At 38.2% G+C, this 422,500-nt stretch overlaps 12 protein-coding genes and 1 long non-coding RNA gene across 18 annotated transcripts in view; 9 read left to right on the top strand and 4 right to left on the bottom strand.

Annotated features, from left to right (window-relative positions):
- The window catches only part of LOC311085625 (uncharacterized protein), a 69,439-nt gene extending 68,268 nt beyond the window's left edge, over positions 1 to 1,171 (top strand). For all 3 annotated transcript variants that reach the window (XM_084118158.1, XM_084118160.1, XM_084118159.1), the window contains one exon: positions 1 to 1,171. This exon is cut by the window's left edge and continues 688 nt beyond it. The gene's annotated coding sequence lies outside the window, so the exon portion shown is untranslated.
- Positions 1,172 to 1,441: 270 nt separating this feature from the next.
- LOC311085659 (uncharacterized protein) lies at positions 1,442 to 12,105 on the top strand. Its single transcript, XM_084118225.1, has 9 exons — positions 1,442 to 1,982; positions 2,477 to 2,628; positions 3,558 to 3,629; positions 3,936 to 4,265; positions 5,409 to 5,531; positions 7,639 to 7,800; positions 8,582 to 8,713; positions 9,433 to 9,557; positions 9,957 to 12,105. Exons 2-8 carry the CDS (start codon positions 2,583 to 2,585, stop codon positions 9,537 to 9,539), a joined length of 972 nt encoding a protein of 323 aa, XP_083974351.1. The 5' UTR covers positions 1,442 to 1,982; positions 2,477 to 2,582; the 3' UTR covers positions 9,540 to 9,557; positions 9,957 to 12,105.
- Positions 12,106 to 13,738: 1,633 nt separating this feature from the next.
- LOC311085682 (uncharacterized protein) lies at positions 13,739 to 15,606 on the bottom strand. Its single transcript, XM_084118263.1, has 4 exons — positions 15,482 to 15,606; positions 15,075 to 15,380; positions 14,271 to 14,555; positions 13,739 to 14,164 (listed from the first exon to the last, which is right to left on the bottom strand). Exons 1-4 carry the CDS (start codon positions 15,522 to 15,524, stop codon positions 13,980 to 13,982), a joined length of 819 nt encoding a protein of 272 aa, XP_083974389.1. The 5' UTR covers positions 15,525 to 15,606; the 3' UTR covers positions 13,739 to 13,979.
- Positions 15,607 to 22,170: 6,564 nt separating this feature from the next.
- LOC311085177 (NACHT, LRR and PYD domains-containing protein 3-like) lies at positions 22,171 to 153,572 on the top strand (the record flags this gene model as incomplete). The annotated part of the gene is given in 17 exon segments (XM_084117611.1): positions 22,171 to 22,200; positions 22,373 to 22,435; positions 22,717 to 22,912; positions 23,007 to 24,556; positions 24,560 to 24,741; positions 28,572 to 28,664; positions 28,973 to 29,143; positions 48,568 to 48,741; positions 48,954 to 49,124; positions 86,434 to 86,607; positions 87,260 to 87,433; positions 113,595 to 113,765; positions 117,009 to 117,182; positions 118,688 to 118,861; positions 120,911 to 121,084; positions 147,612 to 147,770; positions 152,680 to 153,572. Coding segments are annotated over 17 exon segments (3,834 nt in total). The 3' UTR covers positions 152,684 to 153,572.
- LOC311085698 lies at positions 78,388 to 83,211 on the bottom strand. 3 transcript variants are annotated; one of them, XR_014606897.1, is made up of 5 exons: positions 83,122 to 83,211; positions 82,649 to 82,720; positions 82,374 to 82,470; positions 81,338 to 81,459; positions 78,388 to 78,485 (listed from the first exon to the last, which is right to left on the bottom strand). It is a non-coding gene; the product is annotated as an uncharacterized lncRNA (long non-coding RNA). The 3 variants fall into 3 exon arrangements; XR_014606898.1 differs by having other exon boundaries at positions 82,653 to 82,720; XR_014606899.1 differs by lacking the exon at positions 82,649 to 82,720 and having other exon boundaries at positions 83,122 to 83,203.
- LOC311085694 (uncharacterized protein) lies at positions 124,467 to 128,724 on the bottom strand. Of its 2 annotated transcripts, XM_084118279.1 has the most exons (6): positions 128,350 to 128,724; positions 128,077 to 128,131; positions 127,513 to 127,790; positions 127,205 to 127,361; positions 126,950 to 127,042; positions 124,467 to 125,697 (listed from the first exon to the last, which is right to left on the bottom strand). In XM_084118279.1, exons 4-6 carry the CDS (start codon positions 127,268 to 127,270, stop codon positions 125,386 to 125,388), a joined length of 471 nt encoding a protein of 156 aa, XP_083974405.1. In that variant the 5' UTR covers positions 127,271 to 127,361; positions 127,513 to 127,790; positions 128,077 to 128,131; positions 128,350 to 128,724; the 3' UTR covers positions 124,467 to 125,385. The 2 variants fall into 2 exon arrangements, with proteins under 2 accessions (XP_083974405.1, XP_083974406.1); XM_084118280.1 differs by lacking the exons at positions 127,513 to 127,790; positions 128,077 to 128,131 and having other exon boundaries at positions 124,468 to 125,697.
- Positions 153,573 to 161,038: 7,466 nt separating the features above from the next.
- LOC311085623 (uncharacterized protein) lies at positions 161,039 to 320,830 on the top strand. Its single transcript, XM_084118156.1, has 55 exons — positions 161,039 to 161,175; positions 162,770 to 162,836; positions 169,831 to 169,959; positions 170,373 to 170,474; positions 170,833 to 170,940; positions 171,126 to 171,210; positions 171,492 to 171,687; positions 179,361 to 181,191; positions 181,528 to 181,698; positions 197,768 to 197,941; positions 198,132 to 198,302; positions 198,420 to 198,590; positions 198,723 to 198,893; positions 199,095 to 199,268; positions 199,459 to 199,629; positions 203,181 to 203,354; positions 206,535 to 206,705; positions 206,948 to 207,121; positions 207,330 to 207,500; positions 207,641 to 207,814; positions 212,067 to 212,240; positions 213,561 to 213,734; positions 213,887 to 214,057; positions 214,958 to 215,131; positions 215,314 to 215,484; positions 215,619 to 215,789; positions 216,289 to 216,462; positions 216,638 to 216,808; positions 216,968 to 217,141; positions 217,670 to 217,843; positions 220,461 to 220,634; positions 220,770 to 220,934; positions 235,417 to 235,590; positions 235,803 to 235,973; positions 236,119 to 236,292; positions 240,305 to 240,478; positions 240,614 to 240,778; positions 244,935 to 245,108; positions 247,643 to 247,813; positions 247,936 to 248,109; positions 248,322 to 248,492; positions 249,747 to 249,920; positions 250,019 to 250,192; positions 253,157 to 253,330; positions 253,818 to 253,991; positions 257,451 to 257,624; positions 258,091 to 258,264; positions 258,706 to 258,879; positions 308,300 to 308,464; positions 316,409 to 316,582; positions 316,673 to 316,846; positions 317,155 to 317,328; positions 319,145 to 319,318; positions 320,248 to 320,409; positions 320,579 to 320,830. The coding sequence occupies exons 3-55, from the start codon at positions 169,901 to 169,903 to the stop codon at positions 320,763 to 320,765; spliced, it is 10,491 nt and encodes a 3,496-aa protein (XP_083974282.1). The 5' UTR covers positions 161,039 to 161,175; positions 162,770 to 162,836; positions 169,831 to 169,900; the 3' UTR covers positions 320,766 to 320,830.
- LOC311085176 (piggyBac transposable element-derived protein 4-like) lies at positions 186,558 to 189,586 on the bottom strand (the record flags this gene model as incomplete). Its single annotated transcript, XM_084117610.1, has 4 exons — positions 189,223 to 189,586; positions 188,417 to 188,503; positions 186,701 to 188,205; positions 186,558 to 186,589 (listed from the first exon to the last, which is right to left on the bottom strand). The coding sequence occupies exons 1-4, from the start codon at positions 189,369 to 189,371 to the stop codon at positions 186,558 to 186,560; spliced, it is 1,773 nt and encodes a 590-aa protein (XP_083973736.1). The 5' UTR covers positions 189,372 to 189,586.
- On the top strand, positions 277,185 to 308,236 carry LOC311085174 (NACHT, LRR and PYD domains-containing protein 3-like; the record flags this gene model as incomplete). The annotated part of the gene is made up of 15 exons (XM_084117608.1): positions 277,185 to 277,279; positions 277,508 to 277,615; positions 278,312 to 278,416; positions 278,637 to 278,753; positions 281,619 to 281,703; positions 282,558 to 282,753; positions 282,855 to 284,670; positions 285,814 to 285,984; positions 286,327 to 286,497; positions 286,711 to 286,884; positions 287,136 to 287,306; positions 287,454 to 287,624; positions 287,916 to 288,089; positions 307,287 to 307,460; positions 307,981 to 308,236. The coding sequence occupies exons 1-15, from the start codon at positions 277,206 to 277,208 to the stop codon at positions 308,234 to 308,236; spliced, it is 3,963 nt and encodes a 1,320-aa protein (XP_083973734.1). The 5' UTR covers positions 277,185 to 277,205.
- Positions 288,183 to 299,256, top strand: LOC311085175 (ribonuclease inhibitor-like; the record flags this gene model as incomplete). Its single annotated transcript, XM_084117609.1, has 8 exons — positions 288,183 to 288,208; positions 288,258 to 288,428; positions 288,575 to 288,745; positions 296,732 to 296,905; positions 297,101 to 297,274; positions 297,414 to 297,584; positions 297,985 to 298,158; positions 299,082 to 299,256. 8 exons carry the CDS (start codon positions 288,183 to 288,185, stop codon positions 299,254 to 299,256), a joined length of 1,236 nt encoding a protein of 411 aa, XP_083973735.1.
- Positions 320,831 to 336,616: 15,786 nt separating the features above from the next.
- LOC311085889 (NACHT, LRR and PYD domains-containing protein 3-like) lies at positions 336,617 to 375,449 on the top strand (the record flags this gene model as incomplete). The annotated part of the gene is made up of 14 exons (XM_084118509.1): positions 336,617 to 336,639; positions 337,104 to 337,208; positions 345,158 to 345,262; positions 346,256 to 346,360; positions 354,380 to 354,464; positions 354,772 to 354,967; positions 355,064 to 356,894; positions 359,485 to 359,655; positions 369,527 to 369,697; positions 369,917 to 369,945; positions 370,033 to 370,090; positions 371,105 to 371,275; positions 372,303 to 372,473; positions 375,272 to 375,449. 14 exons carry the CDS (start codon positions 336,617 to 336,619, stop codon positions 375,447 to 375,449), a joined length of 3,399 nt encoding a protein of 1,132 aa, XP_083974635.1.
- Positions 375,450 to 375,580: 131 nt separating this feature from the next.
- LOC311085888 (ribonuclease inhibitor-like) lies at positions 375,581 to 391,440 on the top strand (the record flags this gene model as incomplete). Its single annotated transcript, XM_084118508.1, has 5 exons — positions 375,581 to 375,745; positions 386,499 to 386,672; positions 389,228 to 389,398; positions 390,953 to 391,126; positions 391,266 to 391,440. Exons 1-5 carry the CDS (start codon positions 375,654 to 375,656, stop codon positions 391,438 to 391,440), a joined length of 786 nt encoding a protein of 261 aa, XP_083974634.1. The 5' UTR covers positions 375,581 to 375,653.
- A 5,686-nt stretch (positions 391,441 to 397,126) lies between these two features.
- On the top strand, positions 397,127 to 410,368 carry LOC311085887 (ribonuclease inhibitor-like; the record flags this gene model as incomplete). Its single annotated transcript, XM_084118507.1, has 8 exons — positions 397,127 to 397,236; positions 397,724 to 397,897; positions 399,202 to 399,372; positions 401,832 to 402,005; positions 406,578 to 406,751; positions 408,828 to 409,001; positions 409,874 to 410,035; positions 410,254 to 410,368. The coding sequence occupies 8 exons, from the start codon at positions 397,127 to 397,129 to the stop codon at positions 410,366 to 410,368; spliced, it is 1,254 nt and encodes a 417-aa protein (XP_083974633.1).
- Between the last annotated feature and the right edge of the window lie 12,132 nt (positions 410,369 to 422,500).

Below are 422,500 nucleotides of genomic sequence, written 5' to 3'. Positions count from 1 at the left end.
AAAGAAAAGCTGAACATTAGTTCACAAATAATATACATTATTTACATTGTTACTGTCTTTATTATTTTGGAATAAATGTAAAAATGTGTAAAAACACTTATTTGATGAAATTTATACTTTGTTTTTTTATAAATAGAAATCTACATAGTTATAGGGGGAAAAAAATGCAAAATAGAATTTAATTTGTCTCTCTTTTTATGTAATGTTTTACCAGGAAAATGAAGTGTAACGGACATAAATTTACCTTTGATATACAGAATATAAAAACGAGAGGATGTCTCCTCATTTTAAACCACCACCGCACATCACTGCTACAAACATAATGGTGTTGGAATTAAACTCATCCACAATGAAACAATTAACATGCTGCTTATCTTAGAGCTGATTTAGCACACAAATATATCAAATTACATACACTGAAAGCGAAAGACTTTAAAATGTGATAGTTAAATAATTTCTTAAATGCATCAAGGACCACCCGTCGGCCCAATGACGGAATCCAATGGCGTGGGCGAAGGTATAATGTGTGTATGTCTTTTCAGCGCTCCAGTGAAGTTCACTTAATTTATTAGAATTTAGTTTCAATATTACTTTAGCTCCATGATTAATGTTATTGATTAATTTAAATATTTGATCATCTTGGGTAACCCATTATTTCTGTTCTATTTATCTCATATTACTATTATCTGTTCATTCTGGACCCAATGCCGTACAGAGTCACATGTCCTGGGTTTACATGGATTTCACAGACACAGCCTCGCCAGTCTGATCTTGGTCAGAGGGTGCAGGGTCTGACCAATAATTACCTCTTTAATCGGTTGCCTACTGCTCACTCGCACAAAAAAGTGTAGTTTATTTAGCCATTTCTGTACAACTTGCCAAGTCAGTGATAGACAGAAATCAAAAGCTCTTCAGATGACGTGACTGCTCCGTTCATACATGCGCCTTTAGTTTGACCTATCCTGGACACAGATCTGTGGTAGCACCAGTGAAGCGGTGGATTCTGGAATCAATGTTCTGCTTCAATGTATATGTAATGAGTGATTTTAATCAAGGTATTAATCAATATTTCAAATGAGTTGAATGACTTCTCTAGGCTTGTGGGATTTTACTTTGTTAGAAGTTACCAGTGTGATTACTGAAATGTTCCTTCATGTGTTCTCTAATGTTTGTATTTATCATTATATGATATTCCTGCAAAGATCAACATGGAGTGGTGATGCTGCACAGTTAAGGAAAATAAGCACTAATGCTCACTTGGAGACAGGCAGTTTTTTTGCACTCAGAAAGGCAGTGATACTTCTTGGAAGTCGTTCTAAATGCCCTTTATGCTGTATGTGTCTACTGGTAAGACTTTTATTATGAAACGTCTTATTGTGCGTTGACGTTAGTTTACGCTTTATACTTTCACTTTCACCTCACCACAGTCACCATGCCGCTTGCTTCGCCATTTTCTTTAGGTATGAATGTGCGTGGTTGAATAACACCACATTTAATATCTCGTGGCTATACTTGTTGACATGTTATCACGGCTGTACAATATCCAATCAAACTGGGTAGCTGCTGATATGTTTTATTCTGCCATTTGCTGTGAATATTCAATATTTCATATAAAAGTCTGAACAATTCCCTGTCTCTTCTAACGGAGCCCCGTTAGTGGATGACCATTCACCTACGTTCAAAATACAGATAGCCGATATTCAATGTTTATTTTTATTTTTGTAATGCATTTATTATTTTTTATTATTATTATTATATATTTTTTTTTTTAACGAGACACCGAAAAGACAGTCAGGCAGAGACAAATATATCTTAATCAGTCAATGAGAAAACCACTTGGAAATGAAAAACATTTCTTTACTCGTCTGAAAATGACGTAGTCTTTTGAGATAGAAGGCTTCACTTGGTAGTGCGCATGTGTGGAACGTGTCCATTCGTGCTCTCGGTTTGTTGAAAGCAAATAGCTTACCTGAGCTTTTCTGGTAAGTAGCACATCATGTGGAAGACTCTTTTGTGTCCCATATTAAACTGCTGCTATTAGCTGTCATCATTTGTCACACAGTTTTCAAGTATTACGTAAGTATTTATTAGGCTATTATTTTAATGAGATGTGTTTTTTATTATTATTTAAATCATTGTTTACGTTCTCATATTTTAGAACTTGCATGGTTCTGAAATGTTTTGATAAACGGTGGCATAATAATACGTGATACGTGGCCGGTCTAGGATAGCTAACGATGACTGTTGCTAAACATTGTAAAATATATATATATATATTCCTATTGGGTCATTTTATTAACTGGCCCCTGGACAATTTCTAAGAAGTCCCACTCTATAAATAATTAATCTGAACTAACTAACTACGAATAAAAGCCTATGTTTTGCCATGATCAAATGTGTATGAACACGTTTGACCATTTTGACCTAGTCCAGGTTCACTTCGAAATAGTATGACGTAACACATCGTCTTTCGCAGAAATCACGTGACTTGGTTGGTTTGACACGAGCCCATAATCAGTAGGCTAGCCTACACTGAATCACTGCTGTCATTCAGTTTAGATGCGGTCAGAAACGGCATCACCATGAGGAACCTTTCCTTCCTTTCGGGGGTTTTATTACTCTTGGACGGTAAGATATTTATTTTTATTAATATTCAATACTTTCGGTTTCAATAAGCCATAGAAAATGCGCATTTGCTGCTATCTCCTGTTTTTAAAATCTGCAGTGTGTTTGGTGATATAGACACTAGAGGGCGCTGACGGCCTATAATATTCTGCGCATCATTTGTGGACACAAGCGTCTGCTTAATGAATAACTCACCCTGGTCGTGTGGGACCGGTTGTGTCAGTAGTACTATGACTCTTACTTTACACAAACGTTTACAGTTTGCTATATTTATTTTTATGAGATAGCCTAAATGCGACACCAGTAGCCTATTCAAGTTTGAGACATGCATTATGTTTATATTGTGCTTTTATGTTTAAGCTTGATGTAGCCGCGTGTGTGTGTGTGTGTGTGTGTGTGTGTGTGTGTGTGTGTGTGTGTGTGTGTGTGGCGTGCTCATGCTGATTTTGGCCTGATTTGACATGTTTTGCTTCTTCCTACTATATACTGTTGAGTCACCTCTGTAAAATAATTTTTTTCCTTAAATGGACTACACTGTTTGACCTGGTGCAATAATAGGAATTTTGTCAAAATATAGCCTACAAAATGCGATTGCTAATTGGGGACGCACTAATTTCTCACTCACTCTTTAATTTCAGGTTTTATAGATCAGGTCACTGTATAAGCCAAACATCGTTTTTTCTTTCAATTTAGTGAAAAAAAAATTCTGAGTACAACACAAACTTATTTCTTACTGTTTTAGCAGGATAGAAATACTAAATAAAGACAAAAAATAAATCTCAGTTTATAAAAGCATCTACAATTTATTTAACATTCACACATCACAAGAACATGTAGAAAAGAGCAAAAGCTGACATCTGAGGCTATGAAAATTCTATTTTTATACAAATCATTTCTTGCATGGTTTATTTTTATTCTCTTGTGTTTTCCAGTTTCTCCATCTGGTCATGTCAAATCCAGTGAAGAATCCAACATGGCGAGGATTGAGCAATATTCTGGCATGAGTATGTTTTCTCCTCCTTTTAATTTTTTACTATTTATAATAGATTGCACCAAGTATATTGCAATCCTGTAAGTACGTATTATTCTTAAAGGATAGTTAGCTTAAAAATGAAAATTTTGTCCTCATTTATTTTCTTTGTGAATACACTGCTTTTCACAGCAGTATTGTACCCCCACCCAGGGACTACGTTTGAAATTTAGCTATATATATATATATATATATATATATATATATATATATATATATATATAAGAATTAATAATAACAATAACAGCACATATATTAACACTTTGCAATCTCTCTTCAGATGTGTTTGTTGCTGTGGCAGACGGAGTGAAGACGGTGATAGTGATGGAGGAAGATTCTGTCACTTTAAACACTAATGTTACTGAAATAAAGAGAGATGATACGATACTGTGGATGTTTGGAGATGATAACTCTATCATAGCTAACATGAATGAAGCAGCTGGAATGTTCTCTACTAAGGAAGATGAGAGATTCGGAGACAGACTGGAGCTGGACAAACAAACTGGATCTCTCACCATCAGAAACATCAGAACTGAACACACTGGACTTTATCAACTAAAGATCAAGAGCACAACTGAGACAACGAAGAGATTCAGTGTTACTGTCCGTGGTGAGTAAATTAAGTCTTACAATGTGATAATTAAAAGTGCAGTGAGTGATTTCTGAGAAACGTTGTTGCAAGCGGATCGGACCAAGCAGCACAACACACCTGTAGCCAATCAGCATTAGGGGGCGTGTCCACTCATGATGGGGAGGAGAGTGTGAGCCAATCAGCATTAGGGGGCGTGTCCACTCATGTTTGTGTTCCGATCTCAAAAAAAGTTAATGCGATGGATGTCGGTGCCCCTGTGACAAGCTTTATGCACGTGCTTAATTTATTTTTTAAATGCTCATTAATTTGGTTTATTTTTCCTCCCTGACTAACCGACTAATGGCTTATAAACGACTAACTGTTGACTGGGAACATCTTTAGTCGGGGGTAGCCCTAGAGATTTGAAGAAAGAGTGTAGAAAGAGAGACGGCTGAGAGACATTACAAAAAAGAAAAGATCAGAGGAATATCACTGGAAAAAGATCAGGCAAGAGCTTTAGGACCTGCGTTAATATTAGAAAAGCTTTCCTGCGCCGCAGAAAACGAAGCAGGAAGGCCTGAAAACGGATGTCGAGGTTGCGTTATTTCTGCACTATATGCAGGTTGGTTTTGCTATGTCTCACAGAATATGCTGTTGTTGTAATGTTAGTTATAGTAACAAGACAGTTTTGAGTGTCATTGCTTGTCTGGAGCTGCTGTGCTGCTGGTGACTAACAACAAACTATTGCTTGTATGTACTCCTGTGTGTTAGTTTTTTTATCTTTGCTTCAGTTTGTTGAACATGATCTTGTGTTCATGTATTTTGGGGGTGGAGCAATGAAGGGAGGGGTGTGTTTGTTTGGCCGGATTTCAAATATCAACAGTGTTTCTCGAAATCGCTTACTGCACCTTTAATTGTCTGAGATTTTTTTTCTTCTGTAAAATAAAAAGTTACAAATAAAAGCAGCAACTAGCAAATACATTAAGAGTACAGTGTGCTTATTCTGATCAAAACTGCTGTAAAACTATTACACCAGATTCAAAAAAATATTTATTTTATAATCATTCTCAATTCAGGTAATTGCATAGCAATACATATGTTTTCAAAGCAACTTCAAAAGATGAACAGGTAGAATGACAGAGTTAATAGACAAAAATGCAATTGTGTTTGTTACTGTGACAGACGATGTGGTGTCAGTGTCATTGATGGAGGGAGATACTGTCACTCTACAGACTGGTGTTACTAAAATAGAGAAAAATGATCAGATACTGTGGAAGTTCGGAGGCGCCCTCATTGCTCACTTAACCTTTTAACAGTCGCCCCCCGTAGTTGAGCTCAAACGCAAACCTGACATACACAAACTAAAACAGTCACAGTTCATGAACACTCTGGACTACAGGCATAACTGACGGCTCTTTAGAAAGATGACAGTTGAGAATTTGTTGTTCAAGTATGCGAATGAATTATTTCTGTGTACACAAATAGTAAGAGAGGCTTAGATATTTTGAAAAGAAATACTTTATTTTTTACATTAAAGATATTTAGGAGTAAATATTTAAAAAATTTGCCATGAGCAACTTTAAAAGCAATAAATTTAAAGTCACAATTCTGACCAAGTTATAAATCAAATTTGAAGATGAAGCCACTAAAAAATTAGGTTCTTCTAAGCTTTTCTTCTTGAAGAATGCAACTTTTAAAAAGGGCTCTTAATACAAGTAATTTAGAAATAGCAGTCATTAATATGAGGTGAAACACAGAACATGATTTACACTAAGCAGAATTGTTGTGGCTGTATGAACACTAATACAGTCTTTGTAATGTCTGAAACATTCATGTTTTGTCTGAAAGCACAGTGGCACATCATGTTAGAAACATGGCTCTTCTCTTCTTCTGAAGTTTGATTCATATGTTCAAATCTGAGATTCCAAACTGTTCTTTTGCCATCCATTCATACATTCACTTACACATACATAAACATACACTTTTGCACTTCTTATTACCGTCTTTAGATTTCTCAGTTTCTTTTTAAACAGCAGTTTTTTATAGGATATTGTGGAAGTCACATTCATGTCTGGCTCCATTCTCATATGGAACGCCCACGTTTTACCATCCAATCAATTCTCATGTATAAAATCAAGTCCTGCCCTATTTTTTTCTCATTGAATATACTATTTCACTTAGTAATGCATCAAATTGGATTAAAAACTGGGTGGCAATAAAATGGGTTGCTAAATTTGTTTCACATTGATTTTAAGATCTCATTTTCATGTTTTCAATGTTAAAGTATATTTTCCTCTCCCAGTTTAATATGCAACATCAACTGTAAGTGAGCCATTCATAGATTTCACTGGAAAGGGGAAAAACTGACTTAAACTGTTGAGAAAACTTTGATCTGTTTCAACCAGCTTGACAAAGCAACATAGACTCAACCAATGGAATGAGATTGGGGCAGGACTACCTGTTTGAGCAACCAAAAGAATATAAGGGGAGTGTTTGAAAAACCTGTTCGAATACAGTTACTATTTTTACTATTCTGCTGTGTGATGCCAGTGGCCCATGAATTACACAAGGTAACTTCAGTAAGAATACAAAAATTAAGATTCCTAAGTACACAATTCTTTGCTTGAACATTTACACATGGCTGACTGAGGAATCCAAACAATCCATATATTCTCTTATTCTCTGTAATTATTTGTTAACTGCATTTTACATCCATCAAAACTTCTACTACTAGCGTTATACTGACTTGACTGTGTGCAGTGAATATTTTTTTTTAATATATATAAAAAATACGTTTTTTTTTATTTGTTTTATATAAAGAATACGTTTTTTTGAGGTCACGCTGTTAGAATGTTTTGAGTCACTGACCAATCACCGCTGCAAAAAGAACTCAGGGGGCAGGGTTATTCTGTTCATAAGAGTCTAATAAACATGGTAATATAGCGTTTTATTATTGATAAAACCTCTGAGTGCATAATTCCTGGACAAAAAAAAAAAAAAACATTATCTCTCTGGAGAATGTTACGTTAAGAAAGCAAATGTTTCAGTAGCCTATTCATCTTAAATTTCCAATTTTTTAACTAAAAACTAACTGATTTTGTGTTCCGTGTAATTATCATGAACACTACATCGATGTTTGTGTGATTGAATTTATCTGTCATCGTCACTGAACAAAAACAGTCCAGAACTCCCCGTTTCGATGTTGTGTGTATTTATACAAACTCCTGATACGTATTAAAAAGAGGTTATCACTATAATATCACGACTGTAGATTTCTAATCTTGAGACTTTGAGCTTTCAAATGACATATTGTAAGTCATATTAATTAAGACTGTGATAGTAAAATTATTCAGTAAATGTAAACTTACAAACCTTGGAACCGTCGATGGTCTCGAGCAAGTTAATGGATTAAATGGCACTATTGATGCAAGATGGAAAAACGTGGTCAAACTGAATGATCATACCCGAGACCTCATCATCAGAAACATCCAAATTGAACATTCTGGAGACTATGAACTGGAGATCAACAACAGCAGCACGATCTTACACAAGAAATTCCATATTGCGGTTAGTGGTGAGTGGCTCAAACTTTTCTATAATGTATTGTTTTTTTATGATTTTGTTGGTTTCTATATTATCAAATCGTCATATTTTATGCTCAAATTCACACCTTATTTTGCATTAATATAGACAAAAATTTATGGCATTGTATTTCCATTAACTATCTATTATAATTAAGTGAAATGTAAAATGAAAACGGTCATCATTTATGCACCTTCATGTCATTCCAAATATTGTATTACTTTCTTCTGTGGAACATAAAAGAAGATTTGAGAAATTTCTCCAGGTTTTTAGTGCATAATAATGGATTAAAAAAAAAAAAAACAGTTTGGTTTCCATCATGCTTCAAAATATCTTCTTTCTTCTACATAATAAAGTCATACAGGTTTGGAATTGCATGAGGTTAAGTAAATGATTGCATAATTTTGTATTTTGGGTGAAAAAATAATACTTTTAAATATTACAACAACTAAAAAAGGCCTGGATATTTCAATGCGACACAATGAAGGATTCTTTTGCGCGCCAGTCATTCTCTGGAGGATGAAAAACTTTGAGTTTGACAATGGTGACATTAGTGTCCTTTGAAATGAGCAAGTTATGAGAAGAACTGATTGCTGGTGTTGATCACCGGCAGATGTGAGGCGGGGTACTGCAGTCTTATTAAAAGCCTCATGTAAATGTTCATGCATATATAGGCATTGGGGATGAAATAAAATGTTAATCAGCCTGTCTGTCAACATATAAGGTCAGAATAGCAGGAGTGTATCATTAATGTCTCTGCTGAACTATTACAGAGCTCCCCCCAAGTTCACATTGGGAAATAACTGGTCCAGTGTTGGCAGTGTTTGCAGTGGTTGCAGTCGTGATTGGGATCGCAATCTATATTGGGATCAAGAAGGGTTGTATTAAAGTATCCCGGAGTAAGAGTAAGTAACATGAATTTAAAAGTGCAATTCAAGCATGAACGATTCCTGTAAAACTAGCCTGTTTTATTATAAATGATTATCATTGAAAAAATACTCCAGACTGATGAAAAAGTAATAGATACCACTGAAATACCTTTGGCTGAGGAAGATCCTGCTATTTTACTTGATCACATCTACATGTGATATCTGAACTCTAAGAACAGATAGGACAGATTAATCAGTGTTTGGTTTCTGAATAATTGTGTGTGTGTGTGAGAGAGAGAGAGAGAGAGAGAGAGAGAGAGAGAGACTGACTGACTGACTGACTGACTATTACAGAGCTGACTGTCAGTCAGTCAGTCTGACTGACTGACTGAATGAATGAATGACTGACTGACTGACTGACTGACTGACTGAATGAATGAATTCAGACATCAGACACCATTCCAAAGAAACACCATTACAAATATTAAAGTTCCTGTGAATTGACTTTATGAACCCAGTTTTCCTCTGTGTTGACATGAATTGGAGTACAGGGTATCCATCCATCCATTTTCCAAACCACTTGTCCTACTGTATGTTAGGTAACAGGGATGCTTTATCCTATCCCAGTGTCTTGGGCTGTAGGCAGGGAATCACCCTGGATGGATGGCTAGTCCAACACTCACACAGGCATTCACACTCACACCTAAGGGCAATTTACTGTCTCCAATTGACCTGTCCTTATTGTCTTTGGATAGAGGGAGAAACCAGAGCACCCATGCCAACACAGGGAGAAGATGCAAACCTCACAGAGAAAGAATGCCTGAATCAGGAACCCAATGCAGGCAACAATGCTACCCACTGAGCTATTGTCAACTATATGGTATATTTCAACATTTTCCATTTATCATTATTTGTAATTGTATTATTTATTAAAAAGAGAAGCCCTAGATGTTTACATATCATTGTGTGTTTCTCTTCTTGTTTCAACTGATCACCATCAGTTTGATATCAAACAGAATATAATTTAACATGTTTCTGCATATTAAACTGGGAAAAGAAAGTATTTTAACATCAAAAACATTGCACACATTTCTTTTCAAATCTCTTATGTACTAATTTTCCCATTTCAGTTAACCCGTTAGAGACTGCAAAAGTTAAAATAACAGTAATAGTCTTGCATACATAAAAAACACCCACATTTGTAGCATTAGCATTACATGTAGATCACTATTTCTCTGTCTCTTTTTAACGTATGTGATTCTTTTGTGTTTTATTATAGATGGTGGTACAAATACAGAGCATGATGCAATGCTGTAACTGAACGAAGATGCCCAGCAGCAGAAGATCATAATCAGCACACATTAACAGTGTTTGAAAATCAAACATTTTGCACTGTAAAATGAGTTAAGACTTTCATTTGGTGTAGCATAAATAGACACCTTTAATTTATTATAAAGAAAAAATTACATCAATACATTAGTGTTCTCTGACAAGCATGTTGCATTCCCCTGAGAAACTTTGCATTTGCTCGCAAAAAACAGACGGGGGAATGCAAAGTTTCTTGTGGGAACGCAACACAAAACTTTTGTGGGTGAACGCAAAATCATTGAATTTTTTTCTCCCATTCCATATTTTTTTCAACCACTGTGTTCTTTTAGGGGGTCCGTAACAGGTTACGTTATACCAAAATATATCCTGTCATTGACTAGATTTTTCAGACACTGCTAAAAAAAAAATCGAAATCATTCTCTCTGTTCCAAATGGAACCCTAAGCCCTCGCGATCTTCCGTCCAAACTTTCATGACGTAAGCTGCTTTCTGTCAGGTAGAAGTCTACTACAGAGCTTGGCGAAAGTGCGCATCAAGGGCGCATATGGGCCACAAAGGGGGTGCACGTGAGCACCCTTCTGAAAAATAATGACAAATGGGACACCCTACAGTCTTGTTAGGAACTAACAGACATGCGCACACGGTGGCAATAATAAGTCCACAAGACTCCAAGTGCTCATTAAGTGTGCTATTTTGACAGATTACACTTAAGATGATCTATTGTAACTTATAACTGTAATTCCCATCCCTGTTCAGTTGGTGGTGAGTGCGCACCAGTGTAGCAACACTGAATATCAGAATATTTACTTGAATATTCAGCTTCCAGAACAAAATAAAAGCGAAAAGTCGTCTGCGTCTGAAAACTTAGGTAGCTGACCTGTTTCCTCGCTGCCCTATCAGGCAATGAATTTACAGGCAGCGTTTGCGCACAAAGGTACGTCACGAAACTGGTTTCGGACAGACTTCTGAGGGAGCGTAACGATTTAATGATCTACAGTAAAAAAAAAAAAAAAAGCGAGCTTTGGTGAAAACTAAGTGAATATTGAAAGACTACAATTCATGTAGTCAGGGAGGGGAGAGGGGAGGGTGGAAGGTGGAGGGTGGAGGGGGGGGGCATTCATTTGCTTCATATCTGTTCTCTTTATAAATAAATAAATAAATTCATAATTTAGCCTATATGCTTATCCTCAGCCTGTTGAAATTGTAATACAGTGGTGCCTTCGACTATGGCTGTACGTGCTGTGTGTACCATGAGCACTCCAACTGACCTGAGAAACATTTTACTTAAGAATATTTCAGCAAATATGATGTGTGTCCAGTCTTTATATCAGCTGTTCATAATTAGGGTACGTTTACACGACAATGATGTACTAAATACGGTGGTTTTTCATTTGCACTTTTCACGTACAGATGACAACATTGTCAAAATAATCCCTGTTCACACAGATCCAAAAAAAGAAATAGACTAAAAATGCTGTATTATGCTGCCAGGCCAGTAGTTGGCGATCTCACTTTGTAAAGAAACACTACGTCTATAGACTGAAAGCGTAATATGCATGCGCATGACATCAGTTTTCACAAATTCACATTTCTGTAGTTTACATGGAGACGATATCGGTATCGTTTTCAAAAACTTGTTTTCAGACCCCCAAAACGCTGCTGTCATGTAAATAAACACACCAAAAAAAGTTTTTTTTGTTTTTAGTTGAAAACAGTGCCATGTAAATTACCCCTTAGTGATGATATTTAATCATTAATTCTGTTTAATTGGTCAAATGGGTTTTCAAAATGATCTGAATTAATTTGTGATTCAGTTTAATTTGTTTGGACTGCTTTCTCACTGAATGGTTCTCTAGAATGTAATTGTATGCTGTAGAATTAAGGTCCGTCTTCACTGGAATTACTGGAATAACCAAACCTGTTAATTAGAAGATGTGTCCACATACTTTTTGCTGTATATGTGCTAAATGTATACAGTATATCTTACTTTCATGTTGTTATGTCCTGTGTGATTTAGTGTCAAATTGGAACATGAATTGAAACACATACTGTACATATGCTCTACTTTTGTTTGCATTTAAATAAAAAAAATTGTGCTGATCATGTGAATGATTATTCTATGAGCAGACATGCCGTATTTAACATTATTTATATACATGCACAAATATCATAAAAGTATTAACATTTAAATATTAACAAATTTAAACAGGCCCATTTGTGACCCTGGATCACAAAACCAGTCACAAATCGCACGGGTATATTTTTGGCAATAGCCAACAATACATTGTATGGGTCAAAATTATTGATTTTTCTTTTATGCCAAAAATCATTAGGCTATTAAGTAAAGATCATGTTCCATGAAGATATTTTGTAAATTTCCTACCGTAAATATATAAAATGTTTATTTTTGTGAGTGAATGCAGCACAATCGCAAACATAAATTGACAACTTTAAAGGCGATTTTCTCAGTGTTTCGATTTTTTTGCACCCTCAGATTCCAGATTTACAAATAGATGTTTCTCAGCCAAATATTAACAACAAACCAATACATCAATGGAAAGCTTATTTATTCAGCTTTCAAATAATGTATAAATCTCAATTTCAAAAAAAATGACCCATGTGACTGGTTTTGTGGTCCAGAGTCACATTTATAGAATAGTGTGACAGTGGTATTTTGAAAACTTGGAGGGGCATAATTATCTTGTAATGGTTCATGATTAAATTCAAACACAGTATTTGCAAATTTAGAACAATTCCCTTTGAATCATAATAACAATAAGAAACAGTATCATGACATTCCCCTGTCTTGTGTTTCAGGACTCTTATTCTGAAGTGTATTGTTGTTCCTACTGTTTGTCTTCCTGTGATTAGTTCCTGTTTCCATTGCTGCCTTGTTAGTTTCCATAGTTACCCTCATTAGTCACCATCGTTCGATCTCGTTCATCAAAATGAACAAATCTTTATTCGAGTCATTTTGTTCATTTAAGTGGCTTTAAAATGTTATACTTTTAACAGCCAAATTCCCAGAAAACATCCACCTACACAATCTTGGTCATATGTTGAATTAAGAAATCATTATAATGCAGCCATAGATAATTTACAGGGAACATAAATATTTAATTTACCTTTCAAGTCTTTGGTTCATTTGTCATGTGACACGCAATGAACGGATCATTCATGAATGACCCATCACTATTAGACAAATTTAAACAAAACAACAAAAGTAAATCCAGGCAGAACACAGGTTATTCCAGACACAGGAGAAACAGAACTAAAACACCACACACACACACACACACACACACACACACACACACACACACACACACACACACACACACACACACACACACACACACACACACACACACAGGTGAGGGTAGTAATAAGTTGCTATGGTGACTAACAAGGGTAACTATGGGAACAAACAAGGTAGCAATGGAAACAGGAACTAATCACAGTAAGACGAACAGCAGGAACAATAATACAGTCAAAATAAGAGTCCTGAAACACAAGACAGGAATCATAACAGCAACATGCATAAAAAGCTCAGGAACATTTTTGGGAAATGACAATGTAATTTAGTTTAATTTATTGTTACCAAAGCTTTTACAATGTAATGCTTTCTTACCAAGCAAATAAAGCAACTTGGATCGTAGTAGTAAAAATAATAATAATAATAAACTTACTCAGCTATGCAGAATTACTCAACATGTAGTTTCAGGTGTTATTTTTGAACCAGTGACGGTCTTTTTGTGAGACTAATGGTCCTAATGGTGTAATGCCTTTTTACATCATTATAAAATTAGCAAATTTGCATTTTGATTTACATTTCTTCATAACCAAATTGGAACCAGGATTTATAATTAAAAATGACCATCTACCATGTGAAAATGAAAATATTTTATATATTTCATTACATTTTCCAAAAAGAAAAACGAAGAGAAAGAATCAAAAACACAAACTGTTTTTTCTCATTTTAGAATCTTAGATCCATCATTGAGGGTCTGGTGTCTCTCCAGTTCAACTCTTCTTAATCTGATGTCATAAACCAGCACAATGAAAGCAGCCACAGCGGCCACGCCCACCAGAGCAGTGACGACCAATCGGATCACAGCTTCAGTCCCTCCACAATAATGGGCTTCATCTGAAGAGAGAACTTAAGCACAGAAACATAATGTTCCGACACTGTTCCGCTAATATTACACTAATGAACCTGACAGAGACTGGTTCATAAATAAATTATAACATCACTGCTAACATACCTGTACACAAACGACAGAGATCAGTAATGCAGACGTGTTTAGTCTGGTTTCTGATGGGATTGTTGATCACACAGCTGTAAGTGTTGTTATCCTGATATTCCACCTCCAGAGGTAGAGAGAGACTGATGCTGAGATCAGACACACTGATGCTGGACAATACACTGATTCCTTTGTACCAGGAGAGAGTCACATGACTCGCATTCACCACTGAACACAGCAGCGCACATTTTGAGCTTGATGAACATTTTGAAATGTCACTGGTAATGACAGGAATGGATAGTGGAGCTGCAAAACATGAAATAAGATGAATCCTGTGTACATTTAAGAGTAACACGAGGACTGTTTTATGTGTTAGTGCTTTAAGTCTTGCATGAGCATTTACTGTGACCACATATAGTTGGGACCTGAACTTGGTGTTTCTGAACTGGGTGTTTCAAATGAGACAGAGGCATCCACAATGTGGAAAGGCTCCAGGAGCGGTTTGAAAACCCGAATGAGTTACATTTGTTCATTTCATTTCAGGAATAAAATCTGACAAGAAGTATATCACAAAGTGTGCTTATTTATTTGAAATAACTTTAAAAAAAATAATAATAATCAGGCTAATGCATATTGTGCAACAGGTGATACCTCCATGAAAAAGTAAAAAGGCTGTTTTAACTAAAGTGGGACCACAGTCTATAATGTATCTGTAAATTCAAATGTTAAAACCATTGTGAAATATTGCTAATTATCATTAGGATGATATTGTAGACTACTATTTACAATATGAATAGGATATGACATACATTATACTCTACTCACCATAAATGGTAACACTGAACGTCTTGATTGACTCATTATTGATTATAATACTTAATTCATAGACTCCAGTGTCTGTGGTTCTGGTGTCTGTGATGGTGAGAGATCCATTTCTCTCCAGCTTCAGTCTGTCTCTGAATCTCGCATCATCATAATATGCAGGATTGCCCTTCATTACTTTAGCTAAGCGAATGCCGTTAAACCTCCACTCGATCTCATTCTTTAGCTGTATTTCAGAAATATCAGAGTCCAGAGTGACAGAATCTCCCACCATCACGGAAACTTCATGTGACTCAACATCAAACACGCCTGCAGAAAAATATCAAATAACGTAAATGTTTAAACAAAGTTAATTTTCTTACTTTACGATAAAACAATTGCCATAAATATAGCCTAGATTTATAACTTACCAACCAGACACAACAAAAAGAACAAAACAAATGTGCGAATCATTTTCGTAAAGCCTCTGAGAATTAAAAATAATGTGACATTAATTAATATGTTTATTTTGCGTAAAGCGCTAAAGTTTAGAGCTTTTCATAAACCCCCTCAGAACTCCGACAGTCTGCACACACACATTATTGTGCGCGCGCCTATGGTCGTGAACTAGTCCTGGCTGCAACACGTGACGTATGCATCTGTTCAACCAATGAGAGTTTTAGAGAGGTTAGTCCGGTTGTGCTTTCGGAAATCTAGTTCATTGGGCAGTTTTACTGAAATTGTGTATAAAGCTTACAGTGACTGTAGCATATGTATTTTTAGTTAAGGGAGTGGTAGCATGTAGAGTTTTGATAAATGGATATAGGGCCAGTGGACTTTTATTGACTTTTTAGTGGCTATTATTGATTGATGTTTGGGCTGGTTTTGTTACACAGACCTTGCAACCCTGTCATTGAGCTCCTGTTTAACAAGTCGGATAATAAAATTGACATGGTAAATAAAATTTGCAATCAACTGTATTTGTGCATTATTTATGTAGGCTACAGAAAGTGGTCACAGATCTATTGACCGGTCTCATTTAGCGAGAATTACATCCACCGACATGTTGACGGACTATTTAGATCAGGGCTGCCCAATCCTGTTCCTGGAAATCTACCTACCACTTCAGTTCTATAATTAAAACAAGTAATAAAAACTCGTTGAGTGTTTTAGCGCAATTTTCTGACCTCATGGGAGTGATAACATCCGAAGCGGGTGTCACAACACTAAGAGATAGTAAATCGTTTCCTGGATTTTTTTTGTGCGTTCCCGAGATTAGACCTTCCTTTACATAATGCCGAAAACCCGAAGTCTCTAGGTGGTCTGGTTGAGGAGTAGAAGTGCAAGATTGATGCGCACAGACAGAACAGAAATCATGAGTTAACAATCGCAATTTTGTCCGGTGGAAAATTGCGCTAAAAAATAAATAAATCTAAAGCTGCCAAGACTGAGGCGGAGCTTTCGAGTGTGCTGAACCCCATTTATTGGCCTGTCTGATGTATTTTTCTTAATGTGCATTATTCAATTTAGATTTATAATATCATATTATATTATCAAACACTGTTTGTATGGGAACAAAAAATACTAAAAGTTGGTCATTTGACCATAGGTTTAAGAGATTGGCTCAAAAAAAGTGATTGGCTTCTGATCAGAGTGTTGCAGTCGATGTTTGGTTTAATCTGCTGTCTTATTTAGTGCTGAGATGATCACCAGTTAATCTGTTTCAGAGAAAAAAGAGAGGTTCTTGAATGATGCATGATGGGTTTGACAAATACCACTGTGAGGAATTCACTTTATTTTACAGCGAATCTTTTGTGTAGAGTGGAAATCTGACTTAAAGGAAAATAATGTCTTTGTCCATTTACCCAACAGTCAACCACACACACGCAATAGTAAACAGGAGCAAGACGTTTGTCCACTCAACAGAAACCACATTCATTTGGGTCACTCTTCCACTAAACTAACCTGAAATAAACTCAGACCACAGCAGTTTCACTTTGACTCAAAAACTGAGCTGAGAGTGTCTAAAGCATTCAGTGGAAACAAGATGTTTCTTGCAAGAGAAAAAAACACCTTATTCCAACATAAAACCAGTTTTGAGGGGAAGTCATACCGTGTTAGCAGAAAAAGATTTATAAGCACTAAACATACAAGCTCAGACATCAGAAAAAAAAAAGTTCATTTTTTTTGTGATTGGTCACTATTTTTACGGTTTTTTATTCCGCTTCTCATTTAACTTTTTTTTTTTTATAACTTTTAAGTCCAATAGTCAAAACAAAACAGTCCGGCAATCATGTTTGGAGTTCATATTTTATGATAATGATACTGTACTCACTGAATGTAAGCCATCTTAAACGGATATCTCTTCTCTGATCTAAAGCTAATGTTTGCAGATGGTCTCAGTTCTTGTGGTTTATTTTCAGCATCTTCTGTTCTCTGCGGTTACAGACCCTGTCTAGAGAACAACAGCATTAATAAAACCTTTCCTTTATTTCCAAACCTATCCAACCAAATCTTTATCAGTGGTATATTAGTATATGGATACATATCTGAACTCACAAAAAGAGCTTTGTGTTGTTATTTTAATTTCTCATTTCATACTGACTGAACTTTGTTTTTTTGTCACTGAGTTCCAGTAGACCACATCCTATAGATGTTTGACAGTATCTCAGCAGACACAAACTGACCCTTCATGTTCTGTGCACAATTTAATGTAAATATCTATTTAGAGAGAATCTAAGGAGTATTTACTCCTTATAGTATTTAATTCATCACTTTGGCATGATATTCTGCACTCTTTTTTGTAATGATACATTATATTTCAAGGAAACTGAACATGGCTTGTGACTTTGCTTGGAACAATCCTTCTGTGCATTTTTGTTGTGCCTTATTATTATATTAGGTTATTTTAAATCATATTAACTACAATGCATTCAAACACATTGTTTTTTAACTTTAGACCTCAGATTTTACTCTGATCTTCTAACAGATAAGGCTCATTGGGCGCCCCCTAGTGACTAAACATGAAAACGTATCTCTTTTTTCTCATGAAAACATAACCTATCTCTTTTTTTTTCTTCTTACTGTTGATATGCCATGATCTAGGATTTTAATTTATTTTAAAATGTATGGTCATCAGCTACTTCCTAAACCACTCACACCTCATTGTTTAAAACAGCGATGAGTGCAGGTAAGTCTTAAAAATAACCTTCTTAATACAGTCAAAATTAAACTGTTAAAGTTACTCTGGCCAATGTACAGACAAGTGTTAAATAATCCATTCTCATATCACTGTAAGTAATCATTGTCAAATCAAAGTCAGTGTGTTGTTATTAACATGCACAAAGCCAGACTATTGTCAAATGATGGAGAGAAGAAATGAAGTAAAAATGGGAATGACCACACTATCAGGGTTAGGCTTTTTTTGTCTTTATAGAAAAGCATGTTGTGTTTAAAATGTGCAACCAAATTGAATATAAATGTTACTTCACTTTTACATATAACTTTTGTGCGTTTTATCTTTATTTTTATAGGACAATGTGCAGACAGAAAGTAGGGATGAGACTGGGATTTGATTCAGGACAGCTTTGGACACATGTCCAGTGTGCACATTTGATTTAATCATAAACAGATTAGCCCAAGAAAATCAAATCACATAATTATATTGTTTATTGATTTAGGATGTAATGCTGCATCAGTCTTCTAATACAATGTAAAATTGATCTGCAGTTTGAATTCATAATATGTGAAGTGTATTTCTGGCCATCAGCCGGGCAAAGTAATGATGGACCCAAAAACCAGTTGGACGGGAGGCTTTAGATTATATTATAATTTGTTTACTAAATAGTTTGTAGTGTGGTAGGCCTATATTTTTTGCAGGATTTTATAACGATATGTTGTAGAATATTAACACTCCAGCAGGTGGTGGTAAGCACATGTTCAGCTGGTTCAAAACCCACCAGTAAAACCCAAGAAGACGGAAACGAAAGTAACTAGGGAAAACACATAAACAAACAGCGATACCAAGAGAAAGCGTTGCTCATTTTGGATATGATTTATGTATATGTCCCAGAATTTTGATTTATTGATCATTTATTTATATTTCATCTACAATTGTGGTGGGTAGTCCGGTTCTTTTCCGCCAACCGGTTCTTTCGGACAGTTCGTTTAAATGAACCGGTTCAAAAATACGGTTCAATGGTTCTTTTACGTCCTCACGTAATTACGTCAATTGTATAATCCAGGCGAAAATAAATAAATAATAATAATTAAAAAAAAAAAAAAAAATATATATATATATATATATATATATATATATATATATATATATATATATATATATATATATAATTATATATATATATAATTTGTAATCATATTTGGTGTACTGGTTCGACCGGTTCACTAAAAAGAACCGGTTCAAAAGAACGATTCGTTCATGAACCGGACATCACTCCACTCCACCTACGAGAGATTTGGAGAATGTGTTGGTGACGCGCGGTGACAGGCCACAAGCGTAAAGGACAGAACAATTCGTTTTTTACATACTCATAAATACACTTTTTTTAGTGAACAAGACTGCAAGTAAGTTTTGATGCTTTCTCGATTACTATTAATTGGGGGAATAAAATTGGGATTTCATAGACTAGCCTATGTAAGTGTGATTTAAATTTGAGGGGGGTGTTTGGCTCGAGGTCATGGTGCAAAGGACCCTAGGTTGGTTTTACTCCGAACCATCCCTTTAAAATACTCTATAGTTTCTGGTCACAGAAAAGAATAATACATCATTCGCAACTACTTTTCTTTGTGTAAACTCACAATAACAAGAAAACGTTGTGCTTTTGTAAAATAAAATAAAACAATCAGACGCGCTTTCATGATCTCCGTGAACTGGAGCGTGTCTCAACAATGAACTGAAACAAAATATCGCCTACCTATATAAAGCTTCAAAAGTCCACTTTTAAACGAACAAATTCGAATCGAAAGCAAATACCGTCTGATTATGTAATCCGTATGAAAGGTGCATTTCTCTCTAAAGGCGCATCCGCTTTACAGCGAAGATTGAGATATATTTGCAGCCGACACTGATTTAGAAAACACTAGTTTATTAATAAACAATTAAAATGCCTTGTTATTTTTTCAGACAATTATAAGACAATTCTTTTCACATTTATTATCATTAGCCTATAAATCACCTCTCTGTTTCAGAGACATGGCTCTTCTCATTCAGCACTGCGGGAAAAATATCATTTCCGGGTTCTAATTTGACCTTAGAAAACCAGTAAAGTCGACATTTCCATATTAATTTGTGAATATTTTAAATGTGTAATAAAGGGGCAAAAAGTCATAATCAAAAATCTGAAAATAGGTCAATATATATATATATTTTTGCGCAGCATTTGGTGTGTACAGTTCAAATTCAAATTTTGGTGTTCAACTTTGCATTTTAAAAATACAACAAACATTCATTTTTCGTTTTTCAATAACGGGTTAAAAAAAGAGGAAGGAATGGGCGCAAAAGTACACGGACTGGGGTCCGTTGCCATCTCCATGTGGTCCTGTTTGGTATTGCATTTTTCTACCCTGAACGAAAAATTAAGTTGAATTCTTGTTTTTCTTTTTTGAAAAATTTAAAAAGGTCAAAAAATTAAAAAGAGCGCATAAAATCAAAAACCATTGAACAAATATACAGCATTTGAAAATTATTAAATTTATTGTGAACTTGAAATAATGATCAAATGACAAAATAATCAACAATTAATATTATTGAAACATTAAGCATTAAATATGATTGTAAAATTATTCTAAACTGCAATAGAGAATTTAACAAACTGGGTTCAGTTATCCCACTCAATGTTTTTAACACGCAGTGTAAATGTCTATTCACTAATACATTTAGAGCCATGACTCACTTTATTTTATGTTATAGTGTTTGTTGTTGTTGTTGCTAACTTAACATTCTTCATTATTTTCTTGAATAACTGCCATGTTATTAATCTCAGGAATATATATATTCATCTCCAGGTCAAACTGAACAACTGATTGTTTCCACAAACCAGTGCTGATTTGTTAGCACTGATTGTTTAGCTGCAGTATGTCAGAGGAGCGAGGAAAGGACTCTCTCTCTAAGATGAGTCTCTCAGAGAAACTGAGGTAAGAATCTGTTTTCACTTAATCATTTTAAACTACTGAAGTTTTAGATTCTTCCTGTGAAGATCACAAATAGCATAAAATATTTTGTGGCCAGTAGATGATAAACATCTAAAATCTGAAAGGGAAAATCAATATTTACAGTCTAAATCAAATGTACAAATGCTCTCCTTCAGCAGTAGTGTTATTTTGCAGTACTAAAGTATTGTTATAGGAACATTGATTTTTAAAATTCATTTTAAATACTAAAAGTACAGTAATGATTGTGCAAATGCCTCATCGGTATTCCGTCTGTGAAAAAAATGAGCGATGGGTGATGCGTACGTTTCTGTGAAGGACTAGAGAGAGTTTGTGCCATTATCAAACACAGATGAACATCTGTAGTAAAGTTTCTCTTCTCTCTTTGAGTCATTAGTGAAAGATCAGGCTCACATGTGTCCAGCCCTGTGTCTGTGAAGAGTGACTGTTCAAATGATGGTGGCCAACCGAACACACAAAGCCATGTCCACATGGCTTTGTGTGTACGTGTGAACGAGGAAAGGCCATAAGAAGTTTTAAGACAAGTTTTGAGATCATGTTTAATAGAGCACAAGTAATAAAGACAAACATTTGTTTGCATCTACATCCGTCTGCATGAACTCTGTTTGTACGCGTTCTAAGCTTGCTTACTCTCCTATTATCAATGGCAACTGCATTGGAAAGTCAATATACCATCTATCCAGTCATGAGAGGGACAAATACACAACTATACTGTATTTAATTACCAATTGTAACATTAAACATCCTCTTAAAATGAGACTGAAGTATATCTCCTGTAGTGAAGTGTTTTTTTCTCTCTGTTCTTTGTTTCATTCGTGAAAGATCAAGTTCACATGTGTCCAGCTCTGTGTCTATGAAGAGTGACTGGTCAAAAGAAGGTGGCCAACCAAACTTCAGTGAGGAAACACCATCACCAACCAAAAGGTATTTCATGTGTTTCTTATTTTTGGGCACAGACTGTGTTAGAAAGTGTATCAATGAATAATTAGCATAAAGCTGTATAGTTCAAATATTTTCTAGAGTATACTTTGCTAAAATCATTTACTAGAGATTTTGGTCATACATTTCCTGGAAATGCAGTATTTAGATTTGTATTTATTTATTTGCTAACAGGCTTAAAAATGAAACATTAGATTCAGATTTCCAGACTCACAGGAAACAAGAATTTCACAGACAATCTCCGGTGGATCTTCCAGGTAAAAAAAAATTCATTCATTTTTATAAATATTTCATAATTATAATAATAAAAAAAAATATTTATTATGTTTTCCTGAAAAAGTACTCAATAGAAATGTCCTTTCTAATTATTTTTGACCATTTACTTTTCATTTTAAGAACCCATAAAATAAGAACGAAATGTGAAAACAGTTTATTTTTATTTATTAATAATTACAGCTAATTAAAATGTTTGTGTTTTTACTTTTATTTTTATAAATATAGATGTACGGTTTTTTTATTTTTTTATTTTGCTTTGTAGGATCTTGAGAGCAAAATAATCACCTTACTGAAAAATGAGCTGGAAAAGTTTAAGAAAATATTACAAAAAGAGAACACACAATCCTTAGTGAAGGACTTTAATGAGAACAGGTGCAGTATTAAAGAAGCAGCTCTTGATTTCACACTACACTACCTGAGAGAGATGAAGCAAGATGAAGCTGCTGATACTCTAAAAGGTAAGAGACTCATGACCATCTGTCAGATTATCACTTATAAATGTAGGAGAGAAAATTAAGATTAAAACTGTCTGTTTGTTGTTCCTGTGTTTAGATGAGCTGATCTTTAATCATCCACTGAAATGTAGCCTAAAGAAGAAGTATCAGTGTGTGTTTGAAGGAATTGCAAAGCCTGGTGACTCCACACTTCTGAATAACATCTACACAGATCTCTATATCACTCAGGGTTGTAGTGAACAGGTCAATACTGAACATGAGGTCAGACAGATTGAAGTTGCTTCCAGGCATCATGAATCACAAGAGATACCAGTTGATTGCAAAAATTTGTTTGAAGCTCCTGAACAACACAAGGAGATCAGAACTGTACTGACAAAAGGAGTTGCTGGTATTGGAAAATCTGTTTCTGTGCAAAAGTTTGTTCTGGATTGGGCTGAAGGAAAAGAAAACCGAGATATCAGCTTCATATTTCCTCTTCCATTCAGAGAGATGAACTTAAAGAAGAAAGAAAAACAAAGTTTAATGGGTCTTATAACTCGATGCTTCCCAGAGACAAAAGGACTGAGCCTTATAAGAAGGAATAATTTCAAAGTCCTGTTCATCCTTGATGGTTTGGATGAATGTCGTCTTCCTCTAAACTTTGATGGTAATGAGACGCTGAGTGATGTATCGTCACCAGCCTCTCTGGATGTTCTTCTGACAAACCTCATCAAGGGAAATCTGTTTCCTTCTGCTCTCATCTGGATCACCACCAGACCAGCAGCTGCCAGTAAGATTCCTCCTGACTGTATCGACCGACTGACAGAGATAAGAGGATTCAATGACGCACAAAAGGAAGATTACTTTAGAAAAAGATTTGAAGATGAGAAAATGGCCAATGAAATCATTGACCATGTTAAACAATCAAAGAGTCTCTTTATCATGTGCCACATCCCAGTCTTCTGCTGCATTTCAGCCACTGTTCTCCAGAAAATTTTAGAGGAGGAAAAAAATAATGTGAAAAACAATCAGTCTGATGACGCCTCTAAAACACTGCAGGAATCAAATATTGAAGACACTCCCAAGACTCTGACGCAAATGTACACACACTTTCTCCGCTTTCAGATCCAGCAGAGCAGACGAAAGTATGATGGAGAATACACACCAGATGTTTCTTGGGATAAAGACGTTATCCTTTCACTGGGGAAACTGGCATTTCATGAGCTGGAAAGAAACAACCTGATCTTCTATGACACAGACCTGGAAGCCTGTGGTATTGACGTCTATAAAGCATCAGTGTACTCAGGCATGTGTACCCAGATCTTTAAGGAGGAAAGAGGGATCACTCTTGGTACCATGTACTGCTTTGTTCACTTGAGCATTCAAGAGTTTATTGCAGCCCTTTATGCACATCTGTTTCAAGACATCAATAAGAAGAGTGTGTTTAATCAAGAGTCTTCAGAAGAGGAAAACAAAAATAAAGCCATGATTGATTTGCTCAAGACTGCAGTGGACAAGGCGCTCGAGAGTGACACTGGACACCTGGACCTTTTCCTTCGCTTCCTCCTCGGTCTGTCACTCCAGTCCAATCGGCGACTCTTACGAGGACTGTTGACACAGCAAGAAGACAATGACCAGAGCAAAAAGGAGATAGTGCAGTACATCAAGTAGAAATTTGAAGATAATCTGTCTCCAGAGAGATCCATCAATCTGTTCTACTGTCTGAATGAACTGAGTGATCAAAGTCTGGTGAAAGAGATACAGACCCACCTTAGCAAAGGAAGTCTCTCATCTGGTGATCTTTCACCTGCCCAGTGGTCTGCTTTAGCCTTTGTGTTGTTGACATCAGAGGAACGTGCATCCTCGTGTAATGCAGCAGAATTCCTCCAGAAAGAGGAACTGCAGCCCCGATTTTCTGTCAAAACCTGTGATGATGAAAAATGGCGTCAGGTGCTTGCGGAGCACTGGCTGCAATTTTAGTTTTTATGTTGTCTCTTAATGTTGTAGGTTTTAGATTTGAACAGATCTACAAGCATAATGGAAATAACGCATATATACGGGAGCCCGTTTATAAAGTCTGTGGATTCTCTGTGAACGCAGATAACAAACTTTTTGGATATGGCAGTTCTGCTTTGATCACCACGCAGACCCATTTTGCTGTCAGGAACAGAGCTCGTGGAAGGCAGCAGGCTGACGCTTTTGGCACAATATTATCTATCTGTCTGCTGCTCGCCGGAGATATTCACCAGTGTCCGGGGCCAAACGGCTTGCAAATGAAACACCGGCCAAAGACAAGTTGCAACAGTGACTGTCCTAACTGCGGTAAGGCTGTGAGGATTAACGCTAAAGCGGTCGCTTGTGACTTTTGCGATGCTTTTGTTCACATAAAGTGTGGAAATATTGCACCTAAAATCTATGATCTGGCCGTAAGGAGTAATTCTGACATTCCGTTAGCATGTAACAGGTGTTGCATGAATGAAATGTGTCACGTGAACGTCATTGATTGCTTGGAGGAGTTGGATATGCAGTGTTCTGATGATATTTTGGTTGATGCAAGGAATGACTGTGAGGCTGTCTTTAATCGGAAAGGGCTTCACTTTATTCATGTTAATGCAAGGAGCTTGCTGTCTAAACTTGAGGAGATCAGTCAACTTGCAAGAACCTCTAAGGCTGCTGTGATTGCCGTGTCAGAAACCTGGCTTGATGGATCAATACAGGATGTTGAAGTCGAGCTTGCGGATTACTCCATTTACAGGCACGATCGGAACAGAAACGGAGGAGGAGTGTGCCTATTTATAAGGAATGATTTGTCATATAACCCGCGGGCTGATCTACAGGTGGAAGGTTTGGAGACTGCATGGATTGAGCTATTGCTTCCTAAAACTAAACCCATTATCATTTGTGTTTGTTATAGACCCCCTAAGCAAACAGATTTTTATGAACTTCTTGAAATGGTCTGCTATAAGAGTAATGTATGTATGGAGAACGAATGTATTCTTATGGGGGATTTTAACACAAATGTATTGCAGCCTAGTAAGAGCAGCCTGAAAGAATCTCTTTTAACTTTTTGCAAGGTGTCGGGCCTAAAACAGTTAATCGCTGAACCTACTAGAGTGTCTGCTAACAGTCAGTCCCTATTAGACTTAATATTAGTTTCAGAACATAAAAATATTTCTCAATCAGGCATCCTTGATATTGCTTTGAGTGATCATAGTGTCACCTATTGCACTCGTAAAATATCTAAATCACTATTGAAGACTGGCAGCCATAGTTCAATTAGATATAGATGTACAAAACATTATACAGCTGAGGAATTTAAAGAAATGCTTTCTAGAAGGAATTGGTCAGATGTTTTCGGAAGCAATGATGTTGATGGGGCCTGGTCTTTGTTTAAACAGCACTTTTTAGAAACTCTTGATAATGTTGCACCAATGAAGGAAACCAGAATTAAACAGAGAAGTGCAATTTGGATGACTTCTGACATTCTGGATCTTATTAGACAACGGGATAAATGGTTCAGAAAGTTTAAGAGGTCAACTTTGTCTTGTGACTATGATAAATATATATATTTTCGTAATCAGGCTAGTTACAAGGTACAGAAAACAAAGTCTGAATTTTATGCTGATGCTATTATGTCAAATTTACATCAGCCTAAAAAGCTGTGGAAAGTTTTTACTGATATGGCTGTTAAAGGAAAATCAAAATCTAAGTCTGGCAATATTGGGTTAGTTATTGAGGATAAAATGATTTCTGACAAACAGCAGGTTGCTTGCGTTTTTAATACTTTTTTTACAACTGTTGCTGCCAGTCTGGTCGATAAGCTGCCGAAGGTGTCAGGTAGATATGGCCCATCATTTGTAAACTCCTTTTATAAAACCAAACATGTCACTTCTGATGTTTTTGAAATTGATCCTGTCTCAGAGGAAAGGGTGAGATTGTGTCTATCCACTTTGTCAATTAACAAAGCTACTGGACAGGACCTTATTCCGTCCAGATTTTTGCGCGATAGTGCCAATGTAATTTCTAGGGTGCTCACCCATATAATAAATTTGTCTTTAAGTCAGGGTATTTTTCCATGTGATATGAAAAGGGCCCGGGTAGTCCCCCTTTTTAAGAAAAATAGTAGATTAGATGTTGGTAATTATAGGCCTGTATCAATTCTGACAGCAATATCAAAGGTGTTTGAGCGTCTTGTGTATGAGCAGGTGGAAGAGTACCTTGTTAAACATAATCTGCTATATGAACTGCAGTCTGGATTTAGAGCAGCATATTCGACTGAAACCTGTCTTATTCATTTATGTGATTATATTCGACAAAACTTTGATGAAGGAAAGTATGTGGGTATGATTCTTCTTGATTTACAAAAAGCCTTTGATACTGTAAATCATGCAATTTTATTATCAAAGCTGCAAAGTATAGGCTTCAGAAATTCTGCGGTGAAATGGTTCACCTCTTACCTCACTGGAAGAACTCAATTTTGTGATGTTGCGGGGGCCATATCAGATTCTCGAGATATTACTTGTGGGGTGCCTCAAGGTTCAATCCTTGGCCCCCTTTTATTTTTAGTTTATATTAATGATATGCCAGCTGATGTGAAATGTAAGCTGCTTTTATATGCTGATGATTCTGCATTGTTGGTCTCTGGGGATGACATCAGCGAGATTGAGAAGACTCTGGGTAACGAATTAAATAGTGTCAGAAAGTGGCTTATAGACAACAGGCTTTCAATACATCTGGGAAAAACTGAGTCCATTTTATTTGGAACAAAAAAAAAGTTGTCTAAAATAAAATTGCTTAAGATCAAATGTAATGGCACTGAAATAGTGTCTCAGAAAAGTGTTACATACTTGGGGTTAACATTAGACCAGTCATTAACCTGTTCATCTATTGCTGACAAAATACTATCCAAGTGTGCAGGTAAATTGAAATTTTTGTATCGCAGAACAAGGCTTTTAGATTTTTCTATCAAGAAATTACTGGTTGTATCGTTGATTCAATGTCATTTCGATTATGCATGCTCAGCTTGGTACTGTGGATTATCAGTTAAACTTAAAAACAGACTGCAAGTGATGCAAAATAATGTTATCCGCTACCTGTTAAATGCACCCCCTAGGACTCATATTGGCAGAGATGCTTTTAAAAGAGTAGGTCTGTTGCCAGTACAGGTTAGAGTGGAGCAGTTAAAGCTGAATCATATGTATAATGTTATAAATGGTTCTGCTCCCAAATATTTACTGTCCAATATAAAAATGGTTCATACACAGCATTACCATAATACTAGGGCCAGTATCCGTTCTTGTAAAGTGCCCAGAGTCAACAATGCAGCTGGAAGTTCTTTTTTTTATACAGGTATCATGTTGTGGAATAATTTGCCAATTTCCCTCAAAATGGTAAATACCAGAGGGACTTTTAGATACCAGGTTAAGGCCCTTTTATGGAATAGAGTAGCTGATCTTTTTAACTAGCACTGAGTGATTTATGATTGCCTGTTTTTAGGATGTTGTTGAAATCCGGATGATTTGTGTAAATGTTTTTGTCTTTGACTTATAATAGGTCTTTGTTTGTGTGAATTGTTTTACCACCAAGGACCATGTTGGAAATAAGTGTTTACACTTTTACATGTTATCCTTTGGATTATGTATGTCTTTCAATCCATAAATAAATCAAATCAAAAAAAAGAGGAGGAGCTGGAAGAGTTTGAGCTTCAGAAATTCAAGAAATCAGACGAGTGTCTCATTAGACTGTCAGCAGTCATCAAAACCTCCAAAAGAGCTCTGTAAGTCAGATAAATCTCATTTATCTACATTGCTCTAAAGTGATTCTTAATCATATAACACATATTTTCAGCAAAACATGAACTTCAGTTAGCAAAGGACGAAGCATTCTATTTATGTTTGTTTTATCTAGCAAATGTCATAAATACTAAGATAAAGAAAATACTAGTTAAACCGTAATGTCAGTGTAGCTCATACTGTATATTTACTGTTAATGCAAAAATAATGGAACATTTTTAATATTTCTATACAGAGAATGTATTGTATATGTTCCATCCAATTCTGCGATGTGATTTATTTTTTCTTGTAGGTTAAATAATTGTGACTTAACAGACAAAAGCTGTTCAGCTCTGGCTACAGTTCTTGGATCAGATAACAATCTGAAAGAGCTGAACATGAACAATAATAATTTACAGGATTTAGGAGTGAAGATGCTCTGCACTGGACTGAAGAATATAAAGTGTAAATTGGAGATACTGAGGTAAGTGGTGTGTCAACAGACAAAAAAAATAACTCAACCAAAATGAAAGGTGTGATTTGCTTTAGATATTCTTTACAAAATATATGAATAAGAATGTGTTGTTTGGATGGAATGCCCGAAAACATTGTAAAGTTTCAGAAGTGACAACTGCATTTAAATGTGGGAGTGAGTCCTGTAAATTATCGTTCCATCTGTGTAAATTATCGTAAATAATTGTTCTGTAAATAATCTTTCCATGTGTACATGGAACATGACTCACTCACGAAACTGCAATGATTGGCACTGTGGGAACCATAATGTTCTGACATCTTGCGTGTTTATTATCCTCTATTCTGACCAAAAAAATATATATATTAAATTGACAAAAGACTCGTTATGTTAAGCAATATTAACTAAAGCACAGTCGACGGAGGCTTCGTGTTTTTATGCTGTAAAAACTGTTTCAAAGAGTGTGCTTTTGATGTGTTGCCATGTCCACTTATTATAAGAAGTATTTGGGGTTATCGTTTAAGCTTAGCTAATAAAGCAATCGACTTTATTATATAATTAAAGTGCGGGTCATGATATTTTGGTCTTATTTTCAGCATAAAGCATTTGGATTTATTTCTGTTTATTGTGGGCTTGTTCTTCTTTGCTGTTTTTCTAGCAAGATCTGGCAACACAAATGAGTCAGGGCTCAAACCGCTTTCCCTTTGATTTTTTTGCTCCGCACATAAGAAGAGAGAATTTTAGCTGTTCAGTTCTGTTCTGTTCTGTACACACTGCATATAATTTTTTTAAATGCGGTTGTCACTACATGCATTTTTCGGGAGTTAATTCGGTTGTAGAATGAGATTGTTACTCCTGTGAATTACTGAACTCTGTGTGTACAGAACAGGATTAAGCACTAAAAGGTGAACTGACAACTGAATTTAGCTGCAGTGTGTACGTGGCCTAAGACATTTCTGTAAAAATGTGTTATGTAAAGTATGTTTTCTGTTAATATAAAGGAATGTTTCATATTTATTTTTCACAGGTGTTTTACCCTTATTCTGAATTACACATTGCATTGTATTGTGTTTTAGGGTTGAAGGAATTGTCAGACAATTTAACAGAAAAGGTACTGACAGTTTCCTGCTAGGACATTATCCATTTTTATGGGTTTATTTTCATACAGTGTACATTAAATAGACAAATTATGAATTATCCCATTTTACCATCTATTTTTTCACAAATATGGGCAATATGCAAAATGCTGATCTTCTCTATCATAGTGTTGAAAAGCACTATTTCCAAATTTTAGCTAACAGCAACTAATTAATAATGATTAAAAAGCCATAAAACCAGACCAACTAAAGGATTCCTTGTTTAATTTGAAATCTGGGCGATGAACCTAAGTTAAGGGAAACACTACTAAACATATCATTATAGAAAATGGAAATTACTCTACAGAACATAGGACCAAAGCCAAAAAATTCTAAAGACTTAAACAGAAAAGAGTGTTTGAGGGTATCAGACGCCTTCTAGGAATACAAAAAATCTAGGAATAAAAGTTTGTCTGAGAAATGTAATAATTATAATCAAACATATCAAGACAGACTAATCTACTAAGACTGTAAATACGTCTCCTTTTGATAAAAGTTCACTGATAATTTCACCAATGCCTTTAAGTTTATTTGCAAAAATAACAGAGCAGTTTGGAAATTGTTACATTAAAGAGTTATTGGTCTCCAGTTGTAAAAAAATAATTTATCCTTGTTCGACTTTGGAACTAGAATAATTAAAAGATGCTTCATTGATGGAGATAATTCAGCTTTATCTATACACTCTTTTAGTGATTCAAAAACTAAGATTCTAATTTCGGGCCAAACATATTTATATTGTTCTACTGTGATGCCATCAATACTGGGGACTTTCCAGTAGACAGTCATGAAATAGCAATGTCTAATTCTGAAATCTCAATGTCAGCTTCCATCATATTTTTAAAAACAGCGTCTATAATAGAAACTTTATATTTTAAGAAGGAAAAGAAAAGATCACAATCTCTCTGTAAATGTATTTATTTAAATCATTATGGAAGGAAGATGTGATCATATATCAGTGTTTTCTCTTCACTTATATAGTTATTAAAGGAGAACTCCGGGCAATTAATCTTGATCGTTATACCTTTGTGAGTACTGTCTAGAAAAAAAAAAAAAAAACGGATTGGTGCTTGCTTGCAACACGGAGCTGCTACAGCTAATGCCCAGAGCTCCCACTCAGCTAAAACGGCAGTTATGGGGGCATATACATAGTGTCTTTGTGCCTCTTAACAGACACAAAATGCAATTAAAATGTCTGTCCAACATGAACAGGGCCCTTATTTAGCCATTGTTTAAATTCACCTAAATAGTGTTTTAGATGGCTAGCTGTAGTCTCGCGTTGAAGTCCTGTGGGAACTCAGTTTACATTACCTCCACAGTGGTTGCACCCGTCTTCGTCCACGGAATGGCATTTTTCTTCAACCGGCCCTGCTGTGTTGTGTCTGTGTAGTCATCCTTGTCAAAGTTTTCGCTGCAAATGCAGTAATCTTTAGCGCGTAGTACTTGTATGGGAGTTTGCACATCAAGTTGAAGTACAACTAGCCACAACTGCAGAATCTCGAGGTCATGGAAAGGAAGACGATGACAATTTAAGTTCTTGTATTTTCGCATTCTGTTGCCACAATTCGGAACGGCACAAACGCAAACCATTTCTTCTTCACTTGTGAGCAACTCCGATCATCACTCTTCACACAATACGCTCCTCCCACCTGCACACTGCTATTTACCTTTTTCCGGCTACAACTGAGTTCCCACAGGACTTCAGCGGGAGACTACAGCTAGCCGTCTAAAACACTATTTAGGTGAATTTTGAACAATGGCTAATTTGCTAAATGCATCTTGCTGTCATGTAAGGGCCCTGTTCATGTTGGACAGACATTTTAATTGCATTTTGTGTCTGTTAAGAGGCACAAAGACACTCTTTATGTATATGCCCCCATAACTGCCGTTTTAGCTGAGTGGGAGCTCTGGGCATTAGCTGTAGCAGCTCCGTGTTGCAAGCACCAATACGCTTCGTTTTTTTTTTTCTATAGACAGTACTCACAAAGGTATAACGATCAAGATTAACTTAAAAATTGCCTGGAGTTCTTCTTTAATGCTAAGTTTATTAACAGTTTTTTTAAAGGTGAAGTGTGTGATTTCTAGTGGCATAGTAGTGAGGTTACAAATTGCAACCAACAAAAGTTATGGTGGCCGAGAGGAAAAGATGCTATCATCTGAGACAGCAGAGAGTAGCCAGTTAAGCAATGAGGTTTCTTTACAAAGATAAATTAAGAAATTATATTTACTTTATTATTCAGTAAAACGATGTGAATATTATTGTTACTTGTCCATCATTGTGTCAGTGTTTTATTCACTGACTTTAGCTAGCTTCTTTGCACGAAGAACAATATAGTAACGAAACGCGTTCTGTAGTAGTTTGTCCGTTTAGGGCCACTGTAGAAACATGTTGGCACAAAATGGCTATTTCAGTGTAAGGGGACCCGTAGTGTATGTACATAAAAATGGCTCATTCTAAGGTAATAAGAACATAACGGTTCATTATGTAAGGTTTTTATACACCACTGAAAACATAGTTATGTATATGATATTGCATTTAAATATTACACAATGCACCTTTAACACTTGTTTGTGTTTTTCTAAGTTAAGGAAATAAAAATACTTGTTCTCCCTCCTCAATCCACCTGGGTCTAGATCAGTGGTTCTCAAACCTGTCCTGGCGTACCCCCAACACTGCACGTTTTCTTTGTCGCCCTAATCAAACACACCTGATTCAACTCATCAGCTCATTGTAACATGGGTTAATGAGCTAATCAGGTGTGTTTGATTAGGGAGACATAGAAAACGTGCAGTGTTGGGGGTACGCCAGGACCACTGATCTATATAGAATTATTTATATAGATCAGTGGCCAGGACAGGTTTGAGAACCACTGGTCTAGATGCTAATTTAGCCTTTTAAGTATAAAAAGTAACTAGCTCTGATTGAAGAAAGTGAAGTTATTTCTGCTCTCTATCACTAAGGATGTCTTTATTACCAAAATAATTTAGTCTTGATAAAATTATCTGCCTTAATTTTCTAGCATTTACAAATTTGTTTAATTGCCAATCTTTAAATGCTAAATTTAACCCATTCCTATTCAACCAATTGAAGTTAATTCAGACATAATTTTAACATTGTTGATCATTAACTAAATAAAATTACAAAATTAATCACATTTTAACAGATTATTGTTAAACTTCCAATGAGTTCTGGTAGACGAACATAAATGTGTGCCGGCAGATAGACAAATAGGGGCTTTTAAAACATCCTATAATAAATTATTTGTGGGGTATTTTGAGCTGAAACTTCACAGACACATTCTGGGGACATCTGAGATATATATTACATCTTGTAAAAAAGTGCCATAACTGTGCCCTTTAAAACTGAAGGAGAAATATTAGTCAAATGAGGAAGAAAGAAGATTACTAGTTATCAACCAAAAATTAAATCTAGAACGTTGAATGTGCCCTGAAAAGGACCCCCATGTTTTTTTATGTGGGTTCTTTACACGTCAAACATCAGTCAAATCAAGAAACTGTGGGATATATTAGAAATCAGTGGGTTATAGGAAAAAGTTTTGAAAGGAATCCTGACATTCATCTGGAACGGCGTTAAAGTCCCCTCCCATTATAATTTTGTCTGTAAAATCTGTTCTTCCAGTCATCAATTTTGGCGGCCATATTCTGAAAAAAACATCTTATTAGCGGCCTTGTTAGTGTAACCATTAACATTAACTCTCATCCTTCCCTCACATCTTGTAACAAAATCCTTTCCTCGTGGGTCAAAATGACCCGAAGCCCTAAAATTATTCTTATTTTTTTTGTTTTTTTTTTTTTTATTTAATTTAATTTTCATAATATTTTTTTCTATATTTTTATATATATATTTATATTCTATATATTTTATTTGTTATTTAAACTCATAATTTCATGCATAAACTTTTTCATTCAGCTCAAATTACATTGGGTGTCTTTGACGATCTCTTGTGTAAAAAATATATATAATATAACATGATATTTCATGATATTTCATGACTTGCCACTATGGCCTTATAGCTCTATATAGAGCAAATGAACTGTTCCGCTGGGCCCTACAGTCATTTCTCTTCAGTATACATTCAGATACACATGTAGACATTATAAAATCATATTTTGTTAAAGTTTTAGCATTTTTAGTTTGAATTTTAGCATTTTTAGTTTGAATTTTGTGCATTTTTAGGTTGTTCTATGTGTACTGAAGCATTTCACACATTCCATTCTACGGGGGTCAATTTGACCTGTGAGGGAAGGATTCAACTACAAAACTCCTGGAATCCATTCAATTTTTTTTGTGTGTGTGTGTGTAGCCCTATTTGTGGTTCAAGTGTGATAACATTCCTGGGGTCTTGGACCACTCCGATGAGCACTCAATTTAAAAAATAATTTCATGATGATTTCCGGGTCAAAATTACCCTAGGGAGGATATAATTACATAATTTGATTAAAAAAACAACGATAATCCAGTGATTCATTGTCACCTGAACTTGCAACAATTTTGCTCTCCCTCCATTTAGACAAAAATACGACTCCTGCTGAGTGAGAAGTTCCAGAATAAAGAGAGAATAAAGCCTCTCCACCCCATTGTGACTTCCAAAATCTCACATCTACATCAGTTGAATGAGTCTCTTGAAGAAATAATCAATTAACTTTTACTTGCTTCTTGCAAAAAGAAAAACTGCCTTACATATAATTACACCTAATACCTCGAACATTTAAAAATATCAGAGAAAAATACATGAGCTTAGTGGTGTTGTATATATATATATATATATCGATTTATCAAGCCTCTAAGAATTACTTAGCCTGGCGAGCCAGACTTACATCAAGATGTATAGTCTGGAAACTCTCCATAGACGCGGCTTGCTCCGAGGGGCGGGATAAACGGTTGTCTCTCCAAATCCCTCTGCACGCAATAGGATAGCGCTACAACCAATCAGAGCAACGAAGAAGGTGACGTAGTCAGAGCGACGGAAAATAATTGATGGGAAAGTGTTTCGCGGCAAAGTTTGATGAAGAGATTTCTGTAAGCGACCAAATGTTATTGTAATGGAGCATAATGACTGTTGCCGTTTTTGTGAAAAAAATATGAGAATTGCGGGTGTGCTTGTACATTCAGCAAGCATTTTCGATAAACAGAAGAAACAACTAACGTTAAGTATTGCCGAGAGACTACTGCATGTCGGAGTGGCGGTAGATAAAACATCGATAAAGTCGAACAGGATTTGTAAGGTTTGTCTCAATCTTTTATTATCTTTTCGCATTTCTGTCGTCATTATGTTAAGCCCGCCCCGCCTCCTCTATACGCGTTGTGATTGGCCTGACCCAATTTGGGTTTTTGCAGCTAGAAGGTCTATTGAGAGTGTCTAGACTCACCTAGCTGCAAAATAATTTTTGCTGCCGCTAGGGTGCGTCTAGTTTCTAGGCTAAGAATTACTCACACGAACACAAGAAATTTATCTATTGAAAAAAAAAAAAACATTTCCCCAGTAAATTTAAGGTGGCAAGAGTGATACCTTTATTTAAAAAGGGGCCCAAATCTGATCCTGGAAATTTTCGCCCTGTATCTATCTTGTGTTCAATATCAAAAATTGTGGAAAGGATCATTTATGAGCAAATAGACAGTTACTTAGCAGAACATAACCTTTTATTTGACTTCCAATCAGGTTTTAGAAAGGCCCATTCCACTGATACCTGTCTGCTTTATCTTACAGACTTTATTAGGAAAGAGGTAGAAAAGGGGAATTATTGTGGCATGGTGTTAATAGACCTTCAAAAGGCTTTTGATACGGTTCAGTATGATGTCCTTTTGAACAAACTAAAAGCCCTAGGATTTTCTCCTGCATCTCTTCAGTGGGTGAGGTCATACCTGGTGGGCAGAGAACAGGTGGTAGATGTGGAAAGGACCTTGTCCTCACCACTTAAATTAACTTGTGGAGTTCCCCAGGGGAGTATTCTGGGTCCTCTCTTTTTTTTTTATTCTATGTCAATGATATGTCGTCAGCTATAGACTGTAATTTGTTTTTATTTGCAGATGACTCAGCTATTCTAGTCTCTCATAAAGACAAATCAGATGTGGAAAGGCTGCTTAGTTCAGAACTCCTTAAACTCAGTGTTTGGCTAACAGACAACAAGTTGTCTATCCACCTTGGCAAAACAGAGTCAATTCTTTTTGGGTCCATAGATAAACTGAAAAAGGCTATGGGGTTTAGGGTAGTCGTAGGTAATGTTGAAATTACAGCCAAGGAAGCAATTACTTACTTGGGCTCTATACTAGATAACAAATTATCAGGGGAGCTTATGGCCTGAAAAATTATCTCAAAGGTAAGCCAAAGGACTAAGTTCCTGGCAAGAATACCCAGCCTCTTAGATAGCCCCTTAAAAATCCTGGCCGATGCGCTTGTTCAATGTCATCTTGACTATGCCTGTACATCTTGGTACACAGGCATTACTAAAGGTCTTAAAGACAAGCTACAGATCTGTCAAAATAAACTAATCAGAGTGATCCTTAAATTACATCCTAGAACTCGTCTTCTTCCTGACCATTTCTCCAGTCTTGGGTGGCTCAGAGTGGAGGAGAGGGTTTCTCAACTTAACCCTTAAAGAGTTTCTGTATCTTGGGGGATACAGTCATTTAACAGGCTGTAGGGGGAAGGCCCATGGGGGGAGGGGCATTATGTGGTTGCAGTTGATGAGACACACTGATGGGGTGATGGGTCATGTAATCAGGTCATGTGACTTTATGCCAACATTCCAAACATTTGTATCAAAATCCAAAATGGCAGCATACGTGGACAAAGACACTGGCTATGAGGGAAGTGTTTTTATATTTTTCATGATTATGATATTTTAGAGTGATTTTGTTTTAGAAAATAGTTTTTTAAGGATAGTTTTACATGTTCTTGTGGATATTTTTAAAAAATTTCTTCTTACATCTTTGATTATCAGGCATTGAATGTCTGTATCCTGGGGGATACATTGCCCATATAAGGGTATTTAACAGGGCTGATCACTCACATATATTCTTATGTTTTGAGGCCTGTTCTCTACAGATATTGAATAGGATAAAGGTTTTTCTTTGACTTGTAGTGTAGTGTAGTGTAATGTAGTGTAGTGTAGTGTACTGTAATGTAGTGTAATGTAGTGTAGTGTAATGTAGTGTAGTGTAGTATAGTGTAGTGTAATGTAGTGTAGTGTAGTATAGTGTAGTGTAATGTAGTGTAGAGTAATGTAGTGTAGTGTAATGTGGTGTGGTGTAATGTAGTGTAGTGTAATGTAATGTGTTGTAGTGTAATGTAATGTAGTGTAGTGTAATGTGGTGTGGTGTAATGTAGTGTAGTGTAATGTAGTGTGGTGTGGTGTGGTGTAGTATAGTGTAATGTAGTGTGGTGTGGTGTGGTGTAGTGTAGTGTAATGTAGTGTGGTGTAGTGTAGTGTAGTGTAATGTGGTGTAGTGTGGTGTAGTGTAGTGTAATGTAGTGTAGTGTAGTGTAATGTAGTGTAGTGTAATGTAGTGTAGTGTAATGTAGTGTAGTGTAGTGTAGTGTAATGTAGTGTAGTATAGTGTAATGTAGTGTAATGTAATGTGTTGTAGTGTAATGTAATGTAGTGTAGTGTAGTGTAATGTAGTGTAATGTAGTGTAGTGTAGTGTAGTGTAGTGTAGTGTAATGTGGTGTAGTGTAGTGTAGTGTAATGTAGTGTAGTGTAATGTAGTGTAGTGTAGTGTAGTGTAGTGTAATGTAGTGTAGTGTAATGTAATGTGTTGTAGTGTAATGTAATGTAGTGTAGTGTAGTGTAATGTAGTGTAATGTAGTGTAGTGTAGTGTAGTGTAGTGTAGTGTAATGTGGTGTAGTGTAGTGTAGTGTAGTGTAATGTAGTGTAATGTAATGTAGTGTAGTGTAGTGTAGTGTAGTGTAGTGTAATGTAGTGTAGTGTAGTGTAATGTGGTGTAGTGTGGTGTAGTGTAGTGTGGTGTGGTGTAATGTGGTGTAATGTAATGTGGTGTAGTGTAGTGTAGTGTAGTGTAGTGTAGTGTAGTGTAATGTAGTGTAGCGTAGTGTAATGTGTTGTAGGGTAATGTAATGTAGTGTAGTGTAGTGTAGTGTGTTGTAGTGTAATGTAGTGTAGTGTGGTGTAATGTAGTGTAGTGTAGTGTGGTGTAATGTAGTGTAGTGTAGTGTAGTGTAGTGTGGTGTAGTGTAGTGTAGTGTAGTGTAGTGTAGTGTGGTGTAATGTAGTGTAGTGTAGTGTAGTGTAGTGTAGTGTAGTGTAGTGTAGTGTAGTGTAGTGTGGTGTAATGTAGTGTAGTGTAGTGTAGTGTAGTGTAGTGTAGTGTGGTGTAGTGTGGTGTAATGTAATGTAGTGTAGTGTAGTGTAATGTGTTGTAGTGTAATGTAGTGTAGTGTAGTGTAGTGTAGTGTAGTGTAGTGTAATGTAGTGTAGTGTAGTGTAGTGTAGTGTAATGTGGTGTAGTGTAGTGTAGTGTAGTGTAGTGTGGTGTAATGTAGTGTAGTGTAGTGTGGTGTAATGTGGTGTAGTGTAGTGTAGTGTAGTGTAGTGTAGTGTAGTGTAGTGTAGTGTAATGTGGTGTAATGTGGTGTAGTGTGGTGTAATGTAATGTGGTGTAGTGTAGTGTAATGTAGTGTAGTGTAGTGAAATGTGTTGTAGTGTAATGTAATGTAGTGTAGTGTAGTGTGTTGTAGTGTAGTGTAGTGTAGTGTGGTGTAGTGTAGAGTAGTGTGGTGTAATGTGGTGTAGTGTAGTGTAGTGTAGTGTAGTGTAGTGTGGTGTAGTGTGGTGTAGTGTAGTGTAGTGTAGTGTAGTGTAGTGTAGTGTAGTGTAGTGTAGTGTAGTGTGGTGTGGTGTAATGTAATGTGTAGTGTAGTGTAGTGTAGTGTAGTGTAGTGTAGTATAGTGTAGTATAGTGTAGTGTAGTATAGTGTAGTGTAGTGTAAAGTAGTGTAGTGTAGTGTAGTGTGGTGTGGTGTAATGTAATGTGTAGTGTAGTGTAGTGTAGTGTAGTGTAGTATAGTGTAGTATAGTGTAGTGTAGTATAGTGTAGTGTAGTGTGGTGTAGTGTAAAGTAGTGTAGTGTAGTGTAGTGTAGTGTAAAAGTTGTCATATGAACTGAAAAAAGAATACATTGCAAAATGTTACCCTAAATGGGCAATGTATCTCGGGAGATACAGAGTGTAACTTAGAAAATAAAGGTCATATTTTGTAAAAAATGCATGAACTGTGTCATTTTAGTCTAGATACATACAAAAATAGCAATGAATCATTTTTCCATCAAATTTATTTATGCTTGCCCCTTTAAGGGTTAAACTGTGTTTAGTTTATAAGATAAGAAATAAACTGGCACCCAAGTATTTATGTGATTTTTTTTTTAAAATTAGTGATACACACAATTACTGCACCAGGGGGAGTTCCACAGATTACAGACCCTGCCGCTTTAAGAGCTGTGTGGGAAAGTACTCCTTCCTATACTCTGCAGCTGTCTTGTGGAATGGTTTACCTTTAAACCTTAAACTGTTGAGCTCTTCCTATTATCATTTTAAATCTTCAATAAAAAATTGGTTATTAAACTTATAAAGAAAAAAAAAAAGAAAGGAAATAGAAATAGAAATCCTTGAAGTAGTAGGAATACTGTATTGTTTGCTTGTGTGTGTGTCTGCTTGTCTATCTGGGAATTTAGTCCTTGTTTCGTTCTTTTTATTGTGTTTTTATCTGTTTTATTTTATTTGTATTTTTTATGCCCCCTTTCTTCATTGTCCTCAATGTAGTTAGTCCATGTACTGTTACTCATCTTCCATCTTAAGGACCACAATGGAAACAAGCCTTTGGGCTTTTTTGTGCTTTTATCCTTTTGAACACTTCGTATTGATTGTTGTTGTTCAATAAAGTTTTCAATCAATCAATCAATCAATCAACACTGCAAAGAATGGACTTTCTTGGCTCAAAGCTGTGCTTTAAACTTAGTTATCAAGCATCTCACTTGTAATTTAAGTGAGGTGTAGGACTAAAACTTAAGTGTCAGTCTTGGAGATGATTCCCAACACTTTGCTGTGCCACAAACGTGATTTTGGATGACGACATAGGCATGGATCAATCACTGAATAGATTTCCTTATTTAAGAATATTCTCAAGTTCATATTCTCAATAAGACAAGTTCAGCCCAACAGTAACCATCGCTTACAAAGATGATGTCTGTTCTGTCCTAATGATATGTTTGATTAACTGCTTTTCATCAAACATTTTAAAAACCTTCTTCCTCTCCTGAAAGATTTGTGCACGTCTCTGTCTCCTCAGTGCCATCACAAGCCCCTACTGGCAACTCCTCACTTGAGAGACCTCTCGAGCTGTCTTAAACGTGCATTGTGTAATATTTCGGAGGAAATGCAATATCATATACATAACTATGTTTTCTGTGGAGTATAAAGACCTTACCTACCTAGAACCGTTATGTTTTTATTACCTTAGAATGAGTCATTTCTATCTACATACACCGCGGGTCCCCTTACATCAAAATGCGCCGACCCCCTAATCAGACAGTCTAATGTTGTTCTTCGTGCAAAGAAGCTATCTAAAATCAGCGAATAAAACACTGACACAATGATTAACAACTAACAATAATATTCACAATAACATAATTTTACTGAATAATTAAGTAAATATTTCTAATAATAATAAAAATTTCTTCATTTATCTTTGTAAAGAAACTTTATTGCTTAAACGTACACTATGGAATTTTTCGCCACTAGGGGTCGCTAACCTCTTTACAATAACAAAGGCATAGTTTGATGATGCAACATTTGCTAAGAATTATGGATCTTGTCGTCAACGTCAAGACGACCGATCTAATAATGTTTGTGGATGAGTGAATACATCGATGCTTTTATCATGACTGTGATATGAATAGGGATGGGTACCGAAACCCGGTATTAAACAGGCCCCGGTGCTGAATTTTGAAATACCGCTGGATCGATAAGCTCGGACGTTATCGGTTCTGCTGTCGGTACTGGAGAAATTAAGAAAGTGCTATTGCTATTAAGAAATGATTATCTTGCAAATTTAATCTCGCCAGCCACTTCTAATAATATTGAACCATTTGACTGTGATGCATTTTTGCTAAAGAGAGAGAGAGAGAGAGAGAGAGAGAGAGAGAGAGAGAGAGAGAGAGAGAGAGAGAGAAAGCGAGCGATCTTTCATGCGCACAACACAACAGCCCTGCTTAATGAGTGACGATGAGGACAGAACTAAACATTCAAACGGTTAGGCTACACTTAGATCTTTGATATTAAACTAATTTTATTTTAAAATTAGTTTTTTTGCTTCCAATGATTATAAAAAAGATATTTGAGGTATAACCATTAAAAACTAAAGCCGCATTCATTCTGTTTAGCGCAACTTCCTTCCCCTCACAGCGGTGCGCTGTCATTTCTCCCTAAAACCCAAACTTAACGTCATAATCTGCACGATCAGTGATTGTTGTAAAATGTAGTCTATACTGTTGCTAAACTGCGGGACGCGTTTGATAATAAAAGGCTATTAAAAGTACCAAAATTGAGCAAGAGACGCTGTTCCAAATGCGGCGCGCGCTCCGAAACACACCGCAACGAGACAAGCAACGTATATTTTGGGCTTCGTGTGCGCATCTAAACGATCAAATATACACAAAAATATATCAAAATGGCCGTCTTGGAGATTCACTTAAACAGTTTATTCACTTAAATACAGTTTATGTCTTAAATGGGCGTAAATAGTTGGGAGAAAATATGATGCGTAATAATGATTAGATCTGCATTTGGTCTTAAAGAGGCAGCAGTCTAATAAACCTGCTGACGATTGCCCCATTAATGTGAATCAAACAACAAAAGGCAAAGAGAAAATCAGTCGCAGCTCTTGAATGAATAATTTTGGCTTTTATAAGCTTCAATCTATCTATGATAAACTATGCAGTGTTATTTTACATCTGATTTTATTAGATGTCTTTTTAGCCCATATTACTCCTGAACAGTAATGTCAGTAGACATTACTGAAATTAAAGCACTGGGTGTATAATTTGTATATTTGTTTTATTGTATACTTTTTTTTGTTTGACCATGTGTTTGTACTTTGTTTTTGGTGTCCTATGTCTTCTGTATATAAAACACAAAAGCCTGCACCCTTCTGCATAACATACATGTTTTATTTGTTTTGTTAAAGCATTGCTTTTTCTTTTGCTATATATATTTATTTTACATTTCAAAATATAAAGCAATATTAATTATGTTCTAATTTTTTTTTTCTTTTTTTTAATATAACAAAAAGAACCGATAAGAATACCGTTAAAGTACCGGATCGATAAGGAGTATCGGTAAGAGTAGTAATACCGTTAAAACCTTAACGATACCCATCCCTAGATATGAAGCAGGTCGGGATTGCTAAGAGACAGCTATCAGCTCCACACGCGACGTGAGTCCCGCGGATATAAAAGGAATATGGACATTTCATTCTACCGAACTACACGCAGAATTACTACTCACAGGTCAGTTTATTAGACAAATTAAACTTGTGAGGTAACGCAGCGCTGTTTCACTAGGTCTAACATTACACTATCACACTAAACTGCATTTAAATGTGTTGACATTTATGTGTTAGTTTGTCTGTATGAGACTAGCAGTAAGCTACAGTAGATCAACATTAGAATAACATACAGATCATATTCTAACATTTTATCATTGTTGAACTATATAACATTGATTAGTTTTATGTAAATGTGCTCACCTGTTTAATAAATTACATGTAGGAGCGGTCGAAGTCTTGGACGTGGAGCTCTCGTTTATATAACGTTACTGTCTATGGGAGCTCTCGGCATCTCGAAAACACCGCGCTGATATTGATTCTTGTTTTAGTTCTCCTTTTTTATCCAAAGTTTGCTTGCCATGGTCCATAATGTTTGAACGAAACAACAACAGCGTGCAAATAGACATTGCGAACTAGTCAAGTCAAGTATATTTGTATAGCGCTTTTCACAATACAGATTGTATCAAAGCAGCTTCACAGTATTAAATCCAAATAACACAACAAGGTTTGTTTCTAGTGGAAAAAAACGTCCACGTTTGGTAAGGCTGATCAATAGTATTATTGATTGATTAAATTAAATTAAATATCCCCAACTGAGCAAGCCAAAGGCAACAGTGGCAAGGAACCGAAAAACTCCATCAAGTGACCTAATGGTGTCCTAAAACTCCATCAGGTGACCTAATGGAGGAAAAAAAAAAAAACCTTGGCAGAACCCAGGCTCAGTCGGGGGCCAGTTCTCCTCTGGCGTTTATGAACTAGAGGCCGGATTTAACTGTAAGATTAAAAATATTATATTATATGAATGCCTGGCTGAAGAGATGCGTCTTTAATCTAGTTTAAAACTGGGAGAGCGAGTCTGAGCAACGAACAGTATCAGGAAGGCTATTCCAGAGCTTTGGAGCTAAATGTGAAAATGCTCTCCCTCCTTTGGTGGATCTGGATATCCTAGGTATGACCAAAAGCCTCGAATTTAGTGATCTTAAAGAGAGCGATGGATTGTAGGGCGATAGAAGATCCGTTAAATAGTCTGGAGCTAAGACGTTTAGGGCTTAGCTCCAGTCAGTAGCAATACCTTGTAATTAATACGGAACTTTATAGGTAACCAATGTAGTGATGATAAAATCGGTGTTATATGATCATATTTTCTTGATCTAGTAAGAACTCTAGCGGCGGCATTTTGGACTAACTGTAGCTTGTTTATTGAGGATGCAGGACAACCAGCTAATAAAGCATTACAGTAATCTAGTCTCGAGGTCATGAATGCATGAACTAACTTTTCTGCATCAGAAACTGATAGCATATTGCATAGCTTAGCAATGTTTCTAAGGTGGAAAAAGGCTGTTTTTGTAACATATGAAATATGATTTTCAAAAGACAGGTTGCAGTCTAATATAACACCCAGGTCTTTTATTGTAGAGGATAAAGTAACAGGACATCCTACTATGTTAAAGTTGTATTGTGAGAGGTTTTGTGGGCATTTTTTTGAACCGATAAGTATTACCTCTGTCTTATCTGGATTTAATAAAAGAAAATTACGTGTCATCCAATCTTTTATATCTTTAACACACTCTGTCAATTTGGATAATTTAGCGTTTTCATCCGGCCATGATGAAATATATATTTGAGTGTCATCAGCATAACAATTGAAACTAATTCCATGTTTCCTTATAATATTTCCAAGTAGCATCATATATATTGAGAATAATAGAGGGCCCAACACAGATCCCTGCGGCACTCCACAGTTCACTGAAGTCATGATTGATTTTTCTCCATTTAAATAGACAAAATGGTAGCGGTCAGATAAGTATGATCTGAACCAGCTTAATGCTTGTCCTTGAACACCAGTATAATTTTGTAGTCGATCTAAGAGTATTGTGTGAACTACACAGTTGTCCGCGTCAGTCGCTTTGGCTACTATCAGAGGGCTCTGGTTCATAGCTCTTGTCGTGGAAATTTTAAACTGTATATTAAACTAACCATGTTTCTAACATCTAACCTTATAACATCTAACAATTTGAACAGGATGTACTATGACAAAACCAATGGAAAACTTTGACTGTGTGCGTATGTATGTATGTATGTATGTAAAAATAACATAGTTCTGGAAATTAAACTAGACAGTCTGTTAGAATCTTGTGATTAACAGATGAAGTCATAATTAAGATCAAAGTTTGCTTTACCTAGTAACAGAGGGGTTTGCATATGAAGAACCAATCAAATAATGGGGAAATTATGTAATGCAGCCTGACATTTATGCCATACCCCGATTCTATAAAAACTGTTGTATATGTGTTTTACGGTGGGAGTCTCAATGGAATTTGTCTGAGATCCTCCGGCCTTGATTCTTCTTGGGAGAGTTCTCTGAGAACTGCTCGAAGACTCTCCCGGCCGTTATTAAAGAGCAACTTGCAGGTTAAATTTATAACTGAATTAATACTTGATACTGTCTGAAGAGGTTTTTTAAAAACACATATGTAGAAATTACTAATGAAATCTAATTGGTTGTAGAGATTTTGATGAAAATGTGCTAGGCTCTGGAATACGCCTTTCCCCCTATAGCAACGCGTCATATGACGTATGCCGAGGTAAATATGAGCTCGCCGTTCAGCCAGCGCTCTCATTGTGGGTGTAGTAGTTAGAGCAGTAGTGAGCGACAGAGAAAGTTTTAGATCGAGTTTTAGAGAAGCCATAATGGTAAATTATTGTGTTTGTGCTGGTTGCACAAAATCCAGCCTGTCAGGACATCGTGTCCATCATTTTCCTTCTAGGAAAAACAAGGCTTTTCGTTCTTGGGTGCGTTTTGTTCGGGTTCTCCCGCCGGATCTAGGCGCAAGCACAACATCAACTGGCAAACGCAATGTAAGCGGAACGAAACTGAGCTACTCGTTATTGTGTTTGTGTGGACCGTTTATCAGTTTGGACCAGTGCAGCGCGAGCCTGATCAAGCAACACCGTAACTGCGAGATCCAGTAAATAAAGCATTTGAATTCGCCACTGAAGTAATAACATCGCTGCGAGATCTAGTGAGAAATATTCACATTTCTCCGTTATTAACGGATCAAACAGCACTGACGTGGAAACCAGGAATAAACATTGTGCAATGAATGAACGAACTATCCAGTGTCCACAGATCAGCAACATTCACCATGGCTTTACTGTAGTAACACTAACTGCAACCATGGAAGTTTGGCATTTTCCACTAGGCCCAGTATGCATCCACCTCCCTGCAACACTGACTTTCCTCAGCTGTAAACATTGCCTCGCATTTCCCACACAAGCACCTATGGAACAAAAAATGTTAGCAGGAATAAATATCTCTCTGTCTCTCGATGAGAAACCGCTAAGTTATATCACGTAACGTTAGTCTGGGCGGATATTAATGAGCATGACAAACGCCTGATCAAAGCTTAGTTTCTGTTATTGTAAGTTCCAATATGTTCTGTCTAACATTGATCCTGGCCTGTCCCTGCTCTCTTGGCAGCCTAGCAGGCTCATAATTGTATGGCTGTGGTCCGTCAACAATTTCCTCAGCGTCCGAAATGTCATTGCGATCCACTTTTCCCTGTTGTTTGAATCGACCGCTCTCCCTCGTGCTACGTCACGACTCTCGCCCGTCACGCCCATTTTCAGATGCGGAAGTAAAATTTTCTCACAAAAACGACTCCAGAAGCCACTGTAGCGTATTTATAATTTTTTTTTTAAGAAAATCTAGTTCCTACATTATTTTTCTATACATTGACTTGTTGGGTCTTCTAACCTGCAAGTTGCTCTTTAAAGCATTTAGAGGACATTTGCTGATGTCTGTCTGTTAATTTCTGCTGCGCAGCAGGTTAGTTTAGGAAAACAAGTTAGACTAGGAGATATCAAGTGGGGACGTCGATTTGTAGACGAGACTCAGACTAAACGTCGACAGTAGACGTTAGGGGACGTCGATTTGTAGACGAGACCCAGATAGACTAAACGTCGACAGTAGACGTTAGGGGACGTCGATTTGTAGACGAGACCCAATAGATAGAGCAAGGTAGTTAGTTACAGGTGATCTATAGAGTGGGGACGTCGGGGACGAGACCCAATAAATAGAGCCAGGTAGTTAGGTTTAGGGAAAAAATCCACAACACTCTGGTTGCTATGGCAGTACGAGTGGAAACTAGGGACAACGCGGATATGACGCCACTGACGGCGACAAAACGGAAATAAAGAAACGGGACGTGTCTTCGAATTAAATTACAAATTTCTCCTGTTTTGAAAGTTGTTGGAAACAGTCGGGATAATGTAAGTACACAACTAAAAAAAATATATAACATATATATAGTGATTTTTGCTGTTTTTAAAATAAAAAAGTTACATATTGTGTGTTGTGGCAAAAATTCATTAAACAATCATCACCTGTGTAAGAGACACTCTGAAATCAAATTGTCTTTTAAAAGTATTTATTCTTGCAAGAAGGCCCAGTTGCCACACAGAAGTCACCAGTACAGTCTGTGAAACAAGTGCGACCAGGAAGGGAGGGCAGAGGAGTCTTTATACTGCTTTCAAGGTCTTCTGCTTACAGGCCCTTATCTAAACAAGGGAAGGTTTCTCTGCTAGTGATCTAATCCTGCTGAGTTTATTCTTACAAACTCACAAGTTCTAAATTGGACGGCCTCTGACCCTAGGGGTTAGAGCCCCTTTTCAGTCTGCCTCCTCCTGACGTCACACCTGTTCCCCAGAGTTTAAAAACACACACTCTTGTGTAAGTAAGAGAAACAGAAAATCTGCCATTACATGTGCCTTTAACTGGCTACTCTCTGCTGTCTCAGATGATGACATCTTTTCCTGTCGGCCACCGTAACTTCTGTTAGTTGCAATTCGCAACCTCAGCGCTAGATGTCACTAAAAATGACACAGTGCACCTTTAAATAACTGGGAGAGTAAAGAGTGATTCTTAGCTTTAAGAAAGTTGATAACTTGCTTTTATACGTAAGTTTGAAAGTAGGAGTAAATTTCATGAATTCTCAACACTTAAATGGCACTTTGAGATGCTTGATAAATTAGGGCCCTGATATTTAAGACTTAGATTATTTTTTTTAACATATAATTTTAAGATATCTTAGTGCTTTAAGATATATACTTATTATTGATTCTGCTTTCACCTTGCCAACTTTGTCCCAACCAAACCCTTCCTGTAGTTGTTTATCCCCTGTTTTCACAGACTAGGCTTTAGTCTAGTCTTAGATTAAAATGCATGTTTGAGTGGTTTTAACTGAAAGCAACTTAAATATCTTAAAATATGTCAGTTCCATTGTTTTGTTTCAAGATACACACCAGTAATTATTTTTTTTTTTTTTTTTTTTTTTTTTTTTCTTCTAATGCACATTTATAAAAGCTGTTTAGACATTCTAACTTTACTGAACCCGACTCCTGGTTTAATCAAAGCCCTGTTTGTGAAACCAGGCCAATGAGTTTTACACCACTGTGGATATATTTTAGAAACATTTTGTTAGATTCAGCTAAAGTGAAATATGGAGGCTTTCCAGCATGAACTGGACATTTCACATCTTCTTTGGGGCCTTTTGTTTGACTGCATTTCCAGTTGTGCGTTTTTGCTTTTCAACTGACTTTAAATTGTGTTGTACAAGGAACAAAATATAATTCAGTTCAGTCCATTTAATTTATTTTGTTCAGGTACTTTCTAGAATAACTGATTAATTAACTGAATGTTACACTGTCATTTTTGTTCTAGACTCTCAGACTGCAGTATCACAGAAGAAGGTTTTAAAGCTCTGGCTTCAGCTCTGAGATCAAACCCTTCACACCTGATAGAGCTGGATCTCACAGGAAATTATCCTGGACAATCAGGAGTGAAGGAGCTCCTTGATTTACTACAGGATCCAAACTGTCAACTGAAGACACTGAGGTGAGACGCGATAAAATAATACAACATGCATTGATGTAACAAATATTATGTAGCTTGTTGTATTATTGAAATAATATTTCTATAAATAAATTGGCTGCATGCAAAGTTGACTGCATAATTCCAAGACTAAAGTCATGTAAAAATGGATTTTGTCATTACACCAAGTTTAGTTGAGAATTTAACTGAATCCTGCTTCATCTTCTCTTCTGCAGGTTTTTGAGTCCTGATGCAGAGGAAGCCTGTCAGTATGTGACTGGAATTGTGGGTAAAAACCCGTTAATCCTGAGAGAGCTGAACCTGAGTAAACATGAACTAGGAGACACACGAGTGAATCAGATCTCTGCTCTACTGCAGGATAAACACTGTAAACTCAACACACTGAAGTGAGTATTTCACATTGTTAAAAATTTTCTTTTTATTACTTTTAATAGTAATGTTACTAGTTCCTCATTTGATTCAGTCAGGGGTGACAGACACAAAACCACAATAAATTGATTTTAATAATTAATTCAGTTTTTGACTGTTGAAGGAAACCCATTAGATTCTGATTTCTTTTTTTTTTTAGTTAATGCGTTTAGTGATTTTCAAATGACAAACTAGCCAGACATGACCAGGGGCATAGTAAATAACCAAAACAATAACCAATAACCCCCCAATATTTATAGCCTACCATGGTTAATGTAAACATAGAATCAGGCCATTAATTATATACATCGCGTGTTCAGAGATTTTATAATAGAATCAGGCCATTAATTATATACATCGCGTGTTCAGAGATTTTATAGGGGAGCGCGGGGCACAACCTAACGCAGGGTTAAATGTAACACGGGCTGAGTCCCAATTCACCTGCTTATACTACGACCTAAAAATATGTACTTTTTTTGTGAGGAAAAAGTACATACTTTTGATTGTGTAGCAAAAGAGTATGCGCGTTCTGGGACATACTTCGATGACGTCATGCAACGTGAACGAGAACGTGGTTGCCTAGTTACGCACACCGCGACTTTAAACATTTTACATGTCATTCATTCTTATATGTCCAATATAATTTTATTTACTATTCCCATCTTTTTTTCCACAATACATTTACAATGTGTTCTGTGTAGTAAAAGGTGTTTACAAAGTCCACAAAGCTCCTCCCTCCCGCACGCAATGGGTTGTGGGCAATATTAGCCGTGAGAGTGTGCATTGATCTGCACTTCGAATTCTAACCGGAAATAGTAGACCATCCGGGTACCTTTGGAATACTCATGTAACGAATACGACTCTGGGTAAATATGAATTAGCTCAAGAATATGGGGAATCTTGGGAATATTAATATTTATGACTCATGGTCATAATTCATAAGTCGCATGTACATTTATTTTATCAATTATCGAGATTACCTCGTTCTGTAACTGGTCTGACCAACATTTAATTCGTCCAGCGAAACAAATGTAAAATCATTACAGTCAAGAAGAGGTATTCACAAACTTCAAGGAAGTTCATGTCCTGGCCACGAACATTAAACTTTATTGAGTTTATTAATTAAAACTACTGAATGTAGTCTAATATCGAGCTTGTAGCTTAAGATCTTTTGTTTCATTGACTTTAGAATGGTGGGTTTTCAAACACGGAGACAGTGAAAAGTATTTATGAATTTTAATAAATGCATAACTAGAGATTATATGAGCTACGAATATAAACGTACATAAAATACAAAACAATAAAACAAACACACATTTAACCAAACAAGAAAATACGTGATCAGGATAACATGAAATGAAAGAAAGAAAGAAAGAAAGGCAGAGAAGGGGAAAATAATAATTACATACAGAAAACCTAAATTCACGAGACAACCTGGAAAGCAGTTTTATCAGATAAGGTTACCGTCACTTGCACGTTTGTTCTCTGTTCGGCGCGAGGCTGAGGCAGGACAAGAGGGTGGTGTCGATCCTGTTTCGGTTGCGTCTTCAGGTGCCGCGAAGTTTAAAGGCTCACTGGATGTAACATTACCGAGAAAGTTCGTCTTCCGTGTGGAAGAGGCCAGAAATCTTGGTTTCTAAGGCAGCAGGCTTTTACATGGCGCGGGGGTTTGTGTCCCAGAGGCCACGGCGAGGCCTGTTCAGCTGGTTGCCATGGAGCTGCGCTCCACGTGGATGAGGTCCGGGATGAGAGCGACCGGAGAAGAGAGGAAGTGGAATCAGTGGGGTCGAAGAAGGAAGAGAGAGATCAGAGAGGGTTTCTGCCTTTTAAAGACATATGTTTACGCCCTATTTTCGGTGACAACAGCCAATCAAATCTTCTGATCTGTAGCGGGAAGAAGTCTTCTTTGTGTAAAGAGCAACACGCCCCCTTGTATCATATGTCTTCTGAGCGAAATAATTAATATTTCCTCTTAAGATTATACATACAGAATAATACATCTTACAATAATACTATGTGCGGGACTGGTTGAATTAAAACAGGACGGTCAGACAGCTACCAAGAATTACAGGTAGATATTGGACACACATAACATTACGTTCATATGATTAAACACACAATAAAATGGTCAGTATTTCCGTTATGGCATGTGAAGACACTTGAGAAACACAGGAATACATATCAAACATTTGAAGAGTTTTCTCTGAAATGTTCCATGGGTGTTAAGGTGTTGGAATGTTGGCTTGCAGAGGAACTGGATGAGATGCAGCTTTGGGTCATAAAGTTTATGACCAGGTTCGAGTTACAAGACACTATGGAGTGATTTTCTTTCAATGAATCTTCGGAATTAAAGATTTTACTCTAGCAAACCACACCTCTATTATAAATTTGTAATGAATGGTAAAATGAAATTTTACTATGTGGAAGTCCATATATGGCAATGTGCCTCAGTTGCATCTCGTGGTGGGTTTCTGGTTGAAAGCCCACGAGTGTGTGTGTGTGTGTGTGTGTGTGTGTTTGTGTGGAATGTCACGAGGTTGTAAAGTTGGGGAGAAGGTCGGTGCTGGCAAATTGGTCCTCGTGGGGCAATTATTAACCAGCAAGGACAAAGACGATGTGTTTTTTTTTTCATCACATGATCCGCTAATTTGAAAAGCAGATGCCATTGTCGCTACACTCATTTCAACATACTACGATTTGGGACGTACTAATTCTAGTTTTGCATATTATTTAGGACGGATAGTATGCGAATTGGGACTCAGCCACAGACTTTTTGCATAGTTATTCAAGCTCAAGCAGGTTGTGTTTCCAGTTATTTTCTCTCGCTGCCAAAAGAAGGTCTCCCGCAGATTTGTGGAAAGTTTTGATAAGATTGTGTGAGGAACCTGGACAAAGAGTGTTTTGACGCAAGTTAAATACCTTTTTGTTTTCGGTTTCTGAGTTGGGTGTGTACGTCACCAAATCGAACTTTACATTACCTTAATCACAGTCTTGTTCGCTAAAACATTGCACAGTTTTGAATCATATCAACTCCTAGCAACTGTTAGCTAGGCTTAAAATATGTATTACACAGCAGGGTTAGTTGTAGCACAGTGTTAGGCTACAACTAAGTCGCCAAGTGTACAACGATAATGAAATGAAAACATGGAGCCCCGCCACTTTTCAGGTTTGAGTATTTATTAGGGCCCGAGCACCGATGGTGTGAGGACCCTCTTGGAATTGCTCTGTTTATTATTATTAGGGCCCGAGCACCGATGGTGTGAGGACCCTCTTGGAATTGCTCTGTTTATTAGGGCCCAAGCCCTGAAAGGGCGAAGGCCCTATTGTTTTCGGTAGGATTATTATTATTATTATTATTATTATTATTATTATTATTATTTTGTCAACCTTTCGGCCACTTTTGGGGCCCTTAACATGCTCGAAAACTCTTGAAATTTTGCACACAGGTCAGAACCCGCGGCCATCAGGGCCGGACTGAAGCTGGTACCCGGGCGTGGCAGGGGGGCTCGACAGCGCCCCCTGGAACGGGATCCGAACACTTGTCCATAAATCAGACACGCTTGCATGTAATAATATGAAACTCGGTACACATATAGAACTCATCGGGCCGAACAACTTTCGTGCTCTAAGTTTTACGCCAGCCCAACAGGAAGTCGGCTATTTAGGGTTGTTTGGAAACGCATGCTGTGGAATTTAATGTACTCCTCCTAGGGAATTCATCGATTCGCCTCCAAACTCGGTGTGCATGAAGTCAAGACATTGAGGATGCTAAATTGCGGACGGATTTTTGATATCTCGAACGGTTTGGCCGTGGCGAGGAAACGAATTTATGGCGAAAAAATGAAACAGGAAGTGTGTTATAACTTCTGCATACATTAACTGATCTTGATGAAACTTCAGCAGTGTGTTCGTTGTAAGAGGCCGATCGCACAGATGTGACTATTGTGAGTCAAAGTTATAGCGCCACCAACAGGCAGCAGGAAGTACATCACTATTAAAATGCTTTGAAATCACTGTCTTATTTTTACCAGATTTGCTTCAAACTTTATGTGTACAATGTAGACACACGGCAGATGTAAACCTGTGAAAGGATTATTGATATCTTAGATACTGTTGCCGTGGCAACGCATCAAACTTTAATATTCTTTTTTTATGCTTTTGAGACTCTTAACATACTTGAAATTGCATGAAACTCGACAGACACATCACATTTATTATCCAGTAGACATGTGCAAAGTTTCAGAAACGGGCGTGGTGAGGGGCTCAGTAGCGCCACCTTTAGTCATAAGTGGGGGTGTTAGTTTTATCAACAGCAACAAAACTTGGTATGTGTATTGTTCTCATCAAGACGGACAACTTTCTAATTTACATGAACCATCTCTGACCAACAGGAAGAGAGATATTTTGGTTTGAATGTGGATTTTCTGAAGAATTTTCTCTCCCTCTCTGTGTCTGTGTGTGTGTGAGGGGAGGGGGGGATTTGACTATTGCTTTTATATTGTTAATCAAGGTTTCAGGGGCTTTTGGGGTCCTTAACGTGCTCAAAAACTCTTGAAACTTTGCACACAGGTGAGAACCCACGGCCATCAGGGCCGGGCTGAAGCTGGTACCCGGGCGTGGCTGGGGGGCTCAACAGCGCCCCCTTGAACGGGGTTCTAAAACTTGATCCATATATCAAACACGCTCGCATGAATTAATATGAAACTCGGTACACATATAGATCTCATCGGGCCGAACAACTTTACCCCGGTCAAGTTTTACGCCAGCCCAACAGGAAGTCGGCTATTATGGGTTGTTTGGAAAACGCTTGCTGTGGAATGTGAAATACTCCTCCTAGAAAATTCACCGTGCCCCCTTCAAACTCGGTGTGGATGTAGTCAAGACATTGAGGATGCTAAATTGCGGACGGATTTTTGATATCTCGAACGGTTTGGCTGTGGCGAGGAATCGAATTTATGGCGAGAAAAGAGAAACACGGAAGTGGAATAACTTCTGCATACATTAACTGATCTTGATGAAACTTCAGCAGTGTGTTCGTGGTAAGAGGCCGATCAGATGGATGTAGCTATTGTGAGTCAAAGTTATAGCGCCACCAACTGGCAGCAGGAAGTGTGTCACTTTCAACATGCTTTTGACAAAAGTGGGGGGGTTAGTTTTAACTACAGTAAAGAAAAAATAGTTTGTATATTGTTCTCATCAAGCCGGACAACTTTCTAATTTACATTCAATAGCTCTGGCCATCAGGAAGTCAGATATTTTGGTCTGAATGTGGATTTTTTTGCAAAATCAGCCTCTGAATTTTTAGCCACTCCTCTTAAACTATTTATTTTATTCGTACCAAACTTTTTCAACATGATGAAACTACATTAAATATGCTAAATTGTGAATGGATAATAAATATCTCAAACGGTTTTGCTATGGCGAGGGATTAAATAATGTCCAAAAAGGAAACACTAAAAATCTTCTAAAAATGTAATTATATACCATTTATTTCTATATAAAAGTATACAAATATCACAACTAAACCCATTTTATTCTGTTTTTGCAATTCAAGAAGAATGAAAAAGTTAAAACAGGCTATTTAGTGCTATTTGGTTCAACAAAAAAGCAAACATAGGGCTATACTGCCCTCTTGTGTCCAAAAGGACATCAAAATAGTATATAAAACTTTTTACCAGGTAGGCCAATATTGTATTTAAATATACATGTATTAGGTATGTGTCTGAGGATATTTTCCCACCGGTTAATCGACGTGTGACACGAGTGGGTGCTTTTAAATCGCTAATATAATAGTGTAAGAAAAATAATGATAATGTTGCACACACAAATCACACACATGTGGGAAAGAATGATGCTTTTAAACAACACTAAACCGCCATTAGGTGTCGCCAGGCATCCATCTTAATAAGCGAGTCATTGATTCATTCGTTCAAACGATTCGTTCGAATGAGTCGATCATGATTAAGACAGATGTTTATGGATTGATCATTCAATCTTTGAGTCAACCGATTCGTTAAAAATGCTGAATCGTTCAGTTATGAGAAAACACGTGATGCGTGATGGTTCTGCCGTGATCTTTGTTTAACTATTTTCGCTGCTGAAACAGAACAAAAACAGTCAACATTGCATCTAAAATGTAAGTGACTTAATTGTAACTGTTTATTAACCTGTTGTATGAAATCTAGCGGTGGGAGAAAAAATTTATTCTTAGATGCATCGCGATGCGGACGTGGACGATTCTGAATCGATTCACAAATGTCAAAAAATCGATTCTCTAAAAAAATATTTTTCTAATAACGTAATATTGACGGAAGGCAAAAGGCGGAACTCTAAGCGGACGTGCGTGCAGTCTGTGGCGCGCACATAACAGAGAAGTTTCTTCTGCTCACCAAGGCTGCATTTATTTGATTAAAAATACAAACAAAAACAGTAATATTGTAAAATATTATTCCAATTTAAAACAGCTGCTTTCTATTTTAATATATTTTAAACTGTTATTTATTCCTGTGATCAAAGCTGAGTTTTCAGCATCATTACTCCAGTCGTCACTGTCACATGATCCTTCAGAAATTATTCTAATATGATGATTGATACTCAAGAAACATTCATTATTATTTTAAATGTCGAAAACAGTTGTGTACAGTCTTTGATGAATAGAAAGTTCAAAAGAACAGCATTTATCTGAAATCTAAAGCTTTTGTAACGTTAAACACTACCGCTCAAAAGTTTTGGGTTAGTAATAATTAAAATTTTATTTTTTGGGGAAATAAATAAAATAAATCAGTACTTTTATTTATGAAGGATGAGTTAAACTGATCAACAGTTACAGTAAAGACATTTATAATGTTAAAAATATATATATTTGAAATATATGCTGTTCTTTTGAACTTTACATTCATCAAAGCATTTTGAAAAAAAAAAAAATCTGTACACAACTGTTTTCAACATTGAAAATAATAATGAATATTTATTGAGCATCAATCATCATATTAGTATGATTTCTGAAGGATCATGTGACACTGAAGAGTGGAGTAATGATGCTGAAAACTCAACTTTGATCACAGAAATGAATTACTATGTAAAATATTTAAAAATTGAAAACAGCTGTTTTAAATTGGAATAATATTTCACAATATTACTGTTTTTGTTTGTATTTTTAATCAATAAATGCAGCCTTGGTGAGCAGAAGAGACTTCTCCTAAAAACATTAAAAATCTTACTGACCCCAAACTTTTGAACAATAATATATATATATATATATATATACATATGTATGTGTGTGTATGTATATATATATATATATATATATATATATATATATATATATATATATATAAATATAGCTGCGAGCAGCGATGGAGGGCCAAAGCCGGCGGTACCGCCACCCCGGTGCCTTTAGGTAACTAAAGGCACCGGGGTTGCGGTGCCACCGGCTTGGGCCCGTAATCGCTGCTCGCAGCTATATTTATTATTATTATTCTTCTTCTTCTTCTTCTTCTCCGCATTGAATTGCATTTTTGAGGGCCTAAACATGCTCGAAAACTCACGAAACTTTGCACACGCGTCAGAACTGGCGAAAATTTACATCTGATATAGGTTTCAGAATTGGACGGGGCAAAATGGCTCGATAGCGCCACCTATAAAAGTTCAACGGAGTGCGCCTCCCGCAACGTTCCACGTACGTGCACGAAATTCGGTACATACATGTAATGACCTAATACCTACAAAAAAGTCTCTTGGAGCATAGCCCTAAACACAACAGGAAGTCAGCCATTTTGAACTTCCTCTCAGATTTTTGTGCAGTTTTTGCCATTTTCAGGCCTCGTACTTTAACGAACTCCTCCTACAGTTTTAATCTGATCATCTTCAAATTTGGTGAGTGTAATCTTAAGGCCTTTGCGACGTTAAATTGCGAAGATCTTGAGTTTTCGTCAAAGGGCGGGTCCTCGGCTGCCTGACAAATTTCGATGTTTCGCCATGAAACAGGAAGTTGCTGTAACTCAGGCATGGAATGTCCAATCTGCCCCAAACTTCACACTTTTGATAAGCGTTCTGTCCTGAACACATGACCATGCTCATATTCAGTTACAGTCATAGCGCCACCTGCTGGCAACAGGAAGTGACATGTTTAACACTGTTATGGACTCCTAATAACATATAAAAAAGTGCCAGCAAGTGCTAAACATGCTAACAACATAATAGAAGCATGCTAAAACATGCTAGCAAACTCTTAGCTAAGTGCTAAAGCATGCTATTATTGCAATTAAATAGGAATTTGCTGTAACTCAGGCATGGAATGTCCAATCTGCCCCAAACTTCACACTTTTGATAAGCGTTCTGTCCTGAACACATCTACATGAGAAAATTCAGGTATAGTAATAGCGCCACCTACTGGTAACAGGAAGTGTCATGTTTAACACGTTGATGCCATTCTAGCAACATGTTAAAAATGCCATTGACTTCTAAACATGCTAGAAACATGTTAAAACATGCTAGCAATACTTAGCTAAGTGCTAAAGCATGCTAATTCAATGAAACAGGATGTTGTTGTTACTCAAGAAGGCAATGTCCAATCTGCGCCAAACTTCACACATTTGATAAGAGTTATCTCTTGAACACATGTCCATGCTCATATTTAGTTATAGTCATAGCGCCACCTGCTGGCAACAGGAAGTGATGTTTAACACTGTTCTTGACTCCTAATAACATATAAAAAAAATGCCAGTAGGTGCTAAACATCCTACCAACATACTAGAGACATGCTAAAACATACTAGCAAACACTTAGCTAAGTGCTAAAGAATGATATTACTGCAATTAAATATGAATTTGCTGTAACTCAGGCATGGAATGTCCAATCTGCCCCAAACTTCACACTTTTGATAAGCGTTCTGTCCTGAACACATGACCATGCTTATATTCAGTTACAGACATAGCGCCACCTGCTGGCAACAGGAACTGACATGTTTAACACTGTTATGGACTCCTAATAACATATAAAAAAGTGCCAGCAAGTGTTAAACATGCTAACAACATATTATAAACATGCTAAAACATGCTAGCAAACTCTTAGCTAAGTGCTAAAGCATGCTATTATTGCAATTAAATAGGAATTTGCTGTAACTCTGGCATGGAATGTCCAATCTGCCCCAAACTTCACACTTTTGATAAGAGTCATGGCCTGAATACATCTACATGAGAATGTTCATTTATAGTAATAGCGCCACCTACTGGCAACAGGAAGTGACATGTTTAACACGTTGATGCCGTTCTAGCAACATGTTAAAAATGCCATTGAGTTCTAAACATGCTAGAAACATGTTAAAACATGCTAACAATGCTTAGCTAAGTGCTAAAGAATGCTAATTCAATGAAACATGACTTTTTTGTTACTCAAGAAGGCAATTTCCAATTTGCACCAAACTTCACACGTTTGATAAGAGTTCTGTCCTGAACACACATCCATGCTCATATTCAGCAATAGTCATAACGCCACCTACTGGCAACAGAAACTGACATGGTTAACACAGTAATACAGTACTAACCACATAATTATTGTGTACTAAGCATGCTAGAAACAGACTAAACATGCTAGCAACACTTAGCTGAGTCATGAAGCATGCTATTATCACCATTATACAAAACATTTTGTTACTAACTTTGACATACTCTTACTATATATACCTCCTTAAATGTACATTTCCCAACCATGCTCTGTCTTCCTAAAGCCACCGAGTGTTGATGGCACGGGTGCGAGGGCCCTTTCATCGCTGCTTGCAGCTTTAATTAGGGCCCGAGCACCGATGGTGTGAGGACCCTCTTGGAATTGCTCTGTTTATTATTATTATTATTATTCTTCTTCTTCTCCGCATTGAATTGCATTTTTGAGGGCCTAAACATGCTCGAAAACTCACGAAACTTTGCACACGCGTCAGAACTGGCGAAAATTTACATCTGATATAGGTTTCAGAATTGGACGGGGCAAAATGGCTCGATAGCGCCACCTATAAAAGTTCAACGGAGTGCGCCTCCCGCAACGTTCCACGTACGTGCACGAAATTCGGTACATACATGTAATGACCTAATACCTACAAAAAAGTCTCTTGGAGCATAGCCCTAAACACAACAGGAAGTCAGCCATTTTGAACTTCCTCTCAGATTTTTGTGCAGTTTTTGCCATTTTCAGGCCTCGTACTTTAACGAACTCCTCCTACAGTTTTAATCTGATCATCTTCAAATTTGGTGAGTGTAATCTTAAGGCCTTTGCGACGTTAAATTGCGAAGATCTTGAGTTTTCGTCAAAGGGCGGGTCCTCGGCGGCCTGACAAATTTCGATGTTTCGCCATGAAACAGGAAGTTGCTGTAACTCAGGCATGGAATGTCCAATCTGCCCCAAACTTCACACTTTTGATAAGCGTTCTGTCCTGAACACATGACCATGCTCATATTCAGTTACAGTCATAGCGCCACCTGCTGGCAACAGGAAGTGACATGTTTAACACTGTTATGGACTCCTAATAACATATAAAAAAGTGCCAGCAAGTGCTAAACATGCTAACAACATAATAGAAGCATGCTAAAACATGCTAGCAAACTCTTAGCTAAGTGCTAAAGCATGCTATTATTGCAATTAAATAGGAATTTGCTGTAACTCAGGCATGGAATGTCCAATCTGCCCCAAACTTCACACTTTTGATAAGCGTTCTGTCCTGAACACATCTACATGAGAAAATTCAGGTATAGTAATAGCGCCACCTACTGGTAACAGGAAGTGTCATGTTTAACACGTTGATGCCATTCTAGCAACATGTTAAAAATGCCATTGACTTCTAAACATGCTAGAAACATGTTAAAACATGCTAGCAATACTTAGCTAAGTGCTAAAGCATGCTAATTCAATGAAACAGGATGTTGTTGTTACTCAAGAAGGCAATGTCCAATCTGCGCCAAACTTCACACATTTGATAAGAGTTATCTCTTGAACACATGTCCATGCTCATATTTAGTTATAGTCATAGCGCCACCTGCTGGCAACAGGAAGTGATGTTTAACACTGTTCTTGACTCCTAATAACATATAAAAAAAATGCCAGTAGGTGCTAAACATCCTACCAACATACTAGAGACATGCTAAAACATACTAGCAAACACTTAGCTAAGTGCTAAAGAATGATATTACTGCAATTAAATATGAATTTGCTGTAACTCAGGCATGGAATGTCCAATCTGCCCCAAACTTCACACTTTTGATAAGCGTTCTGTCCTGAACACATGACCATGCTTATATTCAGTTACAGACATAGCGCCACCTGCTGGCAACAGGAACTGACATGTTTAACACTGTTATGGACTCCTAATAACATATAAAAAAGTGCCAGCAAGTGTTAAACATGCTAACAACATATTATAAACATGCTAAAACATGCTAGCAAACTCTTAGCTAAGTGCTAAAGCATGCTATTATTGCAATTAAATAGGAATTTGCTGTAACTCTGGCATGGAATGTCCAATCTGCCCCAAACTTCACACTTTTGATAAGAGTCATGGCCTGAATACATCTACATGAGAATGTTCATTTATAGTAATAGCGCCACCTACTGGCAACAGGAAGTGACATGTTTAACACGTTGATGCCGTTCTAGCAACATGTTAAAAATGCCATTGAGTTCTAAACATGCTAGAAACATGTTAAAACATGCTAACAATGCTTAGCTAAGTGCTAAAGAATGCTAATTCAATGAAACATGACTTTTTTGTTACTCAAGAAGGCAATTTCCAATTTGCACCAAACTTCACACGTTTGATAAGAGTTCTGTCCTGAACACACATCCATGCTCATATTCAGCAATAGTCATAACGCCACCTACTGGCAACAGAAACTGACATGGTTAACACAGTAATACAGTACTAACCACATAATTATTGTGTACTAAGCATGCTAGAAACAGACTAAACATGCTAGCAACACTTAGCTGAGTCATGAAGCATGCTATTATCACCATTATACAAAACATTTTGTTACTAACTTTGACATACTCTTACTATATATACCTCCTTAAATGTACATTTCCCAACCATGCTCTGTCTTCCTAAAGCCACCGAGTGTTGATGGCACGGGTGCGAGGGCCCTTTCATCGCTGCTTGCAGCTTTAATTAGGGCCCGAGCACCGATGGTGTGAGGACCCTCTTGGAATTGCTCTGTTTATTATTAGGGCCCAAGCCCTGAAAGGGCGAAGGCCCTATTGTTTTCGTAAGGATTATTATTATTATTATTATTATTATTATTATTATTATTTTGTCAACCTTTCGGGCACTTTTGGGGCCCTTAACATGCTCGAAAACTCTTGAAATTTTGCACACAGGTCAGAACCCGCGGCCATCAGGGCCGGGCTGAAGCTGGTACCCGGGCGTGGCAGGGGGCCTCGACAGCGCCCCCTGGAACGGGATCCGAACACTTGTCCATAAATCAGACACGCTTGCATGTAATAATATGAAACTCGGTACACATATAGACCTCATCGGGCCGAACAACTTTCGTGCTCTAAGTTTTACGCCAGACCAACAGGAAGTCAGCTATTATGGGTTGTTTGGAAACGCATGCTGTGGAATTTGATGTACTCCTCCTAGGAAATTCATTCATTCGCCTCCAAACTCGGTCGGCATGAAGTCAAGACATTGAGGATGCTAAATTGCGGACGGATTTTTGATATCTCGAACGGTTTGGCCGTGGCAAGGAAACGAATTTATGGCGAATAATTCAAACAGGAAGTGTGTTATAACTTCTGCATACATTAACTGATCTTGATGAAACTTCAGCAGTGTGTTCGTTGTAAGAGGCCGATCACATGGATGTGACATTTGTGAGTCAAACTTATAGCGCCACCAACTGGCAACAGGAAGTGTGTCACTTTCAAAATGCTTTGAAATCACCCTCTTATTTTTACCCGATTTGCTTCAAACTTTATGTGTATAATGTAAACACACGGCAGATGTAGACCTGTGAAAGGATTATTGATATCTTAGATACTGTTGCCGTGGCAATGCATTAAACTTTAATATTCTTTTCGGATGCTTTTGAGACTCTTCACATGCTTGAAAATGCATGAAACTCGACAGACACATCACATTTATTATCCCGTAGACATATTAAAAGTTTCAGAAACGGGCGTGGTGAGATGGCTCAGTAGCGCCACCTTTAGTCAAAAATGGGGGCTTAGTTTTTCCTAGAATCACAAAACTTGGTAGGTGTATTGTTCTCATCAAGCCGGACAACTTTCTAATTTACAGTCATAACCTCAGACCACCAGGAAGTCAGATATTTTGGTTTGAATGTGGATTTTCTGGAGAATTTTCTCTCTCTCTCTGTGTGTCTGTGTGTGTGTGTGTGTGTGTGTGGGGGGGGGGGGGGGGGGGGGGGTTGTATATTCCATTTAATCTTTGTTTTTCAAGGTTTCAGGGGCTTTTGGGGCCCTTAACTTGCTCGAAAACTCTTGAAACTTTGCACACAGGTCAGAACCCACGGTCATCAGGGACGGGCTGAATCTGGTAGCCGGGCGTGGCAGGGGGGCTCGACAGCGCCCCCTTGAACGGGGTTCTAAAACTTGGTCCATATATCAAACACGCTTGCATGAATTAATTTGAAACTCGGTACACATATAGATCTCATCGGGCCGAACAACTTTCGTGCTCTAAGTTTTACGCCAGCCCAACAGGAAGTCAGCTATTTAGGGTTGTTTGGAAACGCTTGCTGTGGAATTTAATGTACTCCTCCTAGGAAATACATCAATTCGCCTCCAAACTCGGTCAGCGTGAAGTCAAGGCATTGAGGATGCTAAATTGCGGACGGATCTTTGATATCTTGAACGGTTTGGCCGTGGCGAGGAAATGAATTTATGGCGAGAAAAGAGAGACACGAAGTGTTATAACTTCTGCATACATTAACTGATCTTGATGAAACTTCAGCAGTGTGTTTGTGATAAGAGGCCGATCAGATGGACGTAACTGTTGTGAGTCAAAGTTATAGCGCCACCAACTGGCAGCAGGAAGTGTGTCACTTTCAACATGCTTTTGACAAAAGTGGGGGGGGTTAGTTTTACCCACAATTACAAAAATCAGTACGCATATTGGTCTCATCGAGCCGGACAACTTTCTAATTTACAGGCATTAGCTGCAAACAACAGGAAGTCAGATATTTTGGTCTGAATATGGATTTTTTGTTAAATCAGCCTCTGAGTTTTTAGTTACTCCTAAAAGGTTTATTTTATTCCCACCAAACTTTTTCAACATGATAAAAATATATTAATGATGCTAAATTGTAAACGGATATTGAATATCTCAAACGGTTTTGCTATGGCGAGGGATTAAATTAATGTCAAAAAGGAAGCAGGAAACATCTCATAACTTCTAAAAATGTAATTATACACCATTTATTTTTATATAAAATTATACAAATATTAGAATTAAACCTATTTTATTCTGTTTTTGCAATTCAAGAAGTATGAAAAAGTTAAAAACAGGCTATTTAGTGCTATTTGGTTCAACAAAAAAGCAAACATAGGGCTATACTGCCCTCTTGTGTCCAAAAGGATATCAAAATAGTATATAAAACGTTTTACTAGGTAGGCCTATTGTATTTAAATATAAATGTATTAGGTATATGACTGTGAGGATATTTTCCCATCGGTCAATCGACGTGTGACACGAGCGGGTGCTTTTAAATCGCTAATATATAAGTGAAAGTAAAAAACGGACGTCCGCACGGACATTGATAATGGTGCACGTTGGAAAAAATTATACTTTTAAACATAACACTAAACCGCCATTAGGTGTCGCCAGGCGACCATCTTAATGAGCGAGTCATTGATTCATTCGTTCAAACGATTCGTTCCAATGACTGAGTCATTCATGATTGAGACAGATGTTTATGGATTGACCATTGAATCTTTAAGTCAACCGATTTGTTTCAAAATGCTGAATCATTCAGTAATGAGAAAACAAGTTGCTGTGAGATGCGCAATGGTTCTGCTGTGATCTTTGTTTAACTATTTTTGCTGCTGAAACAGAACAAAAACAGTCAATATTGCATCTAAAATGTAAGTGACTTAATTGTAACTGTTTATTAACCTGTTGTATGAAATCAATGTCACAGTTTCAATCGTGATTGTATTCAGGAAATAGTTGCCTACTCGTCAAGTGAGGTTGCTTAACTCTATCATATGTTATAAAATATATAAAAACTCCATATTTGTAATTTTTATAGTCAGTATGTTGTTAACTGGTTTGCTTTTTTGTCTGCTGCGCTCATTTGTTTACAATTCTCCTGGAGAAGCAGCATGAGCCTCAGCAGTGCAACCTTGTTACCATTGATCAGTAATACATTCATTTTTAACTGCTGATTGCAACTTAAAATGAATGTAATGAAATTAGAATAATCTCTCGTTTTAGTGACTCCCAAGTTATTTTTTTGTTATTGACGTTCTAATCAGGCTATACTCTGGTCGGGCAAGTACAATTCTCTTTCAGGTAGGCCTATTGTATTTATATATAAATATATTAGGGATGTGACTGTGATAAAATTTTCCCACCGGTTAATCGACGTGTGACACCGCTGAGGGCTTTTAAATCGCTAACTATAGTATACTATATACTAGTAAAATACAGACGTCCGCACAGACATTGATAATGGTGCGGAGCAGAGCGAGCATTTTCAATGTATTCCTATGGATGTAGGAATTAACTAAAACATTTTATTTATGTTTTTGTGTCCACTGTTCAACCGCAACCGCGTCACACACACACACACACACACATTCCAGAATTGCAATCTTGACATCGCAGCCTGTTCATTATAGCCCTAATACAATATAATAATAAAAATAGTCAACCTAACATAAACGAATTACACTGCTCTGTTTAAATAGTCAGTAGTACAATTTGTACCATTCACAGAAAGCAGAGCTCCACTGTGATGTTTCCAAGCACATTTTTGCGCGTGTGAAGAGGATGATTTTTTCCATCGATATTGGAACACGAGTGAAGTACAAAGCCTATAATAAAGAATAGTTTAGCATCCAAATACATCGCAAATATTGAAACATTTTGATTCTAATGAGAGGGTTACGTGAGACCAACACTGCTTACTTTCGTTTTTATTTTTACATTAAATTTAAAGGATTTGTTGTGGAATATTTTGAGTGTATCATAAAATCAGAATAAGGTAAGACAAGTAATATTTTCTGTCTTATATATATATATATATGTATATGTATGTGTGTGTGTGCGTGTATATATATATATATATATATATATATATATATATATATATATATATATAGATAGATAGACAGATAGATAGATAGATAGATATACATATATATATATATATATATATATATATATATATATATATATTAGTGGTGGGCCGTTATCGGCGTTAACGCGCTGCGTTAACGCGAGACTCTTATCGCGCGATAAAAAAAATATCGCCGTTAATCTATTCTCCAAGTTGGGTTCGGAGCTGGCTCAAGCTACACAAGCTATGATGACGCAATCTACCCGCGGTCGCGAGGAACACCCGGCTGCAACGCATCATATTCGTCGTCATCTTAAGTAAACACTGTAACACAGCTGAAAGTGAAAACTGGTGAAAAAGATCGGTGCAACGAGCAGCAGCAAACTATATAGACAGAGTGTGTGAGGTAACAGTTCGGTAAGTTAAAACGTGACTTATCCGTTCTATCACCTCAAATTTAAAACGAAACATATCACTGAATACCAGCGCGCGCGTATTATTCCCAATATATCTGAGTGGTGTAGAACATAATCTCTGTCTGCGCCCGATTTTAAGAATCGTTGTTGTGTTTCTTTTTAACTGAAAAGACATCAGTTAGACAATATTCTAATTTTAAATTTGGGGTTTCATAAGCTCCAAGCCATAATAAACATTAGACCTACTTAAGTCTCTGCAGCTAGTGTACTTACATTTTATTTATCTGCAAAATTATGTTGTATACTTACAGTTTTGCACAATATATGTTCTCAAAACTACATACACCCTTTAAAAAAAAATACATTTAGCAGTTGTTTAGCAGGGTCTGTGTAACCTGTTCTGAAATGGTTTTATTATAATATCGTTATCGCAAGAGGCTGCAATGTATATCACAATATGGATTTTAGGCAACATCGCTAGTAGTTGATAATAACATAGGCCTACCTAATGTTGCCTACGGACGGTAACAGTACAGTAGTAACCTTTTACAGTGAGTAGAACAGCTTTCTCAAGCAGTTTGGGATGCATTTTGGAAACAGGAGATGAGCCCCTGGTCTAATGCGCCACCTGACTTGAGAAACCCGTTCTCAAAGACTTACTTTTATAGTCATTATTTGGGTAGCACACATATTCTGAATGCCTTCGGCAGAATTCAAATGAGCCATTTTAATCTAGATTAATCTAGATTAATTTCAAAATTAATCTAGATTAATCTAGATTAAAAAAATTAATCTATGCCCACCTCTAATATATATATACAGGTGCTGGTCATAAAATTAGAATATCATCAAAAAGTTGATTTATTTCAAGAATTCAACTTAACAGGTGAAACTAATATATTATATAGACTCATTACATGCAAACTGAGATATTTCAAGCCTTTATTTGTTATAATTTTGATGATTATGGCTTACAGCTTATGAAACCAAGAAATCAAAATCCCAGAAAATTAGAATATTACTTAAGACCAATACAAAAAAAGGATTTTTAGAAATGCTGGCCAACTGAAAAGTATGAACATGAAAAGTATGAGCATGTACAGCACTCAATACTTAGTTGGGGCTCCTTTTGCCTGAATTACTGCAGCAATGTGGCGTGGCATGGAGTCGATCAGTCTGTGGCAGTGCTCAGGTGTTATGAGAGCCCAGGTTGCTCTGATTGGGGCCTTCAGCTCTTCTGCATTGTTGGGTCTGGCGTATCGCATCTTCCTCTTCACAATACCCCATCGATTTTCTATAGGGTTAAGGTCAGGCGAGTTTGCTGGCCAATTAAGAACAGGGATACCATGGTCCTTAAACCAGGTACTGGAAGCTTTGGCACTGTGTGCAGTTGCCAAGTCCTGTTGGAAAATGAAATCTGCATCTCCATAAAGTTGGTCAGCAGCAGGAAGCATGAAGTGCTCTAAAACTTCCTGGTAGACGGCTGTGTTGACCTTGGACCTCAACACAGTGGACCAACACCAGCCGATGACATGGCACCCCAAACCATCACTGACTGTGGAAATTTCACACTGGACTTAAAGCATCTTGGATTGTGTGCCTCTCCATTCTTCCTCCAGACTCTGGGACCTTGGTTTCCAAATGAGATGCAAAATTTGCTCTCATCAGAAAAGAGGATTTTGGTCCACTGTGCTTTATTAAATCCAGAGTCAACGCAGCCTTCTACCAGGACATTTTCAGAGCACTTCATGCTTCCTTCATTTTCCAGCAGGATTTGCACCTGCCCACACTGCCAAAAGAACCAAAACCTGGTTCAATAACCATGATATAATTGTGTAATTACTGTGTGATTTCATGTAATATTCTAATTTTCTGAGATTTTGATTTCGTGGTTTCATAAGCTGTAAGCCATAATCATCAAAATTATAACAAATAAAGGCTTGAAATATCCCAGTTTGCATGTAATGAGTCTATATAATATATTAATTTCACCTGTTAAGTTGAATTCTTGAAATAAATCAACTTTTTGATGATATTCTAATTTTATGACCAGCACCTGTATATATATAAATATAGCTGCGAGCAGCGATGGAGGGCCAAAGCCGGCGGCAACGCCATCCCCGGTGCCTTTAGGTAACTAAAGGCTCCGGGGTTGCGGTGCCACCGGCTTGGGCCCGTAATCGCTGCTCGCAGCTATATTTATTATTATTCTTCTTCTTCTTCTTCTCCGCATTGAATTGCATTTTTGAGGGCCTAAACATGCGCGAAAACTCACGAAACTTTGCACACGCGTCAGAACTGGCGAAAATTTACATCTGATATAGGTTTCAGAATTGGATGGGGCAAAACGGCTCGATAGCGCCACCTATAAAAGTTCAACGGAGTGCGCCTCCCGCAACGTTCCACGTACGTGCACGAAATTCGGTACATACATGTAATGACCTAATACCTACAAAAAAGTCTCTTGGAGCATAGCCCTAAACACAACAGGAAGTCAGCCATTTTGAACTTCCTCTCAGATTTTTGTGCAGTTTTTGCCATTTTCAGGCCTCGTACTTTAACGAACTCCTCCTACAGTTTTAATCTGATCATCTTCAAATTTGGTGAGTGTAATCTTAAGGCCTTTGCGACGTTAAATTGCGAAGATCTTGAGTTTTCGTCAAAGGGCGGGTCCTCGGCGGCCTGACAAATTTCGATGTTTCGCCATGAAACAGGAAGTTGCTGTAACTCAGGCATGGAATGTCCAATCTGCCCCAAACTTCACACTTTTGATAAGCGTTCTGTCCTGAACACATGACCATGCTCATATTCAGTTACAGTCATAGCGCCACCTGCTGGCAACAGGAAGTGACATGTTTAACACTGATATGGACTCCTAATAACATATAAAAAAGTGCCAGCAAGTGCTAAACATGCTAACAACATAATAGAAGCATGCTAAAACATGCTAGCAAACTCTTAGCTAAGTGCTAAAGCATGCTATTATTGCAATTAAATAGGAATTTGCTGTAACTCAGGCATGGAATGTCCAATCTGCCCCAAACTTCACACTTTTGATAAGCGTTCTGTCCTGAACACATCTACATGAGAAAATTCAGTTATAGTAATAGCGCCACCTACTGGTAACAGGAAGTGACATGTTTAACACTCTTGTGGTCTCCTAATAACATATAAAAAAGAGCCAACAAGTGCTAAACAGGTTAGCAACATACTAGAAACATGCTAGCAAACACTTAGCTAAGTGCTAAAGCATGCTATTACTGCAATTAAATAGGAATTTGCTGTAACTCAGGCATGTAATGTCCAATCTGCCCCAAACTTCACACATTTGATAAGAATCATGGCCTGAACACATGTCTATGCTCAAATTCAGTTATAGTAATAGCACCACCTACTGGCAACAGGAAGTGACATGTTTAACACTTTGATGCCGTTCTAGCAACATGTTAAAAATGCCATTGAGTTCTATACATGCTAGAAACATGTTAAAACATGCTAGCAGTACTTAGCTAAGTGCTAAACCATGCTAATTCAATGAAACAGGACTTTGTTGTTACTCAAGAAGGCAATGTACAATCTACCCCAAACTTCACACGTTTGATAAGAGTTATCTCTTGAACACATGTCCATGCTCATATTTAGTTATAGTCATAGCGCCACCTGCTGGCAACAGGAAGTGACGTTTAACACTGTTCTTGACTCCTAATAACATATAAAAAAATGCAAGTAGGTGCTAAACATCCTACCAACATACTAGAGACTTGCTAAAACATACTAGCAAACACTTAGCTAAGTGCTAAAGAATGATATTACTGCAATTAAATATGAATTTGCTGTAACTCAGGCAAGGAATGTCCAATCTGCCCCAAACTTCACACTTTTGATAAGCGTTCTGTCCTGAACACATGATCATGCTTACAGTCATAGCGCCACCTGCTGGCAGCAGGAAGTGACATGTTTAACACTGTTATGGACTCCTAATAACATATAAAAAAGTGCCAGCAAGTGCTAAACATGCTAACAACATACTAGAAACATGCTAAAACATGCTAGCAAACTCTTAGCTAAGTGCTAAAGCATGCTATTATTGCAATTAAATAGGAATTTGCTGTAATTCAGGCATGGAATGTCCAATCTGCCCCAAACTTCACACATTTGATAAGAATCATGGCCTGAACACATGTCTATGCTCAAATTCAGTTATAGTAATAGCGCCACCTACTGGCAACAGGAAGTGACATGTTTAACACTTTTATGCCGTTCTAGCAACATGTTAAAAATGCCATTGAGTTCTAAACATGCTAGAAACATGTTAAAACATGCTAACAATGCTTAGCTAAGTGCTAAAGAATGTTAATTCAATGAAACATGACTTTGTTGTTACTCAAGAAGGCAATGTCCAATTTGCACCAAACTTCACACGTTTGATAAGAGTTCTGTCCTGAACACACATCCATGCTCATATTCAGTTATAGCCATAACGCCACCTACTGGCAACAGAAACTGACATGGTTAACACCGTAATGCAGTACTAACCACATAATTATTGTGTACTAAGCATGCTAGAAACAGACTAAACATGCTAGCAACACTTAGCTGAGTCATGAAGCATGCTATTATCACCATTATACAAAACATTTTGTAACTGACTTTGACATACTCTTACTATATATACCTCCTTAAATGTACATTTCCCAACCATGCTCTGTCTTCCTAAAGCCACCGAGTGTTGATGGCACGGGTGCGAGGGCCCTTTCATCGCTGCTTGCAGCTTTAATTATTATTATTATTATTCTTCTACGAATTTAAACGCATTTTTGAGGGCCTAAACATGCGTGAAAACTCACGAAACTTTGCACACGCGTCAGAACTGGCGAAAATTTACATCTGATATAGGTTTCAGAATTGGGCGGGGCAAAATGGCTCGATAGCGCCACCTATAAAAGTTCAACGGAGTGCGCCTCCCGCAACTTTCCATGTACGTGCACGAAATTCGGTACATACATGTAATCACCTAATACCTACAAAAAAGTCTCTTGGAGCATAGCCCTAAACCCAACAGGAAGTCAGCCATTTTCAACTTCCTCTCAGATTTTTGTGCAGTTTTTGCCATTTTCAGGCCTCGTACTTTAACAAACTCCTCCTACAGTTTTAATCTGATCATCTTCAAATTTGGTGAGTGTAATCTTAAGGCCTTTGCGACGTTAAATTGCGAAGATCTTGAGTTTTCGTCGAAGGGCGGGTCCTCGGCGGCCTGACAAATTTCGATGTTTCGCCATGAAACAGGAAGTTGCTGTAACTCAGGCATGGAATGTCCAATCTGCCCCAAACTTCACACGTTTGATAAGAGTTCTGTCCTGAACACATGACCATGCTCATATTCAGTTATAGTCATAGCGCCACCTGCTGGCAACAGGAAGTGACATGTTTAACACTGTTATGGACTCCTAATAACATATAAAAAAGTGCCAGCAAGTGCTAAACATGCTAACAACATACTAGAAGCATGTTAAAACATGCTAGCAAACTCTTAGCTAAGTGCTAAAGCATGCTATTATTGCAATTAAATAGGAATTTGCTGTAACTCAGGCATGGAATGTCCAATCTGCCCCAAACTTCACACTTTTGATAAGCGTTCTGTCCTGAACACATCTACATGAGAATATTCAGTTATAGTAATAGCGCCACCTACTGGTAACAGGAAGTGTCATGTTTAACACGTTGATGCCATTCTAGCAACATGTTAAAAATGCCATTGACTTCTAAGCATGCTAGAAACATGTTAAAACATGCTAGCAATACTTAGCTAAGTGCTAAAGCATGCTAATTCAATGAAACAGGATGTTGTTGTTACTCAAGAAGGCCATGTCCAATCTGCGCCAAACTTCACACTTTTTATAAATTTTCTGTCCTGAACACATGACCATGCTCATATTCAGTTACAGTCATAGCGCCACCTGCTGGCAACAGGAAGTGACATGTTAAACACTGTTGTGGACATATAAAAACATATAAAAAAAGTGCCAGCTAGTGCTAAACAGGTTAGCAACATACTAGAAACATGCTAGCAAACACTTAGCTAAGTGCTAAAGCATGCTATTACTGCATTTAAATAGGAATTTGCTGTAACTCAGGCATGGAATGTCCAATCTGCCCCAAATTCACACGTTTGATAAGAATCATGGCCTTAACACATGTCTATGCTCAAATTCAGTTATAGTAATAGTGCCACCTACTGGCAACAGGAAGTGACATGTTTAACACGTTGATGCCGTTCTAGCAACATGTTAAAAATGCCATTGAGTTCTAAACATGCTAGAAACATGTTAAAACATGCTAGCAATACTTAGCTAAGTGTGCTAAAGCATGCTAATTCAATGAAACAGGACTTTGTTGTTACTCAAGAAGGCAATGTACAATCTACCCCAAACTTCACACGTTTGATAAGAGTTATTTCTTGAACACATGTCCATGCTCATATTTAGTTATAGTCATAGCGCCACCTGCTGGCAACAGGAAGTGACGTTTAACACTGTTCTTGATATTAATAACAAATAAAAAAATGCCAGTAGGTGCTAAACATCCTACAAACATACTAGAGACATGCTAAAACATACTAGCAAACACTTAGCTAAGTGCTTAAGAATGATATTACTGCAATTAAATATCAATTTGCTGTAACTCAGGCATGGAATGTCCAATCTGCACCAAACTTCACACTTTTGATAAGCGTTCTGTCCTGAACACATGACCATGCTTATATTCAGTTACAGTCATAGCCCCACCTGCTGGCAACAGGAAGTGACATGTTTAACACTGTTATGGACTCCTAATAACATATAAAAAAGTGCCTGCAAGTGCTAAGCATGCTAACAACATACTAGAAACATGCTAAAATATGCTAGCAAACTCTTAGCTAAGTGCTAAAGCATGCTATTATTGCAATTAAATAGGAATTTGCTGTAACTCAGGCATGGAATGTCCAATCTGCCCCAAACTTCACACTTTTGATAAGCGTTCTGTCCTGAACACATCTACATGAGAATATTCAGTTATAGTAATAGCGCCAACTACTGGCAACAGGAAGTGACATGTTTAACATGTTGATGCCCTTCTAGCAACATGTTAAAAATGCCATTGAGTTTTAAACATGCCAGAAACATGTTAAAACATGCTAACAATGCTTAGCTAAGTGCTAAAGAATGCTAATTCAATGAAACATGACTTTGTTGTTACTCAAGAAGGCAATGTCCAATTTGCACCAAACTTCACACGTTTGATAAGAGTTCTGTCCTGAACACACATCCATGCTCATATTCAGTTATAGTCATAACGCCACCTACTGGCAACAGAAACTGACATGGTTAACACAGTAATGCAGTACTAACCACATAATTATTGTGTACTAAGCATGCTAGAAACAGACTAAACATGCTATTCATGAAGCATGCTATTATCACCATTATACAAAACATTTTGTAACTGACTTTGACATACTCTTACTATATATACCTCCTTAAATGTACATTTCCCAACCATGCTCTGTCTTCCTAAAGCCAACGAGTGTTGATGGCACGGGTGCGAGGGCCCTTTCATCGCTGCTTGCAGCTTTAATTTATATTTATTTTGCTACATTCAACTTTGTTGGACTTTCATAAACAATGTTGGAATTTAGGCTAAATGTCGAAGTATTTTTTTCTCATGTGTTAACTTTGCATTGATCAATTGTAAAATTATTTAAAAGCTTGTTTTTAATGCAATAAACCCTTTAAAATGTGCTTTAGAGCTCGTTTTTTTATTATTATTATTAGGGCCCAAGCCCTGAAAGGGCAAAGGCCCTATTGTTTCTGGAAGGATTTTTATTTATTTTTGTCATTTTTTTTTTTTTTGCCTTTTTGCCACTTTTGGGGCCCTTAACATGCTCAAAAACTCTTGAAATTTTGCACACAAGTCAGGGACTGAAGCTGGTACCCGGGCGTGGCAGGGGGGCTCGACAGCGCCCCCTGGAATGGGGTCGAAAACTTGGTCCATAAATCAAACACGCTTGCATGTAATAATATTCGTGCTCTAAGTTTTACAAAAGCCCAGCAGGAAGTCGGTTATTATACGTTGTCTGGAAAACGCATACAATGGAATGTGAAATACTCCTCCTAGGGAATTCATCCGATCGCCACCAAACTCGGTGTGAATGAAATCAAGACATTGAGGATGAATTCTTGCGAATAGATTTTTGATATCTCGAACGGTTTGGCCGTGACGAGGAAACGAATTTATGGCGAATAATGGAACACAGGAAGTGTGTTATAACTTCTGCATACATTAACTGATCTTGATGAAACTTCTGCAGTGTGTTCATTGTAAGAGGCCGATCACATGGATGTGACTATTGTGAGTCAAAGTTATAGCGCCACCAACTGGCTGCAGGAAGTTTGTCACTTTCAAAATGCTTCGAAATCACTCTCTTATTTTTACCCGATTTGCTTCAAACTTTATGTGTATAATGTAGACACACGGCAGATGTAGACCTGTGAAAGGATTATTGATATCTTAGATACTGTTGCCATGGCAAAGCATCAAACTTTAATATTCTTTTTTGATGCTTTTGAGACTCTTAGCATGCTTGAAATTGGATGAAACTCGACAGACACATCACATTTATTAGCCAGTAGACGTGCAAAGTTTCAGAAACGGGCGTGGTGGAATGGCTCAGTAGCGCCACCTTTTGACCAAAGTGGGGGGTTAGATTCATCTACAGCAACAAAACTTGGTATGTATATTGTTCTCATCAAGCCGGACAACTTTCTAATTTTCAGTCATTAGCTCCGACCAACAGGAAGTCAGATATTTTGGTTTGAATGTGGATTTTTCTGGAGAATTTTCTCTCTCTCTCTCTGTCTCTGTGTGTGTGAGGGGTGGGGGGGATTTTTCACCCTTGAACGGGGTCTGAAAACTTGGTCCATAGATCAAACACGCTTGCATGAATTAATATGAAACTCAGTACACGTATAGATCTCATCGGGTCGAACAACTTTCCCTCGGTCAAGTTTTACGCCAGCCCAACAGGAAGTCGGCTATTATGGGTTGTTTGGAGAACGCTTGCTCTGGAATTTGAAATAATCCTCCTAGGCAATTCTTTCAATTGCCACCAAACTTGGTCAGCATGAAGTAAAGCCATTGAGGATGCTAAATTGCGGACGGATTTTTGATATCTCGAATGGTTTTGCCGTGGCGAGGAAACGAATTTATGGCGAGAAAAGATAAAAACGAAGTGTTATAACTTCTGCATACATTAACTGATCTTGATGAAACTTCAGCAGTGTATTCGTGGTAAGAGGCCGATCATTTGTATGTAACTATTGTGAGTCAAAGTTATAGCGCCACCAGGCAGCAGGAAGTGTGTCACTTTCTAAATGCTTTTGACAAAAGTGTGTGTGTGGGGTGGGGTGGGGGGGGGGGGGGTACAAATTTCATGTACAGTCACAAAAATCAGTAAGCATATTGGTCTCATCGAGTCGGACAATTTTCTAATTTACAGTCATTAGCTCCGAGCATCAGGAAGTCAGATATTTTGGTTTGAATGTTGATTTCTTTGCAAAATCAGCCTCTGAATTTTTACCCACTCTTAAGTGGTTTATTTTATTCCCACCAAACTTTTTCAACATGATGAAAATACATTAAAGATGCTAAATTGTAAACAGATAATAAATATCTCAAACAGTTTTGCTATGGCGAGGGACTAATGTCAAAAAAGGAAACACTAAAAGCCTCATATATTCAAAAAATTCTATATAAAATTTTACAAATATCACAACTAAACCCATTTTTTTATTCTTTTTTTTTTATTATTATTATTGTTCAAGTTTAAAAACATTCAGAATGTTTTTTTAGTCCAAAAATAAATAAATTATGTCATTCATAGTGCTATACTGCCCTCTTGTGTTCAAAGTCAGGTAGGCCTATTGTATCTATATAAAAATATACTAGGTATGCGACGGTGAGAATATTTTAAAGGGGTGATGAACTGAGAAATCAACGTTTCCTTGAGCTTTTGACATATAAGAGATCATCATACTATAATAATATCCTGTAAGTTTCAGAACTGAAAACTACCTTGTTAGTCCAATAAAAGCTTTTATAGACATCAGGCTCAGCAAACGACTCGTTTTTCAAAGTGGGGAACTATGACGTCAAAGAGGATAAAACACCGCCTCCACAAAAGAAGATCAACGCCTACTTCAACACGGCCTGTTTAGCCCCGCCCACCGATTCGCCCAAACATGCTAAATAACATAGGACGACATGATGATTGCTTACCGGATCGAGCTACTTCCAAGCAATAAACATGCTGTTTACTAAATATTGTGCAGCGCCAGTTTGTGGAAGAAGACAGTCATAAGCTTCCTTCGGATTCCAGCATGGTTAAACTTTATTAAATCAGTCAATCACAATTTCCCGACACGGATCTGCCAGCAACATGTAAGTAACCATGTGTATTCTAATGCCTGATCTGCGATCAGTGATTTCGGTGTAATTATTCAAGTTCAGATATTTCTCTTAAAATCGTTCAATACTGTTTATGCATCAGTGACTAAACGATCAACTTCACATAATTTCTCGTAGTATTATGAAAATAATCTTTTTTTAAACTGTTATTAAATTATATAGCCTAGCCTACAGAAAGCGATCAAAGAACGATCCCTTTCGCCCAAGCTGTCAATCAAACAGCACAGCGAAGCCGCGAGAGCTTATCTGGACACTTACCAAACTCGTGATGACATAATGACACTGTTACACTACACAACGAAGCTCTTACTGTGTATTCACATCGTGTTTGCATTGTGATTTGGTGTAAGCATTTGTGAGAGTGCAAAAATTGCGTTGCAATGATAAGATCTTTATTCACGCGATCAACAGACTGTCTGTCATCTGCTCAGTGCTCATCATGCTGCAACCTTTCATGTGATGGAATAGATTTAAATATAATGCTTTAAACGATACTTTTCACGATTTGTTAATCTCGATAGCTGTAATAGTAAAAACGTAGTAAAAGTTTTCGAGAGAGTTCCTGTAATACTAGCTATTTCATTGCAAGCATGTCAGCCAATCACAGCAGTGGGCGTTTGCACTGCAGTCTCACAGCAGACACGCCCCTTAAAACGGAGCGTTCAAATCTGAGGCAGAAATCAGGCTTGGAAAAATGGCTTTTATTTATAAATTATGACAATTTTTTATGTAAAAATCATACTAACATTATAAGGGCACCCCAGGGAACATTATAAAATAATAAAACAATCCAGTTCATGACCCCTTTAACACTGGTTAATCAACGTGTGACACCGCTGGGGGGGCTTTTGAATCGCTAACTTAAAAACGAAAGTAAAATATGTTCGTCCGCACTGACATGGATAATGGTGCAGAGCAGAGTAAGCGTTTTCAATGAATTCCTATGGAATTAGGAATGAAATAAAAAACATTGACTCTGTTTTGCTCGTTCCTCGCCATGGACGCGCACCGTTATGAATGCCCGTGCAGCCGTGAGCATTTTAGTTTAATTTTAAAATTAGCGCCATTTCGGGGGCAGATTGCTTGAATTTATTTTACAAAAGCACAATGTTGTGTTTTATTTCGACTGTACACAAATACCCAGATAGCACACGTACGTCGGGCCGACGTTGGCCCGATGCGCAAAGTTCCATCGGCACGATGTCGCTCAGAGATCGTTTGCTCATCGGCAATATGTCGCCTCGACGTCGGCCTTTGATCGCAAATGATCTCCGGCCGATGTTTGAACGATGCAAAGCTGTAAATCTTTTGGCAGCTCTGCATGGGTTTTATAGGACCTTTATTTATATAGGTCGGACCTTTCGGGCTACTCCTTACATTAGACACCATGCGCTGCTTTCATTGACGCACGCACTTACGAACACACGCGCGCGCGCGCACACACACACACACACACACACAGAGAGAGCGGAGATCGCGCTGCAACACTCACTCAGCAGCACATAAACTGTAGTCAACATTGCCCTGAGACTTAAATTGATAAAATAGCTTTGATACTGAACACATGCAACTTTCATCCCTCAAAATGGCCATATTCAAGAAAAAGTGGAGTAGTTTTACAGTTCCATCTTACCTCGCACTCTTTCAACGTTAAACTGATGGAATACATGCTCTGCTTCTGTGAACAGTAAACCACGCCTTCTATGATTTGATTGGCTATCTATTTGGATGGTCGCTGTAAGGTAGACCAGCCTAAAATGTAACTTTTAAACCTTTTTTGCCATCCTAAAAACAGTCAAGAATAGCAAGAATTTCCAATATTGAATTTCCAGTTTGGCCATTTCTAACTATTGACACACTATTGTTATTATTGACATATAATTATAGGACTTGTCCCCCTCAATGTCTATGTACATATATACAGCCCTGGAGTTACTTGACTATCCAATATGAAAAAAGTATGCTATACTGACATTGAAAAATATCTTCTGAATTTTGTGTGTAACTGTCTCTAGTATAATGAACAGACACAATTCAAGTTAAGACATTTTAATGACACCAGAAAGAACTCCAGGAGAAAAGGGATCAAAAAGGAACAGCAACAATGTAGAGAAGGATTCTTCCTGGCAACCTGTAACAGAGTGAAAAACATTGAGAAAAAGCAGTTAGAACTAAAGCTAAGAATAAAATTGTCATTACACTGGATAATATAATTAAAAATCTAACAACAATCAAAGGTACATCAGCTGGCAAACCATTTAATAGTTTAATAGGTTTAATAGTCTATTTAAAGGGAATGATTGTGGTGGGGAGTTTGCTCAAACTACGGCAGCGATACAGCCAGGGCTGGACTGGGACAAAAAATCGGCCCGGGCATTTTGGCCCAGACCGGCCCACTATATGATCATAAACACCACCCATCTTTGCACACCCTTAATTATATGCATACCAACTCCTATTCATTAAAACCACTAATGCCATGTAATGAGTGAGTATAGGAACGAGTGAGAGTTAACAGATGAAATAGGTAAAAATGTGACATTTATTAATACAGTCGAACTACAGTATACTACACAGTGATGAATCCTGAAACAAGCTATAAGCTGCATTGGCATATAGCAATACAAGTGTTTCTTACAGGATTTGTGTTAAAACTATGGTGGTGGGACCTCGGTCCTTCTAGGGTGGTTCGGGGGCATGCCCCCCCCCGTGAGATCAATTTTGTGCATTTTAATGTTAAATTCATCAATCTGGTGCACTTTGAGAGTTCAAAATTAAAAGCTCCAACCCATATTCAGTGTGCAAATTAAATTAAATTAAACAAAGAAAAATTCAAACCTCTTTTAGTTACAGTGTCTATTTACATTACACCTACTACATAATAATAGTTATAACATTAATCCAATGACAGTAATAGCCATATTTTGTAAAACAAATGCACTAAAAAATAAAGGAAACTTTCATAATTAGTGTTGTACCAATTTCTATACCTGAAAGAGATAAGCACATGATCTTATATTTTGACTCAAACTGCATCAAGCTTTTATTTTGGCGGAAAACATGGTTTACAAACGCCTCTCATTAAATTTCTAGTGAATTGCGGTTGTCAACTATGCAGATGTGGAAATAATCTGTAACTTGGTTATGGGTTCCTACTTCCTACACTCATGACATCTCGCTGACTATTTTGACAGATACACACTGACACTGCTGCACGCTCGCTCACTGGTTTAAAGTTGTGATTGGGCCAGCCCAGTGTCAATCAAGAAAAGAGCCAATGGGCCGCTGATCTACGTGTTTCATGGGCTGGTCTGTCAGAAAAAAAAAACTAACACTGACCGCCGATGTACAAATTTTATGGGCCGCTAAAAAAATAAAAAAAATAATAATAAAAAGTATGTATGAGTATGAGATGTAGGCTATCGGCCCAAAAAGCACGTCGGCCCACCGGGAAAATGCCCGGTATGCCCAATGGCCAGTCCAGCCATGGATACAGCGAATAGTTGTTCTAAAAGACGGCGCCGTCCGCGGAGCGCTTTCAAAGGCCAGTGAAAGCATACTGTCAGTTAAGTTGTAAGTAGATGCTAACTGTTTCTCATGGGTTCGTATGGTATTTTAAACATTTACAGGGGTAAGTCTGTGATTTTATTGCCATCCGTATCCATAATGTCAGTGTTTTTTTCTCACTTAACCCGCGTACATTTCTGAATTGCTTCTTTTATAAAGAACACCGCTTTCTCATAACGCAGTGAAGCAGCCCCTGCACGAGTGAATAATTGATTCTCGAGCCACCGATATCAGTAGATTCAGCAGCATCGCCACGGGCAGCACTGGGTAACGTCACACGTAAGAAGGAATATCTTTAGCAGCTTTCTAAGGTATGGTTCGGGGAACACGCCTATAAACGGTATACCTTTAGTTAAGTTATACCTTAAGAGTCTTCGTAGCACGCTAAGAGACAACGTTATCGGGAAACCCAGCCCAAGTGTTTATGAATGAGACACTGAATTAATTGGTTTTAAAAGTGTTTGAATTAATGATTCAATTGAGTATCTTTTTTTTAAAATAGACTGGAACATGTTATTCTGATGTATGTTATCGTGATCTCCATTTTAAACAAAACAAAAACGATTTTAAACCAAATAGATTCTCAGTTTATCCTGAATTAGGGGCCGTTCACATATCGCGTCTAAAAACGTGTGGAAAGCGATCTCTCCTTCTTTCTACAAGCACTTGCGCTCCCGTGGCATCTGTCGTTGCTATGCAACCATGAACTGCGCTCTCCATGATGACGAGAAAGTATCAGCAAAGGATTCATTGATTTCTAGCCCTTGCATTAGCTTTACTACTAGATATATTTATGGAGATGAGAAATAAAAACTCGCCCTGTACAGTTATGATCAGCTGTTCGGCCGAGTTTTCCATGTTGTTACGGAAAGGCCAAAGTTGATCGGTTGGTTTTTGTCACATGACCTGCGGTGCGCTTGTGGCATTCTGAAGAGTTGAGATGTTTTCATCTCGCTGTGGCATATGCGCGCCTGGAAAAACGAGCACGCTGCATTGCATGCGCGTCACTTCTATTATGGTATTACTGGTGTTGTCACACTTTGATTAACTGGTGGGGAAATATCCAAACGTATGACTTACAGAAGGTACAATTAACTAAGAACGTTTCGGGAAACACGTATTAACGATAAGGTACAGCTTAAGGTATAACTTAGGAACGACGTAGCGTTAAGAAGGTTTCGGGAAATCCAGGCCTTATCATAATTAATAACGTGTTTCCTGAAACGTTCTTAGTGTTGCGCTTTTATTGAGCAGGTCATGCAATAACATAAATTAGTTATTTACACCAATAATGTGATGCGGCTGCTGGGCAATCTGGTGAGTTTTGGAGGTGGAGCATTGAAGAGAGAGGTGTGTTTGTTTGGGTTCATTCCAAATATCAACAGTGTCCAACAGCGTTTTTGAAATGTCGCTTACCCCACCTTAATATCTGGCAGTTTTTTTATGTCCATCTATAGTTGCCATCATCTGAAGTCTTCACAAGTGAGGCTGGATCCAAACTGGAGCTGCTATAATCTCTAGTGAACTTGCTGAGCATCCTGAGATAGAAACAGGGAAGCAACAGGAGAAAAATTAGCATATCTGCAGTCCATATTATTTCAGGCAAAAGATGATCATGTGCACGTTTTACTATTTCATCACATATTAACTGTAAAACAAGATTATGAGATGTGTTAATTGAATGCTTGGCTAAAGAGTTGTGTCTTTAGTCTAGATTTAAATTGGGAGAGTGTGTCTGAGCCCCGAACATTATCAGGAAGGTTATTTATGAAAGTAAAAGAGTAGCAAAACTCGAGAGCATAAAGATGTGAATTTGAGAACTTGTCCCCTGTAAAATACAAGTCCAAAGTTGAATTTAGAGATTTGCACTCGCAGAACGTGACTTAATGCATAGACAGTGATATTAAAATAAATAAATGATAACTCTGTAAACACCATACTAATTAAAAATAGACTACTATGTACAGTTAAGCGTTTTCCTCACATAGAAAACTGATAGAAAACGCTTAAAGGTCCCATGGCATGAAAATTTCACTTTATGAGGTTTTTTAACATTAATATGAGTTCCCCTAGCCTGCCTATGGTCCCCCAGTGGCTAGAAATTGTGATAGGTGTAAACCAAGCCCTGGGTATCCTGCTCCGCCTTTGAGAAAATGAAAGCTGGTAATAATCATAAATGTTTCTTGAGCGTCAAATCATCATATTAGAATGATTTCTGAAGGATCATATGAAGCTGTGATGCTGAAAATTCAGTTTTGATCACAGGAATTAATTACATTTTACAATATATTCACATAGAAAACAGTTATTTAAAATTTGTTATATTATTTCACAATATTATTGTTTTTAATGCTGTCTTGGTGAACATAAGAGACTTCTTTCAAAACATATTTTTTTTACCAACACAATTAGTGTATGTTTGACATTAGTGTATGTTTGAAGTTTTACTTACTAATCATATGGTTCATAGCGCCTTAGAGATGATGATCCGAGATGATGATCCGCCCAACTCTGCTACGGTGGAGGCCAGGGCATCAACGCTGAAGGATCTAGGAACACAAAACAAACCATTTGTCACAGAGCCAACAATATTATTATATAATGCCAGGTTTATTACAAGTAAGAAGCTATAGCTAAGCTATATTATATATAAGCTACAGCAGAGGTGAAATGCTTTTCTAAAATGAGTTTCTGAATCTAATTGACCTGCATCTGGGCATGGAGTACCTACGGCCTGAGGGAAGTAGCTTGAACTGGCAGGACAAAGGATGACTAGGGTCAGCTGCCTTCTTTGCCACTCTGTTGGAGTAAATGTGTGAGAGAGGGGGAAAGTTAATGCCTGCAATCTTGCTACACGTCTACATAAAATCAAAAAACGATTAGAGAGTATTGTTAGGACAAGGAACCAAACCAGCAGATAAAACAGAAGGTTAAAACAGACTCAATAAAACAAGAATAAAACATTCTCATCAAAGTGGGGTCAATGTTAAAATTCCTCAGTCTACGGTAAAAATACATTCGCTGCTGGGCTTTGGCACAAACAGCATCAGTGTGTGATTCAAAACATAGCTTACTATCAATTATTGTGCCAAGGTACCTGTATTCTTGTACTATCTCAATAGGTTGGCCATCAATGAGGGGAAGAGGGGGGCTCTTTTTCCTAAAATCAATAATTAATTCTTTAGTTTTGGATTTCCTACCTGTATTTCCTACTTCTCCGGCAGCAGCTTTCTTCAGAAATGTTGAAGTCGTGGAGCTTTCCCTCTGTTATGGGTTATTTTGTTGTTGCTGAACACAGAACATTTTTTTTTTATCAATATTTGTTTACCATTGAGCTAGTTTCACTCCATGTAAGTGACGTCACCGATTACATACGTTTATGTTTACATTTGTGTAAAATAAATTATCTCACTTCCGAGTAAAACCTTTACAAAACCTCTCATATACACATAAGAGGTGATTAAAAGCCCAAACTTTCATAAACAAAAGCTCAACCTAGTTAACGTTAACTTAGCTTAATTAGGCCTAAGTTAACGTTACCTCTTCTGAAAACGGTTGAGATGCTAACGGACTTTTTCCGAAGACACAAAACAAAACCATGTCTATAAAAGTAAATATTCAACATAAGCGTATCAATTACAAGTAAGAGAAGTGTCAAGAACAGTTGTGTGTATTATCCGTGTGATTTTAGAGACTAATATCACCTGAAAACAGTGAAAACAACAGCGAGAGAGGGAGTTTTCCTGCTTACCAGTCGCAGTGGTCCCGCGGCGTTTCCATGGCAACTCTGCGCCGCGGCCGCTCCAGTGTTTGAAAGCGACTTGAAAGTTCACGCGCACAACGCGACGTCGGCCTCCCGTATAGTGGGCCGACCAAAAGCCGACGAAACGGAGCTGGGAAATAGAGCACTGACTGACAAGAGATCTGCCTACGCCTGGCCGACGCCTTTGCGATGTTATAGGGAGGGAGGCCGACGCTCGATGTTGGGCCAACGTCGGCCCGACGTACGTGTGCTATCTGGGTATAAGTTAACACTTTGCAGTTTGAATGATGTTAGGGTGTTTTTTATATATATTTTAGGGGTGTAACAAGGCTTTCGGTTCGGTTTTCGGTACGAGGCTTTTCGGTTCGGTTCGGTTTTCGGTACGCATTTTCAAACCGAACGGTTCGTTGGACCATTTTTCCTGCCGACCAAAATTTCGTTATTTTCAAATGTAGGCGCGTTGCGCGTGGTAAGCTCATAAATAATGTAAGAGACGCCGACCACAACATTGCCCAACATCAAATGACACACGTAATGCAAGCGAAACGAAACTGCTCGTTATTGTGTTGTTGAAGGACCGTTTATCAGTTTGGACCAGTGCAGCGCGAGAGCGCGAGCCGATCTTGATCAAGCGACACTGTTACTACACAGCGCTAATAAGAGATCGAGTAAAGAAAGCATTTGAATTCGCCACAGAAGTGATAACATTGCTGCGAGATCTAGTGAGAAACATTCTCATTTCTCCGTTATTAACGGATCAAACAGCGCGTGGAAACCAGGAAGAAACATTGTGGCATGAATGAACTATCCAGTGTCCACAGATCTGCAACATTCACTATGAATTTACTGTAGTAACACTAACTGTAACCATGGAAGTTTGGCCGGAATAGTAGGCTATAATTAAAATAAACCTTTGTTTATAACTACTACAATATTACATTTCATTTTTTCCAAGGAGCTGTTTTGTTTTATATGCTCCTAAGAAGAGTCAATTATAGCTCTAGAATTGCTCAAAGTAAAAAAAAAATCATACTTTATGATGTTAGTTTTAATTTAAAAAAATAATTAAAAAATATAAAATCAAGGAAATTTCTCTGGCATTTCTTTCTTTTTGCTGTATCAAAAACGTACCGAACCGTACCGAACCGTACTGAACCGAACCGTGACAAAAGTGTATACCGAACCGTGAATTTTGTGAACCGTTACACCCCTAATAAATATCTATATATATAATTTTTTTTTTTTTTTTTTTTTTTTAAGTGACAAGACAGAGAATATTACTTATCTGAGATAAGTATATAAATATAGCTGCGAGCAGCGATGGAGGGCCCAAGCCGGTGACACCGCCATCGGCTTGGGCCCGCAATCGCTGCTCGCAGCTTTAATTATTCTTATTATTACTGTTGTTACTAATAATAATTTTGCATGCAGCTGCTACACACAAATATAATTCAATAGCAATTTCGATATTTGATCATTTTATTTATTTATTTATTGCAAAACTGTGCAGCCCTTTTCATATATATCTCTATCCATGATATTGATCCATAATAGAAGGGTGATTGGATGAGGAATGGATGTATGGATATTTATCTATACAGATGTACAAACAATATCTAACTTTATTATATTTTTAATAATTGAGCCAAAACCAAAATGTGTTAGGTTGTGCCCCGCTCTCCCCTACTGTAAGCACAAAGTTCCGGTACGAATCAAACGGACCAATTATCTGTGTATTATGACTGAAGTCCGGTTTATTTGACTGTGCATGAGTGCCGCTCGCGAATCACCGCTACTCAACGAGCGTTCACCAGCGCGTTACAAAAGTGTGATAAGATTTGCTCAAGCCGTTCCTATCGAGACGTTCCGAGCTGGTAATAAAATGTGCAACCCATTTGAATTCTATTGAGAATTTACCGCTTTAAAACAATCGAGAAAGTCAAACATTATCTAAAACAGCCACATAAACCAAAAAGACTGATGAAAAGAGGAGAAAACATTATCCTGCACCAACATAAATTAGAAAGCTATTTAAATAACTCATGACCTTTAACTAGAATTTATCAAATTCTATTTTATTTATTGTGGTAAATTGACTAACTTGTAGAATTTATAATAGATTATCTGTTAAGGGTATAGATTTTTTCACTAAATTTATATTACAACTGTGGCATGTGTATAGTTTCTGAATGTGTAGGTTGCTTTTTTTTATTGCAAATGCTATAGATAAAAAAAGAAAGAAAAAAGTTAACAAGTACAAGTTAGAATCAAGAGGACCTTCTTGAATTATTGACTAAACTGTGTGTTTTCTGCTGATAATGACAGATATTAGGAAAACCCTGGCTTTCAGATATGCCAAAAGATGACAGGAAATTAACATTTTCAATATAAGAAAATGTTAAGTAAGGTTAGTTTGACCTACCATGGCACTTTGATTTAGAAAATTCTGTCAAACTGATATGTTTTAGCTTAAATAAAATACATTATTATCCTATGTAAACAAATAATTGTTAACTAGGCTATTACTTTATGGCAGTTATGTTATCAATGCATGTGTGGATGATACCAAAAAAACAAACAAATAAATCTCATGAGAGAGCACGCTAAACGAATGACACTTCAACTCCTCCCAATGTTCAAACCAAAATTACGCCCTTGGACATGACCACCAATAAACAAAAAAAATAAATAAAAAAATAAGTGGGCCATCATAGATCCGAGTCACTTTCTTTTGTCTTTCTGTCTTCAGTCTGCATGGATGCAGTATTACAGAGAAACAGTGTCTCATCTTGACTTCAGCTCTGAAATCAAACCCATCACACCTGAGAAATCTGTACCTCAGTGAGAATAAACTAGGAGACTCTGGAGTGAAAAACCTCAGTGATCTACTGATGAACCCACAGTGCAAGCTGGAGAATCTACAGTTGGTAGCATTTTACTGTACAGCAGTTACTGTGTTGATTAAAGTTTATGGCTTATTTTATTTTAAGACAACAAGTAATAGTGTTTATAGCTCTGAGTCTGCACCTTCTGTTACACTTTGTTTTAAATGTCTTTTAACTAGGAAGTAATACATCTTAGTGTACCTATATTTACATTTCTCACAGCCTCATTTTCATCCTCATAAAATTCAATATGGAGTCTAACCTGACTAAGGTCTATTGTGTTCAAGTTGAAGAATTTGATACAATGTACTGATTGTGTAAATGTTTTTCTGCAGAAATCTGCTGCTACGATAAAGAATAAAGAAAACAGACTAAATGTATTATTGTAAAATGATAGAGAAGAATCGACATCTTCCAGCACACAGAACTAATGTGACAGCCTTAAAAACAGAGTATCAGAAATTAAACTAGTGTCTGATGTAGCACTTCAGTTAGTCTTTTCTCTTTCTGTCTTCAGTCTGTGTGGATGCAGTATTACAGAGAAACAGTGTCTCATCCTGACTTCAGCTCTGAAATCAAACCCATCACACCTGAGAGATCTGAACCTATAATCTAAACGAAAGGCAATAGAGTTTTGGTATTAATTGAAACAGAATTAAGATTTTGTTTGTCTTATTTCTCCCAATGTAGGTTAAGAGACGGTGATATGACGGATGAAGGTTGTTCTGCAGTGACTTCAGCTCTGAAATCAAACCCATCACACCTGAGAGAGCTGGACCTCGATAAGAATCAAATAAAAAACACAGGAGTGAATCACTTATGTGACCTACTGAAGGATTCACACTGTAAACTGGAGATATTGAGGTCAGAAACATTCACATACATCAATCATACAGTTGGTAGACAACCAGAATAATACTTTTACCGCCGCCGTTTCCGCAGTGGTAAAATCGTGGGTGTGTATTTGCTGCCTTTTACCGCTAAGAGGCGCTATAATCACAGACTTTGAAAAGTGTCAGTTTATTCTCTCTATTGTGTAATCATTGAGAGCTGTAGCAGATACATTCAAGAGAAACATTGTAGTTACATTTTACTGTAAAACATTTTTACATTTTTTTTGTACAAATTTAGAACTGAAACAAATATAGGCTTCTATTATTGGATCAAATTTAAGCAAATTAGGCTAAACATTAACATTGTGTGCCCAGTTACGCATGTCAATAGGTTATGTGTGTTATACTTTGTGTTATTTTAATTTGTTAGTAGATTTATTTACTGAAACTAAATTATACTAAATGATTGTAAAATTAAAACATTGTCAGCACTTGCTAACCGATGTCAGTCGGCAGCATTTGTGTTTAAGTATTCTTTATTATATTAAGAATTAAATAGGCTTACAGTAGGTTGTTATGATTAGCATAATTTTCTTAAATAATGGAAACATTTCAACATAAAACACTGCAATAAAAAAATGTTACATCAATTAGGTTTTGCATGAGCATAAGACTTAGTTAAGCTCACGCTCTTAAAGTGGTGTTCAGACGATAGCTGTGTGGTCTACGCTTCGACATGTGCCTCGCGGTGTTTCAAGCGTTCTGAGTTCGAATCTCAGCGCTAAAAACATCTCCATAATTATGTCACTAGTTTAATATTTGTCAAAAATATATATATATTTTTTTAAATGTTCATTTATTGATTCAAAACACTTTTCAGAGCTTGTTATTCATTGTCTGTCATTTTTATTAATAGCCCTTTAGACGATAACATTGCAGCCTGCTGTTAACCAATGTTGGCCGACAGTGTTTGTTTTACCGTTCTTGATGCTTAAGAAGGTAACATTATTAAAGTCAAGCGTTTTGTTGAATTAAAGGTGCTCTAAGCGATACCGGGAGACGTTACTACTTGTTGACATTCAAATTGTTGTCAAACAAAACGGAGGCTAGCTAGACCCTCCCTCCTCCTCATCCCGTCTCCTCCCTCCTCCCCTCCCTTCCGACATAAAGGAAAGTCCAAAAAGTCACTACAAACAAAGTTAAGTTTTATTGATACTTCATTCAATGAGTAATGTCGCCAAGTTAGATAAATGCTTTTATATATTGCAGAACAGAATGCAGAAAAAGAGAAACATTATCTTAAAATCATCTCGCCACCTGAGGTTATAAATAGCTCCCATACAAGGACAATAATAGCATGATAACGTTCGCGTTTCCCAGTAAGCATAAACAACGGCGGCGGCATAAACAAATTTAGTCAAAGTTGTCAATAGCCTATAAATGAACATTCAAATTCATAACAAATAGTGGATGAAAACAATCATTCACACAAATTGTCGCCCTACTGTGAATTTGCTTGATCATTTACAATAGAGATTGATCGCTGCTAGAAACATACATGTTGTATTCACCAAAGTTAACGCTGACTGCATAGATCTAGCTAATTACATCCTTGTGTTGGTTTAGCGAACATGAACGTCAGTTTAGAAAGAAAAATGGATTTACCTGTTCTGCAAAAACAGAGTAACTATGTCGGATTGGAAGCCCTTCTGCCGGCGGAGTTCTCGCCATCTTTTAAAGGTTTTTCCGATGTAAATTCGGGACTTCGCGCGTTCTTTATCCTTGTCCCTCTTCTTTGCAATTTGTTCATCGGAACATCGTCTCTCTGGTCGTGTGTCGGCCATAATTCAAACTTCCCTCTTCATGCTTCTCTGTTCTCTCTCCTCCACACCCCCTTCACGTGCACGCGCACTAACCCCCCAAACCCCACCCTCCAATACTTCTTGTTGGTTATTGGCTGGAACTCTGTTTATTATGTTTCGTGGTGCGGGTGAGCCCAGTTTGTTTTTGTTGCCGTTTGTGGAGCCTGTGGTGTCTAGAGAGACCGCGTTTTTTTACAGTGTGTTCAGGGGACAGGCAGCTAGCGGATAGTGAGGAGATGTTTGCTGTATGTGACAAAAAATGTTTTGGCCTAAAAAACGCGTCGCATCACTTACAGCACCTTTAATAATGGCACATTACAACATAAATTTGCTCCAGTAGAGCCTCTGTGTCACGATACACACACAGGAAAAGGTAAGATCCAATCGCAGTATTTATTTGGGAAATCCGTACTCACAAACTAGTCCAGGCAAGGGTCAAAATCCAATAAGGTAATCCACAAGCACAAGCACAAGCACAAGCACAAGCACAAGCACAAGCACAAGCACAAGCACAAGCACAAGCACAAGCACAAGCAGACTTCCAGAAGTGGTGTGACCATATACAAGGACTCCATGACAAATACTGACACAGACAGGGTATATATACACAGACACTAACAAGGTGAGGGGAAACAGCTGCGTGCAATGAATCAATGATAATACAGAACAGGATGATGGGAAATGTAGTGAATGAGTGAAAGACACCGTGGGGGAAGAGGACCTCTAGTGGTTACCCGGGGATACACCAACCAGACACTGTGACACTCTGTTGCACTGCACAGACGACAAAACACGCACAGGCGATAACACCCGATAAAGCTCATCTTTAATCTGCTAAATTATTGATTTGTGAGTCATTCACGAAATTGAGATGACTGAAAGTGATACCCAACGAAAGAAAAATTTCAAAACAGATCCATACATTGAACAAATCAGAAAAATACTCTTAACATTTTGTTGACTTGGCTACAAAAAATAAGACTAACTAAATAGTATTGCTTTCGATATAAAAACCAATGAAAATGTAAACTAAAATTAAAACCCCATCACACATTTAGAGGTTTAAATAAAGTGTCGGGGCAGTTTATTTATTTAAAACAGGGTTGCATCAAGTTTAGCGTTACTCCCTTTGCGATGCAAAAGGAGAAATACAGAATATTATTCTTGCGATATTTTAAATTTGTATTGCCAAATAAATTGCCGCTTTGCTGTGTACACTTAAAACAGTACAAAATGAAAATAGTACAAAGAAACAAATTAAGAACAGGCGTTTTTCTTTGCCTCTCTCTCGCGGGATTATGGGGGGTGCTGGATGGCAGAGGCAGGCTAAATACACATTAATTGCAAAGATATTAACATAAATAAAATAAATACATAATATTCAATAAAAATAAACATGAATAAGACTTATTCATGTTTATTTTTATTTATTTTTATCGATTGCAAAAAATACCTAGATTAATCACTTTTTTCGGATTAATCACAATTATCCCCTTACGTTTATATATTTTATAATGTAATAATTTCACAGTTAATCTCCAAATTAATGCAGAAACAACATAAAGACAGTGGGCCCTATTTTAACGATCTGAAACTCAAGTGTCAAAGCGCAAAGCGCAAGTAACTTTGTGGGCGGGTCTTGGCGCTGTTGCTATTTTCCCGGCGGGATAAATGACTCTTGTGCCCGGCGCAAATCTAAAATGGGTTGGTCTGAAGTAGCTTTATTATTCATAGGTGTGGTTTGGGCGTAACGTGAAATAAACCAATCAGAGCATCATCTCACATTCCCTTAGATCTATCTATCTATCTATCTAATCGTTTGTAATAATATGATTTGCAAAAATGAAAACTGCTGCTTCTGTGTAGATTAGAGAATCAAAGTGTATGCACGTTGTGCACGCTATACATTATGGTCAAGCATGCGCCCTTAAAATAGCATAATGAACAATGCGCAACGCGCCACTGACTTTAGACTAGTTTTTTTCTGGCCAGTGGCGCAATTGTTTTATGGAACAGTAAAATAGCACCAGGGATTGTTTGCGCCGGAACACGCCTCCTTTTTTGCGCTGAACCGCCCAGGGAGCGCAAGTTCATTCCTTAGTTTAGCGACGTGCTTCTGTGGAGGGAAAAGCGTGCTTTGCGCGGGTGCAAAATAGGAATGAAACATGCATCGGTGTACAAAGTCAATTGCGCTGGGTGCAAGACAGGGCCCAGTATATTTTAAATATTTGTCTAACAGGTAGGAAATATACAGAAATTGAATAAGCTATCTCAAACAGTTTGCACTGCATACATTTTAAATTATAAATATATATTAAAGTTTCAAAAGTTCTTTAGTCAAGAGCAGTGAGTGTTTTTCTCTATTACCTTTGTTCTTTGATTAACTTCACTGATAAAAAGCTTTATTGGCTGCTGTCACTTTAAAACCAGCCGCTGCTGACAGAGGATCTCACACATCTCATTCTCTCACAAATCTTTGCCTTCATTTAAGACTTTATTTAACTAATTTAACAGACTGCTCAGTCTGCTCTTATGAGAATAGTCGGCAAAACAGACATTTTGGCATAATTGCGTGTTAGTGTTCGTTCAACTTCAAGCCAAAAGAGTCAATTTGTCTTGGCCTGAATGGTTTAAAATCATTTGAATGAAAAGAAGTGCATCATATAATGTAATGCCAGCCAAAGGATGACAGAAAAAAACGGATGCTGCGTTAATTGCATTAAATATTTACCACTGAGTCTTCTTTTCCCATTTCTACCAGTGACGCTTTATTCAACTTCCCGCGTCTACTACCTGCGCAGATGTCAACAGCGCAACTGGGTTGTAGGTTGCCAGGTTGTGCTCACAAATGGGTGGAAATTTGTGTGATGTGTTGATTGTGTGAGTAGGATGAGGTTCATACAAGATCTGGCAACTGGACAACCTTGGAATAATATATTGATGTGGTTATTCATATAGTGAGGTTTGGGCCATACAAATTACAGGAGTTTTACGGGAGAAATAACAGGAGGGGGGCGGAAGATGGGTGTGAAATAAGGGAGACTCCCGGGTAAAACGGGAGTGTTGACAGGTATGGCTGGATCTTTTTTTAAGTTTATTTTGTCTCCCTCACTGCGCGCGCCCGGGTCTCTTCAGGGTAGAAACACATCATACAGCTGATAATACTGTAAGTCACTGCGTGTCATCAACACCAATAAAAAAATAAAAAAATAATAAAAAACTGTAACAATTAATTTAGCCTTTGTTGCTTTGCTGAATTCACTTTACAATAAAAGCTCTGTATCTATTGCTCACTCGCATTCATTTCTAGTTGGCATGAACGAGTTTCGTCAACAGTTCATGTTTAATGCCAGATTGTTGACAATCATACACACACTGATCAAACATTCTAAAACTCTACAAAACCAGTTGAAACAACTGGATTGAACACTTCAAATGAAAATTTTTATGAAAAACTTTATACATTAGTTACAATATTTATAATTTAGATAGGGCCTACATTTGGACACATCGAGAGATTTATCCTGAAAGGAACTTTGCCTTTGCCCGCTCTTTAAGATAAAATCCGATGATCAGGTTGGCTATCCGACACTCTCCATATGAAAGAGGAGTGTTTATCACGTTGTCCTGCACCCCCACGATAAAGCCACTGAACTGCCCCTCCAAACCCCCCACAGGCTATGAACGTCTGAGACTGACTTAAAACAAAGAGTTGCAATTCACACTTAAATATTGTAGACATTAGCATTATTAGCATTATTAAAGTGTTGATAATCAAGGAAATACATAATTTAGGTTACATGTCATAAAAGTTTATTAATTAAATATTTAATTATTATTTCAATGATTGAAGAATTAAAACGCTACTTTGGTTTAGGCCAGCTTTTTCCAAGCAAAACGAAATACAATCTTCAAACTCTTTGTTAAACTAAATGTTAAACTCAATATTAAATTCCACAGTGATCTTTGGATCTTTACAACCAGGGTGCGATTTTTGAATAAAGCAGAAGGGGGGTGGTTTTGAAGAAGTGTTTTTTTTGTTTTTTTATAAATCTCAAACGAAGTTGGGTATTTCGTGCTGCTGTTAAACTAAATAAGATTTATAGAATAAATATGAACTTAAATGAAACAATAGTGCAACATGTTGTATGTATATATATATATATATATATATATCAGAGTTTCCGCTAGAAAAAAATGGTGCCGGTCAAAGTGACCGGCAGAGGTTTCGTTTTCCGGACATTTCAATGATATGCCGGTCAAATATCGCCTCTTATTAGTCAAGTTGAGGAAAACTGGAAGAAGGCTATGTAACTTAAAAAATGACATAATCAGGCCGAATGCAACATGTTTATTAGCCTATAACTTTCAAAAGAAAAAACGGAAAAAAAAACATGAACGTCTGTTTGGCGTCAATCAACGCCAATTGTTTTTACTAGGGTTTCACATTCATAGTTTAACAAACCAATCCCCCTTCCCCACATAACATATCTGAAGCCTATTGTTTTTACTCAAGCGAACTTCCCAGTGTCTCTCCACAACCTGCAATGCGCATAAGCCGCGTAACCTTGTCCTCCGCAAGGCGACTTCGCTGCTTCGTCTTGATCCGATTCTGCAGCGAGAACCCCCTCTCTGCAGGAACACTCGAGACCCATTTTCTACTATGGTTATGTACGTTTCTTCATTCGGATCTATTTGCGATCCATTCCATTCTAAACAAACAACGCAGTTTACCTATATGCTTCGTCCTTTCATTATTCATTAAGATAATAATTAGCCTAATAAATGCGCGCATAATTATCAGTGAACTTGATAAATGTTGCAGATATGTTTTGCTACGCATGCACAAACAAATGCCTTTCAACTTATGTGTGCAAAATTCCGAATAAAATGAATGTGCAGCAATTTGTACAAATAGAGAGTCTATGTCTAGCTACTATATGTGTTGTAGCCATTAATTAAGCTCATTTAGTTTAATATTTGTTAAAATATTATAATGTTATTTTTTAATTTATGTTGATTATGAAAAGTGAACGAGTAGGATGGATGCGCAATATCGAGAGACATGGAGCGGGTCAGACATGATTTTGACCACTTAATTAAGTTTGGTTTTGTAGAAAGACTTTTTTTGAAGTGAATTTCGTTTTGTATAAATTGTATCTTAATTTTAAATTTTTTTTTTTATCAACCAATTGCCTGTATTTAATATATAAGCAGCAAAAATACCAGACGATAGGCCTAATCATGGAGGCGCCCACGCGGTCACTTGCATTGCTCGTGAACGGGAGCGCATCTCATCCTAATTTAACGAAACTCAGCGTAGGCCTCACAGACATGAAATATATCTTAAGAAAGCTTGAAATGTCTTTTTAACAATTTAAAACGAAAAGAAATAGGCTACTCTCTGATTATGTAATCCATGATGCGCATTTCTCTCTATAGGCGTTCACTAAGGAGATGGCGATCGTCAACTTCATCTTTACAGCTGTTGTTGCTGTTAATAAACTAAAAATAATTGTATTAAACAATAAATTCAATGAAATTGTAATTGTATTAAAAAAGCAAAAAAAAAAAAAAAAAATCCTTTTTTTTTTTTTTTTTTTTTTTTTTACGCATTAAGGCAGCTGAGTCACTGTCCTCAGTGCCCAGAAAAGCGCTGAAATGGAGATGAAGGGGAACCCGTTTTTATTTATTTTTTGGCTTATTTTAACTGGCCCATCCAGTTTTCTGGAGGCCCACCTACAATCAAAATCCTGGCGCTGCTAGTGCTTCGGTCTGATAAGAAATAAAAGACCGCATTCCACATTGGAATTCAACCAAGCCATGTAATAATGTTTAATAACTTTCAAACGGTAGAGCCTGTTCCTTTATAACATAGCCAAAGGTCGGTGTATTTTTGCTTTATACATTTTAGGCTTATTCTCAAATTCAGATTGTGTTAGGGGGGCGGGATTATTAGGCAATTTTAATCGGACAATTTGACCGGAGAGATTTATTTTTGTCGGACATTTCATTTTTTTTCCGGACAATGTCCGGTAATTACCGGACAACGGAAACCCTGATATATATATATATATATATATATATATATATATATATATATATATATATATATATATATATATATATATATATATATATGATTTCAGTGTTGTAATGTAACGGAGTACAAATACTTCGTTACTGTACTTAAGTAGAAATTTCACGTATCTGTACTTTACTTCGTTATTTAAATTTGTCAACTTTCACTTTTACTCCACTACATTTCCTAAATAAAATGTATACTTTTACTCCGCTATATTTCCACTAAGCATCTTCGTTACTCGTTACTACAAAATAAAATCAGAAGAAATGTGTGCGACTCATAGGTGCGACTACAATAAGGGAGGTTTGGCGAATCGATCACTGCTCCTAGATTGCAGTACGCACGGCGCGCGCTCTATTTCAGCTTGTTTGTAATGTAATGCTATTGTAATGCTTGTTTGTTGCCATGCCAAAGGAGGAGGAAGCACAACTGAAACCGCCATGGAAGCACGAGAACCTGCCGGAGGACCTGGAGCACGTTTAACTTACAGAGCTGCCAACTCTCACGCATTCACTTTTTCCACACGCTCTCACGCCTCACATCAATTTTCTCACGCACAGAAAAATCGCGAAGCAAAGAGGACGACCGACAGACTAGACAGAGCAGGTTACATTATGATATAAAACATTTTTTGTTTTGTTTTTAAACTCAGATTATGTCAATTTTATTACGAAATTCAAAAAATAAATACTGTTTTGGCGCTTGTAAATGTTACGTGACAGATGACAGATCCCTAGCTCAAGTGAACCAATCATCTGTACTAGCTAATAGTAAAAAAAAACATGAATACTGTTGAAAGATACAGTAGGCCTATAACTTACCGAAATGTTCCTCATACATAATATCGATCAATAAGTGTTTTTCATCAGCGTGAAGAGGTCAATAACATAGCTGGAGGACAATTATGTCACATTTACCTCAGGAAAGCCATTTAATAATAGGCTATAGCACAGTTGGCAAGACAAAAAATAGCTATAGAGAGTATTTTGCTAAATATGTGTTCTATATTATTTATTATATTTTTACTTATATCATTAAAGTTTTTATTATAATAAAAAAACGCATTCTATTTAATTATTTTTAACCTTAAATAATAGCCTACTACAAGCTAGGGCTCTCTGTATGTTTACAGCATTAGGGGAGTTGTTGTTGTTTTTTTTAGAAAAATTAACGCAGATCTTGAGTAGCCTACCTAATATTTATACAAATGAGTCAATGTTTAATCAAATCACAATTGAATTGAATTGAAATAATAAAAAAGCGTAGCTTACCAGAAATTATAAACATTGTAACATGTCACTAAACCTAATAAAATTCAGTTTAATTACAAAAATGTTAGTGACAATCACAATACACTTATTGTGATGCAATTTTTTTCTTTTTCTTTGGGTCTTTTTTCTTTTTTTTTTTTTTTTAATATTCTAAAAGGTAACTTTCACTTCTACCAAAGTCTTTTTCTAGTACAATACTTGTACTTTTACTCAAGTATTGCTTTCTAGTACTTTATACAACACTGTTTGATTTGTTTTTACATTTTAAAGGTGCATTGCGCAAGTCTCTGAGTTTTTGCAGAACTATGCCCCCTCTGGCGACAAGCGAAACTGCAACCAGAGGTGTGCATGCTCATGGACCACACGCACACGCACGCTTGCACGAGCACAAGCTGTTCATAACCATAGATATCATATAAAGGCTAGATGTCTCGTCCGCGCTGCTGGCCAATGGAGGTCGACGTCCGCACACGGCGGCCATCTTACGACAGGGTGCTCGCTCACTCGTAACATGGTGCATGTACTTTTAAATAACCATAACTTGCTCAATTTTCTACCGATTTTCAAACGGTTTGGTTTGTTATAAACGTCAGAGATGTAGCTATGAAACTGCATACATATGAAAAATTATACAAATGGACTTCCATATGAAAGAATTATAGCCACGGTAATGACGTTTGTAAGAAACCAAACCGTTTGTAAATCCGTCAAGATTTCACCGAGATAAGAGGATTTGTGTGCATGCTGATCACTCACCTTAATTCACAGAGCCCTGTAGTAAGATGGCCGCCGGTGATGCCGGAAGTGACTCCGCCTTAAGACATCTAGCCTTTATATGATATCTATGTTCATAACCAAAGGAGCATCAGCCGCGCAAATCTTTTGTTTACAGTCATAATGTCTTCAGAGGTAATAAAGTTATAAATCTGCAAGTAATTTTAAATATGTGAAAGGAAAGGCATTTGAGTAAATTACACACTTGTGTGAGGGGAAAACGGGGGTAGTAGAAAACTTCGGTTTTTGTTTCCATCTATCTCCATGTTGAACTGTTTTGTGTTTACTGTATCCACTTATGATTGTATTATTATGGAAACACGTTCATGAACAATATTTTGTTTCAATATTTAATAATCAATATTAATTACTTTGTAAAAGCTCAAAATAATAATATGCCATACACAGTTGGTCAACAAAGTACACTCAAATGTCTCAAGGTAATATTCATAGATTATTACATCATTTGTTGTCATAGATTTGCCATATCAGACATTAGACTGGGCTATATCTTACCGTTTTAGCAAGAAAAAAGCCAACTGAGGATCCCGTTTGAGCCCTAGAGCAGACCTGAGATTCCAACGAACAGTATTTATTTTATATCGTTTTTACCTTTTGTAAGTTACACAGCCACGTCTATGGCGTTTATTTAGTCTCAAAACTCGCGCACATAAAATCTAGGCGCGTGCACAGGATACGAGGGCAAGGAACAGCATCCGCGCGCAAAATGCATCCTCGCGCGGGCGCGTGTCTGCACCGCGAGCGCTCAGAAAGTATCCGCTGTTTCTGCTCCGCGCGCACAAATACTGGCCCTGTCCCAAATGGCACACTCCGGACTTGTGGACTTCCTCAGAGTCCACACTTTGGTGACGTAATGTAGTGCAGACTATAGGGCCCTTGGCGCGAGTCCACGAGGGCGCATTGAGAGGTATTTTTGGGACAGATTCGATCAGCACGGAAATAACGGGCTGTTTTTTTTTTTTTTTTTTTTTTTTGAATTACAATGGAAATAATATAAAACAATGAACATGAACATGTGGGGATACAGAGAAAATTAAAGTAAATAATAACAGTAAATCAAATATTTGTACAATTTATATAAAACTTGTTCTATAATACAGGATATTTTCGAAGCTCTTTTATTGGAGGGGATTTTTTGAAGTGAAGAATAACTGTAAATCATAAGCAAAAAATTTGCAACTAGGTTTGAATTTAAGGTATCTTGCTTTGTGAATATAATATTTACCCATCGTACAGAAAAAGTTTAATATATCATATATATCATATACATCATCTAGCTTTTTGTTTTCAGAGAAATCAGAGTGAAAAATAACCTTACTGACAGAAATATTACAGGCCTGGTTGTTGTTGGACAGGAGAAATCACATTTTTTGCGCTCCAACGTCTTATCTCCATGTCAACAACACAGCCTAATTTTACAGTTCTATATTTTGATATTGAGCATATCACCTGGGCATTAGACAATAGATACATCATGCTTATTTAAATGATGTATACAGTTGTACATAATAATACATAATGTTCCATTTGAACTAAGATTGCAATTTTAAAACATAATGAAAATGTGCATGAGTTTCAGATGAATTTACAGGTTTCAATATTCATACTATGTTTACATATGACTCAGTAAAGCCCTGCCATTCGGTGCTATTTATTTAATGAATCATAATGCGATCGTATTATTAAACGCGCTATTATTATGTTTGAGACATCAACCACTGGTCGATGACCATAATGTTTGTATAAACTGTAGGTAACCACTGGTAAAATGTACATTTAGGTCATAAAAACGTACTCGGTTACTAACGTAACCTCGGTTCTCTCTAGAAGAGGGAACGAGTACTGCGTTTGAAAAACGCTACGGGAAAGGGTCTCTTTTCACGAAATACTGAAGCAAAATTATCCTTAATTTTCATAAATGTAAAACGCATTGCAGCAGTGAACAGCTATGGCGAGACGGCTCGCTCGCTCATTGGCTGTTCTGCGGCAACTGCATTAGCCTATCGAGCGAGGGCTGATGCAACATCAGGCCAATGAGAGCGCTTCGCGCGCTCCTCGCCACATCCCGCCGAAACGGGTGTGGCAGTCCCCTATAAAAGGAGCTCGAGTAGGCTGATTCAACTGGTTTTCATCGCCGAAGCGAACCAGAGCGAACCATACGCACGGCAGGGAACGCAGTACTCGTTCCCTCTTCTAGAGAGAACCGAGGTTACGTTAGTAACCGAGTACGTTCTCTTACGAGAGTTCTCTCGTACTGCGTTTGAAAAACGCTACGGGAACCACATGTAAGACGCCGTGCGTGCTGGGATAAGACACCGATCACTGGAAGCCAGTCCAGATATACAGTGCATAATCACCAGGTAGACTCAGAGAGTCTGGAGATAAAAAAGGGGGGGACATCCGCCCTTAAAGGTTGCGTCCTCAGACGCGATATAACGTCACATAGGCAGGGGAAGGCCTGGCTAATGTGGGAAATGTGGGTCTTACACAATTTCGCCCAAATGGATGCGCCCTTAGACGCGATACAACATCACATAGGCAGGGGGGCCTGGCTAATGTGGGAAATGTGGGTCTTACACAATTCTGCCCAGAATTTTCGGGGCGCTGTGCGCCTGCGAAATCCGTGCCTTGGCTAGACAGCTGATTCGACTATACCGAAAGCAGCTTGGCCTGCAAGGCGGGAACCTCTAGGTTGTAAAACCTTATGAATGTAGACGGCGAGGCCCAGCCTGCCGCCGTACATATTTCCTGTAAGGAAATCCCGCCAGACCAGGCCCACGATGAGGCGACGCCTCTCGTGGAGTGCGCTCTCACGCCCAATGGGCACTGAAGGCCCTTGGCGGTGTAAACCAGCGCTATGGCGTCAACTAGCCATCTGGATAGGCTCTGTTTCGAAACAGCTGTTCCCTTGGAACGTCCACTGAACGAGACAAAGAGCTGCTCAGTCTGTCTGAAGACAGCAGAGCGGGACACGTAAGCTCTTAAAGCCCTAACGGGGCAAAGACAGCTCGAGTCCCCTTCCTCACTCGATCCCGGTAGGGCAGACATGGGAGATAACCTGAGCCCTAAACGGTGTGTTGAGGGGTTTTGGCACGTAACCGTGTCTAGGTTTGAGTATGACCCTGGAGTCATTAGGCCCAAACTCTAGGCACGCTGGGCTCACAGAGAGCGCGTGCAGATCGCCTATGCGCTTCACCGAAGCGAGGGCCATCAAAAACACTGTTTTGAACGACAGATGTTTGAGGCTGACAGATTGGATAGGCTCAAAGGGGGCACCTTTCATGGCTGAATCGAGGGGTGATAGGTCTCGAGCTGCACACCAGCCGGAGAAAACCGACCACTTCGAGGCATAAAGCCGCCTGGTCGACGGTGCTCTAGCCTGAGTGATGGTATTCAGCACTCCTTCTGTGAGATCAACGGATATCCGTTGAGCGCCCATGCATGAAGGGACCACAACTCCGGATGTGGGTGCCAAATCGAGCCCCTGGCCTGCGAGAGGAGATCTTTCCTCAATGGCACCGGCCACGGAGCGAAGTCTGCTAACTGCATCAGGACTGGAAACCAGGTTTGGTTGTCCCAGAACGGTGCTACAAGCAGTACTGGGCATTTCACTTCCCTGACTCGCTCTAATACCTGAGGTAGGAGGGAGACTGGGGGAAACGCGTATAGCGGGCAGCGCGGCCACGTGTGGGACAGCGCGCTGTCGTTCTTTGAAAGGAACACGGGGCAATGAGCGTTTTCTGGGGACGCGAATAGGTCCACCTCCGCCCTGCCGAATCTCTGCCACAACAGCTGGACTGTTTGTGGGCGTGGAGACCATTCGCCCGTGGGAACGTTGTCCCTGGACAGTCTGTCTGGACCCAGATTGTGGGTCCCAGGCACATGCGCTGCTCTCAGCGAGCGCAAGTTGCGCTGAGCCCATGTCAGGAGGCGCTTGGCCAGCCTGTACAGAATATTGGATCTGAGACCGCCCCGGCGATTTATGTAGGACACCATGGCCGTGTTGTCCGAGCGGACTACGACATGCTGGTCCTTGATTTGGGGACAAAAGCGCGTCAGCGCGTTGTGAACTGCTAGCATTTCTAAGCAGTTGATGTAATGGAGCTTCTCTCGTTCTGACCACTGGCCAAAGAACGGTCTGCCCTCGAGCAGCGCCCCCCATCCCGAGGTGGATGCGTCCATAGACACCATTCTTCACCCTCAAGGAAGTCCCCAGGCTTACGCCTGAACGGTACCAATCGCTCGCCGCCCACGGTCTTAGGGCTGACACGCAGTCCTGATCGACTCTGAGGCGTAATCGGCCGAGCGTCCACGCTCTGCGCGGCACTCGTGCTTTCAGCCAGAACTGCAGAGGGCGCATGCGAAGCAAGCCCAACTGGAGAACTGTCGATGTTGAGGCCATGAGACCCAGCATCCTCTGAAACTTTTTGAGCGTGGTAATCGCACCGCAGCGGAAAGACCTCGCTGCGTGCTGAATGTGTAGCGCGCGTTGTGGTGACAGCCGCGCCGTCATGGACTGCGAGTCCAGAACGATACCCAGAAACGAGATCGTTTGACTGGGGTTCAGGGAGCTCTTCGTCCAATTGATCATGATACCAAGATTCTCGAGGTGATCGAGTAACATGGTTCTGTGCTCCACGAGCTGTGATCGTGATTGAGCTATGATCAGCCAGTCGTCCAAATAATTCAGCATTCGCATGCCTCTGAGTCTGAGAGGAGCGAGCGCTGCGTCCATGCATCCCGTAAACGTACGAAGTGCCAGGGACAAGCCGAATGGCAGGACTGTATACTGGTACGCCCGACCCTCGAAGGCGAATCTCAAGAATCGCCTGTGACGTGACGCTATCTGTATTTGAAAATACGCGTCCTTCAGATCTATCGACATAAACCAGTCTTCTCGGCGAATATGCGCGAGGATTTTGCTGGTCGTGAGCATTTTGAAACTGCGTTTCACTAAAGCTCTGTTTAGTCGTCTTAGATCCAGTATGGGTCTGATACCACTATCCTTTTTGGGGACTAGAAAGTATCTGCTGTATAGGCCCCCTTCGCTTTGAGCTTGGGATACATGCTGTATCGCCCCATTGCTCAACAGTTTTGATATTTCGGCACGAAGTAGGTGTGCTACTTCTGAATTCACCGTAGTTTCGACGCGCGCTGTGAAGCGGGGAGGGCGTCGGCAAAACTGTAGCGAGAAGCCTCTCTTTATAATGTCTAGCACCCAGTCCGAAACCCCTGGAAGCGCGGCCCATGCGTCTGCATGGCCGGCTAGGGGCTGGATGCGAAGTGCGCTCTGTTCGCCGTGCGACAGCGGCGCTTCGGGGTGCGATAACAAAGGCGTTACGCCTGTGACATTTGAGGCGGGGAGCGCGCATATTACAGCGGGCAGAACGCTCATCCTCTACCCCGCTACAGTGCTTAACTGAGTGAGGGAGGTCTGAGAAGGTCTCATGGGACTCATGCAGCCTGCAAGTGAACGTGGGCGGGGACCGGGCACGTTTACTGCTTTGGCCACGCTGTCTGCTTGAGCAGAGCGGGCGCGCACAGATCCCGTTTTAACAGGGAGTCTGTGATCTGCCAGACATAGTGTTTGTGGGCACTGGGAAGTGGGCACTTTGACTATGTCTGGAGCGTGACCGATCTGAGTCGATCTTATGAGCGCGGGCCCTGTGTGCAGGGCTGTGCTTTTGTGTAGGGATGGGCACAAAGGAGTGGGCATCAACACTACATTTATAGCACCATCGGCCGTGGCCGGGACTTTTGATTTTTTTTTTTTTTTTTTTTTTGGAAGCGCGATGATCACAGCGGGCAGAACGCCTGCGCTCGACCCCGCTGCAGTGTTTAACCGAGCAGAGGAGGGCTGGGCGAGTCTCGTAGGACATAAAATGGCCAGACATAGTGTTCGTGGGCACTGGGAAGTGGGCACTTTTACTATGTTTGGAGCGCGATCGACCTGAGTCGATTTTATGTGCGCGGGCCCTGTGTGCAGGGCTGTGCTTGTATGTAGGGATGGGCACAGAGGAGTGGGCATCGACACTACATTTATAGCATCATCGGCCGTGGCCGGGACTTTGAAGCGCGTTCTGTCGCGGGGGAAGCGCGCTGATCACAGCGGACAGAACGCCTGCGCTCGACCCCGCTGCGGTGTTTAACCGAGCAGAGGAGGGCTGGGCGAGTCCCGTAGGACATAAAATGGCCGCGAGCAAGTGTGGGCGCGGGAGAGCGGGCACAGTTACTGCAGCGAGTGCACTGTCTGCCTGAGCAGAATTAATGCACACAGGTTTCGTCTTACAGAAACCACAAGGCGTGCAGAACATAGTGTCTGTGGGCACTAGGCAGTGGGCACGTTCACTATGTTGCGCGCGTGATCAACCCGGGTCGAATATTTGAGCACGGGCCCCGTGCGGGACTTCGGTAGAAGTCCGGCCATGTAACACGTGCTCATGGGCTGCAAAAAAAACACGTCTGCAGTTGCCTCTCGGGGAACAGACAGAGTGATTTGCATTCGGCGGCATAAATGTTTCTGCCGGCAGACCTGGGATTCGAACTCGGGTCCCCCGCGTCTAAGTCTAAGAATCTACCACTGGACCACAGTGGGGATACATAGACAAAGACAGCGCGAGTATTATCCACACGGCGTTTGCTTGCAGGCATGCGAGAAAGCACAACAAGCAATACTAACATTTTCAGACACCTGAAATATGCTAGAATGAGAGAAGAGTGGACATGCCCAGCTTCAGCGGGGCTGAAAGCACTCCATTCTCATTTCGCCAGTGACGCACGGGAACCGTAGAAACGGTGTTTGGTTGCAGGCAAGCGGGTACTACGCGCTTGCTGACTGCAAAATGCATCTCTGCAGTCGCCTTCAGGGGACCTGACAGAGGGAAGCATTGGCGGCATAAATATAAATGCCGCGAGACCGGGATTCGAACCGCGGTCGTCCGTGCGGAAAACCTATAATTTCACCACTGAGCCACAGTGGGATATAGGCTTTTTAGGCGGCGTCAACATGTATTCTTCGGCGTTTGCTGGCAGGCGAGTGTGTAACACAGACTCACTCTGCTGCAATAATATTTCCAGCCACCCACAGGGAGCTGAGAAATGTGAGAGAAAAGAGGTTAGACCGGCCAACGGCGGGACTAAAAACACTCTTTTCTCCTTCGCCGGTAAGTGACGCGTGCAGAGGCAGGGTAGCTTTTCTTGTAACGTAAAGAAAAACTAATCCCGCCATCCGCTTCCAGGAAGGGCAGCCTCGGGAGGATGCCAGGCGAGTCATCAGAGTCACCGTAGGCAATCGGCTCGGAGTGAGGGCGATTCGCCGTCAGCGAGCGCGAGCGCTGCATGAGAAGGCGTCTTGAAAAAGACGCAGCTCTTTTAGGGGGTGAGTGTTGCAGAGCGAACACACACACACACACATACAAAAGAACAATAGTAATGAAAGGATATGGCGTCGGAAAGCGCAGCAGGTACGGCGGTAGAAGGCGGCGCAGGCCTGCGGCTTCAAGGGCTCGTCCCGCTGAAAAGCTTGTTCTCAGACGACGCGTGCTTCCTCGTGATCCAGCGATGCGTGCGCTTCGCTGAAGAGATGAAAATCAGTTGAATCAGCCTACTCGAGCTCCTTTTATAGGGGACTGCCACACCCGTTTCGGCGGGATGTGGCGAGGAGCGCGCGAAGCGCTCTCATTGGCCTGATGTTGCATCAGCCCTCGCTCGATAGGCTAATGCAGTTGCCGCAGAACAGCCAATGAGCGAGCGAGCCGTCTCGCCATAGCTGTTCACTGCTGCAATGCGTTTTACATTTATGAAAATTAAGGATAATTTTGCTTCAGTATTTCGTGAAAAGAGACCCTTTCCCGTAGCGTTTTTCAAACGCAGTACGAGAGAACTCTCGTAAGAGAACCGTAATATTTTCTTCTCAGCCATGTCAACAATTATCCGCGAGTGAAATCTCCTCCCATCTGTTGTCTGATTGGCCTTTCGCAAGGATTCCTGGGTAGTTAAAGTGCGTGGAGCCAGAAGCTGTTTCTCAATGTCAAGGATACTTCCTTGGCAGGACTGGTCCTTCCAAGTCACTTCCTTCAGAGGCTAGGCGAGGCTCCTCTTCAGCATTCTACTGTCTATGGTTTTTCAACGGCTTTGGAACAGGCTAGCAAGTGCACGTCAGTGCGTCATTACGTCAGTGAAAATGAAAAACAGAGCGTTGCTATGGACGCAGTTCTGTTCACTCAGGCAATATAATCGTTTTTAAATCAATAAACTCCTTTTTAATCATATTGATTATTTGACTGTCAAGTGTGTTTAAACAGTGCAGGTCAATTTGACCCATAACATGTAATTATTTTTTTTAAACAAATGTTTGGTAACGTAAATATATTTACATTTGAAAGCATATGACCCGTTAACGCTCCGACTCCGTATTAGTCCGTTAACGTCCAACATTTTGAATTTTTTTGAACAAGATAGCAAAGCTGCGCGCATAGGATTGTGGGTGATTTGAGAGCGTGAAGAGTGCGAAGGCTACACATATGCATCCTTTCCTGTGTATGGGATATTTTTCGAACGAAGGACTGAGTCCTTGGTGGAAATTCAGAGGATCCTCGACATTGGAACAGTCCTTCGACGGATGTCGATGACGTAGCATCCTCGAAATTCTGGCTTCCGAGGATCCTTCCTTGACATTGAGAAACGCCTAGAGAATGTCTAATAGGAAGAGAATTGGCACTCTCTGCTTATTTCCGGTTTCTGGACTGGCTGCAGTAACACGTCTCTGTCCATGCGGGGGCGCTCGCAGGCGAGTGCAGAATGAATGGAGGTCTATGGCGAAAACCCCTCAAAATCCACTTTTCTCAGGATATAATTTTTTGTCTAGTAATTTGAATGTTGTATTCGAAAGGAGATGCAAAGAAATTACACATTTCTGGGTGTTAGATTTTTTAGAGTCACTTATTTGGTTTAAAAAGTCTTTTAAAATGTCAATGACGTCAGAATGCTGACGTCATTAGCATAATGCTAGTGTGTTATGGGCAACAACAACTCAACCTGTAAGAAATCGAAAATAAATAAGTACTCGTTCATTCAACTTTCGACCTATAACCCATGTTGAAATCTACAATAAAATCTGAGATTTCTCAAAGGCAGGTGAAAGAGACACATTTAGCCGTCTAGCCCCATTGACTCCCATTCAGTCTGCACTCGCCCGCGATCACCTCCAGTGGAATTATAATGGAACTGCAACCAACCATCTATACAATGGGGCTAATAGGAAGTGCCAATGCTCTCCGTAGACGGGCTCTGGTGGAGCCTGCTTCTATGCGGGCTTCGCGGAAGACCGCTTCAAGGGTACAAAGGGGGCGCTGCTGAGCACACTTCAGAGCGGTAAAATGCTGAATGGGACAGCCTACGGACTCGTAGACTCAGCGAGCACGCGCAATTCAAGTCCACGAGACCGAAAGTCCGCATGAAGTGCGCCATTTGGGACAGGGCCACTGTCTCGCGAGCACGGGGCTGTGACGGGGGCTAAGGAATTAAGTAATAATTTGTTTACAGATGGCAGATGTAACAATTCTTATAAGTAGTGTAAGCATTGTTTCCAACGTTGATGTGTGCAAATTTGATGAAGATATCGATTTAAACTCTTAAAAGAAAACGTAAACAAATCACCCGTAGCCTTGACAACCTGTCACGTCTCCCTGACAACCAGCATAGTTGATACCGTAACGTTGCTCTTTTGATAACGAAATCCTGCTATTAAAATAGCCTATTTTAAATAGGCTTTACTTTTTGTCTAACGTTACACGACACGAGCTATAACGTTCCTATACATTGTGCACTTACCGTCAGAAGACGATCAGCCGTGGGTGGGCTTTTGTCACCTTATTTATTTACATATAGTCCAGTCATTTTAAGCCAAAATGGGGGTCAACCTTGAACAAATTGCAACAGAAGCAAACTCAACTGATTTTGTATCCTCAATATGTCCTGAGTAAGAAAAAAAAAGTCCCGAAGAATCCCATTAGGGGAAAGTTTCGAATTTTTTTTTAATTAATTCAGGTACAATTACCAAACATATCTCAAGGTCTTTTGAATAAAGGGTGGCAGCCTTTCATTATCAACTGTTGTTGTGGACTTACTGGAGAAGTATTTTGTTCTCCATTTGAGTGAGATGTTTTTATGTTTGTAAATAAATAAGGTGACAAAGCCCACCCACGGCTGATCGTCTTCTGACGGTAAGTGCACAATGTATAGGAACGTTATAGCTTGTGTCGTGTAACGTTAGACAAAAAGTAAAGCCTATTTTAGGGCAATTCTTAGACTATGGGCACTTTCATGTCCTTCGATCATATTTTATAAAAAACATTTAATTTTGAAAAATTAACACTTTCATAGTTAAATTTACAATGAAAGTACTTTAGGAATGTTTTACCGGTAGATTTTTTCACCTTTTTAAACATCATTATACATGCAAATATTGCTGTTTTGTGCTTTTTTCCACACCCAGACTTCTGACCTTCAATAATGAAAAAGAAGTGTAAAAAAATTATTTATCTATTTTTTTTTAATATGACTGAATAAAGTATCAGTAAAAGAATCAAAACATAATTGAGGTATTTAAGGTCAGACAACTATTAATGTGATTTTATATACAAAATATAGTTGTCCCACAGTATTGCCGTAATTTCCACCACAACGCTGTAATGTCCCTTTAAAAAGTTTTTTTTGAAAGATTGTTTGGGTAGTTTCTATGTAGATGAACAATGACATCACAGTACATGTCTGACATGGAGGAGATTTTAAATTTCTTCAGCAACTTGGAGAAGAAAACTCAAGGTAAATGTTGCTTAAAATGAAAATATTTTTATTGTATGTCATTTCCAAACATGGCGTAACAATAAATGAGTTTGTAAATAAATAGATTTTTTAACACAAATAGATGTATTTTGCATGCATGCAATGCTAACTACCAATTCATAGCTAATATGTAATACTAGCTTGGATTTTTTTACAAAATACTGTAGGATTATCATTTCCACCACTGTCATTTCCACCACATTACCTTCTTGGGTGGAAATGACAAAGGTGAGGTGGAAATGACATTTATGCTTACAAGGTGGAATTCATAGATTGAGTGGCTACATGTGAATATTTTATTTATTGAAATGTACAACGCTAATGTATTTATTCAAATATATATTTGTTTAAATGCCTTTTCATCTATTTTTAAGATGCTGAGGTCAACTGGATAAAGGTCTCACTATTTGTGGTTAAAGTTGTTTACAGTAAGACTGTAACTGTTCATCTGGTTATGGAACCAAACAGACTAATGACTAATGATTTGTTAAATGGGTTTCAAATAAATGTTTTCTGTTTTTCTACATTGATGTCCATTCATTGTCATTTCCACAACACCCAGTCATTTCCACCACCTCATAACTTTTTAAAAAATATGTACAAAATTATAATCACTCATTGAAAATTTCTGCATAGTTTATGGGATAATGTTCCACTTAATGTAATAACACAAGTAGTTATTTTTCTGAAATGTATCTAACCAATGCAATATTATATTTCAGGTTGTGGTGGATGTAAGCTTTGTGTTTGGGCCTCATGACAATTAATTTACTTAATCCACAAATCTATGGTAATTGCAATATAGGTATAAATTGGGAAAACTATGTGTGAAAGTGGTCTTACACTGTTAAGAAAGTATGTATATCATAATAATTTTAAATAATAACCAAATATTTGGATGTGATGGAAATGACATTTGTTCAGTGTGGATCGGAAAATATGTCAAAAAACACCAATTTGTCTTATAATGTAAGTGCGTTCTCTTATGGATCATTAAATTAGACTAGTTATATTTAACTGTTAGACTGTGACAATTTTGATTTGAACACTTTTTTTTACCTCAAGTTCACAAGGCCAAAAGTGCCCGTAGTTGAAGAACCACCCTTTAATAGCAGGATTTCGTTATCAAAAGAGCAACATTACGGTATCAACTATGCTAGTTGTCAGGGAGACGTGAGGTTGTCAAGGAGACGGGTGATTTGTTTACGTTTTCTTTTAAGAGTTTAAGTCGATATCTTCATCAAATTTGCACACATCAACGTTGGAAACAATGCTTAGACTACTTATAAGAATTGTTACATCTGCCATCTGTAAACAAATTATTACTTAATTCCTTAGCCCCCGTCACAGCCCCGTGCTCGCGAGACACAGGGGGTCAGGGATTCATATTATTTCGAAGTTTCCCCGGGCGCCGCCATTGGCTAGCAGACCATCACCTGCTGTTAGCATCCCATTGACTCCCATTCATTTTGGCGTCACTTTGACAGCGAATAACTTTACATCTGAGGCGTTTAAAGACTCCATTTGTCCATTATTTATTTCTAAAGAAACACGAAAATGTATAAAAGGCTCCATTACCTTGTATCTTACGTTATGGCCCCGTAGAAGCAGTTTTTGTAAAAATAGGCTAACGATTGCGTCATAACCACGCGACTCTCTGTCGCACAGTAGAGAATTACCGTATGGACAGGAGGAGAAGCTCGCGGGCAATCGGGAGGACATGGAGGCAAAATGACAAAATAATTAATCAGAATACTTAGCAAAAGTTGCTCCTGCTCCTAGCTCATGGACACCTCCTACTCACACTCTCCGTCTCTGCAAGTTTCAGAAGGAAATGATTCAGATTTCTCTTGGCACAGCTACTAGAAGACAGACGGGTTGCTCACGTCACATCTACGTCGTCAAGCTCAGTTTGAGTCTGCGCAGTACGCTCGACCATCAGGAAGTTAGTGCCTCTAATTGACTTCACTTGTCTCCGTTGAATCCAATGGGGTCGCTGTGTCCAAAATATACTGTCTATGGCGAGACAGTATTTGTGCGCGCGGTTGCTTTCTGAGCGCCCGCGCGAGGATGCATTTTGCGCGCGGATGCTGTTCCTTGCCCTCGTATCCTGTGCACGTGCCTAGATTTTATGTGCGCGAGTTTTGAGACTAAATAAACGCCATACACGTCCAAGTGATCTGAGGGCGCGGGCGCGGGCGCTTCCTAGTGTGTGCAGACCGGAGATCTCTCCATTTGTTGAAAGCCTTCCCGATGTTGACTCTCATCTTATTCCGACGCCTGTGGCACTAGACAAAAGTTTTCTTTTCTTTGTCTTATGTGGAGTTTGCGTTGGGGTTTGGAATGAACTACAAGCCGGTCTCTTTGAATCCATCTTCTACTTTTGTCGAAAGTTGACTAAAGTTTTGTCGCTCGAGTTGTCTTCGCTGATACGGAGAATGGCGGCGAATACACAAACCTGCCAGACATTACCAGGTGAGCGTGAACGCGCATGACGTCACGCCCAGTCTCAAATCGTGAGCTTAGAATTATAAGGTTCTATCTCCGTTTAGGGTAGTTCTGAGATATTGAGCATCAAAGTTTTTACATCCCAGCTGGCAAAACTGTTATGTAGTATAATCTACTATTATAGCTCAACAAGACCATCACCCTACAGGTACTTTGAGGATAGAATATCAAAATCCTGGCACATTTGGAAATGGGATTTTTTAAGATGGCCCAAATGGAGATAGAACCATATAATTCTGAGAGCTCTGATTCTGTTTGGAATTATAAGGTTCTATCTCCACTTTTACAAATAAAACCCCACATTTCAAAGAATAAATGTATATAACCATTGATTTTAATCAATTTATATATTTATAATACAAGCACACAGCTTGTAGTATATAATATAATATATAATAGTATAGTATACATCAAAGCCAAGCAAGTTTGTAAGAAAAAAAAAAAAAAAAATTTCAAAGAACATGGACATGGAAAAATTACAGCTAAACAAAAAATGTTTTCTTCACATACTACACCCCACTCCTCTGTACTGTAAAAACATTTAGGAAGCATCTTACATACATTAAAAACGGTTCATTTAGTAGATTAAAACATACAAAATATTGTGTAACATCATGAAAATTATGTTTTCATCCCTTTCCACCCCACCCCCTCTGTGCTCTGAAACATTTTAAAAATGAAATATGGATTATTTAGAAAGAAAGATAGATTAGTTAGAAAGATAAAAAGAGGGATTAGTTAGAAAGAAAGAAAGAAAGAAAGAAAGAAAGAAAGATGGATTAGTTAGAAAGAAAGAAAGAAAGAAAGAAAGAAAGAAAGAAAGAAAGAAAGAAAGAAAGAAAGATGGATTAGAAAGAAAGAAAGAAAGAAAGAAAGAAAGAAAGAAAGAAAGAAAGATTAGGTAGAAAGAAAGAAAGAAAGAAAGAAAGAAAGAAAGAAAGAAAGAAAGAAAGAAAGAAAGAAAGATGGATTAGTTAGAAAGAAAGAAAGAAAGAAAGATAGATTAGTTAGAAAGAAAGATGGATTAGTTAGAAAGAAAGAAAGAAGGATTAGTTAGAAAGAAAGAAAGAAAGAAAGAAAGAAAGAAAGAAAGAAAGATAGATATATTAGAAAGAAAGAAATATGGATTAGTTAGAAAGAAAGAAAGAAAGAAAGATGGATTAGTTAGAAAGAAAGAAAGAAAGATGGATTAGAAAGAAAGAAAGAAAGAAAGAAAGAAAGAAAGAAAGAAAGAAAGAAAGAAAGAAAGATGGATTAGTTAGAAAGAAAGATATATTAGAAAGAAAGAAAGAAAGAAAGAAAGAAAGAAAGAAAGAAAGAAAGATAGATTAGTTAGAAAGATAGAAAGATGGATAAGAAAGAAAGAAAGAAAGAAAGAAAGAAAGAAAGAAAGAAAGAAAGAAAGAAAGAAAGATGGATTAGTTAGAAAGAAAGATAGATTAGTTAGAAAGAAAGAAGGATTAGTTAGAAAGAAAGAAAGAAAGATTAGTAGAAAGAAAAATAGATTAGTTAGAAAGACAGAAAGAAAGATGGATTAGTTAGAAAGAAAGAAAGAAAGAAAGAAAGAAAGAAAGAAAGAAAGAAAGAAAGAAAGAGATTAGTAAAAAAGAAAGAAAGATTGATTAGTTATTAAGGATAGATATATGGATAGATAAAGTTTGAAGACAGATAGAAACAGTTTGAAGATAGATAGATAGATAGATAGATAGATAGATAGACAGACAGATAGATAGATAGATAGATAGATAGATAGATAGATAGATAGATAGATAGATAGATAGATAGATAGATAGATAGATAGATAGATAGATAGATTAGTAAGAGAGAAAGAAAGAACGATTGATTCGTTATAAAAAAAAGATAGAAAGATGGAAATGCCATCTTTCGCCGGCTTCAAATGTCCAGGCTAATGTCCAGCCCTTAGCTCTGTGTCTACAGAGCTAAGAGGTGGGTTTTGATTGGTCCGTCCGTGTTCATTCAGGGTTTTGATTGGATATTAAATCTACTGGAGATAGAACCTTATAATCCCAACTCGGTTTATGTTTTGTGAGATGGAACCTTTTTATTTTATTGATAACTACTAACAATTTTTTTTTTTTTTTACACAAATAACACCACACAGGCATTAATAAACACCTAATGGATCAGATTATGTCAAAAACTCAATTTCGACCAAAAGTGGAGATAGAACCTTATAATTCTAAGCTCACGAAATTCCGTCCCGAATCCCTCTTATTTATTTTACTGTACAGGATTATAGAGGCAATCGCAGTGATCAGAGAAGGGCTCATTCAGCCCATCAGGCAATTGTTTAAGCATGTATGGGTTAGAAAAACGGGTATTTTTAACATGAAATGTTGCGCAATGCACCTTTAATTGAGGGCGAATTACATTTTATTAGAGTGAAATTTTCACTCTTGTCCTTTCCTCATGTTGTGAAATGTAGTTTGTGGACCAGACAGAGTTGTCAGTGATTCTTCCTATTGTAAAATCATTCACTGTGTAACCAAACCGATCCATCGTGCAGTGTGAACACAGCAGCAACTGAATGTTACCCCAGATAGTCGTGCAGTGTGGAAAGAACAGTGATCTGACCACTTTGCAAATCATGCCGTGTGAACTCCGCAATCCATCACTAACAGACTTGTGGAAAGGCCCTTCATGAAGGGATTTAGCTGTTCACTTTCGTTTCAAACGTTCCTACAAATGGTGTCTCCTCTGCCATTGAAGGGTGCAAATCAGTTTGGAATTTGTCCTTTATTTGTTATTGAGATGCTATAACTTTGCAGAATGAATATTTGCTTTTTCTCATTTCTCCAAATGTAGGTTAGGATACTGTATGACAGATGAAGGTTGTTCTGCTGTGACTTCAGCTCTGAAATCAAACGCATCACACCTGAGAGAACTGAACCTGAGTGAGAATAAACTAAGAGACTCTGGAGTGAAAAACCTCAGTGATCTACTGATGAACCCACAGTGCAAACTGGAGGAACTACGGTTAGTTACATTATACTGTACAGCAGTTACTGTGATATTACTTGACTTATTCCTGTAGGCTCCTTATGGAGCATAGGGCTGCAACAACACCACGCCAACGCACTCTGTTCTGGGCTGTTTTCTTCAGCTGAGTCCATGTCACTCCGGCGTCCTTCACTTCGCACTCGACTGACCTTCTCCACGTCTGTTTGGGCCGTCCCACTTTCCTTTTTCCTTGTGGGTTCCAGTCTAGTGCTTGCCTTGTGACATTGTCGACTGGTTTGCGAAGTGTGTGACCTATCCACCCCTCCTCCGCTAGCCGCGTTAGCTTGGACTGTGAAGGCTGCTGCTTGTGGGACAGGAGGCCGACGTCGTCCGCAAAATCCAGGTCCTCTAGATGTTTGGTAAAGGTCCACTGGATGCCGGTGTTGCTGCCCTCTGTGGTTCTTCTCATGATCCAGTCTATGACGATCAGAAAAATTGTCGGCGAGAGCATACAACCTTGCCTCACTCCTGTCTTCACTGCGAAGGGGTCTGTCAGCTTCCCATTGTGAATAATCTGACAAGATGAGTCCTCATAAAGCTGCTGGATGATGTTTATGAGCTTTTGCGTGATTCCGTAGTGCTGCATCAGCTTCCAGATGGTCTCCCTGTCGACACTGTCGAACGCTTTTTCAAAGTCAACGAAGGTCGTGTACAAAGGAGTCTGCCATTCGATGGATTGCTCGATGATGATACGCAAAGTGGCGATATGGTCTATACATGAACAATCTTGTCTAAAACCTGCCTGTTCTGCTCTCAGCCTCTTATCTAGAGCCTCCTTCAGTCTCTCTAGGATGATTCTGGTCAGCACCTTGCTGGGGATGGACAGCAGCATGATTCCTCGCCAGTTGCAGCACTGGGAAAGGTCACCTTTCTTGGGAAGCTTTACCAAGTACCCGAGCTTCCAGTCGGCCGGCACTTGCTCCTGTTCCCATATCTTCACCAGGAAGGGGTGCAACATCTCTGCTGCTGCTGCCGCATTTGTTTTTAGAGCTTCTGGGGGGATGCCGTCAGGGCCTGGTGCCTTGCCGTTCTTCAGGGACTTGATGGCTTTAATGATCTCTGCCTTGGTTGGTGGATTGGTGTTGATACAGAGGGGTTCTTCTGCTGGTGGTATGTCAGGAACTGTTTGCGGTGGTGGTCTGTTAAGAATTTCTTCAAAATGTTCCCTCCATCTTTTCCTTTGCCCCTCATCACTTGTGATGGTTCTCCCATTCTTGTCCTTGACTGACTTACTCGGGTTGAAACTCTTAGGTTCTCTTAGGAAATCTGTTGGAAATCTGTTGAAACTCTTAGGAAATCTGTTGATTTCCTGACAAGGCCCGGGTAATCTCGTACACTCTCCTCATGTTGTTCTGCTTAGCTGCTCTTTCTGCCTCTTCTGTCAAGTTGTGTACAAATTGTCTTTTGTCCTGTCTTGCGCTCTTCTTCACTTCCCGGTTCGCCTCCCAATACTGTGATCTGAGGTCTGTCTTCTGCTGTTGGTCGCAGCATCTGTTGATTTTCTGTTTCAGTTCCCTCCTCTTCTCTATCTTCTCCCATGTTCCCTTCGTCATCCACTCCTTCTGCTCCCTCACTTTCTTCCCCAGAACTTTGGTGCACGCATCCTTCCAGGTCTTCTGTATCTCTGTCCAGTGGTTCTCTACTGACTCTTCGGCCAACTCTGCCAGCGCCTCAAACCTGTTCCTGACTTCACAGTTGAACTCTTCCGCTTTCTTTTTGTCTTTCACAAGCTGTACGTTGAACTTGTGGTATGCTCTTCCTGACGAGTCACAGAAGGATCTCAGCTTGGTCCTCAGTGTTGCCACCAGCAACTGATGGTCGGAGGCTGCGTCGGCGCCGTGCCTTACTCTGACGTCCAGCACACTTCGTCTCCACTTTAGGTCAATAGTGAAGTGATCAATCTGATTATCCGTCTTCCCATCAGGTGAAGTCCAAGTGGTCTTGTGGATCCTTCTGTGAGGGTAAATGGTACCACCTATTACTAAGTCGTTGAAAGAACAGAAGTCTATTAGCAAATCTCCGTTCTCGTTGCAGGTACCTACGCCATCTCTGCCCATGATAAGTTCTCTGTCTGTGTTGTCGTCACCCACCTTAGCGTTCAAGTCGCCCATGACGATCTTTATGTCTCTGCGCGGAGTCCGGTCTAAAAGGGACTGTAAAGAACTGTAGAAGTCTTCCTTCTCCTCTTCCTGCGCTGTGTTTGTAGGTGCATAGCACTGGATGATGGTGGTCTTCCTTCCCTTGGAGTTGAACCTGGCTGCCATAAGTCTTAATGAGACGGGTTCCCACGCCATCAGCGCTCTCGTAGCCTCTGGCGCCAACAGTAGTGCGACCCCTTGGGTGTGATCGTGTTCCATGTCTTCATGTCCGGAATAGATGATGGTTTCTCCTGCAGACAGTCTGGTCTGGCCGCGCCCATTCCATCAGGTCTCACATAGTCTGAGAAACTTGATGTTGTATCTTTCCATCTCTCTGGCCACCTGTGCTGATTTGCCGATCTCATAGAGGGTTCTGATGTTCCAGGTCCCTATCCTGGTCTTGGCCTTGGTCGTGATAAGACTTGTCGGCGAGCTGGTTTCCCGAAGGCTTTCACCAGCACGCGTCATGGGCCCCACTGAAGAGGAGTCTTCCCGTCCAGGCAGTTGTTGGGATGTAGTTGTTTTCGTTGCAGTTTCTGTAGCTTTTTTTTTTTTTTTTACGGGGTGGGGTTGCTAGCCCCACGCCCAACCCTCCTCCTTTTGCAGCCGGGCTTGGGACCGGCCTAGGCGGAGTTACTGTGATATTACAGTTCACTGTTTATTTTAAGACAACAGGACTCAAGTAATAGTGTTTATAGTTCTGCACCTTCTGTTACACTTTGTTTTAAATGTTTTTTAACTAAGTAATAAATCTTAGTGTACCAGTATATATTTAAATTTTTCTCACAACCTCATTTTCATCCACATAAAATTCAATATGTAGTCTAACCTGACTAAGGTCTATTGTGTTCAAGTTGAAGAATTTGATACAATGTACTGATTGTGCAAATGTTGTTCTGCAGAAATCTGCTGCTACGATAAAGAATAAAGAAAACAGACAAAATATATTGTTGAAAAATGAAAAAGAATCAATATCTTTCAGCACACAGAACTAGTGTGACAGCCTTAAAAACAGAGTATCAGAAATTAAACTAGTGTCTGATGTAGCACTTTAGTTAGTCTTTTCTCTTTCTGTCTTCAGTCTGCGTGGATGCAGTATTACAGAGAAACAGTGTCTCATCCTGACTTCAGCTCTGAAATCAAACCCATCACACCTGAGAGATCTGGACCTGAGTATAAATGAAATAAGAAACACAGGAGTGGATCACTTATGTGACGTACTGAAGGATTCACACTGTAAACTGGAGATATTGAGGTCAGTAACATTCACATACATCAATCATAATTCTTAAAATCACTTGTACAGTTTAAATCAAGACACTGAGTTCACAGTTTTGGTGAATTCCAACTGTAAGTGAGCATCCTTATGCCATTCTTACTCTGATAGTCCTTGAAATGGGACTTAAAGGGCATCAGGGCCTTTGCGTGTCATAATGAAGCTGTTTGGAAAACACTTGGTGAAGAAAAAGACAATATAATTTCCTCATTATCTTCACTTGGAATGTTACCATGACAACACAGTATGGCGTCCAGCAGCCCATTAACTTTTCTTACATTAATATTCTTACAATAATATGATTTTTGCAAATAAATATACATTTTGTAATGAAGCTTTTAAAATATGCTTTATGTGTGTGTGTGGGTGTTCTCTCTTCTCTCAAATTTATAAAAAAAAACTTGCTATCTCTTCTTTGGACACTGGTAATGTCACATTTACCTTACATATCTACTATTAAAAACATTTCTTACCTGTTAAGTTATTTAAACTTCATATGAAATTCAAGATGAAAATGTGTGTAATAGGCCTATATATCACAAACAAAACAAAACAACTTGAATTATTTTGATCATATGTTAACTCAAACTCTCCCGTCATTTGTCTTTAAAATGAATCAAGAGGGCTCGTCACTCTGGGTCACATAACCATAAAATATAAAACTGTAATGTAAAATTAAAAACTGACCATCACATGTGTAACGATCACCAGCTGGAGTGCCTCTGATAGTCACCAGAGGGCACTCCACACCAGACTGATCACATCACAAACTCAACTTTCCATCATGCCGCTTACCTGGGACTGATTGCACATACACCTGCAGCTCATCCACACTCATCTCATACACCTGCAGCTCATTCACATACACCCATATAAACCTCTGTCACTCTTCAGTTCACTGCAAAGTATTGCATTGCCCCGGCGTACAATCTCTGAGCGGTTTCCCTGTGTTTGCTGAACTGTTACTGACCTTGGATTGTTTATACTGACTTCTGATTCCTCTGCTGCCTGTCTCGACCCGGATTGTTCATTGGACTGTGATTCTTGCCGCCTGCCTCGACCCTTGCCTGTTATCTGTTTCTGCTTTGAGATTATCTCCATTGTTCTGACTGCCCCTGATTTACCCTGCCTGTTGATTATTCTAATAAAGCTGCAAATGGATCTTACTGCGTCCTCCACTTAGTTCTCAATCGGGCGGTCACCTTGGCTGAGACGGAAGAGACTGATTAGTGGGTCCATGGTGGGTCTCGGTTCTTTCTCGGCTGCTGGATCTGAAGTGGCGAAGTATTCTGTTACGAAGTGGAGGACGCAGTAAGATCCATTTGCAGCTTTATTAGAATTATTTTGAACATCCCTACAGATTGTGTCTCTTCTGCCATTGAAGGGCGCAAAAAATCAGTGTGGAATTTGTCCTTTATTTGTTATGAAGGTGCTATAACTTTGCAGAGTGTTAGATTTTCTTTTTCTCATTTCTCCAAATGTAGGTTAAGCTGCTGTAGAATGACAGATGAAGGTTGTTCTGCTGTGACTTCAGCTCTGAAATCAAACCCATCACACCTGAGAGAGCTGAACCTGAACAGGAATAAACTAGGAGACTCTGGAGTGAAAAACCTCAGTGATCTACTGATGAACCCACAGTGCAAACTGGAGGAACTACGGTTAGTAACATTACTGTACAGCAGTTACTGTGATATTATAGTTCTCTGTTTATTTTAAGACAACAGGACTCAAGTAATAGTGTTTATAGCTTGGCACCTTCTGTTACACTGTACTTTAAATTAGGGATGGGCATAATTAATCGACGATCGATAATTGATCGTTAAGAATTTCGTCGATCACGTTTATTTGTTATCGATTAATCTAATGCAGGTTGCGTTGCGTAGTGTGAGTCTTGAAGCAATGGAATTCATTTTAGCGCGGAGGTACCTGTGCATCCCGGCAACGTCAGTCCCCTCAGAGCGGGTGTTTTCGGCGGCTCGACTGGACAAGGTTGCGGTCGCGTCTGATCCCAGATCATGTCAACATGCTTATCTTTCTCAACAGAAATCATGGTGCAGAAGTTCTATGGGAACTTCATGCGTTTTCTCAGATCGGATAGCTATCTGATTTATCAAAACGATTCCATTTACACCTGGTCACATAAATGTGTTTTTGCAAAACGGATATAAATCCGATCTTGAATTCCCGCGCTATATGCATATTTAAATTGTTGCACGTCACCGAAAGCAACTGATATGAGCTGCATTTTATTGATCATCAGCGAACATTTCCAAATCAAAGACCGCAACAAGATGCGGCAACAGCTCTGGTAAGATCATTTCGGTTCTTTTCTTTTAATGAAGATGATTGTGTGTTGATGAATGACTTTCACTTTGATTTGCGATAGTTTGCACGTTGGCTTGATGAATAGATGCTCATCTGTGGTGATGCGTGTTGAAGCGCGTCATCATATCTGGCTATAACATGACATATAGCCTATAACACGCTCTCACACGTTTATTTCTTAGCATTTTTGGGATAAGTCAAATTGACATATGTGGTTTCAACAACCAGATGCATCTTGTCCAGTTTCGTCTGGAATGCGTCTCAGATCTCCTCCTGAAGTGGTTTGAGCGATCGGATTTAAATCCGTCTCGAATGCGTTTCGGAGGGCATTTACATTTGGTCTTTTCACGATCGGATAGCTATCCGATCACAGAAAACGGATGAAGTGGCCATGGGTCTCTGTTTAAGAACGCCGGCTCGCAGCTGCAGGTTCCGCTGTTTTAGAGCACCGCAGGGCATATCTTCAAGTCTACCGAACGTCCAGTTTCACTGCCACAAGTTGATCTTCTTGTAATAAATATCTCATCGACGACAAACAAACTGTATTTTTGTATTTTCATTGCATTTTTAATTTATAAAAAGTTAAAGAAATAATGAATTTCAATATAAAAATATTAATGATTAATCGATAGTCGATCGTTAATTCTCCCGACGATCGACTAAGAAAATGTTATCGAATGCCCATCCCTACTTTAAATGTCTTTTAACTAGTAATAAATCTTAGTACACTGCTATATATTTAATTTTTTCTAACAGCCTCATTTTTTTAAATCCACATAAATTAAATGTCATGTCAAATGACTAAGGTCTATTGTGTTAAATTTGAAGAATGTACTGATTGTGTAAATGTGGAAAATAAATCTGCTGCTACGATAAAGAGTAAAGAAAAGAGACATAAAAGAAATAGAAGAAAAATGAAAGAACATCTTCAATAAACAACATTTACATTTACATTTAGTCATTTAGCAGACGCTTTTATCCAAAGCGACTTACAAATTAGGACTAAATTAAGTGAGTCATCATGAAGAGGCAAAAACAACAACAACGCAAGAAGTGCTCAAGATACGAAGTTCAGGCATTATTCAGAGTAGCATAAGCCTGATAAGTGATGTTTCAAAGGGAAAGGAATTTTTTTTTTTAAGAGGTTAAGTGCTCATGGAAGAGATGGGTTTTCAGCTGTCTTTTGAATGTTGTCAGGGATTCTGCATTCCGGATGAGGGTGGGGAGTGCGTTCCACCAGCACGGAACTGTGAATGAGAATGTTCTGGAGAATGTTCTGGACATCTTCCAGAGTATGGGAATTAAAGTGCCTGATGTTGCACTTCAGTTTGGTGGTTCACATTGATCTGAGTCATTGTCTTTTCTTTTTTTTTGGTCTTCAGTCTGTGTGGATGCAGTATTACAGAGAAACAGTGTCTCATCCTGACTTCAGCTCTGAAATCAAACCCATCACACCTGAGAGAGCTGGACCTCAGTTGCAATAAAATAGAAAACACAGGAGTGAATCACTTATGTGACGTACTGAAGGATTCACACTGTAAACTGGAGAGATTCAGGTCAGTGTACAGGTCACATACAACAGTGGTTCTCAAACTACTCTTATGGACATAAACCACATTTTGGATATCATATTTTGTTTAATTTGAATGTTCCTGTAGTTCAGAATTACGTGCTTATGAGATCCACATCAGTTCTTTGACTCTTTCCTTTTGCAGATCTGTGGAATCTAATCACACACACACACACACACACACACACACACACACACACACACACACACACACACACACACACACACACACACACACACACACACACACAGGCGCCCCAATAGGGCAGGCAAGCCAGTCAATTGCCTGGGGCCCCGCATTTTAAGGGGGCCCCTGAGGGCTGATCATTCAAACAATCAGGAATGTTAATATAATTACCAGTCACCCCCAATTTTGGCAAGTGATGCATACATGACATACCCAAAATAAAAAGGTTGCTGCTCATAAGTCATTCTGAATAGACACATAACACACATATATTTAGAAAGCCAACCCTTGAGAGTTTATAGTTCAAGACTCAAAATTAACCAGACTGTTATTAATATTGAGATATATAAGCTCAAACATAAAAACAAAAGCAACAAATATTAAGAATATATTTATTAAATGTATAAAAATATTATTTGAATTTAGGATAGCAACTTATAACCACAACTAAAGTGTAGTCACAACTGTGGTCATGCCTCATTTCAAATCTGAGTATGCTATCTCGAAAATTAGGCTATGCATTTTATGAAGCCTATTGTGAGACCATGTCAGGGGAGGATTTCAGAGAATTTTTTTTAGAAGGCTACAAGTTTCTCATCAAATAGTTTATTGCCCTCTAAACACCCATTTACAGTCTCTGACTAATGTCTGGTGAGGAGAACTGGCCCATTCATGTTCTTTTCATTTAAATCGACCAACCTTTCACACCTTTGCCGACATGAAACTTAATCTTCATTATTCTTTTATCCTTATTCTTTTGTTTGAATTCAGCCATTACAGCCTTTCTTCTGGCATAATGATTGGCCATCGACAGCTATGTAAATCGTGAATACATGAATAATCCTTAAGTCTTGTTAGAAAACAAACAATACAAAACTATTATTGGAACTTTTAAATGCGAATTATTTTTAAAAAATGATTGTATGGAACAGAAAGCTCCTGCAGCAGGTTCATTAGCACAACAGGTAGCCTCATGCTACATGACACTATTTAATTTATTAATATTACACTTTTATTTAAAGCTCAATTTAAAACACCATCGAGTATTTGTATCATATTCCGGTCGCGGTTTAAAATTGTTTCAAGTCATAAAAAGATTTTGAAATATGTTATATTTAGCATTTTAGATGAAGCTATGGGCTATCATTACCTAGCATATGCATTCTGTAAACATTCTTTATTCATATGAAAACCCCAAATCGCACGAAAATCACCCACAAAACACAAATACTTCGTATCGTGCATTTATTAGCTACTTGTTTCAGGTGAAGAGATGTCACTTTCGCTTTATCACGGATGTCTAGAATGAGGAAGTGTAAACATACGCGTCATACAGAAGAGGTCACGTTGAATCACGTGAAGATGATTGACAGCTGGTACAGCGAATAATAAATGTCTGAGGTCAAATCTGACGCAAATCAGGAAGAGGAGAAACACATCTAGCTCTGTGCGCTGTTTGAGCTCTTCAGATCGCATAATTCAGTGGAAAATTAATAGAATTTTTATTCTGTATGACCAAAATATTTTACTAACATGTGATAATTAATAATTTTTCTCCAAATATGCGCACTATTGGACTAATAACCCTGGCGGATGCTGTTTATTATAGGTATTTGACCACAAATAAACCGGAGAAGACGAGAATGAATGTTTTGTGAGTGATAATTTCTATTCAAAATAACGATCGTTACAGATTAATTATTTTGCACTCCTGGCATAAATTAAGAAATTAATGTCACTGCAAACCACTTAAATCATAAACAGTGGTCAAATATCGAAGCTGGAGTCTTAAACCTTCCTTATGATGCTTAGTTTGTCCAGATCAAGTAAGATGATTTGACGAGTAATGAATTTTGATCAACAAAAATCCGGGATCACCAGTGATCCCTGCCGGGCAAGGGGTTAATATAAAGACGCAGCAACATCTCCGCATCCCCCAGTGGGGCCCCTCTCTCGTTACGCTGGTTATGTTTTAACCAAGCGGCAACATTCTGATCTGAAAAATGAAGCCTACCGGGAAGTGCGAAAAACTGCAATACATCGAAAATCCGCTAGGGCGAGGTCCCAAAAGGGAGCAAATGTCCATAGCCCCCATGTTAAAATGTCCGTTTTCACAGCATAAATTCATGTTTTTACAGGTTGGTCCCATGGACTTTTATTGTATTTTTCGATAGGTTCCGAGTGCCTGACAACCATGAGGGCTGTGAATTTTTTTCTAACTCGTTAGTTTAGATCGTATTTAGATATAAAATGTATGACAATAAGGGCGTGGTTAACTTTGATTGACAGCTGACAAGGCAGCGCCACAGAGAATGACAACATAAGAAGCGTAAGAAGATAATACTACATAAGAAGATAATACTACTGTTTCTGTATCATGAAATGTAGTTTTATGAGTTTTTCAGGCGAGAATGTAGTTGTTTAAAGCTCAAATCTGTGGTTTATTTATAAAGATTTATGAAAATTGTATCCAGTTGTGAGATCCAGTGATGACCGGGCGCTCGGCGCTCATGTACCCCACCTGGAACAGCCTTTCCTCGGCTAGCGTTCTGAGGTTTGCCGCTGATTCTGGCGTCTCTGTAGTGGTAAACATGAGATATAATTTGTCTTGTGTATATCTAACGGGCGATTTTTTTTTTTTTTTTTTTTTTGTCTCGTAAATCTATAATTTGTTTCCTGGGCAATCGTTTTGGCTGAGGGGAAGTTTCATAACTTTATAAGCTATTTAACTTTACCGTTGTATGGTTAGACTAGATCGAGCGCTGACTTTGTATGTTTGACTGAATTGTTTGCTTTATTTGTATAGCTTCTTGTAACTTTACCTTTTACTTATACTTTTATAATAGCTAATATTGATAAAACTGAAATTTAACAAAAAGAGACTGGGTTGAGTTTTGTCATTTTAAATTTTAATACAACGAATATGATCTTTAATGTTGTTTACTGCAACATCTGTTGTTTAGTACAAATGCACATATTGCCTGGACCATATTAAAATGTTTAATATTTTTATATTATATTTAAAACGAAAAGAGGCAGGTTTGTGTTTTATATTTTGTTTTTTTATAAATAGGCAAACGTTATGTGCAGTGAATATAATCAATACGCGTTGTCTGAACCACATTTGTGTGGCTATAATGTTTAAGATTTCTTTAAAAGAAAACGAAAAGAGTTAGTATGGTGTTTTATAACATATTTCGTTGCCTAAAATATACACAGAGATAACCGGAGTAGCAGAGCGAGCTGAGTGATGCGCGCTGCGTCAGAAGGTGGGCGGGGTTAGGATTTCCCAAGATTTTCCAAGATGGCGCCGCCCATACCCCCATAAACGGCTTCAAAACCATTCTTCAGAAAGTCTATGGGTGACGTCACAGACGCTTTGTCCATATTTTTTACAGTCTATGGTTTTAACCGTCTCGCCTCAGCAGCCTTTTTCAAACTGGAGCAGAGCTTACTCACGGTACACTCAAAAAAATGAAACGTTGACTTTAATTAACTTTTACTTGTCAACAGGTTCCACATAACTTAATTATGTAAGTTGAAAACAAATATTCAAGGTTATCTAACTTAATGGGGTTGTTTAGGGAGAAATAATATTTTTGACTTAAGCCAACTACAATCAATCAGTTTTGCTCAACAAGAGACATTTGAGTTTAACTAACTCAAGTCAGTTGTGTTATATGGACTAACAAAATTAGTTTTTACTAGTTAGGTTTAATTAATTAAAGTTCGTCAACAGGTTCCACACAAATTACTTAAGTAAACTCCACTTAACATTTGTTAGTTCCTTTATTCAACACAAGAGGTTAACAACAACTCTTTACTTTTTATCTTCTGTTTTACAAAAGAGAGAGAAAAAAAAGTCAAACATACCCATGAGTAGCAGGATTTAAAGTGGGTTATCTTTACCTTTAAAAAAAATAGGCAGGGCCGTCACAGCTGTCACCCAGAACAGTGGTGCGTGTCAATCTTTCAAGTGTTTTTGAAAAGCAGGTGCTCAATGTTAATTCACTCAGTTTAAGCATCACACTATGACAAAGAAACATGTCACCCAGAACAGAGTGCGTCACCAAAAAAAAAAAACGCCACACGCTGTTGGTTCACTCGTACAGTTTGTTTTTAAGCATCTGTACCTTGGTTGAGAGTCTGGTAGCATCCAGCTGTAGAAATATTTTCTGAAGCACCTCAAAAACACTTTTAAATTCCTCAGGATAACTTAGGTTCATTGCATATATGACACCCATTAAGAGCGCACATGCAGAAGCGATGTCTCCCAATTCGTGAAGCACTTCCACACCCTCAATTACTATTCCAACATCAGCTGGAGTGGTGGTGGCATCACCTCCCTCTACGATGTAGATGTCAAAGACCATTTGATCAAGGTCCCTCTGGACAGCACAGCCATCTGAATCCTTTCCACACACAAAAAAGGACAACAATGAAATCACCAGCCAATTACATATTTCCAAAGAGCTCATTTGCATTGCAGTTTTCTCCGTTAATGTTTTAAAATAGTGCTTGATTACTAACTTTTGGTCCAAACTGATTCCTTATATTCACTGGCCACTTTATTAAAGGTGGGGTATGTGATTTTCTTTTTTGACCATTTTTTCAAAATCACTTGAAATCCTATTCCTAACCCACTTACAGCCACTGAGTTAGAAGCACTGAAATGAAAATTAAAAAATTTAATCATCTGTGGAACGGGCAGGACTCGAAAAACTCCAGCCAATCATTTCCAAGGCCACAGAATCATTGGACAGTCAGTGCGTCAATCAAATGGTCGTACCATACCCCCCTCCCCCCATGCCCCTCTTCGAATGGGTGGAGTCAAGGAAAAAAGGTATGACCTTTTGAGTTGTGCATTTTCAAAATCTGCCGGCTGTTTTTCAAATCACATACCCCACCTTTAAAGGAGAACTTGGTAACTTTTTTAACTTAATAAAACTGTCTAGAAATCATTTGGATGGTTAAACAACCTGTTCTGGTGATATTGGTGACTTTCCCCGCTCCCCCCAGCATTCCCAGGCGGAAAACCAACCTTGCAACTTGGCCACTACCGTCCCGGCAAGATAGAAATTGGAAGTCTCGTGAGAAGCGAGAACTAGAACTAGAACGAGAACGAGCGCGAAACACAAATTGCTTTACGGCAATTCGACATAAACACACACGCATGTATGATGCATTACCAGATTACCCACCTCGGTAGACATAGCTCCACGCGATACAGTTGGCTTGCTCCGATCAAAACAAATGCACATGAGCAGCGGTAGAGAAGGGGAGGAGGCCGCCGCAAGTGAGTTTTTTACGACTGTGTTGTGAAATATACGCCCCACCACAGCTGTAGGGGGAGCTCGTGGGGAAAACATGCGACAACTAAAGGGAAAATCAGCGAAGAAGTGACTAGAGTTCGCTAGAGTTACCGAGTTCTCCTTTAAGTACACCTGTATGATCTGATGCCATCTAATATAGCAGCTCAGCCATAAATTCTACTTTTATAAGATTATAATTTTTATATTTTTAAGATTAAATGCTCAGAAAGCTGATTTGTCTAGACCAAAATTGCCATTCCTACAAGCCACATCCCACAATGTTTAATGGATATTTTTATATTCTTAAAAGCCCTAGGATACTGTTACTGCTGCGGAAATTTTTATTACCTACCAGATACTCTTTGAAAAGACTGCTCGGATCTTCATTTAAATAGATACAAAGTGCCCTGAGGAGGCACTCCCTCTTCTTTTCAACAGTTTCATTCTAAATAGAAAAAAAGCAGCATCAACATACATAATATACAAACTTATTACACTTCTATAATTATGTGAAATGGGTGAAACTTTAACTATAAAAGTAGGCACATGTACAATAACCATTTACTTATACAAACATTATCAATGATTATGAAATTAGTCAATTTACCTGTGCAGTCGGAGCAAAGGTGAGGTTAATTTTCTTTCCTTTAGATCCACCCGTCTTCTTCAGCATCTTTTTGGAGCTGATCAGCGTAGTGGTCAAGTTGTGCAAAAAACGTTGTGACGAGGGGAACAGTGGTAATCCGCATAAATTCTGCTTCCACCTTTAAATAATGTCCACAAACAACCTGTTATTTGTGTATACTAAAATTTTAGTGAAAGGACCATATGTTACTGTATTCTATATGTCTTTCACACTGTCATTTAATGCATTATATAACATTGATTATGGATGTTTTAAGAAGCAGTTTATACCTCAGGCACAGTGAACTGTCCTGGCCATCTGGTCTTGACCTCTGCAATCATGGGGTTGTCTCTGACTACCTCCTGTCTCCTATACGCAAAGGTATTGGCCATCTTCTCCTTGATAACTGCATTGCTGTGTTTTTTTTTACTTCGGACAACAGTGAGACTCTTTGGCCTTCAAGGCTGACCTGGGTCTCTCCATCAGGATGGGGGGGGCAGAAATTTACTTCTGCCTTTATGGGTTTTTTAATCTTATAGCCCGGCTGGAACTTATCTGCAGGTTTGTTCTTGAGGGAATTAATGCACACACACCACCAAATAGACAAAACAGTGATTTCAGTTTTTTTTTAAACTTCACTTGAAAACTTTAGAAAGGTTTTACAAATAACATACCATATGAATTAAAATAATAATTATTTAAAAAATGTATATAATCTGTTAAAAACAAATGATCAATTACTACTGATAATTAAAATTAAACGGGATACAAACAGAAACAAGCTACTCAGAACTTACAAATGAAATGGTCACGCAAGAAACAGTATTTACATTAGTATATGTTGCAGATCTTACCTGTTGTGAGTAAAGCACCTTGGCAGGAACAGAAAACACACCTTTCATTAAGGACCTGAAAAATGGCAAAGGATAAAAACAAACAAAACAAATTGATAAAGACTTTGTGAAATTGAATTAATCTGAACTGAAAACTGCAAACAAATAAAATAATCACACTTTTGAATTTTCATTGAAAGTATCACAACCACTGTTATTACATGGCTTGGTTGAATTCTAATGTTACACAAATAAAAAAGATTGATACTGGTGGAAAAACAAATATCCTCCTACCTTTACCAGCCGTTGAAAGGATAAGACGTCCCTCTGTCAAAACCAATCGAAGAAAAACTTCACAGGGAGTCACTAAAGTGTGCTGAGCTTTGCCCACGTGTAGTCTGATGCGTCTTGCTCTTCTTCTTCTTTGGGGTTTCATGCCCGTTTGGGTCGCACTATACTGCCACCCTTAGGGTGTAAGAATTGTGTACTTAACATACATGGATTGTGTTTAGACAACGCGTTAGGATTTTGTACAGTTAAGTTGAGACATAATTACGTGGACCTTAATAGAAAAATACATTTAAAGTCAACAAACACAATTATTATAAGTAAACTGAATGTAAATATATTATGTAAAGCGCACAACCTTCCTAGTTCATTTTTTTGAGTGTAGGTAGAAAATGCATGATTTGATTTGTTAAACATGAAAAGGACTTATCCGTCTGGCATGGTGGCTCGCTCTAACGTTAACATAGATAAATGTTCGCTATTATTAGGTGCATATCCAAGTGTTTTTGCGGAGTGTGGAGCGCGCACTGCATGACGGAGGCGCCAACGTGATTACTTGCATTTTCCTATCAACAGGGGAAACAACTTAAAATACTCCATCATTTCTGGCCATACAGAAAAGAATAATGCATCAATCGCAACTACTTTTATTTGTGTAAGCTCACAATAACAAGAAAACGTTGTGCTTTTGTAAAATAAAACAATCAGGGAGCGCTTTCATAATCTCAGTGAACTGGTCTCAAAAATAAACAGAAACACAGCATAGGCTATACTAGCCTCACATACATGAGAAATATATCTATATAAAGCTTGATATGTCCACTTTTAAATGAAAAATTTAGAATCGAAAGCAAATATGTGATTATGTAATCCGTATGAATGCATTTCTTTCTAAAGGCGCATCCGCTTTACAGCGGAGATGGAGATATGTTTGCAGCCGACACTGATTTAGAAAACACTAGTTTATTAATAAACAATTAAAATGCCTTTTTATTATATAAATATTTATTATCATTACCCTGCTTTTGCGGCAAGATGTATGCATGCGCTTGAGCACAGAATAGGCTATATAGGTGGGTTTCAGTCACGTGATTATGATGACGCGCTAAGGCGGGGCGATTTCAGATGGAGGGCAGGAAGTAAACACGGAGAATACATCTATGGAGGAAACCGTTGTGGAGTGTCCGTATTTAGCCGATTTTTTGACCGTCCGTTTACACCAGGGGTCACCAAACTAAGGCCCGCGGGCCGACTCAGGCCCGCCACCCCCCTTTGACTGGCCCCCCAGCCCCTCTGCCCCCCACTACTTGAACCGGCCCTATGAGGCAATCCCCAAAAGTCGTCATGGTACGGGCGTCACAGTTTGGTGCATACATTTACACGGAGAATACACGGTATAAAAATAAATAAAACTTGCGTGCAATTTAATTAATGTAATGCGGAACTACTGTTAGATACGTGGATTCTTAGGGACACTTAATCTGTAGCTCCGCCTTAGCTCTGAAGCTCTGAAGCAGGCTGCGGTGTAAAGATTGCTATGCTGGAATATGTTGAGAGAGAGGTGTGGGCGCGATCGAAAAGTCGTAAAGTGTTTACTTATATTTGTGTGTGTGTGTGTGTCTGTGTGTGTGTGTGTGTGTGTGTGTGTGTGTGTGTGTGGCGCGGCCGCGATCGAACAGTGGAAACATAAAAACATACTCCGTCATTTAGTTTATGCAGGACATCATTCAAACTGCAAAGTGTTTAAGTTACTGTTAATTACATTTTTAAGGAAAACAAATATATTAATCTGAAATGTAGCAGATTAATTTTCAATTAATTCAGGTACAATTACCAAACATATCAAGGTATTTTTATTAATTGAATTAATGAACTAATTATATAAAACTATTGTCAGCGCACTACAAATAAACTGGTTCTATGCCTTTACTTTATTAATAAAACTTACTTAAAAAAAATATTTATTTTTCTTTTGGTGGTCCAACATGCACAAGCCTTCTGCATTTTTGTTTTGCTTTTCCCTTCATTGTACCCAACCGTGATGTCTGAACCGAGGTATTAACCGAACCGTGACTTCTGTGTACTGTTCCACCCCTAAAAGAGAGTGCAGAGTTTTCAAAGAACAGTGGACCAACCAGAGGTTAAATTGGGCAGGAGCGCACCGGAGCGCAGCTCCGCCTCGTCAGGTCCACAACACACCCTGACAGAGCTCAGCTCCGTCTCCTTCAGCACCAAATATTGTTTTTCCACTTGAATTATTTTTCATCTCCTGGCAAATACATGGCATATATGAGACTGCATAATTAGCAAGGCTACACAGAGACAACCAGGCTACATGGAATTATCAGACATCATAATGCATTAATCTCTGCGTTCTCTGGTTCAGCACCCCGCCCACAGCCATCAAAGGAAAACTGTCACAATTGTAAGCGTAACAGCGACATTACCATGGAAACCCGCAAACAGCTAGAGCGATCGAGCAGCTACCACTGAAGTCCTCTGTTTACAGTCTTGAATTATTTATTTTTTTGCCGTTATCAAAAGTTTTTTTTTTTTGTCCGAATCAAATGTTTTATGGTTACGATTCATCTCGTAGCTGGCTGCCTTGGTTCCAGACTTAAAACTCTTTATATCAGCAGTTTAATGAAACGTCAACAGAGATATTGAACGGGGGAAATCACTTCGGAAACAGAGCCGTTAAAAAATGGATGTCACTGTTGATATCTGGGTCAAATGAAAGCTCATAATAATAATAATAATAATAATAATTTGTTACATTTGTATAGCGCTTTTATAGGTACTCAAAGTGCTTTTTCATGGAAGGGGGAATCTCCTCAACCACCACCAATGTGCAGCATCCACCTGGATGATGTGACAGCAGGCATATTGTGCCAGAACGCCCACCACACATCAGCTTACTGGTAGAGAGGAGACAGTGATAAAGCCAATCAGTATACAGTATGGGGATGATTAGGAGGCCATGATGGACAGAGGCCAAGAGGCAAATTTGGCCAGGATGCCGGGGTTACACCCCTACTTTTTTTCGAAGGACATCCTGGTATTTTTAATGACCACAGAGAGTCAGGACCTCGTTTTAACATCTCATCCGAAGGACATAATAAAGGTATATTTAAACAATGTATTATTACACTGCAATAAAGGTATAATTACATTGAAATAAAGGTATAATTACACATTTATTATTACACTGTAATAAAGGTATAATTACACAATGTATTATTACACTGTAATAAAAGTATAATTAGACATTTATTATAAAATTGTAATAAAGGTATAATTACACAATGCATTATTACACTGTAATACATGTATACTTACACTGTAATAAAGTTATAATTACACATTCATTATTACATCATAATAAAGGCATTGTTACACAATGTATTATTACACTGTAATCACTGATCTATATAGAATGACTGGATAGCTCATGACGTCATAAACAGTGAAGCCACCGCGCCGCCATATTGGTATTCCCTGAGCTCACGCGTTCTATTGAATCAATAGGAAATTTTATGATTTGACTGAAAAAACATTGCCTAACGAGACACCGTTTTTAAATCTAAAATCTCCCTGTACATTTTCACAACGCAAACATCCTAAGCATTTAAATGGGTATTTGTTTAAAGTCGGAAATTTTTCCTGCTTATTAAAAAACGGCAATTTCTTTGCAAAAGGAATAAAAAGCTGTACGAGAACAGCTTTTTTTTTTATTTGACTGAAAAAACATTGCCTAACGAGACACCGTTTTTAAATCTAAAGTCTCCCTGTACATTTTCACAACGCAAACATCCTAAGCATTTAAATGGGTATTTGTTTAAAGTCGGAAATTTTTCCTGCTTATTAAAAAATGGCAATTTCTTTGCAAAAGGAATAATAAGCTGTACGAGAACACTAGTCGGCCTTTACTGAAAAGCTATCTTCACAGGTAAGAAAAACAGTTTGATACTATTAATTAAATAGTGAAAGGTAAAGACCTATATTTTTGTGAATTGGTGAATATTCAGGTGAATATTGTTTCGTAGCCACGAATTAATAATAATAATAGCCTACCTCAGCACGTTATACTAATTTGTTCCCTCGTTTTATTATATTGTAGCCACGTTGTAATTCGTTAAATCAAAATGAGGGAGGGAATTAGTTCATCGTTCAAGTCGTCGCAACAACGAATTATTTAGATCAGTGGACAGGGCGCATAAGAACAAGCAGAGAGCGAGAGCCCCGGTCGCGTGCGCGCACTCTCATCGCCTTCAAACAACACGAGCGCTGTATTGCTCTCTCTCCCTCGCGCATATCAACATATTGACAATATACAGTAAAAGGTCGGTAGACCGATTGTGTTTTATAGATTAGTAGTTTGTTCATATAAAGTGTTTGATTAGCAAACATGTTCAGGAAATGCATAATACAAATTGTATGGGTTAATGTAACGGTAAACGGACTCTCTACGAAGCTCTTTTGAAGCTGTCAAATGGTGTCGCTGTTGGACACTTGTGATTATTGCTGCTCTGAGGTTTCTTATAGGCTACTGTTGACTGTTTTATCGTTGTTTTTTTGAAGAAGCGGCAGCTCTTGCCTCGGAGAAAACAACACGGGCATAGCGACAATTTTGCATATAAATTACTACTTATAGGGCTTGAATTACAACCTGTGGGCAATTTTTCCTACATCCTTTTGTGAACGTCGTTTTACACTTGTATGCTGCACAGCGGGTCATCTTAAAAGTACCGTCGGAGCTACCAATCTCTGTATAACGGGCATTGGAGCCCTCTGCTGGTAGGGAATCGTAAGATGGCCGCTCGAACACTTCCGGTGGCTTCACTGCCTAGTGGCAGATTAGAACGTCATGAGCTATCCAGTCATTATATAGATCAGTGACTGTAATACATGTATAATTACACTGTAATAAAGTTATAATCACACATTTATTATTACACTGTAACAGTGGCGGCTCCAGACAATTTTGATTGGGGGGGGCAGTGGGGGGTCCTGGTAATTTTAAGAGGGGGTCTCATGAAAACCAACAAAAAATCCAGTGGACACGGCTAATAACTGCATATTACTGCTACTATACAACAAAAACAACACAGCATATCAACTACTTTGTTTTTAATTAATTAATCAATTGCAGTTTGCAAAAATATGCTCGAACTTTAATTGCCATAGCCACACCCATGACAGAAAACATATTTACAAAATAGTATCTATTCTCTATTGAAGCTTGCTTCCGCCACTGAATAAATAAATAATAATAATTGCGACTTTTTCTCTCACAATTCTGACTTTTTTTTCTCACAATTGCGATATCAAGTCAGAATTGTGACTTTTTTTCTAAGAATTGAGAAATATGAAGTCAGAATTGTGAGATATAAAGTCGCAATTCTGAGAAATAAAGTCGCAATTGGGAGATATAAAGTCGCAATTGCGTGTTATAAAGTCAGAATTATGAGATGTAAACTATTCTGAGGTAAAAAAAAAAAAAGTCTGTCTTTTTTTCCCTTAGAATTGGACTTTATCTCACAATTGTGAGTTTATATCTCACAATTCTGAGAAAAGATGTCAGAATTGCGAGATATAAACTCGCAATTAGGCCTATGTGTTATCAAGTCAGAATTGCGTGATATAAAGTCGCAATTGCGAGAAAAAAAATCTGAATATTGACTTTATAAGACGCAATTGCGACTTTATTTCATGCAATTCTGACTTTATATCTCGCAATTCTGAGAAATAAAGACAGCTTTGCGAGATGTAAACTCGCAATTGTGAGATAAAAAGTTGCAATTATCTTTTAAAATGTTTTATTCTGTGGCGGAAACAAGCTTCCATAATTCTCACTCTCACCACTTTTTGACTGCCCTACTTCTGTCCAGTTTCCCCCTGGCATCTTCTCTGCTCCTCTTTTGTCCAACAAAGCGATCCATTTTTTTAGCTTCAAGCAGCTCTTGCGAGCTCGCGGCAGCGCCTTGAAAGCAATGACGCAAGGCACAGCGACGTTTATGGGGCGTCGCAGTGATTCTTGTTTATATTTTTTTATATGTAGAATAAATTATCAATTATTATTGTTCTGCGTAGTTTGAAGAGAAACATTTTTAAATCTTTATCCAGGATATATATATTTTTTAATCAGGAAGGGGGTGGGGGGTCAAATGGGGGGGCAAGGCGTTTTTTGGGAGGGTCTTGAGACCCCCCAAGACCCCCCCTGGCGCCGCCGGTGCACTGTAATAACTTTATTATTAGACTGTAATAAAGGTATAATTACACAATGTATTATCACGCTGTAATAAAGTTATAATTAAACATTTATTGTTACATTTTAATAAATGTATAATTACACAATGTATTATTACTCTGTAATTAAAGGACAAGTTCGGTATTTTACACTTAAAGCCCTGTTTACAGATCGTTTCTGATGAAATAGAACGGTTGAGATAAAAATGTGGACACATGCTGCTGTCCCGAGAATTTTAGGTTTATTTCGCTGCTCCCCCCCACCTACACAATGGCAGCCTATGGGCACTGGAACAATCCTTCCTAAAACGCATTAAACTTTCGATTACAAAGACGTGAAACTCACCGAGTGGTCAGGGGTGTTCACTGATATGCTCACACAAAAATCGCTGCAAAAGATGCTTTCCAACAGGTTTTATCGTAGTTTTTGTCCAACTCCATTGACTTGAATTGGATGGGCTGTGTGCGGTACGGTAGCCTGGGTGCCAGCCCGAACCCCGCCCACAATATTTTTTGGTCGGGAAGTTCGGTCTGGACTCGCTCCGTTGAGGAGCTATTATGCCCGAACAAAAATTGTTCGGACCAATCAAATTGTCAGGGCGGGCTTTATACGATGATGGACAGATAAGCAACGGTAACGTCATCATCCACGTCATCAACGAGCGCTTGGGTTGAATTCAAATGACTGCCGCTGAAGAATTGAGATTTCACGAGTTCACGCTTACAAATAAGTCAGATAGAATAAATGCATATTTGGCGTGCTGTCTGAGGAGAGGCTTCGGGCTCGGTATTCCTGGCTGTGGAAGAACAAGCCAAGAGTGAGTGCAGGGATGCTGAAAACTGTCATGTTAGGTGAGTTGACCGAGTGAATAAATATATGCTTTCCTCTCATGCTGATAGACGGTTGATTGGATTGATTATTTGAATGTGCTCCTCCTGAAATTTGTTTATAAAACATCATGTGTAGATTCCGCCATGGCGTCTGTTATAGAAGATATCGACAGCGCATTAATTTTAAAAGAGGAACAGAGAACCGCGATCGGAAACATGAATGAAAAACATACGTCACTTACTCCGTTGCTCTGATTGGTTGTAGGTCTATCCAATTGAGTGCAGAGGAATTTTTTTTCCTGGTTCGGTTGAAACACGCCCCATAATCAAAGCTCAATGGAGAAGTATCAGACTCACATTCTGACTAGAATTGAGTATGACGACGTCAGGCTAGCGGTACGGTATTACTCCGCCGCTTCTTCTTCTGCTTCTTCTGTGTATTCAATAAAATGCCAGTGGTTTGCTTGTAATTGGCAAAGGTGCATTATCGCCACCAACTGGGCTGGAGTGTTTATTATTCAAGCTCTCAACGGAAGAATCTACGGGTGTGAGACGTTTGGAAAAATAGGTCCACAGTTTTAAAACGAATGGTAAAACACCTGTTGGAAAGCATCTTTTGCAGCGATTTTTTTTGTGAGCATATCATTGAACACCCCTGACCACTCGGTGAGTTTCACGTCTTTGTAAACGAAAGTTTAATGCGTTTTATGAAGGATTGTTCGAGTGCACCTATACACCCATTCTAGAGGTTTTGGGGAAAGCGAAATAAACCTAAAATTCTCGGGACAGCAGCATGTGTCCACATTTTAATCTTAACCGTTCTATTTCATCAGAAACGATCTGTAAACAGGGCTTTAAGTGTAAAATACCGAACTTGTCCTTTAAGGTATAAACTGTAATCAGAGTTTAAATTGGGCCTGAGCAATGTCAACTAACTTAGCTTATGTTACTGAGCTTGCTAACATTAACGTTAGCTCAATTGAATGGTTAAACATACAGACAGCTAACATTTCTTTCAGCTCAAACTTTTTTTTACCTATTTTTATTATTTGACTTTATTGTTTCCTTTTATTGTTATCACTTACCGGAGCAATGGGGAGGCGCCATCTGTCCAGTAGATGCAGACTTCAAAGAAGAACGAGCTTCGCTTTCATTTGACCTAGATTTCAACAGTGATCACCATTTTTTAACGGCTCTTAAGTGTTTTCCCCGTTAAATATCTCCATTGACGTTTCATTAAAGTGCTGATATAAAGAGTTTTATGTCTGAAACCAAGGCAGCCAGCTACGAGATGAATCTTGACCATAAAACATTTGATTTGGCAAAAAAAAAAAAAAATCAAAGATTCAAGACTGTAAACAGAGGACTTCAGTGGTAGCAACTCGATCGCTCCAGCTGTTTGCGGGTTTCCTTGGTAACGTCGCTGTTACGCTTAGAATTGTGACAGTTTTCCCTTAATGACTGTGGGCGGGGTGCTGAACCAGGGAACGCAGAGATTGATGCATTATGACGTCTGATAATTCCATGTAGCCTGGGTGTCTCTGTGTAGTCTTGCTAATTATTCAATATCATATGCCATGTAGTTGCCAGGAGATGAAAAATAATTCAAATGGAATAAAAATATTTGGTGCTGAACGAGACGGAGCTGAGCTCTGTCAGGGTGTGTTGTGGACCTGTGGACCTGGCCTAATTTTACCTCTGATTAGAGTGTATTTATACCTTTATTACAGAGTAATAATACATTGTGTAATTATAACTTTATTACAGTGTAATAATACATTGTGGTATTATACATTTATTACAATGTAATAATACATTGTGTTATTATACATTTATTACAATGTAATAATACATTGTGTTATTATACATTTATCACAGTGTAATAATACATTGTGTAATTATACCTTCATTACAGTGCCATAATACATTGTGTAATTATACCTTTATTACAGTGTAATAATACACTGTGCTATTATACCTTTATTACAGTGTAATAAAACATTGTGGTATTATACCTTTATTACAGTGTAATAATACACTGTGCTATTATACCTTTATTACAGTGTAATAAAACATTGTGGTATTATACCTTTATTACAGTGTAGTGATACATTGTCTTATACCTTTATTACAGTGTAATAATACACTGTGTTATTATACCTTTATTACAGTGTAATAATACACTGTCTTATAATACCTTTATTACAGTGTAATAATACATTGTGTTATTATACCTTTATTACAGTGTAATAATACACTGTGTTATTATACACTGTAAAAAATTTCCTGTAGAATTTACAGGAATTTACTGGCAAAAAAGTTGCCAATAAAGTCCTGTAAAAATGTTGGTAATTGCTGTAAAATTGATTACAGTATAATACTGTAAAGCAATTTACAGTTAATTGTTGTATATGAAATACAGTAATTTGTAGTATTTTTTACAGTAACATTGAATTAAACTTGTATTTTACTTTACAGCAATTTTTTGTAATTTCACTAAAGTACAGTATTTACCTGGCAATAAAGTTGCCAATAAAATCCTGTAAATATATTTTACAGCAATTTTTTGTAATTTCACTAAAGTACAGTATTTACCTGGCAATAAAGTTGCCAATACAATCCTGTAAATACCCCCAAAATTCAAGAAGATGCTGGAATAGTTTAACATTTAAAAAGCTGAAAAGAATCATTTTAACAGTAAACTGTACTCTATTATTTACCATTATATTGATGTAAATGCATTAAAATAAACATTTAAAAAAACAAAACACAAAGTCAAAGCTGTTGTAGAAAAATATTTATTAAAATAATAAGCAAATTACTGCAAGACTGGTAACAACAATTTTACTTTTTCAAGTACAGAAAATCTTTTCAAAATCAGTCACAAAATAACTACAAATAACTTGTAAGACTTAAAAGCAAGATTCTGGGTTCAATAAAAGTTAAAGGGATACTTCACCATTTTTTCATATTAAACTATGTTATTCCCTTAACTAAGACGAGTTGATACATACTTCTCTCATCTCAGTGCGTGCACTTAATCGCTCTGGCGCGCGGCGACACTTTGATAGCACTTAGCTTAGCCCAGTTCATTCATTAGGGACCAAACAGAGATGAAGCTAGAAGCGACCAAACACATCAATGTTTTCCCTATTTAAATACAGTTACACAAGTTTTTACACGACCAAGTATGGTGACACAAAATAAAACGTGGCGCTTTTCTAAGCGAGTAAAAAGGATAACTATAATGTATGGCGGAATAGCACTTGAAGTTGGAAGCACTTCGACTCGGCGCAGTAAAAAGTCGGTGAAGTATCCCTTTAAAGGGAGAGTTCATCCAAAAATGAAAATTCTGTCATCATTCTGTTTACTCACCCTCAATTTGTTCCAAACCTGTATGAGTTTCTTTCTTCTGTTGAACACAAAAGATGATATTTTAAAGAATTTTGGTAACCAGACAATTGAAAGTAAATGGCTACCATCAACTGTTTGGTTACCAACATTCTTCAAAATATCTTCTTTTGAGTTCAGCAGAAGAAAGAAACGCATACAGGTTTGGAACAACATGGGGGTGAGTAAATGATGACGGAATTTCCATTTTTGGGTGAACTAACCCTTTAAGCTCAGTCAACAGAATGGCATTATGGTTAACTCACATCTCCTGTTAAAACTCACATTTCTGCTTTTTTTTAATTCTTTTTTGTATAAATGTTTGTGATAAACAACACAAATGCTGGTGATTGACAACATTCCCTCTAAAACAATTAAACCATCTCCTCCTGTAGTTTTTTTGTTTATATACATTTGACAACTTACAGTACATGCTTAACCACTCAAAGTCCGTTAGCCTTCTGAGAAGAGTAGACACATGAGGATTGACTGTGTTGTTCCTCTTCTCTGAGGTCTTTCCACTTTTTTTGACTGTCTTGGTACCAGTGGATGGGTTGATTCCAACAAAACATCTGCACAAAAATCAGTCAGAAAAACACAAGCAGAAGCTTTAGGATCATGTGCAGACTAATGAAAATATACCACTTTACAATAAGCATTCACTGCACTACTAATGTATTATAAAGGGTTAGTTCACCCCAAAATTACATTTCTGTAATTAATTACTCATTAATCTGTCATTAATTAACTACTGACCTTCATTCATTTTCAGGAACACACATTAAGATGTTTTTGATGAAATCAGAGAGTTTTCTGAACCACACATAGACCACAACGTCATTACAACTTTCAAGGCCCAGAAAGGTAGTAAAAACATCATTAAAATAGTCCATGTAACTCCAGTGGATCAACCTTAATGTTATGAAGTGATGAGAATACTTTTTGTTCTAACGTAGAACCTGGAAGCGCTGCACTGTGTTTACAACATTAACAGCGTCAGAGACTGACACAGAAGAGAAGAGATTGTTGAATAAAGTCATTATTTTGGGGTTTTTTTGCGCACAAAAAGTATTATCGTGGCTTCATAACATTAAGGTTGATCCACTGTAGTCAGATGGTCTATTTTAACAATGTCTTAACTGCCTTTCTGGACCTTGAAGTTGCAATGATTTTGCTGCCTATGTGTGGTTCAGAAACCTCTCGGATTTCATCAAAAATATCTTAATTTGTTTTCCGAAAATGAACAGTCAGTAGTTAATTAATGACAGAAATTAAATTTTTGGGTGAACTAATCCTTTAACATATACACATTTATCTTTAAGTAAACTGTTACCTTTGAACAAATTCAAGTGTGCAGGATGCTTCGTGCTGGTACACCAGATTAAAGTTGTAGTAAGTTGCAAACAAAGCAGCAAATTCAGCCATAAAATTGGGGTGTGGATTCATAACCACTTGACCCTCAATACTCAGCATCCACTGGGTTGCAGTGAGAATTTCACCTAAAAATAATAAATATAAGAAACACTTTATAAAATACTAAAATACAACAGGCAAAATGTATTAAGTAATTTAAAGATTTTGAAACATACATTACCTAAGACAATCAGTCTCGGAGAGTCTGGAAGTGTAGAACTTTTTTCCACATCAGCTGCTGTTGCTGATATCTAAAAGAAAAAAAAGAAAAGGAAAAAAATGTAAATGACAATGTAATTAAATGCAGTATATGAGAATCTTGAGATGTACAGGGCTGACACACGTTGTAGCGGGTTTGCAAAAACTGCTTCATTTAGAAGCTCATGTGGATTGTTTTTGTGTGTTCTTGAGATATGAGATGCAAATGTGGATTTTACACTAAATGTCCTCTCATAACTCTTAAAGGGGCATTTTACTTCCCTGCCCTCATCAATAAATGCCTAATTAAGTCAATCAGAGTTGTACATGTGAAATGACAATATCCAATCTGGCAAATCAGTGTTGTGTCTATTTGGTCAAAGCTGGCACCTTTACGAGACTTCTGATAACCTGTATGGTCTCTATATAGATGAGACTTAAAAACTGCAAATTTTGTAAATGCACAGGAACAGTCAGGTACACCACAGGTAAAACAGCAGTGTGGAACATTACTGTGACCTTTCATATGCTTAGTAAAACCTACAATGATATTGCTCTCATGTTGACACAATTTACAGCATACATTTCTCATTTAGATTTAGGTTCAAGTTATATTAATAAAACAATAACTATGGGAACTTTGAACAGAAAATAAAATGAACTTTCAAATCTTTTGCCAGTAATTTTGAATTTAGTTATGACGCAGGGATTTGTTAAACACTGGTTTTGTCTCAACAGCACTTCAGTAATTATGTCTTGTCTTCCAAACTGCAAATGCTCTAAAAAATACTCTCTCGAGAGCAAAGGCGAATAAAACTGTAACAAACTGCAGCATTCGTCCATAACATTTACGATGGTTTTACCAAACAGTTCAGCTTCGTCTCACCACTGTTAGGCGTCGCGATTCTACACCCCCGTCGCGATTCTATGCCTCGCCTGAAACAAGAAATTTAAAATTAAAGACACATTCCTTTACTAAATCCCACTTACATTCCTATATTGTTCGCAGCAAATTGCTTTGCGTTAAATTTAGTTATGACGCAGGCCTTTGTTAAACACTGGTTTTACATGCTCTCAACAAGAAATCAAAATTGGTGAAATAAATGAGAAAATATCAGCATCCAACGATGTTAATATCATATATAGCCTATTCTAATGTTTTTCGTCAAGAAAGCTAAAGCACATGCGTATAGTTTTGTCTCACCAACACTTCAGTGGATTTGTCTTGTCTGCCAAACTGCAAATCCTCTAAAAATACTCTCTCGAGAGCAAATGAAAATAAAACGGAAACAAAATGCAGCATTCGTTCATAACATTTACGATGGTTTTACCTTGTAACCGTTCAGCTTCGTCTCATCACTGTTATGGCGCGCCCCGTCGCGATTCTATGCCTCGCCTAAAACAAGAAATTTAAAATTAAAGACACATTCCTTTACTAAATAAACGTAACGTTTCGGGGAAAAAAAGTATTGGAATCAAACACTTTTACATCCCACTAAATGTCCTGATAACACGCAGTTGTTAACAAGTCGATAAAATTAATTGCATCTGACATGCCTATGTTATGAATTCTGTTTAAAATATGAATCGCTTAAACAGCATTAACTAATACATTCGATTGTAATATTTATGGACGTAAATTTAAGTTAACTTACCAAAAATTTAGTAAATAGTGCCTTTTATCTTCAACTCTTCTTGCCCTGCTCCAGTCCACCAGTTTTCAAACCTGTATTCAGCCCGCGCAATCCCATAATGCCACATCACAGTAAATTGTTGTAAAACCGTATGAACTACAGTGAAAACACCTCTTACCTGTAAATCAATTTACAGTTGACAGGGAAATATACTGTTAACAACTGTAATACTCTTTTTGACCCATAATGCATTGCGAATTACAGTAATAACTTGTAAAATGATAAAACAATAAATTTCTGTAGAATTTTGCTGTAGAATCTACAGCAATTTGTTACAGTGTACCTTTATTACAGTGTAATAATACACTGTGTTATTATACCTTTATTACAGTGTAATAATACACTGTCTTATAATACCTTTATTACAGTGTAATAATACATTGTGTTATTATACCTTTATTACAGTGTAATAATAAATTCTTATTATACATTTATTGCAGTCCCATAAAACATTGTGTGATTCTACCTTTTTACATTGCCATAATACATTGTGAAATTATACCTTTATTACAGTGTAATAATACACTGTGCTATTATACCTTTATTACAGTGTAATAACACATTGTGGTATTATACCTTTATTACAGTATAATACATTGTGTAATTATACCTTTATTACAGTGTAATAATACATTGTGTTATTATACATTTATTACAATGTAATAATACATTGTGAAAATATACTTTTATTAAAATATAATAATTCATTTTGAAATTATACCTCTATTACAGTGTAATAATACACTGTGCAATTATAACTTTATTACAGTGTAATAACACATTGTGCTATTATACCTTTATTACAGTGTAATAATACATTGTGGTATTATACCTTTATTACAGTGTAATAATACATTGTGTAATTATACCTTTATTACAGTGTAATAATACATTGTGAAATTATATTTTTATTACAATAATACACTGTTATTATACCTTGAAATTATACCTTTATTATAATGTAATAATACATTGTGTTATTATAACTTTAATACAATGTAATAATACATGTGTAATTATACCTTTATTACAGTGTTAGTGTACCTTTATTATATACCTTTATTACAGTGTTATTATACCTTTATTACAGTGTAATAATACATTTATTTCAGTGTAATAATGCATTTTGTAATTATAGCTTTATTACAGTGTAATAATACAACTTATACCTTCGTTACAGTGTAATAATATATTGTGTTATTATTAGTGCTGTCAAAGTTAGCGCGTTAATAACGCGTTAACGCAAAATCATATTAACGGCACAAATTTTTTTAATGGCTGATCAACACGGCGCATATTTTCTGTTTGACCCGTGGCCCAACCCCTAGTTGAAGAATTGGAGATACACAGTCTTGCCAATTTAGCGACATTGCAGACCCCTTTAGCCATTTTTTCCCTTCAAAAAAGCGCCCAAACCTTATTTAGTTTCTGAGAATCGCCGGTACTGCTCTCCCAGCACGCGCGCGCACCTCTCTCTCTCTCTCTCTCTCTCTCTCTCTCTCTCTCTCTCTCTCTCTCTCTCTCTCTCTCTCTCTCTCTCTCTCTCTCTCTCTCTCTCTCTCTCTCTCTCTCTCTGCATCTCGTAGTATCTTTAATTCAGTTAAACACAGATATTATGTTGCTTCTCTAATTTTACATGCAAGTATAGCCGAAATCACAACACAAATATTGTCTTTATCTTATGTGTATTTGATTTCATCAGACGACGGCTCGATTATCAGGATTTTTGTGCAGATTAACGTCTTGGAAGGGAGAGCTGGTTATGTTTATTGGGTTGCATTTCAGTCACTATTTCATATTCATTCCGTTGTTTGACAAAAGAAACAGTAAAATATACCAATGAAAACAGTTTTATTCAGAATTTAGCTTCATTAAAATGGGCACAGAGACAGACAAACTAATGTAATAATAAATGATAAATGTACATTTAGCATTTTCAGAAGAGCTGCCCTGTCATGCAAAAATCTAAGCATGTTTGTGTTAGTAAATTGCTCAGTGCAAAGAAAGAGAATAATTAGAATCTGGTATTTCTTTGTTCTTTCTACATGTTTCTAATAGACATGAACAAGTTCTTTGAAAAACATCTATGACCTTTGAAACATGTCTTGTCTTCATGCTCTATGTTGACTATGGTTTCAATAATAAACATACATTTGCATAAAGCATCCATATTTATCCATGCCCATGTTGATTTAGAGTATTACAAACTTGAAAAGTTTTAATTTAAGGTACATTTAGAACAAATAAAAAATGTGCGATGAATTGCGATCAATCGCGAGTTAACTCATAACAATCATGCGATTAATCGCTATTAAATTTTTTTATCGATTGACAGCCCTAGTTATTATACCTTTATTACAATGTAATACATTGTGTAATTATACCTTTATTACAGTGTAATATAAATGTGTAATTATACCTTTATTAAAGTGTGATAATACCTTTATTACAGTGAAATTATACATTGATCACCACATTTCTCAACACATTAAGTCATTTTACGATGCGATAAGGGCTCCCCCTCCCTACAAAAGCCAGTTTAACCACTGGGACCAACGATTATTTGTGAAGAATAACTTTAAATAAAACAAAGTGTGAAGACTCGATTACAACTTTTGCAAACCACTAGTAAAGATAAACAAATATGTGCCAGGAATCAAGTGTTGATATAGTAGTGTGGATATAGTAGTGGGGATGGCTGTGCCAGGCTAGTAATCTCTACTACACAATGAGGCCTGCTGGTGGTCATTTTGATCTTGGTCATACAATTCTATGTTATATAGCTGACCCGGCCCCGGCCCCCCATCACAGTCAGGAACGATAATGTGGCCCCCAGAGAAAAAAGTTTGGTGACCCCTGGTTTACACGTTTTTTCAACTCTGACCCATATCCGATTCATGTGTTTACACTTGCCATACTATCTGAAACATCGCGCATGCTTAAAGGGTTCAATTCTCTTGCACAGATTGACGAACGTGAAATATGCTTGATCCTAGCTCTGCGACGTATGCGAAGTTCGCCAAACATCACCATGATTATGAGGCGGAGGAGGACGAAAAGTGCCATCATTGCACATATGATTCAGTTATTGTGTGTGAGAGAGATCTCGGGACTGGTGGGAGCATAATGTGTTTAAAATATTGGCTTTAACTGCTGAGACGTTGCCTAATGCCTCAGAAAATCCGATCTGCCTGTTTACATGAGTCGCACTGGCACATATCCGATTTATTTCCACATATGAATGAGGCCTGAAACCGATCTCGAAATATCCTAATGCATGCATTTTTTTTTCCTGTTTACACTGTCATATAACACATCGGATCTGTGTCACATATGAGCAAAAAATCGGAATTGGGTCACGTTTCACTGACAGTAAATGAGCATTTAACGTCAACCTAATGCTATATAAACACAGACACAAAAAACATGTTGGCTAGCTAACATACCTCCGACGGAGTGATCGCTGCAGACACGGGCATTAACAGACTATGCTCCTCCCGACCGCAGACGTAACTTACGTTTAAAATCCACTTTTTACCGCGTTGTTCTGTGAGCTTTTTACATTTCTCACCTTTATGAGTGACAATCTTCAGTACTCTATAAAAACCCTTTCCCTTTTCTCGATTAGAACGATTGGAGCAGCCGTAAACTACACAAAACATTGGCATTTTTCAGACGGCAGATCCTCAGCTATTTCACTTCCTGCCCTCCATCTGAATTTCGCGCTCTCGCGATGCAGCAGCGTGACGTCACGTGAAACCAACCTATTCCTCCATGCACCCAGTGTTTAAGCAGAAATTAATAAACGTGCGATTAGTCGACTTGAAAAATCTTTAGTCTATGGTAACTCTAATCAATACATTTACTATAGTTGACATTATTTATTAGTAATAAGTAGCCAGCTATTTACATTAAATTTGTAGAGTTAACAATTAGTTAATGAATTAATAAAATAATAAAACAAAGATTAAATTAAGATGCTAACTATATATTTCTATTTAGCATGGCTTGTTCCACCCCGCAAATGACTGTTTTTAAGGTGACAATCTGTTACACATTTGAAGATTTACTGTGTTACTTGAAGATTGTTGTATTGTATTGTATTGTATCTTCTGTTATAAAGATGAAGATTGACATTTCATTAATTAAAAAAACAAGCACAAAATGTTGTAAAAATTAAACAACTTATGTTCTATTTGTAACGCCACACCAGCAGAGGGAGCCTTCTCCTGAGTATTGACTGTGTACCACTCCCTCTGCTTCTACTTTCATTTCCTGTTTGAACAGTATTTAAGAAGTGTTTGTGTGTTTGCTCTTTGCGAAGTATTGCCAGTTCATCTGCCTTACTGAGCGTTTCCATTGTTTTCTGCCTGCTTATCTCGTGTATGATTCTGCCTGATTTTCTGACTTACGCCTGTTGGATTACCCCTCTGTTCTGGTAGCCTGTTTTTGGACTGATGACTGTGTTTGGACCTTTTGCCTGTTTGCTCATCTCTGCCTTTTGGATTACCTTTGTGTATGTCGCTAGATTGGACTGCTATTGTGATTTTGACCTATTGCCTGGCTTAACGTTTCTGTCTCTAAAACCTGCTGCTAATAAACACCCGCAAATGGATTCTAATGCTGCCTCAGCCTCTTCATTACACTATTAGATGTTCTGTGTTTTGACTACTTTTAGAATTTTGTATAATAATATCTCTAGGTAATGAAGATATAAAAAAAAAAAAAAAAAAAAAACCTGAGTACCACCTGAGATGAAAACGACTGAAAGAATCTAAATTTTTAAAGCTACACTATGCAGTTTTTTTTTATTTATTTAAAAAATAACACGTTATTAAGCTGAGAGTGCAAACAGATCAATCTTCCAAACTGTGGCTTTACCCAAATACACTTTGATAAACCTGTAATACTGAACTGTATTTTCGATTTGTTTGTATGGATTTCATGGGAAATGACTTGCATCATACACACTTACACAGAGAAAAGTAACTCCAGTAGTTAGTTTTATTTTTCACCACTAGAGGGATAAAAGTGTAGTGTAGTGTAGTGATAAAGAGATACTCAACCCAAAACTGAAAGTTTCATCATTTACATTCTTTAATGCCATCTCAGGTGTATATGAGTTTATTCAGATGAACAAGATTTTTTGATAAATAATCTGTCTCTATGTACTGGACCTCCAACCCTTCATAAACCACACACAACGGTTATCCATACTTTATCCAAATAAACGATAGGTGTTTAAGAAAAATACTAATATTTTAAACTTTTCAAACAATAAACTATATCTAACATCATATCTATAAACCAACTGTAACCTTGTGTGGTGTATCTCTTTAACAAACACTTCAACAGTTTAAACCAAGACAATTTATACTCAGTCTCTCCTGAAAAGACTGTTTACAGTGTATTTGAGGAAAATATTTCACCTTAGTTATCTGTTTTGTGATCTGGTGAAAGTAAGATGATCTCTGTCTGTTTGTCTCTTTCTAGCCTTAAAAACTGTGGCATTACAGATGTTTCTGCTTTAACTCAGTCTTTGACAAACTCAAAAGCACTGCAGTTTTTAAAAGAGCTTGATCTGAGGGACAACATGATCAGAGACTTAAAGCAGCTCAGAGACGTGCTACGAGACTCAAACTGTACAGTGAGGTGAGTAAACATCACTGTTATGTTAAAGATACTTTCATTTATCTCTGACAGTCTTTGTGCAAGGAAAATATAATTAAGTTTTATTGAAACAATGAGTGCAGAATTTAAATTGATTGAAAACCAATTAAGCACAAGCCCACCCCACAGCTAATTCAAAATCATTGGTCAATCACAGTCACCTGACAAGATAGTTCAGACTTCAGAAAAATCATGGATGGATCTGATTGTGAAAAACTGCAATGCTCTCTACCATGATGTGCTACAAACTTCTAGGTTAAGTTTAGGATTTAGGGTAGGTTAGGGGTTAGTAGCCTATTTGTTTCATCATTGTGTAGGCAATCAGTAAAAATTATCCTCGTCCACACTGATCCACGAAAATGGCTAAAAATGCTGTATTATGCAGGCCAGACAAGTAGTTGGCAATGTCACTTCGTAAAGAAAGAGTGCGCATCTGCGCAAATATGCATTCAAATGCACATGCCTATAAACTAAACACGTAATATGAATGTGCACGCCGTCACTGTATTCAAGTTTTTGGACTTTACACGGAGATGACAACGATATCGTTTTCAAAAGCGTCCACATTGAAACCTGTTTCAAAGTTTGCGTTGTCAGGCCACCAAAATGCTGTCATGTAAATGAACAGCAAGAACGCACTGAAAGTTTTCTGTTTTCATTTGAAAACTGTGTCGTGTAAATGGCCCTAAGTTAATAACTACACTGTAAATAAAAAGTTGCTGCCTTAAATTAAGTACACTCAACTTGTATGTTTAATTCATTTTAACTTAAATTACATTTTAAACTGAGTTTAAAAAATGAGTTGAATCTTGTATAACTTTATAAAAAGTTAAGATAAGTTAAAGCAATTGTTGATACTTTATTGATCCTTTACAGGAAATTGCATTGTCATGGCAGCTTCAACACACAAAGACACAGCACCAAACTTAACAATCAAGTCACTTTCGACTCTGTACCGATCTACACTTAAAAAAGAAATAAAACATAACAAAAATAAATTGTCTACTAAGTCTCATCTATATACTATACGACTACCAGTAGTCGTTGATGAAATTTAATATTGAATATTCAGTAGCTGATGAATATTCAGGGTGTTTTCACATTTGGCAAAAGCGCTTGCACCCAAAATTTCATCCAGGTTGTCATAGAAGGGACAGGAATCCTTAATTTTAGCGGACTCCCCGCTTTAATGCATTTTGTCACGGGTGCTCATGTACTTCTGTTGTTTTTTTTTTTTTACTTTTACGTGGCATTGTAACGCTGTTCTTCTGTTCTGTTATGTATTTTTTTGTGTGTGTATTTGATAGTTTAAGCCCAACAAGACGCGAAAGATAACTTAAGTTACCTTGAGTTTTTAACAGTGTAATGATTTTTACAATGGAAATGAATCAACCTTGAACTTACTTAAACTGGAGAATGACTTTCTTCTAGAGCTGCTTTACAGACAAAAAATCTGTTCCATAAATTTCCTGTTATCACTGTAAAGCTGCTTTGTAAAAAACTGTATTGTAAAAAGCGCTATATAAATGGTGACTTAGCTTGACATGACCAATGAAATCTCTAGAAACCTTCTAGAATCTCTAGAAGGAACAAACAACTTTATTGAACAATAGCTTTATTCAGCTCACAGCCACCCAGCCTCACATGATCAATGTCTCTGTCTCTTGTGTGATTTGGTGAGACCATTTAAAACCTACATCTAATGAATTCAAAGTGATTATACAGAAATGCATGGTTTTAATAGCAGATTTAAACTGCTTCAAACCACACTTCTTTGACAAAAGTTTATCATACTAGCTGTCATGAAGGTGGAGGTAGATGAACCCAAAAGCAGACAGAATGCTCAAGCACAATTTATTGTAGACAAAACAGAGAAAACAAAACCCACGAGGGGGCAAAACAAGACAAAAGGCAAAAGCCTTGACTAAGACTTGACGATGACTAGACAGAAACTAACAAAACAATTCTAATAATACATTGAACAGGACTCCAGACAAAATACTCACAGCGAGATATAATAAAGATTGACAGTGTTTGACAACATTTGACAATGAACCGACAAAGGACAGAGAAACACAAGGGGGTTATAAAGGGAGGCTAATGATGAGGGCAACAGGTGATAAAGGGGAAACAATAATGACTAAAGGATAACAAGGGGGTGGGGTTACATGACAAGACAACGCAAGCACATGGCCAAACAAATGGCCATGTGCTGCACATGAAAACATGGGCCTGTCATGATTCTGCCACAAGACAAGAGAAAATCAAGAACAAGATGGCAGAATCATGACAGAACCCCTCCCTTAAGGAGCGGCTTCCAGACGCTCCCAAAGGGGAACTAAACACGAGACATAACAGACTGTGACAAGGACATGAACCAACAAAACATGACAAATAACAACAACGGCAAACATGAATAAACAATTACAGGGTTAGGGTGTAGAATCAAAAACAATAAACAAGGCAGAGGAGGTGGGGGAAACACAAAGTCCTTGGGGGGCAGTCCAGGGTGGATGGGAGGACAGGGGGTCTTGGGTCTCCGGGACGAGGGCTGAGGACGGGGAATCCGGGGGAACTTGGCTGGAGACACATGAGGAGATGACTTGGGGGAAACAGTCCGAGGCTGGGAAATGACAGGGGTACTATCTGACAGAGGAACAGAAACAGAAAGCGGCGGGACAGGAATCTTGACGGGGGACACAGGAGGCGACACAACAGGAGATAAGACAGGGGATGCTGCGGGTGACTGTGGAGCAGAAGCTAGAACTGAGCTCCCCGAAGACGGCTCAGTATCAACGCTCCCCATCTCTGAATCGGGGAGATCGTCGTCGGCAGCTGACTGGGGTACGGCGCTCACGGCAGCTGACTGGGGTACGGCGCTCACGGCAGCTGACTGGGGTACGGCGCTCACGGCAGCTGACTGGGGTACGGCGCTCACGGCAGCTGACTGGGGTACGGCGCTCACGGCAGCTGACTGGGGTACGGCGCTCACGGCAGCTGACTGGGGTACGGCGCTCACGGCAGCTGACTGGGGTACGGCGCTCACGGCAGCTGACTGGGGTACGGCGCTCACGGCAGCTGACTGGGGTACGGCGCTCACGGCAGCTGACTGGGGTACGGCGCTCTTAGACTCAGTGGACACAGGACTAGACATGACTGACTTGACGGGGACTTCAAGAATTTGGACAAGACGTTTGAGGTATTCTGATAATGTCTCGGCAGCGACGAGGACAGGCATCTTTTGATGAGCTGAAACTGAGCGCAAGACAGCTTCAGCAGCTGAATCGGCCGCGACCCTCTCTGCAGTGCTCACGACAGAAGACTCTGGAACCGTGCCTTCAATAGCTGGTTCCGGGACAGCGCTTGCAGTAGCGGGCTCTGGGACAGCGCTTGCAGTAGCGGGCTCTGGGACAGCGCCAAGGACAGCTTGCAGTAGCGGGCTCTGGGACAGCGCCAAGGACAGCGCTTGCAGTAGCGGGCTCTGGGACAGCGCTTGCAGTAGCGGGCTCTGGGACAGCGCCTGGAACAGCGCTTGCAGTAGCGGGCTCTGGGACAGCGCTTGCAGTAGTGGGCTCTGGGACAGGCAGAGATGAAGGACGAGAGGCTCCCTTCCTCCTCTTTCTCCTAGGTCGCGGTGTGGAAGTCATAGCCGGACTAGTGACCGGTTGGAGAAGCTCAGCGGGATCTGTGACTTGAGTTGGAAGGCCAGTCTCAGGCAGCACTGACTCGGTCGAGGATGACTCCGAAGGAGAATCCCACGAAGTCCGTCTCCCCCGTTTGCCACGAAGATCAACAGGAGTGGATGAGACCTCGGGAGAAGTGGAGTGAGCCTGCTCCCCTTGAGAAACAACAGCCAGGACCCAACCCTCCAGGATCACGGGCAGCTTGGCTGGTGGCAACATCACGGTGGGACCCTGCGGCTCCTTTTGACATAGACAGTTCACCATGTCCCGGAACGGGTGGTGGACTAGCTTCTCCCGTTCAGCCAGAGGTGGGGGAACCTTGAGGCCAGCAAGGAAGTAGCGATTTAGGAGGATGTCAGGTAAGAAAAACCTCCTTTCTTCTGCGACTTGAGCATACTCTTTTAGCAGCAGCTCACCCTGAGGGGGAATTGGGAGCTTGCCCCCCCTCGAGTCAGAAATGGTCTTAAGCCACCAATCTTTAAGAAGATCCAATTGCTGATCGCCAGGGGAAGGCAAACTGTCTGGTTCTGCTTTGGTCGGTTCATTCTGTCATGAAGGTGGAGGTAGATGAACCCAAAAGCAGACAGAATGCTCAAACACAATTTATTGTAGACAAAACAGAGAAAACAAAACCCACGAGGGGGCAAAACAAGACAAAAGGCAAAAGCCTTGACTAAGACTTGACGATGACTAGACAGAAACTAACAACAAAACAATTCTAATAATACATTGAACAGGACTCCAGACAAAATACTCACAGCGAGCTATAATAAAGATTGACAGTGTTTGACAAATCTTGACAGCATCTGACAACATTTGACAATGAACCGACAAAGGACAGAGAAACACAAGGGGGTTATAAAGGGAGGCTAATGATGAGGGCAACAGGTGATAAAGGGGAAACAATAATGACTAAACAAGGATAACAAGGGGGCGGGGTTACATGACAAGACAACGCAAGCACATGGCCAAACAAATGGCCATGTGCTGCACATGAAAACATGGGCCTGTCATGATTCTGCCACAAGACAAGAGAAAATCAAGAACAAGATGGCAGAATCATGACACTAGCTCTTTTGTATTACTATTTAAAATGACTAGTAATGTAAACAGAATTATTAGAACAGAACAGAAGTACACATAAGTGATATTGAATGATTATTGTTGGTTTAGTACTCTTACAAATTATAATTTTATTTTATTTACAGGTGAAATGGATTGAGAAGATCTTGGTCAGAGCTGAGATGAAGCAAGAATAAAGAAGTCTTTAGTATAAGGCCTACAATCATGATGATATTGGAATTAAACCCATCCATATTGAAGCAATTAAAGTATTGCTAATCATAACTGCCATTGCCGAATTTAGCACATCTTCCCCACTTTTTTAAGAATTTAGCAATTCTTGTGGAATAATCCGGAATTCATAAAATCATGACCCACATGTATATCATGCAGATCAGTAATACAAATGTTTGGGTGGGAGGTTTGGTGGGTTGATCACTGCCCTTTCATCTTAATCACGCTATGCGATATGGAATAATATTAAACCATTTGTCTGGGATATTTTTTTGATATTCGCAGTCAGAGAGAGAGAGAGTCCCCAGTAATGGCCGAGAGAAAACAAAAGTTTAGTCCGGTTATACTTTAGGGCTGTGATATAAATCTGATTTTATTTTTTATTTTGGCTTCCAAGGATTATAAAAATAAGATGTATTTGATATAGACGTTCCGTCTAGCACAACTTCCTTCCATTCACAGTGGTGCGCATTCCTTCCTCTTTAAAACCCAAACTTCACGTCAGAATCAGCACAATCTGTGATTGCTGTAAACTAATACGCGAGAGACGCTGTTCAACTTCAAGGTGACGTGTGTGTGTGTGTGTGTGTGTGCACTCTGAAACGGACCGCAAAAGACAAACAAATTATACATTAATTATACAAAAATATATAATGATTTTTTTTTAGGAAAATCACGATTCATGATTTTATCACGATTCTTTTTCATGTTGATTTTACTATTTTGCAAGTGACCATTACAGCCAAACTAATTTCCCTATTTTAAAAACAAAGCCTTACAAGTAAACAAAATATAAAAAATAAAAGACTGAAGTTCTGCCTACTTGCCTGTCAATCATCCACTGAGCTGAAACAAATGAACTTTGCCAGTTGCATGCAGCTTTTAATGAACATAACCTGTATAGAAAACTCTGAGAAGCATATACAAACGAAACTTCTTCACTATTATTATCCTGACTCAAACAGTTTGTTTAGTTTAACAAACAGTTTGTTGATTGTTTAGATTAAAATCCAAGTAAATCTATAAAAAATGCTGCACTTAAACCAAACCTCTTTCTAGAGACCTTGGCATTAGTGTATATTATTAGTATGTGATTATTTTTAAAAACTTACATTTAGCTGTTGTATAGCTGATCCAGTTAATAACAAATAATCTTGTTTATTTGTTTAAAGCAGAATAAGATTCTTCCTCTTCACCAGTTTTTTTCTTTTCATCAGATAACTCTGTCATAGCATCAACTTAATCACTTACATTCTATGAATCTAATGCACTTTATTTATTTATCCACTCATGGTTTTCATTAGGTTCTGTCAGTTACTGTTGTCTGTATTTTTCTTAATAAAATTCCTTTATTGCACCTGTGTCTTCCTTGTGTTGATAATGCAGTCAGACTCAGTTATCCACAATCTCATAAATCCTTTAGATTGTTCAGCTGACAAACTCCCTCCAGTTTACATAATGCTCATTTATTCTGCAATCCTCCTTGATTGCTCTTAGTTGTAAGTTAAGTTAATGCAAGTAGTTAAGGTGAAATTCCTCAGATGGAGCCTTGAGGTAAGTTATAACTGTTAGAATTGTGCTGAACTATAATCTCTAAATTTTCATTAAACACACGTTTATGAAGGTTATGAGGCAAATATTCCGCCTCAGATGTTTCTCCTCAGGACAGTTGGTGGTCAAACTGAGCTCAACAGTCTTCAAGACTGAACTTCCACTGTAAGTCTCTCAGTTTTAAATGTAAAGTTGCTTGTTATACTAAATGATAGTAATAACAAAATAAAAAATTTCTGAAGCCGAGTGGCTTTCAAAAATGAATTGAAATGGGATGTATTACTCATTTTTTTTCTACACAGTTCAAACAGCAACAGGTTTTTTTGAATTAAATGAAAAATAATAATACCGGATAAGCGGAAGAAGATGGTATGGTACACTGTAAAAAATGAATCATGAGTCTTGTAATTTTCATTAAAAAAATGGAGGTGATCATTAAAAATATTATGTATATTTTATTAAGAAAATTGTGGTTCAGTTTTATATTGAAAATATTGAGAACATTTCACTAATAAAACCAAGAGATGCATTTTCCTTTTTTTTTTTTTTTTTTAAGGAAACATACACAATTTTAAGGCTTGAATTGAGGAACTGATAAACCTCATAAAATTAAGGAAAAGGGGCCTATTTATTTTAAGAGAATTATCTCATTTATGTGGTTTTATTTAGAGACACCATTGTTTGTTCCCAGCATGCTTTGCACATGGAGAGTAAATCTTGAAATTGTTATTTCATGTGTTTTTGAGTAAAGGGAAACATCTGTTAATGTTTAATGTTCAGGTTTGTTTGACATTTGAAAGAGTTTCTATTATGTTCAAGTTTTGATCGCTGTGCAGAAGAGTAGGGCTTATGGTTAGGTTGTGAATAACTGCATTTAAATATTCTGAAGCATATTGTTACATACATGTAGCAATAACTCTGCTAATGATAGTGCAGTAATAAGTTTGATTCTGTGCTGTCCTAGCAGCATACAGTCTTTTTATAAAACAATATATCTCAAAGTTAAATATAAACAGGTCATATCCATTCACTTGAGAATAAAAAATACTTCAAATAAAAAAGCACATTTCACTAAAAAAATGTAATTCATTATGTCATAGACTAAATAAATTAGGGCATTTTACATGATTTATTCAGGTAGATTCCATGAATGAAATCAAGCTTTAACTACTCAAAAATATTATGTGTAATATTGTTACCATCATTTTTTCATCAAGTCAATAGCAGTAAAAAATTTTACAGTGTATGGTATGGTAAATGAAAAATAGTCAAGGCAAGTTTATTTATATACGGTATATAAATAAACTTGCCTTGACTATTTTTCATTTACCATACCATACATCTTCCGCTTATCCGGTATTATTATTTTTCATTTAATATAGCCTATAGCCTAATATACCACATTTCATACAAAATGGTCATTCAAATTGCTTTATATAAAAGGGAATGAAATTTATTAAAAATAAAATAGAAATAAGAATACGAATTTGTATAGAATATGTTTAATTTTCAATTCAGTGTTTCAATGAGTTTCAACTTTTGGGCAGAATCCATTTCAGTCACCAGAGGACCAGGATCCTGTGGAGAGGCAGTTTTATATGTGTCACAGGTCGGGGTGGGCCGAACCAGACTATATCCACCCCTAGACCCAGAACACTTTGAGGAGCGTGCCAGAGACAAGACCAGAGACGGAGGATAAAGAGTAACAAATTTTATTAAGAATAAAATAATTGGTAATCCTAATCTAAATCTTCTTCTCTCCCTCTTCCAGGGAGGATCCAAGGCGGGACAAAGCAGACACAACCTTCCCCACAGACAGCGATTCCCAGTGAGGAGTACTAGACAGGTGAGTATTGGACAGGTAAGTTCCTCACAGGTGGGTAGATGATCCAAGCTTCCTTTCCTCTTGCACGGGAGAGGGACAGTTCCCAGCAGTCAATAATGAGCAGGTAAGTATCTTACGGTAAGTATGTTGTCAAAGCTCCTTCCCCCAAGCTGGTACCAGGTGCACCGTGGGAGGTAATGGACGGGTGAGAATAAAATAATTGGAAATCCTAATCTAAAAATCTTCTTCTCTCCCTCTTCCAGGGAGGATCCAAGGCGGGACAAAGCAGACACAACCTTCCCCACAGACAGCGATTCCCAGTGAGGAGTACTAGACAGGTGAGTATTGGACAGGTAAGTTCCTCAAAGGTGGGTAGATGATCCAAGCTTCCTTTCCTCTTGCACGAGAGAGGGACAGTTCCCAGCAGTCGATAATGAGCAGGTAAGTATCTTACGGTAAGTATGTTGTCAGAGCTCCTTTCCCCAAGCTGGTACCAGGTGCACCGTGGGAGGTAATGGACGGGTGAGTTCTCCGATGAGCGAGTAGTCAAAGCTTCCTCTCCTCTTCCCTGTGGAGAACAGTTCACAGCAGTAGATAATGTGCAGGTAGGTACCTTACGGTAAGTGGGTTGACCAAGCTCCCTCTTCCAAGCTGGTATCAGATTCACAATGGGAGGTGATGGACAGGTGAGTTTCTCCGATGAGCGGATGGTCAGAGCTTCCTCTCCTCTTTCACGTGGGGGAACAGTTCACAGCAGTCAATAATGTGCAGGTAGGTATCTTACGGTAAGTAGGTTGACCAGGCTCCTTCGTCCAAGCTGATACCAGGTTCTCAATGGGAAATGATTGAACAGGTGAGTTCTCCGATGAGCGGATGGTCAAGCTTCTTCTCCTCTTCTACACCAAGGGCAATTACCACAGTAAGGAATGGACAGGTAAACTGCAACAGGTCCTCCGTAAACACCGCACGAGACTTCCCCCAGGGCAGGAAGGGGGGCAAGCTCAGGAGCGGTGGACAACTCCCACGGGGGTCTTGGGAGGGCAAGTGCTTCACCACCTACAGATGGACTTCAGGGCTGTAGCGGACTCACAGTCACAGACTGAGCTGGGCTTTCTCTAGGGCAGACAGAATCATAACTTCACACAGCAATATAATGTTCTCACATGTGTCGTGGAGAAGACAGGAACTTCACACCATGCAGGTGGGCTTCTTTTTAACTTTGTTTCGGTATTAAAAGTTATTGTTTTTATATTATTTCATTTTTTACCTGTTATAGAAAGCAGTAGGGAGATTGAGTCACCTTTTTCTTTTGTAACACATTAATCCCTGTTTTTGGTTAGTTAGGGATGGAGGGAAGCATATGTTTATTTTCTTTTACCTGTGTAGGTCATTTAGTTCTCCTTCCAATAGTAAGTTTCATCTTCTGTTTGTTGTTTTGGTGCCATTCTCCTGAAGATTGAACACTTCTATACAATTTTTTTTTTTTTTTTTTTTTTTTTTTAACGCTTGTATCAAGTGTTTGCTCACATTTCTGGGGCAGGGGACTGAAGGGAACCCTCCACGTTTATGTTTTGATTTAGTTTAATCTTGTTACCCTCTCCCAACCCTAGACTGGGAGAACTTGTAACGATGTTCAAATCTGAGATTCCAAACTGTTCTTTTGCCATCCACTCTATTTACATTCACAGTTTTGCATTTCTTTCTTCCGTCTGTATATTTCTCAGTTTCTTTTATAATCAAGTCCTGCCCCACTTTTTTCCTCATTGAATATACTTTTTCACTTACTAATGCATCAATTTGCTTAAACTGGGTGGCAATAAAATGGGTTGCTAAATTTGTTTCACGTTGATTTTAAGATCTAAAAGTGATGTGTTCTATGTGACCTGAACTTGGTGTTTCAAATGAGATTGAGGCATCCACAATGTGTAAAGACTCTAGGAACGGTTTGAAAACCCCTGAACTAATGGAATACGTTTGTTCACAATTAAATAACATTTAATTTCATGAATAAAATCTGACAAGTATATCACAAAGTGTGTCGTCTTTATCTGAAAAAACAAAATAAAAAATCAGGCTAATACAGATTGTGCAACAGGTGAAGCCTCCATGAAAAAGTCAATAGGCTGTTTTAATTAAAATATTAAAACCATTGTGAAATATGGATAATAATTATTAGGATGATATAGTACTATTTACAATATAAATAGGATATGACCAAAAACCAAAAATGAAAATTAACTCTTGATTTACTCACCCTCAATCATCCTAGGTATATGACATTCAAAAAATGTCTCATCCAAGCTTTATAATGGCTGTTTCTGTTTTGAAGTCCATAAAAGTGCATCTATCCATCATAAAAGTGCTCCACACGGCTCTGCAGTGTTAACAAAGGCCTTCTGAAGCAAAGTTTGTGTAATATTTAGGACATTTTTTTAATATAACTCCGATTGTATTCGTCTGAAAGAAGAATGTATATACACCGGGTGAGTAAATCATGAGCTAATTTTCATTTTTGGGTGAACTATCCCTTTAAACAACCTCTAAAATCTGATAATTTGTGCTTTTAAGTGAAAATAGTAAATTTTAGGCTATCATCCTTTAGTTTACATTTAATGTAAATATGCATTTAGCATGTTTATTGCAGTTTGTCTGTTATTTAATGCATGAATAACAAACACACCACATAAAATTGAACACGTTTTAATGATGACCATTCAAAGTAGGCCATATATATCTGTATATTCTGAAGCAATTTTTCAAGCAATGTTTAATTTGCAAATATTTCATTATTTTAAAGTGTATTGAAGAGAAAGTCAGCAGACAATTTCTACAATAAGATAAATCATTAACACAAGCAAATGTATTGTTTTTGAGAAGGAACTCAAGCAGCGTATACATACAATTCTAACTTTCAAAAAACTCTAAAGCTGTCAAGAGTGAGACTGAGCTTTCAAGTGTGCTGAACCCCCATTTATTGGCCTACCTGATGCATTTTTCTTAATGTGCATTATTCAATTTAGATGTACAATATTATATTCCATTATCCTGCACTTTGTATGGGGAAAAAAAATCTATTAAAATATTGCAAATAATTAAAGTTGTTAATTTGAAATGTAAGGTCTGTGTAGATGAGTCATCGTTTTAATTACTGACCAGGTCAACCATAGGTTTAAGTCACCGTCCCGTATACGGGACACCTAACTTTACTTCCCTATATTACTATTTAATCCTAATCTAATTATGACAAACTATATATCGTTGGAAAGTTCTAAGACTCCTAAATAGATATTTAGGACTGTTTTTTTGTTATAAATTATGTAGGAACAGAAATAGATGAATTTATGACAAGAGTGCACCTCAAAAAATCTACATAATAACAGGAGTTCTGACCTTCGTCACAAAAAGTTGACGCACACACTTTTAATAATTGATATGTTGGTTTTTATGCTAAAATTTCATTTGAAAATATATAATCTAGTATTTGTCAATAAAAAAAAATATAAAATAATATTATCTTCTAAAAAGTATAATATATATCAGTGGCGGCTCCTGCAAAATCTCTCAGGGGGGGCAAATGTTTGGATGATTTATAAGTATGGTCCACCCATGCAATGGATAAATTAACAGCTTAAGCAGCATGTAAAGGCAACTTCACTACTTTAATATTAATGAAAAATAAAGTGACTCTTACAAAAAAATAAATCTTTATTTACAATAAATAAAAATCTAATTAATAGGTACTAGTATCTAATGAATAAGTACTAGTATCTAAAGAATAAGTACTAGTATCTATTGAATAAGTACTAGTATCTAATGAATAAGTACTAGTACCTATTTAATAGGTACTAGTATCTATTTAATAGGTACTAGTATCTAATGACTTAGTACTAGTATTAATTGAATACATACTAGTATCTAGTAATAGGTACTAGTATCTAAAAATTAAGTACTAGTACCTAATTAATAACTACTAGTATCTAATATATATGTACTAGTCACAATTGGAATACATACTAGTCAGAACTGAATAGTTGATATCTGAATGACAGATCCCCATAGAAGTCAATGGCAAAAAAAAAAAAAAAAAAATGTTACTAGTAACAAAAGAATAGTTACTAGTCACTATTGGAATAAGTACTAGTATCTAATGAATAAGTACTAGTATCTATTTAATAGGTACTAGTATCTAATGAATAAATACTAGTATCTAATAATAAGTACTAGTAACAAATGAATAAGTACTAGTATCTAATGAATAAGTACTAGTATCTAATGAATAAGAACTAGTATCTATTGAATAAGTACTAGTACCTAAATAATAAGCACTAGTATCTAAATAATAGGCACTAGTAGGCTACCTAAAGAATAAGCACTAGTAGCTAATGAATAAGTATTAGTACTTAATGGAATAGATACTAGTATCTAAAAAATAAGTACTAGTAGCATGAAAATAGAGACTAGTCGGTTAAAATGATTAAATGTTAAAACGGCTTGCCATATGCTCACTGCCTCCAGCTCAGGTCGAACGCATGGTCGAACGCATAGATATGATATCTATGGTCGAACGTGTCTAAAAGAAACCGTTCTCGGTTCTCGTACTGTTGATCCGAGAACCGCTGTTCGGATCATTTTACTGACTCTCTTGTTCGATCTCGTTCATCAAAATGAACGAATCTTTTTTCGAGTCATTTCGTTCATTTAAAGGGCTTATGTTATACTTTTAACAGGCAAATACCCCGAACACATCCACCACCTACACAATCTTGATCATATTCTGAATTAAGAGATCATTATAATGCAGTCACAAATAATTTACAGGAAACATATAAATAAATAATTTTTACCTAACTTTACCTTAGTATTTCGTTCATTTGTCGTCACGTGACAGACGCAATGAACGGATTCATGAACGACTCACTAAGAATGCTCAGTAACTCTCAGCACAACATTGTGAACTGTTGGATTTACTGAAGTAAAATATAAGGGATATTGGTTTATTTCGAGTCGGAGGGCCTGTCAGGCATGTCCGAAAGTGAGTAACTTTTTCAACTTGTTGATCAGCGCTGACGCAAGACGCGAAATGTTTTGAACAATTCATTCAGGTGGACATTTGGTATTTTTTTTTTTTATATATATATTTGGAGAATGTGTTGGTGACGCCCTAGGCCACAAGCGTAAAGGACAGTAAAAATAGTGTTTATACTAATAGATTTTATACTAATAAAAATACTTTTTAGTGTACAAGACTGCAAGTTTTGATACTTTCTCGATTACAAATAATTGGCGGAATGGTTAATGGATTTCATACTGTCTGTGATTTAAATTTGAAGTTAGGCTGGAAGTTTTTATAGGCCTATAAGTTCATGAACATGAAATTGCTATTGAAAAAAAAAATTTTTCTGTAGGTTTTTTTTACATTTTCACTTCCATTTTATGCTGTTGTTTTTGTAATGCGTAATCGAAAATATTTCTTGGCTAAACCAGATATAGCCTCCTGGGACCCAGAAAAAAAAAGTTTTTTGAATTTAGTTTTTTTCCATGTCATCACACTGTTTAGAGCACAATAAACAAATGGTAAAAAAACATTTTTGGAAAATAATATTTTATTCATACGTTATGCTATGTCCTCTGTAGTGGACGCCAGGACTAAGTTGTTTAAAAAATAAAATGGCATGAAATTATATGTATAGGCAAAAACAATGGGATTTTTTTTTCACTCACCAATAAATTTGGGGGTTTCAGGATTTTTTCAACCAAAATTTGTATAAAGATTATTCTCAACTATGTTGTGAAATAAATAATGGAATGAATTGATACACTGTTTTACTTTATGCAATATGTGGGTAAAATGTCCATAAATTAATATTCCCATTCAATGCAATGTATCTATAAACTGTATCTAATTTGCACCTTAATGTGTTCTTGGAGCAAAATTTTATGAAAAAAGAAGTGTAATTATTGGAGTAATAATTGGCAACATTTTAATAATAATATCTAATATTTCATAGGAATATTGATGTATAATTTATTTCCATATTCACTTGTTGTGTCTCACAAAATGCCTGATAAACATGATTTAAGTCTTGATGTCCTCTATAGTGGACATGTATGAAATCAATGCCCTGTTCTGTAACAGAAAATATTTTTTTTATTTGAAACCCCATAACATTTTCCTGAGATGTTGTTTTATGAAATACAATTTGAAAAGTAGTCCAATTTAAATTATAATTACAATATATTATCATATTTCCATAATAATGCTACATTTGATCACTAAATTAATGTCAGACATTTTTAAAGACCAAGGAGAAGTTGTTTTCATGGTGAAACCTCCAAACATTTGGTGTCTCTGAAAAGTCCTGAATGTGCTCTTTACAGGACACCCAGGTTGTGTCATGTGACATGTATGATGTCAGAGAAATTCACTAAAATATAATGTCCACTACAGTGGACAAAAGTCTATTCTTGGGTCCCAGGAGGATAGTTACATTTAGACAGGAAGATATTGTGAACGTTCGTATTTTTTTTTATTTATTTTTTTTGGTCAAATAACGTAAAAAAAATGTGTTATTAAAATGAAATATTTAGGCTAAGTCTTTATTGAACACACTCTTTATTTTTAAAAGGGGGCATACATTCGGTGTCGATGAAGAGTGACTCGTCAAAAGATGATGGCCAACCAAACTTGCAAAGGTATTTCATGTGTTTCTTATTTTTGGTCACAGGCTGTGTTAGAGAGTGTATCAGTGAATTATTATCATAAAACTATATAGTTCAAATATTTACTAGCTTTTTTCTTTTCGTCTCTGCTAAAAATTATTTACTGGAGAATGTAATTTATTATTGGTATTGGTAATATTTTCCCTGGAAATTGGCTATTTTGATTTATTTTATTCGCTAACATGCTTCAATATGTTTTTTTTTTTAATATGCTGTTTTTGTTATGCAAATATATATTTTTAAATCAGACATTTACAGTTAGACAGGCAGATAATGTATGTTCATATAATGGGTTTTAGTTATTCTGTATGACCATTGTAAATCAGATTACTTTTACTCAATCAGTTATTTTAGGATTGAATCCGTGTATCATTTGTTAAGTGTTTTTTTTAATTTTTTTTATATATATATCGAGAGTAGACCCTTTTTCAGGGTTTTTCTTCATTTTTTTAAAAAAACAACAACAACAACAACAAAAAAACATGAATTTAGCTTTTATTTTTTCGTTCAGGGGTACAAAAATTAATAAAGAGTTTGAATATTCGATCTCTGTAGGTACGTGGGCGGGTATGAAACGGCCCTTTCTTCTGATTTACAGTGGCCGAGAGAGCTCAACGCGCTGCAACTGAAGAAAACACAGTGTATCGATATTTTAATATAGAATCAGCACAGAAACAAAATATGTGTGAAATGAGATTAGACTAGTGACACTTTTGCGGATATGCCGTATCATAACAAGCAAAGTGTCTCAACTGAAAAAATGCTGCGTTGCCAAAACGCTCTCTAGCGCCCACACCTAGGCTTTTTCAGCAGAACGCCTTGTTTTCAGCTGGCTAAAAACACTTTGGTGGACACAGGGCCTAACGGTTTGAGGAGAGTGGTTAAGCATTTTCAACCCATAGATCATATAAGAAATGGACACAGCGACCCCATAGACTTCAACGGAGAAAATTGAAGTCAATTAGAAGCACTCACTTCCTGATTGCTGAGCGTACTGCGCAGCCTCAAACTGAGCTTGACGATGTAGATGTGACGTGAGCAACCTGTCTGACAGAGAGAGTTAGCCTATTTTTACAAAAACTGCTTCTACGGGACCATAACGTAAGATACAAGGTAATGGAGCCTTTTATACATTGTCGTGTTTCTTTAGAAATAAACAATGGATAAATTAATCCAAAAACGCCTCAGATGTAAAGTTATTCGCTGTCAAAGTGACGCCAAAATGAATGGGAGTCAATAGAATGCTAACAGCAGGTGAGGGTCTGCTAATCAATGGCGGTACCCTTGCCCCCAGGGAAGGTACGCTTTCCGGGTGCTGGATTTTACCCCCTTGTTTCAACCCAAGCTGTCAAACTGACGTCATCAGAAAAGGAACACCATCAGAAAAGGAACGCCATTCCAGACCGGACATAACTTTTCAGATTTTGATTATAGATTACCATGGCTAACATTTTTTTTCAGTGTATTAACTTGCACGGATTAATTGTTCACCACAAAGTTAGTCTGCGCTAACAAAGTAAATAGGGTCAAATTTGATTTTATGTCGACCTTATCTGTGAAACCCGGGGGTATATGGACTACAACAGACAAGGCTACACTGTAAAAAAAAAAAATCGTAAAATAACGGTAAAAAGTCTGGCAGCAAAGTTGCCAACCACTTACCATAAAATTAAAGTAAAATATCTTAATTCCAATAAAATGCATAGTCCAAAACTATAATTTTACAGAATTTTTCATTAAAAGTATTAGATTTTTTTAAAATTTATTTTACAGGTTTTTCTTTGTTTGAATTAAGATATTTTACCTTAATTTTACGGTTTTTGTTTGGCAGCCGTAGCTGCCAGTCATTTGACTGTTTTTTTTTTAAGATAATTTTTTTTACAGTGTAAAACTTTTATTTTATGGATTTTTCCAATATTATAATGTCCAAACACCTTTAATAAAGTTATGGCACTAAAAGTTCAACTGAGAAACACTGTTATTTAACACTGTTATTTAACCTTTCCTAAATTATAACGATCAAACTCATTCAATAAATTGTCAAGACGTGCTTAAGAATGTAATGAAACAGTTTTATTTTAGAAGACAAAATAAGTCTGTAAAAAAACGGTATAAAACTGATTAAAATCATCTCAAACTTTAATTTAAAGCACTTGTGTTTACATATAATTTAATAGTATTTAAACAATGTAAACTTGTAATCTAAATAAAATGGAATTATTCAGCCCCCTGGGGGTCACATAGTTCTGATATTAAATATTATATGGTCTTTACATTCAGAATCCTTACTATACAAGTTTATTAATAAGTTAAATCAAAACATACAACAAAAGTGTACCAGAAGTGACAGATACAGCAAATAAACAGCAATCCAGTAATCGGCTTGGTGCATCTGGGAAGAAGAAAAAAAGGACACACTATGATTCTCTCAAAATGATTTCAATTATTTTTGTTTCCTTTAAACAAGCTTAATACATTTTTATTTAAATTGTCTGTTTGTCTTCTGATTTGTCTGGTATCTATAACTTATGTCCGATTGAAAAATGTGCATCACCAAAAGGAGGAACATGTAGATTCACAACAATGGACATTCTTTTCCAGAGGTATCATTGCAAGGTAAACGCCTTAAAATGCCAATTTGTTTACAAAATAAAACCAACAATATTGTATTAAATGGAGGTGTTTTCAGACTGCTGTGATATGGGTAATGAGGGTCTTTCTCTCATCCTCCAGGGAATTAAATGATATGTGTTTTAAAAAAAAAGGTATATTCTCATTGTGTGAGATTATTAAAGTACTTGAGATAGTTCACCCAAAAATGAAAATTCTGTCGTCATTTACTCACCATCATGTCTTTTCAAACCTGAAATGTCTCTCTTTTGTCAAGCATCAAAATTCGATATTTTTGAAGAATGTTGGCAACCAAAAAATGCATAAAGGTTTGGAACAACATGAGGGTGAGTAAATTATTTGGGAGTATTTTCTTGTTTGCCTGACTGTGAACTATCCCTTACGTTCATGTGTGCCAAACTCCTGGAGGCCAGTGTCCTGCAGAGTGTAGCTCCAAACTGTTTCTGGTTATCCTGAGGATCTTGATTAGCTGGTTCAGGTCAGTTTAATTAGGGTTTGAGCTAAAATCTGCATGACAGTGGGCAAATTCCAATCAAAAGTGAGCATCCCTATGCCCTGGGGTTTTTAATATATGCTTGGTAAGAGGCCGTTTACTCGACTCAGTTTCCAACTAAAATCGTCTCGGTCTAAACTACTGAAATGTGAATCTGTGAAAACGGTAAAGGCATGCATATGCGTATTATGTGTTTAGTCTATAGGCATGCGTGAGAATACGAATGTGCACAGGCGTGGTCTTTCTTTAGTGACATCACCAGTTACTTTGTGGCATGGATAAAACAGCGATTTAGACGTTTTCGCCGATCTGTGCGAACGGGAATTGTTTTAATAACGTTGTCATCTGTACAAAGAAAAAACGTTTCTGTTTTTAGTACATCGTTGTTGTGTAAAGTACCTATAAGTTTGTGTGTTCTTGACATCTTTTCTTTGAACCCTGTAGGTAGTTACATTTAACGTATCTATTAATAGTTTCACCTATGGAACTTTATATGAAATGTATGATGAAAATGTGTGTAATATAGCAAACCCAAACAAACAACTCAAATTATTCTGTTAAATTGAACTCTTCCACCATATCTAGTTTTAAAATGAATCACTGGGACTTGCCATCCTAGGTCACATTACCATAAATATAAAATAAAATTATTCTAAGATAAAATTACTTCAGTTAATTTACCATCGCGTGTACCCTTTGCTAACGCATTTGTGGAAGGGGATTTTCCCCTCATTTACTCTCCCTTATGCTATCCGAAAGGTATATGATTTTCTTTCTTCAGATGAACACAAATTTTAGAAAAAATAAACTAGACTTTTAGAAAAATTATCCATCTCTTGTGTTCGTGTGTCGAATAATGCAAGTGAATAGACAACAAAATGCTGAAGGTCAAAAAAGGCTGTTTGTAGGCTGCATGTAGTTTCTGGAGCATGCACTTGCATTATATTGGCTTACAATAAATGGATCATTTTTCAAAAAATCTCTGGAAAGAAAGTCAGATATACATCTGGGATGGCACAAGGGAGAAAAAAAATAGATAACTTTTTTGTTTTATATACTGCAGTGGATACTTACTACTGAATGATGGGCTTGTTTCTCTGTTGGTGCTTGTTCTGCTCCGTAAACATTGTTCCAATGCTTGATCTAAAAAATAAATAAATAATTTTTTTTAAAGTGTGTTAATTATTACCTGTGTGTTAACAGACTATTGATCAGGCTGACATATGACCATTTTTTAATGTGTTCCTTAAGTGTTATATAAATCTGGAGAACCCTTACTAACATTAACCAGAGTTTTGCTATACTAACCAAATGGTAATAAAGTATTGTAATCAATCCACCATAAAAACATGGTTTCTAAATTTTTACTATAATAAAAACCAAGGTTAATTTAGCAAAGGACCCTGGGGACATGTCCTTAAAAGAACAGCTCATCCAAAAAATAGAGTTCTCTCTTTATTTACTCCAAGTTGTTCCAAAACTGTATGAATTTATTTTGTATAACCTTAATTAAGATATCTTGAGAAATGCCTTCATTGTTTTGTTTTGTTTTCCCATACAATGGGTTCCAATGTTGTTTTATTCCCAACATTCTTGTGTTTCACAGAAGTGATACAGGTTTGAAAATACTTTCATTTTGAAAGGACATTTATTTTTGGGTCAGCTAGGCCTATACATTCCAACGTTAATGGAAACCATATGTTTCTCTGGTAATGTGTGTGTTCCTATGGTGATGTAGTTTATTTTCCTTGGTCCAGTAGTATAAACACTGAGCCCTTTTGTTCGAAAAGCAGGAAGAGATGGAAAGGCTGCTGAATGAAGATATCTGTCTGGTTCATTGTCTCTTCCTCTGTCTTATCATAGATAAATAAGAGATCTCTTGGCAAATCACTGGTGTCTGTTTCCATGAAATCAAACAACAGGGGAAAGCAAGATTTTTAAATCAACAGCCAAAATACCAGCAACAGTGTGTGAAAATCTTGTGAAGACTTACAGAAAACGTTTGACCTCTGTCATTGCCAGCAAAGGGTATATATAAAGTATTGAGATGAACTTTTGTTATTGACCAAATACTTATTCTCCACCATAATTTGCTAATAAATTCTTTAAAAATCAGACAATGTGATTTTCTGGATTTTTTTTCTCATTTTGTCTCGCATAGTTGAGGTATACCTATGATGAAAATTACAGGCCTCTCTCATCTTTTTAAGTGGGAGAACTTGCACAATTGGTGGCTGACTAAATACTTTTTTGCCACGCTGTATATTAGTTCTCAGCGGAGTTGGTTCAAGCAGTGTTTTTAAGCAGAGGCAGATATTTGAATGCTAGGCTACTGCATTTAACTGTCATTGTGAAAAAAAAAGAAGAAAAAAAAAAGATTTGCGATACCAAGGTCTACATGCGGTGTAATCAGATTTGTTTAAACCTGCCACCCGGCAGTGTATGTTGTTAAGCCATCTTCCGAGGCAAATACACATAAATGATCATTATTCATGTAGAATTTTTATTTCGCATTAAAAATTAGATTTTTGCAATTTATAAGACTGAAAGCAGAAACATTAAAATGCATATCCATGGCTATATCATGAGAAAAAGACGTAGCAAAGCACAGCATCAACTGCTGATATACAGTAAGCTATATAATTTTAACTTCTGGATAATGATTTTATGTAATTAATTAATTTAATTCATGAGAGTTGCATTTGGTAGGGATATGTCACACCCAAAAATGACAATGACTACTGTGATGCATAGCCTACAGCTTTGTCGAGATAACACCACAAGTCACATAGCCTATATTATAACATATATTACGTTAAAATTGCATTACTGCATTCTATTAGTTACTACTTGTTCTGCTGTTGATATCTCCAGCAGAGAGTCAGAAACTTCCCTTCTCAGGCAATGACTGGCACAAAATCGTCTCACACTCTTCGCTGAGCAACCTCGACCGACACAGGTGCTCTGCAATGTCGTGTGTTTTGTGTTTTAAAATCATGTCAGAAATCACCTCTTTGTAGACATGGCTCTTCTCATTCAGCACTGAAAATATCATTATACAAAATGTATATATATATATATATATATATATACAGTATATATATATATATAGACATATATACAAAAATTTCATTGCCGGGTCCTAATTTTGCCTTAGAAAACCAGTAAAATCGAAATTGTTTCCATATTAAAAAGTGAATTTTAAATGTTTAAAAAAGGGGCAAAAAGTCATAAACAAAAATCTGAAATACGTCAATATTTTTTTGCGCAGCATTTGGTGTATACAGTTCAAATTCAAAATTTGGTGTTCAACTTTGCATTTTAAAAAACAACAGTTCATTTTTCGTTTTTCAATTACGGGTTAAAAAGGAAAACCGAATGGACGCAAAAGTACACAGACCGAAAAAGCAAGCTGAATTCTAGTTTTCTTTTTTTCTTTTTCATGAAAAAGGAGCCATTTTCTATGTTTTCTACTTTCAATATTAAACAGAAAAACACTGAATGAATGATACACGTATTGAGGGGAGCATTTGAAAATGATTAAATATATTGTCAACTTGAAATAATGATCAAATGACAAAATAATCAACAATTAATAAAACATTTTATGATTGTAAAATTATACTAAACTGCAATAGAGAATGTAACAAACTGGGTTCATTTTTCCCACTCAGTGATTTTAACACGAGACGTAAATGTCTATTCACTAATACATTTATATTCAGAGCCATGACTTTATTTTATGTTATAGTGTTTGTTGTTGTTGCTAACTTAACATTCTTCATTATTTTCTTGAATAACGTTCATGTTATTAATCTCAGGAACATATATTGTCATCTCCAGGTCAAACTGAATAAGTGATTGTTTCCACAAACCAGTGCTGATCTGATTTCAATGGCAGTTTAGCTGCAGTATGTCAGAGGAGCGAGGAAAGGACTCTCTCTCTAAGATGAGTCTCTCAGAGGTACAGAGGTAAGCCTGTGTCTGTTTTCACACAATCATTTTAAACTACTGAAGTTTTAGATTCTTCCTGTGAAGAACAAAGCATTGTTTTATATTTGCAAATGTTTTGCAGAACTTCAGAACTTCCTCATAAAAAACATATTTTGTGGCCAGTAGATGATATAAAAGGAAAATCAATATTTAGTCTAAATCAAATTTACAGTTTCTCCTTCAGCAGTAGTGTTATATTGCTGTACTAAAACATTGTTATTGGTACATTGATTTTTAAAATTCAAATGTAGATAAAAAATTTAAGTTTACAGTTATGATTGTGCAAATGCCTCATCAGCATTCCATCTGTGAAAAGAATAGAGAGAGTTGTGCCATTCAAACACAGATGAACTTCTGTAATGAAATTGTTTCTTCTCTCTTTGTGTCATTAGTGTAAGATCAGGCTCACATGTGTCCAGCCCTGTGTCTGTGAAGAGTGACCGGTCAAAGGATAACCCAATAAGCTTCAGTGAGAAAAATAAATCTATCAAAAGGTATTTTTATATGTTTTACATTATTGAGTTATAATTTCTCTACAATGGTCTATGTGATGAAACTTAACTAAATACAACAATAATTCAAAGAATACAATGTCCGCTAGTCTGATTTCTTCTTTATTGTACTCATTCTGGAGATTCTTTCCAGTAACACAATTACACAGAACGCTACTAGAACGAGACGTTTACCAAAAAGATCATGCAACCAAACATGAATAAATTCATCTATCCAGTCATGAGAGGGACACATACACAACTCTACTGCATTTAATTACCATTTGTAACATTAAACGTCCTCTTCAAATGAGACTGAAGTAGTGAAGTGTTTTTTTCTCTCTGTTCTTTGTGTTATTAGTGAAAGCTCAGACTCAGATGTGTTCAGCTCTGTGTCTATGAAGAGTGACCGTTCAAAAGATGGTGAGCCACCAAACTTAAGGGAGGAAACACCATCACAAACCAAAAGGTAGTTCATGTGTTTCTTATTTTTGGTCACAGACTGTTAGAAGGTGTATTGATGAATAATTATATTACAGCTGTATAGTTCAAATATTTGCAAGAGTATTTTTTTTTCTTTGCTAAAATATTTACTGGAGATTTTGGTAATATTTTTCCTATTTTTCCATTTTGATTTATTTTATTTGCTAACAGGCTTCAATATGAAACATTAGATTCAGATTTTCAGACTCACAGGAAACACAAGAATTTCACAGACAATCTCCTGTGGATCTTCCAGGTAAGAAAACTTTCATACATTTTCATACATTTTTAATAATTATAACAAACAAATAGATTATTTATCATGTGTTCCTGCAAAAGTAGAAATTTAATTTCTAATTGTTTTTGACCATTTCATAAAATAAGAATGAAAATGTGAAAATTGTTTAATTTTATTTATTAATAATGACAGCTAATTAAAATGTTTGTATTTTAACAGATTTTTTTTACTTTTATTTTTTGTAGATGAGATGTACGATTTGATTATTATTTATTATTTATTTTTTGCTTTGTTTGTAGAATCTTGAGAGCAAAATAATCACCTATTTGAAAAATGAGCTGGAAAAGTTTAAGAAAATATTACAAAAAGATGACATAGGATGCTTAGTGAAGGAGTTTAATGAGAACAGATGCAGTATTAAAGAAGCAGCTCTTGATTTCACACTACACTACCTGAGAGAGATGAAGCAAGATGAAGCTGCTGATACTCTAGAAGGTAAGAGACTCATGACCATCTGCAGGGTTGCCAGGTGCCAGCAAGGTTCTCTTACGAGAGGTTCTCTCGTATTGCGTAAGCTTGCTTACGCTGCGGGAAAGATCGTCTTTTCTCGAGATACTGAAGCCAAAAATTATCCTTAATTTCATATTTTGTCAACGCAGTGCAGCTGCGGGCAGCTGAGCTAGAGCGGCATACTGCGCGCTCATTGGCTGCCGCGCGGCAACTGCTTAAGCCTACCAGTGAGCCTGGCGTGACGTCACGCCCAATGAGGGCGCGCGCGCCCTCGCGCGTCACAGCCCGCCAGAATGGGCGGCGTCAGAGCGTATATAAGGAAGGCTCGTAGGCTATATTCTCTGATTTCTGTCTTTTCAGCGAAGCACTCGCATCGCTGGACTCTGAGAGGAAGCCGTCGCCGTTGTCCTGCAAGGCACAGCTAACGAGCCAGCTTAGTACAGCCTGAGGAAGCCGGTCGAATCTTCGCCGCCTTCAGCCTGCCGTGCCAGCTCAGCTATCCGGCGATATCCTTTCATTGCAAAAGCTCTTGTGTGTGTGTTTTGCTTCCGCAGCACTATCTAAAAGAGCAGAGGCGTTGTTGCAAATGCCTCGCACCACGTGCGGCTCATGCCGCTCTACGCTCAGCGACAGAGACCGCCATCTTCTCTGCGCTCTCTGCCTGGGCCAGGACCACGCAGCCGTCGCGCTTTCCACGGGCGGCTGCGCCTTCTGTGAAGAGCTGCCGATGTCGACCCTGCGGGCTCGACTCGCCCTTTTCACAGAGCCCGCTCCAACCGTCGTTGGGCCGCGAAAGAAGAAACGCCGCTCTCAACGACCACCGGAGCCCGAGGCTCGAGCCAGGGCCTCGCCGGAACCTCTCCCGCGAGCCTCGCTCTCTCCTTCTCCGCCCCCGCTTCCCAACGCGCAGCCGACGGCTCTCGCCCTCGATGCCGTCGCCTCAGGGGATGAAGCGGATGACAACGCGCTACTGGACACGTGCTCGTTAATGGCGTCGGACAGCGAGGAATGGTCCGGTTCTCTCCGCTCCGCCTCCTCCACCAGAGCGTCCAGCAGGACTCACGCCAGTGTGGACGCCGAGCTTCTCCGCCTCCTCACTTTGGCAGTCGAGCACCTGGGCCTCGAATGGTCTCCGCCAGCGGTGCCCCTGCCCAACAGGCTCGACGGATGCTTCCTGCCCGCCAGTCGACAAGCTCCAGCGTCCAGACCAGCGCCTTTTCTCCCGGAGCTTCACGAGGAGCTTGCTAAATCGTGGAATGCTCCAGTTTCGGCCAGACTCCGCTCTCCGGCCTCATCAGCTCTCTCCCGCGTGGACGGAGCCACGGAGAAGGGGTATGACCGGATCCCACCGGTCGAGCAGGCGGTTGCAGCGCATCTTTGCCCCCCATCCGCGAGATGGCGCTCAAAGACTGCCCTCCCGTCTAAGGCCTGCAGATCTACTTCGGCGTTTGTCAGCCGCGCTTTCTCCGCCGCTGGGCAAGCCGCCTCAGCCCTGCACACAATGGCGGTCCTTCAAGTTCTCCAAGCCGACCTCCTCCGCCAGCGCGACGAAGGGGAACTGGATAAGTCTGCCTTGACCGACCTGCGCAGTGCGACAGACCTCTCCCTTCGCACGACGAAGACAGCGGCCCAAGCTATCGGACGTTCCATGGCTTCGCTGACCGTCATAGAGCGCCACCTCTGGCTAACGCTAGCCGACATGGGGGAACAAGAGCGGTCCGTGTTTCTCAACGCCCCGCTCTCACCCACCGGTCTCTTCGGCCCTGCGGTGAGTGGCCTCGTGGACCGCTTCTCTGAAGTACAGAAAGCGTCAGAGGCCATGAACCTCTTTCTGCCCCGCCACTCGAGCTCCGCTGCAGGCCGCTCTAACACTCAGCCTCCTGCACGCAGCTCCACGCAGCGCCCGTCTCGACCTCCAGCTTCGCAGCAGCGCCAGCGCGGCCGACCTAGGTCCCGCTCCACCAGCCAGCACAGGCCGCTACCCCCGCGGGGTCCCCGGCCTAGAGTTTCGCTGAAACCCGAGCCTGCGAAGTCCTCCTAGCACTCGTCGAGAGGAAAAGACGGTTGGGTCCCGCCGCGGCCGGACCGCCGTCAAAGCTAACTTGTATCCCTCTGCCAGTCCCCTTGATAAAGGCTACTGCAGTAGTGTCCACCGCAGCCAACGAGCCAGTTTCTCAACTCTCTCGCCTGCACACAAACGCCGTTTTTACGGCGACCCAGATAAATCAAATAAAGAGTGTAAAATCTGGTCATTCGGCTCACGCCATCAGTGTTATGAGTGTAGTAAACATGCCCACGTCCCAGTGTTCATTGCTACACACAAGCACAATCTCCCCTGTGTACCCCACAGAGTGCACTCACATAAAGCGCGCTACGGCCGCTCGAGTGTTAGTTGTAGGTCACGTGCCCACGCCCCAGTGCTCACACCTACACAGTGCTCGCTCTGTCTCACACATTCGGGGTCCAGAGCAACCCGTCACCGACTGTGTGTTAATAAAGAGCCCTGTGCCCGCTACACAGCACGCACAGTCTCATGTAAACACTCACGAGCCCGCCCCGCTTCCGCGACGCGAGCCGTCACACACAACGCTCTCTCACAGCGTCACTCAGCCGGCTGCCGCTATCAGCGAGCCCCCGTCTCCTCTCACTGCCACTGCGCGACTAGCGCACACACCGCCACAGGCTCCCCGTCCCGCGCTGTGCGGCGGGCGGGGCCCGGAGGCGATTCGACCCCTAGCTATGAGTGCGAATGCATGGAAAGCTATCCCGGGAGTGTCGAAGTGGGTACTAAACACAGTGATAAGGGGCTATTCACTTCAATTCGCTCGCCGCCCCCCGCGCTTTCGCGCCCGGGTCGAGACTCAAGTGAAGGCGGATGCAGCTCATTTGCTTCACGCAGAAATAGCGAATTTACTGCACAAAGGAGCGATAGAACGAGTTCTCCCTCCGGTTACCGAGGCAGGCTTATACAGTCGTTATTTCCTCGTACCCAAGAAGGGCGGAGCGCTCAGACCTATATTAGATCTGAGATATTTGAACAAAGCGCTCGTGAAACGACCGTTCAAAATGCTCACGACCAGTCAAATCCTCGCGCAGATTCGCCCGGGGGACTGGTTCATCTCTCTCGATCTGAAAGACGCGTATTTTCAGATTCAGATTATACCCCGTCACAGGCCATTCTTGAGATTCGCCTTCGACGGTCAGGTATATCAGTACACCGTCCTGCAATTCGGCCTGTCCCTGGCACCCCGTACATTTACGAAGTGCATGGATGCGGCTCTCGCACCCCTGAGATCGAAGGGAATGCGAATTCTGAACTATCTGGACGATTGGCTCATTATAGCGCACTCAACAGAGGAACTGATTTCTCACAAGATAGCGCTTCTCGGTCATTTGGAAAGCCTGGGTCTTTCCGTGAACTGGGACAAGAGCTCTCTAACCCCCAGCCAGTCTATCACTTTTCTGGGTATAGATCTGGATTCGGCGGCGATGACGGCCAGATTGTCAACACAGCGCGCACGCTGTGTTCGACACCTCGCCGCTTCCATTCAAGTGGGAAAAGTTTTTCCCCTGAAAACATTTCAGAGGCTTTTGGGCCATATGGCGTCAGCCGCAGCGGTCCTGCAGCTGGGTTTACTTCGAATGCGCCCGCTTCAATGCTGGCTAAAGTCGGAAGTGCCCCGCAAAGCATGGATTTCGGGCCGTGCACCAGTCAGAGTGACTCAGCGCTGTGTCTCAGCCCTGCAGCCCTGGCTGGCGGCCGAATGGTATCAGCGGGGTGTGACGATGGGGGTCATCGCACACCGCAAAGTGGTCTCGACAGACGCGTCCAACATGGGTTGGGGAGCGACTCACGAGGGCAGTCCGATTTGCGGCCCATGGTCGAATACGGAGAAAAGCCTTCACATAAACTGTCTAGAGATGCTGGCGGTCGAGAAAGCACTGAAGCACTTTCTACCGCTTCTACGGGGACACCATGTGCTAGTTCGCTCGGACAACATGTCAGTGGTGTCTTACGTGAACCGCCAGGGCGGAATCAGATCCAGAACCCTGCGCGCTCTCACAGAGCGCCTCCTGTCCTGGGCCCAGGGCCCGCTGCGCTCCCTAAGGGCAGCTCATGTACCCGGTCGTCTGAACGACGGCCCGGACAGACTGTCCAGGGACAACGTTCCCCCAGGGGAATGGTCTCTACACCGCCAGACGGTCCAAACGCTTTGGCGTCGTTTCGGCGAAGCGGAGATCGACCTCTTCGCCGCGAGCGAGAACGCTCAGTGCCAGAGGTTTTTCTCAAAACACGAGGACGCGCTGGCCCAGACCTGGCCCAGCGTTCCGCTGTATGCGTTCCCCCCAATTTCAATGCTGCCTCAAGTGCTAGCGAGGATCAGGGAGGCGGACTGCGCAGTGCTCCTCATAGCTCCGCGCTGGGAAAACCAACCATGGTTCCCCGAGCTAATGAGACTGGCGGACACAGCCCCATGGCCGATTCCGGTGAGGAGAGATCTTCTCTCTCAAGCCCGAGGATCGATTCTGCATCCCCATCCAGAGCACTGGTCTCTGCATGCGTGGGAAATCAATGGATATTCGTTGATCTGCCAGAAGGGGTAATTAACACGATCACGCAGTCCAGAGCCCCCTCGACGAGGCGGCTCTATGCGTCTAAATGGTCGGTGTTTAGCAAATGGTGTGTGGAAAAGGGTTCTAATGCTCAGTCCTGTGGAGTCCCACAGGTATTAAACTTTCTCCAAGAGATGTTGGACGCGGGCAGGTCCCCCTCCACGCTCAAGGTTTACGTCGCGGCCATAGCAGCGTTCGCCGATTCGGCGCGCGGCCGCTCGCTGGGCAGGAACGAACTTATTACCCGCTTTCTGCGCGGGGCCAGGAGGATGAACCCTCCTCGGCCCCCGTCAGTCCCTATTTGGGACCTGTCTCTGGTCCTAGAGTCCCTAAAAGTGCATCCCTTCGAGCCTTTGGACTCTGTGGAGTTGAAATACTTGACGCTTAAAACCGTTTTTCTGCTAGCTCTGGCTTCAGTCAAACGAGTGGGTGATTTGCATGCGCTGTCCGTCAGCGCGTCGTGCCTCGAGTTTGGACCTAACGACTCGTTAGCCATTCTCAAACCGAAGCACGGTTATGTCCCCAAAGTGTTAGGTACTCCCTTTAGGGCTCAAGTCATTACCTTATCGGCCCTGCCGTCATCCGGCAGCGAGGAGGGTGTTAACCGCCTTTGCCCGGTCAGGGCGTTAAGGTGTTATGTCATGCGCTCTGCAGCCTTCAGGCTCTCAGAGCAGCTTTTCGTCTCGTTTGGAGGGCGCGCTAAGGGTCGCGCCGCCTCGAAACAGACGCTATCCAGATGGATAGTGGATGCTATTGCAGCAGCATATGCGTCAAAAGACCTGCAATGTCCGTTGGGCATACGGGCTCATTCCACCAGAGGCATGGCCTCATCGTGGGCATGGTCCAGCGGGATTTCCATTCATGACATTTGTATGGCGGCGGGCTGGGCGTCCCCCTCTACATTTGTTAGGTTTTATAACCTGGAAGTTCCCGCCCTGCAGGCTAAACTTCTGTCAGTCTAGTCGTGTTCATGTCCTGCTCATGTGCGCAGGCTGTATTATCGATTAGCTTGTCTGTTGAGCTGCACGCTCAGGGTATCAGTATGCATAGACCGGCCGTGCCGTTCTTGTGTTCCCTAGGTGTGCTTATGAACATGTGTTGGCCCGCACCGCTGGCCACCTGTCATTTCACCTCTATGCTTTCATAAAGAGTCATATGTGATTGTTAGGCGCGCACGGCGTGGACAAGGGGTTCCCGCAGCGTAAGCAAGCTTACGCAATACGAGAGAACCTCTCGTAAGAGAACGATACTTGGTTACTCACGTAACCTCGGTTCTCTCTAGAGAGGGAACGAGTACTGCGTTCCCTGCCGTGCTTAAAGCCTATAGCTCGTGTCGCTTCATTCGACAGAAAACAGAGAATATAGCCTACGAGCCTTCCTTATATACGCTCTGACGCCGCCCATTCTGGCGGGCTGTGACGCGCGAGGGCGCACGCGCGCCCTCATTGGGCGTGACGTCACGCCATGCTCACTGGTAGGCTTAAGCAGTTGCCGCGCGGCAGCCAATGAGCGCGCAGTATGCCGCTCTAGCTCAGCTGCCCGCAGCTGCACTGCGTTGACAAAATATGAAATTAAGGATAATTTTTGGCTTCAGTATCTCGAGAAAAGACGATCTTTCCCGCAGCGTAAGCAAGCTTACGCAATACTCGTTCCCTCTCTAGAGAGAACCGAGGTTACGTGAGTAACCAAGTATCGTTTTCCAGCCCAAAACCCTGTCAAAAACCGCGAGAATGCACAAAAAACCACCCAATTTTTTTTTTGGCTTGTTTCTCGTTTAAACACATTGAAATCATTAACAAGCTTTACAATTACCCATTTTTCAACTTAGCCTATCCGATTTTAGAAACAATATTCAATCAAATGAACACAAAAGTAGGCTACACTGACCTCAGTCAGACTATTCTAGGCTACTATTAAACTATAAGCTTATGTTACAGAAAATAATGCGATCAACTTAGGCTATCAATGAGTCTGTTTATTGTCAATAAAAGTCACAATTGGAACAAAAGCATTCAGTACATAAAAACATTGAGTGGATATAAGGACATAAAAATAACCCACTTTAACATTTCAATTATTTCAAATAGCAACATGAAACATGCATATTCATTATAAATCAATTCACCTAGGTATCACCTAGGCATAGGATTTTTTTTTATTACAGAATATTACCGATATTAATTTAAATTGCTTTATTTTTGCCCTTGCTTATAGATGAGGTTGACATAAGTTAGCCACTTTCGTTTCAACAGAGGATGAAATGTATCCTTACAGAGCTGCACGATGCATCTATAAAAGACTGTGATCTCGATTCAAACACCCACGCGATCTTCTTCCATTTCGTCTGTCTATTAAACCTTTGACAAAATCATATCGCAACATTGTGTTGGCGCTGCTGCTGACCTGGAGAGAGTTGTCATGAAACAGCAGTGTCAAGGCCAATTTATACTTCTGCGAGTGTATGCCATAGTGTACGTCAGCTAAGTTTGAAAACCCAGTGAGTGTGTTTGTTTGAGGGGACAAAATTATTACCCCCCTTGTTGAAGTCAGTACCTGATTGCCTAATCCTAACCCCACCCCTAATCCTAACCCCTCCCCCACAACTAATACTAAACCTACCAATACTAGGGGGGTAATAATTTGGCGGGGGTCGAAATTCGGCACAACACCGGCGTGCGTGACGTGAGCTGAAAGTAGTGGGATTGGAGTGTCTGTTGTGGGTTTAGGGGGCACGTCAGCCAGAGCTGTAGTGTGTGTGTGTGTGTGTGTGTGAGTGAGTGAGTGAGTGAGTGAGTGAGACTGCTGCCTGCTGAATATTGGGTCGCAGGAAGAAGGATCTGAAGTGCCAGTATTTCGGCAACAACCCGCCAAACTGATCCAAAACCAGCCCAATTATTATCCACCCGCCCAAACCCATTTTTGCACGCAAAATAGATTACAAAACCGCCCAATTGCGTGGTTTTGAACCATCTGTCATAATATCACTTATAAATGTAGGAGAAAAAATTAAAACTATAACTATCTGTATTTGTTCCTGTGTTTAGATGAGCTGATCTTCATTCATCAGCTAAAATGTGGCCTTAAGAAGAAGTATCAATGTGTGTTTGAAGGAATTGCAAAGCACGGTGACTCCACACTCCTGAATAACATCTACACAGATCTCTATATCACTCAGGGTTGTAGTGAACAGGTCAATACTGAACATGAGGTCAGACAGATTGAAGTTGCTTCCAGGTGCCCTGATTCACAAGAGATACCAGTTCAATGCACAAATTTGTTTGAAGCACCTGAACAAGACAAGGAGATCAGAACTGTACTGACAAAAGGAGTTGCTGGCATTGGGAAATCTGTCTCTGTGCAAAAGTTTGTTCTGGATTGGGCCGAAGGAAAAGAAAATCAAGATATCAACTTCATATTTCCTCTTCCATTCAGAGAGATGAACTTAAAGGAGAAAAAAAAGCAAAGTTTGATGGATCTTATAACTCATTTTTTCCCAGAGACAAAAGGACTGAACCTTACAAGAAGGAATCAATTCAAAGTCCTGTTCATCCTTGATGGATTGGATGAATGTCGCCTTCCTCTAAACTTTAAGGACAATGAGACTTGGCGTGATGTATCATCACCAGTCTCTCTGGATGTTCTTCTGACAAACCTCATCAAGGGAAATCTGCTTCCTTCTGCTCTCATCTGGATCACCACCAGACCAGCAGCTGCCATTAAGATTCCTCCTGACTGTATCTACCGGCTGACAGAGATAAGAGGATTCAATGATGCTCAAAAGGAAGAGTATTTCAAAAGAAGATTCGCAGATGAGAATCAGGCCAATGAAATCATTGATCATGTTAAACAATCAAAGAGTCTCTTTATCATGTGCCACATCCCAGTCTTCTGCTGGATATCAGCCACTGTTCTCCAGAACATTTTAGAGGAAAAAAGAAATAATGATGTAAAAAACAATCAGTCTGATGACGCCTCTAAAACACTGCAGGAATCAAATACTGAAGACACTCCCAAGACTCTGACACAAATGTACACACACTTTCTCCGCTTTCAGATCCAGCAGAGCAGACGAAAGTATGATGGAGAATACACACCAGATGTTTCCTGGGATAAAGATGCCATCCTTTCACTAGGGAAACTGGCATTTCATCAGCTGGAAAAAAACAACCTGATCTTCTATGACACAGACCTGGAAGCCTGTGGTATTGACGTCTATAAAGCATCAGTGTATTCAGGCATGTGTACCCAGATCTTTAAGGAGGAAACCGGGATCACTGTTGGTACAACATACTGCTTTGTTCACTTGAGCATTCAAGAGTTTATTGCAGCTCTTTATGCACATCTGTTTCAAGACATTAACAAGAAATGTGTTTTTGTTCAAGAGTCTGCAGAAGAGGAAAACAAAAATGAAGCCATGATTGATTTGCTCAAGACTGCAGTGGACAAGGCGCTCGAGAGTGACAATGGACACCTGGACCTTTTCCTTCGCTTCCTCCTCGGTCTGTCACTCCAGTCTAATCGGCGACTCTTACGAGGACTGTTGACACAGCAAGAAGACAATGACCAGAGCAAAAAGGAAATAGTGCAGTACATCAAGCAGAAATTTGAAGATAATCTTTCTCCAGAGAGATCCATCAATCTGTTCTACTGTCTGAATGAACTGAACGATCAAACTCTGGTGAAAGAGATACAGACCCACCTTAGCAAAGGAAGTCTCTCATCTGGTGATCTTTCACCTGCCCAGTGGTCTGCTTTGGCCTTTGTGTTGTTGACATCAGAGGAGGAGATGGAGGAGTTTGAGCTTCAGAAATTCAAGAAATCAGACGAGTGTCTTATTAGATTATCAACAGTCATCAAAACCTCCAAAAGAGCTCTGTATGTCATTTAATATATGTTTTCATGTTTTGGTGTTGTCTTTAAAAATACATTGATCTACATTGATCTATAGTGGTTATTATCCATATTCCATGTATGTGTGTATATCTTAACTTATAAACTTTTATAATTTGTTTTTATCTAATTTATGTCGCTAAATCAATACAATTTTAAAATAAAGAAAATTCTAGTTGTTAAAGAGTAATGTCATTGTAGCTCGCAATCTTCTGACTATATTTACTGTTCAATTAAAAATAATTGGTAGAACATTAATAAGATATTTTACCATTATTTGTTATGTGTCTAATTCTGTGATGTGATTTATTTCTCGTGTAGGCTAAATGATTGTAACTTAACAGACAGAAGCTGTTCAGCTCTGGCTTCAGTTCTTGAATCAGATACCAATCTGAAAGAGCTGAACATGAACAATAATAATCTGCAAGATTCAGGAATGAATATGCTTTGCACTGGACTGAAGAATATAAAGTGTGAACTGGAGATACTGAGGTAAGATATTCTTTGAAAAAATGTGTATTAACCCTCTTGGGTCTGAGGGTTTGTCTGGGCCCTGTAGAGGTTTTGACATGCCTTAACATTTGTGCTTTGTTCAGATGATTATTAATATGTTGATGGCTAAAGTCTCACTATCATTTATTCAGCAAACTTCTTATTCAGCCCAAACTGGGCTACAATAATATGTGAGCAACATGTATGCATATTAGGGCTGTCAATGTTAACGCAAGCGATTACGTTTTGTCCAGTTTAACATGTTAAGTTTTTAACGCAATTAACAGAGCATACATTAATTATTGTCATCCTTTGGCTAGCTTTACATTATATGATCTGCTCTTATTCATGCAAATGATTTTAAACCATTCAAGTGCTACAAAAGATAACAAGCTGCCTGTGAAGCTGCCTCTTTGTGACACACACATGACGCACAGAAAGACGCACTCCAGTACCGTGCGCACATGCAACGCTAGAATACAGTTCTCATTTGTGCTTGAACGAACAATAACACACACAATTATGCCAGAGCAGTCTTTAATTAGGTATAGGGCACCTATTATGCAAAATTCACTTTTACATGGTGTTTGAACATAAATGTGTGTTGGCAGTGTGTGAGCAAAACCACCCTAGAATGATAAAAATCCACCCAGTGTTTTTTTTTACAATCTCAATAAATCATAAGCACTGTCTCAGAATGAGCTGTTCTATGATTCTATGCAATGTGACGTAGAATTGCACAGGCCCCTCCCACGACTGTTGATTGACACTGCAGTTTGAGCATAGCCCCGCCCTGAGTGAGCTGGACACAGAGTCCTCCATTGTTTCGATGCTTCAGCCGCTGTAGACAAGAATGTCTCCTAAGCGATTGAGGTGTTTTGTTGTTGGATGTAAGAATGAACATAGCAGTCTTCATTTACTCTCGTTGTTACTCGAGGATGGATCTGTACTGTTTTTGATCCAGCTTACGGTCTCCGGAGCGACAGGCCTAACATTACTGACCACGACAGAAATGAAAGTGAGAGCAGGCACTTTATGACAGCTCATCGAGTCATTTTACGGATATAAGGTTTACCAAAGAGTCATAATAGGTGCCTTTTAAATAAAGTCTTAAATTAATGTAAAGAGTTGTGAGAGCATGAGGCGCGTGTAAGATCTGCGTCATATGCAGCAGCGACTGTTTTAAAAGGACAGCAGCCAATAATGCTGTCTGTCAAGTTAATCAAAGAACAAAGGGAACAGAGAAAATGACTCACTGCTCCTGACTAAAGAACTTTTGTAGCTTTAATAAGGATTAGTCTATATTTAATCTATATTTATGCAGTGCAGACTGTTTGATAACTTTATTCAATTTTGTATATTGTTCTGTATATGTTAGACAGGTAGAAAGGACTCATATGACATTTATTATGGGTTTATGTGAGGATTGTTTGAAGTTCACTTAAGTTTAAAGTTTATATATTATTTGAAGCCTAATTAATGTAAAAAAAAAAAAAAAGCTTTCAATTACACTATAATGTTGAATGGCTATAATTAAAATCGGGGGAAATAATCATTTTTATCCAGACATTAATAACTGTATTCGTATCAGTGATACTGACCTTCATTCATAAAAATATGCCATTAAACAAATATTTAAAATATAATGTATTTATGTTGTCTCTACATTAATTTGGAGATCAACAGTGAAATGATTGCATTATAAAATATATATAAATGAAATATAAACCTATTAAATCGTAAGTGTTTTTAATTGCGATTAATCGCGATCATCATCCTCATGTGATCGAGTAAAAAATTTTAATCGATTGACAGCACTAATGCATATGTTTGTATTTTTGTAAAATGTATTCCGTTACAGTTACAAATTACTTAATAAAAAAAGTATTCAGTAACGTAATCCAAGTACCACAATATGAAAGTAATGTAATCTAATTACTTTTGGATTACTTACTACTTAAAACCTATTAAAACTAAGCAATCATGTCTCATTTCCATAACTTGGGAACACACAGCCCTGAATATATATTTATGTAAAGGGCTATACAGACATCTAGTGGCTACAGTACGGTATTACAGATTATTTTGTTTTATTTTTAACTAACATGTACAAGGAAAAAATAAAAACGCATGTTTACAAATATAGGCCTACATGTTGACTAAAGCAGTGATCTTTCTTAATTTGCCTGACTGAACTTTGGGCGTTGACAGCGGGAGTTCCCCTACGTTACCTAAATATTGAACATCCCGTTAGGTGAGAAGAGATTAAGAAAGGACATTTTGGGTACTAAAAAAGCTACTCTTCTAATTTCTACAGATTCCAGCATCGCTAGAAAACTTACAACTGCGATCATACAAACCACTGAATTTTACTAGCAGCAGTGATTCAATCTGCGTCTGAGGAGATTGTAGAAAGCTTTTTTGTATCCTGATTACATAACGCCGTTACATGTATTATGTTACTCCCCAACCCTGAAGGAGCCTGAGAAGTTTCGAACCAGTGCCACCTAGTGGTAAAATAAAACTTTCAAATGCTTATAACTCTGGGTGTGGTTGACTTATTTTCACGGGTCATCTCCTTAGATTCCCTGAATCCTTGCTGAGTCCAACGATACCAAACATGCTAGGTTTCGCCTTACTGTTTGTGTAGCGTTGTGATCAGCGCTTTTGCCAATATCTTCGAAATCGTTAGACCGATTGAAACAAATCCACCATAGGAAGTTTGGAAACATAGGTCGTTGGCTATATGCTAATGCCCAAATGTCAAAATATTAATAGTAAGTGGCAAGAAAACGCAAACAAAGTCAGGTGTGGGTAATTTTTAATGTTTATACATCTAAATGTCTATAACTCCAAAACGAAATGAGATATTTTCACCAAATTTGACACACACGTATGGGCTCGCTATGAGGACACATAAAAAATGGTAGGATTGTGCGTCTTGTTGACGCTATAATAGAACAAAACATGAAATTGCCATTGACTTCAATACAGTATTGTGATATAAAATGCTATACTTAACAAATGCTTTGGTGTAACATTATGAAACTCAGTATGTGCCATCAGCACCATGCCCTGAAGGTACTTCAGAAAAAAGATTTTGAGACAACGCCACCTTTTGGTCAAAAGTTTTAACGAAATTTCCAAAAATGCTAATAACTTTTGAATAAATCTGCCTATTGTAATGACACTGGACTTAATAGATTACTTGGGTCACGTCGAGAACATAGATACCAAGTTTGCCGTATTTGATCAAACTTCCTGTCCGCCATCTTGATTTTCATTCAATACATACTTTTTCAAACTCCTCCTAGAACAATTGTCCGATTTTCACTAAAATCGAATCGTGTCATCTCTAGACAGTGCCGACTAAAAGTTATGGATTTCGTGTTGATAGATAAAACCATTTTCATATACCGCAGCAGCAAAGTTGACGTATGATGCCAAAAGGACTATTCAGGCTTTATCTCTGCAATGCCTTGACATATTGACACCAAACTTTGTACGTCATTGTCACTTCACTCTGACCACATCACATCAATTTCATAACTGCGCCACCTATTGGTCGAAAGTGATAATCCATTAAATCATGTTTTTAGTTACTGTATATATTATTATTATTCAGCTATTTTGCTTAAAATCATCTTAAAATTTCTTTAATTGCTCCTTGCTGCAGTTGGCCTGACAATCCCAGCCATGTTGGCATGTCTTATTATCTTCTTGTCCTTGGCCCCGATAATTGCTGCTTGCAGCTATATTATTGCATTTGTCATAGTCTGTAATTTACATATTTGCTTATTTTGAATAACAAAGATTAAATAAAACAAAATAATTATATTATGATCTAAAATTACAATACAAAATTTAATTACTCCATATAGTGAATTAAGATTTTGGTCATACCCACCCCTATCCCAACCTCTTAAACAATTTTATTATAATTGAATGTGTCTGTGACTACCCTTCTAGGATCACTGATGGCTAGTTAACCCTCTGGAGTCTGAGCTGTTTTCTGGGCCCTGGAGGTGTTCTGACATGCTCTGACATATGAGCTTTTTTCAGTTATTTATAAACATATTAATGGCAAAGGTGTAAATTCACTCTATATAGCACAAACAGGGCTACCAAAATATCTGATCAACATGCATGTATATGTTTGAATTTTTAAGAGAATAATGTTTATGCGTGGTTATTGGAAAAAATAAAAATGAAAGTTGCAGAAATAAGACCTCAAAACACATACTAAATATGTGTGAATAAGACTTTTTACTAATTAATTGTGTAGCTTTGAGTTTTGGCTTCAAAATGGTGTGAAAATCATCCTGCCTCATCGTTCTCATAAAACAGTACATTGATTTGAACTTTCTAAAACAGTTTTTTTGTCAGAAGAGGTTTATGCATGGGAGGGGTGGCCCATCAATATTAATGGGCCAATGGCCATCAATATTAATGAGATTCAGACCAGGGGTGTGACATACACTCTTTCAGTGGCTAATGGGCCATCAAGTGCCTGAACAAAGAAGAGGAGATTCAAAGGTTTTGTTTTTCAATCTGTTTTATTGTAATTCCTCTATGTGGAGGAACTAAATGTTCTAAATTTGCTCTAAGCAAAATAAATTAATCAGTCTGCTATAAACAAAGCAATTGTGAGCGATAAACAAAAGTAAAGGCAGGTATCTCACAGTAAATTCCTGTGCCCCGTTTATATGCGGGCTACAAGTAAAACAAATGTGAGCAAAATAAAGAATCCTGAAAAAACTCACAGGTTATAAAAAATATATATTAAGCAGCACAACAGTTTCCAACATTGATTTTAAAAAAATAGTCATCATATCAGAATGATTTCTGAAGGCTGATGGTTAGTGGAAGGTGGTCAGCAGAGCACACACATCTGAACACAGTCACACATCTTTATGCCACTCCTGAAAACAGTTCCTGTTTAACTGAAGACATAAGTGAACATTGCATGCCTGGCATTTCCATGGTGTTAAATTCCTTTTACCATGCTGTGCTTTGCAATGCACACATTCGCGGCGACCAACTGTGGCAACATCCCTGTCATCTGATGCCAGCTCAGCTCCTGGAACTGGCACATGGTCACTATTGGTCCGTTTTGGTGCTGTTTTCAGTGACACACCACAGAGCTCTGTTATGAGTTGCTCCATAAACTCTTTATGGGACAAATTACCATGTAGCTCTTTGTGCACAATGAAAGAGTTGGTGGAAGCAATGTCCAAGAAGTGTAGAAAGATCTTTCTGTACCACTTCATGGTTTTGTGCTGTGTTGTGTAGTACTGTAACAGCTGATCGGACAGGTCAACACCACCCATGTGTTTGTTGTATGCGGTCACAGGTGCAGAACATGGAAATGTCTTTGTCCTCCATGTATCTTGTGTTTTCACCCTCCTCTGTGCAGTGTCTCCTGAATAAGCAGGATGGATAGTAGAACAGACAGATACCTCTCGTGTGTCCATCCACTTTACAAATACAAGAGGTCCATCCCGAATCCACCTCATTGATCCCCTGGCAGATTTTTTAGAGAGTGAATTAGCTGCATTCCGAGGGCAGTCCTTCCTGTTGTCCCTGTAAGTCCCACATGCACCAAACTTCATTGTAAACAGGTCTTTGAGGAGCTTTGGACTTGTATAAAAATTGTCCATGTACACATGGTACCCAGAACCCAAAAATGTAAGATCTAAAAGAGATATTACAGCATCATATGACAGTCCATGGCCTGTGGGAAAATTGTTCTTTCCAGTGTACACAGAAAAGTCCACAGTGTATCCATTCGATGAGTCTGCAAGAACAAACAACTTGAAACCCCATCTGGTTGGCTTGGCTTTCATGTACTGCGTCATACCTGTGTGTGCTTTGCATGCCACCATTCTTTCATCCACAGCTAAGTTTCTTTTAGGATGATAGATGGCTTTACAAGCCTGACGAATAGTGTCCATGAGAGGTTTGACCCTGAAAAGACGGTCATGTTCAGCTGTGCCCCTCTTTCTGTCATTATCCATATCTGCATCTGGGTGACTCATGTGCACATTCCATGAAATGATGCGGTATCTGTCCCGGGACATAACTGTAGCTGGAAAGGGTACGGAGAAAACACTGCTTTTCCGCCAGTAGTCGCTGATGGAGCTCACCTTCACCATGGCCATGTAGAACAGCAACCCAATGTATCGGTACATCTCACTGATGCTGACATCTGTCCATTTATATTTGCAGCCCTTTGCAGTTGCCTTGGCAGCCTGAGCATTGGTGTTGTTGCACAGAGTTGACACAGCACTTTCTGAAAAAAAATGTTTGAATAGACTCATGGGCGAATGTGAGTCAACAGAAATCAGTTGTGGTCCAGTTTCTCGTGCAGGACGGAATCGCACAGTCTGTGGAACCATGTCAACATCAGTCTCTGTTTTCCATGCCAGAGTGGACTGCCTGTTGCTTGCCTGCTGGTTAGCCTTGGCTCTCTTCGGGACAGGTGCTTGGACAAGTTCATTGTCACATCTGTAAAAAAACAAAAAAACAAACATTTGAGCATGCTAATAACACAATTAAAGAAATTGTATTATAATTATGAATCACTAATGGCCATGGATAAAAAAGACAGCGTTTTTTGTCATTTCACACAAGAATAGGTGGCTACTTTTATATTATGATGATGTAAAAACAATTAGGCTATATTTTATTTGTAAAATATTACGTCCTATGCACTTACTCAGTATGATTCTCGATCGCACTGAGAACTGCACGACACCTGCGTGCCCCTCTGTGGGGTGCTGGAGAAGGAGAGCTTGACACATTCCTTAAAAAAAAACAAAAAAAAAAACTGTTAGCATACATTATTCAAAGTAAACTGATGAGCAATTGATGGTTATGGACGCACAATGTGTATATTTGTTGATGGCCCATAGGATGGAGAAATATATTTATGGGCCATTGACCGCGCCACCGCAAGTATCTGTTGATGGCCATAAAGACCGCACGCATTTAGTGACGCACGCAATGAATGGATCGTTCGCGAATGGCACACATCTCTACATTTCAAACATTTACACCTGTATTCACAAACATCTGTGCATAAGGCAGTATTGAAGCGTGTCATATGCTAACCAAAACCGAACATTAATATAAAAATATAATGTATTTAGACAGTGTCACATATTTTACCGGAGGATGAAATATATTTGCACTAAATCACATTATAGGCCTATTACCAAAGCAGATATTTGCAAACAAGCTACATTACACATAAGGAAGCATTTTGGCATGATAATGTCATAAGCTAATCACAACTGAGTGAAATATATTTCATTTACAAATATGTTTAAAGAGCAATATCACATTTAAAAAAAGTATGCTCACGTGTAAATAGCCTACACGAATGTTATGATATTGTAAGGCAATCGCTCCTGTAAGATGTCAAAAGCTAGCCAAAACTAGGCAAAATATAGTCTGAAATTTCATATGAGCTCTATATTATCAGAAAAAGAATTATATAACAGTAGCAGCTAAACAACTTACTCCGAACGTGTGTCCTCGGCGGGATCAATTCGCTCTTCAAAATGCTGCCGTTCGTCATCCGAGTCTTCATCTTCCTCCGAGGAAAAGGTGAATTCTTCCTCGCTGTCCAGAATCATCTGAAGGGCGTCTTTACCGGAGAAACGTGCCATCCTCTCTAAACGCGATGAACTATCAGTGAATCTGATCTGATGAAACTTCGTGTTTTCAAAGCATTGATCGGGGGGCGTGTGCACTGCATAGATCACCTCCTAAACGATTTACCATGTGAATAGTGCCGGGGGCGTGGCGGCCGCAGCTTATTAGAGATAATGAAGGGAGAACGAAAAAACGGTACCTCTCCTTGCTTTCAAACGGATTACATAAAATTAGAATATTTGTTTTTTATATGAATTACTTCATTAAAAAGAAGAGAATCCAATCTTCATAAAGACATATCTCACGTGCCTGTGGGAGAAGTATTCGCTGAGTTACGACAGATTTTCGGACGCGTTTCAGAATGGACTACACTGGCAGAGAGGAGGCAGAACTCGCATCACGTTTATTTTTCTTTATTTGGCAAAAAGCACAACACTTTGTTTTTATTGTGAGTATACACAAAAATAATACACATTTAACAGAATCGATTGATGTATGAAACTTGTTTTGTAAAATCAAAGTCAAAAGAGTATTTCGGGTCTCAATTCAACTCATAAGGAAAAAAGCGAGCAGATCACGCCGGCGTGATCTCCGACCTCTGAGGGTTAAAGGTTGAGGGCAGCCATTTTTGGGTTGAGATGATTGTAGTATTTAGTAAGGGTGTGCACGAATAGTCGAATATTAATATTAGAAAAATAAAAATACAATTTTAATTTTACTACGTTGCTTTGGTGGTTGTAAATGCAGTGAATCCATGATAAATCCCAAGCACTAAAACTCACAGTTATAACTAAATCCACTGGGTGGCGCTGTGGAGCGTGTTAATAAGTTGATTGTATTTGATCGCATAATGTTGTAGTCTGCCCCGTGAAGTTTGGAATTAGATGAAAAGGATCTTACTAAATTATCTTACAAAATGGAGTTACTTTTGATCAAATTAATTAATGAAACTGAGTTATCATAATCACCACGCCAATGATAAATCACATGAAATCTTAAAGCTGTAGTCTACGATGTTGAAAATCGGTCGAGAAAGCCTTTTCCCTCCACACACACCCCCCTCCCCTCCTGATCCCTCCCACCGGGAAACGACCTGAACAACGTCACTCAGTCAAGCTGTGATCACCGGTAGTAAACATCAGCGCATCTTGTTCAAATTCCGATCGGCTCGAACAGAAACCCGCTAGGCCTACTGAAATATATTCAAGCACTTCAAGAAATATAATTACTTTGACCAGTGATAGGCGATGCTAAACGGCTAACATTCCAATGCCGACCGGCAGCATAAGCATGTTGTCAGACTGATAAAAAGCTATTTATGTAACACCTCACACCATAAAAGTATAAATAAATGCTTACCTGCTCAACAAAAAGTCAGCCGTGTCAGCGTCGTTTTTTTCGGTTTGTTTTTTCTCCATTGCTGAGCTGATGCTACTTTGCTAGCTACCATAGACTGTCAGCTGCTTGCCCGCGAAATTTCATGTCGCAGGAGGGGGGCGGGGTGGGGTTTGGTGGTGGGGTGGAGACGCGAGCGTCAAGTGGAGCGGGGGATTGGATGAGAGCAGTTGTCCAATGTAAGCTGTCCGGCCAGACAGCTTACATTGGTCAACTTCTCTGCAGCTGTACACCCAATAGAGTGAATGGATTTTTTTCATTCTTTTTTCTCTTCATATTGTTAGGATTGTACTGTAGAACCATAACCATGTAGTGTACCGCTCAGATCTGACTGTTAAAGAACTTAGGCCATTTGAAGTGACATCCTTTGAATATATTGCTGTGAAGGTTGTTTCAACCATACCCCTTCTGCTATTGCTAATTTATCGCCCCCCTAAACCATCTGTAAATTTTCTGTCTGAATTGAATGAACTTCTCACTGTTATTTCATCTCTTTGTTCTGCTATGATTATGTTAGGGGATTTTAACATTCATGTGGATACAAATTGTTCATACACCTCAGAGTTTAACTCTGTATTGGACTGTTTTAGTTTGACACAGCATGTTGACTTTCCTACTCACACTCACGGCCACACTTTGGATCTGCTCTGCTCTTCTGGTCTAAATGACATCTCTGTCTCTGGTTCCATCTCAGGTGTCTCTGACCATAAGCTTATTGAATGCCGTTTTCATATGATCACTCCTCCTCCATCCTCAGAAAAAACAACTATCACATGTCGTAACATCAGGCCAATAAACCACAGCATGTTTGCTGCCTCTATAGCAGGCTTGTGCACAATTCAGAATTGAATTGAGAATGACTCCTTAATTCCAATTCAATTCTTGAATTTGAATTGAATTTGAATTGATGTCAAAAACGGGATCAAGAATTACAATTCGAATTTGAATTAAAGGAGGCAGAATTGCAATTCAATAAAAATTCAAAGAAATTCTATATTTTAAGTGAAGTGTTTAACAATTAAGCTTTACAGTATATGTCAGATATGATTGCATTATAAATGATATTAGTTTGAACTACTTGTACAGATTACATTAAAAGCATATGTTTTCCCCCAGCAATGAATTTTAAAAGCTCTAGTCACAGAACAAATAATTAAGTTTGATTTATTGTAATTGTAATTTTGTGGAACATGATGGAACATAACTCCATTTCCCAGAATGCTTTACTTTAACCAAGTATTTAACCCTTGTGTTATGTTGGAATTCTGTGCACTCCCCTTATGGTTCGGGTCAAATTGAATTGGATTCAATACAATTCCTCAAAAATCACACTATGAAAAACAACACAGATTCAGGTACAAACTGTAAACTTTTAATATCAACATTTGTCAAATATTCCAAAAAATAATATATCTGAAGATATGTTTTAATGAAAATGTTTTTTAACCATTTTTTAAAACTGTTTTGTTTTGACAAAATTTGAATATACATTATATTTTTATATATTTGAATATACATTTTTTTAAATTATTTTATTTTATTTATTTTTTGCTTAGAACATCATAACTGTACAATTAATCTGAGCTAATTTTTCCTGCTGTCTATGTCAAAGTCTCAAGATATTTCATATATCTTGAATATATAAATGAGAGCTTATTTTACTATCTGTGTCTGTCAAAGATTTTCATTTGTAATTTGCAATTAATTCTGAACACCATGATTTAGCTTTTTCAAGTGTGTTTGGTTTGGGTTTGAGCACTTTTAGATACACTTACACTTTAGAACTGGAGTTGATGCCCTGACATACATAAAGAAAATGTTTTTATTTTGTGTCTGTACAGTTGCTTTTGAATAGCTGCCTATGATGGTCACTGTATTGAAATAAGTGTGGAAAACCTATTTTTTTAGGTAGTAAAAAAAATAAAATAAAGTATAACCAAGAAATGTTATTATTTTGGGTCCGTATAGTTGCCTTAGAGCGTTAAAATATGCAGGTCAAATTGACCCGCAAACATCATGAAAGTAACAGTAATTTTGTTTGTAAATGTCAAAAAACACCAGCATGTTGAAACTTTGCATGCATGTTCGTGATGATAAATGAGAAAAAGTCACAAAATATCAAGAAAAAAAACATACAGTAGGTTAACCAGTATTTCCAGCAACTATAAAATCTAAACGGGTCAAATTGACCCACAACATAACACAAGGGTTGCTAAACAATTTGAGGTGGACATTTGTTTGAAAGCACAATTTGATGGGCAACACTGGACTTTTTAAGTTTCAGAAGTCCCTTACAACTTCACTCTGCACCTGTTGAGAGAATCTTTAGTGTTGCAGGAAAGATATTCAGACCAGAACGGTGCAGACTCAATGAAAAAACATTTGAGGAGCTATTGAGAATTAGATGCAACAGTGTTGCTCAGTAATTTTTTGGATTGGAAGAAATGATAACTGCATTTACAACAACTTTGTGTTTGTGTGATTACTTTGAAATGAAAATGACATTGGAACAAAACTAATTAAACAACACTGAGGGGGTAATTTATTTCAAGAATTTGATCTATATCTATTTTAGAACAAAATGTATGCAGGGTTGAGGAGTAAGTAGTTACGTCAAATGAAATATCTGTTATTAAATTACAAAATTAATGTAATTGTATTTAGTTGTATTACTGAGGTAAAATGTTTAATTCAATTAGTTACTAATCAACTTAAAACGAAATTGCTTTGCATTGATAAAGTTATCCAAATAAAGTAATCCAAACCACATCTATAATGGGTAACTAAAAACAGTAAGCAATAACATTTCCAAAGTAACCTTCCTAACACTGAATGGATTCGAGACTCAACCCAATCTTTCTGTTGTGTGACTGTGTGGAATTGCTTTGAATTGCCGTGAATTTAATTCCACTTCCTGTCATTCCAATTCAAATTCAATTCAACGTCCAGTGGGGCGGAGTAAATTCAATTCAAATTCCAATTCATGAATTGAATGGAGGCCAATTCTGAAATTCTGAATTTTGCACAAGCCTGCTCTATAGAGGCCTCACCACTATTGGACCTTGACGAGCTCTCGTCCGCGGATGACCTAGTTGCTACGTACAATGGCACCCTGACCAGCCTGCTTGATAGCTTAGCCCCTGTCAGGACTAGGCTTATACCAGCTAACCGTACTTGCCCCTGGTTCACCCCTGAGCTCAGGAAACTTAAGGCCTCTGGCCGCCGTCTTGAACGGCTATATAAGAAAACTGGCCTTACAATTCACTCCATGCTTTACACCGAACATACTCTGACATATAGGGATGCCCTCAATGCTGCCCGTTCAAACTATTACTCATTACTCATAACCTCCTCCATGTCCAGGCCTAAAACCCTTTTCAGGACTGTGGACAAACTCCTCAAACCACCTGTCACTGCCTGTCCTAAGACCCCTGAGCAGTGTCAGGCCTTCTTACACTTCTTTGATGACAAAATTAGCCAAATTTACCACTGCTTCAACCCCAATGCTATCTCTCTCTCTTCATCTCCCCCCTCTCTGGGTCCTAAGCTCTCCCATTTCACCGCTATTGACTCCCTCACTATCACTGACATTATTAATAAATCAAACTCTTCATCGTGTCAGCTTGACCCTGCCCCCACCCCTCTACTTAAAGCCTGCAACACATCCTTATCTGAACCCATTGCACTGATTGTAAACACCTGCCTGAACTCTGGTGTTGTGCCTGCTGCCCTCAAGACTGCCCGCAGTCACACCCATTCTCAAAAAACCGGACTGCGACCCAACATCACTATCAAACTACCGCCCTATCTCCAACCTCCCCTTTCTGGCCAAGGTAATGGAAAGAGTGGTGGCTTCTCAACTTCACACTTTTCTTAATCACCATGACCTGTATGAGTCTTTTCAATCTGGCTTCCGTTCATGTCACAGTACAGAGACTGCTCTTCTACGCATAGTTAATGACCTCCTCCTGTCTGCTGACTCTGGTTCACTTAACATTCTCATCCTCCTTGACCTTAGTGCTGCTTTTGATACCATCAACCACAATGTTCTAATCGCCCGTCTGTCTGCTATTGGTGTTTCTGGCACAGCACTCACTTGGTTTCAGTCTTACCTCTCCAACAGAAAGCAATTTGTAACACTGGGTCCACATCAGTCTTCCAAGTCCCCTGTCACTCGTGGTGTTCCCCAGGGTTCTGTACTTGGGCCACTACTCTTTCTCATATACATCCTCCCTATTGGGCAGATCATACGCAGCCACGGTCTTAACTTCCACTGTTATGCAGATGACATCCAACTCTATCTTACCACTCCCTCTCCCTCTGACCCACCACCATGCTCCCTCACTGACTGCCTTTCTGACTTAAAATTATGGATGCAAAACAATTTTCTCAAACTCAACACAGATAAAACCGAAATTCTCCTGATTGGCCCTAAAAGCATTCTCTCCAAATCTCCCAGCTTCACTCTCAACATTGATGGTTCACCTGTTCACTCTACCCCTGTTGTTAAAAACCTTGGCATTCTGCTTGACTCCTCCCTTAGCTTTGATCCTCATATCAAATCACTCACTAAGACTGCCTTCTTTCACCTCCGCAACATTGCTCGCCTCCAACCCTTCCTCTCTGTTAGTGATGCTCAGATTTTGGTTAACTCCTTTATTATGTCCCGTCTAGACTACTGCAACTCACTTTTCCTTGGTCTCCCTGCTAAATCACTTCAAAGGCTACAATATATTCAAAACTCAGCAGCCAGGCTCCTCACACATACCAGACGATCAGCACATATCACCCCTATTCTCCACCAACTCCACTGGCTACCGGTTCCGTCCCGGATCAAATACAAAGTGTTACTACTCACCTTCAAAGCACTCCACAACCTTGCTCCCCCCTACATCCGTGACCTCCTGATCCCTTACACTCCTTCCCGCTCACTCAGATCCTCTGACCAAAATCTCTTGGCTATCCCCCGCTCCAGACTCTCCACCCTGGGTGGCAGGTCCTTCAGTGCCTTGGCCCCCAAACTCTGGAACCGCCTCCCACAACCTCTTCGTGACTGTCCTTCTCTTCCCTTCTTTAAAGCACATCTCAAGACCTTTTTTTTTAACGATCACTTCAGAATTTATTCTAAGCTATAGTTTTTAACCACAGATTTGCGATGGCGCTCTGTGTGCTTTAGAAACACCTATCTTCCATAAAATAATCTGTCAAAGTTCGTAAAGGTTGAAGCGAATTACAGGGACATTCACAGGCTTTATTGAAGGCTAGGCTACAGGATATTCGAGAAACGCGCACTTTGCTTAGCCTACACTTGCAATGTGTGGTCTCAACCTTAGGTATAATCTGTATAAATGCTCTTTGAAGGCATTATTTATGTCGTTTGGAATGTAGTGTGTTATATATTAAAAATATGAAACTCACTGACTGAAAGCTGCTTTCAATTTCAAATGCGCATGCAGTGTGCGACTCCGTTTAAGTAAATGTACTTGCATCTCAAAATTGTTTTATGACGCAAAATTACTGTTAACACAGTTATGTCAGTTATGTATTGAGATTAAATAGACAGGACAAACCACATCTTATATTTCAAAAGAGATCTGCATTAGTGTGAATGCAGCTTATTAGATCTCCCGCTGTCTATGATGTCATCAGCAATAATTAAACAACAGTAAAGTTGAGAAAGAGAAAAATCACTAATAGTTCTTGATTGGAAAATGTTCGGATACTCTTAAATACTAAAAACACTCTTTGTTTATTTCTTGTAATAAGTTTATTTGTTCCTCTTTATTATTTACTACATTTGTTTATGTTTTAAAGCTATATTAGTTTATAGGCCTATTTCAAATTCATAACACACAATTGTTTTAATTGACATATGAAATTAACTAAAAAATATTTTAAGATTTTTTGGATAAACTTGTTGATAAAGTTTATAAACTAATTATTAAGATAGAAAAAAGTAGATCAAGAATTGTTTTGAAATCAGATCGTGACTCTCAGAATCGAAATTGGATTGGATCGTGAGGTGCCTGAAGATTCCAAACCCTAGTGGATATTGTATGTCTTTCTCAACATAAACGTGAAACAATATAAACACGATAACCATATGCTGACTTGTATATGTACGTTCTGGGAATATGAACAATTTGGGCAGTCTGCTTTATTAGCGTTTTTTTCCCATTCGTGCTGCTTGAACTTCTAATGTTTCTGTTCTTTATATTTTTTGTTTACACATATTGTTTAATGTTTTCAACTAAAAGAAAACCTTAAGATATAAAGTAAGCTTTTTGTCTAATTGTAAACTTGTTCAGAAATGGTGAAAAAACTTGAATATAAAAAAAAAGTATTTCTCGTTAAACGTCATTTAAATAAACATTCAAATATTAGTTTTTTTTTAATGAGCCCAAATATTCTAATACAATATTTTTGAAAAATGCCCATCCCTAGTTTTTTATATGACAGAATTAATGTATTATAATGCTTTTGAGGGAGCTATTCATCTTTGATTCTGCTTTCAGCTTTGCTGCTGATCTTGACTGAACACTTCCTGTAGTTTATGAAGTTTTACACTGTGGAGAAATTTTTGCCCTTTTTGTCCCACTTCTCTTTGCAAAGCTTCTTCAGCTCAGTGAAATTTGTAGGCTTTCCAGCATGAACTTTGCATTTCAGGTCCTTCTGCAGCATTTCACTGGGGCTCAAATGTACTTTTCTTAGGCCATGTCCTTTTTTCGTGTTCCTTGCATGTTGTGTATCATTCAGATCAAAAAGTTTTACTATTGTAGAGTTTTAGATAATTGAAACCTTGATGTTGTTGTCTACCATGTTAAAGGTCTCTGGGTTTTTTTGTTTGCCTGCATATTCAGTTTTTGCTTTTCAATTCATTTGTACAAGGAACTTGCAATTAATTTATACAAGGAAAATGCAATCCAAAAAAATGAAATCCATTAGTATTATAGAGGTAATTTCTAGAATAGCTGATTAAAAAAAATTGAATATTGCATTTTCATTCCTGTTCTAGACTTTCAGACTGCAGTATCACAGAAGAAGGTTATAAAGCTCTGGCTTCAGCTCTGAGATCAAACCCTTCACACCTGATAGAGCTGGATCTCACAGGAAATGATCCTGGACAATCAGGAGTGAAGGAGCTCAATGATTTACTGCAGGATCCAAACTGTCAACTGAAGACACTGAGGTATGATGTGTTGAAATAATACAAAAATTAAAGATATTAAGGTGAATTATTTATAGAAATATTATTGTATTTGTACTACTGTTGCATTAAATTCAAATTACTCTTCAACATAGGTTCAGATTCAGATGATGTCTTACATAAAGTTTAGTTGAGAACTGAATTGAATTCTGCTTCATCTTCTCTTCTGCAGGTTTTTGGGTCCTGCTGCAGATGAAGCCTGTCAGTATGTGAGAGGAATTGTGGGTGAAAACCTGTTACTCCTGAGAGAGCTGAATCTGAGTGAACATGAACTAGGAGACACAGGAGTGAATCAGATCTCTGCTCTACTGCAGGATAAACACTGTAAACTCAACTCACTGATGTGAGTATTGTGAATTATTATTGTACATTTAAAGTAACTTAAATCTCAGTGATCGCTGAGTGTTGGTTTCAATTACTTTGTGTTTGTAAATTCTCTCTCTCCTGTTGATCATTTTAGGCTGTGTAATTGTGGTCTAACAGAGGAAAGCTGTTCAGCTCTCGCTACAGTCCTGAGATCAAACTCCAGTCTGAAAGAGCTTGACATGAGCAACAATAATCTGCAGGATTCAGGAGTGAAGAAACTCCAGGACGCATTAGATAATACAAACTGCACACTGGAGAAACTCAGGTGAGTTCAATGAACCACTGTTTTTATCTTACAGAAATCAGGTGACCATAACACAATAATCCTCAGTAATCACTGAATATTGGTATCAAGTACTTTGTGTTTGTAAATTCTCTCTCCTCTTCATAATTTTAGGCTGCGTAATTGTGGTCTAACAGAGGAAAGCTGTTCAGCTCTCGCTACAGTCCTGAGATCAAACTCCAGTCTGATAGAGCTTGACATGAGCAACAATAATCTGCAGGATTCAGGAGTGAAGAAACTCAAGGTCGGATTAGAGAATATAAACTGCACACTGGAGAACCTCAGGTGAATACAATGAATAATTGTTTGATTTTAATAATGCCATTCTCTTTTTTATATTATTGTGGTAAGAAATAATAAAGGAAATAATAAATTAGATTAATAAAGTAAAGATAAATAAAATATATGTGACATTTTTCATATAAATCTTTTTTGTAGTAATACTAATTATGTAATAAATTGGATTATAATAAAACATTTCTATAGACTTTCAGACTGCAGTATCACAGAAGAAGGTTATAAAGCTCTGGCTTCAGCTCTGAGATCAAACCCTTCACACCTGATAGAGCTGGATCTCACAGGAAATGATCCTGGACAATCAGGAGTGAAGGAGCTCAATCATTTATTACAGGATCCAAACTGTCAACTAAAGACACTGAGGTGAGACATGAAATAATACACAGAAAATGATTTGCATTCAAATTATTTATAATAATATTATTTCACTAATACAGTCTGTTGCATAAAAGTAAATTCAAGATAAACCCTTTCACATAGTTTCAGAATCAGTTTCTGTTTTTCACTAAGTTTAAGAAATGAATTGAATCCTGCTTTATCTTCCCTTCTGCAGGTTTTTGGGTCCTGCTGCAGATGAAGCCTGTCAGTATGTGAGAGGAATTGTGGGTAAAAACCCGTTACTCCTGAGAGAGCTGAATCTGAGTGAACATGAACTAGGACACGCAGGAGTGAAGAAACTTGCTGCTGTACTAGAAGATAAACACTGTAAACTGAACATGCTTATGTAAGTTTTATCGTTATGATAATTATTTTTAACCATTTGACACGTACGATCACCGGTGTGATCAGTCTAGGCTGGTCCCTGGAGCGTACGATCACACCAGTGTGATTGGAACGTTCAGTGCATCACATGATCAACTGCTTAATTCAAATGTGCTTTCACGCTTTTGTTGGAGCTGAGCCAGAGACGGATTTGCTCAGTGCTTGTCATATATCACAACTATTCAGTGTTTTCAACCACATAATGTTTATTTTAGGTTTCAGTCAGTTAAATACACATTAAGTACTGACAAAATGTAAAATACACAATGATATATATGGAAGCGGAAATAATAATACTTTCCATTATAATTATTGTTTTATTCATATCAGATACAAAGTGTAAGTAACTGTGAAGTTTACTCTATTCTTCTCCAAGTTCACCAGCTACTTACTTTCATGCATTTCAAGAGAATTGGATGAATTCAAGTGTTGTAAATTCAACAGATGCGATTCTCTGAACTGCGACGCAAACTAATATGGCGCAGCCCATCGCACATAAAGCTCAAATAACGTGATCATTATAAAGGTGTTTGAACAACAAAACACATCTTTACATCTTACACATATTTGACAATCGGAATATCACATTTCATGTTATAGTTAACAAGTTTGTGAATATTTTGTATAAAAAAGGAAAATGAAATAAAAGCAAATCATCAGTCATTCAGCACTAGTGTGGCTGCGGTGTGTCACGTGCAAGCGGCAACCTCCCCGTCTTTCTCTTGAAACCAACACGGAAGTGAGTTAAACTGCAATTCGTTGACTGGCCGCTTGAGGCTGATGTCAGAAGTGAGTCAAATCTGTATCTCCCCCATGTTAAAATGCCAAATTTTACAGCAGAAAAAAACGTGTTTACAGCCTGGTGTCTGTATGTTTTTTTGGTCTATAAAGCTATTTTTGCCCTTCATGACAACTGTGAGGGGGGTGAATTTTTTTATAACTCATCCGTTTAGTTGATTAATATTTAAAGTTCTGCATAATTAAGGGTGTGGCCACTTGAGTGACAGGTGGGTTGTCGCTGATGTCAATGCTAGCCGCTTGTCTGTTGTTACTTGCCGTCACTTCACCTCAGCAAATGTTAGCTGCTGAACTTGCCATCTCTGCCATGTTTTGTGCTTTTTTTTTCGGGATTATTTCATACTATTGAATACACCCATTAAGTAACGTTAACTTCGCCCACGGCTTAGGATTGTTGTCGTCGAGTATCGTTCGAGAGAACAACCAGCGCTGTATTTCAGTTTTCCTCTGTGAACATGCACTAATGGATGTCTGACAATTTCGTTGCTTTTTGGAGTTTTCAGATTTAAAAACGTCAATAAAGGCTCGTTCGTTCTGCTCTCACGGAACAGATATAGATTATAATATGCTTATGTACCGTCAGATGAAATCATGCAGGCGTCGGCGCTTTCTCCGTCCATAAATGCACATCCATGAATGAGCGCGGATTTTCTAGCGCATTTACTTTAACTTCATAGGCAATATATCTATAACCCATTTGAGAGGCGGCCAAAATCAGAATTTAAAATGGACTGAATAAGCTCTCTATGAACTTGACGAGCGATGCCGCGCTGACGGACCATAAAGAGTGACTGACGTGCACATAAATCACTGTCACACACACACTCTCAGAGTAATATTAAGTTACTGCATAATACATTTTCAACTAACGTTAGCAGAATAGTACAGAATCACAATACACAGTCTCACTTGTAGCCGTGTCTTTTAAATATTATAATATTTCGAAGGGCAAAAACAGGAACTTTTAATTGGCTTTACATCATCAGCTAACTCGATCACGTCGAGCCATAGATATAAACAGTGTTTATAGATATATCATAGATATAAAACAGTGTTTATATCTATGACGTTGAGCTAGGTGATTTCGGCTCCTCAGCTCCACTCACGCCCCGCCTGTTTGCCTATTTTCTGTTATCCGGGAGTGACGCGAGGCCAAGATGGCGACGGCCGGCTCCGCCAACTTTAGGCTTCAAAAATGCTCTTCAGAAACCTACGGGTGACGTCACGGACACTACGTCCATATTTTTTTACAGTCTATGGTCACGTGACAAGCAATAATGCGTTGCCATAGAAAAAATAAAGTGATGCGTTCTAAAAAATGGTCGCCTTAAAAAACTCATGCTAGGGGGTCAACCAGAATAGTTCAAACACATGTGAAAGGGTGAATATAGCCCCATTTCCAGAAATGTTTGGTACATTTTGTAAAGTACAATAAAATCAACAATGTGCAATTTGTTCTTCTCTTTCAACTTTAACTGACAAAATTACAAAGTAAAGTTTTCTAAAGTTTACACTTACCAATTTAATTGTATTGTGAAAATAGAAACACATTTTGATTTTGATGGCTACAACACACCCCAAAAATGTTGGGACAGAGGCAAAATAAAAGTGAAAAGATTACAGAATGTTCAAGTTATTGTTTTGAAACAGTCCACAATAAGCAGGTGAATTTGAAAGAATTATCAAACAATTAAAAAATCACATTTCTCAATACAAAATTGCAAAGTATTGAGATCTTTCACCATCTACCATACATAATATTGTGAAAAGATTCAGGGAATCCAGAGAAATCTCAGTCCGTGTAGGGCAAGGCAGGAAACCCCTTAACACAGTCTGGTGCTGCATCAAGAAATTCAGCTTGAATCTCTGTTACACAAGGAGAAAGCTATACATCTGTTCAATGCAGAGATGCCGGTTAGTTCTTGGGGCCAGAGCTCGTCTTAGATGATCTAAAAGACAGTAGAAATGTGTGCTGCGGTCAGATGAGTCTATGTTTCAGCTTATTTTTGGGAAAATGGACATTGAGTTTTCAGTCCCAAAGATGAAGGGACCATCCAGACTTTCATCAGCATGGTGTGGGGGTGCGTCAGTGCAAACAGTATGGGTGAGTTGGATATGTGTTAGGCCTTATTCTGCTTGTGTTATAACAGAGTGGTCTCTGAATCATAGAGTGGATGTGCTTGACTGGTCTGCCTGCTGTCCAGATCTGTCTCCTATTGAAAATGTATGGCCCATCATGAAAATCAGAATCAGACAATGACGACCACCACTGCCTGATGAGCATGTGTCTTGTATTGGGCGAGATTGGGCAAAAAATTTCACTTGAAAAATGGCAACAATAAGTATCCTCAATTCCCAAATAAATAAAAAGTGTAATAAAAAGGAAAGTTGATGTAACACTGTGATAAATATGCCTCTACCAACTTTTTTGGAGTGTGTTGCAGCCATCAAAATTTGTTTATATTTACAAAATACAATTAAGTTTTTACATGAATACACTGGAAATATTTTCTTTGTACTTCTGGCAGTTAAATAAAGTTTGAAGTGAATTAACAAATCACAGGTTCTTGATTTCATTGCATTTTATATGTTTTTTACCAGAGAGTGTTGACGGAATAACTATATGGGGCTTTTATTATGCTGAAACTGTCAACTAACAACTAACTATTGTTGACTTTATTTGGATGAAACTGAATCTTTTTTCTTTTTATACAGTCTAAATAACAGCGATATCACAGAAGAAGATTGTCGTGTTCTGGCTGATGCTTTAAATTCAAACCCTTCAAATCTGACAGAGCTGAATCTGGGAGGGACTAAACTCAGAGACTCTGGAATGAAAATCTTCTCTACTCTGTTTAAGAATAAACAGTGTAGACTGGAAAAGCTGATGTAAGTATTTAAGAAGTGCATCTCTTTAATTACTTAGACTTCAGTGACTGTAGGAACAGTTTCATAATAAAACAAAACTATTTTGACACTTCTCCCTAGGGCTGCACAATGAATAGCAATATCACAATTTTGAGTTTATTTTGAAGTGTAATTACCAAATTGCAAGAGGCTGCAATCTAATAAAAGGTATATTAACTGATGCGCTGCGTGCTTGAGAGTGAAGTGCAGCACTGTTTATTTGCCAACGAGCACATCATAATTTGGTGTTTCAGCACAGTGAAAGATTGAGCCGGTTTGTGGTTATTGGTTATTGACCAGGGTTTGAATTTAACATCTGTCAAATGTGGGTGAACATGAATCGTGATGGGTAACACATTGCAACTCACTAGCCAATATTCATTAATTCTCTAACATTAGCAAAACAAAATGTCAAAATTGTTGCACACTGGAAAAGAAGCACCCTGTCTTAAAATTCAAATACATTGTTTTCTGTGTGTGTACAAATGCCGGCATCTGTCGACGGTGCCCAACTACAACACCACTTACAGTACATAATTTCCCATTAAATTATATTAGCAAAAAATTGTGAGAAATAATTGTATGTACTGACTTTACCCTAGGCAGGAAGATTGTTTATTGTGCATTTTTGAGCCATGCATTTTATTATTATTACAGGAACACACAACTGTTATACAAGAGAATCTTCATAGAATTAGCCTTTTAAATTGTTGCTCTCAAAACATGTACAACATTTTCTTGCATGCCTCTGGACCCTCCTAGAGGGTATGAGGTCCACCCACCATAGTCTGACAAAGTCTTGTGCGAAACATTTATTTTAGTAAATGTAAATGTGTAAAACAAAGGTCTGCTAGAGCCAAATCTGTTTAATAATATAAGAAATAATATCCAAAGGTACTACAAAGCTTAGATTTGGATGTAGAAAGTTGTTCTGCTTTGACTTCAGTGTTGTCATAGAGAACCTCTGTCAGTAATGAAAATGTATTAGTATGTATTTGTGTTGAAGCATTTAGAAAATTATTGACAAATGTAACGAATCTAGGTATTAGATCAAATGATATAGGGAATCAAAAGTGATGAATCGAGGTATGATTCATATTTCGCATACAGAGTTAATTCAATTATTGAAGCTGAAAAATAGATCGATTATACATATAAATAATCAATTACAATGAATTATAATTTATTCATAAATATATCAAAGGTTCATTCTTCAGATCAATTAATCAGGACAACTTTTCATGGAAATTAAAGGTGGTATCAGCGATTTCAGGCCCAAAAAAGGGCCAAACAAAACCAAAATAAAGTGTTCCAACCAATCACCGACAGGGGTGGCTGTTGTGAGGTTTTTCGCGTGCAGCCGTCATAGGCAGCCGTGCACAAGCGCAAAACCTCACAACAGCCACCCCTGTCGGTGATTGGTTGGAACACTATTTATTTTGGTTTTGAGTGATTGGTTAAACCATTTGTTTTTGTGTGCAGATCTCAGAGCCTAGGCTGCCTACAGAGACGCGTTTTTTTGACGGCATGCTTATGGGGCGGGCAGCTAGCGGATCGTTAGGAAAGATAAGATGAATATGATCATTTATGTTTGGGCCTGAAATCGCTGATACCACCTTTAATGTAGTTATCGAACAGTTGTTTGTCCAGCAGACGGTCATAAGATTAACCCATCAATTTCTCAACAAAAATTATCCCTTTCTTATAATTCGAGGAAAACTATTTTCTGGCCACGAAAACCACTTTCCTGTTCTTATAACATTTAGGTTACTAGGTTAAATAGTAACAAAATTTGTAAAGCTTTTTGTAGCTTGGATCTTAACGTTTCAGTGACCTTGTAGTGTTGAGCAAACAGAAGCAATCAGGAATATATATATTGTTTTTAATAATACCACTACGAATAGAAAATACTACAAGTAACACGAGTATGCATACACAAGATACAGAACACATAAACAAATACAAGACACACACGAATAAGAGTGAGAGAGAGAATGAGAGAGTGAGGATGAAAGGGTGAGCGAGAGAAAGTGAAAGAGGAATAGGGAGAGATCACAGAATGATCGCACAGTATGGCAAAATCACAGACTCGGTAACCTTTGAGAGGCAACAAGCAATCACATCGCCCTAAGCAGGGGCAGTTAATCTTAATGCATTAAACAGCTCGATCAAACGAATACTTGCAGATGGTTCTCTTTGTGCTGCTGAAGAAGGCCCATGTGTAGGTCCTTCGGACTCGGAGCTTCTCGTGCTTCCGGGGGCGAACAGAGTCGCGGGGAATTTAAAGGTCCTTTGAAAGCGAAGTTACTAAAGAAATAATTCAGGCTAAGTTTAGAATTCATTATATCTACCCAGAAAGATGGTACACACAGAATAATACATTTTACTGTAATCTCCTATGTATGAGTGGTTCAGTCAAACTGGGACGGTTACAGAGATACCAAGAATAACAAGAAAAGCAGGTGGGATTACAAAGTTATATAAGATATGCATATTATAAGCATTTAGAGTTTGATTAACACACGATAAAATCGTAGACACCCCAATATGACATGGTCATATAAAATGCAACACAGAAATATATCATAAACATTTGGAAATGTCTTTATATGAGTAAGTCAAGGAAAAAGTCCATGTGTGTGTATGGAATGCTCTGTGTGTCTGTCTGTGTGTGTGTGTGTGTGTGTGTGTGTGTGTGTGTGTGTGTGTGTGTGTGTGTGTGTGTGTGTGTGTGTGTGTGTGTGTGTGTGTGTGTGTGTGTGTGTGTGTATGTGCGTTTGGAAAAAGTTCTGTTGTCTTTCCTGTGAATCTTTCCTGTGGTCCTGATTGTCTCTGGAGAGGACGCAGAGTCATAAAATGATGTCAGAAAGCAATCTAAACCCAGACCTGGTGGCTCCATGCCAGTAATTTAGATGCTCGAGAGTCCTGATTTTCATCCAATGAGTTCAAAGTGTAAAAGCTTTTGGATTTGAGAAGGCATTGTGCATAGGAAACACAGTCAGACTTTACTTCAGAACACATGCAAGAATGATTCATGGCCCAGTCGTTACACAAATATATTGCTTTTGGGGGGATCTGGGAAATATAAATATCCTAATGATGCAATTCTGCTAACAATTTTTTTGTGTTTGTAAATTCTCTCTCTCCTGGTCATCATTTTAGGTTGTGTAATTGTGGTCTAACAGAGGAAAGCTGTTCAGCTCTCGCTACAGTCCTGAGATCAAACTCCAGTCTGAAAGAGCTTGACATGAGCAACAATAATCTGCAGGATTCAGGAGTGAAGAAACTGCAGGACGAATTAGAAAATACAAACTGCACACTGGAGAAACTCAGGTGAGTTCAATGAACCATTGTTTTATTTTAACAATGGCATTCTATTTTGTTCAAAGTTAAAACTACTGTAGTAAACTAGAAAAAATGGAAATACATGCTTTTACCAGATTATAAAATATTTGTCTTTAGTGACAGGAGGAAATAAATAAAATGCATTTGATGTTTTTTAATATAAAAAGTAGTAAAGTAGTAAAATTAATTTTAATTATGTAAAAAATTTGATTATAATAAAACCTATTTAGACTCTCAGACTGCAGTATCACAGAAGAAGGTTATAAAGCTCTGGCTTCAGCTCTGAGATCAAACCCTTCACACCTGATAGAGCTGGATCTCACAGGAAATGATCCTGGACAATCAGGAGTGAAGGAGCTCAATGATTTACTACAGGATCCAAACTGTCAACTGAAGACACTGAGGTGAGACGTGATGAAATGAATACAAAATAAATTATATGCAGGTAAATTATAGAAATAGTTTCACTGATTTATGTTGAACATTCTGTTGTTGCATCAAATTTAAAATAGGGACTTCAAGACAAAGAAATACTGTCTACTGAAATTTTCATTATACCAAATTTAGTTTATAACTGAATTGAATCCTGCTTCATTTTCTCTTCTTCTGCAGGTTTCTGGGTCCTGCTGCAGATGAAGCCTGTCAGTATGTGACTGGAATTGTGGGTGAAAACCTGTTACTCCTGAGAGAGCTGAATCTGAGTGAACGTGGACTAGAAGATACACAAGTGAATCAGATCGCTGCTCTACTGCAGGATAGACACTGTAAACTCAACACACTGATGTGAGTATAATATCTTTTGAAGATAACATTATAATATATTATATTTGCAGTAAATTGTTCAGATCACAACTGTTTGAAAATGAAAATATTTGAAAATAAACTGAATTAATGCTTCCTGTCTTTGTTTTCTTTCTCTTCAGGCTGAATAATAACAGTATTACAGAAGACGGTTGTTCTGCTCTGACTTCAGCATTTAATTCAAACCCTTCAAACCTGATAGAGCTGGATCTGAGTGGAAATAAACTAGGAAACTCAGGAATGAAGAACATCTGTCCTCTGTTGGAAAATAAGAAATGCAGAATGGATAAACTGAAGTGTGTACTTTCATTTACATACCTTTCACGTACCATCTTAACATCAATGGTGTTAATATTATGTTTTTTTCTAGGCACCAAAAAAGGAAAGCTTGAGTTCCATGTCGGTCTGTGTACTTTTGCATCCATTCCTTTTTTCTAAAATTTAACCAAATTTTCGCGTGCAGCCGTCATAGGCAGCCTTGCACGAGCGCAAAACCTCACAACACCCACCCCTGTCTGTGACTGGTTGGAACACTATTTATTTTGGTTGAGTGGTTGGTGAAACCATTTGTTTTTGTGTGCAGATCTCAGAGCCTAGGCTGCCTACAGAGATGCGGTTTTTAGACGGCATGCTTATGGGATGGCCAGCTAGCGGATCGTTAGGAAAGATTAGATGAATGTGATCATTTATGTTTGGGCCTAAAATAGCTGATACCACCGTTAAAGGTGCACTATGGAAGATTGTGTTGGTTAAAAATCAGTTGAGCAAGTACATAAGTCAAATGATGTTAAAGGTGCTGTATGTTATTCTACTAAAGCATAAAAATGCCATATGTTTGCAGATATTTAGGAAACATGCTAAGTTCACATACTCGTTTCTTTGAACACTTCTACAGCCAGTTATTTTACTTATTATTTTACATGTAGCATGTTGTCAGTCGGTATTTGTTTTGGTCTGTATGATCTCGCCCACTGCCAGTTCACCCAATAGTATTTCGACACCCTGGGATGCCGGTTGGCAGGAAACACAGCACATTGCAGCCTTGGAAACGAGCAAACAAACTGGGTCAGAGATTGCATATTCCACTCAACCTAAAAAGACTTGATATTCATCTAAAAATCTCTATGAACGAGAGCATACTAAAAAGCGGATAAATCAACTAATTAACTTACAATGTAAAAGTAAGTCTTAATGTAGGTCTCCTTGGCTTTCATTCTCAATTGCGCTCGTTCCTGTTGTGTGTCCTCAAACTGGCAACCAGGGTGAACGTCGAGTCTGAGGAGGAGGGGGCGAGAGAAACAACAAAATTGTATTTACAATTGTTGCTTGCAATTTTAAATAGTTTTTTAGCTGACTGCTTTTAATATGACCAGTTCTTACCAGCAATCGTTGTTGACCTTTGGGAATCACCCACTGTCAAAACAAAGAAACCTCGAAATGCAGACAGTCTGCAATCAAAAAGGCAAAGCAACAACATCTGAACCACAATGGCAGATATGATACTTTAATGTTCATGACATTTTATATAAAAAAAATAATATATAATTATTATTATTTTTATTGTTATTGTTATTGTTATTATAATATATTTACTTCAGATGCAAAAGCATCTAAGTGCCATCTGAAATTTCCTTCTAGAATGATCATTTTTATCAAGCTTGTATGTTTATGTTCAGTTATTTCACTTTAATGGCAATGAAAATGACCTATTAATTGTCATTGAAGTGAAATTACTGAACTTAAATAAACAAACTTGAAAAAAAAAAAGAAGCTAATTTTAGAAGAAAATTCCAGATGGCACTAGAGGCTTTTGCATCTGAAGTCTTCACACACACACACATATATATATACTACAGGCCAAAATGTAATATTGTGATCTATTATTACAATTTAAATTAATTGGTTTTCAATTTATTATACTTTAAATTATAATTTATTTCTGTGATGCAAAGCTAAATTTTCAGCATCATTACTCCAGTCCAGTCTTCAGTGTCAAATGTGACATCCAGTCTATCACATGATCCTTTAGAAATCATTCTAATATTCTGATTTATTATGAGTGTTGGAAACACTTCTGCTGCCTAATATATTTGATGAATAAAAGGTTAAAAAGAACTGCATTTATTCAAAATAAAAAAATATTTTCTAATAATATAAATCTTCTTTACTATCACTTTTTGTCAATTTAACACATCCTTGCTGAATAAAAGTAGTGATTTATTTAAAAAAAAAGAAAGAAAGAAAATTACTGACCCCAAATTACTGACCAGTAGTGTATATTGTTGTTACAGAAGATTTCTATTTTTAAAACATTTGCTTCTTTTTTTTTCTTTTTTTTTAATTCATCAAAGTATCCTAAAAAAGTATTTTGTAAAAAGAAAAAATATTAAACAGCAGAACTGTTTCCAACTTTGATAATGAATCATCATATTATAATGATGTGATAGACTGGAGTAATGATCCTGAAAATTCAGCTTTGCATCACAGAAATGAATGATAATTTAAAGTATAATAAATTGAAAACCAATTATTTTAAATTATAATAATATATCACAATATTAAACATTAAAAATAGTAAAGTGTCTAAACTTTTGGCCTGTAGTGTGTGTGTGTGTATATATATATCAGGGTTTCCGTTGTCCGGTAATTGCCGGACATTGGCCGGAAAAAAAATGAAATGTCCGACAAAATTAAATCTCTCCGGTCAAATTGTCCGATTAAAATTGCCTAATAATCCCGCCCCCCTAAAACAATCTGAATTTGAGAATAAGCCTAAAATATATAAAGCAAAAATATACCGACCTTTGGCTATGTTATAAAGCAACAGGCTTTACCGTTTGAAAGTTATTAAACATTATTACATGGCTTGGTTGAATTCCAATGTGGAATGCGGTCTGTTATTTCTTGATATCAGACCGCTGCGAAGCACTAGCGGCACCAGGATTTTGATTGTAGGTGGGCCTCCAGAAAACTGGATAAGCCAAAAAATAAAAAATAAATAAAAACGGGTTCCCCTTCATCTCCATTTCAGCGCTTTTCTGGACACTGAGGACAGCGACTAAAATTATAGGCCTATTATTTTTAGTTTATTAACAGCAACAACAGCTGTAAAGATGAGGTTGACGATCACCATCTCCGTAGCCTATAGAGAGAAATGCACATCATGGATTACATAATCAGAGAGTAGCCTATTTCTTTTCGTTTTAAATTGTTAAAAAGACATTTCAAGCTTTCTTAAGATATATTTCATGTCTGTGAGGCCTACGCGCTGAGTTTCGTTAAATTAGGATGAGATGCGCTCCCGTTCACGAGCAATGCAAGTGACCGCGCGGGCGCCGTCATAGGCCTATCGTCTGCTATATTAAAAAATATTATTATTATATTAAATTTAGGCAATTGGTTGATAAAAAAAATATTAAAATTAAGATACAATTTATACAAAACGAAATTCACTTCAAAAAAGGCTTTCTACAAAACAAAAAACTTAATTAAGTGGTCAAGATCATGTCTGACCCGCTCCATTTCTCTCGATATTGCGCATACTATTTTACACGTGCGGTTCACTTTTCATAATCCACATAAATTAAAAAATAACATTATAATATTTTAACAAATATTAAACTAAATGAGCTTATTTAATGGCTACAACACGTATAGTAGACCTAGACTCTCTATTTGTACAAATTGCTGCACATTCATTTTATTCTGAATTTTGCACATAAGTTGAAAGGCATTTGTTTGTGCATGCATAGCAAAACATATCTGCAACATTTATCAAGTTCACTGATAATTATGCGTGCATTTATTAATTATTATCTTAATGAATAATGCAACAAGGACGAAGCATATAAACTGCGTTGTTTGTTTAGAATGGAATGGATCGCAAATAGATCCGAATGAAGAAACGTACAAAACCATAGTAGAAAATGGGTCTCGAGTGTTCCTGCAGAGAGGGGGTTCTCGCTGCAGAATCGGATCAAGACGAAGCAGCGAAGTCGCCTTGCGGAGAACAAGGTTACGCGGCTTATGCGCATTGCAAGTTGTGGAGAGACACTGGGAAGTTCGCTTGAGTAAAAACAATAGTCTTCAGATAGTTTATGTGGGGAAGGGGGATTGGTTTGTTAAACTATGAATGTGAAACTATAGTAAAAACAATTGGCGTTGATTGACGCCAATCAGACGTTCATATATTTTTCCGTCTATTTGAAAGTTAGGCTAATAAACATGTTGCATTCTATATGGCCTGATTATGTCATTTTTTAAGTTACATAGCCTGCCTCCAGTTTTCCTCAACTTGACTAAATAAGAGGCGATATTTGACCGGCATATTATCAAAATGTCCGGAAAACGAAACCACCATTTTTTTCTAGCGGAAACTCTGATATATATATATATATATATATATATATATATACCCTAAACACAGATGGCGATAGAGAGGCCATCCAGACCTAAGTTCCATAGTGCAGCTTTATTTATGTTTTTACGCACAGCACATGCTCTTTGTATGATAATATTTGTCATAAAAGGAAAACCACCTTTTTCTAGACTTTCAGACTGCAGTATCACAGAAGAAGGTTATAAAGCTCTGGCTTCAGCTCTGAGATCAAACCCTTCACACCTGATAGAGCTGGATCTCACAGGAAATGATCCTGGACAATCAGGAGTGAAGGAGCTCAATGATTTACTACAGGATCAGAACTGTCAACTGAAGACACTGAGGTGAGATGTGATGAAATAATACAAAATAAATGACATGCATGATTGTATAGATGCTGTTAATAAAAATAAAAAAAAGTCAAGTAATAAAACCGGTCCCATGACATGAAAATTTCACTTTATGAGGTTTTTTAACATGAGTTCCCCTAGCCTGCCTATGGTCCCCCAGTGGCTAGACGTTTTGATGGGTGTAAACCAAGCCCTGGGTATTTTTGAGAAAATTAAAGCTCAGACAGCCGAATCTAGAATCTTCCCTTTATGTCGTCATAAGGGGAAAGGTCACCACCCCTTTCTCTTCTTTTCCCACAAAGAGAATTTGGCCTGCCCATGAGAAAATGAGTCTTTCATGAGAGCCTTCATCCGAGTCTCTGAAGAACCAGTGGGTTCTGTGAATGTCTGATGTGTAATTGTTCAAGTTCAGACAGATAATCTTTCTCTCAAAATCGTTCAATACTGTTTATGCATCAGTAAATCAAGCCAGTGACTAAAATATCAACTTCACATCGTTTCTCTTGGTATGATGAAAATAATCTTATTTAAACTGTGATTAAAATATATACAGAAAGCGATCAAAGAACAATACCTTTCCAATCGCCCAAGCTGTCAATCACACAGCGCGAAGAGTGCGCGAGAGTGCAGAAACTGCGTTGCAATGATAAGATCTTTATTCACGCGATCAGCAGACTGTCATCTGCTCAATGCTCATCACTGCAACCTTTGATGTGATGGGAATAGATCTAAATACTTAAAAAAATTCTCACGATTTGTTAATCTCGGTAGCTGTGGGCCTAATAGTAAAAACGTATAATAGCTGTAATAGTAAAAGTATTCGACAGAGTTCCACTTGTAATGCTAGCTATTTCATATGCAAGCATGTCAGCCAGTCACAGCAGTGGGCGTTTACACTGAAGTCTCACAGCAGACATGCCCCTTCAAACAGAGTGTTCATATCAGAGGCTAAAATCAGAATAGGAAAAATGCCTTTTATTTCTAAATTATTACAATTTTTGATCGTAAAAACACACTAACATTACAAGGGCACCCCAGGAAACATTATAAAATAATAAAATAATCCATGTCATGGGACCTTTAAATAATTAAAACATATCCACAAATGTGAAATCAACTGTATAAAACTAGACAGAGGGGCCAAACTAGACGGAAAGATTATGCTTATTCTCTGATAGTTTTTTTTTTTTTTAGCAAAACTTGAGACAATTAATATAAATATGGATTTTATACTACACTGCACATATATGATGGGAGCTGCAAAGACATGAAATTATAGCATGATTGTCTAATCTGTAATTCTACTTCCTGTAGGTTTTTGAAAAGTCCTGCTGCAGAGGAAGTGTGTGAGTATCTCACTGAAGTTTTGGGTACAAGTCCATTATTACTGACAGAACTGGATCTGAGTGGAGATAAACTAGAGGATCTGGATGGAGAGAAGTTCTCTGTTCTTTTGATGGACTCTCATAGCAAAGTGGAGAAAATCAAGTGAGTAAACATGATTTTTTACATTATAATTGTGTTTTGTTTATTCATCATAAAAGACTCTCAGTCACATATGTGAGCAGATATGAAGACCTGTTGATCTGATGTTTGTTGAATATGTGCTGAATAATAAATAATGCTGTTTTTGTGTTTAGGCTGAATAATTGTGAGCTGACAGAGAAAAGCTGTTCAGTTCTAGCTACTGTTCTCTCCTCCAAAACCATCCTGAAAGAGATGGACCTGAACAACAGCCGTCTGCTGGACTCAGGAGTCAAAGAGATCTGTGAGGGACTGAAGAATCCTGTGTGTGAGCTGAAGATACTGAAGTGAGTACATTTCACCATCAGCTACACTCAACGCTAGACTGGTTCTACCAGACTCTCGTACATTTCATTTGTACAGAGAGTCTGGCCTCTCTCCATTGACAAGCGTTAACTTCCTTGTAGGCAGGTATTCTGGTGAAGTTTAAAACTATTGGATCTGCCCAGAGTCACTCTGGATCTGCCATAACCAATCGCTAACCTTTGGTCGTGACGTAACCCTACAACTCAAACTAACGCACGACATCAACGTCATCGTTCTCAGCCACTCCCTCTGTTCGCTGATTGGGCTGCCAAAAATTTGGCTGGAGAAAACCAAAGAATACACCACAATCCCAGACGTAGTACTGAAGGGAAATAAAATTGAGTGGCAGTACGCAGGAGGGCGGAGCCAGGCTAACTCAACGCCACAGGAATCACTGGAATATTATATTTTGATGATTATAAGAATATTACATATTTGATAATGTTAGGGAATATTAATTTATTTTGAATCTGCTCACCTTTTGTCTGATTAAGACATTTCATATTTTGTACTAGGCCATTTATGGTTGTTTATATTGTTCAAGGTTACAGTGCGCAATGTTTATGCGCATGCTCCAAGTCTTCTCCATTTTTAGTGTATCTTTGTGGCAGAATTACAGCACCACATACTGGTCTGGCATGTATATGGCAGATATTTCTTGAGACAATGGCATATATACAGATTTTTTTTTTTTTAAACGAGGGGAAAAAAAAGATTGGATCGGGAAAGCTCTGTCTTTGTGTGAATGTGGCCCAAGTTATATCAATCTCAAACCACACATACGCAAAAGTCCCAGACTTCTGGTGACCATTTTAATTTATTGCTTAATTAATTAACTTGAACTACAGTGTTATTTTAATTCCAGTTTTTATTTTCTGTAGACTTTCAGACTGCAGTATCACAGAAGAGGGTTATAAAGCTCTGGCTTCAGCTCTGAGATCAAACCCTTCACACCTGATAGAGCTGGATCTCACAGGAAATGATCCTGGACAATCAGGAGTGAAGGAGCTCAATGATTTACTACAGGATCCAAACTGTCAACTGAAGACACTGAGGTAAATGTTTTTTTTTTTTTTTTTTTAATAATAGTGCAATAGTTTTAAAACTTCAGCTGAAAGAGAATTAAACCATCAAAAAAAAGACATTAATAAAAGTTTTGAAATGACTGGAAGGCCTTTCACAACATTGTAAAAAAAAAACTAGAGGGCAGGTAATGTCAGTACACTTTTGGATTCAGGTTTTTGGGTCCTGCTGCAGATGAAGCCTGTCAGTATGTGAGAGGAATTGTGGGTAAAAACCCGTTACTCCTGAGAGAGCTGGATCTGAGTGAATGTGAACTAGAAGACACACGAGTGAATCAGATCGTTGCTCTACTGCAGGATAAACACTGTCAACTCAACACACTTCAGTAAGAATGGTTTTCATTTATTATTACACATTTAAAACATACAGTGAGCAAAACACAATAATTGTCAGTAATCACTGAATATTGGTATCAAGTACTTTGTGTTTGTAAATTCTCTCTCCTGTTGATCATTTTAGGCTGCGTAATTGTGGTCTAACAGAGGAAAGCTGTTCAGCTCTCGCTACAGTCCTGAGATCAAACTCCAGTCTGAAAGAGCTTGACATGAGCAACAATAATCTGCAGGATTCAGGAGTGAAGAAACTCCAGGACGGATTAGACAATACAAACTGCACACTGGAGAAACTCAAGTGAGTTCAATTTGATTTTTATAATAACATTTTCGGTAACACATTAAGGTTTTCTTAGTTAACAACAACTGCACTTCTACAGCATTTTTTAAAATCTTTGTTAATGTTAATTTCAACTAATATAAAATCAAAAGTTGTATTTGTTAACATTAGTTAATGCACTGTAAACTCACATTAACTAATGTTAACAAATGTATTGCTTATGGTTAGTTCATGTTAGTTAATACATTAACTAATGTGAACAAATTAAACCTTATTGTTAAGTGTTACCACATTTTCTTTTGCTCAGTTAAAATATTATTACAGTAAATAAAAAAAAAAAAAAATGGAAAAACATGTTTTTGCCAGTTGATGAACTGGTTTTTTTTCACTAACTGTAGACAAAATAAAATGCATTTGACTTTTTGATATAAAATCTTTTTTGCAGTGATATTATTGTATAATATATATATATATATATATATATATGTTTATATAATTCCAAATCTATTTTCACTAGACTTTCAGACTGCAGTATCACAGAAGAAGGTTATAAAGCTCTGGCTTCAGCTCTGAGATCAAACCCTTCACACCTGATAGAGCTGGATCTCACAGGAAATTATCCTGGACAATCAGGAGTGAAGGAGCTCAATGATTTACTACAGCATCCAAACTGTCAACTGAAGACACTGAGGTGAGATATAATGAAATTATACAAAATTAATAAGCATGCAAGTTATTTGTTAAAGAAAATATTATTTCACTAACACAAAATAAACAATTTTACATGCAGAATCATATGCTATTTTGCATTAGCTCAAGTTTATTTCAGAATTGAACTGAATCCTGCTTCATCTTCTCTTCTGCAGGTTTTTGGGTCCTGATGCAGATGAAGCCTGTCAGTATGTGAGAGGAATTGTGGGTAAAAACCCGTTACTCCTGAGAGAGCTGAATCTGAGTGAACGTGGACTAGAAGACACACAAGTGAATCAGATCGCTGCTCTACTGCAGGATAGACACTGTAAAATCAACACACTGACGTGAGTATTTCACATACTTTTATATATGTAAAATATTTTAATAAATCTTAAAAATTATTATATTTTAAGTACCTTGTTTGGCTTAAGACTGCCATTGTTCCTTGAAGAATGTTTTGAGAGAAACTGAAGACCTTATCCTGTCTTTTTCTTTCTCTTCAGGCTAAATAATAACAGTATTACAGGAGAAGGTTGTAATGCTCTAATATCAGCGTTTAATTCAAACCCTTCAAACCTGATAGAGCTGGATCTGAGTGGGAATGAACTAGGAAACAAAGGAATAAAGAAGATCTGCCATTTTTTGGAAAATACACTATGCAGATTGGAGAAAGTGAAGTGTGTATCTTCATTAATTTACATTTCTGAAGACAAAAAAAAAAGACTGGACGCTGAAATTTGAGTTTTACTCTTTTTGTTTAATTTAATATTTTTAAATTAAAGGCTATTGTTCTGCCTAACATCTCTTTTGTGTTTGACTGAAAAAAAAAAAACATTTTGAAAAAGTACATTTTGAAACAACATGAAAGTGAATAAATAATGGTGGAATTTCATTTTGGGGTAAACTTTTCATTTAATAAGATTAGTTTATTAAGGTTATTTAATTTTATATATAGTATGTATTGTATTTTATTAAAATAAAAAATAATATTGGCATACAGTACATTTTTGCACACTCTGACAATAATTTGTCCATAATTTGTCTAACTTTTTTATGTAACTATATTATTTAGCATTTTAATTTTGACTTGAATTTCACTTTTTTGTTTGTTTTAGTGACAAACTAGTAATTAAAAAAGTAATTTGTCAGAAGCCATCCCCAAAATGAATCAACAACAATTTTTTAAAGTTTTTTTTATTTATTAGACTTTCAGACTGCAGTATCACAGAAGAAGGTTATAAAGCTCTGGCTTCAGCTCTGAGATCAAACCCTTCACACCTGATAGAGCTGGATCTCACAGGAAATGATCCTGGACAATCAGGAGTGAAGGAGCTCAATGATTTACTACAGGATGGACATTATAAATTGAAGACCATCAGGTGAATAAAACCTTAAAATATTAAAATGTTACTTTTAAAATAAGCTTTCTGCAACTAAACTTCAACATATCATCAATAATAAGTTGAGAATCCATGTCTTGTTTTGAATCATTGTTTATTAATCTCATCACAAACAATAGCAGTAGTGGCCTAATGGTTGGAGAGTCAGACTGTTAACCCAAATGTTGCTGGTTCAATTCTCAATACCGGCAGGAAATAACTGAGGTGCCCTTAAACAAGTCACCTAACCCCCAATCGCTCTCAGGCACCACAGCAAAAATGGCTGCCCACTGCTCCAGGTGTGCGTGTGTGTGTTCACTAATGTCCCTAATGTGTAGCCCCAATGTCTATTTAATCAAGATTTTGGAATGTTTAAAAGAAAACTTTGAGATGATCTTAGGAGTCTAGCAGATCATTATCAAACTAGAGGGGAAAGCCCATGTAAGCCTCTTAAAACCAATAAAATGACCCTGTATTGCACTGCACCCTATACTCAACGGGAACCAGTGCAGAGAAGTCAGCACTGGAGAGATACTGGAACATTTCATGGTACCAGTCAACAGTCTGGCCGCAGCATTCTGCACCAGCTGCAGCCGTGAAAGCAACTTCTTAGACAACCCCAAATAATCTTGACCAAAATAATGCATGGATCACAATTTTCATATCTTTAAAAGACAGGTCTTTCAGTTTGGCAACACCCCTCAATTGAAAAAATCTACCCTTTACCAAAGCATTTATTTATCGAAGTTTAATTCAGAATCGAAAATCACACCAAAGCTCCTCACCTGAGTATTAACATTAGAGGCTAAAGGGCCCAGACCAAGTGAAAGTTTCTTGTCTAGCTATGGTGGGCCAAAAATCACCACTTTTTATTTAGACTCGTTTAACAGAAGGAAACTTGATGCTATCCACAGCCAGTGTTGTGCATGAACGCGTTCAATGAACGACGTTCACTGAACGCGTTCATATTTTCGCCGAACGCTGAACTGAACGACTCACTTTTCATACAATGAACGTGAACGAGAGCGGCGCTCACTCTGGCAGGAATGAGCAGCACGCGCAGTTCACGTTCACGCTCATTTGAAAAGTCAGGTTTTACCAGGGCTTAATCATGTTCCGTCACCTCCGAAATTGGATCCGGAACCTTTTTTATTGGATCCGGCACCGCTGTCACTAAAATGAATTGCCTAAATGAAAAAAAAAAAATACTGTATGTGTAGTGTTCAATGTTTGTGACACATGACTTGCGCGCTTGTTGTACGAGTTGAGATTGCTGTTAGCCTCTATCGTTTCACTCAGGGGAAAAATGTCAAAAAGACAGGAAAGTTTGCTTAATTTTCAAATACGCTTCACAGTCAGATCCCAAACAAGCAAAAATCGTTTCCGCTGATCAAAAAGGAGACCACGGTGGACAAAGCCTAGTATCGATATCTCGTTATTTCGACATAATAAGGGGACATTCTAATCTGCATTAAGCCACATTAAGCGTTCTTATAGCCTAATGGTTTTCTATGGGAGGAAAATGCTTAACCGTTCATATTATGGGCTCATCTGATTTTTTGTACATAGCCTATTTGTTAGGATTTTAGTATCATAATGATTAGGCTAATAAATGCACGCACAATTATCCGTGAACTTGATTTGAACAAATGCCTTTCAACTTGTGTGTGCAAAATTCAGAATTAAATTAATGTGCAGAAATTTGTACAAATAGAGAGTAGGCTATGTAGGCCTACTATACTGTTGTAGCCATTAAAAAAAAGCGCGTTTCATATTTGTTAAAATATTATAATGTTATTTTTTTCCATTTATGTTGATTTATGAAAAGTGAACAGCACGACCGAGTAAGATAGGATGCGCAATATGAGACATGGAGCGGGTCAGACATGATTTTGACCGTTGAAGTTGAAGTTGTTATAGAAAGCCTTTCTTTAAAGTGAATTTCATTTTGTATAAATTGTATCTTAATTTTAATCAATTTTTCATCAACCAGTTGCCTGTATTTAATGAATAGGCCGACGAAACAAATATAACGGAGGCGCAGTCAAGCAAAACTGACCATTTTGAGGTCTGTTTAATCAGTTACTACACTTCTACTGCACTGATGAAAACTTTACATATTTTATTTTCTTAAACAGTAAAACTGTTTAAATTTATTTACACAAATGCAATAAATATTCCAGTTACTGTAGGATAACTTCACATAATATCTTACCACTGAACATTATAGTTTAGTAGGAATTGCCTCTTATCTCCTATTTTTTTTTTCAGAACAACAATAATGTATTGTTTGCACTTACTGATATCAAGTTCTCTTCAATCACTACAAATTAAAAAAAATAATTTGATAAATAATTATTTATTTAAAGAAAAATAAATAAATTCCATAATCTTATTAGGTTGCCAAAAAAAAAAAAAAGCATTAGTTTATGGTTATAAAACAAAAAAATAAAAGGAATCCTTTAGAAGCAAATTCCACACTTTAGGAACAACTAATACACAAACTATGGGAACGTGCTAATGGGAGTGATCTGTGTTTGCTGAACTCCATCCTGAAGCAGGATGAGAGCAGCCAAAGGTATGCAATTATCTAACCTAAATCATTTTCTTCCTGTAGGTTTCTGAAAAGTCCTGCTGCAGAGGAAGCGTGTGAGTATCTCACTAAAGTTCTGGGTACAAGTCCATTATTACTGACAGAACTGGATCTGAGTGAAGTTAAACTAGGAGATCTGGATGGAGAGAAGCTCTCTGCTCTTTTGATGGACACTCATAGCAAACTGGAGAAAATCAAGTGAGAGAACATGATTTTAAACATTATAACTTCTCTTTTTATTTATTGGGAAAGTCTATAAGCATATATGAAGAGCTGTTGATCTGATGTGTTTAATATGTGCTAAATAATAAATAATGCTCATTTTGTGTTTAGGCTGAATAATTGTGAGCTGACAGAGAAAAGCTGTTCAGTTCTAGCTACTGTTCTCTCCTCCAAAACCATCCTGAAAGAGATGAACCTGAACAACAGCCGTCTGCTGGACTCAGGAGTCAAAGAGATCTGTGAGGGACTGAAGAAATCTAAGCTGAAGATACTGAAGTGAGTATATTTCACCATCGGCTACACTCAACACTAGAGATGCACCTATGTTTTGATCCATCAGGGGTGCGTTCTCCGATAACGTTGTCTCTTAGCGCGCTACGAAGACTCAAAAGGTACACCTTAACTACAGGTATACCTTTCCTACGTGTGTTCTCCGAACTATACCTTAGGATGTTGCTTAAGGTAAACCTTCTTAAGTTCGACCTTAGCAGGCGCTGTCCATGGTGGAGGCGCTGAATAGGTTGATATCGATGCCTCGATGATCGATTGTGCGCTCTTTCCTTCACAGCGGTATAGGTAAAGTATTGAGAAAACAATGTTCTTTATAAAGAAGCGTTTTAGAAATAGTGCAAACTGCATTTATCGGGGCTCATTGAAATATGTACATGCAGAAATAAATATGAGTATGTGTTTATAATTTAGCAAGTGTGCAATCCCAAACCCTCACGGCCATAAGTGTGTTAATGTTCTCCACAACGTATGCTGATTATCCACCAGCCATGTAGTTGATGCCGTCTTTGATTTAAAACAAGTACTCGCTGTCTTACTGCCATAGCTATAAAGTTTGTGTAAACTCATCTTTCTTTATATAGACTCCTAAGCCTTTTCTGTCAAATGGTTCGCCAGCTGATGTGCCTTAGGATAGTAATTAAAAAAGCGAACAACCATTAGTGTATGGAAACTTTATTAATGAAAACACTTCCATACACTGGGTGTAGGCTATAACAACTTAAGTATTTTATGTGTAAAATTTTAAAGTAAAGTAAAAATGTAATTTTAATACTAAATCAGATTTTATATTAAATGTTCATATAAAATTGTCTATGTGTAATTAAACTGCGACGTAAAAAAGCTTTTTGCGTAGTGGTGGCCACTAGCGGTATGAACCGTCAGCAGCGATAAGGTATAGCTAAGAGCGCTCCAGACCAACCTTACGAACGTATGACTTACAGAAGGTATACTTAACTAAGAAGGTTTCGGAAAACACATATTAACGATAAGGTACTTCTTAAGGTACAACTTAAGAACGACGTAGCGTTAAGGTAGTTTCGGAGAACGCAGCCCAGTATATTGGCTATAGCATGAAAAATGGCAGATATACAAGCCAATGGTTTATTAGTAAACTGCATGAGGACACTGAGTTGTATAATGTCTGTTGCATAATCCAATGTATATCTCTGGGGAAAATAATTAAATACTTGCCAATTTTTTAAAAAAATCTTTACAAAATACAGCAGGGCATCACAATAAGAACTGACCAAATGCCACTGTCCCTATCAAGCTAGTCCTGCATCTTCACGAAAGTTTATCCTTTGCATGTTTTTTTTTAAGCCTTGTGAATTTAAATAATCAAGCGTAAGAAGACGGGAAAGAGAACTCACTTCTAGTTTTGTGTGTGCACACATCCAAAGTGCATGCCTGGAAAGCCAAGACGCAAATACTGAATACTTCTCTTTCACTTCTTCTAATTCACATAAAAAGTATATCAAAATGCCCATCTTGGCGAGTATCCTGCTATAACATAGTTGGCTATATCTTAAATTAACGGAATCCATGCAACTCTAAAAGTTACAGCATCCTAATATACCTGCTGCGCTGCTTTCTGTGTATTTGAGTTAATCAAATGACAAAAGACAAAAAAATCACTTCCTACGCTTGACAAAATAGCTTTTGAAATTTTAATATGGGTTATATACAGTACAGGTCAACAGATTGGAAACATTACTATTTTTAATGTTTTTGAAAGAAGTTGCTTCTGCTCATCAAGCCTGGGTCCGTGTAACGCTTTGCAGTTCTTTGTTCAATTTTAAATTTAATAATCAGAAATGAGAAAACGGCCCCTTTATTCGTTTTTTCGTTTTTTTCAAAAAAACGAAAAAACGAGATTTCGGCTTGATTTTTCGTTTTTTGGTTCACAGGCAAAAAAACGAATAAATTAATTCAAAAATCGTTTTCCACATCTGGGCGCCCTGACACGCCCCCTTCCGCCGATTGGTCAAGCAAATCTGAGCATGTGACGTCATCAGTTGTCGCTCAGGTCTGTTCAACAAAATAATAGTCTCTACTATGGCTACAGATTCTTAAACTGTACAGGGCAGGTCCTATTGGGCTTTCTTCTGTGCAACTTTACACGTTTCACAGAAATCATTACATCAGAAATATTAATTATTAGTCTGCCACCAGCCTGTTTTATTTAGCTGTGTGTGGTGAAGCTGCGCTTGACAGCGCCGAGCGGGAGAGGCTCACTGACTAATGTTCAGTCAGCAGTCCGAACTTTTCTTTTAGACGCTCCGTTTTGCCACGGGATGGTGATTGCAAATACTGTAATGCCAATCGGCTGAGGGTGGGTACCGATGATGGTGAAATACATTTTTACTGAAACTGAAACATAGCCGCGACCCGCGAGAATGAGACAGATGATTGACAGGACGATAGCGGAGGCAATTAAAGGCGCAAGAGAACTTATGTTAACAAAAACATAAATAAAAAAAGTGTTTAACCATTTCATGCATGAATTATGATAACCTCAGTCAGGATTTTTTTTTTCCTATGTGTTTTTATTGCTCTTAGGGCATGGAAAACAAGATTTTATTTTTAATTTTTAATTTTACAAATTTTTCAAAGAGATTTTCAGATGTCCACTTGAATGGAGAGCATGCGTTTATGGTTTAAACTGAAGAGATATTGTATTAAATATAATACAATAATCAAACAGATAAAGTATGTGTATTTAAACTAATCAATTAAATTATATCAAATCATCTGAAAACTATAAAATACATACAAAAATATATAAATGCAAAATATTGCAAAGGCAATTGAACTCCATACTTTTTCTTTGCAGTATCCTGACATTTCATCTCTTTTTGAACGTGCTGTCAATTTCCACCAAGAAGAGTTCCAAAATGCTTTGAAAATGTTAATTGATCCTGTTCATCAAGTTCATGCTTAATAGTTTGCCTTACTGTCCTCTGAATTAACACAAAGTAGTTATTAGTAAAAATGGGGGAAACTGGATCAAGTTCCTGTGGAATCAATAAATGTTCTTGATGGCATGCATTGTTTCTCGTTTTTATTGTTTGATTATACAGCCAGAACTGGACTTCTGTTTGGGTTCCACCAGTAAGTGACATACCTTTACACACACACACACACACACACACACACACACACATATATATATATATATATATAGCCTATATATATTTTTTTTCATGGTATAATTATGTAATCTGCTTATTGTGAGCCTAAATGAGTAAATTGGTATTCAATCATTATCAGGCTGACTTGCTTTTTTATATACAGGTATATTGAAAGTAGAGTTTCATGTTGTCACTTCACATTTAATGGCCGCTTAGAATGAAATTTCTATGCAAATTCACAGTGCCTCCTTTGAGCTGCCTGCATTAGACAGTGTGTTGTACATCTAAAAATGCAGGGTCAGATGCTGCTTCTGTGCCACCTATACTGCAAAGCTGTGTGTTTGTTCATACAGAGTTCATCAGACAGCCTAAAGCCTCTTACGTTGTTGATTTATATTTTAAACAACAATTCGACATTTGCTCGCAATGTTTTTCTTACAAAAAACCTCATCATTCTGCAGGACAATTGTCTATTACAGTATACAACACGCTTTAAGAAAAGTTTATTTCCATCACACTGTAAAGTGTTTTTAAATATTACATATAGATTACAAATACCAAAGATTTTACATGTTAATTATAGGCCTACCATGGGAAGTAGGGGTGCTGAGTGTGGAGCATGAAGAAATGGTTGGGGATGAAAGTTCACACAAACAAAACCAAAAAACTGTGGTGTTTTGCCTATAGGCATACATATTACGTGTGTTTGTTTTTATTTATGCTGTATTATAAAATACCCATATTATAACAAATGAATACAATATATTTGGAAATTGCCCTTTAAAACGAAGGCTCAGTTTGTGGTTCACAATTATTTGATTAAAAACAACAAAAACAATAAAACAAAGACAAAGTCACTTATATTAAACACTTTTTTTATTTATGTTTTTGTTAACATAAGTTCTCTTGCGCCTTTAATTGCCTCCGCTATCGTCCTGTCAATCATCTGTCTCATTCTCGCGGGTCGCGGCTATGTTTCAGTTTCAGTAAAAATGTATTTCACCATCATCGGTACCCACCCTCAGCCGATTGGCATTACAGTATTTGCAATCACCATCCCGTGGCAAAACGGAGCGTCTAAAAGAAAAGTTCGGACTGCTGACTGAACATTAGTCAGTGAGCCTCTCCCGCTCGGCGCTGTCAAGCGCAGCTTCACCACACACAGCTAAATAAAACAGGCTGGTGGCAGACTAATAATTAATATTTCTGATGTAATGATTTCTGTGAAACGTGTAAAGTTGCACAGAAGAAAGCCCAATAGGACCTGCCCTGTACAGTTTAAGAATCTGTAGCCATAGTAGAGACTATTATTTTGTTGAACAGACCTGAGCGACAACTGATGACGTCACATGCTCAGATTTGCTTGACCAATCGGCGGAAGGGGGCGTGTCAGGGCGCCCAGATGTGGAAAACGATTTTTGAATTAATTTATTCGTTTTTTTGCCTGTGAACCAAAAAACGAAAAATCAAGCCGAAATCTCGTTTTTTCGTTTTTTTGAAAAAACGAAAAAACGAATAAAGAGGCCGTTTTCTCATTTCTGATTATTAAATTTCAAATTGAACAAAGAACTGCAAAGCGTTACACGGACCAAGCCTGCATTTATTTGATCAAAAATACAGAAAAAAAAAAGTAATATTGTGATATATTATTACAATTAAAATAATTGGTTTTCAATTTATTAAATTATCATTTATTTCTGTGATGCAAAGCTGAATTTTCAGGATCATTACTCCAGTCTATCACATCATTCTAATATGATGATTCATTATCAAAGTTGGAAAACGTTCTGCTGCTTAATATTTTTTCATAACCTGTGATACTTTTTTAGAATACTTTGAATATAAAAAAAAGAAGCATTTTTTAAATAAAATAGAAATCTTCTGTAACAACAATATACACTACTGGTCAGTATTTGGGGTCAGTATTATTTTTAAAGTATATTCAAATAGAAAACTATTATTTTAAGTTGTAATAATATTTCACAATATTACTGTTTTTTTTTTTTTCTGTATATTTGATCAAATAAACACAGCCTTGATTAGCATTAGAGACTTAAAAAAGCACTGTTTATTTCATATGTATATTTGTTTTGTTGTTTTTATGTTGGCCTGTTGAATGTTAAATGTATCCAATGCATGTTCAATAGAATTTATTTGATGATGCAGCAATAAACTAGCTAGTATAAGGTATACAAGCATGTTTGTAGCTGCATCATCAAATAATTTTTATTGAACATGCATTGGATCCGTTTAACATGCATGCGTATTTGAACTTTGCTCATTTAAAACATGATCAAAACTATATATATAAATATAATTCTGTCAGGACCAATATCGTCAAATATGATTGACAATTAGCATACAATTTGGATTGACAGTATGGCACGGTTCTGGGCAAGAACTCCCTGCACATCCATGCAGCCTAGCATGGATAAGAGCAGGGAGAGCAGTAATAACCCCCCTTAGGGTAAACCGAACAGAACCAACATGAATGTTTTGCAGATATCATTAATTTAATTATTAATTAATTATATTAATTTGAATGTACAACATAATTCAAGAATTTAATCTGATTCAAAGGGGAATCAGAATGCCAAATCTTGACTGGACGAGAGGAACAGCTGGGGATGGAGGAGGGTAATTAGCTCCTGAGAAACGCGATAGCTGCTGATAATACTGAAAGAGCTTGTATGTGGATGCTGTGATAGGTGTCGTATTCCTATAGGTAGATGTGGATCAGCTGAGAGCTTGACTAACCTGACCTGCCAGAACTTGACAAAAGTTCTAATATGAGAGCATGTGACTAATATCAGCATCAGATTCTGCCTTTTTTTTTTGTTAAAACTACTGTCAAAATCTAAATTTGCATTTCAGTCAGCCCCTCTGTCATTTTTTCATATTGATCTGAACAAAAAAAATGCATGTGGATATCACACCAAATTTTTGTGAGGAACATTCATCTTGGTGTGAGCGGGACTTTATAATAATCTCACAATGCTTTATATGTTTCTGTAACTATATATAATGTTAATAAAAACTAAATAGATATAAAAAAATCATAAGTATAGTATCAGTGGATCACAGTTACATTTTCCCTAAATTCAAGTTCAAGTTTAAAGCAAACTCAAACCACTTACTGTATGCAACAATCACAGATTCCTGGTGACTATTAAATAATAATAGTTAATCAACTCACATATTAATGGCAGAATAAAACGCTGATTTATTTGCATATCTAATAAGGTATTCAGCTGTAGAGTGAATTAGTCTTTTTTACTGGTTTTGCAGTTATGAATTAATCTGAACTACAATGTTAAATTCAATGTGAGTTCTTATGTTTTCTAGACTCTCAGACTGCAGTATCAGTGGAGAAGGTTATAAAGCTCTGGCTTCAGCTCTGAGATCAAACCCTTCACACCTGATAGAGCTGGATCTCACAGGAAATGATCCTGGACAATCAGGAGTGAAGGAGCTCAATGATTTATTACAGGATCCAAACTGTCAACTGAAGACACTGAGGTGAGTGTTTTCTACAAATATTAAAGTGCAATAGTTTTAAGATTTTATCTGAAAGAGAATTAAACCTTCAAACTAAATTTTATCTCTGTCTGCATCATCTACACTTACTTGCATCAACATTCTTTTACCACATCTTTACATTCACGTTTTTTTTATGTTGCATTTGGTGTAAGAACTAAGTATATCAAGATGATATTTGTTATTGTAGAAGACAGCTCTGCAGTGTAAAGTTGTGAAATATCAATGTACTTCCTTTTTTCTAGATTATTACAAAGTCTTGCTGCCGATGAAGCCTGTCAGTATCTGATTAAATATTTGGGTAAAAACCCATTATTCCTGAGTGAGCTAAATCTGAATACACATAAAATAGATCAGATCAGATCTCTGCTCTACTGCAGGATGAACACTGTAAACTCAACACACTGACACAAGTATTGTGTTAATTTATAATTACACATTTAAAGTATCTCAAAGAAATCAGTTGACCAAAACACATTAATTATCAGTAATTACTGAATGTTCAAGTAATTTGTGTGTGTACAACCATATCCAGAACAGTTGGGACATTTTGTGAAATGCAATAAAATCAATTATCTGTAATTTGTTCATTCTCTTGAACCTTTATTTAACTGACAAAAGTACAAAGAAAATATTTCCAAACGATTTCAGACTTCGCAAGCAAAGATGGGTCATGGCTCACAACAGGGACGGACTGGGGCTAAAAAACAGCCCTGGACTTTCTCCCAAATAGGCCCATCATCCGGCCATTCGCCCCTGTGCAACAGACACTAGCCAGGATGTCCTGATACTATGCCACAATACTGTAGCCTATCAGACAAAGTATTCACAGCAAGTAACATATCAAACCAATGATGATAATTGGGGTTGTATTTATTAATGAAGCCTCAGCCTTCAAATAAAAACAAAAAATGTACAATGCCATATCAGCGATGTTTCATCTGGCTTTTAACAAGCTTAAATCACATAGTCATCTGTGGGTTTATAATAGAGATAGAGAATTCTGCGCTGAATTGAACTGCTTCTCAGTGGATCGCGCAGCTCTGTGTAATAATGTTCGCGTGATCGAGATCAGCTTTGGCCGCGATCGCTGTTTTTTGGGCCGAGCTGATGCTCTGCGCTGCTCAGATCAAACAAGTTTTGTTCCGCTTTTTGAGCGTTTGCCATTTGATGTTTCTCATACTCAACGCAAATAACAGCGTATAATTAAAGAGAGTTGGATAATTTTGTAGAGGCAAAAGTGCAAATGTTTAGTTGCACCGGCACGAAAAAAGGTTGCAAAATGATACCATTTAGTCGAGGTCTGGTGCCCCGATTTGCAGTGGAGCGCGCTATTGGCAAGTTGGGGATAGAATGTGTTTAGCGGGCAATTCACAGAGGCATCACGTCGGAGACCACTGCTATATAGGGGAGAGCGGGGCACAAAGTAACGCTTTTTGACTTTCTCAGTTTGTGTAAATCTACTTATGGTTCAGAGTATTTATTTTTTCCCACATTAATTTCCCACATGTCTAGTACAATTATGTGTTTTTGTTTTATTAATACAGTATATACTTTTTTCTTGATATACCCAGAAAGGATGGAAGTGAAATGTGACAACATGCCCCATAGGTCGGGGTACATTGTAACATGTGTGGGGCACATTGTAACATAACATATGACAGCTTAAAATGTTATCTGATCTAATAAAATATACAAAACAAACAAAAATATTTTCTAAATAAAATACAATTAAAAAAACTTTTTCATATAAAATAATTGCAATTTTTAATAATTAAATATAAACTCATTTTTGAACATTTTCTAAACATTTGTATCTTGTCTGCCATCCAATAATCTCAAAAAACTTTGCTTCATTTTAAAAGTTAAAAGAAAGCACAAAGTATCAACTTTAAAATTGTCAATTTTATTATAAAACTCAAACAATAAATGTTGTTTTTGCGCTCTTAAATGTATGTGACAGATCACTGTAGCTACCTCAGCTCAAGCTCATGTGAACCGATGATCTCATCTCCTCTTTACTAGTAGTTACAGCACCAAATAAACATGGGTGAACACGAGACGGTTTGTTGACAGATGCATTACAACTTCCCGAAATAAATCCTGTTTCATGCAATCCTTCAATCAGTGTTTGAACCAGAGAAAGACGTCAATAAAACAGCATGTAGGATGTACAAGTAACATCACAGCCACGAGTGTGTTCTATGGGCGTTCCACAGGGCAGCATTTTAGGTCCTTTACTTTTCCTTATGTATATTAATGATCTTCCTTGTGTTTTGAATTTTTCTAGTTCTTTGCTATATGCTGATGACACTGTTATTTTTCTTTCTGATTCTAATATCGACACAATCAATTACAAACTTAACACAGATCTGCAGCATCTACATAACTGGCTGCAAGATAATCATTTAACACTTAATGTCAAGAAAACACAATGCATGTATTTTTATTCATCTAGGAGACAGCTATCCATATCCAATCCTATCACTTTTTCTAATCAAACACTTTCAATTGTATCAGCATATAAGTATTTGGGAGTCAATCTTGACTCACATCTTACTTATCAAGAACATGTTCAAACCCTAACCAGAAAGTTAAACCAAAAGTTATATGTTTATAGCAAAATTAGACCATATTTGTTGCTTTCTGTTTCAAAAACCTATCTTCATGCCATCATTCTGTCCACTTTGTCATATTGTTTACCGGTTTGGTCACTAACAACAAATTAGATTATTGAACCAGTAATAAGACTTTATAATAGAGCTCATAAGATCCATGTCAGGCTTCCAGGCTGGACTCACCACTGTACTGCACTATCTTTGTGTAATGCCTTGACATTTCAGAACTATAAAATAAGCTATGGGATAAACCTGTTTTATCAAATCTCAAATGGACACACTGTAACTGCTCTAACCGAATTGGTTCCGAAACTTAGCTCAAGGTCTGAGCGCACTACGAGATCTATTACAAATGGACTTTTGCCTTTACCGGCTTTTAGAAACTGTTATGGACAGAGATCTTTTTTTCATGTGCTCACTAAAACCTGGAATGAGATCCCACAGCACATTAGAAAAATCACATCAAGAAGACTATTTAAAATAACATTTGCTCGCCATTTAATGGACAGGTATATCTGTGACCATTGAGACGGCTCTATAGCCTCTCCTGTTGCCCAATATCTTGGTTTGTGTGTCTGTTTTGTCTCTAGCTGTCTAGTGTGTGAGCTTTGCTGTGTATGTGGTTTTTATGTTCTGCAGAGCAGGAACCTGCTGAAAATCAGTTTTATACTGAGCCAGGCCCGATTGTCCTTAATCTTTTCCTGTTTTAAAAATATAAATAAAATAAATAAAATAAACAATGTCACTTAACATTACATTTACCTCAAGAAAGCTATTCAATGTCTATAAACGTATTAGTTGGCTAGAAAAAAATAACTCTAGAGAAGAGCATTTTGCTAATTATTCTGTATTACATATTCATTATATTTTTACTTAACCTAGTTGTGTCTTCATTATTTAATGTGTGTTTGAATACTGTAAATCTGTCATGAAAACAAGTTATTACAGTTGATTGTCCTTTAAATGTTTACTATATTTCACAATCAAAAAGTTGATATATAAAACTGCCTTATGTGCAATTTAAATGTTTGTACTAAACAGTTTTAGCTATTTGAGTGTAGATTAGATTGTAGTTCGATGAATTAATTGATTGTTTTGCCCAAGTGCATCCTGAATTTTTGGTTTAGATTTTTGGCCCAGGATGTCCATTTTGATGCATCCCTAGAATTTAGTTCTTTCACCATCTACCATACGTAATTTTGTGAATAGATTCAGGGAATCCAAAGAAATCTCAGTCCGTGTAGAGCAAGGCAGGAAACTTTTGAATGTGCGTGACCTTTGAACCCTCAGACGGCATTGAATGAGAAACCTTCATGCTACTGTTAAACACAGCCACATGTGCTCAGGAGTACTTTGGAAAACCGTTGTCACTTAACACAGTCTGCTGCTGCATCAAGAAATGCCACTTGAATCTCTGTTACTCAAGGAGAAAGTTATACATCAGTTCTATGCAGAGATGCTGCCAAGTTCTCTGGGCCAGAGCTCGTCTCAGATGGTCTAAAAGACAATAGAAATGTGTGCTGCGGTCAGATGAGTCCATGTTTCAGCTTGTTTTTGGAAAAAAACTTTGAGTTCTCAGTCCCAGATGAAAGGGACCATTCAGACTTTCATCAGTGACAGGTGCAAAAGCAAACATCTGTCATGGTTTTGAGGTGCATAAGTGCAAACGGCAGGGGAGACTTGCATTTGTGTGAAGGTACCACTGACGTGGAGGCGTCTATTAGGATTACAGAGACATATACTGCCATCAAGATGACATTTTTCCTGGGAAAAAAGGCAGTTACTGCTACAACAGTGTGGTTTCGTAGACACTCTACAACTGCAGTACAGATCTTGTATCAGACGATTGTGCAAAAATTCAATTTGCAAAACTGCAACAATAAAAAAAATTATAATAATTTGAAAAGCGTAATTAAAAGGAAAGGTGATGTGACAGTTGTAAGCATGCCTGTCACAACTTTTTTCTTTTCTTTTATGTGTTTTGCAGCCATCAAAATTTGTTTATATTTACTAAATATAATTAAGTTGATCAATAAAAACACTGGAAACACTTTTCTTTGTACTTTTTTTTTTTCAGTTAAACAAAAGGTTCAAGAGAATTAACAAATCAAATTCTTCATTTTATTGCATTTTACAAAATGTCCCAATTTTTCCTGAAATGGGGTTGTAAATTCTCTTTCCTGTTCATTTTAGGCTGCGTAATTGTGGTCTAACAGAGGAAAGCTGTTCAGCTCTCGCTACAGTCCTGAGATCAAACTCCAATCTGAAAGAGCTTGACATGAGCAACAATAATCTGCAGGATTCAGGAGTGAAGAAACTCCAGGACGGATTAGAAAATACAAACTGTAGACTGGAGAAAATCAGGTGAGTTCAATGAACCATTGTTTGACTGCACTTAACTTGAATGTTTATATATATATATATATATATATATATATATATATATATATATATATACAGTGCCCTCCACAATTATTGGCACCCCTGGTAAATATGATCAAAACTGGCTGTAAAAAAATAAATCTGCATCGTTTTTCCTTTTGATCTTTCATTCAAAAAATTGGCAAAATTCTAACCTTTCATTGAAGCAAAAGAATTGAAAGTGGGGGGAAATCACATTATGAAATATTATTGGCACCCCTAGAATTTTTTACGAGTAAAATATCTCTGAAGTATATTCCCATTAATATTTACCTTTTTTAGTAGGAACATGAAACTGTCCAGCTATGACTTCGTGTTTCACAGGAGTTTAAATATGAGGAAACACAAAGGCCAAATCCCCTAAATCATCCATCACAATGAGTAAAACCACAGAATACAGTTCTGATGTGTAGCAAAAGATTGTTGAGCATCACAAAATAGAAAGTGACTGTAAGACAATAGCTAAAGAATTGAAAATCCCCATTTTGACCATCAGGGCAATAATTAAGAAGTTCCAATCAACTAAAGATGTTACGAATCTGCCAGGAAGAGGACGTGTGTCTATATTGTCTTAATGCACGGCGAGGATGAAAGTTTGAGTGGCCAAAGACTCTCCAAGGATCACAGATGGAGAATTGCAGAGATTAGTTGAGTCTTGGGGTCAGAAAGCCAAAAAAAAAACCTAAAAAAACCCTACATCCCCACATGTTGTTTGGGAGGGTTTCAAGAAAAATCCTCCTCGCTCCTCCAGAAACAAACTCCAGCAAATTTAATTGTCAGACACGACTGGAACTTCAAACGGCACAGGGTTCTGTGGTCAGATGAGACTAAAAAAATAGCTTTTTGGCAGCAAACACACTAGATGGGTTTGGTGAACACAAGGATAAAAAGTACCCCATGTGTACAATTTAATATACCATTGGATCTTTAATGTTGTGGGCATATTTTTCTGCTGGAGGTCCTGGACTTCTTGTTCAGATACATGGCATCGTGGATTCTATCAAATATCAACAGATAAAAAATCAAAACCTGATGCCTTCTGCTAGAAATCTTATAATGGGCAGTGGTTGGATCTTCCATCAGGACAACGATCCAAAACAAACATCAAAATCAACACAAAAATTTGTTGCGGAGCACAAAATGAAGCTTCTGCCATGACCGTCCCAGTCCCCTGACCTGATGAGTGGATTGAACTGAAGAGAAGAAGCACAAACATGGATCTGGGAATCTGAAGGATCTGGAGAGATTCTGTATGGAGGAATGGTCTCTGATCTCTTGTCAGGTGTTCTCCAAACTCATCAGGCATTATAGGAGAAGACTCAGAGCTGGTATCTTGTCAAAAGGAGTAAAATGTATTTAATAAAAGGGTGCCAATAATTGTGGCCAACGTGTTTTGGAGAAAAACATTTATTTCATAATGTGATTTCCCCCCCACATTCAATTCTTTTACTTCAATGAAAGGTTAGAATTTTGCAAATTTTTTGAATGAAAGATCAAAAGGATAAACAATGCAGATTTATTTTTTACAGCCAGTTTTGATCATATTTACCAGGGGTGCCATTAATTGTGGAGGGCACTGTATATATATATATATATATATATATATATATATATATATATATATATATATATATATATATATATATATATATATATATACATATTTAATACAATTTGTGTTTTAACAGTAAGAAATATGGTTTAATTATATTTTTATACATTTTATAAATTGTCTTTTGTAGACTTTCAAACTGCAGTATCAGTGAAGAGGGTTATAAAGCTCTGGCTTCAGCTCTGAGATCAAACCCTTCACACCTGATAGAGCTGGATCTCACGGGAAATGATCCTGGACAATCAGGAGTGAAGGAGCTCAATGATTTACTACAGGATCAGAACTGTCAACTGAAGACACTGAGGTAAATGTTCCTACAAATAAATAATGAACTCCAAAACTTTACATAAAAGATTATTAAACTGTGAAAATAAATTTATAAAAGCTTTAAAATGACTAAAGGCTCTTTCACAAGCTTGTGAAAATAGTAAGTCACTATAGATAATGTAGTGTACACACTCTGTCTCCAGGTTTTTGGGTCCTGCTGCAGATGAAGCCTGTCAGTATGTGACTGAAATTGTGGGTAAAAACCCGTTACTCCTGAGAGAGCTGAATCTGAATGATCGTGAACAAGGAGACACACGAGTAAATCAGATCGCTGCTCTACTGCAGGATAAACACTGTAAACTCAACACACTGAAGTGAGTATTGTTTTCATTTATTATTACATATTTATTAGAATCTTAAAGAAATCAGATGGCCAAAGCACAATTATCCTCAGAAATCATTTAATGTTGCCATCAAGTACTTTATGTTTGTAAATTCTCTCTCTCCTGTTGATCATTTTAGGCTGCGTAATTGTGATCTAACAGAGGAAAGCTGTTCAGCTCTCGCTACAGTCCTGAGATCAAACTCCAGTCTGAAAGAGCTTGACATGAGCAACAATAATCTGCAGGATTCAGGAGTGAGGAAACTCCAGGACGCATTAGAAAATACAAACTGTAGACTGGAGAAAATCAGGTGAGTTCAATGAACCATTGTTTGACTGCACTTAACTTGAATGTTTATATATATATATATATATATATATATATATATATATATATATATATAGATATATAGATATATAAAATACAATTTGTGTTTTAAGAGGAAGAAATATGGTTTAATTATATTTTTATAAATTTTATAAATTGTCTTTTCTGTAGACTTTCAGACTGCAGTATCACAGAAGAAGGTTATAAAGCTCTGGCTTCAGCTCTGAGATCAAACCCTTCACACCTGATAGAGCTGGATCTCACAGGAAATGATCCTGGACAATCAGGAGTGAAGGAGCTCAATGATTTACTACAGGATCAGAACTGTCAACTGAAGACACTGAGGTGAGACATGATGAAATTATACAAAATAAATTATATGCAGGCAAATTATTTATAGAAATATTATTTCAATAGTACAATAAGCTACATAATATGTTGTTACATCAAAGTTGACTGCGTGAGTCCAAGACTAAAATCATGTAAAATGAATTTTGTCATTACACCAAGTTTAGTTGAGAATTTAACTGAATCCTGCTTCATCTTCTCTTCTGCAGGTTTTTGGGTCCTGCTGCAGAGGAAGCCTGTCAGTATGTGACTGGAATTGTGGGTAAAAACCCGTTACTCATGAGAGAGCTGAATCTGAGTGATTGTGAACTACGAGACTCACAAGTAAATCAGATCGCTGCTCTACTGCAGGATAAACACTGTAAACTCAACACACTGATGTGAGTATTTCACATGGTTAAAAAATAGTATTTTTATTACCTTTAATAGTAATTTTTGTTTGTTTTAGTGACAAACTAGTAATTAATTTGTCCGAAGCCATCCCCATAATGAATCAACAACAACTGTTTATTTTTTATTTTTTAGACTTTCAGACTGCAGTATTACAGAAGAAGGTTATAAAGCTCTGGCTTCAGCTCTGAGATCAAACCCTTCACACCTGATAGAGCTGGATCTCACAGGAAATGATCCTGGACAATCAGGAGTGAAGGAGCTCAATGATTTACTACAGGATGGACATTATAAATTGAAGACCATCAGGTGAATAAAACCTTAAAATATTAAAATGTTACTTTTAAAATAAGCTTTCTGCAACTAAACTTCAACATATCATCAATAATAAGTTGAGAATCCATGTCTTGTTTTGAATCATTGTTTATTAATCACATCACAAACAGTAGCAGTAGTGGCCTAATGGTTGGAGAGTCAGACTGTTAACCCAAATGTTGCTGGTTCGATATTCAATACCGGCAGGAAATAACTGAGGTGCCCTTGAGCAAGTCACCTAACCCCCAATCGCTCTCAGGCACCACAGCAAAAATGGCTGCCCACTGCTCCAGGTGTGTGCGTGTGTGTGTGTGTGTGTGTGTGTGTGTGTGTGTGTGTGTGTGTGTGTGTGTGTGTGTGTGTGTGTGTGTGTGTGTGTGTGTGTGTGTGTGTGTGTGTGTTCACTACTCCTAATGTGTAGTCCCAATGTCTATTTAATCGAGATTTTGGACTGTTTAAAAGAAAACGTACTCGGTTACTAACGTAACCTCGGTTCTCTCTAGAAGAGGGAACGAGTACTGCGTAATATCTTACGCTATGGGAGAAATCTCTTTTTCGTGAAATATTGAAGCCAAAAATTATCCTTAATTTTGAAATAATGTAAAACGCGTTGTGGCAGCATGCAGGCATAGGCAAGACGGCTCGCGTGCCTATTGGCTACCCTGCGGCAACTGCAGCAGTCTATCGAGAGAGGCCCCCGTGACGTCAGATCCAATGGGGGCGCTTTGCGCCCACTGCGTCACGTCCCGCCGAAACGGGTGTGGCCTGGGCCTATAAACATAGCTCGATAGGCTGGTATCACTGGTTTTTCATCGCCAAAGCGAACCAGAGCGTGTTGCAGGCACGGCAAAGATACGCAGTACTCGTTCCCTCTTCTAGAGAGAACCGAGGTTACGTTAGTAACTGAGTACGTTCTCTTACGAGAGGTTCTCTCGTACTGTGTAATATCTTACGCTATGGGGAACACAGTGTAAAACGCCGTGCATGCTAAGATCCAACACCAAAGTCCCAAGGGCTCATATAGTGCATAATCATCAGAGACTCACAGAGAGTCCGGGAAGAGGGTTAACAGAATCATTCCCTAAATGATTAGCACCTGATAAGGGGCCATTTATAGTGTTCCACACTGTCAAGGCGAGAAATCGGCCTGGACAGATGAATATAATGGGTCTTACACACTGCCCGTTAGTAGATATTTGATCGATCTGTAAGCGTTGCTCAAGCAGTTTCAGAATTCTGAGCCGATAGCGTCGGGGCAGATAATTCTGATGTATTGGACCGAAAGCAGCTTAGCCTGCAAAGCGGGAACCTCTAGGTTATAAAACCTTATAAATGTAGACGGGGAGGCCCAGCCTGCCGCCATACAGATATCCTGCAAGGCAATCCCACTATACCAGGCCGACGACGAGACCATGCCTCTAGTGGAGTGCGCTCTGACACCTAATGGGCACTGCAGGCCCTTAGAAGTTTAAGCCAACGCTATAGCATCAACTATCCACCTGGATAGGGTCTGTTTCGATGCAGCTAGTCCCTTAGAATGTCTGCTGAACGAAACAAAGAGCTGCTCCGTCTGTCTGAAGAGCGCTTACTGAGAGCGCTTGCAAGTCCCCTACGCGCTTTACAGAAGCGAGAGCCAGAAGAAACACTGTCTTGAAAGACAAGTGTTTGATGTCTATTGACTGTATTGGCTCGAATGGGGGCCCCTTCATGGCTTCCAGAACCGTAGAAAGGTCCCAAATGGGGGGTCTGGGAGGATTTAACCTCTTAGCTTCTCTAAGGAAGCGGATGACCAGATCGTTTCTCCCCAGTGACTGGCCAAGCGTCGGTTTAGTAAACGCTGCTATAGCTGCCACATAAACCTTGAGCGTGGAAGGGGTTCTACCCTTATCCAGTAGCTCTTGTAGGAAGGAGAGAACCTCTGTCACTCCACAGTCTGTGGGTGATATGCCACGAGCTGTGCACCAGCTAGAGAACACAGACAATTTCGAGGAATAGAGCTGTCTAGTAGACGGGGCCCTAGCCTGCATGATTGTGTTCAACACTCCCACCGGGAGGTTAGCGGGTACCCACTGATGGCCCACGCATGTAGGGACCACAGCTCTGGGCGAGGATGTCAGACCTAGCCCTTGGCCTGAGAGAGGAGGTCTTTCCTCACTGGTATTGGCCATGGGGCAGTGCTTGTCAGCTGCATGAGAACTGGGAACCAAGCCTGGTTCTTCCAGAACGGAGCCACAAGTAGCACTGAGCATCCTTTTTCCCTGATTCGCTCTAATACCTGAGGCAGGAGCGCAACGGGGGGAAAAGCATAGAGCGGGCAGCGGGGCCAGACTCGGGCCAGCGCATCCCTGCTCTAGGAGAAAAACTCCGGACAGTGAGCGTTTTCCTGAGACGCAAACAGGTCTATCTTTGCTCTGCCAAATGTCTTCCACAGCAGTTGGACTGTCTGTGGGTGTAGGGACCATTCTCCTGCTGGAACATTGTTTCTGGACAGTCTGTCTGGTCCCAAATTCAGATGGCCTGGCACGTGCGCTGCTCTCAGCGAGCGCAGATTGTGCTGAGCCCAAACCAGGAGGCGTTCCGTCAGCCTGTAAAGGTTTCGGGACCTGATACCTCCTTGGCGATTTATATAGGACACCACCGACATGTTGTCCGAACGGACCAAGACGTGGTGACCTTTTATCTGGGACAAAAGCGCCTCAGCACGTTGTCGACTGCCATCATCTCCAGGCAGTTTATGTGCAGAAGCCTTTCCCGTTCTGAGCACTGGCCGAAGAACGGTCTGCCCTCGAGCAGCGCTCCCCATCCCGAGGTGGAGGCGTCCGTAGACACCACCTTCACACTCGAGGAAGTCCCCAGGCTTACACCTGACCGGTACCAGTCGGTCGCTTTCCAAGATTTCAGGGCTGAGACGCATTCCTGAGTGATCTTGAGGCGAAAAAGACCAGAGGTCCATGCTCGCCGTGGTACTCGCGCTTTTAGCCAGAGGCTGCTGCAGTTTTAGCCAATAGGCACGCGAGCTGTCTTGCCTATGCCTGCATGCTGCCGCAACGCGTTTTACATTATTTCAAAATAAAGGATAATTTTTGGCTTCAATATCTTGCGGAAAAGAGATTTCCCCCATAACGTAAGATATTATCGTTGTTATGCAGTACGAGAGAACCTCTCTTAAGAGAACTTTGAGATAATCTTAGGGGTCTAGCAGATCATTATCAAACTAGAGGGGAAAGCCCATGTAAGCCTCTTAAAACCATTAAAATTACCCTGTATTGCATTGCACCCTATACTCAACAGGGAACCAGTGCAGAGAAGTCAGCACTGGAGAGATACTGGAACATTTCATGGTACCAGTCAACAGTCTGGCCGCAGCATTCTGCACCAGCTGCAGCCGTGAAAGCAACATCTTGGACAACCCCAAATAATCTTGACCAAAATAATGCATGGATCACAATTTCCATACCTTTAAAAGACAGGTCTTTCAATTTGGCAACACCCCTCATTTGAAAAAAGCTACCCTTTACCAAAGCATTTATTTATCGAAGTTTAATTCAGAATCGAAAATCAGACCAAAGCTCCTCACCTGAGTATTAACATTAGAGGCTAAAGGGCCCAGACCAAGTGAAAGCTTCTTGTCTAGCTATGGTGGGCCAAAAATCACCACTTTTTATTTAGACTCGTTTAACAGAAGGAAACTTGATGCTATCCACAGCTTTATTTCGTCCAGACAGTCAAGCAAAACTGACCATTTTGAGATCTGTTTAATCAGTTACTACACTTTTACTGCACTGATAAAAACTTTACATATTTTATTTTCTTAAACAGTAAAACGGTTTAAATTTATTTACACAAATGCAATAAATATTCCAGTTACTGTAGGATAACTTCACATAATATCTTACCACTGAACATTATAGTTTAGTAGGAATTGCCTCTTATCTCCAATTCTGAAGCAGGATGAGAGCAGCCAAATGTATGCAGTTATCTAACCTAAATACTTTTCTTCCTGTAGGTTTCTGAAAAGTCCTGCTGCAGAGCAAGCGTGTGAGTATCTCACTAAAGTTCTGGGTACAAGTCCATTACTTCTGACAGAACTGGATCTGAGTGAAGTTAAACTAGGAGATCTGGATGGAGAGAAGCTCTCTGCTCTTTTGATGGACACTCATAGCAAACTGGAGAAAATCAAGTGAGAGAACATGATTGTAAACATTATAACTTCTCTTTTTATTTATTGGGAAAGTCTATAAGCATATATGAAGAGCTGTTGATCTGATGTGTTTAATATGTGCTAAATAATAAATAATGCTCATTCTGTGTTTAGGCTGAGTAATTGTGAGCTGACAGAGAAAAGCTGTTCAGTTCTAGCTACTGTTCTCTCCTCCAAAACCATCCTGAAAGAGATGAACCTGAACAACAGCCGTCTGCTGGACTCAGGAGTCAAAGAGATCTGTGAGGGACTGAAGAAATCTAAGCTAAAGATACTGAAGTGAGTATATTTCACCATCGGCTACACTCAACACTAGAGATGCACCTATGTTTTCATCAATTTAAAACCATCAGCATATTGGCTATAGCATGAAAAAAGGCAGATATACAAGCCAATGGTTTATTAGTAAACTGCATGAGGGCACTGAGTTGTATAATGTCTGTTGCATAATCCAATGTATATCTCTGGGGAAAATAATTAATTACTGGCCAAAAAAAATTAAATCTGTACAAAATACAGCAGGGCATCACAATAAGAACTGACCAAATGCCACTGTCCCTATCAAGCAAGTCCTGCATCTTCACGAAAGTTTATCCTTTGCATGTTTTATTAAGCCTTGTGAATTTAAATAATCAAGCGTAAGAAGACGGGAAAGAGAACTCACTTCTAGTTTTGTGTGTGTACACATCCAAAGTGCATGTCTGGAAAGCCAAGACGCAAATACTGAATACTTCTTATTAATTAATTTATTTAAAGTGCATAACAATGACTAACGTTTCAATGTAAAGTTACATCTTCATCAGAGTCCTAGTCAAGGACTCTGCTGAAGATGCAACTTTACATCGAAACGTTAGTCATTGTTATTAACCTTAAATAAATTAATTAATAAGAAGACATCTGTGTTGCACCGGCGATTCCTTTTTCTTTTCTTTTTTGCTTTGTGTTGTCCTGCCCTGGTTGCACCGGATTGTTGTGGATTACAGAAGCGCAGAGAACTTTCTTTTTCAACTGAATACTTCTCTTTCACTACTTCTAATTCACATAAAAATATATCAAAATGCCCATCTTGGCGAGTATCCTGCTATAACATAGTCGGTTATGTCTTAAATTAACAGAATCCATGCAACTCTAAAAGTTACAGCATCCTAATTCTGTCAGGACCAATATCGTCAAATATGACTGACAATTAGCATACAATTTGGATTGGCGGTATGGTATGGTTCTGGGCAAGAACTCCCTGGGCATCGATACAGCCTAGCATGGATAAGAGCAGGGAGAGCAGCAATAACCCCCCTTAGGGTAAACCGAACAGAACCAACATGAATGTATTGCAGATATCATTAATTCAATCATTAATTAATTATATTAATTTGAATGTACAACATAATTCGAGAATTTAATCTGATTCAAAGGGGAAAAATCCTGACTTGACGAGAGGAACAGCTGGGGATGGAGGAGGGTAATTAGCTCCTGAGAAACACGATAGCTGCTGATAATACTGAAAGAGCATGTATGTAGATGCTGTGATAGGTGTCGTATTCCTATAGGTAGATGTGGATCAGCTGAGAGCTTGACTAACCTGACCTGCCAGAACTTGATTCTAGTTAAACGACCAAAGTTCTAATATGAGAGCAAGTGACTAATTTCAGCATCAGAATCAGCCTAGTTGTTTGTTAAAACTACTGTCAAAATCTAAATTTGCATTTCAGTCAGCCCCTCTGTCATTTTTTCATATTGATCTGAACAAAAAAAATGCATGTGGATATCACACCAAATTTTTGTGAGGAACATTCATCTTGGTGTGAGCGGGACTTTATAACAGGGCTCTGAACCGGTTCAAGGAACGAAAACGAAAACCAGAAACGAACGAAATTTTAACAGGAACAAAAACGAAAACGAAAACAAAATCAATTTTAATTGTTCTGAACAGAAACGTTTATTTAAAATGACTATTAACCGGTTAATAACGTTATTTTATCGTTCTCTTTAATATTTTAATTTGCCATTGACCAATCATGAATTTAGTAGTTCAGCATGTGACGTTGACGCATTAAGCGTGCGTGAAATGCCCGCACAGCAGTCATCGGCAGACAATCTCTTCGGCATATTCAAGAGAAGCACACCTTAAGAGGAGTGAGTGTACTTTTATGTACTGGGCAAGTGTTGCTCTCACTAACCCAGATTTGTACAAACTTGCTATGAATGTAATTGCACTACCGGTAACGCAAGTCAGCGTAGAGTGCGCATTTTCATGCCTCAAGTAGGCTACATTCTTTCCTCACTGAGGTCTTCAATGAATGCACAGGTATTGGAGGACATTATTTTCGTACGTTTAAACAAGCAGTACGGACTTTAAGCTCAAATAGTTTATGGATTTCGTATAAGTACTAGCAACTATCGCACATTTTTTCTAGTCTTTCAGGTAGCCAAAAACAGGACAGGTCAATGTTTTCTAAATAGACTTTTAATGCTTTGTATTAAAAATAGTAGAAAATGTGTTGTAGTTTTACAATGTTATTGCATTAAATGATCATGCTTTATTAGCAGACTGAAATTGGTTATGTGATGCAAGGATGTGCTGCGCAGTGTTTGCTTTGAAATTAGCAGTTGACGGTGCATTAAAAGAGCAATGATCGTCCAGTTTATATATTTTTTATTCATGTTATTTCTAAAACAATTCGTGTTGCAAAAAAATATATATATATATGTGTATATATATGTACAAATAATTGTATCACTCTTCTGAAAATAATTAGGCAGTGCCAATTTCGATTGTCTAACGGTCCAGTAAAACAGGTCAATATTTTTCCAGTTGTTTATGCTTTGTAATTAATGCACGTATTTCTGTAATGGTTTTAACAATGTTATGAAATAAATGTTCAAGTTTAATCAAACCGTTTCGGAACGGTAATGTTTAACGAGGAACGCAAAAACGGAAACGTTAAAATATCGATTCTGCTCGGAGTGAACCGATTGAATTTTTTTTTTTCGTTTTTAAGCCCTGCTTTATAATCTCACAATGCTTTATATGTTTCTGTAACTAAATATAATATTAATAAAAACTAAATAAATATAAAAAAAATCATAAGTATAGTATCACTGGATCACAGTTACATTTTCCCTAAATTCAAGTTTAAAGCAAACTCAAACCACTTACTGTATGCAACAATCACAGATTCCTGGTGACTATTAAATAATAATAGTTAATCAACTCACATATTAAAGGCAGGGTCGGCAGTCTTTTTCTAAAAAAATTGTTTCCAAATTTGTTTAAACTTTCTTTATATACCAATACATAATTACAATGTAAGTACTCTGAAAAAGAGAGTATAAAAATTGAGTGTCTCTAGTCCTCTCAGAGCGCAATAAACACAGCTACTTATTTCCATTCAGGACGAATGAAATGATTGGCTGGGCGACTGTCACTCTCCCACGCTACCATGGCTACCACCCCTGCTGCTACAGGAGGTGCCCACATGCGCGCACCCCTTTGACTCGAGGAGGGGCACGGAAGCTAGGAAGAATCACAATTATGGCAGAGAAAGAGCAGTCAAAATTCCCAGTCCCTGCATATACAGTCAGCAAAGGCAAAAAAGGCAAAAAAAAGAAGACAGTATTCGAAAAGGCTATGACCAAAAAGTCTTTGGATAAAGCAAGAAGTCAGACGAGAGTCAATATCAGCGTCCTCATCAGAGCCAACAGTGCTTTCATCGTGGAAGCTCTTACATGCAAAAACACTGTATATGTTGTGAATCTTACACGAAATTCACCTTCATCACAGCGTAACTGATGCTAATGGGAAAACGTGCATCAATGCAACCTGTTTTTAGCTTTGCCTTATGTTACTAGCTCTTTACCGAATCAAACTCAATATATTTTAAACTTTACCAGTATTGATATGCTAGCTTGATAGTGAGTACTAACAGCCATGTTAGTTGTTTATATTCATAATGATAAAGTTAGGTATTTTATTACATGTGATTCTGACATGATATCACTACATGCACTGCGCTCCTCTCCGCTCGGCGCTGGCAAATGCGTCCTTCAGCTGAGCAGTCGGCATCGCGCGTTCATGTGTTTTGGGGGCGTGGCTTTGGAAGGAGCCCAAAAGGGAGGGGGTGGGAGCGAATGGAATAAGTAGCTGTGTTTATTGCGCTCTGAGAGGACTACAGACACTCGATTTTTATACTCTTTTTTTCAGAGTACTTACATTTTAATTATGTATTGGTAAAGAAAGTTTAAACAAATTTGGAAAAAAAAAATTTAGAAAAAAACTGCCGACCCTGCCTTTAATGGCAGAATAAAACGCTGGTTTATTTGCATATCTAATAAGGTATTCAGCTGTAGAGTGAATTCGTCTTTTTTACTGGTTTTGCAGTTATGAATTAATCTGAACTACAATGTTAAATTTAATGTGAGTTCTTATGTTTTCTAGACTCTCAGACTGCAGTATCAGTGGAGAAGGTTATAAAGCTCTGGCTTCAGCTCTGAGATCAAACCCTTCACACCTGATAGAGCTGGTTCTCACAGGAAATGATCCTGGACAATCAGGAGTGAAGGAGCTCAATGATTTACTACAGGATCCAAACTGTCAACTGAAGACACTGAGGTGAGTGTTTTCTACAAATATTAAAGTGCAATAGTTTTAAGATTTTATCTGAAAGAGAATTAAACCTTCAAACTAAATTTTATCTCTGTCTGCATCATCTACACTTACTTGCATCAACATTCTTTTACCACATCTTTACATTCACGTTTTTTTATGTTGCATTCGGTGTAAGAACTAAGTATATCAAGATGATATTTGTTATTGTAGAAGACAGCTCTGCAGTGTAAAGTTGTGAAATATCAATGTACTTCCTTTTTTCTAGATTATTACAAAGTCTTGCTGCCAATGAAGCCTGTCAGTATCTGATTAAATATTTGGGTAAAAACCCATTATTCCTGAGTGAGCTAAATCTGAATACACATAAAATAGATCAGATCAGATCTCTGCTCTACTGCAGGATGAACACTGTAAACTCAACACAGTATTGTGTTAATTTATAATTACACATTTAAAGTATCTCAAAGAAATCAGTTGACCAAAACACATTAATTATCAGTAATTACTGAATGTTCAAGTAATTTGTGTGTGTACAACCATATCCAGAACAGTTGGGACATTTTGTGAAATGCAATAAAATCAATTATCTGTAATTTGTTCATTCTCTTGAACCTTTATTTAACTGACAAAGGTACAAAGAAAATATTTCCAAACGATTTCAGACTTTGCAAGCAAAGATGGGTCATGGCTCACAACATTTTTGACAAATTGTATGAGAGAATTGTCAAACAAATCAAAAATCACATTTCTCAATGCAGGATTGCAAATAATTTATTAGGGATGCACTGCAATTTCGGCTACCAAAAAGTTTCGGCCAAAACAGCTATTTTCGGTTTCGAGCCAAAATGGTTTTGGAGGGCCTAAATCAGTGACTGAATCAGACATTTAATTACGGTAGTGCTTCTCCAATGGCACGTTATGACTGTGTTCAGTGTCCATTTCGTGCACACAACGTGGATAAGCTCCAACAGTTAAACATGTTAGCTGTGTGGACACTAGCTCTGGATTGACAATATTAATTTCTCGATTTTAATCAGTTATGATATGGTTTCTTAAATCTAAAATATTTTAGTCTGTGCTGTTTTTCTGTTGGTGCCTGAACAGAACTTCTCTAAACATTTGTATCTTGTCTGCCGTCCAATAATCTCAAAAAACTTTACTTCAAAAGTTAAAAGAAAGCACAAAGTATCAACTTTAAAATTATGTCAATTTTATTATAAAATTCAAACAATAAATGTTGTTTTTGCGCTCTTAAATGTATGTGACAGATCACTGTAGCTACCTCAGCTCAAGCTCATGTGAACCGATTAGCTCATCTCCTCTTTACTAGTAGTTACAGCACCAAATAAACATGGGTGAACACGAGACGGTATGTTGACAGATGCATTACAACTTCCCGAAATAAATCCTGTTTAATGCAATCCTTCAATCAGTGTTTGAACCAAAGAAAGACGTCAATAAAACAGCATGTAGGATGTACAATGTCACTTAACGTTACATTTACCTCAAGAAAGCTATTCAATGTCTATAAACTTATTAGTTGGCTAGAAAAAAATAACTCTAGAGAAGAGCATTTTGCTAATTATTCTGTATTACATATTCATTATATTTTTACTTAACCTAGTTGTGTCTTCATTATTTAATGTGTGTTTGAATAAATCTGTCATGAAAACAAGTTATTACAGTTGATTGTCCTTTAAATGTTTACTATATTACACAATCAAAAAGTTTATATATAAAACTGCCTTATGTGCAATTTAAATGTTTGTACTAAACAGTTTTAGCTATTTGAGTGTAGATTAGATTGTAGTTCGATGAATTAATTGATTGTTTTGCCCAAGTGCATCCTGAATTTTTGGTTTTGGCCCAGGATGTTCATTTTGATGCATCCCTAGAATTTAGTTCTTTCACCATCTACCATACGTAATTTTGTGAAAAGATTCAGGGAATCCAAAGAAATCTCAGTCCGTGTAGAGCAAGGCAGGAAACTTTTGAATGTGCGTGACCTTTGAGCCCTCAGACGGCATTGCATGAGAAACCTTCATGCTACTGTTAAACACAGCCACATGTGCTCAGGAGTACTTTGGAAAACCGTTGTCACTTAACACAGTCTGCTGCTGCATCAAGAAATGCCACTTGAATCTCTGTTACTCAAGGAGAAAGTTATACATCAGTTCTATGCAGAGATGCTGCCAAGTTCTCTGGGCTAGAGCTCGTCTCAGATGGTCTAAAAGACAATAGAAATGTGTGCTGCGGTCAGATGAGTCCATGTTTCAGCTTGTTTTTGGGAATTTTTTTTTTTTTTTTCGCGAGTCACGAGTGTTTTGCAGCCATCAAAATTTGTTTATATTTACAAAATATAATTAAGTTGGTCAATAAAATCACTGAAAACACTTTTCTTTGTACTTATTTTTTCAGTTAAACAAAAGGTTCAAGAGGATTAACAAATCAAATTCTTGAATTTATTGCATTTTACAAAATGTCTAAATTTTTTCTGGAAATGGGGTTGTAAATTATCCCTCTCCTGTTCATTTTAGGCTGCGTAATTGTGGTCTAACAGAGGAAAGCTGTTCAGCTCTCGCTACAGTCCTGAGATCAAACTCCAATCTGAAAGAGCTTGACATGAGCAACAATAATCTGCAGGATTCAGGAGTGAAGAAACTCCAGGACGCATTAGAAAATACAAACTGTACACTGGAGAAACTCAGGTGAGTTCAATGAACCATTGTTTGACTGCACTTAACTTGAATGTTGATATATATATATATAAATATAAATTAAAATGGTTTAATTATATTTTTATAAATTTTATAAATTGTCTTTTCTGTAGACTTTCAGACTGCAGTATCACAGAAGAAGGTTATAAAGCTCTGGCTTCAGCTCTGAGATCAAACCCTTCACACCTGATAGAGCTGGATCTCACAGGAAATGATCCTGGACAATCAGGAGTGAAGGAGCTCAATGATTTACTACAGGATCAGAACTGTCAACTGAAGACACTGAGGTGAGACATGATGAAATTATACAAAATAAATTATATGCAGGCAAATTATTTATAGAAATATTATTTCAATAGTACAATAAGCTACATAATATGTTGTTACATCAAAGTTGACTGCGTGAGTCCAAGACTAAAATCATGTAAAATGAATTTTGTCATTACACCAAGTTTAATTGAGAATTTAACTGAATCCTGCTTCATCTTCTCTTCTGCAGGTTTTTGGGTCCTGCTGCAGAGGAAGCCTGTCAGTATGTGAGAGGAATTGTGGGTAGAAACCCATTATTCCTGAGAAAGCTGAATCTGAGTGATTGTGAACTAGGAGACTCACAAGTAAATCAGATCGCTGCTCTACTGCAGGATAAACACTGTCAACTCAACACACTGATGTGAGTATTTCACATGGTTAAAAAATAGTATTTTTATTACCTTTAATAGTAATTTTACAGTAGTTGGTAAGACTATTTCCTCATTTGATTGAGTCAGGGGCAATTGACAGACACAAAACCACAATAAATTTTAATACCTATTTCAGTTTTTGACTGTTGAAGGAAACACATTAGATTATTCAGATAGATGTTTTTTTTTTTTAGTTAATATGTGTAGTGATTTCCAAATGAAAAACTACTGTAGTCCGGATTGTTTGACACATGAGTGCCACTCGCGAATCACCGCTACTCTACGAGCGTTCACCAGCGCATTACAAAAGTGTGATAAGATTTGCTAGAGCCGTTTCTATTGTGACGCTGGTGATAAAATGTGCAACTCATTTGAATTCTATTGAGAATTCACCACTTTAAAACACAATCGAGAAAGTCAAACATGATCTAAAATGGCCACATAAACACATAAACACATACAATTTTCACTAAAGTTTTATATTACAACTGTGGCATGTGTATAGTTTCTGAATGTGTAGGTTGCTATTTTTAATTGCAAATACTATAGATAAAAAAAGAAATAAAAGTTAACATTGGCTTTATGGTAATGAGGAGACATCAAGGATCTTACCTGTGATTATGTACTAATTGTAATAAATACTATAGTTAAACAATTACAAGAACTACTTTTTAGGCCAAGTACAAGTTAGAATCAAGAGGACTGACATAATGACAGATATTAGGAAAACCCTGGCTTCCAGATATGCCAAGAGATGACAGGAAATTAACATTTTCAATATAAGAAAATGTAAATTTAGTTTGACCTACCATGGCACTTTGATTTAGAAAATTCTGTCAAACTGATAAGTTTTAGCTTAAATAAAATAAAATGCATTATTATCAAATGTAAACATATAATTGTTAACTATGCTATTAATTTACTGCAGTTATGTTATCAATGCATGTGTGGATGATACCACACAATAAAACTATTTTGCAAAAACAAACAAACAAATAAATAAATCTCATGAGAGAGCATGTCCCGGGACCCTGCTAAATGGTTGACACTTTGCTACAAATCTGCTATAAAGAGTAAAGAAAACAGACAAAAGATATTGTTGAAAAATGATAGAGAAGAATCGACATCTTCCAACACACAGAACTAGTGTGACAGCCTTAAAAACAGAGTAGCAGAAATTAAACTAAATGTAGCATTTCAATTGATGTAGCACTTCAATTAGTCTTTTCTCTTTCTGTCTTCAGTCTGTGTGAATGCAGTATTACAGAGAAACAGTGTCTCATCCTGACTTCAGCTCTGAAATCAAACCCATCACACCTGAGAGAGCTGGAGCTCAGTGAGAATCAAATAAAAAACACAGGAGTGAATCACTTATGTGACGTACTGAAGGATTCACATTGTAAACTGGAGAGATTGTGGTGAGGAAGATTAATTTAATCTAAACAAAAGGCAAAAGTTTTTAGTATTTGACTGAAACAGAAGTAAGACTTTGTTTGTCTTATTTCTCCCAATGTAGGTTAATACACTGTGAAATGACGGATGAAGGTTGTTCTGCAGTGACTTCAGCTCTAAAATCAAACCCATCACACCTGAGAGAACTGGACCTGAGTGAGAATGAAATAAGAAACACAGGAGTGAAGCACTTATGTGACGTACTGAAGGATTCACACTGTAAACTGGAGATATTGAGGTCAGTAACATTTACATACATCAATCATAATTCTTAAAATAACTTCTACAGTTTAAATCAAGAAACAGAGTTCACAGTTTTCGATTTTGATTCGATTCAATATCGATTATTTTGGATATCAGGAACAATACATGGCAAATTTTCTCAAGGAAAACAAATCTCTTAACTATTATTGTAAACTATGGGAGTCAGTTGTAGCCTGTAGGCTTCATTAGCCTACTATAATATTGAAGGTAAAAATTAACTGATTTGTATACAAACACTTAAAATACACTTTTATTTATTTTTATAATAATAAAGTTATATGGAATTATATACAAATTTAAATGGTGGCTGTCATAATAAAACTTTTGGTGAATTCCAACTGTAAGTGAGCATCCGTATGCCCTTCTTTCTCTGATAGTCCTTGAAATGGAGACTTTAAGGGCATCAGGACTTTTGCGTGTCATAATGAAGCTGTTTGGAACACACTTGGTGAATAAAAAGACAATGTAATTTCCTCATTATCTTCACTTGAAATGTTACCATGACAACGCAGTATGGCGTACAGCAGCCCATTAGCTTTTCTTACAATAACATCATTAATAAATATACATTTTGTAATGAAGCTTTTAAAATATGCTTTATGTGTGTGTGTGGGTGTTCCCTCTCTGCTCTCAAATTTATAAAAACTTGTCATCTCTTCTTTGGACACTGATATAGTCACATTTACCTTACATATCTACTATCAAAAACATTTCTTACCTAATAACTTATTTAAACGTCATATGAAATTCAAGATGAAAATGTGTGTAATAGTCCTATATGTCACAAACAAAACAAAACAATTGAATTATTCTAATCATATGTTTACTCAAACTCTCCCGTCATCTGTCTTTAAAATGAATCACAAGGCCTCGTCACTCTGGGTCACATGACCATAAATTATAAAATGACTCCCTTGAAGTGACCATAAAGCTGAGTTAACATTGCATGATTTTAGCCCAGATTTTCACAAACAAATTCCAAAAGATTTTTGCTAAATCACTGACAAATGCCTGAAATCTGAGGAAAATTGGTGCTCGTTCACGCAAGTGTCAATCACTCATTGTGCATTATCAAAGATGCGATCTGAGAGAATCAACGGTGTGTTTCCGACGCTCGTGAGATATTTAGCATGCTAAATATCTGGACCTGTCAGTGATTCAAAATCCTGCTGTGAAAAATGTGTTCTGACTGAAAACTACATCGGCGATGACCGACAGCCAATGAAAGAGCAAGACACAGTGCAGCGGGAAGTTCGGGAAGGAGTTATATCCAGGATATCAGCAAGCATGGCTTCGGTTCTGAAAAAGGCTCCTCCTCTGTCTATTTGGCCCCAAGAAATGGAGGAAAGTTTAGTCAAGCTTAGACAGGAGCATCCATGTCTATTTGATGTTTCATCGGATCCCAAGCTTCTTGCAGGCTACCATTTTTAGTAGGGCTGGGTATTGACACAAATTTCACAATTCGATTCGATTTCAATTTACAAGCTTGCAATTCGATTATATTTCAATTTCGATTACGATTCGATTCGATTCAATATCGATTATTTTGGATATCAGGAACAATACATGGCAAATTTTCTCAAGGAAAACAAATCTCTTAACTATTATTGTAAACTATGGGAGTCAGTTGTAGCCTGTAGGCTTCATTAGCCTACTATAATATTGAAGGTAAAAATTAACTGATTTGTATACAAACACTTAAAATACACTTTTATTTATTTTTATAATAATAAAGTTATATGGAATTATATACAAATTTAAATGGTGGCTGTCATAATAAAACTTTCCAGATTTATTCAAACATGCATTAAATATTGAAGAACATTAAAAATTACAATGAATATGTAATATGGTGTATATATTTAACAAAATGCTCCTCTCTAGAGTTAATTTTTCTATCTGACTAACGAGTTTATGGTCACTGGATATAGATGGTTTTTCTGAGGTAGCCTAAATGACGTTACATGACAAACTTACTAACGTCTTTCCCCGGTTGAAACACTGATTGAGCGATTCCATGTGACATGATACGGACTTCGATAAGTTGTACTCTATCTTTTAACACACTTTCAGATGCTCATTCATGTTTATTTCGCGCTGTAACTGGTGTTATTAAGGCGGAAGAGAAGGTCATGTGCACTCCGCGCTGCTGCTTCTCTAGAGCTGAGCTGCGCCAGAGCGATCTCACGCCACAGCGCCAAAACGGTAATTATGTTTTTGAATTTCGTAAGAAAATGGACGTAGTTTGAAATCTGATATTTTGTTTCATATCAATAATAACAAAGCACAAAGATTATTGCGATTTATTGGATGGGATGCGCGCAACAATGTTCCATTCATTCATCAACTGAAAACAGGATGACTAATCGATTCTTGGGATTTAAGAATCGATATTGTTTCGTAAAAATGAGAATCGATTAAAATCGAGAAATCGATATTTTTTACCCAGCCCTAATTTTTAATATAAATTCCAGTCGTGAAAGAAATCTGAACTGAAATCTGAACTCTGAACTTAATCCCTTATCGCTTCTTGTGTGTGTTTGGTTGTGAAATGTTGTTTGCGGACCAGACAGAGTAGTCAGCGATTTTTCCTATTGTAAAGTCATTCAATGTGTAATCAAACCGATCCATCGTGCGGTGAACACAGCAGCAACTGAATGTTACCCCAGATAGTCCTGCAGTGTGGAAAGAACAGTGATCTGACTACTTTAAAAATCATGCAGTGTGAACTCTGCAATCCATCACTAACAGACTTGTGGAAAGGCCCTTCATGAAGGGATTCAGTTGTTCACTTTCGTTTTGAACGTCCCTACAGATCGTGTCTCCTCTGCCATTGAAGGGCGCAAAAAAGCAGTTTGAAATTTGACCTTTATTTGTTTTGAAGATGCTATAACTTTGCAGAATGAAGATTTTCTTTTTCTCATTGCTTCAAATGTAGGTTAAGTTACTGCGATATGACAGACGAAGGTTGTTCTGCTGTGACTTCAGCTCTGAAATCAAACCCATCACACCTGAGAGAACTGAACCTGAGCGGGAATAAACTAGGAGACACTGGAGTGAAAAACCTCTGTGATCTACTGATGAACCCACAATGCAAGCTGGAGAAACTAGTGTAAGTAACATTATACTGTACAGCAGTTACTGTGAGATTACACTTTACAGTTTATTTTAAGACAACAGGACTCAAGTAATAGTGTTTATAGCTCTGAGTCTACACCTTCTGTTACACTTTTCTTTAAATGTATTTTAACTAGTAAGCAATAAATCTTAGTGTACCAGTATATTTTTAAAATTTTCTCACAGCCTCATTTTCATCCACATTAAATGCAATATGTTGTCTAACCTGACTGAGGTCTATTGTGTTAAAGTTGAAAAATTTTATACATTGTACTGATTGTGTAAATGTCATTCTGCAGAAATCTGCTGCTATGATAAAGAGTAAAAAAAACAGACAAAATATATTGTTGAAAAATGATAGAGAAGAATCAACATCATCCAGCACACAGAACTAGTGTGACAGCCTTAAAAACAGAGTAGCAGAAATTAAATTAAGTGACTGATGTAGCACTTCAATTAGTCTTTTCTCTTTCTTTCTTCAGGCTGTGGAGATGCAGTATTACAGAGGAACAGTGTCTCATCCTGACTTCAGCTCTGAAATCAAACCCATCACACCTGAGAGAGTTGAACCTGAGTATAAATGAAATAAGAAACACAGGAGTGAATCACTTATGTGACGTACTGAAGGATTCACACTGTAAACTGGAGAGATTGAGGTCAGTAACAACAGAGACAATTTATATAAGAGACATGCCACTTCCTCAATCCTCAATACAACTATATAAGGAAAACCCGTAACGGCAAAGATGGCGGTTGTATGCACATGCCCCGCCCCTCCCGCTGGAAAGCCAATCATCTGCTTTTAACAGTCAAGCCGGGAAACATTTAAGCCTATCGTCTGGTTCCACTGATGCATGCGCACAGTTGAGGTTTTGCGGTTTTGAGGTTTTACCTGTGGGGAAAAAGGCGTTTTAAACCTTATTTTGGGGCAAAGTCATCAAACTTTTTCAGCGATTTTTATTATATTTTACTGCTGTTTCTATACATGCAGTTTTTATGTCCCGATGACCAGTGAAAGTGCAGTTCTGACTCTCTGCACATTCATTTAGATAGGAGCCTGGTCTTGTTAGTCCGAAATAGCTGCCCGGAGGCGTTGCCAAGATGGCGGCCGAGTGGCACAACTTGCCTAAAAGGACTTTGGTAACAATCACATACATCAATCATAATTCTTAAAATCACTTCTTCAGTTTAAATCAAGACACAGAGTTCACAGTTTTGGTGAAATCCAATTGTAAGTGAGCATCCTTATGCCCTTCTTACTCTGATAGTCCTTGAAATGGAGACTTTAAGGGCATCAGGGCTTTTGCGTGTCATAATGAAGCTGTTTGGAAAACACTTGGTGAAGAAGACGACAATGCAATTTCCTCATTATCTTCACTTGGAGTGTTACCATGACAACACAGTATGGCGTCCAGCAGCCCATTAGCCTTTCTTACAATAACATCAACTCTGATTTTTACAAATAAATATACATTTTGTAATGAAGCTTTTAAAATATGCTTTATGTGTGTGTGTGGGTGTTCCCTCTCTGCTCTCAAATTTATAAAAACTTGTCATCTCTTCTTTAGACAATGGTATTGTCACGATTCATGTCTGTGTTCCCCTGTCTCATCCTATGTTTAGCAGTTCCCTGTTATGTTGATTAGTCATCCCAGGTGTTTCTTATTTACCACGCCCCCTTGTTATCTTGTTTATCTTGTCTGTCTGTGTATTTAAGCCCTGTGTCTTGTTTCAGTCTTTGTGAGTTCTTGTTGTTGTATGTTGGCTGTTCCTGAGTTTCTGCCTGAGTTTGTAGTCTTTGTCTGAGTTTGTTACCGTTTGAGTTTCTTTAATAAATTCTGCTGCACTTGGATTCTGCTTCTGCATCTGCTTCTGCATCTGCTTCAGCTGCCAGCATAACAGGTATAGTCACATTTACCTTGCATATCTACTATTAAAAACATTTCTTACCTGTTATTTAAAGAGCAACTTGCAGGTTAGAAGACCCAACAAGTCAATGTATAGAAAAATAATGTAGGAACTAGATTTTCTTAAAAAAAAAATTATAAATACGTTACAGTGGCTTCTGGAGTCGTTTTTGTGAGAAAATTTTACTTCCGCATCTGAAAATGGGCGTGACGGGCGAGAGTCGTGACGTAGCACGAGGGAGAGCGGTCGATTCAAACAACAGGGAAAAATGGATCGCAATGACATTTCGGACGCTGAGGAAATTGTTGACGGACCACAGCCATACAATTATGAGCCTGCTAGGCTGCCAAGAGAGCAGGGACAGGCCAGGATCAATGTTAGACAGAACATATTGGAACTTACAATAACAGAAACTAAGCTTTGATCAGGCTTTTATCATGCTCATTAATATCCGCCCAGACTAACGTTACGTGATATAACTTAGAGGTTTCTCATCGAGAGACAGAGAGATATTTATTCTTAGTGGAAAATGCCAAACTTCCATGGTTGCAGTTAGTGTTACTACAGTAAAGCCATGGTGAATGTTGCTGATCTGTGGACACTGGATAGTTCGTTCATTCATTGCACAATGTTTATTCCTGGTTTCCACGTCAGCGCTGTTTGATCCGTTAATAACGGAGAAATGTGAATATTTCTCACTAGATCTCGCAGCGATGTTATTACTTCAGTGGCGAATTCAAATGCTTTATTTACTGGATCTCGCAGTTACAGTGTTGCTTGATCAGGCTCGCGCTGCACTGGTCCAAACTGATAAACGGTCCACACAAACACAATAACGAGTAGCTCAGTTTCGTTCCGCTTACATTGCGTTTGCCAGTTGATGTTGTGCTCGCGCCTACATCCGGCGGGAGAACCCGAAGATGCGTGCACTGAAAGAGCTCAGGTTACAAATTACAATGGATGTGAATGAAGAAACCGAGTTCTCCGACGAGCATGCCTATGATGGCCCACAGGCATATAATTATGAGCATATAATACAAACGGCCGAGTGTGCGGTGACAGACGCGGCAGTGAAGTCTGCTCTCTTCACCTGAACAAAACGCACCCAAGAACGAAAAGCCTTGTTTTTCCTAGAAGGAAAATGATGGACACGATGTCCTGACAGGCTGGATTTTGTGCAACCAGCACAAACACAATAATTTACCATTATGGCTTCTCTAAAACTCGATCTAAAACTTTCTCTGTCGCTCACTACTGCTCTAACTACTACACCCACAATGAGAGCGCTGGCTGAACGCGAGCTCATATTTACCTCGGCATACGTCATATGACGCGTTGCTATAGGGGGAAAGGCGTATTCCAGAGCCTAGCACATTTTCATCAAAATCTCTACAACCAATTAGATTTCATTAGTAATTTCTACATATGTGTTTTTAAAAAACCTCTTCAGACAGTATCAAGTATTAATTCAGTTATAAATTTAACCTGCAAGTTGCTCTTTAAACTTCATATGAAATTCAAGATGAGAATGTGTGTAACAAAACAACTTGAATTATTTTGATCATGTTTACTCAAACTCTCCCAGCATCAGTCTTTAAAATGAATCACAAGGCCTTGTCACCCTGGGTCACATGACCATAAATTATCAAATGTGAAAAGTGTAATGTAAAATTAAAAAGTTACCATCACATGTATCCTTTGTTAAAGGGATACTCCACTTTAAAATGAAAATTCTGTCATCATATACTCACCCTCATGTTGTTTCAAACCTGTATGAATTTCTTTCTTCTGCTGAACAGAAAGGAAGATATTTAGAAGAATGTCAGTAACCAGACAGTTTATGGTCTCATTGACTTCCATAGTATATATCTTTCCTACTATGGAAGTCAATGGGACCAGAAACTGTCTGGTTACTGACATTCTTCTAAATATCTTCCTTTCTGTTCAGCAGAAGAAAGAAATTCATACAGGTTTGAAACAACATGAGGGTGAGTATATGATGACAGAATTTTCATTTTAAAGTGGAGTATCCCTTTAACAGACTTGAAGGGATTTAGTTGTTCACTTTTGTTTTGAGCGTCCCTAGAGATCGTGTCTCCTCTGCCATTGAAGGGCGCAAAAAAATTGGAGTTTGTCCTTTATTTGTTATGAATATAATATTACTGTGCAAAATGAAGATTTTCTTTTTCTCATTTCTCCAAATGTAGATTAGGCAGCTGTGATATGACAGATGAAGGTTGTTCTGCTGTGACTTCAGCTCTGAAATCAAACCCATCACACCTGAGAGAGCTGAACTTCAGTGAGAATAAACTAGGAGACTCTGGAGTGAAAAACCTCAGAGATCTACTGAGGAACAAACAATGCAAACTGGAGAAACTAGTGTAAGTTACATTATACTGTACAGCAGTTACTGTGAGATTACAGTTCACTGTTTATTTTAAGACAACAGGACTCAAGTAATAGTGTTTATATGTCTGCACCTTCTGTTACACTTTATTTTAAATTTCTTTTAACTTGTAATACATCTTAATAAAAAAATTCTCACAGCCCCCTTTTCATCATAAAATTCAATATGGCGTCTAACCTGACTAAGGTCTATTGTATTAAATTTGATAAAATGTACTGATTGTCTTAATGTGGAATAGAAATATGCTATGATAAAGAGTAAAGAAAAGAGACATAAAATAAATAGAACACAAATGAATGAGAATAAACATCTTCCAGCACACAGAACTATTGTGACAGTTGAAAACAGAGTATGGGAATTTAACTAAGTGCCTGATGTAGAACTTCAGTTAGACTGTTCACATTGATCTGAGTCATTGTCTTTTCTCTTTCTGTCTTCAGTCTGACTGAATGCAGTATTACAGAGAAACAGTGTCTCATCCTGACTTCAGCTCTGAAATCAAACCCATCACACCTGAGAGATCTGGACCTCAGTGGGAATAAACTAGGAGATTCTGGAGTGAAAAACCTCAGAGATCTACTGAGGAACAAACAATGCAAGCTGGAGAAACTAGAGTTAGTATCATTATACTGTAGAGCAGTTTCTGTGTGGTTATTTTAAGACAACAGGACTCAAGTAATAGTGTTTATAGCTCTGGACCTTCTGTTACACTTTATTTTAAATGTCTTTTAACAAGTAATAAGTCTTAATAAAAAAATTCTCACAGCCTCCTTTTCATCATAAAATTCAATATTGTGTCTAACCTGACTAAGGTCTATTGTATTAAATTTGAAGAATTTTTACTGATTGTCTAAATGTGGAATAGAAATCTGCTATGATAAAGAGTAAAGAAAAGAGACATAAAAGAAATGAATGAGAATAAACATCTTCCAGCACACAGAACTATTGTGACAGTTGAAAACAGAGTATGGGAATTAAACTAGTGCCTGATGTAGAACTTCAGTTTGGTGGTTCACATAGATCCGAGTCATTGTCTTTTCTCTTTCTGTCTTCAGTCTGTGTGGATGCAGTATTACAGAGAAACAGTGTCTCATCCTGACTTCAGCTCTGAAATCAAACCCATCACTCCTGAGAAAGCTGAACCTGAGTGAGAATGAAATAGGAAACACAGGAGTGAATCACTTATGTGACGTACTGAAGGATTCACACTGTAAACTGGAGAGATTGAGGTCAGTAACATTCACCTACAACAGTGGTTCTCAAACTTCTCTTATGGACATAAACCACATTTTGGATAAAATATTTTGTTTAATATTAATATTCCTGTAGTTCAGTTAATGAATCATGTGCCTATGAGACCCACATCAGTTCTTTGACTCTTTCCTTTTGCAGATCTGTATAATCTAATAACACACACACACACACCACAATAGTAAAATTTAGAAGTTTTGAAAGCCAAATAAATACATTTATACATCTGTAGAAAGTTAGTCTATTTCAAAAGTCTATTTCCCATCTTTTTAGAGGTGCTTGAAGTGCTCTGTCTGGTTTAAAGATCAATATGTGCTCAACGCACCGTATATCCAGGCCTGGTTGTGCTTTGTACCACCTGAGATGAAAATGACTAAAGGAATAAAAAAAATTTAAGCTACACTATGCATTTTAAAAAAAAATAATAATTTAAAAAATAACACATTATTAATCTGAGAGTGCAAAAAGATCAGTCTTCCAAACCGTGTCTGTACCCAAATACACTTTGATAAACCTGTAATATTGAACTGTATTTTAGAGCTGTTTGTATGGATTTCATGGGAAGTTACATGCATCATACGCCACTAGAGGGAGAGTAGTGTAGTGTAGCGATTAAAGAGATACTCAACCCAAAACTGAAAATTTAATAATTTTAAATCTAATCACCCTCATGCCATTTCAGATTTATATGAGTTTCTCCAGATGAACGGCAAGATTTTTAGATAAATAATCTGTCTCTATGAGTCTATACAAGTGTACTGGACCTCCAAAAATGACGCTTCATAAAACACATAAAGCAAATACTGTGGTTATCCATACGAGCCCGGTTGATTAATTAAATTCTTCTGAAGCAAAACGACAGGTGTTTGTGAGAAAAAACAAAAACTTTTAAACAATAAACCATAAGATCATCTATAAACCAACTGTAACCTTGTGTGGAGTATCTCTTTAAAAACACTTCAACAAAATGTTCAATAATTTTAAACCAAGACTCTGTCTCTCCTGAAAAGACTGTTTACAGTGTATTTGTGGAAAATAGTCGTATTTTGTGATCTGGTGAAAGTAAGATGATCTCTGTCTGTTTGTCTCTTTCTAGCCTAAATGACTGTGGCATTACAGATGTTTCTGCTTTAACTCAGTCTTTGTCAAACTCAAACGCACTGCAGTTTTTAAAAGAGCTTGATCTGAGGGACAATATGATCAGAGACTTAAAGGAGCTCAGAGACGTGATACGAGACTCAAACTGTACACTGAGGTGAGTAAACATCAGTGATGTTAAAGATACTTTCTTTTATCTCTGACAGTCTTTCAGTTTTTGTGCAGAGAAAATATAATTAAGTTTTATTGAAACAATGAGGGCAAAGTTTAAATTGATTGAAAACCAGTTAAGCACAAGCCCACCACACCATACAGTTTACATGGAGATGATAATAATATCGTTTTCAAAAACTTGCACTTTCAAACACTAGTTTCAAAGTTTGCATTGTCAGGCCACCAACATGCTGTGGTGTAAATGAACGGCCAGAATGCATTCAAAGTTTTCTGTTGAAAAATGTGTCGTGTAAATGGCCCTATAAATTATTTTTACAATGTAAATGAGTCAACCCGGAACTTACTTAAACTGGACAATGACTATCTTCTAGAGCTGCTGTACAGCCAAAAAAATATGTTGCTTTAATTTCCTGTTATCTCTGTAAAGCTGTTTTGTAAAAATTTGTGTTGTAAAAAGCGCTATATAAATGAAGGTGACTTAGCTTGACATGACCAATGAAATCTCTAGAATCAGCCGAGGGGCAGGGTTTGTACTTTAGTGGTTTCTGGAGAAAAAACTAAGGAACAAACAACTTTGTTGAACAAAAGCTTTATGTTATAATTAGTGCTGTCAATCGATTAAAAACTTTAACTAGATTAATCACACATTTTTTCTGTGATTAATCGCGATTAATCGCAATTAATCGCAATAAAAAAAGAAATGTTTTTGTACGTTTTTAATATATTTTATAATGTAATAATTTCACAGTTAATCAAATGAATGTAGAAACAACATAAAAACAGTATATTTTAAATACTTGTTTAATGGCATCTTTTTATGAATGAAGGCCAGTATTACTGATATTAATACAGCTACTGATTTTTTTTTTCCACATTTATTAGGCTTCAAAAATATAACAGTTTTTAATTTAAGTGAACTTAAAACAATGCTAACATAAACCCATAATAAATGTCATATTTACTCGTGCCCTTCCTGTCTTAACAGTTAGGAAATATACAGAAATTGAATAAAGTTATCAAAGTTATATGCAGTCTGCACTGCATAAACTATAAATTAAATAGTTAATCCTTATTAAAGCTACAAAAGTTATTTAGTCAAGAGCAGTGAGTCATTTTCTCTGTTCCCTTTGTTCTTTAACTTTACTGACAGGAAGCTTTATTGGCTGCTGCTGTCCCTTTAAGAGCAGACAGACACGCGGATCTCACCGTTTATATACTGTCTATGCCTCATTCTCTCACAACTCTTTGTTCATTTTAGACTTTATATAAATCATTTAAGTCTGCTCTTATGAGGATAATCGACAAAACTGACATTTTGAGATTGTTATTGTTATTGTTAGTTCAAGCGCGAAAGAGAACTGGATTCTGGCGCCCTGTCTGCATTGTGTGTGTGTATGTGTGTCACATAGGCTAAGGACATTCACAGACTGCGCATTCTCTTTTGTCTTGCCGCGCTTGAAATGTTTAAAAGCATTTAAATGAATAAGAGCGTGATCATATAATGTAAGCTAGCCAACGGATGGCAGAAAAGACGGATGCTGCGTTAATTGCGTTAAATATTTTAACACGTTAAACCAGACAAAAATTAATCGCATGCGTTAACGCGTTAACGTTGACAGCACTAGTTATAATATATATAATATATAGTATATAGCTCATCAGTAGAAAATCAATAGAATTTGATAGAACAAAATTAGACTGATAGTTGTACACCGATTGTAAAACGCAGGTAAAATCAGTGCAGATTCCAGATTCAGCTCACAGCTGTCCAGCCTCACATGATCAATGTCTCTGTCTCTTGTGTGTTTCTACTTTCACAAGCATCACGTCACATTGCTTTAGGCTTTCTTTACTTTATAAAACCTAAGAAATATGTGAGGATCTGATGTCTGTACAACTTAATCTAAAATGTACATTCTATATTCAAATAAAAACTCTGTTCTCAACTGACAATATCAGTTTTATATCTTTAATGCACAGGGATTTGGTGAGACCATTTAAAACCTATATCTTATGAATTCAGAGTGATTATACAGAAATGCATGTATTCAATAGAAGATTTAAACTGCTTCAAACCACACTGCTTCGACAAATGTATCAAAAAAGTTTATCATACTAGCTCTTTTGTATTACTATTTAAAATGACTAGTAATGTAAACAGCATTATTAGAACAGAACAGAAGTACACATAAGTGATATTGAATGATTATTGTTGGTTTAGTACTCTTACAAATGATAGTTTTATTTTATTTACAGGTGAAATGGATTGAGAAGATCTTGGTCAGAGCTGAGATGAAGCAAGAATAAAGAAGTCTTTAGTATAAGGCCTTCAATCATGATGATATTGGAATTAAACTCATTCATCTTGAAGAGATTAAAATATTGCTAATCATAACTGTCATTGCCAAATTTAGCACTCAAATGTATCAAGTGATATTGAACGTTAAATTGTTGTGGGCTACATGATTTCTTTATGCCTTCCTGTCATTTTCCATTTGTGGACATTTTCAGGGATGAGATTCTTCCGGAATAATCTGCCTAAAATCATGACCCACATGAATCATGCAGATCAGTAATAAAAATGTTTGGGTGGGGGGTTTGGTGGGTTGATCACTGCCCTCTCATCTTAATCACGCTATGTGATATGGGATAATATTAAACCATTTGTCTGTGATATTTTTTTGAGAGAGAGAGAGTCCCCACTAGTGATAGTATTGGCCGAGAGAAAACAAAAGTTTAGTCCGGTTACACTTTAGGGCTGTGATATAAATCTGATTTTATTTTTGATTTTGGCTTCCAAGAATTATAAAAATAAGATAATATATTTGATATAGACGTTCGGTCTAGCACAACTTCCTTCCCTTCACAGCGGTGCGCATTCCTTCCTCCCTCCCTAAAACCCAAACTTCACGTCAGAATCAGCACAATCTGTGATTACTGTACACTAATACGCGAGAGACGCTGTTCAACTTCAAGTTTCAAATTCAAATTCATGGTTTTATCACAATTCTTTTTCATGTTGATTTTACTATTTTGCAAGTGACCATTACACCCAAACTAATTTCCCTATTTTAAAAACAAAGCCTTACAAGTAAACAAAAAATAAAAATAAAAGACTGACGTTCTGCCTACTTGCCTGTCAATCATCCACTGAGCTGAAACAAATGAAGTTTGCCAGTTACATGCAGCTTTTAATGAACATAACCTGTACAGAAAACTCTGAGAAGCATATACATACGAAACTTCTTCACTATTATTATCCTGATAGTTTAGTTATCCTGGTAGTTGTTTAGTTTAACAAACAGTTTGTTGATTGTTTAGATTAAAATCCAAGTAAATCTATAAAAAATGCTGCACTTAAACCAAACCTCTTTCTAGAGACCCTGGCATTAGTGTATATTATTAGTATGTGATTATTTTTAAAAACTTACATTTACAGTCATGGTCAGAATTAATGGCACCCCTGGTAAATATGATCAAAACTGTCTGTAAAAAATAAATCTGCATCGTTTATCCTTTTGATCTTTCATTTAAAAACTTTGCAAAATTCTAACCTTTTATTGAAGTAAGAGAGGGGGGGAGGGGAATCACATTATGAAATACATTTTCCGGCCACAATTATTGGCACCCCTAGAATTTTTCACGAGTAAAATATCTCTGAAGTATATTTCCATTAATATTTACCTTTTTTAGCACACCAGGGTGACTAATAACATGAAATTGTCCAGCCATGACTTCGTGTTTCACAGGAGTTTATATATGAGGAAACACAAATGCCAAATCCTTAATCATTCATCACAATGAGTAAAACCAAAGAATATAGTTCTGATGTGCATTAAAAGATTGTTGACCATCACAAAATAGAGAGTGGCTGTGAGAAAACAGCTAAAGAATTGAAAATCCCCATTTTGACCATCAGGGAAATAATTAAGAAGTTATAATCAACTAAAGATGTTACGAATCTGCCAGGAAGAGGACGTGTGCCTATATTGCCTTAATGCACGGCGGGGAGGAAAGTTTGAGTGGCCAAAGACTCTCCAAGGATCACAGATGGAGAATTGCAGAGATTAGTTGAGTCTTGGGGGTCAGAAAGCCAAAAAAAAAAAAAAAAAAAAACTAAAAAAAAACCTACATCACCACATGTTGTTTGGGAGGGTTTCAAGAAAAATGCTCCTCGCTCCTCCAAAAACAAACTCCAGCAAATTCAATTGTCAGACACGACTGGAACTTCAAACGGCACAGGGTTCTGTGGTCAGATGAGACTAAAAAAATAGCTTTTTGCCAGCAAACACACTAGATGGGTTTGGTGAACACAAGGATAAAAAGTACCCCATGTGTACAATTTAATATACCATTGGATCTTTAATGTTGTGGCCATATTTTTCTGCTGGAGGTCCTGGACTTCTTGTTCAGATACATGGCATTGTGGATTCTATCAAATATCAACAGATAAAAAATCAAAACCTGATGCCTTCTGCTAGAAATCTTATAATATGCCGTGGTTGGATCTTCCATCAGGACAACGATCCAAAACAAACATCAAAATCAACACAAAAATGTGTTAGGGAGCACAAAATGAAGCTTCTGCCATGACCGTCCGTCCCAGTTCCCTGACCTGATGAGTGGAGTGAACTGAAGAGAAGCAGCACAAACATGGAGCTGAGAATCTGAAGGATCTGGAGAGATTCTGTATGGAGGAATGGTCTCTGATCTCATCAGGTGTTCTCCAAACTCATCAGGCATTATAGGAGAAGACTCAGAGCTGGTATCTTGTCAAAAGGAGATTGCAAAAAGTATTAAATAAAAGGGTGCCAATAATTGTGGCCAACGTGTTTTGGAGAAAAACATTTATTTCATAATGTGATTTCCCCCCCACTTTCAATTATTTTACTTCAATGAAAGGTTAGAATTTTGCAAATGTTTTAAATGAAAGATCAAAAGGATAAACAATGCACATTTATTTTTTACAGCCAGTTTTGATCATATTTACCAGGGGTGCCATTAATTCTGACCATGACTGTAGATGTTGTATAGCTGATTCAGTTAATGACAAATAATCATGTTTATTTGTTTAAAGCAGAATAAGGTTCTTCCTCTTCATCATTTTTTCTTTTCATCAGATAACTCTGTCATAGCAACAACTTAATCACTTACATTCTATGAATCTAATGCACTTTATTTCTTTATCCACTCATGGTTTTCATTTAGTTCTGTCAGCTACTGTTGTCTATCTTTTTCTTAATAAAATTACTTTTATTGCACCTGTGTCTTCCTTGTGTTGATAATGCAGTCAGACTCAGTTATCCACTATCTCATAAATCCTTTAGATTGTTCAGCTGACAAACTCCCTCCAGTTTACATGTTCATTTATTCTGCAGTCCTCCTTGATTGTTCTTAGTTGTAAGTTAAGTTAATGCAAGTAGTTAAGGTGAAAATCCTGAGGTAAGTTATAACTGTTCATTGTGCTGAACTATAATCTCTCAATTTTCATTAAACACACGTTTATGAAGGTTATGAGGCAAATATTCCGCCTCAAATGTTTCTCCTCAGGACAGACAGTTGGTGGTCAAACTGAGCTCAACAGTCTTCAAGACTGAACTTCCACTGTAAGTCTCTCAGTTTTAAAAGTTGCTTGTTATCCTAAATGATAGTAATAACAAAAAGAACATTTCTGAAGCCAAGTGGCTTTCAAAAATGTATTGAAATGGGATTTATTAATTTTTTTTTCTACACCATTCAAACAGCAGCAGGTTCCACCTTTTTTTTTTTTTTAAACAGATTTTATGAAAGCTATTGTTTCAGATGAGATAGATAATATTTGAGAATAAACTGAATTGACTGTAAATACGAGAGCTGTTCATTGTTTATTAAAAAGAATTAAACAAAAAACTGTTATAAATATACATTTTAGAATATAAAGTTTTATTTTATCTATCACTGTCATTAACCGATTCAGTTGAGGTTAGTGACTTTCTATGGAACATGTTAAGACAGACTTTTATTGGCGCGTTGAAGTGTTGTGATGGTTTTGGGGATCTTTTGGTTTGATTTTTGTAATTTTTGTTCAGGTTTGTGCTTTTATTTTCAAGTCTTTGGTCTCATTCCATGTTTGAAATCATTTATGTTCTGTTTAAATTATATATTTTTTTCTATAAGTAGCATTGCCTTATTGGGGAAAAGAGCCCAGAAAGCAAATAAACTGAGAAGTCATTAAATCTTATTGTTTCCTGACTGCATTTCCATTAACTGTTTTACACAAAATGTTAAAATGGCATTACATGCAGTTTGTGAAAGATTCATTGCTACAGAAATTATATTAATTTAGGCTACTTTTATCTACAATGTACAATTGTACATTTTATTATTATTATTTACCAGTACTACTATATTTTTAAAACAACTATTACTTAACTGTAAATAGCAGGGTCTGACAGTCTTTTTAAACGAGTTAAGGGTTAAATCCAATTTCCCCTCTGATTACCAAGAATTAAATGACAAATAGCCAAGGCAAGTTTATTTATATACCACATTTCATTCAAAATGGTAATTCAAATTTCTTTATATAAAAGTGAATGAATGCTTTTATGCGCCGTTTCCATGTCTACCAGACAGAGACTCTTTATTACTTTTTCTTTTTTCAACCTAAGGAATTTAAACGGAGGATGTCAAAATATGGAGCTATTCTTGTGCCAATAAAAATGAACGTAGCTTTTCAAGAAACTAATGAAAATATAAATTGAAACTAAATAAATTATCTCTAAAACTGAAAAAGAATAAATCGCAGGCAAATTTTTTTACTTCGTTTTTAATACACTGCATGTTTTGCTAACTATTTCTCATATTTCAATCGTTGATCTGAACTTACAAATGCGCTTCCAGAGTTTCCATTTACGCTTCTGAAGTTTTCGTTTACGCTCCCAGAGTTTTCGTTCGCCGTTCTGACACATTTCTCTCGTGGGGGCGGGGCTAGTAGCAGTGTGTTCTCATTGGTTACTGAGCTTTTGATTGATAGCTTCGTGACCTGGAAGTGAAGACGTCAGTGGTGTGTTTATGTGTGGATGTGAGCGTCTGTAATCGCAGCTTTCTATTTCATTTTAGTGATATTAAGTTTATATCTGTATTTATTTGCTGCTACACTATATTGTTGAGATGATCTCTTATAGAAGGAATAGTACAGACGAATGATATTTACCATTAGGTATCGTCGCTACGCTATATCAGGAGGATACTGGATAACGTTAGCCTACTCGTGGTAAGTCTGATTTTTATTTTTTTTTAATACTATACTAATACTATTTATAATACAGTACTGGCTTTTTTCAGGTGGAGAGGCATTTTAGAGCTCAGTGAGAGCCCATAACATTATACAGCTGAGCTGTGTTGTCTTGATTTAACTGTTAGCCCAATCATTACATGACTTGTTTATCTACATTAGGTTACAGTCTTCGATTAGATCATATTTGCTTCGATTAGATCATATTTTCTTCGATTAGATCATATTTCCCCCCAGCCACCCCAAACAACATGAGCTAGAGTACTGTGCAGTAGCCTATCTGTACTGTATCAGTCAATGACTGATGCCATAGGACCAGAGTGCTGTCAATCACTGCCTGATTCAACTTTGGCAATGTAAAGCCTTTTTTACCATGCCAATAAAGCTATTTAAACCTGAATTTCTCAACTGCTGATTAATTTGCGATGCAAAGTTTTTGAAAGAGGAGAGACACGACCACAGACCACGTCTCTGTTCGTAATATGTAAACACTGAATTATTTTGAAGTATCGCCCTGGTTGCAATATTTATTCTGATTACTTTTGTGTGATAAAGATGACTGATAAAGCTATTATATGTATCTAGTATGAGTAACAAATTGCTTTTTCTGTGTCCATATTTGACTAATAATAATGAAAAAAGTGCACTTCAAATGAACATTTCTTTGACAAATGTTACATCTTTAATAGTCTTTAATAATAAATATATGTCCACATTAAAAACTTAATACATGCAAGTAATTATGACTGAAAACATCCAGCAACTAGGGAATACACATCCATATGTTTATATATAGGGCAATACAGCCATCTACTGGTTACACAACAGTATTACAGATGATAAATGCTGCTTGACTCCGAGGTAAATATTTAGTACTGTAAAATCCCTTAAATATATATATAATAAATATTTTAAGTCTGCAACTTGTTACTGTATGGGGAGTTCACAGCAGTTTGTATTGTTAGATTATAATACATTTCTTCTCTCATTTTCCAGGGAGTGGAGCAACTTTTCCATAAACAAAATTCTTATGCTGACACAGAGGATGGAGTGATAGTACCAGAGATCCACTGTCCCTATCAGACAATAATCTTACTTTGTTCAGACACATCACCTTTGAATGACTGGGATCTTGATCTTCAGACACCTGATTTATTTTAATATAAACAATAATATAATTTAATATAAAGCAAATATTTCAATTTCCTCTAGATTAAAACAGTTCGCAAGTACACAAGAGGTTTCACTTTATTCTTATTAATCTATGCTGATCTTGGATTAGCATACCAACAGCATATGAATGTTGAGGGGATAGTTCACCCAAAAATACAATTCTCTCTTATTTTACTCACCCTCATGCTGTCCCAGATGCATTTTACTTTCTTTCTACAGATAAACACGAATTAAGATTGTAAGGAAAGTAATCCATCTCTGCGAGTCCTAAAGACGCTTTCAAAACCACACACAGTGAGCAATAATAATAGGTAATGAGGTAATCCATGCGACCTCAGTGGATGAATCAATGCCTTCTGAAGTCAAACAATAGGCTAGATAAAATAATAATAATGTAAACTGTTTTAACTATTAAAAATCTTACGTACATGGGTTACAATCCACTTGTATTATGGACTCACAGAGATGGATTATTTCCTTAAAACTCTTTGTCTATGTTTATATGAAGAAGAAAGTCATATACATCTGGGATGGCATGAAGGTGAGTAAATGATGAGAGAATGCTCATGTTTTGGGTGGACTATCCTTGTACTGCTTGTGTCCAGTCACTGCTTTGTTACTTGTACTGCAACAAGGAACTGCTCAAAGAATCATTGCAACATTTAAAATGTATATGAATTTTTAAAATGTATTCTGTATTTGTAATTGTGCATTTTGTATAGTAATGTATCATGAGAATACTGTGCATTACATGTATATTATGCAGTTAATGTTTTGTGGATTCTGGTCTTTCCTGTCACAACATAATTGCATCCAAGACCTTCACTTCGATACTTGTGTATATGCTTTAGTGACAATAAAGAATGTAAATTTATTTGAATTCATATTTTCAATTACATTAATTTAACTGGTTGTATAAGTCACGATTGAAACGGTTGATGATTGTTAAAATATATTTAAATTAAATGAAAATGTTAATAAAATGAAATAACAATATAATTATCAATTTAAAAAAAATGAGAACAACAAGAACATTCTTTGTGTGACATATGTAATGAAATGCCCTTTGAGGTCTGTATCTGACAGCATATTTAAGTGATCATTCATTTTGATGGTGTAAACGTATATCATGCTAACAATGAGTAGTGTGATGGCCATGGCTGCCAACCTTGATTACCTGGTTGAAGTTTGACTTTCTTGACGGCTGAATATATCACACACGTTTGCTAGTATTCTCTTTAAATTGTAACAGCTGAACCTAATCAGAGCCTAACATGCAAAATAATCATCAGGAATAAACAAATATTCTCCGAAAACATTGGACACTACAATATTTTAAGTATTATATACAGACAGTACTTTAATGTGCAATTACACCTGAATAGACTGAATAGATCTCTTGTGCTCCTAAAAAGCTTCTGCCAACTAAGTAGTAGCAGCAGGTAAATACAGATAAAATTAAAAAACAAACATAACTTATTACTAAATTGAAATAGAAAGCTGCGATTACAGACGCTCACATCCACACATAAACACACCACTGACGTCTTCACTTCCAGGTCACGAAGCTATCAATCAAAAGCTCAGTAACCAATGAGAACACACTGCTACTAGCCCCGCCCCCACGAGAGAAATGTGTCAGAACGGCGAACGAAAGCTCTGGGAGCGTAAACGAAAACTTCAGAAGCGTAAATGAAAACTCTGGAAGCGCATTTGTAAGTTCAGATTTCAGTAAGTTCAGCGATTGAAATATGAGAAATAGTTAGCAAAACTTGCAGTGTATTAAAAACGAAGTCAAAAAATTTGCCTGCGATTTGTTCTTTTTCAGTTTTAGAGATAATTTATTTAGTTTCAATTTATATTTTCATTAGTTTCTTGAAAAGCTACGTTCATTTTTATTGGCACAAGAATAGCTCCATATCAAAACGCCCAGTCAACATGTTCATCGAGAAAAGAAGTATTGTAGACGTGAAGTAGCCTATAGTTGATGGTGCAGAATCTCTCTTTCCCTTTTCTCCAGATGTCTTCAAAAATAAAAGAAAACGCTTTTTACATTATAGGCTTCTTTTCTCAACAGCGATCAGACATTAAAGGTGCTTCAAAGACTTCTGGATCATTCTTTTATTGGTGAGCAAGATTGTAAGTAATTTTAACTTTTGATTACAGTTATTTTGGGACTTTATTTGTGTAAGAGTGATATATAGCCTATTACAATTTACAGTCGGCTTGTAGATTAGGAGATGATGCAGCCAGAAATGATTCGAACAAACTTTTGAAGGCCACACGTTAAAAGAGGGGCTTAAGTCAGTGATATTGGAGGACCAATTTTAGTCTACTGCTAGATTGAAACTATTGAAGCGTTTTCCTCCCATAGAAAACAAAGCAAACGCACAATGACGTGTAGCTCATTGCGTAGAGATTCTAGGCACATTTGTATCTCTAAAGTGCACACCAATCTGTTGCGCACGACTGTGCTTTGGCTACGTTCAGTGGCCAATGTAAAGTATTGCAGTTTATTCCAATTATGTTATTAATACACACATTACAAAAAAGTAGAGGAGAGCGGGGCACAACCTACCTGTAACACTTTGACAAAAAAATGTATGATCTAATAAAAAAATATACAAGACAAACTAAAATATGTTCTCAATAAAATACAATTATTAACCTGAAACAATTTTGGATAGTCTCATTTCATTATATAGTTTGCCTTGAGTGTACAACTGCAAAGATCAATAAGGCAAAGACAACCACTGTGAACACCTGGATGAATATAGCCTCTGCCCTTAAAGAGCTTCTTTGAATACAGTCAATATGAGTTTGCTGCCAGTGTTTGTGTTTGTGTTCTGGGTGCATGTGTTTTTATTTTACTTTATTTTAATTTTATTTCTATCCTCGTCCGAATGCTCTCTCTGTATGATATGTGTTTATTGATTGAAAATAAAAAATCATAATCAAAAAAAAAAAAAAAAAATACAATTATTAAAGGTCCCGTTCTTCGTGATCCCATGTTTAAAACTTTAGTTAGTGTGTAATGTTGTTGTTAGAGTATAAAAAATATCTGTAAAATTATAAAGCTCAAAGTTCAATGCCAAGCGAGATATTTTATTTAACAGAAGTTGACTACAAAAAACGGCTCGATTGGACTACACCCCTCTACTTCCTTCATTAATGACATCACCAGAACCGTGTTTAGACTAAGCTCCGCCCACAGGAACACAGCCGTATTGATGGCGAAATGTCAACAGACGTTTGATGTTTATCTATAATCGGATACCGCAAAAGTTTAATTCGAAGTTGTTAGTTTGCTCTGTCCATTTCACCACGGACTGTTTTTCTAACCTGGGATAATATCAAGCAGGCTTCTCTCAGCGACGAAGGGGGCAATTTCAACTATATTCCAGCAAGCGGTAAGTAGTGATTTAATATGGAAGTAGCGATCAACTTAACATCGTTTCTCTTAGTAGGATGAAAATAATCTTACTTAAACTGTGATTAATATACAGAAAGCGATCAAAGAACAATCCCTTTCCAAGCAGGGCTGGACTGGGACAAAAAATCGGCCCGGGCATTTTGGCCCAGACCGGCCCACTATGATCATAAACACCACCCATCTTTGCACGCCCTTAATTATATGCATACCAACTCCTATTCATTAAAACCACTAATGCCATGTAACGAGCGAGTATAGGAACGAGTGAGAGTTTACAGATGAAATAAGTACAAATTTGACATTTATTAATACAGTCGAACTATACTCCACAGTGGTGAATCCTAAAACAAGCTATAAGCGGCTCTGGCATAGCAATACAAGTGTTTCTTACAGGATTTTTTGTTCAAACTGTGGTGGGTGGACCTTGGTTCTTCTAGGGGGGTTCGGGAGCATGCCCCCCCCCCCCCCCCCCCCCGTGAGAAAATTTTGTGTATTTTAATGTTAAATTCATCAATCTGGTGCACTTTGAGAGTTCAAAATTAAAAGCTCCAACCCATATTCAGTGTGCAAATTAAACAAAGATAAATTCAAACCTCTTTTAGTTACAGTATCTATTTACATTACACCTACTATAATAGTTATAATATTAATCCAATGACAGTAATAGCCATATTTTGTAAAACAAATGCACTAAAAAATAAAGGACACTTTCATAATTAGTTTTGTAACAATTTCTATACTTGAAAGAGATAAGCACATGATCTTTTATTTTGACGCAAACTGCATCAAGCTTTTATTTTGGCGGAAAACATAGAATAGAATAGAATAGAATAGAATCGGGCATTTATATAGCGCTTTCATATGTACTACTGTACACCCAAAGCGCTTTACAATCATATCAGGGGATCTCTCCTCAACCACCACCAGTGTGCAGCATCCACTTGGATGATGCGACGGCAGCCACAGTACAACGGCGCCAGTGCGCTCACCACACACCGGTGAGTTTGTAAACATGGTTTACAAACGCCTGTCATTAAATTTCTAGTGAATTGCGGTAATCGTCAACTATGCAGATGTGGAAATAATCTGTAACTGGGTTATGGGTTCCTACACTCCATCATGACATAGCCTATTTGAAAGTAGTTCTGCTTACCGCAGGCTCTACACTCTCTCATCTCTCTCCTGATCCTCCGTCCTCACTATCATCATCTGCCACAGGAGCTGACGAAGGTCAGAAAACATATATTTTGACACATAAAGCGTCTGCTTTAAGGGCCTGGTTCTATTTTTTCACGCTATTTATCTGCACATTCCTTGCGTTTCTTCTCCATCTCGCAGACTATTCTGGCAGATATTACACACTAACACTGCTGCACGCTCGCTCACTCGTTTAAAGTTGTGATTGGGCCAGCCCAGTGTCAATCAAGGAAAGAACCAATGGGCCGCTGATCTACGTGTTTCATGGGCTGGTCTATCAGAAAAAAAACTAACACTGACTTTTTTTGACCAATGCATTACAACGGCACAAACCCAAAACGCAAGCAAAACAAAACAAAACAAAACGAATGGCCCGCCGATGTACACATTTTATGGGCCGTTAAAAAAATAATAATAATAATAAAAAAAAAAAAGTATTTATGAGATGTATCGGCCCAAAAAGCACGTCGGCCCACCGGGCATTTGCCCGGTATGCCCAATGGCCAGTCCAGCCGTGCTTTCCAATCGCCCAAGCTGTCAATCACACAGCGCGAGTTTATCTGGACACTTGCCAAAACTCGTTATAAAATCAATGACGCTGTTACACTGCACAACGAAGCTCTTACTGTATTTATGCCTCATGTTTGCATTGGTGAAATCATTAGTGAGAGTGCAGAAACTGCGTTGCAATGATAAGATCTTTCACGCGATCAACAGACTGTCATCTGCTCAATGCTCATCATCACTGCAATTTTTTATGTGATTGAAATAGATCTAAATACTTAAAAAACTTCTCACGATTCGTTAATCCCGATAGCTGTAATAGTAAAAACGTATAATAGCTGTAATAGTAAAAGTTTTCCAGATAGTTCCACATGTAATGCCAGATATTTCATATGCAAGCATTTCAGCCAATCACAGCAGAGGGCATTTACACTGAAGTCTCACAGCAGACACGCCCCTTCAAACAGAGTGTTCAAACCAGGGAATGAAATCAGGCTAGGAAATATGCCTTTTATTTCTAAATTATAACAATTTTTGATCTAAAAAACATACTAACATTATAAGGGCACCCCTGGAAACATGATAAAATAATAAAAATAATCCATGGAATGGGAACTTTGACTAATTAAAAATGAACAGTTTTTTACAACAAACACATCGGACTAGCATAGTTCAAAACAATAATTAATCATTTCTGAACATTGGCTCTCAGTCTTTATTCACCTTTTCTCATGGTTTCTCAATAGAATTCATAGAATAGCCTAATTAAATAGGGGCACATTTGTAATGCAGTGTTTCAATGAGCCCCATCTGTGGGAATTAAACCCTGCTAGTGTCTTCTGGTTAGATCAGGTTAAATCTGCTTACTGTTAAATTACAGATATAACAGTTGAGGCAGATTTAACCTGATCTAACCAGAAGACACTAGCAGGGTTTAATTCCCACAGATGGGGCTCATTGAAACACTGCATTACAAATGTGCCCCTATTAGGCTATTCTATGAATTCTATTGAGAAACCATGAGAAAAGGTGAATAAAGACTGAGAGTCAATGTTCAGAAATGATTAATTATTGTTTTGAACTATGCTGTATAGTCCGATGTGTTTGTTGTAAAAATCTGTTCATTTTTAATTGAAAAAGTTAATAATTGTATTTTATTGAGAAAATATTTTAGTTTGTCTTGTATATTTTTTTATTAGATCATATAACTTTTTTTGTCAAAGTGTTACAGGACACAAGCATCAAAAATCATCAAAAATAAGATGGTTGTCGCTTCTCATTTTCATGAAGTTGAGTATTTTTGATGCTTGTGTCTTTTAAATTTGGCACATTTTTTTCTCTATATAGTGTTGATATGGCAAATAGCAGGCTAAATACACTAAGTTTCGTCATGCTGGCATGTGTGGAAAGTTTTAAACCATGTGTGTTACATCTATCCCCGTGCCCCGCTCACCCCTACTCCTGTAAATATAGGGATTCCGCCACAATGACCTAAAAGTCATTGCATGGGAACGTAATACTTTTTCAGCTGTTTACATCATCTGAGGGAATACATTAATGACTGCCCACATTTCTTATGCTCTGACTAACACCCATAATGATATTCCGGTATTTGTGGAGGCGGTTCTGGAAGAATTTAATGCCATAGGCATGGACGTAGCTTGACATTTGGGAGAGACCAGAGGATTTCAAACTCTGAATGCAAAGCCGCAGTCTTGAGTTGTTGTTGTTGCATGTGCGTCATTTAGTGTGTGTAGGCTTCTGAGATCAATTACCTACTGTGGGCTTCCATGAATTTGATCTTCCACTATCACTATAACATATAAAAATGTTGTATTTTATTCCAAATAGCCGTGACTTCAAGGCAATCTAGGGTTTGCGAAGAAAACAAAACAGGGTGCGAAGCTCGGATGTTTGGGAGGGGTTTAGAGTAGAGCCTTTGCTCCTCTGCATCAAAAATAGGCCTACAACAAATAAAGCTAATAAACTGGAGGATACAAAATCATTATTCAGTGTAATGTGTGCATTAGTGTGCGTTTAACATGCATTTTTACACTATAGGCCTAAATGCTGAAATTGCAATATAAGCATGTTGTATACAAACATAAGTTTCAGTGCTAAAGGAATTCTTATGATTTACTTTTATCACAGTGTACAATGAATAATAATAATAATAATTTATATAGATAGATAGATAGATAGATAGATAGATAGATACTTGGAAGATGCTGCTTTGTAAGAATAGGCTACACGAGTAAAGGGTTGAATCCTTAACAATGTTAGACATTCCCAAGAATTACTAATTAAGGATAATGTAGGGATTATGTAATCAAAACTATTACACAAAAACTTAAACCACAGAGTTTAGAAAACACACGGATAGCTAGTTCATGGAGCGAATTTGGTTAATTTGGTAATTATAACTAAACTGATAAATACAAAAACAGAATCCACTCACAACCGAGAAAAAAGAGAAAGATTAAAATAAGGTTATTGATGTTGCTTCTGTGTTATAGGCTGATATAGATACAGTTTTTTAAACGCGCCATTGTGTCTCTTAAGCATTATTTTATTCCAGTGGTTGTCACTTCTCATTTGCATTAAGTTGAGTATATCTTATTTTTAATGCTTGTGTCTTGTGTCATATGGCACAATTCATGTACACTTGCAGTCTTGTGGACTTACAATGTCAAAGCATGTTTTATTCAAATTAGAAGTTAGAAGGCTTGTTCTTATTCCAGAGTTATTGAACAGACCAAGCAGCTGCAAGAAATTAAAACTTTTCACAACATGTATGTTTTTGAAGGATTTCCCCATTTCCCCAATTTTTTTGGCTGTGATTATGCTGAATAGAAAGTATTTTTATTTTTACATTACGTCTTTTTTTCTTGAACAACTACCATGTTATTGATCTTAGTAACATATTGTAATTTCCAGGTCATACCGAGTGGCTGATTTTTGTCACAAATCAATGCTTTGCTGTTTGCACTGGCAGCTTTACAGTAATGTCAGAGGGGCGAGGAAAGGATTCTCTCTCTGAAGTGAATCTCCTAGAGAAACAGAGGTAAGGCAGTTTTCAATTAAGCATTTTGAACACTTTTTAACTTTAAACACGTTTAACAATCCTAACAAGGAGTGTTTTATACTTGCTGTGGTTTTTTTTCCTTTGCAAATATAAATATAGAACTGGCTAAATTTTTTTAAAAAAAATTTACATACATGGGTTATTAAGTATTGAACAAATGATTCCATTGTAGTAGGCCTGGTCAGATATTAGTCTCAGACAGGACAGGTTTTGTTAAACTGCAGAAACCATGCAGTGCTAAATGTCTTCATATTAAGTCTCTCTCTCTCTCTCTCTCTCTCTCTCTCTCTCTCTCTCTCTCTCTCTCTCTCTCTCTCTCTCTCTCTTTTTGTGTGTCATTAGTGTAAGATCAGGCTCACATGTTTCAATGTCTGTGAAGAGTGACCATTCAAGAGATGTACCACCAGAACTCAGTGAGAAAACACCATCACCAACCAAAAGGTATTTCATGTGTTTTAGATCACAGTGTTGTTGTGTTACCTCATTTCTCTTCTGTGGTGTATGTAATAGAACACTGAATAATAACACTGAGTTATCACCTATAAACCACAAATCACCTATATATATATACAGTATATATATATATATATATATATATATATATATATATATATATATATATATATATACAGTATATATATATTCTTTCTCTCTTTGTGTCATTACTAGTGAAAGAAGAGGCTCACATGTTTTCAGCTTTGTGTCTGTGAAGAGTGACCATTCGAAAGATTTCGGAATACCCAAATTTAGTGAGAAAAAAACATCATCTACCAAAAGGTATTTCATGTGTTTTTTACATTGTAAATTTGTGTTAACAGAACAAGGTAAGCTACTCTTTAAAAGGTCATTCAATGTTAAACTAAATTTTCTGAGATTGTTTTGCCCATCATCATAGATGATAATGTTAGTATCTGACATTTTTTTTTTAATTTTGAGATAGGTACAATTTCAGAAACATTAATAATTGATTTTCATTAAAAGAAACAATCAAGTAAATAATTAATTGTTAACAGGAATACTGCAAAATGCACACGTAGAACTTCTGGCTTTAAAGTTTACACAAAATGTTATGCAAAGTCCCATTAAACCCTCTTAACATTAAACAAAAGCACATAATCCGTACATGTATGTTTTTGTTTCAGCCGTGACGTTACGTCACGTCTGGTTAAGACATGGTGTTTTCCTATGAGAAGACTGTGCTCATTTATTTATGACAGCACAGTGGTGTTTTCCTATAACAGACACTTCAAACTGTGAGAGATCACATTACAGTAGATCAGAGACGCTTTTGTGGGTCATCGTTGTTTACTTCCATGATGTTGCACGGCTTTCATTGTTCCTATGATTGTTTCTGCATGCCATAAATCCTTGTGCTTCTAACTCAATGAGAGCAAAATAAAACTGACTGATGTTATGAGACTGAAGAACCTCCTGCCGTAAAATATTGCTTTTCTCTGCTCTTTCTGTCATTAGTCAAATATCAGGCTCACGTATATTTAGATCTGTGTCTGCGAAGAGTGACTGTTCAAAAGATGATGGAATATACTTCAGTGAGGAAACACCATCATCTACCAAAAGGTATTTAATGCTTTTTTTTTTTTTTTTTGGTCACACATAAACTGTGTTAGAAAGTAATTCATTGACTGGTTATAAAACTGCATTTCCCACCAACTCTGTTTCTGTATTGATGAATGCTGGGTAAAAATAAACCTTCTGGCTTGATGATGGTTTGACCCAAATGATAAAGACAACTGTGTTCCTGATAGATTCCATATGTCTTTTTTTATGTGTGATTTAGTTACAAAGAGCAGAAGATTACAGTAAATATTGGAGCAGAATTTACACGATGGCAAACTCTAAAAGCACAGAAGGGATTGAAGAGTGATGTGGAACTGGCATCTTTTCTTCTCAACAGGTAGAAACACAAGAGACCATAGTTTACCTTGCACTGTTTAATTTACAACATAAGCTTCCATGCCAATGCCAGTTGACCTCCTCACTCTAAACTGCCAAGTTAATGTTAATGTACTGTAATAGCATATGGTTCCATTGTCTTTAATATAAGCAGGGAACTACACTGCGACCAAAATGGTCGCATATGCGACCTTTTGAAATGCCATTGCGACCGTCATTTTTAATGGGTCGCAAATGTATCACTGATTATTTTTGTATATGTTTTAGGCAGTATGCTATGATTTACTATGTGCATTTATTAAAACAGAAATGTGTATTTTAAGAATACGTTTTATAACGTGCTCTGAGCATTCAAAACATCAAGTTGGCTTCAGCCCCGCGACCGTTAACTGTTACTTATTAGATTAAAACGTAGCCTACCATTGTATCAGTGCTGCGCTCTCTCTCTCTCTCTCACACACAAACACGGACGCGCGCACACAGAGAAAGAAGATAATTGTAAAATAAAAATTGACGGGCTATAGTTTAACATTTAATATTTCATATTTAACGTTTAATATTTTAACGTGTTCTAACGTGTGCGTTCCTCAGTGCGTATGTGAAGCTCACATGCACTAAAAGCCTGTCTACAAGTGCCTGGATACTGGACTAAGTTATCTTTCGAGTCTTATTGTGCTTATACTGTTAAATACACACAAGGTTTACATAAACAAAGTCGGTTATGTCTAAAGTGAAAGCAAACTTGAGAAAATTGAGTAAATCTGCTTGTCAAATGCGTGTATATTAGACGCGTCGCGCGCAACTCTTAAAGAGACAGTAGCAATAGTAAACACGCTGCCGCTTGTCCTTAGGCTTAAAGGCATAGTTCACCCAAAAATAAAAATTATCTCATCATTTATGCACTCTGATGTTGTTCCAAACCTGTATTAATTTAGATTTTGAAGAATGTGGCTATCCAAACAGTAGCTGGTCCCCATTGACTTCCATAGGAGAAAAATACACTGGGGTACATCAACTGTTTGGTTACCCACATTATTCCAAATAACTTTTTATTTTCAACAGAAGAAAGAAACTTATTTGAGTTTAAAACAACTTGAGAGAGTAAATTATGATAATTTGAATTTTTAGGAGAACTTTTCCTTTAATGTTAATAAAACAACAAAATGCAAAGAGAAAATCACTCACTGCTCTTGACTGATAACTTTAATATAGCTTTAAGTATCAACGTATAATTTATACAGTGAAGTCTGTTTTGTTTTATTTTCATATTTGTTCATTTAATTACTTTCTTCAATGCTACTGTTAAATACACCTACTGTAGCGGAAAACATAAAGCACTGTTTATTTAATTTGTATATTAAGTTGTGTATGTGTAATGTGTATCTTTGATCTTAATATTTAATAACAAAGAAAATAATGACAAATATCTATCTAATATCTTATCTTCGCCCCTGTCTGCCATTTTTTTTTAATTATTTTGTTACCTATGGCTTTGTTTTTAAAATATGGACATTTTGGCTGTAATGCTCAGTCACAAAATAGTAAAACCAACATAAAAAAGAATTGTGATAAAATCGTGATTTTCCTGAAAAGAATCGTGATATGATATTTTTGCCATATCGCCCACCCCTAATTGGAATAATAAATTAAGCCTATCTTAATTGTACACAATGTTCCTGTTTTTTTTTTTTTTTTTTACTGTTTTATTCCATAAATAAATATTCGGTTATTATCGGTATCGACCACAATTTTCACATCGGTGCATCACTACTTAAGAGTTCAGGAGTCTGCCCATCTGTGCCAACCATAGCATGTTGAAATCCATTTTGCACTTTATTGTGTACTGTATTTTCTAATGCACAAAATCTATCCCAACCAATGTTAAAGAAAACAAAAACAAGAAGGCATGTGGTTAAAATATGGCAATTAAAATAAAAAGCACATCTGTATGCAATACAGTTTCATTATTGTTCATTATTATCCAGAGCGGCTTACTATAAATAATTTGTGCGACCAAATCATGTTTTGCGCCAGTAACTGAAAAAGTTAGTAGCGCAAGTGCCACCAGTGGAAAAGCTTAGTGTAGTTCCCTGATAAGCAAGGCTAATACTGTCATAACCTCAGTATAATTAAACAATTTGCTTTTGGATCTGTGGGTCATGAGACAACAGTGTAGACATTTGGCTAAAATTGACTTACTGTATGTTACTTTTGTAATTAAATGGAATGCATGTTACAGTAGCCTATTTATGTTGCTTGCGAAAGTGGGCAAAAGATAATCGCACTGAAAACAACAGAATCTTAATAGAATGGTGCACATCTTGATCACCTTTTTCACCCCTGATGAGTTTTCATCCCTGCTTTTTAAATGTGATATGTGATTTCATCTTCTGAATCAAGTTTGACCGTGTTCAGTGGCCCATATAAAGATGAAAATATTAATCCTATTGAACATTTCTTTAATGTAAAATTAGTGCCTTGCAATCAGAAAAAAATCTAAGTTAAAGTACTTTAGACCCAGTTAGCATTAGCAGGCTGAAGAGGAAATGTGTGTAGCTAAAAGTTTTTGATGACACTGATGTGTTGCACTTTCGTCAAGGTGAAATGATTAAGCACATTTATGCTTGCCTTCATGTTGAGTTACAAAATAATAATTGCTTACACCCCAACAGAAAAAAATCCCACTGTTAATGTTAATCTCAAGAATAGTCTTGTATTGCGTATGAAGCTGCTTCTCAGCACCACATATTTGTTCACAAAGTACTTTTATCCTCAGATTGCTTTGGATATATGCAAATGTTTTCTGGAAACACAGCATTGTATTTTAATTTACTGCAAACACTGGCCAAATTTATTTTACTAACAGGGTTCAATATGAGAAATCAAACTCAGAATTCCAGAAGTACCGCCTCCGTAAGGAGTTCAGTGAAAATCGCCTCTGGATCTTCCAGGTAGGAAAGAAATTCATAATTTTTGATATTTAGATTATAACAAATATGAATATGTTATTGAAAAACTGTAAAATTGTGTATATGTGTTATTTTGAAAAATATAAATATTGCTAATTAACATTTCTCTTTTAACCCTCTGGAGTCTGAGGTGTTTTCTGGTGTTTTGACATGCCCTGCCATATTAATGCTTATTTCTGTTACTCATAATATTTTCATGGCTTAAGTCTGATTACACTGTTTTCATCAGAAACTCTGCTACAATAAAGTGTGAGCAGCATGTATGTAAAAGTTTATTTTAAAGTAAAATTAAGTTCATGCTGGTTTTGTGGAGGAAAAAATAAGTCACTGAAATAAGGCCTTAAAACCCATACTGAATATTTGTTCACCAAACATTTGGGAACTAGATCTTGTAGCCTTGAATGTTTGCTTCAAAATGTGAAATGTGAAAGATGTGAAGATGTGAAAATCCTGCCACCTCATTCACATAAAACAATATATTGATTTAAAATTTGTAAGACATATTTTGTGTCACAAAGGCTGTATGCTCGGAGCTGTGAATCATCATGAATATTGGTGTGTCACATTATTCAACACACTGATCTAAACACAGAGAATTGAACAGTCACAGACCTTTGTTCCATTCCTGAAACAGTTCCTGTTCAACATACCTGTCATTTATCATGTCATCCAAGTAAAACAGTTTAAAGAGACTTGTTTGAAAGTTTGGGTATGCAGGACTCACCAGTGGCATCTAGTACAACTTCATTAATGTATTTGTTGCTTGTCTAATGTTTATATTAATAAGCATAAGCATATGTTTAATTTTTTCTACTTCTTTTTTTACATACTTTTAGGATCTTGAGAACAAATTAATCGTATTTCTGAAAAATGAGCTGGAAAAGTTTAAGAAAATATTACAAAAGGAGAACACACAATACTTTGTGCAGGACTTCAATGAGGGCATGTGTAGTATCAAAGAAGCAGCTCTTGATATCACGCTCTACTTCCTGAGAGATATGAAGCACGATGACCTTGCAGAGTCTCTAGAAGGTAAGATGCTCATGACATAATCTGACATATTGTCACTCTTATATTTTTAAGAGAAAAAAGGGTAAATCCCTTTGTGTTTTTGTTCCTGTTTGTGTATTTAGATGAGCTTGTCCTCATTCATCAGCGACAGCTAAAATGTAACCTGAAGAGGAAGTATCAATGTGTGTTTGAAGGAATTGCAAAGCATGGTGACTCCACACTTCTGAATAACATCTACACAGATCTCTATATCACTCAGGGTTGTAGTGAACAGGTCAAAACTGAACATGAGGTCAGACAGATTGAGGTTGCTTTCAGGAGTGCAGACTCACAAGAGATACCAGTTCAATGCACAAATTTGTTTGAAGCGCCCGAACAAGACAAGGAGATCAGAACTGTACTGACAAAAGGAGTTGCTGGCATTGGAAAATCTGTCTCTGTGCAAAAGTTTGTTCTGGATTGGGCTGAAGGAAAAGAAAATCAAGATATCAGCTTCATATTTCCTCTTCCATTCAGAGAGATGAACTTAAAGGAAGAAGAACAAAGTTTGATGAGCCTTATAAGTCAGTTTTTCCCAGAGATAAAAGGACTGAACCTTGCAAGAAATGATAAATTTAAAGTCTTGTTCATCCTTGATGGATTGGACGAATGCCGACTTCCTCTAAACTTTGAGGGCAATGAGACTTGGCGTGATGTATCGTCACCAGCCTCCCTGGATGTTCTTCTGACGAACCTCATCAAGGGAAATCTGTTTCCTTCTGCTCTCATCTGCATCACCACCAGACCAGAAGCTGCCAGTAAGATTCCTCCTGACTGTATCGACCGTGTGACAGAGATACGAGGATTCAATGATGCTCAAAAGGAGGAGTACTTCAAAAAAAGATTTACAGATGAGACTATGGCAAACAAAATTGTTGATCTTGTTAAACAATCAAAGAGTCTCTTTATCATGTGCTACATCCCAGTCTTCTGCTGGATTTCAGCCACTGTTCTTCAGAACATTTTGGAGAAGAAGAAAAATAATGATCTGAAAATCAATCAGACTGATGACTCCTCCATAACACTGCAGGAATCAAATACTGAAGACACTCCCAAGACTCTGACACAAATGTACACCCACTTTCTCAGCTTTCAGATCCAGCAGAGCAAACGAAAGTATGATGTTTCCTGGGATAGAGATGCCATCCTTTCACTGGGGAAACTGGCATTTCAACAGCTGGAAAGAAACAACCTGATCTTCTATGACACAGACCTGGAAGCCTGTGGTATTGATGTCTCTAAAGCATCAGTGTACTCAGGAATGTGTACCCAGATCTTTAAGGAAGAAATAGGGATCATTTTTGGTACCATGTACTGCTTTGTTCACTTGAGCATTCAAGAGTTTATTGCAGCCCTTTATGCACATCTGTTTCTAGACATCAACAAGAAAAGTGTGTTTAATCAAGAGTCAACCGAACAGGAAAACAAAAATGAAACCATGACTCATTTGCTCAAGACTGCAGTGGACAAGGCGCTCGAGAGTGACACTGGACAACTGGATCTTTTTCTTCGCTTCCTTCTCGGTCTGTCACTCCAGTCTAATCGTCCATTTTTACGAGGTCTGTTGACACAGCAAGATGGCAGTGACCAGAGCTACAATGAAATAGTTCAGTACATAAAGCAGAAAATAGACAATGATATGTCTCCAGAGAGATCCATCAATCTGTTTCATTGCCTGAATGAACTGAACGACCAAACTCTGGTGAAAGAGATTCAAAACCAACTGAACAAGGGAAGTCTCTCATCTGCTGATCTTTCACCGGCCCAGTGGTCTGCTGTTGCCTTTGTGTTGTTGACGTCAGAGGAAGAGATGGAGGAGTTTGACCTACAGAAATTCAAAAAATCAGAAGAGTGTTTCTTTAGACTACTGGAAGTCGTCAAAACCTCCAAAACAGCTCTGTAAGTCATTTAATAAAATAAAAATTTAGCTCTCATCTAAAAAGTATGTTTATTTAAATCCATTTATAGTTCATTTTCAATCAAAACCAAGGGCCAGATTTACTGACAGCTTGCGTCAGTGCAACCCCTCTTTTGGCATTAAAAACTACAGTCAGGATTCACTAAAGACAAGCAGTGAAAAATTAGCGCTGAAAAGGCACGGACAGGGTTATTTTTGTGGCCGACCTTATTGCATATTCATTTGTAGAAGTTTCCCTTTCAAACTCAAAATTTATGGGAGGAAAGTAAAATGAATCACACAATGTGATATACTAAGGTTTACACTAGTCAATTTACTGGTACGTTATTTACCGCCTCAAAAAAGCATGTCTTAAATGGTCATTATGGAAACGATCTGGCTGCATCTGTGTTCTTTCATTTGTGTGTCGTCAGTAGATCAAGCTCAGAACATTCCACTCTCAAGTGCGCTTTTATGGGATTGTGCTCTCATGTTAATTTGCCCTGTTTAGTAAATCTGGCTCTAAATGTAAATATGTGTTAGACAACATGCCAATTCGTTCTTCATAAGTATATGTACTTATGTAATATGTCCATATGAAATTAACTCTTATATAGTTCAGTTAAAATATAAGATTCTTTTTAAAGAATGCAGTTCAGTGCAGTGCTAATATTTATTGAATTTATGTTTATTTATTACTGAGAAAGTTTGTGCACTTTAGTTTAACAGAGAAAGAAGCGCAACATGTAAACCTACAAAATTTACAACACACATGCTTATGTCACCCATTTCAAGTCAATAACCCCCAGGTTCTCCACCTCAAGACACTCATTACGATGATTATGGCTAGCTGCAATACACAAGCACACACTCGAAATACACTTAATGGCTTTAAATGAAACTCCTTTCCATTAAAGCTACAATCTCTAAATATTTTTTTCTTCAAGCATGCTTGTTATTTTTATCTAGCAGAATATTCAAAATAGTCTTAAAGTTTAGATGAAATGTCACTGTAGTCCACCATCCTCCGAGTGTATTTACCATAAATCTAAAGATAATACATGAACAATATATTTAATATTTGTATTAAGCAAATATATTGTATGTATGCAATCTTATTTTATATTTTGATATTTCCCTTATAGGCTGAATGATTGTGACTTAACAGACAAAAGCTGTTCAGCTCTGGCTACAGTTCTTGGATCAGATACCAATCTGAAAGAGCTGAACATTAACAATAATAATCTGCAAGATTCAGGAGTGAAGCTGCTCTGCACTGGACTGAAGAATATAAAGTGTAAATTAGAGATACTGAGGTATTTGACTTGTTTGAGATATTCTTTTTAAAATGGGTGTTAAATAATGTATTGAAATACTATCTATTAAGTTAATGTAAACTTGAATTTACTAGTAATGAAAATCATGTAGAGTGTGACAAAATAAGAGGGGTGTCTAGACGAAATCTGAACATAAGTGGTCACAGGAGACATATTTAAAATGCATGGTAAAACCATGTGGAAATGGTAATGATTAAGATTAATATACTCATCAATAAGCAATTTGTGGTCCAGACTGTACATTCATATGACTCGTCCATTTTGCATTTGTTTTTTGTTTTTCTTAGAATGTGTATACATTGACAAGCTATTTATTTCCAGACTCAGCCAGTGTGCAGTAACAGAGGAAAGCTGTTTAGCTCTGGCTTCAGTTCTCAGTTCAGATTCCAGCAGTCTGAAAGATCTTGACCTGAGCAATAATAATCTGCAGGATTCGGGAGTGAAACTGCTCTCTGATGGTCTAAAAAAGGACTGTAAACTGGAGAAACTCAAGTGAGTTGATGTCTAACATATTAAAGGTCTCTGGGCCTTTTGTTTGACTCCATATTCAGTCAAGAGTTTTTGTTTAAAAATATGTTTTAATTAATTTGTGTAAAGAGCAAAATTCAGTTTCTTTTATGATTTAAAATTCAGGTAAATTCAAGAATAACTGATTAATCATCTAAATGTTACATTTTCATTTTTTGGTGTTCATTCCTGTTCTAGACTTTCAAACTGCAGTATCAGTGAAGAAGGTTATAAAGCTCTGGCTTCAGCTCTGAGATCAAACCCTTCACACCTAATAGAGCTGGATCTCACAGGAAATGATCCTGGACAATCAGGAGTGAAGGAGCTCAATGATTTACTACAGGATCCAAACTGTCAACTGAAGACACTTAGGTGAGATGTGATAAGCAATATGCATGCTAATTATTTTTACAGAAACATAATTTCAGTAATACAACAAGCTGTTGTTGTGAGTAAATGATGACAGAATTTAGATATTTGGGTGAACTATCCCAGTAACTTATATTAATATATTAAATAATAAAAGCAGACTATTAGGGTTTTTAGCATTACATTTTTTTTTCCATACACCACTTTTAGTTGGGAATTTAATTGAATCGTTCTTCGACTTCACTTCACTGCAGGTTTTTAAATCCTGCTGCCAGTGACGCCTGTCAGTATGTGAGAGGAATTGTGGGTGAAAACCCATTACTCCTGAGAGAGCTGAATCTGAGTGATCGTGAACTAGAAGACACACAAGTGAATCAGATTTCTGCTCTACTGCAGGATAAACACTGTAAACTCAACACACTGACGTGAGTATTTTCTTAATTTATTATGGCACATTTAATGTTTCTTAAAGAAATCAGGTGACCAAAACACAATGATTTTCAGTAATCACTGATTGGTAACATCAAATACTTTGTGTTTGTAAATTCTCTCTCTCCTGTTGATCATTTTAGGCTGCATAATTGTGGTCTAACAGAGGAAATCTGTTCAGCTCTTGCTACAGTCCTGAGATCAAACTCCAGTTTGAAAGAGCTTGACATGAGCAACAATTTTCTGTCCGATTCAGGAGTGAAGGAACTACAGAATGGATTAGAAAATTCAAACTGCAAACTGGAGAAACTTGGGTAAGTAGATTAAATAAACAGACTTTTATCTTTTAAATGATTAAAAATATTTGACATTACTCTAGTAAATGTAATAGAAAGGGAAGATTTTTCTTCTGTCAGCAGTTATGATTAATTGTTTTTTAATGAACTATCCTGATGAGGAACTAACAATTTCTAAACTTGTTTTTTTTTTTTTTTATGATACAATATAGGTTTTAACAATTTTAGTTTTTCAATTACATTCATTATATAAAAACATTATTATTATTATTATTATTATTATTATTATTAAAAACTTATTTTCTGTAGACTCTCAGACTGCAGTATCACAGAAGAGGGTTATAAAGCTCTGGCTTCAGCTCTGAGATCAAACCCTTCACACTTGATAGAGCTGGATCTCACAGGAAATGATCCTGGACAATCAGGAGTGAAGGAGCTCAATGATTTACTACAGGATCAGAACTGTCAACTGAAGACACTGAGGTAAATTTTCCTACAAATAATTTAGTCCAATAGTTTGAAAACTTTACCTGAAAGATTATTAAACTGTGAAAAGACATTTAAAAAAGCTTTAAAATGACTAAAGGCTCTTTCACAAGCTTGTGAAAATAAGTCGTCATAGATAATGTAATGTACATCCTCTGTCTCCAGGTTTTTGGGTCCTGCTGCAGATGAAGCCTGTCAGTATGTGATTGAAATTGTGGGTAAAAACCCGTTACTCCTGAGAGAGCTGAATCTGAGTGAATGTAAACTAGGAGACACACGAGTGAATCAGATCGCAGCTCTACTGCAGGATAAACACTGTAAACTCAACACACTCCAGTGAGTATTGCTTTCATTTATTATTACATATTTTAGTATCTTAAAGAAATCAGATGGCCAAAGCACAATTATCCTCAGTAATCATTTAATGTTGCCATCAAGTACTTTATGTTTGTAAATTCTCTCTCTCCTCTTCAACATTTTAGGCTGCGTAATTGTGGTCTAACAGAGGAAAGCTGTTCAGCTCTCGCTACAGTCCTAAGATCAAACTCCAGTCTGAAAGAGCTTGACATGAGCAACAATAATCTGCAGGATTCAGGAGTGAGGAAACTCCAGGACGGATTAGAGAATACAAACTGCACAATGGAGAAACTCAGGTGAGTGATTTAAATGAACCGTTTTAAACTATCAAATACATTTTATTTTGTTTAAAGTTGGATTCCTCTTAAAAACTAAAGAAATGAGAAAGATTTATCTGCTTCAGCAGTAATGGTGTATTATGTTTTCTTCACTTACCAGAAAATTATTTGAAATATATTTTTTATTTTACTACACAATATAAGTTCCTCTTCAGTTGGTCAGTCGACGCCATGTCGAGACCAACGAATAGGAATCTCGCTAGAGAGGCCAATCTACTTCGAGTGAAACTTAACGAGCCAATGCACATTGGCGTGCAATTATTTGCATCAGCTGCTCAACCACATCGCGCGGGTATATAATGAGCAGCAGGTGTGATTGCACTTTAGCTTTTTGCTTCGGAGCCAAGCACTTCGATGCTTTCTACAGAGTGTGAAAACTGTAAGCTTTTCTGGACCTCTCCATCTGGACCTCCCCATCCCATCAGTGGGAGCGGTCTTTTCTCTCTCTCTCTCTCTCTCTCCCTCTCTCTCTCTCTCTCTCTCTGTGCGCATATGCGGCGTGATTGTGGGGAGCGCGAGAGCAAGGAGTGTGTGGGGTTGCTGAGTGAGTCAAACTTTTCCTTTCTGAGTTTATTATTTATTTATTTATTTTTTAATATTGCTGTAAGTTAGAGGAGAAGGTGTTATAGTGGCTATTTTTGTCAGTTTATCTGATAAAGATGGGCTCAAATTCCGATGGTTTTTCCTGTTTGTCTGCTCGGCACGCATGCAAGTGCATGCCGTCAGATGAGTCAGTGTCTATTGAGAGTGTTTTGGTCGCTATTGGTCGAGAAATAGGTGCACAAAACATAATGTCCGCTTCAAGAATGAATAAAGCAATTGTCGTTTTTCTGAAGGAAATCGAAATGTTTAGTCAATTGGTGGAGTGTGGTTTGACTGTTCAGGATGTATTTGTTCCAATTTTACCTTTGTCTAGTCTTTCTAAAAGAGTGATGTTGTCAAACGTACCTCCGTTTATTTCTGATAAAGCGCTCGAGTCTATCTTAGCTCGTTATGGAAAATTGGTTGGACAGATTAGAATGATTCCTGAAAAATCCGGAGTTGAAACATGTCATGTCTTTCAGACGTCAGGCTCTGATGATATTAAGCGCTGAATTTGAAATGCTTGATGTGTCTGTTAAATTGACAGTGTTTGGTAAGGACTATACAATCTGTATCACTACTGAGACTATGAAATGCTTTGTTTGCGGAAAATATGGCCATATTAAAACAGGTTGTCCTGTGGTTAAAGAGGCTCAAAGCGCAAATAATGGTTCAGTGCAAGATTCAGTTGTTTTGGAGAATGACGCGTCTACTGAAATGAGAGAACAGTTGCCTCAGGGTGGCAATATTGAGATTACAGAAACGGATGCGATCATTCCTGATGCTAGACAGAGTGGAACGAATGACCCTGTAGAGATTGTGGAGGAGGTAGAACAATCTGGAGAACAAGATGGGTCTAAAGTGAGGGATGTCTTGGATGAGGTGCAGGCATCAAATAGGGATATGTCCCAAAATGATGCTGAACCAATATCACAGGATGTTGACAGTGATCCGGATAGTGAGTGTTCAGACTTAATCACTGATGAATTGGATGAATTCAGTTCTCAGGAAAGTACTGTTGGGCGATTAAAGAGGATCCGGTATTATAGTTTGGAACAGCTGGATGAATTCTTGAATGCTACAAAAAACCAGAGAAAACCAAAGATTGAAACGTATTTTCCTGATTTGAAGCTTTTTATTGATTCCTCTGCTATGGCTATGAAGAAAGCAACACTTGAGGAATTAGATCAGCCTAAGCATTATCGTTTAAAAAAGTTTGTAAGTGCTGTCAGAAAAAGAGTAAAGAAAAGTCCTTAAAGAGGTAGCCTATTATGTATTGGAAATTACATCTATATTGGCATTTATTCATTTTCTCTTTTTTCATCCTGATGGTATCCTTTAATATCGGATCCTTAAATATATATGGATGTAGGGATGTGCGAAAGAGAGTGACTTTATTTAAGTATTTACAACTTAAAAAAGCAGATGTAATTTTGTTGCAAGTGTTGTAAAGTTTTCTTTCATCGAAGCAGAGACCAGGAGACAGTTGGGATCGCGTTCAACAGAAGTTATTCTTTATTGAGAACTCCGCTGTACGTGGCTGCAGTACTTCCAACATTATCTAACTAAGGGAACTTTACATGGTATCTTATAGGCATTTTAGGAGGAGGGACTTTTGAAGGTGGAGACAAATTCAAACAAAGCATGTAACAGGTTTAGGTAACACTCTAGACTGAGGGTCTGGCCAATCCTAATGCAATCAGCATAAGGCTCCAAGAGCCATTTGGGTCCGAAAGCCATTTGCAGAACAAAAGGTGAGATTCTCAGTGAATCATTCGTGTGCTAATCCCATCAGTCTGAGTGAAACTGGGGCTTCAAGAGCCATTTAAGACAATAAGGAGAGAACAGGAAATACAACTTTGCTGAGATCTTAACCTTAAAAGCTAAAATCAGTATTCTTCACCGTGATGTTATGTAAGGAAGCATATCTGAAACAGATTCTTAAATTTGTAACCCTTCACAAGAGACTCATACTGATGCCTGTAATGAGACAGATTGGATAAATGAATGGGAGGGCAGTATTAGTCTTAGTCATGGTACGAACGTGAGTGCTGGTGTTGCGTTTTTATTCTCAAAGCGTGTTAAAGATAATCCAGTTTTCTTAGAAATAATACCAGGACGCCTTCTTAGAGCTGATATAATAATAGGTAATAATAGTTTTTCTTTTTATAATATCTATGCTCCTAATATAGGAAGCGAGCACTGTGATTTTTTTCTGAAACTTTCTGAAGAATTGTTGAAGTGTTCAGATGATAAGATTGTTGTTATAGGTGGTGATTTTAATTGTACGGTAGATCATAAATTGGATAGGAATCATGAAGAACCTCATTTTGGTTCAACAGATGTTCTTAAATCTTTAATTAATAGACATAGTCTTGTAGATTTGTGGAGGGATCTTTATCCTCAAGTTAAACAATATACTTGGCTGAAAATTAATTCAAATAAGGTTTCTGCTGCCAGATTGGATCGTTTTTATATTGAGGAATGCAATAAAGGAAGATTTTTTAGTAATCGTATCTCCCCTACATCTATATCAGATCATCATTATATTTCTATGTCTATGTCTGTTTTGTCACCTAAATCCTATAAGTCACAGTGGCACTTTAATAATACATTACTTCAAGATCACATCTTTGTGCACTCTTTTGGTCTTTTGTGGAAGTCTTGGAGAGAAGAGATAGGTAGTTATTCATCTCTAAGTCAATGGTGGGATCTGGGAAAAGTCCAGATAAAGGTTTTTTGTCAACAATACACAGCAAATAATACTGAGAACTTGAAAGTGAAGATGAAGATGATAGAGCAAGAAATTCTTCAACAAAGCCTTCGCAATCAGGGAGGAGGTGATATCATTAAAGAGAACAAAGGTCTTTTGAAGGATTTATTGGAAGAGCAGGAGAAGGAGACACTTGTCAGAACAAGATATGTGAAGTGCAATGAAATGGATGCTCCAACTGCTTTTTTTTTTCGGACTGGAGAAAAAATCTAAAGAGCAGACATTTTTTCACAAACTGAAACTTCCTAATGGCAAAGAAATAACCAATCAACGAGAAATTATAGTTTCTGCTATTTCTTTTTATGAAAAACTTTATCAGTCCGAATTTTGTGATGAAGTAGCAGTTGAAGAACTTCTTCTAGATCTTCCACAGTTGTCTAAAGAAGAAAAGATGGAATTGGAAGAATTCTTGACTTTTGATGAGCTTTCAAGTGCTGTGCAAGGGCTGAACAGTGGCAAATCTTCTGGTGTGGATGGTCTCTCTGCTGAGTTTTTTAAAAGCTTTTGGAATGTGATTGGACATGATTTGTATGATGTTTTTTTGGAGTCCTTTAATCAAGGTGTTTTACCCCTAAGCTGTCGGAGGGCAGTGTTGACATTAATCCCTAAGAAAGGAGATCTTGGACTTTTGAAGAATTGGCGCCCTGTGTCGTTGTTGTGTACTGATTTTAAGATACTGTCAAAAGCTATAACTAATAAGTTGAAGAAATGTATGGCAACTATAATTCATGAAGATCAGTCATACTGTATCCCTGAACGGACAATTTTCGACAACTTGTTTTTGCTAAGAGACATTATTGTAGTTGCTAAAAAACATCAAATTGATATTGGACTCTTATCTTTAGATCAAGAAAAAGCTTTTGACAGAGTGGATCACTTTTATTTACTAAAGACTCTGAAGGCCTTTGGCTTTGGACCACAATTTGTCTCTTGTATTAAACTGCTTTACAGTGCAGTCTAGTATGCATTTAGTATGCTTAAGATTAATGGTTGTCTAACTAGACCTTTTGCAGTAACAAGAGGTATACGACAAGGATGCCCTCTTTCAGGACTTCTATATTCAATTTCTATTGAGCCTTTGTTGTCACATTTGAGGAAACGACTGTATGGATTTTGTATTCCTGGTTTTCCAGAGATCCCACCTGTAAAACTCACAGCTTATGCTGATGATATAACTGTTTTCATAAGGAACATTGATGATATGGCTGCTTTGACTTCTAGTTTGAAAACTTTTCAAAAAGCTACATCTGCTAGAATCAATTGGGATAAATGTACATCCCTTCTGTTAGGTGAGTGGAGGGATATAGATCCTCCTCAAATTCCACAACAATGTGAATGGATCAAAGATGGTTTTAAAGTTCTTGGGGTATATTTAGGATCTGATACTTATATGAAAAATAATTGGGAAGGATTAGTTGATAAAATTGTGGGGAAATTACAGAAGTGGAGATGGATTCTTCCGAGGTTATCTTTTAGAGGGAGATGTTTAATCGTTAATAATTTGGCAGCCTCAATGTTGTGGCACAGATTTACAGTGTTGAATCCTCCTGAAGAGTTATTGACTGGTATTCAAAAAGTCTTTGTTAAATTCATTTGGGATGGTTATCATTGGCTTCCTCCTGGAGTTTTGTATCTCCCAGTTGTAGAAGGTGGTCAAGGACTTATAAATCTGGAGGCGAGAGTTAAGACAATGAGGTTTCAAACATTACAAAGGCTATTATATTGTTCAGATAAAATACCCTGGATTGCATTAGGTTTGTCTGTTTTACAAAGTATTGGGGGAGTTGGATTAGCTAAGCAGTTATTCCTAATTGAAAAATCTATCCAAAATCCAAATCCAAGAGTAAGTGTTTCTTCTTCTAACTGTTATGTAACTGTATTAAAGGCCTGGCAAATGTTTAAAAAAATTGAGAGATGATGATAAACATTATGGTGTTTTAGAACCATTGTTTTTTAATCCTCTCTTTAAAAGGAATTCTTCCATTCTGAGTTCAGTAATTGACAAGTTTTTAAACACAGGAATAGCTACTGTAAAAGATTTAATTGATTTTTTTAAAGGGTCAATGGTATACGGCTAAATTTATAGCTAATAGAGTTGGGCTTAGATCAGAAAGATGTGTTGAAGGGATAATTGGAGATCTTAAAAAATCTTTTCCTCAGTCTTTCTTGACCTATGTAAACAATTTTATTGAGAATGATGAAAGGCCTATGATTTTTCCAGATCTTCGAGTTAACATAATGTTTGATTTGGATGAAGATTTAAATGATACTTTATTGAAAAGATTTGAAGATATATTGTTTCATAATGTTGACAAAAATATATTATATTGTATGTGTGTGAAATCCTTGTTTTATACTCAATTGAAAAGACGCGTTGATACTAAATGGAGAGAACATCTATCAATTTCTTCGGAAATAACTCCATCATGGAGGTGTTTGTATAAGCCCCCTATTCCTAAGAGGTCTGGGGACCTCCAGTGGGGACCTCCAGTGGAGAGTTTTTCATTTTTTCATTGTGCTGTGGCAACTAATAGTTTTGTATCAAAATTTAATGAGATGGTTTTATCTGCATGCCCTTTTTGCAATATTCTTGATACTGTTTTTCATTTTTTTTGTGATTGTTCAAGATTAATTCCTTAATTGTTGGATAAAATATTTACTAAGCTTGGTTTTATGTTTACAAAAAATATGTTCATTTTTGGTGTGAAGTATAAGAAAGAATGGAAAGTACAATGTACACTTGGTACATTGGTTTTCTAGTGGGACAGGCAAAGCTGTCTATTTTAAAATCCCATACATGTAAGAATGAAGGAGAAGATGCTGATTTGCTTGGAATGTTTAAAACTCTTGTAGAGGGCCGGGTTGTTATGGAATATGCATACTGTAAATTAACAAATAACATGCACTTTTTTGAGGTGGAGTGTGAAAAATGCTATTGTGATAAGAGATGAGCTTGGAGAGTTATTGTTTAATTGTAAAGAATGTTTTTGAGAAAAACAAAAAGGCTGTTTTAACAGCTGGTAAGGTGCGCCGGTAAGAGCGCTCAAAAGCTGTTTTTACTGCTAGTAACCTGCCAGTGAGAAAGAGACAGCGCACAGACTGGTGCACATTCCTGTCTGTGTTCGCAATGGCCGCTCCCTGCGTGCTTCAGAACCAGTGAGAGCAGTCCCTAAAAGAGCTTTTTTCTTTTTAAAGATGACTTTCTATCTGTGTGTTTCTTGATGCGGTCGTTACCTGGGGTCATGGGATGGTCACGATCGCTGCCTCGTGTGTCTGGGCCTCGAGCACGCTGAGACTCTCGTTCCTGCAAAGGGGCGGGGTCCCCGTGCCTCTGCCTCGATCCAACCCTCCCCAGAGGCTTGCTTCGGGCAGTGACACGGGTGACCTGAGGATTACAGTGAACGCGCTTCCTTCGGGGAACCAACCCCCTAGGAACCCTCATCCCTCTCACGCTCCGCAGCCAGTTGAGCCACCAACGGAACGTGCTGGACCATCCTCGAGGTGTGTACCAGTCGTTTCCTTTGGTGCTCCCCGCGACGATCAGATGTCGATCGTTGCATCGGAGGGTGGATCAGACCTCTCCGCAGACAACGAATCGGCGCCACTGCCTCCTTCAGGTGTACCAGCGGTACTCGAGTCGGACCCGGAGATTATGGCCATGCTTTCCCGGGCCGCCAACAGGATCGGGCCCGTGTGGAACCCTCCACCGTGTCCCGAGCCCTCGAGGCTGGACGATTGTTATCTCGGGGTGGCGCGCGCTGGTTCTCAGCAACCCACCCCAGTGCCTTTCTTCCCGGAAGTGCACAAGGAGCTTACGGGGACTTGGACGGCAACTTTCACTGCCAGAAACCGTCTCGGTGGCTTCTCCTCCCTCACCACCCTTGATGGTCACGATCCACAGGTTCTCCAAGAACTTCGTACAGCAACAGACCTCGCGCTTCGTGTGACGAAGGTCACCGCGCGGTCAGTGGGTTGTGCAATGTCCACCTTGGTGGTCCAGGAACGTCATCTCTGGCTGTGTCTGGCCGACATGAGGGAAACCGACAAGCTCTGGTTCCTTAACTCCCCCGTGTCCCAGACCGGCCTCTTCAGTGACGAGGTCGAGAACTTCGCCCAGCAGTTCTCGGCTGTACAAAAGCAGACAGAGGCCATCAAGCACATCCTGCCGCAGCGGTCAGCTGCTGCCTCCCCCCCACCACCCACGGCCCCTCAGTCTGCTCGTTGCCGGAGGCGTCTTCCTGCGTCTGCCCCTGCTCCTGCGCCGCAGACGCAGCCTCAACCTAAACGACGCCGTGGAACCAGTCGCAGGTAGGCCGCCCCGCCCATCCAAGCCCCGTCCGAGAAGGGCGGCAAAGCCAGGGGTAAGCGGCCCTAGGATAGACAACCCAGAGATGGATGGGACTACTCACCAGGAGATGGTGACCGCTCCCTCCCCTGGAAGAAGGCCCTGTTGGAAAATCTTCTGTTCCCTTTTATTTGTGTTCCGCCGCTGGCCTTAAAACCAGCGGTACCCAAATTTTCAATAAAAGAGCAGTTTCCCCAATGGGACTATGTAATAAAAAATAAATAAAAAAATATATTTTCTGTAGATTTTCAGACTGCAGTATTACTGAAGAAGGTTATAAAGCTCTGGCTTCAGCTCTGAGATCAAACCCTTCACACCTGATAGAGCTGGATCTCACAGGAAATGATCCTGGACAATCAGGAGTGAAGGAGCTCAATGATTTACTTCAGGATGGACATAATCAACTGAAGACTATCAGGTAATTAAAGCTTTACATTTTTAAAACTTATGTACAACTGATTTTCATTTCCCACACAAGTTGCATGGCAAAACATAATTACATCATTAATTTGAACTAATTATGCATTCTACTATTGTAGAATTGCAAAATACATAAAATAATAATTATTTTTTAAATATCAAAAAAAACAAAAAAACATTCTACCTCGTGTAGGTTTTTAAAAAGTCCTGCTGCAGAGGAAGCATGTGAGTATCTCTCTGAAGTTCTGGGTACAAGTCCATTATTACTGACAGAACTGGATCTGAGTGAAGATAAACTAGGAGACCTGGATGGGAAGAAGCTCTCTGCTCTTTTGATGGACTCTCATAGCAAACTGGAGAAAATTAAGTGAGTGAACATGATTTTAGACATTAAAACTTCTCTGTTTATTCATTATAAATGACTGTCAGCTACATTTGTGAGCAGATATGAAGCTCTGCTGATCTGATGTGTATTGAATAATAAATAATGCTGTTTTTATGTCAAGGCTGAATAATTGTGAGCTGACAGAGAAAAGCTGTTCAGTTCTAGCTACTGTTCTCTCCTCCAAAACCATCCTTAAAGAGATGAATCTGGATAACAGCCGTCTGCTTGACTCAGGAGTCAAAGAGATCTGTGAGGGACTGAAGAAGCCTGTGTGTGAGCTGAAGATATTGAGGTGAGTACACTACACTCAACTCCACAGCAATCACAGAAATATTATATATTTCATAAATATGCTCATAATCATAAGTCATCGATAACCTCATAACAGTTGTACCTCTAACTAAATACAATACTAATAAAAACTGCATAAAAATGCAGGCCTATAATAACACAGTATATCAAATCTTGGAAAAATGTAAGTGTGAATCAATTTATAACTCAGACCACACATATGCAAAAATTACACTATTTCTGACCATTAATTACAATTAATCACTTCACACATTAATGACAGACTACAACTAGTGTCTTACCTGCATATCTGATTATGTATTCATGTTTTCAATTTATGGATTCAGATTTTGCACACCACAACGTTAATTTTAATTCACGTTTTTTATTTTTTTTTGTAGGCTTTCAAACTGCAGTATCACAGAAGAAGGTTATAAAGCTCTGGCTTCAGCTCTGAGATCAAACCCTTCACACCTGATAGAGCTGGATCTCACAGGAAATGATCCTGGACAATCAGGAGTGAAGGAGCTCAATGATTTATTACAGGATCAGAACTGTCAACTAAAGACACTGAGGTGAGTGTTCTCAATATAATGCAATAATTAATATTGCAATAGATTTAAAACTTTATCTGGAAGTAGTGATGTCAGTTTTAAAAGATATTAGTAATTGATTTTCATTCAAATTAACTTTCATATAACTTTTTAATTGGAAATGCTAACACCACTAACATTAGGAATAGCAAAATAAATAAAAATGCTACTGGTGCTATTCTCACCCCCCAGTGATGCCAATTTAGCAATTTTGTTGCAAAAATTGTGCAGTTTTTCAGACTAATTTATCTACTTTTAAAATGTATTCAGCTACTTTTAGCAAATTTTGAAGTATGTGCACTGCACAAGCTATAATGTGCACTCTAGTCTCATATGATTGATGTATGTCATAAGTTTTCACCATCTGCTCACATGATTACTGAACACATGTGCTGAAATTTATCTATGATCAATAAACTTAACAGATTCATTTATTAACCATACCTGGAAACTCATCACCTTTCAGCAAAATTCACTATTCTGACATTGAAATTTACCATTTATTTGATTTATTTAATTTATGTGATTTTCTTAAGAAAAGGAAAAGGGATGAGTCAAAATTCTAAATAATTATGATTTATCCCTTTTTCCTTTTTTTAAGAAATGGGTTTAAGTCTGCAGTGTGTGGTTTATCATTTTAAATATAATTTTTAGCATTTTTAAACTTTGGGGTTTTGTCAAAACTTGTATTGTTTTAATTGTAAAATTGTTTAAATCATTGTTTATATTTTCATTTAATGGTTTAGGATGTTACCATAAACTTTGGAGTTGATTCAAAACCATGTTGAATTATAGAATTAAAACATCATAAGGAAACCTTTAAAATGAACACTGGCCCTTTCACATGCTTGTGAAAATAAGTCATTATATGGTGGGCAATGTCAATGTTCTTCTCCAGTCTACAGGTTTTTGGGTCCTGCTGCAGATGAAGCCTGTCAGTATGTGAATAGAGTTGTGGGTAAAAACTCATTACTCCTGAGAGAGTTGAATCTGAGTGAACATAAACTAGGAGACACACGAGTGTATCAGATCTCTGCTCTACTGCAGGATAAACACTGTAAACTCAACTCACTGATGTGAGTGTTGTGTTAATTTATTATTGTATGTTTAAAATCTTGAAGTATATTAGTTTGTGTAATGCAATAAGTATAAAAAAAAGTAATAAATAATTTGCATAATAATTTTCTCTAAAACTTTCAGTTTAAACTGCAGAGACTTTATTGCATCAGATACGTCACTTTGCTCATAGATGATTGGTCCAGTTTTGATTTGCAATCTGTTACCCAGAATAAAACCTGTTTCAGAGCTGTTTATCCTTGTAATGTAAGTTACCATGGTGATAGACACCGCTAACAACCAATCCATCTTCTTGAACTGGAAAAACTGGAGTTCCCTTTCGTGGTCACTCCGAGTTACGTCGGATGACGACGATTGGGGTTTCGCTTAGAAGCCTATCACCTTCGAGTATATAAAACGAGCCAATGGCAATGAAATGCCATGGGTCTGCGGAATTTGCATAGCGTATCTCCGCCCACCGCAGGGGGTATATAAGGAAGTACGCTGCAATATTGCAGATATGTTTTCGCTTCGGAGCCGAGAACTTCTCCACTCCTGCAAGCCAAAAATTCTGAGTTAGTCTTCTCATCCCTTCGAGACGAGCGAACTCTCCGGTGTTGGTGTGACGGCGATTTCAGCGAGTGCTCACTACCCTGCTGATCTGTTCAGTGATCTGACAGATAGTGTGATTTCTCCCTGTTCGCTTCAGCATCCGCAGAGTTTTTCCTCTCACAAAAAGAGCATTGCACGTGGCACATCTTTTTAAAGATGCCTCGCCCGTGCACTTCTGGTTGCGGTCGCGACATATTTTTCTCTGATGGGCACAATCTCTGCTTAGCGTGTTTGGGCGTTGATCACGCTAAAGCAGCGTTTGTGGATGACTCATGTTCTCACTGCGGGAACATGACCATCTCCATGCTGCGGTCGAGACTCAATGAGCTCATTAGAGTGAGAGTCCCCTCATCCACACCCCGATCTACGGTCTCCCCGGGAGGCTGTACTTCGGCTGGTGGCCAGGGTGACCTGAGGGTAACTGTGTGGGACATACCGCCGACACGTCCACGGTCCACACACCCCTCTTCAGCATTGGGACCCGCGAGTGTCCAAACTGAAACCGCTGGTCCCTCCACGGAGGCCCCGCGTGTTTCGTTTGGCGCTCCAGAGGAAGATACGATGTCGATCGCTGCATCACAAGGTGGGCGTGAGTCCTCGGGAAGTGAGGATTCGGCTGTGTTGCCGCCCTCGGGCGTGCCAGCATTGCCCGAGTCTGATCCCGAGCTGACCGCCATGCTTTCCCGGGCAGCCGCGGCCATTGGGCTCGAGTGGTCCCCGCCACCCGATCCAGTGCGCTCGCGGCTGGTTGATTGGTTTTTGGGAGCGGCCGCTGACACTCGTCGCCGCCCAACCCCAATACCATTCTTCCCGGAAGTGCATGAGGAAGTCACGCGGTCCTGGAAGGCTCCCATGTCTTGCCGTGATCGTTCGGCTTTCTCCGCCTTTCCTCCCCTCGATAAGGCTGATGCTTGTGGGTACACTGGGATTCCCACGGTTGAACGTTCTGTCGCGATGCAGCTGTGTCCGGCAAGCGCTTCATCACGTGGTGATCCTAAGCACCCGTCCAAAGCCTGTAGATTCTCGTCTACCATGGTGGCGAAATCTTACAGAGCGGCGGGACAGGCAGCTGCCTCTTTGCATGCCATGGCCGTCTTACAGGTCTACCAGGCCAAGATGCTCCGTGACATGCACGAGGGTAGGACAGACCCAGGGCTCTTCGATGAGCTGCGCGCCGCCACCGACCTCGCTCTCCGGGCGACGAAGGTGACCGCGCACTCCCTGGGTCTGGTGATGTCCACAGCTGTGGTCCAGGAGAGACATCTCTGGCTGAACCTGGCTGATATGCGTGAGCCAGAGCGGACTCGTCTGCTCGACGCTCCCATATCCCAGGCCGGCCTTTTCGGCAACAGTTTGCCCAACAGTTCTCGACTGCTCAGAAGCAGACTGAGGCGATTAAGCACATTCTGCCCCGTCGCTCTGCTGCTCAGCCGTCGGTACAGAATCCTCAGCCTGCTCGCCGCCGAGGGCGCCCTCCCGCGGCTCCCGCCCCTCCCGCACGGCCCCAGCAGCAGCCTTCATCTGGGCCGCGTCGTGGAGGAAGCCGTAGGAAGGCGCCACAGCCCTCTCAAGCCCCGCAGCCCGCTAAACGCCAGGCCAAGCGGCGCTCCTGAGACGGGCAGCTCAGGATTGGCTCTCTTTTCTGTTCAGGAGCTGGTAGCAGGGCCACTCCTTCCCCCGGTGGAGGGCCGGGGGAGAATCTTTTGTTCTCCACTCCCCGCTGCTCGTCCAACGACGAGCAGCACCCTAATGTGGTTAAAGACAGAATCGAATCCCCCAATCCTGAGCCAACAGAGCCCGAGGGCCACAGTGCGCGCCACCCTCGGGTCCCGCCACTGCCGCCCTCCTCTGTCCCAGAGGTGCGGGATGACAGCACGCGCCGCCCACGGGCCACGCTCCTCTCATCCCCCTCTGTCGCCAGACCCCTGCCAGAGCACGCCCCCGTGGGACGCGCGCCCTCCCCTGGCCTCCTCTGGCAGGGCGCGGTTAATGACCGTGCCCCCGCACAGGGCCGCTATGCCTCCCACACCGGTGCCGGTCATTCCGCCTCGCTGCCCCACCGACGGTACGTCTGTGGTTCGTATGACCCCGCTGGTGCACTTTCTGGAGGCCTGGCTAGAGCTTCCCAGACTGTCCCGCTGGGTTGCGAGAACCATCAGGCTCGGCTACGCGATTCAGTTCGCGCGATCTCCTCCCCGCTTCAGGGGAGTCCGCTTCACTATGGTCGGTGGCAATGCCCCTGTCATGAGAGCGGAGGTCGCCACCCTACTGGCGAAGGGTGCGATCGAGATTGTCCCTCCAGCCGAGATGAAGTCTGGCTTCTACAGCCCTTACTTCATTGTACCCAAGAAGTCCGGTGGGTTACGGCCAATCCTCGACCTGCGCGTCTTGAACCGCTCCCTTCACAGGCTGCCGTTCAAGATGCTAACTGCCAAACACATCCTCCAGTGTGTGCGGCCGCAGGATTGGTTTGCAGCGATCGACCTGAAGGACGCCTACTTCCATGTCTCCATTTTACCCCGACACAGACCGTTTCTACGGTTTGCTTTCGAGGGGCAGGCATACCAGTACGCGGTTCTCCCTTTCGGGCTAGCCCTGTCTCCTCGCGTCTTTACGAAGGTCGTCGAGGCAGCCCTTGTTCCCCCCCGGGAACACGGGGTTCGCATCCTGATTTATCTCGACGACTGCCTGATCCTAGCTCACTCTCGAGACCAGGTTTGCGAACACAGGGACCTAGTGCTCCGGCACCTAGTTCGTCTGGGCCTTCGGGTCAACTGGGAGAAGAGCAAACTCTGCCCCGTGCAGAGGATCTCTTTTCTCGGTATGGAGATCGACTCGGTCGCCATGTGCGCGCAGCTTACGAGCGAGCGCGCGCAGTCACTGCTGACTTGTCTTCGCCAATTCGAGGGCAAGAGTGCGGTTCCACTGAAATTATTTCAGAGGCTCCTGGGGCATATGGCATCCGCAGCCGCAGTAACGCCGCTGGGATTGCTTCATATGAGACCGCTTCAGCTTTGGCTTCGCGATCGAGTCCCGAGGTGGGCATGGCAACACGGCACGCTCCGAGTCCCAGTGACTCCAGCCTGCCGTCAGACCTTCACCCCGTGGACGAACCTCAATTTTCTACGGGCCGGAGTGCCCTTAGAACGAGTTTCCCGGCACGTTGTTGTATCAACAGATGCCTCCACCACGGGCTGGGGCGCCATGTGCAATGGTCATGCTGCCGCGGGCTCCTGGACAGGACCCCAGCGCCTTTGGCATGTCAATTGCCTCGAGTTGCTGGCTGTACGCCTCGCCCTGCACCGCTTCCATGCGCTGCTCAGGGGTCAGCACGTACTAGTCCGATCAGACAATACCGCGACAGTAGCGTACATCAACCATCAGGGTGGTCTACGCTCCCGCCGTATGTCGCAACTCGCTCGCCACCTCCTCATATGGAGTCAGAAGCATCTGAGGTCGCTTCGAGCCATTTATATCCCGGGACACCTGAACCAGGCGGCCGACGAGCTGTCTCGAGTTCGGCCTCTCGCTGGAGAATGGCGACTCCATCCCCAGACGGTCGAGCTGATTTGGGATCAGTTTGGCGACGCACAGGTAGATCTGTTTGCCTCCCACGACTCGTCCCACTGCGACCTGTATTATTCCCTGACCGAGGGCACGCTCGGCACGGATGCACTGGCGCACAGCTGGCTGCGGGACCTACGCAAGTATGCGTTTCCCTCAGTGAGCCTTCTTGCGCAGACCTTGCGCAAGATCAGGGAGGACGAGGAGCAGGTCATTTTGGTTGCCCCGTATTGGCACAACCGGACCTGGTTCTCCGAACTAGTACTCCTCGCGACAGCACCTCCCTGGCCAATTCCTCTGAGGAAGGACCTCCTTTCTCAGGGACGGGGCACCCTTTGGCACCCTCGTCCCGATCTTTGGAACCTCCACGTGTGGCTCCTGGAGGGGACGAGGCAGGTTTGAGTACCCTACCACCAGCGGTGGTGGCTACCATCACTTCCGCTAGAGCATCGTCCACGAGACATGCCTATGCGTTGAAATGGAACCTCTTCGTCAACTGGTGTTCTTCTAAACATCAAGAACCCACGAAATGCCCCATCAGTGTGGTGCTTTCCTTCCTGCAAGAAGGATTGGAGCGAAGGCTGTCTCCCTCCACCCTGAAAGTGTATGTTGCCGCCATTGCCGCACATCACGACGCAGTTGATGGTAAGTCTCTGGGAAAGCACGACCTGATCGTCAGGTTCCTGAGGGGAGCGAGAAGACTGAATCCTCCTCGTCCTCCCCTCGTACCCTCTTGGGACCTCTCAGTGGTTCTAACTGCCCTGCAGAGTGCTCCATTTGAGCCTTTGCAATCAGTAGAGCTTAAGTTCCTGTCTATGAAGACAGCGCTCCTGGTTGTATTGGCCTCCATCAAGAGGGTAGGGGACCTGCAGGCATTTTCGGTTGACGAAGCGTGCCTGGAATTCGGGCCGGCTAACTCTCACGTGATCCTGAGACCCCGGCTTGGATACGTGCCCAAGGTTCCTACCACACCCTTTCGAGACCAGGTAGTGAACCTGCAAGCGCTGCCCTTGGAGGAGGCAGACCCAGCCTTGGCACTGCTCTGTCCAGTACGCGCCCTTCGTGCTTACGTAGACAGGACGCAGTGTTTCAGGACCTCAGACCAGCTCTTTGTCTGTTATGGTGGGAAGCTGAAGGGAAAGGCTCTCTCAAAGCAAAGGTTATCTCACTGGATAGTGGATACCATTGCTTTGGCATACCAGCAGCAAGGTCGTCAATGCCCCCTTGGTGTGAAAGCCCACTCCACTCGTAGTGTGGCTTCCTCTTGGGCTCTAGCGCATGGCGCCTCGCTAACAGACATTTGTAGAGCTGCAGGCTGGGCGACACCCAACACATTTGCGAGATTCTATAATCTCCGAGTAGAGCCAGTTTCTTCTCATGTACTCGCTTTCAACCAGCCGGTACTAGATTTTGCTCAGGTGTCTTCGCTTGCTCGCCATTCCTCTCCACGGACGGGATACGTGCTATTATCTTCTCAGGTGAGTCTGATAAGCTCTGAGTTTCCTCCAGCACTGGTTACGTCAACGCCTGAGTTATGCCTATCTGCCATAACGCAGCTTTTTGCGCTTGACTAGGTGCCTCCATGTGCATGGTCCCCCCTCTGAGCGACCCCCACATGTGTATTCTCTTTTGAGCGTGTGTCTTTCCCTTGGCAAGCCACCTTGCCACCCCTGGGGTTTAAATATTCCACCTGCGGCTGGACACCTCAGTGATACTCCATATGCATCCCTCTGGGTCATATGTGTCTCCCAAGTCCCCCCCTTACGGTTGGGCATAATTGCATATTTCCTCTGAGATATGCTTCCCAGTGTACCTTGGTATTCCTGTGTTAAGTAGGACTCCTTCGTTCGTGCTAGTCTCACAACAGGGAGCTCAGACTTACGCAGGGCACTGGATGACAGCCGAGGTGGCGTGATTAGACTGGAACCCCAATCGTCGTCATCCGACGTAACTCGGAGTGACCACGAAAGGGAACGTCTCGGTTACGGATGTAACCCTCGTTCCCTGAGTAGGGAACGGAGACGTTACGTCTTCCTGCCACTTCCGCTGTATCGCTGAAAAACGCCTGGGTCCAGTCTCGACTCCTCAGCGAAGACATATCTGCAATATTGCAGCGTACTTCCTTATATACCCCCTGCGTTGGGTGGAGATACGCTATGCAAATTCCGCAGACCCATGGCATTTCATTGCCATTGGCTCGTTTTATATACTCGAAGGTGATAGGCTTCTAAGCGAAACCCCAATCGTCGTCATCCGACGTAACGTCTCCGTTCCCTACTCAGGGAACGAGGGTTACATCCGTAACCGAGACGTTTGCTCCAAACAAAGCTCAAATTTACCTGGATAGACTTTTGTGAAATAGGCCACTGAGATCAAACTCCAGTCTAATGCTTCTATCAGATGATGATTTATGTTTTTATTCTCTGATCAGAAGATAAAATAAATAAAATGCATTTGAACCTTTTTGATATAAAATCTTAAATATATAATATGATATATATTAAATATATAATACATTTGATATATATATATATATATATATATATATATATATACACACACACAGTGCTATGCATAAGTTTAGACACCCATGCTAAAGTTGACTAAAAAGAGGAATAAAAAATCATCTTTTGGAAATTTAACTTAATTTAACTTAATTAAAAAAATTAGGAAAAATCCAACCTTTAAGGACACCAATTTTCTTTGTGAATGAATAATGTATCGTAAATAAATAAATGTTCTTCCTTAAAATACAGGGTGCATAAGTCTGGGCACCCCTATGTTAAATTCCCATAGAGGCAGGCAGATTTTTATTTTTAAAGGCCAGTTACTTCATGGATCCAGGATACTATGCATCCTGATAAAGTTCCCTTGGCCTTTGGAATTAAAATAGCCCCACATCATCACATAGCCTTCTCCATACCTAGAGATTGGCATGGTTTTATTTCAGTTAGCCTAATAGCTGGTTTGATTTGCATTGAGAGATGATCTTATGGAAAGTACTCCATGCCAATCTCTAGGTATGGTGAAGGCTATGTGGCTATGTATAATTCCAAAGGATAGTATCCTGCATAGTATCCTGGATCCATGAAGTAACTGGCCTTTAAAAATAAAAATCTGCCTTCCTCTATGGTAATTTAACATAGGGGTGTCCAGACTTATGCACCCTGTATTTTAAGGAAGAACATTTATTTATTTACGATACATTATTCATTCACAAAGAAAATTGGTGTCCTTAAAGGTTGGATTTTTCCTATTTTTTTTAATTAAGGCATTAAGTTCAATTTCCAAAAGATGATTTTTTATTTCTCTTTTTAGTCAACTTTAGCATGGGTGTCTAAACTTATGCATAGCACTATATATATATATATATATATGTATGTATATATATATATGTATATATATATATATATGTATATATATATATATATATATATATGTATGTATGTATATATATATATATATATATATATATATATATATATATATATATATATATATATATATATATATATATATATAATTTTTTTTTCTATAGACTTTCAAACTGCAGAATCACAGAAGAAGGTTATGAAGCTCTGGCTTCAGCTCTGAGATCAAACCCTTCACACCTGATAGAGCTGGATCTCAGGGGAAATGATCCTGGACAATTAGGAGTGAAGGAGCTCAATGATTTACTACAGGATCCAAACTGTCAACTGAAGACACTGAGGTGAGTGTTATTAAAATAATAACATTCAATAGTCTTAAAACATTACAGATGAAGGAGAACGATCAAAAGACATTCATAAAAGATTTGAAATGACTAAAGGCCCTTTCACAAGCTTGTGAAAATAAGTCTTTATATGGCAGGTAGTGTCAATGCACTTTTCCTTCAGGTTTTTGAGTCCTGCTGCAGATGAAGCCTGTCAGTATGTGATTGGACTTGTGGGTAGAAACCCATTACTCATGAGAGAGCTGAATCTGAGTGGACATGAACTAGGAGACACACGAGTGAATCAGATCTGTGCTCTACTGCAGGATAAACACTGTCAACTCAACACACTGACATGGTGTAAAATATTACATTACGTTTAATAGTATGACAGCCGAGGTGGCGTGATTAGACTGGAACCCCAATCGTCGTCATCCGACGTAACTCGGAGTGACCACGAAAGGGAACGTCTCGGTTACGGTTCCCAATTTACTTGAAGTATAAAAGTAAAAGTAGTGATAGTACTATTTTCTCATTTGTCAGAATTAAAGCCACAATAAAATGATTTATTAAAATTAAAAAGCTTTCTACCAAGAGCTCTGAGGAAATAAGTGACATCAAACTTTTTAGTTGGCTAAACAAGACAATCTTTTTTTCAATTATTTAATCATAAATTTTTTGGGTACTACAGAGGGAGAAAACAGGTTGTAGAATTACAGTATAATATTTTGACAAATACATTTTATGATGCTGAATTCTGAGCTGTATTAGTCACAAAATGCTTTTCAAATGTCAAACTACTGTCATAGGACTCAAACCTTTAACATTAGTGGGTCATCAATGATCTGAGTCATTGTCTTTTCTCTTTCTGTCTTCAGTCTGTGTGGATGCAGTATTACAGATAAACAGTGTCTCATCTTGACTTCAGCTCTGAAATTAAACCCATCACACCTGAAAGAGCTGGACCTCAGTGAGAATAGACTACAAAACAGAGGAGTGAAAATCTTATGTGACGTACTGAAGGATTCACACTGTAAACTGGAGAGATTGAGGTCAGTAACATTCACCTATAATGAGTTACAAAATTATATTTGTGAAAACTTCACATCATTTGTGCTTTTTGTGATGTGGTGAAATAAAAATAATGTCTCTTCCTTGGTCTGTCTATCTTATTTCTGTCTCTCTTTCTCAATATAGGTTAAGATACTGTGGTATGACATCTGAAGGTTGTTCTGCTCTGACTTCAGCTCTGAAATCAAACCCATCACACCTGAGAGAACTGGACCTGAGTGAAAATCAACTAGGAGTTGAAAACCTTGGTGCTCTGCTGAGGAACCCAGAATTCAAGCTGGAAATACTAACGTTAGTAACATACTTTACAGCAGCTACAGTGTGATTAAAGTTTACTATTTAGGTATTTATTTGAAGACAACATGGTTCAAGTTACATCATAGCACTTTACCTACTGTCCTTTCCTCATTGATCACTCTTTATATTAAGTGTCTTTAACTGTCCCAGGCGATTCTGTTATTTTTGACACATTTACATTTTTTTTTTAAAGTGGTTCAAAACTTGGAGACTTTAGATATGCACTCTGAAGAAAAAAATGGACTTCAATCGATGAGTCTAAGTGGTCATTAAAAAAGTTGCACCTTGGCTGTTCATGGTCAAAATGGACAGACCCTATGAATAAGCAATTTTTAAATATATGAATAAAATCTATATATCAACCACGATGTTAAACAAACACACACAGAAATGACGGGGTGAGACTATAAAACATCCAAAAGATGGCAGAATACAACTAAACAAGATTCTCACCCACACACTCTCTCTTACAGAGACAGAGAAAGAATAAAATGAATGGCAGTCTATTGCTGTTAGTGTTACTGAAAAACTTACTAAAAAAATGGCAAATGATAGTTGGATAATGTTTAAATAAATATCCAAATGTATTCTAAGCATTTAATGTGCACTTCAGCCATCTACTGGCCATTGTTGTCATAACATGATTTTGACCTGACATGAAGTCACATTATTTAGCTTTTTTCACCCTATGGCAGCAATCTGGCCCAATTTTATGATAAATTCTCATATTTTCGTAACTTATAGAAGTGTAGATTTTTACTGTTGTAAAGTTCCAAATATTTGCTTAATTTTGCAAATAATGATGAAATTGGGAAATTGCTGTGATGCTGTGTGTGAAGAAAGAATGAAGATTACCGGTATGAGCACATATGAGGTCCGAACACACTGACTTAAAAAGTCTGCTTTGGCCCAACCATAAAGCTCTTATGTTCTTACCAACTAAACCTGCAAAGCCGCTTGACCGAAGTTACTGGGCTGCCTCGGCAGCAATGGGACCCAAACAGAGATTTGCCAAACAGGCAAAAGTACCCACTTCCCATACTCAAGTAGAAGTACAGATACTTGTGTTAAAAATACTCTGGTAAAAGTAGAAGTACTGATTTAACTTCTTTACTCAAGTAAAAGTAACAGAGTACAAGCTTGGAAATTTACTTGAAGTATAAAAGTAAAAGTAGCCTTGCGAATGACAACCATTTTTTATGCAAAGCTACCTGGACCACACAAATGCTACTAGAGTGCAAGCTGAGAAACTTAAGTGGATATGGAAAAAGGGTTCTTTATAAGTCATTGCCTACATTTTAAATAGATGTCTGCCAATAGGCCTAAAACATCACATAGCCTATATGATTATTGTGACAGAGACTCATCCAGGTTAATGAGAATCTGACTGAGTAGCAAGATATGAATTCATTTGTGAATTCAATTGTGATTCTGTGAGAATTCACAGATCCAGTTTCTCTTTTTGAATCTTCCCCTTAACATTTAAAGGAATCTACATGTAGGCTATGTAATGATTTTTCCACGAATGAATGGCGCCGAATCTGTCGAGTCGTCTTGTAGTGGTGTGTCAAGTGCAACGTATATTCCCATCCAATTGACCGTTCGCAAAGACCGGTTTGCAAACGGTCCCAAACCATTCCCTTACATTCCCTTTAGTTACTGTTGCTATGTCCGACAAGCGACGCCACTCTCACGTCACACCATGTTCTCACGCAGTGAAACGCAGATTATTTTTTAAGTGAAACAAATTCTCACCTTTCAAATTTAGTAATTTTTTAAAGAAATTTAAACAATAAATACCGTTTTGTGGCTCTTTAATGTGTCTGACAGATCGCTGTAGAGCCTCAGTTAAAGCTGCTCGTGAACCGATCATCTCTTCCTTCTAGTTAATTTATAGCATCAAACAAACATGAATGAACTTGAGAAGGAATGTTGTTTTTTTACGTGAAAAGACATCGGTACACTTCGTTTTTCAATTTTAAAACCTCCAATGTTAATCTACTAACTCTACTGACTGCTTTGTCGGACAAAATGGCGGATTATGATTGGTCAGCTCGCCTGTCGATCAAACTCCCTGCAAAGGGTTGATGACGCGAAGAATAATAACGGTAACTCCACTGAAATTATTTTAAACTAAAGTAACGAGCCAATTCACCTTATTCCGCCCCGCCCACTTTTAATACTTCGCGCTTCCGCATTTTGTCATCCGACTTCCGCTAAACTGACACGGCACATCCGGTAGCTATTTCAGTAGTTAGAAGATTGTTTATAGTTAGCCAAAACTTTATCAAAATGACAAATAACGTTAATACCGTAAATGTTTTAAATTGGGAGCACGGAGAAAACTTCTACGACTATCAGTTCGTCTCACATTGTCTCATTCATCGTCATTGTTAACGTGGCCAGAGGTAATGGGAATATTTAACTACGTCCTGTCAGAAGGAGTTGATGGAGCAGCAATAAAAAAGTATTTGTAAATAACAAGGAATGAGAATATTTAGGGTTAAGGATAGGAGATTAGGTAATTGGTTAAATATGAACGATTAAATAAGGCTAGAGACACCTTCTACTGACCTTCATGTAGATACATTTCACCATTTAAATTTCATAAGTAATAAACCAAGATGGTATTCATTTGCAAACTTGACGTGACTTATTCCTTCTAACTAGAAGACTTAATTCATTTAAGTTTTAAGGGGAATCTACAGAGCTCACATTATATTGTTTTATAATAAATGACTGACAGGTAAAATCTGCTCACACTGTAAAGGTTTATAAAAATAACTTCATAACAGGTAAAATCTGCTCACACTGTAAAGGTTTATACAAATAACTATTCATAACAGGTAACATCTGGGCACATTGTAAAGGTTTATACAAATAACTATTCATAACAGGTAACATCTGGGCACACTGTAAAGGTTTATTTAAAAAAAACTTCATAACAGGTAACATCTGGGCACATTGTAAAGGTTTATACAAATAACTATTCATAACAGGTAACATCTGGGCACATTGTAAAGGTTTATACAAATAACTATTCATAACAGGTAACATCTGTTTTACAAGATTCACAAGGAGGACAAGTTTGACCTTCCTTTCATAGAGGAGATCAGTAATGGTGAAGCCTGTCTGCCATTACTTCACCTGGACAAGGTTATTAAGTGCACGATATTGAAAAAAAATGCGATAACTCATTAAACAATGCGATATTCGATACGATAATGCTTAAAGTATATAAAATTAACTTAAATTAGATTTAAAATTATATAACCTACATACGTGTTTCACATTCTTTTTGTAACAAGAAAACATCCCTTCAACTTGTGAAAGTGAACAGCAGTGTTTTACTGTATATAAGACATGTTATTTTAACATCAGTGTAAACCACGGGGTTCCGGTTATCCTACATTAGGTCTATTTAACAACAGAAACTGAATAATCAAATGTAAAAGTAAAAAACTGCTTAGTTTTTCACTGTATGAATTATATAAACTGATTAAAGCTTATTAAAGCAAAAAAAAAAAAAATGCATATTGCGATATATACATTTGCGATATTTTGATATATTGTGCTCTACATGTTGTGTTTGGAAACTGCTCTCTGAAACACTTCTCCATGATGTCAAGCCAACGCGAAATCACCTTGCTTACAATGAACTGAGAAAGAAACACCAAACTTTTCAGCAAGATCACCCTGCAATAAATTAAAGGGATAGTTCACCCAAAAATGAAAATTATGTCAGTAATTACTCACCCTCATGTTGTTCCAACAACCGTAAGACCTTCGTTCATCTTCGGAACACAAATTAAGAAAAAAAATAATAATAAGAAAAAAAATGGAGGAGTGAGACAGCTCTCAGTTTAATCAAAAATATCTTAATTTGTGTTCCGAAGATGAACGAAGGTCTTACGGGGTTGGAACAACATGAGGGAGAGTAATTACTGACAGAGTTTTCATTTTTGGGTGAACTAACCCTTTAAGACGCAGCTTCATCAGAGTCATCAGGAGCTGATACCAAGTGTGTAGCTGAAAGCTGTTGGTGTATGAATTGGTAAGGTGCTCAGCAACTGAGTGGAATGCATCAATGTCGACCCTGTGTAGAGCTGACAAAGGTGGTCGTTTCTCAGCAGAGTTGAGATTTTGGAGCGTAGTTGTGGTCAGAGACAGATGGATCCTCCCATTGTGTTTCTGCATCACAGGTCTGGGGCATGTGGCTGTGATCCTCCTCACAGTTGTCCACTGCAACACTGACTCTCATCGATGATCTATGGAAATAATAGAACCATAAACATTTTTACTTTAGTACTTAAAATAGATTTAAATAGTACTTTTTAAATTAGATTTAAATTAGTACTAAAAATGTAGATTTAAATTAGTACTTAAAATGTAGATTTAAATTAGTACTTAAAATGAGAATTAATTAATTTATGATGGCACTCATACTTAGAACAGTGTGAAAAAGAAAGATGCATTAAAAAGGAGACAGTATACACACAATCTCCTAACTCTACGTAGGTCAATATCAATATCTGAATAAGAGATGTAGCTAGCTGGCCTCCTTACAGGAATAATGTGAGCTATTGTAAGACTGTAATGTACCATAATATATTGTACTATCGTGAATATTCATTCATTCTTTATTTCAGACCCTTAGGTCGACATATCACAAAGTAAACGAAATATAAGAAATATGACATATAGGTGGCCAATGGTAATCATGCCAGATTCGTTGTATTTTGTGAACGGCTCGTTACTAATCTTAAATGTATTCATAGAACGGACTTCATCTAACGTTAGGCTAAAAAGCACATAGATAGGCAAGTTAGGAAACAACAGTTAGGTAAGTTAGCTTACCTGAATCTGACAACCTGTTCAGCACCCGCCGGGACTTCTTTACCAGAACATCGTAGCCGACTCGGGGTAAGGGTGTTCGTTCGTCAGTCTGCTCCCCGTCCATAAAATGGTACTAACACACATGGTACAAACACAGCGCTTGGGTGAGCACTTCAAGTTTAGCGCCTTCCGCCATTGCCTCAGGTGCTCCTCGTGTAAATCGTGAAGTACACCACAACATTCCGATCGCTTTAGCCTAAGTTACATTGTGTTCGTAACACCGTTGGTTAAATTGTTCTATCCTCTTAATCCAATTGTTATGTCAGCCCTTAACTGAGCATATAATACTTAACATATTTTACCGTTACAACTATAGAATTACGCTAGAAACTAGCGTAGGTCCTTTCAGCCGGAAGTTGAAGTCCCGCTTAGCCGGAAGTAAGATGACAAAATGAGCGTAATGGCGTCGCCCTTGTTGTCATGGAAAATAAGGTGAATAGAGTTGTTGGGGTACTCGAACTCGGACTCGGACTCGAGTCCGGACTCGAGTCCAATTTTTAATGAACTCGGACTTGTCACGCACTCGGATGAATTTGTACTCGGACTTGACACGGACTCGGACATTTTAGACTCGGAAAATTTGCCGAGTACAGTCGAGTCCGAGCACTGGAGGACACAATATTATTCAAAAACGAAACGAAACGAAACTGCTTAGGCTACATTGTGTTGTGTCAGTGTTGAGCACTGTAGCCAATCACAGATATGTATATTAAGCGCATGAACACAGTGGCCAATCAGAGGCGTTTTGAGTCACCATGCGGAGAAGTCGCTCAAAACGTATGTTCAGAATCAGCGCGAGTTTTATCCTTTCGCAAATCTCCTCATAAACAACAAAGTCTTGACGCGATATAAATAAGAGATTCGCTGTGCAGTGCGGACAACTTCAGTGTTTATGACGAGAGTTTCAGTGAGAGTGCAGAACGCGGTAAGTAAGTGATGGCTTAAAGTGAGCGCTATTGACAATCTAAATAATATATTTTTTCATGCTTGTAGAGGACCAGTGGTTACGTTCACACTGTAAATTAAAAAGAGTGATAGCTGCATTTAAATGTGGGAGAGAATCCGCAGAATTTTAGTCCTGTGAGTCATGAAATTGCGATGATTGACACAGTAACCATAGCAACATGAGAACGTGATAACCAAAGCAACATTTTGGCGTCTAATAATGTTATGATTTTTGTTACATTGATTTAGCCTACACTTTAGTCATAAGTTTACATACACCTTGCAGAATCTCCAAAATGTAATATTTATTTATTTTTTAATGAGGATGATCATAAAAACATTGTTTCTATTTATTACTGCCCTGAAAAATATTTTTCACATAATGGATGTTTAATAGCCTAGTCCACAAGAAAAAATGCAAACACAAAATACAAGACAAATTACATAGGCTTGATTTTAATATTGTGTTTCATTACCTGAATGATCCACAAGTTTTTTTTTTTTTTTTTTTTTTTTTTTTAATGGTTGTTCATGAGGAAAAATCCTCCAGCTCCTGCACATTCTTTGCTTTTCCAGGATCTTCTGCATATTTGACTCTTTACTAGCAGTGACTATGATTGTGAGATCCATCTTGTCACACTGAAGACAACTGATGGACTCATACACAACTATTACAAACCCTGCAAACATTTAGTGATGCTCAAGAAGGAAGCAACCATTAGGAGCCAGGGGGTGTACATTTTTGAACTGGATCATTGGTGTAAATTGCTCTTATTTTATTTAAAAATTAATTAATTAATTTAGTCCTGCCATTTAGAGGCTAAATAAGATATTAGCATGTAAAACAAAATAAGATAATCAAAATAAATAAAAATGAAAAAATCGTCATCTTGCTCAAAAGTTTACTCCTGGCTCTTAATGCATCGTGTTATATTCTTGAGCATTACCTTGCAGAATCTGAAAGATGTACGATAGGTAAACGTAGGACTGTAACTATACATTGGAATCATTTTGTAAGGTTTAACATATTAATTTAAGAGCTCAGTGTTGAGACCTTTCACTGGAATTTGATTGACATGCGATCTGACCAATCATAATGCAGATACCTGCCATTTTTGTCCGACAAACAAACCAAACCAGATAGTAGATTAAAGTCATTGGACTTGAACTTGAAAAATGGTGTGTATTGAATTCTTTTTGCAGTTCTGATGTTCATTCATGTTTAATTCGTGCTATAACTAGAAGATATTATCAGTTCATGTGCTGCTTGAGTTGAGGCCTATATTAAAGCATCACAAAACGGTGTGTATTGTTTTAATTTCATAAAAATTACACAATTTGAAAGCTGAGACTTTATTTCATACCAGAAGTAGCCTTGTCTTGTCTGTTGGCGCATTGTCAGTGTCCTCTTTGCTCCGCAATATATATTTCACTGTGTGAGAACATGTGGAGTGAGAGCGGAATGGCTTGTCGGACGTAGCGACAGTAAGAGGGGCGGGTCTCTGTGAAAGGTCAATTTAAAACCATTTAAATCTTTGTGGACTCGGCCGGACTCGACTCGGACTCGGATGTTAAGGACTCGGACTCAAGTGCGACTCGGCCCTCTTTGGACTCGGACTTGGACTCGGACTCGATTGTTAAGGACTTGGACTCGACTCGGACTCGACAATGGTGGACTCGGACCCAACACTACGAGCCAATTTTGTAAAATGTAAGGAGTAGAAATTACCGATATTTGTGTTAAAATGTAAGGAGTAAAATTAAAAAGTCGGCACAAAAATAAATAGTAAAGTAAAAATATCTGAAAAATCTACTTGAGTACAGTTACGAAGTATTTGTACTTCCCATCACTGGACCCAAACCACGGAGTGCAGGGGCTCGACCCTCATTCTTTGAGAAGAGGGCCAAGCAGACGCTGGCTCACACGGAAGCATTCCTATAGCATCAATGCCATGACACAGTGTCGAGTTCCACTCGAAAGGGAACTAGTGTGACGGTCAAAATTAGACAGTGTAAATTAAAATAAAAGTCTGTAGCTCTTTGGTAAGGTGGTTATCATAGATCTGAGTCATTTCATTTTCCTCTTTTTCTCTTCAGTCTGTGTGGATGCAGCATTACAGAGAAACAGTGTCTCAGTCTGAGTTCATCTTTGTGTTTAAACCTTTCACACCTGAGAGAGCTGGACCTCAGTAAGAATGAACTAAAAAACACAGGAGTGAATCACTTATGTGACGTACTGAAGGATTCACACTGTAAACTGGAGAGATTGAGGTCAGTAACATTCACTGAGAATAAAGAGACAAGTGTTTTGGTATTTGAATGAATCAGAATGAAAAGTTTTATTTTTCCATGTACATGTAGGTTCAGATACTGTGATATGACAGATGAAGGTTGTTCTGCTGTGACTTCAGCTCTGAAATCAAACCCATCACACCTGAAAGAGCTGGACCTGAGTGGGAATCAACTAGGAGACTCAGGAGTGAAAAACCTCTGTGATCTACTGAGGAACAAACAATGCAAGCTGGAAAAACTAGAGTTAGTATCATTACTTTTATTAAGAAACATTTGTATTTAGTGATGGTAAACTACACTCAACTATATTGTGATTTATGTACCAAATTTCCTTGTTTTTCCCACATTAAAAATAGTACACTGAAATGTACATTTTTCAATTATTAATATAGTTGATCCTATATCTTAATCTACACGAATAATGAATTGTCCATTTTTTTGTCCAAGTGCAGATGGCACCATTCTCAAATCCTTTTGCTTATGGTTATACAATTAAGTTTCCAGACTTAACATGGATCTGAGTCATTGTTATTTTCTCTTTCTGTCTTCAGCTTGTGTGGATGCAGTATTACAGAGAAACACTGTCTCATCCTGACTCTGGGTCTGTGTTTAAACCCATCACACCTGAGAGAGCTGGACCTCAGTGAGAATGAACTAAAAAATGCAGGAGAGAAGCACTTATGTGATGTACTGAAGGATTCACACTGTAAACTGGAGAGATTGAGGTCAGTAACATTCACATACAAGAATCAAAACATGTTTAACCTGACATTTTAAGACCCTGATATACTTAAAGGTATAGTGGAGGATTTTCTTTTTCCGGGTGGATCATCAAGACTATTGGTCCTCCTAGTTGTCAATCATTCTGGTGATATGTTTACGTAAGGCCGTCGTACTTGCTCGTCCCTAGGTAGTTTTCGCTTTCTGCGCATGCGCACTTTCAGGTGTTTATGTGTGGTGAGCTACGGTTTCAGCCATTCATTGAAGCTCCCCGTTCTCACCGGGTTTTTTCAAAATGTCTGAGGGTCGCAAGAGAAAAAGTATCTACGAATTGTATGACAAGAAGAGAAAGGCCTCTGAAGAAAGAAACAAGACCAGAGTGTTTTGGGGAGAATATTTCACACGTTGGCGTGCGCTAAAAGCACAGGTTGGGCTTCCCACTGATGCCTCAGTCGTGAAGTTTCTACTCGACAGGTAAAGTTTGGCATGCTATTTGGAGAAATCAATTTAAAATCACTGCTAGTAAAAGTTAATGTAAGCTATGATTAGCGATGGCGAGTCTGATATAGTGGAAAAAGTGCAAATCTTCTTTTGGAAAGTAGGCTTGTATGAGCCATGCTGACAGCAACTTGTAAACAGAGCGTGTACGAGGAGAACTAGGCTCGTGCATGCTCTCCATGCACACGTTTAATAGGCGTTCCCTCTCGGGAACAGGTAGAGTGTTGCGCATGTGCATTTTTTCAAAAAGTGGAGAGGGCGGTTCTTTTCTAAAATTCGGGAAGATCCTCCACTATACCTTTAAAATAAAATGGAAGACCATGTGTTACATGATTTCAAATGAAATCTTGAGTTTGTTTATTGAGTTTATATTATTGTGGTTAAGGTAAAGTTGAGAGTTTAAAAAAAAAGTCTGCCTTTAACTCATAGACTGTAAAAAAATATGGACGACGCCCCTTCGCTCTCTTCCATTGGTGAGAACCGAAGCCGCCAGTGTCCCGATATGGTACATCTTGGGGTTTGAGTCTGCGCAGTAGCGATTTCGGGACCAGACCTGCGCAGTAGTAAGCAGGAAGTAAAGCCGCAAAATCAAGGCCCCGCCCTCACTCTCTGTGTGAAATAATTAATTATAGAAATTTAGATATTAAATTTAAAGCTCCAATCTCCTCAGTCCTCAGAAGATCCCGAAAAAAAGTCTGTTGGTGCCTACTAGTGACTACTTCGCTCAGAGAACCTGTCAATCACAGCTGTCAATCATGACGTCACACCACCGTTTTTATAGCATCAAATAACTAACTAAAAACAAACTTATTTTAAAAACAAACTCTTGAATTTACATCAGCGTGATAAAAACAACAGTAAATGACAGAAACCACCTTCGGAAAAAAGATATTTGAAGTGTAATTAAATTGTTTAGTTGGTCTCAAGTCCCATTGAATAACACGGGAAGGCGGGGTTTATGACCTATACTAGGACCAGTCACCGGGTGGCGATCGAGATGTTTTGGCTTCACTTTTCAGGGCTTGTGCGGCACGCTTGCTTTAACTCCACACACTCAGAATGTGTGAATCTGGCATTACATATTTAAATGCTGGATGAAAAGTCTGCATCCAACAACATGGGTATAGTATCCACTCAGCTGTTTTGAATTTCTTATTACATCTGAGTGAAAAACTAATTTTATACTCAATATATTGGGGCTTCATCTTGTAAAGAGCGTAAGTGCACATTATATTTGTGGCAAATCTTTCACTTTAGTCTTTTTGCCATGAAGATGATATACCTTTATAGAATAAAAAGTTTGTTTCATTTCTTCCAATGTAGGTTAAGATACTGTGGTATGACATCTGAAGGTTGTTCTGCTCTGACTTCAGCTCTGAAATCAAACCTATCACACCTGAGAGAACTGGATCTGAGTGGGAATAAAATAAAAAACAAAGGTCTGAAGCACTTATGTGGCGTACTGAAGGATTCACAATGTAAACTGGAGAGATTGAGGTGAGAAGCATTTGTCTACAACAGAGGTGCTCCTGGAGGCCAACATCCTGCAGAGTTTAGCTCCAACCTGTTCCAACACAACTGTCTGGAAGTTTATTGTAATCTTAAAGACCTTGATTAGCTGCTTCAGGTGTGTTTAAATAGAGTTGAAGCTAAACTCTCCAACTAAGGGGCCATTTACAGCATTTTCAACTGCGTTTTGGCCATTCATTTACATGGCAAAGCACTTTAGGTCTTTGAAATCACAAACTTTTTGAAAACTACTGTTATCTTTTCTGTGTAAACTACAAAAAAAACGCAAATTTATGAAATCATGCTCATGCATATTACATATTCAGGCTATAGGCTCGTTGTTTCTCTTCAAAGTGACATTGCCCCCATTGGCCTAGCATGCATAATGCCGTTTTTTTAGTCAATTTCGCAGATCCTTGGGATCTTTTTGACAGTGTTGTTATCTGTACACGAAAAATGCAAAGGAAAAGTGTTTCTGTTTTTAGTACTTGGATGTTGTGTAATGTAGCCTGAAGGACAGCGGCACTCCAGGAGCAGGATTTGATACACCTGACATTATTTAAATTAATAAAATTCATAGCCACCAATTCAAAAAAATTATTTAATACACCATAATATTTTTATTTAGACTGCAAGGGAAAATAAAATGCTCAAAGTTTACATGTCTTGGATGAGATCCGGCATGAATTTTGAGGACATTAATTCACTGAATTAGCGCCAAAAGTGACATAGTGCACCTTTGATGTCAATGTTATTTCAAGCTTATTATTAGTACTTATTGATTTTGTTCTAACTGGTTATTATATTGAAAGCAGGCATCGGAACTGCTGGACAAAGACTAATATGATCACACCTTAAAAAGTTAATTTCTAACTCTAAGGGTTAAAGTGAAAGTCTCTTTCTCTGTCTTTTTCTAGCCTAAATGACTGTGGTGTTACAGATGTGGCTTGTTTGGCCCAGACTTTGGCTAAGACCAAAGCATTGCATTTTTTAAAAGAACTTGATCTGAATAAGAATAAGATAAGAAACTCAAAGAAGCAGCTCAGTAAAGTCCTCGACGACTCAGACTGTAACCTGAGGTGAGTAAACATCTTTTTGTCATGTCACACTAACGCCATAATTAATAAGATTACAGGAATTGAATGTTAGTGTAATCTGTTGTAAATAACTATATTTCAATTACTTTTTTTTATATATTCAATTTAGCCGAAACCGATTATTTTCTCTTTTGATTCCTCGATCTTACAGGCTCGACAGCGAACAGACTCTGTTCAGAGCTGGTCTAAACTGCGTTGGTTTATGGTTTACATCTAAATCTCAGAAACCTGTGAAATCACCAGGACTGGACCAGACACTATCAGATGAGGAATCTTCAGAAGAGCTTCACTTCAGCACTGTAATGTGTGATGATATGATGTTTGTAACCAAAATCTAACAAAATCAGTGTTTGTATGAGTTTTAAATCTTTGAGAAGAGCACTGTGTCATTTCTAGAGCTATACATAACAAATAACAAACAAATGTGAAGTTTATTACATTGTTATTAATTACATTATATTATATTTTTATATATTAGTTTATTATACTTACTATTTAAATGATTACTAATGCATAGAGGTGGAATGCAGCATTAATAGAGATATACACATGAGTAATGCTAAATGTTTACTGAGCAAAGTGGTTACTTTTACATTTTATGCTTTAATTAAATATTTTGTGCTTGTTTTAAGTGTGTCTGCATATTCTGTAAAGCTCTTATTTTCTGTTGTATTTGATGTTTGTTTTTACTTTTTATAAAGCACATTGTGCTATGTAGCTATGAAAGTGCTATAAAATATAAAGTACAAGGAGCTTTCCTGTTTCAGAAGTTCAGCATTAATTAACCAGTCCTTCGTGTTCAAAGCAGTTGTAATGGAATTCATCTAACAAAATCCTTTCCTCCCACACGTCGCCGTCATCGGACTCATCACTTGACGGTGTAAACGTAAATATTACTCAAACAAACCTTTTCAGAAACTAAGCCATTATACAGTAGCCTATATCTCATACATTTTATGTAGGCTACAGAATGCATTTATTTTTGTTACTTTGTATAGTAAGTTGTGCCTGCCCAAATATATATTCTCTTAGTTCTGTGAAGAAAAATTAAGGTAAGAGTTTCATTGTGTTTTGTACACTATACTCTGTATGTGAGACACTAATGATTTGACCAGAAAGGACTGAATAGAGTCTCCCCATACACAAAAGAATTATATTTGAAATATATTTTCAGGATATATTTTGGAGTATATGCAAATATTTGAAATTGGCCCAATAAATATATTTCATACTTATATTTCATATATTTTTGTTATATTTCAGAATATATTTCAATGTATTTGGAATATATGCCACATATATTTTTGACACTTTTGGGGACCCATACAGAAATATATTCTGAAATATAACAAAAATATATGAAATATAAGTATGAAATATATTTATTGGGCCAATTTCAAATATTTGCATATATTCCAAAATATATCCTGAAAATATATTTATTTTATGTATGGGTCAGGTGGTAACGCTATAATCACCCTCAAATGAAAGCAATGGCTTCTGTTATATACTTTCAGTTAGATACTGTAATAAACAGATTTGACATACGCTCCCATGTGTATTTGTGTTTGTGCTCTGGAGTAGGTTTCTTTTTGCAGCGTTGAGGTGTGCAGCCAAGGTGAAAAGGAAATATATTTAAATATTTTTTACATACTTAATATATTTAAATTGTACTATACTAAGTGCGTATTAAATGTATCATTTTGAAACAACTTCAGGTATATTAAGTGTATTTCAAGATATGCTTAAGATCAATTAAATCTAAAGCTAAAATGGAACCACTTCAAGTACATTTAGTGCATTTAAGTGTATTTCTTTACGGTTCATATAAAATATACTTTCATATTTCTTAAACTACAGTTAGAATATATTTGAAGCTTCATTTTAATGCACTTCAAGAACATTTAAATAGCATTTCAGCTCATTAAAAATGTATTAGCATTACACTAATAGTTTATCATAAAACTTTTATTCAGTATTCAAATTGTTACAAGTGCAAATAATTAAATATAAATGTTAAGACATACACAGTGTCAGGTTTGGTACAGGAAGCAGACAAGAAGGTAAGTTTTAAGTGCTTTATTTGCAGAACGGAACGGATCCAGTGGAGAATGGTGAGTATGCAGATAACAGATAAACAATGGTAACTTAACTCAATGATAATAATGTCTCTATTGCAGGTGATGATGGCAGATGACGGATGAACCAAGCTGAAGAAGATCGGGAAAGCAGGTAAGTATCCAGATGACAAGAGGTGAGTCTGTGTGTCAATGTTAGAGGCGTGTATTGACGAGACCAGACAAAGAGTGAGTGACTGAGTGCTGAATATAAAGGTGAGCTGATGGGATCCAGGTGACGGTAATTACTACTTAGAGGAGAGTGAGTGCAGGTGTGTGCCAAGGAGGATTCTGGGGAGTGTAGTGCAGAGACAGATGAGGAAGACAAACGGTGGAAGTGACGCGCAGACTTTGAAATCAAGAAAACTTTATACTATCTTGTTTTTTACATTGCAAAATAAATACAGGGTACATTAAAAAATTACAGCAGCATATATAATCTCTTGAACAAAATACATAACAAAGATCAGTGAAATGCTATGCTATTTTTTTTTGTAGAACATTTCAGTTATACCTGCATTACTGAAAAGTACATTATGAATATTACATCACTAAATAAGCATCACGATGACATTTTCTGAAAAAATAAAAGTTACAGAAAAACAATGTGCAGAAATGAATAATACATTATTTACAAACTTAGGCCTACAAATGGCTGAACCATAGAAACCAGTTTGAATGTCACATCTTCATCTTCAAGTGGACGATCACTTCTTTCAGTACGACTCATTTTCTGCAACTGAGGGCTTGTGGTTCAGACACAGTAGTATTTGAAGACTGCTTTATCACAGGATCTGTGAAAGGGAAGAAGAATTTATATAAAAGGAACATTTTTGTATCCATGTTTGAATATATGTTTAATAATTTGCATAGAAATGCATTAGAATTCCGTTGACTTACCTTTCAAAGCTTTGACTATATCAAGCTGGACATGAGTGTCCATTTTTATCCTCTTGTCTGACGTCACTATACAGCACTCTATGAGTTAGGCTACATTGAACATGAGATTAGAAGAAGCCCAACACAACTTACAGTGAGCAAAGTTCAATCAAAAAGTGATATAGTTATTTGCAACAATAAAGCAACCTGTGAGTATTAGAGAGTATGTTGTATATGTTGTATATTGATAATTGTGCTTTATTTAAACCAAGGATATTTCCCATGAACGTGTCTATTGTGGTCATGCTAACATGCACTCTCTTCACCTCTGTTGCAAAGATTTAAGGAAATTAGAAGTTGTGCAAAATATTGTATGCCAGGACAACTAGGACAAGCGACTTGCACCTTTACCAAAAAAACAAAACAATTATGACACAAATTAGACACCTGAATGGACACCTTGCTAAAATTTTCCTAACTGTCAATCACCTTTCAAAAGGCCTGATTCAAAAAATCTCTATAACAGAGGTGATATTAGACTAAACCATAATTACTACTCTCTTCTTCGCTTGTCTCTGCACTGATTTCAGTTTTTCTTCTATAACAGCTGGTATGAAAAACAAAAAATATTAATATTTAAAAATATTATTTTATGAGATATAATATATAATATAATGTAACGACAATGAGAAGAAATCAACCACAGACTAATTTTCTTCCAGAAAATTAATTCAAACTCTCTACTTCCTGCCGAACAAAACAGAAGATTGGTTCAGAACGTCAAATGATCCTCATCACTCTGGCTATTTAAAAGAGCCTCCCCCAACACTAACTAAATAACTGGTCAATGGCTAGCTTTGTGGCCAACTACGGACTGGTTAAGATAAAGACAGTGTCCTCACAGTCCAGAGCCATAAGTCACCCATCCTGGCGCCACAGAGTCTGCAAAAGACCCTTCTAATGACCAAACCAACGAAAACCCCCAACTAAGAACTTTTATGAGCCCAGCTAAAGGAAGAACTTGTCAATATGAGGGGGTTTTTAAAAGACAAATTGGTTCAGAAATGACACCACAGCATTCCTTAAGACCTCTGAACAGAACAAACAGTGTTCTGTCTCTTCAAACCAGAGAACTGATTCTTACCAATAAACTACATAAAATCATTTAAGAACAATTCTCAATGGACTTACAATCAAACAATCACGCAACTACATAATCCTGTGTGTTTCCACCACTTATATGCATATTCTAATAAGATATACTTTAATCCCATATAATTCATGTAATTGTTATAATTATTAGGTGTGTGAATGACAGTGTGTACTGTTTCATATCAATGCTATCTTACGAACACAACTAGCAAGATGGCTTGAATGATATCGGTGTAATATGTTTTGATCTTCTTTTAATTAGAAATCATGTCTAAACTGTGGCCTCTGTCCTCTCTGCTTAAAAGTTAGAGAACACACCAACACTCCAGATTTACGATGAGACAAAGCCAGTGTCTAATTGGTCCGCTCTCTTCAGGAGGGGGGACAAACTTTTAGTTAAAACCTTAGACCCAAAAACTAAGCTCTCTCTCTCGCTGCTCTAAAAGCTCTAAGCTCTCTAAGTTCCGGCAGACTAGTACCATGTAACAAACGAGCAGAAATAACCCAAATCAAGATCTGTAGAACATGGGTTAAACAGTTTCATTCAAGCCGTCTTACTACTCTCGTCTAAGTCTTCTTTTCTTTTCTAAGTCTTCCTTTATTTTCCGATTGAAAGTCTCGGTTTTAAGTTAAGTTTTGCTGCAAAGTTTCGTTCCACGATTCGCGGCTGCAACGCACGCTTTCAACTTCAAAGACTCATTCAACCATCAGCAACCGCCAGCCACACGTGACTGGTTCTCGCCCCATCTATCCATGCACAAGGAGACCACAGCCGACGAACGAACCCGGGGGAACCCTCTGTTACGCAACGAAGGGAATTCCCAAAAAGGAACGAGAAGACAAGCAAGTAACCTCCAGACTGAAAGCTAAACTGGTGTATTTATATAACTTTAATAACCTGCCTAAAACGATAGAAGGGTTAAATTAATGTTTGATGGTTCGTTCAGGTCATGTCTAAGTGCATTATGGAATCGTGAGATTTCATCCTTTCACTCTTAAACCCACTCTTTCCTCACTCTCTTCCTTTCTGCAACTCGTATGAATGTGTGTGTGTGTGTGTGCGTGTGTGTGTGTTTGTGTTAGACATTAGCTGTACGTGTTAGTATATAATCAATAAAGTATTGTTTGTATTTGAAAAGAGATTGCTTGTGTATGTGCTTATCAAATTTTATTGTCTTGAACTTCGATCAAAAGTTACCTATGCTGTTACCCTATTTCTTAATTTACTGTTAGGGGGTTATTCTTTCTTGGCCAGGAAGATATTATATTTCCTAGAGTTAATAATTGTTTATGCTTTCTGTTCATTGGATGAACTGATAAATTATCATATTATTGATTCTGTTACAGTAAATAATTGAAAATAATTAAATTATTAATTATTGATCATAATTCGTTATGAATAATAATTAATAATATTTATACGTGGGCGTATAAACGCTACAATAATATAATATGTTTATATTAAACACACACACACACACACACACACACACACACACACACACACAAGGCAGGCAAATTATGATGAATGATTTGTTCTCTTGCGAGAGTCCTCTCGTACTGTGTTTTTGTAAAAACGCTACGGGAAAAACTCTTTTTTCACGAAATACTGAAGCAAAAAATTATCCTTAATTTTCCATATATGTAAAGCGCGTTGCAGCAGTACACAGCTATGGCGAAACAGCTTGCTCGCTCATTGGCTGTTCTGCGGCAACTGCATAAGCCTATCGAGCGAGGCCTGAAGTGACGTCAGGCCAATGAGGGCGCTTCGCGCCCTCCTTGCCACTTCCCGCCGAGACGGGTGTGGCTAACCTCTATAAAAGGAGCTCGAAAAGGCTGATTCACTTGATTTTCATCTCTTCAGCGAAGCTCACGCATCGCTGGATCACGAGGAAGCACGCGTCGTCTGATGCAAGCACTTCAGCGGGACGAGCCCTCGAAGCCACTGGCCAACGCCGCCTTCTACCGCCGTACCTGCTGCGCTTTCCGACGCCATATCCTTTCCATTCTATTGTTCTTGTGTGTGTGTGTTCGCTTTGCAACACTCACCCCTAAAAGAGCTGCGTCTTTTTCAAGATGCCTTCTCATGCAGCGCTCGCGCTCGCTGACGGCGAAACGCCTTCACTCCGAGCCAATTGCCTACGGTGACTCTGAGGACTCGCCGGGCATCCTTTCCGAGGCTGCCCTTCCTGGAAGCGGATGGCGGGATTAGTTTTTCTTTACGTTACAAGAAAAGCTACCCTGCCTCTGCACGCGTCATTCACCGGCGAAGAAGAAAAGAGTGTTCTTAGTCCCGCCGTTGGTCGGTCTGACCTCTTTTCTCTCACATTTCTCAGTTCCCTGTTCGGCGACTGGAAATATTATTGCAGCAAGTGAGTCTGTTATAACACGCTTGCCTGCCAGCAAACGCCGAAGAATACATGTTGACGCCGCTTTCAAAAGCCTGTATCCCCCTGTGGCTCAGTGGTGGAATTATAGGTTTTCCGCATGGGAGACCGGAGTTCGAATCCCGGTCTAGCGGCATATATATTTATGCCGCCAATGCTTCGCTCTGTCAGTCCCCTGAAGGCGACTGCAGAGATGCATTTTGCAGCCAGCGAGCGCGTAGTACCCGCTTGTCTGCAATCGAACACCGTTTCTACGGTTCCCGTGTGTCACTGGCGAAAGGAGAATGGAGTGTTTTCAGCCCCGCTGAAACTGGGCGATATCCACTCTTCTCACATTCTGGCATTTTTCAGGCGTCTGAAAATGTTAGTATTGCATGTTGTGCTTACTCGCATGCCTGCAAGCAAACGCCAGTGTGGATAATACTCGCGCTGACTTTATGTCTATGTATCTTCACTGTGGTCCAGTGGTAGATTCTTAGGCTTTTGCGCGGGGGATCCGAGTTCGAATCCCGGGTCTGCCGGCAGAAAATATTTATGCCGCCGAATGCAAATCACTCTGTTTGTTCCCCGAGAGGCAACTGCAGACGTGTTTTTTGCAGCCCACGAGCACGTGGTACATGGCCGGACTTCTACCGAAGTCCCGGCCACGGCCGATGATGCTATATGTGTAGAGAAGATGCCCACTGCCTAGTGCCCATCCCTACACACTAGCACAGCCCTTCACACAGGGCCCGTGCTCATATATTCGACTCGGGTCGATCACGCACACAACATAGTGAACGTGCCCACTGCCTAGTGCACACAAACACTATGTTCTGCATGCCTTGTGGTTTCTGTAAAGACGAAACCTGTGTGCATTCACTCTGCTCAGGCAGACAGTGCACTCATTGCAGTAACTGTGCCCGCTCTCCCGCGCCCACACTTACTCACGGCCATTATATGTCCTACGGGACTCGCCCAGCCCTCCTTTGCTCGGTTAAACACCGCAGCGGGGTCGAGCGCAGGCATTCTGTCTGCTGTGATCAGCGCGCTTCCCCCTCGGTAGAACGCGCTTCATAAAAGAATTTAAATAAATAAAATCCCGGCCGCGGCCGATGGTGCTTCAGGTGCCCAGTGCCCATCCCTACACACAAGCACAGCCCTACACTCAGGGCTCGCGCACATAAAATCGACTCAGGTCGATTGCGCTTCCAACATAGTAAAAGTGCCCACTTCCCAGAGCCCACAAACACTATGTCACACAGATCACAGGTTTTCTGTTGTCCCGGCCACGGCCGATGGTGCTATAAATGTAGCGTTGATGCCCACTGCCCAGTGCCCATCCCTACACACAAGCACAGCCCTACACTCAGGGCTCGCGCACATAAAATCGACTCAGGTCGATTGCGCTTCCAACATAGTAAAAGTGCCCACTTCCCAGTGCCCACAAACACTATGTCTCACAGATCAGAGGCTCTCTGTAAAAACGGGACCTGTGTGCGCTCGCTCTGCTCAGGCAGGCAGCGCGTCCAAAGCAGTGAATGTGCCCGTTTCCCGCCCACATTTACTCGCAGACAGCATGAGTCCCACGAGACTTTCTCAGCCCTCCCTCACTCAGTTAAGCACTGTAGTAGGGTCGAGGACGAGCGTTCTGCCCGCTGTAATAAGCGCGCTCCCCGCCTCGAATGTCACAGGCGTAACGCCTATGTTATTGCGCCCCGAAGCACCTCTGTCGCACGGCGAACAGAGCGCGCTTCGCATCCAACCCTTAGCCAGCCATGCAGAGGCATGGGCAGCGCTTCCAGGGGTTTCGGACTGGGTGCTAGACATTATAAACAGAGGCTTCTCGCTACAGTTTTGTCGACGCCCTCCCCGCTTCACAGCGCGCGTCGAAACTACGGTGACTTTAGAAGTAGCACACCTACTTCGCGCCGAAATATCAAAACTGATGAGCAAAGGGGCGATAGAGCATGTATCCCAAGCTCAAAGCGAAGGGGGGCTATACAGCAGATACTTTCTGGTCCCCAAAAAGGACGGTGGTATCAGACCCATACTGGATCTAAGACGGCTGAACAGAACATTAGTGAAACGCAGTTTCAAAATGCTCACGACCAGGAAAATCCTCGCGCATATTCGCTGAGGAGACTGGTTTATGTCGATAGATCTGAAGGACGCGTATTTTCAAATACAGATAGCGTCACATCACAGGCGATACTTGAGATTCGCCTTCGAGGGTCAGACATACCAGTATACAGTCCTGCCGTTCGGCTTGTCCCTGGCACCTCGTACATTTACGAAGTGCATGGACGCAGCGCTCGCCCCTCTCAGACTCAGAGGCATGCGAGTGCTGAACTATTTGGACGACTGGCTGATCCTAGCTCAATCACGATCACAGCTCGTGGAGCACAGAACCATTTTACTCGATCACCTCGAGAATCTTGGTATCAATTGGACAAAGAGTTCGCTGAACCCCAGTCAAGCGATTTCGTTTCTGGGTACCATTCTGGACTCAGTCTATGACAGCGAACTGTCATAGACTGTCATAGACATTCAGCGCGCGGCGAGATCCTTCCGCTGCGGCGCGACTACCCCGCTCAGGAAGTTTCAAAGGATGCTGGGTCTCATGGCCTCAGCATCGCCAGTTCTTCAGCTGGGCTTGCTCTGCATGCGCCCTCTGCAGTTCTGGTTGAGAGCGTGAGTACCGCGCGGAGCGTGGGTGTCCGGCCGGTTACGTCTCAAGGTCAATCAGAGCTGTGTGGCAGCCCTGATACCTTGGATGGCGGACGACTGGTACCGATCAGGTGTAAGCCTGGGGACTTCCTCGGGAGTGAGGATGGTGTCGACAGACGCATCCACCTCGGGATGGGGAGCGCTGCTCGAGGGCAGACCGTTCTTCGGCCTGTGGTCAGAACGAGAAAAGCTCCAACATATCAACTGCCTGAAAATGCTGGCAGTGCACAACGCGCTGACGTGTTTTTGTCCCCAAATCAAGGACCAACACGTCGTAGTCCGTTCGGACAACACGGCCGTGGTGTCCTACATAAATCGCCAGGGCGGTCTCAGATCCAGATCCCTGTACAGGCTGGCGAAACGCCTCCTAACATGGGCTCAGCACAATTTGCGCTCGCTGAGAGCAGTGCATGTGCCTGGGCTCCAGAATTTGGGCCCAGACAGACTGTCCAGGAACAACATTCCCCTGGGCGAATGGTCTCTACACCCACAAACAGTCCGGCTGTTGTGGGAGAGATTCGGCAGAGCGGAGGTGGACCTATTCGCGTCCCGCGAAAACGCTCATTGCCCCGTGTTCTTTTCCAAGAACGACAGCGCGCTGTCCCGGATGTGGCCGCGCTGCCCGCTATACGCTTTTCCCCCGGTCTCCCTCCTGCCTCAGGTGTTAGAGCGGGTCAGGGAAACAAAATGCTCAGTACTGCTTGTAGCACCGTTCTGGAAGAACCAAGCATGGTTTCCAGTCCTGATGCAGTTAGCAGACATCGCTCCATGGCCAGTGCCATTGAGGAAAGATCTCCTCTCGCAGGCCGGGGGCTCGATTTGGCACCCACACCGGGAGTTGTGGTCCCTTCATGTGTGGGCGCTCAACGGATATCTGTTGATCTCGCAGAGGGAGTGATGAATACCATCACTCAGGCTAGAGCACCGTCGACTAGGCGGCTTTATGCCTCGAAGTGGTCGGTTTTCTCCGGCTGGTGTACAGCTCGGGGCCTATCACCCCTCGATTGTGAGGTGACGGAGGTTCTCTCCTTCCTACAGGAGCTGTTGGATAAGGGCAGATCCCCTTCCACGCTCAAAGTTTATGTGGCGGCTATTGCAGCGTTCTCTGGAACAACGCTAGGTCAGTCACTAGGAAGGAACGATTTAGTCATCCGCTTCCTCAGGGGAGCTAGGAGGCTGAATCCTCCCAGACCTCCTTCAGTCCCTATGTGGGACCTTTCTACGGTTTTGGCGGCCATGAAAGGTGCCCCTTTCGAGCCTATCCAATCTATTAGCCTCAAACATTTGTCTTTTAAAACAGTGTTTTTGATGGCTCTCGCTTCGGTGAAGTGCATAGGCGACCTGCACGCGCTCTCCGTGAGCCCAGCGTGCTTAGAGTTTGGACCTAATGACTCTAAAGTCATACTCAAACCTAGGCATGGTTATGTGCCAAAATCCCTCAACACGCCGTTTCGGGCTCAGGTTATCTCTCTGTCTGCCCTGCCGGGATCAAGTGAGGAAGGGGACTCAAGTTTTCTTTGCCCCATTAGGGCTTTAAGAGCTTACGTGTCCCGCTCTGCTGTCTTCAGACAGACTGAGCAGCTCTTTGTCTCGTTCAGTGGACGTTCCAAGGGAATGGCTGTTTCGAAACAGAGCCTATCCAGATGGATAGTTGACGCCATAGCGCTGGCTTACACTGTCAAGGGCCTCCAGTGCCCGTTGGGCGTTAGAGCGCACTCCACGAGAGGCGTCGCCTCTTCGTGGGCTTGGTCTAGCGGGATTTCCTTACAGGACATATGTATGGCGGCAGGCTGGGCCTCGCCATCTACATTTATTAGGTTTTACAACCTAGAGGTTCCCGCCTTGCAGGCTAAGCTACTATCGGTGTAGTCGAATCAGCTGTCTAACTAGAACACTGAAATCGCATGCGCAGCGCGCTACCGACTGTTTTATGGGCAGAATTGTGTAAGACCCACATTTCCCACATTAGTTCAGGTTCCCCACCCTGTCTATGTGATGTCATATTCGCGTCTGCGGACGCGGCCATATAAGGACGGAGGGATTCCCCTTTTGTCTCTAGACTCTCTCTGTGAGGTCATGTTTTGCGTCTGCGGACGCTACAATATAGGGAATTAAGGTCCCCCCCCCCCCTTATTCCCAGACTCTCTGTGAGTCTATCTGGTGATTATGCACTGTATACCTGGGTTAGCTTCCAGTGATCGGTGTTTTATCCCAGCACGCACGGCGTTTTACAAGGGGTTCCCGTAGCGTTTTTACAAAAACGCAGTACGAGAGGACTCTCGTAAGAGAACGTACTCGGTTACTAACGTAACCTCGGTTCTCTCTAGAAGAGGGAACGAGTACTGCGTTCTCTGCCGTGCGTAAGGTTCACTCTGGTTCGCTTCGGCGATGAAAATCAAGTGAATCAGCCTTTTCGAGCTCCTTTTATAGAGGTTAGCCACACCCGTCTCGGCGGGAAGTGGCAAGGAGGCCTGAGGCCTCATTGGCCTGACGTCACTTCAGGCCTCGCTCAATAGGCTTATGTAGTTGCCGCAGAACAGCCAATGAGCGAGCAAGCTGTCTCGCCATAGCTGTGTACTGCTGCAACGCGCTTTACATATATGGAAAATTAAGGATAATTTTTTGCTTCAGTATTTCGTGAAAAAAGAGTTTTTCCCGTAGCGTTTTTACAAAAACGCAGTACTCGTTCCCTCTTCTAGAGAGAACCGAGGTTACGTTAGTAACCGAGTACGTTTTCTTTACAATGTACAATGCACCTGGTGGGTAATATAATCAAAACCCTTCACAGACTCAGAAGTTTCTAATGCTCTCTTATAAATGTAAGCTTGCGCTAAATCGGCCCAAAGTCCGGCGTCCGACCAGCGCGGAAGGTCTTAACGTGTTACTGTCCTTTTCTCGAGGCAAAGTATTTTTTGAATAAATGCAATATATTAATCATATATTTACTCGTTATTTCATCTGACTCCATACATGAAAGGTTTTAATAATATCTGTGCCTCACTAAAAGTGAGTGAATGTTTGACTATTCCTTTTAACCATTAAATGAACAATGTCAAAATCAGTTAGAATAATCACATGTAACAATTTAATATTTTAGATATCAGAGATCAATTCCACAATCAATTCAAATATCTAGAACATGGTTACACATTGATTACACCAAATAATCTTACCCAGCTTGTACCAGAGAGAGAGAGAGAGAGAGAGAGAGAGAGAGAGAGACCACCTATTCAATTCGTGTCCAGCAAAGAAGAGAGACCAGAGAGAGGGAGCACACCTTCCTTTATCCTCTTTGACCGGTGACATGGGGGATGGGGGAGACCACCCTCAAAAGGCTTCTATCCAACAAAAGGGGGGTGGCCTTATCTGGCCTTATCTCTAAACCAGTTTTCTCTAAACTTCTATAAACCTTATTACCTTTTATTTTATCTATCTGGATATGAGATATCTGTACCACTCACTTTGAGACCTTTCAAATGACACCAAAAACATAACAGTCAATGATAAACATTCACATTAAACCATGTTCTTGTGTGAGTTCTTAGTTGTTTCTGAGAGGAAGTGAGGTTGTATGGGGGAGGTCGAATGTTAATTAGCCAGCAGGGCCCTTTTGTCTCATCAACCAGTATTTTCAGTCTTACATAAACATCCCTTTTAAAATTGTCATCTTTGTACCTATATTTGTAATTAGAAATATATATTAGAAAGTAATCAAAAATGCAATAAGGTTTGTCAAGCTTGAACAAATGTAAACACCAATCAACACCAAGACAAAGTGACTGTTCATAACTTTTTTTTTTCCAACTTTCAAGTTTCAAATCAATGCTTCTCCCGGGAGACTAGCGCTAAATTAATCCCCTAACTTAGTGCCATCTACTGTTTTAAAAGAGGAAGTTGCTCAACTGCATTTGTGAGAAAATCTGCCTGGACACATTTGTGAGAAAATCGAGCCGAGAGATCTCATAAAAAGCCAAGTGTCTTACAATCATAACAGACAGATATGCATTTGTATGCACTAGATTTGGTATTTGTTCAAAGGTTACATGCAATTTGTAGGATGGTTTGTATTTATTTGTGAAATATTATCTAGGCTTATATTTGTAAATCACAGTACATATTTGTTACTCCACTGCATTTTTACTCAAACTGACCTTTGTATTGCACATTGCTTTCTGTTTGTTTGCGAGTCGTTTTCCTTTGCAAAGCAGATCGAGATTGTTTGCAAAATGCTGGATTTGTTTGTTTAATTATGGCACAATATTAACTCCATAGTATTCCAACAAGTGTTAGTCATGTTATCAAATGCTTACCTTACGGCGCAATTGGAGACAGGATAGCTTACCTTACAGATATATAATATATAAAACTGACATTTGGAAATTTTTGGGAAAAATAGGGGTGATCGTGCTTTTGCAGCCTTTGGACCCAAGCTATGGAATAGCTTACCGGCTCACATCAGATCTGCCCAAACTTTGTCAATTTTTAAATCTACTTTGAAAACGTATTTCTTTTCAATAGCTTTTAATATATCTTGATGTGTGTGTCTTATGTTTATATTGTATTTGTATCGTATATATTTTGGCCTTGTTAAGCACTTTGGTCAACACCAGTTGTCTTTAAATGTGCTATACAAATAAAATTGTATTGTATTGTATTGTATATTTGACTTATCATTGACAAAATGTTTACTGAACACATTGTGTGTGTTTGTAGTGCATAATGAGTGTCAGGGTCCCAAAAGTTACCCATTTGTTCCAGCCTGTATCCACTTTTGTGTCCTTATACGGTAGTTTTTTGGGGTCGACAGCATAATTGTTTTTGCTGTCATTTCATAATTGCTGTCAATTCTTAATTGTTTTTGATAAGGAATATACTTTTAGTGAGTCAACTTTTAGATGATAGGGGTGTCCTGTTCTCTTACGGATATGTTATGCAAGAATTTTCTTTTCCAGTCCTCACAAGAGAGTATGTGTCATGGAACAGAATATTGCAAAAAGAGGTAAAATATGAATGAATTTATTGAATGACACGTGATTAGCAGGTGAGTATCTTTATTACAGATAGTTCTGGTGATACTGGCATTTGAATGAAAGTCTTATCTTGTTGCAGGTAGTGAAGAGAAGTGGCTGGTGGGCTGAAGACTGGCAGACGATGACGCACAGAAGATGAGACAGTTTGGTGCACAGGTGGGTAGAAGTTCATGGTTGAACAATGAGACCAGACACTGTGATGTGGATGGTGACTGATTAAATGGAGTGGAGCTGATGAAGGTGAATGATGGCAGGCGTGAATGATTGTGAAGTTTGCACAGGTGTGAGTCAGGAGGGATTATGGGAAATGAAGTGCAGTGGTAACAGCACTGGTCATCGAGGATTATGATAGTATGCCATTGTTTTTGGTGCAATTCCTGATTGTGTCAAACCTTTAGTCAAGCCTGGCCCTAAAGTTTCTTTATGCTCTTCTCCTTTTACAACACTAATCTATTTGTTGACAAATGTCTTTTCAGTAGCATGTCAAAACAAAATAATTTGTTTAATTCTTCACAGATCTCAGATTTGTTTTGGAATAATAAGTTTAGTGATATAGAATGGAAAGTTTTCTGGCTTCTTTAACAAAAATGTTTGTTGTCTAATAAATCTGCTGAAGTCTCTATTAAAATTATATAAAATTGCTACCCAGTAAACTTGATAAAAGTAATTATAATATTTCCCCCATTGTGCTCTTTCTGTCATCAGTTTGAAGAAACAAGTATTAATTTGTTTTGCGATTGTGCTTATTGCAAATTATTTTGGGCTGACTTTTCAAATTTATTAAGTATTTATTTTCAAACTTTTTTATTTTAAAAAAAAAAAAATTGATATATAAGTAAATCTAAAAATTATATTGCATGTAAGACTTTCATGGTGTAATACATAAGATAATATAATAAGCTTTGTCTCATTGTTCTTTGTTTTGTATTTGTAATTTTATCTTTATCTTCTGTCTGTATGGTAAGAGGCCTTTTATGGAAAAGAAGGACATCAGAATGAAGAGTCAGTGCTGTAATTAATCATTACTAACGTCTACAAACCCACAATCAGTTGAATGACGCAGACCAGAGATTGGACTTTGCTTTGGAATCGTATACATGATGAACAATAAGTGTAAAGGACAGAAATAAAGTGAAATTGTTTCATTTACTAAAATATCATCTGAGTACACAAGTCTGTCACAAAGTAAGTTTTAATACTTCCTCAATTACAGGTGGAATTTTGTGAAATAATTTATGAATGTAGGCCTATAAGCGTGATAAAAATTTGTAGCTATAGTATTCTAGTATTTCTAAAACTCGGAACAGATGTAGAAGCTGCCAGAAATTACTCTAACAATTCTTTTGAAATTTATTGAAAAGGGTTATTGAAAACGAACAACACTTTTCTGAAGGTCTGAGCCTCCAATTTCCTTTTAATTGCTGTTGTTTTGTGATAATATAAAATCTAAAAAATACACCCCACCACATAGTGGATGTTTATTCATGTATTTTAGTTTTTGTCAAAGAAGAATGTAACAAATATCTGCTATGACTGAGTAGAATGTGCAGCCAGTTTTATTCAGTATATGGCCATAATAATATATTGTACATTTTGTGGAATATTTGTGAAATTGTAAAATGAAAGAGACATCATCAGACAAATCATGTTGACTGCAATAATTTAAAAAAATGTGTTAAGTGTTCATAGTACTGTCTGTTACCTGATGTACTTATTTAGAGCCAAGTGTTATGAGAAGATGGAAGCCAGTCAGTAGTTCAGTAACTTAAGTTGTCAATGATCTGAAATTATTAAAACTTGTCATCTCCAGGTCAAACTTGAATGACTGATTGTGTTCACAAACCAGTGCTGAACTGTTTTCAATGGCAGTTTAGCTGCAGTATGTCAGAGGAGCGAGGAAAGGACTCTCTCTAAGATGAGTCTCTCAGAGAAACAGAGGTAAACGCTGATTTAAAAAAAAAAAAATGTAAACGCTGTTGAAGTGCTTTTTCCCTGTGTAGAGGGAATCCTTACTGTGTTTTTCTCACTTTCATCATGTCAAATTCTGTGCAAAACTTAAATTTAGAACCATGGCATTCTACCATGACTGTAAATATAAAGAATCATTGTATCATTGCGGATAACTGACTGAGGGAATAGACACAATGTATGACTAAAATTAACGTAAGGTTTTTATTTTATATATATAACCAGAAAAGGTAGTTGATAAACATTGGTATCTGAAGAGAAAAAAAAAATCATAATTTACATTTAGTCATTTTTAAGAGGATTTGGTCTCAGACAAAGACATAATTTGTGTTAAACTGTACAAAGGATTTTGCAATGCTCGATCTCTTTACGTGTGACTGATGAACTTCTATAATCAAAAAAAATCTCTCTCTCTCTTTTCTTTGTGTCATTAGTGAAAGTTCAGACTCAGATGTGTCCAGCTCTATGTCTGTGAAGAGTGACCGTTCAAAAGATGAAGGAACAAACTTCAGTGAGAAAACACCATCATCTACAAAAAGGTATTTCATGTTTTTTTTTTTTTTTTTTTTTTTATTATTTAGTCACATGTATTGAGTTATGGAAGTTATTTCAATAACTTCCATAAATGTTTGCTTTGAGATCAACATTCAGTCAAGGTACTTTTGTAAATAATTTATGAAAGTGATACATTTTGTAAATGATTTATGAGCTGTATAATTTTTCAGCTCATAATAATTTGTTTGGCCTTTGACTTATCACCAGAATTTATTGAGATAAAGTGCTATTGAAACTATAAACCTTGAAACTCAGTCTAGTTTGAGGCCATAGACAAGTTAAGTCAGTTTAGAAGAGTTTATGAAAGACAATGTTAAGAACTCAGGAATAAGGTTGGTAAGAACATTACTTGAGTCCAAAAGATGGAAATGCCAAAGAGGGTGTGCCTTTAATCCTTTTTCTACTTGCACAGATCACAAAAGGGCATGTTATATTGTGGGAGAACAAAGTAACGAGATAAGATTGGTGCAATTGGTGGTGGAGTTTATTTATCAAGTTTTAAATACAGAACAGACAACGGCGTGACAATCCATACATTTATTAAGTCTCTGAGCCATGTTTTATAGTCAATTGGAGACAATTTAGCAGGGAAAGGAATCAGCTTGTTACTTTTCTGTTAGTGTCTTTGGCTTTAGAACCTATTGTAATGGGGCAAAATCAGGTATTTAGGCCATGCCTCGTCCCACCATAATATTTACCTAAACAATAGGTAACTTTGGTGGGAGAGGAAGTTTAATTTTAGAAGCAACAGCATGTTCCCATCCAATGGACTACTTGCACAACTACTTCCACGTTCTATATTACCGGTACAACTCAGGAGTTTCCAGTAACAGCGTTCAGCACACATACATAAGAACGCAGATTATTATTATGTTTTATGGCTGTCAATTGATTAAAACAATGAATCTCTTTGTTAACATGAATTATATTGTACCTGCTGAAATGTTTCTAATATGATTTCTTTCCAACTGTGCATTCTAAATAATAAATAAAGATATTTCCCAACTAACCTGCAGCAGTTCACTGCTCGTCTTCTCATTAACAGTGTTTTTCTCTTAATGATCATATTTCAAACCTGTTTACCTTGTTAAATGAATTTGACTGATACAAAGGACTGCTTGTGTGCGCTGGTGCTCTTATTCCAGTCTTTTAAAATAGTTGAATGAATAAATACGCAGTAGGCCTACGTGCCTTAAATTTAACAATGTTAAATATTTAATTAATCTTAAACATTAACCCACACAGCGTACAGGAGAATGACAGTCAACTACTTTGAATATGAATTAAGCATTTTGGGCATAAACATGTAAATTACATACAGTAAAATTATTGACAGTGAAAAATGACACCGAATAGTGATTAATAGTTAATTAATAAATAAAGGTTTGTATTTATCAGGTCTCACACACTTCAGAATATCTCTTCTCCTGTCCCTTAAAATGTCAATATTTGTAATTCTTTTTGCGGACAATCATTTTAGGTGGAGTTTAGTCAACTAGTTGACTACAGCACATTGAAAATATAATAAGCAGAGATCAATTTGTTGTACTATTTCAAAATGAAAGTGTGTCACGAAGTTCAGTGCAAGTAGTCCATTGAATTTCTGTGAGGTTTTGAATTTAGTTTGTTTTTCAGGGAATCAAATATCAAACACAACAAAATATAACAATTGTGTTCAAAGCTTTAGCATTATTTTAGCTAAATGCTTATTCTATGGTTAAGTTAAGAATAATAAAGCACAGTTACTATTTTAGTATAACTGTAAACACAGTTCCCTTTCGTTGTCACTCCGAGTTACGTCGGATGACGACGAATGGGGTTTCGCTTAGAAAGCCTCTCACCTTCGAGTATATAAAACGAGCCAATGGCAATGAAATGCCATGGGTCTGCGGAATTTGCATAGCGTAACTCCGCCCCACCCTGGGGGTATATAAGGAAGTGCGCGAGCAACATGCAGATATGTTTTCGCTTCGGAGCCAAGTCCAGTACTTCACTCCACAAGCCTTCTGAGTGTCATCTCAAATCTCTTCGAGACGAGCGGCTCTTCAGTGTGTTGGTGTGACGGCGTGTTCCAGCGAGATCGCATTTCCTGCTGCTGATTGTGCAGTAATCTGCCGACAGTGAGTGTGTTTCTCCCTGGGCGCTTCAGCACTCTGCTGAGCTTTTCCACTCTCTAAAAGACGGTTCGCCCGTGTATTTTCTATTTCCTGGATGTGTGTGCGTGATTCATCTGCCTAACGGTCGCGAGCGCTGTTTTGCGTGTTGGGCTTAATCACGCTCGGCAGCGCTCGTTGATGAGTCATGTTTTCATTGCGGGAACATGACCATCGCGATGTTTATAGATCGAGACTCAATGATCTCCATGTGAGTAGAGTCCCCTCTGCCACACCCCAATTTATCTCTTCCTCGAGAGGGGATACTTTGGCTGGTGGCCAGGGTGATCTGAGGGTTCGGTGTGGCACAACAACCGACGAGTCAATTCCTCGGGCCACACCCCCCTCCACATCGCAAACCGTGGAGCTTCCGTGTGTGCCTGGTTTCTTTCGGGGACCCAGTGTTTCATTCGGGGCTCTGGCGGATGGTGTCATGCACTCACAGCATCACAAGGCGGGCTTGATTCCTCTGGAAATGAAGTTTCGGCAGCGTTGCCTCCCACGGGAGTGCCATCGTTGCCGGGACTGATCCAGAGCTGTCAGCCATGCTTTCCCGGGCAGCTGAAAGCATCGGCTGGAGTGGCCCCGCCCTCCCCCCGAGCGCTGTAAGCTTCTCCCGGACGTGCATCAGGACGCCTGCGCTCCGCGAGAGTCCACGTGACTTTCGCGGCCCGCGGGTGTCCTCCGCCTTCGCTGCTTTCGATCGCACGGCGATCATGGTCTGTATGTTCCCTGTCACTATCGTGGCACGGTCATGCAGTGCTGTGTGTCGCCTGCGCCTTCGATGTAGTGCTGTCCCGGGAGTTCTGTCCGAACCGGCCGCAGTGGAACGCTAGTCCTTCCCTGGCCAACCCTGGCGGAACGCGGAAACTCTAACCACGCCCCTATGCTGGGACGCTATGCCTCCCATGCCTGGCCTGGTTGTTCCGCCACGCACACTGCTGACCTCGCTCAGGCGACATCGGTACCTGCGTGATCCTGGGTCAGGTGATGTCCACTAGTGTGGTCCAGACATGGGCTTAGCCAGGTTGGTGTGGGGGTGTCTGAGAGTTCATTTCTAAGCTCCCCCATGTCCCGGGCTGGGCTCTTTGGCGGTGTGGCTTCGACCACCTGAAGTAGACTCGGGTCCTGCACCGATGGTCATCCATCCGTGCGGTCTCCTTAGTCTGCTTCCCGCCAAGGCCCCCTCCATGCGGCTGCTCCCCTCGGGTCTTCACCGGCCCTGAGCAGGAGCAAGTCGCAGGAGGGCGGCGCTGCCCGTCTCCGCCCCTTAGACTGCCACGCCAGCCTAAGCAGCACTCTTGAGACGGGCAGCCTGGTCGGCGGTGTGGTTGAGGATTGCGCCCAACAGTCTTCGGTCACTCTATAAGCAGGCTGAGGACCTTCTGCACCGACGGTCATCTGTCCGTGCGGTCTCCTTAGCCTGCTTCCCGCCGACACCGCCCCTCTGCGATTCCTCCCCTCGAGCCTTCACTGGCCCAGAGCACGAGGAGGTCGCAGGAGGGTGGCACCGCCTGTCTCCGCCCCTTAGCCGGCTAAACGCCATGCTAAGCAGCACTTCTGAGACGGGCAGCTTGGGGTTAGGGCTCAGTTCTTCTCAGGAGCTGGTAGCAGGGCCACTCCTTCCCCCGGTGGAGGGCCGGGGGAAAACTCTTGTTTCAAGAACTGATGTCCCTTCCTCCAAGCCCCAAGAGGCTGTGGATGACAGCATGTGCCGCCCACGGGCCACGCTCCTCTCATCCCCCTCTGTCGCCAGACCCCTGCCAGAGCACGCCCCCGTGGGACGCTGGTCCTCCCCTGGCCTCCTCTGGCAGGATGCGGCAAATGACCGTGCCCCCGCACAGGGCCGCTATGCCACCCTCGCCTGGGCCGGTCATTCTGCCTCGCTGCACCACCGAGGATACGTCTGTGGTTCGAATGACCCCGCTGGCGCAGTTTCTGGGGGCCTGGCTAGAGCTCCCCAGACTGTCCCGCTGGGTCGCAAGAACCATCAGGCTCGGCTACGCGATTCAGTTCGCGCGGTCTCCTCCCCGCTTCAGGGGAGTCCGCTTCACTATGGTCGGTGGCAATGCCCCTGTCATGAGAGCAGAGGTCGACACCCTACTGGCGAAGGGTGCGATCGAGACTGTCCCTCCAGCCGAAATGAGGTCCGGCTTCTACAGCCCCTACTTCATTGTACCGAAGAAATCCGGTGGGTTACGACCTATCCTGGACCTGCGCGTCTTGAACCGCTCCCTTCACAGGCTGCCGTTCAAGATGCTCACGGCCAAATGCCTTTTCGAATGCGTACGGCCACAGGATTGGTTTGCAGCGATCGACCTGAAGGACGCCTACTTTCATGTCTCCATTCTTCCTCGACACAGACCGTTTCTTCGGTTTGCTTTCGAGGGGCGGGCATACCAGTACGCGGTTCTCCCCTTCGGGCTAGCCCTGTCTCCTCGCGTCTTCGCGAAGGTCGTCGAGGCAGCCCTTGTTCCTCTCCGGGAACACGGGGTTCGCATCCTGAACTATCTCGACGACTGGCTGATCCTAGCTCACTCTCGAGATCAGGTTTGCGAACACAGGGACCTTGTGCTCCGGCACCTAGCTCGTCTGGGCCTTCGGGTCAACTGGGAGAAGAGCAAACTCTTCCCCGTGCAGAGAATCTCTTTTCTCGGTATGGAAATCGACTCGGTCGCCATGTCCGCGCAGCTTACGAGCGAGCGTGCACAGTCACTGCTGACTTGTCTTCGTCAGTTCGAGGGCAAGAGTGCGGTCCCACTGAAACGTTTTCAGAGGCTCCTGGGGCATATGGCATCCGCAGCCGCTGTAACGCCGCTCGGGTTGCTTCATATGAGACCGCTTCAGCTTTGGCTTCGCGATCGAGTCCTGAGGTGGGCATGGCAACACGGCACGCTCCGAGTCCCAGTGACTCCGACCTGCCGTCAGACCTTCACCCCCGGGCTGGGGTGCCATGTGCAATGGACATGCTGCCGCGGGCTCCTGGACAGGACCCCAGCGCCTTTGGCATGTCAATTGCCTCGAGTTGCTGGCCGTACGCCTTGCCCTGCACCGCTTCCGGGCGTTGCTCAAGGGTCAACACGTACTAGTCCGATCAGACAATACCGCCACAGTAGCGTACATCAACCGTCAAGGTGGTCTACGCTCCCGCCGTATGTCGCAACTCGCCCGCCACCTCCTCATATGGAGTCAGAAGCATCTGAGGTCGCTTCGAGCCATTTATATCCCGGGACACCTGAACCAGGCGGCCGACGAGCTGTCTCGAGTTCGGCCTCTCGCTGGAGAATGGCGACTCCATCCCCAGTCGGTCCAGCTGATTTGGGATCAGTTCGGGGACGCACAGATAGATCTGTTTGCCTCCCACGACTCGTCCCACTGCGACCTGTTTTATTCCCTGACCGAGGGCACGCTCGGCACGGATGCACTGGCGAACAGCTGGCCGCGGGGCCTACGCAAGTATGCATTTCCCCCAGTGAGCCTTCTTGCGCAGACTTTGCGCAAGATCAGGGAGGACGAGGAGCAGGTCATCTTGGTTGCCCCGTATTGGCACAACCGCACTTGGTTCTCAGAACTAGTACTCCTCGCCACAGCACCTCCCTGGCCAATCCCTCTGAGGAAGGACCTGCTTTCTCAGGGACGGGGCACCCTTTGGCACCCTCGTCCCGATCTTTGGAACCTCCACGTGTGGCTCCTGGACGGGAGGAGGAAGGTTTGAGTATCCTACCACCAGCGGTGGTGGCTACCATCACTTCCGCTAGAGCTTTGTTCACGTGACATCTCTATGCGTTGAAGTGGAACCTCTTCGTCAACTGGTGTTCTTCTAAACATCAAGAACCCACGAAATGCCCGATCAGTGTCATGCTTTCCTTCCTGCAAGAAGGGTTGGAGCGAAGGCTGTCTCCCTCCACCCTGAACGTGTATGTTGCCGCCATTGCCGCACATCACGACGCAGTTGATGGTAAGTCTCTGGGGAACCACGACCTGGTCATCAGGTTCCTGAGAGGAGCGAGGAGATTAAATCCTCCTCGCCCTCCTCTCGTTCCCTCTTGGGACCTCTCAGTGGTTCTAACTGCCCTGCAGAGTGCTCCCTTTGAGCCTCTGCAATCAGTGGAGCTTAAGTTCCTGTCAATGAAGACAGCGCTCCTGGTTGCATTGGCCTCCATCAAGAGGGTAGGGGACCTGCAGGCATTTTCGGTTGACGAAGCGTGCCTGGAATTCGGGCCGGCTAACTCTCACGTGATCCTGAGACCCCGGCCTGGATATGTGCCCAAGGTTCCCACCACTCCCTTCCGGGACCAGGTGGTGAACCTGCAAGCGCTGCCCTTGGAGGAGGCAGACCCAGCCTTGGCACTGCTCTGTCCAGTTCGCGCCCTCCGTGCTTACGTAGACAGAACGCAGTGTTTCAGGACCTCAGACCAGCTCTTTGTCTGTCATGGTGGGAAGCTGAAGGGAAAGGCTCTCTCCAAGCAAAGGTTATCTCACTGGATAGTGGACGCCATTGCTTGGCTTACCAGCAGCAAGGTCGACCATGCCCCCTTGGTGTGACGGCCCACTCCACTCGGAGTGTGGCATCCTCTTGGGCTCTAGCGCATGGCGCCTCGCTAACAGACATCTGCAGAGCTGCAGGCTGGGCGACACCCAACACATTCGCGAGACTCTACAATCTCCGAGTAGAGCCAGTTTCTTCTCATATACTCGCTTCAACCAGCCGGTACTAGATTCTGCTCAGGTGTCTTCGCTTGCTCGCCATTCCTCTCCACGGACGGGATACGTGCGATATTTTCCTCAGGTGAGCCTAATAAGCCCTGAGTCTCCTCCAGCACTGACGACGTCAACGCCAGAGTTATGCCACCGGCAGCTTTCGCGCTTGGCTAGGTGCCTCCATGTGCATGGTTCCCCCTCTGGGCGACCCCCACATGTGTATTTCCACTGTAAGCCTCTTTGAGCATGTGTCTTTCCCTTGGCAAGCCACCTTGCCACCCCTGGGGTTGAAATATTCCACCTGCGGCTGGACACCCCAGTGATTCTCCATATGCAGCCCTTCGCGGTCATATGTGTATTCTAAGTCCCCCCCTTCGGGCTGGGCATAATTGCATATTTCCACTGAGATATGCTTCCCAGTGTACCTTGGTATTCCTGTGTTAAGTAGGAGTCCTTCGTCCGTGCCAGTCTCACGACAGGGAGCTCAGACTTACGCAGGGCACTGGAAGACAGTCGAGAGGTGGCGTGATTACACTGGGAACCCCATTCGTCGTCATCCGACGTAACTCGGAGTGACAACGAAAGGGAACGTCTCGGTTACGTATGTAACCCTCGTTCCCTGAGTAGGGAACGGAGACGTTACGTCTCCCTGCCACTTCCGCTGTACCGCTGGAACGCCTGAGTTCAGTCTCGGCTCCTCAGCGAAGACATATCTGCATGTTGCTCGCGCACTTCCTTATATACCCCCAGGGTGGGGCGGAGTTATGCTATGCAAATTCCGCAGACCCATGGCATTTCATTGCCATTGGCTCGTTTTATACACTCGAAGGTGAGAGGCTTTCTAAGCGAAACCCCATTCGTCGTCATCCGACGTAACGTCTCCATTCCCTACTCAGGGAACGAGGGTTACATACGTAACCGAGACGTTTTTGATAATTGATTGCACACTTTTTTGGACTATTGAAATAAACTTTTAACTTTTATTTTTAACTTTTATTTAGCACTAAATCACTTCAAATGAAACTGAAGAATCTCCTTTAATAAAATTGTTTTCTTCTTACTGCTGTTTGTGTCATCAGTGTAAGATCAGGCTCACATGTGTCCAGCTCTGTGTCTGTGAGGAGTAACCTTTCAAAAGGTGATGGACCAAACTTCAAAGAGAAAACACCATCATCTACCAAAGGGTATTTACTGGTTTCTTACTTTTGGTCACACATAGACTTTTAGAAAGTATTTCAATAAATATTTATCATGAAACTTTAAAGTTTAGTTTCTCAGGTTTGCCAGCATTTGTGTCAGCTAATTTCTTCTTCCACAGCCGAGAAAATATTAATGCACAATTATACTGTTGTTTGTGTTAAACAGTATTTAATTATTAACTTAATTGCAACATGTAATGGCAGATTTTCTGTTTCTCTTACTTACAAAAGAGTGTGTGTTTTTAAACTCTGGGAAACAGGTGTGACGTCAGGAGGAGGCAGATTGAAAAGGGACCTCTGTCCCAGAGGGTCAGAGGCCGCCCAATTTAGAACTTGTGAGTTTGTAAGAATAAACTCAGCAGTATCAGAAAACTAGCAGGGAAGCCTCTCCTTGTTTAGATAAGGGCCTGTAAGCAGAAGACCTTGAAAGCAGTATAAAGACTCCTCTGCCCTCCCTCCCTGGTCGCACTTGTTTCACAGACTGTACTTTTGACTTCTGTGTGGCAACTGGGCCTTCTTGCAAGAATAAATACTTTTGAAAGACAATTTGACTCAGAAATGTCTCTTACGCAGGTGATGATTGTTAAATGAATATTTTTGCCACAACAAACACTAAATCTCTGACTGCATGTAGTAAAATGTTTTATGTCCTCTCTGCCCTTTGTGTCCTTAATCTTTAATGAAAGATCACACTCCTTCAGTAAGGAAACATCGTCATGGATCAAAAGGTATTTCATTTGTTTACATTACATTTTTTTAATTTCTTCACTGTGGTGTGATAGAACATAAATGGATAATACAATAAATTGACAGAACAGGCAGCCAAACATATATGCATCCATCCACCTATAGTTCTGAGAACAAATGCGTGGCTATACTGCATTCAATATCATTTACAACATGAAACCTCTTCAAATAACATTTAAGTGTTTCCTGTAGTAAAATGTTTTTGTTTCTCCCTGTTATGTTTATCAATAGGGAGAGATCCGGCTCACTTGTGTCCAGCTCTGTGTCTGTGAAGAGTGACCGTTCAAAAGGTGATGGACCGAACTTCAGTGAGGAAACACAATCATCTACCAAAAGGTATTTTATGTGTTTTGCATTACAGCAATGTTAACTAATCTCCTCACTGTGGTAGCCTATATGTGACAGAACTTGACTACATAAAAGAAAAGAAATCAGAGAACAAAATTGGTGCGTTCGAAATCGCATACTTTCTGAGTAGGTGCAACAAGTTCTATATAGTATGATGAATTAAATTGTTACTGTCACGTGACCTGCAGCTTCATTTTGAACTAATTGTAACTTGTTTATTGAGGATGAAGGACTATCAGCAATTAATGCATGAACTAACTTTTCTGCATCAGAAACAGATAGCATGTTCCATAGCTTAGCGATGTTTCTGAGATGTAAGAAGGCTGTTTTTGTAACATATAAAATATGATTTTCAAAAGACAAGTTGCTGTCTAATATAACACCTAGGTCTTTAACTGTAGATGATGAAGTTACAATACATCCTTCTAGATGCAAATTGTATTCTAAGAGATTCTGTGTACAGGTTTTTGGTCCAATAAGTAATATCTCAGTCTTAGCTAAATTTAATTGAAAATTGCAGGTCATCCAATATTTTATATATTTAACACACTGTCAACTTAGATAATTTAGAGATTTCATCTGTTATCATCAGCCTAAAAGTGAAAACAAATTCCATGTTTTCTTATAATATTACCAAGTGGCAACTTGTATACAGTAATCAACGTTTGAAGTGGATCAAAAAAGGTCATCAAAGTTGTCCTAAGACAAGAACGGGTATTGTTCAAAATTCATATACAACTAGTTTTTGATCCACTTCAAATGTTGACTACTGTATATTGAGAATAGCAGAGGGCCTAACACCTATCCTTGTGGTACTCCATAATTTACTGACATTATCTTAGATTTTTCCCCGTTTAAATAGACAAAATGGTAACGGCCTGATAGGTACAATCTAAACCACCTTAATTCCTGTCCCTGAATACCAGTATAATTTTGTAGTCGATCTAAGAGTATTTTATTCTCTATAGTGTCGAATGCAGCACTGAGATCAAGTAAAAAAATTAGATACAGCCTTGGTCAGAAGCTAGAAGTAAGTCATTTGTAATTTTGACAAGTGCAGTTTCCGTGTTATGTGCCTGAATCCAGACTGAAATTTTTCATACATATTTTGTAAAAAAGAGCACAATTGAGCGGACACAACTTTTTCTAGTATTTTAGAAATAAATAAAAGATTAGAAATAAGTTAGGGCTGCACAATTAATCGCAGTGAATCCGCACGCAATTTGGAAAAGGCTGCGATTATTTTATGCGCAGCTTGTCAGTGCAGCACGGCTGATCGGTAGTAAATGCAGCTTCATCTGAAAGCCAGAGGGTGTCTCACACAGACACGCCAAATATGCCCCGCCGACAAAGTACGATAACGCACATCATTCCAGGAAATCCATATCTCTGTAGCTGAATAAACAGAAGATTGATTGATTTAGCAAACACACAATTGCCTTATTCTGTGTAAGAATCCACATCATCTCACAGAAGGATGCTCAACTGTTATTATGAAGTGAGTTTTGAGTAAAATGCATGTTATTAAATGTTGTCTTTTGTTGGACAAGAGGTTTATTAATCCTTCTCATGTTTAGAAAGATGTTTGATGCCTGTTGCTTTTTCAAATGCATATTACAAGTGACTCAAACTCACAGTGCTTTCAGATGGAGCAGCGTTTACAGAGCCGTACACATCAATGACAAGCTGCACATAATCAGCCTTTGCATTTCAAAATATTATTATGTTTCTATATTATTATGATATTATTTTTACATTTCTCATCAAGTTTTTGTAATTTTGTTATGTGCTTTTGTCAGTTTTTTATGCTTTTTAGGTTTAATTTATTTTGTATTTCAGTTTAAATTCTAGTTTAGTTTTTGTTCCCTGTTTTTTTATTTGTTTCCAGTAATTTTAGTGCTTCTACTTCAACTTATTTCAGTTTATTGACAAAGCAACATTTCTAATTTTTCTAATTTAAAGTTTTTCAACTAATATTTATGTATAATTTTTTAATTAAGATTTATTTCAAATATCAGAACTATTTGTAATAGTTTTAGTTTTAGTTAAGGATATAAACCCTGTTAGCCACTAGGACTTGTACATTCAACATGGAAATACAGAATAGGCAATCAAACATAAATACATTTGTAAATACATAGTAATGGTAAGTCTATTCTGCATTTACACAGTAAGTACCATTTGCGACATTAAACAAACTTGCGACTTTGAATGTGTTTTTTCTGCTGTTTGTATCATTAGATCAGGCTCACTTTTGTCCAGAACTGTCTCTATGAATAGTGTCCGTTCGAAAGGTGATGGACCGAACTTCAGCGAGAAACAACCATTGTTTACCAAAAGGTATTTCATGTGTTTCTTCTAATGAAACTTAATTTCCTTTTGTTTGGTGTGTATTTAAGCACTGGGTTTCATTCAGTTCTTTGTCCTAGTCATTACATATGTTGGTTGTTCTGTTCCTGTTCCAGAGATTCTCCAATTGTTTTGTAAAGTTTTGAATTCATTTAATAAGTTTAATAAAAAGAAGCTGCTGCATTTAGATCCTGACAACTTTCCTGTGTGCTGCAACCAGCGACCGTGACAGTAGGAGTATGATTTAATGATGTTTGACCAAATGATAAAGACAACTGTGAACCTGTAAAAATTTCTTCTTTTTGTGTGTGATTTTAGTTACAATGGACAGAAGACCACAGTAAATATTGGTGCAGAATTTGCACGGTGGGAAACTCTAAAATCACAGAAGGGATTGAAGAGTGATGTCGAAATGGCAACTTTTTTTCTCAACAGGTGGGAACACAAGAGACCACAGTTTACTTTTTACTATATATAAATGGATCTACTTTGCCAAACTGTAATGCATGATATATGTAATACATACATACATACATACATTGTGACAGTAGGAATATGATTTAATGATGTTTGACCAAATGATAAAGACAACTGTGAACCTGTTCATTTTCTTCTTTTTATGTGTGATTTAGTTACAAAGGACAGAAGGCCACAGTAAATATCGGTGCAGAATTTGTACGGTGGGAAACTCTAAAATCACAGAAGGGATTGAAGAGTGATGTCGAAATGGCAACTTTTTTTCTCAACAGGTGGGAACACAAGAGACCACAGTTTACTTTTTACTATATAAATGGATCTACTTTGCAAAAATAATGCATGACATATGTAATACATAATACATATATACATAATACATTTTTCCAGAGTCTATATAAGCCAAAATATGTCTGGTTTTTGAAATATGATATGCCTATTGAAGCAAATTGACCCTATGCAGTGACCCATATAACTATAAAAATATGAATCACATTTGAAATATGAATCACAATGTTTGAAAGTTAAATTCAACACCATGCAATAAGATCATACATTTGAGTTTTCGGGTTCAAGAGGAATACATAAAAAGCTTTTATTCATTTTCTTATTGCAGATGAAATTTCTGCTTCACTTTCAAAGTCTATTGTGCTTGATAACATTAAAGTGTAATGTTTTTGTTGAGATAAAATTATGTTTGTGCTTACATGCATCGTAACGTGCAAAGTAACAATTACCCCCACTAGAAATAAAAAGCCAGTGGTAATGCTGATGATCTTGCATTACATATCCTTTTTGTCAGGACCATGTGCAAGAATGCTGTATTTGTTTACAATTAGCAGGGAAACTATATGCTTAGAGGTCAAATATGTATGCAGAAATACAGGTGCTGGTCATATAATTAGAATATCATGAAAAAGTTGATTTATTTCAGTAATTCCATTCAAAAAGTGAAACTTGTATATTATATTCATTCATTACACACAGACAGATATATTTCAAATGTTTATTTCTTTTAATTTTGATCATTATAACTGACAACTAATGAAAATCCCAAATTCAGTATCTCAGAAAATTAGAATGTTACTTAAGACCAATACAAAAAAAGGATTTCTAGAAATGCTGGCCAACTGAAAAGTATGAACATGAAAAGTATGAGCATGTACAGCACTCAATACTTAGTTGGGGCTCTTTTTGCCTGAATTACTGCAGCAATGCAGAGTGGCATGGAGTCGATCAGTCTGTGGCACTGCTCAGGTGTTGTGAGAGCCCAGGTTGCTCTGATAGTGGCCTTCAGATCTTCTGCATTGTTGGGTCTGGTGAATCGCATCTTCCTCTTCACAATACCCCATAGATTTCCTATAGGGTTAAGGTCAGGCAAGTTTGCTGGCCAATTAAGAACAGGGATACCATGGTCCTTAAACCAGGTACTGGTAGCTTTGGCACTGTGTGCAGGCGCCAAGTCCTGTTGGAAAATGAAATCTGCATCTCCATAAAGTTGGTCAGCAGCAGGAAGCGTGAAGTGCTCTAAAACTTCCTGGTAGACGGCTGCGTTGACCTTGGACCTCAGAAAACACAGTGGACCAACACCAGCCGATGACATGGCTCCCCAAACCAACACAGACTGTGGAAACTTCACACTGGACTTCAAGCATCTTGGATTGTGTGCCTCTCCATTCGTCCTCCAGACTCTGGGACCTTGGTTTCCAAATGAGATTCAAAATTTGTTCTCATCAGAAAAGAGGACTTTGGTCCACTGTGCTTTATTAAATCCAGAGTCAACGCAGCCGTCTACCAGGACATTTTCAGAGAATTTCATGCTTCCTTCATTTTCCAGCAGGATTTGCAGCTGCCCACACTGCCAAAATAACCAAAACCTGGTTCAATGACCATGGGATTACTGTGTAATTACTGTGTGATTTCATGTAATATTCTAATTTTCTGGGATTTTGATTTCGTGGGTTTCATAAGCTGTAAGCCATAATCATCAAAATTATAACAAATAAAGGCTTGAAATATCTCACTTTGCATGTAATGAGTCTATATAATATATTAGTTTCACCTGTTAACCCTTTGATGCGCAAGCTATGGAACCCCCTTCTAATGCACAACATGGGTCTAAAAAGACCCGTATTCATTTCCTATGTTATTTCATGCATGGCTGGACTTTTTTTTTTATTTTCATCTTTTGAGATCAATTTATTTAAGCATTTAATATTCCATGATCTATAAATTCCATGATTTATAAATATTAAAAATTTATTGTTTTCAATTACCAAAAATTATTATTTTAATTTTTTCTAGGTTTTGTGTTACTATATCAAATTTACTTATCAAGCATGATAAAACAAAAGAATAAAGACAACATTTTGTCAAATTAATCATTTTAGCAGTCATTTAGACAACACATTTAACACTTGAAATGTTTATTTGCCACTTTGTCTTACATAGCATTCACATATCACAGATAACTGATAACACTGAAATTGAACTGTGTAACTGTATTGAATTGTGGTGGTGAATGTGATCAAATAAAAGAAAATACAACAAACAAAATAAAATTACACTGGTACAGTGGCATCTCCAATTGCCATCTTAGTGCTTACATAGGTTTCGCTCAGACAGCTAAGATATATATTAATATTAGTTTCTTTACAGTTTCAGTGTGTCTCTTCTATTTGTGTATGTAAAAAGAAATTACGCTTTTGAAGGCCAAAATTAGCATAAATGGACAGTATGTGAGCCCTTTACAATGTTAAAAGAAAAAAGGGATATAAAGTCATGGGAATTTAATAGTTTTTTTTTGTGTGTGTGTGTGACATACATTATATTTCTCTGTTAGCCTACTTAGTGGAGTAGAGAAAAGTGTCCTTAACTGAAGAGAGCTGCTCACACTTAAATGTAAACTAAAAAAAGGTAATGACTAGCAGGAAACCACTAACAACTTGAAAGTTTAAAAAAGATTTACAAAGATTAAAAAGATATTAAGAAATAAATAATTTACCTGTTGAGGGTGTCTTGACAATATGTGTAATTGGATGACATGTACAGTTCGAAAATCAAAAAGGCGAGAAAAAAGAACCCTAAACTCTTAAAACATTGAATCATTTCAGCATATGAAGGATTATGAACTGTTAGGCCTTCTACATGTAAATAAGCTTTAAAATACAATCTTTTTTTTTTTTGTGTAACTAACATTAGCTAGCTAGAATATGTCACCAGCTAGCTAGCTAATAGTATTGGACATGTTTCTCCTTCTCACAAGTAATTTCTCACTAGGATTACAAGGTCAAGGTAACCATAGCCTAATATTCAAATATTATGTCCATATTTTACAAAATATAAAATATTTTCTGTGGTTAAAATAAAATAAGATTTGCATCAAATATACAAAAGCAGCTGTGTTGAGTTGTGAAATGTGTGGCAGGTGAATAGTATTCTGCAGTAAATGTTCCTACTTGCAAAAATGTGCAAATATCAAAGGTTTCTATATGGGTCATTTTTGACCTATGTATGTAAAATTGATGTAGAAATAAAAAAAAACTGTTTGTTTATAAAGTAAGAAAGGAAACATTAACATAATGATTTGTGGAAATCAAAAACAAGATATTTAATGAATACCTGGAATAACAAATGATAATATAGCCTATATATTTTAAAGATTCAGCAAAGAAACACTCAGCCATTACTGAAATAACATAGGAAATGAATGTGGGTCTTTTTAGACCCATGTATGTAAAAAAATGTAGAAATACAAAAACGGTTTTTGTTTATAAAGTAAGAAAGGAAACATAAACATAATGATTTGTGGAAATCAAAAACAAGATATTTAATGAATACCTGGAATAACAAATGATAAAATACATATATTTTAAAGATTCAGCAAAGAAACACTCAGCCATTACTGAAATAACATAAGAAATGAATACGGGTCTTTTTAGACCCATGTTGCGCATTAGAAGGGTTGCGATACAAAAACGATTTTTATTCAAAAAGTAAGAAATGAAAAATTTCAATTAGGATTTTTAATGATCTAAAACAAGTTAATTGAGGAATACCTGTAATACTGAATGATGAAATTAATTTCTTGCAAAGATATAGAAAATGAAAACTCAGTCGGGTCTTTTTAGACCCATGTTGTGCATCAAAGGGTTAAGTTGAATTCTTGAAATAAATCAACTTTTTGATGATATTCTAATTATATGACCAGCACCTGTAGGTGTGTTCCAAACGATTGTCCACTGATCAGATCCAGCAGATAATTGCTTCATTTGATTCCATACATGGATTCCATAACACAATGCTTAATCATAAAACAGATGTACAATAACATTACGATGTCCAGCTATCGATTTAAATAGTACATTGATTGGGTTTAAGTGGCTGTTATGGCCTATTATATGTTGATCCGTCTAGTTTAAGTGTGTATTTAAGTGGTCAAGGGGTAGAACTTTTGCCAAGCGTGTCAGAGGTTCTGTGTTCTAATCCGCACTCATACAGTTTTTTTTTTTTTTTTCTCATCAAAACCGATTATGTTTTTCAGTGGTTGTATATCAGGCAGGGACACTTCGTGTGCATTTTGTTTTCTAATTTCACCGGAACGAATAGAGAGTCTCTCGCGCACGTCCGAGTGAAGACTGTGCGCGAGCCAGAAACAAACATAGTATCCGCGCCACTGATCACAGCGGCAAAGCGCACTTTGATCAGTTGATTTAAAAAACAACACATTTCAGCGCTAGATCGCCTCTTATTTAAAAAACGAACGAAATGAATGCTCTGCTAGTTAACTGGAGATGTTTTTTTTTATTTGTATTGGTACATTCGTGCCGTGAGTTGTTTCAAAAGTGGTGGGGACAATATCGACCTTAGAAAATAGTGGTGTGGGACATGTAGTGGTGGGGAGATGGTATTCTTAAAACAGTCCCCTTAAAAATATAAGAAGTCATGGCATCTAATGTATTATGAATAAAATTCAATATATTTTTTATATTATTTGTAAATGGATTTATAAAATAAAAACAAGAAAATGACACTGAATAATAATAATTTAAATTATTTATTTTAGTTTTATTAAAGTGTAATTATTTTAATTATTTGAATGCTTTAAGTTTTCACTAAAAAGTTTTGCACATTGAGTTTGGCTCTACATAACATGGATTAAATTCACAATTGTTTTGCTACCAGGATTCAATGTGAGAATCCACACTCAGACATCAAGAATAACCTCAACCGCAAGAATTTCAGAGAAAATCTCCATCCGATCTTCCAGGTGACTAAATTCATAAATGCTTAAAAATTATATTATAACAAACAAATAGATTATTGAACAAATGTAAAATTGTGTATTTTATTGGATTTGATCCACAACAGGTTCTTGGTATATCTGTATTTTTGTATTCACCACCATTACTTTGCCGATGGTAAATACTGTCAATACTTACAGTAGAAACATGATTGCATTTTGCTTGCCTGTAATTTGTATTACATGTAAAATCTTTATATTTTAAACGGTATTTAAATGTGAATGTTGGATTTTTTTTTTTTCTGTCCTTTATTTTTTCTCGGTTTGTTTTCAGAAACTTGAGATGAAAATTATCAGCTTCCTGAAGAATGAACTGGAAAAGTTTAAGAAAATATTAAAAAGAGAGAACACACAGTACTTTGTGCAGGACTTTATAGAGGACATGCGCAATATCAAAGAAGCAGCTCTTGATATCACACTCTACTACCTGAGACATATGAAGCAAGATGAAGCTGCTGATACTCTAGAAGGTAAGAGACTCATGAACATCTGTCAGATTAACACTTATAAATGTAGGAGAGAAAATTATGCATCTCTAAATGTTTTTGTTCCTGTTTGTGTGTTAGATGAGCTGGTCCTCATTCATCAGCGACCACTAAAATTAAACCTGAAGAAGAAGCATCAATCTGTATCTCAAGGAATTGCAAAGCAAGGTGACTCCAAGCTTCTGAATAGCATCTACACAGATCTCTATATCACTCAGGGTGGTAGAGAACAGGTCAATACTGAACATGAGGTCAGACAGATTGAGGCTGTATCCAGGCATTCTGAATCACAAGAGACACAGGTTGAATGCACACATTTGTTTGAAGCACCTGAACAAGACAAGGAGATCAGAACTGTACTGACAAAAGGAGTCGCTGGCATCGGAAAATCCATTTCTGTGCAGAAGTTTATTGTAGATTGGGCTGAAGGAAAAGAAAATCAGGATATTACTTTCATATTTCCTCTTGCATTTCGAGAGATGAACTTAAAGGAGAAAGAAAAACAAAGTTTGATGAGCCTTATAAGTCAGTTTTTCCCAGAGATAAAAGGACTGAACCTGGCAAGAAATGATAAATTTAAAGTCCTGTTCATCCTTGATGGATTGGATGAATGCCGACTTCCTCTAAACTTTGATGGTAATGAGACGTGGCGTGATGTATCGTCACCAAACTCTCTGGATGTTCTCCTGACAAACCTCATCAAGGGAAATCTGTTTCCTTCTGCTCTCATCTGGATCACCACCAGACCAGCAGCTGCCAGTAAGATTCCTCCTGACTGTATCAACCGTGTGACAGAAGTACAAGGATTCAATGATGCACAAAAGGAAGAGTACTTCAAAAGAAGATTCACAGATGAGGATTTGGCCAATGAAATCATTGCTCATGTTAAAAAATCAAAGAGTCTCTTTATCATGTGCCACATCCCAGTCTTCTGCTGGATTTCAGCCACTGTTCTCCAGAACATTTTGGAGGAAAAAAGAAATGTGAAAAACAATCAGTCTGATGATGCCTCCAAAACACTGCAGGAATCAAATACTGAAGACACTCCCAAGACCCTGACACACATGTATACACACTTTCTCCGCTTTCAGATCCAGCAGAGCAGACGAAAGTATGATGGAGAATACTCACCAGATGTTTCCTGGGATAAAGATGCCATCCTTTCACTGGGGAAACTGGCATTTCATCAGCTGGAAAGAAACAACCTAATCTTCTATGACACAGACCTTGAAGACTGTGGTATTGATGTCTCTAAAGCATCAGTGTATTCAAGCATGTGTACCCAGATCTTTAAGGAGGAAACAGGGATCATTCTTGGTACCACTTTCTGCTTTGTTCACTTGAGCATTCAAGAGTTTATTGCAGGCCTTTATGCACATCTGTTTCTAGACCTCAACAAGAAAAGTGTGTTTGTTCTTGAGTCTGCAGAACAGGAAAACAAAAATGAAACCATGATTGATTTGCTCAAGACTGCAGTGGACAAGGCGCTCGAGAGTGATAATGGACACCTGGACCTTTTCCTTCGCTTCCTCCTTGGTTTGTCACTCCATTCAAGTCGACTTCTTTTGCGAGGTCTGTTGAAACAGCAAGATAGAAATGACCAGATCAAAAAGGAAATAGTTGAGTACATCAAGCAGAAATTTGAAGACAATCTTTCTCCAGAGAGATCCATCAATCTGTTCTACTGTCTGAATGAACTGAATGATCAAAGTCTGGTGAAAGAGATTCAAACCCAACTTAGCAAGGGAAGTCTCTCCTCTGGTGACCTTTCACCTGCCCAGTGGTCTGCTTTGGCCTTTGTGTTGTTGACATCAGAGGAAGAACAGGAGGAGTTTGAGCTCCAGAAATTCAAGAAGTCAGACGAGTGTTTCTTTAGACTATCAGAAGTAGTCAAAAACTCCAAAAGAGCTCTGTAAGTCATTTAAGGCACCTATTGTATCTGTTAGTTTTCTTCTTCTGCTTCTTGTTCTTCTTCTGTTTCTGCTGCTTCGGCTCTTGAAGTCTATGACAGCCCATATAACCGCTTGCAGGAAAGTTATGAAATTTGGCACACAGATAGAGGACAGTTTCAAAATTAAACGGCAAATTTGGAGTCTCTAACTCAAACCATCTAGCACCACCAACAGGCCAAATTTCCAATCATCTATTTGAACCTTAAGGGCTAGAAGAAGAAAATTCTAGCGAATTGTGTCGAATTTAATTGAATTTATTCAAATTGAATCGAATAAATTGTACCCTTTTTCCATCATAATTTTTCCCCACCATTTAGAATTTCCCCCAAAAAATCTATGTTTTCAAACTCATCATAGATGGTTTGTATGATTTTCACCAAAATTGGCTGAGATCATCAAGGCAAGGCACGTTTATTTATATAGCTCAATAAATGGATTTGAGGCTATATCTCCACAATGCTTCAGAGTATTCAGACCAAACTTAGTATGTGTTATACCAAACATGACCTGAGGGTACATGAGCAGTTTTAGCACAGCACCACCTTAAGAGATATAAATTTTGAACAGTTTGGCCAATAATCATAAGATTCGGTGCGACATACCAAATCAAACTGTACCCAATTTTCCTATGTTGGCCATTTTAGGCATTAGCCATTTAGAATTTTGCAGTAAAATGCTGTATCAACACATGTCTTTAATGAGTAATTAAAGACATTTGATGTGTAATTAAAGACAACTCCTTAGCTCTTTGATTTTGCCTCTGTTGTGATTGGCCTCTTAATTGCTGCTTGCAGCTAAATTTATCATTGTATTATCAATTATCATTATTATCAAGTCATAATACAGCTTAATGTGATTAAATTTAATGTGATTAAATGAACAGCGAGAAGTAGTAAAACATAGACATTTCAAAAATAAGTGTTCCAAAGTATTTTGGGCTTGTATATAATTAAAAGTCCCACATTATGCAAGAAATCCTTATTTTTTATTTTTTGTTCTTTATTGGAATTTTGGTTACATAATAAACTGTGTCTGGCGTTTAATTCAACAAAATCTTGTAGCATCTGTCTGGGCTGCCTAACAATAAATAAATAAATAAATAAAATAACCTGAAAATACATTGGGTTAAAGGACAAGTTCGGTATTTTACACTTAAAGCCCTGTTTACAGATCGTTTCTGATGAAATAGAACGGTTAAGATTAAAATTTGGACACATGCTGCTGTCCCGAGAATTTTAGGTTTATTTCGGGTTGGGGGGAGCGAAATAAACCTAAAATTCTCGGGACAGCAGCCTGTTATATTATATATATTAATTATAATATAATAATATAACAGCATGTTATATTATACATATTAAATTCTGAAAATTAAACAACACATTGGTCCATAGTTATTGTTATTCTAGTATGCCGTTCTCTGAACTTCTGCTACAGAATCCCCAGATTCTCCACCTAAAGATACTTGTAAGATGATCAACTCTAACTCCTTAACCTGCACCACATTGCCGGCGGCCCCAGATTATTGTTGTTTACATTCACTGCATGTTCAAACATCACACTTTTACTCCATCGACACAACCTGTGTATCATTAGAAAGATGTTAGACTCCAGCTTCGATATTTGACCATTATTTATGATATAAACTTAAAGGGTTAGTTCACCCAAAAATGAAAATTCTGTCAGCAATTACTCCAACCCCGTAAGATTTCCGTTCATCTTCGGAACACAAATCAAGATATGTTTGATGAAATCTGAGAGCTGGCTCACTCCTTCATAGGCTGCAAGGTAATTTCATCTGCCAACCCAGAAAAGTAAGTAAAGACATCATTAAAATAGTCCAAGTGACTACACTGGCTTAACCTTAAGTTTATCAAGCGACGAGAATACTTTTTGTGCACAAAAAAATAAATAAAATAAAAAACGAGAACTGAGAAGATGATGCTCATGATCATTTGATGGGAAAGTGTGAAAGGTAAGACATTCATTTTGCTGCATTGGTAAGGCACTTTTACGTTTTCTCATTGGTTTCTCAAGATTCGGACATCCAGGAAATGCACATTTTAGAACAATTTTAAACACTACATTGAGACCCATCTGCGTCATCTTCTCAGTTATCGTGCATGCATCGTGGTTCTCTCGTGAACTCATGTCAGAGGCCCACACAGAAGAAAATGAATAGTTGAATAAAGTTGTTATTTTGGGGGTTTTTTTGTGCACAAATAGTATTCTCGTCAACTTTATGTTGAACCACTGTAGTCACTTGGACTATTTTAACGATGTCTTTACTAACTTTTCTGGGCTGGCAGATTAAATTACCTTGCAGCCTATGAAGGGGTGAGCCAGCTCTCAGATTTCATCAAAATATCTTAATTTGTGTTTTGAAGTCTTACGGGGTTGGAACAACATTAGGGTGAGTAATTACTCAATATTATATTTACTATTAATTTAAAAATAATAAATGAAAAATATATTTAATATTTGTATTTAGAAAATAAATTGTATTCAATCTTATTATGTGTTCTGTTTTTTTTTTTTTTTTTTTTTTTGTAGGCTAAATGATTGTAATTTAACAGACAAAAGCTGTTTAACTCTGGCTAAAGTTCTTGGATCAGATAACAGTCTAAAAGCTCTGAACATGCACAATAATAATCTGCAGGATTCAGGAGTGAAGCAGCTCTGCACTGGACTAAAGAGTGTAAAGTGTAAATTGGAGATACTGAGGTAAGTTGTGACACAACAGACAAAAGTTATAACTGGTTTTAGATATACTTCACAAAATTTGTGTACAAAATAATGTATGAAATACTGTTAATTGCACAGTGTGCAGCTGACCGTTCGCAAAAACCCGCCCCCTTTAGTTAATGTACACCATGTTCTCACGCAGTGAAAAATACATTGTGGAGCAAAGAGGACACTGACAACACGCTGACAAACAGGACAGAGCAGGTTACTCTTGATATTAAACAAAGTCTCAACTTTCAATTTTTTTTTTTTTTTTTTTTAAAGGTGCTGTATGTAGCTTTTTTTACCAAAACGAATCCTTTTTTTATTGCCTGTGTGTGAATGGGTTGTAATCTCACATTAAAATTATCCACTTTGCGGGTTTTGCTATTACCTCTGAAAGCAAGTATTCTTATTTTTATGTGAAGGTCCCGGGTCGTATTTACTGCTAGTGACGTCACCTGCATGCGCGCTCCCGAGCCTCTCGCCTCGTCTAGCCTACTGACTTTGCACTCAACAGCGACGACACTGCAACTTACGACATGGACTTATGACTTATGCAACTTATGACATGTCTGATAACACTAAGAAACGACCTGCGCCTAGCAAAACACCGACTCCAACACAAACTCCACATATTGATAAAAAAACAAAAACAAAAAGTTTTTTTCTGCTGAAGCTCGTAAGGCCAGACGTGAATGGGATGAACTTCGAGTAAAAACTTCGGGTAAAAAACAGGGATCAACATCGGCAGGGCATTTGAATCATGGAGAAACCTTATCTACAAACCTAGAATGTACATCTCCTGAAGAAAATGTGAAGTAGTGCTTGCAGTGGCAAAATTCGGCACGGTTGATAGGGTTCCATACTTATCATGGTAACATTACGAGCATGGAGCATTAGTTCAACGTCAAGCTGATAAAAGTAGCCTATTATTGTAACGTTGCAGTGGGAGTTTACCTGAGTTTCCAGCATGTTGTGGGATGCTTTGTGTGTTGCGTCTCAGTCTAGCCGGTACCCACAGTGCTCGCTCATAAACTCGAGCACGCGTAAGAGCACGCGCTTGTAAACTTATTGGTTGCAATCTGAAACATCACCGCTAGAGGTCGCTGAAAACTACATACAGCTCCTTTAAGAAATTGAAACAATAAATAGGGTTTTGTGGCTCTTTAATGTGTCATGACAGATCGCTGTAGCGCCTCAGTTAAAGCTGCTCGTTAACCGACCATCTCTTCCTTCTACTTAAGTGTGCTTGCTGAAAGCAGCACACTTATTGTTCTTCTTAAGTTTTCTTCTTCTTCTTCTTATTATTATTCCCGGGAGATAAATTTTGGCCAGCTCCTGCGCCTAGGCCCTTTGAGACAGAGACACCGTTCCAACTTTAAAACGCCCGGTCAGTACCGGTGTAGGTTACTCGCGAAGATGACATCACGAGTCCATGTCGTTCGTCCGCCATATTGGATTGAACAGAAAGCTAAACTAAATTTTCACAGGTCACAAATTTGGTCCGAACTTCACGAAACTGGACGTACATGATCCTTGGACCAAGCCTCACAAAAGTTACTAGAAGGATTTTTGATTTAGACAGTAAGTGGCACTGTTGTATTACATTTCACAGAGCTGCCAAGTCAGTTTATAGACTGCATTCATTTTAAATAGGTTTGTCTTAATAAATGCAGAGCCTGAATTTCGTTTTTTAAACTGGGAGGGAATTCCCTGCTTACATGGGTCACATGGGGGGGGGGGGGATAACTTTTGATGCATCGGTCTAATTTAATCATCTTCATTTATTAATATCTACAGATTTGTATGCATGAATTGTGCATTTCCAGTTCTCAAAACAGTTAATATCAATAAAATAAAAACTTTATACAAAATACATCATTCTCTTCTTCGCTAACCGAACAAACAATTCATTGTCTGTGGCTGTGTTTGTGCGCGCGGGAAATATGCTGCGCATAACAATAGAAAACAAGGAGAAACGCGCAGTCACATGCTCAAACAATCAACAACGTCGCTCTAGAGGTGCGTTCCATTTGACCGTAAGTGGACTGCGAAGTGGACTTCACAGGGTATTCCGCCATCTTAAGTGAGATTCCAATCCGAAGGGAGCGAACATGTTCAGTTCGAAGGGCACTGCGCACGGCATAGGGAATAAGGGAACATCGATACATCACTTCACAGGAAGTGGAGAGCGATGATCACCCAACTGTCATTTCGTGCACCACGTCATCACCAGTCAGAACCATAGACTGTAAAAAAATATGGACGACGCCCCTTCGCTCTCTTCCATTGATGAGAACTGAAGCCGCCAATGTCCCGATATGGTGCTGACATATTGGAACTTGACTCTGCGCAGTAGCGATCTCGGGACCAGACCTGCGCAGTAGTGAGCAGGAAGTAAAGCCACGAAATAAACGCTCCACCCTCACTCTCGCAGAGAGAGTGCATTCTGCATACTTTTTTAAAAACTGATTGCAGTACGACAAGAGGCTTGTTAAAATAAAGTAAATACAATCTCCTCAGTCCTCTGAAGATCCTGAAAAAAATGTCCGTTGGTGCTTCAATGACTACTTCGCTCAGAGAACCTGTCAATCACAGCTGTCAATCATGATGTTACACCACCGCATCGCGTAACTAACTAAAAAACAACTTATTTTTGAAACAGACACTTGAACTTACATCAGCGTGATAAAAACGACAGCAAATGAAAGAAACCACCTTTGGAAAAAAGATATTTGAAGTGTAATTTAATTGTTTAGTTGGTCTCACGTCCCGTTGAATAACACGGGGAGGCGGGACTTATGACCTATACTAGGACCAGTCTCCGGGGGGGGGGCGATCGAGACGTTTTGGCTTCACTTTTCAGGGCTTGTGCGGCACGCTTGGTCAGAACGGTCATAATTAACGATGGAGGAGTTTATGTATGTGTGTAAGTATTCATACATTTCGCCATTGTTATACAAATGACAGTATTTTTAACGGTTATTGTTGTGAATATTACATATACTATTTAGGGCTGGGAATCGATTAAAAAAAATTAACTAATTAATTGCACAATTTCTGTAATTAATTGCAATTAATTGCGTTTCCCCCAAGCTTGTAATCATCAATATTTAAAGGAATAGTTCACTTTAAAATGAAAATTCTGTCATCACTCACCCTCATGGTGTTTCAAACCTGTATGAATATCTTTCTTCTGCTGAACACAAAGGGACATATTTAGAAGAATGTCAGTAACCAGACAGTTTCTGGTACCATTGACTTCCATAGTATATATTTTTCCTACTATGGAAGACAATGGGACCCAGAAACTGTCTGATTACTGACATTCTTCTAAATATCTTCCTTTGTGTTCAGCAGAAGAAATAAATTCATACAGGTTTGAAACAACATGAGGGTGAGTGATGACAGAATTTTAATTTTAAAGTGAACTATTCCTTTTAACTTAGAATCACCTAATTAAACAACACAGGGAAAAAAAGGAACAGAAAATAGCCCTATATTAAAATATTAAACATCAATCAATATATTTTTCTTTTTCAATAATCAATCAACATAATCAATTTAACAGATTATTATTATTATTATTATTATTATTATTTTAACTAATTATCTAAATAAAATATAGTCCTACAAAGCTATTATTACCAGAGCATGTAATCAGAGCAGGTAATTTTACCATTGCTGCCCAGCATGGCTATACCAGCTCAGCAAACAGAAGTCTACTGATAAATTTCACGTTATTTGAGTGGACTTTACTTTTCCAGTGCTCTGTACATGATTGAAGCGTTTGGGCCGTTGACGACAGAGCCGCCGACACACACACACACACACACACACGTGACACACACACATACACGGAACGGAGAGCGCGCCGCTGGGCCGTTAACGACAGAGCGCGCCGACACACACACACACACGGAACACAGCGCGGCGCACACACGGAGCGGAAAAGACTCGCTCATGAAAGCTGCGCGAGAATGAAACCTAATTGCCGAACATGGAGAGGCGGGACGGCATATTTCGGTCTTTTCAATAGCAGCCGCAACAGAAAATCATTAAAACGAGGCAAAAAAAAAAAAAAAAGTGCTGCGTTAATTGCGTTATTTTTTTTTTAACGCGTTAAACATTTCAAATTAATCGCAAAGATTAACGCGTTAATTCCCCCAGCCCTAATACTATTTTTAATGATTATAACTGACCTCAGTGAATGCAGCCAGCTTAGCTAGTTTGTGAAGTAAAGTGATTTTATTTTAGGTAGTTGTAAAATAGTGCAATATAATTGTAAATATATAATATAATAATACAAATTTAAATAGTAGTCCTATATATATTTATGTTATATCATAATCTGCGCGACCCCGTTGTTGACTTTCTTTGATGACGTTTGTTTTCAGGGTGTTTCAAATGAGCGGTTATTGTAAGTGAAGTCCACTTCAACTGATATACCATGCTCAGGGAGTAGGGGAGCAGTGAACACTGCGTATGGACCCTGTCGAATGGAACACACCTTAGATGTGTAAAAACAAGTGGAAAGCATGGGCGCGCCGCTGTCTCCTTTCCACAAGCGCTTGCTCTCACGTGGCGTCTGTCGTTGCTATGCAACCATGAACTGCGCTCTCCATGATGAAAAGGAAGTATCAGCAAAAGATTAATTGATTTCTAGCCCTTGCATTAGCTTTACTACTAGATATATTTATGGAGATGAAAAATAATAAGGCGCCCTGTACAGCTATGATCAGCTGTTCGGCCGAGCATTCAATGTTGTTACGCTGCAAGCTGATCAGTTGGTTCGTTGCTGCCACGCTCTATCACTCGCACACCATAAAGAGCAAATTGTTTTTTAATGTTTAAATTTCGTGATTAAAATGACATAATTTGGAAGCGGATAATTTCTTCACAAACAGCTCATTATGACTCAATGTTAGAATGCTGCACCTACACTCGATAGTTTGAATAAGATCAGCGCAACGCAGACCACGCAGACCACTGCATTGACAGCGTGAAACATATGATCTTTCTACGGCCAGGGCTCAGCGGAAGACAGAAAATGCCGGTCCAGCGCTGATTGAGGAATTAAATTCGAAAATAAAAGACAGTTTGACATTTTTTTCATTATTTAATTATTTTTTAATAATTTGTTCTGAGATGAAGCGAATATATTTGTGCGGGAATTTCGCGCACTATAAAAGCTAACCTTGCGGGAATGGTTTAAATTATGCGCAATCCCCACATTCCCGCACCGAAATTCAAGCCCTGAAATGGCAGCGGGATGTGTAACTCTAGCCCTTAATCATTGTTCGAAAAGGATAACACTTAAGGTGTTTGGGGTCATTTTGACCCCAAACTTTTAAAGAGCGATTGCATAAGGAAATATACATTTTTATATGGAAAACTATATATCATTTTTTTTATTTACTTCTCAACTATACATTTATGCTGTGTTTTTGTGGAAATTTTGAAGTTTTTTACCTATTTACTGCACAATTACATAACTAGGCCATAAATTGGCTCATGAAAAATGATTTTTTAAAGAAAAAATCACTTAAATGATGATATTAATTCAATCTAAATGGTTTTTGGGCATTGCTCTATGTGTTAGGGATAGAATACTGCCATCTAAAGGTTAGTCGAAAAAACTTATTTCTTATGGGAAAGGAATTAAAGTGCAATGGCCAAATGTATCCAATAGAGGGCCATAGAGAACCATTCATTCACTCATTTTCACTTCTCCTCACAAATTTGATATATATATACATATATATATGTGAATATTTATTTAAACATTTTGAAATACATAAAACATCTAATTATTATTATTATTATCAAATTAATTATTATAATTATATAATATTAATTATATAATTATTATCAAATTATTATATACATTTGCAGAACCATTACAAGTCACCACTATGACATGACTGTGTGTGTGTGTGTGTGTGTGTGTGTGTGTGTGTGTGTGTGTGTGTGTGTGTGTGTGTGTGTGTGTGTGTGTGGGAACAAGCTTGTTCCATGTTGCATATGACACATTTCAGATTTATGCCAGTTTAGTTGATTTTATTTGCCAATTTCTATACAAATGCTCTCTGTTGCAGTGACATTCATGTGTGTGTTTGTGTGTGTGTGTGTGTTTGAGATAGAAAGTTCGTTCCACTTTGGGTTTATGCTCTAGGACCAGACCTTGATTTAAATGTAATTTTTTTTAGATTTATGCCAGTTTTGTTTATTTTATTTGCCAATTTCTATAAAAATGCTCTCTGTTACAGTGGCATACATGTGTGTGTTTGTGTGTGTTTGTGTATGAGATAGAAAGTTCGTTCCACTTTGGGTTTATGCTCTAGGACCAGACCTTGATTTAAATGTAATTTTTTTTAGATTTATGCCAGTTTTGTTTATTTTATTTGCCAATTTCTATAAAAATGCTCTCTGTTGCAGTGACATACATGTGTGTGTTTGTGTGTGTTTGTGTATGAGATAGAAAGTTCGTTCCACTTTGGGTTTATGCTCTAGGACCAGACCTTGATTTAAATGTAATTTTTTTTAGATTTATGCCAGTTTTGTTTATTTTATTTGCCAATTTCTATAAAAATGCTCTCTGTTGCAGTGACATACATGTGTGTGTTTGTGTGTGTTTGTGTGTGTGTGTGTATGAGATAGAAAGTTTGTTCCACTTTGGGTTTATGCTCTAGGACCAGACCTTGATTTAAATGTAAAATTTTTTTAGATTTATGCCAGTTTTATTTATTTTATTTGCCAATTTCTATAAAAATGCTCTCTGTTGCAGTGACATACATGTGTGTGTTTGTGTGTGTTTGTGTGTGTTTGTGTGTGTGTGCGTATGAGATAGAAAGTTCGTTCCACTTTGGGTTTATGCTCTAGGACCAGACCTTGATTTAAATGTAAATTTCTTTTAGATTTATGCCAGTTTTGTTTATTTTATTTGCCAAATTCTGTAAAAATTCTCTCTGTTGCAAAAACATACATTTGTTTGTTTGTTTATGTGTTTGTGTGTGTGTGTGTGTGCGTGTGTATGAGATAGAAAGTTCTACTTTTTATTTATGCTCTAGGACCAGACCTTGGTTTATATGTAGAAATTTTCAGATTTATAATGGATTTAATTTGATTTTTTTGACAAACAAAATGAAAAAAAGTCATTTTTTTCATTTTCCCATTCATTTTCAATGTGGGGTCATTTTGACCCCAAACACCTTAAAAGGTAAATTTTTTTTTACACACCTTTAGAACAACCAAATCAAGCCCAGTTTTTTTGTGCATGTTTAGATAGGTTATTTAGGAGAAGTCCCAGAGTTTCATGCCCCTGAGATGAAGGTAACATTTTTAAAAAATGAAAGAAAATTCCAGTGGGGTCATAATGACCCCAAACACTGATTAAGGGCTAGCATATGGCGCATATGTCATATAAAGTTAGGCAAGGCCAAACAGCGTTATCCATATTGTTGCGATTGCATTGCTAGAGTAAGCTAATAGTGAAACTGATAGCGTTTTTCATTTAATTACAATATGAGATAGATACAATCAAGCACATCCCTTTTTCAGACGTCAGTGGAAAGTTTGTAGTTCGGATGTCAATGGCAAAGAAAGTAAAATGAGGCAGCTTATTAGAGAGAGAGAGAGAGAGAGAGAGAGAGAGAGAGAGAGAGAGAGAACGTCTGTTGAATGCTCTTTTATTGCTGATCGTTCATTCAGCACGTGTTATTTGGATTAAAACTAAATTGTATATGTAGGCTAAGTAAAACATGTTACCTGATTTATGTATAATGGCTGATTCCCTACATTATTACATTACAGGATGTTTGCAGTTCAAGAAGTTCCATGAACGCAACATCCAAAGCGACCGCTCCAAAAACCAACGTCTTGATAGACAGCGCGCGAATACCAAATTGAATGGTCTTTCACGTCTTGCACTAGTACGGACGCATTCACACAAGTTTATGTAAAAACGTCCGTCTTGGCGAGTATCCCAGTAAACAAAGTCGGTTATATTTAAAGTGAACGTAGACAGTATATTCAAATGGGGTCCGTGTTCAGTCTTAAAGGGGCAGCAGTTTAACGAACGTGTGTTTTAATGTTAATCAAACAATGGACAAATAAATTACTCTTGACTCTAAACTGCTCTTGACTAAATAGCCTACCCTTTTCAACTTTACAAAAAGATCCATCTATATTTAATTTATACAGTAAAGAATATGCAATTGTTTTTTCACATTTGATTACTTTATTCAAATTTCTGTACCTGTTAGATCTACCCGAAAAACTCTAAAAACATATATATTTGTAAGGAAATATATATTTGATGAACAAATTAAGCCAACTAATATGATTTATATTCTTTTGGTTTGTCTTCTAATACATTTAAAAATTAGAAATGCAGTGGAAATACAGGTATCAGTTTTCGGTATCAGCGAGTACCAAAAATGGGAGTATCGGTATCGGACTTGTTCTGGAAAAAGTGGCATCGCTGCATCCCTATTACTTACATGTTAGTATAACTTCCTGAAATTGAAGCACTATTACATTTGTATCTTTGTTTTATCATATTTGTATTGTATTATTTGATCATTTGTTTGTATTTTGTATTGTATTTCTTTTTTCTTGTTCTTATTGTGTCTTATCGTATATAGAACACCAAAAAAATTACTGCACACTGTTGCATTTACAAATAGATGTTTTATATTTATTTTGTAAAAACATTGCTGTTTCTTTTGGTAAAAGATTTTTATTTTACATTTCAGAATATAAAGCAATGTTAATTATGTTATTAATTTGTTTCTTTTTTATTAAAAAAATATGACAAAAAGAGCCAATAAGAATAACGTTAAAGTAACGGATCGATAAGCAGTATCGGCAAGATAAGTGATTCCGTTAAAACCTTGAAGATACCCATCCCTGCAATTATATTAGGGGTGTGACTGAAGCCGAATACCTTATTTGGAAAGGCACGGATAATGGCCTCAGAACGAATAACAGATAACAAATAATTCTTCCGAATATTTAGCTGAATATGCACCCCTCATTTTGCTGGATAACAGGTGAGCCAGGGGAAAGCACAATATACATAAACCTCTAAAATCATTAAACAACAATTAGTGTGTAGTGAATGAGTGTAACCACTATTATGAATGAAATGAGCGCAAATCAAATAGCGTTGCTGTTGCACTGAAATCAGACCATTAGGGTAATATTGACTAAAATTATTTAAACCATGTACGAATTGATACAGAAATGAATGGAATAAGAACAGCAAGATCTCAAATCAAATATCAGTGTTGCGTCTCTGCGTGTCTCCATCTCTCAGAAACAAAACTAGCTCTCTGTCAAGAGTAGCCTAATAATCAACTAAGATACGTAAACAATTATATACTATACAATTTATTGCCTACTACTTGACATGTCAATTTAAATGTTTTAAACTTTGTATGGTATGATAGGCTACATATTTCTCTCTCTCTCTCTCTCTCTCTCTCTGAGATGGCATTTAAGCATATATATATATATATATATATATATATATATATATATATATATATATATATATATATATATATATATATATATATATATATATTAGGGCTGTCAAAAGATTAATCGCGATTAATCGCATCCAAAATAAGACAAGGGGAAAAGAAAGTTGACTGCTAGTAGCAATACTGTTGCCAACACACGTTGCTGTACTTGATCATCATTAAAGCTTATGGATTAATTTATTCATCTAGAACAAATTTGTGGTCTAGCACATTAATATGATTCATCCAGTTTGCATGGTTTGTCTTATTAGGCACTTTAGAAACATGTATTTTACATTTTCTAAACTTAAGAGTGTATACATAAAGCTGTTTATTTGCAGGCTTAGTCATTGTGAGTTAACAGAGGAAAGTTGTTCAGCTTTTGCTCCAGTTCTCAGTTCAGACTCCAGCAGTCTGAAGTATCTTGACCTGAGCAATAATAATCTGCAAGATTCAGGAGTGAAGCTGCTCTCTGATGGACTGAGAAATAACAGTATACTTGAGAATCTCAGGTGAGATAATGTCTAACATATTAATGTTTATGGGCCTTTTTGTTTGCCTAATATTCAATTATTTTTGTTAATTCAATTCAATTTTTGTTTGATACTTTTAAATAATTTGTATAAGTAACTAGGTTCCTTACTTTTACTTCCTATGAATTGTTATTGTTCAGGACATTTCTAAAATTACTGATTAATCAGCTAAATGTTACATTTTCATTCCTGTTATAGACTTTCAGACTGCAGTATCACAGAAGAAGGTTATAAAGCTCTGGCTTCAGCCCTGAGATCAAACCCTTCACACCTGATAGAGCTGGATCTCACAGGAAATGATCCTGGACAATCAGGAGTGAAGGAGCTCAATGATTTACTACAGGATCAGAACTGTCAACTGAAGACACTGAGGTGAGACATGATGAAATTATACAAAATAAATTATATGCAGGCAAATTATTGGTAACACTTTATAATGATGTCCAATTATAAGTCACTTAGAAGTTATTAGTTAATGATGAACTAATAAAAAAAAATAAAAAAACATGAATATACATTCATAATTGATTAATAAGTGGTATGATAACTTTTTTCTTTTTGTTATTTGTCATTTTAATATTGTTATTGTTGCTGCTACATTATATATGGTGACCTTGAGTGATTTGAAAGGTGCCTTAAATAAAATGCATTATTATTATTTTATGAATATTTTGTTAATTCATGAATTAGTAATTAGTCAATGGTGAGCTGATCATTTACAAAACATGACTATAATACATTTCCGTGTGATAATAGATTACACTTTAGATTAGGGGATGCAGAAAGTGTTGTAAATGGCTTGTATACATATACAGATATTTTGTAACATGTAAGAAAGATCTACAAATTATCTGTAAAACATTTACAAGTGATGAATAATTTACACTTTAAAGGAGGTAAGGAGGTTTACCTTTTTAAGGGAGGCAGAAAGCTTTTTTTAAAGGATTATTCATGCGTTTACACATCATTTATAACAAGTATTGAACAATTTGTAGTGTGTAATGCAGTGTAAGTGTTGACTGGTGAGGGTATAGACAGCTGTCTTCTCTGACACACATATAAAATATACTTACAACATACAAAATAACTTACAACTATTTTGTAAATAGTTAGCATAACAGTTATTAATTTATGAAAGAATAGTCATGTTTTGTAAATGATTTGCTCATCATTAACTAATAATTTATAAATGACTTAAAACTGAATTAACAAAACATTAATACGATGTAAGCATATCACTTATTAATCATTTATGAACGTATATACATGTTTTGTAAATGATTAGTTCATCATTAGCTAATAACTTATAAGTGACTTACAACAGAATGTTATTTTAAAGGGTTACCCATATCTGAATTGAATCTTGCTTCCTTTTTTCTTCGTCAGGTTTTTGGGTCCTGCTGCAGATGAAGCCTGTCAGTATGTGACTGGAATTGTGGGTAAAAACCCATTACTCCTGAGAGAGCTGAATCTGAGTGATCGTAAACTAGGAGACACACGAGTGAATCAGATCTCTGCTCTACTGCAGGATAAACACTGTAAACTCAACACACTGGTGTGAGTATTTGACATGCTTTAATACTTTCCATGTAAAACATCTTTAAAATATATATTTTGATATTATATATTCAGTAACTGGCTTGGATTAGGACTGTCATTGTTCTTTTAGAAAAAGCTTTGGAAATAAATCAAAGAATGTTTCCTGTCTTTGTTTTCTTTCTCTTCAGGCTGAATAATAACAGTATTACAGAAGAAGGTTGTGCTGCTCTGACTTCAGCATTTAATTCAAACCCTTCAAACCTGAAAACATTGGATCTGAGTTTAAATAAACTTGAAAACTGTGGAGTAACAGAAATCTCCCCTCTGCTGGAAAATTCACAATGCACACTGCAGATACTCAGGTTTGGTAAATCTAAACATGAATTAGTATGAAGCCCAAAACTTGCCTGTAAACTGGGTCTGAAATTAACTCTATATTCCAAATGCGGTTAAATAAGAATCCAGCAGGTAGTCTTTTAATTATAATTAGTTTGATGCGTGTCATGGAGAACCTCTGTCAGTCAGTAACATTACTAACATTAGTGAAAAAGACACTTGTATTAATTTATCTTATTGACAAAGTTTTTGGGGGGTGTTGGAAATTATAAATATCCTAATGACATAATCCTCATATTGAAATCTTTCTATTAAATGATTAATTATTACAGTTTGAAGACTATTTGTTTCTTTTTGTCTTCCTCTAGACTTTCAGACTGCAGTATCACAGAAGAAGGTTATAAAGCTCTGGCTTCAGCTCTGAGATCAAACCCTTCACACCTGATAGAGCTGGATCTCACAGGAAATGATCCTGGACAATCAGGAGTGAAGGAGCTCAATGATTTACTACAGGATACAAAGTGTAAATTAAAACTGAGGTGAGATATGATGAAATAATGCATAAATAAGCAATTATATTTAGAAATATTATTTCACTAATACAAAATAAACCATTTTTAAATGCAGAATCATATGCCATTATATTTTTTCATTAGATCAAGTTTAGTTCAGGACTGAATTTAATCCTGCTTCATCTTCCATTCTGCAGGTTTTTGGGTCGGGATGCAGATGAAGCCTGTCAGTATGTGAGAGGAATTGTGGGTAAAAGCCCGTTACTCCTGAGAGAGCTGAATCTGAGTGATCGTAAACTAGGAGACACAAGAGTGAATCAGATCGCTGCTCTACTGCAGGATAAACACTGTAAACTCAACACACTGATGTGAGTATTTTACATGGTTTTATACTTCAAAAGGTATAAAAGTACTTCCCAAAATATGTGATATTACATTTTTAAAGTCTAATGAAAGACTCATTGCTGTTCTTTAAATTATTTGAGGACTGAGAATAGATAAAATATATCCTATAGATTTAATCTTTTTTGTGTATACAGGTGCTGGTCATATAATTAGAATATCATCAAAAAGTTGATTTATTTCAAGAATTCAACTTAACAGGTGAAACTAATATATTATATAGGCTCATTACATGCAAAGTGAGATATTTCAAGCCTTTATTTGTTATAATTTTGATTATTATGGCTTACAGCTTATGAAACCCACGAAATCAAAATCCCAGAAAATTAGAATATTACATGAAATCACACAGTAATTACACAGTGATACCATGGTCATTGAACCAGGTTTTGGTTATTTTGGCAGTGTGGGCAGGTGCAAATCCTGCTGGAAAATGAAGGAAGCATGAAGTGCTCTGAAAATGTCCTGGTAGACGGCTGCGTTGACTCTGGATTTAATAAAGCACAGTGGACCAAAGTCCTCTTTTCTGATGAGAGCAAATTTTGCATCTCATTTGGAAACCAAGGTCCCAGAGTCTGGAGGAAGAATGGAGAGGCACACAATCCAAGATGCTTGAAGTCCAGTGTGAAGTTTCCACAGTCTGTGTTGGTTTGGGGAGCCATGTCATCGGCTGGTGTTGGTCCACTGTGTTTTCTGAGGTCCAAGGTCAACGCAGCCGTCTACCAGGAAGTTTTAGAGCACTTCATGCTTCCTGCTGCTGACCAACTTTATGGAGATGCAGATTTCATTTTCCAACAGGACTTGGCACCTGCACACACTGCCAAAGCTAAGAGTACCTGGTTTAAGGACCATGGTATCCCTGTTCTTAATTGGCCAGCAAACTCGCCTGACCTTAACCCTATAGAAAATCTATGGGGTATTGTGAAGAGGAAGATGCGATACGCCAGACCCAACAATGCAGAAGAGCTGAAGGCCACTATCAGAGCAACCTGGGCTCTCATAACACCTGAGCAGTGCCACAGACTGATCGACTCCATGCCACGCCACATTGCTGCAGTAATTCAGGCAAAAGGAGCCCCAAATAAGTATTGAGTGCTGTACATGCTCATACTTTTCATGTTCATACTTTTCAGTTGGCCAGCATTTCTAAAAATCCTTTTTTTGTATTGGTCTTTAGTAATATTCTAATTTTCTGAGATACTGAATTTGGGATTTTCATTAGTTGTCAGTTATAATCATCAAAATTAAAAGAAATAAACATTTGAAATATATCTGTCTGTGTGTAATGAATGAATATAATATACAAGTTTCACTTTTTGATTGGAATTACTGAAATAAATCAACTTTTTCATGATATTCTAATTATATGACCAGCACCTGTAGATTTAATGAATAATGTAGAATTGTGGCTGAAAGAAACTGGATAATGTTTTTATTATTATTTTTTTTCTTCAGTATGAATAATAACAATATTACAGCAGAAGGTTGTGCTGCTCTGACTGCAGCGTTTAATTCAAACCCTTCAAACCTGATAGAGCTGGATCTGAGTGGGAATAAACCAGGAAACTCAGGAATGGAGAAGATATGTCAACTGCTGAAAAACACACAATGCCGTTTGAAGAAACTGAAGTGTGTAATTTAATTTATTTACATTTCTACATGTTTATATACATTTATTAATGTTTGTTTAATTAGCTTACCTGATCAAATATGATAGGATGAATAAATAATGATTGAATTTAATGTTTGGGTGAACTATTCATTTAACAAGATTAAGTTGTTAAGGTTATTTAAATTAATAACACATTACTTAATATATATATATAGGGTAATATATAGAGATTTCTGCCAATATTAAAATAAAACCATCATTTATGATTTATGTAACTATATTATTTATAATTTTAATAATGACTTGAATTTCTTCTTTTTTTTAGTGACAAACATGCAGTAGTTAGTCAAAAAGAATAACAGCTTTATTTCCATATACAGACTTTCAAACTGCAGTATCACTGGAGAAGGGTATAAAGCTCTGGCTTCAGCTCTGAGATCAAACCCTTCACACCTGATAGAGCTGGATCTCACAGGAAATGATCCTGGACAATCAGGAGTGAAGGCGCTCAATGATTTACTACAGGATCCAAACTGTCAACTGAATACAATCAGGTGATTAAAACCTTCAAATACTTATTAAAATGATATATTTAAAATAGGGGTTGAACGAATCATAGTTGATCTGTGATCCATATGGAACAGGACCCATGGTTCAGCGCACATGTGATTTGCGGATAAAGCGCAAATTTTAACCATCATAGATTGAAGTGAAATTTTATCATTTGTTCGTGTTTTGTCATGCCAGTTTTTTACATTCAAGTGATTTTAATCAATTCCAGCACAGGAAGAGGCAAAAGAGAACTCAATTCAGTACTTGCACGCTGTTTTCATGTGCGCACAGCCGTACACACCTGAAGTGCACACACACAGAGAGAGAGGTGTATTTCAAACAAAGGGTTAACTGATAAGTGAAAGTGATTTTGTATAAATGCGCTCTGCATGTTTCTTGGGAATAGAATCTTTGTCCACATTCCTGACTGGCAGAATTACCAAGGGGTTTATGGATAAGCAGGTCAAGATGACACTGGTTTCAGTCTTCTAAGGGTCCAAATTTTGGAGCCATACGCATTGCAAAATTAGGAGTCACTATGAAAAAAAAACAAACAGATTTCACAATAAATTGGCCTATTTTCTATTCTATTTTCTGTAGGTTTTTGAAAAGTCCTGCAGCAGAGGAAGCGTGTGAGTATCTCACTAAAGTTCTGGGTACAAGTCCATTACTTCTGACAGAACTGGATCTGAGTGAAGATAAACTAGGAGATCTGGATTGGGAGATGCTCTCTGCTCTTTTGATGGACTCCCATTGCAAAGTTCAGAAAATGAAGTGAGTGAACTTGATTTATCCATTATAACTTATCTGATTATTCATTATAAAAGATTGTTAGTCACATGTGTGATCAGATGTGAAGGCCTGCTGGTGCTGAATAATAAATAATGCTGTGTTTGTGTTTAGGCTGAATAATTGTGAGCTGACAGAGAAAAGCTGTTCAGTTCTAGCTACTGTTCTCTCCTCCAAAACCATCCTGAAAGAGATGAATCTGAACAACAGCCGTCTTCTGGACTCAGGAGTCAAAGAGATCTGTGAGGGACTGAAGAGTCCTGTGTGTGAGCTGAAGATACTGAAGTGAGTACATTTCAACATCAGCTACACTCAACAATGCAGCAATCAACCGGGAACCGGCGAATATCGTCGCTGTCCGATGAAAACCGCGTATGTCCATTTTGCTGACACAGTAAAGGGTAGATTTAAATAAAGAATAACGAATTTTAAATAAAGAAAAACCAAATTTAAATAAAGAAAAAAAACATTTAAAAAAAAAAGAAAAAATGAAATTTAAATAAAGAAAAAAACCAAATTTAAATAAAGAAAAATGACATTTAAATAAAGAAAAAACGAAAATTAAATAAAGAAAAACCCGAAATTTAAATAAAGAAAAACGAAATTTAAATAAAGAAAAACGAAATTAAGTTAAATTAAAAACGAGATTAATTTAGATTGATAACGGGTAAAAAGGCTAATAACCTACATGTTGGGTCCGTGTACTTTTTCGTTCATTCATTATTCTATTTCAGAATGAAAGATGAAATGTAAAAAAAAGGGTGCAGCTTGTTTTTTGGTTTAAAAGAAATTTTTTTTGTACATAGCATAGCCTACTTTGTTATGATTTTAGTATCATAATGATTAATAAATGCACGCACAATTATCCGTGAACTTGATTTGAAGCCTTTCAACTTGTGTGTGCAAAATGCAGAATTAAATGAATGTGCAACAATTTGAACAAATAGAGTCTGTAGGTCTACTATACTGTTGAAAGTATGAAAAGTGAACAGCACGAGTAATAGGATGCACAATTTGAGACGGGTCAGACATGATTTTGACCACTTCATTAAATTTTGTTTAGTAGAAAACCTTTCTTTAAAGTGAATTTCGTTTTGTATAAATTGTTTCTTAATTTTAATAAATTTTTCATCAACCAATTGCCTGGAGTGGATTTAATAAATAAGAAGCAAATATATAGCAGACAATATAATCATGGAGGCGCCCGCGCGGTCACTTGCATTGCGCGTTAACTGGAGCGCATCTCATCCTAACTCAGTGTATGCCTCACACAGACATGAGAAAGACATCAAATACACAAAGCTTGAAAAGTCTTTAAACTAAATAATTCAAAACGAAAAGAAAAAGGCTACTCTCTGATTATGTATGATTATATGATCATAGAGCCTAGCCTATTTTGTGAATTGTTCATTCCCGGTTGGCACACATTTTGCTGCCCTTACAAAAGTGCCTCTCTAGGCAATTGCCTAGTTCGCCTATATGGACGGGCCAGCCCTGGGGTCAGCAATGAGTGTATTGATTCATTGTCCCTTCATAGTTTGCAAGAGACATTTAATAAATTGAGACGTAGGCTATTTAATAAACTGAGCGTAGCCTATTCATCTGTCAATATGAAACGCGACTTGGCCATTCTAATTAATGATCGGAAGAGCGTATCGACCACCGTTACTGTAAAATATGCACGTATGTCCATTTAAACTCGATTTTGGTCAAATGTGGATTATATCATTACACTGGCAAGAATATGGTTACATTTAAAGATGCCGTACCAAGTATGACAACGCTACGTTCAACTGCTTTTGAAATTACTGTGTTTTTTTCACTTCCTGAAAAGTAACCGTTTTGGACATACGTGAGTTTCATCGGGCAGCGACGATATTCAAACACTTTAATACAATAAATGAAACAAATACAAAACGAAAGTAAAAGACAGCAGCCCCTCATGGACGACTGCTGTCACATCAAATAAAACATAAACATCAAATAAAATCCATGCCTGGCTTCTCTCGATCTCCACTGTCGTCGCTCCTCCTTTTATGCTTCTGCTCCTCCTTGAGAGATACGAGACCGGTGCGTCACGCAGGTTCTCCCACGGCCCAGATTGGAGTGAAAAGTTCTGCACGAGATCTACTGACGACGCACGCGAAAATTAAAAAACACAGACGCGGTCAGATCATTTCCATAATAACCAATGCAATCTACCAGGTAGTGTTTGGTTTAAGACATGTTTTTTTTTGGGTGGTAAATAATGGCGCAAACACCAGTAAATTGACGAGCGCAAACTTTGGTAAATTACCTTGCATGGTTCATTTAAATTCTCTCCTCCCATGAATTTTGTGCCTGAAAGAGAAACTCCTACAAATGCACATGGAAGAAGGTCAGCCGCAAAAAATAACTGTGCCCACGCCTTTTCAGCGCAAATTTTTTTCTGGGTCTCTTTAGTAAACCCTGACAGTAGTTTTTATAACGCCAAAAGAGGGTTTACGCTGACGCAAGCTGTTAGTAAATCTGGCCCCTAGTGTCTAAACTGCTGTACAGCAATAATCAAACAGACTCCAGACAACGCCTTTGAATATGCTTCAGTCATGGCCGAGAGGATCTCATACCAATTTCAGTGATAATCCCCCCGACAAAAAGAGTACAACAGTTTTTTTTTTTTTTATGGAATAGGACCATGGCAAAGGTGACATGATTCATTACATAATTTTTTCTACAATATGATTGGTTCTTCATATGTCTAATTCACCAAACCCTTCTGTTCCTTGGGAAAAGCAAATCTGGATTTCTTGATTACTTCACCTTGTTACTCATGAGTTTTAAATTTATATATTTCCTTTTTGTTATTTTCAGCCATGATTTATACATACTTTGGCCCAAGTGATGAGGATATTTAGTTTTCAAAAGCATATATACAGTACCAGTCAAAAGTTTGGAAACACTACTATTTTTAATGCTTTTGCAAGAAGTCTCTTATGCTCATCAAGCCTGCAGTTAAAAACAAAAAACAAAACAAAAAAAAACAGTAATATTATGAAATATTATTACAATTTAAAATAATGGTTCTCTTTTTTAATATACTTTAAAATGTAATTTATTTTTGTGATGCAAAGCTGAATTTTCATCAGCAAGTACTCCAGTCTTTGGTGTCTTATGATCCTTCAGAAATCATTCTAATATGATAATTTGATACTCAGTTATTATCAATGATGGAAACAGTTGTGCTGTTTAATATATTAAACAGCATTTATTCATAAAAACAGCATTTATTCAAAATAAAAACATTTTTAACAATATAAATAGTTACCATCACCTTTTATCAATTTAATGCATTCTTGTTGAATTAAAGTACTAATTTCTTTAAAAAAAAATAGTTATTGTTCCCAAACTTTTGAACAGTAGTGTATATTGTTACAAAAGATTTCTATTCTAAATAAATACAGTTCTGTTTAACTTTTTATTCATCAAATAATCCTGAAAAAAGTATCTCAGGTTATAAAAAAATATTAAGCAGCACAACTGTTTCCAACATTGATCATAAATCAGCATATTAGAATGATTTCTGAAGGATCATAAGACACCAAAGACTGGAGTACTTGCTGATGAAAATTCAGCTTTGCATCACAAAAATAAATTATATTTTAAAGTATATTAAAAAAGAGAACCATTATTTTAAATTGTAATAATATTTCATAATATTACTGTTTTTTTGTTTTGTTTTGTTTTTTTAACTGCAGGCTTGATGAGCATAAGAGACTTCTTTCAAAAGCATTAAAAATAGTAGTGTTTCCAAACTTTTGACTGGTACTGTATGTTAATCCTGAAGACAAAAGAAATGTTAGTTATGATTAATTTAAAAATTCGATAACAATAGTAACACTGTATCAAAATTCCCTCAATTTAAATTTAGAACAAACAAAATTTTCACACATGCAACAATCAGACTCCTGATGATCAATAATTATAAATAATCAACTTGCACATTTTTGGCAGGATAAAACTAAATTCTTGCATATCTGATAAGGAATTCACCTGTAGTGTGTTCAGTTATATTTTGTGGTTGTACATTACTGAACTGCAATGTTAATTTTAATTTGATGTTTTATGCTTTGTAGACTTTCAAACTGCAGTATCACAGAAGAAGGTTATAAAGCTCTGGCTTCAGCTCTGAAATCAAACCCTTCACACCTGATAGAGCTGGATCTCACAGGAAATGATCCTGGACAATCAGGAGTGAAGGAGCTCAATGATTTACTACAGGATCCAAACTGTCAACTGAAGACACTGACGTGAGTGGTATTAAAATAATAACATTCAATAGTCTTGTCAAAGACTAGGAGAATTGCCAGAAATAATTTCATAAAAGCTTTGATATGACTAAAGGCCCTTTCACAAGCTTGTGAAAATAAGTCTTTATATGGCAGGTAGTGTCAATGCACTTCTCCTGCAGGTTTTTGGGTCCTGCTGCAGATGAAGCCTGTCAGTATGTGACTGGAATTGTGGGTAAAAACCCGTTACTCCTGAGAGATCTGAATCTGAGTGAACATGAACTAGAAGACACACGAGTGAATCAGATCTCTGCTCTACTGCAGGATAAACACTGTAAACTCAACACACTTCAGTAAGTGTTGTTTTCATTTAGTACTACACATTTAAACCATACAGTGAACAAAAAATAATAATTGTCAATAACTGCCGAATATTGGCATCAAGTACTTTGTGTTTGTAAATTCTCTCTCTCCTGTTGATCATTTTAGGCTGCGTAATTGTGATCTAACAGAGGAAAGCTGTTCAGCTCTCGCTACAGTCCTGAGATCAAACTCCAGTCTGAAAGAGCTTGACATGAGCAACAATAATCTGCAGGATTCAGGAGTGAAGAAACTCCAGAACGGATTAGAAAATACAAACTGCACAATGGAGAATCTCAGGTGAGTTCAATTAACCTTTGTTGGATTTTAATAACAGTTTCCTCTTTTGATCAATGTAAACATTACTGTAGTAAAATAAGTGAAACAAAGTGTAAACATGTTTTCTGTCAACTACACAGATGAGTCAAAACATTATGACCACCTGCGTAATATGCTGTTGGTCCTCCGTGTTGACATTTTTTTGTTAACAATTTTTGTTCGAAGAATGTTTTGCAAAAATTCTGTTTTGTTAAGAGAAACTAATAATGTCCAGTTTTCTTAGTGTCAGATGAATGGTTAGTTCCCCTAAAACAGGGGTGCCCAATCCTGCTCCTGCCGATCGACTGTCCTGCACAGTTCATCTCCAACCTTAATCACACACACCTGAAGAAACCCATTAAGGTCTTTTGGATCACTTGAAAATTAAAGGCAGGTGTGTTTGATCAGGGTTGGAGATGAACTGTGCAGGATAGTTGATCGGCAGGAGCAGGATTGGGCACCCCTTCTCTAAAAAGTTAATATGATGTTCCTGAAGCACTGTTTCAACTTAATTTTTATTAACAAATCAAAATTCTAGGAACGTTGATTTGTAGAGAACATAAAAAAGTCCAGTTTCCTTTATGTAATATAATAATGTAAAATGTAATTTAAAGGTTAGTATGATGGTCCTGAAACATTCTTTCAATCATACAAAAACCTCCTGTTAACAAGCAGAATCACTGAAGGATGTTTTATTTTTCAAAAATCTGATTTTCACAATAGTATCACATGGTGTTACACTTATTCAGTTAGTTTTCATCATCCTACTGGATGCCTACAGCCCTTCACCAGTGATGGCTTGCTGTGAAACCATAAATCATAAAACCATAAAACCATAAATTTAAGAAAAAAAGTTAGGAACAACTACTATGGGCACATGGGTACAAGCTACAAAACTTTTCCAAGTTCCAAGGATGTTCTTAAAAAAAACCCAGCCTTATTCATTTAAAGTTAGTTTTCAATCTAATGTTCCAAGAAAGTTGTTCTAAGAACCTTTTTTCCCAACATTATGAGGACATGTAAAAACCTTCTACAATCAATGTATAAATAAAGTTTTTGTGCTAACCTCTTGAGATTATTTTTAAAGACCAGATAACGGTGAACAAACAATCTAAAAAAAATTATTCATAACTTTGAGAGAACCTGCTAAAACGTGCGCCAAATTTATGAGAAGGTTCCCTGTTAGCTTGGGTGCTGCCAAAACAACACTAACCGACCGATGCATGTGTATTAAAGGTATGTTGTTGCGGTGAAGAAGGAGGCAGGAACCGGCGAACATATAAAAACTTTAGTAAATGTAAAACAAACAAACAACAAAACGGAAGTAAAGACGGCAGCCCCTGACCGACGACTGCCACCACATATAAACAAAACATAACAAAAATAGTCCAGGCCTGGTTCTCTCTCATCCTTCACTGTCGTCGCTCCTCCTTTTATGCTTCCACTCCTCTGTGAGAGATAAGAGAACGGTGCGTCACCCAGGCGGCGCTCATCAGTAATCACGCCACTGGCCTCGTGCAGCTCTCTCACAGCCCTCTGCCTCATCCTGCTTTCCACAGCATATACTCTACAAGAGCCTGAAGGTGTCTTTGATATTTTGCACCAAGATGTTAGCAGCAGATACTTCAGGTCCTGTACGTTGCAATGTGGAGCTGTCGTGTATCGAACACATCAGATGTGATGTGAAAATTGGATTGAGATCTGGGTAAATTTGGAGGCCAGGGCAACACCTTGAACCATCATGTTCCTCAAACCAGTCCTAGCCCTTTCACGCGCAAGTTTAAAATATTCTAACTGACAGAGTGAGATTTTTTTCAAGGAGACCGTTATTTTAGAATGTTTCCCCTTGTTGTTTCCATGGCAACGCATCAAATTTGTCACATGACACACCGCAGCCACAATAACACTGAATGACAGATGTATATGTATTAAAGGTCCCATATTATGCCCCTTTTCACAAGATGTAAAATAAGTCTCTGATGTCCCCAGAGTGTGTATGTGAAGTTTCAGCTCAAAATACCCAACAGATCATTTTTTACAGCATGTTTAAATTGTCATTTTTTGGGGCACAGAAAAACGCGCTGTTTTAGTGTGTGCCATTTAAATGCAAATAAGCTGCTGCTGGATGACCCAGGGGGCGGAGCTTCATGAGCTTGCGCTCAGTCTGTCAGGACAATTTCATCTCACGGAAGGATGATAATATCAGAAACTCTCAGTAACGGTGTTCATTTCGAGTCGGACAGAGTGCTGTATAGAGATGAAACAGGTATAGTTTAGTAGTTTAATTACGGTTATTATAACGTATTTGTCATCTGCTTGTATGTATCCATTATTTATTAATAGCCTACAAGTCTGCTGTCTGAATGATGATCAAACATATACTGATGAGTTTAATAAAGTTTATTGTACATCACACAAAATATGAAGCGTCAGTTTTACTTCAGAAAATCACCGTAAGAGCTGAGTAAACACAGTAAGTTATAAGAAGTGCGCAAGTAGGCTACATAAACGAATTGTATGTAGTTGAGGGAGCATTCCTGGGCGGAGGTTAGTCAAAAAACGGTTCTAGTGACGTCATTAAAGGAGGAAGTAGAGGGATGTAGTCCAAACGGGCCGTTCGATGTAGGCGACTTCTGTTAAAATAAAATATCTCGCTTGGCATTGAACTTTGAGCTTTATAATTTTACAGATATTATTTATGCTCTAACAGCAACATTACACACTAACTAAAGTTTGAAACATGGAATCACGAAGAACGGGACCTTTAATTCTCAAATACGTGTGAGTGTGTTTTTTATCGTTCAAATCCTTTTTAAATTATTTTGATCTTTGATCTATAACATAAGATGAGCGCAACCATATTTGTTTGCCCCACAGTTTAGAGAGTCCTGTCAGTCGGATTTACAACACTTGAATTCATTAGTTTCTCCCAAAATACATGTAAGTAAGTGGCCGGTGAACTGGGAGAAGAATAGAGAAAACTTAGTTACCTCCTCTATGTGTGTAGCCTGGAAATCCAGACCTAAATCTAAAAGATTAATGGTCTGGCGTCGACTAATGAAAATCGTCCAGCTCAAGGGCCGGCACCAAGCATGTATTTGAAAATCTCACTGACTGCAGTTGGATAACACTAAGACCAATCACAACAATAAACCCCATACGCTTAGCTAGCAGCGGAGCTAACTGGTAGATTAGACTCTTACCGTATCTGGCAAAGGAACGATTCGAGCGCCATCTTCTGTTCCTGTTTTAGATAAAAAGCCAAGTCTAACTCGTTCATTGTAGAGGCCATAGCCGTTTCAAAAAACTGGTGTGTCTCAGCGCTGACATCATCTGTTTAGCTCACCTCTGGCCCGCCTATATCAGATAACCCAATGTGATTGTGTCACATGCCTGTCCTGTCTTGTTATGCACATGGGTGTTTTGTTATTTTGGGCCATGTGCTCGTGTCTATTGTCTAGCCCCTCCCATCTTGTTATCTGATTATTGGTTAATTTGTCCCACCTGTTTGTCTCGTTACCCTCCTTTGTTTGTTCCCCTATTTAGCCTCCTTGTGTTTGTAGTCTTGTGCTGGTTCGTTGTCCGAGTTTCTTGTTTCCTGGAGTTCCTGAGTTTTTGTGTTTGTACCGTACCTGCATGTCACTAATAAACTAACTCTGCATTTGTATCCTCGACTCTCGTTTACCATTCCGTGACAGATTGGTGCAGCTCAGATTGAGGGCATATTTAATGAGCATCATTATTCAACACCAGAGTAACTCGCTGAGCAAATTCAACTTGTGATCTCGCGAGAACACTAGATTACCAGGGTACTATGTGTGTGTCCAATATGAATAAAAAGCATCTGCAAATTATATTTGAATAGATTGTCATTGCTGCTTCCATAGACAATAGTGTGTATTTTACAAACACCAAATGTATTGTTTTACTAGTGCTTATGTGAATTTAAATGTCTGAAACCTAAAATAAACATTATGTGGTTGAAAACACTGAATAGTTGTGATATATGACAAGCGCTGAGCGCGTCCGTCTCTGACTTAGCGCCAGCCAACACGCGAAACCACAGTTTGAATCTGGCAGTTATGTGACATCAATGAACATTCTAAATCCCATATGTGGGACCAGAGCTGATCAGCCCTATCCGGTTGTTAAGTCATGACGTAACCACTCTCTGATAATACAAGTTGCGTAGGGCCCCGCAAATTACTCAAGGCCCACCTCCCCCTCGTGTCAAATCTCGTCAATCACAGTTTACAATATCGATGAGAAAATGAAGATGAACTATCCTTCTGGTCACGAAAAGAGAGAAAAACACCATGAGAGTGAATAGCGGGAACAGCAATCAGGTAGACTTGTGTTTTCTCCTCTCCAAGTTTGATGTGTGTAAAGAACAGTAAAGCTAAGTTGATGTGCATCTCTCTCTAGTCTGTCTGTCTGTCTAACCTGGACAGTGCATTTGGTCTTTCTGTGTCTTGCTTGCTAATGCCGGCCACTTCTAGGGCTGTTCTGTGACTTTGTGCCTGACAAAAATAAAGTGAGAGTGAAATACAACTATTTATTACGTTTAATAGACGACAAAGGGCAATGGTGTTTGTTTATAAACTGCAGCTCAGAAAAGATAACCGTGTCGCGCGTTAACATGCGTTAACATGCATTCATATGCATGTGCATGAAATGAAATGTACACTTTCCAGCAAAACATCTGTGTGGACCAGTACAATATGGGCATGATGGCACTCCTCATTATAGGAGCACATACTTTTAAAACAAGACAATGATTATCTAGTCTCCAAGTCAGTTTAGTTACAACTCTGCAATAAAGCAAAATGGAAAGCAATGTATTGACATTGACTATTGATTTATAGGCTATATTGCATTTAACATGTTGATTGGCTGGACATACTGGTCAATATGGATGCACATCCCTCAGTAAATAATAACCATCAAGTATCAAGTATTGCTTTTATCATTTAAAATGTAATTCTTGATATTAAGAATGTACTTTTTCTAGTAACAATGTCTATTTCTGATATCAGGAATTACATTTTCATTAGTACTAGTTAAAGGAGTGGGATCACTGGGGTGTCAGGTGTTACTGTGTGGCAATGGCAAATGGTTTACATGGCTCATGGGTCAGGTAGGAGGGCCCCTTAACAGAATTTTGCTTAGGGCCCCAGGATCGGCTCAGTGTGGGACCGTACTCTCGGGCACAAAAATAAAAATACCATATATGGGACCATAACACTCAAAAGGCTAAAAAATGTGTGAAGTGTGGCAGGGTGCATTATACTGTTAAAAGAGGCCACTTCCATAAGGGAACACCATTGTCATGAAGGGGTGTGTCTGGTCTGCAACAATGTTTAGGAGGCACAAGTGAAATTTACATCCACATGAATGGTCGGACCCAGGGTTTCCCAGCAGAACATTTGCCAAGAGCATCGCACTCCCTTCACTGGCTTGTTGTCATCCCACAATGCACCCAGGTAAACAACGCACATGTACACGGCCATCCACGTGATTTAAAAGAAAATGGGACTCATCGGACCCAGTGACTTTCTTCAATGATCAAGGTCCAGTTCCGATGCTCACATGCCCATTTTAGGCTCTTGGATGGGGTCATACGCAGCTCCATACACAGCCAAGTGTGTGAAGTACTCTGTGTTGTGACACATTCCTCCCATCATTAAAATTTTGTGTGACTTGTGCCACAGCAGAGCTGACCGCAACTGACCGGGAGCAACATTCAAGCCTCACCGTTTCAAAGATACTCTGACCCAGTTGCCTTGCCATAACAAACTGGCCCTTGTCAAATCTTTATTCCTACCAGTTCCTACTACATCCAAAACATTGACTGCAAGAACTGATTGTTTACTTACCATCTAATCTACCCAGATCTTAATATGTGGCCTAGTTAGGAGATGATCAATGATATTCACTTCACCTGTGACTGCTCATAATGTTTTGGCTCATCAGTGTATATTTTGTTTCACTAATTAGAAGACAAAATAGATACAAAGGCTTTTGATACAAAATATATTTTTGCAGTTATATTAATTGTAAAATGATTTTTTTGATTATAAATCTATTTTCTATAGACTTTCAGACTGCAGTATCACTGAAGAAGGTTATAAAGCTCTGGCTTCAGCTCTGAGATCAAACCCTTCACACCTGATAGAGCTGGATCTCACAGGAAATGATCCTGGACAATCAGGAGTGAAGGAGCTTGATGATTTACTACAGGATCAGAACTGTCAATTGAAGACTCTGAGGTGAGACGTGATGAAATAATACATAATACATAAAAGTTAGTAAATTTAAGATAAACAGAAACTGACTACTGATTACACCAAATTTAGCTGAACCGAATCCTCCTTCCCTTCTGCAGGTTTTTGAGTCCTGATGCAGATGAAGCCTGTCAGTATGTGACTGGAATTGTGGGTAAAAACCTGTTACTCCTGAGAGAGCTGAATCTGAGTGGACATGCACTAGAAGACTCAATTATGAAGAAGTTTGCTGCTCTACTGCAGGATAAACACTGTAAACTCAACACACTGATGTAAGTATTTTACATTAAAAAAAATGTATACTTTGCATAAAGTGTCTTTAGTATAAAAATATCTACAGTGCAATGCATAAGTGAATACACCCATGCTAAAGTTGACTAAAAAGAGGAATAAAAAATCATATTTTGGAAATTGAACTTAATGCCTTAATTTAAAAAATTAGGAAAAATCCAACCTTTAAGGACACCAATTTTCTTTGTGAATGAATAATGTATCGTAAATAAATAAATGTTCTTCCTTAAAATACATGGTGCATAAGTGAGTACACCCCTATGTTAAATTCCCATAGAGGCAGGCAGATTTTTATTTTTAAGTATTTTTTTTAATTTTTTTTTTAGGATACTATGCATCCTGATAAAGTTCCCTTGGCCTTTGGAATTAAAATAGCCCCACATCATCACATAGCATTCACCATACCTAGAGATTGGCATGGGGTACTTTCCATAAGATCATCTCTCAATGCAAATCAAACTAGCTATTAGGCTAACTGAAATAAAACCATGCCAATCTCTAGGTATGGTGAAGGCTATGTGATGATGTGGGGCTATTTTAATTCCAAAGGCCAAGGGAACTTTATCAGGATGCATAGTATCCTAAAAAAAAAAAAAAAAAAATACTTAAAAATAAAAATCTGCCTGCCTCTATGGGAATTTAACATAGGGGTGTACTCACTTATGCACCATGTATTTTAAGGAAGAACATTTATTTATTTACGATACATTATTCATTCACAAAGAAAATTGGTGTCCTTAAAGGTTGGATTTTTCCTAATTTTTTAAATTAAGGCATTAAGTTCAATTTCCAAAATATGATTTTTTATTCCTCTTTTTAGTCAACTTTAGCATGGGTGTATTCACTTATGCATTGCACTGTATTTTATGTTGTACATTCAATAACTGGTTAAAATGAACATAATACATTTATTCATTTAGCAGATGCTTTTATCCAGAGCAACTTACAAATCACAATAATACAAGAAGCAATCAAGACTGTCATTGTTGTTCATTAAAGGGATAGTCCACCCAAAAATAAAAATTAGCCCATGATTTACTCACTCTCAAGTCATCCTAGGTGTATATGACATTCTTCTTTCAACAAATACAATTGGAGTTATATTAAAAAATTTGAAATCTAGTTAATTTAGTCGATAAAGTTTTAAATATGGATATTTTTCTTACACTAACGCATGGCTTCACTTCAGAAGGCCTTTATTAACCCCCGGAGACGCGTGGAGGGGGTTATGATGGATAGATGCACTTTGATGAACTTCAAAAAATATACGGCCAATCACTGCTATTATAAAGCTTGGAAGAGCCAGGACATTTTTTAATATAACTCTGATTGTATTCGTCTGAAAGAAGGATGTCATATACATCTAGGTTGGCTTGAGGGTGAGTAAATCATGGGCTACTTTTCATTTTGTGGTGTACTATCCCTTTAAAGAAGTTTTTGAGATTAACTGAAGATCATTTCCGGTCTTTGTTTTCTTTCTCTTCAGGCTGAATAATAACAGTATTACAGAAGAAGGTTGTTCTGCTCTTACTTCAGCGTTTAATTCAAACCTTTTAAACCTGATAGAGTTGGATCTGAGTGGGAATAAACTAGGAGACTCTGGAATTAACAATATCTGTTGCCTGTTGAAAAATCTGCAATGCAGATTAGAGAAACTGAAGTGTGTATTTTCATTTATGTTCATTTCTGCATGTGAATATACATTTGTAAATGTCCGCTTAATTAGATTAACTGCCATGACAAATAATTAAGGCTATAGAGGCTGTAATGACCATTGATTACTTACATTACTAACTTTAAATAAGGAGTTTGTTGACTGTCACTGGGTTGAGATTTTTTTCAATATTAAAATAAACATATAAGCACATTTTCACTTTTCATGGCAATTCTTTTTACAATTATGTTACAATTATATACGTATGTGCATTTTGTTTTATTTAGTGTAGATCATGCAGCACTTAACAGCTTTTCTCCTCCTATACAGACTTTCAAACTGCATTATCACAGAAGAAGGTTATAAAGCTCTGGCTTCAGCTCTGAGATCAAACCCTTCACACCTGATAGAGCTGGATCTCACAGGAAATGATCCTGGACAATCAGGAGTGAAGGAGCTCAATGATTTACTACAGGATCAAAACTGTCAATTGAAGACACTGAGGTGAGTCGTGATGCATAATATAATAATGCATACAAGTTAGTAAATGATAAACAAAAACTGACTACTGATAACACCAAATTTATTTATGCAGGTTTTTGGGTCCTGCTGCAGATGAAGCCTGTCAGTATGTGACTGGAATTGTGGGTAAAAACCCGTTACTCCTGAGAGAGCTGAATCTGAGTGATCGTGAACTAGGAGACACACGAGTGAATCAGATCGCTGATCTACTGCAGGATAAACACTGTAAACTCAACACACTGACGTAAGTATTTCACATAATAACATGTATATTTATACTTTGCATTAAATTGTTTTTAATATAAAACATTTTCTTTTATGTTGTACATTCAATAACTTGTTAAAATTAACATTAGACATTTATTAATTTAGCAGACACTTTTATCAAGAGCAACTTACAAATGACAATAATACAAGAATCCAAAGCAATCAAGACTGTCATTTATCGTTAAAGAAGGTTTTGGGATTAACTGATGAATGTGTCCTGTCTTTGTTTTCTTTCTCTTCAGGCTGAATAATAACAGTATTACAGCAGAAGGTTGTGCTGCTCTGACTTCAGCGTTTAATTCAAACCTTTCAAACCTGATAGAGCTGGATCTGAGTGGGAATAAAATAGAAAACTCAGGAATGCAGAATATCTGTTGTCTGTTGAAAAACACACAATGCCTTTTGAAGAATTTAAAGTGTGTATTTTAATTTATGTTCACTTCTTCATGTGAAATTTTTTTTTTTTTTACATATCCACTTAATTAGATTAACTGACAAATAGTGAAGGCTATAGAGGCTGAAGTGACCATTGACTACTTACATTACTCTCTTTAAATATTTTATGAAATATAGAAAATTCAAATTAAGCAGATGCTATTGAATTTGTTGCTTGTCACCGGGGTGAGAATTTTTTTTTCAATATTAAAATGAAAATGTTAGCACATTTTCTTTTTACAGTTATGTTTTGATACATGTGCATTTTGTTTATTTAGTTTAGATCATGCAACACTTACTTTGTTACTCTTTTTGTCTATATACAGACTTTCAAACTGCAGTATCACTGAAGAAGGTTATAAAGCTCTGGCTTCAGCTCTGAGATCAAACCCTTCACACCTGATAGAGCTGGATCTCACAGGAAATGATCCCGGACAATCAGGAGTGAAGGAGTTCAGTGATTTACTACAGAATGAAAGCTGTAAATTAAAGAATATCAGGTGATAAATGCTTTAAAATATTTCAAAATAAGCCACCGATGTGTTCTCAGCATTCTCGGGTTAAATGTTCCAGTGTGGAATTGAATAACAGAAAGAGGAATTTACTGAATTGAAATTCAAAGAAATTAAACAAAGAATTGTTCATTTTGTGTGAAAATGTGAAACATTGCTTATTCGTTTTATTTGTATAATAATACGTATTATCTCAGTGAAACCAAAGGCAATTATAACTATCTGGATAAACAGACAGAACTGATCTCTAAGGTTTTTACTCTCTCCTATTATGATTTTATTGTATTATGAAATGGCAGCATCACAGATAAGTGCTGTGACAAGCGTCTGTAAACAAGTCAGAACAGACGCATATGCGCACACATGACACACAGACAATAGTTTAGCATAGTCTAGTAGCCAGCTTTAAAATTATACCATGTACTGTTGTGCTTATATTCTGCATGCTTTTTTATGTTAATTTACATGCTGTCATTTTCATTTTGGTTTAATCTGTTGTTACAAATGTTTGTAGTGAATTGTTCTACTCTGCTTTGCTACTCGAGCTGCAAAAGGCATCTAATCTGTAATTCTACTTCCTGTAGGTTTTTGAAAAGTCTTGCTGCAGAGGAAGCGTGTGAGTATCTCACTAAAGTTCTGGGTACAAGTCCATTACTTCTGACAGAACTGGATCTGAGTGAAGATAAACTAGGAGACCTGGATTGGGAGACGCTCTCTGCTCTTTTAATGGATTCTCATAGCAAACTGGAGAAAATAAAGTGAGTGAACATGATTTTAGGGATTAAAACTTCTCTGATTATTCATTATAAAAGCCTATCAGTCACATTTGTGAGAAGATATGAAGAGCTCTTGATCTGATGTGTGTTGAATAATAAATAATGCTGTTTTTATGTCAAGGCTGAATAATTGTGAGCTGACAGAGAAAAACTGTTCAGGTCTAGCTACTGTTCTCTCCTCCAAAACCATCCTGAAAGAGATGAACCTGAACAACAGCCGTCTGCTGGACTCAGGAGTCAGAGAGATCTGTGAGGGACTGAAGAGTCCTGTGTGTGAGCTGAAGATACTAAAGTGAGTACAACATCAGCTACACTCAACACCACAAGAATATTATAAATTAATTCAGTCTGCTCACCTTAAGAAGTGGGAAACGTGTAAGAATATACTTTTTTTTTGTGTGTGTGTTGTAGACAGGGGTTTTCATTCATTAACTGTGCATAGACACACATTTGTGCATTTTTACACAGAAATTATGAGTCATTATTAACCCCATAACCGTGTTATAACTAAACTATAATAATAAAAATATTGACAATGAAATAAAATAATTATAACATTGGTTCACAATTGAATTTTTTCGAGGTTAAAGATAAAATTTAGAAACAAACTCAAACCACATATATGCTAAAATCTGGCTCCTACTTTCTGAGGCTTCTTACTTGTGAAAAACACAAGACTACATAAAATACTGCTTCATCACAACTTAAAATTCAACATTAGAATAACTATCTTGGATATCTTGGATTTTTGAAGTATCTCACCAAAAAAATAAAATAAAAAAAACGCTAATTTTAAGTTGTGATAAGTAATTGCAACAATAATTTTTACAGTGAAGCAGTGCTGGAAAATAACTGGGGCTTGGGGCAAAAATACCACTAAATTGAACAATAATGCCCCCCAAATTCAAGGAAAGGGTGCAAAAAAAAATGCCCCTGCACAATTAAACAATCTATCACAAGCCGTTACCCTTCCATTACCCTTCAAATTGCGCAAATTGAAATTGCAAATTGAAAATACGCCCAATGGAAACACGTCAATTTCGCAAAAACTCGCATTTATCGCAAAAAAGTTTTTACGCTCTCATGAGGTGGTTTTTCAGGCAATTCGAAAAATAAATATTTCGCAAAACTGCAATGGAAACAGTTTTTGAGCATTTGCAGGTCACCTGACGTAGATGACGCGGTGTGTTTGGACAGAATACGAGACAGAGTTCTTTATTAAATTCATAAAAGACAAAAGAATTACAGGAATAATGGATTCTAAACCTCAAATAAATGCCACAATCAAGACCTCGAAGCAGATATGAGGGAGAAACACCCAGAACTCCTCATATGTGCTGCTCACAAGTATAATAAGGGTCGTTCCTTACCATTAATGCTTTGAAAACACACATACATCTCCTTCGATTAATAATAATGGCTAGTGCAGTGGCTGGGATATAGTACATAAACCTACCAACGTCCATTGCCATTGTTTTTGGAATGATTTTACTTATCGTGAGAGGAAAAAGTCGTTTTAGTCGCATAACATCAGTTAATGGAAACGGCATCATTTCGAAATAGTTTTTTTTGTCGACATTTAGAAAAAAATCGCAAAACTTTTGTGCAAATCTGTAATGGAAACGCGCCTACTGTTGCAATAAAAGTGAAATGTGAAAATTAATTTTTAATACATTGTTAAAGTTAACAATGCAGGATTAAATTTAAATCTGCTCACATTGCATCAGGTTTATTTTTACACATGTTGCATAAAAAGCATGTAGCATTATAACCAATCACACACATCTCTGGTGAGTGTATGAATGTAAAGGCCAATCAGGTGTTTAGATTAAATTAATCTGCATTAATCTAAATTCCTGATTTTTTTTTTTTAATTTACATACTTTTGTGAAAGCTATTTACATTATGAAATTGTTGTAATTAAACAATATGTGTAAAACATAAATTTCATGTCAGATGCAGCTTCTGTTCCACCTTTTACACAGTGTAATGATGCCTTTATGTTGATAAAATTAATATTGGGAACAGTCTATATTCTTTCTATAGTCTATAGATTGATTTGAAATTGATTAAATTTAAGTTTTTTTCTTTTTTTCTTTTTACATACAGAGAACATAGATACATTTAAAGGTCCCGTATTATGCCCCTTTTCACAAGATGTAAAATAAGTCTCTGATGTCCCCAGAGTGTGTATGTGAAGTTTCAGCTCAAAATACCCAACAGATCATTTTTTACAGCATGTTTAAATTGTCATTTTTTGGGGCTCAGAAAAACGAGCTGTTTTAGTGTGTGCCCTTTAAATGCAAATAAGCTGATGCTGGACGACCCAGGGGGCGGAGCTTCATGAGCTCGCGCTCAGTCTCTCAGGACAATTTCATCTCACGGAATGATGATAATATCAGTAACTCTCAGTAACGGTGTTTATTTCGAGTCGGACAATAATGCCTACAGAGTCAGAGTGCTGTATAGAGATGAAACAGGTATAGTTTAGTAGTTTAATTACGGTTATTATAACGTATTTGTCATCTGCTTGTATGTAGCCTATCCATTATTTATTAATAGCCTACAAGTCTGCTGTCTGAATGATGATCAAACATATACTGATGAGTTTAATAAAGTTTATTGTACATCACACAAAAGATGAAGCGTCAGTTTTACTTCAGAAAATCACCGTAAGAGCTGAGTAAACACAGTAAGTTATAAGAAGTGCGCAAGTACATAAACGAATTTCGGTAGAGTTGAGGGAGCATTCCTGTGGGCGGAGGTTAGTCAAAAAACGGTTCTAGTGACGTCATTAAAGAAGGAAGTAGAGGGATGTAGTCCAAACGGGCCGTTCGATGTAGGCGACTTCTGTTAAATAAAATATCTCGCTTGGCATTGAACTTTGAGCTTTATAATTTTACAGATATTATTTATGCTCTAACAGCAACATTACACACTAACTAAAGTTTGAAACATGGGATCACGAAGAACAGGACCTTTAATAAGATAACCATAACAATTGCCCTTACAAAATGTATTATTTGAGTATGGTCAACTCTTAGAAGTATAAGTAATTTCAAATTACTAATAGTGAAATTGTATGTTTAATTACTTCAGAAATAATTACATCCCTTCACCAATGACAAATATCATGTACCTTATTGATAAAGTTGGCAGCTTGTTTTTGCTAGTTCAGCCTGTAACTAGTTTTTATGGGGGTCATATACTGTATATGTGTGTGTGAATTGTCTGTGCCATTAATAATTAAAGCTAATTTAATGGAGAAAAGAAAAAAGGGAATAATTTGTCATTTTTATCCTTGATCATTGTCCTCAGGGGTTTTGGTTATTTTGCTGTTGTCGGCTGTAAGGAAGTAATTTGATGAAGTGATATGGAACTGAATAATGGAGCTGTAATGCAGTCAAGATCTGCCTGCAACTACTTTAGCTGTGCAGTTATTGAAAAATAATCAACACTTTAGAACATCAGAATCAAACATTCTAGACTGCAGTGATAACATTTTATCTTATCAACTCACACATCAATTGTGATTATGCAGTAATGAACAGTGTTGCCACAGTTACTTTGAAAAAGTAACTTAGTTACTTTACAGATTACTTGATTTAAAAAGTAACTTAGTTACTTTACAGATTACTTGATTTTAAAAGTAACTAAGTTACTTTACAAGTTACTTTATTAATTACATTCAGCAGCTGCCGACAACATAAAAATGACAACCGGTTTTGCCAACACTCACTTTATTGGAAGTGTATTTTTAACAGTAACATCAACAATCTATCTCCTGACAATTAAAGTTGAACTTAAAAACTATTTCCTGAAAAAATACATGTTTTTACAAAAAATAAAGGCAGTCTTTCTTGACTTAACATAAATACTTGTTTTTATAAAAAATAAAATACAGTCTTTCTTGACTTCACTTAACATAAATACTTGTTTTAATAAAAAATAAAAGTCTTTCTTGACTTCACTTAACATAAATACTTGTTTTAATAAAAAATTAAATAATCTTTCTTGACTTCACTTAACATAAATACTTGTTTTAATAAAAAATAAAATAAAGAAAAAGACTATAAAATTTCTTGACCATCAAGGAGTGGTTTTACAAAACAAAACAAGTGTGTAACACCACATGTAAGCTTATATCATGTTTTCTTTACTTTTGTTACTTTGGCCAAATCTTATTTTGTAATCCCATATTATGAGTGAAACAGTGGAGTGGGGCGAGTAAACCAGTGGTTGTACCTCATTAACAGAAGCTTCTCAAACCTTTTGTCAGAAAGTCTATTTCTTCTAGGAGTGAGCACCAAACCTCCCAGACTGAAAAGCCGCTCCACAGGAGCACTTGATGGGGTTGGAGTGTTATACTTCAAGAAAATGTTCTTTATGTTTGAAAACTGATGCAGAATCTGAAGGTCATATGCTGACCTCAGGTAGTCCATGACTTCATTTTCTGCAGAATAGGTCTCCTCTGGCTCTGCCTCAAAAGTGCAAAAGTCCATCTCACCTTGGCTGGCAGATGTGGTGGGCACACTGGCAGGGCTCTGTTCTGCAAGAGCAGTTGTACGGCGGCACTCTACTGTCAGAAGCTCTTTTACTCGCTCTTTCCTACCTGCATCTCTCAGCCATCTGAGTTTGAAATTTGGACAACTGACTGCTGCGAGAAGGGCATCTTTGTCGTCCAGCACACCAGCAAAACGGGTCTGGATAGCCTGAAAAATATAATTGATATGTTAATGAATACATATGCATGCATACATAATGCAGGCCTATTATTTATTATGTCATTGAATTACTTACAAATCATGCCTAATGTGGGATCAATATTATGAATTTTATTTTGTTTTAGGTTACTTACTGACATTTGTATTTTTTTAATATTCTTTTGCAATGATAATGTATATTCTGTTCCATGTTCATGAATAGTGTGATGCAAGAAATTTTAACTAGCTTAAAAGAGGGGAACATACCTGCACTATGGCATCTGGAAGGCCTGCAGTCATACTGGAGAGGGCATCTTTAACATCCAGGGTCTTCTGCATCAGAACTTCAAGTGTGGGCAGTAAAGTCCCATAAGGACAGTCACCTTGTAAAATATCAAGTGCTGCAGTCAGAGGCTTCATGGCGGTGCAGTACTCGTGCAGAAACTGGTACTCTTTCTCTTTGAAGCACTTAACTCCCAGCTTGGTGCACAGAGTATTCAGCTCACACATGGGGATTTCTGCAACTCTCTTTACAGCATCAAAAAATGAATTCCACCTTGTGGATGTTGGTACCAGGAGCTTTCTTTTGCTGACTTCCTCCACTGTTTCTGATGCAAGGGTAGATCTACTTGATTTGGTCCAAAGAGCTGAGCATTTTGCTGTGCTGCTCCTATACACAGCCTTGCTCTCTGCATTGGAAGTTAAATATTTATTTACATCATTTGTGGAAATTAGGTTGATGGTGTGTGAAGCACACCTGTGGTGCGGGGGAAGAGACAGTTGGCATTCACTTTCATCTACAGCTGAGAGGATTTCTGACATATCTAAAAAAGTGACATCATCATTTGTGGGGGTGGACTATCCCTCCTCCGTCTCATCATCGGACTCTGTGACAGGCTGATAAACATTAAACGCCTTGACAAAGTTGGATCCATTATCAGTCACTGTTGCAACTACTTTGTGTAGTAATCCATACGAAGAGTGAATGTTTTCGATTTCTGCACCAATAACATCATACGTGTGTCTGCCGCGAATTCTCCTACATGCCAATGCAGCCTTGTTTCGCTCTAATGTGGATCTACTGATCCAGTGGAGCGTTACTCCCATATAACTTCTGTTGTTAGCAGTCCAAATATCCGCGGTAGTTGACACAAAGTCGACCTCATTCAGTGCTGCCTTCAGATTTCTCTCCATCACTGCATACTCCTCCTCCATGTAAGAAGAAAAAGCTGTTCTGTGAGGCAGCGCGGCATTGACAGTGGTAGGGATCTTGTTTATTATGGCACGAAACGAGGGCGAGTCAACCGTATATAATGGCAGTATTTCCTCCACAACAAACTGCCCGACTAACTTCTTCAACTCTCCCCCACTTACTGGTTTTGCACCGAAGTCCAGCTTTTGTTGTTTGGGTGGTCGGGGACCTCCTGCTCTCTGCTTCTCATCACCTGGTGTGACTTGCTATATAAGTTTGACTGTGCAGTGCTGCGACTCCAAATGTTTTTTCAAATTCGACGTAGTGTTTTTGTAGCTAGATAACACTTTGTGGCCGCCAGCACAGAGTGTACAACGGACCTTAATGTTGTCATCTTTAGCTGACACAAACTCAAAATAGTGACTGTATTTCCATCTAGAAAACGCACATCTCTCGCCTCCCTCCATTGTTTACGTTTGTGTCGCTGCGTGGTACGTACACGTGACGTGAACTTCATGCATGCTGAAACGTGACTTGTCGCATACGTGACTTCCACTCCCCGAGATGCAAGAAGAAATAAATATATATATTTTTATTAAGGAACTATTTTATTACCGGCATCACTGGTAATGAATGAATTTGAACCACAATGTTACTTTTATTTCGTGTTTTTATTTCCTATAGACTTTCAGACTGCAGTATCACAGAAGAAGGTTATAAAGCTCTGGCTTCCGCTCTGAGATCAAACCCTTCACACCTGATAGAGCTGGATCTCACAGGAAATGATCCTGGACAATCAGGAGTGAAGGAGCTCAATGATTTACTACAGGATCAGAACTGTCAACTGAAGACACTGAGGTGAGACATGATGAAATGATACAAAATAAATTAAATGCAGGCTAAATATTCATACTAAATATTACTTTAGTAATACAGCAAGCTGTAAATGTTGTTGCATTTTGCTGCTGTGGGCTTGATGAAAGTCTGCACAGTTTAGTTGTGGTACTACAGTACAGGTTAAATAGACATTATGGGTCACCAGATGTGCTGGTATTCAGTGGTATGATATTAAATTGTTAAAGGGATACTCCACCGTGTTTTCATATTAAACTATGTTTTTCCCTTAACTAAGACGAGTTGATACATACCTCTCTCGTCTCAGTGCGTGCACTCAATCGCTTTGGCGCGCGGTGACACTTTGAAAGCACTTAGCTTAGCCCATTCATTCAATATGGGCCAAGCAGAGAAGCTACCAAACACCTCCACGTTTTCCCTATTTAAATACAGTTACTCGCGTAGTGTAACTCGACCTAGGACGGTAACACAAAACAAAACGTTGCGCTTTTCTAAGCGTGTAAAATGGATAACTATATTGTATGGCGGAATACCATGGCAAGTGCTTGTAAGCACTTCGACTTCGGCGCAGTAATATCTTCACTAGAGGGAGCGGGGGCCGGTGAGAGGATTTTTCACGAGTGAAGATATTACTGCGCCAAGACGAAGTGCTTACAAGCACTTGCCATGGTATTTCGCCATACAATATAGTTATCCATTTTACACGCTTAGAAAAGCGCAACGTTTTGTTTTGTGTTACCGTCCTAGGTCGAGTTACACTACGCGAGTAACTGTATTTAAATAGGGAAAACGTGGAGGTGTTTGGTAGCTTCTCTGCTTGGCCCATATTGAATGAATGGGCTAAGCTAAGTGCTTTCAAAGTGTCACCGCGCGCCAAAGCGATTGAGTGCACGCACTGAGACGAGAGAGGTATGTATCAACTCGTCTTAGTTAAGGGAAAAACATAGTTTAATATGAAAACACGGTGGAGTATCCCTTTAAACACACTGTAGTTTAATTTTCATCAAGCCCAGATTCCCAACACTGTATCAATCTACAGCAGCTCTATAGGTGTTCACAAATGTGTGGTGTCCAGAAAGATATTGACACCCTAACTTCACTGACCATTTTTGAATAATTATATGAGTTATAACTCAAAGAATCATAATTATTTTTTTATGTGTGTAATTATATGTTCAAAGTAAAAGTGCTAAAAGTAACTAGAGATTTTCATTAGGAACTATAATTAATTTTGTCTTAACATGTTTTGTAATGCAATGGACATTTTTAGTTCAGAATTGAATTAAATCTTGCAATAACTTCTGCAGGTTTTTGGGTCCTGATGCAGATGAAGCCTGTCAGTATGTGACTGGAATAATGGTTAAAAACCTGTTACTCCTGAGAGAGCTGAATCTGAGTGGACATGATCTAGGAGACACACGAGTGAATCAGATCGCTGCTCTATTGCAGGATAGACACTGTCAACTCAACACACTGAAGTGAGTATTTTAGATCATTTAAAATGTTACATAACTTTTAATAGTAATATAACTGTAGTTGAAAGCTACTACTATTTTCTCATTTGTTTAAGTCAAAGCAGTTTTTTTAACATCACAAAAAGTCACAATAATATGAAAATGAAAGAGTTTAGCTTTAAACAGTTGGCTAATGGCAGACATGCCGTGTAAACTGCAAGTTTGGACACTTAAGGTTATGAGCAATTGTAGTCACTCAACTATAATAATATACATATATCTACCCTATTTAACATGGTTTTGTATGATTTGGCAGTATTACACAGCCTATACACCAGTCAAAATTGGGCCAACTCCCCAAATCATTTAATTTGAGCTCGGGAGGTGCTCAATAAGTGTTTGGCTCGGCTCGTAATTACTCTCACATGATGAGAGCCGTATGACCATACAAGCATCAACGATTTCCACGTTTCTCCCAACGTGACAAAAATGCATGCAAGCTTCTACAACAGCAAAATCACACCATGTATGCCTAACATACTGCCTGACACACCTTTCATCAATGCCTCATCTGAGATTCGCACAGCTACTGTTGGATCATCTGGTTAAAAATAGAGCTGTGTGTCATCAGTATAGCAATGGTAGAAGCCATGTGCCTGTATGATGGGTCCCATTGATGTAGTGTATTATGGAGAAAAGGAGGGGTCCAAGAACTGATCCTTGAGGAACAAACATGATCAGTTGTTGACCTACCTATGAGATACCAAACCAGTGAAGTGGAGTTCCTGTGATGCCTATTGATGAGAGGGCGGACAGAAGGATCTGATGATTCAAGGTCATTCAGTCATTCGCTTAACTGATTCGTTCAAACTGCTGATTCATTGAGAAATGAATGGATCTTTATGAATCGGTTCCTGAATCATTGGCTCACTCGATTCATTAAAAAATGTGGATTCATTCAGTAACGACACACTGCTGTGTGTTGCTCAGAAAGGCACAACAGTTCTGCTGTGGCTTTGTTTGGAACTGTTTTCATTGGTGCATTTGAGCCAAAATAGACAATACTGACAATATTGTGGTAACAACAGTATTAACTTTTTGTTTATTGAACTGTTGTATATAATCAATATCACATTTACAATCATGAATATATTCAGGAAAAAAACACTTTTGCTTTTGTGATATTACTAAGCTATATCATATAAATATAAGATTTTCACCTCATATCTTGAATTTTAGGTCCATTATAACTGCATTATATTAGGCTGCATTACACACTCAGTCTTTGTCCTGCATGTCAGCAGCTGCATGCAATGTAAGATGCCATACAATTGAAAGCTACAGATGCCAATAGAAAAAAAAATAATAAACACTTAAATATGTATGATCTATTCTTCCTTTCTACTTGTCTGAAAGACAAGTTATGGAAGCAAAATCTCAAAATGTATTATTAGTTATTGTTTGTAGTGTCTTGCATTACGTAAAACCATTTCCAGTGCATGGCAGAATCTTGTTTGAGAATCAAACACAAATTTTTTAAAAGCAAAGTCTTTGTCTTTGACTTCTTTAGCCTACAGAACATTGATTTGCCAGACTAGAGAGAATTATGACAATTATGACAATCATCCTCACTTCAGCTCTGAAATCAAACCCATTATGAACATTATGTAAACATAAAACCATGTCTGTATTTGTGATCATAGAAACGACAAGCAAGCGCTACTCTATACTGCTCAAAACTCGCATTTCAATACTCAGTAGCAAATTCTTTAAATATATGAAAACATACTTACAGGCTGTGTCTGTCAGTCAGAAGCGCCAGACTGTATTTAGAATCAGCCTTTCTGCACAGCTGGCCTTGTACTCTCCCAGGTTGGTCTCTCTGGAAACAGTCCTCTGAAAAATGTGCAGCACACAGTCGAAAATTTTAGTTGTACTGTTCTGGAACAGTGTTGTAAATAAAGCTTATAGCACATTTTCTAATTGTGTCCTCTTTTGGAAGGCCAAACTAAGTAGTTTGCCTTTCGCAATGAAAAACACAGCCTCTCCACGACATGGTGGTGCCGGCGGCAACAATAACACAACGAGAATAAAAATTACGGCTTCTTTCTTTGTGTATACATTTGAAACTCTGCCCCCACACACTGACGTAGATTTGTGGGGTGCGTGTTTGAACTAAGTGTTTTAGGAAGTTTTAACTTTTATAAAGAATATCTCTTTAGGTTTGACACTTTGTAACTCTGCAGATCGTATACTTGCACTAACAGCTACATAACACACTAAAGAAAAAGGAAAACAAGAAAATGCATCATATGACCCCTTTAACAATTTATCATGAAGAGAGTATTTTGTGATCTAGCGAAGTAAAGATTATCTCTCTTTCTCTGTCTTTTTGTTTTGTTTGTTATTGAGAAGATGTGACTACAGAATAAAGAGTTAGCTTCGTCTGTCTTATTTTCCGCTTTCTCTTTCTCCTAATGTAGGTTAATACACTGTGACATGACAGATGAAGGTTGTTCTGCTGTGACTTCAGCTCTGAAATCAAACCCATCACACCTGAGAGAGCTGGACCTGAGTGAGAATGAACTAGGAGACTCTGGATTAAAAAACCTCAGTGATCTACTGATGAACCCAGAATGCAAGCTGGAGAAACTACGGTTAGTATCATTATACTGTACAGCAGTTACTGTGTGATAAAAGTTTATTATGATACTATGAAATTTGTGTACAGAAGATTCTTGACTTTTGCAAATTAACATTAAAACAGTAAATTTAAATGTTGTTTGCTCTCTCTCTCTCTCTCTCTCTCAATGTGATCTGTTGATTTTATATCTTAACCTACATTTATAATTCATGGACTTTTTATGTCCGAGTGAAGATGCCTCCCCAGCAACCAATTTGGCATTTAAAAAACTTCTAATAGCCGTTCAAACACAGCCAAGACGTCTAGGCTAAAACAAGTAATAAAAACTCGGTGAGTGTTTTAGCGCAATTTTCTCACCTCATGGGATCACAACACTAAGAGATAGTAAATCTTTTCCGTTTTTTTTTTTTTTTTTCTTTTTTTTTTTTTTTTTTGTGCGTTCCCGAGATTAGACCTTCCTTAACATAATGCCGAAAACCCGAAGTCTCTAGGTGGTCTGGTTGAGGAGTAGATAGAAGTGCAAGATTGGTGCGCACAGACAGAACAGAAATCATGAGTTAACAATCGCAATTTTGTCCGTTGGAAAATTGCGCTAAAAAGGCCAAATATGGGCTGTCAGTGAAAATTTTATAGATGTCTTACCATAGCCCAAGAATAGATGCACATGCTACGCATAGAACATGTCAAAGACACAAAAACCAAACACCTTGTAATCACTGTTGACTTTGCTTACATAATGGAATATCATATACCTCGTAAGTTATTTTGGCAAAAACGACATGTTACCAAATTCAAGTTTGGGTAGAAGTGGGTTAATCATAGCTGGACTATATCGGGTCTATAGTTAACCTAGACAGTGAAATGGCGGCTACTGCTTGCTGGGCCAGACTTCAAATCAAATAAAAGTTTATTTATAAATCACCTTAAAAAACAGTGTGTACAAAAGTGCTGTACAATTTCAAAACGGATTAGATAAAACACAGTAAAATAAAAGGAAAGAAATAATACAATATAAAAATGAAAATAATAATACTAATAATAATACTAATATAAACATCAAATCAAAGCAAGTAGCAAAGGCCTCTTCAAAAAAATATTTTTAGCCACGCTGTATCCATCATTTTCATAGAGGTTGCAATGAGTTCAAAACGGCAAAAAACTCTTCACTCCTTTTTCACGAAAAAGTAAGTTGTCATGTGGTATCCGAATTGTGTTTGTAAGGCCCGTTATATTGGTCCAATTGCCGGTTCGCCAATACACGGTTAAGGTATCACGTGTTCTGTCCTCACTCATGCAAAGTATTGGTTGGTTAAATTTGTAATACATTAATCATATGTAGCCTATTTACTCGTTAATTAATCTGACTCCATAAATGAAAGGTTTTAATATTATCTGTGCCTCACTAAAAGTGAGCGAATGTATGACTATTCCTTTTAACCATTAAATGAACAATGTCAAAATCAGTTAGAATAATCACATGTAACAATTTAATATTTCAGATATCAGAGATCAATTCCACAATCAATTCAAATATCTAGAACATGGTTATACATTGATTACACCAAATAATCTTACCCAGCTTGTACCTGAAAGAGAGAGAGAGAGAGAGAGAGAGAGAGAGAGAGAGAGAGAGAGAGAGAGAGAGACCTATTCCTTTCGTGTACAGCAAAGAAGAGGCCAGAAGGCCAGAAGTTAGAAGTCTCTAAACTTCTCTAAACCTTATTTCCTTTTATTTTATCTATCTGGATATGAGATATCTGTACCACTCACTTTGAGACCTTTCAAATGACACCAAAAACATAACAGTCAATGATAAACATTCACATTAAACCATGTTCTTGTATGAGTTGTTCTTAGTAGTTTGTGAGAGGGAGTCAAGCCGTGTGGGGGAGGTTGAATGTTAATTAGCCATCAGGGCCCTTTTGCCTCATGCAGGCCTCAACCAGTATTTTCAGTCTTACATGTTGCACAATGATGCATAACTCTGCCTATTTCTCGAGTTGAATTATTAACAAGTTATTGGAAATTAAAAATATATCCGCGTGCGCTTATTTTCAGTCTTTTTTTATTCATCATGTCTTTTATTTTCACAGATATGTTATCAAAGCCCTTAAAATTAGAATAAAGATGGTGATTGTTAATGCTGAATTTGGATTTTCATGCATTAACAGCCACTATATCTGCTTGAATCATGCAGCGTTGTAGCATGTAGCCTACATGATGTTTACCATATATAATTCAGTAACACTTTGCAATTAGATAAAAACGTTTGTAGACAAACTTTAAGTTGTCTTGAAAAAGCCTAACCAGAAAGTTTGAAGTAGTTTTAAAAGCTTGAAGTTTGACGTAGCCTACACAAAAAAAACAAAAAAAAACAAAACAATTTGAAATATGTAAACAATAGTACAATATACAATATATGTGCAATATAAAGTACAGAACTTCTGCATTTCTTTCTTTCTTTTTTCTTTCTTTCTTTCAACATAAATAGCATATTAAGCCAATTAAGCAAAAACCTGTCAACAAAGGTCTGAAAAATAAAATAAAAAAGAAAGAAAAGAACTGGTATAGACCTTATGTAGCCCCGCCCCTTTTCAGCGCTGCGCTCATTGTCTTTTGACTTCCGGTCTGTATTTTCACAGTGATATTGTGTATTTATGAATGAACAGCTCGTTTTAAAATCTTCCTGGTCTACTGACATTTGTTAAGACATCTGCTTTAAACATTACAATCCTCATGATTACTTTCGTTAACGTTACATTAAGTAAATCCACTTCAAAAGCTAATTACTCCTGCAGCAATGCCATAGGAATATACAGAGCTCGTTCAAAGACAATATTCTAAAGATGGCGGCGCCCACGTTTCTCTGGCGCATAAGGTCTATAACGCTTGACATTCTGTCTCCCTCACTTTTGAAATGATGGCTACGCCCCTGAAGCACAACTTAGAAGCAGCGACTGAGAAAGCACAATCTCCTTTACTTTTTAAGCGTGACCAAGGAATTTCAAGGAGCAGCTGATTTTGGGATCTCAGAGATCTCCGTGAGCAACTAAAATGTATAAGCTCAGAAACATATTTTGGGGCCAGTCCATGCAGAGCTTTAAAAGTATACAAAAGTACCTTGTACTTCATTCTAAAATGAACTGGTAGCCAGTGTAATGAGGCCAGAATAGGGGATACTGTATATGATCCCTCTTTTTGTGTTAGTCTAGCAACCTTGCTGCTGCATTTTGTACTCTCTGAAGTCGTGACAGAGAAGACTGACTTACACCCAAATACAGAACATTACAGTAATCAAGACGTGAAGAAATAAAAGCATGAATTACTTTCTCTAGATCACTGAAAGATAGGATAGATTTAAGTTTAGCAATATTTCGCAATTGAAAGTATAATTGAAAACTATTCTTCACCACTAGTAGTGGGAAGTTCGGATCATTTTACTGACTCAGATCTTTGAATCTCGTTCATCAAAATGAACGAATCTTTTTTCGAATCATTTCGTTCATATCAGCAGAATATATTTAAAATGTTACATGTTAGTCAAATTCCCCAAACACATCAAATGTTGATCGCATTTAGAATAAGAAAAAAAAATTGCAATGCAAGGAAAAGGCCAAATTATGAGAAACAGAAACGATTGATTAATTTATCTTGGTCTTCAGGCTATGCAGTCTGTAGTTTACCTCTCCTCCCGAAGCTGTTCGTTCGTCCCGTGACATCCTCATGAACTGAGCTTTGCAGTAGTTTACCTCACTACCCGATCTAAGCCGTTCGTTCATCCTGTGACATTACAGAACCCATAGGATGTTGCGCATGCATGGTCAACAACAAAATGAACGAATCACTCTCTGAGACAACTCGGTAGTCCGGAGTCATATTAAAGATTTGTTCCAAATGAACAAATCTTTCATGACGACCCATAACTATTCACCACTGAATTGATCTGTCTATCAAACTTTAATTCTGTGTCAAAGTTAAAACCCAGATTCTTAACATATGTATTCAGATTGGATGACAGAGGACCTAGGGTTTCAGCTATACTATTTGCACCGCTATTAGGGCCAAATATAATAATTTCAGTTTTTTCCTTATTTAACTGGAGAAAGTTATTATTCATCCAGCATTTTACATCTTTTAGACACTCAAAAAGTAAATTAACGGATTTATCATCTCCAGACTTTATGGGCAGATACATTTGGGTGTCATCAGCATAAAAATGATACAAAATGCTATATTTCTAGAACCAAGAGGAGGCATACAGAATGAAAATAGCACTGGTCCCAGAATGGAACCTTGAGGGACCCCACATATGATTGAAGCTATTGCTGAGGAAAAGTTTCCAATTTTAACAGAAAAGGTTCTATTTTGAAGATAAGAGGCAAACCAGCTTAGAGCAGTTCCTTGGGTTGACTTCGGTTGTAACTGGTATCTTCAAATCCTAGTTATACTCCTATGGTTCTATGTTTCTATGTTTTTGCTGATGTACTGTATTAGTGACTGTATGGCGTTTACTCATGATGCATTTAACACACATGCACTTAGTAACTTAGATCTGAGTAATTTTCTTTTCTCTTTCTGACTTCAGTCTGAGAGATTGCAGGATTGGAGAGAACCGTTATTTCATCCTGACTTCAGCTCTGAAATCAAACCCATCATATCTGAAAGAGCTGGACCTGAGCGGGAATATACTAGGAGATTCTGGAGTGAAAAACCTCAGCGAACTACTGATGAACCCACAATGCAAGCTGGAAAAGCTACAGTTAGTAACATTATACTGTACAGCAGTTACAGTGTTATACAAGTTTACTATTAAATTAGTGTTTTTTTAAGACAACGTGGCCCAAGTTACATAAATTATAGTACTGCATCTTCTGACATTTCCTTGTCTGAAGAAAGATTCAACAGGTAGTTCAGTATGTCTGTTAGTAGAAAGATTCATATGCTGAAATTTGACAAAACTTGCATTACATGAATGTCAGTAGATTATTCTAACAAATATGGTTTCTACAACACTAATGGTACTTTTCTCTCAATTTAAAAGGGGTCATGAAATGCATGTTTCTGGATGTTAGCATATTAAGTTAGCAATGTTTTTGCACCCAATTTTGTTTTGTAAAATTGATAAACAAAACAAAAACATTTTCACTCTGTCAAAACCTAAGGGGCTTTACCTTTTTCAGAAAAGCAGATAAACACCCACCCACTGCTGTGATTTGTGAACTTCCTCACACCTAGGTTTTGCACTTGTGTGCACTTAATAAGACTAAGACTTTTTATTTTTTTATTATTATGTTCAATTTGTGGAAAGTAGGTTCTGCACACACAGCAGAAGTTCTGGAATCTCAATAAATTTACAGCAAGATCTGAAGAAACTCACGTGAAACCCTACACAAGAAACGTCAGTCAGTTGAGTTTGTGACAAAACCTTTTACAGTGCTTGTTTATTGTTGTCTTTCAATGCATTGGATAATTCATACCCATAAAGTAGAACTGAAATTACATTCATTACAAGATTATTAGTTAAAACATTTAAAAATGCACCTGCAGACTATTTTTCCAGTCATGAATTTTGTCACTGAGGTTTTCTATAAAATATTGTGCAAAAATCTCGCCTCGTTCTCGTGAACCCAATCTCGTGTCTCGTCTCGTGAGACAAGTGTCTCGTCACACCCCTAGTATTTAGTGATGGTAAATTACACTAAAATAACTGTTGTGGCAAAAATATTCATTAAACAACCATCACTGCGTAAGAGACATTTCTGAAGTCAAATTGTCTTTTAAAAGTATTTATTCTTGCAAGAAGGCCCAGTTGCCACACAGAAGTCACCAGTACAGTCTGTGAAACAAGTGCGACCACGAGAGGGAGGGCAGAGGAGTCTTTATACTGCTTTCAAGGTCTTCTGCTTACAGGCCCTTATCTAAACAAGGAGAGGCTTCCCTGCTAGTTTTCTGATACTGCTAAGTTTGATCTTACAAACTCACAAGTTCTAAATTGGGCGGCCTCTGACCCTAGGGGTCAGAGGTTCCTTTTCAATCTGCCTCCTCCTGACGTCTCACCTGTTTCCCAGTGTTTAAAAACACACACACATTAGTCATATGTTGGCAGACCACATACAGTCCAGCAAAGAGTCATTTCAATGTCTTACTGAAAGTAAATGAAAATCAATACTGTACACAGAAAAAACTAACAAAAGCCTGGTTCATACAGCAGCAGCAGTGTGATCATGCCATATGAGATGTGTAGCTGGGTGTATGTGAGGTGTGCATCTGTGTGAGTTCGAGTGAATGTGTTTATTTATTATACTTATCTTTATTGGTGCTAACTGGTTTCTGGACATTTCATTGTATTTGCTGTAATTTTTTTTTATTTATTTTTTTTTTTATTTTATTTTTAATTCTTCATTATCTTGACTGTTAAAAGCTCTTCTAGGGACAGGTGTTGCGAATTAGCCATGGCTATAAACACTGTGATACATGCATCGGATTGTTCTTTATGTAATAATCTATGTTTATTTTGTATCTGTCCCTATTCAAATAAACAACAAATAAATAAATAAATACTGTAAATTAATGAAAATCGAAAATTTCCCATAACATAACTTTAAATAAAAAAAAGTCTTAATCTAAATTTATAATTCACAAACTATTTGTGTCCAACTAAAGTTGGCTACAGACTTTGATTCTAACTATCCTCAAATCCTATGGATTGGTTTATGGTTTTGTAATATTTTGGTGTTGTATTAGTGACTGTATGGTGTTTAGTCATGATGAATTTAGCTCATACATGAAATGAAACATGAATCTGAAGCATTGTATTTTCTGTTTCTATCTTCAGTCTGTGTGAATGCAGTATTACAGAGAAACAGTGTCTCATCCTGACTCCAACACTGTGTGCAAACCTTTCACACCTGAGAGAGCTGGACCTTAGTGGAAATCAAATAGAAAACAAAGGAGTGGAAATTGTGTGTGACATATTGAAGGATTCACGCTGTAAACTGGAGAGATTGAAGTGAGGAACATTCACCTACAATAATCAAAATGCTTAAAATATCTTCAACATTAGAATTTAACCAAAACACATTTATTCAATATCACATGAAAAGCCTGAGTTTGCATTATATTTGTGGAAACTAATTCCTCCTAGTGATGTGTTTTGTGATCTGATGAACTGATATAAACACCCACCAAGTACCAAGCGCAGGTAAATTTTGGCCATTGAATTTTGCACAGACCACTATGGTGGGTGATAATTTAGCTTTAAATTATGCACTGTGGCACGAAGAACCTCTGACAGTCACTAACTTCACAAACAGTCATAAAAAATGTGCAAGTTTTAGACGCTTTCAAAAAATGGCATAACAGCAGGATAACTCCATGACCCAGGTTGCCCAAAGTCATCAAACCAGACAGAGTGTAAGCAAAGGAGCACAGAAACAAATTGACAGAAATTTGCAATATGTTGTTGAATTTTTCTAAAATGTGTGTTTGAAATAATATTTGTGATAAGAGTAACTGTAATGGGATTATAACATTAACAGAAAAATAACAAGTTGCAGAGGAGTTAATGTGTGTTCCTGCAGAACCTTCGATTGTGCTTTTATTTGTATTTATTATTTATAAGTTAGTGTTATTTAAATTATTTGGGTCTTTTACTCTTTTTATAAAATAAATGGTTTCCTGTCAAATTTGAACTTGATGCAAAATTCATATGGGGAATTTCTTTGGCACTGGAAGTCCATTAGAGGAAAATCCTCATCACATTGATTCCCATTGAGATGACCGTTTTAACCTGCAAGAAGAAAAGGGCAAATGTGACTGTGCATTTTGGGTGAAAGTAAGAATTCTGTCTTTTCTTTTGCCTGTCTTTGTCTCTTTCTCTAGACTAAATGAGTGTGGCATTACAGATGTTTCTGCTTTAACTCAGTCTTTGACAAACTCAAAAGCACTGCAGTTTTTAAAAGAGCTTGATCTGAGTAAAAATAAAATAGGAGACTCAAAGGAGCAGCTCAGAGACGTGATACGAGGCTCAAACTGTACATTGAGGTGAGTAAACATCACTTTGTCAAAGTCACACTTGTCTTGCACAGACAAACATATGAATGTAATAAATATTGTTCTAGAAATGTCAAATAATGTAAAATCAGTCATTTAATGTTAGTTATAGCCTATTACACTTTGTACTCAAAGTAATTGAAATATAGTAACTAATTTGCAACTTGTTTCACTTAACACTGATTTTCTCTTTTGATTCCTCCTTACAGAGTAGACAGTGACCAGACTCTGGTCAGAAGTGGTCTAAACCTCATTAGTGGATTGTTTACATCCAGGCCTAATGCTCAGGATCTTGTGAATTCAACAGGAACAGACCTGGCATAGGTTTCATTTTTGTGTGAAAACATGACGGAAGGTTGAATGCTGAGAGAAATTATATGAAAGAATGTATGTGTTTTACATTGCATTTCTTACTTATTATACAGAATATATATTTTTTAAATGTGTATTTGTAAGTTCTTTGTCTGTCTCATAAGAAACATGTCTCTGTACATAAGACAAAGCTTTGACTTTGGCTTTGAAAGTCTGTTCTCCCACACCAGCCCAGATTAATCTTTAGTAGAAGAATTATTAGTTGACTTTATGTATCCATATTTTTTTTTCTATCTTGTGTTGAATCTGAGAGAGAAAAAAATTTGAAGAGAGAAAAAAGAATTTATACAACTTGCACGGACATATCTTAAATGATATCAGTGCCACCATGGATTTGTTTCAAGATGCACACCAGGATTTTTTTTTTTTTTTAAGGCAGGTTTATAAAAGCTACTTAAAAAAATCTAATTGAACTAAGGCCAAATCCTGGCTTAATCTAAGCCCTCTCTGTGAAACCGTGCCTATTTTTTCCCCCACCTTGTATTTTATTTTCATTTTTTCACATTGCCGTTCAGGGCTTCCGTGGTATTGTAATGTGTTGGCATATTGTAAAATAAAATTGTATAATATTATTTTGTTTGAAGTGTTCATTAGTTCAGTAGACAGAAATGAAATGTCACATCTGCAGTTCTCAAGCTGACCACGAGAGGTCAACAACCAACATATTTTAGCACATCACCAGCCCAAATCTTCAGCAGAACTAGTATTTTACAGCTCTGTTTGTGATTGATTTTCCTTTGGAATTCCAAAGCTGCCAAAATAATAAATACATAAATAAACATATGAAGAATAAATAAGAAAAAAAAAATAGTATTTATACTTTTATTGTATATTGTATTTTCCCACATTTATTTTTTTTTTCATTTATTTATTTCTACATTTATTTTTGTATGCATATTTATGTCTTAATTTTATTTTGTTCTTATTTATTTATTTCTACATTTCTTTGTCCTCATGTAATAAGGGGGCCATGTTTTACCTCAGACAGAGCTCAGAGTGGCAGTGCTGAACATAGATATCATATAATAATGGCTAGATGTCTCATCCGCGCTGCTGGCCAATGGAGGTCGACGTCCGCACACGGCGGCCATCTTGCCACAGGGTGCTCGCTCACTCGTAACATGGTGCATGTACTTTTAAATAACCATAACTTGCTCAATTTTCTACCGATTTTCAAACGGTTTGTTTTGTAATAAACGTCAGAGATGTAGCTATGACACTGCATACATATGAATAATTATGTTCAACATGTTTAAGCATTCAGAATTATAGCCACGTAACATTTGTAAGAAACCAAACTGTTTGTAAATCCGTCCAGATTCCAGCGAGATAAGAGGATTTGTGTGCGTGCTGATCACTCACCTTAATTCACAGCTTCCCTGTGATAAGATGGCCGCCGGTGATGCCGGAAGTGACTCCGCCGTAAGACATCTAGCCTTTATTATATGATATCTATGGTGCTGAAGCTTTGAGGCCACAGTGAAACTTTGTGGTGTGATCAAACGAAATGAGAAGTGTGTAGGCTGTGGGCACATGCCCTTTGCAAGTAAGTAAGTAAGTAAGTAAGTTTTATTTATATAGCACCTTTCACAGGTATAAGGCCACAAAGTGCTTCACAACAAAAACATTTACATCATAAAATACACACAATAAAAGCATAGACCGAACATGATCATATCAACCCACAAGCAGCTAATTAAAAGCCTGAACAAATAGATGAGTCTTTAGTCTGCATTTGAAGACATCAACAGAGTCAATAGAGCGCATAGATGGTGGGAGGTCATTCCACAACCTAGAAGCAACAGCCTGAAAAGATCGGTCACCTCTAGTACGATAGCGAGTGCGCGGAACCGTCAGGAGATTCTGATCCACAGACCTCAGAGCACGCACAGGGGTGTAGCGCTGAATCAGGTCACTAATATAAGAGGGTGCCTGACCATGCAAAGCTCTGAAAACTAAAACCAAAATTTTAAAATTTATCCTATAAGACACTGGTAGCCAATGAAGTTCTTTTAGGATAGGGGATATATGAGACCTCCTATTAGTATGCGTCAGAATTCTAGCTGCAGAGTTTTGTACTAATTGCAGTCGAGAGAGCTCCTTCTGGTTTAGGCATGAAAATAAACTATTACAATAGTCTAAACGCGAAGACACAAAGGCATGAATAATAAGCTCCAAATCATTTCGTGAAAACATATTTCTAAGTTTTGAGATTTTCCTTAATTGAAAGAAGCAGTTTCTCGTCAGCTGCTTGCAGTGCTGCACTAATGACATGTCTTTGTCCAGGATAACTCCCAAATTTCTAAGACTTGACTTAGCAGACTGGCCTAAATCACCCAAGTATTGTTTAATCCCAGGGATTTCATCCTCAGGGGCAATAACCAGGGTTTCTGTTTTGTCTGCATTAAGCTGCAGGGAGTTATCACTTAGCCATTTTTTAATTTCCACAAGACAAAGGAGCAAGGAGTTTAACTTACAGATCTCTGATGGCTTAAAGCAGCAGTAAAGTTGGATATCATCAGCAAATAGGTGAAAAGAAACATCACTGAACCTTTGTATGATCTTTCCCAAAGGGATCAAATACAACAAAAATAAAACAGGGCCCAGAACCGAGCCTTGAGGCACTCCACAAAGCAAATCCGCAGACTCAGACCTTATTTGGTTAGCTGTAACACTGAAGCTACGCCCCGATAAATATGAGGAGAACCACTGTAGAACTGACCCTGACAGCCCTACTTGATCCTTCAATCTTTTCAGCAAAACCTGGTGGTCGACAGTGTCAAAGGCTGAGGACAGATCCAAAAGAACTAGAACAGTGTGTTTTCCAGAATCAGCAGACATCATAATGTCATTTGACACTTTCAGTAAAGCCGTTTCGGTAGAGTGTTGTTTACGAAAACCTGACTGAAATGGCTCATGGATGTTATTTTTGTCCAGGAAAACTATCAACTGTTCGCAGACTACCTTCTCAATGATCTTGGATAAAAGCGGGAGCTTAGAAATAGGCCTAAAACTTTTAAAATCCGACGGGTCCAAACCTGCCTTTTTTAGTAGTGGCTCCACTAAAGCATGCTTGAAAGCATCTGGAAAAACACCAGTAGACAGCGAGAGGTTAACCATTTTGGTTACACAAGGGCCAATTTCCTCAAACACCTTTTGGAAAAGCCTAAACGGAATGACGTCCGATGAACAGGAAGATGGCTTCATCCTGGTCACCAGTACAGAAATCTCAGCAATCGTCACAGTCCTAAAAGTGGACCACATGCTGGAGACTGGTTCAAAGACATCAGCGGTACCCCACGAATGGGACGGGATTTTATCTTTAATCATTTTGATTTTGTTGGTGAAAAATCCCAAGAAGGCGTTGCTGTCAGCTTCACAAAAAACAGGGATAACTGGGGCAGCAGGACAAACAAGTGTATTAATCGTGTCAAACAGCACTTTAGGATTTCTTTTATTTAATGTTACTAGTTGACGGATATAGACAGATCTGGCTTTTTCAACCGTCACATTATAGGACAACACAAGATCCCTGAAATAAAGCCTGTGCACCTCAAGGCTAGTGGATTTCCACAGGCGTTCAGTCTTTCGACACAGTCTCTTAAGATTTAAAATCTCTTCATTAATCCAAGGCCACGTTTTCTTCTGAGCAGACAAGTTTGATTTAACAGGGGCCACCTGATCCAGAATTTTTACACAGTGATTGTTAAAACAGTGAACGAAGTCATCCACATCAAGGCAGTCCATAACTAGAGCAGGATCAAACAAATCAGAAAATGTATCTGCAGTATTTGCAGTGATAACACGTCTCTGAGACCTAACTGCTGAAGGCTTTGGGTCAGAACTGAAGTGAAGATCAAACAGAACAATACTATGATCACTCATATACACATCATTTACAGATACGTTTAATATATCTAGGCCAAGTGTAAAAACTAAGTCTAAAATATGGCCTTTTTGGTGAGTAGGCTCAGATACATGCTGCTTAAAATTAAAAGTTTCAGTCAATGTTAAAAATTCCATTGCAGAGCAAGATGAGCTGTAATCAACATGAAGGTTAAAGTCCCCAAGGATTAAGACAGATTCCAACTTAATTATAGAGGACAAAAAGTCACTAAAATCCTTAAGAAAGACAGCAGCAGGGCCAGGAGGGCGGTAAACCAAAATGCAGTAGAAAGAGGATGAGAAACCCAACTTGACCATCTGCAATTCAAAAGAAGAGAATTTTTGGGGCAAGATTTCATTGCATTTATGGATGTCCTTGTGCACAATGGCCAGTCCACCACCGCGACGACATGGGCGGGGCCTCCCAACAGCAGAGCAACCAGCTGGGCAGAGTTCATTTAAGTGAATAAGCTCTTCCTCTCTCCAGGGACGGACTGACAATCTGTGCGTTCTGGAAAAGTCCAGAACGGCCGTCCAACCGAGGGCCGTCGGCACACACACAAAAAAAAAGTCTAATAAAGCAATATGAACAGCCAACAGCAGGGGCACTAATACGATCACTTATATGCTACGTGTAAAAAAACAACAACTGAGGAAGAAGAGTCGGCCTATAGCCACTGACAGAAAGTTAGTTTTATAAGCAGTGGCGGAGCCAGAGGGGGGTCCGGGGTGGCATTGGACACCCCTGACATGCGATTGGCCACCCCGGGTGCCACCCCAAAATTGTATGCTACTGGCAGTTGCTGATTTAAAAAAAAAAAATTACGTTCGCCGGCAGCGCGGCGCGCGCGCAGTTTTCAAACGGACGAGCAGAGGACGAGAGATGGTTGCAAGATTAGTGATGGGCAATCCGGCTCTTTTTCGTGAGCCGGCTCGTTTGACTCAGCTCACTGAAAAGAGCCGGCTCTTTTGACTCACAAACGGCTCTTTAAAAATATATGTTTTAACTCGCTGAAAGTCCATCACACAACGTGAATATTCATATTTTTAATTGTCCATAACAACCCAAAAACGTACTCGGTTACTAACGTAACCTCGGTTCTCTCTAGAAGAGGGAACGAGTACTGCGTTTGGTAAAACGCTGCGGGAAAAGTCTCTTTTCACGAAATACTGAAGCAAAATTATCCTTAATTTTCATATTTGTAAAACGCATTGCGGCAGTGCACAGCCATGGCGAGACGGCTCGCTCACTCATTGGCTGTTCTGCGGCAACTGCATGAGCCTATCGAGCGAGGGCTGATGCAACATCAGACCAATGAGAGCGCTTCGCGCGCTCCTCGTCACATCCCGCCGAAACGGGTGTGGCCATCCCCTATAAAAGGAGCTCGAGTAGGCTGATTCAACTGGTTTTCATCGCCGAAGCGAACCAGAGCGAACCGCGCGCACGGCAGGGAACGCAGTACTCGTTCCCTCTTCTAGAGAGAACCGAGGTTACGTTAGTAACCGAGTACGTTCTCTTACGAGAGTTCTCTCGTACTGCGTTTGGTAAAACGCTGCGGGAACCACTTGTAAGACGCCGTGCGTGCTGGGATGAGAAAACACCGACCACTGGAAGCTAGTCCAGGTATACAGTGCATAATCACCCGGTAGACTCGGAGAGTCTGGAGGGGGGGGGGACAACCACCCTCAGATAGCTGCGTCCTAAGACGCAATATAACATCACATAGGCAGGGGAAGGCCTGGCTAATGTGGGAAATGTGGGTCTTACGTAATTTCGCCCAAATGGATGCGCCCTTAAGCGCGATACAACGTCACATAGGCAGGGAGAGCCTGGCTGATGTGGGAAATGTGGGACTTACACACTTTCGCCCAAATAGGTGCGTTCTAGACGCGATATAACATCACATAGGCAGGAGGGAGCCTGGCTAATGTGGGAAAAACATGGGTCTTACACAATTCTGCCCAGAAAACTTCGGCGGCGCTGTGCGTCTGCGATATCAGTGCTGTGTTTAGACAGCTGACTCGAATACACCGAAAATACTTGGCTTGCAAGTGCGGTGAAGTCTTCGGTGGCGTTGTGCGCCTGCGAAATCAGTGTCCTGGTTAGACAGCTGATTCGGCTAAACCGAAAACAACCTGGCCTGCAAGGCGGGAACTTCTAGGTTGTAGAACCTTATGAATGTAGACGGCGAGGCCCAGCCCGCCGCCGTACATATTTCCTGTAAGGAAATCCCGCTAGACCAGGCCCACGATGAGGCAACGCCTCTCGTGGAATGCGCTCTAATGCCCAACGGGCACTGAAGGCCCTTGGTAGTATAAGCCATTGTTATGGCGTCAACCACCCATCTGGACAGGCTCTGTTTCGAAACAGCCGTTCCCTTGGAACGTCCACTGAACGAGACAAAGAGCTGCTCCGTCTGTCTGAAGGCAGCGGAGCGGGACACATAAGCTCTTAAAGCCCTTACGGGGCAAAGACAGCTCGAGTCCCCTTCCTCGTTTGATCCCGGCAGGGCAGACAGGGAAATAACCTGAGCCCTAAACGGAGTGTTGAGGGATTTCGGCACGTAGCCGTGCTTAGGTTTGAGTATGACTTTGGAGTCATTGGGCCCAAACTCCAAGCACGTTGGACTCACAGAGAGCGCGTGCAGATCGCCTATGCGCTTCACCGAAGCGAGGGCCATCAAAAACACCGTTTTGAAAGACAGATGTTTGAGGCTGACAGATTGGATAGGCTCAAAGGGAGGACCTTTCATGGCTGCCAAGACCGTAGAAAGGTCCCACACCGGGACTGAGGGAGGTCTGGGGGGATTCAGCCTCCTAGCTCCCCTGAGGAAGCGGATGACTAAATCGTTCCTTCCCAGTGACTGGCCTGGCGTTGCTGTCGAGCACGCTGCGATAGCCGCCACATAGACTTTGAGCGTGGAAGGGGATCTGCCCTTGTCCAACAGCTCTTGTAGGAAGGAGAGAACCTCCGTCACCTCACAATCGAGGGGTGACAGGCCCCGAGTTGTACACCAGCTGGAGAAAACCGACCACTTCGAGGCATAAAGCCGCCTGGTGGAAGGCGCTCTAGCCTGAGTGATGGTGTTCAGCACTCCATCCGTGAGACCAACGGGTAACCGTTGAGCGTCCACGCATGAAGGGACCACAGCTCTGGGTGTGGGTGCCAAATCGAGCCCCCGGCCTGCGAGAGGAGATCTCTCCTCAATGGCACTGGCCATGGAGCGGAGTCTGCTAGCTGCATCAGGACTGGAAACCAGGCTTGGTTGTCCCAGAACGGAGCTATAAGCAGTACTGGGCATTTCACTTCCCTGACTCGCTCCAGCACCTGAGGTAGGAGGGAGACTGGGGGAAACGCGTATAGCGGGCAGTGCGGCCACTTGTGGGACAGCGCGCTGTCTTTCTTTGAAAAGAACACGGGGCAATGAGCGTTTTCTGGGGACGCGAATAGGTCCACCTCCGCCCTGCCGAATCTCTGCCACAACAGCCGGACTGTTTGTGGGTGTAGAGACCATTCGCCCGTGGGAACATTGTTCCTGGACAGCCTGTCTGGACCCAGGTTGAGTGTCCCGGGCACATGCACCGCTCTCAGCGAGCTCAGGTTGCGCTGAGCCCATATTAGGAGGCGCTCGGCCAGCCTGTAAAGGGATCTGGATCCGAGACCGCCCTGGCGATTTATGTAGGACACCACGGCCGTGTTGTCCGAGCGGACTACGACGTGTTGGTCCTTGATGTGGGGACAAAAGCGCGTCAGCGCGTTGTGAACTGCCAGCATTTCCAGGCAGTTGATATGATGGAGCTTTTCTCGTTCTGACCAAAGGCCGAAGAACGGCCTGCCCTCGAGCAGCGCTCCCCATCCCGAGGTGGATGCGTCCGTAGACACCACTTTCACTCTCGAGGAAGTCCCCAGGCTTACACCTGAACGGTACCAATCGCCCGCCGCCCATGGTCTCAGGGCTGCTGCGCAGTCTTGATCGACTTTGAGACGCAATCGGCTGAGTGCCCACGCTCCGCGTGGCACTCGCGCTTTCAACCAGAACTGCAGAGGGCGCATGCGAAGCAGGCCCAGCTGGAGAACTGATGACGCTGAGGCCATGAGGCCCAGCATCCTCTGAAACCGTTTGAGCGGGATAATCGCACCGCAGCGGAAGGACCTCGCTGCGTGCTGTATGCGCAGCGCGCGCTGTTGTGACAGCCGCGCCGTCATAGAACGAGAGTCCAGAACGATGCCCAGAAACGATATAGTTTGGCTGGGGTTCAGGGAGCTCTTCGTCCAATTGATTGTGATACCAAGATTCTCGAGGTGATCGAGTAACATGGTTCTGTGCTCCACGAGCTGAGATCGTGATTGAGCTATGATCAGCCAGTCGTCCAAATAGTTCAGCACTCGCATGCCCCTGAGTCTGAGGGGAGCGAGCGCTGCGTCCATGCACTTCGTAAATGTACGGGGTGCCAGGGACAAGCCGAATGGCAGGACTGTATACTGGTATGCCCGACCCTCGAAGGCGAATCTCAAGAATCGCCTGTGGCGTGACGCTATCTGTATTTGGAAATACGCGTCCTTTAGATCTATCGACATAAACCAGTCTTCTCGGCGAATATGCGCGAGGATTTTGCTGGTCGTGAGCATTTTGAAACTGCGTTTCACTAAAGCTCTGTTTAGTCGTCTTAGATCTAGTATGGGTCTGATACCACCGTCCTTTTTGGGGACTAGGAAGTATCTGCTGTATAGCCCCCCTTCGCTTTGAGCTTGGGATACATGTTGTATCGCCCCTTTGCTCAACAGTTTTGATATTTCGGTGCGAAGTAGGTGTGCTACTTCTGAATTCACCGTAGTTTCGACGCGCGCTGTGAAGCGTGGAGGGCGCCGACAAAACTGTAGCGAGAAGCCTCTCTTTATAATGTCTAGCACCCAGTCCGAAACCCCTGGAAGCGCGGCCCATGCGTCTGCATGGCCGGCTAGGGGTTGGATGCGAAGCGCGCTCTGTTCGTAAAATCATTCGTTATTTCATTATTAGCCTACATAATGATTTAATTTCTATAGACTATATTTTTAAAAATAGAGTCGGCTCTTCAGATATGCGAGCCGGCTCCCGTCGTTCACCTACAAGAGCCGGCTCTTAGATCCGGCTCATTCGCGAACGACCCATCACTATGCAAGATACCGAACTTCACTGAATAAGAAAACATCATATTTGAAGTAAGTTTTTAAGGTTTAGCATCAGGGTGGTTTGCTCCGAATAGCCTACATTAGGCCTAATACACGCATATGCAGTACCTTGCCGTGTGTACGTTACAGTATACAAATGTTCTAGCTAATGTGAGGATAGGAGATCAAAACGCAGGCAAAGAAGAGCAGAAACAAGCGATATCATAATGCGATCATAGGACTATGAAGCTTTATGGGTGTAGGGTGTTGATGGACTCGAGCTGTGTTTTGATCATCATTCTGAATCTGATCTAGATGTAGTCTTTGATAAAAATGCGATTTTCTCAGCTTTTTGCTCATGTTGCTTTTTATGAAACTTGCCAACATTCAAGTGTTGATAAAAAAAGACGCACAAAGCTAGAATAAAACAATTTTTTGTCTGTTCATTCTTTTGGTATGTTCAGATATTAATACAACAAAATATTCTGGGGTGCCATGAAATTGTGAAAATTACCAAAAACACCATTTTTTTTTTTTTTAATAGGCTACTGCGAGAAAGAGTTAAGATAAAATTTTTGGTAATTGGATGATGATTAGAATATAAATATGATTGGAATCATATTTTAAATTTGTCATATTTTTGAACAGGGTCAATTAAACATGAAAAGAAAGGGAGAGATATCAGAGTACTTTTTAAATAAGCACAAACATAGTCCAGTAATTTAATGAAAAAAGGTTAAACAAATTGCAACAGAAGCAAACTCAAACTAGATTAAAAAGTTCGTCGAGACAAACTTTAAGTTGGCTTGAGAAAGCTGGACCAGAAAGTTTGAAGAAGTTAAAAGTAGTTTGGAGTTTAAAGTAGTTTCAAGTTTAAATTAGTTTAAAGTTTAAATTAGTTAGAAGTTTAAAATAGTTTAAAGTTAAAATTAGTTTGAAGCTTAAATTAGTTTAAAGTTTAAATTAGTCTAAAGTTTAAATTAGTTTGAAGTTTAAATTAGTTTAAAGTTTAAATAAGTTTAATGTTTAAATTAGTTTAAAGTTTAAAGTATTTTAAAGTTAAAAAGTTGTTGGGGGTTTTCTAGTGGGTTGCTAAGGTGTTCTGGGTGGTTGCTAGGCAGTTGCTAGGGTGTTCTGGGTGGTTGCTAGGCGGTTGCTAGGGTGTTTTTGGTGGTTGCTAGGGTGTTCTGGGTGGTTGCTATGGTGTTGCTAGGTTGTTGCTAGGGTATTCTGTTTGGTTGCTAGGGTGTTCTGGGTGGTTGCTAGGTGGTTGCTAGGGTGTTCTGGGTGGTTGCTAGGGTGTTGCTAAGCGGTTGCTAGGGTATTTTGGGTGGTTGCTAGGGTGTTGCTAGGCGGTTGCTAAGGTATTTTGGGTGGTTGCTAGGCGGTTACTAGGGTGTTCTGGGTGGTTGCTAGGCGGTTGCTAGGGTGTTTTAGCGGTTGCTATGGTGTTGCTAGGCGGTTGCTAGGGTGTTCTGGGTGGTTGCTAGGGTGTTGCTAGGCGGTTGCTAGGGTATTCTGGGTGGTTGCTAGGCGGTTACTAGGGTGTTTTGGTGGTTGCTATGGTGTTGCTAGGCGGTTGCTAGGGTATTATGGGTGGTTGCTATGGTGTTGCTAGGGTATTCCAGGTGGTTGCTAGGATGTTGCTAGGTGGTTGCTAGGGTGTTTTGGTGGTTGCTATGGTGTTGCTAGGTGGTTGCTAGGGTGTTCTGGGTGGTTGCTATGATGTTGCTAGGTGGTTGCTAGGGTGTTTTGGTAGTTGCTATGGTGTTGCTAGGGTATTCTGGGTGGTTGCTAGGGTGTTGCTAGGGTGTTCTGGGTGGTTGCTATGGTGTTACTTGGTGGTTGGTAGTTGTCACAGATGGTTACTATGGAGTTTGTATAGTTCTTAGCATGATCTTGGTATGATTTAGCACTTAACTAATCGCTATTAGCATGTAGCTATTCACTGCTAGCATGTGTAGCATGTTGGAAGTGCTGTTTGCTAGCATGAGTCAAAAGAGCCAAACCTCATCTCTATACAATGTTCTGATACAGAGATATAGGTCTTGCAAAATGGTTGCTAGGGTACTCAAGTTTGGTTGCTATGGAGTTGCTTGGGAGCTGGGAGCTTTATACGTACGAAGTTTAAAGTGGTTTGAAGTTTAAATTAGTTTACGAGTTTTTGAGTTTTGAGTTTATAAGTTTAAATGAGTTTAGAGTGTGTGTGTGTGTGTGTGTGTGTGTTCACACACACACACACACACACACACACACACTCAGAGTTTATGAGTTTAGAGTTTATAAGTGTATAAATTGATGAGTTTATAAGTATAAGAGTTTTTGAGTTTAGATTTTATAAGTTTTAATGAGTTTAGAGTTTATAAGTTTAAATGAGTTTAAGAGTTCAGAGTTTATTAATTTATGAGTTTAAGAGTTCATAAGTCTATGAATTCATGAGTTTATAAGTTAATTAGTTTATAAGTGTATGAGTTTAGAGTGCATTAGTTTAAATGAGTCTCAATGGCTCATATAGTATATAGAACGGCAGTTTGGTTTAGTCTTCAAGGTGTTTAGATTTAAATTTTGTCAGTTTGAATTTTTTAGAACTCCCCAATGTAAGTCAATGGGAGTTTTTGAATGAGTTTTTTCGAGTTTTGATCGTCATTTTTAGGAAAACCGTAAGTCCGATCAGTCTGAAAAGATATAGCACACCGAGTCAGATCAGTTTGAGCGTCTGAGCCGAATTTGGAGTATGTGGAGTTAAAGCTCTAGGAGGAGTTTGAGTTGTAAATTTTTACGGTCAGAAGAATAATAATAATAATAATAACTAGATTAAAAAGTTCGTCGAGACAAACTTTAAGTTGGCTTGAGAAAGCCGGACCAGAAAGTTTGAAGAAGTTTGAAGTTTAAATTAGTTTAAAGTTTAAAGAAGTTTGAAGTTTAAAATAGTTTGAAGTTTAAAGTAGTTTAAAGTTTAAATTAGTTTAAAGTTTAAAGTAGTTTGAAGTTCAATTTAGTTTAAAGTTTAAAGTAGTTTGAAGTTTAATTTAGTTTAAAGTTTAAAGTAG

Source organism: Abramis brama, assembly GCF_963993115.1.
Source record: "Abramis brama genome assembly, chromosome: 6".
NCBI classification, from domain to species: domain Eukaryota; kingdom Metazoa; phylum Chordata; class Actinopteri; order Cypriniformes; family Leuciscidae; genus Abramis; species Abramis brama.
The sequence above is the reverse complement of the archived record's forward strand: the minus strand, read 5'-3'. Positions and strand labels throughout refer to the sequence as shown.

What these genes read in the sequence shown, in the direction of transcription:
- LOC311085659 (XM_084118225.1), top strand. Translation starts at nt 2,583, where the DNA reads ATGAGGAACCTTTCCTTCCTTTCGGGGGTTTTATTACTCTTGGACG. An exon ending in GGTTTTATTACTCTTGGACG is followed by an intron (nt 2,629 to 3,557) that starts GTAAGATATTTA and finishes TGTGTTTTCCAG; the next exon opens with TTTCTCCATCTGGTCATGTC. An exon ending in TGAGCAATATTCTGGCATGA is followed by an intron (nt 3,630 to 3,935) that starts GTATGTTTTCTC and finishes ATCTCTCTTCAG; the next exon opens with ATGTGTTTGTTGCTGTGGCA.
- LOC311085682 (XM_084118263.1), bottom strand. Translation starts at nt 15,524, where the DNA reads ATGATTCGCACATTTGTTTTGTTCTTTTTGTTGTGTCTGGTTG. An exon ending in CTTTTTGTTGTGTCTGGTTG is followed by an intron (nt 15,381 to 15,481) that starts GTAAGTTATAAA and finishes ATTTTTCTGCAG; the next exon opens with GCGTGTTTGATGTTGAGTCA. An exon ending in GTTCAGTGTTACCATTTATG is followed by an intron (nt 14,556 to 15,074) that starts GTGAGTAGAGTA and finishes CATGTTTTGCAG; the next exon opens with CTCCACTATCCATTCCTGTC.
- LOC311085694 (XM_084118279.1), bottom strand. Translation starts at nt 127,270, where the DNA reads ATGCTGAAGAAGACGGGTGGATCTAAAGGAAAGAAAATTAACCTCACC. An exon ending in CCTTTGCTCCGACTGCACAG is followed by an intron (nt 127,043 to 127,204) that starts GTAAATTGACTA and finishes TTTTCTATTTAG; the next exon opens with AATGAAACTGTTGAAAAGAA. An exon ending in GTCTTTTCAAAGAGTATCTG is followed by an intron (nt 125,698 to 126,949) that starts GTAGGTAATAAA and finishes GTGTGTGGAAAG; the next exon opens with GATTCAGATGGCTGTGCTGT.
- LOC311085623 (XM_084118156.1), top strand. Translation starts at nt 169,901, where the DNA reads ATGTCAGAGGAGCGAGGAAAGGACTCTCTCTCTAAGATGAGTCTCTCA. An exon ending in TGCACACTGGAGAAACTCAG is followed by an intron (nt 198,591 to 198,722) that starts GTGAGTTCAATG and finishes TCATAATTTTAG; the next exon opens with GCTGCGTAATTGTGGTCTAA. An exon ending in AGCAAACTGGAGAAAATCAA is followed by an intron (nt 220,635 to 220,769) that starts GTGAGAGAACAT and finishes TTTTGTGTTTAG; the next exon opens with GCTGAATAATTGTGAGCTGA.